Source organism: Arvicola amphibius, chromosome 17 (assembly GCF_903992535.2).
Source record: "Arvicola amphibius chromosome 17, mArvAmp1.2, whole genome shotgun sequence".
In the NCBI taxonomy this organism is placed as follows: domain Eukaryota; kingdom Metazoa; phylum Chordata; class Mammalia; order Rodentia; family Cricetidae; genus Arvicola; species Arvicola amphibius.
This window is the reverse complement of record NC_052063.2, coordinates 36,852,216-37,428,931: the sequence shown is the minus strand read 5'-3', so window position 1 is coordinate 37,428,931 and position 576,716 is coordinate 36,852,216. Positions and strand designations below refer to the sequence as shown.

Here is a 576,716-nt window from a genome sequence, read left to right as displayed (position 1 = left end):
GTGGGAAGTCATGTTGATGGAATGTACTGTGACGAAAATGGCACTCTGTCGCTGTGTCTGTCTCCCTGCCCGTAACTCCAGTACATCAGTTAACTTCCAATAAACACCCTGAGAAACACTGCACAGACACACTACAACCCGTCAAGGCTGTTGGAAACAAGGTACCAGTGTGGAACTGCCACAGACAAGAGAAGACTCAGGAAGCTTGACAACTGCATGTAATGTGTTTGTGGGGTTCTCGTTACAAGGTAACAAACTAAGGGACCACCACGTCCTGTGGGCATCAGCTGGCAATAGTCCCTCACTCTTGATTCTGTGATTGTTGTAATGGGAATGGTAAGGAGATGGAATAGAGGTGACTAGGAACTCCCACTGCCAACTCAACATTTTCCTGAATATATGAACATGCCCAAGGAGAGAGACAGAGACAGAGAGAGAGAGAGAGAGAGAGAGAGAGAGAGAGAGAGAGCATCTGTGTGCACTAATCTCTAAGCACCAACAAGTTCTGCTAGTAATTACAATATATAAGACAGTAGTTTTCAATAAAAATAGACAAATAATCACCTTAGAAACAAGTCATCTAAAAAGAAAGAAAAGAAAAAAAATCTAATCAAAGATTCTCAACATAAAAAAAAAATGTTGTCTGGGCAAAGAAAGGTGGTGAGCAGGGAGATGGCTCAGTTAGTAAAGAGCTTACCTTGCGAGCAGGAGGACCCGAGTTCAATGCTCAGCACGCATGTATGTGTTTATAGTGTGGTGACATGTGCTTGTGATCCCGGCACTGGGGAGGTGGAGACAGATGGATGCATGGAGCTTGTGGGACAAATTGCCTCAGCTGCCTGGAAAGTTCCAGGGTAGGACCATACAGACCTTGTTTTAAGATCTGATTTTAGAAGGTGTTCAACTCCAGGTTGTCCTCTGGCCTCTACATGCATGCATAAACACACACACACACACACACACACACACACACACAGGTTGGGGAGGGGTTGACTTCTTTCTACTGCAAAGGTCAATTAGAGACGCTATTCCACAGTGAGTGCTTGGAGAAGAGGCAATGTTCTTCCTGTCTGCAGAGAATATCTTCTTCTTCACAGCCATCTTGAAACAGCACAGACACTAAAGCCATGCTCAGGCTGTTGCACATCTAACGTGCTCTAAAAAGAGTCTGTCTTAGTCCTTTCCTGACTGTCTCACCCTAATGATGGAAATGTCTCACTGGGAGAGAAGCCCTGACCACTTTTGCCAGGTGAGGAACTATTCTGTCCTGTGTTGTTTTGTATGACATGCTGGTGGACCCAGATAATTCCGAAATAAAAGAGCAAAGCCTTTGCCCAAATATGTTCACTTGGAAATAGAGTGGCCTTCAGGCAATCCCCCTGATAGAAAGAGACCCCCATTCTCTCTCTCTTTCTTCTAGACTCATCAGCTTGCCTTGAATGTGGCACAGTGTAGACTATTCTGAGACCACAAGAGGAGAACAATCCCTGCAGAAATTCTTTAACTTCAATCTGTAAATATAGGACAAGAAAGTTTTCATATCCAGGAATCTCATGAGAGTAGTTTTTACAGGAACTATTGGCCCACTGGGGAACAGCAGGATTTCTTGGATTCAGTTTTGAGTATGAGCCAGAAGCAGATCTGGACCAAGTAAAGTGGATCGGTAACTAGAAATAAACTTCCTAACTTCTCTTCTAAGAGGATTTCTATCAAGAAGCTCCATTGTCTTGCCGCTTACGCTTCAGCTTGTCCCTCTGGGGGCTGAAGAGGTAGCTCACAGTTAAGGGCACTTGCTGCTCCTCCAGAGGAGGCGGTTCAGTTCCCAGCAATCATGTTAGACAGCCCCTAACCCTCTGTGGCTCCTCCAAAGAATCTGATGCCTGGAGCCTCCTTGTGCACCTGTAGATATGTGCACATACTTACAGGAAGATACACACATAAAGGTAACAAAAATATTTTTTAAAGCTTTTCAGCTGCGTAGCATGGCCGGTACTCTGTGTTAGTCTAACCACCCATGCATGTGGTGCCGAGTTCCATCTCTGAAGTGTCAACTCCATCAAGATAAAACCCAAGCTTCATCACGGAATGTCTCGTTACCTCTTCTGCTCCGTCTATGGTCCTAACCCTGGAGCACCCTAAGTTTTCATCCTCAAAAGCTCAGTGGCCTCATCAAAGCTTCATAGAAGCTATCCCTACTTCCTTCAACAGTCTGGCAGGTCTCCAGCCTGCTCAACAAGTTCGTTCTTGTGTATTTTTCAAAATTCAGCTTAGAATCACTGCTGTGAACTCCCTCCACTGTTCCCTTGACACCAATCAAGAGGTCATCCCCTTCTGTGTTCCATAAATAGCCTGGGTTCACCCCTCCCATAGCACTGATCCTGGGTCCCATGTATTCATCACTGGGTCCAGTACAATGATTAAGTTGTGAGTTCTCTGAAATCAACAACAGCGTCTATTATTTCAGGATCCCCCAATTACTGTATACATCATATGCAGCACCTAATTGTCACTAAAAAGAATTGTGGGATGAACCCAATTTAGTAAGTGCTTGAAGGCCACAAATTGCTGTGGGAAAGTTAGATACAACCAAAACAGACATGTCACAATGCAGCACAGACTGAAGAACAAATTTGACTGTATGAAAGAATGTTGTGCTTTCGGTTTTGTTCCCTCTTCTGTGGAATGTTCTGAAAGAAGCTGCCGAGCACTGGTTCTCATAATGTAGCCCTGGATTACACCATGGCCACATCCATCTGTTTCCAGTTCCCAGAGCGAAGTGCTCATTCTTGCAGAGTGTGCACACCCAGGAAGCACGCAACCAGTTTGTTCAGGAAGTAGGAAAATCCAAGTATGTCACAATATACTAAAGCCGGAAGAGTGCAACCAAAGAAGAACATCTTAGTTGGATTTAGGTTCAAAACCTGCTATATTCCAGCTACAGAATTAGATATAGAGGGTGTTGTTTTATATCCCAAATCAGCATACACAAACACATTTGTATGTATGTGTATATATACTACATATATATATATATATATACACACAAATGCATGTATAGGTGAATGCATATACATACAAGTGAAGTGGGCAACTCATAAAATCATATTTATCCTTATGTGTATGAACTTAATGTTCTCTGATGTTTTAGTGTGTTTCAGTTGTTAGTGTTTGGTTGGAAAAACATCTTTCTAGAAAATGAAAGAGTGGGTGGACTGAGGATATAGAAGAGATAGCCAGGCTACCCAAAGGACCCACTTGAGGTTAAAAGTGGCAAATTTACCTAAGCCTAGAGGTCATGATTATGGGGCTTTACCAGTGCTGGTCAGCTTCCAGGAGACTGACACGGAGTGGGCAGAAGATTAGATTCAACTGGTCTTAGGGTTGTCCAGTTTTCTGTGATAAAAGCAAAAACCAATATATGAGGAGCTATGATAACATCAAAGCTTGCAGTCTAGTTCCAGCAAGGCCAAACGAGGAAGTTCAGAGGTAAATTAACAGAGAGTGAAAAGGTTTTGAAATCAGTGACTGGGTTTGGTGGCTTTGGGAAAGAAAAGGGATATCAGAAAGACTAAGAGAGGCAGGACACAGAGGAGGGGAAATGTGTTCAGGACTCTGAGATCATGGATGCGTATCCTTTTTGGTAACACAAGAACAAGACTATGACTAGGAATGTCACTGGGAGGGAGCAATGAGGTTGGAGGAAGGGTTAGACCCAGGAAGGGAGGAAGTTAAGGACCCTGAGCACACGGTGTTGAAAGAATCATCTATCTGGACACTGAAATAACCAAAATATGCTTAGGGGAAAATTGAGAGTGAGCCAGGAGCTAAAAATAATCAAGAGATGAGGAGGAGAGAGCTTGCGGAAGGATGTGTTTCTAGCTAGAGAGCGGTGCTAGTGTGAAGGCAAGGGCTTCAAAACTGGGGGTTTAGGTAGGTGGGGGGGACAACTGGGCCTATGAAATAGTGAAGTCCAGTAGCTACCCAAGGATTAGTAACCCTCATCAGGTTATTAAAGGTGGACCCCTCCCTCATCATCAGCTTTGGACCCCATATCCTATTTCTTTTTGTTCTTTGTTTGTTTGGGGGGTTGTTTTCAAGCCAAGGTCTCACCGTGTAGCCCTGGCTGTCCTAACACTCACTGTGTAGCCCAGGCTGGCCTCAAATTTACAAGGCTCCCGCCTCTGCTCCCATGTGCTGGGAGTAAAGACTTGTGACCTTACCTCCTGTTTCCATAGTAACACTTGCAAGGATAACATTGGAAATGCTTCTTCTTGAAAACACTTTGTTAAAAAAAAATGCAGCTGCCCTCTGCCCCTAGATGGAGACATGACTTTCTGAGTTGCTCCTCAGATTAGCACATCACAGACGATTTCCTCCTTCCTTAAGAGTTAATTCTTGGCTGGGCTGTCAGTCAGTGGAGGAGAGGCTGCCCCACAGGAACTCTCATTTGTGTGGTGGGAGGAATAGTTGCCCCCTAAGTGGCAGAATTCTTCCCAGAACCCCTCCCTTTGGCAAGGCCACTTCTGGAGTCCTCCATCTTCCTGAAGTCTAATTCTTGTTCCTTTCTCTTCTGCCTCTGATAAGCCTAATCAGGCTTGCTTTTAGGGACACATTTGACTTCCTCACTGCCTCTCTGAATCTCCCTCCCCTTCTGCCACACACCTGCCTGCTAACCACCTGGCTTCCTGAACGCTCATCAAAAGGTAAATCTTTTTTTGCTCTTCTCTATCTCCCACCCCCTAGCACCTACCCAGAATTTTAGGTCGTTCCCATAGACTCATGTTTTCCCATGCTTAGTTACCAGGGAGTAAAACTATTAGGAGCTGTGGCCTTGCTGGAATAGGTGGGGCCCTGCTGGAATAGGTGTGACCTGTTGGAATAGGTGTGGCCTTCTTGGAATAGGTGTGGCCTGCTAAAGGAATGTTGAGGTTTTCTGTCCTGCCCAGTTCCCACAGTCCCAAAGAAATCACACAGAGTTCTACATTATAAACTGATTGGCCCATTAGCTCAGGCTTCTTATTAACTCTTATAACTTATATTAGCCCATTATTCTTATCTGTGTTAGCCCCATGGCTCAGTACCCTTTTTCAGCTGAGGCAGTCACATCTTGCTTGTTCTGTGGAAGAGTCCCCTTCTTCCCAGAATTCTCCTATTGCTCCTTGACCCACCTCTACTTCCTGTCTGGTTGTCCCGCCTTCTACTTCCTGCCTGCTATTGGCCAATCAGCATTTATTTAAAATTATAATTGACAGAATACAGACCATTCTCCCACACCAAGGAGGAACATCACTGGCTGGGGAGGACATGCTTTGAGGTGTCAGATGCTTAAGCCACGCCCAGCTGTCACTCTTCTTACCACCTTGTGGATCCAGGACATAGATCTCTTAGCTACCTCTATAGCTACCATGTCTGCCTGATGCCACCATGCTTCCTGCATGATGATAATGGACTGAACATCTGAACTGTAGGCCAGCCCCAATTAAATGTTTTTCCTTAATACAAGTTGCCATGGTCATGGTGTCTCTTCACAGCAGTAGAAGCCCTAAGACAGAGAGCAATGAGGAATTTTGCAGATGGTCTAGCCTGTTAGAGTTGGACTGATTTTAGAGCCATGCGGATATGGCATCTAGTTTAACTGACATTTTGCTACAAATAACTGAAGGAAAAATAGATAAATCAAAACAGTTTAAGGCCCTCCCATGGCACCTGGCCTTTGTAGCTAAATGGTGGGGGATTTGCCTGGCTTCCTTTCCCCTTACACGGTGTCAGTGTCTTTGTGCTACATTCTCCACTCTTCACCCTTATCCACTCCAAGCAAGCTTTCTCACTCCGTCTTTAACACTCTTGCTTACTTTTCCCCAGAAGTAATACAGTTAGCAAATAAAGTTAGCAACCTGGTGAATTACATCAAGAGGGAAAAACTTTCATTTGACCTTAATTAACTCAAGAACCAAATGATTCCATTTTCTCTCAGGAAGCCTGTTTTTTTTTAACTTGTTTTTTACTGAGCTATACATTTTCATCGGCTCCCCTCTTTTCCTCCCTTCTCCCCTTCTACTCCTTCCCATGACCCTCACACTCCCAATTTACTCAGGAGATCGTGTCTTTTACTCCTTAGGAAGCTGTTTTTAAAAACACTGAGTCAGTTTATGTTATTTCTGTTCTGTATCAGCCTTAAGGCTGCAAAGGAAATTCAAATTACATTACACAGTTATAGATATACCTAAAATTCGCCCAGCTATGACTGTTAAGGCTTGCTCTGCAGCTGTTAACAATATGTAGCATGTGCTCCCCCTACTGGGCATTTAGTGTTGCTGCATTATTGCATCCTCACTGGAGAATAATTTTTTTTGAGATTTTATACATTAATTTTGTATTTTCATGATTTCCACCCCTTCTTCTAACCGATACAACTTCTCTCATTTCCTCCCATTACCCCTCAAGTTTGTGACCTTTTTAATTATTATTGTTTTATATACATATACATTATATGTGACAATTGTATATGAGCATACACACATATGTACACACACACAGCCTACTGAGTCATACAGATACAGTATTTAGTCAACTGACACTTTGCTACAAATAACTAAGAGGGGTGTTGTTTATATGTCCAAGTGTTAAAGCCGGCCACTTGGGACTGAATAACCTGTAAGGGGACACGTGTCTGAGCATGAGTAACTCTCCCTGCCTCTCAGTTTACCGCACTGTGGCTCATCATCAAGGCTCTTGTTGCCCCCATCCATGGTGGCATGAGTGGTGTTGTCACCATGAAGGTCTTGTGTAGGTAGCCCTGTTGATGAGACTTCATGCTCGAAACTTGACAGTGGATGTTGGTATTGGTAGATGTTATTTCTTGATTGTCTTTTGCGTACAAGGTGCTGGCTATTCTAGGCTTAATCTTAAGACTTCAGAAACTTAATGAATAAAAATTAAGCAGAAGGTTTTTAAACAAAAATAACAAAAATTTCAGCACCCAGGGGAGAAATTTTAACTTCCTTAAAAGGTAGGCCAGTCTTGATAGCAATAAAAATACGTGGTCCTCTGGACACTTTATACAGTTTTATGAGTCTATTACCCAGTAACTAGTTTAATGTTTAATTTTTCCATTTTATATATCAGAAAAATATAAATCAAAAAGTACAGTGAGGTTCTGGGAAGACAGCCCCATTGGTCAAAGTGCTTACTGGGTGAGTTCAGAGTTCAGATCCCAAAAATTCAGGTAAGCATTGTGTGTGTGGCAGCCAGCCTGGGATTCCAGTCCAGGGAGATGCAGGCTAGGAATTTCCCCAGAGCAAGGTGGCTAACAAGACTAGCCATATATGTGAGTTCTTGGTTTGAGTGATGGTGGCTCAATGAACAAGATGTGAGAAAAATCAAAGATCATTTCTGACATCAACCTCTACCTGTGCATGCATACACACATGCAACACACACACACAATGCACATGCGTGCATACACACATGGCAAATGGGGGAAAGGAAAGATGGAGAGAAAAAAGATTAAGTTTCCATCTTGCCCCAGTCAGAATGGCGACTTTTTAACTTGTGTGTGTGTGTGTGCACATGCACATGTGCATGCACACGTGTGCGCACATGCACTCAGTACACATGTAGAGGACCTGGTCAGGCGACAACTAAAAAGGGTCATTTATCTCCCTTAACAATGTGGGTTCCAGAGCCTGAGCTCAGGTCAGCTGGCTTTGCCTTTCCAGCTGAACCATCACACTGGGCTAGAATGACTTGTATCAAGACAGCAACAACGACAACAAAATGCTACTGGGGATGGGGAAGAAAGCGAGCCTTCTATACTGTCAGTAGGGAGGTAAGTCCGTATAATCCTTCAGAAAACATCATGGACATTCCCCAAAATACGACCCAAGTCCCACATATATACTGAAGAAATGTAGTTAATCCATCTGCACACCCATTTGTGTGTGTGTGTGTGTGATACTATTCACGATAGCCAAGTGATCGGTTCTTGTCAACCAATGGATGACAAAAGATGAAGGGAATAAGTTTTACATATTCACAATAGAATAATATTATGCAGCATAGAATGGAATCCTGACCCTGACTGGGTAGAACTGGAAGTCTTCTGTGATAAATGATATAGACATAGACAGACACACAGACACAGACACTGAAGACAAGTTTTATATGTTTTCTCTTAAGCAAATAACCCTGAAAGTAAAAGAAGGGCTGGAGATTGGGGGAAAGAGAAGGAAATGGGGAGCAAAAAGGGAGAGACAAGGAGAGAATGAAGTCAAGGCAACACTGATTAAAGCACCCGTGTGTGCTGCACACTCATGCATGTGTGCACACATCTAAATGAGGGTATACATTATATATAATATATACATATGAAATATTAGGAGAACTGCTATAGTTTGTACAATCAATTTGTTGACTATCGTTTGTAAAATTGCTGCCATGCTGCTTGTGGCTGGGGTGGCTTCCTCTTGCATTTCACATTACATTATTAAATCCTTCGCTCTGTTCTTTCTGTCTTGTACCACGGGGGGTGGGGACGACCACCGCTCATTTGCCTACTCTCACACCGACAGATATTTACATTGTTTCCGCAGTTTTCCTATTGTATGCGTGTGCTTGGTAGTTAGTTAGTTAGTTAGTTAGTTAGTTAGTTAGTTAGTTTTATCAATTTAACACAAGCTAGAGTCATACAGAAGATCTCACTGGTCTCAGTGTGCGATTATGATCTGAGCATGAAAATCAGATAAACCCTTTCTTCCCCAAGTTGCTTTTCTTTGCTCAGGGTGTTTATCACAGCAACAGAAAGAAAAACAATTCATTGCTGCCATGGTAATGCTATACCATCCCCAAGGGTAGGTGTATTAAGATTTATTTAGTTCTCTCCCTGGTTGCAGAATTATAAGGTATGTAGACAATAATGTCATTTAAAATGACAGCACAGATTACACCTCCAAATGGAAATCTATAATAGATCATCTGAAACAAACTCCTAATGTTGATCCTTTCAGATTCTTATTTCTCAGCCATTCCGTTCTGGTAGTGTGGTCTGGACTGAGATTATCAGCAATAATCCAATAGGTGCCTCATAGCTTTGTGGGGTTATAGACATATCATGTGGGTATAGCAACAGTATTACCGTTGTCTTCCCTGTGCTCTTAGGGCGTGCCATTTGTGTTTTGCTTACTGCTTGTGGGGGGTTCCCAACTTTCAACTTTTTCTTTTAAACCTAAAGAAAAGTTGAGAAATAGTAGTTTTTAACTATATTTTTCACCAGATTCTATGGCTATTATGTGTTTTGATTTTCAGTTTTCTCAGCTCTCTCTTTTACCTTCTTCCTCTTCCCTCATCCTTCCTTTCCTCTCCATCCTCTCTATTCTCTTCGTGATTATATATAGCTTTCTTCCAACCTGAAAATAATGAATATGATACTGCAGTACTAGTCATGTGAGGTAGTCTTACATGTAACATAACACTTCCTTTACGAAGTAATGTAGTGTAACAATCGAAAGCCCTCAAAATCAAGAGAAAAACATCAATCAAGTACCAAAGCCACACACTCCATTGCTATCTTGCCAATTCCTCTCAAGGCTGAGATACAATCTAGGGTCACATCCTACAAGAAGTTCTTACGTAACTTTACACATCGTCCCTCAGTCAAGGACAATTCCTCAAGTCCAACCCTTTCAGGGTGGAAACATTGTTTCAAATTAGGGAATTGCTTTGTAGGACTTCCCCTGTGTGGGACTGTCTTGTGTGTAGTCATGCTTAGTTGTATGTCATGTGCTTCACCCCTAGGATACCACAGAGGTCTAATGTTATTTTTTTGGTATTTGTCAAACATATTCTATAAAGGTATAAGAGTTTCTAGCTACTAATTACTACCTAACTAGTAAGCACATGGGAACTACCTTGATAGGATATAAATATCTACAACGTGTATCTGCAGGTTCTGATATCACTGTCTTAATCACTACAGCTTTGCATTAAGTTCCAATGTTTACTACTTCATAGGCATACTGTACCCTGTGTGTGTGTGTGTTCATTGTTTGTCTGAGTGTGCTTATGTGCATTTAGAGGCTAGAGGATGATGCAGAGTCTTCATTCTCCACCTTAAATTTAGAGGCAGAGTCTCTCACTACACTTGGAGCTCACTGATTACACTAGATTGGCTGAACAACAAGTCCCAGGGCTCTTCCTGCCTCCATCTCCCAATACTGATTCCAGCAGACTGCCAAGCCATGCTTCTCACATGGATGCTACAAATCCAATGGCCAGTCCTCATTCTTGCACTGCAAAAACTTTATAAACTGGGCCATTTCTCCATCCTCCCATCCTGAATATATTTTACCCTTAATACTCCTATTTAAGTTAGGTGATCAGCATAGAAAGTTCTGTGGCTTTGCTTTCAATCACTTTGAATGTATCATTTGAATTGTGGAGAATTTGCATGTTTATGATGTTATTTTCCTCACCGTGTACACAATATGTTTCTCTCCATTAATTCAGCTTCTCTTCTATTTCTTAACAATGTGTTTTTATCTTCCCCATACAATTCTTCTTGAAGATACACCCGCAGCATATTTGCTTAGAGCTGAGAACTATGTGAGGAAGACTAGGAGAGTAGTAGCTTTGCCTCATACAGGAATTGCTCCTACACGGAACTGGGATTGGTTTGGCTCATCTAAAGCCCCATCAATGCGTGGTGAATATTTAAATCTGATGGTGACTTCCTCTTCATTTGACCTGGTATGCGTGTTCCATCTTGACTCCTGGGAATTCAGTAAAAGCTACAGTAGAAGCTTGAGGAGGAAGTGTAGGAGGGACCAATATCTTTGTGTTCACAGAAAAGCACTAGGGAACCTTGGTTAAACACACGATTGTTCCTTCAAGGGAAGGAACACAGTGCTTTCTACCTGCCGAAGAGGCTGGAGGAGACATGCCTTCTAGCTTTGTGACCTTTGCACTGTGTGGCTAGAGATATTTCTGGCACTGGGTCCTCCCCCAGACCCTTATCCTAAGCTTAATGTTGATCTTGATTGATCTATAGAACCCATCTTTATGGACTTTACAAAGAATTTCTATATAGTCATGTCCAATCTGTATTCAGCTTATTTTAGTCTTCAAGGAGATTTATGTATGCTTTGTCGTGCACAAAGGATTGAGTTAGTTGCCACCAGGATAGTTTTCATCAAATTTTGCTGTGTTTAAATATGGCTAAAATAAATCACTTGGGATCAAACTCCCAAAGTTTGAACCAATACCTGTTGTTGAGTCATATTGAACTGAACTGCCTTCTTGTCTCCCATGGCACATCACTCTGCTGGTTGTGATGGTCACAGAGACTCCTGCAAGGCAGAAGAATCTGGACCAGAACATTCCTCTCTTCAGTGAACAATGCCACTCTACAGAGAGGACAGCCAAATGTACCAGCAAAGACAGTAGGAGGAAACAAGAGTGAGAAGAGATATACCAGATCTCTGACAAGTTGTACAGAAAGAAGTTAGTCCCAGATCTTCAATACTCCATTGTCACCCAAGCACTCCATGGCAAAGCCTCAGAAGTAAACTCTAGTCAGCAGGAAGCCACCAAGATCATAAGTCAAAACTCTCTTGGTTCCTGCCACAGTTACCAAAACCAGAATGGAAACATCAACTTTATGTAAGATACAGAAGAACTTCATGACTGGATAGAATTCAGTAGTAGGCAGCCCTGTGGCTCTTCAACAGAGGAGCCCAGAGTCCACCCAAAGAGCACAGTTCTCCTGGGCTTAGGCCAAGTGTCCAGGATCTAGCTTGACTCCGGGACAAAACTTATAATGCCCTCATTGCAGCCCTTTGAGACTTCAAATACTCAGGCATCTGGAATTGTATTTCTCTGGTTAGAATTCCATTCAAGAAGAACTAATGAGCTACTGGGGAAAAGGTGACAAATGCTGGTTTAGTAAAATCAAGATGGCTTGGCCAACATCTGTACCCCTGTATGGAGATCACCATTATCGTGTTGCGTAGAAAGGATCCTAGTGTCCTTGTGGGAAATGCCTAATGGCACTCAGAGCCCCAGTTCTGCCACCTCTCCTTGTCCCCCAATAGGTAGGATAATCAAAGCTCAAGAATTATTAGTTTGATAATTAATTTACAAAGTTAGAAGTTACAATCAATATAACTCAAGAGTATTAAACTTGAAGAGTCAGATTTTGAATATTCAAACAACTTCCTGATGAGGTTTACAGCACTAACTTGGGACATTAAACCCTCTTGGTAGCTGCACGTGTTGACTAATTTGCACAAGCTGTTTGATGGTTCTGCCTTAAAATGGATTATCTGCTCTTACTCGTACTAGATCAGCTACATCTATTGGACAAATATCAACTACAAAATGATATTTTCTGTGGCGAAGAAGTCTCATGACATCTCTCCTACACAGCAGTCCCATTCTCCCACTGGCTTGTCTTTTACTTAGTGGATGACTGCAGCTTCATGATCTGTTTACTCTTAGAACTTGTCAGACAGCTGATCTCATTTAAGCTTCTCATAGCTTAAAGACAGTGTAAAGACAGCTGTCATATGGAGATATCAATTACAACCAAAGATGTTAAATCAAGATATTATAGTCAGTGGGGGAAAGTGATGTCATTCAAGGCAAAAGGGGAAATAATAAGAATCACAGTGAATTCAATCTTTGTTAAGAAATCTGAAATGATTTATGGTCCATGTAACTATGAAATAAGAGCCTAATAGGTGGTAGTAATTACTCGACTACCTCCATGGTATTTACAGCTACTTAAACTACAAGTTAACAAAACTTGACTACAAAAAAAGTTAGATTTGTAGTTTTATTTTTATTTAAATAACATTTTTCATGTATTTTACATATCAACAAGTTTCCCCTCCTTCCTTCCCTTTCCTTTCTCATCTACCACCCTCCCCATCCACTCCTCCTCCATCTCTATTCAGAAAAGGACAGGTCTCCCATAGGCTTGCACAAAGGCAGGACCGAGTTCCTCCCCCTTATATTGAGGTGGGGCAAGGTAATCCAGCATGGGGAACAGGTTACCAAAAGCCAGCTAAGTGCCAGGGAAAAGTCCTGCTCTCAGTGTTAGAAGCCTTACTAAGAGACCAAAAGACATAATTGTCACACATATGCTGAGGGCCTAGGTTGGTCCCATGAAGGCTCTCTGACTGTTGGTGCAGCACCCATCAGCTGACACAAGCACAGGCCGGTTGTCCCTGTAGGTTTCCATGGAAACAACCTAGATGCCCCTCAACCGAAGATGGATAAGGAAAATGTGGTACATTTACACAGAGTATTACTCAGCTGTAAAACAAACAATGACCTCATGAGGAAACTTGCAGGCAAATGGGTGGAACTAGAAAAAAAATCATTCTGAATGAGGTAACCTAGACCCAGAAAGACAAACGTGGTATGTACACGCTCATAGGGGGTTCTTATAGAGTGAAGCACAGGATAACCAACCTACAGTCCACAGCCCCAGAGAGACTAGATAACAAGGAGGGCCCCCAAGAGGGATGCATGGATTTCCCTAGGAAGGGCAAGTAGAAAAGATCTCTTGGGTAAACTGGGGGCCGGGGGTTGGGAGCACAGAGGATAGGAACTAGAGGTGGGCATCTTTGGCCCAACTGGGAACAGGATGGAGGGGGGAGTAACAAAAGAGATGGGGGGGCCATTTTGGGGTTAGGGAGAAACCTGGTTCCAGGAAACCCCCAGAAGCCCACAAGAATTACCCCCCAACTTAATACTCCTAGTAGTAGTGGAGAGCGTGTCTGAACTGGTCCCCTATTGTAGAGCAGATTGGTGGCTTCCCTAGCTGTCCTCAGCGATACTCTATTCAGTAACTGATGGAGCCAAGCAAATGCTGCAACTGAGCTCCGAGAGTCTTGCTGAAGAGAGGGAGGAGGGATTGGACCAGCAGGGGTTCGTGATGGTGGGGGGGGCATAAATTTGTCATTTTTCAACCTGGAGAATAGTGCCGAATATACTTGATGTATCTCTTTAGACTGTGAATGAGAGCACAGAACCAATGGCAAACATGAGATGTGTCGCGTGTAACATGGCACGGGTGTGTGGGTTCCTTCGGGGTCCGTGAAATGAAGACTCAAAGACACATGAGAAGAACCTAGCCTCTGCGGTTGCAGGGGGCTCAGTCCCAGTGAACTGAAGCCTTTCCCTTGGCCTCTCGGCATCTTTAGTTTTCCTGTATTTGCACTTTAGCTAGTAGGTTTCGATATATCAGAACAAACTGAGAGAAGCTTCTGATAATACAATGGCATGTACAAATACCTGAAGCACTAGGTACCCCACTTTTCCGGGTTCCTCTAAACCAAGTTTTGCATAGGCTTTGTATCCATGGGAAACTCTCAGTCAAGATTCACATAGGGCAACAAAGGACCACATAGGGCAAACAAGGACGGTTTATTAGGGGCTGAGCAAAAACTCCAGAGCTAGGCTGGTATAGCCCAGCGGAGGAGTTCATGGCTAACTGTTCATGGCTATAGAGTGTTACTTTGTAACCCTCTGACACCAGGCCTGCATGACATTATACCACAATGAGACCTGTCTTACTCTGAATGATCTGACTGAAGGGCTTTCTGAACTTCCATCAATGCACTTTTGATATTCCAGACAGAAGAAGCTGTGTTTGTCCTGGACTGCATTAAACCTGGGCTCCTTTTCAGATATGCGATTGTACTTTACTTCATCAGCCCTCGAATTCCTGATTTCAGAGTTGCTTCTCTAGGAAAGAAACACCCTACAAGGCCTCTGATTGTCCCTTGACCTGATTCCTCCTCTTCTTTGTGTTCCATATAGTGCTGTAGGACTGGTATCAAAACCAGTCTTTCTGGCCTGGGATGACACACAGTGGAGAAATTACTTGATAAGCAAGCTGAGGACTCAAATGTATCCTCACTATTCAGGTAAAAGCTGTGTGTGTTATGCCCAGATCCGCAAAGTCCCCCCCCAAACCAACCAAAGACAGAGTCCCATATGTAAAAGTAAAGAACCTTTATTTCTATACAAGTTTACAAACTCAGATCTCTCTGTGTGTCCAACGTATTGGAGTGATTCAAGAGCGCCAAGCTCAGTTAGGATTGGTTTTTATAGTAGCAAAGGTGGGGCGTAGGGTATTTCCTAAGGTTCAGGGACCCCGATTGCCTGACATTTGTCTGGGTGTCCTGGTGAATGTGTGCTGGCAGGTGATCCTATCTACAACAGTTGAATGCTAAGAACTTCCTTTGGATGGTCTGTTCCTGGGTGGTGCCTGGGTAGTGCCAGTTTTGTGGTCTTTCTCTGGAACCGGGCATTGCCTTAGGGAAACTATTGAGACTCAGGCCTCTTTGAGCTTGTCATGGCGGGTCTTACAGTGTGCAACAACACACTTCCCAGTCACCTGGGTATGCTGTCCCACCCCCAACCCCCCCTTCCGTGAGGCAAAGCTGATCTGCTAACTTCTCTCCAACTCCTCTCTCTCTCTCTCTCTCTCTCTCTCTATCGTCTCTCTCTCTCTCTCTCTCTCTGTGTGTGTGTGTGTGTGTGTGTGTTGTGTGTCCATCCTGAAAAGATTTTGCAGCCTGATAAACCCTCTCTGCCGACCAATAATCCAAATCAACCAATCAACCATTAGAAAAAGTCCATGCTTAATGGATACTAATGCTCCTGGATGGCTGGGAAGGAAGACTGGGAAATCACGTTTGTTTCTCTGGGGCAGTTTAATACACTGTGGGAGTGATCTGAGCATCTCTTAGGAGGGGTCATTGTTTGCCTGGCTTTCTCAGGGGTTGGAATCTGGACGGAAGCAACTCCCAGGGGATGGGCTTGGGATGAACTTTCTACCCAAAATCATTCCAGACTTTTTGGATATATGGAGGTCAGGGGGCTGAGGTGAATGAAGCCTTAACCCAAATATTCCAGATTCTTTGGGTATAGGGGTGCCAGGGGCTGGGGAGAATCCTTAACCCAAACATTTCAGATTCTTTGGGTATATGGACTCAGCACCCTCAATATCTTGCAAAGAATAGCATCAGGATATGCTTAAAGCTACTCCTGCTAACACACATCCACCCACACTTCTCTCTCTCTTCCATCCTTCCTCATTGTTTCTTGGCTTCTTTCATTTCTTACTAACACTCTCCCTTCTGACCTCAGGAACAAGATCTGAGTCCATCAGAGGCTCTGTCTCAGATCCACTTTTTTCTCTTAAGGCTTTCTAAAGCTTTGTCCACTATATCATTTTGTCTCCCAGACTTCCAGAGAGTCCTCCCTGGGAGGTCTCTGGTTCACTGCGCACTAGAACTGTTGCAGCTCAACTCCACAAATGTTTGGACATCATGATTCTATTTGGGTTGCATTGGTGAGTCTTAAACTCAAGCACAAACTCTACTTCATGTACAAATAAGTCATCTTGGTACAGGCAAGTCAATGAAACAGGATTGGGATGGGAAAGAAACAAAAGAACGTTCTAGATATCCGTCCTTTCAAGTCCTCCACCCAGGTTTACCTTCCTGCTTTAACACAGTGGGCGAGTGGTGGCAATTTCATCGGTCCCATAGGTCTTGAGGGGCAATTCAGATTCTTCAAAATACATTATCTACAGAATTTGAAAGTCTCTTCCTTGTGAATACCAGAAAAGGAAAGAAGAGGAAGTTCAGCGCATTCTACAACTAAGTTCAGGATGGGTGAATGAAGATTAATAGTTCTGAGCAAGACTAGAGACATAGAGGCAAGCTTCACAGTCCTTTCGGCCTCTTCGGCCTCGTACATCATGCTAGCAATCAAATGGTCATGCAACTAAACAAACCACACGTAATGAAGACGAATTCTGAGATTATGGAGCGGAAAGTTCAGAGAGAAGGTAACAGGGATCTGGTTGACCAGGCTATTGGCTCCATTGTTCCTCTGTGCTCCTGGCTCATTAATCTTGCACTGGCTCTGTCTTCAGCTTGAGGTGTTCTGCCAGCAGCCCCAGAACCACAGGTTTCTGCAGGAAACCCTCAGAACTATAAACCTTCTGTACTTCTTAAAAGGAAATCAGAGGCAAACTGGTAAAGGAAAATGAACACTTTGGCCAAATTGTTGAGAGAGAGATTCCTAGTTTTAATTTGTAACTATGTTACAATTTTTAAGCAATAAATGAAACAAAAGCCAGGGAAATATGAAGTATGCTAATTTTTCAAGAACCCTTGAAAATGAAGGATGGTCATTTTATTTTTGTGCATGGCACCAGGGTTCACAATTTTTCTCAAGTGAAAGTTCTGGGAACATTTTAGTTCTTTGGTGCCTATAGATTCAATAGCTTAATAGTTGAAGGAAAGAACACAAGCTTCTCTCTTTAGGATAAGTCCTTTCGTGACGACATCATGAAGACAACATTGATAGTTTAGGGCACACATCCATAGGTTCACACAGATTAGATCATTCGTGTAGTCGGGGATAATATTACATAGTGATTTTCTTACATTAGGTATCACTGGGCCATTCCTTCTGCCAGAGCTAAGCAGTTGCAGGTAGAGTCAGCTTAATTAAAACCCCAGGGCCGCTGTAGCACAGGTAGAAAGATGGTTTCTCACAGAGAAGTCTGCTACTGTTAGGGCTGGGGGAAGGGAAATGATGCTGCCTAGGCCACTGACATGGTCCACTGTACCTCAGCGTAGAATGTGGGTATTTGAATGTAATTGGCCCTTATGAGCTTTTAGGGAGTGGTAGTGTTAGGAGGTGGGTTTGTTGGAGGAAAGTGTGTCCACGGTGGAGGCAGGTTTTGAAGTTTCATATGCTCAAGCTACACCCAGTATCACAGTTCACTTCCCGTTGCCTGTGGATCAAGACATAGAACTCCAGATCAAGATGTAGGACCCTCAAGTTTCTTTCCCCTGAACCATGTCTGCCTGCATGCCACCATGATCCACACCATGATGATAGGTTAGAGGACTAAACCTCTGAAACTGTAAGCTATCCCAATTAAATGTTTTTCTTTATTAGAGTTGCTGTGGTCATGGTGTCTCTTCACAGCAATAGAACACCAACTAAGATAATAGACTTTCACAGCGGATGGATGCTTATATAGCCCTGCTAAACTTGCTACATGAATGGTTTATCAACTAATTTCCTCTAATTGTACTTTTTATATCCTGAAAATGACTGAGACTTAAACTCATTACATTAAGTCCTTAAAAACATTTTTATATAGGTTTTGTTATGGCTGTGTGTGTGTAAGTCGGACAACTTTCATGAGTCCCTCTCTCATTCCACTTCGTTGAACCAATGCCTCTCTTTTCTGCTGCTGTGCAGATACTCAGGCCGGAGGGCTGAGAGCTCTCAGCCAGTTCCCCTAGCTTCACCTCCCATCTCGCCTTATAAGTTCTGGTATTGTATGTGCGTCTTCATATTTTATGTGGGTTTCCAGGGATCAACTCCCATCCTCAGACATAGGCAGAACACTTGTTTACCCTGCTGAGCCATCTCCATGGACACCAGGTGACCTTTTGTTCTTTCCTTCCCCCTTTTCAACACCTCATGTCCCCTCTTCTGGGCTCCAAACCTTAAGCATTTAAGATAATACAATAAAAGCAGATGGGAAATAAAGATCCTTGCTTCCTGATTCTATGCGACTGCCGGCAGTAGAATTAAAAGCCGAACCAGTCACCTAAAGCAAGGTCACTTCAGAAGTCTTGTCCCCTGTTCCTTTCACTCAATGTCATTTCCCTACTAAGCTGTCCAGAGTTAATTTCCTGCTGTGGTACCAAGTGATGCAGTCCTCCAAAATCCAAGCTCATTTCTGAGTGTTTTCTCATTTCAAGCACATTTTTTCTTCTGGGTTAAGCGGAATCAGTCTCAGGGGACATGCTGTCCTTGTATTGTTTTATATTACAAGTCTTTTCCCAGACACCACTGCCCCCCCCCCCCCGGGGACTCTGCTGTGTGTTTTACCAGCTTCTGAGCACAAGGTTTCAGCATTTAAATTTGTAACATTACTTTCTAGTGATCACAATCCGTATTTAATAGATCTACAGTTTAAATTCTAGAGACTTCCTCTAATTGCCGTGGTGGTGTTGTGTGTGTGTGTGTCTATATATATATATAATATATACTATATATATATAATATTATAAAACAAAGTTCCTCTAGAGAGCAGTCAACTACGTTTGGGTGGTTCGTGCTTCATAGTGTACCATGTGAAGTGCCTTACACTCCTGCCTTACACATGGCTCCAGTCAATTCACAGCGAAAACTATGAGGAAGTCTGTGAGAAAGCCTTGCACTGAAAGCCCATCTGAGGCTTGCTGACCTTTGGCTGGACTGACTGAGTATTTTCAGTACTCTGTAGGAATTAGAGAGACGGAGGATGCGTGAGTTCCAAACTGCGTTAGAAAAATAGGAAGGGACCAACACAGTGTGGAACCCAATGCACCCAACGCATTGTCCGGGTTCTTTACCAAGCTTGCAGGCATCTCCCCAGTTCTCTTCCTTCTCCACCATCTATGGAGGGGTTAGGAGAGGAAAGGGAAGAGGGAATTATGTGATTATAACTTCAAAAAGTAAACAACTATTGTTTCCTCCCTCTAACCCCTCCCATGGATACCGATTGCCCTCTCCCAAGTTCATGGCCTCTTTTTCTTTAATTGTTACATACACACACTTCAAATATGTAAACACAACCTCCTCCATCCATATAGTGTTCCCTGTATGTATATGAGCGCAGGGATGATCACTTGGTACTGGATCATCAACTGGGGGACTCTTTACTACAGAAGAGCCTTCTACCACTCCCGCTATTACTCATTTGCCCATAGCTCTTTTGTCTAGGGTTGAGCCTCTTTCAGCTTTCCCCATTCCGTGTCCACATGTCCATTGGTTGTGCCATTGTTCGGCTCTTTTTCAGTCAGTAATGTCAATGAGACTTTTTATGGAGTAGCTCTCTGACATTTTTCGGAGACATAGCAAACCCCCTGTATCTCTCTCTGTCTTTGACAATCTTTCTGCCCCTTTCTTCTGCAATTACTCCTGAGCAGTAATTACTTCCTGTAGGTCTATCAGTTAGTACTGGGTGCTACAAGATCTTTTGTGTCTCTGTATTTTAAACAATATGTTTTCAGTAATGGTCTCTGTTGCAAGAGACGTTTCTTTGGTGAGGGATGAGAACTACACATGTAATGCTGTTTTTTTTTTTAATCTTTCTTTTTATATATACCCGTTAAGCTTCTCACTGTTACCAGGGAATCAGGCTCTTCTCTTGGGGTTCATAGTCTCATTAACAAAGAATTTTAAATGAACAGAAATGGAAGCTCAAGGACAATTTTATTGGATTTTAAAAAGGAAATGTCAGCTGTAGCCAACTTTAAATATCAGCAGCTGCCTGGGGAAGATAAAAGGAACAGGGGAAGCTTGCTGTTTGAGGTAAGCCAGCGTAGAAGTCTGCTGCATGGCAGATGAGCAGTAGCATGCTGGAGGGGAGCATTCGAAAAAGAGTGATGGCCAAGGTATTAGGATACGCACACTTAGGAAAGAACGAAAGGAAAAGAAAAGTAGCAATACATTGTTGTGCGGCCTGCAGTCCTATACATAGGAATTCTGAGAAAGAACATATTATCTTATTAAAGGGATATTTATTCCTCCTATCTCTTTAGTGTGGCTTAAATTGGATCCATCTTCCTGGGGTATGGCTCTTTAGCCAGTTGTATACCTGCCCAACTGGAATGTTAAAGTCTCCACCTAGGCCAGAGATTTCATTCTCTTGGTCAGAAAGACAAAATTTGGTTGTTGGTTGGTTTTTGTTTTTATTTTATTATTATTTATTCATTGCTTATTTGTTTGATTGGTTTTTAGTGTGCCTGTACTGCAAACTGTATCACCAGTCCACTGTAAGCAGAGACTGCTCGTTTGTTTCCCGGCCACCCAGAAGCAAATAATCTCCACAGAAACTATATTAGTTACAACACTCTTTGGCCTATTAGCTCAGGCTTCTTATTGGCTAGCTCTTGTGTATCACCACAAGGCTGTGCTTACCAGGTAAGGTTCTAGTGACCATCTGGTCTCCGTTGGCAGTTACATGGCCTCATTTTGACTCTGCCTACTCCTTCTATGTATCTCTGTTCAGATTTCCCACCTGGCTTTACTGGTGCTAAGGCCATTGGCTTGAAACAGCTTATTTATTAGCCAATGGTAATAAACATAGTCACAGCATACAGAGAGGAATCCCGCATCAGTCCACACCAAACTTTCTGTTTCACACCAAATCCTCCCTCAATAAAGGACTTTGACTTACAGTCAACTTAAATCTGGAACCCAGTTGATGTGTTAAGATGGATTTGACCTCATAGGCAAACCGCTCTTACATGAAGATAGTTTTCCCACCTTTCTACCATATTGTTTTTCTGCCAATTACACCAGGGCAAGAAAAAAAACATGGAAAAATAACTATTTCTCACAAGTAAGCTAGGCCACTAATAAATATACCAAAGTTCACTCTTTCACTGTGGTTGGTTAGGAGACGGGAACTGGATGTTCAGCTCTCCTCCTCCCAGAATCCAATCACCAACTATTGTGGGTTTCCCGTTAGAAACATATCTTGAGAGCTGTCTCTTAGTTCCTATAGTCTCTATTGCCCTAGCCCAAAGTCAATTTCATCTCTCACCTAGATTAGATAGAGTATTGCCCTCATAAACAACCACCCCATCTTGAATCATTTTTCCTCTAGATCTATCCTCTGTATCTCTGAAGAAACCATCTACTTAAGTAAAGCATGAATCCAGCTATGATGTCACAGAAAAAGATCCGTGGAGTGTATCTCCTAACTTCTTCAGTAGCTCTCAGGCTCTGCTTTATCAAAAAAGAATTAGATACTTACAGGAGGATGCCAGATTTGCATGTTGATGGAAGGTCAGTTTTCTGACTATCACCTCCCATCATAATCCTTCATAAACTGTAAAATCATTTTAAGTGTCAGGTCTACAAACTGTTCTATCATACAAGTGCCCAGGGTCATCGGTGGGAGAAACGTAGCTGTGTGAAAAATTCTGCACGTTATCAAAGCATTGACCTCACACTGTCCATTCTGCACAGTTCACATTATGTATAAAGGCTTCCTTGAGTGGACTCCTGGAAACCACCCTGCCCCTGTCTCTTCTCCCTGCCCCAACTGCCAGCAACTTCACACGCTCATATTTCATCCACACATAGTTTTTTCACTCTCGTCCCCTTTGCTCCCACTGCCTCTTGTGGCCAGAGAAAAGAACATTCAAGCATGAGCCACTAAGCAACTGAGAAGTTACCAACAGCCTCCCGTCTCTGCCACTCCTTTGCTTCACTGATTTTATGTAATATAAAGCACTCAGGAAAGGGGCTTTCTCTTCCAAAGCACTTTTCTCATTTCTCACAGTGTCTTTTTCCCCACCTCTGGAAGTGAGTTCAAGTGGGTCTTGTGCAGAGCAGGAGCGTTGCTGCTAGAGTATTCGTCAAGCGTTCTCACCTCTTCTGCTGAGTAAGCATTCTTGAGCCACTCAACCGTTGACAATCGTTTCAGTTCTGTTTTGGAGCTTCTGAGCAACAGTGCATCTGAAGTCAGCCTTGGTTACACAGTGAGTTCGCAGCCAACCTAGACACCGCAGCAAGATTCTGTCTTCAAAAACAAACAACTAAAAAAAGAAAAATCAAATATCCTCATGCGACTTGTGCAAATAAGCTGAGGTCAGCTGGATCTGCTTTGAACTTGATTCCAAGTGCAGGTGGCATCCCCAGTCTTCCCAGACCAGAGGGGTCATAAGCGTGCCTTCTTGGCACGACACTGAAAGGTGTGATAGAAGATGAGTCTACCACATAAACATGCCCCACGATTCAGTCCTCTGTCACACCTGTAGATACCCAACTGGCCAAAGCGCGTGGATATGGCCAAGTGATGCCAGGTTAATAGATAAAATTGAGCCACTGAGAGGCATTAGGAAGTGACTCTGTGTGCCCCACCACCCCTCAGATGAAGCAGAAGAAGCAAAGGAGAAATCAAACGAAACATGAACTAAGTTCCATGGCCATGCGAGTGTGTGGCAGCACAGTTGCTTGAAGAGGCTGAAAAACATGGGAAGGGAACTCCCAGGAGGAGCTGGCTGTGCAGCCTCCTTTGCATGTTATTAGGGAATCCACTTTTTATATACAAACCTGAAGGCCTGGCCTTACAGTAACTTCAAGTGCTTTGCTCAGTTCCAAAAGCTAAGGGAGCTTCACGTTTCCATTTTTCTATGTAATCTCAACTGGATGAGACCATAAAGGTCTATCAGTTCTGAGGACGTAACAACAAGGTTTGGAATGAAAGTTCCTGGGAGGAACTTTTGCCTTACAATGAACCTCTCGAAAGGCTTGTTAACTTCCGGGTCTTTCGGAAAAACCCCAAGTAGGAGCCAGTGAGATGGTTCAATGGGTAAAGGCACTTACTGCCAAGGCTGATGCCCCGAGTTTGATCTCTGGGCCCACATGGTAGGAGAGAACCAACTCCCACAGCTTGTCCTCTGACCTCTGCAGGCACACTGTGGCACTCACATGTGTGCACACAGGCAGACAGCCACGGGGGGGGGGGGCGTAGGGAGAGGGAGAGAAAATGCATAAATAATGTAATTAAAATTTTTAAATGCATCCAAAGTAGCCAAGCCGAAGTCACTATTTTGCTTTCTCTTGCAATATTTTTTGATGAGACTATTGTTCCTAGCTATTTTCCCATAAGCCTTTTCTGCAGCTATTTTTGATTTGGCAAGTAGCTATTTAATTAACTACTTGAAATATCACCCCACATACTCGATGAACAGCTTCTGAGAACCTCAAATGTTGGCAAAAGAGCTATGTGTTCTGTTCAATGTCTCAGGCAGCACTTAACATTGGAAGTGATTAGAATAAGAACTTCAGTTTGACAGGGGCAGTATGATGTTTAGAATTGTCTTGGGTCCCAATGCCTGTCCCTAATAACTGCGAACCGTGGGCCACAAATGTATGTGAATCTGATACCAAGGAACTCCTGTGGGTGTCTTTTCAAGCCTCATTTTTACCCTTACCTCTGATTCTTACCATCTTGCTGCGTTTTTATCTAATTGTTCTAGAAAGTGCTCCATCACTACCTTGGCAGGCTAAGCCCTGAGAATCTTATTCTTCATTCTGAAAGGAGCTTTCTGGGCATTTGCAAGACAACTTATCACCTCTTCTGACACAAATTTCCCCAAGTGCTAGTGTGACCATCCTTGTTTTTACTTCTACCTGTATTAATCACTATACACATTTTCAAGAAACATTGATGAAATAAAAATAGTTTAATTACTTACCATGTTTTGACTGAAGTCCTGCTTGATATTTATAAATTCTAACTCCATCCTGAATACAACCTACTTTCTTAGTCAGGGTTTTCTATTGCTCCAGAAAAGCAACATGACCAAAAAGCAAGTTGGGGAGGAAAGAGTTTATTTGGCTTAAACTTCAACAGCACTGTTCATCACTGAAGGAAGTCAGGACAGGAACTCAAACAGACCTGGAGGCCATGAAAGAGTGTTGCTTACTGGCTTGCTTCCCGTGGCTTGCTCAGCCTTCTTCTTATTAGGAACCAGCAGCCCAGGATGGCGCCACCCACCATGGACTGGCCCTCCTCATTAATCACTAATTGAGAACAATGCCTTACAGCTCAGGGAGACCTTTCCTCAACTCAGACTTCTTTCTTTCTGACGAATCTAACTCTTGTTTATCCGACCACTTTTGGTTTGACTTTCAGAAATCTGCAAATCAAGAGAAATTCATCTATTTCAAGAAAGCCCTAAAAGAGTTCTCTGTGCTTGACCATCTGAAGACTTTCCTTTGGTAAGTTTCAGTTGTCTGTATCCAGTCAAATCCACAGTCACTGTAAAACTTCTACTGAACATTTTTTTTTTGGCAACAGGTGTGTGGTCTTTCAATACTTAGTTCTCTACAGGCTCTAAATTCTAAGCAACCAATAGTGGAAATTTAATCGTTCTGCCTTCCATGTTGAATACCAATGAAGTACATGTTGTTGAACATGTGAATGTATACTGAAAATAAGACCATTGCTTCCTTTAACTTCAGCTCAGAGAACCAATCCTGACACCTCTTCCTCAGTTTTGTTATATTGCTGATAGAATGAATAATCTGAGTGTCAGAGTTCGGCTATTAAAGCAGAGGTGACGGTGTATCTTTCAAGTATGAGGAGTGTCAATGCAAAGGACTACAGACCAGCATACCTTGAGGCAGGCTAGGGAGAGAAAAAAAATCATTGCTGAGAGTCGTCACCTGAAACATGGAAGTTTGTGGGTCCCAAAGGCTCATTTGGGAGCAACCGTGAATCTAGTAACTGGAGACTAACTGTGTGGGCAGAATCAGTGTATGCAACTGTAGACTATTGCACAGTGTACAATCTAAGAGGTGATCTGTGCCTTTAAGGATAGTGTATGTTTAACCTCCCGAAGTTCTTGAACTAGAGCCTTAATTTCTAAGCAATAATACTGAGAAAGGGATCTGAAGCTAAGGAGATAATTAGGTCATTCAGAAGTCAGGCCAGTTCTGCCTTCATGAACCTGAGTTCATTCTCTAAGGAGTAGGTGCTTGCTTTCGTAGGACTAGAGTAACTGATATGAGTGTGGGGGCCATGACAGAGCAATGCCAGATCCCATGCTTGGCTTCTTCCATGTGTTGTCACTTGTCCTTCTGATTTTCTATTATGTTAAGATATTGAATAAGGGTTCACATAGATCCTGGGGCTATGCTGCTGGGTTTCCAACATCCAGAACCACAAGCTAATAAAACTTCTTTCCTTTATAAATTACCTAACCTCACATATTTTGTTATAGTAACTAAGAGAAAAATTACAAAAATGAAATATTTTGTGGTATGAAAATCACATAAAATTGATACTTCAGTGACTGTAAATAAAATGTATTAGAAAGCAATTGCATGCATCTATTTATATCTTGTATGTGGCTGCTTTTGCATTATGATGGCAGAACAAGTAATGAATAGAGGTTATATGCTCCAAAAAGACTAAACTATTTATGATTGGTGTAGGAGGTCCTTATTTCTATGTGTTGCTTGTATTGGTTAATGAATAAAGAAACTGCTTTGGCCTTTAGGGCAGAACTTAGGTAGGTGGAGAAGACAGAACTGAATTCTGGGAGGAAGAAAGCAGAGTCAGGGAGAATCCATGGATCCTCTGCATGAGATGAACGCTAGTTAGAATCTTTCCCAGTAAGCCACTGCCACATGGCAATATACAGATTAATAGAAATGGGTTTAATTAAGATGTAAGAATTAGCCAATAAGAAACTAGAGCTAATGGGCCAAACAGTGTTTTAACGAATACAATTTCTGTGTAGTTATTTTGGGGCTAAGCTAGCCGGGCTGCCAGGATGAACAAGCAGGCCTCTCTATCTACAACATACGATGTAAACCTTTAGAGAAAAATAATTGCTGATCCACAGTCTGTGTTGGACTGCAGTTGCTGGGGCAAAATACTGGCTTCCGTCTTCTAAACCTCACTGACCAAACCTTAGGTAATGCAATGAGAATAATCTGGAAAATGTCACTCCTTGATTCTTCCCCAGGTTACATAAAAATTGTATTGAATTCACAACAAACCATTGGGATGGCCAGCTAGGAATACCCAAGACCATTTTGAAGTGTGTGGTTAGCTAGGATGACCTGTCAGACTCAGGAGATATGTTCTATTCTCCTAAGCTCAAAGGGTTCAATGCTGGGGATATGAACCCCTAATTATCCCAGGGCACCTGGACCCAGTGAGCTTAATTCTCTCAGCAAAAACATGCTACAGCACACATGAAGGATTTACGTTGGTGCCCAGGGTTCCACTGGTGCTGTTACATAGCACAAACTCTCCCGATGTTCCCAGTCTCAGTAAGGACACCCTTTTCAGGTAAGTAATGTGTGTTAAGTTCTTGGAGGCCATTTCCTGGAAACCAGTTGGGTTCACTTTTCTGGAATGTACAGGAACTGGTTGAACTCCTGGTGAAACTTGACAAGCCTCTGTCTTAAAAGTCTTGGTGCTGAATGGAAAAGAATGGGACGGTGTGAACTGGAAGGAGGCCCTTGCAGAGATCCCAGAGAAAAGGGTCTCGGTTTTGTTTCTTGTTGCTATGACAAAATACCCTGACAAAAGCAAGTTGAGGGAGAAAGAGTTCATTGAGTCTTACAATTCCAGAGGATGCAATCCATCCCTTGGACAAAACAATACCAGCAGGCAGCAAAGGACGGGGACAGGAGCAAGAGGCCAGTGGGTCACATTGCAGAAAAGGGATCCCAGAGATAATACCTCAAGGCCTGCTGCCAAAGACTCCCGCCCTCCTGATTCTCCCCATCCACACCTTCTCCCCAATGTCCCAGAGCAAGCTGGGACAGTGGGAAGACCATGAGGCCTCAGATCTTCACAAAGAGCAGCAGGGAACTAAAGAACACTGAGAGTAGAAGGGGTCTTTGAGGAAGAGGGAAAAGCACACCAACAAGTATCCAACATCAAATGGTCAGCACTGGAGGGAGAAAATGGAAGGGGAAGTGGCATAATTATAATTTCAATAGTAAAAGAAATAATTGAAAAATAAGTAATAAAAATACATACACGACATTTTTGGCCTGAATGAACTTCAACTGTTATAATGATTAAACATGTTACCCCAAAATCTTAGATATAAAATATAATATAGTATATTAGTATAGTAACATAATAGCATAAATGCACTTCACTCCTTAGCATTAAACAGGAGTATTTACTAGATCATATAGGAATACATGTATATTGTTGCATGTTCCCAGCAACGTGTGCCAAACTCATATTAGGATTAAAGTATGTTTACTAAAAAGACATTAAGATATTATGAGTTTTGAAGTTTCAGGTTTTATCTCCACAGTACAGTTTCTGTCTGAGTCCTGCCATGTCTGAGTTCTTGATCAATGTCCATTCAACATTTGGGATTCTCTGGAGATGACTCTCTCCTGCCACCTACTTAGAGCTTAGCAGTAGACATTGTTAGCAATCGTCAGTAGCTTTTCAGATTTACTTTATTATTTATTTATGTGCATGTATGTCTCTCTTTGTATGTGTGTGTGTGTGTGTGTGTGTGTGTGTAAGCAGGTGTTTAGAGGCCAGAAGGGACATCAGATCTCCTGAAGCTAATGTTATAGCAATCACAAGCTGCCTGGTGTGGGTGCTTGGAACTCAGTCCTTTACCACTGAGCCATCACTCAAGCTCCAGTGGTAAAGTTAACTCAACCATACTAACAGTTCCCAAGTCTGCAGATGGAATTACAGATTCATTTATTTTATTGGGTCTGCAATCATTCAACTTCCCCTACTTTCCAATTATGTCACTGTATTTTAAAGAAAGAACGCCTTATTTCTGCTGTTAAAAATACATTCCTTGCTCTAGACATACTGTGTCCTGAACTCAAACTAAATAGGTTTTTTTAAAGAAAGCATATTTTCCCTAGAATTTAGATTTATGTGCTTAAGTCTCTGGAGAAAACTCAACTGAGAATTCAAAACTGCGTTCATAAAACTGCTATATAAAGAATAAGCTGGTGGTGTATTTTAGGTTACATAGTAATTTCTTACATACATATACATGGCTTCTCTTCAACTGCTAGGCAGTCTTAAAGAGGTTTTGATTCTAGTGAAGTTTAAGAAGAAATATATGAACTTGGAACACTGCCAATGAGCATGTGGAGGTTTGCACTCATAAGCATCGTAATGAACGAGCCACTATCCAGAAGAGCATCCAAAAGAATTCAGAAAATAACACAGAAGCAAATTAAACTTGGTAAGTCTGAAAAAGCAAATAAAGCCAAATAAGATGTATTTATTCCTAAAAGTGGCACTGGATGCTTAACCTTGAATTTCTGAGTTTGTTTCTGCTGATAGTAGCAACTTTGGGGGTGGGGATTGTATGTGATTGACAGCTTTACTCTGAGTCTAGCCTCTACTGGCATAACTAAGTTCTTGTTTCAGTAACGCAAAGCTGGAGCTCTTCTTTTATACTCCATATTTACCTTTTTACTTTCCTTTCATGCCCACTCATTAAAGCCCCTTAAACGAATCATCTGAACGTGTTCAGCACTGGTGCCAGCTTATCTCCTTTACTGTCACTCACTCTGCCCACTCTGCCTGTGTGTTCTCTCCCTGCAGTCAGTTGCGCCCATTTCCTTCCTCGAGACCTCAGCAGGAGCATGCGCTCAGTTGCAGCAGTTACCTCAGGCTACCAACTCTCCATGATCTCCTTGTCCGTCCTTCCCTCTTCCCCTCTCTAGATCCACTTACCAAGTCCCGTGAAACATTTCTAAAGTCCGTCTGTCTGTCTATTTCCACAACCACTAATCCAGCCACTGCTTCTTTCTCTTGGGATCTGACAATGGGCTTTTACATCGCTTCCCTGAGTCCACATTTGCCCAACCTCAGCTCCACAATGTCTGCATCTCAGCCAGGGCCACCTTGAAGAATTCAGACTGCTTCAAGACGGTCTTCCGCTCACAGCCTCTCAAGGGCTCTCTTTGCTCTCACTTAACTATATTGTTCCTTCATTTCTGATCACACAGAAAGAGATTCTAGGTCCAACTGGAAGACAGTTGAGGCAGCTATCCTTCAGATAGGAAGAAGGGAGACGAGGTCATCCATAAACAGACATAATTAGCTCATGAAATAACCTAGGCTAGGATTCACACCCTCAAACCAAACATAGGAATTTGATTCTGTACTATAGGAACCCAGTACCCATGTGTTGGGAGACTTTGTAATCTGAACAGCAGGCCATTTTGTTTTTTAAAGATTAGGATATGAGGTTGCCTATTTGTCTTAATGACAGTGTCCTTTGCTTTACAGAAGCTTCTCAGTTTCAGGAGGTCCCATTTATTCATTGTTGCTCTTATTGTCTGGGAGAAGATCTTCACCAACCCCACATCAGACAAAGGTCTGATCTCCAAAATATATAAAGAACTCAAGAAACTAAATTTTAAAATGCTAATTAACCCAATTTAAAAATGGGGCATTGAACTGAACAGAGAATTCTCAACAGAAGAAGTTCAAATGGCCAAAAGACACTTAAGGTCATGCCCAACCTCCTTAGCGATTAGGGAAATGCAAATCAAAACAACTCTAAGATACCATCTTACACCTGTCAGAATGGCTAAAATAAAAAACACCAATGATAGCCTATGCTGGAGAGGATGTAGAGTAAGGGGAACACTCATCCACTGTTGGTGGGAATGCAAACTTGTGCAACCACTTTGGAAAGCAGTGTGGCGGTTTCTCTGGAAACTGGGAGTCAACCTACCTCAGGACCCAGCAATTCTACTCTTGGGAATATACCCAAGAGATGCCCAATCATACTACAAAAGCATTTGTTCAACAATGTTCATAGCAGCACTATTTGTAATAGCCAGAACCTGGAAACAACCTAGGTGACCCTCAATAGAAGAATGGATAAAGAAGGTGTGGCACATATACACTTTAGAGTTCTACTCAGCGGTAAAAAAACAATGACATCTTGAACTTTGCATGCAAATGGATGGAAATAGAAAACACTTTACTGAGTGAGGTAACCCAGACCCAAAAAGAGGAATATGGTATGTACTTATCATAAGTGGATTCTAACCATAAATAAAGGACATAGAGCCTATAATTCATGATCCTAGAGAAGCTAAATAAGAAGGTGAACCCAAAGAAAAACATATTGTTATCATCCTGCATATTGGAAATGGACAAAATTGCCAGGCAGGGGTTGGGAGCACGGGGGTGGGGGGTGAGGTGGGGATAAGGGGAGATGCGGGGAGAGATGGAAAAAGGAGAAGATGGGGAGAGCTTGAGGGAATGGGATGGTTGGGATGAAGGAGGGGTGGTTGGGGGAGCAGGGAAGTATATATCTTAATTACGGGAGCCATTTTAGGGTTGGCAAGAGTCTGGACTCTATAGGGGTTCCCAGGCGTCCAAGGAGATGTTCCCAGCTTGTTTATTGGGCAGCAGAGGAAAGGGTGCCTGAACTGTCCTTGTCCTATAGCCACACTGATGATTATCTTGCATATTACCATAGAACCTTCAACTGGTGATGGATGGAGATAGAGACAGAGACCCACATTGGAGCACTGGACTGAGCTTCCAAGGTCCTGATGAGGAGCAGAAGGAGGGAGAACATGAGCAAAAAAGTCAGGACCCTGAGGGGTGCGCTCACCCACTGAGACGGTGAGACAGATCTAATGGGAGATCACCAAGACCAGTTGGAATGGGACTGATGGAACCGGACTCTTTGAATGTGGCTGATGGTGAAGGCTGACTGAGAAGCCAAGGACAATGGCAATGGGCTTTGATTCTACTGCATGGATGGGCTCTGTGTGAGCCTTGTCAGTTTGGATGCTCACCTTCCTGGACCTGGGGGGAGTTGGGAGGTCCTTGGACTTCCCATAGTGTAGGGAACCCTGACTGCTCTTTGGCCAGGAGACGGAGGGAGTGGGGGTATGGGTGGAGGGAAGGGAAGTGAGAGGAGGGGAGGAGATGGAAATTTTTAATAAAAATAAAAAAAGATTAGCATATGAGTCTAATAGATTACCTGTCAGCATTTTCAAGGTCCTGGTCTTGATCCCAACATAACAAGGAATGTAATGAATATCTAAGGCTAAGCCACAACTCCCTGGCCCATAATCAGCCTCAATGTGCTATGATTTTTACCTTAATTTGCTTGAGATGATAATTCTGTTAGTTCTGGAATAGTAAAAACATTTTCTTGATAGGTACCACTTCTAATTGTGGGGAATTCACACCTCCCAATTTAGTATTTGCATCTTGCAATCGATGTGAATTTTGTTTAGGGGGTTATCGATATAACCATGACTAGCAGACATTATGAATAAATGCCTTTTCTCTCCAGAAAGAATTAATGCTTTTGTGTAAAAAAATTCTTGTATTCAATAGTTTAATCTTCATATAGTTATTGCTTAAATCTTCTGTAATATTGAAGAGAATTCTGCATAATGAACACCTAAAAGATTAAACTTGTAAATCAGCAAGAAAACACCAGCAGAAATCCCCTGGGAAAAATGGGGAAGGCTTAATAAAGGGACCACTTAAAAAGACAGCTTCAGTTGCAATCCCTTGTGTTTGGAATCATCACTGGACCCCAGAGAGGTCCAGCAACTTTTTTTTCATTTTTTTTTTTTTTTTTTTGGTTTTTCGAGACAGGGTTTCTCTGCAGCTTTTTTAGAGCCTGGCCTGGAACTAGCTCTTGTAGACCAGGCTGGCCTCGAACTCACAGAGATCCGCCTGCCTCTGCCTCCGGAGTGCTGGGATTAAAGGCGTGCGCCACCACAAGGTCCAGCAACTTTTAATTGAAAGTTGTAGCAGTCAGAAGTAACTCAAAAAGGAGGAAGTCAAGGAAATAAATACCAAGACCTCACTTCTGGCCTGTTCTTTTAATTAGCCAAACCTGGTTTGCGTAGTATGTTCAGGTAAAGGAGTAGGCTGCCAAATGCACACTAATAATAAGAGAGGGAAGGGATTCGTGCCCAAAGCCAGGTGGAGTCCTGGATTACAAAGCATCCCCTATGCTTGCAGGAAAGAATAAACAAACATCACAAAGTAGCTGCTTTGGGGCTGGAGAGGCCACTCAGTAGTTAACAGCAAGCACCACTCTTACAGAGGACTAAGTTCAGTTCCCAGCACCCACGTTGGGCAGCTCACAACCACCTGTAACTCCAGCTCCAGGGGATTTAGTAACCTCTTCTGGACTCTGTGGGCACCAGCATTGTCATGTTCATACTCTCATGAAGACACACACACACACACACACACACACACATGCATGAACAAATAGAAATATAATATTTTTGTTAAGTAGTTGCTTATGTTATTGCTCACAAGGCCTAAGTTAAAACATGGTACCTTAGTTAGGGTTTCTCTTGCTGTAATAAAGCACCATGAGCAAAAGCAACTTGGTATATTAATGTTTTGTTTTGTTTTGTTTTATCTCCACATCACAGCCTATCATCAGCAGAAGTCAGGGCAGGAGCTCAAGGCAAGAACCTGGAGTCAAGGACTGAAACAGAAACATGGAGGAATGCTAATTACTGGCTGTGGTAGTTAGAATGGAATTGGCCCCCATAAGCTCATAAAGAACGGCACTATTAGGAGGTATGGCTTTGTTGGAGTAGGCGTGACCTTGTTGGAGGAAGTGTGTCACTATGGGGCTGGGCTTTGAGGTCTCCTATGCTCAAGCTATGTCTAGGACAGTTCACTTCCTGCTGCCTATAGACAAATTTGTGGAACTCTCAGCTCCTTCTCCAGTATCATGTCTGCCTGTGTGAGGTTATGTTCCCCAACATGGTGATAATGGATTGAACCTCTGAAACTATAAGTGAGCCACCCAATTAAATGTTTTATTTTATAAGAGTTGCCATGGTCATGGTGTCTCTTCACAGCAATAGAAACCATAAATAAGACACTTGCTTTGCTCCTCATGGATTGCTTTTTTTGTACACTAAAGAACCACCTGCTTAGGGGTGGTACCACCAACAATGGACTGGTTCTTTCTGTAGTAGGAGGAGGAGCAGGCCGCGTCCCACGGCATGGCTAGCTTACACCTGAAATAATCACATGGAAATTGTATTAATTAAATTACTGCCTGGCCTACTATATCTAGCCTCTTCTTGGCTAATTTTTACGTCTTGAATCAACCCATTTCTAATAATCTGTGTAGAACCACGAGGTCGTGGCTTACCAGGAAAGATTCAGCATGTCTGACTCTGGAGTACTCCATGGCGGCTCTCTCTGACCCTGCTTTCTTCCTCCCAGAATTCAGTTCTGTCTACCCCACTTACCTATGTTCTGCCCTAACAATCCAAGCAGTTTCTTTATTAATTAACCAATGAAAGCAACACATAGATAGAAGGACTGCCTACACCACCTTTCCACATCAATCATTAATCAGAAATATGCCCCTCAGGCTTGCATATAGCCAGGCATTATTAAGGCACTTCTTGTGTCTATTTATATGAGTGTACCTTTTTCTTAGTTTAGGTAAGATTTTCTGACAGCACAAGAGAGTGCAGAAATTTCTCCAGCTTGTAATCATTACTGAAGCCATTTCAGGTTTAACATGAATTTGCTCTCCTTGATGAAGAATCCTGTGGAAAATTATCCAACTCTATTCTAGAAACCCAAGGTCAAGATGCCATAGATAATTTACTTTAGCTTCCGTAACACTGCTGGTTTGTGCAGAATGCCCTCCAGCTAACTGCTTATCTTAGCTTCTGTTAAACTGCTTGCTCGCACAAAATCTCCCCCCAAAAAGCTTGTTTGCAGCTGCAAAACAAGATAACAGGTTGTGGGGTTTGCCTTTAAAAAATCCTTTGTCTAAATGCTTGGTGTTACATTTGGATCCTCAATAGCCGAATGTAGTCCCAGCTGTCTGGAACAAAGACTTTCACTTGGCTATAGACTATGCCTAGTAGTCTTCTTTGGTGGGCACCACATAATATTTTGGAGGTTCCAGTGAGCTCCCCAGAGTCCTGAACTCCAACACTTAAGGGCAGCAGGGACGAGTGTATTAGCTAGAAGAAACTCCTAGGAGTATGTAACCTGAGACCTTCCAGGACCGTGACTGATTGCCACTGAGTGCTCTGGTGGCACCTCAGATGCCATCCAAAAGGGAAAAAAAAGCAGATTGCAAGTCATCTGGTTTGAACACATCCAGAGGTAACTTTGGTCTGCAGGAGGTGCCATCTGGTTAGGACACAAGAGAGGAGGTCATATTCGACCATATATACTGTGTCCAGAATCCATGTGCAATATAACCAGACTCCTCTGGTCTGTTCAGGTGTACAAATGTGTAGTAGCCACTCCCGGTTGTCTTTACTATTTGTCTTTCTGGGTTACTAGGTCTCCTTGTGTGTTTTTGTCAGTTCTGTTGGTTAGAGAAACAGAAAGACAGATAAGGTGGAAGGAGGAGTCAGCCAACTACAAATACTGCCCCTGAGAGAGCACCCAATTATATTCAGGCTTACTGGCCATGCTCGATCCTGCACTTCCCCTCCTCTTCCAGTGGCAACTGTGGACACCCTAGCTCTATTGCTGCTAGTTTCCTTGTAATAACCAAAGACTTTATCTGGTGCAAGATACCTCACCCCTTGTCTTAAGACTGTGCATCCTGTTGGGAACCAAAATTATTTTGGTCCAGCCAGTTTGCCCAGAGGAACTCAAAACCATCACTTGATCTCTCAGCCTTGCTGGAAGAAGAAATTGACCTGCCCCACCCCCATACACGAGAGCTTGCTTCTGGTGGTTTAGTTGTTTGACTCCTGGTGTTCTATCCTGTGAGGAGGTTGGGAAGGGTGGGCCTCTCATCCAGGAGGCTTCTTGCTCTCTAAGGTGGAGGAAATAGTTCCCTGAGCTGTGCTGTGCTTTCTCTCTGACCCCTCCCCTACCTGCTCTAAGTTTATGGTTGGTTGTGACTGGAAAGGAGGAAGTAGATTCCCCCCAGTCCCACCTAGTGGGAAAAGCTGAAGTCCAACTCCTCCCCCATTCATGGTTTATGTGTCTTTCTCTACCAGTGGCTTGTATAAATAGGACTACAGGAAAAACAGGACTAATAGTAATTCAAAGAACATATGAGAAACCCCTTGCTTTTCAGAGAATCTACAGTAGAGTAGTGTAGCTGGTGTCATCCTTTGGGGAAAAATGTCACTGAGGACAGATGGACTATCACTTGGACCTCAGACCCCTTAAACATAAGAGTGGCCAGAATTTGCTAACTTAGGATACACAATTCTCATCAGCCTCAAACAAAGAATCCTGGACATAAGGAATTCAGATAAACCCAGGATGGGAAACTCTATCTTTCGGGTGGACCTCTTCTCTCCAATGTCCTTTCCAGAGGTGGAACAATTTAGGTCTAGGGGAGGTACAGGGGTCAGTAAATCAGGTTGTGGAGAAGACTGGCTAGAGAAAGGTCTTCAGGGATCACAATTTTACACATGCCCTGCCAATGGTGAGTCACCCTGCCAAGGACAGGGCACCTGCACCAAGTCCTCAAATTACCTTCATGCTTGTACTAATGGTGTGATGAAATGTGTCTCCTCAGACTCTCTGGAAAGCTACAGCCCAACTCTATGTATACTGGTCTATGCTATCCCCAGGTATCTGTCTATAGTGGATACAAGGATAGTTCATATTGATCTTGACTCAATGTTAAGGAAGGTCAAATGGCCCCAATTCTAGTAGAAGCAGGAAGAGCCAGCGCAACCGCTGAAGGCACCACAGCCTGATTGTTGGAAACAAAAGCTTTAGGGAATTCGGTTCCCAGACAGACGTAGACCTTGGCCATTTGGAAAATTCTATTTCCAGGCTGGAGAATAAAGGTAGTCCTACAGAACAGAGGGAGAGTAGACATCTTTTTATGAATCGGGGAGAATTTTGCATGACCGTAGGAGGAACTTGCTGTTTCCAGGAATTATTCCACTCAGGAATAATTAGGGGACATCTTTTCTCAAAGCAAAGAAAGTAAGGAGACAGAGGTCAGGTAATTGGTGTCACTCTCTGTCACCTTGTCCTTACTGTTAACATTAGCTAGGTCTTTTTATTCTTATTTTGATGGGGGAAATGGTGGGACCGTGTATCTCCAATTATGTCAAACAGAGAATAAATTCAGTTAAGAACCATCTATGGCCCACTATCAAAATTGGCGTATGTGCACATGTTCATACATGTGTGTGTTTCTGAAAGAGCTAAGATGTCTACACATGATTTCTAACCAATTGAATAGATCAAAACCCATCAATAATATAGCAAAATGTCATTTTAAATGTCATCTATGTAAATTAACAAATTTCTTGCAGATTTAGGCAGCAATATTAGAAATAAGGCTGTCACCCTTTTCTCTGCTGTGGACTCTTCAAGAGTCTTTCAAATGGTAATTGCCTATTCGCCAAGTGTGGATTTCTGATAAAGACACTGCAAATGTTAATGAGTCATTCCCAGAATGTGCAGGAAACAGGCACATACTTTTATTACTCCCATTTAGTCTCAGGAACATTTTTAGATTACTTGTAGTGGGTTTAGTGCTCTCCGGACTGAGCTGATATAATAAAGTTCTTGTGGGAAAAGAACAGCCAACTAGCTGTCACTTTACGCTTCGTCTTCATCTCCAGTGACTCTTGAGCCACTCACAGTAGAAAACTTAGGCCACTTTTGGGGAGAACTTTACATGGTCCTGGGGGACAGCATGCTAGCGGTACTTTTACATCCGGCCATCAGAGGTCAGTATACCCCCGCTGATTCGATATTTTCTTTTCAGCACTACGGAACACAAAGAGGAATAAACCAATACATGTGGCACTTGAAGGGCTTTCCTCAGTCTTCATAGATGAAAAGACAGCACTTTCTCAAATAAAACTGAAGCATGCTCCCTGCACCTCCTTTTTCAGGTGCTTAGGATGTGGTCTCCCATTGACAGCCCAGGGAAGCAGCAGGCAGCTGTGTGAGTCTAATCTACAACCACGCGCACACAAATACACGCACGTACACGCACGTGCACGCACGCACGAACACACACACACATAGAAATGTATAGATGAAGATCTGCCCCAGGCACATCACAACCCGCTTTCCATCTGTGCTACCCCATACCTGTGCTTATGTGTGTGTTTGCCATTTGACGGTGGTATTGGGGGCTCTTCTGGGTAGCAATCTGGTGTCTCTTTGCCTCTCGACCGAATAGAATTAATCTGAAAATTGAATTTTCTAATCAAATAAATAAATTAAATTTGTCTGGTCTTCTTGTCTTTCCAGACGTTCTGTAGGAGGCAAAGACTCACACAAGAATGCATCCCCTCCCACACACATGAGAGAGAGAGGGGGTAGGGGGGCTCCAACCTGGAGAAACCCCTGGCTACATGACAAACTTGAAAGACATCCAAGCATGAATGATGGCACTGGCCTGCGATTCCAACTCTTGGGACATAGAGACAGAGCAATAAATAATTCAAGGTCATCCTCCTCAGCTACAATAGCAAATCTGAAACCAGTCTGGGCCCCAAGAAACCTTTTCTCAAAAAACCAAAATTCAATCATCTCTTTTACTCAGTTTTATAAAGTGCCAAGTATGTTTATTGACCAGAAATAATTATTTATTTTTCCCCAGGAATATATAAGCACATAGTCTTTATAGTATAGTAACATATGAATACTTACTTATACATTATAAATATCTACATTTATAAATCTTTACTTATATTTTAAATGCCCAATATAAAAAATAGATAAGGACACTTAAATACACTTAAGCATATTTTTATCTCCTTTATACTGGCAGTTTTGATTACCCTATAATATTATTATATTTTATGATATTAATATGATTAAATATTTATCTCCATGTTTATAATTTATTTAAAATTACAAATATTTTGTAGCATTTTGAAACAGAAGAGTCATTGCCAAATTTTTTTATGAAGCTACAGTTACCCTGATACCAAAACCACACAAAGACTCAACCAAGAAAGAGAATTACAGACCAACCTCACTCATGAACATTGATGCAAAAATTCTCAATAAAATACTGGCAAAGCGAATCCAAGAACACATCCAAAAAAATATCCATTATGATCAAGTAGGCTTCATCCCAGCAAGGCTGGTTCAACATACAAAAATCTATCAATGTAATCCATCATATAAATAAACTGAAAAAAAAACATATGATCATTTCATTTGATGCTGAAAAAAGCATTTGACAAAATTCAACACCCCTTTATGATAAAGGTCTTAGAGAGATTAGGGATACAAGGTTCATATGTAAATATAATAAAAGCAATATGCAGCAAGCTGACAGCCAACATCAAATTAAATGGAGAGAAACTCAAAGCCATTCCACTAAAATCAGGAACAAGACAAGGCTGTCCACTCTCTCCATATCTCTTCAACATAGTGCTTGAAGTTCTAGCAATAATAATAGGACAGCATAAGGAGATCAAGGGGATTCGAATTAGAAAGGAAGATGCCAAACTTTTGTTATTTGCAGATGATATGATAGTGTACATAAGTGACCCCAAAAATTCTATTAGAGAACTCCTACACCTTCAGTGGTGTGGCAGGATACAAGATCAACTCAAAAAAATCAGTATCCCTTCTATACACAAAGGATAAAGAAGCAGAGAGGGAAATCAGAGAAACTTCACCTTTCACAATAGCCACAAATAGCATAAAGTATCTTGGGGTAACTCTAACCAAGGAAGTGAAGGATTTATTTGACAAGAACTTTAAGTCTTTGAAGACAGAAATTGAAGAGGACACCAGAAAATGGAAAGATCTCCCATGCTCCTGGATTGGTAGGACCAACATAGTAAAAATGACAACTCTACCAAAGGCAATCTATAGATTCAATGCAATCCCCATCAAAATCCCAACAAAATTCTTCACAGACCATGAGAGAACAATAATCAACTTTATATGGAAAAACAAGAAACCCAGGATAGCCAAAACAATCCTATACAATAAAGGAACTACCGGAGGCATTACCATCCCTGACTTCAAACTCTATTACAGAGCCACAGTGATGTAAACAGCTTGGTATTGGCATAAAAACAGAGATGTTGACCAATGGAATCGAATTGAAGACCGGTTATTAATCCACAAACCTATGAACATCTGATTTTTGACAAAGAGGCTAAAATTATACAATGAAAGAAAGAAAGCATCTTTAAAAAAATGGTGCTGGCATAACTGGATGTCAACCTGTAGAAGAATGAAAATAGATCCATATCTATCACCATGCACAAAACTCAAGTCCAAATGGATTAAAGATGTCAATATAAATCCGACCACACGGAACCTGATAGAAGAGAAAGTGGGAAGTAGCCTGTAATACATGGGCACAGGAGACCACTTCCTACATATAACCCCAGTAGCACAGACAATAAGAGCAACAATGAATAATGGGACCTCCTGAACTGAGAAGCTTCTGTAAAGAATAAACATTTTAAAGATAATGTATTTTGAAAAGTTAGATAGACATCTTACTTAATGCAACTATTTTTTCAACAAATTATTTTCAGCAAATAATCCTCTTTCTTGGTTTCCTACAACTTAAAACTCTGAGCCTTGATCAAATTCATGTGGACCCTCATTTTAAATGACTCTAGTAGCGAACAAATAGCTCACAAAGGCGTGTTGACAATGTGCATCCATATTTCAAACAGTGAGCTTAATAACTTTTCATTAATAATTTTATCATTTCATATTTTAGACTAGGTTTTCATCATTTTGTATCTTACAATGTAAAAGAAACTTTTCATACCCAGGTGGGGAAATCACTAGTATCATTTTCTCATTGATTTCTTACGTTACACTGTGGTGTTAGAGTTTTTAGTTTTCCTGAAGCCCCTCATTGCCTGGGGAAGGTTGGTTTGGCTTTTCTCAAGCATGCGTGGACTGGACCAGAAGTAAGGAGTTTGTCAAATGTCACAACACACTGAAAGTAAGGCGCAAGATGCCCACTGCAAACATACTCTGCTCTAATCCCAAACACCTCTACAACTTGAAATCATGGGATAGGTAAAACATGTTGTGGAAGAGTCTTTTCATACGCTGTGAAGATTGGAAGATATGTCATTGTGATTGGTTTAATAAAAAGCTGAATGGCCAATAGCTAGGCAGGATTTTGGGGACAAAGAGAACACTGCGAAGAAGAAGGGTGGAGACATAGGAATTGTCAGCCAAACGATGAAGAACAAGCAGTGTGGAGAGTTCGTAGATGAGATAAACGAGCCTTGGGGCAGCATATAAGATTAAAAGAATCGGGTTGTTATATAGCTAGTTAGAAACCAGCCTAAGCTATCTGCCAAGCTTTCATAATTAATAAGAAGCCTCAGGGTGGTTATTTGGGATCTGGCAGGCGGGACAGAAAAAATCTGCCAATAAATCTAAATATTGAATATTCCAAGGGATTACATTTACTCTTATAATTTTAGAAATAAAGAAACATTTAAATAGAATAACATGCCAAGTCACCCTCTCAGTGGTGTAGAGCTGACATCTGCCTGTCGTCCCCACTCTGACGACCACAGCCAGAACAAGGGGTTGTGAAACACAGGGACTCCATGCTTTGACCTCTTCTTGGCTGTACTATAAGAGAATAGAAAAAAAGAAGCTAGACGGTGGTAGTGCACGCCTTTAATCCCAGCACTTGAGAGGAAGAGGCAGGAAGGCAGGAGGATCTGTGTGAGCTTGAGGCCAGCCTGGTCTACACGAGCAAGTTAGGGCTGTTACACAGTGAAACCCTGTCTCAAAAATCAGAGAGAGAGAGAGAGAGAGAGAGAGAGAGAGAGAGAGAGAGCCTTGAGAGAGAGATAGATGAGATGAGAGAGAGAGAGAGAGAGGGAAGAGTAGCGGAGAGGGAGATGGTAGAGGGAGATGGAGAGGGCACTAAGGAGGGAGAGGGAAGGGGGGAGGGGGAGAGGGAGAGGGAGAGGGAAGGGGGGAGAGGGAGAGGACGAGGGAGAGGGGAAGGGGGGAGAGGGAGAGGGAGAGGGAGGAGAGGGAGAGGGAGGAGAGGGAGAGGGAAGAGAGGGAGAGGGAGAGGGAGGAGAGGGAGAGGGAGGAGAGGGAGAGGGAGAGGGAAGGGGGGGAGAGGGAGAGGGAAGGGGGAGAGGGAGAGGGAGGAGAGGGAGAAGGAGAGGGAGATGGAGGAGAGGGAGAGGGAGGAGAGGAAGAGGGAGAGGGAGGAGAGGGAGAGGGAGGAGAGGGAGAGGGAGGAGAGGGAGAGGGAGGAGAGGGAGAGGGAAGAGAGGGAGAGGGAAAGGGAGAGGGAGAGGAAGAGGGAGAGGGAGGAGAGGGAGAGGGAGGAGAGGGAGAGGGAGGAGAGGGAGAGGGAAGAGAGGGAGAGGAAGAGGGAGAGGGAGGAGAGGGAGAGGGAGAGGGAGGAGAGGGAGAGGGAGGAGAGGGAGAGGGAGAGGGAGGAGAGGGAGAGGGAAGAGAGGGAGAGGAAGAGGGAGAGGGAGGAGAGGGAGAGGGAGGAGAGGGAGAGGGAGGAGAGGGAGAGGGAGAGGGAGAGGGAGAGGGAGAGGGAGAGGGAGAGGGAGAGGGAGAGGGAGAGGGAGAGGGAGAGGGAGAGGGAGAGGGAGAGGGAGAGTAGAAAATGCTGCTCAGTTCCCTATCACTACAAATAGTTTCTGTAAACCCCATGGCTTAGAACACTGTTGGTTGACTGTCACACTCCCTGCACAGGAGTCCGGACACAGGCCGGACTACAGCCTCTGTTTCCGGTCCTAGAGACTGTACTCACACTGTTTTCCGTGCTGGGGACCCTATCCAGGATGTCTAGGAGGAACTCGTGTGGAGCTGGCTAAAGGTTTTCAGGTCCTTATGACTGTAGGATGGAATCTAGGTGTTGCTGGCAGTTGACTGGAGGACTGCTCTCAGTTCCTAGAGGCTAAACAATCTTGATGCATGGTATTCCTCCTAGTGGCTGTCTTCCCCCTTCACAGGCACAAAAGAACTCGGAAAGATGGGAACTACACACTTGTGTAATATCATCACGTGATCACCAAGATATGACCATGTATTTTGATCCTTTTGCTCTGTCCTTACCAGCCAGTCATAGAGCCACCTGAACTCAAGATGAGAGGATCAGCCAGGAGTCTGACAACCAAGAGGCAGGGAACATGGGCTACTTAAGTATCTACATGCTATCATTGCTGCCTAAGAGGGAGACACAAGAATAAATATTGAATATTACCAGTTCTTAAAGAGTTATTGGCTCATGCAGTATCATTTAGCGTGGTGGTGCTTTAGAATGTTTCAAAGCAACCTCTGTTGAAATCTGAAAAACCACATGCATTTCTCATGCTGTCTCTGACTCTAGGAAGGATTCAGGGGTAAAATCCATTAACAGATGTCCCTCCGTCAGAATCTGAAGAACAGAGGACAAGGACTGCACATCCTCGCTCCCAGACATAAGTGTGAGCTTCCATGGCTGAGGCTGTGCATCTGTACACTCCAGGCAGGGTGTGGTCTCATGATCTCAGGCATTTTCTGCAACTTCATGGCTCTCCGAAAGTCAGCTTTCCTTTTCTTCTCTATTCTTGTCCATTTTGTGAACCTTTGACTACCCTGAGTTCAGACCGCTTCTATTTGAATCAAGAAAAGGTTTTCCTAATAGAAATCTGACTCTAGTTTCCTTTAAGGACTAAGATCTCCAAGACTTCTTAACATCCTCCCTGATCCAGGTGTAAATGTTGCCATCACTGGTGTTTGAACGGATAGAATATGAGAGAGGGAGACAGAGACGGAGAAAAAGCAGGAAGGAAGAAAGAGTTTGTTTTTTTGCGTGGTATGTATTTCCAACATCCAATGATACTGTGAACATTTTGTTTAGCCACTGGTGTGTAACAAACCACATACAAACTTATTGATGCAAAACATGTAACATGTATTACGGTCATAACTCTTTGGGTTGACAAGCAGGAGAGGTGTTGTGTGAACTTTCCTGTGAGGATGTGAACAAATCAGGCCCTGATGACCAAAGAAATCATTCTGTACAAGTCCAGCTTAGTGAACCATTGAGATCATTGGAGTTACCTACAGGAATACAGGTGACAGGGTTATCTGGGCAAGGGGGAGCATGGGTGATTCTAAAACAGCTGCTTCACCAAGATGCCCACCCCAGCTTGGATGACAATTCTTCAAAGTAGAATCCCTGATGCTCTTAAAAGGTGTATCCGGCTGAGGAGTTTCATCCAGACGGAACTTTCATCTGGTGATGGATGGAGATAGAGACAGAGACCCACACTGGAGCACTGGACTGAGATCCCAAGGTTCTGATGAGGAGCAGAAGGAGGGAGAATATGAGCAAGAAAGTCAGGACCCTGAGGGGTGCGTTCACATACTGAGACGGTGGGACAGAACTAATGGGAGATCACCAAGACTAGTTGGAATGGGACTGATGGAGCATGTGATCAAACCGGACTCTTTGAATGTGGCTGACGGTGGAGGCTGACTGAGAAACCAAGGACAATGGCGACGGGCTTTGATTCTACGGCATGGACTGGCTCTGTGTGAGCCTTGTCGGTTTGGATGCTCACCTTCCTGGACCTGGGGGGAGTTGGGAGGTCCTTGGACTTAACATAGTGTAGGGAACCCTGACTGCTTTTTGGCCTAGAGAGGGAGGGAGTGGTGGTATGGGTAGAAGGGAGGGAAGGGAAGTGGGAGGAGGGGAGGAGATGGAAATTTTTAATAAAAAAATGAAAAAAGGTGTATCCCTGAAGCTCCCTGCAAAACCTTCGAGCAACTAGTCTGGCTTAGGAGTCTCCTCAGCAATTGCTTCCTGTGTTTATAACCTTGGAGAGAGGCCTTATAAGTCTGCAGCTTCTAGAACCTTCCTGAGCTATGTGTTCCTTGGAAGCTACGGTGGTTTTAATTTTCGCTCCGTGGTAGTTCTTAAACCTACCCTAGGGGTACCTCACTCATTTCTTCCATTTGCTATATGTTACTTACTAATATGTCATAGGTTAAAGGGTGTGGTGGCACACCTGTAATCCCAGCAAGTGGGAGGCAAGTCTGAGTTACATAGCAAGTTCACATCCGATGTGGGCTATATTCAGTGTCCTGTCTCAAATCAAAGCAAATCAAACAAGCCATACCATAGTTTATTTTGATATTTGTCTGTTTTCCACTTTAAAATCATTATTGCACACAATTGTTTCGTTTATGTTCAGTTGTTCCTAAGGTTGATCCTGGGAAGTAAGATGTGGTTAGTAGTGTAGTATATGTAGTATAGCAGCATTGGACAAGAACACATCTAGGGGACACCATATACCTGCCCCGAGAACTGGCTCAGCTTGTTGCACCTATAAATTAACAGCATTTCCAGGTTCACCATCAATCACCTAATGCTATCACACTTTTAAAGATTTTATTGTATTATTTTACTTTTGTATATGTGGGGTGTGTGTGTGTGTGTGCATGTCGGTACAGGGGCCTTTGGTACACAGAGACTCAGATCCCCCTAGAGTTGGAGCTGCAGGTACCTATGAGCCCCGCAACATAGGTGCTGGGAATGGAAATGAGCCCCCTGAGGAGCAGCAAATGCACTCTTAACTGCTGGGTCATTGCTTCAGTCCCCACTATAGAAAATTTTAATGTGTGCCACTTAGAAAATAGTATAATTACTGCTTTACTCATTTTCACGTCCCTGTCCTGGGAATGCTTACTCATCATCAAGCTTGTTGGATGCACTGTCTGTTGGATCCCCTTTTCCATTTCTATCATAATGGTTTTTTATAGAAATAATTTGTCTATTATATATCCACACCTTCTTATTTTTTCCTATTCAGAACAGATTTGGATGGAAGCCAGCATCTTGGCCATAGGACTGGAGTTTAGGTGAGAGGGAGACTCAGAGGTATCCCATGCAGGACCCAGAGTCACTTCAGCTCCTTAGCACCCCAACCAAGTTACATTCCAGCGTGAGCCAGACTCCCAAAGACTCCAGGCAAACCTCATCCTTGAGGTTACAAATTCAAACTTTGACAGTATTTCTCATAACTGTAGTTCTCAATCAATGGCTCCCAATCATGTGGGTGCTTGCAAAACCACAAAGGTCTCCTGTCCTCTAGGTGTGGGTGAGGACAGAAGCCTGCATTTGGAGCAGGTGGTTCACCGTTCACCACCAGAATCTGACAATTACCACTATAGGCACAGACCAGCAGGTTGAAGGAGGACAGGGGAAGGTAGGCTAATAGTCTGTCTCCTGCCTTGCTCTGGGAAAGGAAAATAGGATTCCACCACAGAATTTGAGAGCCATGGATCACCTGACCCTGTGATTCTTAATCCTTTCCACGATCAGCACAAGAAATTCACCAGACTTCTGAAGACAAGCCTTCAGGAGGGTGGGTGGACCAGATTCCTGCCTCACACAACATCCACAACCCAGCCCGAACCCCTCGTTTCATAGGAGAAGGAAACCCATGCTAAGAGAGGGCTCCCATCTATTGTTTCGTCTCAGCCCAGTGGCCCAGGATAGCTGTTCTGACACACTGTCATTTCTCAGTCCTTCGCCAAAGCTGATTTTACCAGGAGATGGCAAATGTTGAAAAGATCTAATAATAAAGTCTTCTCACAATGTTGACATATGTTCTTTTCTAAAAATCAATTCCGCACTTAGTACCTGTTGCTCTAAGGGCTAAAAGGGGAAGCATTCAGATCTTTGCCTTTGGCAGTGTTATTAAACAAGGAACACTCCTGCAAACGCACAGGAAGCCCTTTCTGCTGCCCCCTTTTCCCTCCAGTAGTTAGGGAAAAAACCAAAAATCAAAACAAACACACAAAACAAAAAGCCATATATCTACACACAAGTCACAGCTTAGATGCTTGGTGTTTGCCCTTATTTTACAACCCCAAACTAGTATGTCCTCAGACACAGAAAGGTTCATAAAAAGTAACCAAGCTTTACAGTTTTTAGTCAATCATCGGTCTTTTTCCCCTTTTTCATTCTTTGCTGCCCTTGTCGCCTGGATCCTCGCTTATTTTACAGGATTTATAGCACACCATAAAAGAGTCAGCACAGCTAGTGTAATTGAGCCTTGCTTTGGGAACAAGGAGTCTACATTCTGACATTCTCTGTGTGCTGCTTGCCAGCCAGACGCAAAGCTGCCCATTTTCTCTACTTCCTTCTGCTATTTTGTAACATGGACAAGATAATCCATAACCCATTTGTCTTCTAGGACCACGGTGAGGTAAGACTGATGAAGGTGTTTCATACATATAATCTATTATCTTCCATGACGTGCTCTGAGGGGGCAGATCTGGGTATAAACCGTGGCCATTGGAAGCCATACCATGAATGCGCAGGTTTTACATAAGCTTGACCTTAACTTTTTCCCCCAAAGGTAAAATTGTGGAAAACCTACACCAAAACAGAGAGGGAATTATCTAAGGATATACGTGTACATAGAAACTTTTAGATGTTTTTAATTGGTAGCATTTATCAAATAGGATACTATTCCCTTGAATGGCAGTAACTTCTCACTTTGGGGATAAGAGAAAAGTGTACATTTTTTATTAGTTATGAATGTAGCCCAGATTTTTAGAAAATAGAAAGTATATAAGAAAAACAGTATTATTGGTTAATATATTTAATTTATAATTAGTATTTATTAATATTCATTACACAGAAATAACCTAATTTTTCCACGTATTTCCCTTCTGCTTTCTTTTTATACAAACAGATTTGTATATTTGTGTATATGATTTAAAACTGGGACAAATTTTTATATGTGATACTTGATTTTAATTTTTGTTATAATCTTTTGGCTGTTTGTATACCTCTTTGCTATTTATGAGACAGGATCTAATTGTGTATCATACCTGGTTCATATATATATATATATATATATATATATATATATATATAGAGAGAGAGAGAGAGAGAGAGAGAGAGGAACTTTTAGATTCATTTATTTTATGTAATGTATCTAAATGTTTTGACTACATGTATATATGTACACTTATGTAGATGATGCCCTCAGAGGCCAGACTAGCTGTTGTATCCCCTGCAACCGGAGTTACAGATGTTTGTGAGTCACCATGTTGAAATCAAAAACTGATTCCAGGTTCTTGGCAAAAGTAGCAAGCAATCTTAAGCACTGGGCCATCACTCCAGCCCATATGTTTCTATTTTTAAGTGACTGCCCTCCCTTCTGGGACTATTAATAGCCCTTCTATAATGCAAATCATGTTACTGCTTATTGGTACGGTCTGATATACCACGGTGATCTGCAGGATCTATTCTTTTCCTGTTCCCTTGGCTAACCTGTCTTTTGTGACAAATCAACCCTCATTAAATAAGGTGAGCTACTCCAGGGATGTGCACCATCACAGAAGACTACGTTTTCTGAGTTCAGTATACTTCATCTTTATTCTTCCTTTCTTTGACCCAACACTTCAGATTTCTCCTTGGGGTCAGTTGCTTTAACTATGGCAATGAGATATCTTTGAGTAGATTTCCACATGTCCTACATTTAGCTGGAAGGACAAAGAGCGAGAAGAGCTATCCTTGAGAACATGATGAACAATGGGCCATTCACACAGCAGAACGCTTCCTGTGGCAGTATTTCCTCCATCATTCTCATCTTACTGATATGGAAGTTAAATCAATACACATACAAACTAACTTGCTTGCAGGAACACAAAAGGGGAGAGAGAGAGATTTTAGTGCAGGTCAGAACCCTGGATAGGTATTGATTTTGCGAAAAGATGTTTCATAAAAAGCGTCCATATCTCTTGGTAGACAGAAACCAAACTAAGTGAGTTAGTTGTCTTTCAACCATTGTGTAAGCATGTCTTAAATGTCCTTAAGTAGATTTTACCTCAATGAATCTCTCTCAACAAGTAAAGCTTCCTCTACACCACAGCCATATTCTTCTGACTAGAATTCCAATTTATTGTCTATTTTTAATTTGATGTGGGATTACCCTCTGTATGCTGTGAATACCATTGGTTAATAAAGGACTTTTTTGGACCTATAGCTGGGCAGAACAGAGCTACATGGGGGAAACTAAACAATGCTGGGAGAAAGGGGACAAAGTGAGAGAGAAGCCATGGAGCCGTGGCCAGAGAGACATGCTGAAACTTTGCTGGTAGGCCACAACCTCATGGTGATGCGCACATTAATGAAGATGGGCTAACTTAAGATGTAAGAGTTAGCCAATGAGAAGCTAGAGCTAATGGGTCAAGCAGTGATTTAAATAATATAGTTTCTGAGTGGTTATTCCGGTTCTGAGCTGCCAAGCAGCCAGGAAACAGAGCAGCCTCCTCCAACATTAACTTATTGTTTGGTAGTTTCACATTTATATAATGAATTAACACCATTTTTATCCCATACTATCTTTTCCCAACCCATTTCTACCCCGTCTGAAAATCATCTTCTCAACAAAGTCCCCTTCTTGCTTCCAAGTCCTCTATCCACGTTTGATACACCGAGTTTAGTTAGAGATGGGGGTGAAGTAATATACTGGAGCAAGAGCAACTTATCATTTATAACACTACTGAAGAAAATGACATCCCTCCTCCAACAACTGCTCACTGTGTATTTATCCCTTTGGAGAGGGCTCTCATGGGTTCCTCCCTCATCTCTGATTTTCCCAATCTTATGCAAGACTTATGCAGATAACTGCAGCTGCAGAAAGTTTATTAGCACAGTAGCTATATCATGTCCAGAAGACATCATTTTCTTATATTAGACTCACTGATAAAGTTAGATCCACCTAAGCTTTAAAACAAGATTGGTGTACCAATGTGGGGCTGACTACACCCATGAAAATGGGAAAGCTTGGAAAGGAATTCTAAACACAAAAGAACAGAGTTAAGCACAGCTTCTTGGTAGTCAGCAAAATTTTTTTGATGGGTTCTCTTTGCTGGCTCGCTGCAGCTCCTTTAGGCAGGTCTTCATGAATCAGACTTGGCAAGGAAGGCTATGTGGCTTCTTTAGGAGCCAGTTTCCTGATTTGCCAACACAAATGGCTCTGATGCTTTCAAAGGGTCCTGCTATGAAGCATTTAAATGGGGTTTGTGAGTAGCATGTTACAAACTGCTTAATAATATGACATGGACCAGCTGTATACCTGGAATGGGGCGGTGTGCAAGGCTTGCAGAGGCAGTGAATGGACCTCTACCATGTTGGACTGGGCAGAGCCAAAAGGCAAAGCAGCCTTAGTCCTAGCCATGCCGCTTAGCATTTTAAGAAGCAGTCCTGGTCAGAGAATGATTACAGATACACAATAAAGACAAATTCAGATGAAAAAGACCTCTAACTGGGTCACGGTGTGTCCTAAAAATGTACATAGACTTGGGAGAGAGAAGAAAAAGAGTATAGAGAGTTATAAAAAGAAATAAATTAAAAAACAAAACCTTTAAAGAGACAGAGTAAACTTGTAAAAAAAAGCAATAGCATAACAAATAAGCCACATTAAGATGGAATATATACAGAGAGTCTGGATTATGTATATTATTGTGTTTTCTTTGATTTTTTTGACTGTGAAGAAGCTAAGTACAGAGAGACATTTCACTGTATGGGCTGCTAAGCTAAACCAACATATATTTTTTAAGGTCTTTATTTCAAAATTTGGGTCTAATGATTTGTTGCTTTGGAAAAGAGTTTCTTCTTTTGTTTCCACTGAGGATGAGAACCTGTGAAATCCTTCCAGACTAATGTGGTTTGATGGACCAAGATCCCCTGAAAGGTTACCATGAACACCCCCAAAAATTACTTCACCCAACAAAAAACAGGCAGCAGTTTGGAGAGAACTACACCCAAATTCCCAAATATTGATAAAATTTAAGATCAATTCTGATATAATTAAGAAATATAAGATAATAAATAGTCATCTGTAATAGTCAAGCTTGTAGTCATGTTAGGTTTTCTAGTTGAATAGTGATGTATTTCAGATGGATAGATATTCTTTGAATCTTTCAAAGACTACAGAATATGGCATTGAAAATGTTTTAAGAATTTAAGACTTTTCATGACAATAAGACACATCTGCTCCTGGTAGCACCAATAACTTTAAGAGGAAGATGGGCATCGAAGAGGAGTTTGTTAGCCATTTGGGCAGGAAACTGCTCTTGCCTGAATTGCTTGATCTGGACATGTGGGACCCACAGAGAGATGGCTGCTGAAATTGCCTAAAGGTGAGTTTCTTTGGGGCTTCTGCTTCATGAAGGAGTCTGCCAGACATTCTGCAGGACACAGAATAAGGTGACTGACAAACTGCCAATATAGGCAGAACTGTCTTTGAAATTTCCTGCTTCGTGGAAAAGTCTGCCGGATACTATGGGCCTGTAGGCTGAAGATGGTTGCTGCAATGTTATAGAAGAACTTTGGGTGACTGTCCAGGTAGTGAGACGTCTCTGTCAATTCTAGAGTTTTGGAAGTTGCTTACAATGCCCTTTCTGTTTACTTAGGATGGCGTTGAAGTATAGATAGTTATCGTAATGGTTTTCCTAAGTTATGATAAAAGATAAAGTAGATATAAATTTGTAACTATAATTCTTGCTTGATGCCTGTTTTTTTATATGTAATTTTACTATGTTAAAGTTAAAAACCTTCCTTTTTATTTAAACCAATAAGGGAACTGGTATGGGAAGTCCTTCTGTATATATGTTGCTTTTATTGGTTAATGGAGAAAGAAGCTGCTTTCAGCCAATGGCTTAAGAGAACATAGACAGGCTGGAAAAGATATATAGGAAGAGTAGGTGAAGTCGGTGAAAAGCCATGTAGCTGCCTACAGGAGACAGATGCAAGAACCTTTGTTATAAGCCACAGCCATTGGGTGATACACAGATTAATAGAACTGGGTTAGTTTAGGATATAAGAGCTAGCTAGAAATGTGTTTTAACTACTGGCCAACCAGTATTGCAAATAATATAACTTCCAAGTGATTATTTTGAGTCACGGTGGTCAGGAAACACACTAGCAGCCTCCCCCAACAAACCAGTTTACGTACAAGTCCACATGTAGGAAGCAAGACAACTCACCACTATCAGCCAAGAAAAGCAGGGAAGCAACTGTGGAAGCCTGTTAATTACACAAGGCCCCATAAGAAAAGCCACAGGTTCGATGTGTGTAACCTATGGCAAGGTCATCTGTAAATACATAAGGTCAAGATCAAGCACTATGGAATTTGTGAAACAGAACCGAAATTCCAACGCGCATCACAAGGAAATGCTTCCACTGCATGGGCGGCTCCTTCTGTTTCGATGGTGAGGGAGGAACTGTTGTTTGGTGTCGAAGGGCTTGACTTGGGAGACAGATAAACTTGCTCTTCTGACCGTGTTCATCCATTTTAAAACCTCACATGCTCCACCATGCGAGCCCACATTATTAACTGTGCTTCCTAAAGCAGCACAAGATAAAAGCTCTGAGAATCATCATGCAGTTCATCTCCTTTTCCATCTGCAGCTGTGGACAATAAACTTCAAGGAACAGATGTTTACAAGGATGTTCAAATGCGCCGTGTTTTATTATGTATTTTGAGAGGCACAGCATAGAGCTTTTAAGAAACTCCATTTATACATTTGCATAAGGTTCATTTTCAACATTACAAAACACGGTGTGTACCTAAAAAGAAAGGGGGAGAAGGGTCTCCCGTTGTATATAAATCTGTTCTCAGGAAAGCTTCTCACAAACCCTACCATCAGAGCAGCTACTTAAACCTTGGCAGAAATGAGACCGCCTTAACTGGGGAATAACGGCACATGCAGCTGCAGAAGGTGGGAAAGGCAGCCTGCTTCCATCTTCCGATGGCTGGAATATTGCCTCTTAAATAAAAGAGCATGTGTCGTGAAAGAAATGTGGCCGCTGATGCTTGATATCTTAACCTCCTGACACTACATATCGGAAAAGGAAAATTGATGTCGGGCATGTGAGGCTCGGCTAGCACAGAGCAGGAATGACGTGAGCAAAATGAAAGAGCCGTGGAGCATTTGGTGCACACAAAGCCACAGAACAAAAGAGAGGCCCAGGAAGGCATTATTTCAAAGAGACAGTTCTTTAAAAAAAGAAAGATTTGAAGGAGGATTCTGCTAAAGGCCTGTCTCTCTGCTCCACAGTCGCTGTCAGGTTACAAGAGAAAATCTTTCTTCTTGAATGAAAGTGTCTCATGTTGAGTGTGTTTAACCACAATGTACAGGTAATTTTATGAGAAAGGAATAGAGGAAAAGGTCCTTGGAAGACTATTTGGATGGGGCAGAATTTGGTAACCTCTCAAACAGCATGTGGTGGCCTCAGAGGAGAAAGGTATGGTGTATAGATGCCAATGGCTGCCCACCCACAGTGAATGACACGGATGTAGGTGCTTCCTATTTTTGTGACATGGTCCTTACAAGGGTTTATAAAGATACCCATTTAGGAACTTAAGTATATCGCATGAAAGGGGGGTCAAAATGAAAGTCATGCCAAAAGAAGACGTTTGCATTGAAGAACCTTAAGGCTTGGTAGCAGACCAGGACTTAAAGGGCAAAATGATGCCAGTTACAAGAGCAGTTGGGGACCCACAGGACCATCTTTGGGTCAAAATTCCTGAGAAGCAACAAACATCTCAGAGAAGTCAAGGAAGACATGCAGCGAGGCAAGGCTTTGTGAGCTGTTGGCTTCGTGAGCAGTTCTATAGTGTGAGGGGGTACAGACAGGCTCTTGTCTAGGTCGGCCACCTAATGCTGTCTCTGAAGCTCCATCTCTTCATGTATAGTATTTCTAACTGACAGGTGGTTTTAACTGAGCTCCTAGCCATTGACAAAGTAGCTAACATAAGGGATTACCAATGATTATTTTTATTAGACTAAGAAGTTACAAAGAAACATGCATACTGGAGGCCTCCTTGCATACATCAGAGCCTTTGCATTTCTAAAGAAAGCAGAGATTCAGGGAGATTTATAGACTAGCCCTCCTACCCCAGAGTCCAAGGGGCATTCGTACAACAACTTGAAGGACCAACCATTCCGAAAGTCTGTGCTGGAACATTCTAGAGAGTAAAGAAACAGACAAAGGGGGAAAGAATACAGACCTCCCAATTTTCTTTCTTTTAAAGGTTGGGTTTGGTTCAGGGGAGAATAGTTCAATGGAGAAGAGCCATTGCATAACTTATATAAGGACCTGAGGTGGAATTCCCAGTATCCACTTGAAAATCTATCAGGCATGGCTGCGCATGCCTGTAACCACAAGATGGAGAAGGAAGGGGAGATGTATGGACCCCAAGAACTCCCTATCCAATCAGTTTAGCCAAAACAGTGAGCTTCTGAGTCAGTGAAAAACCCTGTTACAAGGCATTAAGGCGGGGGTGATAGAGGAGAACACTTGCTTTGCTGCTCTGGGCTCTGCATACTACATGTGTGTAAAATGCACGCACAGGCACACACACATACACACACACACAGTTGGGGCAGGCATGCATGTATATGTTCATTTAAAAGAAAACTATGATGATCAAAAGAGAAATTAGAAAATGGTTGCTCTTCACTGGCAATCAGGGAACCCTCTGGGCAGGCCGGCTGCAAACTGGTGCTGAGTGAGTCTCCTCCTGTCTGTCTAAAACCAGGCTAGAGGCGGACATTTGTCCTCAGAAAACCTGGATGCTTCCAGGCTTGAAACTGGCTGGTTGAGGTCACCCACAACGTGGAGGATAATCTGTTTCATGTAAAGTCATTCAGTTATGATAACTAATAGATTATAGATAGATAGATAGATAGATAGATAGATAGATAGATAGATAGATAGATGATAGATAATAGCAATATCTACTCTAGTGTTTGAACTGGGCACCATAACCTAACTATATTAACATAGAAAACTCACCGTCATATTTGATACATGAAGATAGGGTGTATCTGGCAGAAGGGGTCATTAGCCATTGAGGTTTTGTTTTGTTTTTGCTGTTCTTTGGAGATTTGAGAGCTGTTAGTTTTGCTGGATTATTTTGATACTGATGAACTATCTGAGTTGTGTGACCAGTAAGCTATTGCTAGGCAACCCCACTCTAAGTTTAGTGAACAGTTCTACAGGGCAGCACTTTGGGCTGAGTTCCATTGAGCTCTTCTAGCCTTTGGTGAATTTACTTTAGGTGCCTGAGGTCAGATGCTGGATCAGGTTTCTGATGGCCCATCTCAGCTCTATAAAATCTCTCATCTTCTATTAGCCTAATTCAGCCTTGTTCATAGAGGAGAGCTGCCCCAAGGGATAGCAAAACATGTGAAAGATACAAGAATCCAATCTTCCCAGATATGCCAAATTGGACTACTACCTCAATCTGAGATCACTTGAGGGGCTGTAACTACAGCAAGAGACCATTTGGCCTGCCTGGTGTAGGGAGTGTCTTCTCTGAACAGGACTGAAATTAGCCTTTATCATCAGAGGCCTGGTAGTTGGGGCTCCAGGGGTCATGCACAAACAAGCTCATCTCCAGCCTCTATGCACACACCTTCTGCAGTTTCATAATACAAGTCAAGCATGGCCATATGTCCCCAGAGTATTAGGGGAAGAGACAGAAAGACCTCTGGATTCTGCTAGCCACCAACTCCAGGCTCAGTAAGAGACCCTGTCTTCAAAGAGTACGGTGAAGTAACTAAGCACATTAAACATTCTCCCCAGCCTCTGTGCACAAAGGCGAGAGCAATCAAGCACACACAGGGAGTCACACACCACAGACACATCTCTCTCTCTGTCTCTCTCTCTCTCTCTGTCTCTCTCTCTCTGTCTCTCTCTCTCTCTCTCTCCCTCTCTCTCTCTCTCTCTCTCTCTCTCTCTCACACACACACACAAAGAAAACAAAAATTCTAAAGAGCTTTATGCTGTAGCCTTCTCTTCCGAACACAATCATTGTCACCGAGCCCTCTTTTGTAGACCTAAAGATGAGTGGTTACCCAGCTCATTTTACTGCAAGTCAGCCTCGGGGTCATTTTCACTGTCCCCGCCCCCAGCTGAGCTGGTTTCAGACATTTCTCCTCTTCATCAGCCTGTTGACATTGCCGTAAATGCACTGGAAATCTGTGTCCGTGCTTTATGCGAAGGAGGCATCAGGAAAGCTTCCCTCCAGTCTCACCCCACTGGGAGAGAGGTTGCTGCCCCTGGGAACACCCAAACGTTTCTTCTGTGGCCTGTGAGAACGTACATGACTCAGTGGGGAAGCCCTTGCCTAGCAGGCGACTGCTTAGGCCAGACACCCAGTAGTAGAAAGAAACGGAGAAAAGAAATGAGACGCCTTTCTAGCTCCCACCCAGCCCTGCTCTCCCCACCATGCCTCAGAATCAAGCCGAGAGCTGCCCATATCCAGCTTGAGTCATAAATCTAAGGCTGCTGACACCGGCAAATCCATCTTCACTTGACAAACAATAAAAAGAGGAAGATGGAGACAGAGCGAGGGAAATTTCATAAGTGAGGTTTTATTGATAGACACAAACCAAAAGCAAAAAAGTCAGCGGTTATGACCGGGAACCTGTGGTTCAGAACTGTTAGACCCCGGTACCCAAATCCATGTTTGCTGTTACAGACACTCATGGCACAGACAGACAAGGAGATGGTTGCTCAACCAGCGGTGTTGTAATACTGTGTGTGTGTGTGTGTGTGCATGAGTGAGTTTATGCATAAGTGTGTGTGCACAATTCTGCACATTTATATGTGTTTATGTTTGTGCCTATGTGTGTGCATGTGTGTACACGTGAGTGTATATTATGTTTATGTCTGTGTCTGTGTGTGATGTGTGTACACGTGAGTGTATATTATGTTTATGTCTGTGCTTATGTGTGTGCATGTGTGTACACGTGAGTGTATATTATGAAACAACTAAGCATACCTTGGATAGTATTTCCCTTCTGTTGTTTTCTGCTTGCTAAGTTTGTTTAGTACTATTAAATAATCTCTAGAAGTAATGTTTTTGTTGATGTCCCTGTTTATTAATTTATTTAATTTATCATTAAATCCTTCAAGCTGACTTTTTAGAAACTGACATTATGAACGAATGTGCCAAGGAAGTGTTCAATTTGCACTTGACATCTAACCAAGAAAATACAAACACCTGTGTTGTTCGACACTATGACACCAGCACACAAACACAAACAGCTCTGGCTGGAGGTGATTAGTGTGCACACTCATGATGTACTTGATGAGAAGATTAAAGCATCTTCGCAGGTCAAATTTTGAAGGCTGGTTCTTTCTGGTAAGGAAGGAATGCTGAGCTCCATGCGACTTCTCAGGTTGGCATTTTAACTTCGTTGTGAGGAGCTGAATTTAAAGAACAACAGCCAAGGGGTGTTCAGCCAGAATAAGCCGCACCCTAAGGCACTAAATCACAGAACCCTGTGTCTTCAAAGACCAAGAAAATCCTGCACCAGAAGCTTGGGATCTGGCAGTTAGGCGGGATTAGTTTAACTGTCCTGAACTTCTTGAAGCATGAAGGTCTGATGTCCTAACCCTTGGGGATCTCGTGAGGAAGGTGTTTGCTGTGGCTATGGAGAAGTCTCTGCTTCAGCGAGCCTCAGGCGGTGACTGATGAGAAATCAGTGTGACTCCAATTTGGGCTGTTAGAAAAGAAGAAAGAGGAGGAAGGGGAGAGAGGGAGGCAAGTGAATTAGACAGCTTACGTCTCATAGTTCCATGCTTTAGCCTAACAAATGCACTTCTGTAAGTTACCCTGAAAACTAACAAGGAAAGTTCTCAGACATTTTCTCTAACTAATAATCTGGGCTGTGGTTAATGACCCCTCCCCCCCAATGCAAGTTCTTTACTGTTCTACTGTGTGGAAATGGTTAAGGAAACAATGGCAGGCCCAATACATCAACACAAAATGGGAAATAAGTCACCTTGTAGGTGAAACGTGCCTGCCACGGAAGAACAAACACTGTGCTATTCTACACAGCAAGGTGCCCAGAGCAGTCAAGTTCATAGCCAGGTTAGTAAAGCAAGGGCTGTTGCAAGGAGAAGGAGGATGGGAAGTCATCATTTAATAGCTGCAGTGGTTTTTGAAGTGGTTCAGTATTTTTTTGAAGTATCAGACATTTGCATAGCAATAATAATGCCTAGAAATGATTAAAATGGAAACTTCTATGTGTAAATATGTTTTCACCGCTAAAAATAAAATATGGATTGTTTCCAAGATGATTACATGCATAATTTTAATTTTACTCATTTGCCTTAATATTCCATTTTTTTACAAATTATAGATTTTTGTTAGTAACAGAAGGAAAACCTAGTCATATGGGCAAAAAAAATGCCTATTCCAAGCTTCAATTAATGTTGCTTTAGCAGCTGATAACTGTGATAATTAAAAGGGGATTGTTTGTCTCCTCTGCTAAATCTATTTTCTTTGCCCAGAGTGTCTTTTCTGCCACATGCCTCCCACGTTTGTCTGTAGAAGATGCACACTCCTCTTAGTCCCCCCTCCACCCACCCCAGACTGGGAAGATGGCAGTTAAGAACACTGACTGCTCTTCCAGAAGACCTGGGTTCAATTCCCAGCACTCATGTGACAGTTCACGACTGTCAGTCCAGTTCCAGGGGATCTGACAACCGTGGAAAAACACCAGTGCACATAAAATTTAAAATTAAATTTAAAAAAGACCCTCTTCCTGTTCTCACACCCATAAAAATAGTGAGTATAACAACCACTCGTGTTGCCTGAGTACATTATCTGTAACAGGCACACACACACACACACACACACACACACACACACACACACACACACACACACACACACACACACACACACACACACACTGTGTTACATCATCTCAAAATGATGAAACTTATCAATAGGTATATTTATCCCCATATAAAGATGAGAAAACTGAGAAAGAGAAACAAATCCCTTGACTTTCAAAGGTGTAGAAATCCAACTATCTCTGCTCCTGAACTCACATTCCCATGCTGCTTCTCACGGGGAAATTCCTGGCATGCTTCTCATGCCGATTCTTTTCAGCTGATCCTCAGCAGAATAGTGGTTTTGCAGTAAGACTCTCTGCTCTCGGGCTTCCTGTCCCATTAGAGTGATCCTGAGCTCCTTGCCACTGGGAAAAGCCATGATCCATCCAAAGTGGTACATAGCTGAGGAGACAGCCTGTCCCCCAATAGCCAGGGCATTCTGTAAACTCTGAGACAGGCAGGATGCTTGGGACAGGCATGGTGTAAAAAGGAACAACGTTTGCCCTCAAGCAGTGGCTCTGTCCATCCACTTACCCTGCCTGTACGACAAGAACAAATCGAAGGAAGTTCAGGAGGAAATAGGAGAGGAGGTTTTGGAGTGAGCAGCCCTACATCCAAGTTCCCAGATCTCAGTGGGGAAAAGTTGAGGCTTTGGTTGTATATCAAACCAGGCCTGGATTATAGATTTCTGGAAATTTCTTGTTCCCCAGAAGGTCATGAACACCTCAAGGGCAGCACTGAAGGAGAGAGCAACTTGGATGCTAAAGGGACCAGAGGAGCAGAGTCTTCCGGTGGTAACCAACATGCAGCCAGGCTCAACCTCGGTCTCACACAATCAGAAGACATGGGCTGTCACTCCTCAGCTTGTGTTCTGGATGTCACTGGATACAGCATTACTATATATTGTCTGGAAGTAGTTGTGCAGCGGGATCCTCCTGAGGCAGGGTCTTGTGACTACTATAGCTACAATGAGTACTTTGGAGTTGATCCAGTCTGCTTTTGCCTATGTGTAAAGTATTTTTTCAGAAGTCTAATTTTAATTAGTCCTTAGTGATATCCTAAGTGCCCCAAAAGACACCTGTAATACAGGAAGGGCTATTATTTCCATGACAGAATGAGAACTGTTGAGAACTTCCTAGTTTCCTTAGACAGAGTATAAGAACTTCCCTTTCCGCTGAGGGAAGATACTGGCATTTTGGACATTAGCTATTGGAGGTGAGAAATCATATTCCATGATTCCCACTGTAGTGATGAGGTGGAGGGCCACTTCCCGCCACATGGCTAGCTTTACCTGAAATAATTACACAGAAACTGTATTCATTTAAACACTTCCTGGCCCATTAGTTCTAGCCTCTTATTGGCTAATTCTCACATCTTGCTTAACCCATTTCTATCAATGTGTGTAGCACCACGAGGTGGTAGCTTACCAGGAGAGATCTTAACCTGCATCTGTCTCAGAGAGGAGAGGCATGACGACTGCCTGAGGCATCTGCCTGACTCTGCTTTCTTTTACCCACAATTCTGTTCTGTCTACTCCACCTACCTAATTTTCTGTCCTATTAAAGGGCCAAGGCAGTTTCTTTATTAACCAATGAAAGCAACACATAGACAGATGACCCTCCTCCATCATCCCACCCGTGAATCTTTTCTCATGTCTTACTGTGGCAACATGAAAACTTGTTCCTGCTCTGAACCTTCTGAAACCAAGCCCAGCTTCAAGGGGCCTGCTCGTTTTTTATTCTTGCACTTAGACCTGACAGAATAGACTATCAGTGGCTTCTGAGAGTGGCTATGGGCTGTGACTATCAACACACACGTGTGCTTCCTCTCCCAGTGATCACACACTTGTGTTTACTCTCCTGGTGATCTACAGATTGTATATACAAGGTTGCAGGCTTAGACTGGGACTTTCAAGTTCACAGGACATTCAAGGAACTCAATGAAGAATAAAGGGAACTGTCCCAGCGGTGTTGGAACTAAGATTCGGAACAATGCCGATCTGCATCCAAGTCTTTATGCTACCTGATGTGTGTGTGACCCTTCATAGATTCTTTATTGATATAGGTCTTAATTTATCAGGATAAAGTGAGCATAATCATATATCATGCGTATTTTGAGAACACTTAGAATAGAACCTAGCATACAGCAAGCTCCTAATAAGTGCCCTAATAAATAAATACATCCAGAAAGTTGAAAGGGTCAGACTATGATGAACACAGCTGTCTGGGGATTTCACCTAGGACAGAGAGATTCTCAGGTGGAGAAAAAGTCTTCTTTGTGTTATTTCTGGCAAAAAAAAAAAAAATGCTACAGGGTACCCTGGAGCAAGGGCAGAGTAGGCACAGTGGCAGACAGAGTATTGGCAGTCTAAAAGTGATCTGTTCCCTTTTGAATACCTGGGATAAGAATTGAATTGACCCAGATGGGGGAACATGGAGGAGGAAGAAAATAAAATGTCCTAAAAATGAATTGGGCATACTCTGATGGCTGCATGTATTTAGCACACCATAACTTCATTTAAGCCAATCTTCTCATTGCCATATATCTGAGGAAAGCTATCTGGGACACAAACCCACACGATAGGTACTTGAGTTTAGACATCTGGGCCATGTCATGTGGCTTCTTGCCTGGTGTTTATCCTTAGGAACTTGGAAGGTTCCAGACCCTATTTATCAACCTGGCCTTGATCTTTCAGCAAAATGAGTGTCAAGTGGAGAACTTGGCCTCCTCCTGAGTAACATAAATTCAGAAGATGAAATGACTCACTTAAACACTGTGGCTGTCCTGGGAATGGAGTATTTTGGCTCTGAGGCTCGTGACATCATCTGTAAGACACAGCATGACACAGAATGCCTCCACCACAGAGTCGCAGCCCTGTTTACTGCTTTGAGGAAGCAATGGAGTCAGTTCCTGCTCTCTCCCTCAATTATAAGCTGCATTCCTTCTCTTCAAAGAACAAGGGTTATTAAATTTGAACCCTTGACCCTTGTGTGAAAATCATTGACTCTGGGCTTGCTCTGAAAAGTCTCTGGGTGGAATGTCTGGGTCCTGGGGTTGCCTCTTTTCCAAATTACTGAACAAAAAATGTCTTTTTCCTCAGAGCCCTGCCTGATCTTCAAGCCTTGAATTAATGTACAAAATGCCAGTCCATCAACTTCAACTGGAACCAAGGCGGATGGGGATGCCTGCTCAAGAAACAAAGCTTAAAAACAAACCTAAGTGTGTCTCTTGGTGTCATGGTGCTGGCAGCAAAAATATCTCATAGTACAATAGCTAGTAGACTCCATTGTAGGAAAATTTCATCTGGTGAATTTTCTATTTTATTTCATTGTCTCTTGAAACAATGCAGAACTTGGCCTCCTTCTGAGTGATGCAAATTCAGAAGATGCAATGACTCACGTAAACACTGTGGCTGTCCTGGGAATGGGGTTACTTTGGCTCCATAAATAAGGTCTTGCACGTAGCCTAGGTTGGCCTTGAACTCACCACCCTCCTGCCTCGGCCTCCTCACTGCTGGAATTCCAAGTATGTACTGCCACAGCAAGTTCCCTTGAGTGAAGTTTTGATGGGGAGAGGAGCTTGAATCAAACTCAGGACCCAGCACGCACTGGTGCACGACCCTGGGTGAAATGTAACCACCGAGTTCCAGTTTCCTTATCCGTGATGTGGGCTACTGATGATGGAGACTGCTGTCGGTGCATGGAACTCAGTCCGCGTTCATAGCTAGAGTCCTGTCTGGGAATTCCGGCATTCCGCGTTCATAGCTAGAGTCTTGTCTGGGAATTCCGGCGTTCCGCGTTCATAGCTTGAGTCCTGTCTGGGCATTCTGGTGTTTGATGTATAGCACTCATAATTAATCATTTGGTAGAAATGACAAAAAAAAAGTCTGGTTTTCTTCCCCTTCCAGTTCTTTGCATATACAGTCTGGGAGATGCTTAGCTTCCAATTCCCTACGTAGATATTTTGTGGAGAATAAATATATTCTAACTCAGAAGTCCTGGCCTCATCCATTGTTGAGACTGTGGTTCATCCTTGGGGTCTGTACAGAAACTATTAAAAATAAAACTCGATGTGGACAGGATAACACAATGCCTAAATTACCTGATTAACTCTTTAAAATTACTTTTGTGTCTACCCATACAGCTTTAAAATTATCTGAGGTGTAAATTTGCCCCGTCCCTTAATAAATTCGGTTTACAGGGCTGAAGAATATGCAGGCTTAATCTGCACATAACTGAATGTAAGCCCTGTGCCTATACTCTGCCAACTGTGTGACTCTAACTACATGGCTACTATGACCCTTAGCCTCTCCATCTATGTAATACAGTAATTAGCTATTTTAGTTGAATCTTCGTGATATTATTAGTATCCTGGACTACCTCACTTTAAACATCAGCTGCCACTGCCAGCTATTAAGAGATAAATACAGGTATTGAAGAAAATATATATCCTTATTCACAATAACCAAGATATGGAAATAGCTTAGAGGCTCATCAACAGATGAATGGATAAAGAAATGTGTCATATAGAAACAGTGGCATATTATTCAGCCATAAAAAGAAAAGTGTAATTATGACAACTGTGTAGGAAAAAGGGACAGAACTGTACATTGTCATGTTAAGCAAAATAAGCCAGATTGAGACACATAGATACACGTACCAGAAGGATATATATATATATGGGGAGTATATACATATAGAGGATATCAAGGAGGGTAATAAGGAGCAAATATGAACTAAGTACAAAATATGTATACCAAAATATAATAGAATCCATATTTTGGTACTGGGGATGAAATCGAGGAAACCCACTATTTTGTACACTAATTTCAAAAAGTTAATAAAAATAGTTATCATTATTGTTGTTGCTGGTAATTTTTAATAATAATCCCCAGATATCATGAGTTTTACTATAAGCTGAGACGATAGGTTAAACACCCACCCCTTTCAGATTATGGTCAAAAGTATGATCATGTGTGGAGAACTCTGGCTCACCAGGCTCATCCCTGGGAGGAGTGGGACTCAATGGCTATCTGTTGTACAGTCTTTAATGGCGCTTCCCTTTTGCTGACTTTGCCCTGCTTCCCTTGACCAATCAGAGAGGAGTTTCTCCCTGGTAGATTCACAACAGAGTCCAGCCCGTTACCATGTCAGCTTCTAACGTCATAATCATCCGTCCTCATTGCTCTTCCACCTTACCTGCTGAGACATGTGTCTTAGTTAGGGTTTCTGTTGCTGTGAAGAGACGCCATGACCATGGCAACTCTTACAAGGAAAGCATTTAACTGAGGGTGGCTTGCTTAGTTTCAGAGGTTCAGTCCATTATAATCATGAAGCGGAGCATGGCGGCGTGCAGGCACACGTGCTGCTAAAGCTACATCTTGCAGACAACAGGAAGTCAACTGAGTTAAACCTGAGAAAAAGACCTCAAAGTCCATCTCCACAGGAACACACTTCCTCCAACAGGACCACACTCCATCCAACAATGTCACACCTCCTAATAGTGCCACTCCCTTTGGGGAGCATTTTCTCTCAAAACACCACACAGGGTGTCTCTGTCCAAGTCAGTTACTGACATGGGTAGTCCAGTTAGTCAGCTTGCTCTTGGAATTCCTTTCAAGGCTGAAACAACAAGGAGACGACCATCACATCTACCTGCCATTAACATCTCTTAGGAACACAAATTCTGGAACTCACTTTAACCAATGAGCCTTCTCCCCAGTCCTCCCATCCTGTTTTATTAGCCTGTATTGTAGGAGCCATGATAGGCTAAATAGAAACAGACCACCCAAAGAAAGTTCTTTACTTCCAACCATTATCACCTTCCAGAGTAGGACTCAGCCATCAATAAATTTAATGGAGGTTTGAGTCTCAGTAGTTTGCCCTGAAGCAATACGTGGTTGTAGGAAGAACTGAGATTACCCAAGTACCACCCAAGAACAGACCATCCAAAGGAAATACCTAATATCCCAACTGTTGTAGATAGGATCACCTGCCAGCACACTCACCAGGACACCCCTAGACAAATGTCAGCCAATCAGGAGTCCTGAACTTCAGAAACCCCTCATCCCCACCTTTACTACTTTAAAAACCCAACTCTAACAAAGATTGGGGCTCTCCGTTTATTGCAATACTTTGGACATGTGGAGAGATCAAGTTTGCAAACTTGCATAAAATAAAGGCTCTTTGCTTTTACATACAGGACTTGGTCTCCTTGTTGGTTTTTGGGGGACTTCTCAGATCTGGGCATAACAGTATCAACTGTACAAAATAATGGGTTTTAAAGAACTCCATGTTTCCATCATAGATCTCCTGTATCTAGGAATGACTCTGGGCACCAGTGGGAGGCATAAGGACTGAGAGTCTGGAGATGAGAACAGTAGAATATCTTTCTGAGGTTAGCGATGATGATCTCACTATGGGCCCAGCATGAAGTTAAGGATGCCAGCGCTTCACCCCAGACACCCTAGCTTACTGGGTGAATCCGAGTAAGTAATGCTGAAAACACAGAAGGTTTTGATTGACCGGAATGGGAGTTGAGTGGCTTGGCTTCTGTACAGTTTGAGCTGGAGAACAGTTCTGGAACAGAACAGAACTGAGCATTCTTGGAACAGGTTGCCTCCTCCTAAAGCAGAAATAAGAAGGATGTGTGAGTGTTCTAAGCATTTCTTCAGGATAGTTGGCCCACTTGCTCAGTAGCCCTGGAGGAAGCCCAGACCCTCTCTTCTCTCAGCAACCCTGCTTCATCCTTCCCCTGTTCCAGGGGTATCTGGAGTCAGGGGGACCACAGAGTCAAGAGAAGCAAACAAGCCAGGGACTTGATCATGGGATTTTAGGAAGCAAAATCTGAATCTCCTTTGACTCTGTGTGAGCAGAGATTCTATAAGCCATTTTCATCTGCTACAAAAGGCAAAACAATATTAGTTTGTGCCATCATACCGGTGGAGCCAGTGTATGGTGACATTTGCCCTCCCGTGACAGTTAATGATGTAGACATTTTCAGAGCCACTACTAAAAACAGGATTTTAGGAGTCTTTTTAGTACAACATCTTATTGTGGAGGCAATGTTAGCCCGGCTATTATGCAAGCTGACATAAACACCAAGGTTCAAGGATAAGGAGACAGGTCGGTAATGCATGAGGCAGTGAAAGTGACCCACAGGGAGTCAGACAAACACAACTGGACCCCTGGAGAGGAAGGAGCGCACTCATTCCTGAGATAAGGAATAGCCTTACAGGGCTAAAAAGGCACTGAGAGACGTCTACATCACACACACACACACACACACACACACACACACACACCTTCACCTACAGACTTTCCCACAAGGCTCAAGGAACATGATGGAGGAGGGGTAAAAGAATAGAAAACGTTGGGAGGAGCCATATGTAACCATCCCTGACGTGACCTGGCTACCGCATACATGACCACACAAGGGCTCTGGTTACCTACACAGATCAAGTAGGGTAAAAATTCCAATGTGGAACAAGGAAGAGCTTCTGGGGCCCCACCACCAGCTAAGAAGCTATTTCTAGTTAATAGCTTTGGAGAAGGTGGGAGACTCACTTTTCTTTGGGGGGGTGACCATTGGCAGGTTCCCCAGGCCTCGGTGATGATCCCAAACTCATCTTAGTACTAAGTGGACGCAGTTGGTTAGCAAACCAACCAACCAACCAAACAAACAAACAAACAAACAAACAGAAAAGAAGACATTAGGTTGGGCAAGAAATGTCTTGGGAGGGGCGCTGAGGGAGTGGAAGAGATACAATCAAGATACGTGTGTGTGTGTGTGTGTGTGTGTGGTATAGTTTTTTAAAATAAACAAAATAAAGAAGGCTTGGGGAATAAGACCTGCAGAGGAAAGGAAACATTGGGGAAACTATGAAAGCAGAAATAGGGGTGACAGCAGATAGGACAGTCCAGGGTTAGTGGCCTCTGGCATGTTCTCTGATGTATTTCCTTCTCCCACCCCACCCGATCCTGTCATAGTATCGTAACCTGGTGTTGCTTCATGCTGAGAAGGCTGTGGGAGCTTGTTGCTGTGTAACAACAGGGCGCGTGAGAAACATGTTTGCATTGAGTGTCCCAGTGAGGTTGAGCTCATTAAAAGACACGTTCATCTTTTTGTTCATTGGCAGTGCTGGATCTAAAATGCTATACACCATGTCCTATCTTTTTGTTCATTGGCAGTGCTGGATCTAAAATGCTATACACCATGTCTATCTTTTTGTTCATTGGCAGTGCTGGATCTAAAATGCTATACACCATGTCTATCTTTTTGTTCATTGGCAGTGCTGGATCTAAAATGCTATACACCATGTCCATGTCTATCTTTTTGTTCATTGGCAGTGCTGGATCTAAAATGCTATACACCATGTCTATCTTTTTGTTCATTGGCAGTGCTGGATCTAAAATGCTATACACCATGTCTATCTTTTTGTTCATTGGCAGTGCTGGATCTAAAATGCTATACACCGTGTCCTATCTTTTTGTTCATTGGCAGTGCTGGATCTAAAATGCTATACACCATGTCTATCTTTTTTCAGTTTTTAGAGGAAGCTAATTAAGCCCCCCTTGAGCGCTTCTGTTTCCTCCCCTTTAAATAAGGTAGAGTTTGAGGGACCATCAGGGTTCTTAATAAAAATGAGGTCAAAAGACAAACCTTAGTTTTTAGAAGATTACATTTTCTTCTGGGATGAAAGGTTAGGTGTTCATTTAAGTTTTGAAGAGGCTGCCAGTGGTCGTACTGCGTTGCAATTCCGCCAGGGATAACATCGGGGGGAAAATGCCAAGGGCCGCTATTCCAGGATAATTCTCCAATTACTAGGCTGAGATAATTAAACGTAGTTTAATTCTGATTTTCAGTTTCTATCAGACCATCTGTGGCTGGGAACTCCATAGACAACAGGCACTACAGTTTTGTAAGTTGGACAATGGAATCCGATACATCATAACCTGGCCGAGGGTACCACACCGTGGGACAGAGCTAGGACTCTCCTGGGTGCCAAACTCCATGACCTCATTTAATGTGAGATCCTTTCCCAAAGCCTAACCTTGAAATAACATTAACATGTAAATTTAAAATTTGTCTCCAACGCAGGAACTTTTGAGTGACCCTGTCAAACCATACTGCATACATATGACATTAATTGCATCCATTTAAGGAATGAGTAACCTCTTCACCTAGGATGGCTGGAGAAAACCTGTGTCTCAGGGTTTCTGTTGCTGTGACACCAAGTGTTAACATTCAAACGAACCTGGCCGGTCCCCTTGAGGTTCTGACAGAGTGCATCAGGCCTATGTACAGGTCAAGCTCAGGCACTGCCCTGTCTCTTTAAAAGATGAAACTCCACCTACTTAGCTCTCTCACCCTTTCTCTCTGCACCCCCCTCCCCAGCTCCTATGCCCAGAGCCCCGTTTCTTCCCTCCTCTTCCTCCTTCTCTCAATAAACTCTCCGCTTAAGTTCTTTCTGTTTCGTGGCTGTGTCGTATGACGTTTCTTGCCCTCTGTGGGGCCTCTCTGGGCTTTCGTCTGCCAAGGTCTCTTGTGAGCTGCTGAATCGTTACACCAAGACCATGGCAATTCTTACAAAGGAAAACATTTAATGGGGAGGGGAAGGCTTAACGTTTCAGAGAATCTGTCTATTATCATCACGGTGGGACATGGTGAGCAGGCAGACATGGTTCTGGAGAGGTAGCGGAGAGTCCTGCTGCATCTTGATATGCAGGCAACATGAAATGGTCAGAGAGGCTGGGTGTATAAGTCCTCAAATTTCACTTCCATAGTGACACACCTCCTCTAACAAGACCACACCTACTCCGATGAGGCCACACCTACTGATCGTGGCACTCCCTATGGGGGCCATTTTCTTTCAAACCACCACAGCCCGCCTTTAAGGGATAACAAAGGGAAGACAAGGGCAGACCCAGAGCAGGATGGAGCTGTATCTGGGTCAGAGTAGGAGGTAATTCAGCCCCTTCCGCACACTTAGGTTTCCTCCCCTCTAAACAGGCCAGAGTTTGAGTGGTTGTTGGGGTTGTCAATAAAGATGAAAAGTCCAAAAGAAAGATCTTAATTTTAGAAGATCCTTTTTTTCTTCCCTTTTGTTTTCTGTTTGTTTTACTTTGTTTATATTGAGAGAAGATCTTACAACACAGCCCAAACATGCTATGTAGCCCAGGATGCCCTCATGCTTATAGATTGCCTCAGCTTCCCAATGCTTTTTGTTTTTCTTATGCATAGGAAATATAGGTCTATCAGGGGTAGATGTTTTTGTAAGCTTGACATAAGCTAGAGTTATCTGAAAGGAAGGATCCTCTACTGAGAAAATTCCTCCATTAGATCCAGTCATAAGGCATTTTCTTAATTAATGATTGATGGGGAAGGGCCCCGCCCATTGTGGGTGGTGCCATTCCTGGGCTTGTGGTCCTGGGTTCTGCAAAAATGTAGGCTGAGGAAGCCATGGGAAGTAAGTCAATAAGCAGCTCCCCTTCATGGACTCTGCATCAGTTCTTGCCTCCAGGTTCTTGCCATGTTTGAGTTCCTGTCCTGACTTCTCTCAAAGATGGACTACATAACTACATGAAAGCATAAGTCAAATAAACCTTTCCTCTCCAACTTGCTTTTTGGTCATGGTGTTCCACCACAGCCATAGAAACCCTAACTAAAAGTAAAAGCATAAACTACCCAGGAGTGTAAACAAACAAACAAAATTTTAGAAATCTGAATTACAATGATTATAAATAAGAATGAATAAAATGACAAAATTACTTTTGAAATAAGAAATTTTTATTTTATTTTTTTTAGATCAGTGAGGGGGCATTTTCCAAACCTTCTTTCTTTAAAATAGTGAAATAACATTTATTTGTGTATTTCGTTAGTTAGCTAGCTAGCTAGTCGTGTCTTAAGGAAGGCATGCATCTACCATGGTGTCATGTGGAAGTCAATGGCAGCTGTGGAAAATGACTCTCACCTTTCGTCAGGTAGATGCCAGGGCTAGATCTCAGGTCCTCAGGCTTGGATTCAAGTGCCTAATTGAGCCATTTCATCATCTGCATAGTTGATATAATGAGTAAGATTCTAGCCTTATTGCAGCATTGATTTCATTGTTGATGAAAGAGGCAAGACAAACAAGTGCAAGCAGACAAATTGATAATATGGCTGGCTGACTGGGTTATGCTGTGCCAATAGATGGCATTTCATCAATACCATGTGTTTAATAAAATATATTGAAAGACAGAAATATCACCCTATCATTGCTGTAGTGAGAGGATCTGAAAGCACACGGAGAGACTGAATCATTCTTTTCTGCTCTGACAGGCATGTGAGCAAACGTTTGGTGCCGCTCACAAACAATAGAGCTTGAGAGCTAGAATGGGCAAAACGCAACTCTCTGTTTTCCTTTCACACTATACGTGTGATTTCTTACAACTGTACTTCCGTTTATATATAGAAAATGAGATGTTTCAAGAATGCAATCTCTTTTCAAGAATGCAAACATTTAAGAAATACATAATACACGTATTCAGAATTGCAACCCATTTTAGAATAATAGCTCTACGTTCCTAAAGCATCTCCTCTGTCCACTTTGGAGTTGTGTCTGGTCCTTACCATCTGACATATCTGTCTCTTTACATGTGGTATTTTGAGTAGTGTATGGTATTGCACCAAGCACAGATTATGCCTCTTATTGACAGATGCCACATTTTTCTTTTTCTACTGACCAGTTGATAGACGTCCATTTGTTTCCAGTTTATTACCAATGTGTTGACACTGGTATGAGCAGCCATGGACAGAGAAAGTCAGGTGTGAACACGCATTTTTCATTTCTCTCAGGTAGAGCTAAGACAGGCCCTGATGAAAGGTTGGGTATGCATTAAGCTTTGAAGAAACTTACTGGACTAAGATGTTTAAACATAGTTCAGTTCTGTAGATTTACCCTATTTTGTTATAAATTTCTGCATTTTAAATTTTATCCTGGATTCTATGATTTCTGTGTTTGACTTGCACATGCACACATATACATGCAACACACACACACACACACACACACACACACACACAGAGAGAGAGAGAGAGAGAGAGAGAGAGAGAGAGAGAGAGAGAGAGAGAGAGATTTTATTATAGTTTAGGTCTTAAAGTCAGGCAAAACAGCGATGCTAACAAAATCCTGGATTTAGTCAGTACAACTGACTACAACCTACTGTGTTCATTTCTGTTGCTAACATCCTTTCAAATTCTACCCAAGGGTAGAAAACAAAATCCCTTCCTGGATAAAGCAACAAAACAGCACAAGCATGATCTTCCACAGGAAACATCTTGGTCTTAAGGGATCCTGAAATGATACCAGAAAATGAGTGATCTCTAAGAAGAAAAAAATATAAAGAAAAGAAACTTTTTCCTCAGAAGAAAATGCACACGGAATACACATGTCGCCACTTGAGAAAAATGTCTGCCTAACGGTCCTTGTCAGCCCTTCAATAAAGCTATGTGCTTGGCCCTTGAAGCAGACAGGAAAAGTGGGGTATACTGATAACAGTCTCTTCAAAGCAAATCACGAATGGAGTTCTTACATTGTGAAAAATGTCTGTTGCCTTTTATAATGATAAATATAACAGCTCTAGCTTCAGTGCATGGCCTCTGTGTCGGTTGCCTCTTGTAAGAAGCACACTTTCCCTGGAATAAGGAAGAGGGGGGAAAACAAAAGAGAAAGCATTTCAGAAGACTTGCAAAATGGACCCCCTGCTTTTCCTCTTGTTTCCCAGCCAGCCTGGGCTTTATCTTCTTTTGTCAGGCTATAAAGGTCATTGATTTCTATCACTTTCATGGGTCATGTTTCCCTAAGTCAGAAGTAATACACTAATAAAGCCATTCAGGATTCGGGATTGCCCACAATCTTTAGTCCTTACCCAACTACATATTTGTTTCTGGGTATGCAACAAATGTGCAGGGCCCCGTGGAGGCGGGAAGAAGGCACTGGATCTCCTGCAGCTGGAGTTACAGGCGGTTAGCTGCAGGTCACCCAAATTAGGTACAGGAACTGAACTAGAATCCTCTTCAAGAACAGAGCCTCTTAACTGATGGATTATCTCTCTAGTTCCTCCTTTTTATTGAAGGGAAATAATAATAGAAAGGTGATATCATTAAAATGGGGGGGGCTTACAAACATCCAGTAGAACTCCCCATGGAGTCCTTGGTAGATCAGATGTCTGCTTGGGTGAGGCTTCCAAGGAAAAGAATAGGCAGCTCTAGAGAGGGACAATATCACCGATTCGGGCACTTCCAACATCCAGTAGAAAGAGCCTAGGAACTCAGTGTGAGCAGCTGGAGTTCATGACTGGACTTTCTCTCCATGGCGGAGCTTCCCATGTCTGAACTCCCAGCTTCTCCTCACTGTAGTGTTTTGACGTCATGGGATAAACAACCATAACCTCTGTCGGAAACTTCACCTCTAGCTTCTCTCAAGGGCATACTGATTCTGCTCTCAGACTCCCTTGCTGTCTTCCCTTTACTGACAGAGTGCGAGGGCTAGACCAGACAAGGGGTCTTGACAGAAATTTAGCATAAACGTATTTGGGTTCACTGGAGACAGGGACCACCTTGTTTCCAGGGCCAGCATCATGGAGAGCTCAAACGACACAGGAGAATTTACTAATCACAAGTCATGGGATTAAACTAGCAAACAAAGAGCTCAGCACAAACACATCGGGCCAGATGGCTTCATTAGTGTATTTTACCAAATTCCTAAAGATGAATGTATACCCATCCACTGCAAGTTCTTTGAAAAATATAACAGCAGACAAGGTGGGGGGCACATTCCAGCTTATCCTATAAAATTGAAAATGTCAGAATGCCAGAAAAATCACAGTTCAGCAGTCCCTATGAATAGAGAGGCAAAAATCCTTACCAGGTCCCTAGCAACTTGATTCTAGCAAGCTATGAAAGCAAGGAGATTAAATTAGCAGACAAAAATTCACCATAAACACAAACTCAGGACCACAAGGCTTCATTAGAAGAGCCCACCAAACTTTTAAGGATGAATTGCACACATCCTTATATACCATGGCTATGTTAGTTAGGTGTATCTTTTCATTGTAAGACAATGACATTTAAGCCCTTCCTGTCTCAGCATCCATTCCTGTAGGAAAAAAAGCACAAGCAACAAAACAAAACAAAGTAGATTGATTGAATGTCATCAATATTTTAAACCTTGTACTTCAGAGACATTAGCTAAACCAGTGGTTCTCAACCTGTGGGTCATAGCCCCTTGGGTCAAATGACCCTTTCACAAGAATGGCATATCAGATATTTATATGATTCACGACAACAAAATTACAGTTATGAAGCAGCAAGAAAAAATATTTTATAGTTGGAGGAGTCACAAGAACATGAGGAACTGTATTAAAGGGTAGCAGCATGCGGAGGGAAGAAGGGAAGGAAGGAACATAAGAGGGAAGGGGGAAAGGGAGGGGAGGAAGAAAGAAAAAAGGGAGAGAAGGCTAGCTCTTTGGAAGCAGAACCTGGCATGACGGCTGGCATGGCAGCTGGCATGTGGTGCTCGGTGTGGGGCCTCCACTGCAGTGTGTCCCACCTGTCCCTCTCCTTTCCAGTCCTGACATGTGGCAAGCATCCTGCTTGTCTTGAACTTGCCTTGGGAGACTTGGTAGCCTAAAGTTCTCTCCCATGCTTTATGTTTTCAAGACTCTGCTCAATTCAGCCAAAGGGCTCTCACCCTCCCCTCTTTCCTTTTCATTGATTAATTGTTTTATTTTAGGGGGTGAATTGGGAGGTGTGCTCAGGCATATGGGTGCATGAAGTGGCCAGCAGTTGACTCTGGGATGCCATTTCTCCATTTCTTCATCTTTTCTTTCCTACTTTTTTTTAAAGAAGAGAGAGTCTCTCACTAGACCTGAAGCTCCCCACATTTCAGATAGTTAAGCCCTGAAGTCTACCTACTCTTCTTCACCCACTTCCTAAACACCATATACCATGGTATCTGGCTTTACCTGGGCACTGGGGATTTAAACTTGTGCAGCGAACCCTTTGTCCACTGAGTCATCCCCGTAGCCCTCCCTCCTTACTCCCACCAGTGGCTTCCTTTACCAGGTGTCATTCTCTGCTATTTGCCTCTTCCTTCACGCTTTCCTCTTTTACTGTCTGTTTTCCTCCTCCAGAATGGGAGCATGATGGAGGCAAGAGAGCTTTCACAAGTTAGCCACCGCTGTGTTCCTAGTAGATAGAGCTGAGCCTGGTATAAAATAGGCACTCAAGTAATGTTCCCTGGATGGGTGGGTGGGTGGGTGGATGGATGGATGGATGGATGGGTGGATGGATAGGTGGGTGGATGGGTAGATGGATGGATAGATGCATGCATGTGTTAATCTAATTAATCTTGTCAATAAAAACCAGGAGCCCGATATCAGTGATTAAAGAGCCACGAGCAGTTTCCAGTTGCTTCCTACCTCTCTTTTTCCTTCCACCATGCAAAAGGTTCGAGATTCTATCTACATCCTATCTTATCACTTCCTGTCTCCACCTCCCAAGTGCTAGGGTTAAAGGTGTGAGCTGGGATTAAAGGCGTTTGCCACCACTGCCCAACTTCTATAGTTAACTAGTGGCTAGCTCTGCCCTCTGATCTCCAGGCAAGTTTTATTTGTTCAGAACACAAACAAAATGTCACACAACAGGTGGATGGGTGTGTGTGTGTGTGGATGGATGGATGGATGGATGGATGGATGGATGGATGGATGGATGGATAGATGGATGGATGGGTGAGTGGAGGCACAGATGCATGGAGGCAGGGGGAGAAGAGAACCTAACCCAAGAAGATGGTCAATACCCACTGCAGCTCAGGATAGATGGCCTCTGGTTATCCCTGAATTCCATGAAACCACCCAGTGCGGCTTCAGAAGCCTTCCCTTTCCAAAGGCAGCCGATGACGACATCCAGCTGGGCACTGACTCTGGTCCCATACGTTAGTACCACATTCCCTTAATCATACTGTCTTTTATCTCCTGCCCAACCTGGCCAAGGGTTGAACACAACAAGGCTAGATGGGTGAAATCTCCTCATTAAATCTGTTTTACTTCTCCTGCTCTCTAGCTCATTCATCCTGCGGATGAGCCCTTCAATATCTCATTACTTTAATTTCCTCTTCTCAGCTTCAGGACTAATGCAGTTATTAGGAGAATTAATGAGATGATGGCTCTGTGGTACTGAAAGGCTCCATGCCAGTTTTTTTTTTATATGAACAATTATGATGCTATTTCCTTCCCTCCTTTTTCTGTTTCCAATTCCAGAGTCTGGGTTTTCATCTCCTTCCGTCCTCCCACAAATTGTAGAAAATCACTACAGTTGTGTAAACTAGTTGAAATGGGCCCCTGCGGTGTGCTTCTGGTTTGTAAAGCATGGCTCATGCCCACTCTGGCTCAGACTCTAATGACTATAATGGAGCATTGCTCAATACAATGATACAAAGATAGTGGCTCTGCCAGGTTTACTTCCCATGGTGTCATTATCTGTGGGAACCATCTGCTGTTAGATAGACCACACCTTAGTGTGGAGGTCGAGTGGATTCCAACTACACTCACATCCATGTTCCCGATGCCTTTGTGCTTCTCATTATTTTTATCATCTAGGGAATCAGCCAAGATTTCATAATTGTGTCTTTTAGTCTATTTGAGGAAGCATGCTTCCGGGGATTTTATCCTTGGAGCTCGTTGGTGCCTTCCCCATCACTTGGCTAACATATTGGGACATGAAAGGTTGGATGCCAATAGATTTACAATTTGCTGAAAAACTCTAGTAACTTCAATGTAGTTACTAAAAGGCCTGAAGTCCACATCCCATGAAAAGCACTGTCAACGGGCATGGAACGATAGCTCTCGTTACCAGGGAGAGGTGAAAAAACAGATGGACACACTTTCTGCCTGACCTGCGACTTCTCAGGCAGTTCACAGAGTGGGTGTAGCACACATCTGGTAGGATGTAAGGGTCTCAAACATACCAAGTGCCTTCTTCATTTGGGGTCTTAGAGCACCAACCATCACAGCCTCATATTATATCTGAAGTAAGAAGCAAGAGGCATGTTTCTTCCAAACACATTTCTCTCTCTTTCTTTTAATCAGGGACGAAATCTTTACTGAAAGGGTTGCTGCAAACCTCCACTAGCACTGGACAGGAGTTACACTTGCCTAACTGGATAACAGGTGTCGGAGAGTGTTAGTCTATAATGGTAGCGAATTCCACTGGCAAGGAGCAAGGTCTTCAAGGCAATCTCCAGCGAGAGCACAGCAGGTTGTTCTGTCCTTGTGTTCTCATAGCACACCATGCCTTTCCTCTCTACCTCTCGTCACAGTTGTTATTGTGCCACCACTCCCGCTGAAATGTGAGGGTGCTTCCTGGAGAACAGAACTAGAAGATTGAAGGTTTTCCTCCACCATGTGTGCAGGCATCATCCAATCTATTGCTGGCCCTCTATAGTACAAGATAGGACAGAGAATGGTGAATTGACTCTCCTCTCTTGAGCTGGGACATCTGCCTTTTCCCATCCATGGACACTGAAGCCACTGACTCATAAACTGTCAGACTGTGGGACTAAGGTTGTGTGTCTCTTGTCTCTCTTCTGAGCCTAAAGGTTTGAGATAAGGGAGAAGGAGAGGAAACACCTTCACAGGCAGTTCTGCATGCAATGCTTTACTAAGTATCTAGCTATCTCCTATCCTAGTCAAGTTGACATAACAATTATTCATCAGCATTGGACAATTATGCAACTTGATTCCAACTCTATAAACCTTAGAGTAAATGAGCATGCTTGAAGTTGTAAAGCAACTTCCAGAGTATTGTCCAGAGTACTGAAATCTCTCTCTCTCTCCCCTCTCTCTCTCTCTCTCTCTCTCTCTCTCTCTCTCTCTCTCTCTCTCTCTCTGCATTCTTGCTTCTGTCACTATATAGCACTATATATCAGGAAAATAGACAATCAGAAATAAGAATGTAAAATTTAGGCCTGGAGTTCCCAGCCTAATAGGCAAGCATCCTGAGCCATGATGAGTCCAAAATGAATGGACTCAGCAAAGGAAGGGAACACATAATCATTGGATCTTCAATAATGACGCTGGCACATGCTTTTCATACCAATAGGGCTTCCTTCCAAGAAAAAGCAGGAAATCACCATTCTGGGGCCTTTTTTTTCCCACACACTAGGTATGCTAGACAGGTGCCTCTCTCCCTCACTCTTCCCCAAGTCCATCCGAGAGCTAGGCTAGTTTGTGCATTTAAGTCAATAGCTCTGGCATGATCAGTTCTCTTTGCATTCTTCCTTCTCTTCTGAATGGACTTCCTGACAAAAATTCAATGATAATGATGAGCAATCATTCAGAAATATCAAAACAAAAGGGCAAGAAAAATCAGAAAACACAAAACCAGGGTCTATGATGAAAAGTACATGTACTTAACTATATATTCTTTTTTTTTCTTCTGAAACTCTTCAAAGCTCATTAATCCTTATGTCGTATCATATACACACAAATGTGAGGCCATCCATTGGAGCACAGAAAACCTACAAGTGGCCATAACTACAAAGAAAAATGACTCCTCATACCCCACCCACTATCAACTGCCAATAGCTCTTCAGCTTGGGATGGGGTCTCATGAGCTACTCCTTCCACCCACATTGAAAATTTGAGTGGCTGAATTTTATGTAGGCAACCACAGCGGCTATGAGGTCATGAGTGGGTAGCCATGTTGTGTCCAGAAGACAGCATGTCACAACACTCCCCTTCTTTCTCCCACTCTTACATTCATTCTGTCCCACTCCCATGACATTTCCTGAGCCTTGAGTGGGGCTGTACGGATGTCCCATTTAGGGGTGGGTACACATATCCCCTTATTTTCAGCACTTTGACCAGTTATCAATCTCTGCAATAATCATTGCCTACTGCAAAAGAAAGCTTCTCTGATCTATGGTGATAGACACAAACAATTAGAAGAAGATTGACAGCAGGATCACTTTTCAAAGGAACAATAGTAGGTGTCCACACACACACACACACACACACACACACACACACACACACACAACAAGCCCAAGGCCTATGACTCCTCCTGAGTCATGGGCTTTGATCACGTTTACATATCAGAAAAAAATGCTTCCCAAAGTAGATAAGATGTATTTTTATTCCCAAAATCTCAGTGAAAATTTTCCAAAATGTTTTACTTCTATTATCTGGACAGAAATTTAAACTAAATAGTCTGTTTGACACAACCAATCACAGTACAGGGACTGTCTAGATGAGAGGTTGGCCTGTGGGCTTATCTTGAGGGCCAGGGTAGATTGTATTAATTGTGGTGGGTGTACTCACCCATGTGCTTGGCAGCACTCAATGGGTTTGGTCCTAAACTATATAAAGGAGAGAAAGCCAACTGAGTGCTAGGCGTTTGGGCATATTCTCTCTGTCTCTGTCTCCCTCTGCTCTTGGATATGATATGACTACCTGTTTCAAACTCTTGCCTTCATGTCCCTGACAGGATGGACTTTGATGTGAAATGTCCTCTAGACTGCTTTTGTCAGGGTATGTTATCACAGCAACAGAAACAAGACTAGGAGAGCAGATGCGGCACACACCGATACACCAAGGAGACTTAGATAAGATGATCAAAAATTTGAGACCAGTCAGGGAGAGACACCAAGAGCCACCAGAGATAGACGTGCCAACTCTTTCCTGGTAGGCCACTGCCACATGGTGATATAAATTAATAGAAATGGGTTAAATCAAGATTTGAGAGTGAGCTAATAAGAGGCTAGATATAATGAGCCAAAGAGTAATTTAACAAATACAGTTTCTGTGTGATTATTTTGGGTGTAAGCTAGCCAGGCAGCCAGAACAAAGGGACCCTCTCCTTTCAACATACGTCCACAGGGAGACACCTCCTGCCCCAGAGAAAAGGCTTTTAAATAACATAGCACAGTATTTGTAAACTGATAAGACTGCCAGTTTTGCTATATTTTCAGGATTGACGAAAGGCAAGAGCAATCATTAAATATGTAGAATCTTATTTCTTATGTGTTTTATAAAAAACGAAGTGTTAGAACATTTTCTTATATGCATTGCCTTAAAATATGCTTCTAGAGAAAGGAACTCATCTATCAAAATAAGCAATTAGAAAAGAATATAACAATTATATAGACATACATATCCATCCTTTACAATTTAAGTCACTCGACTATATCCTAAATATAAGGAATGGTGCTAAAATGTTTAATAAAAGTCACATAGGCTGGGTATGTAACTCAGTTGGCAGAATGCCTTCCTAACATGAATGAAGACCTGGGTTTGACTCCTAGCATGGCATAAAGCTGGGCACTGTGGTATACCCCTGTCGTCCTACCACTTAGGAGGTAGATGGAGGAAAGTGAGGAATCAAAGCTCAAGGTCACCCTTGGCTACACAGGGAGTTACAGGCTAGCCAAGGCTACCTGAGACCCTGTCTAACACCACCACCCTCTGAAATAAAAGCAAGAAAGTGCAAGGGAATCTTGGTAATGGTAATAAATAGTTAGTTTATCAAAAACGAGACTTGTCAAAATCTCCTGAGTAAATTGGGAGCATAGGGATCATGGGAGAGGGTAGAATGGGAGGGGAGAGGAAGGAAGGGAAGCAGAGGAAAAACTATATAGCTCAATAAAAACAATTTAAAAAATCTTTAAAAATGGGACTTGTTGAAACTAGTCCATGAAATACTGACTGACACTCTAGCTAGATAACTGTACCCCACCATTGTGGAAGGTGAGATCAAATGTTTGAGATATAATAATATAAATGATGATCTTACCCAGAATCCACTGCATTCAGAAGCATTTTAATTAGCATAGTTATACTCATGCAGGGGAAGGCATTTGTTTTAGGCAGCCTTTGTGCCTTTGTCTGCTTTTTCCCTTGTGATGGACGAGCTGTTGCTGACGCAAGTTTCTGGTGTTTAGACTTCGCCTTTGAAGAAGAATCCAGTGTACTGCAGCTTTACAGCTCATTACTGTAAAAACACAGCTCTTCTGGTCGCTTGTAAAACTATGCTTTATGGGGCCCATACTGTGCTATGCGCTATTGTTGCTACGCCTGGATTCACCAGTGTTAGTCCTGATGAGTAACCAGTCTATAATCTCACTGGGGTGGCAGCCAACCCTGTTAAAAGCAAATGACAAGAAGCCACCACACTACCTCCCTGACTTCCTAGCAAGGGTTCTTGCTGGGTTATTTTGCCTCTGTGCTCATTACTTGCCTAATACTAGTCAAGTTCTTCACACCTGATTAGGTCGAAACCAAGAGAATATATTCAAAATTTTCCCTGGAAGGGAAATAATGACACAGAGAAAGGGAAAACAAATCCAAGTGGCTTACATAATTTTTGATTTTATCCGGGGTGGTTATAATCTAATTTCAGAAGCTACACCCATAAAATCTGTCCAATATGATTGCCTAAACCTAAGCTGAAAAGGACAACAAGAGACATGCTAAACTGAACAAGGAAAAGCCCAAGACCTCGGTCCTACCCGAAGAACGACATGCAACTAAGGCGTGCTGACTGTGGGAGGAACAGCCCCAGGGAAGCGCCAATCAGGTCAGCCCTGGAAACACACATCCAAGAAACACATACAAGCTGAGCAGGTTGGATTTAGGAATGATGTCTATAAACACATGTACATAGAACAACAACTAGTGGGGAAAAAGGCCATGGATTTGAAAAAGAGCAAGGAAAAGTAAATGGGAGGTTTTGGATAGAGGAAAAGGATTTTTTTAAACAAAATTTAAATTTTTAGAATAATGTAATATTTTCAGAAAAGTTACACAGATAGTTCAGAGAGTTCCCAGTCAGCCTGTATTCATTTTCCCCCTAGTGGGAGCATCCTTAACATACCACATTCGTCCTACCATACAAGCCAGTTCCAGCACATTTACATGGTAAATCCCATGATTTGTCTGAATTTCCTTAACTTAATCCTGGTGATCTTCCCATCCCTGGTGGTATGGGGCTTCCATTTAACCTGGGTTTGGCGCCCCTTGGCTGTGATGTTTTCTTGGATCACCCTTTCTAGTGACGGCTTGAGCCTGTTTCTCATGATCTCACAGGACATAGAAGAATCTGAAGGACGGTGACCACAGAATCCAAGTACCATTCTCGTCACACCTGGTCACACAGACCTGCACAATGAATGAGACTCATCCTGACCAATGAGCTGATTATTGCAAGCATTATCCCTAATCTGTGAGCTGAAATGGAGTTGTTCAGGCTTTTTCAAGGGATGCTACTTCCCAACATTCCTCTCTTTGGTAAGGAAATTCCACGTGCAGCCCACTTGTAAGGAGGGCATTGTGTTCTACCTCTTTGAAGGTAGGATACCAACAAAAATCTTTTGCATTCTTCTGCATAGAGGAGTGGTTTGTTCTCCCAATACTTAGACTATACTCAGTTATTAATCACATCATTATAGGCACTTATTTTATTTTTTACTGTATAATTCACTACCATCTTACTTATTTTGTTGCTCAAATTATTGAGGCATGCCATTAGGAGCCCTACTCATTGACTCCGTGTCCCTTTTACAAAGCCTTCTGTATATCTTAGTTATTAATTCTTTGGTACTAAAGGGTGATCTAGGTTCATATTTTATATACTTTTGCCTCAGTCTTAAGAGTTAGCCCTTTCTATGAAGAGCCCCTGTTCTTTCTCTCTAGAGAACTCTACACTGTTTGGTTTATATTTTAAATTGGGTCTAAACCCTGTTTTGTCTTGTTTTTTAGCTTTATGCAAGGAAGTCCCACTTTACTTAAAGAGTTTATTAAGACTCACACACCCTTGGACAGGTGATGGGTAACTCAGCGACACGACCCTTATGTGCCATATCAGTTACTGTTCTATTGGCTGTGGTAAACACCATGACCATGAAACTTACAGAAGAAACAGTTTATTAGCCGGGCGGCGGTGGCGCATGCCTTTAATCCCAGCACTCGGGAGGCAGAGGCAGGCGGATCTCTGAGTTCGAGGCCAGCCTGGTCTACAAGAGCTAGTTCCAGGACAGGCTCTAGAAACTACAGGGAAACCCTGTCTCGAAAAACCAAAAAAAAAAAAAAAAAAAAAGAAACAGTTTATTTGGACTTATGGCTTTATGGGGATAAGGGGATAAGTCCATCATCACAGGAAGACATGACAGCAAGAGGCAGGCATGGTGGCAGGACCAGTGATCTGGGGGCTCTCATCTCGAACCACAAACATGAAGCAGAGTGTGAACTCGAAAAATGCCTGGCATCTTTCAACTCTCCAAGCCCACCTCCAGTGACAGAATTTCTCCACATCTCCTAAGCCTCCCCAGACAGTGCCACCGAGGAGGAGCCGAGCATTCAAGGGCAGAAGACAATGGAGGGCATTTCTCATTCAATTTGTCACATATGCATGAGGGTATCAATCCCGTCAAATACATTGCAAAAGTAATAAAACAAATTAATATGGTTAGACGAATTAGAAGCACTGTAGGCTAAAGACTGAAAGCTTGAATCTAAATATTAAGTAGATCAAATCTGTGTTCAATGCCCAAACTTCCTTTCCCTTCCTTCAACTTGGTATCTCAGCCCTACCCACATCATGTCTTCAAAGATCTTACATCTTTAGTCAAACCTTCTGCAATCAAGATGCCTCCAAGCATGCTATTTTGCATATTTTCTCATTCCCACACACAACAAACCCCTGAAAGCACCCCACACATACACCTTATGGGCTGTAAATTCTGCCTGCTCCATCTCAGAACTCTGGGAGCTATCTTACGTCCATTAAAAAAAAAACACTGTAATCTAGGTTTATAGAGTATAGGCTGGTGAGAAAAAATAACAGAAAGCCAAAGACTCAGTTTTTAATCTACTGGGTCATTCTTATGGGTATGGAGAAAACATAAATTGAGGTTTATATGGGTATATATGAGTTTATATGAGTTTAGACTCAGGCCAAAGCTGAAATGTCTCTGGTGTGTCCATGGAGACTCCAGGAGGGTATCCTTAGGGCAAAGGACCTGTGCAAAGCGTAGTGCTACATGTTTAGAAATACCTTGAGCTTGATTTAATGTTTTGGTGTTGTCTTCAAAATCTCAATAACATTTCAACTAGATGTCCTGCTACTTACATTTTCCTTTCTTTCCCAGGCGTGGTAACTTATTTAGCCAGTGATGGCCTATGGTGAGGAGAGCCCTGACTCCCTTCTTATTTGAGAGCTCAAAGCTAATCTTCAGATATAATGTAATACTTCATGGAAATGAGGTCCAGCGAGAAGGATCAGCAGGAAGAAACTTACAAGCAAACCTAATGATGTGAGTTAAATCCTGGGTTGTTCCCATAATGTGCCAGGACAGAACTGACTCCCAAGAGTGATGCTCTGACCTCCATATATGCATGCCTACACAAACACACACACACACACACACACAAACACACACACACACATGCACTCACGCGTGACACACGTGCACACACACATATTTTTTTAAATCTTTATAGAAATAAAGTATACCTAGAGACCACAGTTCTAGAATTTGGACTATTCTATGCATTTGCACATAGTATAAGTTAAGCAATCATCTACTTGGTACTTAGTAAGTCCAGCCCATTATTAGACAAAACCATGTGCTTCCTGGAGTCATTCATCTCAGAGTGCTTCTTGAGCCTTTGCCACCTTGACGGATAGAGGGTCCACCCTCCTCTGCTGGCAGCATCTGTAAACCTCCCCTGGGGTAATACTGAGCTGTGGCATCACCGTGGTCCTCCAACCTATTCAGACTCAGCATCTCTTTGTAAACACAAGATGTCCATGCTACATAGAGGAGCAGGGAGCTAACATGGCTATATTTACAGGAACTACAGAGGGCAATATCAATAAGAGGAGTGACAGCCCAGAGTCAGTGAGACTGCCTTCAAATCATGAGCCCACAACTTTAGCTGGGAAGCTGCCCAAATTATTCAACTCTCGGTTTTATTTTACACAAATGGTTTAATTACAGGGATGACATAGGTATAGGTGTCATAAAAGTAATTGGGCTAATTAATGCAATTTCTTTATGAATGCCTATCAAAGAGTAAGTCCATAAATGTCAACTGTTACTCTTTAGTTATAGATGAAGTGCTTGAAGCCCAGAGAGGCTGTGTAATTTTCACTAACTAGCTGATTAATATCTGTGTCTTTCACTATGTGTTCCCACCTCTAGACTGTAGGATATATAAAAATCTGTTAGTCCTTAAACTTTAGGAATTCAATCACAGTACACTGGAAAGAATATTTTTGTTACAGGAACTAGGTTAAAATTCCATACCTTCTCCTTTCAGCTATTTACTCAGAGCCAAATGTCAGGATAGTTTTTTGTTAATAATTCAGTTGTAGACATCATCCATAAGAACACTGTGTCTATCAATAGGGAAAAACTACATTATATTGTAAGTCTTCAGTTCAAGGTTCCAATGAAGGAAAAATAAAAACTGAGTTTATAGCATGACAGCATTCTTTCATTATCCTCTTGCCAAAGCGGAGGTAGAAGAAGATAGGGTATGTTTATATAAATAAGGTTAATTTAAAACTTGTTTTGAACCCATTTTTGCAGAATTGTATAATCTATTGAAATAGCAGGAAATGTTTTCAAATGTCACAAAAGTGGTGCTGGGCCATACTGACCTAATAAAAGGAAGCCTTTTTCAGTAAATGACAGAATATCAGTCCAATGTGTCCAAATACCAATGCCCATAATTAGTCATAGCTTGCCATTCCTGCATCCAGCACCTCCTGGCATGAGCTTCACAGCAAACATCAGTGGCTTAGTTATAAGAAAGCTGGGAGCAGTAAGATTTTGTATTAACATAATCAAATGCTAAACTAAATGCAATGCTTAATTATGATCCGTTAGTTAGCAGTCATCCACAGGATTGGGAAAGCCATTGGCAGAAGATATTCCCATGTCTTAGAGGATTGTGCTCAAGTCATCAGGCTTCTACAGTAAGCATTTTTACCCACCAGGCCAGCCCTCAGCTCTCACTGAAAACTACATTTAAGAGGCTCATTACCACATCCTTCCTCCCAGTGTTTTCTGAGTGCTACTGACAAGGGAGAGATGAGCTACTTCTGATGTTCACCTCTATCTCCTTCCCTTCTCTTTCCTCTTTTTGAAATGTTTAAAATCAATGAAGCAGGTGTACAAAAAGTAAAAAGACACAAGAAGCAGAGAGCTTGAGTAGCCGGAGTAGATACTTAGCACATGGCATTGTACCACTAAAGGTGTTGGCCATGTGTCAGAATCAATCAGCTAATGAACCAAGAATAGATAAAAATGGCCCTATGGTTAAAATTTTAGGGGCACCTGCTTTTATCTTTGCTGTAGAAGGACCGGTGGGCTGCATTCCGGCCGGCTCCTGCATGGCTAGCTTAGCCCCAGAACAGTGGGGCTGCATCCCACCACCCGGCTAGCTTTACACACGAAAAACTTACATGGAAACTGTATTCTTTTAAACACTGCCTGGCCCTTTAGTTCTAGCCTCTTATTGGCTAATTCTCTCATCTTGATTAACTCATTTCTAATAATCTGTGTACCACTATTAAGTGGTGGCTTATCGGGAAGATTCTAGCCTGAGTCTGTCTCCGAGAGGAGAGTCATGGTAACTGACTGAGGCGTCTGCCTGACTCTGCTTTCTTTCTCCCACAATTCTGTTCTGTCTACTCCGCCTACCTAATTTTCTGTCCTGTTAAAGGGCTGAGGCAGTTTCTTTATTAACCAATGAAAGTAACACATAGACAGATGACCCTCCTCCATTACTTTGCCTTATATCTGCCTTCCTTTATTCCTTCCTTTCTTCCTTCCTTCCTTTCTTCCTTCCTTCCTTTCTTCCTGTCTTCCCTTCCACCCTTCTTTTCTTCCTCCTCTTCCTCTCTTCCCCCCACTATCTTTCTCTCTCTCCTTCAGAAGTGCTTATTGAAAACTAAATTTTACCTAATTTCCTAAGTAACATTTATGAGAAACACCATTTTCATTGTTTTTCTAAGCATTGCGGTAGGCTCAGCTCCTCAGCGGCCATCCACAGTCCTCAGCAAGCAGTGAACTGAAGCCGTATTTGCTGAATTATTTCCCAATATCTGTGACAGATGCTTTCAACCATTCCTTCATGGCACAACAGCCACTCGTATCTCCTCCACAGCTATTTTCTCCAGCCATCAGTGTCTCCTGACCCTCCATAGAGGTATATGATCCTGCACTGTACTCTTTCCTATTAGAATTTTCAGTTTACTAGGTGGAAGAGTCCCAAACATCCCCCCAAAAGAGGAAGATGACATAGGAAAGGGAACCTCTAAAACCTCAGGACCAGTCACAGGGGGCACCTTAGGCTACTTAGACCCTGGGTCATTTCAGTCCCTAACATTGACAAATAGAAATAGAAATTATCAGACAAAATAAGCTATAAGACAAAACTAGGGATACAAAGAGCTACATGACACACAGAACAATAGAGATCCCCATGACCCACGGCATAAAAGAGAGATCCACATCATACATGGTACAACAGAGATCCACATGACACAGCACAATAGAGATCTACATGTCACAGCATAATAGAGATCCACATGTCACAGCACAATAGAGATCTACATGACACAAAGCACAATAGAGATCCACATGACACAGGGTAAAATAGAGATCTATATGACACAAGACACAATAGAGAGCCACATGATGACACACGGCACATTAGGGAGAGATTCACATGATGACACATGGCACAATAGACAGATTCACATGATGGCACATGATTGACAGCAGACTACTGGCACTAGGGGAGACCCTCTGTAAGTGGGATACGTCTGACAATGTTGCTGCAAGGCATTTTGTTGGCTTTTAGAATTTTAAAAGATGTTTATGTCCAGAAGCTATATGTGTCTCATTTATAATAGATTCTCATGAAAATACAATGTCTTTATGTCTGAATAATAAGAAAGGATAGGATTGAAAAGCATTGGCCTTTGTTTCATTGGTTCGTTGGTGTTATTCTACTTATGAGTGGGAAAGCAGGCTAGTCTCAGAACACACTGAGAATGCTGATTACTAAATTGGGTCAATGAAAACCTACAGAAGTTTTCAAAACTTCTGTAAAAGTTGGTATTTCCTGTTTCTAAATGTTCTTTGGGGGTCTGGTAAGATGGTTAAGCCATAAGGGCACTTGTCAGCAAGCTTGGTGATCTGAGTCCAGTGCCCAGAACTCACATGGTAGAAAGAAAAGAACCTATTCTAGCAAGATATCCTCTGACCTCCATACATGTTCTGTCGCACACTTGTGCACACATGGGTACCCATGGGCATTGTGTGCATGCACACATATGTACATACACACTAAATAAATGTTTAAATTATTCTTTTGTATTTCAGCTTTAACTGTTGCTCTTGATATTATCTGTGTGCAAAGAAAAACACCAGTTTTAGAAGTCATACAGACAGTTCTTTCTTGAGAAGCCTGTTCCCATGTTCTGCATGTATATTGTCTACTTGTCAGTTTTCAGTTGTTTTACATAAGCTACTCTTTGTTTTTTTTTTTTGTTTGTTTGTTTGAAGACAGAACCTCTGGCTGTCCCAGGCTGGCCTCAAACTCACTATATAGCCAAAGATGACCTTGATCCTATGATCCTACTGACTCTACCTTCCTAATGCTGGGATTACGGACATGTATCATCACACCCAGTTTGTGGGGTGCTGGGCTGAATCAGAGGGCTTCATGAGCACTGGGCAACTGAGCCCATCTACCTCTTGAAGTAATTGGTTCTGCCAGGAGCAGATGTCATGAAAAGTCCTAAGTTATTAAAACATTTTAAATGCCATATTGTGAAAGTCTCTTAAAGATTTGAAGAATACCTATTTAACTGAAATATATATCTATCTCTATATATCTATAAACCCTAACCAATATGACTATAAGCTTGACTATTATAGATGACTATCTATTAATCTATAATTCTTAATTATACATTACACTTTTAAATGAGCTGCACAAATATAATACTTTAATCAAAAGGAGAAATATATGTATAACAAAATTGACCTTAAATTTGTATCAATAAACCAAGATCCATACCAATGCACAGTATCCATCTCTATAGCATGTCACCCTTTAAATGTAAACAAACATTTTTAAACAATATTTAGGAATTTGGGCATAGTTCTCTCCAAACTGCTTCCTGCTTTTTGTTGGGTGAAGTAATTTTGGGGGTGTTCATGGTGACCTTTCAGGGGATCTTTGTCCATAAAACCACATTAGTCTGTAAGAAATCCATAGGTTCTCAATCTCTGTGGAAACAAAAGTAGAACCTCTTTTCCAAAGCAACATATTCTTAGACCCAAATTTTGAAGTCAAGATACCTTTAACACACATATGTTGGTTTAGTTTAGCAACCCACACAATGAAATTTCTCTATGTACTTAGCTCCTACACAGTCAAATAATTTAAATAAAGCACAATAGTATACATAATCCAGACTCTCTGTGTATATTCCATCTTTATGTGGCTTATTTTTCTTACTCTATTACTTTTTCTACAAGTTTAATTTTTATTTTATTATTTATACTCCTTTAATCTATGGCTGTCTGTACTCTTTTATAACTGTCTAAACTCTTTTTCTTCTCTCTCTCTCAAGCTTACATATATTTATCCAACACTGTGACCCATTTAGAGGTCTTTTCCATCTGAATTTGTCTTTATTGTGTATCTGTAATTATCTTTTTCTGTCCAGGAGCACTTCTTAAAATGCTAAGCAGGTGTTACTAGGACTAAGGATGCTTTTCCTTTTGGCTCTGCCAGTTCAACAAGACAGAGGTCCATTCTTTGCCTCTAAGAGCCATTCTCTCCACCCCAGATCAAGGGTCGGGTTACAGCCATTAAGCAAGTTGTGGCACTCTGCTCACAAACCCCACTGAAATGCTCCATCGCCGGACCTCCTGAAAGAGTCAGAGTTTGTGCTGGCAGCACATCCCAGGAAGCTGCCATTTTAAAACCTCACATGGTTTTTCTTTTTTCTTTTTTGTTTTTTGATTTTTCTTTTTGCTACCACTGAATCAGGAAGACCTCTCTTAAAGGAATCATGCCTTTGCTTGCTTCTAGCAAACAGAGCCCACCTGAGAAAATGCTGCTACCAAAAAGCCATGTTTAACTCTGTTCTTTTGTGTTTAGAATTCATTTTTAAGCTTTCTCAGGTTTTATGTAGATATAGTCGACCATATTGGTATGACAGTTTGTTGACAGAGTCCCCTCGCTCATTTCCCAGATGTCCAGACTCCCGAAATAATCACACAGAAACTATATTATTTGCAATACTGTTTGGCCAATAGCTTAAGCATATTTCTGGCTTACTCTTATATGTTAAATTAAACTATTTCTATTAATCTGTGTATTGCCACGTGGCTGTATCTTACTGACAAGGTCTGTCTCCAGCAGGCCTATGTGGCTTCTCACTGACTCTGCCTTCTTTCTCTCTATATATTTCTTCCAGACTGGCTATTTTCTGTTAAGCCATTGGCCGAAAACATCTTCTTTATTAATCAATAAAATCAACACATATATAGAAGTACTTCCCATACCAAGGAACAGGGGAGGAGAAGGAGGAAGAAGAAGAAACTCTCAAATACATTTATGTTGTAGGAGGCCATTTGTTTCTTCTCCAGCTGCCCAGACTCCCAAAATAATCACATAGAAACTATTTTATTGGGAGCACTGCTTGGCCCGTTAGCTCTAGCTTCTTATTTGTTAACTCTTACATATTAATTTAACTCATCTCCATTAATCTGTACATCACCATGAGGTCATAGCCTACCAGCAAAGTTTGAGTGCATCTGTCTCTGGTGGCGGCTCCATGGCTTCTCTCTGATTCCACCTCCTTTCTCCCAGCATTCACTTTAGTTTTCCCTGCCTAGGTCTACTCTACCCTATCTCTGCAAGCCAGTTTTCTTTATCAGTTAACCAATCATATTCACAGCATACAGAGAAGAATCCCATATCACATTTAAGCATAGTAAAAGTCAAATCATAAATATTATCACCTGCTTTAGGCATTGGTGTAAGTACTAGAACTCTGAAGACCAGCCGCTACCAAACACATTTTCTTTACTTTTAATTCAAGAGAGAGCCTTACTGTGTGGCCCAGTCTTGGCTTCAAATTCTTGATCCTCACTTCTTAGCCTTCCAAGTACCAAAGATGACAAGCACACTACCCCTTCCCTCACTTGGTGGGAAGAAAACATGCTAAACGTTTATGTCAATGTACCACATTAAAGCTTAAAAAACAGTTAAGGAAAGTTATAGGTGAAACTGGAGTGCCTCCTCGTGTAAATGATCAAGTTATGGTGGGTGGAGAAGCTGCTCATTGTTTCAAAGATAAACCTCTCTAAGTGTGAATGAAGCAGGGAGGGCACCCTCCCGATGTTTGGCTCTCAGTTAGAAAAACACCAGACTTGGAGCATGGCTGCCTTCAGGGATCCAGGTCATAAAGCAAGGCTGGGCACATTTGAATTGATGCTCCCTTCTGTGACAGATTTTATTTATTTTTAAAGAATTTTTAAAATAATATGCATTTATGTGCAGACCTCGGTTCTCTCCTTCTACCTTAGAGGACCCACCCACATTGTTAGGCTTGATGGCAAGCACGGGTAACCCACTAAGCCTTCGGACAGGCCTTTCTCATACCAAGAAATAACAACCCAGAGAGGGATGCAGAAGGGGACCAAAAGGCAGAAAATGCATAGCAAATAAGCTTTGGATCAGGCCATTTAAAAGGCTCATCTGTTTTGCATAACATCCGAGAACAAGATGAATCAGCTTGTGCTGAAATGACAGTTGGAGAAAGCGCTCGCTGTATCCAAAACACCACTGAAAATTTGATTTCTGGGGCTTAGAACATAGGCAGGAAAAATATATAGGAAAAAAATGTATATAGCAAAACAGCCAGCATCAAATCAACATCATTTACAAGTGCCATCACTTGATCCCTCCCCTAAAGGAAAATCTTCCCAGCCACTAAAACCCACCCATGATAGCTGCCCAATTCACTACTGGAAAGGAAATGGGTCGGGGGAGTTTCCCTGTGCTAATGACTTTGAAAGATTAAAATAGCAAAGATGAGTGCAGCTGTGGGTGATTATGTCTTTGGACTGTTTTCATTCATTTAAATTGATCACAGAGAGCTTTAAACTAGAGGAGATCACGTTCCATTCACAGGCATTTTAATTTTAAAAAGCTGGGTGTCAATGCCAAAAGCAGAGAACTCACCTCAAAGGCAGCAAAGACTATTTATCCTGGAGCCAAATATGAGTGACCCAGGAATACACAGCCACGTGGCCCCAAATGCCTTGTTCTAATACAGAAACGGTTTCATGAAGCTTTTATAACTACAGAACAAAAGAGAAGTCACAGATTAAGGCACTTTTAAAATCATTGGTGGAAACAAGGCCGTACCCGCTGTGGGTTTCAGCTGCTGACTCGTGACTTTCTTACCACTGGGGTTGCTGGAAGCTGTGGTCAGTTAACACGTCTCCAACAGTTTCACGTGATTGACAGTCACTAAGACTTTAGTTCACACACAGAGGTTTGCAAGAGGTTATCAAGGGAGCTGAGATAACCCAGTTATTTAGCTCAGGATCTGCCACTTTCCAACTCTCCAAAATTCCCAAATTCCAATCAGATCTGTGCAATCTCCACCAAAAGTATGTTTGTTGTTTTTGTTTGTTTGTTTGTTTGTTTGTTTTCTGGAAAATCTAGTAATACCAGCATTTAGTTGTCATCAATGACAATATACTTCGACTTCAAGCTTCTCTGTATGACAGTCCACTCTTATGTCATGCCTGAATTCCTAACTCAGCAGAGGGGTTCCAGGAGCGCACAGGTCTCCTGAAGCTTCGCTATTGGGTCTGTTCTTAAGAAAGCCTTGCGCTTCATTAGATTTTCAACTGGTTCATAACTCAAAATCTGCAATCACAGATAAATGTCACTTCTAAATTGGAACTTTCCTAAGATATGCAGAAGTTTGAAACTTTCTCTTTGTGTAAGCCTAAGGAAATAAATGCCATCTCCCTGCTTCTAACACATGTGAACTAGAATGCTAGGCATGTGCAAGTACATACTTAAGGTAGGTGCATGCATGGTATGAATCCATGTAAAATAAATGTAGACATGTTTATCATACAAAGGCACCATGCTTGATTTTATGACAATTAGCAGGTGTCCCAGTAACCGACCATATCCTGAAAGCGTGTTCCTTTGGTCTGTTATTAGAATCACCATGCCTGGTCAAGACTAACTGTCCAACAAAATAATTGTTGAAACAATTTCTCTTCCACTAGACTCATGCTAATCACATATCTTTAAGGGAAAAAATTGTCCTTGGTAATTCAGTTATATTTTCAGAAAGAGCTGAGAACCTCAATTTTGGAAATTTAACCCTGAACTTTATTGAAATGGAATCATAAAATATACTCTGGCTCCATCTTTTTCTGACACATTTCACAATCTCATTTTTCTTTACTGCTGGATAAAGATTCATTTTATGCATGTACCTTGTTTTTATTACCCATTCATCAGTGGATGGGCATAAAGCCTGCTTGAATTTCCTAACCATGGGTAAATATCCTGAGTGGAGACCCATCCCAGAACACCGCCACCCATTGCATGTGCTTACTGACACATAGATCACAGCTTTGAGTTGTCAAATATTTATATTTAACCTGGAATGTCTAGAGAGAACTGCCTGCTAAAGATGGGCTATGGATGACAGTTGGGGAGCAGCTTGAAGAGAGGATACAGAACATGTAAGGTATGCGAGTACAGAGAGGGAATGCTGTGGGAGGCGAGGTTTGAATGGGGATGGGTGCGAATGGATGGGATTGAGTAACAGGTGGGGGCATAGGTTAACAAAAACTAAGGATGTGTGAAGAAGTCATATGTAAACCTGCTACTCTGTGAGATAATTGTTAGTATATTTTTGAACAGAGGTAAATAATACCAACCCCAGAAGTCATTGGCTTATTAAATGAAAATCCCTGTGGAAGTTGTTGGTCAAGAAGGTCCCAGAGGCTGCCAATATAAGACAGGTTATAGCTCTTGGTTGTCACCAGAACTAAACAGCAAGACTCTATTGCTGAAGCTATCTCTTGTCCCTGAGAGGAACCAAGCTGGAACTGAGTTGGATGCTTCCTCCCTGCTGGCTAGCTTACACACCGGAAGCTGCTATTCGGGAAGCCAGAGGGGAACCATCATCAGCCGTAGTGTGTCATGCTCCAATACCACCTTACAGGGCAACATGTGCCAGCTGGTGCAAGAGTGAATGACTTCTGGGGGAGTCTTCTGTGCGTTCTGATTGGATCTGAGGCCTGCTCCTCAGGAAGGGGAACACACGTGATTCCATAAACCCGTCAAAGGCCTATGGCTAGTGAAGTCATAGGCCCTGGGAGGGAACCTATGATTTGTGCTTTGATATGTCGACAAACTGCCTTCTAAACAGTTATGTTTATGCCCATAGAACAGGTTTGCTCTCACCATTTATCAGAAACACTTGTTTTGTGCAGCAAACAACAACAAATGCAAGCTCATGGCTGGTCTGGGTGCTGAGAATAATTGATTGGCAAGTGCTTGGCTCCCAAGATAACACCCATATCACTCTTTGTGATGTGGGGAACATCCAGGAAAAGGGAAAATTAAAAATGTTAAGAACTGGATGGTGGGGGGAAGGGTAATGACACGCTGTCATCTGGGCATGGCCATTACACCAATGAACTCCCGCAGGCGCAGCTGCCTTCACAGGGAAGACAACTGAACATGCTTAGACACGGTTGGACACGGATGCTACAGGGATTCACAGGTCCCAGCTCCTCTGCAGAGACTACTGGTGGTTGATGGCTGCCAGCTAAGGGGGAGTCGTCTTCAGTGATGCAGCCATTGGTGAGTTAGCCCTGATCCAGTGGGTAGCTTCACAGCCATACCCACACAGGAGGATCTGGCTAAAATCAGTGGGTCACAAGACAACAACAGGACAATCTGCTGAGGGGAGGTAGTGGTAGAAACTCAGACGAAGTAGCAGGGTGAGTGCAACCAGAAAGCAATATGCCTATAAAATTGCCAAAGAATAAGCTAATTTAAAAAAAATAAAAAGAAAGAAGCGCATTTTTTAGAGTCCTTTCAGTCACTATACTTCACTAAGAAGCCTACTCAGCCAGGAGGAGGTTGGAGTCTGCTATACAATTCACAGCTCATGATCCAGATGTCAATTTTCAGTATGTAAATTCTACATGAAAGTTAACAGCAGATACTGATTTCTCATGAGATCTGACAGCAGGGAGAAAAAAAATTCCCAATGAGGGGTTCCTTTGCAAAGAAAAATTGCCCTTATTTCAGAAAGTTCCCAGCATCTGGTAGGGCTCTTGCTTCCAGCCTCTCATGCCCTTCATCCTTCATGTGGCCCTACTATGGCCTCCTTGCCCTTCTCTGGGGGAACTTAAAGAATACAACATAAAGAAATGTAACTTACTTTATTAGATCTATACCAAAACTTAAAATTGATGAATAGTGAACTTGAAAGAGAACTTGAATTAGAAGTTCAGTCTCCTGATTTAACAGGCAAGAAAGCTGAGACTTATGGAAATTGCCCAACCATCATTCAACTAATGGAATGAGATCAGCAGTTTAAAAATAATAGGAAGGATTTATTTCCCCATTGTATTTGCATTACCATTGCTGTAAATTATGTAATATACCAGAAATTCTTTTCCCAGTGCAACTTTTTGAGGACACATATCTATTTTCTTTGACGTGACACATTCAAACCAATGTCCCCTCCTACTAATCCTGAAGAGGTGCCAGAGGCGCTCTGCAGAACAATACTTCTTTCAAAACACATGGATTTCCCAATTGTATGTGATCTGTTGTTTGCCCGGTTTAACATATATCAATAGAAAAGAGTTCCTAATGATTTTGGGTTTTGTAAACCATAAAAAAAAAAAACTGATTGATCCTCCACCAACTACACCAGTTTTAAAAAACGTTCTACCAGAACTCCCAAACAAAGAGACCCTGCTATGGAAGAGGCATATTATGTCTAGAGGGAAAGGAAAAGGCAGCAATGTCAGCTCAGGGTGGGGGTCAGGTGGGCTCTCCTTTCATTATTAGTGATGGATAACACACATGCTTTGCCATGCTGTGTGCTGTCGACCCTTGTTGGCTAAATGAATGAGCAGAAATGTTGAGGCTGGGCATGACGGCTCAGAGAGCTGGGGGGTGCATGGGATGTAGGATAATTACACCAGTCCAACAAAGAAGGCTTAGCTGAAGAAATATCAGAAGCCTCGCTGCGGTGGCTTATGTCTGGAATGCCAACACTTGTTAGGCAAAGGCAGGGGGACTGCCGTGAGTTCACGGTCAACCTGTCATCCATAGTGAGATGTAAGCCAGCCGGAATTTACTTAACAAGATGCTGTCTCAAAATAAGAGAAAATGAAAGAAGATTATTGGGAGGCAGCTAGCGACCTGCTCCGAACGTTCAGTCTGCTCTGTTGGCTCCCGCACACCTTACCACAGAGTTCTATGAATGGGTTTTGCTCAAATGTCTTCTCCTCTAAGAGGCAAATTCTGCTTTGAGGGTAAGGACTATGATCCTCATTTTCATATTCAAAGCTTAGCTACAAGGAACAGATGAGCAAGATGTCAATAAAGCCACTAAATGCATGAATTAATCAATTTATGTTACCTTGTTATGATGATGCTCACAAAACTACAAATGTCTTACCATGACATCTTGATGTCAAGCTAAATGTTGTCAATTTCATCTTGAAGATAAGAGATTATCAATTAGAATATTTGACTTGAACTGAATGATGAGATCAGAACACTAGTGCCACAGTGCAGGTAGGAACTGGAAGGCTGAGAAGATGGTGGGGGCGTGAGAAGAAACGGAAAATGGACTTGACTGTAGATATACTCCGCTCGCCCACGTGTGACTGAAATGAATGCCAGGCCCTGAAACCCACTGACATTTTGATTCTATTGATCTGTTTCCAATTTCTGTCTACATCATTAAAATATCTGCATCCACTTTGAGTCCAAAGTGCTTTTGACCTTGCCCTTCTGTAGCTAGACCTTTCCGTCTCTGGAGTGCTGTCATCCGGCATGTTTACACCGCCTTCCACCACGGTTCCCCAGTCTGACAGCACACCATAATGTGATTCAGAGGCAAAGAGGAAAGCACCCTGTCTCTTACCTTGATGGCTTCCATTGATCCTGTCAGCAAGTGCATCAACAAATATGGAAAAACAAATCATGCACGCTGACCTTGCCTTAGGATGAGAAACATTAATTCCAACATCAGTTCCAACATTAATTCAACTTGAAGTTTTGAAAAGGAAAATAGACATAGATCATGAATATGGGGGTTGTTCTTAAAGAGCCTTAAGTGAAAGGGAGATTTGTTTCATTGTTATTTTAGCTTGTTTCTTTCTTTTTGTGGTGCTTGGGGTTAAACCTAGAGCCTTAGCAAGCTAACAAAGACTCCATCTCTGTCTATACCCATGCCCTCTTTCCTCTTTTTATTCTGAGAACAGGTCTACTAAGTCACCCAGGCTAGCCTTGGACTCACTCTACAGATGAACTAGGTCTTAAATGTGAAGCCTTGGAGGGAGACTTCTTAAAACCTGCACAATAACTTCTTTACCACAGACAACCGTCTATGCTAAAGCTGACTGTATGAGAACACAGCAAGCAGGGGTTCAGCCTCTGCCCAAAGGTTCAGCAGAAAGGAAACCGTCAGCCTCACCTCACACGTTTCCCTTTGTGGTTAGCAGTCTTCCTACCTCAGTTCTGAGAAAGAGACAGAGCTTTTCTACTGAAACCACCAGGAGTCAGCAGGAGTTCAGTGAGACTGAGACTCGGATGTTCAAGACTGAATTCTACCTTTTTTTTTTTTTAGATTGACTTCTTTGTGGGGGAGTTGTTTTCCCTCACACGCATACCTAGCGGCCTCAGAGGGCAGAAGAGGCCACGGGATTCTGCTCCAGCTGGAGATCTGAATTATTGGGAACCATCTGGGAATGCTGGGAACCAAACTCAGGCTCTCTGCAAGGGCAACAAGTGCTCTCTACTGCTGAGCCATCTCTCCAGCCCCTGAGGTAAACTTTTCTTGAGTTAATAATGTGTAGATCTTGTAAGGTGAAAGAAGCATTAGTGGCTTAGGAAGATAGTGTCTTTAGCTCTGGTTAGAAAAAGCATGAGAGCCCTTTCCTCTGGCTATAGCTGAGATGGTTAGGACTGTTTAGCCAAGCACGCCAGTGCCCCACACTTGGACTTTAATGGGGAAGCCTGAAAGGTCTGGATCATTCGTCACTTTTTTAAAGTTTGTTTTGGGGAGTTGTTTTGTTTGGGCCTATTACTCTGGCTACTTTCATGCTAGATGTTGAGGACCATAACAATACCAAAATTAACCCTTTAAAAACTATTAAGGACAGTTGTCCCACCTGCTGTTGTACATGGAGATCCTGTACATTGAAGCATTGAAGGGATTCTTCTGTGTTGACCTTCTTTGCAGAACATACACTGGTTAGAGTCTAACTTAGGAGATTTCTGGGGCCTCTGATCAGGAAGACAGGTGGCTTGTCTTAGCTGTAGGATCCTTTGAGAAAGGTGGACAGGTGGCTTTCCTTAGCTGTAGGATCCTTTGAGAAAGGTCTCAATAAATAGCTAATCAGGAGGTAGTGGCAAAAATTCCAGCCCCATTGACTGCTCGTGTGCATCTGCACTGGCCTCCAGGTTTGGTTGTTGAACATTCCGGTTTGGTTGCACCTTTTCTTTCCTTTAAGCAGATAGAGCACCAGGGCAAGTGAGCTTACAGACCTAGCACAAGGCAGAGATAGTGCGGAAGCTGGCCTCCCTGAGAGGGGTCTTAGCCAAAGGGTTATATATTAGGGATATGAGTCACCAGAAGCTTACCTGAATGGTAGACATAATATGGCCACTTGATGTGCCTTCATGGTAGAACTGCAGTATTCTCATATGAACCCACACCGGGTGCCACATGTTATTGGGGAAACTGGGGGTCCCTGTTAAGGTTCTTTTAGGTTAATGTAAAGATTATTTTAGTCTTTGACAACAAAAGGATACCCTCCAGGCCCAGCTTCCCATTCCTCAGTCCTCAGAGTGGCTTATTAATTCAGGTAAGGTCACAAGTGTTTGTTACAAATGGGGCTTTGAGTTGCTTCTGGACGCATCCCACCAAGGGCAGTTTCTTCCAATCCAGTCCCTGAACGCCAACAGAGATGAGCTTGTGTAATCCAGAGACCTGCCAGAACTAATAGCTGTCAGCTTCCTCTTGCTGCCGCGCTCTGGAAGTCTGCTGACGTTTGCTTTTTTTAAAAAAGCTCTAATAGTTGCCCTGTGAGACGCTCAGCCTTGGCATTCAACCATGCAATGGGTCTTCCATTTACACACCACAAGGTTCTGTGTGCCTGGCCGGCACTGCAGGTGCTGTGATTCTGATACATAAACTCTTATTATAACAACCCAACACGGTTAGCATTTTTCTTCCCAGTTTAAAAAGGAGGCTCAGACAGTTTGCATGGTGTATTCAAAATCACAGTGCCAATTATAAAGTGTTGGGATAGAAACCTAGGCCAGCCTTACTTGAATAAAATGTGTGTAGAAGGTCCAAGATTCTTGTCTGGGTAGCAAGATGCCACCTCACCTCCTCAGCTTGGTAGTTTCCATGAGAAATATCCCCCATAGTCTCAGTTGTTCAGGAGGAAGAAGTGCAACATGGAAGGCAGTCTTTAGGGTTTAAGGCTCAACATTTTCAGTTCCCTGTCTTTGCCTAGTGCCGGGGTTGAGGATGTGTTCTCAGTCTCCTCCCTCAGCCACTATCCCTTGCTGCAGCGCAGCCCCACCTTGGTGAACTTTTTCCTCTGGAACCAGGAGTGTTGCAGGAGCTTCTTCCGCTCCTTCAGCCAATAGCCGCTGAGATACCAGCGGCCTCTCAGTGGTCTCTCAGTGGCTATTGGCTGAAGGAGTGGAAGGAGCTCCTGCAACACGGAAGCTAAAATAAACTCACATCGGTAAACCATTTTGGGTCATCTTGTTTGATCACAGCAAAAGAAAAACAACTAATACACCAGTTCTGCGATTGAAAGATTAGTCCACCTCTGAGCTCTACTCTAATTGGCAGTGTGGGTGTAGGACCAGGCTCAGGATGGGAACATTTGCTTGCCTATTTGCTGTGTCCTTGTGTTTATCAAACTACCACAACACCTTTGTAAAAAGCAGCTCTGCAGAGGCCAGAGTTCCTATCCATCTATTTTCCTTGGCTTTTTTTACATTGCCCAAGTCTATTTTGTTCTTATTCAAGCATAGAAAAACCCTCCAGGCAGGAGAACTCTGCTAACTACAGAAAAATACAAAAAAAAAATAAAAAATAAAAAATTACTAATAACACCATAGTTTCAAGTCAGAGAAGTTGGTTTACTTAATTTGTCAAGCACAAAGGAAGTCCTGTGCCCCCAGAAGTGAGGTCAAGGGGGCTCAGAATGCCAACTGGAGATGTTCAGTTAGCTAGGAACTCGCCCTGGCCAAAGTCTTGGGCCTGCCAAGTTTGTCCAGGTCCAGACTAAACGGATGGGAGTAGTTGAAAAATATTAGTGCTTGGGTAAGCATCATTGCAAAGAGTGGAATGGGAAGAGAAAGAGCCAATCAGCTGCAAAGCCTTAACAACCCAGAGGCAGGGAAGATATGGCGTGAACTGTAGGTCCAGGACCACCTCTGAATGGAAGACCACATAATCAAAGAGACTCAGAAGGTACAGAGAAAGCATCAAGCGGAGGTGGCAGTCTAGGCCATTCCCTCAAAGCTGAGTGTGCCTCTGTACCTCCTTATCAGGCGCCATCTGAAAACACAGCGCCTACAGTTTACCTTGGCATTTACCTGCAGCTGAACCTTGTATTGTTCTGTTCTACAGTCAATGTGGTTAAGATAGAAACTATGCTTCCCTAATATTTTCCCCTAAATGGCTCTAGGTTAGTGCTGACTGGGGACAAAAATTAAGTCAAAGTTATTATTCTCTGATGGCTGTCAGGAAGAATGAGAACCAAGGCTGTACAGATAGGAGTAACAGACCCAGATGCTAGGTGAGTAAGTCTTTGATAATAAGGCAACTAACAGCTTGCAAACCGAATAAACAAACACCAGCTAAGTGAAAATCCACGTCTGACTAAGAGAAAATCTTCCCCCCTCCCACCCCCAGAAAAACGAAATCTGAACCCGCTTGCTGCCCTGGTGTCTCTGCTCTGGCTTTTGCTGCCCTGTGCCCTGTGGCCAGTAGCTTTCTGCCTTTGGTTCAGTGGTTCACCAAATCCTGCTGCACCACACAGTTTTGTTTTTTGGGTTTTTTTTTTTGACGGTCCTAAATTGTTTATTGGGTATGAATTGTACAAACATTACATGTATTAGCGGTAACGGTGGAGCTGCAGAGTGTTGCGCCTTCTCCAGGCTGCACGGCGAGAGCCACCAATAGTGTGGTGGAACTTGTGGCCCTTTCCAAGGCCACGGCTCTTGCGGCCTGCAGATGTCAGCCCACGCATCTCTCTGTGCTTGTGGACCGGTTTGGTGATCCATTGGGTGTCAGGGTTTCTTCTGATAGCTTTATGGAATGGATCGATGAGGATAACCTCAAAAAATTTGTATGTGGAATCTTCGCCAACCCAGTAAGAATTCAGGACTCTCAGAGCCCCACAGTGGCGTCCAGCTCTCTCCTCAGCAACAGTCTGAAGGCTTCGGGCAAACTTTAGTTGGTTCACACCATGATGGACAGGCTTGCCATAGGTGCACCCTTGGGCACCGGGCGTTTGCGGCCACCACGGCGGACGCGAATCCTGTATATGACGTAACCTTGCTTGGCCTTGTAGCCCAGCCTCCGCGCTTTGTCGGGCCGGGTAGGGCGGGGAGCCCGGTGCAGCGCGGACCGCTGGCGGTACTGCCAGCAGCGGACCCTCAGCAGAAAGCGCATCACGTCCGACTGCTTCTTCCGCCACAGCTCCTGGATGTACTTGTACGCGCCCATCTTGGCTCACCTGATGGCCGCCGCCAGAGGAAATGAAGAAGCCTTTCTCCCACAATCCCTTTTGTGGCTCCTCACCACACAGTTTTTATGCGTGCACCGTGCACCTGTGCTCCAGCGTCACCGCAGGACTGCACCCGGCCACTGGCATTCTGGGGTTAATTATCCAGCACGTGCTTCGTTGAACATAAGAGACTCTAGGCAGTGAAAGGGCAGCCCCTGCAGTTAGGGAAAATGGGCACACCTTGCGGGGGACTCTAAGTGCAATCCTGCAATCCGTAAATGTAGTGGGCAAGGAGGGGATTCTTCTGACCAAATTCCCCTGACACTGAACTGGGAGAGGTGGTGCACGCCTTTAATCCCAGCACCTAAGAGGTAGATTTCAGTAGATCTCTGAGCTCTGGGCCAGCCTGGTCTACAGAACGCGTTCTAGGACAGCCAGAGCGACACACACACACAAAAATCTTGGCGGGGGGCGGGCGGTGGAGGGGGAAGGAAAAAGCCCACTGGTCCTGGAAGGAAAGCATGGACATCATTGTGTGTGACTGAGAGCAAGTCTGGGTGGGCCATTCGAGGGTCTCAGCTACAGTTTGTATGGATATAAACAAATATATTTTCTGAGATGCAGGAGTCCTATTTTGAACATCAAATCATAAATTTATATTCGTTTAAGAAATGGAAATAGTCTCTATACTCGGTTGGCTTGTCTTCATTTGTGTCTTAGTGTCTGAGAAGGAAACGTCACCTTAGACAAGGAAGGCATTTGAATGCACAGATGCACTTTTCTGTATCCAGGTATGATGCACAACATACAAGAGATGGTCCTTGATGCTGGGGCCAGATCAGGCCAGAGGTGACTGAGGGGGCGAGGGGGAGGGGCCTAGTCCTTCTGGGAGGGGGAAGGCATCCTGGCAAGAGCACGGGCAGCTTGTCACATTGTATCACAGTCAGGAACCTGAGAGTGGAGAGAACTGGGACCAGACCATAAAAATTCAAGTGATTCATTTTCTTCAGCAAGGCTACTAAAGGTTTCACAGTCTTCCAAAGCAGCCCACTGGCTGGGGACCAAGTGCTCAGGCCCACGAGCCTGTGGGGACATTTAGCATCCAAATGACCACACACAGCCAGCCTTCAGCCATTTTGATGTGGGCATGTGGTTATTTTGTTTTGGTTGTAGTATTGTAGTAGGGATTTAACAAGGGCTGTGGGCATGCTAGGCAAGGCTATACCATTGAACCAGGTCCCTGTCCTAGAATGAGAATTGTGTGTTGGGGGTTTTAATACAGGGTCTCACTATGGATTATTGGCCCGCCTCAGACTCAAGGATCCACCTGCCTCTGCCGCCTGAGTGCCAATCAAAGCCATGTACCACCACAGCCACTCTGAATGAGTTTTGCAAAGTTTCAGTGCAGGGATCCCATTTGTGAAAGCAGAGCATGAAGAAAGGCAACTTGTGGCTCTGCTTCTCCAACATAAATCAGCATTGTTGTCAGGACCTGGATAGCTCCCTCTTCAGTTCTGGAAGATGAGCCACTTTCTCTCCTTTACCCACACATTTTGCTATGGGGCTATGTTGGTCTGGTGACTGAGAGGTTTGCAAAGGCACAGGTGTACCTCATTGCATTGGAAGGTGTCACAGGGTTTCCAGGGTTGTGAAGAGAAATGGTGACCATGGCAACTCTATTTTATTACTTTATAAATACCAATCAAAATTTCTACTTCCTCCCCTCCTCCCACTTCCCTTCCCCCCACACAGTCCTGAGAGAAGGCAAGGTACCTGCCCTGTGGGAGGTCCAAGGCCCTCTCCTCTCCATCCAGGCTCAGGAAGGTATGCATCCAAATAGAATAGGATTCCAAAAAGCCAGTACATGCAGTAGAGACAAATCCTAGTGCCATTATCATTGGCTTCTCAGTCTGCCCCAACTGTCAGCCACATTCAGAGGGTCCAGTTTGATCCCATGCTTGTTCAGTCCCAGGCCAGCTGGCTTTGGTAAGCTCCCATTAGCTCAGGCACACTGTCTCAGTGGGTGGACCAACCCCTCGTGGTCCTGACTTCCTTATTCATATTCTCCCTCCTTCCGCTCTTCAACTGGACCTTGGGAGCTCAGTCTAGTTCTCCGATGTGGGTCTCTGTCTATCTCCATCCATGGCAACTCTTATAAGGAAAACATTTAATTGCTTAGTTTCAGAGGTTCCGTCCATTATCATCATGGTGAGGAGCATGGTGGCATGCAGGCAGACATGGTGCTGGAGGAGTAGCTGAGATTCCTACATCTTGTAGGCAGCAGGAAATAGACTGTATCCTAAGCATAGGAAACCTCAAAGCCTCAAAGTGACACACTTCTTCCAACAAGGCCATACCCACTTCAAGTCACACCTCCTAATAGTGTCCCTCCCTATGAGATTATGAGGGGTAATTACATTTAAACTACCACATTCCCCTTAAAGTCCACCCCCCACAGTGACATTTCCTTCAACAAGGCCATACCCATTCCAATAAAGCCACACCTAATAGTGCCACCCCCTATGAGATTATGGGGGCCAATTATGTTCAAACTACCGCAGAAGGTAACAGCCCAGTGCAGAGGACTAGCTAAGTCCTTGTCTGAATGGCATGACAAACAGCCTCACTGCTGCTATAGAAGCTAAGCTACATAAATTAACACAGTTTATTCCAGCTGCAGCAGAGGTGGTCCCAGAAGCCCTCAAACTGCACAATCTGTTTGATACCCATGTCTGCATATTACAGATTTTCTCCTTTATCGAAGAAAACACATTTAAAGGCACTATGAACAGGGCTGGAGAGATGGGCCAGCAGTTAAGAGCGCTGGCTGCTCTAGCAGAGGACCTGCATGTGGGTCCCAGAACCCATATGGGGTGACTCATAATCACATAGAACTCAGGCTGCAAGTCTCTGATGCCCTTTTCTGGCTTCTGCTCCACCACAGTCCCATGGCTAACATGTGCCCACAGCCATGCCTTATGCTTCACACAGATGCTAGAAGTGAAAACTCAGCTCCTTACTCTTGCACACTGAGTCATCTCCCACCCTGGTTGGCATTTCTTTATGTAGGCTCCTTCCATTTCAAATAAAGCCTGAATTACACTTTTCTATGTTACTTCAGTTTAATTCTGAGCCTCCTGTGGGACGGTAGGGTGATGAAGGATAGAATTTTTCAACCCCTATTGTAGGCGTAAGTAAGGTAGTCACAATAGATTGGAATAAAGGATAAATATTTATTTGGGAACACTCACAAAGGTAGAGAGCTGGCATGGTCTTCTGCCTTAGAGACACAGGAAGCTGGGATCAGATCTCCAACTACCACTTGAGAGCGAGCATGCTTCCTGTCTGGGCTTATCAGTCCACATGTAGTACCTCAGACAACACACTAATGGGCCAGCACCCCAAGACCTATTGGTGGAATGAATTCCCAAAACAACTCCCTCTTTTGTCTAAATAAGAGGGTTCTAAACCTAATACAAAACTATATCCAATAAGAACAAAGATCAAGTATTATTCAGGAAAAAGGCAAAAACATACACAAAAATAGAACTACAACCATCATAAAACATCAGGCAAGAAACATGTACTAAATGTCCAATCTAAGGTAATTAGCAAATAACAGATTTCAATAGTTGTCTTATCCTGAGGAGTCTAAGTCTTGTACCTAAAATGCCTTAGCTATGTTGTGTTATGAGAGGATATTATCCATGGCTGCCTAGTTTTCAACCCCATCAAAGATTTGAGGAGGAAAATAATGTTACTATGTTACCTGAGTAAGCAAGCAACTTCCAAAAGGTACAAGAAATGATACAAACAACTGGCTGGTTACCTGGGCAGTCACCCAAAGTCATTTGCAATGTTGGGGCAACCAGCTTACACTGAGGCCTAGAGTATCTGACAGACCATATTTAGAAGCAGCAAGATTTGAAAGACTGTCCTACCCCACCTTAGCAAAGTTCAGCAGTCACTTTTGTTGTATCCTGTTTTTTCCAGTTTGAACAGTGCACAAATTGCACTGAGGCAAAGCAGTTCTTTGCCCAAAGGCCAGTTTTGCCAATAAGTGGCATAGAAAACAAGCTCCAAGTGGAGTGTCTTTGGTGTTCAACATTCTCAAGAATAAATCTGTGCTGCCAGGAGCAACCATGTCTCATTAACACAATCCTGAGTTATTTAAGTGCCATGTTCTACAGGTCTTTGAAGTGTTTGAAGATCACCTGTCTATGCAGAGTGCATCTCTATGCATCAAGACCCTAACAGTACTAGAGGTTATGACAAACATGGGTAACAATTAACCTGTAATTCTTAACCTGTATATCTGAAAGACTAAAGCTTCATATAACAATCTTTAAGAAGATGTGAGCACAAGGACAATGACCTCAAAATTGTATTGATATAAAAATATCTTGATCAGATGTAGAAATGTGTAGTGCAATATGATAAAAATATCCTAAAATCGCATCAACATGCAAAATATCTTAAGCAGAGGTAGGAACATACAGTATAACAAAATATCTTTACAATATTTGTACACAAATGTAAATATAAATAACATAATATTAAATATAATTTAATTTATTACAAATATGAATTATTATCAATATACAAATGGTCTGAGACAGGAATACAAAGATAATATTACATATGTATCAATATACAAATCTATATCAATGTAAATTGTCTATAATGATTAATTCACAAATAGATGCATTAATCTACCTATTATCCCATCCCACCAATTCCCCCTTTTGTTTCCCCCAAAAAGATTCCTGAGCCTAAACTTCATATTCTACCCCTAACCCTATACAACTTATAACCAACCCCTTACAGATGGGCAGTATGTGGAGCCACTGGCAGTAGAACCAACATCTAATTCTAATGCATGAGACCATTTTCTATGGAAGGATACCTTACTCAGCCTAGGCACTGTGAGAGACAGGGGGAAAACCTTGATCCTGCCTCAAAAATGTGATGGGACAAATTTGACTTCCCATGGGAGATCTTACCATCTCTGAAGAGTGGATGTGGGGTGGGGTGGGGTGGGGTGGCAGGTGGGGTGAGCAGGAGGAGAGAAGGGAAGGGGAACTTGAATAGGTATATATAAACAAATAAACAAGAAAGCAAGCAGGCTGAACAAGGTTTAGGGAGCAAGTCATTAGCAACACTCTTCCATGGTTTCTGCATCAGCTCCAGACTCCTGGTTCCTGCCCTGCTTAAATTCCTGTCTTGACCTCCTCCAGTGAAGAACTAGAATCTAGAAGAGATGACTTTATCACCTTTTGTCAGTCAGCTTCAGAAAGATTTAAGCACTGAAATGATTAGAAACAACATTGCTCAAAGGAAGTCATCTCAGAGGAAAACAGACAAGGTATATGAATGGAAGAGGCCTTCAGATTCATATATAAGACTGTAGACTGTAACTGTTAACAACAACTGTTTGCCCTTAGCTCAAAATGCCATGGACTCATAGCCTAGATAAAGATTTATATCAAAATTAATGTCAAGCCATGTCTAGCATGATCAACTGCAGACACACTGGAGACATATGTCTGATGAAAATCTATTCTCATGCATCTGATATGATTCTAATAATCTGTATCACATGAAAAAACACATGCTGCTAAGCAATCTTTTCTATATAAAGGATGAGCTTCATGCCTAATAAAGATACATTGAGATGCAATTCCTTTGAGTCTTGTGTCTGGCATTCAGCAACTCCTTACCTATTCCCGAGACCCTGTCCCATTGGTCCCAGTGCTCCAGCTGAGCTGGTCCATAGCAACACCATCTGGCCAAAAACAAACTTCTGAAAAGAAAATATTGAACTGTAGTTTCTCTTACATCAACCACCTAAGAGTTGCGCTATAAGAAGCAACACCTCTTCACCTCTACCGTCCTCCAGGAAGCCGCGAAAAGCAGCAACCATACATGAGTGCATCTCCATCCACGTTAGCCAGGCTGGTGTCCAGATCGGCAATGCCTGCTGGGAACTCTAGAACGTGGAATCCAGCCTGACAGTCAGTACCAAGTGACAAGACCATCGGGGGAAGAGATGACTCAATACCATCTTCAGCAAGACACCTCCGCGGGCACTCTTCCTTGAAGCTTGTGCCACATCTTACGTGAGAGACCATGCAGACTCTACAGGTGGCTTGACGTGCTGTTGCTTGAAGAATAGTCCAACTATCAATTTGTTTTGGTACTGGCGTTTTCTGGAGTGAGTTCTTCAGACATCTCATGTATGCTATCAAGATGTCTCCCTTCCAGGGGCATACTGTCATCTATGAAGTGTTCGTAGACCCGGAACCCACAGTTATTCATGAAGTTTGCACTGGTACCTAACGCCAGCTCTTCCACCCTGAGCAGCTCATCACAGGCAAGAAGATGCTGCCAACAACTATGCCCATGGCCACTACACCATTGGCAAGGAGATCATTGACCTTGTCTTGCCCAGAATTTGCAAACTGGCCGACCAGTGCACAGGTCTCCAGGGCTTCTTGGTTTTCCACAGCTTTGATGGGGGAAGTGGCTCTGGGTTCACCTCCCTGCTGATGGAGAGGCTGTTGATTATGCAAAGAAGTCCAAGCTGGAGTTCTCCATCTACCCAGCCCCCCAGGTTTCCACTGCTGTGGTTGAGCCCTACAACTCCATCCTCACCACCCACACCACCCTGGAACACTCTGATTGTGCCTTCATGGTAGACCACGAGGCCATCTATGACATCTGTCATAGAAACCTCGACATTGTGCGCCCCACCTACACTAACCTTAACTGCCTTATTAGCCAAATTGTGTCTCCCATTATTGCTTCCCTCAGATTTGATGGAACCCTGAATGTTGACCTGACATGTTGATAAAGTATTGTTTTCAGATATTCTTGAAAGCAGGTCCAGCACAGCAGAAGATACTTCGTGTCCTGGAGAACAAGATTCAGGTGCCACCATGTGGAGACCAGACAGCAAGATCATGCCAGACACATCTCCTTTGGTGATGTCCTCATTGTCTTGTCTCTTCTGGACCCTGGAGATGTCTGCATCTTCTCTCCTCAGAGCCCTGGAGATGTCTTTATCGTCCCCTCTCCTCAGAGCCCTGGTGTGACCTCATCGTCCCCTCTCCTCAGATGGTGTGACTTCATCGTCTTCTCTCCGCAGAGCCCTTGAAATAAACAGCATCAACTTAAAAAAAATTCAAACAGTTTTTTCTTCATGTCATTAATTTAAGAATGTCATACATTTTTAAATTGTTGGAAATTTTGAAAATATGCTTTAGTGTTCACTTCTATTTGGTCTATTTATGTTGTATTACCTGATGTTTTAATGTTCAGCGCTCCTCAAGCACTTCTGTGGGGACACTGTCAAAGCTGCAGGCTATGTAAAATAGTAACATAAAGCAAATATTTAAAAAGAACAAAAGAATAAAAGAACTCGGGAGGGAAGTGGGAGTAGGGGAGGAAGGAGGAATTTTGATTGGTATTAATTATAAATTATTAAAAATATTTTAAAGAAACAATGATGCCAGGCAGTGGTGGCATGTGCCTTTAATCCCAGCACTCGGGAGGCAGAGCCAGGCAGAGCTCTGTGTGTCTGAGGCCAGCCTGGTCTACAAGAGCTAGCTCCAAAGTTACAGAGAAACCAGAAAGAAAGAAAGAAAGAAAGAAAGAAAGAAAGAAAGAAAGAGAGAGAGAGAGAGAGAGAGAGAGAGAGAGAGGGAGGGAGGGAGGGAGGGAGGGAGGGCGGGAGAGAGAGAGAAAGAGAGAAAGAAAGAAAGAAAGAAAAGAAAGAAAGAAAGAAAGAAAGAAAGAAAGAAAGAAAGAACCAAGGAAATGCCAGGTGGGGTGGTACACACAATTGATCCCAGCACTTGGGAAGCAGATCTCTGTATTTGAGGCCAGCCTAGTCTACATTAAGTTTTCCTTTATCGAAAGAAAAACAAAAAACAAAACAATGAAGTAATGATACATTTAATACATGCTGAGGTTTTGTTTGAGACAGGGTCTTACTATGTAGTACAGGCTGGCCTGGAACTCTTGATCTTCTTGCTGTAACCATCAGGGTGTGGGATCCCTGGTTTGCCTCATCCTTCCCAGCACTCACACACACACACTCACACACTCACACACACACACACACTCACACACACTCACACACACACACACTCACACACACACACACTCACACACACTCACACACACACACACTCACACACACTCATACACTCACACACACTCATACACTCACACACACTCATACACTCACACACACTCATACACTCACACACATACACACACACACCTTGCTATTTCTTATGGTGCTGGTGTTGAACCCAAGCCTGGTGAATGAGGCAAACACTCTTGATTGAGCTACACTCCTGGCTTATTTCTTACTTAACTGAGTAAGAATACTGAGCACCTACTGTGTGCTCTACTCTTGAATAAGCTATGGACCAGTTAGCCACCTCCAAGACAATACACAGATGCCAGAGAATGCTATCCCAACTCCCCAGGGGTGAGCAGGGATTTTTTAGCTGAATTTCAGAGAACAGGGGCATGTGCAGCGTGGGCTACAGTTGAATGAAAGAAGAAACTCATGCTCAAGAAAGTGAAGGTAAACCAGGCAAGGTGTCCGAGTGGGCAAAGGTGCCGAGCCCGACGAGAGTCAGTCCCCTTCGCCCATAGTGGAAGGAAAGAGCTCCCAGAAGCTGTCCTCTGACCTCTACACAACAGATGCATGCCCACACATAGGTAACTAAGAAAGCAAGGTCATCACGGTATAGTGGCACCACTCCTAATCCCGGCACTCAGGGGGCAGAAGCAATATAGCCAGCCAGGGCTACATAGTAAGGCCCTGACTCAAAACAAAACAGTCGAGCTGGGCAAGGCACCAGAGCCTGAAGAGTTGGCAGTTTTGGATTCACAGCCCTGCACACATTCAAATGTCTAATATTTATTCCCAGGTTCTCCGATCTTCTGTGTCCTCCGAGATGAAAGGGGGAGCAAATATTGTATAATTGTTCCTTTTGTATTCTTGGCCCCAGATCCAGCCCTTCCTCATAGTGCAGCTTTGAAAAGCCCAGCACTTAACTGAAATTAAATTCCTGCTTGTCAGTCGAGCAACGGACAGCACGGTGTGTCGTGGACGCTAATATCAACAACAGCAAGAGAGGCCTATTCACTTCAGCTCAGCATGTAAAACCCCACTCAGGCTGCATGAAGAATCAGAGGAATTCCCTAGTGAACTGTGAGCCACTCTCTCTACCCTGTGCCAGAGAACAGGCAGAGGTCGTGGTAACCAAGAGCCAAGACCGAAGCAGGTCACAGCACCCATTCCTCAATCAGTTTAAAAATAACAGCAGTGCCTAAGCAAAATAGTATTTTTCTTCTAAAGGAAAACCTGGAGAATTATACTGGGATGTGCATATAAACTCCAAAGATTACTGGTCAAAAATGTAACATTCCTAGAAGCAAAATAAACAACAAAACAACCCAGTAAGGTGGCACAGTCCTGAGATGGTAGAACTCAGGAGGCTGAGGAGCGACGACAAGTCTGAGGCCAGTTCAGGCTGCAGCAGACGTTTAAAGCTAGGCTGGATGGGGTGCAAGACTCTGACTAAAAACAAACAAAATCCCCACAAGTCTGTAAGGCTGCACCTTCCCAGTCCTCAAGCATGCGGCACTGCTGTCTGTCCCCTCTGTGGACAGACCCCTTCACCCCATGCCTCTAACAGTCAACACTAGAGATTTCCATCTTAAGGTGCCTTTAGGCCAGGCTTGGGAGCGTGCTTATAACCTCAGCAGTGCTCAAGAAACAGAGGCAGAAGAATGGCAGCTTTGAAGCTAGCCTGGGATACTTACATGTCAATCCTCTTTTCTGCTTGGAAACAGAAAAGCCCTTTTCTTCATACCACACAGCGACTAACAATTTCATGATTTCCCTGACTTGAAGGCAGACGTAAATATCTGTCCCACTCCATCCCTTTAGCCCTTATTCTGCTGTTACGTTGGAAACCACCTATGTCATGACCTCTCTACGTCATCCCTGGCCCAGACACCACTACACCTTCAGCTCTTGAGGGACCTGCAGTCAACTTGGATGACAGGAGCAGCAGAGCCTTTTGGACAGAGGAAGACAACTGTCTCTGGTATCAGGCTATTTCTTGGAACAGGAGTAAGCACCCATAGAAACCCCCACCACCACTTAAGGCAGTAAGGGCCATCCCAGGCAGTAAGGGCCACCCCTGCCGCCCCAGGCAGTAAGGGGCACTATTACTATGCAGAAACAGACACAAGGGTCCACTGAACTTCACCTTGACCACCTCTACTTTCCTGCCCCTATTCTTTATTTTTTCTTATTAATTTATGTGCATGGGTGTTAAGCTCCCAAGGAGCCCAGAATATGGTGCCAGGATCCTGGCTTTATTTCCTCTAGCAAAGTAGGATCCCCTAAAACTGTCATGTGAAATATAACATGGGACCATTGCTGTGTGACTGGAAGGCAGATGACACATGTCCATGCGCTAGGAGCCAAGGGGGAGGGCAAAGGTGGCAGCTGTGACCCACTCCCTACTGCGAGAGCCACAGATCAGGGCTCTGCAGGGACAGCATGGCTGCTGGGCTGGCCTCTCCTAGAAGGGTGTATAAGAGAAGAGAGGAATACAAAGCATCAGATGACACCAGACCCGGGGTGGAGAGACCCAGTGATTATGCAAAGCTTTCCTTGAGAATTTAAAGGGGACTCCTTTTTAACAACTGCTACTGAACAGCTGGGCAGGCCATGGGGCAGCAGACATTCGGCTTTTACCTACATTAGGCAAGGAGAATCAGCTCATTATTGTATGTCACCCGTCTCTGACCCTCTTAAGCCTGAAAATGCTCGGTCAGCTCACACCAGTGTCCCACACGTCAGTTCCAGGAACAGTTTCATTTAATTGTTTCCTTGTTATCATTTTGAAGCCGCCCTGGCTGGCCTGAAACCCACTGCTTTTACACTCCTGTGCCTGTGTGGGGCCCACAGCTGCTGAGGGTGCTTGTGGAGGCCAGGGGACAACACTCCAGAACTGGCTTTGTCCTGCCACCTTGTGGGGCCTGGGATGCAGGTCATTTGGCTGGCACACATGCCCCATTGCCAAGGATCTCACAGAACAGCTTCACTTAACTGCTCCTGCACTCAGGTTCTGAAGCTACCTACCCATCTACCATAAAATTGAACCTAAGCTACTTATCTCAGCATTTAGGGCCAACTGTAGATTCTTCAACACTTTACCCAGCTTTGTGGGTGCAGGGGGTGAGGGGACTAACACCTGAGCCTAAATCCAATTGCTGTCTCTCTAACTGGTATTTTATTTTCAAGACAGTTTCTCTATGGAACCCTAGTTGTCCTGGAACTTGCCTTGTAGACCAGGCTGGCCTCAAACTCAGAAATCTGCCTGCCTCTGCCTCCTGAGTGCTGGGATTAAAGGCCTGTGTGCCATTGCTGGCTATCAGAATCTTACATCTGCATTAGAGGAGGAGAGCACCAAGAACACAATGTAAACTCTAGGCGTGTTAGCGCTGAGCCTGCGGCAGCTCCTGGCTCATTCTGGCCGCAGCCAGACTCCTCAGGCACATCTGAGGAGCGGAATGATGCTGGCCTTCCTACCAGAAAAAGATATGGGCTTTTTTGGTTTTTTTTTTTTTTTAATGCAGCTTAGGAATCCAAACATAAGTTATGCACTACAGTATTTTCTGAAGATTCAGGGTTTTGGTTTTGGTTCTTGGTTTTCTTGTTTTTTTTTTTTTTTTTTTTTTTTTTTTGGTTTTTGAGACAGAGTTTCTCTGTAGTTTGAGCCTGTCCTAGAACTAGATCTGATAGACCAGACTGGCCACGAACTCACAGAGATCTGCCTGCCTCTGCCTCCTGAGTGCTGGGATTAAAGGCATGTACCACCATCACCTGGCAAGATTCAGGTTTTTTAATTAGTGGAGCAATTTATTTTCTTCCTAAATATGCTTTTTTATCTTTTCATTGAAATATAGCTATTGTGAATACATGTATGTGCTAGTATGGCATTCAACACACAAGATCTAGGGTATAATATGTAGTATTAGTGTTTTTAAAAAATATTCTTTGTGCACGAGTGTTTTGCTGCATCTGTGCACCACATGTATCCCTGGTGCCTGCGGAGGTCAGAAGAGGGCATTGGACCCAGGGGAACTGGAGTCATGGGTGGTTGTGAGCCTCCCCATGGGTGCCGGGAAACAAACCGGGTCCTCTGCAAGTACTCTTTAACCATGGAGCCATCTCTCCAGTCCCAATGACAGATTCTCCAAAACAAACAGTTTGGGTGCTGCTGCCCATCACCCTAAGTGGTTTAAGTGGGAGAAAATGGAGAAATCAAATTACCAATAAACTGGTGAGATGCCAGACATTGTCACACGCCTTTAATCCCAGCACGTAGGAAGCAGAGGCTAGCCTGGTCTACACAGTGAGTGTCAGAACAGCCAGGGCTGTCTATAAGACCCTGTCTCAAAAACATTAATAAATATGTTGACTGAAACTGTCAATTCACTGTTTTCTGTGCTGCCTTTATCTTTTCATACTCTGGGGGAAGATTTGAGTATTCTAGACTCTTCAGAAAGTTCTAAAAAGAAACATTTGATAAGTGTTGTACACGCGGATGACAGGTACACAGGAAAAGGAAGAGTCGCATCAAAATGGGTAAAGCTGGCTCCAACCCTTAGCTTTAAGGAGAAGAACATGGATAACCTTGAGAATCTGAGGAGGAAAAAAAAACCGTAGATCTTCCCTTTAAACAACAACAAGCAAGGGGCGGGAGAGATGGCTCAGCAGTTAAGAGCACTGGTTGCTCTTCCAGAGAACCCATGTTCAGTTCCCAACACCCATATGGCAACTCACAGCCATTTGTAATTCCAGTTCCAGGGGCCCTGTCGCCCTCTGTTGGCCCAAATGGGAACTGCATGCATACCAAATACATGCAAAACAGCGTTACACAGAAAATTTAAAAATTCCTGCAGGGCAGAGAGGCTGCTTCCCAGCACCGTGCTTGGCTAGTGTGCAAGAAGCCTAAGATTCGACCCTCAGTGCCCAGAGAAAGATGTTCCTACGATAAACACCATTTCAGGACGAAAACACAGCCAAGCGTTCGTGTAAGCATCATGTCATTGCTTCCCAAGGGCACATGGAAGACGTTAAACTCGAAAGTCCCCTTTCCTAAGGCCTCTTTGTCTTTTATCTTTGCAAGCTTAGAACTCTACCTGTAGCCGCTCAGGCCTTGGGGAACAACTCACCCTAGTGCTCCTCTCTCCCCAGCACGGGAGCCACTCCCTGTCTTTCTCAGCGCCCTGCCTTCCTGGCCTGTAGCCATTCACATCTGCCAATCCAAACCAGGGCCTTTCTTTACCCCAGTCTGCTCCTCTGTGATTTTTATCTGGTAACATGGCTTCTGTCACTGCCACTGGAGCTGAAACCATGATCTCATCTTAGAACTCCCTCCTGGCTTCCCGCCACTGTCTCTGCGCCGATTGCTTTCCGTGTGCTGACTGGCCTCCAGCTCGAACCTCCGCACCTGGCCTGCACTCTGAAAGCCCTCCATGGCGACTCATGTCTTTCAGATCAGAGTTCAAAATCCTTTATTTAAAATGCAAAGCTTCCTGGGCAGTGGTGGAGCACGCTTTTAATACCAGCACTTGGGAGGCAGAGGCTGGTGAATCTCCAAGTTAAAGACTACCGTGATCTACAAAGTGAGGTCAAGGAAAGCCTCACTTTCAAACTGACAAACCGTTTTTGAAAAGCCAAATAAATAAGAGCAAAGCTTGGGCCCATGAGAAGGTTTGATGTCAAGCCTGATAACCCCTTAAGCCTCTGGCACGCACACAGTTAGGACAAAACCAGTTCCTACAAGTTCACCTCCGACCTACACACCTGTGTGTAATGGGCTGGAGAGAAGGCTCAGTGCTTTAGAGCTCTCGTTGCTCTTGCAGAGGACCAGGGTTCAATCCCTAGCACCTGCACGGCAGCTCCCAACCATCCGAAACTCCGGTTCTGGGAAATCTGATGTGCTTTTCTGACTGCCATTGCTGCACAGATGATTATACGTTTAAAACTGTCACACACAAAATAAGATGAATAAATGTAATAGAAAGTTAACTCAAAATTAAATAAGATACAAGGTCAGGGCTAGGGATGTAGCTCAGCGGTAGAACACTTGTCTAGAACACACAGGGCTCTAAGGTCCACAGTTGTACACAATGCACAGGTAAAGAGGACCCAGCAATGATGGACATGCTTAGTGGGACAAGGCCCTGAATTCAGCCCTCAGCCCCCAAATAAAAACGTTGAGATAGAAAGGCAGGCTCCAACACTGTGGGGGTGGGGCAGAGCTCTAACTGCCACAGACCATTCCTTAGCTTCTGCTCCCACCGTGGCCTCTGCGGAGTCCCAGGTGCGTATCCTACAGTAGCCACGCACATCCTTCCCGTGGGTCCTGGAGTTGCCGCTCAAGAGTTCCCGAGGAACTTAAGTGAGAATACAAGGTGTTTTATTGTAAACAAAACTTCTAAAGTTTTTGCTTGTAATTCCCAGAAGATACCTGGTTTACACCTGGGAAAAGGGCAAGGCCACGCTCGAAGATCTTCCATGACTGGTTACACGTGCACCACTGACATTTTCTCACTTGACACCACCTCTGTATAAATAGTGTCTCTGTGTGGACCAGCCTCCTAGCAAGCTCTAAGTCCTGGGCCTCTGGATCCTCAGCTGGCAAGAGACTTTACCTCCGGGGTGAGGTCCCTTTCTCTTTTCCTGTCTTTCTACCCTGTTTCAACACCAGCAGAGGAGAGAAACACCTCTCTACTTCAAGTTACATGGTCACAGACACTAGCTTGAAATCGGCCTATTTACACCATAGAGGTTGGCAAATGTTACAGGTTAGCCCCACCGCCACCCCCACCAGGGCAGTAAACAGCTAGGAGCACAGCCCGGGATGGGAGAATTGTTTTCAGGTGGTGTCTCTTGGCATTACACAACACAACACAGGCAGTCTGCCTAAAATGATTGAACTTAGCCTAAGGAGAAAACAGGGCAACCACACTCAAATGCTGCAAAATAAGCAGCTTGGAGCCTGGGATGGTTGCACGCCCTAGGCCACGGCTTTGCTTCGCAGAACTGTGAAGGGGAAAGGCCTGCACTGGTAAAATATCAGGGTCGTGAAAGTTAAAGTCAATTAAGGCATTCTTTCAAGTCACGAGGACATGACAAGCCACATGACTGGATCCTAGAGAAAACTCCACGCGGGCTGGTACAACCAGTAAAGTGCTTGCTGTCAAGCCTGGTGGTCTGAGTTCGAGTCCTGGGATCCCCATAGTGGAAGTGGCCCCAGTTCCCACAGGTTGTCCTCGATCCTCTACAGGTGTGCTCCTCGCCCCCAAGGACAGAGAAATACAGTAAAAAGTGCAAGCCATTTTTTTTTGTTTTTGTTTTGTTTTGTTTTCTGAGACAGGTTTTTCTGTGTAACAGTCTTAACTGTCCTGGAGTTAGCTCTTGTAGACCAGGCTGGCCTTGAACTCAGAGATCTGCCTACCTCTGCCTCCCAAGTGCTGGATCTAAAGGCATGCGCCACCACCCAGCCACCCTTCTTTTCTTTTCTTTTTTTTTCTAGACAGGTGACAAAATTTGAGTTTCTTTAGTTATGCAAGAGAATGCCCCAAATGCACCCAAAAAGAATAGGGAGGGAAAACAGTCTGCAACTTACCAGAGAAGAGGAAGAGAGAGCGAGGGAACACACACCAGAGTTCTGGTTAAAAAGCGTAAGGAAAAAAAAAACATGTGAACTCTACTTGATCGAAGGCTTTCACGCTGAGATGGGTGGAGCTGGAGGAAGGTGCAGGCAAGATGGGGAGATCTCTGCAGACTCAAGAGTGTCGTCGTGCGCAACAGAAGCCAGGACAGGTTGCATGCTCACGGCCTAGGGTGCAAGTTATCTTCTGGCTGGCAGGCTGTGCCTTCACTCCTTCCCACCCCGCCTCTGGATTGGCCCAGAGGCAGCAGTTCTTTTTAAGGGCTGTTGGTGGACTTGAGTATCCGTGCAGGCTGCAGGGGGGACGTCTCCTGCAGGTGCCTCTGCTGAAGCAAAGGGGTTTCTAGAACCCTTGAAGTCGGGATAACTGGCTTCCTCCTCATCTGCTGTCCATCTGATTTTTGGTTATCGGAAGACATTTTTGCTCTGTATCATTCATGTTTCCATTAGGTGCTGTTTTATTTTGTGCTTGGCATTGGATCTAGGGCTTCATGCATGCGAGACAAGCGCTCTTCCACTGAGCTGCAAGCCCCAACTGTACTGTGCTAAGTGCTCTTTTGCTCTTACCTGCTGTGTCCTTCCATCCAGCCCAGAACTGTGCCGGATTCCTAAACTAGAATTGGATCTTGGCTTTGGATGGGATTTCCCTGATGGTACCCCCACATTTTCCTTCCCTTCAGTCCTGGGCAGGGATATCTAAGAGTCACAGTCACAGAGGCCCCAGGAGCCCCCTGAACAGTCAGACTTTCTTCTAGTCGGGTGTGGTGGCACACAACTTTAATCCCAGCACTTGGGAGGCAGAAGCAGGTGGATCCCTGAGTTCAAGTCCAGCCTGGGCTACAGAGCAAGTTCCAGGGCAGCCAGGACTATCTATAGCATAGATCTATACCCTGTCTCGAAAAAGCAAATGAAACCTAGAATCTTCCAAAGCCTGACATTCGTGGCAGCTGCTGCTGCTTCTGGGTCTTCAGCAGGAGGGTGGGCGAGCTCAGCCAATGCCAGCTGGCCACTCCCTCAGGGTTGTCTGTTTTCCTGTGATCATCAATTAGCTGGAAATCACAGGGATCTGTGGCAGCCTTACACCTGTGCTGCTCAGGCCCTGCAGGAGAGTCAGCAGGCAGTGGGACTGGGCTCCAGCACGTGCAGGTATGGTTCCTCTTGCTGGGTTTGATTTTCTGTTAAAAATCTCATCTATAAAGTGGAGCTACTGTTTTTGAATACCATGCGCTGCATGTGTGTTCACATGTTTAGGTGGGCTGTGCACACACCAAGCTAGAATACTGTGTGCTGCGTGTGTGTGCACATGTAAAGGTGGGCTGTGCACACACCAGGCTAGAATACCATGTGCTGCGTGTGTGTTCACATGTTTAGGTGGGCTGTGCACACGCCAGGCTAGAATACCATGCGCTGCATGTGTGTTCACATGTAAAGGTGGGCTGCACACACACCAGGCTGGAACACCACACACTGTGTGTGTGTTCACATGTAAAGGTGGGCTGTGCACACACCAGGCTGGACCACTCAGTCTGTCACAATTCAGTTGTCTGAGTCTTCATTAACCCCTGGCAGATGAGGACAATCACTTCTCGCTGCCTGGCGTGGTGCTAGAGGTGCTCAGGAGATATCTGAGCATTTGTCTGCGTACTGCGCATCATGCAGAAAGGTTGCCCTATCCGCTGGAGCCCAGGAGACTTTTACCCCCATCACCTGCACATCAGAAGACTAGTTTTGCCTGGGCTGGCGTTGTCATTGTAAGAGAAAGCCTGTGGTCTTGGTATCTGGGGAGAAGTCCTGAGGTCCCAGATGACTTCAAATGTCATACTGGGAAAGGGGACTGGATGGGGCCTGAGGTGTTGTACCCAAGGACTCTGCCCACCAGGTTCTCTCTCCACATATTGTAATATTCCCCCACCGTTTGGGATTCAGTTGCAGTAAGTGAGATCGGATGAAGGACAGGCTCTGAGCCTATCCCGTGAGCAGACAGGCTTTGAGCAGCGTAGCAGCTGGAAACAGGTTCTTGGGACGATGACAGCAACCACAGAGGTCCCTGTTGTCCTTAGAGAGAAGTATGCCTTCAGATGAGTGGTCAGCAGCTGAGGATGAAGGCCAGCTGTCCCGTCTCCTCAGGAAATCGAGGGACTCCCCTTTCGTCCCTGTGGGTAAGTACCTGCTTTGAGGATTGTAGGAAAACCACTCTCTGGGATGACTCTGCCCTTGTGTGTGCACATTCTGATTCTCAGAAGCTTGCCCCTAAGGGTAGCATGGGTCGAAATTGGGGGATACTTTCTAGTTCAGATGCCAGTAGATCTTAGCTATCCTTTTATTGAGTTACACACTTCATCACAGGCCTATCTCATGTCTTTATATTTACTGTTTTATTTGGGGGGGGCTGTGCACACATGCAACAGCAAGCATGTCAAAGGACAACTTTTGGGGACTGGTTCTCTTCTTCTGCTATGTGGGCTCCAGGGGTCAAACCTAGAACATCAGGCTTGGCAGCCAGCACCTTGGCCTGCTGGGCCATCTCATCAGCCCCTTGAGGTCTATCTAAGATTATTAGTTCACACCAACTCAAACAGAACGCCCTGAATAGACCCACATTTCTGACTGAGGACCGGAGCAGCAGGTTAGCATCCTGAGGGTGGGCTAGAACCGCCTGTCTCTGTTCTGCGCATCACTTGGAAGTCTTGGCGGCTGCTGTTACAGGTTTTCCCTGCGTCACTGTCAAGTATAATTGAGAATTGAGATTCTAGGAGGCTGGGATGCAGCTCAGTTGGTGGAGTTGGCCGAGCTTGTACACAGCGCTAGGTTCAAGTCTCCTTACAGATGAGTGCAGGTTGGCAGGTCACTCTAAGTCCAGCACTCAGGAAGACCTGAAGTCCAAGGTCAACATCACTACAGAGTAAGATCAAGACCAGCGTGAGCCACGAAAGACCCTGACTCAAAAGAGGGAGACGACAGAAGGAAAAACAAGTTCCTTAGATCCTGGTAATGACAGATTAACCTCCGTGTCTGTTACACATTAAGGCAGTGTTCTGCAGGAACAGTGTGTATAATGTACAAAGATGAAAGCTCCCGGCCAAACTCAATTACCTGCAGACCAGAGATGCTGGGAACAGAACGGCACTGACTTAGATCTCCCAAAGGGACAGAACCTTTTAGTGAGGACAGAACCAGACTTGATTAAGGGAAGAGCTGGGTTTTAGCTAGGAAAGAAATAAGGATAAAGTTTGTATGTATCGTTGAAGTTTCATTTAGCTTTTGTAATTTTAACAATAGTTACAGGATATTTTGCCACAGGATGGATTGTGTCATACAGATAATTTACAAAATACTCCTATTGATGATCTGAAATCTCTTCCATCAAATATGATTTATTGGGATGGGACCCAGAACTAGAGTGCTTGCCTCAAACACATAGGCCCTGGGGTCCGATTTGAAGCACTGTGAGAAAAATCAAAATAAATCTATGATTCTTCTTATTTTTTGAGACAGGACTTCCCTACATAGCCTTGGCTGACCTGGAACTCCCAATGTAGACCAGGCTAGACTCGAACTCACAGAGATCTCTTCTTTTTTCTTGTTTTTATTTTTATTAAAAATTTCTGCCTCCTCCCCGCCTCCTATTTACCCCCCTCCCACCTCCACTCCCCTTCCCTCTCCTGTCCAAAGAGCAGTAAGGGTTCCCTGCCCTGTGGGAAGTCCAAGTTCCTCCCCCCTCCATCCAGGTCCAGGAAGGTGAGCATCCAAACAGGCCAGGCCCCCGCAAAGCCAGTATGCATAGTAGGATCCAAATCCAGTGTCATTGTCCTTGGTTTCTCAGCAGCCCTCATTGTCCGCCATGTTCAGGGAGACCTGTTTTATCCCATGCTTTTTCAGTCCCAGTCCAGCTGGCCTTGGTGAGCTCCGAATAAATCAGCCCCACCATCTCAGTGGATGGGAGCACCCCTCGCAGTCCAGACTTCCTTGCTCATGTTCTCCCTCATTCTGCTCCTCATTTGGACCTTGGGAGCTCAGTCCGGTGCTCCAATGTGTTGCTCTGTCTCTATCTCCATCCTCCTCCTGGATATTGGAAGTAGATAAGATTGCCGGACAAATATTGGGAACTTGGGGGTGGGGTGGGATGGGGGCAAGGGGAGATGGGGAGAGAAAAGCATGAAGGGGAGGATGGGGAGAGCTTGGGGGAATGGGATGCTTGGATATAGGAAGGGTGGATATGGGAGCAGGGAAGCATATATCCTAATTAAGGGAGCCATCTTAGGGTTGTTAAGAGACTTGACTCTAGAGGGGTTCCCAGGTATTCAGGGAGATGCTCCCAGTTAGTTCCGTGGGCAGCTGAGGAGAGGGAGCCGGAAAAGGCCAGATCCTATAGCCATACTGATGAATATCTTGCATATCACCATAGAACCTTCACCTGGCGATGGATGGAGATAGAGACAGAGCCCCACATTGGAGCACCGGACCGAGCTCCCAAGGTCCTGACGAGGAGCAGAAGGAGGGAGAACATGAGAAAGAAAGTCAGGACCGTGAGGGAACCTTCATCTGGCGATGGATGGAGATAGAGACAGAGATCTCTTCTTATAACAGTTTGTAGGTGTACAGCTTCTCTTCTGCTCAGTGTAACACAAATAATAAAAACCCAGAGACAGATATTATGGTTCAACCTGAAGATCAGAAAAGCAAAGCAGCCAGCCACTGACTCTTACTGCTACCTTGGACCAAAAATGGGCGATCCTGCCTCCAGAAATTGAGACCGAGACCTGTCTCCTCCCATCTTGTATTCCTCTCTAGTGGTGATTAAAGGCATGTACCACCACCACCGGGCCTCTATGGCTAACTAGTGTGGCTGCTGGGATTACAGGTGTGTGCCACCACTGCCTGGCCTGTATGGCTGACTAGTACGGCTGCTTTGCCCTGACCTTCAGGCAAGCTTTATTTATAAAAACACAATATATCACTATAGTTCAGGCAATTTAGGGCTTTTAGTTTTTCCTCAGATTGGTATAATCATGAGTATTTTGTGTCATATTCTGTACTTTTGCTTATTTTCTTGGAATATATTCCAAAAGTGATATTTCTACATTAGGAGGCATGAGCAGTTTAAGATCATTGTAATTTTTTAGAGCCGGATGGTGCACGCCTTTAATCCCAGGACTCCAGAGGAAGAGGGAAGAGAATTTCTGTGAGTTCAAGGCCAGCCTGGTCAACAAGAGCTAGTTCCAGGACAGCTAGGACTATTACACAGAGAAACCCTGTCTCGAAAAACCAAAAAAGGAAGAAAGAAAGAAAGAAAGAAAGAAAGAAAGAAAGAAAGAAAGAAAGGAAAAGAAAAAAAGGAAGAAGGAAGGAAGGAAGGAAGGAAGGAAGAAAGGAAGGAAGGAAAATCATCTATCTGCTTGCTTTTGCCTGGGATTAAAGGCATGTGCCACCACCCAGGGAGTTAAAAAATCCTATGTGTGTATGTGAATATGTGTGTTTATGTCTGTATGTGTGTGTGTGCACGTGTGCATGCACCCACATGTGACCTGCAGGTGCAGGAGACCAGAAGAGGTGTCAGATGCCCTGGAGCTGAAGTTTCAGGCAGTCCTGAGCTGCCTGACTTGGGCTACAGGAACTAGACCCTGGTCCTCTCAAGAGTAGCAAGTGTTTTTAACTGCTGACCTCTGAACCCACATAAAAAAGGCCAGGGGCATGGAGACTGACTGCTCACTTGGATCCTAGCACTGGGGAGGTGGAGCCAGCAGATCTGTAGGACTCTGTGGCCAGCCAGGCTGGCCTACTTGGTGAGTTTCAGGCCAGGGTGAACAGCACATGAGGAATGACACCCTTAGGCTGTCTGATGGCCACTATATGTTGTGTACACAGGTGCACGTATATATGCGCACATACACAGACACACAAAAGACAAGCTTAGCAACTAAGACGTACCATATGGAAATTTTGAATTCTCCAGCAGCTAAAACAGCATTTATCTTTCAGTGCTTGAGACCAGTCTAGAGACCTTGCTCATGAAAGGGAAATATTCTAACACCGAGACTTAGGGCTTTTTGTTTTTTGAGGTAGTCTCCCTGTCTCAATCAGGCTGGCCTCTAACTCCTTGATCCTCCTGTTTCAACCTCCCAAGCGCCTGCACTACACGCGTGTGCAGTGTGTTCTGCTCTGGGGTTTGTTTGTTTAAGATAAAATGGAAGGAAGCATTCTGCCTCCTAGCTCGGATGACCCAGACACTGCTGCTGCTGATGGAGAGACACGTAAATCAGTAGGGTAACCAGAGAACCCCAGAGTAGAACAGCACTATGTTTTTAAAAACATTTTTACTTAAACATTTTTTTAGATTATTTTTTAATTTTTTTATGTGTATGGGTGTTTCCATAGGTATGTATGTTTCTATTCCGTGAGTGTCTGGTGCTCCTGGAAGCCAGAAGAGATTTACAGTTTGCCAGCCTTGGATTTCCTTTAAATGCTAATGAAATTGCTCTTGAGCTTAAAGAAAAACATGAAAGAAAGAAAGAAAGAGAGAGAGCAAGAGAGAGGGGGGAGGGAGGGAGGGAGGGAGGGAGGGAGGGAAGAAGGAAGGAAGGAAGGAAGGAAGGAAGGAAGGAAGGAAGAAAGGAAGGAAGGAAGAGCAAGCTAATATGAGATGTGAAGTGGAGAACAGACAGGCTGGTCTGGGATTTGCAGTGCATTAGCAAGAGGAAATATAAAAACAGATTCCCAAATACACCCAAATTCAATCCTTCAATCTCTCTTCCTCTCTCTCTTTCTAAATAAATTCTTAAATCTATGTTTTTGAGTATGTGTATTGTTCAGTAAAATTTCTACTGCTATGATAAAACAGTCTAGAGGCTGGAGAGATGGCTCAGCCGTTAAGAGCACTGGCTGCCTTTCCAATGGACCCAGGTTCAATTCCCAGCACCTACGTGGTATCTCACAACCATCTATAACTACAGTCCTAGGGCAACCATTGTCATTTTCTGGCTTCCGTGGGCACTGAACACATGTGGTACATGAACATATACATATAAAATAAAACGTCATGACCAAAACCAACACAGCAACAAAAACGGTTTATTTGGTTCATCTCATCTTGCAGCCTGCTATGGAGGAAAGCCAAGGCAGGGACTGGAGGCGGAGACAATCCCAATGAAGTCATGCTGCCTGCTGGCTTGATCTGCTTTACTTTCTCAGCCTGCTTTCTTAGACCTACGGGCAACCTGATGGAGGCATCTTCTCAGTAGTGGTTCCTCTTCCCAGATAACTCCAACTTGCATCTAGATGACAAAAACCTAGACAGCACACAGGGTTTCATGTAGCCCAGGCTAGCCTTAAACTCCCTGTACAGCAGCATCCTGGTTACAGACATGGACTGCCACACCAACTTTAAGCCATACTTGGGACAATCTTAGGCTTCAAGCCATGCTAGGCAGGTCCTCTGCTACAGCTCTTTTGAATGTCCTCCAAAATCTCAATATACTTCAAAATCTGAGTCCCCGTGATGCCCTGAGGAGAAGGTTCACACCTGCTCTCACGTGAGAAGTCACTATCAAAGCATAGGTGCTCTGCAGATCTAGGAAATACCTACAGTCCAGGTGAATAGGTGTGTGAGGCATACACAGGTTTGCTTTTGAGACCTAGGTCCATCACAAAGTATCGTGCAATGCAGATATTCCAAAATCTACACCACCCGCAAGCCTGGCTTCTGGCCCCGAGCATGTTAGGCGAGGGACACTCAGCCTGCAGTGTGACTGCCCATCTTCCCGTAGCTGCCCTGTATACTTGCCTCCTGTTTGCCCACTCATGGTCTAAATTCACAGGGGTGGCAGGTTTTGTGGCTGTGCTGTCCTATGGTCTCTACAAGTTGAAGTTCAGAAGAGATGAGAAGCTATCCCTTCGTCTCATCCACGTGCGGGTCGCTGCCCAAGGCTGCGCTGTGGGAGCCGTGACCCTAGGTAAGGTTTCTCGGGGCCAGCTGTCCTCCACAGGTGTGTGTACCTGTGTCTATGTGTTTTCCTTATTCTGTTTATTCTTGGTAGAAGATAAACATTGGCTTGAGACAGTATGAGGCTGCAGATAAAAAAAGATTCACCTTGGGCCCTGGAAAGACGAAGCAGTTAAGAGCACTGGCTGTTTCTGCAGAGAACTCAGGTTCAGTTCCCAGCACCCACACGGTAGCTCAGAATCACTCGTAACTCCAGCTCTGAGATCTGAGAGTTCTGGAATCTTCTTCTGGTTTCTTCAGTATCAGGCATACACAGTGTGTACTTCCATATTTTCAGGTACTCATACACATAAAAGTTAACCTTTAAGAAAACAGGCTAATAGGGATGAGGCTTCTTAGTTTCTTACTATTTTTACCTGATAAGACCTTAAGGAGGGGGTGGTATTTGTTGTTGTTGTTGTTATTGTTTTTCAATACAAGGTTTCTCTGTAGCTTTAGAGCCTGTCCTGGATCTTGCTCTTGTAGACCAGGCTGGCCTCTAACTCACAGAGATCTACCTGCCTCTGCCTCCTGACTGCTGGGATTTAAGTTGTGCGCCAACACAGCCTAACTTCTTTTTGGGTTTTTGAGACAGGGATTTTCTGTGTAACAGCCTATGGCAGTGTTTCTCAACCTTCTAACACAGTTCCTCATGCTGTGGTGACCCCCAACCATAAAATTATTTTCATTGCTACTTCATAACTGTAATTTTTCTACTGTTATGAATCGTAATGTAAATGATATCTGCTATGTGACACCCCCCCCCAAGGGGGCTGCGACCCACAGGTTGAGAACCACTGCTCTAGCGGCAGGCGCTAGTACTGCCTCTATTCCACCCAGTTCCGCTCACGGCAGAGGCTGCATCTCCACCAGACCGTCCACCAAAGCCACGCGGCCAAGGTTGTCACCACCCACAAACTCCTCTTCATGGGCCACAGCGTATGCTTCCAGAGCTGCCTTGGCTAGTCACAGGTGTGCACGAAAGCGAAGCCCCTCTCCTGGCCACCCCCTGAGTCAGCCATTTCCATCTCTTCGCAATGCTCTCTCGGGTGCCGGTCTTCACCTCTTCAGTGTCAGCAGCAAAGCTCTTTGTCACGGTTCAGTGCGCACTGGGTCTCTGTGAACCTTCTCGAGAGGACCCTTTGGTTTACCGCCCTTCTGTCCACCCCGTGTGTCCTCACATCCGTGGTGCATCCAGCTACTTCACGTGGCATCAGTGACAAACATGAAGCCTCAGAGTGCTTACCGTTTGGTCCTCTTATTATCAAGTGTCACAGCTTAGATATGAGGAGCCTCCAAAGGTTCGTGGCTTGGTTGCCGTCCCTAGGCTTTCAGGAAGCGACAGCTAGTGCGTTCCCCCAGGAAAATCTGATCTGGTAATGTATGGGGACCTCTTTTGTTTGTCCTGCTGGGAGTGGAAGGCAGGGGCAGAAGGAAGGGCTGCCGCCAGGTAGCCTGCAGTGTGCAGGGCATCCAGAGCAGACGATCTAGCCTCGGCTGGCAGCAGCACTGACCCTACAAAACTACCATTGAGGCAGCCAGCCAGAGTGATTGTCCTGACTCTGAGTCCACCCACCCCCTTGACCTGCTAAGCACAGTCAGATATTGAACATGTGACTGATTAATTCAGATGCCTGAATCTGATCAAACATCTGATCAAAGCATTTCCCAAGATGTGCTTTGTTTTGTTCCTCTGTGAGACAGGATTTCATGTACCTTAGGCTGGCCTCCAACCATTGTGCAGCCAAAGACGACACTGAACTACTCTTGCCTCTACCTACCAAGCGTTAGGACTGCTGGCATGTGTCACCGAGCCAGCCACGGTGGCCCATACCTTTAACCCCGACACTCAGGAGGCAGAGGCAGGAGGATCTCTGTAGTTCAGAGTCAGCCTGGTCTATATATTGGGTTCCAGGACAGCATGGAAAAACCATCTCAAAAAACAACAAAAATGTAAACTTGAGGATCATGTAACAGTCTAAGTTCATAATAATATTGGTTTCTAAATTTTAAAAAAAATTATAGAATTTGCATCTTTATGAGTTTGCGTCTGTGTGTGTATACATGCACACCCGTGTCAATATGTCCATGTGTGTGCACATGCACACCTGTGTCAATATGTCTGTGTGTGCACACACGCACACCTGGGTCAATATGTCCATGTATGCTCACATGCACACCTGTGTCAATATGTCCACATGTGTGCACATGCATACATCCGTGTGTGTGTGCATGCACACCTATGTCAATAGGTCCGCTTGTGTGCTCATGCACACCTGTGTCAATATGTCCGCGTGTGTGCTCATGCACACCTGTGTCAATATGTCTGCATGTGTGCGCATGCACACCTGTGTCGATATGTCCATGTGTGCGCACATGAACACCTGTGTCAATGTGTCCATGTGTGCACACATGCACACCTGTGTCGATATGTCCATGTGTGCACACATGCACACCTGTGTCAATATTGACTTAAATGTAGGTGCTGTCTGATCTGCAGCCTCTGTGTGGACCCGAGAGGTTGCCTGTCTCTTTATTTCTCAAGTGTGCTGGTTTCAGAGAAGCATGTGGGAAAGCGTCTGCATCTCGTGGGCACTACTGATTCACAATGCCTTTCTGTTCCAGGCGTTCTCTATTCTATGTATAAGGACTACATCAGACCTCGCTTCTTCGATGTACCCAAAAAATAAAGCCAGAAGCTGAAAGCAAGGAGAACAAGACCCTTCTGAGTGCGGGTCCTTAGAAAAGGAGTCTGACGGTGTGCGGATCCCACTGCAGACTCCTCAGAAAGTCTGTGCTGATATCTTGGTGTGCTACAGTCATTCTGAAACCACAGCGGTCTCCTGAGAATTGCCCTGCTGATGTCCTTTTTTCACACTCGGTTCCCCTCGCAGTAATAACAGGTACAGCTCAGGACCTTGCGTGTGCAGGCAGCAGCTGTACCCGCATCAACAGCGCACTGACAGACTTCTAACCAGGAGCTTAGCAAAAACGTAGTCACTATACACTCAGTGAGCAAGGCTAGTGGGTTTGCTAGGAAAGGATTGTCAGGGAGGCAAGATGGCGCAGGGAGTGAAGGGGCTTACTGCCACACTTGACAACCTCAGTTTGACCCCTGAAGCCCAGAAAGTGGAAGGAGAGAATGAACTCTGGAAGTTATCCTCTGACCCCATGTGTGTGCCCACAAACAAATGAGGAGCTGTAGGAATGGAGGGGGCAATGCTCTCGCAGGTGGCCAGGGTTCGATGCTTACAGCCACCTACACTAGGGAAGCAGACAGCGCGCGCATGCACAAACACACACACACACACACACACACACACATGCAGGTAAGTGCTCATAAATACACAGAAAAACAAATCAATATTTAGAGCAAGTAATGGCAGCCTATAACCCCAGAAGCCATTGGCAGGAGGATCACAAGCTCCAGGCTAGTCTGGGTTGTCTACTGTGAAGCCCGTTCTCAAAAACAAAAACAACATTGGGGGCCGGCAGTATTTTACGGTGCAGCAGTGCCTGTCCTCAAAGCAGCAATCCTTCTGTCTCAGCTCTCCTGCATAGAAGACACCTTTTCTCACAAAGCTTACCTTTTGCCGGGGGGGGGGGGGGTGCTCTCTGTATATCCCTGCTGTCCTGGAACTCACTCTGTAGATAAGGCTGGCTTCAAACTCACAGAGATCCTCCTGCCTCTGCCTCCCAGTGCTTGTATTAAAGGCGTGCGCTACCACTGCCCTGCCAAAGCCTACTTTGCAATGTTACTGAGTGAATGAAAAGGATATGTTCATTGCTTGAAAAGCAATGCCAAGTGTTCATCTATTAATAGCAGTGATGCATGCAAACTTACAGACTCAGGTGATGTGAACTGTGGAGTCCTGTTGAAGAAAGGATGAGAAGAGCCGGGTAAACTGGGAGACTCACCACAGGAAGGCCCTGTAGACAGACACTACTTAACACCTGACTCAGTGAAATACTCCAGCGCCCTAAAGCCATAACATCTGAAACAGGGAATCTTCACTGATACTAAAATCTTTGATGCCGCCAATTAATTAAACTACGTCATAAGCCTGCATGTTCTCCACCCATCCTAGGAAGGGGGAACTCACTGCATGCTTGTTGCCACTCCAGTCTGCAGGATCAGAGCACCCGTCCACAACAGGACTCCACAGCGAACACACGAAGGTTCATCTAGAGACTGAATATGCTAGCACTTTCATGCTCTGATCTGAATCTGTCCCCCATACGAGGCTGAGGTGGGAGGAGTCTCTGAAGAGGTAGAGCCTAATGAGAGACAGGTCACAAGGAAAAGAATTGTCTCTTCTCATGGAACTCCCATTTTCATGAGAGCAGGCTGTTAAGAAGGGACAGTCCTAGACGGTGGTGGTGGCACACACCTTTAATTCCAGCACCCAGGAAGCTGAGGCAGGTAGATCTCTGAGTTTAATGCCAGCCTGGCCTACAGAGTGAGTTCCAGGAGAGCTAGAGCTACCCAGGGAAACCCTATTTTGAAAACACTCCTCTTATACCCCCCAAAACAAAAACAAAAACAAAACCTCCTAGGGAGCTAAGGCTGAGCTTGAGGTCAGCTGAGAGCGAGAGGGGAGAGAGAATAGGAATGAATGAATGAATGAATGAATGAATGAAGTTCGAGTGAACTACTTCCTGGCTCTTGGTCTCCCAGTGTTCTCTTCCTTTTGCTAGTGAGCCTCCCTTGGCGTCACCCACCAGGTGACACAGAGAAGGTCCCTCAGTAGAGGGAAGTGTCCTTGAATAGACTGTGAGCTAAATCTCTTTTCCAAGAAAATACCATGTTTTCGGGTGCATAATGAAACAGACCGAAGCTGCACAATGTCCCTCCACAAACCCAGATTTGCTACCACAGGGTAGCAAATAATGAAATATTACTGGTTTATTTGTTTTTTTTAAATTTATTTTGTTATTTTTTATCTAGGGTGTTTTGCCTACGTGTGTGTGTGTGTGTGTGTGTGTGTGTGTGTGTGTGTGTGTGATGTGTGTGCAGTGCCCTAGGAAGCTAGAAGAAGGCACTGGAGTCCCTGGGACTCGAGTCACAGACAGGTAGCAGCCATGAGGGTACTGGGGGCAGCACTGCATGATCTCTCTAGTCCCTTGTGATTTGAGACAAGGTTTTGGTATGTAATTCGATCCTCCTGGCTCAGCCTCCTATGATCTGAGATTATAGGCACTGGTGAGCATGCCCAGCTAAATGTTTTATTATTTTTAAGTTACGCTTTTAATTTATTTGTGTGTATATGTGTGGGAGTACACGAGCCATGGCATGACTGTAGAGGTCAGAGGATGACTTGTGAGAGTCGGTTTCTCCTTTGACCACGTTGTCCCTAGTATAAAACTCAGGTCACCAGACATGGTGGCATGTGTCTTTACCTACTGAGCTATCTTGCTAGCACCTTGATTTAATTTTTTTTATTTTAATAATTTTAGATTTTTTTGATGTGTATGTTTTGCCTACATGTATGTTTGTGCACCACAGGCATTCCTGGTACCTGAAGTGTTCAGAAAAGGGTACTGGAATCCCTGGGACTGGGGGTTAAGGATGGTTGTTAGCTACTGTGTGGATGCTGGGAACCAAATCCAGGCTCTACAATAACAATTCATACTCTTAACCACAAAGCTGTCTCTGCAGCGACAACCTTCATCTTTAAAGACAAAACAAACAAAAGCCAGGATTTTGAAGTTGATCCAAAGCCAAGGATAAACTTGAACTTCTGGTCCTCTTGCCTCTATCACCAGGGTGCCAGGATTGCTGGTGTGCACCACCAGGCCCGGATATTTGTTTGTAGATCTGGGTTGAATCCAGGCTTCCTGTATGCTAGTCAAAGACTCTACCTACCACACCGCATCTCTAGCTCCTGAGTCCTCACATCAACCTTCTAATGGGTTGAGTGTGGTCTACATTTTCGCTGACAAGAGTGGTGGAACCTCGGCGTGATGCGTGAGCTCGTGGCAGTTCAACTCTGCCCCTCCTAGCACACAAAGCACAGAGGAGAGCTACAGGAATCCTCGGCGTTCTTGACCTCTGTTCAACTACCTCAGCTGCTTACAAGTTGCTAAACAGGACATTCCTATCTTTGACCTTTCTTCTCCAACATCCTCTCCCAGGAAAGCAGCACTGAGAAAGAGAACTGGAGGGGAGGGGCCAGTAGACACAACCCATTTCATCCAGGATTGCAGTCTGTGGGCACACAACTGAAACGCAGAAACGTTAATTACCCAAGCGAAAATACTAGCATTGGTTTTGTCTCAATTTTAAGACCAAAGAACTGTGACCTAAATTGTATGGCGGTTCTCTTAAGTCTCAAGAGGCCCATGACCAGACATACTGGCACAAATTTTTAATCCCCGCACTTGGGCTGAGGCAAATGATCTCTTTAAGTTCAAGGCTAACCTGGTCTACACAGCAAGTTCCAGGCCAGCTACATAGTTAGACTGTCCAAAAAAAGGGGGGGGGGGCTCAAGTGGAAGTGAAGGAACTGTCACGTTCAGAAAACTCCCTGCCAGGTGGTGGTGCATATCTCGAATCCCAGCACTTAGGAGGCAAAGACAGGTGGATCTCCAGTTTCAAGGCCATTCTGGTTGACAGAGTGAGTTCTTGGATAGTCAGGGCTACATAGAGAAAGCATGACTCGAAACAGAGAATAAGAAAGAAAGGGAGGGAGGGAAGGAGGGACGGAGAGAGGGAGGGAGAGAGAGAGGGAGGGAGCGAGAGAGGGAGGGAGGGAGAGAGGGAGGGAGGGAGGGAGGGAGGGAGGGAAAAAGAAAGAGAAAACTCCCTGGCACTTAGGGCAGATAATCTGGGCATACCTGGAGACACACACACACATAGACAGACACAGATAGACACACACATACACAGACACACATACACACATATACACAGATACAGACAGATATACAGACATACACAGAGACACACATACACTCAGATACACACAGACACACACACACGACAGACACAGATAGACACACACATATACAGAGACACACAAACATATACACAGAGACAAACATATACACAGAGACACACATACACTCAGATACACAAACACACACACACACACACAAAATCACTTACTAAACGGTACTGTTTTAGAGCAAAGCAGAGAGATCAGACAATTTCATTCAATGCTGAAAGATAAATATGAAGTTTAACAGCATCAAAGTCTGTAGGGTTTGTAGACTCAGCACCCAGAGAGCTCGAACACCACTGTGGCACACGTGGCGATGACAGTGGGCAGGCAGGATCCCGCTCCAGCCTCCTGTACTGCTGTGTAGGAATATGGGTCCAGTGCTGTAACCCATTCCTCAAGAAGACAGTCATGGGGGCTGGAGATGGCTCAGTGGACCCAGATCAGTTCCCAGCACCCACATGGCAGCTCACAACTGTCTGTAACTCTGGTTCCAGGGAATCCAGCACCTTCACACAGACATACATGCAGGCAAAACACCAATGCACACAAAAATAAAAATAAACTATTAAAAAAACTGTTAGGATAACAGTGTGTGCATGTGTATGAACTGCTGGAGGCCAAACCCCAGACCTTGCCTAAAGCAGACAAGAGCTCTGCAATGGAGCAGTACTCTGAACAAAAGCATCTAGTTATTCAATGTGAATTTATTATAAAAAGTTTAAGAAGGGGATTTAAGAAGCTACACAGTGGTGCTGTGTGGACTGATTATCTGGGTTCTCATCCAGCACACGCCTCATACCACTTGCTACACACACCTTAAAATGCTTAGGGTTCCTCAGGACACTCGACGGCATCAATAAGAGTGACCCTTAGAAACAGGGTCTACTTATGGCATGCGGAGTGTCAGTGCTTCGGTGGGAGGGGACACCACGGACTGGCAAACACTAGAAAACAGTGGCAACAGATACGATCAGTGTGGAAAAAAAAAAAAAAAAAAAAAAAAACGGAAGAAAGGCTCTCATCGAAACTGATGTGCCAGGGTCTGGGGAGGCATTTCAGTTAGTGAAGCACCCGCTGTCCAAGAAGACCTGAGTTTGGGTTCCCAGCACTGTGTAAATTCCAAGTGTAGCGAATCTGTAACCCCAGTGTTGGGGCACAGGGGCAGGAGGATCCCCAAACTCACTGGCCAGGCAGTGTAGCCAAGCATGTTCAGAAAGTCCATGACTCACAAAGTAGGGTAGAGAGACTAAAAAAAGACCTGATATCAGCCTGTGGTCTGCACAGGCATGAACACATACAGGCACATGAGTGCACATACATGCACGTGCACACACAAGCACACACTTGGACATACACGTGTGAGTGCACACACACACATGCACACACATACACTCACGCTCTCTCTCTCTCTCTCTCTCTCTCTCACACACACACACACACACACACACACACTTTAAGTGATACACAAGTATTAGCAGCTACCAAAGAGACATCCTGGCGCATGACATTGAACAGAAACCATCAGGGCAGTAAAATAGCACTTGAAAGGATCATTAATGTAGAAAGTCCAATGGAAAAAGATTCATTCCTTTTCTTACTTAGGATCCAGATAAAAACAAATACCTAATTTACCTGAATATTTTTTTAAAAATCAATCACATTTTATAACCTTGAAATCTTACCCAAACTGGCATGTTCGGGTTTACATAAATACATTTTCATACATTTTTAGTTCCCAGAAGTGCAGGCACGAGCCTGTGGGGAGCACGGTGAGGAGCACGGCTGCCCAGGCTCACTGTTTACCACTCCCTACTGTCGGACTGCTGTAGGCAAGCGGGGCTCGGACCCATGCACAGCTCTTAGCTGTTACCCTGGATCTCAGGAGGAAATCTCTGCCTTTGTTCAAAACATCTGAACAAGTTCACCTCTGAACTAACAGAGATTGGCTAACAGACACTGGGCACAAAGGGGCTGGGGGAAAGCATTCTTAAAGTCTCTCGGGCTGTTCGTCATCTAGACACAAATGAGTCAGCGTCCACGGCGTTCAGAAAGTAGAGTTCGGGCTGAGCTGTCAATCCCAGGTGACACTGAGGGCAAAATCACGGGAGAGAATTAGTGTGACTTTCAAAGAGTCACATGGTAAACTCAGTTTAGTCCCTTGTCTCAGTACTTCTGTGTTTTATTTCCGAATAGAAAGTGGGGGACTGGAGAGATGGCTCAGGGATTAAGAGCACTCACTGTCTGCACTTCCAGAGAATTCAATTCCCAACATCCACATAGCAGCTCACACTGTCTGTAAGTTCCAGGGGAAGGAATACCCTCATACAGACATACATGCAGGCAAAACACATAAAATAAAATAAAATTTAAAAGAAGAAAAGAAAGTGGCTTATGTATATATGAGGTTGTTTAAATTCAAGGACAATTTTAATTTTAGATTTTTATTTTATGTGCATCCATGTGTCTTGCCTTCACGTATTAGTGTGCATGCGTGTCTGGTATACATGGAGGTCAGAAGGCATTGGATTCCCTGGACTGGGTCCTTTTCATGAGCAGGTGTTCTTCACAACTGAATCATGTCCCCAGCCCTGAAGAACAATTCCATTAGAGGTTCAAAGACAAAGTCTAGGGCAGAGAAGCTACCTCGAGCAGGAGATGGAAGATTCTAAGCTGCCCCAAGCAGGAGATGGAAGATCAAAGCCAGTGTTTGGGTCATCCATGTCAATACAGCAGTCAGGCAGCCAGGGGCAGAGGGGGTACTTTAGAGAAAGGGAGCCCAGAGTGTCAGGGAAAGCATGCACACACATGTGGAAAGGGGAAGTTTCTCGTGTATGTGTTTTATAGCTGCCAGAGTAGTTCCAAATATTTCACACCGGAGCTGAAAGAGTAAGGATGGAGACAGAGCCAAGTGCACCTTGGGACAGAGCCTTGGGACTCAACCATAAGACAATATGTCCAAACACAGAGTGCCTCTGTCTCAGCACTGTGTGCTGGAAATCAGATTTCAAATAATCTAATCTCTGAGCCCTGTAATTCTGGTCCTATTATCATCTGACACTTGAGAAAACCCTCCCATTAAAAGAACAAAAGTGTACTAAGAAAGGGGTAAACTGTTGGTCCCCAGTGTTTGTCATATTGAATCAGGAATCTCAACTGTCTTCATGTCGTGCACTCTCTGAGTTTTTAAAGCAGGATTCAAGCAGTTCAGGCTGGCTTCTAAAAATACTCTAGAGCTGAGGATGATCTTGACTTGATAGCAGCCCCCACTTCCCAGGTCCTGGGATTATACTAGTTTATAACCATGCCCCACCCTCAACTGTTTTAAAATGTATTTCCAGCTGGGCGATGATGGTCCACACCTATAATCCCAACATTTGGGAGGCAGGGGCAGGTGGATCTCTGTGAGTTAGCCAATAAGAAGCTAGAGCTAATGGGCCAAGCAGTGATTTGAATAATATAGTTTCTGTGTGGTTATTTTGGGGCTGAGTGTCCAGGAACCAACAAGCGGCTTCCTCCAACAAACAAGTGTAACATTGGCTTAGAGTCCATCCATCCAAAAGGCAATCATCTCTCGTGATTTTCATGACTAATGTAAATTTTATAGAAGTATTTTTGAGTTGTAGATAACCCATTGTCCAATGGTAACAGGATATTAACCACCAGAATGTGACTCTGTGGCCCTTGGGAATGGGCTAGGTTTTCATTTATGTCTGTTCAGAGTTAAGTAGGGAGATGGGTTTTCAATGAATAATTCATTATAATGGACCTGGGGTTTTCTAAAGTGAGCTGCGTGTAGCACTCAAAGATTCATAGTGAGTTTATTTGAGGTTGTGCCTACATTAGGAGGTCAAATCTCCCTCTGATAAATTTGATAGTGTTTAGTCTACATTAGGGATAATTTTAGAACTACTCTCGTGTCAGACATTTTCCAAATTATACTTGCAAACAAGAAACCACATCAGAAAACCGAGTTGGTTGGAACATCAATTACTTTCAATGTGCCTTTACCCTGCCAGGTTTCTGTGTCCTCTCTCTGGCTCACTTTGGGAACATAGAAGAACAGGAGAATCAAGTTTTCCTGAAAAATTATTGTAAAAAAAAGATATTTTTAAAATTATAAGTTACAATTCACCCCCAAAGCCCTTGGGTTTTATTTTCAGCTCTCAGAGACCATGTGATCACAGAGAGTTAGAAGTAAGAAGTAACCGTAAGGAAAGGGTTCAAAGAAAGATAAACAAATGTCTAATATGGCTTAGCCTGGAACGCAAACTTTTCCTTCTTTCTTTCCTCCATCTCTCAGCTGAGTCTCCAGGCTGAGCAGTTTTAAGAGCAGGTTTTTCAGAGCGCCCTTGGGTATCTGTGGATAATAACAAAATGATTAATGTTCTAACCAACTCAGCCCCGTGGAGTCTACCTAGAAAGTGAGTGCAGCCCCAACACGTGCAGAGTGGAGGGAAAGAGGTTGTGGGGTGTTTGAAATGGGAAATGTTCACACTTCGTGTTCACAGGAATTGATGGTTTTTTAAAAACTGTGAACAACTTGATCAAAGGAATGTTTGTAAGAACTCCTCTGGCAGTGACATGCTAGAGGGACTTCAGCGCAGAGACCCGACAACGTTGCCGAGCCTCCAGCTTGTCAGGTACAGATGTAGAGAGCATGTCCACACGTATGGACATGTGCATAAGTCCGTAGCTTCCTCTCGTTCACCCCCACCCGTGCACTGAGTTCACACTTTCTTTACTAACCTCACACCTCACAATTCAATCCCCACACTGGGTGGATCCACTTAGCAGGTTATATAAGGGGCTTCCTCTGTGTCGATTGAGTTATTTATTACATGGATATGATTCACAATGGGATCCCATTGAGGTTATATTTAAATCAAAGATGTGTGAGTGCATTGGGAATTGCAGAACCTGTTGGAGAAGCAGACAGGGAGCTATGTGAAGAGGAGGCACAGATGTGTGTGAAAGAGAATGGGCAAAGGAGGCTGACCAGCTCTGTGACCACCAATCCAGTCACAGTAGATTTCCATCCCTTCAAGATGGTAGTCTTGTTATATTGTCTGGGTTGACCTTCAGCCTCTGTCACAAATGATCCTGCTAACTCAGCTTCCTGGATAGCTGGGAAGGCAGGTGTGCACCACTGCACCGAGCTGAGTCTTTATTTTGTTTCCTTTGGTAAAATTTTATTTATTTATTTATTTGTTTGTTTGTTTATTATTGTCTCAGGGGAGGAGGAATGTGTATGTCATAGTGTACATGCAGAGGTTAGAAGACACTTTCTGGAAGTTGGTTCTCTCCTTCCACCCTGCAAGCTCCAGGGACTGAGCTTGAATCTTCAAGCATGGCAAGCCCTTCTCCTCACTGAGATGTCTCACAAGCCCTGAGTCTTCATGTTGTAGTAGAAAAAAAAAAAAAAAGACAGCCTTTAGGTGATTTTTCTGCTTCCATGATGAGGCAATGTGTATATTAATTAAAAATCCTAGTGAGTTCACCTCAGTTGCCACAGGTGAGGATACAATGGGAAGATACCAATCAGCTTAAGCAACAACAAACAACAACAACAAAAGGCTTTCACTGAGCCCAACAGTGCTGGTGCCATGACTTTGGATTCTCAGCCTTCAGAACTGTGGGAAAAAGATCCCTGTTCTCTTTAAGCTCCCCAGATTCTGGTATTCTGTTATACCAGTCAAAGCTAAGACAGCCATCAAATATTGAAAAATATTAAAGGTCAACATAATTTAAGCAAACAAGCAAAGCAGTGAAGATGGACGCGAAAAAAAGAAAACCCACACTAGCTCAGAATTGAGTATAACAGAGGATTATTTATTTAGGTAGGGGTAGACTCACAGATCCCAGTCTTCTCCTCAAATGGGAAACAGCAACTGAATCCCAGAGCTGGAAGAGAAACCGGATGCACAATTGGAAGGCAATATGACTAGAATGCAATTAAGATTGGATTCACCCTATCCACATGTGCCTCCTGTAATTTTTCTTCAATGACAATCAATTCTTTTTCTGCTTCAGCTGTTAATTCTCTGGGACTATGTAAGTCTTTGTCACCATATAAGGTTTTGTTTAAATAAACTATTAGGTCAGGTGTTATCTCAACAGCTGGTTGTAGACTGGAAATGTCTCCTAAAAGTCTTTGAAAGTCGTTAAGAGTCTGCAATAAATCTCTCCTAATTTGTGCCTTTTTGTGTTCTAATTTTCTGTCAACCTATTTTTATAACCTAGGTAATTGACAGAATCTCCTCTCTGAATTTTTTCAGGAGCAATTTGTAATCCCCATTTTGGCAAAACTTTTTTTTACTTCTTCAAATATTCTTTCTAAAGTATCTATGTTTGTATCAGATAGCATAATGTAATCCACATAATGGTAAATTATAGATTTAGGAAATTTTCTTACCTATTGTTTCTAATGGCTGACTTACAAAATATTGGCATAGGGTGAAGCTATTGGGCATTCTCTGTGGAAGGATGGTCCACTGATACCTCTTAGTAGGCTGAGAATTATTATAACTAGGCACTGTAGGAGGCCATCATTTGGTAGTAGAGAAGGCAGAGGAATTCCAGATTGTAGAGGGCCCATAGGTTGAACTACCTTATTGGCAGCTCTTAGATCTGTCACCATTCTCCATTTACCAGATTTTTTTTAACAATTAATACAGGAGAATTCCAAGGGCTTGTTGATTCTTCAATATGGTGAGTGTCTAGTTGCTCCTCTAACAACTGTTCTAAAGCCTGCAGTTTGTCTTCTGTTAAAAACCACTGTTTAACCTATGTTGGTTTCTCAGTTAACCATTTTAAGGGTAGAATTGTTAGTACCTCTAAAGGTTTGCTTGTTGCTTTGTGTTCTTCTATAGCCTTAATGGCTGGTGACCTTTGTGTGTAGTACATTATAATATCCTTCCAAGAAATATGAGTTTATGGGACTACAGGAATGTTAATCTGGGTATTCCATTGCTACAGTAGGTCATGACCCCATAAATTTACAGCAATATTAGCCACATACAGTCTCAGCCTTCCTCTTTGTCCTTCTGTCCCTATGCATTCAACCACCCTATGCTTTGTTTCACTTGAGATAGGTTTCCAATTCCTAGTAATTGAACATCTGCTTCTTAAAGAGGCCAGTTTGGATGCCAGAGTTCTGGAGTGATGATACTCACATCTGCACCCATGTGTATCAAGCCCACAATTACAACGCCATTTATACGCGCTCTTAGCTTTGGCCTTTGATCATTTATAGAAGTCTGCGAAATATAGGTTTCCTATTACCTATTAGAATTTTTGATTCACCATCAATGTTTATTCCATCATCCAGAACAGCATGGGTTTTTACAGAAGGCTCTGGATTTTTTTTAATTTTCCAGGTGAGACATGCCCTCCACAGTGACTGGGAATGACTGGACCACTTTTGACTTGGGGGCCTGCAAGAGGTCCCCCAAGGAGTTTCCCAATGTTATCAGGTTGCCTTGTCTGTCTTTTATTGATCTGCATTCATTGGTCCAATGTCGGCCTTTGCCACACTTTCTACACAATCCAGACGGTTTATAACTTTTATTTTTGCCATTCCCAGAGGAGACATTATTTCTAGGAATTCCTTGTCTACAATCCCTTCTCAGATGCCCTATTCTACCACAATTAAAACATTTGGCATTTTGATGTCTCCTCATACCTTTGGAAATTGTTTCTCCTACCCAAAATTCAGTATTACAGTCAAATGTCTCAATGTCCATTTTATGCAGGGTCCATTCATCCACTGGTGCTGATGTAACCTTTAAAGACCCAAGTATCTTTATACATTCTGAGTTCGCATTTTCCAAAGCCAGAGATTCAATAAGTACTCGTCTAGCATCTGGGTCTGTTACTCCTATTTGTACAGCCTTAGTTAATCTTTGTAAAAAGTCATTAAAGTGTTCTCTCTGGCCCTGTCTAACCCTGGTATATGATTCAATTTGTTTTCCTAGTTCTTGAATCCTGTCCCAAGCATTTAAAGCTGACAAGATTTGTTCATCGTAAATAGCTTGAGCCTATTGGTCAACATAAGTGCCCTCAACAAGAATTTGATCTTGGGAAGTCTCATGTCCTTTAGCTTTTCCCAGTTGTTCTAAATTTTTGCCTCTTCTCTGAAATAACATTTCCACACCAGTTGAAGCCTGTCATGTGGGGTATCCTTAATGCTAGAAGCCCATGTCTTTATCATCTCTCTAACAAATGCAGAATGTAAGCCATAAATTACTACTGCTTGCTTAATTTCTTTTAGATCATCATTCCTATAGGTATCCATATACCTTCTTTGAATCCTTTTGAGCATTTAGAACTTGAAGCTTTGTCAGAGTAGATTATAGGGTAGGAAGCTAAAACCCTGGGTAAGTCATCTCTGACAGGTACTAGTAATGTTGAATCCTGTCCTTGTACCTTCTTTCCCTGCTCATCAGCTCCAATAATTTCCTCAATTGTTTCAAATCTTTTTACTACTGTCTTCTGTAAACCTTGAATCTCCTGGCCTGTATATATTTCTAGTGATTTCATTGAGGCACTTAGCCTCTGGTCCTCATTCTGCACATGTGATTACAAGGTCTGAAACATTTCTTTTAAGATAACATCTCATCCTTGGACTTTTTTGGATTGTGCAGATTGCCTTCCTGGAGAGATACTCTATCTGCTAACCTATCATAACTTTTTAACAGATTCTGATTGTCAAATTCAACAGTATGAATTCTTTCAGATAACTTCTCAGTACCCTTTGACATGGATTGAATTTTGTCTGCCAAATTGTTATCCTTTTCAATAGTACTAATTTTTTCAAGTAACTTTTTTTTATGATGGTATTGATCCTGTCAGCTAGTTGTTCATTATTAGTCTGTAAAGGCTGTATCATTTCTAAAAGAGCCTCATTTTTGCCTCTGTTATCAAACCATTTTCTTAAGGATATAATATGAAGAAAAAGTGAGTCCAAATATCCAATAAATGGATGTATCACAAATAACTGTATAAGCCTTGTGGAACACAATCCATAGTATCAGCAAACAGGTTACTAAAATTCTACATGTTAATGCCTGCAATTATATAACTTTCAAATTTATTGATTTATAGTTAATAAAATATTTGCCTGTGTTATGAAGTCTGGTAAATTGTTTTAGATGTAATAATCTTTATTGTCCAGGTGTCATGGTTGCAGAGTCCCCACCAGTGGCCGCACAACTGGTGGCACCAGGAACCAGTTCTGCACAGCTTTGGTGGTTTTATGCCTGGTGCTGGTTAAATACTGACAAATATGCTTTGCTTGACAAGAATAAAAGCAATTAAAGCGATTATGTACACAGAGCAAAAAAAAAGCAATTATGTACACAGAACTCCAGAGCAAGGAGAACAAACTGGAAAGTGTGCCAGTTGCCGTGTAGCAGAGAACGTGGCAGTGGGGGAAGGATTAGATTTCACAGCATAGATGTAAAAATATATTAATAAACTATGAATAGGGTGTGTACCAACATGCATCAGTTATCAGAAAGAGCATTTTGCCAGCCCAACTATTCAAAGAAGGATAAAAACCCTTTGACCACCTCTTCAATCTTTATGCTACTTTTCTTTCTGTGTTCTTGGTTAATTTGGAAGAAAGGGCTAAGGCTATTTGCCCAGTGCCTCTCTCTTCTGATTTCAAGCTGGACAGCATGTGGACAGCATTTACTTGTCCCTAGGTCTGCTGTCCCCTGACTTCTCATTCATTGCATCCCAGTTCCTTACTGCTGCAAAGAGGTTAACGTAACAGGAGTATGGGGAGAGGAGTCTCAGGTTGACAGAGTGGCCCAAGGCTCAGTGGGTAGGCTCGACTCTGAGGTGTACCAGCTCCCCACCTGTAAACGTGGCAGTGGAAAGTTTGCTAGTGATAAGGTCACAGGCACTTATCTGGCTCCTGTGTTTACCTTTCATTTGGTCAATATCTAACAAGAAAGGGAAATGGTCTTCATATGGAAGCTTTTTATTTTGGTTTTTCTTGTGTTTGAGGGCTGGAGACTTAGCTCAGTAATGGAATATTTTCAGTATATACAAAGTCATTCACCACACCATGTACACATATGAATAATAACATGTCATTTCCAAAAGGTACTTACAGGGGTCTAAAGAGGTTATTCCTTGGCTGAGACCACTCAATGCTCTTGTAGAGGACCCAGGTTGGATTCTTAGCACCCACATCAGGCAGCTCACAACCTGTAACTCCAGCTGTAGAAACTCTGGCCTCCAAAGGCACTTTGTTCATGCATGTGGAGACCATACAGAGAAGCAGTCACACATATAATACACATAAATAAAAATTAAAAATGTAAAAGGTACTTCTATTATAAACATTAAAAAGTTACCTCCTTTTAGAATTTGAAATTCTCTAATACATGACTCTTTTTTTCTACACATACATACCTTTTCAGAGCATTTTCTCCATCACCCCTATCCCTGCTCCAGAGCCATAGAGAACCATTCACTCTGTAGATCTCTTGTCTCTCCAGTCACTCAACAAAGGATTTCCCTTGTACCCTTGAATGACTTCTGTTTTACTGCAGTCCTATTCAACTTCCAAGTTCAACTCAAGTGTACAGTATCTTCAAACTGGAAGAAAATTATCTGAATGGTCAAATATACCAGGTCACAGGCACCAGGGCAGTAGGAGCAAAAATAAAGGCCAAGAAATGGTTTGCTTTCTCAGAGAATCTCTTAACTAGTTGTGATATTTGATACAGTTATGGGAAGGTTGAAATTTAAAAATAAAGTCTGGTGGAGAAAAGCCTTCTCATAGCAGTGGATCTCAGAGTGTGCATTTGTGGATCAGCAGCCTCAGGATCACCTGGAAACTCATGAGAAATAGAAAGCCCCAGGTTCCACCTCAGACCAGCACTCCTGGTAAGGGGACTGTCACCTATGACTCCACAAACTAGGGGTATCTTGGCATTGAGATATGCTGGGTTTACAAACCACTTAAAAAAAAGGGTGTGTGATAATTATTTTTCCACTGCTGTGTTTAAAAAAAAAATATCAAAAGCAACATATGGAAGAAATTTGTTTTGGTTGATGGCTCCAAAGAGACAAGAGTGAATCATGGTGGAGACATGGCAGCCTGCAGCAGGCACAGAGGAGGAGAAGAAAGGCGAGAGATCACATCTCAGCCACAAACATGGAGCAGACAGAGTGAATTGGAAGTGGGGCGGGGCTATATACACTCTCAAATCCCACCTTCAATGATGAGTTTCCTCCAGGAAGGCCATCCCTCTTAAATCTTTTCAGACAGTGCCACCAATTGGGGAATGGAAGCCTATAGGGAACATTTTTTTTATTCAAACCACCATGAGACCCAAAGTTGGTCAGAAATAAAACTTGTTTTCAGCTGTAAATTCCTTTGGAAGGAAGCGGAAAGTGTTGTCAACTGAAATATCTCATCATACTGAAGCAAGCCAGATGAGGCACTGATATTATGCCAGTGGTATGACTTGGGAATGTCAATTGACATTAGGCCACCCTAGTAAGAGAAAGTCCCTCCCACATGGCTATGGAGCAATTTCAGTAAAAGGGTAGATTATGATTATGATTTGGGTATGGGTAATGTCTGAACCTATGTCTCACCTGACTCCTCTTTTCCTATGTGCCCTAAGTCAACCCTAAAAAAAATATTTCTAAGAGGCCATTTATTGTGATGGTGAACTCAGCGATCTCCTAATCAGCCTGGGACCTCTTCAAAAGCAAAGTTCCATCACTATTCCCAGATTGGTATAGATCCGGGTACAGCTTTTACTCAAAATAAATGAAGACAAGCTGTTAGAATGGGTGTGAGAAAGTGCGGTTTCTGCATCTTTTGATTCCCCTTCAGGCTCACCGTGTACTCTAATGATAGTCTCCCACTCTCATCTCACTGTGTGTAACGTGATGCCCCAGTGCAAGCACTCTAGAACACTTATCCTGCATGCTCCATTATCTCCATAATGACTTGTTGTTTGTCCTTGTCTGGACCTGGTCCTCTCCCTCTTGGCCACCTCCTAAGTATTCCCCCAAACCCAACGAGCCAGAGAATGTCTCTGCCTTTAATCACTTCTCTGTATATTACCTGTCCTTCCAAGGTCTTCTCTGACTATATGACTGTTTCTTAGTCCTCACCCATGCATTGCAGCACTGGGAGGTATGCTTGGTGTCTGATTTGTCCCCCAAGGTCATTTCAGACCTTAAGTCCTATTTGCACGCTTTGAAAATTGCTGCAGGGATCGGGGTTGTGGCTCAGCAGCCAGTTGACATCAGCATACCTCAAAGTGTTCCCCCACAGTAGCAGAATGCTTGCCTAGCATGCATTAAATACTAGATTCGGTCCTTCACCCCACTCTCCTGAGATCTGTGCTACCTGGCTTTTCCTCATCCCTTTGAGGTCATCTGCCCACAACTGTCCCATCTTTCCACTCACATTTGGGTCAATGTCTTCTCTACACTTGGGACCTGGCTTCATGATTTGACATCACACCTTCAAATCATCTACCCAGGAAATCAGACCTTAGTTGGCCATTACCCACAGGCTAAAGTCAAACCTCCCTTCCCTGGGAAAAGCTCTCTCCTCTCATCAATTATCATTATCAATTATTGTTGAGTCATTCTCCCGCCTTAGTGGAGTCTCCGGCTCCTCTCTCTCTCTCTCTCTCTCTCTCTCTCTCTCTCTCTCTCTCTGTGTGTGTGTGTGTGTGTGTGTGTGTGTGTGTGTGTGTGTGTGTCTGTCTCCAGCTTTCCTCAAACCAGACAGCATCTAAATCTTCATTTGTCTCCTTAGCCTTTATGTTTATGTTTCTCTGTCTTTGGGAGCACTGGTCAGATCATTAGCTCTTCCCTTGCCCTCTCTCCTCCAACAGAGGCGGTGACACTGTAAATTCCTAATCACCAGTGTCAACGGACATCCATACTGAAGCAATACCTTGTCAACCTAGTCTCCAACAGAACATTTCTAAAATTTTTCCACAAAAAAATTCAAAATACTTGTACTCTTCTCGATTCCCCCCTTCTCACCCACAGAAGATAACTTTTCTTTCTATTAAAGAGGTAAAAAGTTACCACCTAGAGAAGCTGCTAGGGGCTGAGTTGTGCCCACTAAATAGTCATCTGTTAAAGTCTGAACCCTTAGTATCTTTAAGAGCAATTACCTTTGAAGAGGCAATTACAGTAAAATAAGATCCTTCAGTATGGACATGGAGTTGGACACCTACTGTGGGATAATGGTCTTGACCCTGTAAAGATCTGTCACTTGCATTGGTTTAATAAAATGTTGATTGGCCAGTAGCCAGGCAGGAAGAATAGGTGGGGCCACCATCATAGGAGAATTCTGAGAAGAGGAAAGGCTCAGTCTGTAGTCATCACCCAGATGCAGAGGAAGCAAGATGAGAATGCCTCAGTAATAAAAGGTACCAAACCACATGCCTAACATGGACAAGAATTATGGGTTAATTTAAGATATAAGAGTTAATAAGAATCCTGAGCTAATAGGCCAACCAGTTTGTAATTAATGTAGGCTTCTATGTGTTTCTTTGGGACGGAATGGCTGCATGACTGGGTGGGACAGAAACCTCTGTCAACAGATACCTAGTCCTATTCTTACCTATGGAGGAACTGGAGACTGTTATCTGCTAGGAAAGGAAGGGCCAGCTTTCCCTAAGAGTGCAGCTCCTGGCACCTCAACCATGCTTCAACAGAAGACTAAATATCTAAAAATAATTGGAACAGTACAAATTGGTCTTGGAGTAGTTTTTAAAAGGGCACAATTTGGGTGGATAAGTAAGAGGGGTGGATTTCAGAAGAATTAGAAGAATGAACATAATCAAAACACATTGTACAAACTCACAAAGAATAAAGACATTTTAAAAAGAATATAAATGAATATTATACCCTACATATGAGGGACCCAAGCTAATATGACTGGTGTCTTCAGAGAAGATCAAGACATGGGGAAGAACATGTGAAGACACAGGATGACAACCATCTACCACCCAGGAAAAGAAGCCCCAGAAGAAGGCAAACCTTGTACCATGAGCCTCCAGAATCAGGAGAAATCAAGCCACTAAGTCTATAATGTTTGTTGCACTGGTCCTGGAAAATCCATATAAATGCTCTCATCTGACCTCCAACCAGGATCTTTTATTCCTCTCTTGCTATCAGTTAGACTACTCCCACTCCCTCTATCTTTGTTTGGGGCCTCATCTTCCTCCTGATACTCCCACTCCCTCTATCTTTGTTTGGGGCCTCATCTTCCTCCTGATACTTTACCTAATGTTCTTCTTACATAAATAGCAAACATCTCGCCTTTATCTCCTACAGTCAATATCCTTCCTTGACTTTTCCAATCGCCTTAGCCATCTCTAAACATCTCTCCCATATAATTTAACAAAGCCTTGTTTAACCTCATGTGCTCCCTTCCAATTTCTTCTCTTTCGCCTTGCTTTATAAGCCCAGGGTGAGTAAAAACAACCAAACACAATTTTATAAAGGTGTCTTAATTTTCTCTATCAACCACAAGTCAATTTATTCTCATTTTCCCTTATCACCCAAATTGGCAGGAGGAGCAAAGATCTGTATACAATAAGTGTGTGTGTGTGTGTGTGTGTGTGTGTGTGTGTGTGTGTTCTCTGTTTCTCTGTTTTCATTGTCCTCTCTATTGGCCACCCTGAGAATATTCTTTCCATAGCTTTTAGATGTCTAGCTGCATTTTTAGATCGCTCCCTGATATTCTTGGATCTTATGTTCACCCTTTCCTTTTTATTCAGTAAACTTAAAGCACCTTGAAGTTCTGTCCTGAGCTTTCATCTTTTCTTCCTTGATTGTTTTGATTGTATTGCCTCTTGTCTCAAGCCTATGGCACCTCCCGCTGCCCACAAGGAAAATTATTTAATATCCTGCATATTCACCTCCACCCATTTCAGCTTTATTGTCCTCTCCCATAACTCAGTCATGTGTGCTCTGCAATCTTAAAATTGACTGCCTCTATGTTTTTCTGAAGAATGTTCTTCCCAGCCCACAAATAACCCTTCGGTTCCTCCAACATCCTTCTATTTATGTCTCATCCACCAAATCCACGTATCGCCTCCATGAAATCTCATTTTACTTTTGTTTCTCCTCCCTCGTCATTTCCTCAGCACCAGCCCCTGAAGAACAGTAGGCTTTCATTTTATTCTTATCCTGGAAATCACCCCTCAAAATGATTCCTGCACAGCAAATGACAGCCCAGTTTCCACGACAGGCTATAGTGAATTTATATACTTTATGGTAGCCGTAGGTTAAACCTTTATTATTATTTTATGGAGTCATGTGGTCAGGCTGACCCGACTAACTACAAATGCTTTTCTTGAACAAAATAATATCCCATACTTCTATATACACTCCATCTTAATGCTCTTCATCCCTTGAAATGTATTTTCACAGAAGAGAATTTATGGTGCATGTGTTTGTAAGAGCTTCTACATATAACCAAATGAATCATACCATACTCGTGTTCTTTGAGGATCCTATACTAATATACCACAGAAGTATAAAATCAAAGTGTTTTTAATTTTTTTAAATAAAGTGTTATTTAAATCCTGTTGATTAAATTAGGAAAGGCCGGAGGAGATTAATGAAACACAACTCTGATTGGGTGTGTCTTTTGGTATCCTTTCTGAGACAATTAGATCTAATCACTGGATCAACCCCTTGATGAACTCACAATAGGAAAGCATTATTGGAGGGGAATGGAGAGGTGGTAGTCCTCGTTGGAAGAAATAGGCCACTGGGAGGTGTATCTGGCCCTGGCCCACTTCCTATTCCCTTTCTCTATGCTTCTTCCCCAAGAAGTGAAGGACCTCATACATGCCCCACTGCACTTCTTCCAAGATCCACGATCTTCTCCACAAGCCAAGTAAGTTAGCCAAAGCAAATCCTTCCCCTGTGTTAGCTCTATCAGCTATTTTGATCACCATGACACCAAAGTAACAAATACTCTAGTATTTTTAAGCAAGGCTTCTTTCATTTTAATCACGTTTTCTACATAGCATGGTCCTTAGATTAAGAAGCTCTCGAAATGGACAACACTGAGATGCTACTGGAATGTCTCAGACAAACATGGCGTGTGCGCGAGGCTGAAGGTTCACCGTTTCCCTGCCCTTTCTTGCAGTCATGAAGATCTTCAGCAACGAGGGAAACTATGAAGGACTCTGGCGGCTCTTTGTACAGTTGGTGCCTTTAGGAACTGGTGCTTTTTACACTCTGCCCCTGTGGGGTTATGAAAACTGAAGTTTAATCACAGTGGGAGACCATTTAAAGCAGAAGTGACAGGGTGAGGAAAAGTCGGAGAAAGAGAGCATCCAAGCAACTCCACATGAAAGGTACTGTCTACAGGGCCTTTGCTTCCAGACACCACAGACGACTATCCAAACCAGGAAGGTCCCGGATCACACTGACTATCCAAACCAGGAAGGTCCCGGATCACACTGACTATCCAAACCAGGAAGGTCCCGGATCACACTGACTATCCAAACCAGGAAGGTCCCGGATCACACTGACTATCCAAACCAGGAAGGTCCCGGATCACACTGACTATCCAAACCAGGAAGGTCCCGGATCACACTGACTATCCACACCGACCAGAGCCTTAGGAAGGACCAGGAAAACCTTTGAAGGTGTCAGAGATGGTCTCAGCTGTGACATACAAGGTGTATCATGGAGAAACAAGACAGATTAAAATCTGAAAGACACAAAGGAGAGAATTGTCACTTAATTAAATAGGCTCATGGACGTAGGTCTATGTGCATGTATATAAAAATTTAGTAGTGTTTAATCATGAGTAACAGTACTGTTTTTAATTATCTTCATCCTAACCCATTAAAAAAAAACAAATGAACAAAACAAGTATTACATATTTTAACTTAACAAGAGAATGCATCGTTCAGTCCGTGACAATCCTGGAGACTCATGGCTACAAAAATAGAAAACTGGGCTCGAAAGTCACATTTGAATCAAATTTCACCTCCACTGTTTACCGCACATGATTTTGGTCACATCATTAATTCTCTGAATCTTAGTTTCTCCAAATAAGGTAAGAACCTGGTGCTTAGGGCATTAGCCATGTTTAACAAATGGAAAATACTTCTGCCGTTAGCAGGGAGAAACAGGTAATAATTCTTCTTCCTGAATGTCACACGACACTGCAGCTTCTGGAAAACAAAAGCTGCTTAAATGTTTACTTTTATGATATCAAACTAGTCTGACTTCATTTTTACTGACTTACTGATCTTTGTAGTTGCTGAATTTTATTTTGTTCTGGAACAGGAAGTACCTGTGTCTCTGTACGTTAAAATCAGTCATCCACACATGTCCAAAGTACATCTTGCACACCATTGCTTCAAGAGAAACCCCTATAAACCATACCTGAAACTCATGGTAGTGAGGGAATCATACATATTTATTACCACGTCTAAATATTTAAATACTTAGCGGCAAATGTTTGCCTAGTTCTCACAGTTCTGTATGTGACATTTTCCTAAGTACCTTAGTGTGCAATTAAAGCTGTGATTTCAGGCCCCTAGAGGCTCAAGATCTTTCAGCCACCTGTTTCAGGGGGTACATACGTAACTTCCTTAGAGTGAGCTGTATATATTTAAAGCCTAAAACGAGATAGGTTTGCTATCTGTGTGAGCTATGGTCCAACAGATAGGCCATAAATTTACCTTTCCTCCTGGCCCCCTGAATTCTTTTGGCTTCTTTGGGTGCTCTGGCAACCATGGGGTGAGGAGGACTGGTCACTACACTAGTTCACAATTTCTGAAATGTTATTAAAGGAATTTCATAAGATGTATTTTTAATATACCTTGTTTACAGTAAATGTATTTTGAGAGCCTTGCATATGGTTTCCTGTATCAATAATTCATTTCTTTTATAGCAGAATAGTATTCAATTGCATTATAAATACACCATAAATTGTCTATTCACTTGCCTGTTTCTTTTTCTTCTTTCTTTTCTTTCTTTTTGGTTTTTTGAGACAGGGTTTCTCTGTAGCTTTGGGGCCTGTCCTGAAACTGACACTTGTAGACCAGGCTGGCCTTAAACTCACAGAGATCCACCTGCCTCTGCCTCTGAAGGGCTGGGATTAAAGGTATATGCCACAAAACTCCCAGCTTCATTTACCTGTTTCTGACATTTGGGTTGCATCTACTTTGGGGCTACTATGATTAATATAGCTATGAACATTTGTGTACAGTTCTTTTTTTTCATGGTTTATTTTTTTTATTTAAAAATTTCCATCTCCTCCCCTCCTCCTCCCCCTCCCCTCCCCTCCACCCTTGTGTACAGTTCTTTATATGGGAATGTGCTCACTTGTTTTGAGTAAATGTCTAAAGGCTAACTCATAGAATTTGTGTGTGTATAATAGCTAAAGATAATCTTGAAATATTTTCTTCATGCAAAGTAACATTTTATAGTCCTAGGAGCAAAATACAACATTCTACGCACTCTATATTAGCAGTTGGTATGGTAACTGTCCTATTTTAATTTTTAAAAATTTTATTAATTATTACAAATGTCCTCAACCATTGTTGCTTTCTAGATGTGCAGGATATGTTCAATAAAGTAACATTTATACATTTATTCTGATTTTATTTGTTTTCCCCTTTTATTAAAAATAGATTATTTTCTCATATACTACATCCTGTTGGTTTCCCCTCCCTCAACTCTTCCTGGTTCTTCCCTGCCTCCTCTCCCACCCAGATCCCCACCCTTTCTGACTCTCATTTTAAAAAGAGCAGGCTTCTAAGAGATAGCAACAAAACATAACAAAATAAAATAGAAGACAAAACAAAAATCATCACATCGAAGTTGGACAAGACAAATGAGCAGAAGGAAAAGAGCCCCAACATATAATTGTACCTCATTTTATTTTTGTGTCCTATTTAATTTTGGTGTGGGGTCCATGCATGGCCTGTGAGGATGTATGTGCACATGTATGAGCAGAAGCCGCAAGTCAACACCTGGTATCTTCTTCGATTGAGCTCCACTTAATTGTTGTGAGAAAGAATCTCTTTGCTGAACCTGGATCCATGAATGCTTTGTGTAGACTGACTAGTTAGTAAACACCCATATTTTGCTTTGTTTCGGTACAGAGTCTCTCTATGTAGCTCTGGCTGTCTTGGAATTTGCTACATAGACCAGGCTGGCCTTCAAATGTACAGATATCTACCTGCCTCTGCCCCCCGGGGTGCTGGAATTAAAGGTGTGCGTCACAAGGTGCCCTATCAGAGCAACAGGAAAGGCATGTGACCCCAAGTACTGAGATAAAGGTGTGAGGCACCATTCCCTGGCTCTGCTTCTCTTTGAGACTGGATCAATCTAGTGTAGCCCAGGGTGGCCTTGAACTCACAGAGATCCTTCTGCCTCTGCCTCCCGAGTGCTGGAATTAAAGGTGTGCTCCACCATTGCCTGGCCTCTATGGCTAACTAGTGACTTCACTTCACACTCTGATCTTCAGACAGGCTTTATTTGTTACAGCACAAACAAAATACCACCGCAGCCTAGTATGCATGAGACCCCCAGTGTCCAATAAAAAAATAAAGTGTATCAGAGAAATAAAAGGGATAGAGCTCTAACTTCATCCAATAAATTGTGTAATGAACTTCAACCAGCTGTCTTCATGGAGTGGTTCTGAGAGATGCCATATAATCCAATAACATGGTGTAATAATCAGCTCACTGGTGATGGAAGCCATTTGTAAAAGAGTCCCTGGAAAGCCTATTCAGTGTATTCAACAAGGACTTCCTAAGTAACTTCTGTAAACAAGATTCACTGGTATACAGGACACACAGTGCTTGTCCTTGACCTATTAATAACTTAGCAGGGAAGTCACAGGTGAAAGTTGATGAATATAATGAAAAATAGAATAAAGCATGCCATCAGGACATTTACGAGAGGGTCGAGCTTAGTAAAATGGACTTGAAGAAAAATTCATTTGTTTCATGAATACATTTTATGTTTACGTAAGTGATTACAAAATATTTCTAATGTACTGTGTCCACAGTGCTGTGTTGATGACACTGGAAAATAAAGATGCATAAAACATGAGGCTTGCTTTAAAAACTTCTCCAATTGAGCTACAGATCAATAGAAAGAAAATGAACTAAACAGCATAAGCTACAATAAGATTATTTATTGTTAGTTTGAATGGCTCAATTGCCCATTAAAACGCTGTGCCTCAAGACCTATAGACTTTCATTGCTTCTGGGAAATCCTTTCCCAATGCCTAATAGCCACTGCTAGCCAGACTTTCCCGGGGCTTAACACACACTGCCTTATAGGAGAGTAATTTATGTGCATCTCTGGTTGAGCTAAACAGTCAACTTTGTCTTCTCTACAGGGCTGTGGATGTAGCTCAGTAGACAACATTTGTCTTCAAGGAAGGCCTTGGTATGCTCCTGACAACCACAGACTTTGATCCACAGGTCTTTACATATTTGGATTCCTTGCAGTCAGTTTGAAGCCAGCAAGTTATAATTGTTAAGACCTAAAGAAAAACAAACAAACAATCAAACAATTTTTACCATCATATTGATTGGTTGAAGGCTAGCATTGACTACCTCTTACTTTGGGTACTTTCAGCCTTGATTTTCTTGTATATAAAAAAATTATAATACCATTATCTACTTAATCATGTTATTGTTTTAGCATAAGAAATGTTTCCGATGCAGATAAAGGTGGAAGACATTTTAAGAGCCCTCCTTAGTCAGAACAGCGACTTACTGTGTACTGGCGCCAAAGGACAGCAAGATGAGACAAACAATGGCCAGGCAGGGAAAGTCACACAAGGAGGTAAAGAGAGAGTGTCAAAATGTGAGTCACAGTGTTCAGATATGATAGAATGGTGTCGGATAAAACTAAAAGGGAAAGGATGAAGAAATTATCTTGAAGAGAGATTGTCTTGTCAATAATGATCAATAAGAACTAGGCAGACTGCAGCAGAGTCTAAGGGATGTCAATGAAATGATCAATAGGAACTAGGCAGAATGAAGTAGAGTCCAGATGTTATCAGTGACAGCCATATAAACTAATCAAGTTGTACATGTCACGCAGATCCCGTCAGGGTTACATACTAATATGACAATTTGTTAATAGTGCCCGAGCCTAGATAGATAGGAAGTCAAGGCAGAAGTTACCATGTGATGCTCAAGACTGGTTAGTTAGCTGGATGTGGCAGTGCAGTCCTATAATCCCCACTCTTTGGAGGTATTGGCAGGAGGATCAGGAGTTCAAAGTTATCCTCAGCTATTAATATATAGTAAGCTCAAAGCCAGCCTGGGCTATATGAGACCTTCTCTCAAAAACAAAACAAAAGGGTGCGAGCAAAATGATTCAGTGAGCAAAGGTGTGTGGTACTAGGTTCAATGAGCTGGGGTCCGGCTCCAGGACCACATGGTAGGAGAAGAGACACTCCTCCCAAGTTGTCCTCTGACCTGAACACCCAAGTCATGGTACCCACACACCTGCATTCACAGACGCTAATGCATCCATTTCCCAGAAACACAGAATAAATTAATGCAATTTAAAAGAAATTTAAATCTGACTCAAAAAAAATAACAACAAAAGCAAATAGCTGAGGATTAGTTACCATGATCTATAACTCTCTCTTTCAGTCTTCAAGATGGCTTTTTCAGTCTTCAAGTAGTTCCTCATAAAACCATACTTTTCCATAAATCAACATCAAATGGTCAGTTCAATTCTCAGACACACACATTTACTTAAACAGGGTGGACTTAACAAGACCAAAATCAAAACACCCTTGTTGGTGTACATTCAGTGTATGAAGAACCAATAAGAAAATAAATCTTTTCGCAGAAATCTCTTGAAAGATGATTCAGATTTCACCAAAAAAAAAAAAATGTTTTTAACAAGCCACTTTCAGTTTTACATTGTTTTATATTAGGAAAAAAATAAGTACTAGAAACAGTGAATTGAAGATATAATAATATATTTGATTATTTTTAAAAGTCTGTGACATTCTTGAAATCAAGTACTTTGGTCTTGTTACATACTTTCTGAGAGAAAAAAACTGAAGGTGTTGTGTTGCTTTTTTTCCAAGTGTCATGGTTAAAGTCATGTGAAAATGCCTCTCCCCTTCTATTCCGCTACATGTCAACCAGGCAAGATACATCCTTAAATATCTCAGTTAAAAGTCTGAAAACACTTTCAAACTAAAAAAAAAAAATGCTAAGAAGGAAAATGTATACCATACTTAAAATATTGTTTATTTTATATACTAAGGGTTTCAAATAGTCACTCAAGCACAATATACTAATATATGACCAATTAATTTCTAAGACACACAATATGTTTATAATTTCAGGATCCTGAATTCCTAAAAATTAAGCCATCTTTTTTTTGTTGCTATTGTTTGGGGTTTTTTTTTGGTTGCTTGGTTTTACTCATCGATATAACCTAATCTGGTCCCAAACACTCCTCTGGCCTCAGCTCTACCAGTGCTAGGGGCATGCACATCTTCTGCCATGCCGTGAACTACATTTAGATTTAGATGGAGAACTTGGTGTCTCACCTCCTCTTGCACACAGATTTCTTAGTTCACAGATGTACAAGATTCTAAACCCGTGAGCATCTTCCAAAGCACTAAAGCCATCTAAGGTTTGAAAACCGCTGTCACAGTCAGGTGACTCTGAGCTATCGCAGTCACGTGACCCCACAAAGGTCATCTGTTCCCTTTGTTTTCCATTCGTAACCTGAAGGTCCATTTACTCTGTGCCTCCAGTGCACGAAATCTTCTCCTAGCCTCTGAGGAAACCCAAAAAGCACAAATTTAATTTTGCTCTTAATTAACTAAAATCTAACTGGGCATAAAGATGAAGCATTAGGAAATTAAATTGCTGTACAAACGTTTCATAAACACAGAAGTTATGTCAGCATGCATGACTGACTGTGGATTGAGTTATTCAGACAATGTTCTGAGTACAGAAAAGATAGAAATTAGGGTAGATTGAAGGGGTCTCAGAAGGCTTCACAGAAGGTGAAATTTAGAACCACCCACTCATCCATCCTTTAGTAGACATTTGTAAGTGGTCATTTATTTTCCAGAAACGGTGTGGTACCCTAGCAATTTAAGGGTGGAAGACATGATTCCTGACCTCCAAGAGCCACAGGCTAATGCTGACAGCAAGGACAAGAACAACTGCAGGCGTCCTCGTAGCGTGTGTGGAGACGAGAGGACCCGGATTACTCTGAAGCATCCCAAGTATGTATCACACAATTTTTAAAATTATTTCTTTTACTTTTCCACCTTCCAAATCCTCCCATATATTCCTCTTTGCTCTTTCAAATTCATGGCCTCTTTTTCATTAATAATTGCTACACACACACATATATATATAAAACCCTAAACATAATCTTCTCATTTTGTATCAAGTTATTTATAAGTATTTTCAGGGCTGACTTGTTTTGGCACTGGGGAAGATTATTTTTTTTTCCATTCTCAGTATTTCTTAGTATGTTCTTTGTATGGGATTGAGGCCTTCTGGGCTTTTCCCTGTCCCCTTTGAGATACCTATTGTTGTTCCTGACCAACTCATGCTTAGACAGTCATGTTGGTGAGACACCTGACATTACTAGGACACACAAGCTCAGAACAAACTTCTTGGTCCTCTGGCTCATAAAACCTTTCTGTCTCCTCTTTAATGTTCCCTGAGCCTGTGGTTCAGGAGCTGTTTTGCTGATGCATCCATTGGAGCTGGACTCCACAACCCAGCATTTTGACTGGTTTTAGTGTTTTGTATAGTCTTCATCTGCAGCACCTTCATGAGGAGAGAGGACTGCCCTCATCTGTGAGCATAAGGACAGATATTTAGCCGTGGGTTAGGCTGGTTTAGTAAAGTAACAGTTGTAGATTGTCCTCAAGGATACATGATTCACTGGCCCTGTGCAATTGGCAAGGATTCCAGTCCTAGATATGATCTCCCTCTTGTTGACTGGTCTTAAGGCCAATGAGAGAGCTGTTGGCTAACATCAAGGTATTCACGCCACTACTGCATGCTTAGGGCTGTCATGTTGGCTAGTTACTGTGGCAGAGCATAAATCTTAAGGAAACAATTGTCCCGATGGTCTTGTAAGTACAGAGTTGGCATTTCCTCAACCTGAGAGATTTCTACAGAGGCTGCCCCTACTACGATGATCTAAACTTCTCTCCTTCTCTCCTGAACACGGTAAAGTCTATCTCCTCGTTTATCTCCATGTAATAATTTCCCTACTTGTTCAGATGTTTGCAACAAGACTGCCTTCCTGCTTAACTGTATACAATTAACACTGAGCTTCTATGTGCTGGTGCTGGGGTTTCTCCATCAGAGAGCCCAGATCACCCAGTCCTAGCCTTTTCTGTCCATACATCCATCTGCCTGACTTTTCTTTATTTCCTCACTGCTTCAATCAAGTCTGACCCTGGAGCCTGACAGAGCATGGAATAGTCACATTATAATTTCTCTTTGGGGGGGTAAGTTCTCTCTAGACAAACATCTCAGCCTCGGGTGCATCTCCTGTCACCACAGCAAGAGCCACAAAGTGATGCCACAGCCTGCTTATGATCCCGTTCCCTAAAGGTGACTCTGAGAGGGCTGTCACACACGCTTTAGTCCCTCAGCTACCTTGGAGGCATCCCTGTATTCATATAGCAGACCTCATTCATCCAGGATGCTTGCTACTTCATAACACATAAGAGAAGATGGCTATCTTGAGGTTCTTCCCACAGACTATAGCTCCAGACAGAATAGCTTTAGATAGCTTTAGTTAAATGCCCTTTTACCCACGGCCAGGACAAAATAACAGCCGTTATAGAAAGAAAACATGATGTCTCGTTTCACAGCGGCCAAATTGTCTATATCAGGATTACCTTTACACACACTACTACGTTATATGGTTGAGCTTAATTTTTAACGTCTCATCACCCACAGCAAGATTTCCTTCCAAACTCATCTTTGGTTTCTTCAGATTGCTGAGGGGAAATAATAGACCAGGGGACAATTCCACTCAAATCTAGTTTGTTGAACCAATACATTTATAAAATGTTTGTTTATAAAATATAGTACAGGTAGGGGTTACTTGCAGGTGTGTGGGTGACCTCAAAGTAACCATATCATTAAATTCTCACCTGAGCATGAATGGTGACATCTCCGTGGCTGCATAGATGGAGTACCCTCCTCACTCGACTTCTGCATACTACCGTCGCTAGCACCTCTCGAGACCTTGTACACCCTGGGTGGACTCACTGCTGGGAGGGAGTACAGGAGGAAGGGTATAGAAGCTTGAGCAAGAGTGTAATGATCCTCCCTGCTTTCCCCTCCCAGGAGCCATAAGCAGTCCTGATCTTTTTTTTTTTTTTTTTTTTTTTTTTTTTTTTTTTTTTTTTTGGTTTTTCGAGACAGGGTTTCTCTGTAGCTTTGGAGCCTGTCCTGGAACTAGCTCTTGTAGACCAGGCTGGTCTCGAACTCACAGAGATTTGCCTGCCCTCCTCTGCCTCCCGAGTGCTGGGATTAAAGGCGTGCGCCACCACCGCCCGGCAGCAGTCCTGATCTTAAGAATTTGTTTTGGTAACCACAGCTCCACTGACAGAGAACAGCAATGGCTGTTATACTCAGAGAAGAGCATTCCACAACTAAGATCAAACTTTTGATTGATTTAAAATAATTCTTATGCATTCTTTCCGGAACATAGACATTTTTAAAGACGCTCGAGAGTTCCATAGAATATGTCTTTTCATGAAGTACCTGGTGTCTAATTAGGACAATGGGCATGGCTGTGACTACAGTCAGCAGGTAGCAGTAAGTGCTATCCATGGCTTGTTGGCATGGATAATAATCCATGCCAGTCCTATAGTGGGCACGGGAGAACACTCTTTGGATAAAACCCTTGATGAGTCTTGGAGAGTTGGGTGGAGAATAGGAGAGGTGGCCTAGAAAACCAGATCAGTTTGGTTTTAATCTCGACACACAATAACACTGTCACAGACTGTAGTCATTGCTAGCTGATCATCTGACATGATAGGCTTAGTGAATGATAAACTACAAAGTGACGTAGGGTTGCTACAGCTGAGCAGATTCTTAGCTAACTTTGTGGTCAATAGCTAAGAATATTACTCGCTCTGTCTTAAGAACCAAGTTAATTATGTTAAAAAAAAAAGTCTCGAGAGAGGAGAGAGAGAAAAAAAGCCTCATGAGTCTTGGCAAACATTCCCAAAAAATGTAATAGAAGAGATGTACTTGGGATAAATCAGCCTGGCTCCTGACTATGAAGTAACAATGTTACTTAAATGATTATCTAAGACCTGAATTTAGAAACATAGTTATGACTCCATTGTGGGTAACAAGATAGGACATTTCCATGCTCTAAATGGTGATTACCAAGAATGACCCTTAGTTCTAAGAAACTAGGGGACAAACTGCTTTGAAAATGAGCCTCAACCCAGTTCCCAAATTTATAGAGAAGACTCAAAAAGAAGACAAAAGGGAGCTCCTAAAGGAATTCCCTTGAGGGGTGTCTACCTCATGTAAAGACGCCATCTGACACAACGTGATGAAGTGCCTCAGTGTTCCACATACCTGAAGAGTGTAACGAATCTCAGAGAGTTTCAGCAAAAGACTAGAGTTAAAAATCTTAGCTGTAATTTTAAAACAGTGTTTGAGTTGGGTTTTTTTTTTCAGTATATCTCAAGGATATAATGATGTGTTAGTTTTTTTGTCAACTTGGTATGGTTAGGGTCATCTGGGAAGAGGAAACGTGATTGAGAAAATGCCTTCATCAGCTTGGCCTATAGACAGGTCTGTGGGTCATTTTTGTGATTGATGTGGGAGGGCCTGGCCCACTGTGGGCAATGCCACTCTGGGCAGGTGATTTAGGTTGTTTGAAAAAGCAAGCTGAGCTTAGTCTCTGCTTCAGTTCCTGTGTCTAGGTTTTGAGTTCCTGTCCTAACTTCCCTTAATGATGGACTGTGCCGTAGACATGTAAGATGAAATAAGCCCTTCCCATCCCGGGTTGGTTTGAGTTAGTATTTTAGCGCAGCAACAGAAAGAAAATTTGAACAGATGGAAATAGTAAAAAAAAAAAAAAAAGAATGTGCAACCATCCTCAGGGTTAATCCAGTGTATGCATGTCATAATTCACATGAAAACACAAGTCTACCACTGGGCCCTACAGCACCTAGCACAGTGCAGAATCTATACATATTAAATGAAAGTAGAGGAGATAAAGAAGTTATACTTACTGACCCAAGACTGTTACAAATGTGGGTTTTTTATGAATATATATATATATATATATATATATATATCCATCATATATGACAGTAAAATATATAGTTCTTGCTGGATACCAGTCATAATAAAACTTCAACCTTTATTTTAAAACCAGTTTCACATTTTGACTGTCAGGGCCACTTCAATCCCATACCTCACCTGGAGTAATAAAGACAGCCCAATCGCACATTCCTACACTCTCCAAAGTAAAAATTCTAGACACAGAGCAATTATTTGTAGTCAGTTTAGATAAAAACACAGAAAGAAGCTGGAGTAAGATTCTAACTCAGTTTTTACTGAGATGGTAACCAGGGTACCCATGCTTGAGGGAGAAGGCCTCCCATCTCTCTGCCATCATATGCAGATTTATAAAGAAATGGAACCAGGCATCAAACCTTTCCACCCAACCGAATCATGCACATTCTTCTGCAGGGTCTAGCTTGGTGAGTTTCCTGCCTCCCCCATCCATACACCCTCCTCCACCCACAATATCTAGCCGAGGTCAACATCCAGTGCCCCAGCCTAGTCTGCCTACCCTTACCTGCTCCTCAAGAAACCTCTAGGATTCTAAGACCCACCTTGCCTACTGTAACCCACAGGCCTTTTCCATGTCACATCCAACCCCTCCACCCACCCATACCTATCCCTACTCTTCAGACTTGGACCAGGAGATATCCCCTTTACCCTATCCCAGTCCCCTCTATGCAGCTGACTTCATTCCACCTAGCCCATTGCCAACCTCTAGGCCCAACCTGCCCATACAGCCTCTTCTCCCTCAGTCTACAAAAGAAGTCCACATGCTCAGATTTGATCTCAAAAATGCAAACAATAGAAAAGATCAAACTAGTATTCCTCTCTAAAATCTACCAGTTCTGTAGAAATGTTTGTGAATGAAAACTACCCTGATGAACCATGATACACGTAATTTAAACAATCTAAAACACTATTTAAAAAACGTCCAAGGAGTTTAAAGAAGACACAAAGAAACAGCTCAATGAAATTAATGGGAAAGAACTTAAAGAGAATAAATGCTTGAAAACCCAAGCATAAGGCTGATGGAGATGATGAAGTGTTGATAGAGTTTTCCTGCACCACAGTCATTCTCAAATAAACATACTGAGGCCTATATTAATTACAACTGCTCCATCAATAGCTCAGGCTTATTACTAACTAGCTCCTACATTTTAAGTTAACCCATATTCCTTATTTACACTCGGTCACATGGCAGCACCTTTATTAACATGGCACATTTATCTCCTGCTCCCTCTGTACTTGGCTGATGACTCCAGACTCCACCCTTCTTCCTTCCAATTTCTTCCCATTCTCCTAGTCTGGCTCTCCTATCTAAACTTATTCTGTTCAACTATTGGCCAGACTGCTTCTTTAGTAAACCAATCACAGTGACATATATTCACACAGAGTAAAGGTCTAGTCCACAGCAATGAAGACAATCCAGGACTTGAGAAGAAGACTCAAGCTGAAATAAAAATAGAAAAACCCAATAACAAAAGGAGAAAACTTAAAGGAGAGCCTACAAGTAGAATGGATCAAACAAAAGATAGAATATCAGACTTGAAAATCAAGTAGAAGATCTAGACCAATAAGCAACAAATATGATTTTTTTTAAAAGACAACAAAGGAATATATAGGAAATGTGGGTAGAATGAAAACACAAGATCATCAAATTAAGGTATAGATGATGGAAAGTAGTATAAGTCAATGGTCTAGTCTAGATCTTCAGCAGGTCATAGAAAAGAACTTCCCCAAACTAAGAAAAGGCAAACCATACAGATACAAGAAGCACACAGAATGCCAGATATATAATACCAGAAAATAAAATTGCCATGGCATATTACAAATTTAAACACTAAATATATACAACAAAAAAGTGTATTGAAAGCTACAAGAGAAAAAAGCACAAGTCACATATAAAGGAAAACCTTTCAGAATAACAACTGATCTCTCAGTGTAAACCTTGACAGTCAGAAGGCTTGCATTGCAAGTTCTAAAGACTGTGAAAGCCAACCTAGACTACTATACCCAGCAAAATATCCATTATAATTGAAGGAGAAAGAAAAACTTTCCATAATACAATCAGTCTTTTAAAAATTATATCCAACAAACTAATGTAAAGAAAATACAAGAGGCAATATTTAAGGATGAAGAGAGGAATGAGCATAGCACAGAGACCATGGGAAGAAATATGAAGTCAATTATTTAAACACAAAATACCACTAAGAACACAAATAATGCCTAAAATTAACAACCTAATGACTACAATTAATATACACACATTTCAATAAAAACTTTATATATCAATGACCTCAATTTCCCAATCAAAAGGCACAGGCTGACTGAATGGATAGAGAAACAAAATTTATCTACCTGCTGTCTACAGGAGACATATCTTATCTTTAAAGACAAGCATTGCTTTAGAGTAAAAGGATGGACAAAAGTATTCAAATCAAATGGGACCAGGAAGCAAGCAGGCATCACTGTCATAGCTGACAAAACTGGAACTAATCGGAAGAGATAAAGAGAGACACTTCATTCAAATCAAGGGAGCATTTAACTAGAGGACATTACTGTCTCAAACTTATATGCACCAGCCTGGTGCACTCAATTTCATTTTTAAAAATGCTCTGCAGAGTTAAAAGGCACATCTTAACATCAATGCATTGATAAAAGTTGATTTCCAATGGGCAGATTATTTGAACCAAACATGAACATAGAAACATCAGAATTAATTGACATTATACATCAAATGGATTTAACAAATATCTACAGAATATTCTACACAAGCCCTAAAGAACATACATTCTACTCATTACACCTGGAAAGTTTTCTGAAGTAGTCCAGATCCTGGGACATAAGATAAATCTTTACACATTCAAAAAGACTGAAAGAGCTCCATGTATCGCATTTGACCACAATGAAATAAAGCTTAAAACTAGCAGCAAACAAATCTCTAGCAAGTGCATAAGCACATGGGGATTAAGAAACTCAATACTAAATGATGAATGGGTCAAAGAAAAAAATTTTCCTGGAACTAAATGAAAATGAAAACACAACAGAAACCCCTGGAACACATTGAAAGCAGTCCTAGGAGGGATATGTATAGTTCTGAGTGCCTGCATTAAAAATAATCAGAAAGAGCACAAAAATGACTTATTAACGCAGCTAAAAAATATGGAGGAATAAGAACAAACCAAATCCCCACCCAGCCATCTGCGAGAAATAATAAGAATCAGAGCAGAAACCAATGAAATAAAGACAAAGAAAACAATACAAAGATAAAAAGAAATTGAGAGTTAGCTCTTTGAGAAGACAAACATGATAACGGACCCTTTGCCTGGCCAACCGAAAGAAAGAAATCAAATTAACAGAATCAGAAACGGGCAGAGAAACACTACAATAAGCACTGAAGAAATTCAGGATATTATAAAGGAATACTTTAAAAACACCTCTACTGCATTGTGTTGGGAAGTCAGCAAGAAATGGATAATTGTCAAATTAAGCCAAGAAGTAGTTAGCAACCTAACCAGATCTATTACAAATGAGGAGATTTAAACAGTAGTAAAAGGCTTTCCAGCTAAGAAGAAAATAATCCAAGGCCAGAAGAATTCAGAGCAGATTTCTAACAGACATTCAAAGATCTACAGCAAATCCACCTTAAAGTACTCAAAACATGCAACAGCCCCATCCAGCTGCGACACTGAGGAACCACAGCAATGACCAGGGCTTTAATTGAATTTAAGAGAAACCTAAACAACTCCCTAGGTCAAGTGAAGTCATGGATCTTGGAGGAGAGCCTATAACCACCACTTCATTAAATCAGTGTAACACTACCTACATTCTAAATAACTGTCCCTTTTACCCACAGATAAATATATAGTCCCCATCCCCAATCAAGGAAATTTATCTTTGCAACAGAGAGAGGCCATTTTAGAAAGCCACAACCAATCAAATTGCGCAGATGTGGAACCCAGAACCAGTGGACACACATACAGTCCAACTCCCTCACCTAATGTTCAGAAGTCACTGTGGAAGGTGCATGCGGTGGGGTGGCGGGGAGGACAGTGTACAAAGATAAATATAATCATATAATGATTATATCATTATGAATATATGTTTAGTGCATTTAACAACAATTAATAAAATAAGAGGTGATGAACTTTAAAGAGAGCAAGGAGAGGTATATGAAAGGGTTGTGGGGGAGGAAAGGGAAGGAAGAAATCATTTAATCATATTATACTCTCAAAAATAAAAGAAATTAGCCGGGCGGTGGCGCACGCCTTTAATCCCAGCACTCGGGAGGCAGAGGCGGGCGGATCTCTGTGAGTTCGAGGCCAGCCTGGTCTACAAGAGCTAGTTCCAGGACAGGCTCTAGAAACTACAGGGAAACCCTGTCTCGAAAAAACCAAAAAAAAAAAATAATAATAATAAATAAATAAATAAATAAAAGAAATTAAACCACAAGTTGTTCCGCAGCCCTTGAACCCCTTGGGCAAATGAACTGTGCAAAGGGCTTAGAGTAGTAACTGAATTGGTGAAGGCTCACAGTTGGAAGGCCAGAAGAAGGTAAAAAGCATGTAACCACAAACTTAAACTTCACAACTTCCCAGAGTACTCTGATCCTTAACACTGGAGACAAGGCCGTCAGAGGGAGTCATTGGGAGAAAGCTCAAGGTGGTCCTGGTTAGGAAATCTACAGAGAGAGAGGAAGGAACAACGCTGGGGAAGGCACCGGCCTGGTCTGGGGGACACCTCTGACTCTCACAGCTTGTGGATTAAAAGCTGGACACTACCAAAGACCAGGGCTGCATGGGCCATCTGAGTAGATGAGATTGAGATGATCTTCAGGAAGGGCCAAAGTGGAGCCATTGACTGCCCAGGAACCCAGCAAATCTCCATCTTCCTAGATCAGGGCTCTGCACAAACAAAAGACTGACAGAGATACAGCCAGAGTAACTATCAGCTCTGCAGACAATCTGAAGCCATGGAGCCAAGCAAGCCTTGGCTGGCTGCCTAACCGTTCTCCGTTCTCCCCACTTCCCCTTGACCCAGCAGACACCCCTCCTAAGGCAGGCCCCGGCCACTGGAGCTGTGACCGTTAAAGCTATTGAATTGAAACAGCTCACCAAAAGTTACTAGGGGACTTTTAATTCTCTGAGAGTGACCAGAAAAGATACGCCTTTCTCCATCTCCATTCAAGGTGCAAAAGAAAAAGAAAAACCCTCAATTCTCACATAAGCACAGACTAAACCCATGTCGAATGAAGTTAGGTCACTGAGGAGAAAGAAGCATGCAGATGCTGGTCCAACAGCCCTGGAGAAACCCAGTGTTTTCAGACACCGCGAAAGGTAGGACGAGGAAGACTGAGAGACTAGCAACCCACTAGCTACAGCCTCATGGGACAACAAATCCGGATTTGTGCTTTGTTTTTGTTGCTTGCTTATTTTCAATCATGAAGAAATCACATACATCTCAGACACAAATAGAAAGGTAAATATCACACGTGTTAGCATCATCACAAAACATGGGCTATAATCAATAATAATGACTAATGGCATATTCCTCAAGGTACTAAATCCTCCTCGCATGGGTCTGTGATGGCAGCCCCAAGGTGACACAGAAGAAACATATGGCCATTCCCCTGCCTTACTCAAAGTTAAATTAAAAAGAACTTCATACTTCCCTTTACATTTACATTTACTTAATGCATTTATGTGTGTGTGTGTGCGCGCGCATGCGTGCACACATGCACGATGGCACATGTGGCGATCAGAGGACACATACAGGTGTCAGTTTGCTCCGTTCATCACGCGGATCCGAGGGATGAAGCTCAGGTCCTCAGGCTTGGCAGCCAAGGCCCTTACCCACTGCGCCATCTCGCTGAGCTTGCATTCACATTTGGACCTTCCAGAAACAAGCACCTATCACAGTGGGGCTTAGACTCTGTAGGAGACAGTTGTTCTCCTGCTTCTAGGAATGGGTATGGGCCCTGTGCGTGCTAAACAGATGTTCAACACTGGATTATAAACCTCAGCTCTGAGCAGACTTTCTTATGGTGCAGTTTTTAATCATGTTTCTTTTTAAATTTTTTTACGTTATTCTGTGTGGATGTGTGTGTCCGGTTACATCTGTCATGGTGTGTGTGTACCACCCTGTATGTGTGGAGGCCGGAGGTCAGAATCACTTCTCTCTTTCCTTGACACCAGTGTTCAACCTCAGGTCTGCAGGTTTGTGTGGCAAATGCCGTTAGCCGCTGAGCCCTCTCAGCAGCTTTCATGTTTACTAAGGAGAAGGGAAACCAAACCCCCTCTGCCCATAAACAGGAAATAAAAGTAAGGTTGCATTTTTATTGTGATGTGTAGGGTGTGGTAGTTCATCATCCTGGGTGCACGTGTCCAGGCACCAGAAGGTTGTGCGTGACTTTCTCTAATGAGCTAGCGCTGTAGATATTTGGTGACCAAGTGTGAGACGCAGGCTGGTGTGAATCTGTCAGGAAAGTCTTATTTCACTTTGGGGAAAGAAGAAGGAAGGTGTGAAAGAAGGAATGAAAACCAGGGCAGCAGGGAAGACAAGAATATAAGCCAGGCTAGTCTCCAAAGCCAGGGTTAGCCATGAGCTCCCGGGATGGAAGAGGATGTAGCTAAGAGGAGAAGCAAAAGACTAACATCATCCGCTGCACTTTCTGTTTCCAAAAATCTCCAAAGAAGAGACAGAAGTTGTTTGTTTTCCTCTGAAACCTGTATTTATTCTGTATTTTTCCAAGTGACCTAAGAAATTTCCTTTAAGAAAAATCAGGACACTATGCACTTGTTCAGTCCTTGGCTGCTCATTTAGTTTAATCTGGCAATTGACAGGAAACTAACAAAACAAACAAAAGCTCTGTAGGTATTGTTCTCCATGATTCGAGATGAGCAAAGGCTTTGACACAGTTTCTATTTGGCTTCTTAGCACCAATAGACTGCACATACTGGTACTCCTCTGCCAGGGGCGTTAATATCATGTGCCTCTTTGTGGGGTAAATTCAAAGGGATGCAATGGTTATTTAGGAAGGCCATAGACAGTTTCCCATGGTCAAATATAAGATTTGTTTTCTTTCTAACAAGTAAAATGGCTGCCATAACCAAAACGACCTTTGTGCCTTCGTCTACTGAAAGAGTTCTGTGGCCCAGAGTTTCTACTGGCTGTCATAGATCCTTGAAGAAGGCCACAAAGCGTTAACTGTTGGTTGCTATTATGGTCTGGCATCCTCCTAATCTAACCCTGGAACTGGACAGCTGACTAAGCAGTATTGCTCACTGATAACCCTCCCCCAGGCTAAAACAAACAGAGGCAAGAATATACATTCAAAGAAATCCATTTCTCTTAAGAAAACCGTGAGACAGCAGCCAGCTAGGAAAACAGAAAACTGTTCCGCAAGAAGACACAACAGACCCTGTGCCACAGAGAGTGGGGTGGATGTCTTCCTAAAATCACGAGTTTTGCTAACACAGAAAACTCTGAGAACAATGTAAGAAAAAAATTTAAATTAAAAAACATCACCCTCCCCTCCCCCAGATCACAGAAAAGGAATCAGATTCGCTTCATAAATCAGGATGTTAAAGACTGTTGTAAGAGGAATAATAGGCATGCCTTATCTATAGTTTAAAGCTCCTCAAAATCTCAGATAAAATGTCCTTTGAAAAGCAGCTGGGTACGGGGGTGCATAATCTCAGTACCTGGGAGGCAGAGGCAGTTGGAACACAAGCTTGAGGGCCAGCCTGGGACAGGGAGACCTTCTCCCTAAACTAAACAAGAAGAAGGAAAGAAAGAAAATACACTTGTGCGGCGAACCCCCCTGGCCAGCAGGGAAGAACGACCACCAAGTCGAGGATTCTTCTCAAATCACACTTTATTGGAGCCTCTTGGTTGAAGGGAGAGCAGGAAGCAAAGGGCCCAGAGCACTAAATGGCAGCTGCTTATATAGGGAGAGCGGACATGGGTCGTGCCTGGATTGGCTACTCGCTCGTCTTTCGATGCCCCCGGCCACGGGATTGGCCAAGATTACTGCGCACTACTGCGCATGCGAGAGGTTCCGTCTACAGCCTTCAGCCTTGCCATATATGGAGTTGTTTACTCGGTGGTGCAGGGGCTCGGCGCCATCTTGTAATGGCGGCCAGCAAATCAGCTCCCTGCACACTTGTTTATGTTTCTATACTCGCTTTTAAATATCAGCAAATGTTTAAAAATGGTATGTTTTTGTTGTTTTTGTTTTTATTTTTGGTGTATGTGTGCGTGTGCATGTGCGTGTGCGTGTGCGTGTGCGTGTGCGTGTGTGTGTGTGTGTGTGTGTGTGTGTGTACGAAGATGGTGCCTGTACCCACAGACCTGTATGTGGGCACCAGAGCAGCTTCTCATGCTTGCAGAGCAAATCCTCTTACCCACTGAGTTATTCACTCCCTAAATGTTTCTTAATCCTTTATTTTCCATGCACAATGAGGATTATTTTACCTATTTTCATTAAAATCATAGAGCCTTATAGTTAATATTTGCTTTTATTTTTTTTCATCGCTAGAAAAATTTGTAAATAATATCCCAAGTCTTATATTTTCCAGGTACTAACCTTGTACTGCATGAACATTAAGGAAAAAAGTCAAAAACAAATGTTTTGCTTTTTAATTACCAATAGATAATCAGAACTACACAGATACATAACACCCCAAACTGCCAATACAGTCAGGCCCCAACTTACTCTGGTGTGAAAATTGTACTCATCCAGTAGAAACCATGCTTTAACATTGGGATTCTGAGGTTTGCCCTGGGCTAGTTATTTGCACTATAAAGTATTCTCCAGAGATGCCAAACGACAGCAGCAAACTGCAGCAACCAGAAACTCTATTGCTGAAGGAGAAAGAATCCATCCAACGCAATGCACCGTCCTCAGCTCCCATGTTTGGTGGGTGAAGCATGGCAGTTGGCGGAGATTGGAAATAACCAAAAATAGCCTTTTTCGAATGAATCAGTTTTAATAAAGAGAGCAAGTGGGGTACACTTACAGAGCCAAGGTTCCAGCAAAGAGCAGAGAACCAAGCGGAAGAAGAAGAGAGCGGGGCCTACCCCAAACCCGGTTCTTTTAAAGGTATGTTTTGCCCCTGGAGCGGCCACGCCCCTCAGACAAGGGATTGGTCAGCCGCTCCAACAGGTGGGCCATGTATATTAAACTCATTCCCCACTTACAATATTTTTGACTCGCGCTGGCTTTATCGGGCCATAGCTACCTTGTAACTCGAGGAGCACCAATATGTCTGTGGAACAAATAACGTGTTGCTTTCGTTGCGATCTTCTGGATAAATCAATGATGCAGTCTTCCTCTGTGCAAAGGGGTGGTGACCACTTGTAAACTCACTTCACCTTGGAAGAGAAACATGAGCACAAAGACTTCACTGTGAGCTGTGGGCCTGCGCTCTCTCTAAGGTCCCCTGTGACCTCGATGGCTCATATGTGTCACATGGTGGAAACTTGACCCCAACATGGAGCTATCAGGAGGCAAGTCCTGAGGGCTCCACTCATGAATAGATTCATGCTCTGTCATGGAGAAGAGAGTCCATTACGTCAGAAGTAGGTGCTGAGTCCTCTTAGTCTCTCTTTCTCTCTGCCTCTCCCTCCTTCTCTGGCTCCCCCTCCTTTTCTCTCCCAATGCACCTTCCCTCCACCTTCCCCTCCTCCCTTCTACTACAATACTATGATGAAGCAAGATGTCCCGGGCGGTGGTGGCGCACGCCTTTAATCCCAGCACTCGGGAGGCAGAGGCAGGCGGATCTCTGTGAGTTCGAGACCAGCCTGGTCTACAAGAGCTAGTTCCAGGACAGGCTCCAAAGCCACAGAGAAACCCTGTCTTGAAAAAAAACAACAACAACAAAAAAAGATGGTTGGAACCAAACAAGCCCCTGCATGGGGCATTTGATCTTCAGCTTCCCGGATTCCAGAAGTCAGAACTAGAATTAGAGATGTTTGTGAGCCACCATGTAGGTGCCAGGAACTGAACTTAGGTCCTCTACAAGGCTCTTAACTGCTGGGCCATGTCTTTTTTCTCCTTAGTCTGTCCATCAAAATAAGGACCATGGACTTACAATGGACAGAGAAAGCCCTGAAGACCTTCTCTCCCCTAGCACTGATCCCCTGGAGGTGAAAGAATGTCTTTGGGTGTCGCTGAGTTCATGGCTGACCTCTGTTACAAGGCCGATCAACAAGAGATGGCACCAAATCTGTTCAAGTCTTTCACAGAGTAGGTGAATTCATATGGAAATAAAGACCTAGAGAAATGGCTAGGTCGATATAATTTTATGTTAGGCGTGATGGGGAAAAGAAATGGAAGGCATGACGAGTCTTACGGTTAGAATCCATGCTCAGAAGGTAACCAGCTGGAAGAAATATGCCCAGTCCCAACTGTGCAGATTCTCCCATCCCTGGGTCTTCAAGACAAGGGCCTTCTCTTCTTTCCACACATGTCTCTTTGATTTTATGGCCCAAGGCAGTGGTTCTCAATGTTTCTGACGCTGAGACCCTTTAACACAGTACCTGCTGTTGTGCAGACCCCCAAGCACAAAATTATTTTCATTGCTCCTTCATAACTGTAATTTTGCTACTGTTACGAATTGTAATGTAAACATCTGATATGCAGGATGCATTTTTATTGTTACAAAGTGACCTATAAAGGGGTCACCATTACAGGCTGAGAACCAGTAGCCTGAATGGTACCGACTAGCTGGAAGATGGGTCTGGCCTTTTGCTTCTATGTCCTCAAGGCCAAGGGACTGTATTTAGAGGAAGGATGTCCTGAACGCCCCCCACCTCTCTCAGGGGGAACACCATGACTGAAGATTGCTCAGGGAAATCTGAAACTTTTTCTTGTCTCCTGCTTTTTCTTAAAACCTCATCAACAACAAACTATGCTTACTATGCTTATTTCATAAAGAAGCCTGCTTACCTCTTACCCTCCTCACCAAGGAGTTTTTACCTCGTTTCTTATAGTTGGATTTTCTTTGGACTGCCAACGCCCAAAGAATGACATGAAGACTTCTTATTCATTGTGAAAGCCTGGCCTTAGGTTAGGCTTGTTCCCAACTAGTTCTTAGAACTTATATATTAACCTGTTTATATTAACCTGTGTTCTGCCACACGGCTTATCACCTCTCTTCCATACTCTACATACAACTCCCCCGTCCCCACTCCCAGGGCTGGTAAATTTCACCTCGCTTCTTCCTAGAGTTCCTGTCTCTGCCCGGAAGTCCCACCTATCTATCCAGATTCTCCTCCCTAGCTATTGGCCGTTCAGTTCCTTATTAAACCAATCAGAGGGTGCCTTAGGCAGAGACGCAGCCTCATAGTATGCAGAAAGGTTATATCACAACACTCCCTCCCCACTGTTCATTTAAGAATAAAACCCCAGACTGGGCTTGAACTTCCCTTGGAGGTTCTCACCAACGTGTGAGCAGATCTTATTTCATGTGTAAATACACAGCTTCCTCTTGCTAATCTGCTTTTATTTTCTCAACTTAATTCCCCCTCAATTTTGAACATGAGATGACAAGATTTTTTTTAAAAAAATTACTGACCACACTAAAAAAATATGCCACTCTTCACATATATTTGTATGATTCTGTATTTGAGTTAGGTATGCAAATTTATGTAAACATACTTAAATATTTCCCTGCTCTTTTCTAATAAGTGGCAGAAATACATGCCCAGACAAACTGCCTATTGTGTAACTTAGTCTAGGAGGGAGGTCAGGAGGGAGCAGGCACTTCCTCACATGGACAGCTTCCCGTATGCTGAAGAATTCAAATATCTGCCCACAGCGAGTGCACAGAGGCCTCTCCACTCACAGAGGCCCACAGAAATGAGCCCTTGTCGCGCTGGCTTCCCGCTGCCACTAAAGCAACCTGCTCCCCACCCACTGCCATTTTAAAGTCATTACAATAAAGATTATTGTTTCAAGGTAACAGGGACCCTCACTAAAGTAACCGGGGAGGCTGTTTACTCAGTGGCAAATCTTCGTTTGCTCAGAAAACTACCCTCGCTGTGCAAGAATTCAGTAATCAAGCACCTAGACAGCTTCCTCCCTGGGGCCCGCCCCTTTTTGCCTGGCTCAGTGTAGAGATGACAGCTGTTTTCAACACGTTCAAATGCAAAATCAGCTGCTCTGTCCTTTCTGTCATTGGCTGGGTTGGGGACAGAACGAGAGCGCTTTCTATGCTTGTCTGTAACTATATTAGGACAAGTGCTCTAAAACCGAAATACAATATTATTGCAGCCTAACATTTTATTCAAAGGCAGGATGACACGCTCCCCGATTTAGTTATTGTTAGGATCATGATGTTAGTAAGATACCTGCTTTAATTGTTTAAAAAAAAAAACAAATCTGTAATACACCTGGGTACTTCTCTCGATTCTCTTCTAATTGGCTTGGCTTTGAAACGTTAGTCTGGGGACAACATTCTCCACCAATACAATGATAGAAGAGCTATAAATGAGACTCAGTACAAAGCCACCAACTCACAGAAAACATGAAGGTTGTTCTGGAAAATTTTTGTGACTGAATTATGCAAGTCTTAAGCCTAAACGTTGTCGTTGGCCCCCATGTGGCAACGTCGCCCAAAATGCCCATGTAACCTCTACTTTATGGTGGCATGTGTCTTCTAACATGTTGCCTTCCTAGGCAGATAGTGGAACCTGTATCATCAGATGTTACCGGCACTCATGGTGACTTGGTGAATGAATAGCAGCTGCAATAACGCGTTAGCTTATCACTGCAAACGACCGCATTGCTGGTTACCTGGGAGCCCGGTAAGCATTCTTAATTACGGACGGTACTTCCACACCCAGGCAGCACCTCACGCCTGGGCCACCGTGCTTTACAACGGGCCCTCAATTTCCAAAGCATCCACAGCTGAGATGTGGAAAGGCCGAAACCTAACTTTCTGTTTTCTCTCAATTAATTTTCACAACCAAGATTAAAAACTACTCCTTTATCTACTTTTTATTCCCAGAACTGTTCTGACAATGTCTTCAACAGAATACAGAAGCCATAACAAGGAAGATTCTGGATAGAGGAAGCTTGTTCAAAGTAAGTAAGAAGATCGAAACAAACAGTAAGTTGTCTGCTTAATTTTCAGAGAATTGTACACGTTTTCAAAGGCTATCATCTGGAGCCGCGTCATACGATAAAGCATGCTGTCAAATTTGGTGTCTAGCAAGATTATCGTAAAGACAAAATAAGCAACACTGCAAAAAAGTTTATCTTCTCTACAATTTGGTTTTTAAAGTTACAATTCAGATTCAATTGAAAAACTAGTTAGGTGTTAGAAATATCTCCTAACAAAAAGTCAAAAAAAAAATGTAGTGAGAGTGAGCTTATTCCATAGTAGATAGCTAGTGTGGCAGATATAACAAGCCCTGGAACACAGTGGAGGGGGCTATTTCTAAGATCAGTTCGTCTCACCTGACAAGGGTCATGTGAATTTATTGAAAGGAGCTTGGAGGGGAGAACCCATAATATTAAATTGTATGTTCTGGCGATGGATGGCAACAAAGGCGCTAAAGAGGTGCCTCAACCTGCGTTTTTACTAGAGACACTGATGACGAACGTAAGAAACACTCGTGAAAAAAAAAAAAAACGGTTCATTAGTGTGAGCTAAAAGACTCAACCAAATCAAAAGATGCATACGAAGCCGTAAAACTATGTCAAAGTGATTTTGTCCTGTCAACCTCTCTAGTGGAGTTGCCAATGAGAAGATAAATGAGAGAGACTCGTAAAATGAATAGAAGATGATGTAATTGCCTGAAACTCATAATTAATGAAGGATCGCAGCGTCATGCAGCAATGTATGCCCCAAAGCATTAAAAGTGGATGTTGTGCAAATCACCAAGACTGACTTTCTTGAGGTCAAGGGGTTAATCATGGTCAGTTCCAGGAACTCCTGTATTAATGCTGCCTGTGATGACGTCATCTACTGCTGAGAAGACAGCAAAGCTGGGTTCAAATAAGGAGAAGACTCTGTGCTTTGTGAAGCTTACCCAAGTAGTTTGTCATCAAATATAAAATCTGTCCCAGAACTTGACCAAGAAAAGTGGCTTACAGATTTAGTACTTTTAGTGGATTTAACTACTCATTTGAATTAAATATGCGTCTTCAAGGTGAAAAAGCAACTTACCAATACAGTGTTTCAAATCAAACAGAATTCCAAATGAAACTGAAATTGTGGCAAGCTTGGGTTAAGGCAGACTGTTTTATACATTTCAGAAGATTGGCTGAACACAGCCCAATGAATAGTAAATATATATATATATATATATATATATAACCTTCTTTTTTCAATTTGGTACAAGAATTTGAAACGTATTTCAAGATTGCTGAGAAAATAATATTTTGGTATAATCGTGACTCCATTTTCTGTTGACATAGACATATTACTGGTCAGTTTTTGAACAGAGTGCTTGGAGACGAGAACGAAGATTGAGCTTAAAGAAACATCTGGTCATGTCTCTGCACCAGGCTTTCGCAGGCCCTATCTTCCCAGAGATGAGTAACCTTCAGTTCATAGTCGCTTTTTAACCACGCCTCCACTTTTGATAACACTTGCATTTGTGAGAAACTATTTTCAAGAATGAAGCAGGTTGAGGAGATGGCTCAGTGGTTAAGAGAACTGACTGCTCTTCCAGAGGACCCAGGTTCAAGACCCAGCACCCGGATGACCGTATCACACATGTAAATCCAGTTCCAGGGGATCCAACACCCTCTTATGGACATACATGCAGGCAAAATGCCAATGCCCGAGAGAGAGAGAGAGAGAGAGAGAGAGAGAGAGAACGAACAAAACAACTTAAGAGTAAAATTCAAGCAAAATATCTGATGAGCAGCTTGTGGACCTACTAAGAACTACAGTTACTTTCATCAAATATAAGTGATTCTTTAGTTTCTCAAATACAATGTCAGATGCCCCAGTAGTTTTTTATTTAATTAAAATAATTGCATCATTATCCCTTCCTCCCTCCAATCCTTCCCATGTCAATACCTCCTCATACTCTCCTATTTTCACTGCCTCTCCTTTTTTAAAACTATTTTTGTAGCATATACATAGAAAAAATTATAAATACAGCCTGCTGAATCTGTTTAGTAGCGGCCAATGTTTGTTTCCAGGGCTGATCATTAAGCTCACAGGCTTAATTTTGTCCTCTCCCATTTTTATATTTTAAAAAGATCAAAAGAAAGCATTAATTTTTTTTATTATCTAGACACATCAACCTTCTTGATATTAGTGATTTAAAACTTGGTACCTCGTGCCCTGGAGTAGCTGGTCAACCCAAACCAAACTCCGTGTTTCTGTTTTGCTTTGTGGTGGGCTTTTTGTTTCATTTGGCAATTTTTTTTTTCTTACTAGTTTTTTGTTTGTTTTAATTTTCATATTGTGGGTTTGGGGAAGGGGGAGAAAGAGAAAGAACATCAAGTTGGTTGGGTAAGGAGGGGAGTAGGAAGTTGCAGAGATTGTAGGAAGGGAAACAAAATCAATATATTGAATGAAAAAATGCTTTAAAGAGGAAAAGAAAGGAAGGAAGGAAGGAAGGAAGGAAGGAGGAGGAAGGAAGGAAGGAAGGAAGGAAGGAAGGAAGGAAGGAAGGAAGGAAGGAAGGAGGAGAAGGAAGGAAGGAAGGAAGGAAGAGGAAGGAAGGAAGGAAGGAAGGAAGGAAGGAAGGAAGGAAGGAGGAGGGAGGGAGGGAGGGAGGGAGGGAGGGAGGGAGGGAGGGAGGGAGGGAGGGAAGGAAAGAAGGAAGGAAGGAAGGAAGGAAGGAAGGAAGGAAGGAAGCAATCCTGGCACCTGCTTGGCTGTTTGTAGAGACCCAGTGTAGCACACAACTAACACTGTGACGTGAGGATATTTTTGCTCGTCTGGAGTGGCAGACATGATAAATATCATATAACAATTTTTTTCCCTCCAATTTCATTAGTTCTGTATATTTAATGTGTGATCTAAGACAACTCTTTTTGCTGAACTCCTAGAGGATTTATTCATTTTTATTTTATGTGTATGTTTTGCTATTCTGAGTAATTGTATCACTTTGTTCCTTCAGCATGACGATACTATTAGACTTTCCGCTAGACCCACGACCTATCCAGTCTGGGTTCTTGGCCGCTTTATCTGTGTCAGGCACGGGTTTTGTCTCATGGTGTGGGCCTTAATCCAATCAGAAAATGGTGAGTTGATCCCATAACAGTGGTGCCACATTGCCCTATGGCGGGTCACTGTTTTGGGTTACAGAGCTGTAGAAAGAAGATGTGGATGATGGCCTTTCTCCTCCTGTGGTGTTACAGAGTAACTTTCAGTACCATCAACTCTAGCTATTAAGGCTGAAATTTTTAGCTAGGCACCAGCTCAACGTCTCCATGTTCAATGACATGTGTATCATCTTCAGGAATAGGGTCTTACCATTAGGTTGTGGAGAGCAATCAATTATCTTGGCAATAGCCTGAGATGTTTGGGGGTTGCAATGGGTCCCTTTAGCTGGCAACACAAGCTGTAACCTGTGCCTAGTAATGAGGACTTTATTTGATGGTATAAAATGCTTAGAGTACCATCTGCCCTATTATTTGATGATTCCATTTACATTCCTTTCATTTGTGTATATATTTTAGGAAGTTTCTACAATAGCAGATTTCCATGTGGTTTTTCAAATAGCCTTTAGTGTAAGTTGTCTGTAAAGTTCTATGCCTGTAGTACCTGAGCCACTACAGGTCGGTACGCAAGCCAGGAACTAAGCCTGGATACTTAAAAACACATGCACACACGCAGACAGAGCGACACGTACATGGGTCACCCTTGATACAAGAATGCCACTTTATTGTGCTCAGGGGCAGCTTGTATAGGGCTCTGGCCTCTCCCCAGCTCTTGGGATCTCCAGCTGCAGACTCACCGGCCTGCCATCCAGGTCTCGTGTTCAGAGCAGCTGCAGGCTGCTCAGAGCAGAGGAAAACAAGTTGTTTTGCTCAGAGCAGCTGCAAACACAGGAAAAACAAGCTGCTCACAGGGAACTCAGGGTCCTGGAATCCACAGCCTTCAATAGCTCCCTACTGCTGTCCCTCTCCATAGTCCCTCCTTCACCCCTCTCTTCCATCCATTCCCCATTTAATCCTTCTCGTTTCCTCATTGTCTCTCCCCAACTGTACGTTCTCTTTCAGCTGTCTCTAAGCTCCAAAGGATGCTGTTGCTGCCCCCTTTCTTTCAGGACCTTGACACTAGAAGCTACCAAGCTAGGTATTTTGTAAACCATGCTGTTTGTGTTTGGCCCGGGGTTTTTCTCATGAGTAGGCTGGGCTGCAGAGACAAGGAATATTGCGGGTGGGCGTGACTTTTGCAGTTCCTCCTGCAAGTTAGTGTATTTTAAATTGAGGGCATTGACCTTGATCATTTATTTGCAGTGATGTCGGCCGGGTTTTTACAACTCAGGTTGGTTTTTTTTTTTTTTTTTATCATTAGTAGATATTTTAAGAGAATCCCTGATATTTTGAGGAGGGAAGCTTTTAGGGCTTCTTTCTTTTTTCTTTCTTTCTAAGCAACAATTATTAATGATAACATGAAGTCATTTAGTTAATAAAATTATAGTATCATGGGTCGAGCAATGATATTACATGAAAAGCATCGAAACATAGTTTATTCCAAATAAGTAAGTAGTCTTTAGACATAAGAGACAGATGCTGTCTTAGTTAGGGTTTCTATTGCTGTGAAGAGACACCATGACCATGGCAACTCTTATAAAGGAAGACATTTAATTGTGGTGGCTCGCTTATGGTTCAGAGGTTAAGTCCATTACCATCATGGTGGGAAGCAAGGTAGCATGCAGGCAGACATGGTGCTAGACATAGAACTGAGAGTTCTTACATCTTGATTCATAGGCAACAGGAAGTAGTCTGAGACACTGGGCAGTCTCTTGAGCATATATGAGACCTCAAAGACCGGGTAGTGGCCACACTTCCTAACAATGCCACTCCTTTTGGTGCCCACTTTCTTTCAAACCACCACAGGAGCCTAGACCCTATGTACCATGTGTAACAAACAAATCGAGGGGCTCTCATTTCCTGACTATCTCTGTACAATTTGAACTTAGTTGCTCAGATCCTCCCAGGAGTAACATATGTAGTAAGTGAGAAAGGCATTTATTTTTAGGGACATCTGAAATCATAGTAACAACCCCCACTTAAATTACAAAAGCAAAAGTCACTTCCTTCTCTTGCTATAAATTCATTAAAAGGCGAGGAGTGGGGACGTCCTGTTGAACACTGGACCGTGGCTAATGATGGCACTGTGCTGTGGGAACCAACAGTGTTTATAAAGGAAAGTTAATAACTTCTCAAAGGGTTAATTCACTAATCTCACTAATGTTCCTGATCTTAATTATGCGAAGAGTCCTATCGCGACAAAGACTGGAAGCTGATGGGAAAATACCAAAAGTGGCTTTATTCTTTTTGAAGAGTAAAGATGAAAGAATCTTCTCTTCCATTGTGGGTCTGGACCACTGGAATTTAGTTATTTATAATATACCATGGCCAGGTACTACTTTGCAATTGAAAATAAATCAGACAGGAAAGTTTTTTTAATTAAAATCTAATTTCATATGCATACTAACACTGTACTGTAACGTGAAATGAAGAGAAAACCCGTATTACACTCAGCTCAATTAAACATGGAGATTTGAAACAACCGAGGGGCGGTTTCCAAAGGCACCTGTACTGTGGGAAATGCCTCACAGAGGAGTCTGAGTGCATCTAAGACCCAGAGGGGTCCAGAGCCTGTGATGAGGGTGTCTGCTTAGACAAAACATGCGTGTGGAGAGAGTCGCCCTCCAGAGAAGTTCAGTTTAGCCATGAGAAATTTAAGAATGGATCGAATTGGGGGTCACTTAAAGTCCTTAAGACCCACTCATCTTTTTTCTTTTATGTTTCTCTTTATTGTATGTGGATGGGTGTTTTGGCTGTATGTATGTTTGTGTCCCATGGTATTGCATTGTCAGAAGAGAGATTCAGATCCCCTGAAACTGGAGTTACAGACTATTGTGAACCACCCTGTGGGTGCTGGGAATTGAACCATGGTCCTCTGAAAGAGCACTCAGTGCTCTCGATGATTGAGCCATTGATTCAGTCCCCACAAATTAGAGGAATGAAGGGGACTGAGATAAAACGAATGTTTATTTAATTTTTAAAAAAACATTAAAATAATGGATTGAGAGTAGTGGACTTTCATTAACCACTTGAAATTATCTGAAGTAAAGAGGTCGCAGGGAGGAAACACCTGCAAAAATGATTCTAGACACTGAGAAGCGGAACCACTGGGGCTTAGCCAAACTTAAGGAACAGGGTTTCTGATTGGGGAGTGCTGGGCTCCTCTTTCTCCAGCACCTGGGCCATCCCCCACTCTCCACTCATTAAGGATAAGGGCCTGGATTCCACCGGTAATGCTAAGTGTCCGTTAAGAGCACAACTACACAAGTTGTAGAGTATTTAATAGAAGGTAAACGTCAGAACACGATGTAACAGTTTAACAAGAACCGGATACTGGTCCTATTGCAAAAGTTAAAAAAAATAAACAAAACTAATATTTAGCAAATGTTACCCTTGAAGAATCACATTTATTATTCTAAAGATTTAAATTAACATAAGACCGCCAAAATATATTTTATTACAAGCATCTGTTCTTTTTTCAGTTTAGCATTTAATTCAGTGGCTGTGTTCTGTTTTTGTTTAGTTTTCCACGTGCCTTAATTTTGTGCGGTTAAAATACTGCAATAGTAAGATGGGTTTGTCGCTGTGTTGGAGGAATGCACCTGCCTCCGCGAAGTTTCTTTTCCGGAGGTCAAAGGCAGTTTTCATTCCAGCGCCAACCTCTCATCTGGCTTCTCCCTGCTGCCTGAAGCCATGTGATAGCCCCTAACACCTGTACAGCCACCAGCTCACAGCGCCCCCATCCTCCTCGCCAGGTACGGGCCAGGCCAGGCTCAGTCTTCCCCGGAGGTCATGGTCTTGGAGCTAGCCTGGCTTGGCCGACAGGGGAGGGGCTGAGCCTGAGCCAGAGCCGCAGCCCGAGCCCGTGCAGCCTGATTATCACATGACTCGACAGCGGTAGCCGTGGCAGCAGGAGCGGCGGGTCCGCGGGCTCGCCGGGTGGGCTCAGTTCCGCGCACGCAGGAGCGGGGCGCAGGGGGCGGGGAAGGGACCCGCCGCAGCCGCCGCCCGCCAGCCGCTCCCGGGGCTCTCGCTGGCCCTCCCTAGCCGCCCGCCCGCTCCATGTCGCCCGGTTGCGGAAGTGTCGCCGGGAGAGGTGGCGGCGGCGGCAGCAGCAGGGAGCACGGGAGGCCGGGGTTCGCCCCCCTGCAGCACTGAGCTCCGGGAGCCGAGCGCTCCAGCGGCCCGGCTGGCTCCCCGTGCGCCCCGCGCCCTCCGCAGCCTGCATGCCCCGCGCTGCGCCTCGGCCGGCCGCCGCCTCCTGCTCGCCCAGCGGCTGCCCGGCGCCGGAGTAATATGCTCACTCGGGTGAAATCTGCCGTGGCCAATTTCATGGGCGGCATCATGGCTGGCAGCTCCGGATCCGAGCACGGCGGCAGCGGCTGCGGTGGCTCGGACCTGCCCCTGCGCTTCCCGTACGGCCGGCCGGAGTTCCTCGGGCTGTCTCAGGATGAGGTGGAGTGCAGCGCAGACCACATCGCCCGCCCCATCCTCATTCTCAAGGAGACCCGGAGGCTGCCCTGGGCCACCGGCTATGCAGAGTGAGTGCACCCCTCTCCCCGCGGCCCTTCCCCGCACCGTTCCAACCCCTCCCTCTCCCAGCTTCTGAGCTCCGGGGCTCTCCACGGGCTCTGGCCTCCAGGCCTTGGCGAGAGCCTCTTTACTTCCACTGACTAGTTCTCTTCCCCCTTCTTCCCCCAAACCTCCGGGTATGGATGGGCTCTTGGGGCCGGGCGCTGGGTTCCAGAGCGGATGGTAGCGGCGCAGGACCGTGGGAACGCTGAGGTTGGACTGGTCTTACAATAAGGGGTCTGTGACACTTCGGAGGGGGAAAAGTGGTCAAAACAGCTCAGCTGAAGTTGTAACGTAGTAGAAAGACCTGGCATCTGCGTCCACCCTCAAAAAAAAAAAAAAAATCCTTGTGCCCCCACGCGAAGAGTTCGGTAAGGTCGAGGCTTATAAGATGTGTGCCCCGAGGCGGTCGGCTTGGTGCGCGTGACTGTACATTCGGCCAGGTCCTTCCCCTAGCTCCTTGGGCTGTAGAGCACAGAGTGAAACGCTGCTCGACCCAGTAAATGTCACTACCATTTCCCACAGTCCTTAGGGAGGTAGAAACTTACTCCAGGCGTCACAGAAAGCATTTTAGTAATCAGCTTTTGCGATTAAACGAGCTCCGGGGTGATTTGCTATTTTAAAAAGCCGGGTGTGGAAAAGGGAGAAAAGGTTTCAATGCTCTTCCCCTACTCTGCGGCCACTTCTCCATTGACTATTAATAACCGTCTTGTGAATGGTGGGATAAGTAATGTTTTCCTCTACCTATTCTTTACTATTTAGCTTTGTGGGACTGGCAGACTAGGAGGGGAGAGGGAATTCAGACCAGAATCCTGAGGTTAGGGACTGTGGGTCCAGAAGGACTCTGAGCCCTGGTGTTCAGCATACCTGCCCCCTTTCCTTTTACACCCCCTCTATAATCTTGGCCGTCCCCAACCGATGCACGACTTCTCTCTCTGATTGGTTCATCCGGGAACCAATCAATTTTCCCTTTGCCTGGGCACCTCGGTGCTGATCCGGTTCTGGTGGCCTGAATTCCCTAGCAGGTGTAGTTCCCTACAAGTCGGGTTCCAGTGCAGGAAGTAGGTGGCTTGCGGGGGGGGGGGGGGGGGAGGGCTCTCTGCCTCAAATATTGACTTCTTTTTCCTGTCGCGTCATCGCTGTGATCGTGACTCCATGCTTGTGTACAAATGGGTATTGATGACTGGCATGTGAAGGGAGGAGGGCGAGGATTGGGTACGTGGGGGTGTGACATAACCTCAGCAAGGGTGAAAGAGAAAGAAACAAGGAACAAAACAGCCCCGTAGCCTCCATGAGGAAGCCTGTGTGGGGAAACCTAAAGACGGGGGAAAAGTGTGCTTGCTAATTCATGCCAGCGGTCCTTTGCCTGAACAAGAACTTTTAAAAGCTCATTTTGGCCCTTTGCAAAGTCAAAAGTACCTGGAGGGGTGCAGTCCCATAATTGTATTGTGCTTGCCAACCTCCCGAGTGGTGGAGGTTTGATGCTGGCGGTTTGGTGGAGCAAGGCCACCTGAGGATCTGGGAGATACCCTGGGAAATGGTGAGATTATGAGATGAGGGAAGACAGCCCTACTGACCGTGGGAACTACCTGGACACAATGAAGGGGAAACTTCACAAAAGTATGAAGAAAGAAAAGAAAATTTCAGTGAAAATTAGGAACAGGAAGCTGGATGGCTCCACCCGCCCCTCCCAAACCCCCACACCCTTCCTAAGCCTGTTTCCTTCTCTCTGAGAGGTCTGTCTTATCCTAGGCTAGACTATGAGAGATGTTCAAGTCCGAGACTGAAAAAGCCACTATGAAAGCTTCAATTTTTAAAACCAGTTACAAACGTACTACCACATGCATGTCAATTCACACAAAGATCTTAAGGGATGAGTCAGCTCCTCCCACCCTACCCCATGACCCCGGCAACTCAATGTTGGGGATGTGTGCTTTTCCAAATGTGTTTCTATAGACCTCTGAACACGTCTTTCTTCTTCCCAGACAGTCGCATAGTCAGCGTTATTCTGTAGCCTTTCCACAAAGCACTGTGTCAGGGGCATCATTCTAACTCGATGTGAGTAGAAGTCCGTTATCCTGGCTGCTCTCACCTTTAAACAAGTTCTTACTCCCTATCCCACACTACCCAGGCTTCCTGATCTCCCTTCCTCATCCTCCTGAGAAGTCTCATTCTTCTGAACTGTGTTATAGTATTAATAATGTTAATATAATTAATGTTTGACACTCTTTAGTATTTTCAAGTTCATGGTAGGGCATCTACGTATCACCATTATCATTTCTATTTTGTAGATGAGAACACAGGTATGAATTGGTTGAGCAACTTGTCCATGTTAATATAACCTGTATCTGAACCCAGTGGGCCCAACTACAGGGCCCGTGACACCAAACGCCCTCTTGACATTTTCAAATTGCAAAGTATCTGTCAGACCCAGGATGGGTTGCTAACAATGTCACTAACATCTCTCTCCCCTCATGCCGACTTTTCCAGCTACAATAATTTACCATTATTACTCAAACCACTATCATTTTTCTCTTTAATTCGTACAACTGTAAAATTTATATGTACACATGGTAAAAAAATTATCTATATCTTTTTTTTTTTTTTTTGGTTTTTCGAGACAGGGTTTCTCTGCAGCTTTTTTAGAGCCTGTCCTGGAGCTAGCTCTTGTAAACCAGGCTGGTCTCGAACTCACAGAGATCCGCCTGCCTCTGCCTCCCGAGTGCTGGGATTAAAGGCGTGCACCACCACCGCCCGGCTATCTATATCTTTTAAAGAATGCATTCTAAGTGATAAAAATGGCTGAAACAAGAAAGGAAGAAAGAACTGGTGGTATGATCAGAGAAGTTGTCTCTTCCTAGAAGAGGAACTGAGAGGCACAAATCCTCTTCTCTTTGTTCTAGATGGTTCCTGAGAGGGATGCAGTAGGTGGGAAGATTGTTTAGATAGTGGCAATAGAAAATGCCGTTGAGCTAGTCCCTTGATTCTGCCTCTTAAAAAAGTTTGAAGTTACTCAGGAGACTAAGGTAAGAGAGTCACAACTTACAGCCTGTCTGAGGTACAGTGAGATCAAGGCCAGGCTGGGCAACTTAGTGAAACATGTCTCATGCTAAAAAGTGGAAAGAAGGCTAGAGATATGTGTACATACATATACATGTACATACATGTAAACATATATACATACATACATACATACATATACACTTCAGTGGAAGAAGTGGAATCTGTGTCCCTGGTTTCTGGGAAAGAAGGCCATCACCTGGTGACGGGGAGGTTGGAGAAGGCCTTTGAGCTGTAATGTTGATGGTCCATCATTTTGGATGGCAGAAAATGATCTATTTTTGTCATTTATTAGCATTCCCTTTTCGGAAGAGACCGTCTGTGTGTGAGAATTAGAGAATCAGCTATAAGCAATCCCTTGTCTTGAGGATACTGAGACTCAAGACCTTCTTCCATTCCCAAACTGTGTTCATGGGAGTTTCTGTCTCCTTAAAGAGTTTCTTACTGTGGGGGTAAAATCAACAAGAGGTTCTCAACCAATGGGTCGATATCAGATATCCTCCGTATCAGATATTTACATTAGGACTCATAACAGTAGCAAAATTATAGTTATGAAATGGCGGTGAAATAATTTTACGGTTCGGGTCAGCACAGCAATAGGAACTGTATTAAAAGGTCACGGCATTAGGAAGGCTGAGAACCACTGCTCTAGATTAAGGGGCATTTGCCAAGTCATGAAGCTCTTTAAAGCACTGCAGTAATAGGCAATATCTTTATAAAAACATGCATTAGCAAGTTCCATTTTGAATCTTGGCTTTGAAACCACTGACTGAGCCTGTGAGGTCTACCCATAGAGTACCAGGGGAAGCCACCGTCTGACCCAGAGACTATGGGGACAGCCACTTCCCTCCAGTTCCACAAGTTCAAATACCACAAAGGTAGTCCCAGTGGTGCGGGGACCTGAGGTCAGCTCATTGTTTTATTGGTTTACAGTCATTTTTTACATTTAAAAAAAGATCTGTCTGAACTTTTCTACTGTTCAGGGAGACTCAGGCATGCAGGCAGTAATGAGGTTTTGCTTAAGTGCCAAAGAATCAGCCAGTTTTTTGAGAAATGCTACTTTGTATATTAAGCATCGTTGAAGTTTTTATTAGTGATACATTTTTCAATAATAATAATTGTATAATTTTGCATATAAGTAGCTGAATGTCTTTTATTGCATATTTTCTAATAAAGGCACCACTGGATAAGGGCTAAAAAAATAAAATCTTAAACATCTCTTTGATGTGCATGCATTAGGTAAGTTCTTTCAGTCTTACAGAGTTAGTTCCAAATTGTAAACTTTTGGATGAAACAACCTTATTAAAACCCAGAGACCAACTCGCGGGTGTTTGATTTTGATTTAGAATCTGTAGGCCACTCCGTCTTTCAGCGACAGCACTCAGTACCAGCGGCCAACAAATAGCATTAGTTGGCCCTGCCCTGGTAAGGACAGAGAAACTCCTTTTATCCTGAAGCTTCCAGGTTTTCGTTTGGGTTTTGTTTTTGTTTTCCTTTCCTGCTCTGGTCTCCCCAGCATGCTCACCCTTTCCTTCACACACCTTTCAGGGGTGTCCCTGCTGCAGAACCTCTGTTCCGCCTTTACAGCTAAGGAACCCCAAGGCTTTCTTTCCACCTTGGTTGAAAAGAAGGGGGTGGGGGGTGGATGTTGACCCACCCTGTCCATAGCGTTTACCTGCAGGTGAACCAAAAGTCCGAGGAGCTAAAGATGTTTCGTCTACTCAATGGTGACTTTTAGAAGGCTTTAGTTTTCCAGATCTGAATTTCTACTGGCTGACTTCATTCCAAGCGGGCGCGCCTGTGGGGGCCATTTTTGTAGACAAATGCCTCATGTACCTTCCAAGACAACTCCTGCTTTTTAGAACTGGATTTAGCCATCCTGACAGGTGTACTTACCTGTGGTAGAACTCTGTTTGGGTAGACAATATCATGCATGATATGCCTATCACACCGGGGTTTTCTGGATATGGTGATGACAACCCCGTCTGGTGACTTAACCCTGTAGAGCGGGATTGTTTCCTTCAAACACATTTGCTCAAAACAGGTTTTTTGTGTGTGTTCAGTAGGAAAAACATTTGAGTGTCTTGAGTTTTCTAATTTGCCCAATTTAGACAGAGAATTAGCTTTTCCACTCTTGAAGTTATTCTCTTGTTTGAGAAATAAACATCACCCATCTGTTTCTGTCACTTCCCAATGATGACATCACTGTCCTGTGCTGTGTGGCAGGCACCAGTCCCATGCTAGGTCGATCATGTAAGAAGACACAGGCATCGTCCTGTAGCCTGCATTATAGAGTTGCCCCACCCCCACCCCGGCCCTTTGTGGACCATCTTTGAAGTGACATCAAAGACTGCCACATTTAAAGATGTCAAGGCTGGGGGAGTTGTTTGTTGTGATTTCAGTCTTTTGTGCCTCTGAGCAATTCTGAATCTCAGTACTTAGGTCACATGAGGGAAGGAAAGTATTTTTTCCCCCAAATAGTTTTGTGATTAGCTCTGTTCCCAACTGTGCCGAGACCTTTATGCACACCCACCATAAAGAAAATCGTCCTGACTTATTCTGTTGCAGCATAGCATTTAAGTTCAACTCTGGATAGCTGGACTGATGGCTTGAGATCTAAGTGGGAGTTTGGCAGACAGAAAGTCACTGGTTGACCTGACCTAGCAGGATTATTGCTAGAAACAGATTAACTTCTCTCTCAGAGGTCGGGGATGGAAGCTTGATCAGTTAGCATGGTTGAAGAGTTCCCTCCTAAACTTCTTTAGCAAGATTCTTGCTAAGACCACAGGATGGGAATGAAGGGCGTGGGAGATGAGGAGTGGTTCTCAACCTGTGGGTCACAATGATCTACCCTTTCACAGGGGTCCCTTAAGACCATCAGAAAACACAGATATTCCTAACAGTAGCAAAATGACAGGTATGAAGTAGCAATGAAAATAATTATATGGTTGGGGGTCAGCACTCCATGAGGAACTGTATTAAAGGGTCGCAGCGTTGGGAAGGCTGAGAAGCACTGAGATAGAACCTAACTAAAGTCTCCTCAAGTACAGCGTCACCCCTGCAGATGGGGCAAGATGAGAGAGTGGGAAAAACTGCAGCTAGGTGGCCCATGTTTTGATTCTGCTTCATAGCATTGCCTCGGTGACCTCCGTTGTTACCGTGTTCCATGCTGGTGGGGGGGAGGGAAGGGCAACGTGTGTAATTAGAATAAACCCATGTCAAGGGCAATAGTTGAGGAGCCTTTCCTAAGTGATCCCTCTGGTGGTTTTGGCAGCTTTCTGATTTATTCCATCACAGACACTTTGAATGCAGCAAGAGGATAGCTTTTGATTTTGCTTGGCTCATTTCCATAGCCCCGCCCACTCTGCCTTATTAGCCGCATTAGCATTTTCTCATTGCGGCAGTTTTGGATCGAGATGTCCCTGTGTGCATGCTCCTTACGGTGTGTTTTCCATATGAAGTTAACCGGGTGCATGCAGCATGGGTGCATACGCTCATTCAAAAACACGGTGGGTGTTTTATGTGGCAGACTCCTTAAGACACAGCCCAAGTTCTCACTCCCACCTCTGGTGATTTTGTCTCTCTTATAAATATTTCTTTCCTTTCTATTTGTTAAATACGCACATTCTTTAACTTTTATCCACCTTTAACACAAAAAAACTTTTTAAAATATAACTGTAAAATATGTCACCAAAAAGCTGAAATCATATACAGTTGACTGAAAGCTCTAAAGAATAAAGTGAAATTATAAAGGCAATCATCGTTGTCAATACTTGAGATCGATTTAGACTTACTGTAGCTTAAAAAATAAAAGATCACTTGAGCATGCCTCTGATGATGTCTTCTTCAAGAGCGTGGGTTGGACTCCTCTCCAGGTCAGTATCCAGAGTGATGACTGAACCTCTGGTGGAAGGCTTTGCATTGATGAATCGCTAGTGGACATCCCATCTGGGCTTTACATTTGGACTTTAAAATTTATACTGCTCCAATAATTATTTTCTTAAGGATAGCTTGTAGATGTGGATAGCTTGGGTAGAAGCCAGGCACACTCATGATTATGATTCACATTATCAGACTGGCTGAACCACTTCATGCTGTAGTCAGCAGTATGTGACTGGAGCTAATTTAGCAGTGAGCCTTTGATGTTTGCCAATCATTGAAAAGACGAGAAGCCCTTCATTAAAACTTAACGGAACTAAATAGTCATGTATATACAGTTGTGGAGGCCGCTAGTTAGTTCCCGGCTGTTCATCCCCAAAATAATCACAGAAACCATATTATTTGCAATGCTGTTTGGCCAATAGCTTAAGTGTATTTCTGGCTAACTCTTATATCCTAAACTAGCTCATCTCCATTCATCTGTGTGTCACCATCTGTGTGGCTTACTGGGTAAAGTTCCATTCTGAGCATCGGTCTCTGGCAGGGCTATATGGCTTCTCTCTGACTCCGCCTTCTTTCTCCCAGCATTCAGTTTAGTTTTCCCAGCCTAGCTTTGTTTTGCCCTGCTCTACTATAGGCTTAAAGCAGTTTTTTTTTAAATTAACCAATGGTATTCACAGCATACAGAATGGCATCCCATATCATGCATATATCATCTATCATATATTGGCCACTTGGATGATTATTCTTTCTAACCTATATAGTTTTGTTCACTCTTTGGGGATGACTTTATTTATAAGAGCATTAACCATTAGCCTACTACAGTGCAACATTTCTTTCGTCAGTGAATTAGTTACTTTTCTAATTGATGAGGTGAAAATACCTGATAGAAGCAACTTGAGGAAGCAATGATTCACTTTGGCTCACAGTTCCAGAGCACAAAGTCTCTCGGGGGGGGGGGGGGAAGTGACAGAAGTGGGAGCTTGAGGGAGCTGTCACATTGCACGTGCAATCAGGAAGCAGAGAGGTATAAGTGTTGTGCTCAGCTAGGTTCCTTCTTACTTAGTCTGGGGATTCAGTCCAGGAAGGGATGTTGCCCACATTAGGGTGGATTTCTCCACCTGTATTAACCTGACCTAGATAATCCCTGATAGACATGCCCAGTGATTTCTTCCTGTGGTGACTTTAAATCCCATCAAGTTGAGAATATTAAGCATCATGTTCAGCATCTAACTATATTTTTTATAATATAATATAATAATATATAGAAAATAATATAATATAAATAACTATATTTATTTTTATATTGCCAAATTTCATTTCTGTATGATAACATTTAAATTCTGTTATAGTTTCTATTTAGTATCATTTCTAACTTTTGGAGTACTATAATAGCCATCTTAGCTTCTTAGCTATTTAGTATTCTTGGTTATAAGTCATAGAAGTACAGTTTCTTAGGATCAAGGAAAGAAAGAGAGGCATAGAGAAGAATGTTAGTGTCTTAGTCAGTATTCTGTTGCTGTGAAGAGACACCATAACCATGGCAGTTCTTATAAAGGAAAACATTTAATTGTGGCTGGCTTATAGTTCAAAGGTTTAGTTCATTATTGTGGTGGCAGAAAGCATGGCAGAGTGCAGGCTGGTATGGTGCTGGAGGAGGAGTTGAGAGTCCAACATCTTGACCCACAAGCAACAGGAAGTAGTCTGGGACAGTGGGTGGTAACTTGAACATATATGAAACCTCAAAGCCTACCTTTACAGTGACACACTTCCTCCAGCAAGGCCACACCTCCTAATAGTGCCTCTCCCTATAGATCAGGCATCCAAACAACCACAGTTATCTTAGTCCAAGCATAGTGAGAATCCCCAGAAGGAACTGAACCTCTGAACCCCAAAATCACCCAGAAGCAAACCAAGTATTCTTTCATTCCTTCAGTAGCCTCACGTCTACCTGTCCATGCCAGCAAGCAACTAGGACAGAGTAACTGAAGCCTCCATTCCAATCTGGAGTTCGGATGGTGAAGGGCGGGGGTGAGTGGTGGGGATGTCTTGATTTGGTTCAGCTTGTATCAGATGTCCATCTGTGGCCAGAGAGTCAAGATCCCATCTCAGCATGGCTGCCAGAGCCCACTGCAGGCAACAAGCTCTTTGCAGCAGTGCAGGCTGGGCAGACAGATAAAATTTTCTACTATAGGTAACTCATTTAGCCACAAACCCTGGAGTTCCAGGTTTACTTCAGATTTGTATTGTAGTTGCAGATCAGAAAGGAAGTTGGCCTCATCTTTATACCAAACCATTATCACTGAACAGCGAACCTTTAGAAATGACAGGATTATAATATTGATGGTTGAGTTTTGAAAATTCAATCCTTTATGCAGCTGCTTGCATTCAATCCTTTTCCAACATAAATAGTGCCTGGAAGGTTGTGCATTTGTGTCTGAATTCCCCCGCTACCCTGCCTGGCTCAGGATGCTCAGGATGCTGTTCCTGTTAAGTGCTTCAGTCTGCTCGTACATTGGCCATCCTTTTAATCATTTCTCTCCATCCTAGAATAGATAGATGCGGGCCAGCTATGAAATTCATTTCGTCCTAATAACTATCCAGTCCACATTACCAAAGGCATTGTAGCCCCCAGGTAAACCTTACTATGAGTGTGCTGCTCCAGTTACCTTTTACTCATCCCTGTTTTCTAGGCTAATGAGAGACATAATATGTCAATGGGTGTCTAATCTGATATATAAAATTGAAGTTCAATTTATCTTCTATAGCCCCCCCTTTTTTTAAAGTCTTCCAAGGTCTGTACTATTTCCCTCCATTAGATATAGGTTCAATTTGATGAACTTCTTGTAATTTTTTGGTAGTGTGCGTGCAAGTTTTCTCGGCTCATTTTTTGAACCAGTGAAAGTCTGAGATTTGATAGCCACCACTTCTGTCTCACGCAAAATCTCCATATAGTGAAAGCTACCAAGGAAAATGGCATGTTTAACCGTAGTCTCATGCTTTCCATTTGGCTACTAGAAAGTAAGGCCAACAGATGATCGTCTCGGAGGGGGTAAATTTGCATGTCCGTATGCTCTTGTGTTAAACTAGATTTTTTTACAAGTGTGGTTGAATGCCTAATGTCAAAACTCAGAAAAGTTGCTGTAAATCCTGAGAACGGGAAACACTTCCTATAGTATAGCACTGAAGAGGCAGCAGTTGGGTGACTTGCCAGTTGGCTCTTGTCCCTGTGTGTGCAGCCTGGGTTTTCTTCTTAGATGGACATGCCACCTGTGATGTCAGTCACCTTTCTGATCTCTGGAGTGGATGACTTCCCCAGGATTCATAGAGACAGCTACTGTTTCGGTTACATAGTTCTGGCCTCAGTTTTTTTTCTTATAAAATGGAGGGATTGGATTGGATTGGTTCCATAATTTTCATTTTGTAACCTTATTCCCAAAATACTGTGAAAACCAACACAGGATTATTTTCATTTTGCCAAGAGGACATTTAATCTTATCATCAGATATCACCGACATATTGGTTATATTTTAAAGCCAGACGTGTAGAAGCATGTGATCTAAGACACGGGAACAGTTTTTAGATCAAGTACTTACAGTTTTATGAAAATACTGTGAAATCGCCAGTGTTTTTTTCTAATTTTTTTATGAAGCCCGAAGCCATAAAAACCACAGATTAATTTTCTTGGAGTATGCCAAGGCCCTTTTCACCTCTGAACTCTGGGTCCCAGGGGACAGATTAAGAACAAAAGAGATTGTTGTCTAGACTAAGAACTGTCCCAGTGAGACTGCTGTCTCTTTCGTTGCTGTATTTTCCCCAGAAGTTTATTATGAAAACCTGAAAAGAAAAAAAAAAGACAGGATCTCATTGTGTCACCCTGGCAGTCAGTCACAGTAGGAACCAGGCTAGTCTGGAACTCACAGAGACTGGTGACGTCACAGTAGGAACCAGGCTAGTCTGGAACTCATAGCGATCTGCTTGCATCTGCCACTCAAGTGCCAGAACTAAAGGTATGCATGGCCAGGATTGGCCTCTTATAAACTGAAACTTGCAGAGAAATTGAAGTCACTATGTGCCAGGAACCACATCCCCACCATGTAGGTTCTTTGACTTGCTGTATTTGCTTTGTGATATAGTTGCCTGTGTTGTTATTCAATCCATCCTTGAAGTACTGCCTATACATCTTCTTTAGATTTCTTTACTTTATGTTAGTCTTTCCATAATAATTAAAATTTTTGAGAAAAAAACAATAAGAGTTGGGTCTTCCATGTCAAGGGGACACCCTACGTTGGACTTCAGTGTCATTGGCACACAGCGAACGCCTTATCCGTCCTTAAACTTTCTATATCTTAGCATTCATGCCATTGAGAGCTTTGCATGGGAGAGACTTGGAACGTGTCTCTTTGCTGTGTTCCTGTTTAATTGCACCATGAAGTGATTTGTTTGAAATCTGAATTACTCTTGCCGGCCGGGGCCGGTCAAGTGAGTGTTATTCATGGACCACTCTTTAATGAAGACCCAAGATGGCGCCTGCATAGTGCTCAGGATGAATCAAGCCACCTTGGCCTTGGACTTCTTAGTGCAGAAGTAGATGTTTGCTAGGAGGAGGAGGAAGGTCAAGGAACTTACCAGCTCAGTGGCTGCTCTTTCTGGTGTGGACAAGCCAAGTGTGTTTTTCTGGCATGTAGATCCATAGTATTTCCTTACACTATCTCTGACTTAACCTTCTCTAAATCATTGGTTCTCAACCTTCCTAATGCTGTAACCCTAGAATACAGTGTTGTGTTTTTCAATTATTATGGAAAGAATAACAAAGTAAAGGAAAACCTAACAAAAGGACTAAGAAAATATATATACAATAGTTCAAGTATGGATAGAATTCCTGTGCTGTGCTGTGGTGACCCCCCCACCATTAAATTCTTTCCACTGCTACTTCATAACTGTAATTTTGCCACTGTTATAAATAACAATGTAAATTCTTTTGGAGATAGAGGTTTGCCAAAGGAGTCGCAACCCTCAGGTTGAGAATCGTTGCTCTAAATAGCTGTACAATTTAAATACTTAGGTGTGTTTTCTCAATGTGGATTTTATGCTTTCGTAATAGAATAAAGATAATAATAATGCTCACTTATAACTTCCTGGCTGTGGGTGGTTGCTAAGGCCCTGCATGAGCTCTCAATATCAACATCTTTATCTTTAATGGAAAAGAGTCGCAGCATCTGTCTGTCTCTCTTTCTCACCAAAATAAATAGAAGTAAGAATAAAATAGGCTCTGAAGAGAGCTCTAGCAGCCTCAACATCCCATGCTGTCTTTCTGTTCTGTAGCTGGCTACTGAATCATTGATACAGCACTATGTGGAGTCATTCATTAAGAAAAGAAAATCCCAGGTCAACAAGTTTGCTCAGTGGATAAAGAAACTTAAGTCTGGTGGCTTGACGGCCATCTGCAAGACCCACACAATGGAAGAAGAGAACAGACTCCTACAAATTGGCCTACACACATGCTCCATGTCTCACATGAGCACATACACGGGCATACAAGAATAAATAAGATATAGCTAAGCAACAGCAACAAAAGGCATCTTATTCTTGTAAACAAATTACCATGAGAAGGAGTTTAACGTTTTTGTTTCTCAGAGGAAACTAACAAGGCCTACTCTTCAGGTGGCTTTAAATTGGATAAGGGAAGATGAACACATCACATTTTGAATAAAATTATGTTTTTCAAGCACTTTAAAATAATTTCATTGAAAGTCGCAATCTTTCTTAGTTATACTTAACTTTCTTGGTATATGTGCTTTCCTAAACATAACAGCAGTCTGGGACTTGCCAAATTACCATATTTTCCTTGACTTGAAAGGGTTTTTTCTGTAATGTAATATCGTTGGAAATGCAGTAAGCCTTGAAGCCAATCTGTCCACTGTATGAGGTAAGTTAAGAAGTGGCTCACACTACTTGGAAACCTGCTCTGGAATTCTCAAGAGCGGGACTCAATCATAAGTCAGATTTTAGAAAAATCTTTTGATCTTCTGGAGAACTCCGGGGTTCCCAATTAATAGGCTCCACATTTTAAAGGGTGTGTGTTTCAGGTCAGTGATCTGGGGAGCAGCATTTGGGTATAGTGTCCCCAGCAGTGTTTGCCCACTTACCTTAGAGTGTAAGCTTCGCCATCAGTGACTTGCACAGACTGGGCCCTATGGAATCTTGATGGTGTGATTAATCATTGCAGGGCTGCGGGCAGACAGAGAGATAAATCAGTTACTTGGTGAGCTGAAAGGGCCAACGTGGCTTGTACACTGTCCTTTTAGGGAGATGATAAGTAGATTTTTAAGGATTAAAAAAAGAGATGCCTTTTCTGCCATGTGACCTTTTCCAAATAAAGTATAGAAAGGGGGAAATTTTCAAATAACAAATTTAAAAAAATCAAAATGTAGCAGGTTATTGGATTACTTCTTTATTTTTTTAGTGGTCTGCTCTGGTATTCCAGTAGCTCTTCCGTGTCATTTAGAAACAGTGAGCATTGACAACTTACACTCAGCACACACAGCTGGCAGAAACCAAAGCTGGACTGAGAATGTTGAGGAGGAAGTGATTTGAAGGTAGAATGACTGTGAAAAGCTCTAAGAGGATTCGAGGGATGGTCCAGCTGGGAAAGCAAGCTGGTAACAGTGCAGACAGAACCGGAACGTGAGCTTTCTTGCCCCACATAAAAGAGAAAGTAAGTATGGTCCTTGTTTGCAAGTGAGTAGCCTGTGAGGATGATGAATTCCAGAATGTATGTTTGGGGAGAAGCAACGGCGTTATCAGTCCTTGGGAGCGTGTGCCTCCGTAATGCAGAAGGTGGAGCAGAGCCAGAGGTCAATTAGATGGCTCCTGGCAGCTCTCCCTGTGCTTACTAAAGGGTGGAAGCCCCTGAAGGCCAGGCTGCCCTGTTGCTAGAACCAGGTGTCCGGAGCAAGCGTGGCTGGGAAGTCAGTGCGGCCACAAATAGGAAGGAGAGAAGAGTTGGCAAGCTGGACTATGGCAGCTGCTGTCTTATTTATTTATTTAAAATAGTGCTCGTGTGGGGAATTCACAGGCAGCACTGGAAGCCCTGCCTCTCCCCGCTCCTGCCTCACAGCATCAGGTGAGCGCTGAAGGAGGCCACCTGGCTGCCCCAGCCGTTGTTTTAGACCTGAAGTCTGTCGTCCCGCTTGCCTTCCTTATGAGCACCACAAATATGGCTTGTCTTTCATCCCGGGAGCCACTAGGACCTGTGTATTAGCTTCCCATCCGCGAGACAAAATGCTCAAGATACATACATCAACACGGGAACGGAAGTTTCTGTTGAAGCTGGCCTGGCTTTTGGCCTGGGTGGCATGCTACGTACATCATGGCAGAGGAGGCCTGGCCACCTCATGGTGGTCAAAGCAGAGGGGGAAGGGAAGGAGAAAGAGCTGGATGTGTCTGGGTTGTTCCTTCAAGGGGTGCGCTAGTGGCTGAAGTGCCTTCACTTAGGCCTTGCCTCTTAAAGGCTCCACCCCCTCCCAAGAGCGCAAAACTCCTGGGCGTCAGCACGTGCTCTGGACTCCTTCCTAACCTTTGGCCCTTATGGATTATTGTCATTGTCATTATCATCACAGTGGTTTTAAGATTCCTTGGGGGAAGATTGCCTTTGCAAGCTGTGGTACATAAGCATTGAGTTGCCGCCCTTAGAAAAAGAAAGAAAAGTGCCCAAACACATCAAATCGCTTAGGTCTCATGAGGACCCCCGAGGAGTGTTCTGTCTCTGCCTAAAGCAAAGTGCTTGCCAATGTTTCAGTTAAGCCTGCGTCCTGACTGCTCACAGTGTAGGGTCCCCCAGGCCCCAGTGTGCCACTGTGTCTTCACCCCTGTAGTGTGGCTTTCCCAGATCCTCGTTTTTCCAGGTATAGATCCCAGCTGGAATGTGCCAGCAAGGGCTGGATTCTGCACACACACCTGAGGACTTTTCCCCGGGTGTGCTCAGGTCAGTGTCAAGACCACTGTGTTAAATTCTCAACACCTCTCTCAAGCACGCTGTTCCAAAACATCTCCAGTGTTCTGTTCCTTGTTGAAAAACTGCTTCATAATGGTTTTATTTTCCTGGCTGGTACAATGCTGCCAAGTTTCCTGATAGGCCTGACGCTCATCAGCTGCAGATTTAATTAAACTCGTGCTGAGAATAATATTTTTCTAGCAGAGTTCATCCCCAGGGCAAAAGTCTCTCTTGTAAAATTTTCTATCATTTACTAACTACAAATGAGAAGAACTTAACAAATATCTTTAGACTTCTATTAGCCCCTCAACAAGGAGGAACATCAATTAATTAGTCAGGAACTTAGAAGTAATTTTTTAACGTTGTTGCAGTTTTATTATCCGAGAAATGATAGGTTTGTTGTAGGTACTCAAATTCTTATGAACATTATGAAGAATATAATTATGTGTAAATATTATTTATCAGTGAAATAGCAATTTCTATGTATCTCACAGTGTGTATGGTATTTATGAAATAACTCTCCATACTCACTATGTTTCTCTTTCCTAAAAAGTATTTACTTTTGTATTTTATGTATATGGGTATTTTGTCTGCATGTACGTCTGCACATCAGAAGAGGGAAGGAGATTACCTGGGACTGTAGTTCTAGATGGTTGTGACCACCAATAAGGTGTTAGGAGTTGAACTCAGGATCTCTGGAAGAGCAGCCAGTGTTCTTAATTACTGAGTCAACCCTCTATCCCCTCAGATTTTTCTTAACCTTAAAATGAATATCTTTCCAAGTATATACAAATTATCCTATTCTTTTGTTTTTCTTCTTTCTTTTTGAGATACTTTTTAGTGTGCAGAGTGAACTGGCTTGAACTGCCTATATTGCCCAGACTGGTGTGGTTTGTGTGATTTTCCTTCCTCAGTCTGCTGAGCACTGGATTACAGGTGTGAGCCACCACACCTGGTCTGTCTGTTGAGCACTGGATTGCAGGTGTGAGCCACCAAACTCAGTCTGTCTGATGAGCACTGGATTACAGGTGTGAGCCACCATACCTGGTCTGTCTGCTGAGCACTGGATTACAGGTGTGTGCCACCACACCTGGTCTGTCTGCTGAGCACTTGATTACAGGTGTGAACCACCACACCTGGTCTGTCTACTGAGCACTTGATTACAGGTGTGAGCCCCAATATATCACTTTTAGTAACTGCACGTAGTCTCTTGCTATCACATGTCTTTCTCCTTGAAATAGCCAGATTTTCCATATTGAAAACAGTTCTAGTTTGAGGAGGGTGTTCGAGGATGTATCACATGGTAGAGTGTTTCAGTAGCTCACAGGAAGCTCTTGGCTTGATTTCCAGCAACACTCAAGCACGCATGCATATGTGCATGCATGCAAAAGCGCGTGTGCGCGCGCACACACACACACACCAATTCTGGCATGAGCATTCTTGACATTCTTATATATATATATATATATATAAATCTTTGTTAAGTCATAATGTGAAAAGTGATGGGCTGTTTGTTTGGTTTCCAATGAAAACTATCCAAATGTGAATTTTGAGAAATGTCAGATAATGTGTTTTATCTGAAATTCCTTTAGTAATGTAACAGTTTGCAGAGCTATGTCTACTGGATGAGGGAACATTGCTTCACTTTGACAATCAGGTTTAAATTTTGTATTTCAAATAAATATTCTTTAAGGGCCAATTTAAAGGCCACCTGGATGATTCTCCAACACTAAAGGAACATCTTGGCTCTAGGCATTTGGCAGTATAAAGTTATGTCATATGTTTCTATTGTGACATCATTTGTTCCTATTTTATTTTATAAAGAATAGTCTTGAAGTGTCATCATTATTATTATTCATATGTACATTATATAACCATATATTATTAGCCATATATATTAACCATAATGTATATTAACCATATTATTACATTATATATGATACATATATATGTTTTGTATATATGTGTATATGTGTGTGTGTGTGTGTGTGTTGTTATGTGTTCGGCTCCTGGGCATAAATTGTCACAATACCTGGAGGTTTCAGATTTACTTGGCAACTGATGCTTGTTAGCTTGATGTGTTCTGCACCTGCACTGCCCTGTATTGTGTGACAAAACTTTTCATGGGGAAATACAACGCACATGTCTATTTACCCCAGGGAGGGAGACCATGACAGACTGAAGTACAGATACCACCAAAATTCAGCTTGGTGAACCAGTGACTGTTACTGGGGCTGCTTACAGTAATATGGATAAGGAGTTGCTTACAGGCATAGAAATGACTCAAAGACAGCTGCATCACCAAAGCCCACCCCAACATGAGTGACAGCTCACAAAATCTGGGGACCTAGAGCATCCTGCACAGCCTGCAGCAGCTCAACAGGTCGGAGAGTGTTCTCTCCAAGTGACTCCATCTGCTCTAAATGTCTTCCAGCCAGTCAGCTGGGTTCAGCTTCTCCCAGGCAGCCGATCTGGGCTCAGCGTCTTTCTCACAACTCAGCTTCTGTCATCTGAAGGGCCTGAGTTTTTATAGATTACTCTGGCAGGGAGGGGGCCTAGTGCATCTAGTCAGTTTCAGGGACTTCCTGAAGCTATTTTGAGTTGTGTACTTTTCCAGTTTGAGAATGGACTGTTTTAATCTCAAGGAAATTGTTACACAGTGCCCTGTAGGGAGAAGGAGAACTCAAACCCATCTAACTTTCCTACCCTTTGACTGGAAGCAGGTAAGAACTGTGGACAAACCCTTCTAGAGAAAGTAGGTTTCTTGGTGTATGTGAGTTAGTAGCTGACAGAGAGGCGTGTCTTACTATCAAATTCAGAAACCATTGAAGTTTCTGCAGATTGTCAATCCTTTCCCCCTCTTTCACCTATTCAGTTTTTTCTCTTTTCCTATACAGTATTCTTGCTATATGGTTTAACAAAAATATTTGGAAGAGTTTGACTCTATCTGCAGTTGCAGGCATCCTCTGAGGCCTTGGAGCATCCCTGAAATGTATGGAAGATGACTGTATCACGGATTGTTGCAGGCATCCTCTGAGGCCTTGGAGCATCTCTGAAGTGGATGGAGGATGACTGTATCACAGGTTGCCTGTTCATTAGTCCTTATGCATAAGCTGAAACACTATTGAATTGGGTACAAGGTGGTGGTCATGCTGAAGCTTGCAGTTTGCAGGTGATACATCAGCCCAAGGTTATCCACGGTGCCTTCCCTGTCCAACCAGTCCTGTGCTATAAATATGAACAAACTCAGACAAGGGACTTCTGGGTGAAAGTGAAGCAGTCGGTTGCCATTCTTGTGTTGGCGTTCTGCGGAAGCTGACACCCCCCCCCCCCCCGTGCTTTCGTTCTTGTTGGCGATGCCTAATGCTGTTTACTGTATTTAGACATCAAAACAGAACATTTAAAAATATTTATGAATTCACTTAATAAACATGTCCATTTTGTTTTGCTTTGCTTTTGGAGGTGGGAGTTGGTTATGTTTTTTTTTTTTTATGTTTTAAATGATTTTTTTGGCCAGGGTAGCTAACCTAGTCAAGCATTTGCTAGGTAGCATTTGCTAGCCGAGAAGTCATCACTTTCCTGTCTCAGTAAACATATTCTTAATTAAACATTAATTCTAAATTAATAATACATTTATCATGAAATCTGAAGCAAAGATGGACCTCATTCGACCCTTGAGAGCTTTAGAGACCTCTGAGGTCTCCCAAACTGCACCCTGAGAATTGCTGATATGGCATTTACTACTTGGAGTCGTCATACCTTTTAAATTTACTTCTTGAACCATGGTTCGTAGATAGAAAACATACTGCTATAAAAAGGGAAAATAGGGTCAGATGCAATTCTTCCACTTCTGGCATGAAGACAAGTTCAGAAATTCACTTTTCTGCCCTCCTGGTGATGATTTGTCCCTTAGCTTCTTTGTCTTCTGAGCTCTTGTGTGGCATTTATGTCTGGACCATTTAAGAATATTAAATGGTTATGTGGGATTTGAGCTATCTCTCCGTCTTTAATGATAAAGGTGAAAGGGCCAGGATTCATCAGTCAGAGATATGTACACATCTTCGGGCTCTGTGGGTTTTTGCATTTCCCGGATGGCTCGGTGTGGCATTGCTCTGATTCCTCCTGAGCATTACCGTGCAGTGGCTCTCTGCTTCCTGCATGTCAGTGGCAGAAGATGCAGAGCGTTTAGCCTCAGGGGCTCGCATCTCAACGGGAAGATGGCCGCCTTGTACACAGCGTGCAAGGGATGGTCTGGTGTTGGCAATAACAGGATGGTAGTGAAGGGGGGCATCCTGGCGTCATCTCAGTTCATCCTCTTCCCAGCCAGTGCAGAAAAATGGTCCACATTTCAGCCCTCAGGTAATCCTAAATTAGGTCATTGCCTCGGCCTCTTCCAGTTGAACCATAGAAATAAGTGTTAGAAGTCGGGCACTGTTTAATTTCCACTGACTTTCAAACTGGTGTGGCGTTTATATAAACTCCGTGGTTTGTTTTTCTTCTTTTTTACGCTAAATCTTAAATACGGTCTCAGAAGGGTCTGCTGACTGAACGTGCCTTGCGACAAGAAGCGGGAGTGAACGGGAGTTCCAATTACTCTTGATAGAGTGGTGCGCATTTCCCCAACAGTCATAGAAACCCCGCCATGGGGCATTGGCAACTGACCCTTAGGGCCATAGTCTGCCCTGTCTGCCCTCTGCAGCATTGGAGGAAATGGCACCCCGTGGGACTTACAGTGCTGACAAAGAATAATATAATGTTAATAAAAGTGTACCCCAATTTAGAAGGGACTAAAGTTGTATGAACCCCCACCTCCAACTTGGTGGTCATGTTGCTGCTCGTGTTAAACCCAGGAAAGATGACTGGCCATCTGAGAGTGTTAACCCAACAGGGAATGCTTCAAATGTTTACCAGGGAAACTGGTAACTTCATGCTGGTAATGATGAGTTGTGAGTTCTGTACAAAGGTAGCCATCTTTTTATCACGATCCAGTTCTAGTTAGATGGTAGCTTGTCCATCCGTGGGTAGAGCCTACTGAAAGTAGGAAGGAAAAAAAAAAGGTTGAAATATTGTACTGATCTTTCCTTGTTAAAAAAAAAAATAATGAAGTTCATGAATATTGTAAATTCAATCCCCCTTTTTAATCCCAAACTGTGCATGGGTTAGGTGACCCAAGGATGTCTCCCACAGCTCCCAGAATTGTGCCAAGACTTGGCATAGGGCTAATGCCCTCCTCCTCTGGCAGTTAACTTGCTGTGTTCAGCAGCTGCACTTGATGTAATTTTAATCAGTATCATGTGCTTTCACACGGCCCCAAAACCACTGTATGGCTCTCAGCATCTCTAACCTAGAAGGACACGGTGTCACACTTATGATTTGATTTGGAAATTCACAGAAGTCAAGTTGTGTTTTTAAAGTACCAGGAAACTTAATAAGTCAGCGTGTGGTAGCCTAAAAAAAATGCTCACAGGAGTTCTCTGGATCTGTATCGGTTCTTTGGACTTCGGCAACTGTGCACGGTGTTTTCCGAAGGGAAAGATAACTTGAGGGCTGTCAAGTGACCAAAAGCAAACATCTACACGTCCTTGAAGGTCATCGGGGGCAAGCGACTAGAGGTGTGTGGTTCGGACTCTGCGGACACCAGCTTCCTCTCTAATGTGCTTTTGATCCCACCACATGATTGGTTGGCTTTGAGCTCAGCACCTTTGCTCATTCCATGCGTGCGGCACTAACCGTTTCTACCCTGGCTTATTCTGATCGGAAACAGCGTCCTCACAGAGGAAGCGTACATCTTGGTGTTTGAAATTAAATAAATATCCTCTCCTGCAGTATTTTTGTTTTTATCCCCTCTCAGAGCAATGACTTACCTTGGTTTCTCATTTATATTAGGAAAGTTAGGAATTCCGTTGCTCTTTTTAACAAGTGTATAATTGGTTAGATCTTTTGAGAAGAATTATTACCTCCATTCTCTTTTCTGACATTCAGACTTTCAGACTGGACCTTTACAAATGTCAAAACCAAAACAAATGGAAGTAAAACTGGGTTCTGGTAGTAGGTAGTCTGATGTAAGTTCATTTTTAAAAGAGAATGGTGTGTGGGCAACCCTGCCCAGAATTGCTCAATAATTACTGGAATACCAGGTGTAAGTAACATCTGTACTGTTTCGGCCTTAAGTTAATTCAGTTTTCAGATGGTTGATGTTTTTAACCTTCCACTCGGCATAAGGTTCTGAAGGTTGAAATAGAACATTCCCTAATTTCAGGGGTCCACGGGTTAGGAAGGGAGATCTTACTGTTAAACCCAGCCCACTGTGCGCCATAAGGAAGGAGAGAGACAGCACTTCTGGGTCCCAAAGATTTTAGGAATTCACCACATAAACAGGTCACTGCTCCAAGGCTTGCGGACAAGGACTCGGGAGCCTTATTTGTCCCGACAGTCCAAGTAGGGGCAGAACTGGGGTTTATAAGCACAAAAGTCACAAACATTTGTTGCCAAGTTGCAGTTATAATTTTCACAAATCAGATTTAGAGGCTAGAGGCTTCTTTGCATGTGCTATCATTGTCAGTCGATACACAGTGCAAGCCTTTCATTCCAGTCAGATTCATTTGTGCCTTCTGTTGCCAGGAGCAGCCATGTTTCTAGAGAGCTAAAGGCGCATAGTGACTGTACCTATGGATTAGGGACTATGGATCTATGTCTATGACCAGCCATTGGAAAGTTCTCGGCTCCTTTAGGGCTTGGGAACCAGAACTTTATTTCACCCTGAAGGTAAGATATGCAGTCTGAAGTCAAAATGGCAGTACTCAGGCCAAGGTGCTTTTGCCTGCTCCCTTCAGTTACATGTATGGCTGTGCGCCACAGTGGTAAAGGATTCAAACAAGTGCATTGTGCACAGCTGAGAGACGGAAGTAACTGAGTCTGGGGAAAATGGGGGGATGCTGAGCAAAGCTGGCCTTGATCTAACCCTTGAGGAGCAGGTGAGGGGTAGAGAAGGCCAGTAAAGGATGGGACAATGAGTTCAAGCTTAGTTGTAATCAAGTGGATATTTCTGGAGATTAATCTTTTGTGATTAACCCTCTGTGTGCATTTACTGGGGACCATCAATAAAATTCCACATGTGGAACCTGAGGCACTTGGCACCCAACGTGCAATGAGCCTCCATCCTAGTCCAGAAGGGAATGCTGGTGGCATCTTAGCATCTCAGGTGGACTGCCAATATAGCCACTGTGTGTGGCCTTCCCTTCACAGTGGGAGTCACATCTAAGTGATGCCCTGTGTTTAGGAATCACACTGGCTTGCTGTTGGGGTGTGCGTCTTGTCTCTACATTATTTACGGAGGGTTGAAGGAGACAGGACAATGTCTGATCTTCACACACAACCTTCTTGCACTTCTGGCAGGTAGAGTCCTGGGGTAAAATCACTATTGGCCATAGGTTTGTTTTTGTTTTTTAACAACTACAGAAAGTGGTAATGAGGAGTTGGTTTGGTAGCTTGAGTGTTTCTTGAAAAAAAAAAAATCGCCCTGCCACAGCTCCTCCCTCTGACTGAATCGCCACAGAGCAGTAACCGAAGGCCCCACATGAGGTAGACGGCTGCAGGTGCTTTCGATGGTGCCTGTATTTGCTCCCCCCCCCCAAAAAAAAAGTAAAAATAAAAATAAGAAGAAGCCACTGAAACCCTAAGCCAAACTTTCAGACTGAGATTTCGGACTCTTTGCAATTAGAATCTTTCCATCTAAGGTCGCCGGTACTGTCAGACCTTAATGAGAAGGGGGAGGGGGGGGAGTAGGGTCCAGGGACAGAGTATGTGAAAAAGACTGGACAAATGTACTAATACCCTGTGTATTGTGCAAAGGGAATATATACCATAAAGACTTTTTAGTAAGCCCTCGAGATGGCAGGAGGCGTGTGTGTGGGGAGCAGCTGGCACTGTGGAAAATGGGTGAAGATGAGGAATGCCGAGAGATGGCAGAAAAGGGGACTGATGGGGGGGGGGGGGGCTTAGAGCAGAAGCTGACAGTGTAGGAACTGTGTAGGGGTAAAGGATGTATAAGCTGGAGACCTAAAGAAGCTCAGCAAGCCCCCTTCCCCTGGACACAGGAGAGATTCGTGGTCTTCTCTTTTCGGACGGACGATCCCCAGACTAGAGCTAGACAGTTTTCTGTGAGCAGAAAGGAAGGAAGGATGGCCTCTTAACTGGGGTATATCATCACCACTGGATGACCTTCTAGGATCTTCTTCCTCTATTCTAATAATGGCACAGAGTGGATCCTCAGGCACCTGAGCCCATCGCTGTAGGAGAGAAACTGACCTGGTAGGGTCATTTGTACTCTAGAGGCCAGCCCTTGTGTCAAGCCACTACGATTCGGACAATGTTCGTCTCTTCAGCACAATCTAGCCTTAGCCGGTGAATGCATGGCGGTGATTTCCAGCATAACCTTTATGGATGCTGCAGAGCCGGTCCCCTTTGTTGGGTTTCATTATGTATTTATAGACTCCATCCAGCACAACTTCACAGCCCTGACTGGTTAGAGTTCCGTGGTCTGTGGGGTTTCTTAGAACTTTTAACAGAATAGGAAATGGTGAAATGCCAAGCTTCGGGGAGAATGTGCATCATTCCTAAGCTTATCCAACTACAAAAACCCAACCCCCTTTCCTTTGCTTTGCCATTTTTTTTTTTTGAAGAATATTGACTTACACCTTTATAATGGTCTGGGGACAAAGCGAATCTGCCTAAACCAAGCAAAGTCCTGGGCTGGTTTCAAAGGACGGCCCACAAGATAAGACTTGACCATATTTAATAGGACCATGGTTGTGGCTTGAATGTGAAATCTCCCCACAGGCTGTGTGTATGAATGCTTGGTTCTCAGTTGTTAGTGACACCTCTTTACAAAGCTGGGGAATATTTTGCAGGTAGAGCCTTGCTTGAGAAAGTGGTGGCTCGCTGCTCCTTGAGGTTTAATGGCCTGACCATTCTTTCCTGCCTGTCTGTGGGTCCGGCTGTGATGCCCTCTAAACCAGAACAAACTCTTCCTTCTTTAAATTGCTTCTTGTCCTGTATTTCGTTGCAGCAATGAGAAAAGTAACTAAGATTAAAGCGGCCACAGGGAGAGTGGACCAGTTGCTTTCTGCTTGACCTTGGAGCCTTCCTACACCGTTCTCTTCCTCAATTATAAGTCTCAAACCTTCCATTCTCACCCATGATGAACCACTATCCTGTGTGACTTCTCTCCCTGTGGACCACATTGGGGCCTCTTTAAAGGGTCTCGCTGTGTCAAACGGAGAAGTGTTGTCACAGAAATGTTGACCCACATACATCCTCATGCACAGACGTGCATTCTTGAGCACGCGGGCGTGCTTGCGTGTCTCCCATCCCTGTGTGTTGTTCCAGCACCTAATCCTTTCCTCTGTTGCTTTTCTTAGCACAAGGTCAAGTTGCTTTCCCTTTGTTGTACTGCTAGAAAAGTGCTCCAATTACTAGTTACACTGTGGCTTTTTTGTTGTTGTTGTTGTTGGCTCTATCCCTGTATTTCTTTCTTTCTGAATACATTTGTCAAATGTCTATTCTGCACCTTTTTTAAAGGGTATAATTTAAATAAAAAAAATCATCTGGATAAAAAGGATGCAAAAACCAATGAGATACGTTCTTTCCTTCAAGTTGTCTGGGAGAGTCCCACACACCTGAGCAAGTCACTCTAGTGTCTGTCTTGCTACTTACTGTGGGAGCACACAGCATCCCGTATCCTTGAAGCTCGGCTGGGGCCATCAGATAAGACTTCCCCTTGTATCTGAGGCTGGAACTGAGCCTTAATGAAGTCAGCAAGTGCTGGGGAGGAGAGCACCAGGGCTGGATGTGGAAGCGTGGAGTGGAATGAGTTGCAAAAGCATGGGGCAGTCTCGAAAATTCTTGCTGATTGTCCCTCGGTCTCATTCAAGGAAGAACATTCTAGAAGTCACTACTGATGTTCATATTCACATGGTCACTTTAATTGGCCTCAGCCTCCCCCTCCTGGGACTTTTGGTGACTCCTTTCTTTGAATTCTTTTTTTGATCCTTCCATCGTGCTCCCTTGTCTTCTCAAACTGCCCTGAGATAGGACTTTACCCGGAGCTCACTAGTCCCTTCCTTCTTTCTGTTTTTCTCCATTAGCAGTGTTCTCTGCCATTTCTTTTGGACACTAATTTCTCTCTTGTATGGTCCGTTCTCCTGTGAGTATTCTCTCTTGGTGATGTCTACTCAAGTCTGAATTTGCGTTACTTTGAAACACGAGTGTAAATTACAGGAGTCATAGAAGATGTGGTCGCATTCCCCCCTGCCCATGTGTCATTTATGAGCTAATGTTTTTTGACAGTGCCAGGTGGAAGCAGTTGGAAAGCACCGGAGTCTCCGTGCATCAATACCTAGGAACAGCTGGGGACAAATCTGCTTTGAGTTTCTAGAGCCACGCTGGCCTATTAATAAAATTCTATTCTGCAGGCATTCTGGGAACAAAGATATGTTTCCTTCTTGTCTGATGATGTTTGGTGGATGCTTTTCTGGCAAAATGCCGCACCCATAGTTAGTTAATACATAGCCCTTGTCATATTTGCATTGCTAAGACAGAAAGGTAATTGAGTTGGCTTTCATGGTACTATTGGTAGAAATTTAGCCAGTCCTGGGCAGTGCTTCAGCTTCTGCCATACCCCAGCATGATTCTACTGCCCTCATTTCTCATCACCCCCTTCCATTCCTCCTGCTTCAGCTCCAGCGACCCTCTGGATCCAGAGACTCTGGCCTAGACAGACATGCAAGGCATGTAAGTGCATGTAATCTGCCATTCCTGGTACATTTGTACAGATTTGTTAGTACCTGAAAAGTAAATCATTATCTGGGAAACAAAGTGGTTTAGATTTTGTAACGAGGTCAGGCAGTGGACTGAGACTATAAAAAACAGTTTTCCTGTAGACCAACGGGTGGCCTAGTTTTAGAAGTAGATCTCTACTATGTGGTCTCTATTTCTCTGTATTTCTAATTGAAATTCCTTCCTGCAGCTGCCATGTTGTTGCATTGAAGGCTCAGAGGCCTGGTATGTTGAGATGGATGTCACTCTTTTTTAATCGAAAGAGAGAGACATAAATCACTCCAAAATTCAGTAGGGATACTCACAAGACCTGAAGAAGAAAGACTTGGGACTTAGCAGGGACCACATCCCAACATCATGGTCTATGAAAGCTTCCTTTAGAAAGAGGGCAGTCTAGCTATGAAAACACCAGGAATACCTGTGTGCTTAGAGAAGAATCCCAACATGTATGCGTGGGCAGAAGTCTGCCTGATTCACATTTTGATCTGGGAGAAGCCTTCCCAGCGAGGTGAGACTATTCGTTTGTTCAGTCAGAATTTGCCTGAAGGGTTATTTTATTCTGTGTACATCTGTGTGTGGGTGGGTGCACAGGGGCACAGATGCCCTGGGAGGCCAGAAGAGGGAGCCAGAGTTACTGGAACTGGAGTTACAGGAGTTGTGAGCAATCTGACATGGGAGCTGGGAGCCATATTGGGTTCTCTGGAAGCACTTGTTTTGAACTGCTGAGCCATCTCTCCAGCTCCCTGTTGAACCCTGACTCCATGCAGGGTACTGTGATGGATGTTGTAGTCCCCGTCCTTCCAGATTTTACATTCAACACTGAGGCCTGAAAGGGAGGAGTGGTGATGGATGGGCCAGTATCATCTCTGGAAACGAAAGCTGTTCAAAGGCTTGGGAGTAAGCGCTGGTGTTGGACAATGAAGCTGAGGCGGATCCAGGATTCTGTAGGTAACTCACTTGTCCTTGGCCATCAGTTCAGGCTGGCATACTCGGGTCGATACAGCCAGATGTCGAATTATACCAGTTGGCAAATGTTTGAGTGTCACATTGACTAAGAAGCCTGTCACATGAAGACAGGTTCTCCTTAGTTCCCTTCCTATCACAGGAGAAGGATGCTCATGAGAAATTCAGCTCACATAGTGAAGATGCTGCTTCTTAAACCAGGCAATCCACTGTCCTACGGGCTTTTATCACATGTCCTTCTCAGGGTCTGGGTTTCTTGTTCTCCACCTGTTTTCCGGTCCTTGTAAGTTGGGCTGGGGTGGTGAGGCAGTGGCCACTGGCTTCCTATGTTTTGTCTGTCCTCTTTATGTCCTTGGCTTTGGGGAGCTTAGCCTGTCTATCATAGTTACTCAAATATTTCTACCATTTAAAATTTTTTTTTATTTTGAATCTTTATTTAAAACTTACTACTTTTTTCAAGCTAACAAAATTTTATTGGGGGAAAAAAGACAAACATTTGCAACTTGGAATGGCCATAAATTATCATTCCTTTCACTGCCATATTGGTGTTCTGTAGACCTTCTGATATCATGAGGATACTTAGCTCTCCACTTTTGGTGCCAGCTCCCATGTATACTCTTTGGTTGCTGCTGTTGTCCAGTGGTTATGTTGGTTTTTCAGATAAACCAGTGCTGTTAGGGAGAGAGTAGCGGCCCTTGCTGGTGTAAGGCGGCAGATGGTGGCCACTTTCATTATCGTTCCATGTCTTTAAGCAGCCACTAAGCCCTTCTTCACCGGGCAATTCTTTCTGGTACAGGTCAGCCTGCATGAAGCGCTGGGAGTCAAAAGCACATGGGCGTCACTGGAATTTCTTCTTAAAATTGTCATTACAGGCGTCAGCTCTCTGAACCCAGTGCACTAGATTACTTTTACATTAAATCCCCTGCGTGTTTCTCATGAAGGTGGAAATGAAGAGACTGTCCAAAGAATTGATGTCCTTTTATCCTTGAATGGCTCCCAGTGACTCCGTCATGGACTGTGCTCTGAGAATTCCTTTGATGGACTGAGTATTTTCAGCTTGTACAAATCACTCCTGAACTTCAAAAGGATAAACAACCCAAGCGGATTAATGTAAATTCACATGAACATCTGATGTGTTTTTTCTTTCTGCATCTTATTTAGTGATGGTCACGGCACTTAGTATGCATGCTGTTCGTTCACTGGCTTCCCTCCCTTCTGCCATACACTTCCTGCCATGTTCCCATGTCAGATTCCTTCACACTGGCCGTCTATGAAGAATGGCCTTCCTGCCCTCTCACCTAATCAATTCCTGCTTAGCTTTCTTCCTAGAGGGACCATACCTGAATCCCAGGGTCCCTTACTTCCCCTCCAATTATAAACATCTCCTGACTCTCCACAAAGATATTTACAATTATCATTTTAAAAGGGTGCCAATTATAATACCTCAATTGGTTTCACTTCTGTTTTCAGGTACAGTCTTTCACTGCCATCTGCCAGGTGGCACTCCCTGCCCACAGGAAGCTCTGCACACGTGGGGGAAGCAGACACTGGGTAACCATCTCTGCAGAATGCTCAGGGGTGGCTTTGAGTGCTGGGAAGATCAGAGGAAAGGAAGATGTCCGCATTCCTTAACAGAGGCGTCAGGGAGACCTGTCAGGAGAGTGACTTCTATGGAGAGACATGACAAGATGACACATGTGGGCACAGGATTGGTGGGAAAGACCTTTAAGGCAATGGAAAGTGGACATGAAAAGTCTCTGGATGGGTGTGGGTTTGATATGGTCAGGGGCCAGGAGGAAGGGCATATGGCATGTGGATGGAGAGAGGAGGGTTCTAGAAAAAGCAGGACAGAAGAGGTCAGGAGCCAAGGTGGAGAGGGGCAGGCATCGGGAGGTGTGAGACGAAAGATAGAGACCTATTATTATAGAAGGGTGGTTTTTGGGGGGATTTTTGTCACTATAGGGAGTAAATACTAGCAGGCTGGAGCAAAACCAGGGAAAGCACTTGGGTGCCACTGCCTGCCTTCTGATAAGCCATGGTACTCACTTGTGTCCGCGTGACAGCAGAGGAGGGGTGGGAAATGAAAGGTATCTGGATGCATTTGGACAGGAAGGTGGATGGAACTGCTGATGAGTTAAACACATGAGAAAAGAGGAGTCAGGGATGATTGTATGTTTCCTGAGATACTTAGCGAGCAGTAGACCCTCTTTCAGTGGGAAGACATGGAGTCTGGTTGCTCTTACTGGGACAGTAAGACCCTCTTTCAATTGAAAGACATGAGTCTGGTTGCTCTTACTGGGACCATAAGACCCGCTTTGAGTGGGAAGACATGAGTCTGGTTGCTCTTACTGGGACAGTAAGACCTACTTTCAAAGGGAAGACATGGAGTCTGGTTGCTCTTACTGGGACAGTAAGACCCACTTTCAATGGGAAGACGTGGAGTCTGGTTGCTCTTACAGGACTGGCTCTGATGTTCATTCACTCTAGTTTCCATTTGATTGATGGTCAGTGTGCTTGCTTCCTTCATCTGTGGTCCATGGGGTCATGCATCTTAGAGCTGAGAAAATGTGATTTCGAACTTAATCCTCATGTGTTCTGTGGTATGTTATTTCATGTACTGATAGCATTTCAAGGTGGGGGAACCAGGGCAGGAATTAGGATTGTATGAGGTCGTGAGGATGAGACCTTCATGGTAACATTAGTGGCCTCCTACGAGACCCACTCTGGTCCACCTACGTGTCTTCCCATGTGATGCCCGCCACCTTACTGTGATGGAGCAATAGAGTCCACTCCAAATGCCAAGAATATGCTGCTGGCATGAGTTTGGGTTCTCCCTTTCACCAGAGAGAGCCAAATAAACCTCTTTTTCAAAGTTGATTTACTGGTCCCACATATTTTGCTATAGCAACATAAAATGAACCAAGGCATGTGGTGAACCGTTGTTTGTTAACTGTTTAGCATCTGCCCACTCTGAAAGTTCCTTCAGAGCAAGTGTATAGTTGTTTACTGCAATTTACCCCCAATTCCAGCAGAAAGTTGGCTTAGAAATCCACCGCTCCAGGTGGTTGCCACCACTGATAGGAGCCATACCATACTCCTGGGGCTTCCGGGCCAGCACACAAAGACACTGGACTCCCGCCCAACCTTTTATAGCCTTTGCTGTTGTTTTTCTCCACTCACACATTGGCAGAGCCCAGATAGTAAAAATATACCTTCCTTGCCTCTTTAGATAGGTTCTTTTTTAATGAAATAAGAATAACAATAAGGAAAACTCATTTCTTCTTAGATATGCATGACTGTAAATGAAGCGATTCAATAAGCAGGTTGCCCTCTGCTTGTCCTAAGAATTTATATTCCCCACGGGCTTTACATTTTAAAACAAAGGCAATGTTAATTTCTTTCCTGACTTGAGCTTTTTAAAGAAAACGATATTAATTGGTGTCGCTCTCATAACCTTAGAGGTTAGTTTTAAAGTCTTTGCCCTCCGTCCTGACAGAATGCAGAGGAAGTGTGTGAGGATGGTGACCAGGGTGTGAGGCACCAGGCTTCCGTGTGGACTCTTCTTTCATGGCATGCCTCCTTTCCCAGGCCTGAAATGGAAGAGCACACCAGTACGGCTAGCTGAGCCCATGCATCCGGCAAGAATATTTATGATGACCATTTGTGCCCCCTGTTGGCCTAGGCGTGCAGCCGAATTCTCCAAGTCACACAGAGAGCTAACTCTGGATCAGCGGAAGAGATTGGACCCGGATATATTTGTGTTGAAATTTAGGTGCCGAGCATTAGAGCAAGTGCTTGACTTGATTCTTGATCCGAGAGGGGCGAGGCAAAGATACAGCAAACCTGTGGACAGGCCGAGTGTAAAAACTGGGACCAAGAACCCAAAGGCAGCCCAGGTCAGCAGAAGAGCATGCAGGTTTGGTTGGCGGACCTGCACACAAGTCTGGACCCTTCATTCTCTAATGACCTTGGGCGATTTGTTTATTTTCCTAGAATGCAGGTGTCGCCATCTATAAAACTAGGGTGATCATCTCCAACTCTCGATTCATGGTGATGGCATGAGAGATTAAAGACCTGTTTCCCTGCAGGACTGGGCGTGTGTTGATGTCCCGTGAATGAGTCATTCCTCTTCTCTTTTTTGTCCTTTCCTGTTGACAAGCATCCAGACTGTTTGTCTTGGGTGGAGGAAGAGAGTTTTGAAGGAATGATGTCCAATGTTTCAAAAAGGGAAATTAATGATTGTGGGGGCAGGGAGTAGGGTGTTGAGAATTGGCAGTCCTGAGAACTTGGAAGTGGTGTGTGTGATGTGACCCTCTCAGGAGAAATGGGTCTTGTTGAAAGAAGCGGCGGGCTGTGTCCCGCCACCCAGCTAGCTTTGCCCAAAATAATTACACGGAAACTGTATTCTTTTAAACACTTCCTGGCCCATTATCTGTAGCCTCTTATTGGTTAATTCTCACATCTTCCTTTAACCCATATTTAGTAATCTGGGTAGCACCACGAGGTGTGGCTTACCAGGAGAAATCTTAACCTGCGTCCATCTCGGAGAGAAGCATGGAGACTCACTATGGCGAATGCCTGAAGCATCTCCCCCACTCTACTTCCTTGTTCCCACAATTCTGTTCTGTCTACTCCACCTACCTAATTTTCTGTCTCTTAAAGGGCCACGGCAGTTTTCTTTATTAATTAACCAATGAAAGAAACATAGACAGATAACTCTCCTCCATCAGGGTCTGGGGACTCATGCTTTTTCTCAGCATCATTTTAGTTAATTGCTCTGGACGCGCTAGACTTCTGCTTCTTTCTGTATTCCCTTTATTCAAGGCTGAAGCAGAAACAGTGGGATCCTTTGCTCTGGGCGTCTGATTGCATTTGTGCAGCAGACTGAAGCTGGGGGTCTGATGCATTTAATATCCAATTATCCCCTTGTCCTACTCTTAATAAACAAACTATGGAGGGACTCTGGTCATGGCCTTTTTGTCTCTTGTTTTCCCTTCTATTGTTACTGTTCTGTTTTTGTTCCCCTGGAGTCATTGCAACAGACAAGTAGATTAGTGTATTTCTGGGTAGTCTTTCATGTGGAGAAGCACAATCTGCATCCTCTGGACATTCTGTGGGTGACGGGTGACCCACTTAAGGTATTCGTTAACGTTCAAGGCATTTTGTTCACAGGCGAGACACCTTCTGTTATCTGTGATGTAGTGCTCACATGTCTAGCTAAAATTTTGAAATCCAGTTTTGTGACTCTCTTTAACATGGGTTGCAAGTCATTTAGCAATTTAAACTATAGTGCTATTTCTTTTGACCATCCCGGTCTTGGAAATAGGTTCGTAGAGATCCAGATCGCCAAATGTTCTGTGGCAGTCTATTTGCCATGATGGACTCTGTTTACTTTCCGATGTTTGTCGCATCGGATATTTTGATAAATTCTAGCCGTCAGGGCAAGATGCATTTGAGGCTTTTCTGGGGCAGGTGTAATATAATAATAACAATTGCCCACAGTTTCAGAAGCCTTTGAGACGTGGGGAAATTGACCAGCTGAGATAGCCAGATTGAATTATCAGCTGATTTGATTTCTGCTCATCTTGAAGTTCATCAAATCCGAGTCACCGGTCATCCGCCCACTTTCATCTAACACTCGTGTGCATTTGTTCGTTCAGATGGATTCTGGAGCCGGGGGGTTGCATAGAGGCCGTGGTTATTTGCATGGTACTTGTCCTGGAAGGCTTTGATTGGCGCATTTTCCTGGGCTGGTATTTCACAGACCATTGCTTAGCTACTCTCCTTTGCCTGGTGATTTGCAGCAGTGGAAGCTGACCTGTGCTGTATTACCACTTACCTCCAATTAGTACGGGCATCTGCAGATAACATCGCCTAGGATCTGAAGGCAAAGCGTGTGCACCGAATGCACCCTTACAACTCGAAGCCAATTCGTCACTTTGACACACTGTTCGGTTTCCTTTCCCCTGATTATTAAGTATATTGAAGCCTTCTGCTATCTGTTTTTGCTAGAGCTGGTACTACCTCCACTGTATTCACCTTTTACCGGAAGGAATATTCTCCCAACAGCCTTGTACTTACTAAAGTTAAAAACTGACCGCAAACTGTTCTTGTCCCTCTTGTGTGATGACCACCTCACTGTGTGCTGTGTTGCCTTGTTTGGATGTCATTATGAAAATCACACCTTGCACATCTGGATCAGTTAGTATTTCAGAGCCCGTGTTGTCCCACCTTAGCTCGTGATCTGTCTTGTGAGCATTGTCCCTGACATCCTTGTACATCTCCTCTTCTTCTGGTGACAGTTTGAGGCTCACCAACTCTTAGTTTTCTTGCCCTATGTCACATAGTTATTTATTCTCTAAAATCCCTGGTTCCTCTTAGGCATGATGGAGCATGTTTATACTCCCAGCACTTGGGAGGCCGCTGCAGAAAGATCAAGGCGTGGAAGTCTTTACTGCAAGGTTGAGGCCATCTTGAGTGATCCTGATTGAAACAAACAAACAAACAGACAAACAAACAACAAAAATGAAAACCCTGGTTCCTTTTGGAGAGAACAGTTTGTTGCCAAAATCTGGTGCTAACCAGGCTTTGGTGGTGCACATCTCTAATCCCAGCACTTGAGAGGCAGAGGTAGGCGGACTACTAACCCTGCTTCTTGAAAGAGCTTGGTAATATTGCTGCATGAACAAGGCCTGCCATAGCTATTGTGCTAGTGAGATGGAAAAATATTTCTTGTAAAGTGAGTAGGTCCGGATTGATTTCTTCCCTCGAGAAATCAATATTTCATATACTGAGATATCAGTTTTGTGCATGTTACTGCTTTATATATAAGAAAGGAAAGAAAGACATGGCTAAATTCACTCTGACACACTGCTCGAGCTGACACTTCTGGGTAACAGCAGATCAATCCAGCTTCTCACACTATACGTCTCTGCAATCTCTTTCTTGTCCTAACGAGGGAGGCAGCTCTTCCTGCCTTTCTTTGCTTTAGCTGATTGGAGTTCTGACTGCAGTGTTTGTGTTCTTGCTTCAGGTACAACATGTACATTTCTACACTCCTGGTGTGTGTGTGTGTGTATGCACGCACACACACGTGTGCCTGTGCATGTTTATATGTGCTTGCATGTGTGTGCTGTAGTGTATGTGCACAGGTTTGTGTGTGCAGAGGCCAGAGGGAGCTATCACGTGTCTCCATGACACTCTGCCTTATTTCAGAGAATCCCTCACTGAACCATTTGGGCCAGGCTGGGATGGCTGGCCAGCAAGCTCTAGCATGCTTTTACCCAGTGCCAGGGACACGGGTACATGCAGCCGTGGTTGGGTCTGTGTGGGTTTTGGGGATTTGAATGATTACCCACTGAACCGTCTGTTGAACCCCAAATCTCTGTGTTCTGACAAACTCCCTCTCTTAGGACCCCAGAAGTAGTTGACACTCTAAGCAGATATGGCACTAGGGCTGTTTATCCACAGAACATTTGCTTTATCAAGGGAGTTCTGGACCTCACAGCTGTGTCTTTAGACTTTTCTGTGCAGCCACTTTTTGCAGCAGTGATGACTCATAGTGCCATTTTGAAGACTTTTTTTCATTGAATCCACACAAGAAATGCCAGTGATGTATGCAATATGGTTGGATTCCTAGCAATAGATGAACAGCTTCAACCAGCTGAAGGATGAGTTACGTTTCTGTCATCTGTTTCATGGTATAAGAGTCTATCACTCAGATCCGTGATTATAGGATGACTCCAAAAGAAATGAACCCTTCTGAAATACGTTACCCAGTGATTAGCTCGAGTGGTTAAGAATTGCCCGTGCATTTCTCAGTTTACATCCAGACTGATGACTTACTTACAGGTCTGTTTGGGCTTTTTCTAAGACCGAGTTACCGAGTTCATGTACATACACATGTACATATGATGGATGTGTGTTTTGTGTTTGTGTGTATAAATGTATGGCAGGGGAGGATCTTGTGTATCTTAAGATGTATGTAGACAGGGGTGACCTTAACCTTCTGATTCTCCTGCCTCCACCCCCATGTGCTGGAATAAGAGGTGTATACCACACACCCAGTTTGTGCGGGTCTGCAGATGGAAGCCAGGGCTTCATGCAAAGTAGACAGGCGCCTGCCAACTGAGCTACATCACCAGCCCACCATGAGTTAATATTTTTCAAAGGCTTCAACTTGTAAACTCTGTACTTTACACACACACACCAGTGCGCGCACACACACATACACACACATTTAGATACAATTCTGTTTGCTTGGTATATACCAAACTTGCAAATCTTAAGTTGCTAATTTTTTTCTAGTTCTGTGGATGGAACTCCGATTCTCACTCACTGTGCCACTGGGCTACATCTGCAGTACTTGTGTGGAGTCTTTACATCCTTTTTTCTTCTGCTTTTAGAGGAACTGGAAATGGTGGGCCTTCTTCATTTCCTGTCTGACTAGATCTAAAATCCTGGAGAAAGTTCTTAGCGCCATGGTTGACACCTGGGCCTCAGGTCTAGCTCCCTTTGCTGTTGTTTGTTTGTTTGTTTTCTTACTCAAATCACCAATGTTATTTTCCTGCTCTCCCCTTTAAACTTTGCAAAAGCATTAGAAGTCTACACAAGGGTCTTAAAATGCAAGTTGGGGGTATCTCTTGCCCGCACCTCTGCTTGGCTTCCTGGTGCTTCGTCTTCAGCTAGCACCATGCCCTCCATTTTGAGTTACACCATGGACAGGCTCCCACCCCTTCACCAGCTGTCTCCATGCTGATCTTACAGCCGTCATTGTCAGGCATCTAAAGAGAGGAATGTGGCTGCTTCCGATGGAGAGACCTTGGAATCCTGTGCTTTCTGGGGTGCAGCGTCTATAAAGCTGGGTACTCAGAGCGAGCAGATCTGGTCTGCTTCTGTGTCCCGCTGGATGCACTGATGATACCCTTCGGTGTTGCTACACAGCCCATGTGGTCCGTGATGGACAGCGTGATTGCAGCCTTTAAGAAGCCAGCGATTTAGTTGCTACCAAAGTACCTCTTTGGGAAACCATGGTGAAATACTTAGCTGGTAGGATTGGTCATTCCCACTTGGTTTATCTCACAGGCCATAGGAGGCGGGCCAAGATGACTCTGGTTAGTGTTTCTGGTCACCCAAAAACACTGCATAATGCAGTCTGCAATGGACCCATTTCTGCCATCACTCTCTTTCTCTTAGTGGTAGTAAATATCACAGCCAAGTACCTAAGCAGCCGTACGCCCCCGGCCTGTAACATGAACACGGAGCATTGGCTTTTGGGTTGTGTATTCTCTCCATTAATCTTCAAACCAAGTCTGTGTCAGGATTGTCATCAGAGATAAAGAGCTGAATCTCAGGGCTAGGTGCCTGCACCAAGGTCCCAGCTCCCTGATTCTGAACCCCAGAGGCTTCCACCAGAGGGTCGGGCCACCCTGTTAGAACTTTGCTGCTTGTTAGACAGGGTTGAAGACAGCTACAAATGTGTCCTGGGGCTGCGAGCTGTGTCTGGAAAAATGATCTAATGTTGGGCGGTCACCAACAAAAAAAAAAGAAAGAAAGGAAGGAGGGAAGGGAAGGGAAGGGAAGGGAAGGGAAGGGAAGGGAAGGGAAGGGAAGGGAAGGAGAGAAAGAAAGAGAAAGAAAGAAAGAAAGAAAGAAAGAAAGAAAGAAAGAGTCTCAGCTCTGTAAACTTCTTTTGAAAGCCTTTTTTTCTAGTTTTAATTTAAAGCATGTCATATTTTGGTTGATTATCCTTCTATGCTGTCTGCAGAAGAACCCTATAAGCAGTGCTTTGTGACCCCTTTGGGGGCTGAACAACCCTTTCGCAGGACTCACCCGAGACCATCGAAAACCACAGGTATTTACACAGCCATTTATAACAGTAGCAACATTACAGTTATGAAGTAGCAATGGAATAATTCAATGATCGGGGCTCAGCACAGCATGAGAACTGTAGTAAAGGGTCACAGCCTTAGGGAGGTGGAGAACCACTGCTAGAGGAAGCAGACCACAGTACAGTTAGGAAATCCCTCACTCGTTGCTGTTTTGCCACCTCATTATATTCAGACTTCAGAGGCTCAGGTCAGAGTTAGTCACTGCTGGAACTTGTCTTCCTTGCCCTCACGTGCGGCTCAAAATTCCTTATGCTTGTCCCCTGCAGTTTTAAGGGAGAATGGCTTCCAGGGCCCCAAGCATGCCTAGAGCATAGAGTGCTTCTGCTCCAACCCTCCCATCTAGAACTTCATGCCTCTAAATAGTTATTAATTGGCCATCACGTTAAGAGGGATCTTCTTCAGTTGTTTGAAATACGTGTCACTTGCGGAACATCTTGGCTCTTGGAATTATACCCGGTTGCCTTAACCGCAAGTGTCTTCATACGCTTGCACTTTATAGACAGAGTCTATAAAGATGTCTATAATTTTGAAGTAAGTGCTACTGGCAGTTCTCAGTAGCTCAAAAATACAATCTCACCCAAAAGGCCTCTGTTGCCTGAGGCGCAAACTGCCAGTTTCTCCTTTGGCTGGGAGCAGATTTCATATGTGAAGTGGCAAGCTTTTTATGAAACTAGACAGAGAATTCCATCATTAATGACTCGCAGTCCTTCCCCCTCTAACTCAAGAACTTTAAAAATAGAAACACGGGAGCTAAGTGGGTTCAGCGGCTCCTAATTGCTGCTGCTTCATTATAAATGTATAGCCACCTCCTAAGGGTTTTTGTAAAAGTGGCGTTGGAGATTTGGCTGGTACCCACTGGGGACATATGGTACCAGTAAATTCATTGTGAAGCTGAGGGCTGAAAGGCACAGCCTCATCGGCCTGGAATCTTTGCTCTATTCTGAGCAAGATGCACGGTAACAAAACTACACCAATTTATGTGGAAATAGAACTGAATGACCCTGACATTCTCTAGCCTCCGAATTCTCTCACCCTCGAGCACTAGTCTGTATTGATGTGGTAGTGATAGGAAGGCCATTGAGTTCGCTACCGAGGATGGAGTCTGAGGGGAGCGTGGAAATACAGCTATAGCGTACGGAGGTAGAATGTGTGTGAGTGGCAAGAATGCTCATATTTTCTCTTGGACTCTGAAACAGAATTGAAAGGTCAGTGTGGCAGTTCAATAGAAATGCTCTGAGGCCAGAAACACCAGGAATTAGTCTTTGCACTTCCTCCCCTGTGGTACCCAGCATTTCCCTCCCCTGTGTACCCAGAATTTTATTCCCCTGTGATACCCAGCATTTCTTCCCCTGTGGTACCCAGCATTTCCTCCCCTGTGTACCCAGCATTTCCCTCCCCTGTGTACCCAGAATTTTATTCTCCTGTGTACCCAGCATTTCCTCCCCTGTGTACCCAGAATTTTATTCTCCTGTGTACCCAGCATTTCCTCCCCTGTGTACCCAGCATTTTTCTCCTCTGGTTATGAGGATCAGGAGAAAGTTTGAGGACATATCTAAAGCATACAGATGATGCCAGGAGACATTAGCACATACATACCATACACACATGCACCCTTTCCATGTACAGCTTCTCTCTTATCCTAATGAAGAAATAGATATTTAGAGAAATTCAGTGTACCTAGGTGGCAGAATCGGGGCTGCTAGAACCATGACAGCAGCTGCCGCAGACTGGGTGCTTGGGAAAAACAGGAATTTATTTCTTCAGTCTGGAGGCTGGCAGGATGAAACAGGGCCCATTTCTAGGCTGTTTACAGATAACTGCTGACCGTGTTCCCACATGATGTGGACACTGATCTCATTCATGAGATCTCTCTCTCTCTCTCTCTCTCTCTCTCTCTCTCTCTCTCTCTCTCTCTCTCTCTCTCTCCTTCCTTCCTTCCTTTTCTCCTTCCCTCCCTCCTTCCTTCCTTCTTCCCTATCTCCCTCCCTCCCTCCCTCCCTCCCTCCCTCCCTCCCTCCCTTCCTTCCGTCATTCCCTCTCTTCCTCCCTCCTTCTCTTCTCCCTAGCATAATATGATCACCCCTCCGAGGCCCCACTTCCCATACCAGATGCCATGCTCATGAGTGTTAGGGCCTTTGCAGGATGAGGGTGGACATAAACATCCTTTACCAGCTCTGAGATTTCCAGCATTCCTCCCATGGCAGTTGAGATGCTTTTCACAAAGCTGTGGTTTTGCTTTACAAAACGCTGGAGTCGTGTGTGAGTCTTGAGGGGCCCGAAGCTGTTATGCTTCATCTGTTTGAATGCTGCACTGTTGGTGTGGGTCTCTAAATTACAGGACAGGAGCCTGAGTTACCGTTCACGCGCGTCCTTCCCCACCCTCACACCACACTGATATGTCATTGCAGTGCACCAGCGTGCGTCTGCAACGCTGACCATTCGAGGTCAAGATGCACCCTAAGGCCTCGGCGTAAGTCACATCCATTACTGTAATAAAACACCACGACACAGCAACTCTCAGAGAAAAGGGGTCATTTGGGCTTAGGGCTTCAGAGGGATCAGAGTATGTCACTGTCCCTGCAGAAGCAGAAGCATGGCAGCCAGCAGCAGGCGAGATGGCGAGAGCAGAAGGTGACCACAAACAGGAAGAGAGAATCAACTCGAAATGGCGCCACGTCTTTAAGCTCTCAAAACCTATCCCCTTATACACTTCCCCCAACAAGTCCACAGCTCCTGAGCTTCCATAGACAAGGCCACTGACTCAGGAACCCAGCATTCAAATGCTTGAGCATATGGGGGGCAACTCATTCCAGGGATTCATGGCACCTGGAGCAGGATGCTGAGAGCTCAGTCCTTAACCACAAAGACAACTCAGACCAACCCCACCACCCCTGAAATGCACTTCCTCCAGCAAGGTTCCACCACGTAAACCTTCCCAAATGGCACCGCCAAGTATAAACCAAGTATTCAGATGCTGGAGACTGTGGGTCATATCTCATCGAAACCCCTACAGTCACCTGTTTGTCTCACCGGCTGCTGACTGCTTTCAGTTGCAGGCAGACTCTCTTCCCTTTTGCTTGCCTTGTGTGGGAGGTAGAGAGATGGATCAGAGACCTGAATGTGTGAACAAACCCAGCAAGTTCCCACATAACCACAGGTGGTGAGTTCTGAAGATTGTGAGAGTCACCCAGGCGTTCAGAGTACATTTCAGGAAGTAGTTCGGCAAATTGTGGGTTGATCATTACCAAATAAAGTTCTACCTCTATCTGGCTGCTTTTTTGAGTTTTTTCTTTTTTTTTTTTTCAGTTCTGCCTATTTTCTAAATTGGGAAAAATCTGTGTGTTTGAGTTCTGAAAAGATAGTCTCTTAGCAACACACAAGGACTAAGGCACAAGCTAAGAATCATGCTATGATTTATGTATTTCTTAACTATTTTGAAAATCACTCTATAAGTAAACCTATGCCTTGATGTAAGATTATTTTCAACATTTGATATATTTAACTTAAAAACTAGTGGCAATTTTCTTTGCATGCAGATGCGCGCACACACGTGTGAGGACATAGATGGGCATTCATCATTAGAAATTACTTGAAAGTATCTGCTCGAAGGCCTTTCGGCTCTGTACTTAGTTAACTTAGAAATCATTGTTTCATAAGCCAATGGATTGTTTCTAAAAAGAAAACAAGAGTCCACCCTCATTTTATACACATATAATAATCCTTTTAATTAAGCATAGAAGTATTTTGCATCCATTCATTGCACCTCTGTACGCCAGGCAATGCAGGAGTGTCAGCTGCTCTGTTTAAGGGTGAACTTGGTCTTAGTCCCTTTCCTTGTACACAGTAGCTGATAGTTGTCAGCTGAGGAGAGAGCTGCAGTGGAGCTGTCCCTCTGGCTGGTCACCCTGTCCCCAGGTGTCTGGCTACTGCAGAGGGCCACCGCCTTCCTACACACAGTAGACTCTGCTTCCTTCTACCTATCTACCTGTGCTAGACTCACCTGCTCTCTCCTTTGTATGTTCTCGAGCTCCACAGTAGCCCACCACAACCTCTCAGGAGCTCCCAGAGAACCCACCGCATTGCTGGGTCAGAAGCTCTGCTTCATTTCTAGGTCTTAAGGAGAGAATCTGCTTTATCTACCTTATATTTTTTGAGTCCAGCCTCAATGATCACTGGCTTATTGCCCCACCACGGTTTCATTGGACTTTGCTGAGATCCCACCCTAGTCCAGTTATCCAGGCTGAGGACTCAGGGTTTGGCGTTGGATGCAGCATTGGGGGCCCGAGTCAGGATAAGCTGGAGTCCCTCCCTCCCCACCCCCTTTCCTCTCTCTATTGCTCTGGTTAGCTCCAAATGACTAATGTTAAGTTTCCTTCTCTTCTAGCCTCCTGAGTATCCCCAACTGCTGGCCAGAGCTAGTGATTGAAAACTTTACAGGGTTTAGACACCTGCTTAATAGGTTAGAGTGCCCTTAGTGAATTGTATGTCTTTAGCCCATGGTTCCTATATGTTTGTCAGATAGATCACAAAAATAATTACCTATCTATGAATTTCGGATGGGTCTTGGTTTTGTTATTCTTCAATAACAATTGGTATCACTTAAATTAATCCCACAAATACTATTTAATTAAGGTTGTTAATAATTGCAGAATGACATAATTTTATTTGTAAGTAGAAGTATATATATATATATATATATACACATATATATGTATGTATATATGAAGAACTGATGGGGAAGGAAGAAAAATGCTGGCAAATTATTTTATGCTTGGAAGCCAGCACTGAAATAATAACCAATATTTCACAATCATATGACATCCTTGATGAAACGAAAGAATGGACATTTTCTTTTCAAAGTCATTTCCAGTTGGCATAGGTATGACTTTTCCTGATCCAGCGATTCCCAGACTATGATGTGTATGAGAACAACCTATGGGCTCTCTCTATTGACTAGGTCAAAGGTGGGAGAGTAGGATTTGATTTTCTGTTCCAGGTCCTGTTGATGCTGTTGGTCTGATCACTGCACCTTAAGGAATGTCTTTTGTCCTTGGCCTTCCAAACATAGAAACATAGAAAGTTTGAGCAGGGTTATTAATCAGATGTTCATTCAGGGTCGTCTTTCCCACGCGGATCACCTTCTATGGTGCATGTGGAAAAATCACATTAAGAAAGAAACTTTCTTAATTCTTCCTGTGAATTTTTTCTTTTCCTTCTCTTCTGTAGAGAGTAGACATTTAATTCCTCGTGTCTACCGAGCCATCCCTAGGTGATGCAAGAGTCAGAGAAGACACGCAGTAGAACTGCAGGAGACGACATCACCACACCACAGAAGGACCAGAGCTCGGCCTTAAGACCCTGTTCTGTCTTTCCCTTCTGAAAGTGGGAATGGATGATGAGAAAAAGTAACTAAAGTCATGAAAGGTCATAAGATTAAACACATAAAAAAACAATCAGGCATGTATACTTTTATAAAATTGCTAAGTGTGCTTCCAAAGAAACTGAATTCTTCTATATTGTGATGACTTACTTGGTAATGCTTAGTATCTTTCTAAGGCATGTGTCTTATTAGACTGGAGCTCATTAATAAACTTTTCAGGTAGAGTAGGTATCTTTGTTGGCTTTAGCTGTCAGTTGACACAGCCTGAAAAGGGGGTTGCCTAGATCAGGTGGTCACGTCTTGGGGGTCATCTTGTCTACTAATTGATGTTGCCGGACCCTGTTCACTACGATACCACCAGCTCCTAGGGAGATGGCCCTGAGATGTATGAGAAGGCTGTGGGCCTCAGAGGGCTCAAATGCAGCAAACAGCATTCCTCCATGGCCTTTGCTTCAAGTTCCTGCTTGAGCTCCTGCCTAGACTTCCATTAATAATAGAGGAAGTATAAGCCAAATAAATCTTTTCTTCCCCTAACTTGTTTGTCACCGTACCAAAAGGAAACCAGAACAGTAGGCACTGCCATTATTTTAGAAACACTGAAAACGCATACAGTTGTGTACCTGCCACTTGCCACTTTATTCTTGATGTCTGTTATTTTAAGTCTTCTAATGGTAGGTTGTATTGTCCCTGTTTTATAAATGAGGAAGCAGAGGAACATCTTAGAGTCTCACCGAAGCTACTTTGAGATATAACCTAAGTGTTTGCTAGGAGTCCATTGAGGTCCTTTTTCTTTCCCACATAAGCCATCTGGTCAACCTACTTCCCATATACAAATCTAAGTCCTCCACAATATGAGAAATGCTCATCTATGCATCAGACTTTAACCTTTACCCATTACCAACTTTCCCTTTACTATTACCTCTATATCTTTTCCTTCTTTTTTTTCTGTTCTCAAGAACTTCCACCCTGGGATGTCTGCCCTGAAAGTTGTTCCCTTATCTATGGCTGTATGTAAGGTGACTTAATGACTTAACGTGAAGCTTACTGTCATGAGTCTGGAGTTCAGGCTAGGCTGATAACATGGCTTGTCTGTGTCCTACACAGTATCTACATTAAACTTGGAGCTTGCCTGTGGCTGTACCATCCCCTGTAGCTTCATTAGGATGTCTTGTCCCGAACCTGGGTGTCTGGGGTGACTCCTGCCTGTTGGATCCCTTTCTTGGAATGGTGTGACCCACTTAGAGGCTGAGTTGGGCTTCTTCAAAGTTATTGTATTTGGAGATAGGTCTTTAAAGAGGAAATTAAAGTTAAATGAGGTCATTGGAGCGGGCCCTTGAGAAAGGCCCCCTTGGGAGAGATTAGGGCACACACCCAGAATGGAAACTGTGTGAAGATGATGATGGTGTGCAAGGCAGGGAGAGAGTCTGCGGGAAGGTGGCAACCCTGATGACACCCTGACCTTGGACTTTTATAAAGGTACTGTTGCTGACTCACACTTGGTTGCCTGTTGTACAGTATGCTAGTTTTGTTCACGCAGGCTTGTGGAAACCAGAGTCCCAGTCTTAGTCTGCCTCTTCAGAGATAGGGTCTGGGGCATCCATGAGATAAAGGGGTGGCAGTTCAAGAACGGGAAAGGCGGTTAGTGGGAAACATCAGTGACATCAGACTTCAAGGCTCTTCATAGTAGCCACATGCAGAGAACAGCAGTGACTGCGTGGCTTGTGGATATCTTAGCATGTCCCTCTAGCGTCGTAAAGTTATTGACTTTGGCAGTCCTTGTTCAGGTGGCTTCAGTCAGTTTGAGCTGGATAATGACACCTCAGAATTCTTGAAAATAAGGAAAGACCTTAAGCAGCTGTTACTGCAGTGAGCATACATCAGTAGTGTTATCTACGGGGAAATCGAGCTGAGTGACTTTCTGAGATTAGCGTTGGAAGCAAGGAACTGGAAATGCACCCAGTGAATGCCTCTGGGTAACAAATACTGGCTTTATGGCTTTGTGGACCCGTAAGGCTTCTGCCATAATTGTACTTATAAAAATATATAAATCGGTCTCTCTCCATATCTGGCCCACGGGACTACAGTTTGTCATCTAGTTCTTCTCAAGCTTCCCCTTCCCCTGGTGGTGCTTGGGGTCAGCCCTAGGCCCACGTGCTTGCTAAGTTTGTCCTCCACCATGAGCTACATTCTCAGCCCAGCCCAAGCTTCTTTGCTACTTGGTGGTGATGAGCAGGCTCCCAAGAAGGTGAATATGGAAGAATTTTTAAATATTGAGCTTGATGTGTGAGACCTTCCCTCCTTCTGTCAGTCATGCTCTGCTAATACAAGCAAACCCAAGCCCAGTCCAGATTCATCAGAGGAAAAAGAATTTTTCCCATAATGAAAAGAATTCTGGACATAGAAGAAGTTTCTGGCATCTGTCTTTGGACACACACACATACGCGTGCACACTCACACACAAACAAATGTATGTATTTTTTTCTTTTTTTTCTTTTTTTTGTTTTTTCGAGACAGGGTTTCTCTGCAGCTTTAGAGCCTGTCCTGGAGCTAGCTCTTGTAGACCAGGCTGGTCTCGAACTCACAGAGATCCGCCTGCCTCTGCCTCTGCCTCCCGAGTGCTGGGATTAAAGGCGTGCGCCACCACCGCCCGGCTAAATGTATGTATTTTTATTGAGACAGGGATTCTCTGTAGCTTTGGAGCCTGTCCTGGAACTAGCTCTGTAGACCAGGCTGGCCGCGAATTCATAGAGATCTGCCTGCCTCTGCCTCCCGAGTGCTGGGATTAAAGGGGTGTGCTACCACCACCCAGCTTTTGTTGTTATTGTTCTTTTGCTTTTGTTTTGTATGTTTGTATACTTTATGTGCACACAAGTGCACTCAAGTGTGTGTGTGTGTGTGTGTGTGTGTGTGTGTGTGTGTGTGTGTGTTGAGTTTAAGAAGTCTTTAAAATGTTTAAAACCTGAAGGCCTAAGGATGTGTCTCAGAGACAGAGTGCCGGTCTGGCATTCATGAAACCCTAAATTTACTCCTTGGTACCAGGAGAAAAAGGAAAAGCAAACACGTCCCTCTAGCACATGAATACAGCTCGGTTGTTAGATGTTTGCATACCATTTATACGGTGCTGGGTCTGATCTCAGCACTACATGAATTAGTCCCAGGGGTACACGCCTGTAACCCCAGCCCTCAAGTGAAGGCAAGAGGATCGGAAGTTCAGGATAGGAAGTTTGAGGCGAACCTGGGCTACATGCTCAAAAAGAAAACATTCCTTTAATCACGATTCAACACTGAAACAAAAAGTTTCTGTATATGGAAAAGACATATGTGATATGAGAGAAAAGAGGTGCTATTAGGGAAGCAAATTTTAATTAAAGGAATGACCTCAACTGTTCTGTTCAGTGGCTCTTTTTTTTTTTTTTTTTTTTTTTTTTTTGGTAAAAAAGGGAGGGAGGAGGAAGAAGGAAGAAAGAAAAGAAAGGAAAAGAAAAAAACAAGAAATTTATGTGAGACGGGAAATAAGTCAGCGAAGCTGTGTTACAGAATTATAGTGAAAGCATTACTTTCCAGATGACAAATTATATACCCCGACGTAGGGTAAATTGGTGGATCCATTCAAAAGGCTGAAAGGAGTGTCAGCAATACTAGGCCAGCACATTCCAATTCGTAAGCTGCAAGAACTCTCTTATTGAGGGTAGAGCATTAGTTTTTCAAGCTTCCCACTGGCTCGGAACTGTTGTACTGTGCGTTTCCCAGTCATCTGTGATTTAATTGAGAAAACGTTTAGTTTAGGCAGATAGGAAATGCTGACTAAAAGTCCAAAGCCTTTGACAAGGCTTCTAAATCCTTCCTGAAATGTTTAATGTGTGAATAAAGAGATCAAGGTCGTGGGCATTTGTTGTGAAAAGCAGTTACTGCTGTAATCCTTGCACAGTTGTTGATGGCTGGAAGTTGCTGTGGTTTAAAGTGTAGAACACTAGCAAAGAAAGAAAGCATTCTCCCCAAATGTGTTTATGCATACATACCTGCGTACATGCACACACTTACACATCTCCCCGTGTGTGTGTACGCGCACGTGTGCATGTGTATCTGTGTCTGTGTGTGTGTGTGTGTGAGTGTGTCTGAGTGTGTGCGCGCACACATATACCACATGCATGCCTGATGCTCGCTGAGGTCAGAAGTGGATCCCCATGAGACTGAAGTTACGGTTGTGGGCTGTGATATGGGTGTTGGGAGTCAAACTTGGGTCTTCTGCAGGAGCAGCAAGAACTCTTAACTTCCAGGCCAGCTCTTCAGCGCCCGTAGTTTCTAAGCTCTTGGTGACTTTCATGGATGAGTATCTGAAGAGGAAGGGACGAACTCACTGGAATGGGCTGTGATCTAGTGCAGTTCTGCCTAAATAGCTAGACTTTGCTATCCTTTGTGACCCTTCAGGCACAAAGGTATGAGTCTGGGTTATCTAGAAAGCGTTGTGATGTAATGTGAGGTGAGAAGAATGTGCCAGTCTCGAGGCTGGCATACTGAGGGCAGACTAGCTGAGGGGAAGTGGGGCGTACCCCCAAGCAATAGAAGAACATCAGATGGGGAAAGATGGGTGTCAGCGTCTAGCTTGAGATGATTTAGTAGAGTCAAAATGGGACATGTGGAGAAGTGTCGTGCATATCTTAGGCAGTGTATTTTTATGTAGGTACGTGACTGATGCATAACAAACTTATGTAAAAGCTCTTTAAATAATTGCAGTTGTAAGTGACAAGGGCTCACTGCATCACAGTTTACTTGGCAGGTCCTTTCTCCTAGCTGTGTGAAAACTGGTGGCACATCATGAGATGGATTGTATCTTAGGCAGGATAAATGTGACAAGCACGGAGCTTGAAGTTGCTGCTTCCCTAGAGTCTGGGCCGTCCAGGTTCCAGCAGAGCTATGCGTTTTCCTAGAGAGCACATAGAAAGCCAGGCTACCAACCTCTTCGGAAAATAGTCTGGGCTTGCACGGTCAAGTCTTGGTATTTACACTTATTTTCTTGCTATTTCATGTATGTAATGTTCATTTCATGAGTGACCATTCAAAGATTTCCAAGTAAATGGGTACTTCATTTAAAAATCCGCCCAGCTCTCAGGAGCTACATAAAACCCTGTTTCTCCGACAATGACTACAGACAGCAGATGTTCAAGAAACATTTTTCTATTTTTAAATAGACAGTGTTTTTAGAAATCATAGCAAAGTTAAGTACAAATGTCTTCGATACCAGCCCAGTTTGTAGTTTCTCTGTCACCTAGAGTTGTTACAGCTTAACACACATGCTTATCACCTAAAGCTGTAGTTTACGTGAGCGTTCAGTCCTGGTGGTGTGTCCGTCGCACAGGCTTGGAGGATGAACAATAGCTGGGTTACCTTGTGCCATCAGGCAGGACACTGTCGCTGCTTTCTGAAAGTGCCCTGTGATGTCCCTTTTCCCTTAAGCCCTGCAGCTGCTGGTATCTTTATAGCTATGTCCAGAATTCCATGCCGCTGTCCTCATTTGTATAGTGCCTTTCAGATTGGACGTTTTAAACCCTAATAATGTGCATTTAAGGTTCCTCCATATCTCCTCATGACCTCACAGATTGTTTCCTAGACCTTAGATAATCCGTTGTTCATATGTGCTGTAATTTGTGTTTCTGTTCACCCACAGAAGGGCATCGTCTTGCCTCCAAGTCTTGACAATTTAGAGTAAAACCACTATAAACACCTATGTACAGGGTTTGGTTTGGGGTGTAAGTTTTCGGTTCTGTTGGTAGGGTAACGAGGACCGCAGGTTTTAAATAGCATGCTGAGAGTATGATAAGTTTTGTAAGAAGCCAGGCTACCTGCCCAGGGGGACTGCTTCAGTTTTGTGTCTCCAGTGAGTAACAGACGAGGGATCTGTAACCCGTAGTCTACGGCATCCTGTCGTCAGTGTTCTTGCTGTGGGCCATTCAGTAGCCATGTTCGTGTTTCCCTGGTGGCACTTGGTGTGGAATGTGTGCTCTTATGCTGCTTGTCACCACAGTGTCTTTTTCTAGTAAGGAAAGGCTTCGGCGCATTTTTCTCCGGTTGTTTTGTTATTGTTGGGTTTTGAGGGGTTTTTTTTTTTTTATATTTGTATATTGTAACAGAACCAGGTGCATGCTTTGAGAACCCTTCCTGCCGGTCTGTAACTTCCTGTCCATTCAACAGTGTCATTGCAGGGTAGAAAACTTCAGTGAAGTTATTTCAGAGTTCACACCTTCGCTGGTTTGTCCATTCTTTGCTGAAGTCAACGTTGAGTGTGCTTTCCCCCCCTGTTATCCCTCTAGATGTTTTACAGCTTGAGTTGATTTTTATGAAATGTGCTGTTTGTCCAGATTCGTTTTTTTATGTGTAGATGTCCATTTCTATCAGCGCCACTTCGTTCTATTGTCTTTGTTCCTTTGGAAAAAAATACCACAAAGAAACAAACAAACAAAAAAAACCAACCAGTTGATTCTTTTTATGTGACTCTATATTTCAGGGTTATTCTGGTTGATCTGGTCTGCTGAACTTAATGCTTTCCTCATTCCACATTTCTGCAACTTTATAGTAAGTCTTGACGTCATAGAATGTCCCTATCCCCACTTGTCCTCCCTCAATGTTATCTTGATTGTTTGGGTGCTTTTTCCTTTCCATTCACACACTAAGAAGCAGTTTGTTGATAATCTGCAAAGACAAGTTGCAGTGATACTGGCTTCCTTGTGGACTCCCGCATCCATCTCTCTTGGCGTGTCTGTCTGCAAAAGTTTTCTTTGTTCCTGTGTCCTACCAGTGAGGAATGTGGTCCTTTCCTCATTATCCAGATTCAGTCCACATTTAGCTCAGGGTTCTTCAATACAGCCTCATATTGAGGCTATCCCCCACCCCATGGGACCTTCTACCTCCACCCTACCACCCTATTCTTAGATCTGTTCTGTGTCTCACACCCTGTCTCCTGGACGACACCTTGGCCACGTCTCTGGCTTTGATGATAACCGATGGGTAGCCAGACTGGTCTTTCTGTGGCTGTGCCCTCTTACCTACCATTCTGTGAGTTAGCATGCTAGTCAGCCTTCTCTCACTGATAAAGGACCCACAATAAGCAACCTTTTAAAATTTGACTAGTGGTCGCACAGATGGGTATCTGTGCATAGTCCTTTAGCCCTGTTGCTCTGGGGCCTAAGGCAAAGTAGCAAAAGCCCACAGCTCAGGAAAGCAATGGAGGTTTGGTGGCCAGGAGGAAGAGAAAGACAGAGAGATAACGAGAGAGCATACCAAAGAACAAGAGGGACTCCCTAAAGAGCCACTTTCTTCAGGTAAGCACTACCTCCTCAGTGGCGCATCCCATCATGAATGGAACTCATTAGCAAATCCATATGATCAATCGCTCCTCCAAATCCTTGCCTTTGAACATTGCTGTGGTGGACATGAGCCTTGTGGGACATTTCAGATTCAAACCATGATGCTTAATTACCGCTTCCTAAATGCTAGAATGACCCTGTTCCTTATCAAATAAAAGCCACATTGATAAACACTATTTTAGCAGTTCTTGAATATGCAGGTCTTTCTGTGTCTTTATGTTTATATAAATACAATGCTGAAGATGAAAATATCAATTACTTGAGTGGTATTTAACGACATTTCATTGATGAAGTATGTATGACGAACAGTTGAGAGTATCTTGAATGAATTGTTAGAAATTTTGTTAATGTATTGTTTCATTTGCTGGTTCTGGAAATGACTTACAGCCAGCAGCATCAGAAAAGTAAGCTTCTGTGCTCTGATAAGGATTGCTATGCCAGGGCTGTAGGCATTTCCCACAGTGGCTGGCTGCTTTCAGTGCCACAGTTAAATGTCCTTGCCTGTTGCTTAAAATAATGCAATAACTATAGTAATCTAAAAACATGTAGTTGGCCTTCAGAAATAGTGTCTACACATAAAATAATGTCAAACTAGAGAGAAAGGTTGACCACACTGTATGGTGTGCGTTCAAGTGGCCTTTTTGAAAAGGCCATCTTAAACCTACTTTTATCTGTAGGTAAAGAAGTGTCGTTATGGTGCTCCATAATTCCGATCCCGACAATGTGATCTAGTGTATGACCTCAGAGAAATGTTACAGTTTTGACGAAACTTCCTTTTTCCCTTTTCTATAAACTCAATATACACAGGTCAGAGAACAAAATTGCTCAAGCTTTCAAATTACTGTGTTCTTTCAAATTTTGTGTTTTATTCCATGTTTTAAATTTTCACATTTGGGGATTTACAAGTCTTGTAAAAAAACATTCATATGTTAAAATTTAATTAATATATATATATATATTATTTATTCATCAATTGATAGACATGAGTTACCTATTTTGAGATTTCATAGACACCCAAACATTACAAGCTATTGCCAAGGTTCTTGGTGGTCCTCTAGAAACTAACAGTAAGACCTTGTCACTGAAGATACTACAAACGAGTTTGTGAAGAAATCAAACAGGTACTAACACAAAAGCTTTGACCTTCTGGCTTCAGATCATGGTTCTGGAAGATACCGATACATACATACATACATACATACATACATACATACACATACATACATATATACATAGAGATACATCACTAAAGAAGAAAAGCAATCATCACTCATACCCAGCTATGAACCCTGCAAGAAACAATAATGACCTGTTTGTCATACATGCCCACTGATGTGATAATGGCACAATTTTCATGAAAGCAAGAAATCACTTTGTGGTTAGATTTAAGGCCTACTCCATAAAATGGCACCCATAGTTGACACCATTAACAAGCCAAGATCCTGAGTCTAGATAGACATATGCCCTAGGTAAGAGCCTACTGCTGTTGATCTGATAAATAGGAATAGAATTAAATTGACTCCTCATGACTTACGGTTATACTCATAGGTGATTCATGTCTCGATTCTGTGTATCATGTGTGTGTCTGGTGCCCATGAAGTCAGAAGAAGATGTGGGAACCTCTGGAACTGGAATTACAAATTGTTCTAAGCCACCATGTGGGTACAAGAACCGAACCTGGGTCGTCTGGTAGAGCCAGCAAGTGATTTTAACTGTTGAGGCATTTCTCAAGCCCCGCCTATCCATTCTAACAACACTGACATAAGTATAACTCATAAATTATGACTGTTTTTCTATTTAAGTTAGGCAACATTTATTTGGGGAAATTTATTTCTTGAATGGTTATAACATATTCTTTAGAAGAGAATTGTTCAAGTTGGGTGTCACAGCACAAACCCTTATCCCTAGTACTTGTGAGGTGGAGTCAGGTGATCTCTGTGATTTAGAGGCCAGCCTGGTCTACAGAGTGACCTCCAGGACAACCATGGCTACATTGTGACACCTGTTTCAAGAAACAAAAATAAATAAATAAATGAAGATGACAGTTCAAAAAACAGTGGTCTCTCGGTGCCTCCAATTGTCTGCATCTCGTGTAATCATAGCACAATGATCAAATGAAAGCCACGATCATTACACCGCCCCCATGGTTCCTAGTGTGCCTGTGACGTGTAACCTCATTATGCGACTTGAAATAGCAGGACTTTTGTAGGTATAGTCAGGATCCCCAGTCAATTTTTGAGTAATTAAAAAGGAAGCTATTGAGCTGGGGATGTAGCTCATTTGATAAAATGCTTGTCAAGCAACCATAAGGACCTGAGTTTGATCCTCAATACCTATATTAAAAGCCAGGGCTATTAAATGCATGTCACTTTAAGTGCATGGGTATTCGTGACATGACTGCGGAAAACTAACTCACGGTGCCGTACCTTAAACTGAAATACAGGCTCTGCTTGGCTTTTGTTATTTTTCCCCACTATTGCCTTCTGCCTGTTACAGGATCCATTCAAAATTCAATCCTTTGTGCTCTTGCTCCTAAATAAGCCAAGATGAAGTCAACCTGCAAGTTTAAAAAAAATGCCTTTTATTTATCACTTGAGAATTTCTTATATCTATTCAACGTATTTTGATCACATTTACCCCAACTCTCTCTTCTGACCCTCCAAACATGTCTCCAAGGCAACTCAGTCCCACCGTCAGGACTTCTGTTTTTAACCCACTGAATCCATTGGTGCTGGAATGTTGACTCACCTTTGCTAGAAGCTGTACTGCAGCAAGTTCATAGATGCAAAGACGATGCCTTGTCCGAAGAGAGTGTTGTTACATAGTACTCCTGCTGGTCCTTCAGCTCCTGCATTCTTTCTGCCCCCCCCCCCTTCTGTGATGTTCCCTGACTTGGGAGTGATGGAGGAGGGTCATCTGTCTATGTGTGACTTTCATTGGTTAATAAAGAAACTGCCTTGGTCCTTTAATAGCACAGAAAATTAGGTAGGCAGAGTCGACAGAACAGAATTGTGGGAGAGAGAAAGCAGAGTCAGGCAGACGCCTCAGGCAGTCGCCATGCCTCTCCTCTTCGAGACAGACGCAGGTTAAGATCTCTCCTGGTAAGATACCAGATTACTAAATATGGGTTAAAACCGAGATGTAAGAGTTAGCCAATAAGAGGCCAGAGCTAATGGGCTAAGCAGTGTTTAAAAGAATACAGTTTCCATGTAATTATTTTGGGTAAAGCTAGCCAGCGGCCAGGGAGCCGGGAAGCGGCCCACAGCTCCATCAACATGGGAGGGGGTTGTTATAGATGCTCCATCTAGGACTAAGCACTCAACGGTCACTTACTATCCTCACTCTAGCCAGTTCTAAGTCTTTGTATTAACTGCTGCCCACTTGTAGAAAAAGGCTACTCTGGCCAAGCCTGGGGTAGCACTACCCTATGTACAGAAACAGTGATTATTTAGAGGGAAGTTTGACACAATGTCCATTCAGGAAAACAACAGTAGTGGCTCTTTCCCTTGCTAAGACCTATGACTACCTAAGCTATGGGCTTTCGGCCAGGCTTGCAATTTGCAATTTGGAACCTGAATTCCCTCCTTTGGAATAGGTCTCAAGTCCAATCGAAAAACAGCTGGTTGGTCTACAATGTGTAGACCACTCTTGTGCCAGATGTGCTTGGCAGGTCAGAATCCCAGTATTGAGGGTTTGCCTCTAGGTGATGCCATTGATGGCTCTCCCAACCCCCAATGGCCTGCATAGCACCTCCCAGCCCTTTGAAAGCTAGCCAGCAGGGAGGAAACTTCAGGTCAGTTGCAGCTGGAGTTCTCCTACAGCAAAACTGTATTGCATCTTCAGCAACAGAATCTCACCATTCAGTTCTGGTAGGCAGTCAAAAACAATGACTTTCACCTGTGTTGTTTCGGTGTTCTGTGTGACCTCCCTGACCAATAACCCATAAGGAAGGATGCCATGCCTGGTACGGAGATTTTCATTTAACAGTCCAAGTCTTATTGGGGAAATAATGTTTGCCCTTGAAGCATACCTGTATAAAAATTTATTTTTAATTTTTTTTTTTGTCTTACAGAATAGATTTCCAAAGGGTTGTTTTTTTCCTGCATCCTTTGTTTTGGTTAACATATGCCCACCTCTTCCTTTCCCCTACCCCTCACTTCCATCCATGTTTATGCAGTAGAATAAGGTAGAAAACACCAATTATCGATACTGATTTATTAGTGATTCACTTAAAGCGTTTCTTGTACTATTTGACAAGCATGACCTCACTTGCTTCCTGAAACGGAGTGACCTGGAGGAGTAGCTGAAACAGTGGGTCACTGCCCTTAACAACCTGCTGACTGCCACGTAGGTGGCTAGAAAATCTTGCCTGTGTGCCCACCCCACCGTGTGGTTTTAGAGTATAAAATAAAAATACACATGAGACCGGGGATCGAAAGCTTTTAGGCGCCTTCCTGGCTTTGGCCACTGGCGACATCAGCTGTCTTCCACTCCCACTGGTGTCGGTGCTCATTCCAGAAAGATCCCCACAACACTTAACCCTTTGACTCCCAGGACCCCCTCTCAGATACTTTGATATCACCCTCCCCCACTCAACCTGAGATGTGCTCAAGCCGTCAGTCCAGTGTCCGCAAGTAATCTTACCTCAAAATGTATAGATTTGCATCCCTCTGTGATTCCACTGCCAGTCTGGGTGCCATGGTCCCTCCGGGACTTGATGACCCTTTGTTGGTGGGTTTGACCTCTGCAAAAGTGCCCTTTTCGGGCAGTGTTCCAGAATCAGGAAGGCTCCAGCAGAATCCTGAGAGGCAAAGACATAGACACAAACTCTTTTGTCCCCTTTTCTCTTAATTACACAGAATCCAGCTATCTAGATGCAGTGAGTGAGAAAATGCTTCCTGGAAACTCAAATGTGCCGGCTTTGGGTGGTGGTTTTCCAGCCTGAACAGATGTTTTGAATGCTCAAAGTGCCTATAACTGGGGTGACAGCCTTATTCTCAGTGCCTCGGCTTCACAGGTGACAAAGTGGAGGCACCAGGCACATTGGGAGGTCCCTATGAGCAGAATCAAGGCCTTCTTGCTCCTAGTATGTTGTTCTCACTATGGGAGATTAGACTTGTGACATTTTTGCCATTTGCTTCTGGAGACTGAGGGTGGTGTTTGGGTTCTGTTTTGATGGAATTTGTCCTAAGGCCAGAAGTGCTCATACTGTACTCAACTGATGCTCCGTGTCCACTACGAGACTCTGGAAGGTAGTCATTCTTTTTATGAGAAACTCCTGATGCATGCAGAGCCCAAGCCTCAGTCATGTGTAGGACTGCTGTGCCTATTCACCTACCCAGCCACACAGAACCAGAGGCAGTGGAATGGGAACTGGTTCTACCAGGAGTCATGGACCTCTGCCTCATGAGATCCAGCCACCTGTGACTGGGCATGGTGGCCTGCCAGTCTCGCCTGCTCAAAGCAGTGGCTCAGCAGAATCTCCTCCTCCTTTGAACACTGAGAGAGGAACTGGGAGGAGGCATTAGAGGGTGGTGGAGGAGGAGGGGTTGAGACTGGGATCCTTTAGTTTCTTTGCTTTTGGTTTGCAGGTCAGGGTGGACCTTGTTGGCACAGGGCGATGATGTGAACTAAGGTTGTGACTCTGCTCATGGGGCGTGGGAGTAAGACTCGGATCAGGAAAATTATTATATTGAGGAGAGAGAGGTGGTTGGGGGGGGGGGGGGGAAGTGTCCTCAGTGAGGGAACAGGTAAGGGTGATGTCAGGGTTGGGCCACAGAAGCAAAACAAGCACTGAGAGAGTAATAAGCAGGTGTCTAGATGTGTACATAGTAAAGGGGTATAGTACAAGGAACTGGATTATGTCATTGAGGGCTGGCTTCACAAGTTCAAAACCCATAGACTCAACTTGAAACTTGTCTACAAGTGAGAGTCAGTCTTCTCCCTGCCTCCCCCTCACACTATTTTGTCTTTTTCCCCCCGACTGTCTCCCTCTCTCCCCTCTTTCCGTCTCTTCCTTCTCCCCTTCCCTCTCTCCCTCTTTCCCTTGCTTCCTTTCCTCCCTCCTTGCCTCTCTGTGCCTTCTACTTATTGTTAGTCTCTTCAGGGTAATTTCTTTTAAGATCCATTATTAATTACTAAGTTACTCAATCAACTAGCCCTTTCACAGCAATAGCGGGATTGATGGAGACTTAAACATTTAGAAAATATGTGCATTATAAGATGACCATGGCCCCTTCCTTTAATCCCACCCTTACCCGAGACATTTCAGAGAGGGGATTCTAAAAGATGTTCTTTGGCCTGGCTAAAGCGACATTACAAAGCCGTCAGAGATAGCTTCACTTTCTGCCCCAGGCAACTGTCTGCTGGTGTGAGATTAACTTGAGTATGCCAGTCACGAGAGAAAGATCACGCAAGGGTTCATGGACTCACCTGTGGATTGCTAAGGTTTTGAAAGACTGCTGGACCTGATGGTCCTGTTCACACATAAGGCTCTGGGAACTCATGAGGGGTTTCTGGGCTGAAGACACACAGATGATGGACCCTTAACATGCATACGGTAATGAGAAGCAAGTGCGCATGCTACATCATCTAAGGGATGCAGGAGAACATCTCAAGCAATGGTTGTTAATCTCTAAGGGAAAGAGCACACAAACAAGATGATCTAGAGGGGTGCTGAGGTGGAGTTGGCCATGGAAGGGCAGTTGTGTTCATTTGAGAAGGTGAGTTTCCTCTAACTTGGATAGAAGAGCAGACGAGGCTGATTTGGCAGCAAAGGCAGGCACTGAAGATGTGTACTTGAGCAGGGAGAGCTACGGACAAGACTGAACTAGACCTGAGAAAGTCAAATCACCTCCCTTGTACTCAGCATTCGTGGCTCGGGTGCAACAGCCTCCAGGGTAGGAGGTCGAAACTCATGTCTGCTGGATTCCAGCAAGGAAGAGAAGCCAGTACACATTCTTGGGGCTCAACAAGGCTTCATAGAAGTAACAACAAAATTTCAGTTTGTTGGGACTGACAGAAATTAGCCCAAGGAAGGAGTGCTGTGTCCCTGCCTCCAGTCACCCTGGCTAGCTGTGCTACCCACACGCGCTGTTTCTTTAGATCAGTAGTCCACAACGCAGTGTGCCCTGGGCTGGAAGGGTGATTGTTACACTAGATTGCACCTCACCACACATGCTTACACTCTGCTTCATATGTGTGCTGATGTGTAGTACACGGATGTATGTATGATTGCTCCCTTTCAACAGCGTTCTCTCTCCCTTTTGTCAACAGCGTTCTTAAATCAGGAAGAAATTCCTCCTACTCACCCACTGCTAACCATTAATTTTTAAGGTTTGTCAGATTGGGGAAATAAAAAAAAACCGCCAATAATAAAATGTTTGCAGGCCTGTGGACATTTCCTTCAGGCAGCAGTGACCAGAGTGGTCGTGTCCAGGCTCTCTGTTCTGACTGTCTGTCATAGCATTCCCAGGTAATTTTCAGACCCTACCTCCCTGGGATTCCAGTTCAACTAACCACGGAGCTGCCCTGCCAGCAACACCATTTCCAAATCTAGATCGTGTGGAGCCAGGATTTAATCCCTGGGGAAGAAAAGGGAGAGAGAAGAGCCACCACAGGCAGATATAGAAGGAAAACCAAGATCCCCAAGTGATCATTCATTAGAACTGTCCCCTCTCAGCCGGGCGGTGGTGGCACACGCCTTTAATCCCAGCACTCGGGAGGCAGAGGCAGGCGGATCTCTGTGAGTTCGAGACCAGCCTGGTCTACAAGAGCTAGTTCCAGGACAGGCTCTAAAGCCACAGAGAAACCCTGTCTCGAAAAACCAAAAAAAAAAAAAAAAAAAAAAAAAAGAACTGTCCCCTCTCATACCTATAAGACAGACTTTTGGACAAATGGACCATATATTAGTATTCAAGACTGGCCTCCATCAGAACAGAAACCGCTTGTCATTCAGTCAAGAGGCTGAGGGAAATTAATCTTTAAGTATTTATTTCTTTTATGTGTGGTGGGACTTGCCTGCCCTGAGAGGTCAGACGTGTGTGTCAGATTTCCTGGGACTGCAGTTATAAGTGATTGTAGGCAGCCACGTAAGTGCTGGGAATCAAACCTGAGTCCTCTGAAAGAGCAGTCAATGCTCTCAATTGCTGAGCCATCTCTCCATCCTGGAAAGCTGTCATTTGTTTGTTTGTTCGTTTTGTTGTTGTTTCTTTTGTCTCATTGGCGGCTTCAAAGAGTTGTTTTCATTTTTTAAAAAATATAACCATTATCTTAAATCAGATCTTGAAACTACAACTTCCGGCCTCCAGCCTCCTCTGAGACACTTAGACCCGTGGTGTTCCTCAAAACACAGTATAAAGACCAAAGCATCATGTGTTAAAGGTGCTTCCGTTTTTAGTGAGAGCTAATACTAACAAAAGTGGTGTCAAATTGAAACCAGCTGCTTCAGAAGGCACCACCAGTCCGTGGCCTATTATTTCCTACTGAGGTTTCCCCCTGAGTCCCCACTAGAGCAACTTTCCAAGTTGACCAAATGTCACAGTTCGGCAGCAGTCCAGAAAGGGTAGAATTCTCCCCCTACCCTGCACCCTTGAGTATAGATAACATTTTAAGAAATAAAATAGAAAATCTAGTGTGGTGATACATGGCTGAAGTTGCAGCACAGGAAGTGGGGGAAAGCTGAGGCAGGAGAATGGCTATAAGTTTGTAGCCAGCCTGGGCTATATGACAAGACCTCATCTTCAAAGAAGGAGAGGAGGGGGTCAAACTATAAGAAGAACAGAAATGGGCACAGAAGAAAGATATATTGAGAAGGAGGAAGTTTTAGTAATAGACCTTAAAATTGACTGCATCGAACCCCCTTTTCCCTTGGTATTTTAAGTGTCTGAGAATGCATCTCTAGAAAGACAGTAACAGTTGTCTGTCTATGCTCATGCCTGGGAGTTTAGCATCTAGTAAAATAAGTTTCTCTTAACCATTCTTGCGGCTTCCACATTCTGCTGCGGTGGGAGTGAAATATACCTGTGTCCCGTGTTGCCATGCTAGGGTCAGAAGCAGCCTGCCTTCGTATATTGGGCACCCTGAGATGTGAGGGACCTTGATGAGCTGCCCGGCCTTAGGAGATTTTCTTCCTCTCATATATGGCAGTCTTTATATATGGTTCATGGAAACTCAGAGGAATTAAAGGAGGCAATCCACATGAAAGGTTGAGAAAGACCCTAGCATATGGTGAAGTCTGTTGACACCAATTACTAGTATTGGTGATACCTTAGGACAAGATGCTTTCTGTCCTCGTGAAACTTGTATTCATGAAGGGCACTGAGAAGGTGGAGTTGGTGTAATAAATGCTGCCAGCCTGCTCCGTGCCCTTGTCTATTCTAGTAGGACTGAATGAGGAGCTCTTCCTAGAAGGCTTTGTTGCCGCTGGGATGGATCCCCGGGAAGAGGGAGACAACAGGGGTGCATCGGCATGGGGTGCCCCTATGTGGGAGTGGCAGCAGGCATGAACAGAGGTAAACAATATGCTAGTTCTTGAAATGGCAGTGAAGGAGGAGGGCAGTGACTCAAAGCAGGCACTGAGAACTTAGCCAAGAGTGTTCGCTGCTGCCCAGGTGGGTGACGCCATTCCCTCCAGACTCATCCCGATACCTCACTGAGTCAGGATGCGGCAGTATCTCCTCGTCCTGCAGATGGGACTGGCACATGTGCAGACAGTCACGAACACTGCCCAGAATAGCAGGCTGCTCACACAGTGTATGTCCTGGAAGATGCAGCCAAGAACACACCTCCATAATGGCTATTTCCAACGGAACCTAGATCATATTTCTTGATGTAGGAAAACCATGCAAAGCCTGGCTCGGGGAACATGATGTGTTTGTTTGGGAGATAAAAGATAGCAAGAAATAAAACTAGTAAAGGTGCATTTGTAGAGCCATTTTTTTTTCAAGATGAGCAGACGAATAGATTCTTATCTATACCAAAAGAAAGCTTTGGCGTGTGGAGGAGGGTGGGGAATTGTAGGTGGCAATTACATCATTGGAACTGGCACCTTCAGCAACTGGGCACCACTTAGGAACTAGTCACAGCATGACATGCTGGGTGTCTAGGCAGTCTGTGCCGTGTGATTTCTGCCAGATAGCACGCAGTCCCCATCTGAAACATCCAGAATGGAGCCTGTCTGTGCTACCAGGACAGTTGGCGTCAGCTCTTGGGGCAGCTTTTAAGTCTTGGGATCACGCCGCTGAGATGTATCTGTCACTGTCACTTCAGGACACATCTGTGCATTTCCCGACTTGAGTGTCTCTGTGAAGTGTGGTTTTAAGAACTCTTTGGGTCGTAGTAATCACTAGGCTCTTCACACTATTTTTTTTTCTTCCTCTTGTGGGTGTCAGAGAGCACTGAGTCTATCGTTCAACTAATGACTTGATTCGTCTTGGACATAATAGCCAATTTCAGGATCCTCACCGTCCTCCCGACAACGTGCCCCTCCACAAGGCTTCTGGGTGCCAGCACACTGAGGTTATATGTCTCCTGGAACCTGTGCACATGGTTTTGTCATGTATTTTGATAGCTGAGCGTCTTTCAGCATCTCAATGCCTTGCTGTATTTGAACGTGTCATTTTTACAACCCACGTTCCGACCTTTTTATTTCATCCCTGTTTTATTGACTCTGCTTGTAAAAAAAAAAAAAAAAAAAAAAAAAAAAAAATGATTGGCTCCTGATTCATGGGACAGGAATTCACTACCTTCACCAGTTTCCTCCTAACGTGGATATGAGAAATTTCAGTGTTCACATCATAGGTTATGACCCCCAGGCAAGAACAGAGCAACGGGTCTTTGCCAGGGCATTACCAGTCTTAGCACATGTGGTCGTGGGACTGCTTAGCAGGCTGCTGCAGGTGTGCTCGCTGTTAGCTTGCTCTACGCCAGGGTACCAGCTCGTGCGTGAAACTATCAGAAGTTTCTTGGAGACTTAGTTAGTCTAGTCTTCCCTAATTTCTCACTTAATGCTCATCAGTGTCATGGGACTACTGACTGGCACACACTCACTGTCAACCTGGCACAATCAAGAATCACCCTGGGGGAGAAACCCCTCCGCATGTCAAAAGGGAGTTTCTGGGTTGGGTTAATTGGTAGTCCTAAGTTGGAGTGGCACTGTGCCATGGGCTGGTGATGGGTGCTCATCTCTCTCAGCTTCTTCTTAACCGTGAACGCAAGTAACAGCTGCTTGCCTTCTGTGCCATGATGAGCTGTCAGCCTGAATAAGCCCTTTCTCACGTAAGTTACTCCATGTCAGATATTCAGTCAAAGCTATTGGAATGGAGGAGAGAACCGTGCCAGGTTCCGTAACTCACTTTAAACCAGCTAACTGCTGTTTTACAGGGTATTTTTTTTTTAAATCTTAGATTTTCATTTCACCCCATCAGTATTCATCTGCTCTTTTCTATCTGAACAAACTTCTCTTTAAAATATCAGCATATACTCCCTATGCTAATTATGAATTCCCTGTAACCCTGACATCAGAAATGGTCTGCCTTTAATCTTGCTCTAATGGTGTGCACGCAGTACTTACATGTGGAATTCTCAAAAAAATAAATAAATAAATAAAACGGTGTTTTAAATCAAATGATTGTCTATTTTAAATATTCACAATAAAAGTGAAATTTTTTTATTAAAAAAAATTGATGGTATCTTCATGTCCTAGTGAGGGTTTCTGATGCCTTGGTGAAGCACAATGACCAAAAGCAAGCTGGGGGAGAAATGCTATATCCGGCTTGCACTTCCACATCACTGCCTCGCGGAAGGAAGTCAGAATAAGAACTTCAGATCATAGCAGAAATCTGGAGCCATGCAGAGGCCATGGAGGGGTGCTGCTTACTGGCTTTCTGTCCATGGCTTGACCAGCCCGCTCTCTTATAGAAACCAGGACCACAGCCCAGGGATGGTACCAGACACAATGGGCTGAGCCCTCTCCCGTCAAACATTGATTAATAAAATGCCTTATAATCAGATCTTATGGAAGCATGTTCTAGCTGTGTTACGTTGATATAAGACTATATAGGGCGCTGAATAAAAGGCCCATCCTTAAAACTCTGTTTATTGTCTGTATGGTGTCTGTAATCTCAGGTCATTCGAGTCTTTGATTTCTTCAGCTTCTGTTTTGAAATTGTTCTTGCTGTGTATATCGCCATAAGCTGAGAGCTTATGGTCCTCCTCCTGCCCCCTCCTCCCAGTGCCAGAATACAGGCCCCGCATGTCAGTCACCCTCCTGACTGTTCTCTGGCTTTCTGAGGAAACTTACCTGCCCATTCCATCTCCTACAGTCAGCAGTCGCCTTGCCTTGGGTTCTGTGCCGTTCTAGCCTTCAGCACAACCTGTTAAGATCTGAGCAGTCTTCCTCGTTTCCATGGCAACATTCCCTTTTCTTCTTGTTAGGACTTCAGGGAATTGCCTAGTTAGAGCACCTAACCTTCACAGACAGTCCTTTGTTTCAGAATGCTGTTGCCTACCATCTTCCAGCTTGTGTTGTAGCGCTTATTGACTGTATGACCTGAGGTGTTTTCCTCTGAGCCTCAGGCAGTGAGCCTTTACCCGGCTTGCATTCATGTATGCGTGTAAGAGCTGGCCCCGTCAGCTTAGGTTCAGGACAGCTACCTCTGCCCCAGCTCTGCTTGTGAGAACTCAGTTTTGGCCGTTAGGACTCTTCCTTGTGTGCAGAGGACAGGCGTCAGGATGTGACATTGGGACATTTGTGGTAAACTGTACTTCTCTAACGTAGAAATACCCTCTGACCTAGGAAATGGTTCTTCACTCCGCCATTCTCAGAGGTTTCTAGACCTCAAGCCTTGGAAACAGCTCAGAAAGGCTGTGACATCAGTCCGCAGGAATACACACTTCCCATATTTGGCTCAAAGTATTTTATGGACATAAGAAAGGTAGCCAGCAGCTGCGGTGAGCTGGAAAACCTTCCTCCTTTGTCACTTCAGGTTTGTGAAATGTTTTTCACATTTGTTTGGTGACAGGATGTCAGAGACTCAGCCTCTCACGTACTGGACCAGTGTCTGGCTCCTTTGGGTGTAAGAAAGCATCTTTCTCCTGTCGTGGCCAGTCCTGTCCATGACTGTTGGCAGCTTTCTGCAGTGGCCAGCTCCTTCCTCGGGACTCGGTGCTGGTCTGCTTTCCAGACTGTATGTGTGTTTGTGTGTGTGTTTGTGTGTGTTTGTGTGTGTGCACATGTGTGTGCGTGTGCGTGTGTGCACATGTGTGTGCGTGCACGTGCATATGTGTGCATGCGCGTGCATGCGTGTGTTTGTGTGCATGCATGTGTGTGCAGTGCATATGTGGTGTGCACGTGCATACGTGTGCATGCGCATGCATGTGTGTGCGTGCATGTGTGTGTGTTTGTGTGTGTGCATGTGTGTGTGCACGTGCATATGTGTGCGTGTGCATGCATGTGTGTACATGTGTGTGTGCATGCACGTGTGTGTGTGCGTGTGTGTGTGCGTGCGTGAGTGTGTGTGTGCGTGTGTGTGTGCGCGTGCGTGCGTGTGCGTGTGTGTGCGTGTGCATGCATGTGTGTGCATGTGCGTGCATGTATGTGTGTGCATGTGTGTGTGCATGCATGTGTGTGTGCATGTGTGTGTGCACGTGCATATGTGTGCGTGCGCATGCATGTGTGTGTGCATGTGTGTGCACATGCATATGTGTGCGTGCGCATGCATGTGTGTGCATGCATGTGTGCGTGCGTGTGCGTGTGTGTGTGCGTGCGTGTGCGTGTGCATGTGCATGCATGTGTGTGCATGTGTGTGTGTGTGTGCGTGCGTGCGTGCGTGTGTGTGTGTGTGTGTGTGTGTGTGTGTGTGTGCTGGAAATTGAATTCAGGGCCTCCTGCCTGCCATGCCTGTGCTCTACTTCTGTACTATTCCCCTGGCCACCTCACTATCGTTCCTGTCTCTCTTTCTCTCTCTGGTTCATTTTCTGGGCTGGATAGCAGCCAGAACGATCATTTAGGATAACAAGTCAGTTCACTCTGTCTCCACGCTCGGAAGAGCTCAGTGGTTATGCCATGCATCTGGAGACAGACACAAAATTCTTTACCATGTAGGGTGAGGCCATGACGTACCGCCCGAGTGTCTCTTCAGCTGTATCGCCAACATGGGCTCTGTCTGCCTCAGACCCTGTGCCTTGTCCTCTGTCAGGACCACTCTGTCCTTCCTTCTCACCTGGTTGACTCATGTCTGTGCTCGCATGTAATTTCCTCAATAAGTTTTCTAGAGCATTCTCATCTAAACCCATGTTCTATACTCTGTCGACTTCGAGCCTCGGTTTCTATTTGTGATTCTCTCCTTAAGTCTTCGTCCCATCAAACTGTGACACCTACACTGCAGGAGACCATATGTTCTGCTGTTTGTTTTCTGGTCTAGCCCACATAACTCTTATAGGGCTGCTAAGAAGCATGTGATTAGATGTTTGTTGATGTGGCACAGGTGAGGAGGTTAGTGTGTCATCAAGCCACATGTGATGAATGGGACATGCAGACGCTGCAGCGGGGATGTGCTCTCTAGTCTGCCATGCTACTTAGGGGCTATGTAATCAGGGACAGATCTTTTGGCCTGTGTGCCCTCCAGCTGCCTTTTGTTTAAGGTGAGGATAATGTCTGGACCTGCTGAGTGGAGGTGATACAATAACACTGAATCCCTTTGGAGGTGCATGTTCTTGGCCCTACACAGTCGAGTGCCTTCTTGTCCTTAGTGGCATTGCCTTGGGATCTGCCACCCATGACTGGCAGAGGATGGATGGTACTGATGGAACTGAAGGACCTGGAGCTCGGCCACATGGTAGCTCGAGCCCAGAGCCAGTGCTTGGCACTAGAGCAGGGGGCAGGGGATGTAGTGGGGGTCGCACAGAGCTACATGGGGTCAGCAGCCTGTGCCAGAGTCCCGTTTGGCATGCTTTGGGACATGATATGGGCACTGGTGTTCGCTGTTACCAATTGCTGTCCCATTTCCACATGAAGGCCATGTGCTGTTCCGGGAAGACTCCCAACTCACAGTGAAATGGAAATACAACCCGAACATCACTGCAAAACGGGTGTATGGCCTTAGAAACATTTCACATGTTGTTTATTTCCTTATTATAAAATATAAATAAAAACAGGAAAGTATTTCTTGTCAATATTATAGGATGAAAATGGAGAAGGGCTGACTGAAGTATTATGCAAAGACTTTGGAGATATAAGTGGTATTATATGTAGAAAATAGTGTTTTAATTAAAAGCTGGGATAATCTGTTGAGTAACCAAAAGACCTCCTTTGCACACATATAAACTTTGGTAATTTTTTTTTGCCAAATAATTCACTGTATAGGAATGCAGCAATTTATAGATAGATTTGTACAGCTATTGGTTAATTTCCGTATGTCCTGATTGGCCTAAATTACTTTGCTAGCAATGAAGTAACACTGTTTCCATACTGATTACCAAAATGTATGCAAATATAATTATCCTTTTTAACAAAGAGAAATGCATGGAAGATATAAAATACCATGTAAAGAGATTAAACTAGGAACCTTGCCTCTAGCTGACACCGTCTAAGTAGGCTGTCTTTTGATACCAGTTGGTTTAAAAACTGCACCAAAATTTTAATACCAGCCAACTATTAAAATAGATAGCATTGCATTTTATCTCTTCTTTATGTCAGAATTGCATGTTAAAAGAAAATTTAGTATCAAGAACATTGCTTGTCTTGTCTCCCGGTGACTTGGAATTTAGGAGGAGCATCTGGAGTCGTGGACATGATCTGAATCCCTCGAGACCCCTTCATTGATGACATTGTGCCCTGATGTTACTGTGAACACTGTACCACTTCCATCTCGTGTTACAAATTAAGATGGCTTTCTTGTATATTCAGGTTTTGAGCTAGGATAAAATGTTGTTGCTGTTGTCTTCTTCCAATTAATATGTTTATACCTCATCTCAAAAATTCTACTGATATTGCAAGAGCCACAGCTTTAAGCTCAGAGAGAAGCGTGTGGCAAGACACTACATTCTGCACTGATTTCCAAGGACCCAAATTTTAAAAGCTTGGCAAGAACTTAAAGAAGGTTTGTATATCCTGACTGTTGATATTAAGGTCTGTGATCCATACAATAAAAGGAATGGATGCTGCAGGTTATTGTATGTAATCCATGTGGGCTTTGTAAATTGGTCCATAGTTGGACAGTTTGCCCTTTCGAGTTCTGTGGTTTTCTGTATATTCACCAGGTTGCTCAATCCTTACCACCAAGTGCAGAATCTGCCTGTCAATCCAGAAAGGAAAATTAATGTCTATTAGCAGTGGCTCCCTAAATTCTCTCCCTAAGCCCCACCCCATATTCAACATGCTGTCTCTGAATTTGCCTTTCCTTCATCAGTTGGATCACGTCTACTTTCGACTGCTATCAACAGCACTGCTGTGAACATTCATGGACAAGTTTGTGTAGCAACATAAAGCTTGTAGTCTTGGTGGGAGCGTACCAGGTGTGGAATTGACAGATGCTGTGATCTAAGGCTGGCAGGAGGACTTCTAATGGCTGAGCATAAATTATCTGAGAGAGGAGTTGGGGACAGCAGTGGGCTGTACATGTGGCCCATCAAGTCTGAAAGCCTTGCAGTGACAAAATAAAGAAATTAAAAATAACCACGATATGGTGAATGAAAACTATCCAAAACTATAGAATCTGAGCATGCTTTCTCCCGGCTGATGAGGGAGGCAGGAGAGGTGATGGTGGGCAGATGATAAGGGGCTTTGATGCCAGGCAATAATTCAGCCTTCGGGGGCTGAATGACCCTTTCACAGGGGTCACCTAAGACTGTTGGAAAACACATTATGATTTATAACAGTAGCAGAATTACAGCTATGAAGTAGCAATGAAGATGATTTTGTGGTTGGGAGTCACCACAGCGTGAGGAACGGTATTAGAGTCACTGCGTTAGGAAGGTTGGGAGATACTGATGCCAGAGTAACAACTTTAGATTTTATCCCAAGCGTACTGGGAAGGAAGCCATCAAAAGGAATTCTATCGCATTCCTGTGGTAAATCAGAATATCTGTAGGTCTTTTATGTGGTAGAGGCTTGAGAGGGCAGCAGAACAGACAGGAGGCAGCAGCTAAGAATGCAGCATAGAGGTGGTGTGGTCTAATGGTCACATCGATTCTACAGTCATGGTGACCCTGGGCATCTTGCTCAGCCTCTTTGGGCCTCTCTTTGCACATCTGTCAAGTGAGACCGTTGATGCCAGATGCCTTTGCATTCCTAAGACTGAGTGAATATGTCTGTTACTCCATTTTGTTTTTTTTTCCCACTGTGACAAATATCTGAGAGAAACTATTTAAAGGGCCAGAGTTTCTCTGGGCTCCTGGCTTTAGAAGATTTCATCCATGGTCAGTTAATTCACTGCTTTGGACCTGAGGCAGAACATCATGATTGACAGACAGCTTTTGGTACAGGGCACGTCCTTCCTGGTCACCTGCAGTGACCTACATCCTTCATCCAACCGCACTCCTCTAATAACCCTTCAGTTGTGAAGTCACCAGTAGGCTGATCCATAGCATCCTCATGATGTGGTCCAAGATGAAGGTGGCATCCTTGTGGTCCAGCAGCAGCAACATCTAAGAACCAAGCTTTTACCATATGATGTGCCTTTTGGCGAACAGTTCATTGCCAAACCACAATGCATAAAACATTTAAAACAGATGTTGGCACTAATGAAATGTCAAATACCAAGCGAACATAGAAGTAAAATATTTTAAAGCCATGAACCTAGTAACCTAAGACAATGTGATATACATATTTAAAGAGTCAGTAAAATAAGAAATACAATTAAAACCACACCAGGAGAAAGCCAGGGAAGATGATGGTTTTCATGCCATGGGGCCCCATACATTTGCTCACTGCTCAGAGGACAGGGTATAAAGCAGTTGGTGTTTGACAGTCCCGCAGTCTGTAAGGTGGCACTGGGCCAATGTCAGCCTCATTTTTTTTTTTTTTTGAAATTCAGCCATGCTTTGATTTTGTCTTCAATTTAGAGGAGATACAGAGGTGGGACCAGTTCTTCCATGGCCCAGGTTCCTATGCCAGAGCAGTGGGATGCAGTCCCAGTCAGGAAGTGCCTCAGACACCCAGACCTCCCGTTCTGCAAATGTAGGTGCTACCTTTTGGTAACCAACACGTCACACCACCTTGTCAGAGCCCCCACGGTCCTGTCATATCTTGTTAGTCATGGTAAGAAAGTGACATTGTGACAGCAGAAACAAAGCAAAGCCCTGAAGCCACCCGGACATGTGAGAGTGCACTAACACCATTTTAGGGGTGTCCCATGCTGTGCTGGCAGGTTCAATGTCAACTAGACACAGGCTAGAGTCATCTGAAAGGAGGGACCCCTAATTATGAAAAGACTCGGCTGTGGAAAAGCTTGTAGGGTATTTTCTCAATTAGTGAGTGATGGGGGAGGGCCCAGCCTATTGTGGGTGGGGCCATCCCTAGGCTGGTGGTCCTGGGTTCTATAAAAAAGCAGGCTGAGTAAGCCATGGGGAGCAAGCCAGTAAGCAGCATCCCTCTGTGGCCTCTGAATCAGTTCCTGCCTCTAGCTAGGTTCCTGCCCTGCTTGATTTCCTGCCCTCACTGCTTTTGATATGGAACCATGAGAGGAATGAGCCCTTTCCTCCCCAAGATGCCTTTGGTCATGGCGTTTCGTCACAGCAAGAGAGACCCTAAGGTACCTGTCAATCAAGGTAGCACAGCTTAGTGAACCAATGCGTGTTATTGGGGTTACTTACAGGAACATGAGTGAGGGGTTACTGACAGGAATGGAAACGGCTCTGAGTCACCAAAGCCCACCCTAGCATGAGTGGCAGCTCACAAAATCTGGGAACCTGGAGCACACTGCACAGCCTGCACGCAGCTCAACAGGTTGGAGAGTGTCCTTTCCAAGTGACTCTGGTGTGAGCCTCTTCCAGGCAAGATGTCCTGCAAGAGGATGCCCCCAGATGCACCATGGCACATGTGTGCTAATACAAACACACACACGTTACTAAATAAATTAACCTAAGTTTAAAATAAACAGTAAAAATCAGCAGCTTCGTAGGCCCTGGGGATAGGAGAATATCATCTGGTATCCCTTAAATGTTACTGCCGAGGATCCTTGTTCCCCAGATCAGGAGCCATGCTTCAGGGGGGGCGCCCCCACCCCAGCTCTTAACTTGCTATGCAGAAGAAACACCAACCTCCTTCTCCTGCTTTCCTCCAACTTTCTCAACCCTGGCCGTCCTGACATTCCCGCTGGAGGAAACTCTTGGTGAGAGCTGTCCTGAGCGCTTCTTGGCTTCTGCTTCATTCAGACGCTTCTGTAATCCGGTAGCTGACTTAGCTGTGTCCTGTGGGGAATAGCGCCTGTCACCTGGCGGCTACACCGCTTTGTATGAGGCATTTGGTGCTGACAGATGAGCGTGGATGCTGAGCTCGATGTGTGGGGACTATTCTAAAGAAGCGTGATTGGGTGGATTATGTTGCCAGTTTTTTAATCAGGAGTGATGGAAGCCCTGGGAATAGAACATCTCGGTCGGGGATGCTTGTTATCCTTCTCTGTGACTGTTTCCTATCTCCGTCAAATTAGAAAGCATCCCAGAACCGTTTTCAGCTTCAAAATCAAACCTGTTTCGTTTCCCCAAAAACCTCCCTCCTCGGTGCGCCTTTTCATTCCCTTTGCCTGCGGCCGTGACCCGGAGCAGCTCTGGAGTGCAGGGGTAACTCTGTTTAACAGGCAAATTGAAAATGTCCCGCTGTCCCGTGTTTAGACGGTGACACTGCCATCTTCATACGTTTGCTTTGTCTCGCAGAAGGGGAACGTGGTGGATGCTAAAGGAAGGACAGAAACGTGCTGAGCTGCCTAACCACTTTGTTTTTGAGAGAGCATCTCTGGTGAGACTGATTAGGTGATAGATTCCATATCTGTGAAGAGAGTGCTGTATAAAACGACACTTGCTTTTACTTAAACAGTTAAGTATGTAAAAGTCCATGCTGTATAATAGAATGTTTGATGAATTTAGAGCTTTGAGAAATCTTGGGACTGTATGATACCATGTTACCTTAGAGAACAAAAGTCTTCATAAAAAATGCATTTTTACTGCAGCGTTTAAAAAAAAAAAGATTGCTGTGACATGTTTTAAGATAGACGCTAACATAAATTGGTGCCTCGCTACCTAGTCTCTGCCTTTCAGATGTGGGGAAATGATTGACAGCTAGACAAGTGACTTTCCACGGCATAGTTTTTAGGGTGACTCTTCTGTGACTTATATTTACTAAATAAAAAACATGATGGTATCTGGCTTCCTTGACTGCTTCTCTGTTTATTTCTTCAGGGAAGGCAGCAACTGTACATATTTATGAAGGCTGTACTCCAGGCTCAGGAAGGCTTTTCATATTTCTTTTTATTCTGAGTTCCTTTTGATTTTCCCCTTTCCAAAATGATACTTTGAAAAAAAAAAAGCATCTTTGAAAGAGGCATAAAACTCATCTATCATTAATGTGTCTGCGATCTTTAAAGGGATCTGAGCGGCTCGAAAGCATTCAAGTCAAGTTGGCACCTCTCAGACATTCAGGATTATTTAGGTCAGAGGCTAACATGTGGCCAGTGACCTAGTATCTCTTGGTTTGTGCCAAAACCTTTCCCTCTGGTCTCATTGACTAACTGGCCACTGTCTTGTGACCACAAGAGCCCCGACTGCCTCCTTTCAGAAGCCTACACTTGGCCCTTCTTCACTTTTGCTCCTTGCCTACCTTTTTGGGTAGGAAACCCCAGGGTAGAAATCCCCAGCAGTTTTCAAAATCTACAGGGTTTTTTTTCCCCATAACACAAAGTCTTAGCTTTCTGTGAAACGCCCAGAGACTTGGCTACTTGGAGCCATGTGGCCAGAGTGTTGGTTACCCTCCTTACAGGGCTCCTGCTCTCCAGACTACCTCAAGCCACACTTTGCCCCAGATACACTCTGACCCAGGAAGCATTTGGAGCTGAGCCCTCTCTGAGGGACATTTCTTCAGCACCTTTCATTGCAGCCATATTGCTTTTCTTCTGGGAACAGAAGGTCTGACTCCTGAGGGAAGCAGGAAGTAAGACTTCCACTTTAATTCATGAATATACCAAACGCATCCTGTGTGGGGAAAAGGGGAAAGCAGCTCTGAAGGAGCAGTCACGAAGTCTCTCAGCAGCAGTAAGACAGCTGTTCGTGGGGTCATACTTCATTAGTCAAATCCATGTTTAAAGCTTGCAGTGGTTTTAATGAAGGCATCATATTACCTGGTTACAACCCCTGTGACTTGAGGCTTGTAATTTGTAGCAGTGTTTAACGTGAGCGAGTGTTAGCAGGCATTTGCTTGAGGGACAGCTGTGTACCAAGTTCTTTGCCAAAGCTCTGGCTAATCGTCACAAGCCTGGAGAGACGAGGACCTGCAGCCATTCCAACCCTGACAAGAGAAGGAAGGACTGTAACTTACTTTCCCGGGAAGTGAATAAGATGGAGTGTCAGTCATGTCTAATTTGATTTTTGTTAAGTTGATGTTATTCTCAATAAACCATACTGGCTGTCTTAGCTTCTGGTGTTGTTATCATTTATAAAGACATGGGGAACCCGAAGCTGGTCCCACGAGAGGCAACAGCGGGCCAGGAGGTCTCCAAGGGTCCCCTTAGCAGGTGGGAGACCACGGTGGGTGAGAGACAGACAGATACGCCATTGCAGAGAGAGTTTGGGTATAGAGTTTATTTAGAGAGTTATGGATGGGGAATGGAAGGCGGAAAGGGAAAATGGGGAGAAGAGAGAGGGTGAGGGGGGAGAAAAGCAGTAGTTACCTCTTCAGAAGAGGGGAAAAATCTGCTTGCCTGGGCAGAAGGGGGAGTGGGCGGGGCTTGTCTCTTAAAGGGACTGGGTACCCAGGTGACAGACCAGGCCAGCAGATTATAACAAGTGTCCTCTCATCCATGGTGTTGAGCTGCTTAACAAAGAGGCCAGTCTTAGTTTTGGGGGGGGGGATTTTTTTTTAATCTGGAAAAATGAAAGTGTAATGTCTATTCTTCCCATTTGCAAAATATTTAGGAATATTCATTAAGGCGATGCACCTAGGGGTGCTGGATAAATAATAAAATACTAGCACAGCTCCCATGTTTTCCCATTCCACAAGTCCGTGTTAAGCCCTGTGCTTCTAACAGCCCCGTGATTTCTGTAGCCAGAAAACTTCGCAGCATTACTCTGACTTCAGAGCAGTGGATTGGAGAAGGCGCTTTGTCCCTCAGAAAGCAGGGGCCGTGGTTCCACCGAAGACTTCATCTTTATTTGAAAGGAGGTGCACTGAAGGCTGCTAATAAGTGGCCTCAACAGCATGAGGCAGGAGGTTGTTGCTTAATAACCAGCATCACCCTCTGGTGACCTTAGACAAGTTTCTGTAGCTCAGTTTGCTTGTCTGAGAGATAACCATTTCGGAAGCCCCAGCTCTGATTTTTCCATCATCATCTCTGTGAATGACAGGGAGCTGGGTGCATGTTTTGTTAGTGTCTTGATTTCTGTGCTGAATATTTATCATGGCCTTTCGCTTTGTAAGGAATACTTCCTTTGAAAGGTCTCCATTGTTGGCTCTTTTCGGTATCCCTTCCTCACCTCTCCAGAAAAACACAGTTACAGTTTCCCAACTTCTGCCTCTTGGGCTCAGAAGTTTGGTTTTTTTTTTCTATGTGCTAATGCCTTGTTTATTTACTTTTAATTCAGTGCTTCTGACTTTCGAATGTCCTTCAGGAACTGGAAGATTAGCCCATAGAGGAAACCAAAGCCAGCAGGCTGCAAGGCAGTAGTGGCCACTGACCCCCACACTGTTGTGTGCAGGACCTTTGTTGCTTGGGACTCAAGGACCTGGTGGCAAGCTCAGGCACCCCATGATAGCTATGTTACTCGTTCTGGTGATGCACTTCCTCACTTCAGATCTTCAGATGCAAAGCGTCCAAGGCAGCTTTTGTGATTGTTCCATAAGACAATGCTCCATGCGTATCTGGGGGAGGAATTAGGCCAGGGCTGGGCTGGCTGGTGTGAAAGAGCAACTATTCAGAGCTCAGCTGACTAGCTGCAGATGTGAAAGGATCATTTTCTGTCATTTGCTGAGACAGTTAACTTCCTCCCAAATGCCGCCAGTGCTATTATTAAGATAATGCACCCTGCAGTTTAAAATGCAAGGCGCTGGAGGGTACCTTTGCCAAATACCAGTCCGAACTGGCTGGTTTACCTGTGAGCTGGGAGAAGAGCCAAAGGGGGAATAGATTAGTGATCCCAGAGAGTTGTAAAGCTGTGTCCTCCTGGTGTGGAGCCCTGACCTTGTTTGTTAGGCCCTGGACCCTGCTGCTTTCTGGATGAATGTAAATGAGGAACTGAAATGGAGGATCACGTGCTTCCTGGGGTCCTTCCCTAATGAGACACTTCCTGAGGGCTCCCCTCTCTCTTACACAGATGTCACCTGTGCCTCTGTGGAAGCCTGGGTATGCGGGTCACATACTTCCCGCTACAGTGTGTGTTACTGTTACTAACTTAGCTTGTTACTAACTTAGCTCCTAATTTCATAGGGTTTTAGTTTCTTTGTGTCTGCGCATAATTAGAAGAAATCATTGAGAAATTAATGTTACCCTTTTTACGTGTAAACATTAGAGGTGTCAGAAGGCAGAATTATAACAAATTCAGTAATGGATGTAATTCGCCTTTATTTGATTCGCCAGTTGGTACAGCCTCCATTCTGAAAAGTAAAATGGAGATTCCCATGAGACGGCAGCGGAAGTGTGTGGTTCTCAAAGGAGGGACAAGGAAACAGCAATAGAAAAACATGTCAACATTAGCAACTTGATTCCCATGAGACGTGAAACACAAGGGGACCCCCTTATCACTTTGACATGGTGAGCAAGGGCCTCCAGATTTTAGGAAACACTAGTTATCTTGGGGATCAGTTTACTTCTCTGAGTGACATGTGACACCTGGCACAAGTGTCTATTTTGGTCTTCTTTGTGGGGTTTCATCACGAGCCCGAAACAGAGACACCACCACCATTGCCCCGGCAAATTTTATTTAACAGAGCAAAGAAAGATATAAAATGGTTATAGCGGATTTTAGATTATATTGTCTTTACAGTTCTATGAATTAGAAACGAAAGTCCCAATATCAGCCTGTCACCGCTGTCATTCATTGTAATCTGTCAGAGTGTGTGCATGTGACTTGAGGAAAGGGCGGTTGTAATTTAAAATCCTCTATTTTACCAGAGTGCCACTTACATCACAAAGGGCTTATAGCTGCTTCACAGTCCGTGAACAAGTCCTGTTTACCTGTACACACACGTACACACACACACACACACACACAAACACACATCATCAATATTTGAGAGAGATTTAAATGGAATCCTTTCACTTTTCCTTTCAATTGAATGATAGACCCAGATTTTAAAAAAAAAAAATGGTTATAAACCTTAGGCTTTAAGCTATGGACAGAATGAATGGGACACATTGGAATGGTGGATCTACTCACGATTTCTGCTGTGTGGGGTCAGGGTTTGCCCGGGAGATGGCAAAATTTGTAGGTGGGTGCTAAACAGCAAACATTTCGAAAGTCGTAGAGTTAGTTATGAAAAATGCACAAAACAGAGACTGTATAGCAAGCCAGGGGCGATCAATCAGCAGCAATCAACCAACAAAGCCAGCTGTGCAAGCAAGGCTGGGGAAAACCTGGCCATCTCTGTAGGTGTCTGTGACAAATAGCAAAATGAATTCACTTGAATCCATGTAACACTTCGGCCACAGCTTACGGGTAGCACATAATGCGCAAAAAACAATCCCACACCAGTTAATATTTAAAGGGGTATTTATTTTGGGGGGTAAAACTCACGTAACACCGTCAGGAAAGGAGCCTAGTCCTAGTCGCTGGAGCAGGAGGCAGAACCAAGCTCAGGAACCAAGAGAGCCGGCCGAGGCTTGCCGCTCTTTTTTTAAAGATAAATAGACCACGCCCCCGTGGGCTGGCATTTCAGCAGCTATTGGCTGAAGGACCGGAAGGCGCTCCCGCAGCACAATGGGCTCATACTTCAGCGGCTATTGGCTGAAGAAGCGGAAGGTCCTCCCTCAGCAGCACAAAGATCAGCAGGGGACAAGTTGGAACTCTGCGGACTCATGTCTTTTTTTAAAGTGGGAGAAAAGGTACCTGACTATACTTCCGTGACTTTTCCTATTGCTGAGACTAATTAACCTGTTACAGAAGCAAACCTTTCTTCTGGGCTCAGGGTGTAAAGGATACAGTCCATAGCACGGAAAGGCAGGAAAGTTGGTCACACTGTATCCACAGTCAGGAAGCTGAGGGCAAGGAATAATGGGGCTCAACTGGCTTACTCCTTTCCCCTTTTGATACAGTCTGAGATCCTAGCTATTGGGTGCTGCCACCCAAACTTGGCGTATGGCTTCCCCCCTCAGTTAACTCTCTCTAGAAACACTCACCAGACATGCCTAGGTATGTGCCTTCTAGGTCAGTGGTTCTCAGTGGGTCATGACCCCGGGAGTCACCTAAGAACATCAGAAAGCAGGGATATTTACATTATGCTTTATAGCAGTAGCAAAATTACAGTTATGAACTAGCAACGAAAATAATTTTATGGTTGGGGGGTCACCACAACACAAGGAACTGTATTAAAGGGTCGCAGCCTTAGGAAGGTTGAGAATCGCTATTCTAGGTGATTCTAACAGTGAAGATTGCAGGTTACAATACCAGCTGGTCTGTGACTGCCCCTAAAAGGGATGTGAAATCTGTAGGGACAGTACAAATGAGGGAGATTCTTGGGGGGGGGGGAGAAGTGTGGGGAGCGGGTAGGTGAATGTTAGGGAAATACTTTGAAGGGAAGCATTTTGAATAAGCCTAGAGCAAACCAGGAGCGAACCGGGAGTGACCAGAGACACCATCACTGTGATGCTCTGTTCGCTGAACTCTTACTCTGCTCCACATAGTTAAGTGCGCTCTATTGTAAGTGTTGCCCCCATTGCCAAACATGGAATGTCTTGCATCAGGACAGCCAACTGCAAAATTGGCTCCTAGAGAGTAGGAGACACACAAGCATCCTGGACACTGCGGTGTGGTCGTCCCACCAACCAGTCTTTCCCTCTAATTTTTAATTTCTCCAAGTAGGAAGAATTTCAGTTTAGTTTGTCTCCTTGGGAAACCAGTAGTAAAAAGATTGGGAAGCACACCTCCTTTTTGGCTCCCCTTCCCTCTCTCTTCCATTGTCTTGGGTCTAGACCACGACTACGTATTCTCCCCTATTTAAAGTGTTTTGTGTATTTTTAATGTGTCTTAAATGGAAAAGTTGTAATAATCAAATTTTTTTCCGATAGTGATGATCCAAATGAAACTTGAAAATATTTGCAGGTATACCCAGTAATAATGGAGCTAGTAATGTCCGCAATCCAGTAAAAAAAAAAAAAAAAAAATAGACAACCAAACGTGCAAAGAAGCAGGGACAGGATGTAAACAGGATGTAAGCCCCCTTTGTTGGCCTTCACATGACAGTTCTTCCACAAGTCCAGAGACCTAGAATAATAACATGTTAAATGTGAATGGTTCCTCATCTACTCATGTAATTGAGTACTGAGTCCCTAGAAGTGGCACTTTGGAGGTGGTGGAGCCTTATAGCGTGACTGTTTCCGGTGCTCTCTGCTTCTGGATTGCAGGCACAGCATGAGGGACTACTTTACCTGCTACCTCCATCCCCGCCCTGCTGCGTGTCCTTTCTTAGTGAACTAAAATGACCTTCCCCTTGCCTATGTTAGTGTCAGATACTTGGTGTCAGAAAGGAGAAAAGTAGTTAACACAGGCACTTCAGAGGGCTTCTTCTTCATCTTCCCACAGAGATCCAAAAGGCCAGCTTATACATTTGAAACCCCGCAGATCCGAGGCATCAACTCCAAATGTACTAAGTTGTCCCCTTGAGGGTTATCGCCTAAGAACATCCTTTCTTAGTGCTGACGTTTTGCCACCCTAAAGTCTAGAGTCAAATGATTCTGGGTCCTTCTATCATGCTAAGACCTGCCCCCTCTCTGCCCACGGCCCCAGCATAGTCCTGTCTGAATGCTAGCGTGCTCCATGTCTGCCGCCTTCAGCTTTGGACCCAGCAGCTTGTTGGGCATTCTGTTTCCGTCTATGCCAGTCTCCAGCCTATAGCTCCACCAGTCTTCCTCTTGGGGCAGTGAACAGATGTGTTAGATGGGGATTCCCAGCGGTCCTGTTAGCTGGAAACCCACAGCACAGCTGTGAACATGCTGGGACATCTGGTCACTGCAGCCGGAGGCTTTGTCTACCGTTGGTAGGAACAGTGTGCCCTTTTCTCATGTGGTTATCCAACCAACTGCATCCTCAACAGAGTAGCTTTAGAGGAATGTTCACTTACCTTTTTAGTGCCTGGTTTAGAGGCCACTGCACCCTGTCCTTCCAGTATGTCCTTCTAGGTGTGTGGCTAGATACCTCAGGACCGTGGCTGGGTCCTTATGAGACCATGGCTGGGTTTTTATGAGCCTGCCCTTTTCCAAAACATACTCAAATTTTTATTTTTGTCCTTCAAAACACTCTTTTTTTTGTCACCTTGCCTTTTAGAAGAAAACGGAGCATTATTTTTGAGGGATACAGAATAAATTAGAAGGTACATTATTCCAGTATCTGCCGGGAACACAGCCCCGCGTGATGCCTGTGGTGTTGCCCGGTCCTCGCAGTTCTTACTGGCATTCACGGGTGGTTATAGAACTGGGCAGGGTGGTAAAAGCTAACTTGTCCTCATCTAAGGTAGAACTAAGCTGCAGGTAGCTTGTCCAGGTCGCCTTTGCCCCTCCCCCTGCTGCATGTGATTAGACCCTGTAAGATGGGTCAGAATGAACAGAGGCTGCTGCAGTGCACAGCGTTGAACTTTTTTTAAAAAAAAGATTTTTTTCTTTTTTGTAAACAATCTTTTTTTTAACATACCAATCCCAGTTCCCTCTCCCTCCTCTCCTCCCATTCCCCTCACCTTCCTCCCACCCCACCCCCTTTCACTCACTCCTCAGAGAGGGTGAGGTCTCCCACGGGGAGTCAACAAAGTCTGTCATATGACATGAGGCAGGACACCCACCCCCAATGCTAGGCTGAGCAAGGTATCCCTCCATAGGGAATGGGCTCCAAATCCAAAGAGCTAGTTCATCAGCATTGAAATTTTAAAGAGGTCTTTTCTAGACTCCTGAGCTACAACAAACCGAACTGGATTTTAGAAAGAATTCTGATCCTTCAGTGCGTGTGGGAGGGGACATCTATAGGACCTTTGGCTGAACTATCTTGTCTTCTAGGGAGTCTGTCAGCTCTTGTACATTATGTAGACAGCCAGAACAACGCAGGAAGTGTTGATCCCCAACACACACACACACACACACACACACACACACACACCAAAAAAGGTCAAGTCCACGTCTGCATTTGGACAGCAAACAGAAGATGAAGGTTTTAACTTACTGTCCGTTTCTGTTGGTTTGCAGCACAGCTTTTTTCCCAAAGACTCTGTAGCCAGTGCTTACAGAGAGTGCACAGGCATCTTGTTCTTTTCCGAGAACTTTGTCTCTCTCCCTCATTTCCACCCGACTGCTCCTCTCAAGGGACTTTCAAGGCAGTTGGTGTGGAAACCCTAGGTGTGTGTCTCTCATGTTTCCTGTGGGGAAGTCAGGAAGCTTGTGTAGCCGCCACAAATGAGCCTTCCTTAGAGGAAGATCTGTGTGAAGACAAATCTCCTATCCAGCACCTAGTTGCCTAGAAGTGGGAGTCCTGAATGAATGGGTTCTGGCCCCGAGCTTTCTTCTCCTTTGACTATAGTGACGCTAGGAAGCCAGGCCCCACGCACGCACGAGGCTTAACTGTAATAAACGTCAGCATCTGAGCCTTTAAACTTCTCCCGCTGTTCATCTTTTTCCCCTTTTTTATTGCCCTGAATTTTACTTTGTTCTGTCTTATTTCCTACATTCAAAGAAAAAGTTTCATTTCCTCATAGAATGAAAGCAAGAAACAAATTTTTTCCACAACTTCTCTTTAAACATTTCAAACATGCAGGAATATTTTAAAAAATAATTGACCCTCACTTAAGATACTGACCCTAAACCCCTGTAAATTCTTTCTTTTAGAAGTTGCCTTGGTCATGGTGTCTCTCAGAGCAAAAGAGAAGTACGTAGGAGGGATGCTCGGTGGGCCGTGTAGCCGCCTGCAGAGGGCCTGACCCCCTGGCTAAAGTGTTGCTCACCATAGCGTCCCCTCGTGAAGCTGTGTTCATCTCCATTAAATTCCCAAGTAATCTGGGAGGCCGTAATTTCTCGACACACTAAACCCCTTTCTGCCATCTTTCCCTGAGATAGTTAGCTTCTGTGCTTTGTTTTTCCCTCAACCCAGTTACAAGATGGAGGATTGCAGGATTGTTTTCAACCTATAAGTTCTTTGTACCCGATAGCATTTTTCTCTATACTCTAGTTCATACTGCTATAACAAAGTAACATTACTGTAAAAATTAAAAAATAAACTTATTTCCCAGTCAGGCTCAGTGGCCCATGACTTTAATCCTAGCACTCAGGAGGCCAAGGCAAGTGGATCTCTGAGTTCGAGGCCAGCCTGGTCTACAGAGAGAGTTCCAGGACAGCCAAGACTACAAAGAAAAACCAAGTCTGGAAAAACTAACAACTTACATCCCACAGTTCTAGGGGCTGTAAGTTTGAGAGCAAGGAACTAGCATGGTCATGGTCTGGGAACCCTCCTCGTGGATGTGTATAGTCGGTTTCTAGGGTGGTCGTGATCTTTGTTTCTTTGTTTTTGAGATTATAATGATTACATTTCTCCCTTTCCTTTCCTTCCCATATGCCTCTCCCCACTCTCCTTCAAATTCATCCCGTTTCTTCACTATTATTATTGCATACATATATATATTTGCATATGTATATATATTCACAAGTATAACCTGTTGAGTGCATATATTGTATGTATGTTTTTCGGGGCTGACCATTTGGCACTGAGCAGCCAGTTGCTGTGCTCTTCCCTGGAGATGGTCACCTCTCCTTCTCCCAGCTGTACGCCATTGCCTGTAGTTTTTTTGTATAAGGCCAATGGTTACAATCGTGAGAGGACCCCCTTCCTAGTTGTATATAGTTGGATCCTAGCATGGTCAGGTCCCTGTGAGGACCTTCCAACTGGTTGTACACAATTGACTTCTTATTATGTCTCCATGTTTAGGAAAGATAGCAGAAATGATCTCTGAGGTCTCTTGTATGGAAGCACTAACCCTGTGAAGTCTCCTGTGCCCCAATCCCCCATCAAAGGCTCCTCTCCTCCCTCCAACTCCTGTGCTGCTGAAGACCAAATGCGTGCCAGGCACTGCCTTTGCACTACGCCCCACCCCCACCCAGCCCCACTTCCTTCCCCGCCTCTCCATTTTTGCTTTTAGGCAGTTTACACTGTAGCCTGTCTGGCCCTGAACTCAGACTCTGCCTCTCTCTGTGTGGCTCTCTAAGTGCCCGCAGCATGGCTCCTTGCTGCCACACCCGGCTTCAGCCCCACTTCACAACATCACGTTGGGGTTCAGGTTTTAGTGTATGAGTCTTGGTTAGTGACAGACACACACTCCACAATAATTTATTAACTGAGACAGAACTAGAGTTCTTTTAAGCAACACAGCCCATGTTTAATTTTGCTGTTTTAATTATTTTCAGAGCAAGTAGCCAGTGTAATAGTTGCGTCTAATGACTGCAGCTTAGTTTTTTTTTTTTTTTTCTTTTTAACTATGGCTGGATTTAGAGATTTTTCCTCTGTGCTGAAAGTCACTTATGTGTTTGTTCCTAATGTTTAAATTATCTCATATCAAAACACATACTTTGCCCTTCTGAAATACTCTGTTATCTCTGAGGGTTGTTTTTTGTTTTCTTTCCACCCAGCAAGTGGCCTCTGACTCACTTTCTGTTGTCATAAGGCCCCTTGCTCGTTTCCCGGCCACCCAGCAGTTCAGACCCGAGATAGTCACACAGAAACTACATTATTTAAAACACTGCTTGGCCTATTAGCTCTGGCTTCTTATTGGCTAACTCCTACATATTAATTTAACCCATCTCCATCCATCTCTGTATCGCCACGTGGCTGTGGCTCACCGGATAAAATTCCTGCGTCTGTCTCTGGCGGGGCTACGTGGCTTCTCTCTGACTCCGCCTTCTTTCTTTCAGCATTCAGTTTAGTGTTCCCCACCTACCTCTATTCCCTGCCCAGGCCCAAGACAGTTTCATTAACCAGTAAAAGCAACACATAGACTGAAGGACCTCCCACACCAACTTTGTCCTTTTACGGTGTCCTTCAACCCTGGTTTCACCTGCTGAGAAATGGGTCTCAGAATGCTCCCTGGGGAGGGTCTGCTTCCAGGGGCTTTGCATGGAGCAAGTTGTAAACTCCTTATGATTCAACAGTTGAGTTCATGTGGGAGTTTGTGATTCAAATCTAAAGTTGCGGTGTTGTTCTTATTTTATACTAAACGAATAAATATTATTTTTCTATATTCTTGTAACATATATTCACAAGGTTTTTCTTAACTTGTCTTGTACTAAACAAATCAGGGTTATTTTCCATATCCTGGTAATACATGTTCAGTGTCCTGAAATTTTTGCAGCGAGACAGCAAAATGCTGAGCAAATTTTAAGACTTTTTTTCTGCTTCTTTTCTTTGGCTTTTATCCCGTAGTTGTTTAGAACTTATGTATAACCTGTTTTGTAAGGTTAGCAACTTGATAAGTAGTTACAGTTACTTTTAAAATACACATAGATAGAGAAGTTTAGTTTTTATTTTTTTCCATCCAACCCCTCCCACTTTTATACCCCTGAAGGAGTCTGCTTCCATTAGTTCCAATTTATTATTCAATGTTTTATTTTATGTATTTTTGTCTTGTTTTCTCAACCAAAAGACAACACAATATTGCTTTTTTATTATTTTATTGTATCCTGGAGATAGAATTAATAATATAGAGTTTTAAAACAAAAAAACTTTATGAAATATGTACTAAAATTTGTTCATCACATCTTGAATCTGAACTTCAAATAATAATGTGGAAGTTTAGTAAATCATCAGGAAGTCCTTTCCCAGAAAAACACATACCTTGTGTTTAACAAAGTCTATGTAGCTTAGTGTATGCAGTTAATTAAAAATCTATTACTTGCTCTTTCTCTGTAAAATGCTGCTTTAAGTTCAGATGTTGGGGAGGCCTTTCTGAGCAGCCGCTGCCAGTCCCCGCCCTTCAGATGTGAGCTTTGGTGACTCTTCTGAGTTTTTGCCTTTCTTGTCCTCTTGTCTCTTCTTAGTACCTCACCCACTAGGCTCATGGGATAACAGCAGGCCCCCTGTTCCTTCGGGGTCCACAGGCTGTTTTCTCCTTGCTCCGGAATATTTTAGTAAGTTAGAAAATATGTTTCAAATATAAGATGAGTTTTGTATTATTTTCATTATTTGGTGATGAATTTGTACTTTTTGTTAGTGTTAAGAAGGATATATTGTTGCCAGTATTCAAAACTCTATGCAATTTGGAAATATAATACAATCACAACTACACTTCCTCATGCCCTTTTATGAAGAACAGTTCTCCCTCCTGACTTCCTCTCTGACGCTCTGGCTCTGGTATTAAGATTGTCTCTGCAATTGAGAGCCTGCTAATTATGACAGCCAGGACTCTGGAACAATGAAGTCTATTTTAATCTCTAGATTGAAATGTGGCACGGAGGTAAACAGTTACCTCACTTTGAGTCTGTGGAATTTCCAGTGGCCTCTGAGGCCACTGCTGTTTCTCAGGATTACAGATGTTGACTTGTGCACATTCCACAGCTGGTAAATTCCTAGCCAATGAGCATCTCATTTCTCTGGTAGTAAGCCTCAGTGATCATTTTTCTACATAAACATTTGTTCATAGATTGCAACTTATTATGTAATCTTCAAAACAAACCATGATAACTCAATTGATAAAATTATTCCAGGGATGGAATATTTCAGAACAGCAGCTCCCAGATGTGTTCCCTGCTGGCCTTTTCTGGTTTTTGCTTAAAATTTGGCTACTCTTGATTGTCATCTTTGTCCTAGCTCTTCTCTCTGTTGCTGTGACCAGACACCTGACATAGAATAAGGGAAGAGTGGGTTTATTTGGACTCAGAGTTTAAAGTCTTGGCCCATACCACCTGTTATGGGGAGGTAAGCATAGGGGTGGGCTGTGGTCCACGGTGCTGATCAGGAAGCAGGGAAAGGAGATGCTGTATGCTTGGATCTTCCGTTCTACCTCTTTTGTTCTGTCTTGGCCTCATTCCATGGAGTGGAGCCACCACATTCAGGGTGAGGCTTTTCTCCTTCATTTAACTTGTCTGGAAATACCTACAAAAACATACCCAGAGCCGGGCGGTGGTGGCGCACGCCTTTAATCCCAGCACTCGGGAGGCAGAGGCAGGCGGATCTCTGTGAGTTCGAGGCCAGCCTGGTCTACAAGAGCTAGTTCCAGGACAGGCTCCAAAGCCACAGAGAAACCCTGTCTCGAAAAATCAAAAAAAAAAAAAAAACATACCCAAAAGTATGGCTCCTAGGTGGCTAGTGAGGAATGAAGATTAATGTCACGTTCTTTCACTACTTCACACAGAATTCTGTCTATGGATGTTTAGGCTTCTTGAAAGATTTTACTGTAGTGATGTTTTCTTTGTGTTCTAACAAACAAAGCTTCCTTGAAAATCAGACTGCAGTGCTAAACCACTAGAGGCCTAGGAATGGTAGCACACTCCTTTAATCCCAGGACTCTGAAGACAGACACAGAGAGATCTCTGTTAGTTCAAGGACCCTGGGCTACAAGAGATTATCTGTGTCTAAAAGAGAAACAGAGCTGTCATTAAGGCAATGCCAGCACTTGGGTTCCCATGCCTTTAATCCCAGCACTAGGGAGGTGGACTGGTGGAGACAGGAGTGATATGGCTGGGCAGAGAGAGGAATATAAGGCGGGAGGAGACAGGAGCTCATTGCAGTCTGAGGTTTGGTAGAGACAGGTGCAGTCTGGAGATGCATTCTGAGGACAGGGTCACCCCTTTGGTCTGAGTATTGGTAGAGGTAAAAGAACTCTCTAGTGGCTGGCTGCTCTGTTTCTCTGATCTTCAGCATTAACCCCTGTTTTTTTATTATTAATAAAAATTAAAATTTATCTGACATCTTACTTTTCTTTTTTATTTATAAACTTCATTATTAAAAAGTTCACAAACAAGCAAACAAAAACCATATACCGAAATTAACTAGGTCAAAGTGTGTTGTAAGGAGGAGCGGCGGGCTGCATACCACTACCTGGCTAGCTTAACTCCGAAATAATTACACAGAAACTGTACTCATTTAAACACTGCCTGGCCCATTAGCTGTAGCCTCTTATTGGCTAACTCTCACATCTTGATTAAACCCATTTCTAATAATCTGTATGTTACCACAAGGTCGTGGCTTACTGGGAAAGATTTAGCGTGTCTGCCCTGGCGGCTGGCTCCATGGTGGCTCTCCCTGACCCTGCTTTCTTCCTCCCAGAATTCAGTTCTGTCTACCCCACCTTCCTATGTTCTGACCTATCAAGCCAAGCAGTTTCTTTATTAGTTAACCAATGAAAGCAACACACAGAAGAAAGACACCCCCCCACACACACCAAAAGTGTATACGCATCAGAGAACTTCTATACAGTTAGAATAGCTATTTGAAACAGAAGCTGTGTACCTTCGTGTTGAATTCTACACTTTCACTGTACATTTGCCTACACCAAAACCAAAAAATTCCTGGCACTTAAATCTGGAAGAACAATTAGCTCCGAACTCCCTTTGGAAACTCATGTCCATCACCCGCACCCAGTCCTTCCCCACCCCCCGGTGTCTCACCTTCCTCGTTCTCTTCTCTGCCTGTCGTACAGAACCCACATGTGCACCTGTTCACATATGTGCGCTGATTATTAGACAGTCTCTCCATGTAGGGAGGACATGCAGGCTTTTATTTTTTTCTGATATTTTATAACTTTGCTTAATAGACATTCTAAATCCATCCATTTCCTGGAATTTTTGTGATTGTATTTTTCTTTAGTTATCAATAGCGTTCGTTTTTAAAGTGTTACCAAATTTTTATCCTCCATTCACCCTCTGATCGACAGTTCTTTCCTGTAGTGAACAAAGGAGCATTAAACATTGAATTCTAAGTCCACGGGTGTCTGAATGGCTGTTGTGTATCAATGATAGTCCTTAGTCCAGTAAGATTCAACCCCTGCCTCCATGTGCTGATGGTTTGATATTGGTGGTACAAATGAACATACACTGAGAACTGCGTGTAATTAAATTCTTCAGCATATGATTGACAGCCAGAAAGTAGGGTTTTATTATAGGATATGGGAGTCTTGATAACAGCTAGAATCGAGTTTTTTCTAGATTGTAGTTATCTTTTGTATATTCTGCCTTGTTTTTCTTCTCTGTTGCCATGTGGCTCTCCTTACTCCAATTCTTCCCACTTTCATTTTTATTTACTTATTTTATTTACTTTATTTTAGGTAGGGTCTCTCAGTGTGACTCAAGCTGGCCATGAGCTTGTGAGCTTGTGGTCCCCTGTCTCTGCCTTCTGACTGTTGGAATTGCACGTGTGCACAGCTGTGCACACTTCCTCTGCTATCTCTACTTTTCCTTCACTTTCTGTAGAAAAACACCAATTCAGTTGGTCAAGTGGCCTCCACTAGGCTAATTATTAGTGGCCATGGAACATGCGTGGGCTGGAAGCAAGAGAGAAACAGTGTCTAGAAGAAAGACTCTAGGCACATAAAACCATATCTCTTCCAGGTCTGCACTTTGTTCCTTCTCTTCGTCTAGATATGAGCATAATTTTAGAGCCAACAGAACCAAGTTTGGGGAGATTAATTTACACGACTCATTTCACTGGCAAGCAGCAGAGCTAGAATACCCGTCCATGGCTCTGCTTTATGGGTACACTGTGTTGTTTAAGAACAGTGCTGAAAGAGCATTGTGAACTAGCTGTAAACCACGCACTTACAGTTTGATTTATCTTCCTGTCACTACTAAAGATGTATGGTAATCAACCTATAAAGAGAAAAAGGTGGGCGCTGTGGCCTATACCTTTAGTCTCAGCACTCAGGAGGCAGAGGTGGGTAGAGATCTCTTGGGGATTGAAGCCAGCCTTGTCTATAGAGCAAGTCCCAGGACAGCCAGGGCTATATAGAGAGACTTTGTCCTCCAAAAAAATCTAAGAGTCAGGGAGAGAAGAAGAGATACATTTTGATTGATTATATTGGCTCGTGGTTTTCGAGGTTTCTGTCCATGATCCATTGACTGTTTCTTTGGGCCTTTGGAAGATCAGCACAGCATAGCAGGAGCATGTGATGGGGTAAACTGCTCACCCCACAAGATAGAGACCAGAGCCACGGTCCGACGGTCATCTTTGAGAACATCCTTCCAAAGATCCAGTTCCACCTCCCAACAACACCACTGAGGATCTCAGGCTTTTGTGAATGGACCTTTGGGGCGCAGAGAACAGTCAGAATCCAAACTCTAGTAGGTAGGGCATGCTTGCCAGACAGGAAGATCATGGCACACAGAGCAAAAGTCACATGATGCAGAGTCCTCAGGAGCAGCATGGTGCTGTCCTTAAATCACAGCAATCTGTTATGACCAGAGATAAATAGTGTGGCCCAGCAGGTGTGATTAGGGATAAATAGTGTGGTCCAGCAGGTGTGATTAGGGATAAATAGTGTGATCCAGCAGGTATGATTAGGGATAAATAGTGTGATCCAGCAGGTATGATTAGGGATAAATAGTGTGATCCAGCAGGTGTGATTAGGGATAAATAGTGTGACCAGAGCAGGTAAGGGAAACAAGGACCACAATTAGGAAGATTGTTATGGGGGAAATGATGGAATTTAATTCATATCCTGAAATTGTCAAGAGTCCACTTAATGGAAGTTAGACTGAGAGACACAAGAACATTCCTGGTTGAGAAAGGTCAGTATGATCATCCAAGGAAGACAGCAAGGTGTTGTAAAGCGTCAGTGCCTACGGGGTGTGACAGAGTTCTCATTCCACACCTAGAGTGTGGATGATATAAATCACAACAGTGAAGCAGAACCTGCAGGCTGAGAAAGTAGGTGTGGGCATAAATTGGGTAGCTAGGAATGTAGGAAGATTCCTGGCCCTTTTCGCAAGGAACCTCAGAAGGAAGGCTGTGTTTGAAATGTAAGGGAGCCCTACAAAGAAAAGAGAGCTAGCACAGACTTGAGCGGCTTGCATGCTTCGATGATGCAGATGTTCTGAAGTCATTTGGACCGACAGTCAAGACACCCCTGAGATCCGCACCATAGATGTGAACTTGGCTTCATTGCTTGGCAGTACTCAGTGTTTGGATCCCAAGATAAGCATGGGAGTAAAGACAGTCTCCAAGGGAAAGTTTGTTTAGGGAGAAAAAAAGCAAGCCGAATTCAAAACTCCAGGGAATAATTGCTCGGGAGGCTCTTTTTTTACACCCCCACATAAAGGTCTAGTTGGAGAGAAGTTTGACCCAATCTAATTTCTAATTTCTTGAGACCTGTTGAATGTTAAATATGGCTTACTGGGTACCAGAGAATTCCCTCAATGAAACAAGGAGAATCTGTGTTATTTAGAAAATCATTTTAGCTCTGAAAGCAGTTTAGATTTTGGCCTAAGTATGGGAGAGGTGAAGATGATGTGGGGAGACAGGCTCAACAGTTGGGGAAGAGGCCTTTAGAGGCTTCTTAATTGATGCACAGATGCCCGCAGGTTCTACACAGAGATAAGCCAGCTGCTGCGTAGTTCCAGTGCCATGGATTCCCATAAAGGGAGTTCATTGTTTAGCTGGGTAGCTTTAGATTGATAGTATCAGAAAATGCCTGTCTCTGCCTTCATGGCTCCCTTCGGCCCTGAAACTCCCCTGCCCAGGGCAGCTGTTCTGTGTTTAACTCAGCTGTGCCTCCTGGTTAGGCAGGCGCTTGGCTGTAAGGCAGGCTCCACGGTGGAATGCCTCGGGTCCTGGCCCCTGTAGCCACAGCTCTGTTAGCTTGCTCCCAAGTGCCTGTTCTGCTAGAGGTTCTTGGAATGGAATACAGTTTTTTGGGGGGTAGTTGAGTTGTTTCTCTTGAATTTCAGTTAACTCAGATTTATGAGAGGCCGTGTCTTTAGACTGGCCAAGTACCCCAGACCAAAGCAGACCAATCCCAATGATGTTACCCATGCTAAGTACCTAGGGATCGAACTAAAACATAAAGAAACATGAAAATCCCCAAATAAGAAGTCAGTAGTAGCTAGTTTCAGTTGCACCCAGTCAACCTGAGTATGACATCCTTCAGCTTTTCCCCTCCCAAGGATAGTAACTTCAACCTTTAACCCACCCCCTTTCAGGTTGTTTATTGTATGTTTTTCTTCCCCTTGGGCAAACTATGCCTACAGTCATTCTAATCTTAGCTGGGCACCTTCATAACTTGTGACTCACTTCATAAAAGTCAGTTCAAACAATTTCATCAATTCATGATATTCTGCTTTTTGAGACAACATAAGAAATCCCACTTAAAACATCTTAGGCTTGAGCAACCAGATCAGCCACTCTGGCGCTCATTCACGCTCATGGTGTGGCATGACGAAACTGAGTTCATTTGGTTGTAGGTTTTGATTAACGTTACTTTGCTAGCCCGGGGCCTCAAGGTTTAACATGTCCTGTTCTTTCCCCTTTCCATTGAGGAGACTTGGATTGGCAACCGAGCTTTTCCCTGGGTCTGGGGTCAGATGAGAACCCAACCCAGAGGCCTCTGGGTGTGTCATTAGCGTTCTGACCTCAACAGAACAAGTTTTCTCCGGCACATTTGTGAAAATGCAGGGGTGAAGATTTCCCCCGAGGCACGCTACTTCTCGATCTCACGTTTTTTTAGACAACAGGATGCGAAGACGGAAGTCCTGAGAAGGAAAATGGGTACTGCTCTTCCAGTACATTTTGCGGTGGTCTTGTTGTTGATTTTGATTGTGTCTGGAGCAGAGAGTCCCAGTGAGGCGTCACAAGCCTCCTCCAGCTCCCTGTGTTCCACTGGCTGCTGCGAAGCCCATCTCAAGAGCGTCGTCCGTGTTAGCATCTTCGTCCGTGTTAGCATCGTTGTCCATGTTAGCGTCGTCCGTGTTAGCGTAGTCCGTGTTAGCGTCGTCGTCCGTGTTGCATCGTCGTCCGTGTTGGCGTCGTCCAATGTTAGCATCTTCGTCCGTGTTAGCATCGTTGTCCATGTTAGCGTCGTCCGTGTTAGCGTAGTCCGTGTTAGCGTCATCCGTGTTAGCGTCGTCGTCCGTGTTAGCGTCGTCCGTGTTAGCGTCGAAATATATCAATTTAAAATAATCTCAGTTGCCGTGAGAAGATGCCAGGATGGCTCGTCTGACTCTTGCCTCTGAATTACTTTGCATATAACACTGACGCACTGAGTGAACATAATGGTATTGTTCTCGTGTCTAGAGTTGTAAGCTTTAGCCGAGCCGTGCAATGGGAAACGCTTTTAAGTAGCTGCTTCTCAGCAGTCAGCCAGCTGCTTGCCTCGAAGAAAGCACTGGTGTTTCTTCTCTGTCTTACTGGTGAGGAGCTGAGGCGATTGGGAACATAAAGGAACTTGCTGAAGGTCACCTAGCTGTCGAGTGGCTGGCCTGGGACTCGAGCCCAGAGAGACTGTCTCCACTATCAAAAAAAAATTTTAAAAAATCACAAATCTCCATTAAAGCCTGACTGCCCGCTGGATGCTTCTGTTTTATTCTGTGTTTGGTTGGCATGGTTTCCACACATGCGCATACATGCCTACCCATGAAGCATGTTCAGCGCAGAGCATGAAATCAGAGGTCAACTTCTGGTGTCCTTTTTTAGGAAACATTTCTTTTTAAGATAAAATCTCTCAGAGTCGGATGGTGGTGCTGCACATCTTTAATCCCAGAGTTTAGGAGGCAGAGGCAGGTGAATCTCTGAGTTCGAGGCCAGCCAAGACTACAAAGTGAGTTTCAAACAGCCAGAGCTACACAGAGAAACCCTCTAAAATCTCTCCCAGGCCTAGATCTCAGTGGTTAGGCAAGACTTGCTAGCCAGCAATCCCCAGAGATTCCTACCTTCTTCCTCCCTCTCCCCTCATTCCCACCTCCACCTCCCCGGTCCTGGAATTAGAAGTGCCTGGCATCCAAGCTTGGCTCCTAAAGTTTACCTGACAAGCACTTTACCCATTGAGCTATCTCCCTAGCTCGTTAAAGTTATTTTCTTAAACAAGAATTAAGAAATTCAAGCCATAACACCTTGAATACATTTGATCTTATCTGACCCTGGGAAGCTAAGCAGGATCAGGCCTGGTTAATTGTTGGATGGGAGACTTTTCTCAAATCCAAATAATGCTACATGGCACTGCCTCTCTCTGTTTGTGTAATATTTATGAGGAATATAGCAGAATTCTATATAGACAGATACTTTCTTTATTCAGCAACAAGGCTAGCAACACACAAGATATTTTCAGGGTTGTATTGTGGGAGTTTTGAAGAATATGCCGATAAAAAATATGGTAAGGATATAGGGAAAGACAATTCTTTACCCTTTGCTGGTGCGGTGTGAACTAACTATACAGCCATGGTGGAAATCAGCATGAAGGTTCCTCACAGATTAAAAATAGAACAAGCGTATGAGCTAGCTGTCGAGCACTGTCGAGCATACATCGTACCATACACACACACACACACACACACACACATGCATGCACGCACACATACACACGCGCACACACACGCGCGCGCATGCACACACACCCTCACAGATTAAAAATAGAACAAGCGTATGAGCTAGCTGTTGAGCACTGTCGAGCATACATCGTACCATACACACACACACACACACACACACACGCATGCACGCACACATATACACGTACACACACGCGCACGCACACGCACGCACACAAGAGCTGGCCCATTCACGTTTATTGTAGCATTTTTCACAGTAACAGAAAGATGGACTCCGCCCTGATATCTGTCCTTGGGTGAGTGGATGATGAAAACCTTGTCAATATGCACAGTGGAATTTTCCTCTGCTCTGAAGAACAATGGAATGATGAAGTTTGCGAGAAAACGGACGGGTCTGGAAAGCGTGTCAACTGAAGTGGCGCAGACCATGTTCTCACGTGATGTTCACGCGTGCGCAGAAAGTGTGGGTGGGACTATGGACTAGGACATGAGCAGGGGAAAGAGGTGCTGAGGGAAGAGAGGAAGGCAGTAGGATGCTTGTGGCGTGTAAACAGGAGGCTGCGGGGGTGCGAGGCTGCAGCGGGGCAGGTTGGTGAAGAGGGTGAAGGGGTGTCAGCAGAAGCAATTAGAAGAGTTGCTCAAACACGCTCTCACGGCTGGCTCTGTATGAGGTTCTGTGGTCTAGCGCTTGCCCCAGTGCTTCGCCCCGGGACCCAAACCTAGTGTGTGTTTAAAATGAAAAAGGAAAATGCAAAACAAGCGGAGAAAACACTGTAGTGACTGTTATAATATCAACATGAACTTCAGAGTAACACATAATACCAGCGACAGAAATGTCAAAAATGAAGCCCAATGCTTTGCACGATACGTTTTAGAATATTTTTTTTAAAGCATTATGTATTTGTGGGCTCGGGGGATGTAGCAGTTGTCTGATGCGTGGCTAACCTTGAGTTTAGTCCCAGAGAGTGGGAGAGGGCGGGGAAGAGGGGTGTGTTCGATTTTGTCATTCAGCACAAACCTAGACGTGCCTGAGAAAACCAGAATCCCAGCTGAAGATGGCCTCCCTCAGCACTGGCCTATGGACTTACCTGTGGAACATTGTCTTTATTGCTAACTGATATAGGAGGGCCCAGCCCACCAGCCTACCAGCCCACTGGGGGTGGTGCCATCCTAGGCAGGTGGCAGAAGTCAGCGTTCTTCAGGGTCTCCACGTCAACTCCAGCCTCCAGGTTTCTGCCTTGAGTTACTACAGGCGTGTCCCTAGATACAGGCTGTAAAGTATCAGTGGAAACAAACCCTCCTGTCCCCAGGTCGCTTTTGGTCTGTGTTTTATTACTGCGGCGGAGAAGCAAACTAGAAGAGAGTGTATGCCTTGATGTCTGCTGAGATTACAGTGTCTTTATCTTTTGGTTTCGTATTTTATTAGTTGCCAAGTTCAATCTGTTTTTAAAAGTCGTTTCTCTCACAAAGGGAGATCTTTCTTTAAGAACATACTACATTACCTTATTTTTTAAATCCCCAGTGGACGAGAACAGCTGTCTATGAGTAACATTGTACTTAGAGATGTCGCTTGTGTTTTGACTCGGAAACCTCAGATCTTTCTGGAGAGGCCCTGTGGCGCTTCCATCTCTGAGCTGCTCTAGCATTTGACCAAGCATGAACTTCCCCCTTTAAATACAGAAGCGGAGACACTGATGATGTTACTACCTTGCAGTAAGGATAACTGAGAGGAAACACCTAAGGCAACTTTGTAATAGTTATTTTTGCCAAGCTAAAGTTTTTTTTTTTTTCTTTTTTCTTTTTTTTTGGTTTTTCAAGACAGGGTTTCTCAGCAGCTTTTTTTAGAGCCTTTCCTGGAACTATCTCTTGTAGACCAGGCTGGCCTCGAACTCACAGAGATCCGCCTGCCTCTGCCTCCCGAGTGCTGGGATTAAAGGCGTGCGCCACCACCGCCCGGCTTGCTAAGCTAAAGTTTATATCTGAACAGCCAAGTGAGGAAAATGCCAGGCTAAGTCTGCGTGAGGCCTGCACACATCAGCGTGTCTTCTGATTTTCAGTGTGGGGTTTTTTTTTAGTCCTTTAATTATACTGATAAACATAATAGAAACCAAAAGTCTCTTCAAAATCACTGTAGCAAAGTCCCTCCCCCTCGTGTAAGCAGTGACATCAGGGTGCGTGCCAACGCCCTGGGTGCCCAACCCCCTTCTCACCACCTGTATTTTAGTCCAGTTCTGTGACATAGTTGGTGTTCAACTGTTTCTGGTCCACAAACAACAGTTTCAGAGAAAACAGAGACTATGACCTAACAGTTAAGTTCAGGAGTAACGCACACTTTCTGTGAAAAGCCCCCCCGAAGTAAATTACTTGGATCTGTTGGGAAGTTAGAGTTTGTTCTCACAAGTACCCTACCATAATGCAAAAGACTGCCACAGACCATGGGCCAGTAAACAGTGTGGATGTGTTCCCATGAAGTGTTACTTGTGCACATAAAATTGGAATTTCATCTGCTTTGAGCATATCCTGCTTTTTTTTTCCTCTTCAGACTATAAAATAAAGAAATAAGTAAACCCATTCTCGGCTTGTAAACCACACAAAAACTGATCCACATTGGCCCACAGGCAATAGCACTGACCCAGCCCCAGCTAAGCTGAACTTGGCTAACACTGCCTTTGGTATCTCTACTATCTTAGAACATTTTGTCTGCTGACCTAAAGCTACTTTTATTATCTCATCTTGCAGAACTTTGCACCCCTAAACCTCATTTCACACCTTCCTCTCTCCTTTCCTGATCTCAGCGCTCTGTTAGGTTGGCTAATCTCCGCTGTCAAGTAGACACTGGGAAAGAGGGCCCCTCAGCTGAATAGTTGCCTTCTCAGACCATGGATTGATCTATGGACTTGTCTAGCGGCGCATTTTTTTAATTGCTAAGTGATGTAGGAGGGTCCAGCCCAGAGAGTGTTATCATCCCTAGGTTGGGCCTGACTGTGTAAGAACAGAGGCTGATGACAAACCTGAGAGCAAGCCACCAAACAGCCTCCCCGCCATGGTTCCTACCTCGGCTCCTGCTTAAGTTTCTGCACTGGCTTCAGTCGGTGGTGAACTGTCACGGGGAAATGTAAGCTGAAATAAACTCTTTCCTCCCTGGGTTGGTTTTGGTCAGCATTTTCTTTTTAATCAGAGCAACAAAAAGCAAACTGGAACACCTGTCTATTTTGCCGTCTTAGAACCTGGGATTCATGCTCTTGTTCCCCTCCCATCCATGGGTCCATGTCTGCCAGACTGTCCAGGACTTCACATGCCACCTCTGAACACCTCCTCTTCCTCCACCCAGAGCCAGTGCTGGGCTCATGACCTCTGTGTCACTTGTACGTAGAGATCTTCCCCAGTGCTTTTGCCTCCGTTGCCATCCTTCCTCATCTAACATGAGGCTTCTAGAACGCTTTCAGAACCCCTGTTAGCGTAACGAGCCTTTGTTTAAGCGATCTTCATTTCCTCCCAGGGGACTCTGTGGGGTAAAGTCCCTGGAGAATTGCATGTTTTCGTTCTGAGATAATCTTCCTCACCAAGCCTATGGTTACAGCCTATGGTTAGCTCCTGCCCAGGCTACCTATTAGAAACTGCATCTCATGCTCCGTTGTCTCAGACTGCTCCTGTGCGTGGGACACTTTCGTGAGCTTTTCTCTCAGGGTGGGTTCCTTCTTCACATTCAGTAAAGCTGAATTCATAAGCCACCTCATCAGTGACCTTTTCCATAGCTCTGTTATCATTTATTCGTCTCTGTGTCCTTGGAACTTTAATGATGGACGCCTCAGCTCTAGAGTCAGTCTGAGAGAAATTGCAGTGTTTCTACAAAGGTTCAGTAGGCTGTGTGTGTGTGTGTGTGTGTGTGTGTGTGTGTGTGTGTGTCAAATCATGTGTTGGAACCTTTCCCCTGTGCGACGCTGTTGGAAGTGGGGCCATCCTGGAAGTCACTAGGGGCTGAAGACGGAGCTCCTGTGAGCGGAATTAATAGTCTAATAAAAACAGATATCATCTGTCCCTTCTGCCATGTAACCTAGCAAGAATACTGTCACTATGAGCCAGGAAGACAGTCCTCGATAGACCCAGGGTATGTTATCTCCTATCTTTCCTGCCTCCAGAGCAGTGAGAAATGCATTTCTGTTTCTTTGGGTTGCGAGGTTTTGCTACAGCTGTGATACTATAGGCAACCGTGGCTCCCTGACGGCCGATGCTATGTACTAATCCATCCCGGTTTGGTTTTCTTCCTCCTCGTTGAGAGGACCTCCCTACATTCCCAGGCTGGCTTATAATTTACAGTCCTGTGTGGCTTCCAGAGTGCTTGGATTACAGGCGTATGCACCACTACACTCAGATCTGTGTCTACATGTGGGGGGGAGGAGCAGAAGGCAACCTTAAGTGTCATTGTCAGGTACCATCACCTGACTTTTAGAGACAAAACCTTTCACTGGCCCTCAGTTTGCCAAGTAGGCTACCCTGACCGACCTCACACTCACAGAGATCCGCCTGCCCCTCCTGGGATTAAAGGTGTGCACCACCACGCCCGGCTATACCTCCTTTTTAAATATGGGTTTAAGAGCTAAAATTCCTGTTCTTATACCTACAAGGCAAACACTTTCTCAGCTAAGCTACCACCTAGCCCTGCAGTAAATACTTGCAATTATTTCAATCACAGGGTGTTCATGTCTAATCATTTTCCTATGTTCATATAGTCACCGCTGTGATATCAGGGTCAATTTAACTAGCAAAGGTCTGTAATAAACTAGCAAGGACTTGTCCAATCTCATGGGGACAACCTTCTCTCAGGGTTGGCTAACCGTTGTTACATAGTGTGAACGTATGCAGGCAGATGCATTGATTTTCAAGAGAAGCTGGAATATGAACATTTTAATGTAAATATCTCAAATTTTAAATATAGACTACAGCTTTTTTAAGAACTCCACTTTGTGTGTGTGTGTGTGTGTGTGTGTGTGTGTGTGTGTGTGTGTGTGTGTGTGTTTAATTCTAGCCCATCCATAGGGTGGACATTGGCTTTGAGACCTGTGATTGTCCACAGCCCTCATAACCACAGCCAGAGTCTGTGCTGAAAGGTAAAGTGTGGGTCACTGAAGAAGGCTCCACCAAAGCGTGTGTGTGGCTGCCTTCACCACACTGTCTCCTCCCTAAGTGGTACTTAACCTCCGAAGTACAGAAGCCTGTCTGTCATCCAGGAAATCTGTTTCATACTGCCCTGCTTCCTTCTCGCGGCATGTGGCTACTGTTAGCTGGAGTGATGGAGTGAGCTTCTGTTCCCTCCCCTGCTCTCGAGTGGCTGTCCGGGGGGGTGGGGGGGGGGACACTGCCAGTCCTGATGGGAGTCCCTCCCACTGACCGTCTTCAGTCTTGCTAAGGGCTGTTATCAAAGGACCTGTCAGGTGTCTGGTCAAAGCGAAACTACTCAGGGACAGGAGTTTATCATCTCCCTGGGAGCTCAGGATTAAGGATTAAGTTGTCTTCCTGCTGTGGCCTTTCTGGGTGGTCAGTTCCCCACTTCAGAGAGCCTGACCGAACATGGACAGCGAGGATACCCAGAGAAGAGAATTTCGTAATAGGCAGCTATATTTGATCTCTCATAAATGATTCATTTCCCCCGGCCGGCAGTTTTCAGTCTGCCTCTCAGTTATAATGAATCGGCAGGTATATCTCACTCCACCTAGCGTCCTGCAAAAATCCCTCTTCCCTAGCGGGCGTAATTCCTGCCGTGTTCTCACTCCAGGCCACACCTTTAGTTTAAAGCACCCGGCCTTTATGCTGACTTTAAAAACAGAATCAAACTCCGCAGCTCTTGCGTTGCTCTTTCAGGTGTTAGGAAAAATGGTTGTACACTTTATGTATTGAACAGACGGGAATTCTCCTTCATCCTCTTTTTTCCCCTTTCTTTCTGAATTTGAATTCTAACTTAAAACTTATCACAGTTCTTCTGATAAATAAAATCCTCTTGTCCGACACATGCCTTGGCCACTCACGGTGTTATTCATGAGGTGCAGGTGAGGTGTGGGGTATGAGCAGTCACGGCACACGCTCTGCCACACATTGACTCTGAGAGGTGGGGGCAGCAGTCGCCTCACAGAGCTGGCCTGAAGATGGGAAGAGTTGATTACTCCCTGCAAAGTGCTGACAGCTCTCTGGCACACAGACAGACCTCAACAGACAACGCCATTCTCTTCCCCAGGAAGAGAGCAGCAGAGGTGGTTTCTCCCTGGCTCCTGTGCTCATCCAATAGTACCTGCTCTGTGCCCTTTTCTCAGCAGAGAGCCCACGCTCATAACAACCACAATTTATGGCAGCCAGATTGGTTCCAGAGAAAATGTTTGCCTTCTTTGTAGGAGATTGGAAGACAGCTTCACTGGGAATATGATAGTCTACTGCCCACCCGCACATGTTCAAAATAGGCAGATTGTGTAGGCCCCAAGGGAGTGAGACTTTATTTAGGAGCAGAAGACAAGGGCAGGCTAACTGTCCATGTATTTGTATGCTTTCGGTGAGAAGAAGCGGCTGCACCCCAGCTTAGGAAATTAAGATTTTTCTCCATTAACTTTTAGACTTGCATCGGGTCGCAACCTGTGGGTCGCGACTCCTTAGAGGGGGGTCAGGTATGCTGTGTATCACACATTTACATTATGATTCCTAACAGTAGCAAAGTTACAGTTATGAAGTAGCAATGAAATAACGTTATGGTTGGGCGTCAGCACAACACGAGGGAACTATGTTACAGGGTCACAGCTTTAGGAAGGCTGACGTATAGGAATCTAGTTCGCTTTTCATGTGACAGGTAACACATTTGCCTTTGAAGAAGAAAATACAGCATTTAAGTTGGTAGACAATGAACTTTTTAGGATCAAAGTAAATGGAAGAGACTCAAATCTTTCTACTAAACATGTGAGAGATATTGACGGTGACATTCTGGGAACTAGAAGATGGGGAGGGGGGCAGGAAGTGGAGATCAGTGAGAACATGTGACCCTGGAATCAATTTCCAACGATGCCAGCGAGGAGGGCAGCCAGAGAGATGACTCAACACTTACGGAGCACTTGTTGATCTTCGAGAGGACCCAGGTTCGATTCCTGGCACACATGGTGGGTCATAGCCTGGTTCCATGGGATCTGATGCCCACTTCTGGCCTCTTCATGCGCCTGGTACGTTTAACATACATATAGGCAAAACACACACGAAAAAAAAAAAGGTGGTCGTTTGTGCTTTAATCTCTTAAAGAAAGAAAAGGGGGTTTTTTGGTCAGTCCTTTATCAGCTGGGCAGTGCTGAAATGTCTCACCAGGACGGTAGGTATTACAGTCTTCCCACCAGACTGACATTTCTGACGTCTTAGCATTTTGCCGGGTTATTCACGAACTGATTCAACGTGAAATGGCAGAGTAAGGTCACTGCTAATTGCTCGTTCTCAGCTCTCCAGCTCTGGTGAGTCAGTGCGGTGCAGACCTCCGAAGCGCGTGCCACCAGGAATAGATGCACAATAGGAAAATAACAGCCTGAGCGCCGAGGCCAAGGAAAGAGCTCGGGGCTCGCAAGTGTGTTCACAGCTCTGCTGTTTTTAGCTGTGTGATCTCGTATTGGTCTTAGTCATCCAGGGTCTTTGGGTTTCTCACATATAACGCAAGGCTTGGGGACCTCTTGGCAAAACCAGCTCAGCTTCAGAATTTATGACCCATAAAGGAAGACAGGAGGCTGCATTTTAAGGGGATGGTGATTTCTGAATTCATGATTTAAGTAATTATGTGCTTTTATGGACTCCTGGAAGCCAGCAGAGGCTGGTGAGTCAGCCTTCCGGGGAGCTATTGAAGCTCTGTGGTGCTTTTGCTGTTGTTACTTTACAGCAAAGCAGCAGAAGACTACAGCACATGGTTAGGCGCTAATGTGGGATTACACCAAGTTCTGGAAACGGAAACTGAGACCTTGCACTCAAGGTGCTCTGAGGGACTGGACTTGTGGCTTGTTTCCCCAAGGTTAGATCAGAAGCATGAGTCTGGTGGACCAGTTCTGTCCTGAGGTGCGGTCCTACCTAGTGAGATAACAGGGAGCAAGCATGGGCATCTCCTGGCTGGGAGGTCTGAGCCGCCTGTGCCTCCTCCTTCCCTTGGGTCTTACTCAGACTCTTCTGTGGTTAGAGAAGCAGAGTGGAAGCTGCCCTTGCTCTCAGTACTAGAGCAGCGCTGGTCTACTCTGTGTTTCCCTACACCCAGCTTGCTTGTCACAGACTGCCTGACGTCCTCATGGTGCACAGGGAAAGAGCCGAGATGGGGGTCTTTATCCCTTTGTGGCCTTCACTGTGGCACTTGGAGTCAGTTACTGACTCTGGCAGTCAGTGTGGCATTGTTAATCATCACCTTGTTGGTAACCCCACCATGTGCATCCAAAAATGTCCCTTCCTTAGAGGAGAGAAAGTGAGGGTAAGACACCCCCTCTCTCCCAAGCACTCCACACCAGGTATAATGAAAAGCAAGGGCCCCTTGATCTCAGAGAGGCCAGCAGGAATGCTCACTTCCTTATTAGCCCCTAGAAGGTGATATTTAAATGTTTTAAGCAAAATTCAACTTGAAAATTTTTTTAATTTAAAAAGAAAGTCTAAAAAGCTACAATACACGAAATGAATAAAAGCAGATTCTGCTCGCAAAAGCAGCTGAAATGAAGATGTGTGTGACGTCAGTAGGAACAGGGAGGCCGTTCTGATGAATACAAAACCTTGATCTAGAGATCATGGCAGGAGATGGGCTTGGCCTTTGTCTTAGAGCATGCGGAGGTAACCACAATGGTACTGTTCTTTTCTCTTTCAAGCCGGATCATCAGGCTTGCCAGCAAATGGTTTTGCCCACTGAGCCATTGAGCCAACCCAAAGTAGTAATTTTTTTTAATCAAATGATACTTGTCTACTTAGAAAAAGATAAAAAGCTCATCATGATAAAGGTACCCATTTCTTATTCCATGAATGTGTGGGAACGAACTTTTTGTGAGGCAACACTGTAGTTCATTAAGAAAGAGAGCTCTGCACAGTTAGAAATAAATAGTATGGCGTGTGCCAGGCTTATATAGGCAAACAAAGAACAGGATTTCATCTCCTAGGGGAAGTGCAGCTCAAAAGAGAGTCCCAGGGAAGGAACTCTTTAATTATTGCGTATTTTAAAAAGTATGAAAATGTGTGAGACCCCTCCATGTAGTCCCTGGGTTTGGCAGAAGATTGCCTCAAATCCCCTGCCTGAGACCATACAACAATCAGACCTCAATCTGCTCTGTGTGTGTGTGTGTGTGTGTGTGTGTGTGTGTGCGCGCGCGCGCGCGTGCGTGCATGTGTACAAGTGTGTGCACAATCAAGGGGAGCTCTTTTTCAGGAAATCTAGTTTAACCACCATCAGTATGATGGAGGTGCTGACAGAGAATTGAGTCTGGACTTGGGCAAAGGTACATGAATGGTGGAGCATGTTTTCCTAAAACATTCAGTTTCTTCCGACTTCATAGAAACTCATCCAAAGCACTGCATGCACTCTGCAGAACTTTCTGCTGGGTCTTCACTGTCCGAGTCAAAGTGCAAGAGCAGTAATCATCATTCTGTAGGAGGGAGGCGGAGCTAAGGACACTCTGACAGTACACCTTTGATCCCATCACTGTCTCATGTGCAAAAGTGAGGGGGGGGGGGCGGCTAGTGAGGAATGGATTTCTCTTCCCTTGGACTTTACTATGTGCCGTAAATGGCAGCCGTGCTTTTCAATAAGATCAATAGTGACTCTGCTCTTTATCACTCAGGAAAATGGAACAGAATTTCCCGAGCGACTCTGTCTGTCTATGTTGTAATTGTCAAAGTGTTTAGGCTTCTGATTAACCTGAAGTAGTGGTTGCTTCATGTGTTGCAAGGGTGAGCTGCAATCAGAACAACCTTTAGCGAGTGTGTTCGCAGGTGCTAATGCGATTCCATCCTCAGCAGCTCAGTTTATTCAAGACATAAAATATGGAGACCATGGCCCCACTGCATCAAGTAGTTTGGTGCCAGCTGCGATATCCCCTTGGCTGGCTTCAGATAGAGGCTGCGCACTTGGCTTCCCAGAAACTACTGTCTCATCTACGTTTTCTGGCTTCTTCTTCTTCTTCAGGGTTATCAATGCTGGGAAGAGCACGCACAATGAGGACCAGGCCAGCTGTGAGGTGCTCACTGTGAAGAAGAAAGTTGGGACCGTGACTTCCACCCCAAACAGAAACTCCAAGAGAAGGTCGTCCCTTCCCAACGGGGAAGGGTTGCAGTTAAAGGAGAACTCTGTAAGCACGGTCCCTGCCTTGTCTTTGGTTATCACGTCCTCTAGCCCCCACTGTAAATATGCCTGGGCTTCGTCCCGCTGAGAACGGACGTAGGAAAAGCTAGTCAGGGGCAGGACGCGTTCCGTGCTGAAGGTAACACGGGTTAGGTGAGCTGGCATTTGAATTTTTAACAAGGTAAACACACCACTAGCCCCAGTTTGTTATAGGAGTCAATATATATAATCTCTGGTGGTTTCAAAGAAGCCAACTTTTTGTGGAGGAAGTTACCTAAATGTCTTGTAAGGGGTAGAAGAAACTCTAGTTCTTAGCTTAGAGCCCAGCTATGACTCTGAACGTCTTCCCCTTCCCTATCTGTTATACTTGGCCAGTTGGAGCCTGTTCCTAGCAGTCTTCCAAGTTAATTTTTGTTTCAGTTGGACGAAGGCCCTTGCAGCCTGGCAGACCAAATGCCCTCCTGCTGACAAGCCCCAGGGTCCATCCCCTCTCTTCAGTGTCTGAAGAACAAAGCAGACATCCCCTCAGCAATATCTACAGAAGCCCTTGGTGAAGGATGGGGGCAGAGGGTTCATCCCTGTGGATCAGCAGATTGTTCAGTCCTGTGGAGAAGTGGCCTGGGGAAAAATCAGGGCACATTAAATGAGACGGCCCAAATGTGATTTTTTCGTTTTAGGAATCTTTAGCAGATTTTTTTATATAAAATATGCAGAATTTTAAATGAACTAGGGGTTTCTTCTTAGCCTAGAAAATAGTGTCTTGTTTCATTTCGGCTCAGAGAATAGTAAAAGGGTTGAGATCAGTTTAGAGTCAGAAGCACAGTGACCTGTGGGTTCTTCAAAACATGTTTCAGCTGAAGAAAATATGGAATGAGGCCTTTCCCGAAGAACCCAAGTTGGAGAGGACAGAATGATAGCGGGTACATGTGTGAGCTCTGCAACAAGGTGGCTCGGCCATCTAAGGCTCACTAGCTCATTAATGTTGAGGTACTTGCTTATTTGAAAGTCTTCGTTTTTTATTTCTTTATAAATTTATTTTGTAACTGCCAAATGGTAGAAGAAAACTGGTCAGGATTGTGAAATCTAATGCTGGTCTGTAGAAAAAAAATTTGAGCTCGTCATCGATGAAGAAATTCTTAATATAGGGCTAGAGAGATGGGCCAGTTGTTAAGAACACCAGCTCACAATTGTCCATCACTCTATAAGGGGGTCATCACATCCCTTGGAGCTGGAGTTACAGGTGTATATAAGTCATGTGATGTGGATGCTGGAGTCTGAATTCCAGCCTCCTGATAAAGATTATGTCTCCAGCCCCATGGTACTGTATTTCTGTGTGCTTATTGGTCGGATACACACACACACACACACACAAACACACAGAGGTACATGTATATATTACATATATACACAGAATATATACATACACACATATATACACTATACACACTATATATATATACATATATATATATATTCATCAGAGATATCTATTTGAATCCCTTACACATTGTTTTAATTGTCTATTCTGTTTTGCTATTGTTTGGTGGGGCTGTTCTCTAAAGCCTGCAAACCATACCATCAATCACTGAGCCCTTGCTGTGTTCCAAGAATGAGATGTTGGGGATTCGTCAGGAGGCATAATGACGAAAATCCTTACCCATGAGGCATTTACATTTGCCGAAAGAAGCAGTTAACTGTAGAGTGTAGCCTGGCATGGTGGCATGTGCCTTTAAACCCAGCATTTGAAAGGCAGAGGCAGGTGCAGTTCTCTGTGTTTCAGGCCAGCCTGTTCTACATAAGTTCCAGGACAGCCAGGGCTATACAGAGAAACCGTGTCTCCAAAAATAAAAACAAAACAAACAGTAGAGTGAGCCAGGTAATGAAGGCCGCTGAGAACAAGGTGGAATTGGAAGCTGTCAGGTGGAAGACAACAGGGTGGCTGTGGAAGACGTCACTGAGAAGGTGTGATTTGGGTAAAGACATGTTGGAAGAGGAACATGTTAGCATTGTGGGCCATTGCGGAGACCTGGATGTAAGAGTGGGCCCTGAGTCCTCATGAATGAGAAGCAGAGACATAGAAGGGCTTTGTCATGAGAGAGTGCTGCAGAGTCAGGCAGGACCATGAGGTCGCCTTTGGGTCTTTGGCTTGTATGCTGACTGCAGACGACACTAGATGCTGGATACAATGATTGTAAAAGGTCAGTGTTCCCCCCCCCCCATTTCGAAAACACCCCTTAAGAGTCAAACTTGCATATGATAGCACTTGAGGGAGCAGGTGAGAATGTAAGGCCTAAGCTGAGCACGGTTGGAAACTGTAGATAATGATAATATATTATACGCTTTAAAAAAAAAAGCTGGAAGGAAGAATAGCAATGGTATAGGACCTATAGCCAAAAGCCATCAGTGGGAGACAAATGAGGCAGCCTCTGCCTGTTCCCCTGTGTTTCCCTCACTTCAGCCCGCAGACATATTGATCCCTGAGTCGGTGAGCTAAGCCCTGGGGTAAGATGAGCTCAGTACAGCTCTCCTGCTGGAGCTGGAGGAGAGACAGTCGCTAAACTGAGATGGGGTGACGGACGAGGCCAGCGCTACGAAGATAAGACACCCAGATGACGCAGATTGGCCACTGGAGGTTTGACAGACCGGCTTCCTAGAGAAAGTGACATTTGAACTGTGGTCTTGAAAATCGACGTGGCTGGGTGATGGTGGCACACGCCTGAAATCTCAGCACTCAGGAGGCTCTCTGAGTTTGAGGCCAACCTGGTCAACAGAGCAACTTCCAGGACAGAGAAACCCTGTCTGGAAAAACAAGCAACAAAACAAAGAAAAGTAAACAGGAGGGAGTAGAACTTGGTGACAGATTATATGCCTGTCATGCACATATCATGCCTGTCAGAACTGGATTCCATCCCAGTAAAATAAAAAGAAGTAGAAAATAAAAGAGAAAAAAATAAGTAGTTTAGCAAGCAAAGAAGTATTAGAAAGGTGTGATTAAAACAGCAATTCTCCATCTGTGGGTCGTGACCCCTTTGAGAGTTGAGTGACCCTTTCACAGGGGTTGCGTATCAGATATCCTATATATCATATATTTATGTTATGATTAATAACAGCAAAATTGCAGTTATAAAGTAGCAACAAACATAATTTTTGGCTGGGGGTCAGCACAACATGAAGAACTGTCTTAACGGTCACAGCATCAGGAGGGGTGAGGACCACTGGATTCGAGGAAGGTGCATATGTTGAGACAGGTTACAAGTGCGCCCCTGAGCCAGGGCACATGCACTTTGGAATGGAACATACACGAAATGATGGTGATGGTGAGTCGTTAGGGCCTAAGCCTGGGCCCTCGCAGCCTTAACAAGTTAGGCTCAGCCGATTCAAAGGACAAGGTGGAAAAATAGAAGCATGTTTGTTCAGTGCGAGCACATTGGGAAGGAAAAAAAGAGGTCCGGGGACTGACTAGTCCTGTTCAGTGCAACCACATTGGGAAGGAAGAGGTCCGGGGACTGACCAGTCCTGTTCAGTGCGAGCACATTGGGAAGGAAGAGGTCCGGGGACTGACTAGTCCTGTTCAGTGCGACCACATTGGGAAGGAAGAGGTCCGGGGACTGACTAGTCCTGTTCAGTGCGACCACATTGGGAAGGAAGAGGTCCGGGGACTGACTAGTCCTGTTCAGTGTGACCACATTGGGAAGGAAGAGGTCCGGGGACTGACTAGTCCTGTTCAGTGTGACCATTTGGGGAAGGAAGAGGTCTGGGGACTAGTCCCCCACAGCCTCTCCTTTCAGCTCATCTTCAGTATCCTGACATGAAGTTTTGGTTAAACAGAGGGTAATGAGTATGCATAACTAAGCAGTCCTGGGCAAACCATGGTCCTGTCCATCATTAGCCATCATTGTCTCGGCCTCTGTGTCCCCTGTAAGGCGGTCTGACGTGTTGTAGCACTGTGTGAAATCTTTTCCTCAGAGACAGGCTTCCCCTTTGACTGGCGCGGGGTTTCAGCTTTTCCCTTCTGCCAGCGTGCGACTCCTGGGGAAATTCATATTCCTTTTGGTACTTTGTCTCAGTAATTAGATCTCTGGAAGGAAGCGGCAGAGTGTCTCTTTAGAAATACCTCCACTCCTGCCAGGACAATTACAGTAAGACAGGAGCAGCACGCATAGGACATGACATTTATCAGATGTCATAATAAGCCGGTACTTTAACCGAATGATTTTAGCCGTGACAAGATGAATTAGGACAGTGGTGGCCAAGAGGACGCGGGATGACAGCTAGGAGACTCCATGCACAGCAGGTGAGAAGTGAAGAAAAGATTAGAGTGGAGGGCCAGTCAGAAGCGCTGGTGTTGAGGGTCCCATCGGGTGTTCCTTGGGGGAGAGGGAAAAGTAGGCCCAGTACCAACAATACAGGCACCAGGAACAGGTTGAAATAACAAGTTTGGTTTATTTTAGGAAGGGGTGAGCCTTCTATGCTCCCCACCCTGCCCGGGAGTGAGGATCTGCTGAGGTAATGTGGTCACTGCCCATAAGTTCCCATCATCTCCTGTCAGACTTGTCTGCTGTTGTCAAGGCCCTTGGGCAGACCCAGGTGGCTTTCAGGAATTAGCTTCTGCATATGTTCTTTACTGTCAGTCTCGGCAGGCTGGCTGTCAGGCCCATTAAGGCTTAGTCATCCCTCCTACAAGTTGGTTGAGAAAGAATAGCCAAAGTGACCAGCCCCGTGGCTGCCTGAGGTAAGGAGGGTTAAAGATTGTCACAGGCTCCCGGTAGTGTGCTCTGGACAGGCGCCCGCGGAAAGGCAAGAGGATGGGCAGAGGTGCTGACTGGAGGGTGAGTACACTGACTGTACCCTTCCAGATGAGAATGTTCTCTAGGAAGTTAGCTCACAAGCAAACCTAGGGAGTTTAGATTTCAGGAAGTTCAGAGACTAGAGCTGAAATGTCAAGGTACACCCAGAAAGAGTATGAAAGTGAGAGAAAGGAAGAGGTGGGGCTTAAGTAATCCAAGATTGTAGTGAGGGGCTGTGGGCTGCTTTCCTGCAGCCCTGCTCCTGATCGCCGCGCTAGCTTGTGCCCCGAAATAATTACACGGAAACTGTATTCTTTTAAATACTGCCTGGCCCATTATTTTCAGCCTCTTATTCACATCTTGACTAACCCATATCTAATAATATATGTAACACCATGAGCGGTGTCTTACCGGGAAGTTTCTAGCATACGTCCATCTTGGGCTGGAGCTTCATTGCATCTCTCTCTCTGAGGAGAGGCAAGGCAGTCTGCCTAATTTAGGAGAGGTGTGGCATCTGACTGAGCCATCTACCTCACTTCCTTCTTCCTGTTCTATCTACTCCACCCACCTAAGGGGCGGTCTATCAAATGGGCCAGGCAGTTTCTTTATTAGCCAATGAAATCAACTCAAACAGAAGACTCTCCCACATCACTTCCCCTTTTTCTGTTTAAACAATAAAAAGAAGGCTTTAACTTTAACATAGCAAAATTACATATAACAAAACAGTTATCAAGTAAGAATTACAGTTACAGTATTTATATCTACTTTATCTTTTATCATAACAAAGGAAAACTATAACTATCTATCTATTCTTCAACTCCATCAAAGACTCCAGAAGAACACAATATTACCTAGGTGAACAAGAAACAAGCAACTTCCAAACTCTAGAAATAACAGAGACAACTTGCTGCCTGGACAGTCACCCAAAGTTCCTCTGTACCGTTGGGGCATCCATCTTCAGCCTACAGGCCCATAGTTTCCAGCAGACGTTTCCATGAAGCAGGAAATTTCAAAGGCAGTTCAGTCAGTATCTGCTGTGTCCTGCAGAATGTCTCGCAGACTCTTTCATGAGTCAGGAACCCCAAAGAATCATCTCACATTTAGGCAAGTTCAGCAGTCCTCTCTGTGGGTTCTCTGTGTCCAGTTTATGCAACAGTCCAAGCAAGAGCAGTTTCTTGCCCAATGGCTATCAAACTCCATAAGTAGCCTCTTCAATGCCCATCTTTCTCTTAAAGTAGCTTGTGCTGCCAGGAGCAGATGTATCTCATTGTCATGAAAAGTCCTAAGTTATTAAGACATTTAGGTGGAATATTCTGTAGTCTTTGAAAGATATGAAGAATGTCTATCTTACTGAAATATATCTCTATATATCTAGAAAATCTAACTAACATGACTATAAGCTTTACTATTATTGATGATTATTCATTAACAACCTATATTTCCTAATTATACATTACATTTTTAAAAGAACTACACAATCACAATACCTTAATCAAGATCAGAAATACATATAAGAAGATTGACCTTAATATCATTAACCAAGATTCACAACAATCCAACTTATTTATATCTATATCATCTCCCCCTTTAAATGTAAAAGAACATTTATAAACAATATTTGGGAATATGGGCGCAGTTATTTCTCTCCAAACTGCTTCCTGCTGAATGGGGACGCTGTTAATCAGATATTTCATGGTGTAACCTTTGTGCCAGGTTCATTTCAGTCATCAGTTGGGTAAAGTAATTTTCTGAAGGTGTTCACAGCAACCTTTCAGGAGGGCGTGGTCTATCATACCATATTGGGATAGAAGCAATCCACAGAGTCTCATTTTCTGTAAAAATAAAAGAAGAATCTCTTTTCCAAAGTATCATATCCTTAGATCCAAATTCTGAAGTCAAGGTATTTTCAAAATATCTATGTTGTATTAGTTCAGCAGCATTTATAAACAAATATCTTTTAGCAGCTGTTGCTCCTTCCTCAGCATTCAAACAATCCAAAGAGAGCATAATAGCATACAGTATCAAGGTTCTCCGTATATTTTCCATCTTTGTGCAGCTTTGTTTTAACCTCTATTTCGTTTATTTTTATTTTTACTTTTACTTTTTGAGATAGGTTCTCTGTATATCTTTGTCCTGGAATAACTCTGTAGACCAGGTTGTCCTTGAACTCTCAGAGATCCACTTGCCTTTGCAACCCAAGTGCTGGGATTAAAAGCATATGCTACCACACCTAGAACTCACAGAGATCTGTCTGTCTCTGCCTCCCAGGCATTGGGATTAAAGGTGTGTGCTGCCACACCTTGAAGTCACAGAGGTCAATCTACCTCTGCCTCCCAAGTGTTGGGATTAAAGGTGTGTACCACCACAACAAACTACTTCTTTTTTTCTCTTTTCTTTTACTTTTTTTTTCTTTTAAGAACTTTAACCTTTAGCCTGCATATATTTTTAACACAGTGTAAACCACTTAGACATTTTCTTCGACTTTGAATTTTTCTTTTACTGTATATCTCTCTTTCTGACTACATGAGTCTTTACTTTACCAAACAATATCAGTAGGACTAAAGGAATGACTTTGACAGCTAGATCCAGCCCATTCCTTAGCTTTCCAGCCTCATAGCAGAGGTACTGGCTGTAGCCATGTTTATCACCACAGCTCTGTGGCGGTTCAAGGTCCCTGCCAGCAAGCCAGCTGCAACAGTGTTAAACAACAATCAAAAGTTCCATAGTCAGGACCGCCTGCTTGAAAGAGTCAGAGTTTGCCCTGGTAGGATGGCCCATAAAGCCCGCATTTTAAAACAGCGCAACTTTTTTCCTGCTACAGCTGAAAACTGAAAAGCTTTTCATCAACATCGTTTAAGTGTTTTGTGGCAGGACCTCTTAATGAGCTGCAGGGCTTTGCAGCTGAAGCTGAGTCAGGAAGCCTCTCTTAGATGAGAGCGCTTGCTCAGACCTGAGAAATCGCTATTATCAAGAAAACATGCTTTTCTCTAGTCTTTCCCAAGCTTTCTCAGGCTTTCTGCGGATTCAGTTATCCACGTTGGGTGCCATTCTGTAGTGTGGAGCTGCGGGCTGCATTCCTGCCGCCCAGCTCCCAGCCACCAGCTAGCTTTATCCAAAATAATTACACGGAAACTGTATTCTTTTAAATACTGCCTGGCCCATTATTTTCAGCCTCTTATTCACATCTTGACTAACCCATATCTAATAATATATGTAACACCATGAGCGGTGTCTTACCGGGAAGTTTCTAGCGTACGTCCATCTTGGGCTGGAGCTTCATTGCATCTCTCTCTCTGAGGTGAGGCAAGGCAGTCTGCCTAATTTAGGAGAGGTGTGGCATCTGACTGAGCCATCTACCTCACTTCCTTCTTCCTGTTCTATCTACTCCACCCACCTAAGGGGCGGTCTATCAAATGGGCCAGGCAGTTTCTTTATTAGCCAATGAAATCAACTCAAACAGAAGACTCTCCCACATCACAAGATGAAAGCCGTCTTGGTTGCTTTTCTATTGTTATAACCGAGGCAACTTATAAAAGACAGCATCTAATTTGGGGCTCATGGCTGCCAAGGGTGAAGTCCATGGTCATCATGGCAGGGAGCATGGTAGCAGGTGGGTAGGCATGGTGCTGGAGCAATAACTGAGAGCTCACATATGATCCACAAGCATGAGGCAGAGAGAGACCTTAAATCCCGTCCCCAGTGACAAACCTCCTCCAGCAAGACCACACCTCCTAATCCTTCCCAAACAGTTCCACAGCTGGAAACCAAGGATTCAAATCTATGAGCCTGTGGAGAACATTCTCACTAAAGCTACCACTGAGGGAGAACTGTTAAGGAAAGAGAAGAAAGAGGTTATTATGGCGTGGGTCACACATAGGTCAAAGAGCTATCAATGGGAAATAGACATATTATAGGCCAAAAGTGGGGCAAGAAGATGAATAACAGCGTCATTGTCTCAGAGTACTGAGTAACCCAAAGAACCGCAAAGGCAGTTGTTGGCCCTACTCAATACAAAGACTTAATTCTTCTTCCTTTCCTGGCCTCTGTGTCCACAGTAAACTTAGCAAAACTAGAAGTGCCTGTGTCCAAAAGAGTCCACGTATTATATAACATGTGCAACTTCCTTAGAGACTCGAGAACACCTAAAGACTCTTATTGTGTAACCTGGAATGTCCGAGAAGAAAATTTATTGCAGCTGTACTTTGTCAGTAAAGTCAGGTGTTGCAGCCAAGCTTTGACTTTGAGTTTGATGACATCTCTTACGTTCAGTGACAGCAGGGTTCGTAAGTCACAAGTCACAATGAGATGCTTTTCTCACTATCGATAATTACTGTCGGCTTTAAAGATTTAAGGAGTTATTTGATTCCATTAATAAAGTAGTCTTCCAGTGAAGAACGTCAACTTAAGCCTTTTATTTTAAAATAAATCAACCTTTTGAGGCAGGCATGGTGCTGCACGCCTTTAATTCCAGCACTAGGGAGGCAGACACAGATGGAACTCTGTGAGTTGGAGGCCAGCCTGGTCTACAGAGCTAATTCTAGGACAGCCAGGGTTCGATAGAGAGATGCTATCTTGGTAAATAAATAAATAAACGACCATTCAAAATATTTTTGGGTGGATAAAATAACATTCCGCTACTCTTGACTTCCTCATGCAGTGCAGTGGAGGAATGTCTTCTCATCTTTGCCTGAAAGCTTGACAGTGGTGCCTCGCTTTCAAGGGCGCCACAGATCTGTCTCAGATTCCTTCACATGTTAAGCCAAACATCGGAAGTTTTAGAAACACCAGGCAGTGGTGCACACCTCTAATCCCAGCACTCGGGAGGCAGAGACAGGCAGATCTCGGTGAGTTTAGGCCAGCCTGGTCTACAGAGAAAGTTCCAGGACAGGCTCCAAAGCCACAGAGAAACCCTGTCTCGAAAAAACAAAAAACAAAAAACAAAAAAAAAAACAAAAAACAAAAAAAAAAGAAAGGAAAAAGAAAACAAAAAAGAAAGAAAGGCAGAAAAGAAGTTACAGAAGCAATATTCCAAAGAAATCGTAAAACTTGAAAGAGACCTACATTAAGAATGAAAGAAGGGACTGGAGGTTAAGAGCACTGGCTGCTCTCCAGAGGTCCTGAGTTCAATTCCAGCACCACATGGAGGTTTACAACCATCTGTAATAAGATCTGGTGCCCTCTTCTGGCACGTAGGCATACACGGAAGCAGAATGTTACATATATAATAAACAATTTTCTTAAGTGAAAAAAGTTGAAAATATTAATAGTTTGAGGAAAATCTAGGGCATCAGTATCATTAAGTTGGTTTGCTCTATGGCAGGTGTAGGTTTCATTTTATAGGTCAGTTAACAGCTTGATGATACACTTCTTAAATAAGTAAAACTTCTCTTTAGAAGAAGTTTTACACGTGCTCTCAGCCAAAAGGCCAGGAAGCAGTGGCTGCCCGCCGAAGTGGTCATGAAGGGAAGAACATTTTCCATCACAGAGGAAGGTGGGGCTTGTCTCATACCTGGGCCACTGGTGTCCCGTGTGCATATGAAAGAGGGGCAGATGGGCCAGAGATCCTCCTCTTCAGTGTGCAGGTGGGCATCTTTACACCCCCATGCCTCTCTGCTCTGTGAACCAAGTGTGGGCAGCCAGGAGAGAATACTACACTACCAGGGGCTTCTGAAGATCAGTCTTTAGGAAAGACACTGTAGGCATCTTCGGTGGGAGGGGAGGATAATGTGTGGTGTCTCACCCGCTCCCAAAGCCTGTCCATCAACTAGACTGAGATTCAAGAAATAATATTACTGGGTTTTCCTTACTGTGACTTGAGGATTTAGAGAATTATTATCATGGAGAGCACCATTGTGTATAAACATAGACTTGCCAAGAGCTTTTGCTTGGCAGCCCCCAAGTGTCTAATCCCAGGAATAAAATTTAAAAAAAAAAAGAGTGATCCCACCAGACTGCCTTCCAAAGAAGGGAGAAGTTTACCCTTATGGGTATCTTAAAACCTTAGTGTGAAGTCGTGCATGCCAGGCTGGGTACGGTGGCACATTCTCTGCACTGGGAGGCAAAGCAGCTTGGTCTTTGTGATTTTGATGCCAGCCATGCGTCTAACTAGCGCAAGGTTTTCAGGCTAGTCAGGGGATACACAGGGAGAATTCTGTCTCCCAAAAAGGGAATTTTTTCAATGCATATCTTTATTATGATGCTTGAATTGTTCAGGATATTGTGGTCATCATAAGATCTCTCCTCCCTCCCTCCCTAAATGAAAGAAAAAAGAAAGATAGAGAGGAGAAAGGGGGGAAAGGTGGAGAAATACAGCCCGACCTCCCTCCCTTCCCTCCCTAATCCATACGCTCTCTCTCTCTCTCCTCTCTCTCTCTTCTCTCTCTCTCCTCTCTCGCGCGAGCAGGCAGCGCGCGCACACACACACAACTTTTTGTTTGAGGTGCAGATTGTTTTGAACTTGTGGCTACCCTTGCGGGACACATTAAGGTCATTTATTATTTATTATTAAGGTGCACTTTAAGGTCATTTCCTTAAGAAAAAAAAAACAACCTTATGTTGTTTAATTTGGGAAAAGTACATCAAAGTATGTAGTTTCGGCGTCTGTTAGTTCAGTGTCTAGTTACAATAGCAGGAGATGGCTGTGTCAGCAGTGGGGCAGAGTTCATCAGCAGGGGAGACGTGAGCCGATTATCTTTCTCAGCAGAGGACTGGGCTGCAGTGGGAATTCAAGGCATGCAGAAGCATAATCCATCCGAGATGAGGGCAAGGGAACGTGGGGCTGTTAAAGCTTAGCTTCAAGTTGCCATTCCTGTAAGAGCTCCTCTAGCCGCAGGACATTTAGATAAAAGTCACTTCTGGTCCCACTGCCCTAGCTCTGTGGGATTCTCGGTGCTCATGGCAGGGTGCTCTGTGCAGTGGTGTAGTTCAGAAAACAATAGGCATGACCGTTAATCCACTGTTTTTTCACTTAATTCATTTCTGCTCATAGCTAGAAAATGTAAACTTTCTGTTTATCTGCTTAGATATTTTCTTTTCCTTGAAGCAAGAGGTCAGTGGTTTCTTTTAAAAGTCTTTACCTATTAGTTCCAGAGACAAAGAACTCTGGGCAGTGATGAAGAGGGATGAGGTGACACCAGATGTCAGAGGACCACTGTCAGCGATTAGAAAGGTACCATGCCAGTGGGTGTACTGGTTCTCCGGAGCCCAGGTCCAAGGAGAGAAACCTGTAGTGACAACTGAGTTCCTCAGCAGCCTCTGTAGACGGATTTTTCTTTGGCTGCAAGCTCACACACACACACACACACACACACACACACACACACACACAAAATGACACAGAGACTCATTATTAATTATAAAAGCCTGGCCTTAGCTTAGGCTTGTTTCTAAATAACTACCTCTTTTAACTTAGCCCATATTTTTAAATCTACTTTCTTCCATGCTCATTACGTCACCTCCATTTTGCCCATCCTGCTTCCTCCATGTGTGGAAAGGACCCTGCCTTCCTTCTTCCCAGATCTCTCTCTTTCTAGAACTTCCTGCTATGCCTCCTGCCTAGCTGTTGGCCATTTAGCTTTCTATTAAACCAATCAAAGTGACACATCTTCACAGTGTGCAAAAAGATTATTCCACAATAAGCTCCCCTTCTCCCCGCTGCAAATCTTACAACTGCAGGAAACTTGATATAGTGCTTAAAGGGAAGCTGCTTCTTCACTATCTCATGGCAAAGAAACAGCATCCTCGCGGAGATATAAAAATCTAGATTGTTTCCACCAGTGATGGGGAAAATATCTAAATAGCTTTGTTTAAAGAAGGTATAAGAAAGAGTAAACATGTCAAGACTGCCCGCGGACAGTAGGAGAATGTGGGCCTGGGATGGACTTGTGTGGAGTTACTCAATCATCCTCCCTGTGAGGATCTGGTGAGAACCTGTAGGGTGAAAGCCCCGCAGATGGAGTGGCTGCAAGAGCCACCCTGGACTCTGAACTGTTCGGCTGGCGTTTTGGAAACTGGCTGGACACACTACAGAGATCAAACCACACAGAGCAGACATGGGGAGAGTGTAATCTCCGTGTCTCCACCGGGGGAAATAGGGATGAGGCTGGAGAAAGGAAATTGCCCTCCAGGCTCAGGGTGAGCTGTTTGTAAAAGCAACTGGGATTTCGTTCCAAGTAAGAACGCAGATCTTTACATTCGAGAAGCTCCTTCCATACTGTTGGTGTGGCCTCGTCCCTGGCTTTATAAATCTTAAATCAGTTGCAAGGTGGGAGAAATACAAATATCAGATGTGCAGAATGCTGGCATTCAGAGAAACAACACTCTCCCTCAGGACAGCTGTTTCAAAACTAGTAGCCATGCAACTGTCTATTAAAAACAGTATTTTGGGGTGGTGGCGCACGCCTTTAATCCCAGCACTCGGGAGGCAGAGGCAGGCGGATCTCTGTGAGTTCGAGGCCAGCCTGGTCTACAAGAGCTAGGTCCAGGACAGGCTCTAAAAAAGCTGCAGAGAAACCCTGTCTCGAAAAACCAAAAAAAAAAAAAAAAAAAAAAAAAAAACAAAGAAAACAAAAAAAAAAAAAAACAAAAAAAACAGTATTTTGGGAATGTGGTCCTTATGTGTTTTGTATTTATTGACTTATAATCATACTATTGGGTATTAGTACAGAATGTAATTATTTCCTAATCATAATAATTCATACATTTTTCATGTCAAAGGCAATATTTTAAGACAATACCCACCAGGAGTTATATGCCAGGTTTTATGTTCTGTGTGGGTTTTTTATAGTGACCCACGGTCTTGTGAAGAGCAAGGACTCCTTGTTATTAGCTAATGTGCCGGAGCCCATCTCCTCAGGAGCAGCGGGGAATAGAGTCCATATCCCAGCAGTCTCCTGGAGAGTTTCTGTTCTCCTGAGCCGTACCTGATGGTTGTCAGGTGTGGTTAGGATATCATGATGGGAACGGTGCCATGTGGACGCGCTCTTGATTGCTTACGTTTTCTGTCAACAGTTTCTTGTAGAAAATGCCTAATTCTTTCAGGGATGATTTAGTTTAAATTTTGGTAATGTCATCCACTTTAGCACACACCCTTAGTTGAGGACCCAGGATCCCAGTAGTGAATCACGTTGTACCAATGTTTGTGCACGCCCCAGGGCTGTCCCACTTCCTGCCACATGAGGGCGCCAGTGCCAGTCTCTGGGAAGTAGGAGAGCTTGAGGTCTTCATTTTACCCTGAAAAGAGGAATGTTTCTTTCCCTTGCTGACCCCCTTGTGTGCTCCCCGAGGACGGCGTCCTGGGGGAGAGGAGGGATGAATTGTATCAGCTTTGAGAGAGAATCTGAGTGAGCGAAAGAACGCAGCCTCCCTTTCTCTGAGCTGTGTAAACAACCCAAGCTCACTCTGGGTTTCCATGTCCGCTAGGAAGCACGAAAGTGTTGCAGTTATACCTGGGCCTCCCCCTCTTTCTTTGCCAGCACCCTACGGAGGTGGGCACCTCATTGCTCACCATGGTTCTCACTGGTTTTCTGTGTCTGGAGAATCATCAGGACGCCAGTATACATGGTGAGGGCACTAGGTCTTGTGTCCACTGAGCCATGACCCAAGCAAGCGGAGTGTGTAGTCTGCTTCTGTTAAATCACTCCAGCTTCCTGTTCGGTGGATAATTTTATTTAGAGCAGTTTTATTTTTGTTAAAAACAAAACATTAAGTTCTTACTTTACAGATGAGTAGAGGAAGAAAATAATTGTAATTATTTTTAGAACTCCCATTTGTCACCTTCTGGAATCTTCCACTATCAGGTGATAGATGCAGTCCTTTAATTTTTGTTTGTGTGTTACTGAGACTTGAAGACCAGGCCACCTCATCCATGCCAGACCAGTAATTTACCATTGAGCCAACCCCAGCCCTTTATTCAGAAGATGGTTGTGGTTGTGTGTGTGTGCATAAGATATAAGATTGATTATTGCTTTAAATGAAATAATTCAGTATATAACTTAAATGTTTTATTTTTAAAATATTTTACTTACCTTATTTAAATGCCCTTAATCTTTTATTTTTGATTCCTAAATGCTTCTTATCAAATTCCACAGTTTCATACATACATCAGGGAAAGACTTCATTCTGTTTTTCTTGGTAAAGTGAACTTAACCCCTGCCTGTCTCGAACAAAAACATGCTAGGCATGTGTTGAAATGTCACATTCAGATGGACTCTCAAGAGTGCGCCCTTGTAAATCAGGAGGCTCTGGCTTTTCCAAGCATGGCAGCAACATTTTCACACGCTGCCAAGAACGCGATGCTGGGCCATGACCAAGCAACTGACCATCAGGTGACGGTCCAGGACACACGGCTGCTACCCAGGAAGTAACTTGAAATGATGCCAGTTATCGAAAGATAACTGACCACTGAAAATTAGGGAGGTCTCACAGAGATTGGTGCTAATGGGAAACTTAAGCTAGGTTCAAATTGCTGGGACTGCCTGTGCTTCGGTTTCAATACCACTTTATGGTTGACCATAGGGAGACGCATAGGGGCTCAAGTGATGTCCTCTGAACTGAGGCTTCCCCCAGGGGAAATGACTGAGGAAGACTGGAAGTAGCCCAGTGGGGGTCAGAGGAGCATCCCAATTGGGACAGAATGTACCCTGAGCTGCAGCTGGGCCTCCCTACTCTCAGTGCCCCGCCCCCCAGACAGTGAGTACTGATGGGGTGGTCACCCACAGCTCAGATGCTTTGTGTCTTGTGTGTGACGAACACGGCACTGACATTTATTGTTTCTGTTACTCCACGGTACAACTCTCTTTTTCCTTTGCTGCATTGTTTTATTAATTGTAACATGCCAAGGCTGTGTCTGGTCACAGTCATCAGGGTCCATCACAGATAGCTGCCTATCCTCTCAGCATCGCACCGTGGGTGGTCCACACCCTTCACGTCATCCACTCCAGGGGCGCTGGGCGGTTCCTCATCTAGAACTCATTCATCTCGGTTGTGTGGTTCTCTCCCAGACGGTTGACATCAGAGCTCGGGATCTCTGGCATTCTGTTCTCAGCTCTTGGTTGAGTGTCCAGTGCAGAAGCAGACACACTGGAGAGAAGACTCTGTAGCGCGTCCTAAGTCCTTGCGATCCATGCCTCAGTTTCAGCTTTTCCTTTCTTTATCCTTTGCTTCTGTGTAAGGAGAGATGGGTGCTGAGAGGAATTAAGAAATTTGTTCAGTTGGGAGTGGTGGCTCACGCCTTTAATTCCAGCATTCGGGAGGCAGAAGCAGGAGGATCTCTGTGGTTTTGAGGCTAGCCTGGTCTATAAAGTGAGTTTCTGAACAGCCAAAGCTACAAAGTTAGACAATATCCCAAAAAAGAAAGAAAGAAAAAGAAGTTTGCCCAAGACTATACAGAGTACAGAGTAGTAATTCCAGACCCCAGATCTGTCTTGGCCCACAGCCAAGCCTTTCTACATCATAGCATATGAAAGAGATAGAATTTGTTTTGTTTTTATCTCGTTCTAAATTTTTCATTTGCAAAGGCGATGGATATTTTACCTGATTTTTATTTACTTTACAGCAGTATTGGGGGTTGAACCTAGGGCCTCATGAATTCTAGGCAAGCTGCAGCCACAGCAGCTTTGTAAACCACGTGGCAGATTGGAATGTTCACACCAGTGACAAACTCAGCCCTCGACTGTTAGGTACTGTGAAACTCGAGGCTATATTTGCCTTCTGTGGAACTAGAAACTGGTGCCCAGAACCCAGGGCCAAGCTGAGAAGGCAGGTACTCCTCCCCGTGAAATGGACAGTTGTGGACAGCAGGGACAGCAGGACGGTGAAGCTGTTGTATCCACTCATCCCCTTCTCCTTATTAGACCATCAATTTCCTGGTTTAGTAGCAGGGTACAGGGCTACCAGCAGGATACAGACCAGGACAGGCAGAGCAGCTGAATAGGAATGAGAAATGGGCTTTGAAAGTCTGTAGTTTCCAACAGTCCAGTGTGCTTGGGGAGTCTCAGTTGCCTTTTTAATACAGACATCAAGAAAGGAGGGTCACAGGCAGCATGTGTGGGTGAGCTTCATATGTTTCAGTGCAGTTCTAAGATGGCCATGTGGTCTGAGAATTCATGGAGTTCCTTTGAGATCTTGGGACCTCAGATAGAACTGTTAGAACCTAGCCTGAGCGCTGAGAGAGAACAAATGGGTCCGGGCAACAAGAGTGAAAGTCAGCTCCAGGTCACAAGGGACATTGGTGCTGTCCTGGTGGCCTTCTCAGTGTGAAGGGTCTTACACAAGTCTTCTTTCCCAAGTTCCCTTAGAGGGAAAATGGAAGTAGAAGGATTGTGAGTTGTCCATCAGTGGCCATGGGCCCTTTGAGGTGTTAGACTAATGAACAAAATTCCCTTTTATTCTGCCCTTTTCTGGTTGTGAGGCTGTCAGTCAAGAAGGCTACTGTGCCCCAGGGAAGAGCTATCCAGACCAATAGAAGGACCTGACCTCCCATGCTTAGACACATGGTGGTGGCCAGCAGGTGGCCTAGGTCACTTTATTGGTTTATAGCCGCTCATCAAATACCTGGTTGATGTCTGTTTTCTTCCATCATAAAGGAGAAAGCTCCTTATAGTGCCAGACAGTCCACATAGGGTATGTGGCTGCTGCCTTTGGGAGCAGGCACATTCCCTATGCGCTTTCTCTTAGCACAGGCAGAAGGCCCTGTGACACTTAGCCCAGACCCAGCAGGATTATGTTGGGACTTTTATTGTTTTATTTGTTTTCGTTATGATGATGATGATGATGAGGAGGAGGAGGAGGAGGAGGAGGATTATGTCACAGGTGGGGATGTGCATGAGTGAGTGCAAGGACCCATAACATCCAGAAGAGGGCATCAGAGACCATGGAGCTGGAACCACTAGCTATGTTTACTGGGAAAGCAGTAATGCTCTTAACCATCTTTCTAGTCCAAGATTCTTTTTTAAATGCAATGAGTTAATAACCAAATAGGGCTGGCAAGATAGCTCGGCAGCTAGAAGTACTGACAGCCTGAGGTCCATCTCCTGTAAAAAGTCAGATGCAGTGAGGAACATCTGTAATCCCAGCACCCTTGTAGCAAAATGGAAGTTCACTTGGAAGTTCACAGGCCAGCACACACACACACACAGTCACACAACACAGAAAAACAAGGGAGACCCTGCCCACCAAGGTGGAAGGAGAGAACCCAACTCCCAAAAGGTGTCCTCTGGCCTCCACACACACACTATGGCATCCCTGTACCTGCGTGCACACGCACGAAAGTAGATCTTTCAAAAAGCGAAAGTACATAGGCGTATCAGGGGAATTAATTATGTCAAAGTGATTCTAAAAAAAGTTAACTACTTGTAATATGACGTTGTGCCTTTCATTAGTGTAACAAAAAAAAATGAGAACTTGGGTGTGGACTTGGTTGCATCTGTAATTTCAAAGCCACAGTAAGGAAGTTATCCAGGGTATTTGGAATGACAGTGTTATTGGTTCTTTGGATGGGAAGAAGGTTCTGCTGAACCATCATTGCCCTGCAGCCCTAACAGGAAATTCTAAACTCGGGATGTTTGTGAAAAATAAAGATTCATGGACTCTAAATTTTCTTCATAGATACCCTAAACTGAGAACCGAGAAGCCTGGCCTGGGCTCAGCTGGTCACAGGTTACTACTAGTTGACAGTCTTTTTCGTGCCTGTACCTGGCTTATTTTGTTTTCTTCCTTCCTTGCTTTACCTGCCCATGGGTTCCAGAATACTAGATGAAGACATTATTACCCTTTCTTTGCCTCAGCTCCTGTCACAGAAATTGACAAGCATGGCTACCCAAATGCCACGAAACCCCCTAACTAGAAGCCCAAAGGCAGGGTGGTGCAGGGTTTGTGGCTTCCCTAGCAAGGCTGCCAGAGCCCAGGCTCTTCTGATTTCCTGCCCCATCATCCTGGGCCTATAGATTTCAGCTTTGTTTGCAAAGGGATAACTCTGCTTTCAGGTACTGGTCCTGGGACCCAGGCAGGAAGTGGGAAGAATGGGAGAGGAGGAGCAATATGGCCACTTGCCACAAGACAGCCTGGGAGCTGATGTGTAAGGATCTTATCATTGACCACTCAGTCACCAGTAAGGAGAAGGTAGAGGAGACACTGCGTCATGAGCAGTCTTCCCAGCTCCCTAACTGCCGACCACTTGGCGCTCCCTGTGTCCTGGCAGGCAGGCCTCGTCACCTCTAAGTCCCCATCATGAATGTTCTCACTGTAAAGTTTGTCCCCACGTTCCCCAGCCAGAGTGATCTGTTTCTGCCCTCTAGAACATGGGGAGTCAGCTGAGGCATGAGTTCCTCTAGGGTGGCCCCTCATTTGGTAGAAGTGTAAATGACTCTCCATGATCACCTTGTGGTAGAAGGGACAGCAACCACCTCTGCATGTGTACTCGGTACATTGTACATGGATGTCACTTAACACACGCTGCTTATAGTCCCCTTAACTCCCCCCCACATAAAGTTAATATTGCCTTCAGTTCATATCAGGAAATCATGGCAATAAGATTCACACTTTTGACTGCCGCAGCACAGCCTGACCCAGCCATGGCTGAACCGGTGCCATCCTCCACCCAGGTAATGTGTGTGGAAGTGGCATTAGCACCCAAATGTCTAGCCCTTAAGGCGTTTTCCTTTCTACTGCCCTCGGTCCTGAGTTCTATTTCCAACTGAACTTCTCCTAGTCAGTGCTTTTAGTATATGTTTCTGTCTGAATTTGGCCGAATTCTTTTTGGGGGCGCAGATTCCTTGCAGGAGCCATCACTTTCAAACTCTTCTCTCATATCACAGTATAGCTTGAGTGACGCCATCTCCGTGAATAGCCTTTTGTGACTTTAGTGCTGAAGGCCAAAACACTTTGAGTAGACTCTAAGGACCGGGTGGCCTTACCGCCATTCCCTGCAGCCCCGTGAGTAGACTCTAAAGACCAGGTGGCCTTACAGCCATTCCACACAGTCACAGAGCTCCCTCCTTTCCTTTCTCACACCCCATTGGGTCACGTGACTGTGGTATGGTACTTTGCCACCACTTGCTCTCTGCCCCTGCCGTTACTGTTGTCTAGTGTTGTGTCCCCTCCCTTTCTTATAAATGAACTTCTCTGACGCTCTCAGCCCGAGCCTCACAACCCCAAGGCCCTCTTCCTGCAGCACTGGCCTCCTATTGATTTGGATGACTTGACACTGGATTATTAAAATATTTTTTTTCTTTTTTTGTGGGAAGGGCTTTAAGGCAGAGTTTCTCTGTACAACAGCCCTGGCTGTCCTGGAACTCACTGTAGACCAGGCTGGCCACATAGTCACAGAAATCTGCCTGCTTCTGCGTCCTCGGCACTGACCTAAAAGGTGTGCACCACCATGCCCAGCGTGCCTGATACATTTTATGATCAATCTTTTATTACTCCTGTCTACTGTGGTGCCTGCCGTATACATCTTATGCTTGTGGATTCTAGGGATGTTTGAAGACAGAGTCTCAACTCACCTCTTCATGCATCTCAGCATTCCAAGCACAGGTTGCAGGTGTCTGACGCAATGCCTAGCTTGCATGTGGAATTTAGTTGTATGGTTTCTAGATGTGCTTATCTGAAAGAACTCGGAATACTGGCAGGAGCTGGGAAGACAGCTTGGTGGGCTGAAGTGTTTGTTGTGTGAGCATGCAGACCAGCACTTACGTAAAAGCTGGGTGTGGCGTTGTGCCTGAGACCCCAGTGCTAGAGGGACATGGAGCTAGGGCCTTCTACTCAGCTGGGTTAGCTTAAAAGTGAGCGCTGAGCTTCTGCAATCTTCAGGTGCAGTGAGAGACCCTGCCCCCAAAAATGCAACGGATAGGGCTGCACAGAACCCCAGTTCCGTTCCCAACACCCAGTTTAGACACCTAACAATTGCTATCCAGCAACTGATGCCGCTGACCTTTGGACGACCACACTCACATACACAACAGACACATACCTTGATCGATTAAAAAAATCAATCTTTTGAAAAAAAATGGATATCAACAGAAGACACGCTGTGTCAGTCTCTGGCCTCCATATGTAGCCCATGTGTGATTTCACTCACACACACATGCATGCACACATACATACACACAGAGTAGCCCCTGGCATGAACTAAGTCCATGATAGAAGAAGGAATACAGATGACATTAGTTAGGTAACTTGAGGGAGGTAGCATAGGGAAACAGATTTTTAGTGGCTGCATCTTCTGTGGACTGGACTAGCTTCTGGGTTAGCAGAAAAGCATGTCTTAAAAACTCAGGATATAGAATAGGGAAGGAGAGACAATTGTCTCAGGGTCAGGGCACTGAGAGAGGAAAACAGTTCTTCACTATGTTAGGAAAGGGCTTTGTCCAAAGACTCCAAGGCCAAACCTAGTCCGGGATTACAATTTCTTGGAGGTCAGAAGTTAAATGTTAAAGCAGGACTCCTTCTATAGGCTCCACCTTTTATATGGAATTTTATCACAAACCCCCAGCACTTAATTAGAGTCACATCCTTTCTTCCAAGTGGTGACCTAGTTAGTGGTTGATGATTAGACCTCCTGCCCGAGGTGGGGAGGCTAGGATCACTTCATCTCAAGGGTGTTGGTGATAGCAGTGACTAACTTGAGGGCCCTCCTCTGCGTTTTCTCTGTGTTTGATTCCATTATCTTCAGACAAAGATAGACATCCTGCTGGATTGTGCGTGGTCCAGCAGAGGCCACTATTCCGCTCCTCATTTCTCTCCTGTCGCCCTCTCTCCCCAGGAGTCCGAGGGCATCTCCTGCCACTACTGGTCTCTGTTTGATGGCCATGCGGGCTCAGGGGCCGCCGTGGTGGCGTCGCGCCTGCTGCAGCACCACATCACACAGCAGCTACAGGAAATCGTGGAGATCCTGAAGAACTCCGCCATCCTTCCCCCAACCTGCCTAGGGGAGGAGCCCGAGAGCACGCCGGCCCACGGCAGGACCCTAACCCGCGCAGCCTCACTGCGTGGAGGCGTGGGGGCCCCCGGCTCCCCTAGCACACCGCCCACACGCTTCTTCACTGAAAAGAAGATCCCGCACGAGTGTTTGGTCATTGGGGCCCTGGAGAGCGCCTTCAAGGAAATGGTATGTACCATGGACAACTGGTAGCTCGAGCCAAAGCTTTCTTGCTAGCAAGGTGTCCCTGAAGTGCGCGTGTTCTTCCTGCCTTCTCCCGCATGCTCATCTCTCTTATACAGCAAGGCTTATTAAAAAGTCACAGCAAGATACAGTTTCTGGAGCGATTGCCAGTCAGCAGAAATTAAGACCGCGAGAGAGGACGAACACAGGGATGCCCTCTACTTATTAAATGTACACCTTATCCCTTCTATTTCATAAGACTCCTGTTGACACCAGCTGGTATGGTACGATTCAGCTTAATTGCAATGTGATCATGGCTACCATCTGCCTAATACATGTAGAAAGTCCAGTGTTTAGGAAACCATGTTCGGTAAGGCACTTGGAAGTACCCTTCCTTTAAACATGGGTGCAGACTGGTGTAGCATGTGCAGTTAATCCCAGAACTTGGAGGCGGAAGCAGGTGAATCTCAATGAGTTTGAAGGCAGCCTGGTTTATGTTTTGAGTTCCAGGCCACCAAGGCTGCACAACGAATTAACTGGAAGGTGGTGGCGCACGCCTTTAATCCCAGCACTCCCGGGAGGCAGAGGCAGGAGGATCTCTGTGAGTTCAAGGCCAATCTGGTCTATAGAGCAAGTTCCAGGACAGGCTCCAAAGCTACCGAGAAACCCTGTCTCAACTTCCCCCACCCCCTAAAAAATGAAGCTGTGAGTGGAATGGGTTAGCTAGTGGTGTGATTCATTCTGGTCAACAGGTACTGCCTGGGGAACAACTGAGGGGAAGAAAGAGGGCCACGTGACTTTTGTCTTTCCAGGGCCTGGAACCCTTTATCCTTTGCTGTCTGAGTGGGTCTGGTCACGGAATTCAGCATCCTATATGTTGGCGTGTACCCTGGCAGAGTGACCCTGGTTGCCCCAACACCAAGCAGGATGCTGTATCCCATGTGACCTCCCGCCAGCTCTGACTCCACCTTTTACTGAGACAAGTGTTTTGGCTCCCAAGGTTCTCTTCCCTGAGCAGCAGCCTATGTACGGGCGGAGTGTGGACTACTTAAGGGTGTTTGGAAGGGCTTGGGGGAGGCCAGGGGGCAGGAGTGTTTTTAAAACCTGAAGTTTAGGGGCTGGAGAGATGGCTCTGTGGTTAAGAGCACCGGCTGCTCTTCCAGAGGTCCTGAGTTCAATTCCCAGCAACCACATGGTGGCTCACAGCCATCTGTAATGAGATCTGGTGCCCTTCTCTGCTGTGCGGGCAGACATGGAAGCAGAATGTTGTATACATAATAAATAGATAAATCTTTAAAAAGAAACCCTGAAGAATAGAGTATGATAGTTGATCCGTGAAGCCTGGGCGGCTCGAAACTCCTCACCTGACGTGAGTGTCCTCCTTCGTGGCCCAGGACCCGAAGACTTCACTCTGCACCCTAGTCAGAGGAGAAAAGGGAACGTAGTTCATATATGAATACCTCAGATTTATCTGTAACTCCAGATCATCTCTTCTTGGTCTGTTTTCATATTGAACACACATATTTGCCCTTTGGTTAGTCGGGAGTTAAAAATGCACCTCCTCTGGAAGGGATGATTTAGGGGGAAACCCGGGAGTCCTTCAGAGACTTGGTGTGTGTAAGACCGTCACTCCGGCTGGTGTAGATGAGGCTCAAGTGTTGTTGGCGAGTGCGACAGGACACAGTGGCGTTAATCAGAGACGACAACTTGACGGTGACCCCTCCCTGCAACGAGAGAAGGAATTGGAATGGGGGTGGAGGGAACATGTACCGGCAGATGGTGGGCTTTCATTTCCCTCCATGGTTGCTGGGGCTGCCGAGCATCTTTTGCCTGGAATGGCTGTATTCTCAATCCCACCCGCTAGAGGCCAGTGTCACCTTGAGGAAGGCCTCCCCAGCGACAGCAGCCCTTGAAACGTGAAGCTTATTCGGGTAAAGACCTAAGAAAAGGAACCCAACGTTTGTCTATTCAAGTTCTTCACCATTGGGCAGTTCCTTGCCTGAAATTTCTTGTGAAAACAGTTGTGTGTGTGTGTGTGTGTGTGTGTAAATAGATAAGTCACTTGCTGAGAAACAACTCTTTGTCAAACTTAAGTGGGAGTAGAACATAGAATAAAAATAGAAAAGTTGGGTATTCAACAACAAGTGAAATAGAAACGGGAGGGGGGAAGAGAGAAAAGGAAGAATTAGGTTTGAGTTAGAACTCACGAGAGCAGGCAGGTAGAACAGGGCTGGAGGGAGGGGGCAGGGGGGTTTCTGTAAGCTCTGAGTCGTGCTCCTGGGAATGAATGGTAAGTGCATTATCTAATTAGGGGGACAGTTATTCCTCCCATCACCTTAGCATGTGACTCGGACTTCCTGGGGTTAGTGTCATGGCCAGATGATTGACAGGCCCTGCTGGACTCCCTCCTAAGGGAGTAGACAGTAGACAATAGTATGGGCCATCCTGTCTTCAGAGCAGTTCAGACAAGAGCCAGAGTAGCTTCCATCCTTTCGATCAGGATGCCTAAGAAGGGGCAGTTTTGTTGTCTTCCTTTGTCCTATTCCCCAGAGAGAAAAAAAGGCGTGCCTATTCCACAGTGTCTTTGAAGGCTAGTAGTTCCTGGAGCAATGCGCCATTGATATCTCAATGATTTTTGATGTTCTAAATAATGTCCAAGGAAGTAACACAGTGATGGCAGCAGACCAGCATATGTTTGGAAATCTCAAGCTGGAGCAAGGAGCACTGTCTCTAGGATGCACGGGTAGCTTTCACAAAATGTAGATGAAAATAATAATAATAATAACAATAATAATAAAAGGCATGATATGAACAAGAAATTGTAACTATTGTGCCCAGAATCTGGACCCAAAAACCCACCAAGACACCAGATCCTATGCAAAAGCAGAGTCTCTTTAATTATGAGTTAACTTGGATCCTCTGTCCAGCACAGCAGGTGGAATGGGGGGACCCCAAACTGCTGTGGGCAGGGTTATATTGGGGGTAGAGCAAGGGGAGCACCTGGGGGTCTGCTAGCTGCATAGTAACAGTCTCAGGATTGGCACATCTCCGGGATGAGGGAACCTGTCCTGAGCTGATTGGTCAGCTGCAGCTGTGGAAGAGGTGCTGCTGTACCTGGGGTGGGGATGGGGTGGGGAACACTGGTTCCATCATAATCAAAAAAGCACAGCCAGAGCCTGCCAGCAGCTAACTTCCGATCCTCCCAGTAGTTAGGGCGAGGTTGGGCAAAGTCTGGCTGGGTGGGGGCTCAGCATATTCTGATGAGTCAAGGGCCTACATCTTGCTGGGTCTTTTCTGCAGCCTGTATTGGCTGCCAGAGGGGTGTTGGGGTGGAGGGTAGCTGGATTAGGCCCCTCGGTAACAGCAATTCTAGCAGATGCTCTATGCTCCTCTGGACTTTTTCCTGCATGTTTGATGTGTGGCCGCCTGCACGGTGTGAGGTGTGTGGGAAGGTGACCCCTGACCACCAGCATGTAATGTAATCAGGGACAGTTTTAGCTTTTGTTGTACCATGTCTTGGATCTGACTTCCTACTGGGAAGGCCATGAAACCAGTTCCTCCTATTTCTACTGTGGAACACAAACTGTTGTCTCCTAAGGGAGACCCTCAGGAACTTAGCCACTGATTGTTTGGTATGAGCATCAGAACTGACAGCATAAAACGCAAGCCAGTACCCTCAAAATAATAGCCTAATAGCCTAAAGGTTACTGATGCCTCTTATATAAAATCCTTTTTCTCCCCTGCTTCTCCTAGTAGCCAGTTTTGGGGGGGACTTTCTGTCTCAAAGCAAAATTGGGGATTTTTTTGAAATGCTAAACGCAACCACCTTCCTTATCTCCAATTTTATGGGTTCCAGTCCATTTGCCAACGGTGACTTTTTGACAGTGCTTGCCTTAGCAGCCGGGGTGTTTTCCTGGACCACAGTGACAGGTATGAATGAAGCAAATGTTCTGAGTCATAGTTTCAACCTCCCCCCCACACACCCTTGCCATTTAAAAAGAGTGTTCATGTTGAAAAGACGATACTTAGGACTCATAGAGGAAGTCAATTCCATCACTAGGGTGGATGTCCAAGAATCAAAACCAAGTCCACACTGACAAGTCTTTCGGCTTACCACCTGCAAGATTTATACTCAGGAGGAAGCTAGGAGGATCTCAGAATCCTCACCTACTTCTCTTCAGTATCGGTAGGTAGCTAGATAGACAGGTGTTTGGGGGCTTGGAGGCTATTGACCATGAATCCCTCCCTCGTGGCTGACTTTGGACCTCGCTGCTGACTTTGGACCTCGCTGCTGACTTTGGACCTCGCTGGCCATTTCCCGGCTAGCCCTGGAGAGGGAAAAATCAAGATGGGCCACTGTAGTATTTTACCCTATATAAAAAGATACAGGTACCAGGGTTTTGTTGAGGCCTGTCAAGCACTTTCCTCTTAGCCAAAAGAATGGAATCCACCTCTGGTCCTGCTTGGAGACCTGACATTCTCATCTGCTCAAAAAATTAGAACGTTACATCCGTTGTCTCCTTCCCTGAGAGTTAGCCTAGCTCCGGGCGCCAAACGCCTGCCTCACAGGAGATGCGATTCACCCAAGGGTCTGCTAAGGCTCTGGAAAGAATGAGTCTCCGCTTAATGAAATGATGTACTTAGCGAAAGCGCTTCCCTCAGTGCAGGCCCTGCCCACTCTCCCATGTTCTTCTTTCTCCCTCAAGCCTGGTATATTTTCCCTGATACTCAGGGCTTCCTCGCTGTTCTCCTAAGTCCCTCTCTCCTTCTTCCCTGCAGCTGTTTGCCAGACTCCATCGCTGGGCATGCCAGCCTTGGACCCTAACTCAGAAAGGCTTGGGTTTCTCCCTTAGCTCTTTCTCCTAGCTCTGCCAAGATTTGCAGCTTGCCTGCCCTGTTGTTTTCCTCTCACAGTCTAAAAACAAATTGTCCCGGAGCTTCCTTCTGAGTCTGTTTCTAAACCCTTTTATTGAGGAGACAAAGAACCCGGAAGGGAACACCAAGTTTTCGGAAGCAGCAGTATGCTTGCAAGTTCTTTGCCCCAGAGAAGCATGTCCTAAAAGCTTTTCGTATGGGAGATAATTGTATTTAGTTTTTGAATTTATTTGTTTTTATGTGTATGGGTGTTTTGTGTATGTCTGTGCACCACATGTGGGAGGTCTCCTGAAAGGTGTTGAATCCCCCCTGGAACTGGAGTTACAGATGGTGGAAACCCATCATGTAGGTGCTGGGAATTGAACCTGCTCCTCTGGAAGAGTGGTCAGTGCTCTTAACCACTGAGCCATCTCTTCAGCCGTGAAATTGGCAAAATTTTACCTTGTAAAACTGCTCTACATCTTCTATTACTGACAAATGGTTGGGGGAAAACATATAATAACATTATAGAAACATGAGAATGAATGCCAAGATTTTACTAATTTATTAATTCTAGAATTTCAATTAGCATATTCACGGTAAGTTTATAACTTAAGCCTTTTTTATTGAAACTTGGTTTTGTTTTGTCTTTGTTTTTGTTGCGACAGGAAGTTTTTAGGGATGGATGGGTCTGGAATATTCCATGATAATCAGCAGGTGGCGATATTGGACAGTACTGGTTTTAGGGATTTTTTTTTCTTTTTTCTTTTTGAAACTCATTGCCTAGCTGGCAGATGGCCTTGTTCTCAGAATAAATCAGGATGAGACCCGGATACTAAAGCCATGCAGAATCTTATTACTTGTGACTGGCACTATTAGCGCTGTGCTCGGAACCGTATTAGAACCCAGCCAGGGGGAGCTGCCAGTATATTAAAACTGCCCAGCACCGACGTTCTTCCGACCAATCGTACTTTTTTTTTTTTTCACAACCTGGAATTGATGAGCAGCAAAGACTAAGCCTGGAGTTGCATCATCTCTGAGACTTTTAAATCAAACGGCAATGATTCTGGGTGATAAATATTTTTTCTCTTGAAATTCTTTCCTGTCAAGTGAGTCTCATTTTACACACACATCTGTATCTTCTGTTCCCACTCCTTACAATACCAACAAAAGACCCCATATCCTAAGAATTGGCTCTTTTTCCTTTTTGATTCAGAGATGAGCCTCACCCAAATGTGCCCTTAAGCAGCTGCAACACGGAATAACGCAGCTTCACACAGCAGAAAGCTGCCTTTGAGGGGCATCAGGACCCTGGACTGAGCAGGTCAGTCAGTGAGTCACTTCCATGTTCTGTTAGCATTTAGCCCACACTTGGAAGGAAGGACGGCATGTGCTGTTTCGCTAGTAAGTTATTCTAGATGTAGGTCTTGGAATTCACTGGCAGCTAAAATGGAGAGTCCTTGTGCTTCTTAGCACCCAGAATTAGACAGCTTTTCTCGTGATCACATTGGCTTATGGGGAAAAAAAAAATCACCTAAAACTCGGGGGCTTAAAAAAAATTGTTAGACATTGTGGAATTTTTTTTTTTTAATACCTAAAGTGTAAACGGCTTAGGGTAATTTGAAAGATTGAGGATTTCGGAGGGGAAAGGCAGTTAATTCCATGGTAAATATATCTTTATTGACTGTATTTATCATGGTTAATCTCATAGTAAAAGAGCCACACAGATGGCCCTTTAATGTTCCTTTCAGTACAAAGATTTTTCTGAATCTTTTAGAGAGGAGTAGGTGGTGTGTGCAGGAAAAAATAAATGTGCTATTTTGGCTTCTAGGGAGGAGGGGAACGAAGCAATTATTTTTAGAATCTGTTCTAGTTGCTCACAGCTCTAGGGGAATAGAAGAGAGTGTGTTGTGTGTTAATGCCAGTGAATTCTTCAGGGGGGGAGGAGTTCTGCAGAAATAGGCCTGTTAAATCCCAGTGATCGTGCTGGTGGAGAGCACACTTGTGATTACCGCTTGTGCACATACGTATTTCCTCACAGATGTGGGGGATGGGCTGGTCAGAACATGCATGTGGCCGCAGGATTCCTTGGGTTCAAAAATAGTTAGACTTGAGTCCACTTTAAAAAAAAACAGAAGAAGAAAGTAGCATGCCTTATCCAGAGGGAGCTACAGAAAAAAAAAAATGTACAGTTGAAATGTAAAAAAAAGTGGAAGGAATGAATTGTGTGTGTGTGTGTGTGTGTGTGTGTGGTGTGTGTACATGTGTGCGTGTGTGTAAGAACATGTGCACCGTGCTGTTAATTTATATTAAGGTCTGAGCGGACTAAACTCACCAGAACGTTCCCCACTAAAAGTAAATATAAACCCTGCTGTTAAAATGAACAGAACATCTTATTGCTGAACATTGCCTTGATTACCCCCTCCAAGGATTAAATAATTTTACAATCAGACATTCTTACATTAGACACCATGATAAATAATTCCCACACCTATGGTTCAGAATAAACTTATTTACCTCAATCCTAGGAAATTCTTTGCCTTTAACATTGACCCTTTGTGCTATAACTCCCCCCCCCCATTACACTAATAATCCACTTAAGCCTGTCAAACACCATTCACATTCCAGTCTGTATGCAGCGTGCAAACGCTTGGATGCTTAAGGAATTTTTAATAAATGCCTTTTTAAAAGATGCCTTTCATTCGGACTTACATATTCAAACAGATATCGATTGCAACTGTGAAGGGATAGTTTTCCATAGCTAAATCAGTGCTTTTCAGTATATTAAAAACAGTAATGTTGGATGTGGACTTGGATATACCAGTTTATTTATTTATTATGTGTTAAATGTGCATATACTTATTAATTCTAAAAATGTACCTATGGCAACCATTTTAGTTATTTTGGGCAAAAAAAAAATTAACAAGTCTACCCATGAAAGGATTCTTTCTATTCTAAAAGTAAAAGAAAAACCAGGTCTCTTGATGTTGTCTCTCTCCCCTCTCCCTTGAGAGAGCCCCGCCCCCAGCTCTCATGTCCCTCTTGCCAGTCACCTTGAGCTTCCTGCCATCTGTGGCACGGGATATCAGAACCTTCTCCTCTTGCCCACCAGCAGTCAGCTGCATCAAGAGTTCTGGTCACGTTGGCTTCTCAGCGCACGTCTGCCTGGTAAATGCGGTGTTTGTGGACAGTGGCTTCCATTTCTCCTGTCATAGGTAAAGTGGCGAGAAGATGTTCAGAAATCCAGACTTTTCTTTTCTGAGTGCATTTCTTTAATTGTCCGCCTGACAGACACTTAACTAAACCAAGGTTTACCTGGCCTGATACAGATGCGGAGGGTCTGAAAGCAACAAAAATGGCTGTTGCCCGCAACTGTGGACTTCCCACACTGTGGGAGGAATCTGGTGCCTGTGGTTAAAGTCCACCTCTGCCGCACCTCCTAATTCAACCCTCTTAATAGCATTTCTGTAAGTAATGTAGTCCTCTGTACAGCCCTCGTGCTTGACTCCTCTACAGTATTCGAAGCTGCTGTCACTTCCACAGAGGCTCCTGAATTGTCGTAAACTCCCACATCCCCCCCACACATACCACCCCTTACCATGGCTCCTCAGCCCCTCGCCTGCTTCATTTCCTATACGTTGGTTTCTCCACCCTCTCTTAGTATGTTTTTTTCCTACTTTTTTTTAAATACAGAGTCTTGTCATATAACCCTAGTCAGCCCGGAACTCTTAGCCCTTCTGCATCATGCTCCTGCTGGCAAGAGTTGCAGCCTGTAGAGCCAAGTCCGTCTTCTGCCTTCTCTTTAAGTAGTTGTTGCTCTAGTCTATGCCCTCAGCTTGAGAAACTATTGGTGTTTACTCCATCACCATCCCTAACGCCTGGAGCGTAGCCATTGTAGTCCAGTGCCGATGACTAAACATTCTCCCTTGTTCAGTGCAGAGATGATTGAAGCCCCTAACTCCAATTCCAGATTCTGAGAGTCGCACAAGTACCTGGCACCTCTCAGAACAGTCAGGGCACCGTTACCCACCCACCTTCTCTCTCCCTCTGCCTCAACAGTGGATGACTTCAGTGTGGAAATAATACTTCACTCAACGCCTGTATTCACAAAGACACAGGTCATTTGGTTCTTTCAGTAGAATAGCCTTGACATTGTCTATCAACAGAAATGCTGGTCTGCTTTTAATTGTTCTGAGGGTGCTTCATGGCATGGCAGGAAGTACCTGGTCTGGAAAGAGAACTGGTATTAAATAGAATCTACTCTCCCTCGATGTAAATACGGGCAGTGTCCTACTTCTCTGCTTCTGAATAACATAGTTAATCATGACGGTCCTGAGGCCGCAGTGAGATTGCACATGCGTGACACTTAGCTCAACGCCTGGTGGGGAGAAAGTGTCCGTGGGCTGCTCCAAAGCTGGGAGTGTGCCCCATCGTGATCTGTGGCTGCAGAGGAGGAACTGCGTTCAGACACATCTGTGTTGAATAGCAGACAGTTCTCCCTTCCGGTCGCTTCTTTTTATCAAGCTATAAAAGAACCACTTATTCGAGGCTTTGCATTAAAAACATGGTTTATGTCCAGGTACTTGGCATTCCTAGCCGTCTTCTGTGCCCCATGTGGCAACTCAGGGAATCCACGCAGACGAGATTCCATAAGCTGTGGTGTCTGTTAACTGGATTTACATTCTCCTCTTCCCAAATTTGCCTGCTATGTCTCTGTGTGGTCCTTCGGTTGCAGTCTCTGGTCTGCCGTGGTCTGGTATTTGTGTCATGTTCTCCAGAGAAGTCCATTAGGGTCAGTGGCTCTTAACCTATGGATAGTGCCTGCCCTACGGGTCACATAGCAAATAGGGTGCATATCAGATATTTACATTACAATTCATAGCAGTGGCAGAATTACAGTTATCAAGTAGCACAGAAGTAATTTTTATGGCTGGGGGCCACCACACGTGAGGTACTGTATTAAAGGGTCGCAGCATTAATAAGGTTGAGCACCCCTGCAGGTCATAGGAAAGCAGGTTCTGAGGACTGCCTCTCCCTTCTGGAAGCACATCCAGACTTCGAGACTGTACCAAGTGGTGGGAGGAAGGCTTCCTTTAGTCACAAGTCCTGCGCAATTCAACTGACTTTACTTTCTTCTCCAGGACCTCCAAATAGAACGAGAGAGGAGTGCATATAACATATCTGGTGGCTGCACTGCCCTCATTGTGCTTTGCCTTCTGGGGAAGCTGTACGTGGCCAATGCTGGGGACAGCAGGTAAGCAAATCAGCTCCCTGGTTCTTACCAACTTCTGGTGCCTCTGACAGTGTCTACCTGTTCTTTAGGAATTCAGTGATTGGAAAGAAAATTATTCTGGTTGGGATTGTGAGAAGAACAAGCTTCCCACATGCTAACAGAAAAGCATTTGTTTGTTTGTTTGGTTGGTTGGTTGGTTTTTGGGGACGGGGTTTCCTCTGTTGTAGCCTTGGTTGTCCTGGAACTCACTCTGTAGACCAGACTGGCCTTTAACTCAGATCTGCCTGCCCCTGTCTCCCAAGTGTTGGAATTAAAGGCTAGAAATGCATTTAAGAACAATCAGATTGCTACGGAAGGGTGAAGGGCATGTGATGTGTCCATAGCTGCAGCTGGTGTGCGCCTAGCGCTCATCTAAACCAGGAATGGTCCAATGTTGGTTTTGGCCTTGAAACCTGGTTTTTAGTCAAAGTTTAGCAGAGTCAGGATATTGGAAGGCAGTGAAGAAGAGGGGGATCTGAACAGAGTGAGTGCTTGGAGCGGCCCTGGCACATTCCCCTGCCAACTGTAGTTCCCCACAGTCACTTGGCATTTGCCCCACCCAGGAGCCCAGAAGCTTCTTCTTGTATATGCATTCTTTTGGGGGCTTTGTGTGCACATGTGTGTGTGCATGCATGTGTATGCACACGCGTGTGTGTGCATGTGTGTGTGTGTGTGTGTGTGTGTGAGACCCTTTGCCTAGCATTGCCAAAGAAAAAGATAAACTTGTTCTTTTTCCACCTTAAATAAATGGCACTTCTTTAATGGTGACCATTCTTCGGTATCAATATGGCTGACTGTGTAATGGGACCTTTCCCTAAAGAATGACTGTTTTGAAAATGGCAAAATTTCTGGACTCTAAACATGGAAGGGCAATTCCCTATCAGTGGCTGCTGTCTTGGGATTATATTGTTCCATTAGGCCCTGGGCCACTGATCTGCATTCCTGCCTCTTGAGTCCTTCTCACGTTCCCATCCTATTCCCTGCCACACACACAGACACACACACACACACACACACACACACACACACACACACACACATTCTGCTCTTCCTCGTCGCTGGTGCCTCTGCAGCTCAGAAGACTAACCATCTTGATGCAGTGAAGAGATTCACTCTCTTCTTTCTCCCATTTACAAAGAGGAGACCCAGCTGAGCGCTCTCCATTCCTCTTCTCCCAATAAGGCAGCTATCCCTAACCTTTGTCACTGAAGAACGTAGAAAACAAAGGAGAAAGGACTGCCCAGGAAACAGCTCATGGGTTTAAAGATGGAGTACTCTGAAAGGTCCATTTATTTTGAAAGAATATGTGGATTTTCTGTTTGACACACACGCTGTCTCAGGTTTCAGTGTGAAATTTCACCCAGTAAATGGCAGGGTATTTAAGATACTATTTATGCCATGGCTCCTGCCCCCTGTGCCCACTGAGTTTCACCAGCTCAGATGTCCCAACAGTGGATGGAGACATGAATGGAAGCTAATCGGGAATCAGTAGAGTGCCCTCTGGAAGGGGCTAGCCACCCTAGCCTTGCAGGACAAAACAGGAAGAACAACTAATGTATAAACGTAGAACAGAGCTACAGGAAGCATTGAAGAAAGGCCCTTTCTCTTCCATGGCCTACCAGGTTTCTCATTGGTTGAGCCCACCATGCTCAAGCCAGCAAACTGGAGGTGAGCATGCCTGGCCCAAAGGCAAGGCTGGGACCAATGGCAAGCAGCCACCATGCTTGACACTTCCTTCCTCCTCTGCATACCCAAGAGTCTTGCAGCTTCTGCCCAGTAATCGGTGACTTGCAAGTGGGCAGTTGGTAGACTCTTGTCCCGTTGCAGATCCTAAACATGTTGAGCGATGGCCAGCAGAGGTGGTAACTGCTTTCTGCTCTCATGGAGACTGTGCCTCTGGCTCACACTCACTTCTTGCCTTTACGTCCCACTCCCAGTCTGTTAAAGTGAGTTTGCTCCCCTAACCTTAGGCCTTAAGAAGTGACTGAGTGACAGTCCAGGCCACAGCCCCGCCCCTCCTCCTGCCCCAGGTCTCCTGAGGAGGGGTCACCTTCCAGATGACCTTGGGTTCAGAAGTTTACTCCTTGTTAGTGTCCGCTAGCTTTAGCTCAGATCATCCTTTTTCAAAACTGTGACTTCCCCCCAAGAGTCTTGTCTATCTTTCTAAAAACAATCTGCTTTGGGAGCCAGACTCCTTTATAGACACCCCTAGCTATGCGATGTCTTATGTGTCCCAGAAACTCCCTGCACAGGGACCTGCCAGTTCCCAGTGTTTATCTTCTGAGCTTTTGCCATTTTACCATGGGTACCAGTCTCCAGACGTTGCTCTCCATATGCATAAATATATTGGCATTGGACTACATGACATCTAGAATTCATGGCTTGCTAAAGGCTAACCTAGGGGAGTGACACTTCCAGAAAGCAAAGTCATGCTACTTTAGCTAGTCTTTGTGACATTTCTTATAGCTCTGTGACATCTTTCTTACAGCCTATTGTTAAATTTTTAATTTAACCAAGGCCCTGTTTTTCTAAGTGCCCATAAAAATATGTTTTATATTTATTTCTAATTTTAAAAGCCTAATAAATACTCATCTTCTTAACTAAGTTGTGAAGCACAGAATAAAAATTACCCTTCAACCCAGGAAGCTGAAATTATATTTGTGGAACTCAGACCCCAGTGTCCAGATACAAAGTTGGGGTTTTACAGCTAATTGGTTGGGTTTGGTGTCCACATGTGGATCATAATTCATAGAGAAGCCTAGAACAGTGGGAACTGGTATTTTATTAAGCTCACCAAATGATCATTTATGGAGCACTTAGGATGTTACTTGCAGCTCTTTCATGAATGATAGATACTGATGTTATCTTCGACCATTCTCCCCTACTTTATATACTAATGATGTATTGTGAGCTTTTCAATTTAAAAACATGGTCTTCTTCGGAACTGGGTAAGCAGCTTCATATCTATGAAACTGTAGGTTATTATCTGTCAACAAGCAGTCAGGAATCCAAGGCTCAGGTAAAAAAAAAAAATGATTAAAGCTAACAGAAAATTCTGGCAACACAGCCTTGATTAATTAAGTGCTAATTTTTTCATTGTTAGATAATAACTGTCATGTGTTTATACTTTAAGTCTTGACAGTTTCTAGGGTGAAAATAAATCTTCATTGTGCCTTCACTACCCTGTAATTACTTACAGAGTAGCAATGAGAAAAGCTTTGCTTTGATTGAGGAGCTGCCGGTGGTCAAGGACTGCCTTCTGGGTTCCTTATCTGTGTGTCATCTGATTTACCATTCAGCCTTGTGTTTGCTCCGGGGCTGTCTTCAGGAAATGCTGCTGGTTGTGGCTGTGGTTTACCAGTGTTTGACTCCATAGTCGTCCTCTATGTACAGCGGTGAATGACTCATCCACGGAGGCCTGGTCCACAGAGGAGACCAACTTCCTTCTCTTGTTAGCTGAGCTCACCAGCTGTCTAGAAACATGCAGCAACTGCAGGGTACTCAGTTGTGTTACTTCTCCCAGGCAAAGGTCGTTAGCTCAACACCTAGGGATCTTAAGGAGCTAGCAGGGAAGCAGATGGTGGGTGGGTTTCTCCCTTTAAGCAAAAATGAGCCTGGAGCATGGAAATGTCACGCGAAGCATTATGCAGGCTGTTACCCATTGTGTTTGAGTCATCAGCTCCTCGGGGTCAGGCTGTTCTTCAGTTCAGGAGGGTGCTGTGGCTCCATCTTAGAAGATGATTTCATTCTGTTTCTAGAGCGCTCAGGCACTGGGGAAGCAGAGCCATGACTGCTTACTTCAAACAATGTCTCAAGGTTTGGCAACTGAGACTAGGCGAGCTCATTCAGATTAAAGAAAGGCATTTAAGAATCATTAACGTCTTGATTTCCATGCTTGCAAGAATTGTAGCAGCAGCAGCATCGGTGAGGCAGCTAAGCAAGCACTAGGCATGTGCTTAATACTAGAACAAGGTCGTGTTTAATTCTGTCAATAACAGAGTGAACAGTCGGAAATGTTCATGTCAGAGACATGCAGTCTATAAGAAGTATTTTTCCCAAGGTCCCCAGCTACTGAGGAGTAGAGTTTCCCTAATACCCAGGATTGAAGTAAAAGAGCCAGGTTTTCAGGAACAACACCCATCTCTTCATCCATGCTCAGACTCATTTTAACATCTCTAATACAAGAAATTTTAGTTAACATTTCTACTCCCTATTTATTTGTACATGAAATACTGATAAACTTTACAATCAGTGGCATCTCAGAGTTTACCCAGAATGGATTATGGGTATAACTGAGTGCATAGCTCCATTTAGAAGCCGGGTTGTTTTAGCCCAGGCTTGCCTTGATCTCCTCATTCTGGGTGCTGGGATTATGATACTCATGCAATACCATCCCTAGCTCTTAGAGACTGATGTAAATAGGTCACATTTGTCTTAGTTACTTGACTATTACTGTGAAAAATCACCATGACCAGAGCAACTTCTTAAAGAGTTTATTTGGGAGGTTTTGCAGAGTTAGAGTCCATAGCCGTCGTGACAGGAAATATGGCATCGGGCAAGCATGATACTGATCCGTAACTAGGAGGCAGAGACAGAAAATTAATATTGATGTAAGTCTTAAAAACTCCAAGCCTGACCCACTGACACACCTCCTTCAACAAGGCCATGCCTCCTAATCCTTCCCAAACAGTTCCACCAACTGGGCACAAGGATTCAAATAGATGAGAATAGGGAGGGGGGATTCTCATTCAAATCCCCACAGCAGTCATCAAGCATATACCTTTGGGTGACCCATCCTGTTCCTTTATACTGTAGGAAAGATGCTTTTCAAAGAGAGAACAGTCAGCTTTCTAAAAGTCACAGAGTTTTGAGATCATTTTAAATGTTGTGTTTTCATTTTAAAGATAGTCTGTTGCAAATAACCTAAGCTGCCTCTCAACCCGCTATGTGACCATTATAATAAACATTAATCCTATAAAGTCAGACTTTCATTCAGCTATGTTTATGACTTCTTTAAAATGAGTGTTTCCAGGACCTTGAAAGTGACCTCCAAGACTCCTAAGAATATGAGCTTACATGCTTGAAATTCTCTTGGAAAAGATGAAGAGGTCAAGGGAGTATTCACTAATTAGCACCATGCAAGAGTGAGCAACCACTGGACCAGGTGTATCCAACCTTTTGACCTTGGCGGGTGATGTTGTCAGTGTTTTGAGAAAAACACAATTAAAGAAAAATAAGTCATATGCAAAAAAAAAAAAGAAGTCTCACAGGGTTTTAAGTAAGTTGTGCTTGTGTGTTGGCAGCGTTTGTTGCTCCCCGCGCTGGGCGCTGTCCAAGGGGTATGGTTTGGGCGCATCATTCTAGCTGCAGCCTGCAAGTCTGGCCAGGATGCTGTCCTTGCAGTTTTTCTTTCACTCCTTTTCAGTGTGCAGGATTTTCCCATTTCACTGAAAGCTGTTAGGTCAGAGGTGAATTCCTATAGCAAGTCTGAACTTTCTTGAGGATAGGAACTGGATATTAAACAAGACTTACATTTCTAAATTCAAAACCAATTACACATCTGTGTGTCTACTCTCATAGGCCTCTCTGCTCTGCTGATGGAAAGATAATGGAACATTATGTAACTGCCTCCAGGGCCCTGGGTACCATAAAGAACCGCTCACTCCTTTGTTATGTGCCTGCATTTCACCAGCAGCCCCTCAGCCCCGCAGTCCCGCAGCCCCGCCACAGAACGCCTTGTTGCTCATAAGTGCTTGTCTGTCCACGCCTGCCAGCGAGCTTCCCCTTTGATAGGAGCCTTTCTCTGAGTCCAGAAATACACTTGATCTGCTTCCACTGGCTGCTTTAAGTCTCCTATACCTCTCATTTTATTTGACATATGCCAAAAAAAAAACAAGGTTAAGCACCATTTTTCACTGTGGAAGTTAAACATGCTGTTTCTGCCTTTTTATCTCTTCGGTGTATCCCAAGTCCTGTAGAATGGATTAGGCGGAGGAAGTGATATAATCAGATCACAAATACACACAGAGAGGCAGACCTCTTTTCCTGTCACAGCCCTTCCGACCACACAAAGGACTCCTGTAGGCAGATGCTCCCTTTCCTCAACCTATGGTTCCCAAGCTAGCAGCAGGACCTGGGAATATGTGTGGAATACGTGTTCTAGCCACGTCGTAGGCATCCTGCATCAGAAGCCTCAAGGCGGGCAGCCAGCAATCTGTTTTGGAGCAAGTCCTCCACAGGACATGGACGTGTGCTGGTCGAGGTTAAGAGTCGGAACTCGTGTGGCTGGGCATGGTTGGCCCAACACTGTAATCCTAGCATTTGGGAGACTGAGGCAGAAAGAGCATGTGTTCAAGAGTTGCGTGGGAAGCAGACAAGACTGAGGAGAAAAATGAACCACTACTCTGTAGTCTACTCAGAGCCTCTGAGAGGGTGAGGAAGGGACCACTCTGTCCTCAGGGTCACGGAATGATGGCTCCACCTGGCTGAGGGAGAGGCATGCAATGTGGCAGGCACTGGCAGCTGTGTAACACGTGAGGAGAGCTGCTTCCTCTTTTCCTGCGCTTCTGCCGGGGTGCTGCTACCTGAGGTGCAAGGGCCAGCGCTCATCTGTCGTCCGTTGTTTTTACTTCTTACTCTTTTGGGCGCCTGCCCCCCAACTCCCAAATAAATCACACAGAGACTGACTTATTCTTGCTTATGAATGCCCGGCCTAAGCTTGGCTTGTTTCGAGCCAGCTTTTCTTAAATTATCCTGTCTACATTTTGCCTCTGGGGTTTTGCCTTTCTCTAGTCTATATACCTTACTTCTTATTCCGTGGCTGGCTATGTAGCTGGTTGGCTGGCCCCTGATGTCCTCTCTCCTTCTTTTCTTGCTCCTTGATCCTTCCCTCCCAAGTTTCCCCTCCTATTTATTCTCTCTGCCTGCCAGCCCCACCTATCCTTTCTCCTGCCTTACTATTGGGCATTCAGCTCTTTATTAGACCAATCAGGTGTTTTAGACAGGCAAAGTAACACAGCTTCACAGAGTTAAACAAATGGAACATAAAAGAATTCAACCCATCTTTGCATCGTTAAAACAAATGTTCCACAGCATAAACAAATGTAACACATCTTAAAATAATATTTCACAACGCACATCTCCACCCTGTGACTTGGGGTCTCTTTGCAACAGACTGATATTCTAGAGCATAGGTTCAGTCATCCAGAAGTGGAATTAGAATGAAAAAGCGTCGTATAACCCAGTTACCATGTCAGCCATGATGCCCTAAGCTGGAGTGAGCTGAGAAACCACTATTGTGGCCTTGGCTCCAGCTCCCAACTAAGCTATGATTTCAGTAGCTTCCCTTTCCTCTTAACCTGGTAGGAGGCTGAGTTGGGAAGACTCATGGTACTTGCAGAAAAGGAGTATTTGCATGTCAAAGTGTTAGCATGGGGTTATTGAGGTGAGGTGAGCGACCATTTCTATCCCTGGCCCCCAGGGTTGGCAGATGGGAGCCAAAAGGGAATTTTATTACAGCAAAGGATCACGAGGTTCTATTTTGGGGTCATGCCACACCACACCAAGATTAAAGCTAACTAACAAGAGTCTAAAGGGCAACAGCACCGGAGAGGGTTGGTTTAACCTAACAAGGTGAAACATAACCCTAGTCAAGGTAATATGTAACTTCTTCTACCGTCAAGAAGTGGGGGCAAAAGAGTGAGAGAGGAAGAGGCCGCTTCTCAGTGCCTCACGTGGAGATGTCTTTGAGCAGACAGTGAACTCAGTTTGGTCAATGTTGTGGTATGGATACCAGGACCCAGGGCAGTCCTGGACTTTCTCAGTCTGTATAAGTAAGGTACAAACATCACTTCTGTTCATCTGTCAGGTAGGCTAAGGATGCAAATAATAGACACCAAAACTCACTGACTTAAAACTCTAGTCACTCTGGCCTTGCAGAGATCTGGGACCCTGGGCTGAAAAAGACTGCCACATTAGCATTTGACTTCTGAGGGCTTGGGAAGCATGTTCACCCTGCCAGACTGAAGAGAACGAGAGCACAGGGGGCCTTTGAGGGAAGTCTGGAGGAGGCTCACAACCCTTCGGTGTGCGGTGTGTTGGCTAGAATATAGTCCCATGCTTATACTGACAAGGTTGATGGGAAGTGTTGCCTGAATTGTGTACCCAGGCCCCAGGGCAGGGGTTCTCAACCCGTGGGTCATGACTCCTTTGGGGATAGAACAATCCTTTCATAGGGGTCGCATATCAGATATCCTGCATATCAGATATTTCCATTACTATTCATAACAGTAGTAAAATTTCAATTATGAAATAGCAGCAAAAATAATTTTATAGTTGAGGGTCACCACAACATGAAGAACTATATTAAAGGGTTGCAGCCTTAGGAAGGTTGAGGACCACTTGAGTGGACAGTTAGTAATGTGGACCACAGATAAGTATTGAGTAGGGACTCATATGAAGTTCTGTTAGTGGTACCAGTGCCTCTGCTCGGTTGTTACTCGTTCGTTCTCTTCCTTTGTTCTGATGCAGCCACAACTTTGGGTGTCACTTTCTAAAGCCCAAGTGCCAGCTCCCTCTTTTGCTGCTTTAACTTCATCACTGATGATTTTAGAAAAGATTTTAGAAAAGCTTCAAACGGTCAGGGGGGTAAAGGGAACGCTGAGTTACGCCGCACCTTGGAGACTGTGAATATGAAAATCTTCCAGTAAATAGCATACCAAACATCTGTAGAGGAAATTCCCTGGAGAATGCAATGCCTCCTTTATAGCAAAGACTGCGGTCTCCAGGCAGGGCGTGACTGTGTGGGAACCTTGACTCCCTTTGTTCCCGGATACATCTGTCATCGCGAAATCAGAGAGCTGTTCTGTTTAATAGTTTAGTCTCCTGTCTACTCTCACACTACAAGTTTTGATATTTTTTTAATGAGCTCATTTCTTCTTTTTGATGTCAGCTTTAGTAGAGTCGAAAGAGCTGCAAGGAACGGATCATTTATTAATATTCTGGACTCCATCTAAAGTTTACTTGTAATAACCCAGGACGGTTTGCACTGGAAAGATGGCTCAGATAAGAAAGTGCTGAGTCATGATGACCTGAATCCGGTTCTCTTGAACACACATAGAAAGCCACGAGGGGTTAGCACACGCCTGTAGTCACAGCACTGGGGAGGAAGTAACAGGGAGACCTTTGCGACATTCTGGCTAGAGATCTAGCTGAATCGGTGAGTGCCACATTAAGTGAGAGACAGAGACGCTGTCTCACACCTGTGGAGAGCTACTGAGGATGTCACTAAGTATTAACTTTTAGCCTTCATTGGACATGTGTACACACACAAAATGAATATGTACACACACACACACATACAACCACTTGTACAATTCTTTGCGCATTTATTAGGAGCCTCAACATGAAGATCAGACATAAGCTGAGCAACATTCAACAAATACTCACAAGCCAGGCACCTGCCAGGCTCTGTGCCGGGGAACCACTGTGTGTGACAGAGGCACACTGGATTGTCTTTCTGCGCTGACAGCACAGGATGCGGGCAAGCATCCATTTGTGATACTGCAGTAAGCAAATGCAGGTACTCCCTGGGCTTTAATGAAGGGAGGCTGCTTTGGGATAAAGCATGTTTGTCATTTTCTTCATTGCCTCTAGTGATGGGTTTCACACTGTGGACTGCTGCCAAGGTCAGAACCCACTGTGACAAGCCCTGCTCCTGGTCCTCTTTGCTACATTATTCTGCAGTGTCATTGTGGTTATGAAGAGAGCTTGCAAGCTAGGTTGGCCTCTTGGGTCATCTCGTGCTACAGATGCTTCAGTGAAACCATACTTGTTTTTGTAAATGTAGCTTTTGTTGATCTGTCATCAGCAGGAAGTAGCATGTGGAAGCCTCAAATGGTTCGTGGTGAGGTCTCTGATATCTGCTGAACTGTCCTTCCTGGTTGCTGCGTATGGTTTTCAGATGGTTGGTTGCTCTAGGAATTTATCTGGAGACCCTTCAACTTTGTCATTCTTTACAGAAGGCACCAAACTCCAGGAGCAAATGTGGATTGGGCGTTAGTAGCTAGTGGGTAGGAAGAACGTCTGCACGCAGCCTTTGTAAGTGAACTGGCGTGGGGGGTATAAAGTGCAGTCAAATAGAAAAGTCCAAGTGCTGTAGCGTGCAGACCTTGGCCCTCAGACCTGCAGAAACCATCCTGTCTTACTGTGCATGGAAGGCGCCAGTTTCTACTCCTTAGAATGCCACACGGTTGGAGATAACACTCATAAACCCCAGGAAAATGGCCCATGCTTCAATTCCTTCACTCATTTGCCAGATACAAATCTACCTCTGTGAATTGTCTTTGGCATAGGCAAGAGGACATGGCCATGATCCAAGCAAGCCCAAGCTCTTACAGGTCTGGAATAGGGATAAGCACAGCAGTAAAAGGCTGGGTATGCGGGATCGTGGAGATTTCTAAAGAGAAGGGTCAGACAAAGGACTAACTATGCAGGGATTTCAGTGTGGGTTGCAGTTTCACATGTGGCAGGAGGAAAGGTACACCCCAGGAGGAGATGGAGCTCAGAGAAAGACTGAAGGAAGTGAGACACCAACCAGACCTAGCATCCGGGATAAAAGCAGGTAACCAGAGAGAAGTGGACCAGGTTAAGACATATGAGCTAATGAATTAATTCTATTCCAAATGTACTTGTGTGCCTATGACATGTAGCCTGGAAACTACAGATCTGAGTAATAATGATCTCAGAAGCCCTACTCTTGTGGAGTTTACACCATCATGTGGGAGAGGAAGGCATAATAAATAAAATAAGGAAAGGCATGGAACACATAAAATCATCTCAACGTCATATGCTAACTGGAGGCATTTGAAGAGCTCATTCCAAACTCCTTCCTGTATGGTAAGCCCTAGTAAATCATAGTTATGAGTGGTGATTATCAGTATACTTTCTTCTTTTGCATCTACTATAAATAGAAAAGTCTGCCCCTTTAATGTGTCTCAGTTTGCAATAAACGTGTGATGTGAAGTCACATAAATTTTGCAATGGTAGAAGAAATGGCTTGAAGTGGCAGGGCTCCCTGAACTCCCGAGCTGCTGTAAAGTGTGTGTTAGGGACTTTTCAGATTGCCTTCGCAGCTTCTGTGGACTCCAGTGTAGAGTATCACTCAGCCAATGTCATTGCCAAATATTAGTGCTGGACCCGAGAACTCTGTTCTTACCCTATCAGATCTGAGCAGCTTCCTGAACTCAAGTCAGATCACACCAGTGTGCATGTAACTGGCATAAGCATCTCCAGATAGTTTACCATGCTAATTTATGCTTTGGGGCATGTTGTACATACTGCAACATTCTTTCAAATTCTTGGATTTTATGACTTTTTTAAAAATCCAATGTCGGTCGCTAAGTAACACAGAAAGTATTTTTCCTGCAAAGCGCTTTGACCCAGACACACTTCCTTCTCCATCACCACCAGGCCTTTGGCAGTCACAAAGTTGGGTTTTTTGTGCTTAATGTTTTGCTTTGTTTGGGGCTGGTATTTGTTTCTTTGTCTTGAAAGACTTAGCTTAGTGGTCATGGTCACTAATTCCTAGGGAGCTCATACATGGAGGAGGTGTTCTGTTCATAGGACTGCCTGAAGCTCACACGTGAGGAAGTGTTCATAGGAGCCCAGAGCTCACACGTGAGGAAGTGTGCATAGGAGCCCAAAGCTCACACGTGAGGAAGTGTTCATAGGAGCCCAGAGCTCAAACATGAGGAAGTGTTCATGGGAGCCTAGAGCTCAAACATGAGGAAGTGTTCATAGGAGCCCAGAGCTCACACATGGAGGAAATGTGCATAGGAGCCCAGAGCTCACACATGAGGAAGTGTTCATAGGAGCCCAGAGCTCACACATGAGGAAGTGTGCATAGGAGCCCAGAGCTCACACATGAGGAAGTGTGCATAGGAGCCCAGAGCTCACACATGAGGAAGTGTTCATAGGAGCCCAGAGCTCACACGTGAGGAAGTGTTCATAGGAGCCCAGAGCTCATACGTGGAGGAAGTGTTCATAGGAGCCCAGAGCTCACACGTGAGGAAGTGTGCACAGGAGCCCAGAGCTCACACGTGAGGAAGTGTGCACAGGAGCCCAGAGCTCACACGTGAGGAAGTGTGCACAGGAGCCCAGTGTTCCCCAACCCTCTATTTCGTGCAGTTGCTTCATCGCTTGGCTCTTAGTAGAATCTTTCCTTGTCTCTTGCAGTGGCATTATCAGCACAAAAGAAAGTGCAGAACAGTGAGACCACACGCGCGCGCACACACACACGCGCACGCATGCACGCACACACACACGCACACACACCCGGACCCAGGCTACCAGGCCTGCCTGCAAAGATTGGATTCACCCAGTTGATTTTCACAGCGGTTCTCCATGTTCACTCTTCATGGGATTTCTTGCTTTTCTGTGCCCGGGTGTTTGTGTAGCTAGCTTCTGCTTTAGTTTATGTTAGTTTTGGGTGGTTTTGTTTGTTTGTTTGTTTGTTTACTTTTCTGCCTTTCTCAGTTATGTTCTTCATGATTCTGAGCAGTCGAATCAATTGCCATCAATATGCCAAGGTCCCTTTCCCAAATGTATATTTGAGCCCTCGGGGCAAATAGGTCATCACTGTGAAATAACAGCTAGACCGTTATATACTTCCTGGACTCTTTATTTAAATAGGTCCTCACGGCAGAGACTCAGTGTATCAATGGATGAGATCACTCCGGTGAAGCGGGTACACGGTCAAACTGGATTCGGTCTCTGGCCTCAGTCAGACACTTGTATTGCTCTGTGACCTTCAATGAAACACCCAACATCTCTGTGCCTTCTTTCTCAGTCAATAAAGTAATAGAAATAACCAAGCAGTAAATAAAGATAATAGAGACCCTCTCTAGGATAGAACATCCGAACGACCTGCTCCAGGACAGCCATCTTTGCACGTCACAGCCACCAGTCATCTTCCTAAAAGAACGCAAGGGGTGTCGCTTACCACTGCTCCTCCTTCAGCCACAGATCCTGATCGTCAGAGCCTCTCAGACGTGATGCTGTCATGCCAGGAAGCCCTCGCGGTACCTTCTGCTAGGCCGCGGTCTTGGCAGCGGAGATGTCATTGCATTAAGCCAGGTGTTAATTAATGTTTCGCTGCAGCCCCCGCAGGCAGTCTCCAGGACCAGCCTGCATCTATTTCTCCGGGATCTTTCAGGCTCACTACACTGAGAATGTCCAGCAGTACTTGTCAGAGAGAAATGACACTCATGGTTTTTCTAGCATATCTGTGCAGTGTGAGTACTCATCTATCAAAATGGAGACTGAGCCTGTGCAGAATGTGTCCCAGGATAAGGCAAAGAGAACTTGGGCCACAGTCTTGAGAAGCCAGACAAACTCCATCCCTCTTTTCCCTTCATATCAGGTGTCTCATAGGCTCCACACCCTGCTGTGTTCAGTTTCAGGGACGTGAGGCCATCTTCCACTAATGTGACCAGTCTCCGCCCCCCTGAAACAGTCTGCCCATCATGCCTGTTCCCACTTATCATTGTCTGCCCCTCCCATCTTCTTCACCGTTGCCTCCCTGATCTCCCTCGGCTCTCACAAATGACCTCTCTACTTTCCCCTAGCTGATTCCCTCTGTATCCAGGGCTCTCCGTCCATGCCTGCAATCCCTAGCTAATATTCCTCTCAGGACAACAGGCTCCATTGCGCTTTTCCCGCCAGTCCCTGCAATCCAGTTTGCTTCCTCACCTCAGCTGCCAGGACATACAGTGAAGCTGACTAGCTGTTCTCCAACTGCTTTTACTCTTCCTCCCGGGCATAAAGACCATCTTCCACAGCCCTGTATATACTTAGCACGTGACCACATGGCCATGTTTCAGCCAGAGGAGATGAGCAGAGGGAACCGTAAAAGCTCTTACACACCATGATTCAAAGTGTGTGTGTGTGGGTGTGTGTGTGTGTGTGTCACACACCAAATGATACGTTCAGTACCAATCCTCAGTATCTGTGAATCTGGTCCTCGTTTGGAAATGGGATCTTTGCAAAACCAGTTTAGGTCAAACTAGTCTTAGATCTTCCCTAAATCCAGTAGCTGTCATCTGAGTACAGTGGCCATGGAAGAGATGCAAGGGAGGAACTGAGGAGCACGGAGGTGCGTCAACAACTACCAGAACCTAGAGAAGCAGGGAAGGTGCTTCCCTGGATCCCTCAGAGACCCATGGCTCGGCTGACCCAATCCCAGCCATCTAGTCTCCAGAACCAGGAGGAACGTGATACCACTGATCTAACCACTGGGTTTCTGATGATACATCACACCACCGCCAGGAATCTGCAACACTTATCGCCCTCCTCCTTGCCCCTCTGCAACTAGATGTTGACAAACCACAGTGGTCTCAAATATGTTTGCTGATGTGGGCAAAACGCCTGGCAGCTTCTCCCCTACTCTGTGTGGAACAGAGCTTCCCACAGTGCCCTGAGCTAAATAGACATTATATCCTTCCCAAGAAGAAGATACCCTTTGTTAAGTCATTGGGACTTTTAGGATTTATCTATCCCAGCTACTAATGCCCTTAACTTAAATACTACTTAAGAGCCCTAAGGGCAACTGCTCTTAATACACACTCAACTCTTTTTTTTCTTAAAGGTAGGGTAAGATTGAGACAGTGTCCAATTTCAGGCTGGCCTTGAACTGGTGGTAAACGCCCTGCCTCAGCCTTGAGCCCTGGGATCATGCCTGCCCAGTGCTCACGCCTGCCCAATGCCCAGTGTAGCCCACGGTTCTTGCTCTTCCTCGGATACTTTTTCTGCACCCTGTCTCTGAGCCTCAGATACTTTTTCTGCACCCTGTCTCTGAGCATCTCACGCAACCCCCTCAACCTCCCAACTGCGTTTCCCAACGGGTCTCACCCCACAGTCATTTCCCACTCCATTGTCTCTCTGTAAAGCATCAGCAGCCTTCCAGGAGGCACATAGCATAGCTGGACCCTGTGCCACTGCCCCCGTACCTCACGGGATTCTGCCCTGGCACCCGGAGCAGCAGCCTTCCTGGTACTGGTTAGCAGGGTGACTGTGATCTTGCTGCCTTTGAGGATTCCCAAGGGTTGTGTTGAATGTGTCAGTGGAGGAAGGACTTCCAGTGAAGTCCCCTTCACGACTTCCCAGACCTGTGTCTGCCATGAGCCTCCGCTGGGGGTTACTGTGGGAGCTGTCGCCCTAAAGGGGGCTGCAGAAGCCTTAGTTCATTCTGTCAGAGCCTCTTCCTCTTAGAGTGGCACAGAGCCGCAGAGGCCTGCTCTCTGGTGTGCGTGCTAGGGAAAGTCTGGGAATAGGAGGTGGTGGTGGTTCTCCCATTGGAGACTCTGCCTTAGTCAGCTGCCTCTGGTGTGGAAGCGTTTCTGTGAACTACTTCTGGAGAATCTCAGGGCGTTGCGGACATGTTTCTTGCATTAACGTAACTCCTAGCTTCCTACAATCACTCTAGTTTTGCTTCCCACTTAACTTTATTTTTTTTTTTACTTTATTATGTGTGCATTTATAGAATCTCATGCTCAGTCCTTCCTGGAAGAAAGTAAGGTGTGAATAAATGAGATACCCTGAAAGACTCACACTTGAAATGCTCAGAACTAAAGGAATTTTCCTTCCCCCAGACCGTGCCACGGTGTTCCCAGCATTGTTTCAGGACATGACTTTAGTCATTACTTTTCCATAACACTGTGTGACCAGACACCTAGGGAAAAAAAAAAAAAAACTTGAAGGTTTATTTTGGCTTACAATTTGGAAGGTGGTGGGGAAGACATCGAGGCTGGAGCAGAAGCTTACATAGCTACCTGAGTTTATGGTGTGCCTTGTTCACACTGTGGCAGATTGGGAAACAAGAGCACAGTCTGGAACGGGGGAAGTATCTATAACCCAGAAGCCCCGCCCCCCAGCGACTCACTGCCTTCAGCTAGAGCTCATGTCCCTGAGGTTTCCTTAAACTACCGAAGCAGGCCATCTTGGGACCAAGTGTTTTGTACCTGAGCCTGTGGGGCACAATGACACATTCAAACCATAATACTGCCCGAACGAAAGACATTGGGTAATGTAACAATGTCATTCTTTCCTCCCCTCCCCTTCCCCCTCTCCTCGTCAGCCACAATCTTGTCAGTGGCCAGTGTATCTTTCCTGGACTTTGTATTTTAGCTTCATCTGAAGCTGCACATGTGGATCACCCCTTATACCCATCTGGACAGTCCCCATGAGAGATGAAGAACACAGTGGCTGCAGAACTATGGCCAGAGTCTTTGGGAGATGGGCGTTAGCAGTCTTTGTCAACGGCTCTCTCTCTCCTGTCCCTGCCTAGCCTCAGTCCTCAGGCAACAACACCAGACCATGCTCTCAAATCTCCCAGGACTAAACTGCTGCTTCCCATTCTGACTTGTGCTCTTCCGTCCTTGTCCCTGAACTGCGCTTTGGGGTGTCACGCAGAAAATTCAACACGAGAATCACTTCTTTCGGATCTTTGCTGCCCCCCCCCCCCAGTGCCGTCGCAGACAGACCCCCATTTGTTGGTACTTCCGTGTGCCAGGTGCACGGGGCCTTCACACTCGGCGTAATCGGGGCTCTCTTCTTTCTTCCCTAATGGGCACCAACTCATTTGGGACAGGAGTCAAATCTCGCTTTATATCCCCTCAAAGCTCTTCCAAAAGTAGGCTCAGCTCCTCTCAAAATTGCTTGTGACTAGTATTTCTCCTTGAAACGTTCGTGACAGTGTTGGCCCCATGCCAGGCTTGTCTGTAGTCTTAGAAGAGCTTGGGCAAGCAGGTGCCCTTCGACTTGAGACAATACTACTAAGAAAAGGTGCCCAGCTCCACCTGCAGTCTGTCCTGACATACACCCTATCATTTAGGCCTCCAAATCCCACCTGGAATACGACGATGCTTTGTGCTGCCTCCCTCACATCCCCTTTGGCCTAGCACCGTCTCTCTACTGACCTTGAACAAACGCTCAGCTCTCCTCAGCTCCGTCTGCCACCAGTCTGGTTTCTACCCACAACAAGGATAAACCTGGGGGAAGAAAAAGATAAACCCTTGGCCCCAGCCCTCCTTTCCAGTCTCCCTTTGCCTGTCCTGCCCTTAAGCCAGTACACAAGGTTTGCCCAGCTGCTTGCATACACTGCTTCTGACTGAATGGCACCCCCTTAGGCTTTCTGGGGGCTCCCCTACCAGCTTTGGCCTCAGCGTTACTGTGTCCTCCAGGACCTCCTTTCTGAAGTTCCTGCCCACCTCACTAGACAGGCATGTCTCTTCCCTGGGTCACGGAGAAGTGCCTGGCACCCATTAGCGCTTACGGAGTATTTGCCACGAGAAAGAAAATGAGGAGAGAAATGATTTAGAAGTCCTAATTTGCTGGGTAAAATTGCTGGTGTGACTGGTGCTTCCATTACGCTCAGGGTCACATGGATCTAATTTGAGTCGTATTTATGGTTCAGAATTTCAAATTGCTCTGAAGGTTGAGCCCTCCATATGCCCAAAATGTTTCTCCTCAATGTAGCTTTTGCCCAGTGTTTTAGACAGATTTGCTTCCGGTTGGTGGCATGACTCTGTCTAGCCTCGGCAGCTGTGATATCCACTCACTAAATTAGGGCATACCTAAATCTGCAGCAATGTTTCCTCTCAGCAATGTAGGACATAAGCCAGGGGAGTTTGGTGTCCCCCGACAGTGTCCCCCACACGCTGGCCCCAGAGTAAGTGGTCTCTCTGGGTATGCGTTCTCTCTTTTCCTTCTGGGTCACGCCCATCTGATCTAATTTCGCTATTTTTGTCCCTGGTAATTGTCTGAATGGAAATTCACCGGTTCAACATCTCCAGCACTACAAATTAAGACTCCTTAGCTTCGGGGAATACATTCCAAGCTTCCCAGTGGATGTCTGAAACCTGGGTCCTACAGGGCCTTATATAGTCTGGGTTTTTTTTCCTATACCTCATACCTATGAGAAGTGTTAGTTCATACGTTGGGCACACTATAAGATTAACTGAGATGAAATTAATTTTAACAGTATGCTTTCCAGTAAACACAGTTTAAAACGTTTGAATTGTTTCTGGAATTTTCTGTTTAATATTTTGAAGCTTGACTAACCTCGGGTGTCTAAAATTATATTAAAGGTGGACAGCGGTGTTAGATTTTTACAAAGGATGGTGACAGTGTGTTCACCACGAGCATGAGCCAGAAGCCAGTGCAAGCAAAAGAAAGTAGCAGCCAGGCTGGTGTCCCCAGAGGAAGTACAATGCATCTCTGAGGTCCTTCAGTTGTGAGTCCTCTGGAAGTTGTTCCGACTGATCAGAAACATCTGGGAGTGTGGGTGAGACAGGAGGGTCTACCATGTACAGGGGGAGCATGGGAGAATGACTCAAGAACCCTGAGGTACGCCCGAGTACAGCTTCCCATCTGGCCCAAGCGCTGACCTCCCCTGTCCTGGCTTCTTCATTGCGGAAATGAAACATTGGCATTAATGAGATTAAAAAGCTGAAGGGTTTCTGTGGAGAAATGTCATTTACCTCCTCTCTGAGTTATGCACCTCTCATTAATGTTTAATCATCTGTGATAGGTTTTGGAGTCACTGTGGAGATTTTAACTTTCTGTATGTGACAAGTGTTCTCTCTAATTATCCACTGAGAGCAAAGAAACCGGTGGGAAAATGAGCCGAGAATGGGGGAGACGTTGTCCCAATTTGTGTTATACTTTTCGCCTGCTTTGTCAAGTGCTGAACAATTAGTCTTCCCTTGAAAAGCACACTCAAGGCAGGTGAAGTCAACTGCTGTTCCCCACACTGTCCCCTGTTCATGTCACTACCCCACCTCCACGCAGCCTTCAGTCTGGGACTGGCGCTGATCAAGCTGGCGCTGATCCGTTGGATGTTTGTAGTGAGCCGCGCAGCAGGTGGTCATGTTTTATGGAAGAGGAAGGTTGAGTCTTGTTGATGTTCAAAGAACCACCGAAGTCACAGGTGACAAGTGGAAGTGCCAGCTCTCCACCCAGGTCCCACCTGTCTCTCCAGAGTCAGATCCCGTGTGGCTGGGATCAGTTTGTAGACCTAAAAGGACCCAACCTCTTACCTGACCTGGGAGGTGGTATACACTTGAGCCCGAATAACCCTGCTCCCCATTCCTCCTTGGTGACTTCAGGCACATTGCTTAAAGACTGACATTACTGTTTGTATGCAAAGTAAAGATAATAATTTGTCACCTTGGGTTTCTAAAGAAAAGTTAGATACATGTTATAGCAGATGCCTTTTGAAAATACAAAACAAGAGCATAAGTTGTTTGGGTTTTGGTTTGCCCTTTTCAGTAAGATGAGCAATTAATTCCGCAAGGGTTTTCAGTTCAAAAGTCTCTCCAGCCTCCAGGCTGGCTTCTCCCCTCCTTGTAATCAGTGTCTTTTTTCCATCTCTATGATGTGTCTATTGTTACATGTAGCACATACGTGTCATTACATAGCATATACACACACATATGTATTGTTACATATAGCACAAGTGATGAATCAGCCACAATATGGCTGACACTTCCAGGGCCACACACACACGCACACGCACGCACGCACGTGGACAAGCCCTCAGGCAGAAGTGCCTAATGGCCCCGGGGATCTTAAAGGACCCTGCGTGACCCACGTGCGGCATGGTTGCATCACCTATGTCTGACGCAACTGTGTGAGTCCTTGCGCACATGCGTGAGCTCTGTCATCTGCATATGACGTGATCACATCATCCCCCTGTGTGCATGTGCTAGGCAGCCCTTAAAAACTGGAGGCACCATCGTCAGCTCTCTCTCTCTTTCTCTCTGCACACCAACCTCACCAGGCCTGTACACACCCCCAATAAACTCCTAAGCGGGTTTGTCGCATGTTCCGTGTTTCCTTCTCACTCACGTCAGGTAATTTAGGCACATACACACACGTATATATTGTTACATATAGCACACACACACACACACACATATGTATTATTACATATAGCAAACACATTTGTATTGTTACATACAGCAAACACATGTGTATTGTTACATATAGCAAACATGTATTGTTATATATACACATATTGTTACATATAGCATTGTACATATATATATTGTTACATATAGCACATACACACACATATGTATTGTTACACATATCCGGTATGGTAATAAATGTTCTTTTTAGCCTCTAGCAAAGTCTGCAATATAATGACAGGCCAGGCCTCTGTGCTTCCTGCCTGGTTTTGTGGCTCCCTGAGCATGGGACAGTAGTTTGACTGAGAGGACCCCAGCAGGTGGTAGGAAGTCTTGTCTGCTGGGTCCTCTGTTGTTTCTTTGGTTATGCTGACACAGCTTTGGCTCCATAGTACTGAGTCTGTTGGGCAAGCATACCTACCAAACGTGACCACAAAACAGAGCCCAACTACCAACCTGTAAAACATCTGACCACCACCCATGATACAAGCTCTCTAGGACTTCGCTGGTGAGCCAGACACTGGAGGGAACCAGCTGGAAATCACTCCGGCATTTTATGGCATCTAAAACAGTGACCCAAAGTCTTTGTCACACAGCTGAGCAGTAAAATCAGGGCAGGAACTGTGGTGTAGGATACCAACTGGTTCCACATGGGAGCCTTTGCCTGTCTGGGTCTCCGGGCCAGTTACAGTATTGAGTACCAGGAGTGACGTGCCCTGCCAGGAGCCGTACCCATTGCTTCATGCCATCCTGCGGTCTTTCATCCCTAAGTTGTAGAGTCCTTGCTTTATCAGTAGCTGTGGCTAACAGGCGGAATATCCACAGATGACGTGGCCTTTGGAGGAGATGGCGCTCATCCGTCCATCCTTTACGTGGCATCAAGCATGGCTTCTCAGCAGTGTGTCTCTCCTGACACACAAAATGTCCAGACGCATTAGTGTCTTTAGGAGAGTTCTCCATCCCCTATCTGGAGACAGTGAGAAGCATGAGCCAGGCACATTCACCTGGTATTTTCTGGCAGCAGACAGAGATCTCTACCCTAACTGTAGAAACCACACCAACTTTAGGATGGAAATTCAAGTATTCGGGGGTAGGGGTATTTTTAATTTTAATAAGCTCACATATTTTTATCTTGTAGAAAATTCAAATAGAATAAAAGAAGTCTATACTCTCACTCCTCCCCACATTTCTAGAAAGAATTTGAGGTGTTTCTTTCTAGTCTTTTTTCCCACTCATAAACCCCTCCAAGAAATTGTTTTCCATACACTGTTTTGAAACTGATTTGTCTCTTCGTCTGTAAATAACAGGTTATATGGGAAAAGAGTCAAGCATGTCAGAAAAGGCATGAAAATTTCTGTTTACTTGTTCTTGCATAATCATGATATTCTTAGGGTATTCAAAAGATATTCAAAAGCTTTTTGCTTTTGCCGGCTTTTGAGATTTTGGCTGCATGTTCTGTTTTTCTACAACTGCCTCTGCCCGCTCTGCTGTTGGCTGCTGTCAGATGCTTGGTTCGCAAGGCATAGACTTTATTTTCCCTTCTGTGTTCTTTCTAGTCTTCCCTTTGATTGGAAGATCCTGTAACCACTGTGTTTGCTCTGTAGATAAGCTCCAAGTCAATGGGCCTCAGTGAAGCTATCTGTGGGCGGGGCTGGCCATACGGTTAGAGTCCGTGTCTACCCCCTTGGAACTAGTGTATGTCTTCTGGCCATTTCTCTCTTTTGTGGGAAAAACAATTTTTAAGAGGTAGTCTAAGACATGCCCATACTGTCACTTTGCAGAGAGCAATTTCCTTAGCTGTCATGTTTCCTGGCTCTGTAAAACCTCTGCCCAATAAGTTACACACACACAGAGAGAGAGAGAGAGAGAAAGAGAGAGAGAGAGAGAGAGAGAGAGAGAGAGAGAGACAGACAGACAGACAGACAGACAGAGACAGACACTGACTTTTCACGACTTTTCTCCAATGTTTAAAGCTTTAAATAAAATATAGCTAGTATGGAGAATGAGGTAATTTGCAATTATGTAGGTAGAAATATGAAATATTTGGGGCTTTGACAAAGAGTATGTCCCGCAGACAAGGTCCAGTAAACAAGGATTATGTTAACAAGCTGAGTTTGGGGTTAATTCTCCCTAAATATCATTGTCGCTCATCTTTCAATTCCTTAGATTTGTGAAAACACTTTAGCTACAAATAAACACACAAGCAGTGTAAATACAGAAACACACATGCCGGGACCCCCCCCCCCCTCGGTGAGAGTGCTGTAGGCTAAGATGAATCATGCTCGCACACGCTGCATCTGTGCGACTCGTGTGAACTTTGAGGCCACCAGACCCCAAGGCAAAAATAGATGCCCTTCAAAGGCTTCACAGCTTCCGAGAGCTGTTCCCGTGGAAACCAGGTGAAGATGCTGATTCACATGACAGAGGACTCGCAGCTACAAACTCCAGCCAAACACAAGGAAAATGTGAACTTTTGTGTTTGAAAGATATGACTGTAGTTTTTTGAGGGGGGGAGGGAGATAGAGAGAGAGAGAGAGAGAGAGCGAGAGCGAGAGCGAGCGAGCTCACACATACATATGTGTCTCACACATACATATGTGTGGAGGCCAGTGTTATCTTCCTCAATCACTATCCACCATATTTTTTGGACTGGCTCTCTCACTGAATCTTGGGCCCACTTGCCAATTGTCTAGGCTGGCTAGATAGCAGGTCCCAGGAATCCTCCTGTCTCTGTCTCCAGAGCATCGAGCATTTCGATGACAGCTGTGGGCTGGGGATTCAAACTCGGTTCCTCATGCTTACATTTTACCAAGCTGAGCCATCCTTTCCCTGATTGCTTATGTTCTTAAATTGTTATTTTTGGTGTTGTTGGGGAATGAACCCCGGGCTCTACGTGTGATAGGTCAACAGTCTACCACTGAGCTGCACCCCCACGCCAGCTCTGATTATAATCAGGATTCATCAAGTTATTAGGATTCGGGGGGGGGGGGGGTTGATTTGTTGTTATTGTTAAGCACTTAGCTCTGAGCACAGCGGTGTAGCCTTCTGAAGGCGACTCATCTTTCGCTATACAACAGGTGTCCTATTGTTGCTCCCCTATGATACCCGCTTTCAAATCGCCTGGATCGAGGTTATAAAAATCTGCACATAGAAGCGTCCATCTCCTTTTCTCCTTTGAGGGGGTTTGTGAGTAAGCTCGGCTCTGCCAGTAGGAACAGGATAATTATGTTCTAAGAGCCTCTTGTTCTGTGGAGTGTTTGACTTTATTGGCTGATGTTAACTAGTCAAAATGTAAATTTTAATAAGTCCATGGAGATTGGAGTACAAAAGCACGGGACTTGAGGGATTTTTGAGGATCGCGCCTTTCCTGAGTGTGTTCCGGAGCAGTGTTGTGGGGAGGATGGGCGCCCAGTGATGCAGTCAGGGGGACGTCCTTCCAGCTTCAACCTTGCCCCCTAGAGACGCACTTGAGATCTGATCTCGGATGGCGTGCGTGAGCTTGACTTGCTAGCCTGTGTTTTCTTTCAGTGAACTTGCATCTTCATTGATTTTTATTCTCTCTCTTAGTTCTTGTGAAACATATGGATGTGAGATTATGTTCATTTTATGGTTTGAGGGAAACGTGGGAATTTTAAGTAACCCGTTGTCTAGAACTTAAGATTTCTTTCTGGATGTGCTAGTCCACAGTCGAATTCCCATCCTTTCTTGTATTCAAATCAATGTGTCTAACTATAGTGTGATCGTTCTCCCATGGAAGCTGAGCTGGGCACAAGTAAACCTAGCAGAAGCAAGAAGGTTTTTTTTTTTTCCATCTTATCAAAAGTCAAAATTGATTTTATTGATTATGTCCTTCTGTCTTGTACTATCCACACAGGAATAATTCAGATGCACAGCCCAGCTTTACCAGAGCATGAGGAGATATGTGGCTTAAGAGGCCAGCCAGCTGTGGCATCTCATAGCCAGATAGGACCTAAAGGTCCCCATGTTACCAAGGTCATTTCGTAGGACCTCACTCTTGGGGTTTCTGTATTCTGGCAGTTCCCCCCTTCCCCACCTCACTTTCTATCTGGATCCACCACAGCCTTAAGTGTTTGTATGAACTCTAGAAGAAATACGGAAGAAATATTTCTTTCTGTCGTCTTCCTCTCTAGGCCCTTGGAGAGATTTATCTTGGCTTTGGTTACATCTTTGCTGACATCACAGTCACCTGGATCCTAGTTAAGTGGGATTCCTGTTTAGAAGTCTTAATTTCTCCCTCCCTTTCCTCTCATCTCTGTAGCTCACAAAAGCCATAGCTCCCACAGGTCCTTGTCGGCTTGTTTCTTGGGAGTTTGCCTTTGAAAGGGTTTGGTTAGTGTTGTTTCTTTTATTTCATCTTGCAGTGCTGAGGATGGAAACAGAATCTTGTGCACACTAGGCAAACACTCCACGTCTAAGCTACCATGTAGCCGGGGGCTCAAGATTTCAAACCCTTTCACTGCTGCCACCTTTCCCCAGCACCGTCCAGTTAGTGCCCACTGAGACCCGGTTAGTGCCCACTGGGACCCGGTTAGTGCCCACTGGGACCCGGTTAGTGCCCACTGGGACCCGGTTAGTGCCCACTGGGACCCGGTTAGTGCCCACTGGGACCCGGTTAGTGCCCACTGGGACCCGGTTAGTAGCCACTGAGATCCGGTTAGTACCCACTGAGATCCCTTTAGTAGCCGCTGAGACCTGGTTAGTGCCCACTGAGACTTCGTTAGTGCCCACTGAGACCCTGATAGTACCCACTGAGATCCTGTTAGTAGCCACTGAGATCCAGTTAGTACCCACTGAGATCCCTTTAGTAGCCGCTGAGACCTGGTTAGTGCCCACTGAGACTTCATTAGTGCCCACTGAGACCCAGTTAGTACCCACTGAGACCTTGTTAGTAGCCACTCAGACCCAGTTAGTAGCCATTGAGACCTGGTTAGTGCCCACTGAAACCCGGTTAGTGCCCACCGAGACCCGGTTAGTGCCCACCGAAGAGACCCAGTTAGTACCCACTGAGATCTGGCTACCCACTCTCTTTCCTCCCTTCCTTTTTCCTTACATTTCCCCATAAAATCCTTTACCTGCCCTGACCACGTCAGTTTACCTGCCCTGACCAGGTCAGTTAAGTCTCAATGTCCCCTAGAGTGAGCCCCTTGTTTATAGAAGGTTCCACCCTTTTCAGGAATTTGCTTCACATCCATTATGCATATTTCGTAAAACATTCCTCTATTTAAAAAGCCACCTTATTGGTATGCAAGGCATAAATTATTTGCATACAGATTTTAAAATACAATTAAGAAAGAAGACATCACATTCTTGCCACAAAACATGAGAACTCATTCTTCCTTCTGACATCAAAGGGCTCCCATCGTGACCCTCCCCTGGCCAGCTAGTCCCTCAAGGAAAGACCCCTTGTTTCTATCAGATAGACCTAAACTATGAGTCCTTCACTGTCCTTCACCTCAGACTAAAAGAACCCATTGCCTCACCTCCAAGAGACAGTCTTCAAACTTCCTTTTTGCTTCCTGAACATCCTTGCTGCAGAGCTGACCACAGTTGTCGGATGCATCTAAATAAAGGCTTTAGTTTTGTGAACGTTTTCACCATTTTTAATCTTTGTTTTTAGTTATCCTACTGACTATTCTTCTTTGCCAACCGAAGATTTTGATCGATTTAGTTGGTTCCTAAAGTTCGAGTCAGTCCTGTGCCTGTAGCCTTGGCTAGCATTGGGGGAAGAATTGGGAATGACAGGACTTGGGTGTCTTCAGGGCCCACACACCACAGTGGCTACAGTTTTCTCTGACAGCTCGCAAGCCTGTGTTTAATGATCTACACTGACAGTTTTCTCAGACGGGTGTCAAGTTTGCCCTTCATAACTTGTATACTCCAGTGTCATCAGTATTGAAAACCGGGTGTGGCTAACCTGCCTGTCAACTTTGAAAGTATCTCTTTCCTGTCTTTCTCTCATTCCCTCGCAGCATGGTGACAGCCCCTTTTGAGGGGTTTGGAGCCCCCTAAGAGTTCGTCTGTAGAAGTGAGGGGATTTAATCTTTTAATCGCAGCATATTCCGTCTCTGTAGCGTTTTCATCTGACGTGGGCCTTAGTTTGAACTTCCATTTGCTTCCACCCTCATCCTGACAGAAAATAGAAAATAAACTGGGCCCGCATTGTCTTTCATCAGCATACACCTCTGCCCTCCAGCATCCAATTAGTCTCTTCTTCAATCACTTCAATTTTTCAGATAAGACTAAAGAAGGTCATTTGTGTGGTCCCTGCCGCATCTGTAAGGACACATCTGTTCTCGGCTTTACCTTGCAAACATTTTCATTACGCTGGTATTACTGTATCCTTGGCCAATTTCTCGTTAGAAGCGATGCGGTCTTCAGACAACCCCACGCTAGCGTTCTTAGTGATTGCACATGGGGAAGATATATTGCCTAGAACATATTTCTTCACGTGTAAATGTCAAGGAGTCTCCTGTGTGTGGAGCCTTCCGACTAGGAAAGCACTGGGACAACAAAGTTCTACAGAGAGGAGTGGAAACTCAGCCTGGCTTCTGGAAGGTCAAGGAAGGAATAAAGACCTGTGAAGTTGAGACCTAGAAACATTTAATTTTCAAAAGTATTCTGGGTCTTGCCTGTCAAAACCAAGAATAGACCAGGGAAATACATGGACAGGGTAAGGTAGAGGAACATACATTATAGATGATAAATTCAGTCCTTAAACCCCAATCCAGGGGCGTGTCAGACTGAGGCAGACTGGGACCTACCAGTACCTTTTGTCTAAATTAAAATCACATCTAGGGTATAGGATTAGAATTGCCCATTTGCCTCCTTTCTCCTCCTCATCCTGGTGATAGAGAATTGTCCCAGAGAAATAAGAGATCCGCACATGAAATGAGACAGGACAAGAAAACTCCCAAACTTTGCATCAGCACTAGTGGCAACAGATAGCAGGCACATGCGTACCTCAGCCCTCTGACCTGACAACCCCTAAGAGAATAGTCCCTGTGAAGGAGAAAGGAGAAAGAGGAAGGGCAGCCTGGCTTCTCCCGGGCAGCCGTCTCAGCTCCCATTGTTTCTACTTCTGCATCTCGGAAAAGACAATTCAATCAGAGAGCAGCCTGGCAGAGCCTTTTCCCAAAGGGGAATAATCTTGATCTCTCATCCCATGAGCCTTCAGGAGTAGGAGATAAGGGTCCAGGCAGCAAAATCCACTGTGTAAGCTGTGGCTCAACTAAGTGCATGGAGCCCTGACTCTGACCCACACTTAGGAGGAGGGTAAGGAGGTGTCATTATACACCATCTTGCCACGAAACCTGTTAGTATGCGGAAAATGCTCGGAAGAGAAACACTGACTTATTCTGTAAGGAAGAGTTTGCCAGTCGATGAGAAAGAAGAGGAGCAAGCAAGAGAGCCAGCCATTCTGTCCTTCCCTGTTCTCACGTATGCTCATTCTGGGCTGTGTTTTGCTCCTTTTTCCTACCTGCATTTCCTGGAGCATGTGTTTCAAGCCCAGAATTTGTTGTTGTTGTTGTTGTTATTATTGTTTTATTTTTTGTTTGTTTGTTTCTTTTTGAAAATGTCTGTCTGTACAATCCTGGCTGTCCTGAAACTCACTATGTAGATTAGCCTGGCTTCAAACTCACTGAGATCCATCTGCCTCTGCCTCCCAAGTGCTGGGATCAAAGATGTGTGGCACCAAGCCTACCTGCTCAAGTCCATAGTTTTATCTACTGTGTAGACATGAATTTCCCCACATCTTTTTCTAGCCTTGACCTCATTCCTGGGCACCGGCTCCACCTCTCCAACTGTGCATTCGCTAGCCTTCCACCTGGCTTCAGCCTTGTGCCCTGGGTAACACATGCCCAGAATACACTGCCCCCCTCCAGCCTGGCCAGTCTTCCCTGCCCCTGTGGAGCATGGCATCAACTTCCAGCTGAGAATTAACATGTCCTGGGGCCTTTTCTTCTTCACTTCCCACACTGAAAACAAAGTTACATATGTGATCTCTTAGGGTTTTTGTTTTCTAGACATCTGCCTGTCTTATTTCTTATTAGGTATCCTCAAGAACCTTGGGTAAATTATGGGTTGTGTGGGTAGCAGGGAAAAGGAGTTTGGTATGGGAACCTTTTATATCTGTTAGTTAAAATAAAATTTAAAATTGCAGATATGCTTGGGAAAATACTGAAGACACTAACAGTATTATTAATATTGGTGTGGATTTTTAGAGCTATTGAATGAGTTAAGCAGGACTGTCCCTTTCTCTGCTCTGGATCACGCGTCTTTGAGCTTGTGAGGTAATCTCAACACACGGATGGAAATAAGAGTGGAGATCATCATACTGTGTTGTCATTAAATTTCTGAGGAAGACCACGAAACGGGATTTGTTCTTCTTTCATATAGTTCATTAAGACCCCAGCTATGGACAGTTAACATTGTACGCAAATCAATAAAATTCCAAGTAATTGATTGTTCTGTTTGACTTTTACAAATGAGTCTCCTTCAGTGACTTAATCGACATCACTGAAAAGCAATAATCGGAAGGTTTGTTTTGCCTTTCCAAATCTACTTATTTAATTCAAAGAGAGAGGTGTTGTCCTTTTTCAAGAGAGGGGAGGGGAGTTGGAGAAGTTGAGTCTCAGAGTATCTAACCTACTTCCCCAGCATGCTTCATAGTTTGAAGTCGTCTTTAGACTCTAGTCCCTGATTGCTTTCAATCCAACCCCAGCCATCTCCAGACCCCAGCTGAATGGGTCATGTCAGCAGATAAGAGATGCTTTCCTTGAGGCTCTGCTAAGTCTGGGGTGACTGTCAGTAAGCAGAACCAGAGGGAGGCCCTGCAGAGCTGGCTGGCAGTGTGACCTGGCTGCGGGCAACACTCTTCCTGCTGGGTCGAGCATGTGCTTTGTCTCCAGTGGGGCTTCCGGTGGTAAAGAGAATGACCCATTCGCTGTCAGCTACATGCTAGATCTAATTGCTTACCGTTCTAGCTTTGCCTTCAAGTTGCCAGTACCTGGTTTATAGTATCATACAGAAATAAGAGTGAAAGACAGCCCCACCCCCAAAGTTCTTGTCAAATGAATATTGTAGACAGAGTCCTTGACCTGAAGAATTGCGGGGATAGACAGCCATGACTTCTGTCGGATGTGTAATATGAAGACCAAGAAACTCAGCTCTTTTTTTCCCCACCCACCGCATTGTCTTCCTGGAGTGACTTAAATAACATTTCCACTTATTTGTCTCCCTCTGAGCATGAAGAACTAACTGGTCACCCACAGTTCTCTCTGAACAAAACCATTTCCAACGTGTGACAGAGGATGCGAGCCAATCGCCAATTCTTTACTTACGGGGGGCGGGGGGGGGCAAAATTGACACAATTGCTTTACTGTCCCTGAGGATATCTATTTCCCACCCCTTGAGCTTTTTAATTCCTCCTGCTGGGGCTCTGCCCAGTTGCTTCCATCGCACGGCCTTTTAAAAGCAAAGAGGCCAGAGACGGACACAAATCTAACAATGGCGCAACTAATGTCCGGTATCACTAGGATATTGCTTCTGGCTCCGCATGTCACACCTGCCTTGACACATTCCTGGTGAGCCATTTGTAACCACAGGTTGAGAGGCCCATGAGAACTGGTAACACAGTCATAAAGAAACTCCAGTACACATGTTCACGGTCCCACCATTCACAGAGGCAACAAGAAAAGGAGGGAACAAGAGAAGGACCCAAATGTCTATCAAATAATAAATGGTTAAGCAAAATATGGCATAGTCTTATGATAGCTGTGCACAGCCATGAGAAGGAATAAAGCTGGGATACATGCTGTAATACAAATGCATCTTGAAAGCATACATTTGGTGAATGTAACTGTTAATAAAAGCCACATATTTGGGCCAGAGAGATGGCTCAGTGGTTAAGACCACTGGCTGCTCTTCCAGAGGTCCTGAGTTCAATTCCCAGCAGCTACATGGTGGCTCACAACCATCTACAACAGGATCAGATGTCCTCTTCTGGCCTGCAGGCGTCCATACAGAGCACTTATACACAAATAAATAAAGTTTTTAAAAACACCACATATTATACAAGTCCATTTATATCATATGTCCCAAATACATCAATCCATGGAGACACAAAGTAGATTAGTGGTTGGTAGAGAGAGGGGAAATGAAGAGTGGTTTCTAATTCCTACAAAGAATGATGTCTTAGGGTTGGGATAAAAATGTCCTAGAAATTAAAAAATCGTGGTAGTGACTCAATCATGTCACAAAAATCTACTGAAATATATATTTCACCAGGTGGATTCCGTGGATTCAAACACAGCAAACTACTCCAAAGTTAATATACAAGGAAACCTTTGACTTTTTCTAATATTCCACCATAAAAGGCTTTCTGCCCGCTCTGGAAAATTTTGCGCCCATGCATTGGGTTTGCATGATGCTGCTGTAGCAAATGTTTGCATGGAGGAGCTGAATGGTAACTTTGAGAAATTATTCTGGGTGGTATGGACACAGTCTGGGTGGTTTGTGGGAGGGGAAAAAAAGCAAAGAGCATGGACTTAGGTATCCCACTATGACTGACCACTTATTCATGCTGCTCCAGAACGCTCCCCCGTCCATTTCTTAGGGGCTTGCTTGCTGAAAAACCTGTGTGTTGGAGGATTTTGTAAATGAGTCGCTGTATCTGCACACGCCTTTAGTAGCCGTTCTGAAAATGGAATGACTAGGAATACACCCAAACCAGTTCTCAGCTACGGAGATGATTTTTTTTTTCCGTCTGCTATTTTTGGCACCTCTAATTAGCGTGTGCAGCCTGGCTGTCCTCTGGCAGGGGCAACCCCGGCTAGTTCTGTCAGCTGCCCTGCTTTTTCTCCAAGCAACAAATCTCTAACGGTTCTGACAAGATGGCCAGCCACTCCTGCCACGCTGATACAAGGTCTAGTGCATCCGGCCAGAATGGATGCCTCCCCGTCATCCCTTGGAATTGATCTACAGTGTCAAAAAGGCTTTTCCAAATGGTTTCTCTTTGTCACCTTGTACTGGCTTTTCTCCTCCATTCTGGGAATGTATGGTTTAATGTTGCGTTTCAAATCACTTTCAGCTGGAAAGTGCGTAATGGAATCAGAGCGTCCCGTGAATACTCTTAACGGAGTCAGAGATCCCTTTCGTTTGTGGTTCTGCCTTCCAAGGGGACTGGTGACAACGGTGAAATTGTACCTGGGCCCTGCTCAGTAATGGGTTCCTTGTCCCTTTAAGGGAGGCACTAAGGGTGGCTTCTCAATTTGCTTTTATTTATTAGAATCTAAATCGCGGTGATTACCACCTCCTGAGAAGGGGCAACTGAAGCACTCACAGGCATCTCTCTACCCCACTAGTGCCAGCCTTCCTTCCCAGAGAGCTGCAGTGTCCAACTGATAAGCACACAAGAGTCCCCAAGCCCCACCCCTTCCTTTCAAGACAAGGATGCCTAGACTCTCCGAGAGACACTTCAGTGAACAAGATAAGGATATTCTGCTCTCCAGACCAAGGCTCTTTCCATCCCAGCACACAGATTCATCTCCACCAGTCACTCAGAGCTAAGTTCATTGAGCTGGAAGAGGAGCTGACTGTCAGCCTTTGTCTCCAGCCTGTCGTGTGATGCTCTGGTATCGAAATGCATTGGAACTTCCTATGTGAATTGTCAGGATTTACAACCCAGCCAGGCCTTGTGGTGCAGACCTGTAAACCCAGCTACTCACGAGGCCAAGGCTGAAGGATTGCAAATTCCATGAAAGCTCGGATTACAGAGTAAATTCAGGGCTAGCTCGGGCAACTTAACGGGACCCTCTGTCAAAACATACAAAATTAAAATGTGCTGGAGTGCGGCTTAATGGTAAACGCTCTTGCCTAACATCTGCCAGGCCCCGGGTTCAATGCCCAGTGCCACCACCACTGCCACCACAGCTACAACTGAAAAGATAGATGTGGGGACAGGAGGGCTCATCTGGTTGAGCTTTCCTCCACCCCAGCTACACTGGCACACATTCAGGTACACACATGGCTGGGTTGGAGATTACATACATGATAGGCAGCGACGATGAAATTCTGCCCCTTCAGACCTCAGACTGTGGCATTTATTTGGCTTTGATGTCCAGCAACCCCCATGGGCAGAGAGGAGGAAGCCAAGTATGACAAACCAAAGCAGTTTGGTTTGGATTGTAACTTCGGTTTCAAGTTGATCCTTGTCCTCTGTCCTGCTTGGAGGGTTCTAATGCCTCTTGCTCTGTGGAAACTGGACTCTTAGATACCTTCTTCTTAGACCCAACAGCCTGGCCATTTTTGACACCTTTCCCATTCCTGCTCTGTAGAGAAATGACTTCTAAGTTGGCCGTCTGTGCACATGCCCGTATGTGTGCACCTGTGCGTGTGTGTGCACACGCATGCACTTAAACAAAGCCTTGTCTTGAAGCTGACAAGCAGTGTACTTAACTGTTCCCTGCCACACTTATTTGTGGAGTCATTTGATTGTGAGCTGGGGGCGGGGGCAGTGTATGGCTTTAACTTGAGGGGCTGGGAGGTGACACTCTGGAATGCGCTCTGCCAGCCGGCACAACAGCAGCTCCTGGCCTTCTCCGCACGTCAGAGAGCCCCTCAAAGGGCCCCTGTATCTGCCCTACCTGATTCTCCCAGTCTCCTCTATGAGTTCTCAACTTGCTGGGACTTCCTTTAGTCTGAAGCGTTTTTATTCTTGTTATTATTTATTAGGAGGTCTGCAACTGACCAGCACAGCTTCCCAGTGAAGACGAAATCAAACCTGATGGCCCCCTGGGAGACGAGGAGCTGCTGTCCTGTGGGTGGCATAGAGTCACCCCTCAGTACCACTGGGCTTGGCCCTGGTCACCCCCCCACACAGAGTATATCCAAATCTGAGCATGTGCAAGTGTAAGCTTGCACACATGCTCTGCGTACTTGAAATCCCTACACTATTCATAATATCTAAATGGTATTTAAACAGTTGCTGTGCTCTATTGTTTAAGGGATGAATAATGGCAAGAAAAGTATGTTACACTATAGACATATCTCCCCCACACACCAAATATTTTCTATCCACAGTGCACTGAATCTCTGGATATAGAACTTGCGGATACTCTATAGGAGGCCAACTGGGTGTGGTGAGTTTGCTTGCCCTGGAGCAGGAGAATTGGCTCTAAGCTGCGAAAGTGTCATTTGCTGTGTGTGACCTCCCAGCAAGAATATCTCCCACAACCTCTGCTCCCAGACCCTTAGTCCTAGAGGTCCCTATGGGCAGGAGTAGCAGGAACTGAGCAGGAAGATGCTTTCTTGTGTTTTGCTTTATTTGCATTATCAAGGACACTTCTCTGTTTCCTTGTGGAAACATTGAGTAAATGTTTCTGTGAGGCCATTGTATAAATCACACATGGATACTTGCTCCAGTGCCCTTAGATGCCCAGAGATGGATTTGAATCAGGTCAGGACAGACCCCTCAGGCTGTGAAGTCAGGACAGGAGACCCTTCTTGGCTACCACTGAGAGCCAGACATAAGCAAATCGTCACCAGTTAGTCTTTGAAGCTCTCTTTTTTGTACTTTTTTTTTCCTTTCAGCTCTTGCCAGTTTTTTTGTTGTTGTTGTTGTTGTTGTTGTTGTTGTTGTTTTTCGAGACAGGGTTTCTCTGTGGCTTTGGAGCCTGTCCTGGAACTAGCTCTTGTAGACCAGGCTGGTCTCGAACTCACAGAGATCCGCCTGCCTCTAGCTCTTGCCAGTTCTGAACCCACTCTTGAGAGTTCTCCTAAAGCTCAGTGATAGGAAAGAGTCAGACATTTCCAGGTTTGACCAATTCATATTTTTATAACAAAATCTGACTTTGAGCTTCTCAAGTGATAGCTCTTGAGAAATACTTTCTCATTTATGTCTAAATGTCAGGTGATTTGAGGGGAGTAGTTGGACCACTGGACAGAGCCTGTGGACTGGTGCCTGCAGCACCCAGGTCCTGGAGACTGGCGGTTGTGAAGGGTGAGTGAATATGACGATGGACTTCAGCAGTCACATCTGAGCAGAGCCCATCCTCTGAATTTACAAAGGACCACGTTCCCTCCTGCGGTCTAATACATAAGGACAATTAGCCCTCTAACCCTTCTCCCATAGCTTTCTCCCGGCTCATCCGATGGAATTATGTGGTGTCCAGCTGCTAGAGGCCACTGTCATCATCAAGCCTTTCTTCACTAGATAAAATCCTGCAGGTAACTCAGTCTGCTCACAGTCTTCCGCTGGGTGATGCCCAGCCTGGCACCAGTCGAGGGTCTGCCAGCTGATACACAAAGTGCTGACCACTAGGCCGAATGGATGCTCAGAAGCCAGGAGCTCAGAACTAAAGGCTCCTGCCACTTCTTGAGAAGGGGCTGGGGTGAAGGGTGGGATGCCAGAAGACTGGGAGCAGCAAAGGACTGGATTGGTTCTGAAAAGTATCTCAGTTCCACCAAGCTCAGAATCTGGGGTTGCAGGAGCAGAGCCTTGACCAGTGCTCAGAAACCACTATGCATCAACTTGGGCACCAAGGCTGAGCAGAAAAGCCTTCCAGGTCAAGCCTTTCCAGTTGCCTGTGGCTGGGCCTGAAGGGTCACATATGGGAGGCTTTAGCCTAGAATCAGACTCTCTCTCTCTCTCCATATATAGATATACATATATCTATATATCTCCATACACCACACACACACACACACACGGAGAAGTGTGTGCATAGTTTCTCTTATCACAAAACACAAGTATACATGTATTACTCATCAACTTGCTTTTCTTGCTTACTTTATCAGAGCTGCCTCTGGGTCATAAAACATACACTTCATTCTTTAAAAAAAAATACGATTTTTGTCCAGACCAATGCATTCACCATTTTCTCTCATGATATTCAGGCTGTTTCCAGTCTTGGCCACGAGAAGGAACATCAATGCTTGAATTCTTCTCTTTGCATCCTGTGCACAGTCTTTGAATTTGGGGGGCTATAGTCCCCAAAGTGAGCTGGCTGACCCACTGAATGTGTGACTGTTCGCTTCAATAGTTCTTGCGTGTGTAACCCATTTCCATTCATTGTTAGAATAGCTGTTCTCACCCTTTGAGAATGACTATATAATACTGATTTTTGCATGCATTCCAGCATTACCTTGACGTTGATATGCATTTCCCCAGCCTCTTGAGAACGTACCATCTTTTCATGTATTTAGCCAGTGTTTGAAATGTCTGTTCTGTCTTTCATTAGGGCTTATTCTGTCTTGTTTTTCTTTTCTTTTGCTGTATTACCAAATGTCTTCTGGGGCTTTTGTGGGTCCCACTCTGAGGACAAACATCACAGTCACACTGACGTGAGATTTAACAGCCCTGACTGCGATCTCCCTATGGGAAATCATAAAATCAAATGACTGTTTGAAACGAATGCCCCAGATCCCCTTCTTGTTTCCTTGAAGGGACTAGCTAAATAATTTTCACTCAGAAAAGTAGTAAAAGGTGGGTGTTTTTCATTCCAAACTATTACTTTGGAAGATTGAAGACAAGGGACTTTTCAGAGCCTGTTCTCTAAACTAGAGATTCCCTGTGGAGTAAATCACCTTTATCCTTTCATGTGGCTAGTGCTGGGGTGGGGGGGGCAATATCTAAAAAACTACCCAGTTGACTCGTAAGAGCTTAATATCAACCCTGGTCATTCGGCATGCCCTAAGCAACACCGTCTGCACTGCGGTGAAAACACAGATTCAGCTGCGTCTCCCAATGAAACGCTGACCTTAACATCGGGGAACATGTTGAAGGCCCACGCCCCCTCTGTACAGGGGATAGAAATCTCCAGAAATTTCTCACTTATTTCTGCTAAACGGAAAGGGTAAATGGAATATCATTTAAAATCCGACCTGAGCAATAGCCACAGCTTCAGGCCTGACTGAGGCTCTAGAGGGAACGAAAGAGGCCTTAGCTCTCCTTGGCCCTCATTGCTGCCTCAGCGTTTGTTCTGTTTTGATTTTGATTTTTCCTCAAGGAAATCATCCTGTAAATAGTGAAGAAGATACAGAAATGGAGAGCCTGTGATGAGAGAAAGTCGCTTTAATCCAGGCGTCCTCTGCTGTATCGATGGTTGAAGATGAGGTTTGCAGGTCTTCACGCCCACTCTGGCCCCTTTGAAAACTCTCTCCTGGTTTTGTCCTAAGCCCCCGGAGGCCAGCACTCTGGCACATTAATCCCAAGGATCAGCGGGATAAAAGAGAGAGAGAGATCAAAGGGAAGCCACGCATTACATAGGAAGGGCACCACAATGCGGGAACAGGATGGTTGGCAGCCTCACACTTTAATCTATGGGTGCCTCATAAAGGCAGAATGTGGTAGGTAGTTCATACAGAAGTGAAGGCGCGCGCGCGCGCGCGCGCGTGTGTGTGTGTGTGTGTGTGTGTGTGTGTGTGTGTACAGAGTGGAATTTGGATGTGATTGCCTACTCAGGAAAGTAATAGGCGAGGCTTACGGTAGTTACGCTGGGATGAACGCAGATACTCATGTGGTGTTTGAAACTTACAAATGTTTGCATAGGGAAATACTGCTGGCCTTGCTCCTTTCTGCCTCATGAAAAGATAGCCCTGCCCCACTCCCCCGCACCCCTAGTCCTTCAAGTCTCTTCTCAGTGATGACTTCCTTGTAGACCTGCCATCTTCTCGCGAAATCCATCGGGAAGATGTACAGAGTTTATACATTTTTATTATATTTTTATCTATTGTGTGTATTGTGCACGTGCACACGGGTGGAGCATGCCATAGCACACAGGAAGAGGTCAAAGGACAACTTTCTAGAATCAGTTCCAGGAATCCAGTGATGGATCATCATCAGGATTGGAAGCAAGCAGCTCTTTACCTGGTGAGCCACGTCACTGCCCAGGCTATACACAATTAGTAACGTTCTTCCAAAAAAAACCTGGTTAAGACTTTGTGTGTGGATACGTCCACCCAAGTCCAGTCACTGCCTGGTTATGTAGTCACTTATCCCTCAGCAGACAGCTGTGTCTGTCATCTGTCACATGCCAGGCACTGGGCACTAGAGACTCAGAGAAAGTGACCAAGCTCTGCCTGGAAAATATCTTTAGTGTAGATAGAAACATAGCTGAAACCAACAAATTGCATTTGGTGCTGGCAAGGGCTGAGGCACAGCTAGGCATGGGACGACCTTCTGCGGGGGTCACAGAGAAAGGGCACTGGAGGTAGCTCAGGAGTACAGTGGGAGGCGTTCTGGGTCGACTTAGCGCGGAGTAGGTGGGCCATTGGGAGAGGTGAGAGAACAGAAAGAGTGAGGTAAAAGCTAGAAATAGAGGAAGGAACCAGATGGTGGGAGAAAAGGGAATTGCCAGGAAAGGGAGGGGATGTGACACGATGACAGTAATGCCTCAGAACTGCCTTGTGAACCAGGTGTGGCGACGTGCGCCTACAGCCCCAGCACTTTAGAGACCGAGGCAAGATCATAAGTTGGAAGTTTGTGACCTTACTGAGTGACAGAGCAAGACCTTATATACACACTCGCCGTGCACAATACACACACGCGCGCGCGCGCGCCCACCACCTCTCTGTGGCATGTTTTATCTTATTCTTGTGTGCAATAGAATCGTGGTAGCAAAGGCTGGGGATATGGGTAAAACGAGACAGACGTCTGCTCTCGTGTTCTGTAACATAAGTGTGTTTCAGGACCGTGCATACTCAAAATGACTAGTAAAAATAATTGTGAGTAGGCCTGGCGTAGTGGGGCACACCTTTAGTCTCAGCATTGAGGAGGCAGAGGCAAGAGGATGTCTGTGAGTTCCTGTGAGCCTGGTCTGCATACTGAGTTCCAAGACAGCGAGGACTACATAGAGAGACCCGATCGAGAGAGAGAGAGAGAGAGAGAGAGAGAGAGAGAGAGAGAGAGAGAGACAGACAGAGAGACAGAGAGAGACAGACAGAGACAGAGAGAGACAGAGAGAGAGAATTGTGATGTTCCCATCAGAAAGAAGCAATAGGTGTTAGAACTAGTAGATCTGCCAGTTAACCTGTAACTTCCACATCTTATTTATAGATATTTATTATCATATCCCATAAATGTACATATCTACTTTGTTAATTTAAAAAAAAATACATTGTACCCATGGGTAAGAAGTGGGCAGAACTGGTGTCTTAGGGTTTCATTCAGTTGCTGTGAAGAGACACCATGACCACAGCAACTTTTATAAAGGAAAACATTTAATTTGAGTGGCTTACAGTTTCAGAGGTTCAGTCCATTATCCTCATGGTAGGACATGGTGGCCTGCAGGCAGACATGGTGCTGGAGAAAGCTAAGAGTTCGACATCTTGACTTGAAGGCAATAGGAACTGGTCTGAGGCACTGGGCATGACTTGAACATATATGAGACTTCAAAGCCAGCCTCCACGATGACATACTTGACATACTTCCTCCAACAAGACCACACCTGTTTCAGCCTGCTAGTCCTGCCACTCCCTTTGGGGGGCATTTTCTTTCTGACCACCACATTGGTGGTCACACAGAGCCCCACTATCAGAAGAATCCCAAATTTGTTTTAATACCCTGATCTTGAATTTTTCAGTTCTCTCTCTCTCTCTCTCTCTCTCTCTCTCTCTCTCTCTCTCTCTCTCTCTCTCTCTCTCTCTCTCTCTGTGTGTGTGTGTGTGTGTGTGTGTACACGTGTACATGCATGTTTGTATGTATATATGTACATGTGTTCTTGTTGAAACCAGAAGTCAATGCCTGGTTCCATCCTCAACTGTTTTCCATCTTTCTCGTTTCTTTATTCTTATTTTAAGTATATGGATGTTTTACTTACTTCTTTATCTGTATATTGAAAGTGGGTGTCTGATCCTCTGGAACTGGAGTTACAGACCTTTGAGAACCTCAGTGTAGGTGCTAGGACTCACTCAAACCTGAGTCCTCTGGAAGAGTAGTCGTTGCTCTTAACTGCTGAGCCATCTTTCCAGCCCTCCATCTTATTTTTTGAGACTGGGTATCTCACGGAACCTGGAACTCAGCGATTTGACTGACCAGCCAGGCCCCTTAGATCTCCCTATCCCTACCTCCCCAGCTATGGGATGACAGATTCACACTGCAGTGCTGGCTCTTTCACATGGATGCTGAGGACCAAACTCAGACCCTCAGACTTTTGTGGCAAGAGCTTTACTGATGGAGCCATTTGCCCAGCCCCAAGTTTCCAATTTTTAAACGAGGGATGCTGTGATTATATTTTGCACTGGGCTCTGAAGTCATAAAGCCAGTTCTACCTACAATTGCCTGATGCTGTGTGCAGTACTGGAATTATAAACGTGGTTACATCAGGCATGATTGTTACAAGAACTTACAAGCTAGCATGGGAGATAGACGGGGTTACAAATGTGATATCTTTTGTATAGAGGCACATTGCAGGCAATAAGGAGATGGAAAAGAGTCTCGCCTAGCCTTAGGGCAAAAATCAAGGAAACAAAATTGCCTCTGGGATAAGAACAATCCGTGGAGTCAGGAGAGATGTAAAAAAGAAGCTAGAAAGAGGAGGGCCTAAGAGCCAAGGTTGGGATCAGATGCTACCAGGGCCTTCAGAACAGTGACATGTCCCGTAGAGATCCTGTAGACCAGTGGTTCTCAACCTTCCTAAGGTTGTGACCCTCTAACACAGCTCCTCATGTTGTGGTGACCCCAACCATAAAATTATTTTGTTGCTGCTTCATAACCATAATTTTGCTACTGTTATGAATCCTAATGTGATATGCAGGATATCTGATATGTGTCCCCTCAAAAGGGGTCATGCATGACCTTCAGGTTGGGGACCACTGCTGTAGATGTGTTGGCAGCGGCTGGATGGACAGGGAGTCTAGAAGTAAATTCAGCACTGTTTGAGAGAACAGCGGGAATGAGAAAGTAGAGACCTTGAGTCTAGTTGCTGTTAATGTAGAAACTATAGTTCAATAGAAGAGGGCAGTCTCAGGTCAGCTTTGGGCTGACAGAACGTTGTTTGGTTGGCTTTGAGTTGATTTTGTGTGGTTTTCCAGCACTCTTTTGAGCATGGTTTTACACTGTGGAGAGAGAAGCTGGAAATCTAGGAATGGAGATAGTGATGTTGGCGGGGTTGGGGGCAGGACTGAGGTGATCCATCACGGGCAGACTAGCCACAGAACTGAAGAAAACATGCCAGTGGAAGCTGGCGAGTTTCTCGTCGGAGGGCTCTCTTACCTGCAATGTCAAGGCTATTGATACTCACTGAACAGCAACTACCTGCTGGTCCTCTCTCTTCTCCCTGTCCAAGGAAACTCCTGTGACTTCCTTCACCTGCTCTTTAAGTCAGCAAATAGTCACGAGGTGCCTGCTATGTGGCAGGCACAGTGGTCAGTTTAGAAGAAGAGAGAACAAGATGGACTAGACCCTGATCTCCCAAGACTTAGGTTCTGAATCCATAGCCTGGGAAGTCACACTGGCTTCTCCCAGGATGCGGGTAAGGGGATGCACTGATGGCACCAGACCTTCCTCTTTGGGGAATCTCTGGCACCCAAACATATCCCTCCTATTGTTCATTATCTTTTGTGTCTGGCTCTCTTAGTACACAATCAGTTGAGCTCTGGGGCCCAGGTAGAAGAGAGGAGTTAGTTAGAATAACAAAATTAAGCAACATTTGGAAAAGTGAAGCTGAGCAAGGCATCACGTGGCATCTTTCATGCTGACCTCCAGGACCCCAGGCTCTGCTGGCTGCTTTGAGATGAGGCCCTCAGCTGTGCTACCTGACCCACTTCCACCCATCATGGTCTCCAAATTTCTCCACCCTCTGTCAGAACCCTTGCTCATTATGGTAGCTGTTTCCCACCAATAATTAAGATTAAGTGTGCACAGTAATGCATAGTCAGTTGTGAATGGTGGACGATTGCACTTAAAATGATCACTAGTTTCTTCTAAGAAGAAATTGTTATTTTATCACATTTTAGGTAGTAAGGAAAATGATAAAGAATATCACAGATGCCTTCCCAGAATTAGCTTCCCTGACCCTTCCTGTTTCCCTATTTTTTTTTCCTAGAGTCATAAATTCTCTAAAAAGTCCAATATTTTTGTTGTCCTAAGCTGTACCCTGCCACCAGTTCCTACGATGGCAGCCAGCGAGACACAGGGGTCAAGAAATCAAGGATGGGGTCATGGTCAATAAAGCCACTCGTGACGGTTATTTTGAAGATAGGGAGTGGCTCCCCAAGGGCATCTCGGTTGAAAGGGTCTGCAAGGTATTCTCTAGAGCTCAGCAAGATGCTTGTCAGACTCATGGATCTTCACTCAGAACGATGTCAGAAAGTCTGGGGATGTGGTCCAGAGATAGAGCTTACCTAGCATACACAAAGCCCTGGGTTCAACCCTCCCCCCCCCCCCCCGTACCATAGTATAAAATGACCATTGTCGGGTCTGAGGTCTCAGTCCCTGAGTGCCAAGGAGCTGTGAGGTTAGTACAAAATGCGATTCCCCAAAGCCACTTTCATTTGCCATAAAAGTGTCCACCTTCATCCACCGCCAACCACTAGTAAGGGACTGTGGAGAACCAGAACCGCTTTGGCGAGTTGGGATTATGTATGTCTCTGTGATACAGTGGTTGCCTACTTCGTGCGAAGCTTCGGTTCCTTTAACAGCGAAAGGTTTAAGCACAGGGGACAAGAAACACCAAAGACCCGGGAAAGGCATTGCCTACCTATTGGTCCTACAACCTTGCTTTAGACATCTGCTTTGGGGGTCCCTGCTCTCCCTAGGACTTGAGTACTAGTCTTGGGCAGACTTTTTGGAATGTATGAATTTTATTAACCTTAAGATGGTAAGAACAACTTTGTCTAGATCCCAGGATATAAACCTAGAAACTCTAGGCCAGAAGTGCCTAGCTCCTAACATGCTTATGAACCGCTTGGCAATCTAGCTACCGTGGCAGTTCTGCTAAGGAGCCTGGAATAGAACCTGGGACTCTGCATTTCCTCCATGCTCTCAAGGGAGACCAGTGCTGCCGCCCACTGGTCCTTGGAGTTCCCCAGAGTCTGGCTTTGCACAGCCTGGTACCTTAGATACTAGCCCCATTAGACTTAGGTTAAATGGCATTATAAATGTGGTTCCCAGGCTGCAGGGTAGCCACAGGTCAAATGCCTGGCATGTGTGTTGGGTTGGGAGCAGCCGAGTTGGACCATGCAGAGAGCATTACTGTGCTCGCATAGGGCTCAACTGGACAAGCTGGGTCAGAGTGAGAACTATTACCACACTCCTTTTTTCATTCATTCATCTATTTAATCCTTCAGCATTGACGATGTGTAGAGTTGGGTGCTTATTGCAGGGGCGCTAAGGCAATGGGTCCAGGTAGCAGCAAAAGAAATGTCGTCCTTTGCTAACTATAGTACTCAGTACCTTGGGACAGAGATGCCCCCAACATGGCAAGAGATCCAGAGATGGTGTTAGTGAACCCGCTGGGCAGGCGGGTAGCAGGAGACATCTTGCATGGTTTTTCAGTGGTTCTCACAGAGTCCTTACGCATTTGTCGGCCGCTGATGCATTGTTCCCGTTCCAGGGCCATAATCATCAGAAATGGAGAAATCATCCCCATGTCGTCGGAATTCACCCCTGAGACCGAGCGTCAGCGACTTCAGTACCTGGTAAGAGTCGTGGGGTCTGGCAGAGGGTGGTGATACTGGGGGTGGTGTCAGAGCTGTGTGACAGGAACACATCACTGTGACATGAGAGCAGCCCCACCACAGCCAAACGACATATGGTATTAACTCCCCCCCACACACCTTCTGGATCACACATCCCGACTGTGTGTGACGACACACCCCACCTCCGTGAATTGGTATTGCGGCTAACTTGCCTCCCATCTGCACTCAGCGTGCTCGGCTTCTTCCAGTGGGTCACCGTGCAGAACCCAGGGGTCATTCTGAGAAGTGCAGATCCTCCTTCCTTGGCCTGCAACTCAAGTTGAGCTCCTGCAGGTCTCACCATCGGTCCCGTTACCAGAAGGAGCCTCTTTTTATAGCAGCCGAAATCCCCGATGATATGCCACACAAGTTCACACTCCAACAGGAAGGCTCAGGACCCTTGGGGACGATGCAGGCGTCAAAAAACCTGTTTCTGCATTGAAATAAGCTCCGCCTGTAGACGACCCTCTTGGGGGTGAAATAGTGGGGGGTCTTAGGAGACCTATGCTCCCCTTCAAAAGCAAAGTGTTATGAAAAGCAGAGTGAAATTCCCTTCCTTGTCCTCGAACTCCAGAAACAAGATGTTGGGGGATAAAAGTAAGTCTTAGATAAAAGTAACTGTGGGCCATCTCAAATCCCTAGCTGCTTTGGGGGCTAAAGTCTCTGGGAATCAGCACAGTGAATAGAGATCTGAGGAGAAAAATGTTTTCCTGTAAGATAGGAAAACCGCAGTGGCCCCCGCCCCTCAGTTCTATGAACAAACTGATCTGTGCTGCTCAGTTTTCCCTATGTGTCTTAGCAATGTAGATAGTTGTGGGGGGAAGGAGGGGGTGCCAAGCATTTCATTTTTTTACAGTGTGTGTGTGTCTGTGTGTGCGTGTGTGTGCGTGTGTGTGTGTGCGCACTTGCATCAAAGGACAACTTGTGAGAGCCAGTTTTATCTTCCTAGCATGTGGGTTCCAGGGATTGAAGCCAGGTCATCTAGCTTGGCACAACTGCCTTTACTGCTGTACCATGGCTGGCAAGATTAAATTCCTGTGGTTGATTTAGAAAGTAGCCCTGTACCTTCACTCCATTCCCCAGTGGGGTGATTTAGGCTGTAACTCTACAGCATCACTGTTACTATTGACAAGGCATATGTAATAGCAGGAATCCCAAGACTAGCATAAAATACGGGATTTATCTTCTGCCCAGCTTGTGTTTTGCTTGGTTGGTTGTTTTAAGGGGTTGTCAAGACAGCTCAGGCCAGCCACAGTACCTTCACTGCAAATCTTGCTTTGAAAACCAAAACACTCCAGCAAAAGCAACTCGATGAAGCAAGGGTTTTGTCTTGACTCGCAGTTCCAGCGTGCAGTGCATCACAGTGAAGAAGACCCAGGGGCAGGAGCTTGCTCCACAGTCAGGGGGCAGAGGGAGGTGATTGCTAGTGCTCTGGTCTCTTTCTGCATTTTATTCTGTCCATCAGTAAAAGAATATCTTCCTACTCAGCCAACCTAATCTACAAAATTCCTCCCCTCCACACATGCCCATTGGTTTGTCTCCAAGCGATTCTAAATCCCATCAGGTTGACAGAGTAACCATCACAGCCTCTCTCCAAGAACTGGGACAGGAGGTATAACCCTGATTTCTAATGTTGCCGTCCCTGCATTTGTGGTAGAATGTTCTTGAAGCTACCAGTGATGGAGCTCAAGTTTTTTTTTTTTTTTTCCTTTGGTTCTCCGAGGAAGTATAGAAGACGCTTGCTCTGCTGTTCCCTAATTGGATGGCGTTGTCCAGGTCTCCTAACCTTTCTAGACCTTGAAAAGTCAACTGTGAAGTGTAGTGCTCGACAGGAGGGTCACCAAAGGCCTCTGAGATACAAAAGTCATTCCCAGGCGAGTTTATACCAGCTGGCCTCTCTAACACCTGTGCGGCTTTTTCTGTCACCCAAGGCCATGAAATGATCTCAGCATAGACATTGTCACTCCCACCTAAAGCCCTGAGATACCTTCTGTGCAGAGAACGCAGCCAGACCCCACCTGGCTCTGCAACACTAGCTTCCTGTGGCTGCCACCACCCATCCCCCACCTCCCCAGCCCACGGTCAGCCAGATCACTACCTTTCCCTTCAGCTCACACCAGCCACCATCTCTCTGACCTACACCCCTTCGGAAATTTACTCTGTTTAGATTCCTTCCTGTCTCTGCTAGAAGAATTTCCGCTCATCCTTTGAGATGCCAGCTCAAGAGACACTTCTGAGAAGTATCCTCTTCCTCCCAGGGAGTCAACCCCCAGTGCTGGTACCGCAGTACATAGAGGCCTGCAGTGTGCCTTTCAGGGGTTTTTGTTTGTTTGTTTCCCTCCCTCCCCGGATGTCTAGCTTCCTCTCCAGATTGAGTTCTGGAAGGTGAGGGCTCTTACCTTAATCACCTCACTGCTGAATTCAACCAAGCGGCTGGCACAGTGAAGGCTTGGAGTAGGTGGGAATGAAAGAATGCTGGGTCAGCAAATAAAATAGCGCTTTCTGCTGCCCTCCTGTGCATATGACAGCAGAGTAGGAGACATTTGTGTCTGTTCCTCCATGCCCCCCACTGAAATCCACTTCCTGCTGGAGGCAATGGATAATCAAAAGTTAATTTCTTGTGCTTTTTCAATTTTTAAGTAATATGTTTTCCTTGTTAAAAAAATCGACATGGGCGCTCAATTCTAAGGGAGGCTATGAATGGCTGAAGTTATCTGGGGAGTGGGGAGAAGATGCATGTGGCTCTGTGTGATTTCCATAAGTCACATCATTGATCACAAGCCATCAATTACAGAGATAGGGAAACTCAGAAGACCTTGTAGGGATTAAGCAAAATGATATGCACAAAGTTCCTTTGTGTTACCCAGTTCTCATTTAGCTCTTGTTTGATGAATTCAAGTCTTGCTCCTTCAAATATGCCTTGCTCTATCTTGGTTGTTAAGACAAAATGCCATCAAGTAGCTGGTTTATAAACAACAGAAATGTATTTCTCACATGCTGGAGGCTGTGAAGTATGGGATAAAGGCCCTGGAAGTTTCAGTGTTTAGCAAAGGCTCTCCTCATCCTGCTTCATAGAAAGGCTTTTTTTTATTTCCTTCCTCATATGACAAAGAAGTTCTTGGAAGCCTCCTTGTCCCTTAAGCTGTAATCACACCCCCACACATGGCCTTACCTTCCAGATATCATCACAGAGGGATTTGGCTTCCACATATGAGATCTGAAGGTCTATAAAAATCATTCTAAAGCAAAATCCTGCCGGCCTGAGATCCATTTTGCCCTGCTTTCCTTAGTGCCCACTTCTGATGTGGCTAAGATGAAGGGATATTTTGGAGTCTGTCTTGACCAATCAGTGTGGATTCTATTAGTTTGCAAAGTAGGGCCGAATGCTCAGTTTCTAAAAGATGAGGACACCATCTTCTTAATCCCTCAACAGGTAGACAGGAGGAGTGAACGCAATCTGAATCTAAACCACCCTGGTAGCTCAGCCTCTTATCCCTTCAAGCTTAGAAATACATGCTCAGAAATGACCTGCTCTGGCCAGAATAATCACACAGTGTGACTGTTTGTAGTGAAGCATTTTAGGTTAAAATATTCGGAATATAACATGAAATCTTCATGACAAAATGTTTGTTAGAATAGGAGGTCGTTAATGTAAAGTTTTGAAAATAGGATCAATTATGAGAGTTAAGTCACCTGAGCGTGGAGTGGACTGCCTTAGTCCGGCCTTGGAATGACCTGTACAACCTCAGTCCTGATTGTGACTTGTTCGGAAATGGCAATGAAAAGCGAACCCCTTGGCAGTATAAACCCTGGACATTCTTCTTCATCTTAAGACGTGGCTCTGCCCACTTACGAACTCCTCACAGTTCAATACACCTAAGTCAAAATGCAGCCAATATATCTAATTTTCCAATCATTATAGCTAAGCCTGGCCCAATTTCAACATGCCCGGCGCATGTACACTGGCTCACAATATAGGGAAATCATCCAGCAAGCTGAGTGAGGTGGCACACATCTGTAATCCCAGCACTCAGGAGGCAGAGGCAGGAGAATCACTGTAAATCAAGGCCAGTCTGGGCTACATAGTCAGGCCCTGTCTCCAAACAATAAACCATAAGTCATCAGCAGTCTGATTTGTAATATAATAAAGTGCTGGCTACTTTATTAATTTTATTGTGTGCGCTACTGAAAGTGAAAGTGGGGCTGTTTGATATATATATACACTTTATGCTATCATGGAGTCAAAACAATCATTAAATCCAACCATTGTCACCCAGGGACCATCTGTGCATGAACCATCTCATGGTTTTAATTGCACATGCTTCTTCGGATTTTTTGACCATCCATCCCCCTGATCTAATTATGAATGGTTGGCGCAATGATGGTTGGAGTATCCTTTTCCCTCGCATGATCTCACCTAGTGATGGAAGATCAGGCATCTTCTTTATTCTTAGGGCAAATCGAATTTTATGTTCATATTGTGTGAAGAGATATTTATGATAGAATTAGCAGAACATCTAGGCCCTTAGCTACTTGCTTTGGGGTAGCTGTCTGCAGTCCCCAGGCTCTCTGGCTGAGAGAAATAGATAATGAGCTGTTCAGAGTCGGGAGGGTGGCCAGGGCCCTTTGTGACCTGCAGTGGAGAGGAATGGTCTTATATGCACAGGTCGGATGCTTAGGGAGGGTGGCCAGAGCCCTTTGTGGTCTGCAGTGGAGGAGAATGGTCTTGCTGTGCACAGTCTGGATGCTTAGGGATCACGGTGCTGAAGGACGATTGTAAGACAATGTGGCAGGCGTGTGAATTTTGTTTGATCTTACATCCTGACCTCAGGGGCTCTTCACACGGCTCTTGGGTATCATGAACTTTGTCTCATAGGTTCTCCGATGGAAGTGACTAAAAGCACAGGCTTGTGGGTCTGGTGTGCTCCCCAGAAAATGGCAGGTATATGTCAGGGACCATTTTCCTAAAGGATAGATTTGACAGGGACCATCGTCCTTACAGGGATAGCAGAGGTCATTGCCCTAAGGATGTTTATGGAGATCCCACCCCTCATCCCAAACTATCTTGAGAGCTATCCGTTAACGGAACCCACCCCTTACTCCAATGCTAATGGATCACATCTGTTAAGGGAACCCACCCCTTACTCCAATGTTAATGAATCACATGCTTAGGCTTATACCAGGTGCTGACTGATGACCTTCAGTTACCCCGGTAGAGTTCCTGCCTACCCCTACCTCCACCCCATTCAAGGGTATATAAGCTGTAACGTTCACCCCAATAAAGGGAGACCTTGACAATAGAATCTTGCTTGGTCTCCATTCCTCTTCTTCAGCCCATGTCTTGCAGGTTAGCGCCCCTTCAGAGGACCCTGAATAGCTGACCCTGCCGGCGGGGTTACAGTAATCCCCCTTCCTTTTATTAAGGAAGGCAGCTAATAAGTGGAGAGCACTGGTCAGAATCTAACTACATAGTCAGACCTATAGGAGAAGGGACTGGGGCAAGGAGGACCCTTCTCTCGAGTGGAGTCTCCTATCCTCTCCTGGGAACAGAGGGGTGTCTTATGGGTAGTATTAATTATTTTTTGGCCCTTAATGATGGCCTGTGATGAGGGCTCTTGTCTTAGGTCGAGTGGGGACCAGGTTTTTCTCCCCATTACCCGTCATAGGGTTCCCAGGGCCCTGTCTTAGGTTGGGGGTCCCACCATCAGCTGCCCATCCTTGAAGCTCCTCAAAAAGGTATCTAGCAAGACCAAAGTAAGCAGGTCTTTGACAGCAGGGTCCCTGTCTTAGGCTATGTGGAGGGCAATCCTCATCCCCTGACATCATGCCATGTTGAGCCGGCCTGTACGGCCTCTGTATGATGTGCTGTTCAGGGGAGGGCTCGACAATATTCCCGTCATTGGGCCTCTGCATGGACTATTAATGAAAAGACTGCGAGGAGCTTCTAAAACAAAAGGTATAAAAGATATAATTTGGACACCAATGACTCCATCTCTGGACAAGAAGAAAGGGCACCTTCCAAACCCAGTATTCACCTTTTAGTCTGACCTATGGTATAAACTCCTTCCTAAGTGTCTACTCCAACATAAGATTACGAGTGCTGCTTGCCAAAAATTTTTTCCATGGATTCCAGGTTTGGGGTCTGTAGCAAGGGTAGAGAGACAGAATGCATGGTCCTCTCCCTGCAGTACTTTGTCTCACACCCGTTTTGCTGGTGTCTATGCCTATCGTGGACAGGCACACATCTCTCTGGGTTTTATGTGGCAAAATCTAAAAATTTTTAACATATGCATTAAACCCAAACATTTTACAGGGTGTGTCAAACTTTTCCTAACATCTATAAGCAGTTACAAATATCATTAGGTCAATTCCAGTAAGAGTACAATGACAAACATTGTTATATCAAAACACCACCAGTTCCAGTCTCTGAGCAACAGTTAAAATCCTGCTCTTTCCCCTTCTTAAGTGAAGAGGAGTTAAGATTTTAATCAAAATGAGTTTTGTGTCCCAAAGATTAAAACAGATGTTTAGTCTGCATCTTAGCTCCAAAGCAAACAGAATTCAAACTGCAGAAAATTGTAGTCACCAATGGTCAGGTCATCTCAGCAGGGCATCTGTGTCTGCATCTCAGGTCTGGAAAAAGCTCAGCATTTGTGCTTCATTCAGGGCAGGTGGGATTCCTGGGTGGGGTGAGCTGGATTCAGCTACCTGAAGCACACCTTGGCAATTATCTCAGCTGAATCTCTGGAGGCAGGATGTGTAGAGTGGCATAGCAGGTCCTGCTATCAGGCACTTCTCTCCATGGGGGCAGGGAAGACTGGATGAGGATTTCCTCCAACTTGTCTTTCCTCGAACTCCTCCATGGGGTGTCCGCAGCTATGACATCATCAGGTCCAGCTTTATTTTCTTTCTGTGAAACAAGGCACAAACATATCCTCGACCCCAAATATATATAGGTCGGGTTTTTCTTATAATGCATTGCAAGGGCTTTTTTTTACCTTGCATTAGTAAAGACTAGCTTGATGTTATCATGTCAGATCTGTTCTCATCAGGATCTGTTTGCAACTTTTTTAAGTTGCTTTCAAGGAGCCTTGGTATCATAAATACATGTATGGCCTTTTCCCCAAATAAGCACAGGGTCAGGGCCAGCCCAGACTCCCAACAGGGGGTCCTTCCATAGGGCTTGTGCATAAGTAGATTGGGTAGAAGGGTGCCACAATCTGTCCACAGCGGACTGCCCTTGATTGTCCAAAGTTAGGAAATTAAGCACAAAGAGAGCATGGGCCAATATTGTCTTGGCATTGCCTTGTATGAGGTAAAGGGTCTCTTGTGCCATTAATTTAGAGATGGTATGCTTCACTAAAAAGGGACAGAAGGGCAAAACCTTGGGATGAGGTAGCAGGCGCATGTATCCAAAGAAGCGGCTGCTCCTCTTGCCACAGGAGCCCTGATGGCATATAATCAGAGGCAAATGTCAATAGATAAAGGATTTTTTCAGGATCAAAATATCCTAAGCCTTGCAGGGAGGTAGCTTTTTTTACCCTTATAAATGCAGCTTCTGCCTCTAATTTAAGCCTTTAATATCTTAACTGGCAAAACTGGGAAGGTTTACCCAAAAGCAGCATTTTGCTTTTTCATAAAACTGTTGTTGAATAAGTTTTACACTTAATACACACATTTGCCATAGCTGTAATATACTGTACTTATACATTATTGTACACTTTACCTGTTTGAGTACCTGTTAGGCAGCTTCTTTAATCTTTCTATTGGAAATTGGCTCATTGTTTTTTGTAAGAATTTTACCTATTGGCTCAATATCTCCCATAAGAATATTATAACTAGGGCTTTAACTATTGTATATCTAATTAAAAGTTTTTAAGCTATCCTCCTCTTAAGTTGTAAGTCTGCCTAGCAGATAGGAAAATGGAAAAAAGGAAGCATTTTTAACTAATGATCGACATGTAGAAGAATAAAAATAGATCCACATCTATCTCCATGTACAAAACTCAAGTTTAAATGAGTCAAAGGCCTCAACATATAAAAATTATATTGAACCTCACAGAGAAAAAATTAGAAGTACACTTTGCCACATAACACAGCCTCAGTGGCACAAACATTGGGAGAAACAATAAATTATATCTTCTGAATTGAGAAACTTTGTATAACACGACGTAATATCAGCCTATAGAATGGGAAAAAATTTTTACTTATAAACCCATTTTAAAAACATATGAAGAACTCAGGAAATTAGTTATCAAAAAAATTAATCCAATAAAATATGTTACAGACCTAAACCGAAAACAGACGAACTTAAAAATGACTGAGAGACATTTAAAAAAAATGCTCAAACATAACATCCTTTAGCCATTAGAGAAATTCAAATCAAAACTCTGAGATTTCATCTTATCCTTGTAAAAATGACCAAGATCAAAAATTATCATTAACAACTTATACTTAAGAAAATGTGGGTAAAGAAAAAAACTCTATTGCTGGAAGTACAAACTAGCACAGCCGCTTTTGGATCACAGTATGGTTATTTTTTAAAATTAGGCAAATATTTACCTTAAATCTCAGCAATACCCCTTTCGGGCCTAAATACAAAAGTTTTTCAACCATACCAAAAGGACATGTGCTCAGCTATGCTTACAGCAGAATTACTTTATAATAGTCAGATTCGGAAAACAACCCAAATGTATCTCTTTTACACCTAGGATGAGACATCATCCTTTTAAAGAGCCATAAATACCATAAAATATCTTGGAGTAACACTAAGCAAGCAGGACAGAAGTTTTGGGTCCTGTCATCTCTGCTTGTGAAGGGGTAAAATTTTTTTTTTTTATTTTTAACCATTATCATTTGTTAGAGTATAACTCTGGCCCTTGATAAATTTAGTAAGAGGCCTGAGTCTCAGCAGTCCACCCAGAAGCAACACGTGGCAGCAGGAAAGGACCACAAGCTGAGATAACTCGACTCCCACCCAAGAGCGGGCCATACAAATGGAAAAACTTGTATGATAAGAACTCTTAAGAAAAAAATTAAGACATTAGAAAAATAAAAAGCTCTCCTTTTTTTGGGAAAGTAGAAGAAACACAGCAAAAATGACAATCTCACTAAAAGCAATCTACAGATTCAGTGTAAATGTCCATTAAAAAACTATAGCAACATTTCTCACAGAACTCACAAAAACTTAGGATAGCCTAAACAATCTTAAAATCCTGTACAATCAAGGAACTTCAGAATGTATTACAATCTCTGACTTTAAACTTTACCACAGTACTGAAATCAATCCACCTTGGATACAAATTCACCTGCTTACAAACACATTTTTGACAAAGAAGCAAAATCGTGAAATGGAAAAGAAGCATTTTAACTTGCTTATCTCAGAGGCTACCTTAATTTAAACCTGTCCCTTTTCCTTTAGCTGAAGCTGCGCCGCATGGCAGGGGGTAGAACACAGGCTCATTTTACCTGTTAGACTGCCTTCCCGAGCTCTGGCGGGCGGATTTTTAACTATCTTTTTTATTTTAACTTGTAAATCATAAAATTAGGAGAATTTTTGAATCCTTCTCCTCTGTTCTATAGACTGTGTGAAGTTAAATTTGCTCTCTAAACTTACTCTTGCTTCTGCTTGCCTTTGACCCGCAGGTGAGTTAGGTTAGCTGACTGTGTGCACTTGGCTCTTCACAAAAATCATTTTTTCTTTACCTTTTTTACTCATTTAGCATGCAATAAAAGTTGCAATTCTACATCTATCATGCTTCCTGATTCTCAGTAAATCTGCCATTGTTCCTGCTCCATTCTTACTCCCTTTAGTTACCAATATATATAACTGAATACTTTTTCCTTATCCCCATTATAACTTATTTACAAAGTTTTACTCCCTATTTACCTTTTGTCCCGCTTTTCTACATTTCTTTCTCTATGCTACATCTCTATTAAGAGCCCAGTAACTGAGGACAGCCTCCAGCACAGGGTCTCCATTTTTTAACATTTTACTAAGATCTTTCCCTACCTTGTCCCAAGTTTTGGGATGAATTCCTGGGCTGGTTAAAATTAAACAGGGGCATTTTTCATCTATAAAACAAAAGAATTCAGCTAAATCTCTCTTTTTAAACTCTTACTCCTCTCTCCCTAAGTGACTGTTGAAATTCCTCTACGAATTTCTCTTCCTTTGGAAGCGATTGTCCCATGTCCTATAGACGACAACGAACCTGCGCCTACCTCCGTCCTGCAGACCTGTCCGAGTATCACAGCTGGTCAGGACCTTATTTTCCTTCGTCCCGGGACTGCGCCTCGTCGTCCGGTTAGTTGGCCGTACTTCAGGGTCCCTGTTCAGGCGCCACTGTAACCCCGCCGGCAGGGTCAGCTATTCAGGGTCCTCTGAAGGGGCGCTAACCTGCAAGACATGGGCTGAAGAAGAGGAATGGAGACCAAGCAAGATTCTATTGTCAAGGTCTCCCTTTATTGGGGTGAACGTTACAGCTTATATACCCTTGAATGGGGTGGAGGTAGGGGTAGGCAGGAACTCTACCGGGGTAACTGAAGGTCATCAGTCAGCACCTGGTATAAGCCTAAGCATGTGATTCATTAACATTGGAGTAAGGGGTGGGTTCCCTTAACAGATGTGATCCATTAGCATTGGAGTAAGGGGTGGGTTCCGTTAACGGATAGCTCTCAAGATAGTTTGGGATGAGGGGTGGGATCTCCATAAACATCCTTAGGGCAATGACCTCTGCTATCCCTGTAAGGACGATGGTCCCTGTCAAATCTATCCTTTAGGAAAATGGTCCCTGACAGGTATATGTATTCTTACCCCAGTCGCCTGGGAGACCTGATGAGCCTTCAGGCAGTGGTCCTTCCATAGCTGTTGGTTTATAGGTTGGTTTGTTTGTAGGTTGGTTTTTAATGGATTGGAATAAATAATTTAAGTGAGTCCATGAAGCTAACCATGTTCTGAGAGTCAAAGCCTAGCTAGCTAGGTGAGAAGGGGATCTGGCTACTGGATATTCCTCAGCAGAACTGAGTGCTCTGTGGTTGCAGCTTTTAGGAAACCGCCCCGCCTTCACTTCAAGGGGCAGCTAGAAATGAATCACCCTCAGGGGACCTCAGATCCCCTAAAATACAGAGAGGAGGCGCCATTCTGCCTTGACGTCTCTATAATCTCTAGTTTGATTACATTAAGATATGCTGGTATCATCAAACCTTCCAGCAATACGCTCTCAGCAATACGCTCTGTCCTTGCAGAGTAACCCGCGTCTGCAGCTGGTTTTAATCAAAGACAATGTGCAGACAAGATGAAAGTGGGCTTCGGATACATATTTGATACACGCAAGTCCAGCATTATCTGAGGTGACTGTGGTGTTTTGGATACCCCAGCCCCACTCCAGCTTGGTCCCGTTAGTCTGCCATCTCTCTGGTGCTGCTGGGCTTGGGAAGGTTTCCAGTGAAGAGTGTCATCCTCTGAGCTTCCAGAGATTTTCTACGTTCAAGAGTTGTCGTCACAAAAATAGTCCTTAGGCTGAACCTGCTTTTAAGACAGGGGCCTCTAACGCAGTGGTTTTCAACCTGTAGATCTAGATCGCAACCCGTTTGGCGGTCAAACAACCCTTCCACAAGGGGTCACATATCAGATCTCCTGCATATCAAATATTTACATTAAGATTCATAACAGCGGCAAAATTGAAGTTGTGAAGTTGCAACGAAAATAATTTTATGGTTGTTGGGGGGGGTCACCTTAACGTGAGAAACTGTATTAAAGGGTCACGGCATTAGAAAGGTTGAGAACCACTGCTCTACTGGGAAATTCGAGTGTCCTTCTGAGTAAAAATGGCAGGCATCCCACTTCGCCTTGACAGCGGTGATTCGCCCTGGTAACCTGGGCTTTGTTATTGTTGTCGTTGTCGTCCCTCTGATTGTGCTACAGCAGAGTGTATGGATTCGGGGAGCCGGAGGACTCCTCTAATTCCAATGTCCTTGACAGTTTAACTCTGTCTCAAGAAATCGCGTGTAAGTTTTGTATTTCCTAACTAAACAGTGGCAGGCTGAAAATCCCTATAGCCTGTTTTTCTATTTTGTTTAGGTTTCAGGGACTATGTTGTAAATGTGACCCTTTCTTGAAATCCACGTATGCCAAGCAGAATTTTATCAGTTCTCAATCCAGCAATAACTTACGTATACAACCTTGGTTCTCGTCAGTTTGAGGTGTGGATACGGTCACATACGTGTCACCACTCACATGATGGTGTCAGAACACAGTCCTCGTTGTCCCCCTTGTTTGAGACCGGATATCTTCATTGTTTTTCCCCTCCATGTGTCAGGCTAGTGAGCCCTTGAGCTTCCAGGGATCCCCCCTGCCACCAACATCTCCCTGTAGGGTTCTAGGACTTCAAGCCCATGTCCTCATACTTACGTAGTGAGTTCTTTCTTTCTTTCTTTCTTTCTTTTTTTCTTTCTTTCTTTCTCTCTCTCTCTCTCTCTCTCTCTCTCTCTCTCTCTCTCTCTCTCTCTCTCTCTTTCTTTCTTTCTTCTGGATCAACTCCCCCACCTCATTTTGAGGTCTTTAGTTTTTAAAACAGAGTCTCACTGTACAGTCTTGACTGCCTGGAACTCACTATGTAGACGAGGCTAGCCTTGTCTCACAAGAGATGTATCTGCCTCTGCCTCCCCAGAGCTGAGAGTAAAGATGTGCCTGGCCACTTTGATACTTTTAAGGATAAACTACGGCTAAGAATTCCTCATAAGAGAATCTAACACACACATATTAAATGTGAAATCAACCCCCTCCCCTCACTCCCAAACTAAATAATGAGGTGGCTAGCTTTAGCTCAGGAAGAGCCTTCTCATCCAGCTATACCATGACTGCCCATGATCCCCAGTGACCTAATATTACACATTTCATTTCACTTCTGACCTTAGATTGTGATAAATCATCTTGGATTTACTGTTTCCAGTCCTCCTCTTGTGTAATTTGATGAGAATTTTCCCCTCTAAGGGCAAGAAAAAAAGAGATGACTCAGCTAGGGTTTTTTGTTGTTGTTGTTGTTTTGTTTTGTTTTGTTTGTTATAAGGAAGCAAAAGATTTCTGGTAGCCAGTGAAATTCTGCCTTTCGAATTTTGAGGGGTCTGGATATATTTTTGAATTAATCTCAGAGCTGTAGTTGGCAGTTTCGGAGCACGGCCTGTGATGGAAATGCGCCATCTTATTCGATACGTGCATAAGCGTCTTGACTCCCTGTATCCTGCTGAGGGGAATGGAAACTGAAGGCCCTCTCTAAGAAGGGTTTGGCAGCCACTCCTGAACCAGAGCTATGCCGCGGCCCAGCAGCTGCGTTCTTAGGTTTCCGCCTCAGAGAGTTGTCTGCAAATGTTCACAGAAACACGGACTGCGGATAGAGTCCAAACTGGGACCTGTCCAACTGCCCACGGAAAAGGGAATGAGCATGTAGATTGTGGCTTCATCCCAACATGAAATGTTACATGATCCTGAGAATGAAAATTATTATGGCTGTATACAGCAGGATGGATGGCAAAGACTTTTCTGCCCCCGCCCCCAACAGTGTCGGGGATGGAACCTAGGGCTTCGAGCGCCCAAGACCTCTATCACCAACCTCTGTCCTTAGACCTAATTTGTGACTAAGAGGCCTACAAGAAAGTATAAAAATGGAGTTCGGAGCCGGGCGGTGGTGGTGCACGTCTTTAATCCCAGCACTCGGCGGATCTCTGTGAGTTCGAGACCAGCCTGGTCTACAAGAGCTAGTTCCAGGACAGGCTCTAAAGCCACAGAGAAACCTTGTCTCGAAAAACAAAAAAAAAAACAAAAAAAAAAAAAATGGAGTTCGGGAGATGCCTTAGTGAGTAGCTGCACTTGTCAAACGAGCATGAGGATCTGAGTTCAAATCCCTAGAATCCACATAAAAGCCAGGTGTGACCACACCCCCAGAATGGTGGAGACAAAAACGGGAGATTGCTGGCATTTGGTGACTGCCAACTCATTCCTGCCAGTGAGGTTAAGTCTCTGCAGATCAAAGGAGGGACACCAAGTGTTGGAGCCCAGCGGTGGTACAGACTTCTCATTTTTATTGTTAAGGCAAGCCAAACGTGAGGTGATGTGTACAGTTAGCTTAAACAGACGTAAGCACAGTGAGGGTACATGCCTGGTGCTGTGTCTTATGAATATCATCTGTGGTCATGAGAAAAGGAGCAAGTATGTTCCCCCTAGGCCTTTGCTTTTCCCGCAGAGACCACGTGGACATGCCAGGGCAGACCCTTTCGTGTCCTTGCTTTCGAGTGCATTCACTCACGATAGTTTATGCAATTCTCTCGGGAAGGCCACCTTGTGGGAAGAGCGTTCTGCCCTCTTGCCCAGCCATAGTTCCCAGTGGGTTCACAGCTTTCTTACACAGGCTCCCACGGGTCAGCGAGAGACCCTATCTCAGAGGAATAAAGGGGAAAAGGATAATAGAATCGGTCCTTGTCCTCTGGCCTCCATACATGTACACATAGGCACGTGCATACATACACACTTCATACATGACACATACACCATGCACACTACACAAGTGTAAGTGCAAAGACAGCCAAAGCCAATCTAGAAGCTGGAACAGTACTTCCCTCTGGGGTAGCCACGGGGATTGTGTAGCTGTAATTACAGAGCAAGGGGCTGCTAAGGGGCTGGGAATGTTCCTTTTTAAGTGCTAGCTACACTAGGTGTGTTCAGTTTGTGAACGATTATCACCTTGTAAATATGTAATAAGCCCTTTACAATGTATATTATACTTCTCTGAAGCGCTTTAGGTATTTGCGCCTTTTATTCAACTGTACATTGTATTTTTTAGGAAGAGCTTTTCGGCATCCCTGGGGAAGCCTGCCCTCTCTTTGCCCTGCACCATACTCTCTTAGGGACACCTCTCAGTCTCCTCCAAATGTAGAGCTGTTCTCTACGCTTCTTACAGAGGCAGCCTGCACTGGTGCAGAGCTCTTGCTTCCGCGGGCTCTTCGGCACCTCTCAGAGCCTCCCTGGCATCCCCTTTCTCCACTGTGGAAGTCCACCATCTTGCCTTAGTCTCTGGCTGTAATGGCCATTGACCTGGTATAAAGCCTTCCTGAATCTCCCCTGCGTTTGAGCTCTAAGCAGCATGGCCTCTGTGATTCTTATGCAAATTTCTTTGGCTGGATATCTCACCCCAAACCTGACACAGTGTCCTTTTTCCTGACACCACTCACTAGCCAGTCAGCTACAAAGTAGCAAAATAAAATATCATCCCATAGCATAAGGAAAAGGGGAAAGTACGTTATATTTTAGCAGACAGTTCAAGTAGCCTCAAGAGCCACTGTCTCTCCACTGGAAGCCTAGAGTCCAATTCTTAGCCTTTGAATATAATCTTGGGATCTAGGTTGCCTATTCTGCCTATTCTATTTCTTTTTCCCTGACAAAGTTCTCCAAGTTCCACTCTGCCCACGTAAGCATCTCTCAGTCCCATATGCTGGGATGAGACTGCATGAATATTCCCAGCATGCAAATACCGAAATACTATCATCAAAGAGAAAGATATAAAATATATTCAGCATATCAAATAAATATGGAATGTTCCAGAAGGTGTCCAGAGATTTTTGTTTGTGAGTGGACATGGGTCCTATATGCTTCATCCCACCTTAGATTTGATCCACGTTTTTGTTTTGTTTCGTTTTGTTTTGTTTTTGTTTTTTGTTTTTGAGACAGGGTTGCTTTCTGTAGGCTGTCCTAGAACTTATTATGTAAGTAGACCAAGCTAACCTCGAACTCATAGAGATCTACCTGTCTCTCCCAAGTGCTGGGATTAAAGACATGCCGCACCACTCCCAGCCTTGGTCCACATTTTTAGCAAGTTAGCATCCTTATGAAATGTGCCTTAGGGGGGGAAAAACTGTAGTGATGCATGCATATTTATGAACTGCCCAGGTATGGGAAGTGGAGTAAACCATGCCAAAATTATTCAGGATTCTTACAACTTGAGAGCCAGGAAGTCATTAGGTTTTATTGCTTGAAGCAATCTAACAAACTCTCCCACATTTTGCAGATTTTAAATGTTGGAGCTTGTTGCTTCAAGTGAAATTCAGGTTTAAAAAAGAAAAAAGAAAAAAAAAACCACCTGTGGAATACTAGACTCCAAAATGCTGGTGTAAGCCATCAAACCAGGCCAGTACAAATGAAGCCATCCCAAACAGTCCTGACACTTGGAGGAGGTTTCCAAATTCCCAACTTGCTTGGCCACTGTGCATTTGCCAACCCTGCTGGCCTCTAGAATTTACAGGCTTCCCCATCCCTTCCTAGAAGCCAGGCTTTTCCCAGGGACTTTAACAAAGTCATTAAAACAAGGCTCGGTGAAGCCCTTCCAATGCTTTGAGACCTGACTTCAACCCTGGTCTCTCCTAACAAAAGTCATAGTTTTTAAGAGACCTTTGTTGTTTTGTTTTTAATGAAAGCAAGCTAGACAAAGGATTATGGGTGGGCTGTAGAGCATTTACCCGTCATACCTGTGTCCAGTGGTAGAAATACTCGCCATGCAGAAGTTTGCAAAAAATTCTCAGGTAACTTTTTTTTTCTGTGTTTTTCATTCTTTCTTTTTTGAGACAGGGTTTCTGTTTGTAGCCTTGGCTGTCCGGGAACTCACTTTGTAGACCAGGTTGGCCTCAAACTCACAGAGATCTGCCTGCCTCTGCCTCCCAAGTGCTGGGATTAAAGGCGTGCACCCTCACTGCCCAGTCAGATAACATTTTTACAATAGGTGGATGGCTTTGGACATATATACTTATGCATATACATAATGGCTATTAGACCTGTGCTAGTTTTTGTTAACTTGATAGTCACCTGGGAAGAGAGGGCCCAACTGAGGAACTGCATCCACCAGGATGGTCTTTGACCATGTCTGCGGGCATTTTCTTGATCAGTGACTGATATTGGCAGTCCAGCTCACACTGGGTAGTGCCACCCTGGGCAGATGGTCCTTGGATGCAGAGCAAAGCAAGCTGAGCTCACATTGGAGAGCATGCCCCTCCAACAGTGTTCCTCCAGGGTTTCTGCCTGAACTCCTCCCCAGCTGCACTCAAGGGCAGACAATTGAAACGGAAGCCAGATAAACCCTCCCCCATCCAAGTCGGCTCCGCTCAGCTCTTTATCATGGCATCAGGAAGCAAATCAAGGCAAGACGTAGATGTGAAAGTTTCATGGTAATTGTAAGAAATGACTAACAAGCAGAAGTTGCTTCCTCTGAAACCCAACGGGTGAATTTTTTTTAGACGTTGTGGGTTCCTGTATCACTTCACCATCTCCTCTTTCCCTAAGCCGCCATGTTTGTTCTGTCCTTTAAGCTGAACTCCAGACTTAAGTTGTCCTCTCAGCGCAACGTAAGTGAGTCTGCAAAGCTCTGTTCGGGAGGGCTTGACCAGTGTGGGGCAAGTGGATGCTTTCAGTGGCCCTGAGCAGTAACGAGAAGTCATGGGTACAGACAGGCCACTTATAACTCCGCAGCAGACGTGGTTGGGACAGGAAAGGTGTCACACCGTAGGTACTGAGGCAATTATCAAAGGAGACGAGTAATCACCATCGAGACAGAAATCCAAGGTCGTGGCAAGAATATCAGTGCTGGGATTACATATAATATTTCCTCATAACCAAGATGCCTTCCCACACACATGTTAATGTATGTGAAGTTGAAATATTATACATATGTGGACATGTGCAAGCATAATGAATAGCCAAATATAAAGAAGGGATGGTTTCTTCTGCTATCCTTTTATGAGGCTCATCGTGAGGCCCCTATAACAAAAGATAGATTGACAAGAGATAAAGCCGGAATGTGTCTAATATAGGTGTTATTTGACACATAAGGTATGTCACATAAAGAGGCATCACTTTTTAAGAAAGATTCAAAGAAACACATGAAAATGTGCATGCATGTTCAGACCTGGTAAAAAGTGGTCATGTGGTGTAGTGATAAGGAGCGGGCCTGCTTTTTGTCCCGTCCAGCCCCCGCATAGCTAGCTTAGCCCTGGAAATAACAACACACAAATTGTATTCATTTAAACACTGCCTGGCCCATTAGTTTCAACCTCTTATTAGCTAATTCTCACATCTTGCTTTAACCCATATTTAGTAATGTGTGTAGCACCACAAGGTGGTGGCTTACCGGGAAAGATTCAGCATGTCTGACCTGGCAGCTGGCTCCATGGCGTCTGTCTCAGAGAGGAGAGGCATGTGTCTGCTTGAGGCATCTGCCTCACTTCCTTCTTCCCAGCATTCTGTTCTGTCTACTCCGCCCACCTAAGGGCTGGCCTATCAAATGGGCCAAGGCAGTTTCTTTATTAACCAATGAAATCAACACAAACAGAAGACCTTCCCACATCAATGTGGGGCTAGAAGGATGGCTCAATGATGATGAGTACTTGCTGTACTTGCAGAAGGTTCAGGTTTGGTTCCCAGCATCCACACTGAGGACCTCACAGCTGCCTGTCACACCAGTTCTAGCCCACACCCTCTATGAACACCAGGCATGTAATGGTCTGCTCTGTCCCTTTAAGAGATAAGCCAAGCCCACTCCTCCACTGTCCACGGAGGCAAGCTGATCTTCAGCTTCCAGCCTGAGTCCCTTCTCTTTTCCGTCTCTCCCCCACCCCACCCCACCCCACCCCCGCAAGAGGCAGCTTCTGCCTCGCTCCATTCTCCCCACTTCTCCCCTCCCCCTCTCTGTCTCTGTCTCTGTGTGTGTGTGTGTCTCTCTCTGCTCTTCCCCCTTCTCCCCTTCCCCCTTCTCTCCTCCCCTTCCATAACCCACTAAATAAATATCCACCCTCACTCTGCATGGCATGCCTATCTATGTCTCTGTCTTTCACTCACCCGTGTGGCTCCCTGCCCAGGACCAGCCAGCCGCCTTCAAAGATCTTGGGCATGGTCTCGCGGTGTGCCCATCTGACTTTCTCTCCTCATGGGACTCGCTGCCCCTCGTGGCCCACTGCAGTCATTTGGGGACCTGCAGCATTTCTACCACTGCAGCCACGTGGGTATCCGCAGCATTTTTACTTAATCCATTACAAGGCACTTGTATGATACATGTACGTATATGCAGACACCCTCACATACACACAAAATAAATAAATAAAAATAGCATTTTAAATTATAGGCGTTTATGGGAGATGTGGGATTTGATAGTGGGGTCCTCATTTAGTAGGAGTAATAAACCAGGAAAACTTAACAAGACTTTTAAAATCGATTTAAAGATTATTTATGTATTTTATTTTGAGTGGGAGAGGCAGGTATATGTGGAGGTCAGAGGTCAGAGGTCAGACGTCAGGACTCTCCTGCTACCTCATAGGATCCGGGGATTGAACTCAGGTTGGCAGGCCTATGCACTAGGGCCTCTGCCCACTGGTCCATCTCACTAACTTGAAAGATGTGTTTTTTTACTTTCTGTGCTGGCACATCCCTTCAGAAGTAAAGACATCGCTTCACAGTCAATGCAGGGGAATGCCTCTGGAATGAGAGTCAAGATCTGCCAGAGGGGAGAAGGGCCAAGGGAGAGCGAGAGAGAGTTTGTATGCCTGCCATCTTCTGGGTGAGCCATAGTCTAGGATTGTGCGTCTGGCTCTGTCATATCAACTTGCAGGGTAGTTGACAAGTGTCTTGGGGAAAATTCCTCCTGATGAAGAAATCATTCATCAATCTTCTTTGGATCTGACTGGTTCTGTGGAAGGAATGGGCTGGGCAGGAATGAGACTTGGCTAGCCACATTCCTGGAGTGGGAGTCAGCTGGCTGTAGACAGTTGCTAAGCTTTGAGGTGTGCCACGGTAGGCTGTGATCGTTGTGGTGAAAACTGTGGCCGTGGTTCTGAACGGAAACACAGTGAGAGCCCTCGGATGCATGGCGTGGAAAAGTTTGGGGGAAGTTTAAACAGTACACAGGTGGTCCTTCCTTGAGAGTTAGGCTTTTGCTTTTCAACCTGAAGGTACCGTGAAGAGAAGCACAGCCAATAGAAACCAAGCTTCTGTTACGCCCAGATCACAGAGTCCCCCCAAAACCAACTAGGAGGCCAAGCCCTATATGTGAAAGCCAAGAGCCTCTCTTCACGCTTAGGCTTGGACTCCCCGCCTGTCCAACGCAGCGGTTGAGAGCAGAGTGCGCCAAGACCAGTAGGGGTAGGGTTTTTATCATAGTAGAGGTTGGGGTGAGGGGATTTCCAGGGTTCAGGACCCTGATGGGCTGACATTTGTCTAGGGGTCTTGGCAAAAGGGGAATGGGTGAGTCCTGGGCTCAGGGACATCTGGTGATCTTATCTAATGGTTGGAATATCAAGTACTTCCCTTTACACGCTGGCCATCCCTGGGTGGTGTCAGCTTATGGCTTTTCCTGGAACCCTGTGCTGCCCGCCTTGGCAGCTGTGTGACCTGGCTGCCCTGGGCCCCACATGGCCTAGACCCCATTATGTGAGCCACACAACTTTAAGTTTTAAATTCTGTTTTTTTGTTTTGTTTTGTTAAGATACAGACCACTATGTAGCATGGACATTGTGATCCTCCTGCCTCGTCTCATGAGCTAGGATTACAGGCATGGACCACAGTCAGCTACATTTTGAATTTCTATCTTTTTCTAGGCTAGACACATGCGATATCACGCTCTCATAACTGGGTAGCATCCGCAGCAAGCCCTAACTTATCACTAGGGTTTTCAATGGTGACTCCACAGTGTATAGTGTTCTCTGCTTCAGTATTCAGTAGGTTAGGGCTGTCCAATGTCATTGTCACAGCAGGCGTCCCGGGGTTGTAACCATACCATAATGTAGAGTGTCTGAACTTTACATACAGATTCCGTGCTGTGTGTAGACCAGGTGGGGAAGACGGCTCTGTGAGTAAGAGCCCTTCTACAGCATTCAGACCTGAACTCGACTCCTCAGTACCCATGTAAAAAGCCAAGCATGACTGCACATGTTTGTAGCCCCAACACTGATGGGTGGAGGTGGGTGGATTCCCCAGGGTTCTCTATCCAGCAGTCTCACTGACGTTCTGTTCAGTGAGGGACCCTGTCTCAAGACATTAAGGGAGACTGGCGGGAAGACATTGCACACGCTGCCTGATGTCTGCACGAGCAAGTCCAGGCGTGTTCACCTGCATGCACCGCACACATGCACCAAACATGCACACGTGATAAAAAAAAAAAAACACACACACATTCAAACTGGTAGAGAATGGAAACTTGTCTTAAAGGAAGTCTTCCAAAAAGAGTAAAATAAAATTCTGAAGAGGTGAAAGAGCATCGTACAGCCTAGTTATCTCTCTGAGATGTGGAAGAGAGGTATCACATCTAATAAATGTCCTGCTGGATTAGATGAAACAGAGCCCTTTTGTAGTGAGGGCTTGCCGGTAGGCCTGCTTTTCATCCTGCCTGGCTCCTGGCCACCGGCTAGCTTATGCCCCGAAATAACAACACACAAATTGTATTCTTTTAAATACTGCCTGGCCCATTATTTTCAGACTCTTACTCACATCTTGATTAACCCATATCTAATAATCTGTGTAGCACCACGAAGTGGTGCCTTACCAGGTAGATTCTAGCGTACGTCCATCTTGGGCTGGAGCTTCATCGCATCTGGCTTCTCTCTCTGAGGAGAGGCACGGCGGTCTGCCTAACTTAGGAGAGGTGTGGCATCTTACTGACCCTTCTACCTCACTTCCTCTTCCTGTTCTGTCTACTCCACCCACCTAAGGGGCGGTCTATCAAATGGGCCAAGCAGTTTCTTTATTAGCCAATGAAATCAACTCAAAGAGAAGACTCTCCCACATCACCCTTTCTCATTATCACCAGAGAGAGCATGTAGCTTGTCAAGACTGTGGGCAGCTCTCATGTGGAGGATCTCCCTTGTCGGAAGTGGCTCGACATTAGGTTCCCTTGATTCTGGTGTCTTGGACAGATGTAGCAGCTCCCATAGATAGTCAAGTGTCTGAGGAAAGTGTCTGAGGAGTTGCCGACTAACCCAGAGGCATCTATGCCAAGAAGCTGTCTGGTACAACTTCCCAAGTATATGAATACTGGCAAAAAAAAAAGGGAACAGGGTACCTGGCTAAAGCACCATCCAAGGGCCTACTTGCCCTTCTGTTAGGGAACAAAATACCTGGACCTCTGTGTTCGCCCTTGTGGAAGAGTGGAGATTTTTACTCTTGCATCCGTTGCTGGGTTCAGAGCTGATGACCCAGCCGCGGAGGTAAGATAAAATATGCCTAGAGTTATTGAGTCTAAATTGCATATGACATGGGTTCCTTTAAAGGCAAAGAGACAAAGCAAACTTGCGTCCTTTGTGGCTGGACGTGTGTAAGTGTGCTTGGAGAATGAAATGATAACAGAATGATAAAGAGGGTTCGTGAAACAAGTCCAGCTTATTCCTAGCACTTCTGGTACCCGTCATGTTCCATCCACGGTGCACAAAGCAAGACCTCTCCAGGACAAGCTCCCCCATCCCAACTGGTCATGGTTGCAGAATTTAAGGTCCTAAATACCTTCAGAAGCATGTACTGAGAAGTGTTATCAACATATGAATTTGAGGAGAGACATTCAGGCCAAGCACACACTCATTTACAAAAACATACATATGTCAAAAACATATATAGCAGCATATATAAGCCTCTACGTTCATATATATATATATATATATATATATACCTTTTTTATTATTAAACATCTTATTTATTCTTTGTGTCTTTCATATCATGTGTCTTGATCCCATTCATTTCCCATCCCTTTGTATCCACCCTCTATTTTGCAACCCCCCAAAAAATATTTAAAAGGAAAAAAAATCTTGTCGTGGAATCTGTAGTGTGACGTAGCCACACAGTAAACCCCTTTGTCCATATATCTTTACTTGCAAGTGTTCATTGCAAAGAGCCGTTGGTCTGGTTTGAGGTCTCTGGTTTCTACTACAATGCTGGGCCCTCACGGGGACTCCTCTTGAATATCTTTTTGTTGTCCTGTGTCATGGAAATCCTGCAGCTTTGGCTCTGCAGGACAGGGCCCCTTCATGTGCTCTCATAGATTGTAGATGTGGTGGATGTTGGGATGGGCCAACTTATAACCCTGGCTCTGGACCTGGGTAATTACAGGGTTGGTCAGCCTGCCAACTCTGCCCCATCCTCACCACCATGGTGAACTCTCCATCATTGCCCCTGCTAGTTCAGCACTAGAGGATAAGCAAGGGGTGGGGCTAGTTTTCTTGCTTCCATGCCCTCAGGTTCAGCCCTCCCACACCTAGACCTTCAGGGCCAGCTCTACTGTGTAGCCCAGGTGGGTTGCAAAGGTCACTCTCCCAAGTGCTGAAGCCGATGAGGGGCAGGGACAGCCCCCTTGCTCTTAGGACCTCAGGGCCAATTCTCCCACCTACCACAAGCAGTGAGGGGCGGGGGGGGGGCAGGGACCATCTCCCCGCTTCACCCCCTCTTCCCTGCCACCACACACACACCACCAAATGGCAAATGAGAGACTGGGCCACATCTCCCATGCTCACTTTCTTAGGGCAATTCACCTGCATCAAAGTCAATACGGTGAGCTTTGCTGTGCTGCCCAGGCAAGGTGCAAGGTCCCCTTTCCTGAGTGCTGAAGCTGGCAAGGAGTATACCTGTTTCTTAATAACATGCTTTTAACAGTTAAATCAAGCGTGTTGCTGCTGCGTCTATGAAGTTGTACTAGTTTGCTTCTTATTAAATGATTTTTTTTGTTGTTTTTGGGTTTTTGTTTTTGTTTTACAGTTAAATGGTTAGATACATCCTTGTGACCATGTTATGCATGGATCGTGTTGTGTTATTTTTAACTACTATTTCAGGCTGTTGGATCTAAGAGCAGAAGATACCAGGCCTTTCGGGACCCTGTTACTGTTTGTATAAACATGTGCAGGAGTTGCCAGACCACAGAGGATGGGTGGGAGTTTTATGTGGGGTTTTTAGCTCAGGCTCAGAGTCGCCCAATCCTAGCTTGATGGACTTGGATTTGAGGCCTTAACCTTTGTAGGCCCATTTCCTTGGGGTTTTGGGTTATTTTTGTTTTTGTTTTTTGGTTTTTTTGGTTTGATTTGGTTTTGGTTTTGGTTTTTCGAGACAGGGTTCCTTTGTAGTTTTGGAACCTGTCCTGGATCTAGCTCCTGACCAGAGATCCACCTGCCTCTGCCTCCTGAGTGTTGGAATTAAAGGCGTTCACCACCACCACACCCAGCCGTCCTTGGGTTTTGTTTCTATTTGTTTTTAAATATTTGAAAGTGAACTTCTAAAGGTTCGTTTATTTTATTTATTTTTGTGTATGTTCTGCCAGCATGTGTTTGCATGCCTGTTACATGCAAAGGTCAGAAGAGGTATTGGACCTCCCAGGAACTGGAGTTATGGATGATTGAGAGGCCCTTTGTGGATACTGGAAACCCAACCCAGGTCCTTGTACAAGAGCAACAAGTGCTTTGAACTGCTGAGCCATCTCTCCAGGCCCTTTTTTATTATTATTAATTTTTAAGTTGAGTTTACATTTCAGGCTTTGTTGTGTTGTTGAGTGAGAAGCAGGGTGTGAAATACTTGTATATGGTACATAGTCATCTCTAAGTCAGCTGGTTCAACCTGGGGATAGGAGATGGAGCGAGCCTCAGAGTCTGGGAAGAGGAAGAGGGTACATGAGAATGCTCCTCCTGCTTATTACTACAAAACGTTTGGTCTTCGGCCTTTAGTGTCCTTTCGTTTGCTTTGTTGGGGTTTGAGGGAGGGTTCCATTTTTGTTGTTGTTGTTGTTTTTGTTTTTCAAGACAGGAATTCTCTGCATATCCCTGCCTGTCCTGGGACTTGCTTTGTAGCCCAGGCTGGCCTTAAACGCAAAGAGATCCTCCTGTCTCTGCTCTCGAGTGCTGGGATTAAAGGTATGCGCCCCTGCACCCGGCTTCATTCTTCGGTTTCTAACGGTGGATCCATGCTCAGGGGAAAGTCCTAGCTGTACTTTGGGTATGACTGCTACACACTTACCCGTGCCGTCACACAGGACCTTGTGTTTAGATTTATGCACCGCTGCCCCTGTCTTGAAGTTTTCTATATTCACTTTGCTCTGGGGCCACAAATTAAGTCGAGGCAATGTTTCCTCCTGCCCTAAGCTTTTCGGAAGGATGTGATGAGAGAGCTCAGAAAGCACTGAGCATAATAGTCATTAGACAGATTTAGAACTCCTCTCTCTCTCTCTCTCTCTCTCTCTCTCTCTCTCTCTCTCTCTCTCTCTCTCTCGCTCCCTCGCTCTCTGTGTGTGCATGTGTGTGCGTTTGTGTGTGTGTGTGTGTATGTATGTGTGTGTGAGAGTGAATATGGGTCAGGGTATGCAGTGGTGACCGTATGGGCGTCAGAGGACAATTGTAGGTGTCATTTCTCACCTTCTACCTTGTTTGAGGCAGGGTCTATTGTTCACCAGGGTATCTATCTGGCTGGGCTGCAGTTTGCAAGGATTCTCCTGTCCCTTGGCCTCCCATCTCACCAAGGGAGAACTAACATTGTAAATGCGTGTTTCCGTGCCGGCTTTATGTGGGCTTAGGAACTTGAACTCGGTTATTTATCCTCATGAGCAAGTGTTCTACCCTAGCCATCTCTGCAGCCCTAGCTGTTTCTCATGAGCAATGACAACCATGATGAGAACATTTAAGATATCTAATTATGAAAATATCAGCAATAATGTCACTTTAAAAGCAATGAAACCAAGGCTCAAGGCATTAAATGACTCATTAAAATCACAAAATTAATGAATGCAGAGCTTGATGCCCCCTAATGCCAACTGGCTCTGATACATTTTAGTTTTCTTCCTTCAGGGGAGCTTGTCTCCATGAAGCCTGGTATTGAAGCTTTCTTATTACCTGTCAGAGTCCCTCAGAGTGGTCAGATCTGGAGCCAGTTGGAGTTCTACTGGACAGACAGGAAGACAAAATCTCTTCCCCCTCAGTCATCCCGCCTGTCTCTTGCCATCCTCCCTGCACTGCCCATAGCTACTGCATCAGAGTGCCCCAGCCTAGTAACAGTTCAGCTTGCTTTCCTCGTGCTATCTGGTATCGCCAAACCTTCATAGTAACAGTAGAGATCTACTGCCTCGGGAAGGAGGCTGTGGGAAATACCTGCTGTAGGTTAAGCATCCCCAATCCCAAAGCCTAAAGTCCGAAATGCTCCCAAACCTAAAAACATTGTGTTGGCATAATGTCTTAAGTGGAAAATTCCCCACTTGACCTCCTGTGACAGGTTGAAGTCAAAACACATACTGAAAACACTGTATACAATATCTTTCGACTGCCGGGCAGTTGTGGCGCACGCCTTTAATCCCAGCACTCGGGAGGCAGAGGCAGGCGGATCTCTGAGTTCGAGGCCAGCCTGGTCTACAAGAGCTAGTTCCAGGACAGGCTCTAGAAACTACAGGGAAACCCTGTCTCAAAAAACCAAAAAATATATATATATATCTTTCGACTATGTGTAGGTGTTTTCCGAAATGTAAATGAATTTTATGTAACCTTGACTCCTGTCCCAAAGATTTCACATGATATATCTGGAAATAGTCCAGTTGTGCCTCCTCCTCCGCAATCGCTTCCTGCCCTAAGCATTTCAGATAAGGGATATTCAACTTGTACCAGCTAACTGAGGGAAGGCCATCTGTTCTACGAAGGGGATCCCTTGCCTTCCTACAGTGACTGGCCATGATTACGGTGCCCACTCTTTCCTGTTGTAAGGAGAGGCAATCCCTTCCAGCACAGCACTCCCGTGCAGGAATGGGGCATGATGTGGGGAGGTCCTAACACGGGTATGCAGGTTTGTGACTTCGGCAGGGAAGGCAAACCGTGACCAGTTCATCTCTTAGATTCGGATTGTGAGGGTAACAATGAGACTGTTGTTTCAAAGCAACCCTGGATGCGGCTGCTTGTTCGGAGGCTTTTGTTATGTGAACAAGTTTGCCGGGAATGAGAGAAGGCATCTGTTCTGGAATAGTCTAGCAAAAGACTACAGAGCAGACAAAAGGAGAGCCCGTCCGAAGGCGCCTGTCCTGTATCCAGTCCCGCTGTGAAGGATCTAGCACTTTTGTGTTCTAGAGACCCACATGCAGTTCTCAAAGGCAAACCCATGGGAACCACTGTTAAGTGAGAGCAGAGAAGGGGAGCAGAGAGGGAGGGGCCAGGGGCCAGGGGGACTTGCTGGCCTTCGGTCTAGCCAACACGCTTTCCAGAAAGTGAAACCATCTTGAATTTGAACTACAAAGTCAACTTTGAAGAAGCCCACACTCACCCCAAAGCCATTAGCTATGCAAGCCTTTGATTACAATTAACTTATCAAATGCATGTCTTTTACTACAATTAATTTATCAAGTCCAACAGTGACAGCCCTTGGATGTTACAGGCAGGGTTTTTATTTGCCCATCTCTGATAGTGTTTATATTCTGAAGTGTATTTACTCCCCTTAGAAGAGGAGACAGTTTTCCTGTTTCGGAACTAAGGCTTGTCTCAAGTGACAAAACATACTCAAGTTTTGTTTTGGTCTCTAAAATCTGTGTGTGGCTTTTTCTTTGTCTTTCTTTCTTTCTTTTTTCTTTTTGCTATTAGGCATTCATGCAGCCTCACCTGCTGGGCAATGAGTTCACACACTTGGAGTTCCCCAGGAGAGTGCAGAGGAAGGAGCTTGGGAAGAAGATGCTGTACAGGGACTTTAATATGACAGGCTGGTAAGACGCACCCCACGCCGCCTAAGCACTGCTGCACCACACAGAGCCACCAGTACAAAGGCAGCCAGGGATCTGGGCTCCCGGTGAAGGACAAAGAGCCCACAGCCACACAGGACCAATGCTCAATTGTTTGTGTTCCTTTGCCTCTCTGCTGTCCTGTGGCCCTCCACGGTGACACCGGATACCACGAACCTGACTTAATTCCTTGATTCACATGTCACAGTCATTTGGAGGCTTTTAAAATAAATTATGCTTTCTATCTTTAGAGCTGGGCAAGCAGAGATAGAAGGGCTCAAGGGAATGTGACTTAGTGAGCTATGCTGGCTTGGGTTTGAATTCCAATTCTTGATTTTTCTAAATGAGCAATGGTGCTTTTTTTATTAACCAATAGAAATAAAACATGCTCACAGCATACAGATGGGAACCCCTCATCACAGGAGTTTATTTTTTCATGGATGAAGTGGGTAAAGGAGGGTTTCATCTGTGAAGAATCATTAGTGGAGCCTGGGAGAGGACCTGTTTTCTTTAAGGGTGTCCCTCAGTATCCATATCAGCCTGGGAAAGAGGACCTGTTTTTTTCAGGGGTGTCTCTCAGTATCCAAAGGGGTTAATTAGCTCCAGGATCCTCTGCCCATGTCCAAATCTGAGGATGTTCAAGTCCCGTAAAGAAAATGGCACAGTTGGGGGCTGGAGAGATGACTCATTGGTTAAGAGCACTGACTGCCCTTCCAGGGGACCTTGGTTCAATTCTCAACACCACAACCATCTGTAACTCCAGTTCTAGGGGATCTGACACCTTCACACCAACACACATAAAATAAAGTTAAATAAATTATATAAAAAAGAAAATGGCAGTGTTTGCTTTAGTCTATGTATACCTTCCCTTTATATTTCAAACCCTTGTAGACTACTTAGAATAGTCAGCACAGTGTAAATGCTACACACACAGTTGTTAAATCATCTAGGAAATAATGACAAGAAAAATATCTGGGCATTTTCAATATGGATACTTTAGAAAATATGTTTTCCATCTGCGAATGATTGAACCCACACTTGTAAAGCCTACAGAGAGGTTGGATATGTTTTATCATAGTCAGGGAGAAATAAGAGCTCCTGACGTAGTTGCCTTATGCCCCAAACACACCTATACAGGCACCACGACCTTGATCTGCAGCGGACCTGTTGACTAATGTTGGCTAAGATCCATTCACTCTGCCTGAATACTCAGCAGGATGATGGAGTTACACACGGTTGGTACGAGAAAGCACTGACTCCCAATGCTGAAGTGGCCGTGTGTGTTCCTGCCTGAGATCCTAATGAGAGAGCTTCTTGTCAGCCTGAAGGACAGCAGAAGACTGAGACAGTTTGCTTTCCTCACGGTGCCACTAAGGGACGCGGCAAAAATCTTATCCCTTCTTCATGGCCAACAGTTGTAGCCGGTGACCATGGCCCAGACTGCCATGGTGATGACGTCAAAACTGGGGGTCTGGGACACTTAGTGTCATGAAGGAACAAGTTGAACTGCCCAAGGAACATAGAGACCGCTCTGAGGGACCTTTGGGTGTCCTTTTGGTTTTGTTTGTGTGTTTGTTTTTGTCTTTTGCTAGGTGAAGAAGCAGGTCCCAATCCCAATCTACTCTTCCTCCTCTTGGATGCAGTCAGTAAACCCTGACTGGGGAGCCTGCAGCTGCTCATCACCTGGTTCTGTACATTAGTGTTTAAACGCCATCCACCTGCTTGTTTCAGTGCTGCGGCCGCCTTCACAATGCCTCAGGATGCTGTGTGTTATGGAGTAACAAGACACTTGTGTGGCCCAGAGAGCCCAAAAGATTTGCCCCAGCTCTAAAACGGGTAGAGAGTCAGAAGGGCTCATGATACTTGCAGCTATGAGTTTTTCAGTCCTGGAGTTGTTATTCTCACCTCTTCTAATCCACTTGAGTCCAATCAGGAAAATGAGCACTTTTGGTTAGAAATCAAGACTAAGGTAAGGGTGAATACGGTTTGGAAACGCATGGAGGGGTTTAGACACAAGGATTGTAGAATCTGGAAGTACAGTGAGCAGGGGGATGGATGCATGCAGTTGTTAGCACTGGAAAGTAGAATCCATCTAAAGTGGTAACGGGAGAGACGATGGTGACAGGCTGAGCTCGTACTGAAGGAGACGTGGGAAGCCAGACAGCAACTTAGATTTACTGTGGGCTGATATAAGCTGCTCGTGTATATTCCTGGGAACAACTAAGCGGAAATGTTTTCAGAAGGATATATTAAGGAAAGTGAGGGATAGACTGACTTCAGAAAACAGACTCAGGTACCCAGAGGAAAACGGGCATAGGTAGGTATGTATAAATATACCTGGTATAGATATGATGTGTGGTCACCCAACCTAGTAAAAGTGGAAATGAACAGGAGACAAAATGACATAGGTCTAAATACAAGGAGCAAGTCAGAGCAGCTTTGGTGGCCCATTTAAATGTCTTCTCACTCAGTGTATACACCGGCCGTGTTAGAGACAAGTGCTTGTCACAGAGAAGGCAAGCGGCAGATATCGCAGGATGAAGTGGGGGTGGAATCCTCAGACCGTGAGGGGCAGGTCAGAAGGAAGAATGGATTGAGGTTCCTTTTAAGATATATTGTGATTGAGACAAGGCTGTACTTATTTTTTCCAAACCAGAGGTGAGAATCGGGCAGAAACCCTAAGAATCCATGTCATGCCTCCGTTGTCCTAGGCAGAGTGTCTTTGTGGCAGATGCTTGCCATGGTTCACTCGGGAAGGAGAAGTAGCGTAATGCTTCTTACCGGCTTTGAAAAGCACTTGGGAGGATGGGTGTCATGACTTTAATGGGAAGATGCTTTCAAAGGCTGTAACTGTTCAAACTGGGTGATGAGGTTACAGTATTTTATGTTCCTTTTTTCAGTCTCTTGAAACTATACTTTTTTTTTTTTTGAAGTGGCTCATCTATCTTTCCCTTGAACAAGGCTTAAGTGTCCTCATTTTGTAATTATTTTAAAAGTAAGTTCGGGAGCTTGATATGCACTTTGCATAGCAGTGGGTGGGCGGACCCTTTGTTAGATGGTTTCGGAGAAGCGCTTTCTCTCCCTTCCCACTCTGCATGCGTGTTAGTGCGGTGCTACACAGAGGATGAGCTGCTTCTAACTGCATTCACGGAAGATGCTAACTAACTGAGTAGCCAAGACTGAGAATGGCTTCATTCAAACAGGGTTTCGTTTGTTTCCAGGGTAATTCCCAGTGCGGATGCTGACTTCCAAGCTTGGCTATGGGCAGGATTTAAGTACACCTTCATGTTTCCTGCCTGTTCTTCCTTTTCATTTGAAAATGGAACTTGGGGAGAAGGGAAGCCCTTTCTATCTGTGTTAGAGGAATTTGGGGAGTTTAAAATCCATTTACACCACAGCCTATGTAAATCCCACTGCCGCTCCAACTAGAATATGGGTTTTTTTTTTTTTAAATATATAGTGTTTTTTCCCTTTAGCAAAGAGCTTCAGATCAAGGATTGGTTTGTCGTTGTTAGCTTGCTTGGTTGGTTGGGTTTTGTGTGGAGTTGTTGGAAAAGGGTCTCATGTAGCCTAAACTAGCCTAAACCAGCCTAAACCAGCCTAGAACTTTCTGTGCAGCTAGAGTTGGAACCCAGGGCCTTGTACTTCCTGCGTAGGGGCTCTGTTGTGGAGTCCGAGTACAGTTAGACATTAGGTCTCTACTTCTGATCTCTCCTGTCTCTTCCTCCCAAGGGCTGGGACTGTAGGTATATGACATCACACCCAATTTTACAGTCCTGGAGGTGGAACTCGGGGCTCTATGCATGCCGGGTTACAGCTACAGCCCTGGCCCCACGGAGTCATTCTGAAACCTGGTGTCTGCTGACTTTTCTCTGTCATCTACCGAGGAGAAAGAATTGCAGGATTAATTTAAGAGAAGGGTGAAAGAATTTGGAGCCTGCTTCTGTTCCCAGTAGAACCTTAATTTGGATGGTGCAGGCGGACTGCTGAGCAATGGGAGTGTGTCGGGCTCCAGGACGCAAAGGCTTCCTTACCTTACCAAGCCTTGTGTTGCTCGGCTCCCAAGGAAGCCTTGTGTGCTATGAACTCTCGTTTTTCTAAAATTGTTAACAAAAGGTCCACACACCCCTTTGGCTGACAGGTATGGGAAGAGCTAAGGGCCATGCCCTGTGATAAAAGTTTTATCTAATTCCTCAGATTTTACTGTTAAAGTAGGCCAGTCTGCTCCTTAAATCTTGGAGGTAAGAAAACCAAGGCACGAGTTTCCCTTGCTCAGGGTTCCCGGGGCTGGTATGAGAAAGGGGTGCGATGTGATCCGAGACACGCGGCTTCATGTCTGCACGAGTGTCTGCTGCTCCGTGTTTTAATCTCTTCACTTGAGCAAACCAAGACCCAGAAGGGCTTGCAGTTTGCTCGGTTTCTACCGACACGCAGTGTCAAAGTACAGACTGGAACTCAGGCATCTGTCTCCTATTTCAAGACTCCTTCTTAGCTAAGATGCCCGCCAACTTTCCCCTAGGTCAGTGGTTCTCGGCCTTCCTAATGCTGCCACCCTTTAACTGTTTCTCGGGTTGTGGTGGTGACCCCCAACTGTAAAATCATTTCATCGACACCTCGTGACTGTAATCTTGCTACTGTTAAGATCTGCAGTGGAAATATCTTATGTGCAAAGGGGTTGTGACCCACAGGTTGAGAACCACGGCTCTAGGGTAACACTCGGCATCTTTATGCAGTTTTGAGCTCTGATGGCGATGTAAGCAGTGCGGCATAGCCAGGTGGTGGCGGCACACGCCTTCAACCCCAGCACTTGGGAGGGTGGCAGATCTCTGTGAGTTCGAGGCCAGCCTGGTCTACAGATTGAATTCCTCCAAGACAGCCAGAGCTACACCAAGAAACCTTGCCTCAAAAAAGCAAAAATAAAAGGAAGAAGGGAGGGAGGGAGGGGGGGAGGGAGGGAGGGAGGGAGGGAGGGAGGGAGGGAGAGAGGGAGGGAGGGAGGGAGGGAAGGAAAAGGAAGGAAGGAAGGAAGGAAGGAAGGAAGGAAGGAAGGAAGGAAGGAAGGAAGGAAGAAACCTAAGTAGTGGGCCCCTATTCTCCTGGTGTCTCCTCAGCAGTCCTTTATGGACAGGAGGATGAAAAAAAGCATCTTGGAAACTGCAAAGCAGTGGCTTTTCTCACTCCCAATGTGACCCCATGGACCGTTTCGTCAAATTAAACTGGGATGCTTCCACTCCTGACCCACAGTCAGGCATGCTTTGGGGGGGATGGGGATGGTCCCGCAGTATCTCCAAGGAACCCATGCATAGGGAAATTGACGCCTCTCATTAGGGGAGCATCGCAGCGCTCCGGCGGCGGTCTGTGGTGTGTCTGCAGCAGGGAGGAAGTGTGGGAGAGGGTGTCAGCTCTGGGAAGCCTTGTCTCATAATTAAAGATGAGTCTCTTGCCTCCTGACAGGAACCCTTTCTCTCTCACTCTCTTGCTTTCTCAGAGACTGTGGAGCAGCTTGGCAGGCCCAGATTGTTTAGAGGACAAAAGGTTATTGTCACCAGGCCCATCATAATGAGATTGGTTGCTTCCCTGCCTCCCCCCACCTCCTCCCTCCTTCCCCCTCTCTGATAGTTTGCTCAGCAGCTTGATTTACAATGGCTTTGTCTGAGCGCAGCAGCTCTGAGTTGGTCCCTGGTGTGGCCTTCCCTTGCTCTCCCCATCCACCCACTCAGCTCTCACCTTCTGTGCCTTGTGTCATTGGTCCTGGTGCCAGAATCCCCAAGCTGGTACCCCTCCTCCCCAGCCCTTTGTGTCAAGATGCTCTTGCAGGATGTACCCTGTAGCAGGCATCATGTCAGCTCTGAGAGCTCCGTGGCCCAACCCTGCAGCCCTCTGAGCTGTCTGGGGCTGTAATTTGCTGGCAAGCATCTTTGTTACTGGCTTGAAACCACAGTTCCTCACAGCTGGCTCCATGGCATCAGGTCCCTGCTCCTGTGATTGCTGGCGATTTGACTTTCTCATGTAAGAATCAGTGTTCTTTGTGCTCTTCATGCGGCCACATGGGGTGCTGGGCTCAGGATGACATTGGTATGGGCGGGGGCTGAGACCTCACCCCTGGCTTCAGGCCAGGTTCTTCAGCAGCTGTTCTGGGGCTGCTGGGATTTGTAGGGAAGACAGAGGTCAAAGAAGAAAAGTCCATCATGCAAATGCAAGATTTCTTCCAGATGGTTCTGGGTATACGCAGTGTCCACCCGACTTCTCCCTCCAAGCAAAGCCTTCCTAACTTGAGTTCATGGTGGTCCTGTTGAGGGGGCAGTGGCAGGAGGCTGTGCTGGCGGCAGCAACATGAGTTCACATGGTTTACTGCATCGGGGATGGATGGGCTTTTTTGATATTTTGCTCTGCCGAAGCCTCTTGTTTGTAAAATGCTTCCTTTGCCCATGGTGCCCACCTCTGTGTCCAGAAGGGGTTTGGGTAATCTTTGCTCTGCCTTTCTGAGCTCCTGGAAGAGGTAGAATCCAGAGACATTAACTTTTTTTTTATTCTCATCCCCGGCAACCCTTAAACATCTAATGATTCTAAGTGAATGATGTGTCCGGATAATTTTTCCTTCCTCTGTTTCCTTAAAGCTCTGAGCAAATTGGGATTTTCCACTGGGAAACAAATGGAATCAGCCATTGTCTTCTCCGGCCAGCCCTCCCTACTCTGGAGAAAGACAAGGAAATCTCTCCATTTTTCTGTGCTCTTGAACACAATGAGGCCAATGAAAGTTCAATTAGTTAAAAATTAAATAAAATTAAAAATTAATTCACCAAGTCTCACTAGCCACATGTCATTTGCCAGTAGCCACACCTGGCTAGTGGCCACTGCAGATCAAAGCATTTATATAATCCGGAACGTTCTCATAGCCCGAGCTGTGCTCTAGATGATAGGAGAATTTGAGTCCAGTCAGGCTTTAGAGTAAGATGTGGGAAATTGTCTGTAGCTAAACATCCCAACAGCATAAGGTGTCTGAACAGCTGAGCAGAGGGCTAGGGATGTAGCGTAGGGGTAAAACTTGTCTCACATGTATGAAATCCTGGGCTTAATCTCTCGCACTACGTAAACTGGGCATGTTGGTCTGTGTCTATAATGCCAGCATTTGGGAGATAGAAGGAGGAAGGTTAGAAATTCAAGATCATGGATAGACAGGTGATAGGTAGGCAGGTAGCTAAGTGGATGGACGGACGGACGGACAGACGGACGGACAGGCAGGCAGGCAGGCAGGCAGATGGCAGGGAAAGCCAAAGGGAAGAGGCCTCCTGGCCTTACTGAGTCTGACTAAGGCAGCTGGGAGATGGGCTTTGCTCCACCTTCCAAATGTCTGGGGACTTCTGTCATGGTGTTTAGGAATGGCTAACTCATCCCCAGCTGTCCCTTTGCTGGGCAGGAAAAAAGGGCTTCATGCTGTTGACCATAAAGGGAAGCCCAGCTCATCTGCCTAAATCAGTAGCTTTCTCCCTTTCTGTCTGTCTGTCTCCCTGTTTCCCTCCCTCCCTTCCTCCCTCCCTGCCTCCCTCTCTCCCTCCCTCCCTACCTACCTACCTGTCTCCCTCCCTCCCTCTCTCCCTCTCTCTCCTTCTCCCTCCAGCCTAGCCTCTCCCCACTGCCCCCTAGGCTGCCACCAGATGTTGTTACTTTCCTTCTTGCTTTTTCTTTTACTTTTTGCAAAGTAGTTCAGATCCCAAGGATCTGATTAAAAAGTAAGTTCAGTTCCACGGCTTTCTGTTCCATTTCAAAACTGAATTTATGCCTTTATTCACAGTTTGCAGCCTAGAAGCCCGGCTCAGTCATGAAAGACCCGGCCCCATAGCCTTAGGCTTTTACCAATAAAAAGACAATATTTTCTGGAAAGAGAAGCCTGGTGGAGACAGCCCCACCCAAGTGGGTGCAGGAGGTCGCGGGGTCAAGTTGCACAAATATTATCCGCGCAGCTTCTACATCTCCTCTGTGCCCTCCGTCGGTACATTCAGGTAGATCATGGGCAAAGCAGTGAGCAGATGAGAAGGGCTTGAAGCGGACTCCAGAGTGGCACCCACATTTGATACAAATTGATTTATCGAATCAAACCAGAAGCCCTCTTACAGGAACCCCAGGCTTTCTCCTCCCTTGTACCACCTCATAAAGTTCCATTACTGACAGTCCTCATTAGCTTGCCCACTGGTCCCCAGGCATCTTTTAAAGGGACACTGCCCTTCTCTGGGTCTTGAATTTATATGTTGGTCATGCCTGTGGGTCTAATTAACTTCAGCATTATTAGTCTTACTTAGAACGCATGCGCTTTCTAGTGGTTTGACTCTTGAGTCCTACAGAGTAATTGTAAAATTCAAACTCTCTACTTTTTCTTTTTGCTCTTAATCACTCTTCACCCAGTCTTTGGAAATTTGCTTGCAGATGTCTCTGGACTGGCGTTTTGGGGGCGCAGGAGGATTTCTCAGCCCCACTCTGTTGCAAATCCTGACATTTCTAGTGTGCTGTGGACCGCACTGGGAAGCTTTTTAGACTCCCCAGAGAAATATCACATTTTAACTTTATAATTACTTCAGAAGAAAGCAAGCCTTTCCCTAGTGAAGCTGGTATTCATTTCCTCCCAGGAACTTGTGCTTTCATAGTTTAACGATTATGAGCCTCCTTGGCAGCCATCGGACTGCTGAGAACAGTGTGAGTATCTGGACTCTGCAGAGATCAGGGTGAGGGCTTCGCTATTGTCTCTGGAAACTTTTGCCCTAAAACTCAGTAGATTTCAGGGCAAGAGGGTTACCTGGAGCGTGGACTGAGCCCCTCAAAGGCATCTTGTTCCCAGGTCCAGGCAGGAAAAGGGAGTCTGGAGCCACAGTAGGACCGGGGTCAACGCCATGTGGAGCGTGGCCTCTCCCTGGCTCACAGAGCCTGCAATGATGAATGGTTATTTGTGATGTGCATGTTCTGCATCTTTTCAAGATCTGCAGCTCTTGCTGCAGGAGCAGCAGGGACGAAAGCCATCCCTGCTGCGTACAGCACATCTCCTGACAGTGACAGATGACTCCCACTCCTGCCCCACGCAGGAGGCCAGGGGACGCTATGGGGTCTTTACAAATGGCCGCTAGCCAAGACAAACAGGCTTTGTTGAGCCACTAGGAAGAGAAAGAAAAGGGACACCCCACCATCTTGCTTGATATTGATGGGGTACCCATGTGTACACTCACACAGACCCTCACCTTTCCCCTTCTGTAGCTGGATATTTGCCATTCCTAAAGTATACAGACTGCTTCCTGGCCTTCCTTCCTTCTCCTCAGAGCCACTGAAGAGTCCCCATCTCCATACTCCTACTCAGACTGTATCTGTGGCTCATTCCCCATGTATGCTAACTGGGGGCGTGTATCACATAGTGCACACATAGCTTTCAGTCAACTGGGAGAGTTTGAAAATGTCACAGACCTTCAAACATTTCTATCAAAGTAGGCGGGATCACTGAACTCCCGGAGGGTCCTCTTTTTACATTTTGCAGATCTATATTGTATACCTGTTGCATAAGAAGCCATCACGTTAAGAACAGATGTGGCATAGCCAGACTGCCTCGCTGGGTCAGTTACCCCTGTATGACTTTTACAAATCATGCTTCCGCACTCAGCTGTGGTTCCTCCATTTGTGATATGGGAGCTAATTATATTACCAAACAGTGGTTATATTATACATTTATATGCCAGGTAGGTGCCCAGCAAAACTGTCCTGTACTAAGTGCTGGAGGTGTGTCTAATTCTATAATCAGATGTGTGTGTTTGTGTGTATGTGCGTGTGCATGTATGTGCATGTGTGTGTGTGTGCGTGCGTGTGTGTGTGTGTGTGTGTGTCTGTGTCTTTGTGTGTATGTGTAAGCTAGATAGCATTATAGAAGGATCCAGGGGTTTATAATCCAGAATGCATTCAAATGTTTGTTTCCCAAGGTAATGAGGAACTAGACACCAAAAAGGGAAAGAAAGGCAGTTTAGAGATGCAAGTGTCTGAGAGAAAGTCAGGGTACGCTGGCCAGCTCTGTCTGGTAGCTGTGCCCCATGGCAGGGTGGGTGAGAAGACAGGCTACGCTCAGCTGAGGTGACATGGTACTGTGTGAGAGAGACGCCCAGTGCTGCCCAGAACCTCGTATCAACCGCTAGCACTTCCTAGCACTGATTAGTTAAGTGCTTTTTATTCTGTGGGATTCTTCTGGTCTGCACTTCCTTCTGTGTCCTTGATTCTGTGCCTTCCAGAGTCATCCCTGTAACAGGAGGGACACCAAGCCCCTCAGTGACTAAATCAAGACCTCCTATTGGAGGGAGCTAATCACATAGGACGTGGTAGGCTGTAGACTGCTCATGCTTGCCTGAATTGCCTATGTAGAAATGCAGAGGTTATTAACAAGGATTTAATACAAGACCAGAAGCAGTAGTGGAAGAAGCAGCTGTATCTGAGAGAGGAGATTGAGTTTGGGAGTGACTTTGTGCAGAAGGCTGTGTTAGAATCTAAAGACCCAGATTCGGACAGGGATCTCAAGAGGACTGGAGCTACCAGAATGGATATTGTTTTACAAAGAAACAGCACAGCAGAGGCCGAAGGAGTTAGACAGAATGTGTGTTGGGGAACATAGAGGTGATATTCAAAATGTCTTAATAATCAACATGGAGGACATAGACTCAGCCTGGCGGATACAGGGGTCCTGGAAATCCCCTGCTGCAGTAGGCTTTATTAAGCCTTTATTGACTGCTGTATCCTGGGGACTCTTGCGAAGGACACAGAGTGCAGCACAGGAGACTCACAGGGCCTGGCCAGTCATCTTACAGCCAGTGTGTAATTATTTCAGTGTTCCACACAGTTAAATTGGTGCGTGTCAGCTAGACATCATTGCTTTGCTCGTGGTCGTCCCACATAACGAACACGTAGGACGCATAGCACGGAGTAATGATAGAACTCACAGGAGAATAGTATCATGCTCCCTGGGCAACTTTGAAAGCCACGCTAAAGGTGAAATGAACCCGTGTTATTTTACATTTTCTCCCTTAAGTGCACTGGTTCCCTGTAAAGGAAGGACAGAAGGAGCCAGTGGTGCATTGAGAAGAAACTAGGGACCAGCCTTCCGCCCATCAACAGCATCCTATTTTAAGGATATTCCGGAGAAGTACATACCATTCTGTTCTCACAGATTTCCCAGGTACTTTACCAACCTGCCAAGAAAACATTCTTTATCTCTACCCCACACCTCCGCTTATGATATTTCACTATTACTGGAGATTGCTAGGGCTATTTTCCTTCTCTGTGCCCACTGAGTGTCGGAGTAAGAAACTGATGTTGCTGCTTTCAAAATAACAGATGTTGAAGTGCTAACCCAGTGTGGCCCTGGAGCATCTTCAGAATCAGTAGGACGAGGCGCTGAATTAAGCCCCCCCCCCCCCCCCCCCCGAGAGCTGAGCTCACCCCAGGAACCCATCCAGAGAGCTAGCAAACCCCAGCTATAGACCCTAAAGGATCTCATCCTGTCACTGTGGTCCTCTTAAATTCAGACAAGCCCAAGACATAAAATGAAGGTAAGGTTTTGTGTCTATCCTTGCTGAAGAACTGGGCTTGCTAGCAAGCTTGGTCCGGGGAGCCCCCGTCTCCACCTTCAAGGCTGGAATTACAGGGGAGCTACCATGTCCATTGTGCCTGATGTGGGTCTCTGGGGGGGGGAGGGGCCCAAACTTGGCTGTTCACATTTGTTCGGTAAGATTTTCAACCACTGAGCCATCTCCCCAGCCCTGTGCATGCATTTTCTTGTTTGTGTAATGTATACAAAACCGTAGCTCCCTTACTCAGTTACTATAAGCATTCTAGACGTAAAGAAGAACACTGAGAAAAGTGAGGGCGGGCGTCCTGAGTGTATAGTAACCTGGAGAGGGCTAAGAGCAGGGTGAGAGAGGTAACCAGTTGGTCATCCTGATGCACGAGCCAGGAGGAGACAGGTCCTGGTTCAGTCTCATCCTGAGGATTTGCGGAGGTCGGGTCACCATTTCAGGCTAAGGTACAAGTAAGAGCCAGTGCCTAACTGTTTTGATTGTCTGATCTTCAGGTTGAACCCCAATATCTGTCTCTGGAATTTTACTATTCGTGTTGCATGTATATATGATGTTATCCACCCAAGGCCCTTGGATAGAAGGTGTTGGAAGCTGTATCATCTGGTATAGTCCCAAGTGTGGCCTGTCCCAGGAGCTACACGGCTCTATACTCCATGATATCAGTGCCCTGACGCCAGAAAGAGAGAGGCTTTGTGAGGGTTGGCGGGACTCTCCCCTCTAACTAGCAATTTCTTGTGTTGTTTGCTCCCTGCCGTTTTGTGACTCTGTCGTCAGTTTTGGTCATCTGATTTTGTATACACTTACATGATGTCATACATAAAAGGCCAGTGTCAATGGAGTTCATGTTTGCTTCAGAATGAATGGTCCCAGTGAAAGCTAAAATCACTCTCCGTTGGTCCTAAAAGCGAGGCCCTGTGATTGAGGCCTGTGGGGAGAGCTTAATGTATTGATTAGAACGTGAAGCTCTCTTAGCCAAGTGCTAATGTACACCCAGAAAGAGCGGTGGATCAGAAATAATTTCCAAATCTGGAATTTCCCTAAGAGTCATTCTGAATGATTTGTCCCAAAATAGCTCTGGTTCTCTTTACACACACTTGTTCCTGGTTTTCAAAAATGGATCCTCAGCGTTTTCATCTTCTGTGCGAGTGGCGTACCCCTTTCTGCCACTCTGCTTGTGGCTGTGAGTTGGAAAATCACCTTTGCTTTCTTGACCTAGTTGGCTTTGTATTCCAGCACCTGGGCCTAGCCCTCCATAGACAGTTGGCAAACGTTAGGAATGAGTACAAAGCCTGCTGCTTTTTATCTGCTCAAAGCCTTGGTTCCTAGTGTGGAAGCTTCTGAACAGGTTCTGTTTCTTTGCTCAGAACTCTTTGCGGGCAGGGACCGTTCATAGACTGCGAAACCAGTTAGCATACAAAGGTAACTAAGCATGTTCAACAAACCAGGCAGCGTTGGATGGAAGAAAATGCTGACATCTATATTGTATGTCATAATAAATGTTGGCTTAGTATATGCTTGTTTATGTCAGAGTGAAGAAGTTTTATATATATATATATATATATATATATATATATATATAGCCACTGATCCCAAAGTATAAAACCTTTCCTCTAATCCAGTCAGTTTTTCAAGGGAATATAGAGAGGCCAGTAAAATAAAACCCAGCTCTGTTCGTCTGTCTGTCTGTCTGTGTGTATCTGTGTCTGTACATGTTGGGTATGTGTGCCTGTTTTCTGTGTGTGTACATGTTTGGGTGTATCTATATATTATGTATGTGTACATATTTGGGTATGTGTGTGCACACAGCATATGTGTGCTCATTCCTGTAGAAGTTAGAGAGTTACGTCAGGTGTTGTCCTCAGTCCTGCTATACCCTTACATTTTGAAACTGGGTCTCCCTGAGTCTAAACTTGCCTTTGGCTACACTGGCTGTCCAGTGAGCTCCAGGTTCCCCTGCCCGTTACCCACTACCACCACCACCTAGCGCCGAGATAACAGACGTGCGGAGTGCTGGGGTCCAATTCAGGTCCCCAAGCTCACTCAGTGTCCGAGTTTGCTTTTCTGTTGCTGGGGTAAAACCATGACAGAAGCTACTCGGAGAGGAAAAGATTTCTAACATCTTACACATTAGAGTCAGTGCATCATGAAGGGGAGTCAGGGTAGGAAACCAAGGCAGGACCTGGAGGCAGGAGCTGATGCAGAGGCCACGGAGGGGTGCTGCTTACTGGCTTGCTTCCTCTGGCTTGCTCAGCCTGCTTTCTTATAGAACCCAGAACCACCTGCCTAAGGATGGCCCCACCCACAATGGGCCAGGCTCTCCCCACCAATAGTTAATGAAGAAAATGCCCCCATAGACATGCCCAGAGGCTAATCTGACAGAGCCCATTCCTCCATGAACCCCCCCACCCCTTCTCAGGTGACTCTAGTTGAAACCTGCCCAGCACATGGTACAGACACCTTACCTACTGTGCCATCTCCCCGGCCCCTTCTGTTTGCCTCTCTCCATTATACATATGCCTGTTGGGAGCAAGAGGAGCATTTAGGCAAAAAAATAAAAAATAATACAGGTATGATTACCAATCCCAGCCTCCAGGTATGGTCCACTTCAAGCATGGTAGTGGAAGAAAGAAAAGCAACCGGAATTTTCCCAGGGATTGTGGGTCAGCTCTGTCACCAGGAAGATTTCCTCTCTAGGACCAAACCTTAAACCTCATTATGGGGTGCTTTCCTAGAGAGACCAGAAGACCCTTTTATGTGGCTGAGATGGGGAAGTTGTTTACTTCCTTGCTTTGAGCCTCTGTGTGATAGACAGCACGGTTGCCGGCCCTCTTGGTTCTGTCACCAAATACGAATCATTTTCAGACAGCTCAAACTTGGTCTTCGTACCTGGGTCCAACAGAGATGTATCAGCCTCATAATGGCTTAATATTTACAGACTTTGGCTAATATAAATGATGCTCCCAGAACCACAATTAGAAAAGAGATTTGTTTGGAGAGCCTTAAGTTGACCTCGCCAGGGGTCATATAACTGAATAGCTATTGAAATTTGCTATGGGCACATGGATGTAGAAAGCCAGTGAGTCAATCTATCACACCCATGGATGTACGTGCGCGCGCGCACACACACACACACACACACACACACACACACACGTGCACGCATACACACAACTTAGATTTGAAGATAACTCATTCCTTTCAAGCAGTGCTGAGCCTATGGCAGAGGAGTTGAACCAGGCCAAAGCCTAAAGCCTAGACTCTAAACTACCTTGCAAATGCCAGATATTTCTTAGCTCCCTCAGACTCTCCCCAGGGACCCATCCTCCACATCTCTGATAAAAGCCTGCTCTTGTTAAAGCTTGCCACAGACTCGGTGTCCCTGACTGTCTGGCCCCCATCTTTCCAGCAGGCCAAGTCCCTACCCACTTGCAAGCTTAAGATATGTCTGAGGATTTTCTGGAACACTTTGAAGCCCGTAAGAAAAAGCTCTTAGAACTTAAATACTGAATCTTGTGTGACTATAAAGGAGCCGTGTGTGTGTGTGTGTGTGTGTGTGTGTGTGCACGTGTGTGCGTGTGCATGCATATGTGCCCGCACACACACACACACACAAAGAACAGGCAATGAGGGCTGAGCTGGCTGCCCGCTAGCACCACGCCAGGAGCAGGAAGCGGCCTCCATTTCCGCGACTCTGTGGTCAGGCTCCGGGCTTTGATGCCTTTGGAAATACAGATGGCTGGCAGAAAAAAGAAGGAAGCATGAGGTGGCTGCCAGCCCCATACTGCTTTTTCCAGGAAGGCCTAAAAAGAGTGGGGGTGGGGTGAGCCAGCCAGGGGAGAGCCATGGCAGATTCCAGTATTGCTTAATTGGGGTTTTGCCAAGCTCTGAGAACCACCGCTGGCTTTTGGGCTTCAAGCCTGAATGGTGTTTCCTCTCGGGCCTTGTGGGATGCGAGCTGCTGTTGAGACTTTGTTCTAGGGAGGCAGCAGTGAGGACCCGAGGGCAGGATGCTTCTTCCCACCGTTCCTCCATCCTGGCGTACTCTGCCTGGTGAGACCTGTCTGTGTCAAGGCTAGGACTCTGTGCTGTGGAGAAAAGAGACTGCATGCGGCTCTCCCCTCCCTCCTGGAGAGGCAGTGGGCTTCTGCCTCAAAGGGAAACTAATTCTCCCTTTCCATTGCTGTTTAGATCTCAGGCGCCCTACCGAGCAAGGCCTGGGGCTCCTTGAGACAAAGGTGCCCGTAGGCTTGTGTCTCATTGGTTGACAGCAGAAAGGGCTTAAATTGGGGTGGTTCTTTTTGCTTAGCAAGATGGCGCCTCTATGAGCATATACTGTTTCCGCCTCTGTTAGCCAGTTCTTTAACTCCACAGTTCTCCTAAGGAAAGAATAAGGTTCCTGTGACCTTAATAGTCCTAATTCATGTGTCGTTGGCAGGCTATCCTTCATAAAGGGCATATTTGCATTCCGCGCTTGCAAGTATCCTCCCCAGTACCCAGTTGAAGAAGCAAGTCCAGGCACTTCCGGGACTTTTCCTAAGTTCACGCAGCTAGTACACGTGAGGGCTGCAATATTACTTCCAAACCACCGACTCTGAGCCTGGAATGCTGTAGTTCACCACAGTGGGCTCTGCCAGGAGGGAGGAACATTCAGGAAGGAAGGTCCTCGGGGGAAGAGAGACATCCAAGGCGATGTTGAGAGGTTAGTGGAAGAATGTGACTCACTGGCATGTGTCACTGGAGATCACAGGACTGTCCAGATTCTGTCGTCCCCAACGGCACAACCGTCCGCCAGTTCCTCCAGAAGGGATCATATATCTCTTTAGACGACTTTGAAGTTCTCCTAAGGAAATCAGTTTAGTGACATGAGCAGTTTTTTTCTACCCCTGTTCTTTTAGTGAAAGTTTGTAGCTCAGGGAGAAAGGGGAGATTTCGGGAAGTACTCTGGGTAGGTGAGGTCCAAGTGTGACCTCCGGACCCCAGCTAAGGAGTCACAAAGGGAGGTAGTTAGTTGGTAAAGTGTGTGCTGTGTATAAGGAGCCACGTTAAAATAGAGCCTCGCCTGGCTGTGGTGGCGCATGCCTTTATTCCCAGGCACTCGGGAGGCAGAGGCAGATGATTCTCCTATGAGTTTGAGACCAACCTGATCTACATAGCTAGTTCCAGGGCAGCTAGGACTGTTACACAGAGAAACCTTGTCTTGAGAAACCAAAAATAAAGAAAAGAAAGAGAAGAAATATTTATCCAAATGGTAGTGGCTGCACACGCCTTTAGTGTTTGGGAGGCAGAGGCAGGCAGATCTCTGTGAGTTCAAGGCCAGGCCTGGTCTACAAGAGCTAGTTCCAGGACAGGCTCCACAACTACAGAGAAACCTTGTTTCGAAAAAACACAACAAACAAGCAAATAAATAAATAGAGCTCAGGGCTAAAGAGGCAGAGACAGGTGCCCTGGGAGTGGCTAGCCAGCCTAGACTAGCTGGTGAGCTTCAGGTGAGAGACCATATCTAAAAAACAAAGTGGTTGACTCCTGAGAAACAACACTTTAGGATGTCCTCTGATCTCCACACAAGAGCACACACCTATGCACCCACAGGGACATACATTCCCCCACTCCTCCCCACCTACCCACACATCACAGTGTGTGGAAAGGGGGTCCTCTGGCTGGAAACAAACTCCCCCAAAGACCAAGAAGAATTTCAATCTCTTTTTTGACCTTCTCCTTTCTCTTTCCCCTTCTCCTTCCCCTCCCTCCTTTTGTTTGGAATTCATTTCTCTTAAGTCCTTGCTAAAGCCATTCTCTTGCCTCAGTCCCCAAAGTAGATAGGACGGCACGCAGATAGCCATCACAGTGCGTGTCTTAAGATACTTCCTGAAGTGGGCAGCAGACCTTTAAACCTAGCTAATATAGAAGATTATGTATGTCAATCAATGTAAACTCAAGTTTCTACGGCGTCTTGGTAACACTACCACAACATGCAGAACTGTGACTTTTAAAGATGGGCCATCCCAAAGGATATTTAGGAATTACCTGTAGAAAGTAGTCATCCGGAGAATCATAACGGTGTTGTTTTAATTACTTTGTGACTATCTATTAATGTGTATAGGTAATGAAAGAGAACCTACAATTTTAATATAAAGAGATCTACTTAAGAGAGAACTTAGCTCTGGTTTTCAGAGAAAAGTCTGCCGGAGGCAAGGTAAAGAGAAACACTAAGACAATGGCCCACCGTCTTCGAGGGAAACTCAGCAGCTGAAGGTGAGGGGCCAACCGTCATTCACCATTCAGACGTTTAACTGGTGCCTGGGTTCCGTCCACAGTGCACTTGCCTGCCCGCCTGTCAGCATGCAGAGCAGGCAGAGCCTACAGAGTCACTGTCTTCATAGAACTAATGTTCAGAATGGGGATGGAGCGGGCACAGTAAGCTAGTTCACAGGGCGCTAAGTGTACAGCATGAAGGATCGCATGGGGGCAGTGAGCAGCAGGAAGCACCATGCTTGCGTGCCCAGAGGTAGCATTTTCCTGTAGGACTAGAGGGAGATCTGGGGTAGAGCAGCTGAAGAAGAGGGAATGAAAAGTGTCATGTTGTTAAAGAAACAGCGACCAGGAAGAAAGCATCCCAGGGCAGCAGTGCCAGATTCAGGAAGGTTTTCATAGATGGGTCATGTGAAGGTTAAGTGGGGGTGGGGTGGGGAGAGGAGCGGATGTGTGCCGAGAGATTTGTTACAGGTCACCTAGCTGGGCTAAGGTTTTTCTGATGAAAATTACAAAACTGAACCCAGGGGTTGGCCAGATGTGTTCTTGGTGGAGGCGTTCTGGAACAATGCTTCACCCAGTAATAGCTGAAGGATCTCTGTAACTCCACGGAGATCTTTTGAGGTAAGGTCTGAGGCTATGCGGATTAGTACAGAGCCTGCAAGCACAGGAAGAAAGATGAATGAAGCTTGTGACCCTGAGACTGTGAACTGTGAACTCCCTTTGCATACAAGGAAGTTCTTGGCTTCTGTTCTGAAAGGGAGACTAGAACAAGAAGGCGTGAAAAGCCTCTGCTGGGGAAGGTAGAACACATCGATTTGCTTAAATGGTCAAGAATTTATTAAGCACCATAACGTGTTGAGGTACCAGGAACGTTATATTTACTCAACCAAAAATGTCCTCTCTCGCAGAACTCATGAATGTGGGGGAACATTTGTGCCCTTTGCATTGCTGTGACTGAAACACTTAACAGAACAGCAGAAGAGTCGGGAGTACTTGTTTTCATCATGGTTTCAAGATGGCTGCGGCCCATCAGAGCAGGGAAGGCAGGGTACAAAGCAGCTCCGTTCACTGCAGGAGCTTGTGGTAGCAGAGAGCAGCCAGAACTAGGGACTTGGCAAAGGCCGGCCCATCTTGACCCACATCTCCTAGCTAAGGTCCAGCATTCTAAACCCTTCACGTCTCAAAAACAATGCTACCGGAAGAAGAAAAGAAACTGAACCTGAAGAGAATATTGCAGAGTTGTACTGTAACATAGTGTAAGAAAGAAAAACGTTGTTAGCAATGGTAGATGCTATTCTGTGGAGAAAAATAGTATGGTCAGGATGGTGGGAAGGGGGGCAGTTTTCACAAGGCTGTTGGTTGTGGTATAACAGGAAGCCATTGGAGGGTATGAGAGGGCAGTGGCTGGATCTGATGGAGTGCTCACCCCATTGCACAGAGACCAGAGGTGAGTAAGAAGCTGAAACAGTTCCGACACCCTTGTTCCCCAGGCCTAGAGACTTTGTCCTGGCACCACTGCCTCTGTCCTTGAGTGAAGAGAGCCAGCTACCTTCATGTAGAAAGAGATGATTGGGGCTTGGACTCGGTGGGGGGTAAGGTTGTAATTTGTTTTAGAGGTAAGGGTGAAAGCGTTTAGCCTGACATTGACATAATATTCCATTGTTCTGCTCAGTTTCCTGAGGCTGAGGAATTCTAGGATGCTGCAAGGAACGTACCAAAGTATTTCTCACAAGTAGAATCACGTTAGAAAGAGCCATAGTCAGAGAGTAGTTAGAAGTGTGGGGCTGAGTAGGAAGCTGCCAAAGAGTCAGAAAGAGGAATGAAAAGAGGGAGGCAGTTCAGAAGTAAGTCTCCAAGATGAGTGGTGTTCTGGGAGTAATACACTGGACCAGGGTGCTACTCATGGGGTAATACACTGACTGGACCAGGGTGCTACTCATGGGGGTAATACACTAGACCAGGGTGCTACTCATGGGGTAATACACTGGACCAGGGTGCTACTCATGGGGTAATACACTGACTGGACCAGGGTGCTACTCATGGGGGTAATACACTAGACCAGGGTGCTACTCATGGGGTAATACACTGGACCAGGGTGCTACTCATAGGGGTACTATGCATAAATTAATAACTATTTCTTTTAAAAACAAAAGGAAATTAAGCCAGGTGTGAAAGTGTATATCTTTAAACCTGGCACTCTTGAAACAGAGGCAGGTGGATCTCTGTGAGTTAGAGGCCAACATGGCCTACATACATAACAAGTTCAAGAACAGCTGGGGTCACATAGTGAGACCCTGTCTGAAAACACAAACAAAACAAAATTTCTCAGTGGATAATAACAATAGACCAAAGTTAGCAAGGTAAATTTAATAAGGGCAATGGAGTCCTTTATTCAAAGTAAACTAACCATTGTGCCCCCCCCCCAAAAAAAAAACTAGAGGAGACATCTCCAAGGAAACCTTTCTAGAACTTTCTCTTGTGGACTGGAGTCTGTCTTGTTTGGTTGTGGGTCAGGGGTGGTTGTTGTTTGTTTTCCCTTACCGTCTTAACCTGTGACCATAAAACCCCTCATACACAGCATGCATGTGCTTGTGTGCAGTGCAAATATGTTTCATTGATCTCTTAAGAACGAAGCCCAAATCAAAAGAATAACTTCATTCTTAATTAGACTCCATCTCAAGAGCTTTCACTTAAGATAAGCGCCGATCTTGAGGACACTGACAGGCCAGAAAGCCCACAGAGGGTCTTTGTCACGGTCTGTGACATTTGATGACAAACGTGTTGAGTACATGGTGGCATGAGTGGTGATGGATGTCCCCAAGGTCCTGTGAGACATAGTTAAGAGAACTAAGAAAGGGGGCACTGAGACAGTTCATTCCAGGTGTCTTCAGAGCCCTCAGACAGGAAACATTGTTTGGTTTGTTTGTTCTGTGACAGCATCTCTCTGTGTAGCTCTGAACTCAATATGTAGACCAGGCTGGCCTTGAGTAGACATAGCTCTTTCCACCTTTGCCTCCTGATTAAAGGTGTTTGCCACAATGCCTGGCCTGAAACTATTACTTAAAAATAAATAAATAAATAGATAGATAGATAGATAGATAGATAGATAGATAGATAGATAGATAGATAGACAGTTTTTCTGAGGATAATGTCTCTAAAGTAGGAAAAGCCAAGAATGTATGCAGTGACCCTATATAAGCCTTGTATTCATTTCTCATCTCCCAAGTTTTATAAAGCAGTTGACCCAATGGAAGAGTGATCTAAGAGTCTTTCATATGCTTTTTAATTTGCTGTCTTAGAACAAGTGAGGGCTTGACTAGAATCCCTGATCAGTTCTGCTATTATAAAGCCGGTGAATGATCTGATTTTGAATTTTCTCTACTCATTTAACAGACTTGTCCAAATCTTAGGATCTGGAATGAAGGAATTAGTCCTTTGGCCTCATTCTTGGTTATAAACAACCACGGTGTGTTGGCGCTCTCAATTCCACCATCCTCCTTTCTCCTCTCACCTCCCCTGGGTGAAGAAGAGGGAGTGTGAACAAGCTGGAAGCGTGAATGCTGTAGTGTGAACAAGGATGATGGGGGATAGCACTAGACAGGGGGCGTTGCAAGTGGTTCAGAGCCACGGTGAGGCTTTACCTGCCCAGAGGTCTGCGGTATAGCTGCTCTCTGAAGGACAAGAATAAGCTGCCCTCTTGTGGCCATAGACGAAGTGATCAGGGGTCAGATACAGGTGTGAGGACCCAAATGGTCATTCCCACCATTCACCCGCCCACCCTCCTCCCGGTAGATTTCACTGGCTGCCAAGCAGTGGATTTGTTCTCTTGACACTCCGAAAGTGTTCTGCTCCTCACTCACCCTGGTCTCTTTTCCTCATCAAATATTTGCTGACCACCCACTCTTGAGTTGTCGCATGTTCTGACTCATTGGCCAGAGGCAAACGTCCCCAAAGGTTAGCCCTGCTATCATACTTCGGGGTGGTTTTCCTGGTTAGAGCTATTCACTTAATGTGTGATCTTGGGGAAGTAACTCCCTGACCGTTTCCCCCCTTCGGTAAGATGGGGTCTCTGACAGATTGTAGAAGCTATACATAACTACCAAGTCCAGTATCTGGCCCAATAAATTAAATCTGCTGGACTTATTCTTAGCACTATACACACTCTCACCTGGTTGCCAGTTGTCAATTCTTCAGGGTTTTTTGATTGTTATTTGGTTTTCGCTACTGAGAATCAAACCCAGGCATTACTCATGCCCACCGTGAGCTTTCCCGTTAAGCAACACCCCAGTCCCAAGTATTTCATTTCATGGTATCCTTCAGACTCTGTATTGGTTCATGGACGTCCCCTTACAGAATGATCTGTGCTTGATACCCAGGAAGAATGTGTGGGAGAAAGTGCTGTTGTGCACTCTCTCAGTACAATGATGGTGCTTGTTCGTCGCTGGAGGAGAAAGGGTTCGTGTTTTATTGAAAACCAACACCCGTGGGAACAGAGTAACTCTTTCTTTTCCTAAGGTTGTTCATTTCTGTTCTTCATTCATTTTGAAATAGGGTCTCTTGTAGCCTAGGCTGGCTGAGGATGCACTGTATGTCCAAGGATGATCTTCCTATAACGTTTGAACTTATGATCCTCCCTCTCCCACCTCCCAGCTGCTGGCATTACAGCTGTGCTTTGGGCTTCGTGCAAGCCCTCTACCAACTGAGCTACCCATCTAGCCCTTGTTTCCTCTTTTAATTTCTTGTTCTAAGGATAAATTAATAAGCTAAAGTATAATGTCGAATTTTGCAGTTGCCTTGATCCTGGGGTAGCAACTGCAAAGGCAGTGTAGTGTGTTCTGTCTTTCTGAGCTGTGTGACATGGGTTTTTGTGATCCTGGTGGCCTCTGTCCTGAGAGGATTGACAGGATGAATTTATGGTGGAGTTGGAACCGTTTTCTCTCTGCCTTCCCAAGCCAGTCGTCTCTAGGAAGTGTTTCCCCTGACCTTGATTCTGGGATCTGCCTGCCTTCTGCCTCCTCTCTAGTTCCGAACTCCTGTACTGGGTATCCCAAGGCTGCTCATTCCCTGTGTCTGATTCTTACCCTCATCGCCTCCCTGTCTAAGACTGGCCCCTCACCCACACAGCATCTTGAACCGCCCTGCTCACTCTCATTCCGAGAGCCTTTCTCAGCCCATTCCTTCCCCTCTTTGGAGCCAATCCAGTCCCTCCTGTCAATAGTCAAACTGATGAGGGCCTTCCTGCTTAATTTGCCTCCAGTGTAAAACTCACTGGAGCTTGGTCTACAGCTGAGTACACCATAGCTGTATGTTAGCGCGTTCCTTGGAAGGTTTAAAAACAAAATACCTGATGCCCATGTCTCTTTCCCAGAGAATCAACTTTATTGGCTCCGTGCTGTGGCCCGGCCTCAGGATGTTTTTTAAAGCCCTTGCAGGTGGTTCATTATATAGCCAAGGGTGAGAGCCACTCAGCACAGTTGATCCCTAAGCTGGGGCTAGAGTCTAATAATAGCTTTATTTTGCCTCCCCCAAGTGGCTTATGTCCCTCAGTGTTTAAAATGGTTCATGTGAGTATATTAAACATCTAAGTGGCTAATTTCCACTTTGTGTTAATTTGATAGGTTGAACGGAAGGAAATACTGTGGTTTGTTGTTTGGGGTTTTTTTTTTTCCTTGAAAACTCAATTTCTGGGTTACTCTGGCTCAGCTGCCAGGGACTGCAGCAGCTTTGCTGTTCTCTGAGCACCGCTGTGCTGAGCACATACTGAACTCTGTACGTCATTGTCGACTCTCCTTGTTTCGCTTGATGTGGATCCTGAGGTCCCGAGAATACAAACCCACTTACTCAGGCGCTGAACTTGAACCCAGGTGGCTTTGATAGCAAAACCTCCCCGATTCTCTCACCCGGAAAGAATGGCATGTCCAAATAGTTCTCTGGACGGCAAGGGCACACTTTCACCTTGCAGGTGCACGCTTTTAAAAACCTTTAATTTTCAGGTTAGCATGCAGTGGAATGAGTTTCATGCATGACATCCTTATCACGGGTCACCGTGCCTTGTTCTCGGTGCCTTTGAATTTGGGCTGCATGCTCCTATAGTTCAAGAGCGCCCATACATTTGATTCACCCTCACTCACTAGTTGCCTAAAGAATAGGTCTGGGTGGCCATTCAATAAATGGGTTTTCTCCACACATTTCAAACCTGCCCTACCCTGTCTGTACTGTTTTTCCTCATAACTTTTTGACCTTGTTTGCTTAATGAAGTTCCTGAGGACCCCAGCACACGTCATTCCGGGGTGGTGAATGAGTAGTCCTTCCCATTTTGCAGAAAGGGGAAGTGTTGCACCAAAAATTAATTACCTGCTAAATTCTACTAATAGCTGCCCTTAATTGGGTCCTTAATGAGCGGAGGCTGTCTGCTGAGAGCCCTTTGTATCTTGTGCATTCACTTCACAAATGAGGAAAGCAATCGCAAAAAGGTAGATCTGCTTTGACCAGGGGACATAGCTACTCACTGGCTATGATGGTTGCTTGTTTGTTTTTGAACTTGCTTATGGGCAGATGTGGGGACACATGGCTTCATTCGCTGGCAGTGACATCTAGACACCTATGTCTGCCGTAAACCGATGAAGTATGAAGTAGTTTTCTGTGTGGCGAATGGCCCTCTGAAAGCTATTGTGAAACAATTTTCTGCCAACCTTGACTCTCATCCAGAGGTCAAATGGGTGCTGTATCATCCATCCCCAGCCATCCCAATAGAGGATGTTTGATGTAAACATCCCCTGAAGGTGAGAACTGGCTCTCAGAGGGTGTGCACACTCCATTTACCCCCCTGAGCGCTGCTGTTTATCACGGTTTCAGGCTGCAGGAAGAGTCCAGCGGATTGCCGGACCACTTCATTATCACAAAGGCTGTAAGAACAGAACTCTGTCTCCCCTACTCACTAATGATAAGTAGTTTTCTCTCTCTTTAAGAATACAAAGACTTAATAGGTCCTGGCTTGTCAAAGTACACACATACACACACACACACACACACACACTTCTGTATGGAGAATGACTATATAAACTATATAAACAAAGAGGCAGACAATGCAGTACATGGATGGAAAATGCAGTACATGGATGGAACCTCTAGGAAAATGAGGCTCCGTGTCAGGGCAGAGGGTCATTGATTGAGTGCAATCCTATTTTAAAATGGTGTTTATCCTCCAACAGGGCATACAAAACCATTGAGGATGATGACTTGAAGTTTCCTCTTATATATGGAGAAGGCAAGAAGGTAGGCTCGCGCTCGCCCCAGAATGAGAGGGCTGTCTGGAGCCCCGTGTACTCTGAGCCTGTGGCTGTTTGTGTGTGTCACTCAGTGGTCTGGGATGTTATAGCCATGACAACTTAGACAAGCATCACATCCATCATTCTTCAGGTCACCTACCTTATGGGTCCAGACAGCAGCAGGGTCTGAGGGTGTGGGTGAGGCGGTCAGTTTTTGTGAATCTAGCATCCCCTTCCTACCCATCTGAGTCAACTCTTTACGGTTTAAACACGGCCACTTCCACACACACCACCCTATCTCATAACTGATAGAAGCTCAGAGGCAAGTCAAGCTGGCTGCGTTACCTCTACTCGGTAGACAAGGCTGCAGGATTAAAACCGCCCAAGCAGAACCACACCGCCAGCAGAGGACGGCCCCCGGTGTGGAACTCTGGCTTTCTGCTCTCAGCTAGTATCCTTTCATGCCACCACTGATGTTGGGACTTTGTGAGTCGCCTTTTCTACTTGTCCCAACAAAAGGACTCCATAGTGGCATTGCAGTTACACCACAGAACCAAGAGCCCGGACTGCAATAACAGAGCCATCACTGAGTGCCAGCACCGCCATCAAAAGCAAACACTGAATGACATGGTTGAACTCCAAGAAGACTGTAGACATGAGATGTGTGAGCAGATGTGGAGGAAGTTCGGGTGCCCGTGCTGAGATGACTAAGCTTTGAGCCCAGACCCGACTAAACACTTCCTCCGAACCCAACTCACTTCCATTCAGAGCTAAGAGTTTCAATTAGGAGTAGGCAGTGTGGTCACAAGAAGATGAGTCTTCAAGCGAATTGTCTATGAGTAGTAGATAGTATTTACCCAGAAAAAAATGACTCACAAGAATATCAAAGCAAGGTCTCTAGCGTCGTCCAGACTGTCCCTCCCAGTCCCTGACCTAGTTACACGTGTCAGTACCGAGAAAGTTCCCTCCTTAGGTTCCACGAGCTCTCCTGAACAGGAAAATGGACTGCTGTCTCTCTTAGAAGGCTATCAGCATGGAGATTTTTGTTGTTTTTCAAAAATAATTTTTCTTTTTAAGAATTTCATACATGTCTACAATAAAACACGATAACCATCACTTCATTTCTCCTCTCCATATCCTTTCCAGCATTTTCCACTTGCCATTTTTTTGTTTGTTTTTGTTATAATATCCAGTTAGTGCTGGCCCTTAAGTTCATGACGCAAGGCCATCCCCTGGAGCATAGGAAAACCTACCATTGACCACACCCTCAAAAAAGAGTGATTCTCCCTTCCCTAGCAGTTATCAACTGCCTATTAACTCCTCTCTAAGGGGTGAGGCATGCGGAGCACCTCCCCCTCCTATGCTGGGATTTTAGCAGGCTTGGTCTTATACAGGTAAGCATGGCTTCAACGATGAGATTTAAATATTTTGATTAAACGAAATGTCTGATTCACCAAAATGTCCCAAAGCCTCTCAGTGGGCTCAAGAAGGGCTGTCTTGTGAGAAGTGGTGGGTGAGTTCTGCCTTTGTAGCCTTTAGCACTGTGGAAAGCCACATTGTAGCCTGTTACACTGTAGAAAAGCTACATTGTAACCTATTATTATTGTGGAAAGCTACGTTGTAGCCTGTTACACTGTAGAAAGCTACATTGTAGCCTTTAACACTAGAAAGCTACATTGTAGTCTGTTAACAACTGTGGAAAGCCACATTGTAGCCTGTTACACTGTAGAAAGCTACATTGTAACCTATTATACTGTGGAAAGCTACATTGTAACCTCTTACACTGTGGAAAGCTACATTGTAGCCTGTTACACTGTAGAAAGCTACATTGTAGCCTGTTAAACACTAGAAAGCTACATTGTAGTCCGTTAACACTGTGGAAAGCCACATTGTTGCCTGTTACACACTGTAGAAAGCTACATTGTAACCTATTACACTGTGGAAAGCTATATTGTCTGTTGTGCTGTGGAAAGCTACATTGTAGCCTGTTGTTCTGTGGACTGCTACATTGTATGTAGCCTGTTGCTCTGTGGAAAGCTACTATACATGTCTCTATTCCACCCTGGAGAAAAGTAGACACACCATCCCTGTCTCAGTTCTCCTTGGTTTCTTGGAGTCCTGTAAGGTTTCTTGTTTTTGTTTTTGTTCTTTTTTCCTCTTTACAAACTCCTACTCAGGCATGGCAGGGTATTTTCACAGCTGCTGCATTTTATTTCCAGAAATTCTTCTAAGTAGCCTTGTGGGCAACACCTGTATAGGTGTAAACAGTTCAGTAACTTCCAACAGCATTTACATTCTTTGTTCCAAACATGGGCACGTGGTTTTTTCCAGCCAGAGAAGCCACTGTTGCAGGGGAGAAAAGAAGGGCCTGGAAAGAGAGATGCAAAATGTGCCCATATCAAGCTGAACACTCTTAAACTGGAATGAGACCCATCTAGCCTATATACCCTTTGAATCTGGAACTTAAATGTGTCATGGGTGTCAGCAAGGTGGCTCTGTGGGTAAAGACACTTGCCACCAAGCCTGAGAACCTGAGTTTAGGTCCCTGGAGCACACATGTGGAAGGAAAGAACTAACTCCTGAAAGTTGTCTTCTGACCATCACACATTCCTCCTGTGGTACACATGCACACTGCTTATACACACACACACACACACACACACACACACATGGCACGGCATGGTGGCCAGGACTGAAGCAAGAGGATTGCAGTGAGTTGAGGGCCATCCTGAGCCTTGGTGTGACATCCCGTTTCAAGCCCAGCCCCCATAAGTAGCATAGTCTCATTTCTACAGTATTGTAAGCCGTGTGTACCTTCTGACTTGAAACTACCACCAAATCCACAGTGCTTCAGAGAAACAGGGGTGAAGAAACTATGTTGGATTATAGTGTGTCTTCCTTCCTTCCTTCTTTCCTTCCTTCCTTCCTTCTTTCCTTCCTTTCTTTCTCTTTGTTTTTGTTTTATTTTGTTTTATATTTATTTATTTATGAGCCACAGATCATGTGTTAAAAGTCAGAGAACAACTTGCAGTTTTTTTCCCTTACCACGTGAGTGCCAGGGATCAAATTTAGGTTGTCATTGGTGGCAAGTGCCTCTCAACCTGCCCTGAAACTTAGTGTTGCTTCTTGGATTTCCTTCATCCTTGGCTCTATGTGATAGTTACTACTCAAGTAATAGAGGAAAATCCCAGCTCAGGTCTTAGAACTGCAGTGCTACAAGCCGGGCGGCGGTGGCGCACGCCTTTAATCCCAGCACTCGGGAGGCAGAGGCAGGCGGATCTCTGAGTTCGAAGCCAGCCTGGTCTACAAGAGCTAGTTCCAGGACAGGCTCTAGAAACTACAGGGAAACCCTGTCTCGAAAAAAAAAAAAAAAAAACAAGAACTGCAGTGCTACATGGGCTTTATTATTGGAGACTTAATGTTAACACCATTAGGCTGCATATCGCTCAGTATGACAGGCAATCTATCGCTCCATGTCTGCTTGTCCGATACTTTTGGCACCACATAGTGTTGCCTCCACCATGGGAGCTTCTCAGTAGAATTTGTGTTTCCTCTAAATTCACACATCCCTTTGTTAGTGTGCCTTCCAGAACTTAAGCACATTTTATATAGTTGTTAGGTATGTACTTCTTGCCTTTTTTTTTAAACCAAGATGAAGCCTTCTGTCCCTTCCACATGGTGTATGCACATAGTAGGTGCTTTAGGAGATATTTAAGGTGACTGTGTAGATATTAACACAATATGTTAATTCCATAAACCGTTATAAACAAGTTTAGAAAAAGCGTGAGGCCACAGCCTAGCAGTCTGGGTGTTTTGTTCCCTTCACCCGGAAGGATTTGTAGGAATATTGAGGTAGATCGTGGAGTCACTAAAGATTTATTTCCTCTGGCCATAAAACTTACTAGTTGAAATTCACAAAGACAGGAGCTGCCCCTGGCTGACTTCACCCTTTGTTTTTGCCGCTGATAATGCTAAGGATGTAGCTGCTGTCCAACAAATACTTGTAGAGGGGGCGTGTTTGGATGGATGGATGGATCGTGGCTGGGTGGATGCTCTGATTTAGCGTGAACTGATTTCAGCAGCTGTAGATTATGCATGCGTTACAGTTAGTTTATTTTCCGGCCCCTTCACTCCAGACTCCACAGAAGGAAACGGAGGACATGCAGCAGAGCAGCCTAGTAAAGCCTAAGATCCAGAATGACTTTGATGATGCTACACATCGCGGTTGGGATGAGCAGTCTATACCAACCCTCTGTACCAATGGCATAGACTGATAAGCAAGAGGAACTGGGACAAGATGCTGTCGGTGTGTGTATTTCTGGTAACTCTCTGCTTATCCTCCTAGGCCCGGGTAATGGCAACTATTGGAGTGACCAGGGGACTTGGGGACCATGACCTGAAGGTTCATGACTCCAACATCTACATAAAACCATTCCTGTCTTCAGCTCCAGAGGTACCACGTGAAATTTTTGTTTATATTTTGTACAGTAAAATATTTTGTGCTTTATGCCTTCCCTGACCAACACCCCACATCCAAACAACAGCCAGGAGGACTTAGATGTACCAATGTGTCTCATGTCACCCCGTCTCACTTCGACTACCTGGATTCATACCCTCAGCATCTCTTGCTTAGTGAGCCGCGTTGCCTCCATGTCCCTCCTTCAGCTCCTCCAACACATCGCTACAAAGTGACTATTCCCAAAGACATGTGCATGTCTCATCAGTCCTCCCTGGAACCCCATGGCTTGGAGCACAACCCAACTCCAGTTGCCATCCCAGGCTTGTCATTTGATCTTACTTTCTAATCAGATATTTGTTTCCCTGCCCAAACCGGATGAACTCAGTTCCCATGTATGACCTTCTGTTTCTCATGCTTGTTTATTTTATATCTAGCCTTGCCAGGAATGCCCTGATTCCACCCACAGCATCCAATTCGCTCTGTGGTTTAGATCAAATGTAGCTCTGAAGGCAGCAGTTCTCAACCTGTGGGTCGTGACTTCTTCGTCAAACCTCTATCTCCAAAAATATTTATATTATGATTCAAAATAGCAAAATTACAGTTATGGAATAGCAATGAAAATAGTTTTATGGTTGGGGGGTCACCACAGTATGAGGAACTGTATTAAAGGGTTTCAGCATTAGGAAGGTTGAGAACCGCTGCTCTCAAGGGACATCCTGATTTCTGTCCCTCAGATGGACGTCTTGTCTTTGTCGACTCTTCATGTGCACAGGGCAATACTTTCTGAAATATTTTTGCTCAGTACCTTGCAGCTCAGCTGTTCAGCTATGTAACCAGGGAGCTTGTGTCGTTCAGGTGTCATTTGGAGAAGTTCAGTGAAAAATATATTTTTAATTTTGTCTATTTTTTATAAAATCCTAAACTACTTTCTACAATTCTTGAAATATTACAAGGTTCTATGTTGGCTTTCAAGGTGTATTGCTGAGAAAAGATTCGTTTCTGTGTTAGAGTGCCAGGATTAAAGCATGGGTAACCACTGCCCAGGTTTTCCTTTTTTTAAAAAAAAAAAATAACCCACTGAGTCCAGTTAGTGCTGCCCAGATGTCCATAGGTGTCGGGTTGTCCACCAGAATGAAGAGCATACTGGGGACCATAACCCCTAAAGCAAAATGACTTCCCTCCAGTAGCCACTAGCTTCCAGTAGTTCTTCAGCTAGGGGCAGGGCATCATGGGTACCCCCTGCACTCAGAAGCAAAAGGCTTTCATGAAAAATGTGAGAACGGGCTCTCTCCCTACCTGTGCTCACTTAAGATTAAAACCATGTCACTCTCCTAGCTGCAGAGGAGGTTGGGAGAGAGAGAACTTTAGTTTCCAATTTCTGTGGTAGAGACGAGCAAGTCAGAAACCAGCATTGTTTGCCAGACCATGAAAAATGAACTATTAAAGCCCCATGTTATACTGGGAATGTCCAGAATGTATAACCATCATTCCATCTGCACGGTCTGCTCCAGAGTAGGTGCTGGGATTAGGGGAAAGCTGTATATTGGATGTGGCAGCTCATTGCCTGTTCTATCACTGAACTATACATGGCACATGCACGCGCGCACACACGCGCGCGCGCGCGCACACACACACACACACCAGCCTAGTGTGTGCTGGGGAAGGGAATTTGAACAGGATCTTGTTGTATTGCCCAGGCTGACTTCAAGCTCAGGATCCTCCTGTAGTGGCCTCCCAACCAGCTAACTGTAGGTGTGAGGTTCTACCCCACTCAGTAGGTACTATTCTAATGTAGGTCATTTTGATTGTGGGAATCATAAATTCACTCAGAATAACCCAAAAAGGAGGTGTTTACTTATATCGGAAGATGCACTTCTGGTGTCTTCAAAATGAATATTTAAATAACCAGGCTTTAAAAAGAGCGGGCCTGGAATGAACAGCCCTGAAGGAACTGACTCAGCAAAAGCCTGTGAGAAAAGTTCTGCTATTCAGCTAGTCAGCCATGGTCCATGTGTCACAAACAACCCAGCTCCCCCTTTTATAAAAGGCTACAAGAGACTTCCAGGCCAGCTGTGTGCCCTTCAGACCATATGCCCCTTCCAATATCCTCCATGGACACAGACAGCCGTTCAGGCCTGGCTCCCCAACAGAACTCTAAACACGGACAGTTCCTTTGGAGAGTGTCAGACAGAGATAAAGCTGACATGAAAATTTCTAGGCCTAAACACTGGACATGAAAGACATATTTCCCGATAGACCCTGGAGTTATCCATGAAGTTGACTTAGTGGAAATGGTAGCAGTCCACATCCAGAGCCGACCGGTGTTTTCTGGCTGAGCTCCCGACGCCGTTGTACATAGTAAGGACCACAGTTGGACAGAGTGTCTGACGTCCCCTGGAGCTCCTAATCCCTCCAGGCTGGCCAACATCAGGACCAGGGAATTACTGCTAAAGCTGCTTCTCACCAGAGGAGAGTAATAAATTCTGAACCCTGAACTCTGTTTCCTTTGAACTCCACTGAGCACAGGGTTTGTAACTGGGCTCATAAAACTGTACTTTCCCCCTTGGGGGAAAGGAATTCATCTGACATGTGAACCGCCACCCTCACCTTTGTTCTCTAACAGAAGCCTCCCTGGAGATCTCAGGAAACACTAATTAAGTGTTTTGCTCTTTCCAGCAGCCCTAAAACTTCTTTCTCAGGCTCCCTCCCCCATGCACACTTGGAGATCCTTCTCTACGGAAGGGGAGAGTCGCTCAGCGTGGTTTGAAAGACAGTTGCTGTGCAGTTAGCCTTTAGAGCATTCAGCCATATTGCTGCTGTCAGCCTTAGGAAACACTAACTACGCAAAGACCTTCCAGAATGGGAATCTGCGGGACTGACTGTTGGCTGTGGCCATTGTGCTCAGACTAGGTGTCAGAGACACGTCTCTCATGTTTAACTGAGATGTTGTACTTTTAGACCGTCTCCCCATGTCCCATCTAACATACTTAGGATTTTACAGGCAACATCTTGTTCCTAGCAGACTAGGGGGGGATAAACAATTATTGTACCCATGCTATACATTGGAACATTGGGACTCAGAAAATAAAATACCTCCCCAAGTTGTATAACTGTCATGTAGCAAAGGGGCACTTAGAACCCATATCTAATTAGTGTCATGGCAATAAGACCCGAGTTAAAGAAATGTCTACGGTTAGGGTCAGAGTGGCTCACCATGTGCTTCTAGGGCTTGCGGAGGACACCTCTGTCTTGAACACGAATCCTTGGTCGGTCTTATTACCTCAGTGGCTGGAGTTTCTCAGAGAAACACTGTTGACCTCAGCTAAAGGTGAAGAGGCTGGTGGAATAGGATGGGGAATTGGGAACGACAGCAATGGCCGCTGTGTGTATGTAAACTAGGCCAGACGGAACTGTGTAAAATACGATTGCGTGCCTACAATTTAGCTTAATGGATATGTGGTGTATATATACCAAGATCTCTTGCGCAAGATTAAATTTGTTATACACATTTTAAATGTTTCCAGATGGAGGGGCCTTAGCCAGAGTCAGGAGAGGGGGGAAGGGAACCATTAGGAGAGAGGCAGTTGAGTTGACTGCTGTGGAGGTTAGAACAGAAAAAGGAGGCAGTCTGTGCCGGTCCACCCGCCCCCACCTTCGCTCCTTAAGGCTAAAACCCTTCACTCAAGGGGCTGGTGCTAAAATCATACCCAAGAGAGAAATGGCTCAGCAGCTTCTGTTGCGATCCCAGAAAGGCAGGTTAATTTATTTAAGCCATCTAATGAAGAAGCACAGACTCCCGCCCCGTCTTCATTACCCCCCCCTCCACACACAAGCACCCCACCCACACTCTCTGTGACTCCCTCAGAATATTTCCCTGCTATGCTTTGACTCTGCCGAGCATGGATCTTTATTTCACATTTGGCTTCTAAATTTCAAATCCAGTTCAGTCTGGTAGTTTTAAGGACTGGGGCTTGGGGCGCGGAGGGGGGGGGTGTGAAAAAATGTGATTTGATTCTAAGAAAAAGGGCTCAAAAACCTTCTTGGAAACTACCATTGTTTCCATTCATCATTGTAACTCCTAATTTGATTTGACGAATTAAATATAAATAAATCAAAACCATGTGGATCAAATTTATGTAAAAGATGCACCAGGGTTTTAAAATTAGGGAAGGGTTTCTTTCTGGCCAAACACATTTTCAGTTTTGCTGAACACAAGGCGCTGGAAAAATCTTGAGTTTGCCAAACCTGAAGAGCAGCCGCCAGGTTTCCTGAGCCTCCCTCAGACCTTCTGGGGTCTAAAGCGGAGATTTCTGGCTAAGACCCGAATTCCACAAGAGGCCCTGCCAAAGGAGCAGGGGCCTGCTTGCAGCAGGCTCCAGGGGAGGGTGGGAGCCTTTTTACCCTCTGGTCCACAGCACCTGGCTTGCTTTGTGTGACTGAGTGGTCTGTAGCCCTTCCCCCAGCTCTCTCCAGCCAGGTCTGCCTCTTGCCTAATTAGGAAGCTTAAGGCTCAACAGTGCCATAGCAGAACAGAAAAGGGCAGAACAGAAGGGGAGGACTTATTCAGTCTCTCGGACACTAGTGCCCAGGCCCTCCGCTTTGTCCCCGCTGCCTACAGTTCTCCAACTCCAGCCAAGCACACACAGTGTGTCCTGTTACTCAGACTAGCTTGGCACAAGCCTAGGGCCTTGACTCCCAGATGTTCTGCGCTCCCCACCCCTTTGGGCCTGAGACAGGCCCACTGGAGAGCTAGGATTCCTAATTTCTCCCTTCTTTTCCGGCCTCCACTCCAAGACTGTGCCCTAGTTTGGGCTCTTGGAAGAATAAGGCCCTTTTCTGTCTGGGGGCTCTTCTGCAGAGCCAACTCCCTCCCCCACTCCACAGTCCTGTCTTCCAGCTCAGCCAGACAGAACCACAAGGAGCCTCATTTTCTCTCCGCTTCGTTTCTCCTCTCTGGCTTTTAGGAGTCTGTCAGCTGTTTTTTATAACTCCAAGTCTCTCGTTGAGCTCGTTCCTGGGATTTTTTTTTTTTAAATCTAGATAATATTCCTTTCCTTATTCAAAACAAGCCTTTCATAAAGGACAAAGAGCCCGAGTCTGAGATCTGCCCCAACCGCCAGCAGGACCCCAGCTGTTTTCCCATCATCCCGAGTCTGGCATGGCCTGGACTGGTGGATTATGGGGAGGAACAAATAAGAGCATCAGTGAAATCGAGGGCAGGAGGTCTGGTGTGGTTAATAATGACCAGTAATGCTTTCCCCTTCCTTCTTGCTGGCTTCTAGAAGACTCTTTTCACACTGAGGCACTTCTAGTGACCACTTTCCTATGAAAGGGAATGTGTTTGGGAGTCCTGGTGTTTCCCATGCAAGCAGGAAGGATACTCATGTCCTTCCGTGTACATCTCGACATCTGTCATCTTCTGATTCTCGGAGATGTGTTGTGCTCCACGTTACAATTCCCATTTAAGGGAAGCATGTCTCTCTAGTTTGTTCTTCTGCAATCTAGTTTATAAGGAAATAGTTCTAGGCTACCATGAGAAGGGGAGGAGGTTGTGACGTGGCAAGGGAAGCTTACTATGTATGATTGCATGAGTACAATCCAGAGATTGTACCCCGTATGCCACAGATGTCTTCAAGTCTTCTAAAGGGGTGGTTATCTTCAGATGACAAAGAGGGAAAGATGTATTTTTAATGCATACTGTGTATGGTAGCACACACCATAATTCCAGTACTCAGGAGGCAAAGGTAGGTGGATGTCGGTGAGTTGGAAGCCAGCCTCATCTAAGTACAAATTGCAGGACATCAGGGCTATATAGAGAGAGACCCAGTCTCCAAAAAAAAAGAGAAGGAAGGAAGGGAGGGAGGGAGGGAGGAAGAGAGGGAGGGAGGAGAGGGGGGGGAGGGAGGGAGGGAGGGAAGGAAGGAAGGAAGGAAGGAAGGAAGGAAGGAAGAAGGAGAAAGAAAGGAAAAGAAAAGAAAAAGCCATGGGAATGTGTTCCCCAGGAATCAGAATTTGGAGCCATGTAGAGGTAAGACTAACTGACGGATAACTAGCCATGAACCTTGTTGCTTGCTTCAAGGGATAGGAGTTGAGATGAAGGAGGGGAAATGACAGAACAGGGGGAGTGGGGGGGAGAAGAAGGAGGTCTTGGAGAGTCGCTGTGTCTCAGAGGTTAGCGGAAGCACTGTTAGCCTAGTGAGCCTGACAACTACAGAACTCCCTGAACTGGACTTGAAGCAGCAAGGGGCGTGGCTCAGCTAGCTGCATGGATGGGGCGTGGAGCTGCAGACTGGGCAGTTCCTGTAGGCCAGGAACTGTGACCCTGAGGAAGGAACTTGGGGTAAGAATGTAAAAACTAAAGGAATCGAATCTGCAGGGTTTTTCTCCCCTGTAATGTAACAAGAACTCACCCGAGTAGAACAGAAAAGCGATTTTCATTTTATTTTATTAAGCACAGGGATGGTGGTATGGCTCATTGGTTAAAGGGACGATCCTGCCTTCCCGTGGTTTCAAAGACTGGCATGTGGTTAGCATGTATCAGGCCCTGGTATAATGCCTACTACCGTGTCCCCCGACACACACACAAAACATTTCACTTCTAGCCTGAGGGAAAAAAAAAAAAAGGAAGAATTGTTAGGGTCTGAAGAAGAAAAATACTCTCCTCCTTTTTCCTTCTGAGTTTTCTGAACCTTTGGTTTGTTTGTTTTTCTCTGTAGCTTTGGAGCCTGTCCTGGGACTCACTCTGTAGACCAGGCTGGCCTCAAACTCACAGAGAGCTTGCCTGTCTCTGCTTCCCGAGTGCTGGCATTAAAGGTGTATGTCACCACCACCCGGCTACCAAGTTTTAAAATCGACATAAAAGTCTACGATCAAAATAACTTCCTAAGTAGTATAGATTTAGATCGGGACTCATGGGCAGCTCCGAAAGTAGACAGTGGATTTTTTTTCCTTCCCTTCCAGCCTGGGTTGAGCTGACCCTGTAGACAGTTCTAGAATTTTCCTAGCCCCACCAGGGGATAACTTTCTTACTATTTACCTGCTGAGAAACAGGATCAGAAATGATGAGTGTAACGTGTGGACAAACAGAGACCAATGAGAAAATTCCAGGTAGTTCAGTGTCCTATCTTAACCATATAGAGAAGCGGTTCTCAACCTGTGGGTCGCAACCCCTTTGACGAACTTCTATCTCCAAAAGTATTTGCATTACAGTTCATAACAGTATCAAAATTACATCTTTGAAGTAGCAATAAAAATAAATTTAACTTTGGGGGTCGCCGCAACACGTGGAACTGTATTAAAGGGTTGCAGCATTAGGAAGGTTGGGCGCCGTTGCTATGGAGAGTCGGACTGGAAGTGTTTTTCTCAGTACACACCTTTCTGCCTGTTGTTGGCTCTAAGCAGACCACTTTCAGAACTATTCACTCTCATGGCTCTGTGTTACTAGTGCTTATGATTCTGTCATCCACAGACTGGGGTGTAGCTGGGTGGTGGTTCTCCACCAGAATCCCTCGTGTGCTCCCAATCCATTGCTGATTGGTTGGCATCTAAAACAAGGTTAGGCTGGAAGTCTAAGATGACTGTGGTTTCTCTGTGTAGCCCTGGCTGTCCTGGAACTCTGTAGACCAGGCTGGCTTCGAACTCAGAGATCTGCCTGCCTCTGCCTCCCGAGTGTTGGGAATAAAAGCGTGCAACGCCATGCCCAGCTATATATATATATCTTATATTATATATCTATATTATATATCTTATATACCTATATTATATATGAGATATATATCTTAATGAACATTCGAATACTTAAGTTAGTAGTTCTAATTAGCTTAATTTCTTTCTTTCAGTGAGAGTGAGTATTTCCAGAATTGTGTAGCTCACGAGGAATGGATTCCTTGTGTTCAAAAGGAAAACAAAGCACCCACGGATCCTTTTCTTTTTTCTCTTTGTTTCTTTTTCTTTTGTTTTGTTTTATTCTGGTCTTTTTGATGGCACAAAACAAAGTAGAACTTGAGGACTAACATCCAAGGTGTCCTTTGACCTGCATGTACACATCATGGCCTGCATGCTCCTGCAGTCATATGACACATAAGCCATGTGACACATACATCATAGAACATATACACTGCACACATCAAACACACACAGAAATTTTTGACACTACAGAGCATGTGATATTTTCAGCATTTTTCAGACTTGATCAATATTTTGATCTTAGAATCTTAAGAATACATTACTTCACATAAATATGTAGAAAAGAAAATAGCAGAAGTTTAGAGCAACTTCAGAAATCAGAAGTTCTGACTTCCTCCCAAACTGAAACTTTTATAACAGTTTTTTATGAAACAGTAATTCAAACATCAGTTTTTATAGTCAAATATTACATCACAATACAATCCAAAAATACACTAGTTTGACAATTGCATGCTGAGGAACGATAGCACAAAAATATTGAAAATTTTGTTCTCTATAATTAAACCATCATTTTTATATGAGCAGAAATCTTCATATGTACAGTTAACACAAACCCTGAAGTCCATAGCCTATAATAATCTCTAATCTGGGTTGCTGTGTTTAGGGCATTTTGGCTGGCATGCGCGGTATGATAGTATGTATAGTATAAGAGCACATATTGTATGTTGTACGTTCAGAACCAAGGCTGCGATAGAGTCGCAGGATGAAGCAGGGGGTGGGGGCTCTGCAAAGCAATTCAGATTAATTAATTACATATCAGATTTTGGATTAAATTCGGATTGTTGAGCTTTCGCAAACCCTTTATTGTTGCCAGACCTTTCACCGTGTCCTCATTTAGTTCCAGGATCGTGACCCACAGTTTGAGAAGTGGTGCATTAAATCTAGGGAGGACTAGGAATTTCCATCTTTTAGATTTTTTTTTTTTTTTGAGAAGTCTCACTCTGTACCCATGTTAACCTAGAGATCACTATGTAGCCTAGACTGGCCCCAAACTCCTATCCATCCTTCTGCCTCAGCATCACAAACACTAGGATTATAGGCATGAGCCAGCACACCTGGCTCATTGTAGAGAATTCGGAGATGCACCATCCCATGCCATTCTTGACAGTGTTTTAGAAATCTTGGTTTTATATTCCCAGTGTGGGCTTGGTGTATTAGCATATCCATACTCCAGTCCTAGACGGCGTGAGTCATTCTTTTGACTTACAGGATCTTCCATTTCTCTCAAGGTTTCTGCAGAAACTTTAGTTTATTTTGTTTTGGTTTGATTTTCTATTTGTTTTGGTTTTTGGTTTTTCAAGGCAGGATTTCCCTGTGTAGCCCTGACTTGTCTTGGAACTCACTCTAGAGACCAGGCTGGCCTCGAACTCAGTCATTCACTTGCCTCTGCCTCCCAAGTGCTGGGATTTAAGGCATGCGCCACGACCACCAGGTGAGACCTTGGTTTCTTGCTTTGCAGTCAATAGGATTGGTTTTGCCGTGTGACAAGAGTCCCACCATTCGCCACCGATAGTTGTGCTCTCCTAAGGTCATGCGCACAGTGACTTGTGCACTTGGTCTCTTGCTCACTTGAGGCCTCTGAAAACCTACCTTTATGAAAAGCCGCTTGACATTGAACCCACTATGGTTCTTTTAATCCCATTAACTGGGAGTAACAGTGATAGGAATCAAGACTCACAATCGTTTTGCTGCTTACACATCAGGTTGCCGTAATGCTATCCCTTCAACCAGATCAGTTTCGGGGTTGGGGAGAGGGGGCACAATTAACATTTAAGCTGAAAATAATATACACACAAAGAAACCTCTTGCATTCAAGCTGATCACTCATATTGAGAGCCTTGTATCCTGAACTGACTGTAACGATCCATCCTGTCTAAGCAGCATCCAGATGCCCATAGACTGGAGTTCCTCTGAGCCCATGTTAGTGAAGATGAGTCCAAATGAGGACCACTTTAGGTTTATCCCATTTCTTGTCTAACTCATTGAAGAAGGGTTTCACCTAATGATGAACCGGCTGTGGGAGGCTCAGAAAAAGAGGTGTCGCATGGCTAGGTCTGAGTTCACACATGGGGTTTCTTCCTATAGCTTATCTGGTTATGAGATGCCAGGCTGTGTGTGGAGGAAATGGAAGCCATATGTCCAGGCATTGGCCATAACTTCAGACTGTGTTAACACTGTCAAATATTTCAGCTGATTTTGAAGCTTTGGAGTCTGTTAAGTATACTCTCTAAAAGCCAGATCTTTATTTTGTCTGTGGGACTTTAGAGAGAGGAAAAAAGAAAAAGCCTCAAGAATATCTGTGGTGTGTTTCAAATATGAAACTACCCACAGCCAAAACAAATAGCTAGCTCCATTGGGTCGTTTGAGCAGCCAGCATATTTGTGATACTTGGTGTCTTTGGATTCATTTTCAGCCAATGCCCTGAAATCACATGGCTGGTCACATCATCAAGGTTTAAATCGCCCTGTGATAAATGGTAAAAATTGCCAGAGCTCTGAATACTCCCCGTCCTCTCTCACCTCCAGGCATTGGCCCCGCCATTTCTCCCCACATGGCAGACCGGCAGTGTCCAACGTCTCCTCCCTCAATCTGGGGACTCAGTACCCCTGCATCCAGGATTCCCAGCACTATTTCTTAGACTCGTAAAAGAGTAAAGTTGTTTTGGCTGAGGGAGAAGTGGGTCTGAAACCCGTTCAGTCACCACATTGGCTTCACAACGGGTAGTGTTCGTTGCGTCTCAGTGGAGAGCTTGGATGCCATCCTGGCAGCGTGGCTGTCAGTCTCAGACAATCTATTTGATTCACAGGACTATGAGAAAAAGGCTGGCGTGTTTCTTGTGCAAGCACCGTATAAGCTCGGGTTTTTGGATTGGCTAGGATGAGACTTTTATTTCCCACTGCCCCTTGGTGGTCTTTATCTTGTAAACTACCGCTGGCTCTCCTGGCAATGGCGCTACTGGGAGTCCTAATCACTGTTATTGTAAATGAGACTTTTAGAATTGAACCCCAGGTTCCCAGAGCACTCTCGCGTCCCTTTGTTCCCACCCAGCAGCCTTTCCTTGGTGTTGCCACTTTCAGACCAGAGCCGTGAAGGCACCAGTCCCCACCCCCACCCCGTGACCTTCATAACAGCTTTGTGAAAAGAGCAGAGCAAACATAATTTCATTTTCCTTGATTGCTTTTCAGTTTAAAAAAGAAATGATCTCAGGGCTGTCTAGCTCACTTGGGGCAGGACTGGCCCGGCTTGCACACTGGTTCAGTCCTTATCATGGTAGTGTTGTGCAAAACCACGCATGGTGGTGCATTACCTGTGATCATGAGGTTGAGGCGGGAATATCAGTAGCTCAAAGTCATCTTCAGCGACATGGTGAGTTCAAGGCCAGCCTGGGCTACAGGAGACCCATCTCAAAGTCCCAAAGACTTGTGAGACACCGTAGCTTGAGCCTCTTGCCCTCTTGAAGCCACACAGAGCTGCAGGAGCTTGTCCTTTCCCACACTGTGGAATCCATGGGAGAAAACGGCATGACAAATTTGCCGAGATAATAAAGACATAAAAGCTGTGAAGGTGGCCAGGGCATGGTGGCTCACACCTTTGATCCTAGCACAAAAGCTATAAAGGTATTCCAGAGATGGAGAAGCAGTGGAGCTCGAACAAGTGGGAAAATTGATGGGTTCTTCTCTTAAATAAGTTCAGGACACCTGTGTCAGCTTGCAGTCTCGCGATCGCTTAGCATGCCTCCAAAATATCAGTAATAGGACAAAGAGGGGGCAGGTAGCACAGAAACGTTGAAACAGCAGTCTGCAGCCAAGCACTAAATGGAGAAACTGTATTAAAGAGTCACAAGCCCCTGAGTCAAGTGGGTGTCACCGATGATGTTACCATCTCTAAATGCCGGAAATCTGGAGCCCTATGAGCTGTCGGCACTTTGTTTCATCCGGGGCATATTAGCCAAGACTCTGGTTGTCCTCCAACTCATTCCCCTTACCATGCACTTGAATGTGCTTCTTGAGTCTAGGAGAAGGACATGCAAACCTCCTCCTTCTGCATAAGTAGCCTATTGCATTCTGGTAACTATCTGGGCATGTCAGAGTCAGCAAGCTACGCCTATGAATTTAGCATCTTATCGATGGATCTGTAGTTAGATCAAGGCAGAGAAATCTGTCAGTCCTGTCCAGTGGCAGCCAAGGCCCAGAGTACTAGTAGCCGGAGATCACTAGCAATGATCCCTCGACTGTTTAGATAGCAGATCCCCTTTGACTTGCTTGGTTTGATTTGGAATCACTTTTGTTCAGTGTGGGTATACAACCGTGTTTGGAATTTTGACCTTTCACCCGGCTAGCAGGATGAAGTATAATATGTAATAATATTCTCCAGCAGTGCTAGGCAGTGGCACTGGGACACAGTGCCTGGGCAGACACAGTCACAGGACAGTTGCTCAGCTGTGATGTATCATAGGTTCTGTATTCTAAATGCTTACCATATCTTCAATCTAATAATGGGTTCATCAGGATATAACCCCTGTCTTAAGTCAAAGAACATCTGCGTATTACTCTAACTTCAAGCCTTCAAGCTGCCCCTCCCTTCCTTTCTTTATAGATTGGACAAGGGGAGGCAGCGTTCAGCCACGCTTTCTAGCCTCTTTCCCCCCCCCCCCCAAGGTGTTCACTCCCTTATGCACTTTGCCGCTCCCCCTTCGGGCCCTGCCTCTTCCAGATGTCTCAGCTCTGTGGAGCCGCAGAGCCCGCTAGAACCATGTGAGGCTTCCAGGAACTTGAAAGGCTGTTTCAGGAAGTGAACAGAGAAACGTTGGGGAGGGGAGGGTTTCTGATTGAGGAAGGCCCCCAGCAGCCTTAGGGAAGGAAGGCTGGGTCTGTAGTGATCACTGGAGCCCACTGAAGCGCTCGTTCCTGGCAAGCCTCCACGTGGAATGGGATGGCTTGCACACCAGTCCAATTTCTCTAAAAGCACTTTCGCAGAGTGTTCTGCCTCGTAGGTTAATGCACGAGACATGAGCCGTAAGTGGAAAGTTGGCAAAGCCCTTTGGAAATTGGCTGAAGGGCAGGAAACAAAGGATAGCTGTAAAAAAGCTAAAAGGCCGTTAATTGAGGAGTGCCTGGGGGCTGGGGTTGCCACTAGCTTTGTATTATTTACATAAAAATTGTGTGGGAAAAATGGCAGTGAAAGGGATCTTCATGCTGGTTCATGGAATAGAATCGGTGAGGATTCCAATCACCGATGGGATCCGAGAGCAGCATTTTCAAACAGGTTGGTATGAACCCACGTGGTTCCATTGGCCAGGTTTCCCTTTGATGACCGGGGCTAATTTCAGACTGAAGAAGTCAACCTGCCACTTCTTGGACCAGGACAAAGCATTTTGAAGTCATTTGGGCACCCTGTTCACAGGGCAGATCCTGAAACAGTATTATTGTCACACCTGGAAACATCTGTTTCAGGAAGGACTGAGCGGTAAATGGAAACCCCTCTTAAGTACAGATGTAAGACTGAGCCACCTGGCATTCTCTACCTCTCTCTTTACTTAATATTTCCTGTCCAGCGGAGCTCAGATGAGCATAGTAGCTTATTGTAGGGAAGCCCCAGTGGGAAGCTAGCCAGCTCCCATTTAAGACATTATGGGCTTAACATACGAGGTAGGACTTGGAGTTGGGAGCCCAGCAGTGACATTTCCTATCCTTCCCATCGTCTTAGGAAACTAATTGTGTCTGGCATCACAGAGTCAGTAGAGTCCTTGATTTCCAGGCCCTGTCAGACTCCTGTGACCTTTTTAATCAAAGTGTGGTCCCAGAATTTGTACGTCTGACATTCCCTGGAGAACTGTGGGCTCTCATGCCCTCCTTAAAAAGCATCTGTGAGCGCTCAGGCTCCCTGGCTGACTGGTTTACACACTAACATTTGAGGAAACACGGCTCCAGCACTCCCAGGAACCACAGAAAATAAAGCAAAGAGGGGTTCGTTGCCTCCCATCGAGGGAAAATAAGCCATGAGTACCTTGAGGAAGGATATCTGAAGATTCAAGTTCTGGGCCTCACGGACCCCAGCCCCACTTGCTCCAAAGGCTCAGTGCTTTCCCCAGGATGTCAACTCAGCCCTAAGTGAGCATGCATTTGAGGAAAAAGAAATTCAAAAGCTGGTAGAGTATGCTGCCGAGTGTTCCCTGGGGGTGGCATCAGGTGCGGGCCATAAGCTAATCGTTACTATCTAATCCGCAGGCCACAGAGGCCCGGACCTGTGGCTGCTTTTCATTTGAGCTCCTTTACCAGGGTCAAGCATTCTTTCAGTTTCAGGAACCCCGCCAGGCTGTCTGCTAACCCACAGGACCAGTGCCTAAAGGATGTCACTGGCCTAGCTAGACAAACCATTCTAGAACAAAGGCTGGGTTTGAACCATCTGGTCGACCTCTTAGAATCCCATTACCTATCCCTGAGATGGCCAGATGCCACCAGTGTGAAGGGACACGCCAGCAGCAGCCTATGCCACATTCTCTTTTTCTCTTCCCACCCCAACCCAGTACTTTCTCCAGGCGTGCAGGATAAAGGAATTGAGAGAGAGGAAGTTGGTGAATTATTAAATTGATGTTTGTCCTCAGCCCATGAAGTACTGTAAGCAGGGAGGTGCTGCAGAATCAGGAAGAAATGACTATGAAACCCCCAGACTCCCCTGTGCTCCTCCCTGCCCCCACCAGCCCTGTCTGAGTAGGGTTAGCATAGAGTTGTATGCTCTGTCTTACCTTAATGAGACTCGCTTCTGAATTCTTTCTAGTTTCCCAGGAATGTTCTGTCCTTTGTAAAGAGTTTCGTAGGCCAGTGTTGAAGTATCACTAGCATTCAAGATATGAGATCAGAGAAGGTATAAAACTTGTCTGTCAGCATCCTTTGAAAATGCAGCTTGAGCTTCCACCTTTTGTAACTTGCCTAGATTGGGATTTGTCAACCCCAAGTGTAATACCGTAACCTCGTCCTTACCCAGAGGGAGGGAGGTGTTGTGACCCTTTGTGCCTTAGAAGAAATAGGCAAGAATGATTTCAAATAAGATACGCATTAAACAAAGTATGTCTCCTTAGCCTTTAATAAATACATATGGAGTCGTTTCTTAAAACCCCAAATGGACTTCATCTCCCTTACAGACTGTTTCTTAAAATGGAAGAATCTATTTTTTTCACTTTATATTCCTAGCAATTGGGAAAGGATGGCTCTTAATATATGCAGAAGAAGCCAACCAGGCTAGCTCATCATGGCTCACACAGGGTCCACGTGTAAGTCATCTCGTCAGCTGGTATCTCGAGTACTACCTTTTCTACTTGTATCTTTCTTGTTAATTATCAAGCCCTTTCCAGGCCCCATTCCCAGTTGTGACTAGGCCTAAGTGTCTGTGAACAAGTCCCAGAAAGAGGCTGTCCACTCCACAAAGCTCGCTATGAGACCAAGTACCCTTGTAGCGCATCTATGAAAAATAGTAAGGCAGACAGACAAAAGCCAGGAATCAGAAGCCGCTTGGTTAGAAACAAAAACAAGAGCAAAGCAGCACCCACGCACCCCCTCTCTCTCACACTTCTCACCTTGCAGTCTCCCCGTTGTTTTCAGGTTAGAGTCTACGATCTCTCCAGATACGAGCACGGAGCAGACGACGTTCTGATCTTGGCCACGGACGGACTCTGGGATGTCTTATCCAATGAAGAAGTAGCGGAAGCAGTCACTCAGTTTCTTCCCAACTGTGACCCGGATGACCCTCACAGGTGGGCACGTTGTAAGCACTGTGTGGTCTCATGGGGTCTCCTGCGGGAACGGCTCAGGAACCAAATGGGGGGGACTGCGCGTCTCATAGAGGTACTCCTGTGACAGAAAGCCCGCCTTAAGCTGACCCCGAATACAGATAGAAGGCAGAGAACTCAGTTTATTCAAAAGTTTTCCAGGGGACTGAGGACTGGTTCAGTTGGTAGAATGCTTGCTCACCATTGCTTACCCACGAGACCCGGGTGCAGTCGATAGCCCCTCATAAATGGCTTGGCGGCGCATGCCTGCAGTCCTAGCACTTAGGGTGTGGAAGAAGTTCAGGGTCATCAGCTAAGTAAGGGGTTTGAAGCCAATCTAGGCTACATGAAACTCTATTTAAAAAGTTTTTAAAAAGCGACATTTCTTTTTCCTTTTTTTCTTTGTGAGGAGTAAGAGGGATTGGGGCAGGTTCCAATATGTAACGCTGGCATGCCTAGAACCCCACCGTAGAATGGACCAAGGTATCCTCACACTTGGAGGGAGCCCCCGGCCCCTTCCTCTGTAGTGCCTGCAGCATGAGCCACCACACCTGCCTCCTTTCTCATGTACTGCAGGTTGATTGCGTTTTGATCCTGCTGGTAAGAATGATGGCAGGTTCTTTCGTGTATTGGTCATCCGTTAGGAAATTTTTTTTCTTTCGAGAAGTTCAGAGAAAGGAGAAGGCGATTACAGTGGAGTTTTCCTTTGTGATATTTATTGCGCTAGGGTAAATACCCCAGCAGCCCTGAAGACTCAAAACCCTAGAAGAAAACACCTCTAGAAGAAAGGCAGCCTGAGCTATAACACCAAGAAATGATTCATCGTGAGTAAAAGCCAGTAGCACAACAGACAGCATAGCTGAAAATATTCCTGTACTGAACTGGTTAGCAAAAAATATAAATAAATATCTTAGCTTGCATCAGAGCATTTTAAGAGCTCTGAAATCATGCTCAAGGATGAGTTGGGGATGGTGGCGTGTGCCTTTAATCCCAGCACTCTGAAGGCAGAGACAGGTGAATATTTGAATTGGAGGCCTTCCTGGTCTACAGAATGAGTTCCAGTTCAACCAGGACGACATAGAGAAACCCTACCTCCACAAACCAAAATCTAAAAGGAAAGAAAATATGATTAAGGAGAAGAGACTAGAAAAGTTACTATGCAGATTTTAAAAATAAGTAAATGGGGAGCTGGGTAGGTAGCTCAGTGGTTAAGAGAACTTGCTGCTTTTGCAGAGGACCCGGGTTCAGTTCCCAGCACCCACGTGGCAGCTCACAACTGGCTCCAGTTCCAAGGAGTCCAACATCCTCTTCTGGCCTCCACAGGCACCAAGCACATGCAAGCATGCGTACATGAGGCAAAGCACTGATACACATGCAATTTAAAAAATACATATTTGAAATATGTAAATGGAACTTCTAGATATTAAAAAATATATAAAGTAGAAAGTAAAAATTCAGTGACCAGGCTAAAGACAGTTGAAGAGAACAAAGGTGAGACAGAAAAGTGGACTGAACAGGTAACGTCTCATACAGCTCGAAATACAAGGAGAAAAGAAACAGCAAACAACTAGGAAGATATCCTATATGTTTCCAAAAGGAGATAACATAGAAGATGGGGAAGGGGGAATTACAGAATTCTTGAACAACGCTAAACCTGAAAACCAGAAAACCTAACAAATCTCATACAAAACAAATTATAAAAAGGAAATTGTAGCCTGGCGGTGGTGGTGCAAGCCTTTAATCCCAGCACTCGGGAGGCAGAGGCAGGCGGATGTCTGTGAGTTCGAGGCCAGCCTGGTCTACAAGAGCTAGTTCCAGGACAGGTTCTAAAGCTGCAGAGAAACCCTGTCTCGAAAAACCAAAAAAAAAAAAAAAAAAAAAAAAGGAAATTGTAAATAGCTGCTTACATTCCCTACTTATTGAAAAAAATGTATTTGCTTTCATGTTTTGCTTCCCATGTCTGTGTACCACAAGTGTGCAGTGCTCTCATAGGCCAGGAGAGGGCATCTGGTCCCCTGGAACTAGAGATACAAGTGGTTGTGAGCCAACATGTGGGTGCTAGGAATTGAACTCGGGTCCCCTGAAGGGCAGCAAATGCTCTTGGCCCCTGGGCCATCTCTCTAGCCCTAAATAAGTACTTCTTAAGAAGCTAATGACTCTTAGGTGCAGGCACCTCAGAGATGCTAGAAAATAGAAGAACACAGACTTCCCACTTACAGCAGTCTTCTTAGAACAACAGAAGAGTCGAGAGACCCCTGTCGCTTCAGTTGACTGGGCGAAAGGCTGTGAATACGGAAAACTATCAATAAAGGAAATGAATTAAAGAAATTTCCATAAAAAAACTAAGAAATTTTATTACCAACCAATCTCTGAGGAAAATTTTGAAGGGAAAGGTCCCAGCTGAAAGACTCAAGAAACCAAGTAGATTGTTAAACCAAAGTATAAGCAAGTACGTGGATGGGCACAGACACACATTGTCTGTATGAAGCACCGAGACAGCTAAAATTGTTAGAACTAATTTGCTGGATTAAAATAGCATGTAGGTGAGGTGTCACCACCCTCACCTAAAATCCTAACACTGGACATTGGAGACAGAAGAGTCACAAGTTCAAGGACAGCCTGAGGTAGGAAGTGATCCCATCTCATAAACAAACTCACCACCAGCAAAACAGCATGCTAATTGGAAGGACAGTCATCAGCTTAAATATGTTATTTTTTTTTTCTGTTTGGGAACGTGTTGAAAATATTTAACTCGTAAACTTTAAATAAATGTAAATAGTCAGGGAAACTAAAATAACAGTGGCATGACTCGGTTGATAGTGGGAAGAACCCCACATGGAATTGAGCCATATTTCTGAACATCTTATCAATCAAGGAGAAAAGTTATTACCGCAAACTGGAAATAATCTGGGTCTGGAAAACAGTACATAGGGAAAGTACAAAGGCCGAATCTTGGCCTTTTTTTTTTCCCCTGCTTTTCGAGCTAAGCATAGATGAAGGCTCCACTCACCTCTGACATACCAGAAGTGACTGCCTTCCCTCCATGTCGCGGATACCTCCATCTGGAGCTTCCCCTGTGTTCTAAGAATCCTCAGCCACAACCTGCTGACATTTTGACCACGGGAAAAGACAAACAACAAAGCCTGAAAGAAACCTGTAACCTCAGAGAAAGACATGTCTTAATGTTTTCAGCCTATTTGCTCCATATAAACTTACATAAAAGAATCCATGTAGCTCCCAGGCTCTGCAAAGCTGTCTGTCTGTCCATGTTCCTCCTGTGTATATGCCACACACTTCCACATGTACAAAAAAATCCATGTAGCCCCCAGGCTCTACAAAACTGTCTGTCTGTCCATGTTCCCCCTGTGTGTATGCCACACACTTCCAATTTCAAATCCATGGTGCTTACATCGGTGACAGCATCCAGCGCTGGAAGTGAAAGCACAGAATAAATCTCCAAGGGAGTCATAGAAGGAAAAATAAAGACCAGAAGGACAACATATATACCAAAAGGATAAATTATTAAACCAAAATTTGATTCCTTGAAACATCTAACACATTAGAGGAACACAAAACCACAATGGAATTTCTCTTTGTACTCACAGAATGGGTGGAAGGCAGTCACAGATGTAGAATGGTGTGTGCTTCCACTCAGGGGTGGAATTCCTCCTCTCAGAGGTCCTGGAAGAGGCCGAGGGTTGGAAGGAGGGAGGAACGGGAGTTGTTGAGTAATGAGTTACAGTTGAGAAAGAGGACAAAGCACGAGAGATCAATCAATGCAGGTGATAACCTCACCGTGATACAAGTGTCCTTAATACCACAGAGAAGCACTTTAGATACAAACTTTAATAAGGTAGATGCAGTAAAGCTGATGTTATATATTTATCATAATCAAATTAAAAACTAATAATAAAATCAACTCTAAAAGGCAATGAAAATGAACAAAGCTCAAATTTTCTGGTACATTAATAAAAATAGGATTCAAATAATAGTAGCTCCAAATAATTATAACTCAGATACAGCAGTAATTAAAACATAAGAGGCAATCCAACATTAGATCAATATAAAGATATCATTTCCGCCGGGCAGTGGTGGCGTACGCCTTTAATCCCAGCACTCGGGAGGCAGAGGCAGGCGGATCTCTGTGAGTTCGAGACCAGCCTGGTCTACAAGAGCTAGTTCCAGGACAGACTCTAAAGTTGCAGAGAAACCCTGTCTCGAAAAAAAAAAAAAAAAAAAAAAAAAAAAAAAAAAAAGATATCATTTCCGTCAATATTGAATCTATATAGCACATTATAATAAAAATATCATGGAGTTTTGAGGACTGGAGAGATGTCTAAATGGTGAAGAGCAATGGCTGCTCTTCCAAAGGACTTGGGATCAGTTCCCAGCACCCACATGACAGCTCCAGATTGTAACTTCAGTTTCAGGGATCCTGACACCCTCACACAGACACACATGCAAGCTAAACACCAATGCACATAAAATATATTTTTTTAATTTTTTAAAGTCATGTCAGAAATATCCATAATTTTTTTAATTTTAGTTATTTTTATTTTATCGTAAGAGTGTTTGCCTGCATGTATGTATGTGCGTGTAGTACCTATGGGGGACCGAAAAGGTGATCAGATCCCCTGGAACCCGGGTTACAGAGGTAGTGAGCTGCCCTATAAGTGCTGGGAATCCAACTCCAGTCTCTGCAAGAGCAGCAACAGCTCATAACCACTGAGCCATCTCTCCAGCCCAGTGGATTTGCAGACTCTGACATGCTGATTCAAGGCAAGTGTAGAAAAACAAATCTGGAGTCCTATGTTAACATTTATTGAGGCTGTACAAAGTCATGCCCTGCTTGATAGTAAGATAAAACTAAGTCTAATTAACACAATTGGAAAACTTAAAATTGCCCCTTATCTTAAAAAAAAAAATCAATCAATAAATGAGCTAATAGTAAGCCTAGGTAGAGTGGGACATCTAAAAAGCAAAAATAAAAATAAATTAAAACTTGTAGAAAACAGCATAGGAGATCATCCTATGGCCTCGGAGTTGGGAAGGATTTCTTACAAAACACAAGTGGGTTTTTGTTTGGTTTTGTTAAGACCAGTAAGGGTCTGGGGAGATGGTTCAGCACTTAGGAGCACCTCCTGCATCCAGAGGACCCTGGTTCAGTTCCAAACATCTACATGGGTGGTTCATAACCTGTAATTCCAGCTCCCAGGAAATCCGGTGCCCTTTCTTGCCCTCAGGCTCTTCTGTCCTCCGAGGGCATATGCGCACACACACATGGCTCAGACACACTTGTGCACATACCTAAAAGTAAAATAAATGAGTTCATTTTAAGGTCACTGTTACTACATTAGCAATCACAAACTTTGTGATTTTTTTTTTTAAGACAGAAATAGCAAAATGGTAAGCTGTGAGCCAAGGGAAGACGTATGTACCTTGTTCAACCTAAGAGGGATTTTTATCCATTCTGTATGAAGGACTCTCATAGAGCAATAAAACACGCAAGCTGGGGATATAGTTCCATTGGTAGAATTCTTGCCTGGCACAAATGAAGCCTGAGTTCAGTCTAAAGAACAGCGTGGTGTGTTGGTGTATGCCTGTCATCCCCGCCCTATGGGAATAGATGCAGGAGGATGCTTGTTGTGGAATATTATTTTAACTAGACAAATATATGCTACACTTGTTTATGCTGTGGAATATTACTTTAACTATGGTAATAATATGGTAAAGTAAAGGTGTGTTGTTTTTGTTTGTGCTCCATTTGTTTAATGATGTAAGGATGTGTGTTTAATTATGTAAAGATGTGTTGCATCTGTTTCCGCCTTGCCTGCCTAAGGCACCTGATTGGTCTAGTAAAGAGCTGAACAGCCAATAGCTAGGCAGATAAAGGATGGGCAGGGCTGGCAGGTAGGAGAACTCTATGCTGGGGGAGAAAGCTAGAGAAGAGAATGAGGAGAGCCCTGAGGGTGGGGAGAAACATGCTCAAAGCAAGAAGCCAGGCAGCACCAGGCACGAGAAGCTGTGACAGTTAGACAGACAGAAAAAAAAGTGAAAAGCCCCAAGGAGAAAAGGTAGAAAAAGAGAAAAAGGTTAAGTCAAAAGAGCTAGCCTAAGCTAAGCTGAGCTAAGCTAGGCCGAGCTTGCAAAACTAATAACGAGTCTCTGTGTCCTGATTTAGGAGCTGGTTGATGGGATACTTTTCCTCCTATAATTGGTTGGTACAGTTGTGCTCGGGTGCAGAGGTGGTGCTGGGCTTAGCTAACAGTTCTTCCCTTGGCTCCCCTTGTTCCTCGTCTGCGGTTCTAGTTTTCATTCAGTCTCTTCCCTACTTGTTAGCATGGCAGTCTTCCCTGCTCCGTAAAGCCCGCTACAAGTTAGGAGTTACAAAGTAACATTGCCCCAGGCTCTGGTTTTGTTTACTATCCCATCTCTCTCCATGGCAACAAATCTGCCCACCGTGGAGTTAAAACCTACAGACGGTGCATGTGTGCCCAGTCAGAGTGGGTGCCTAGGTACACAAGAGCTTGCAGAGACAGCAATTTAAAAAAAAAAAAATGGTTTTGGTTTTGTTTGGTTCTTGATTTTATTTTTGGTTTTTTAGTTTGACTCTCAAGAATGGCAAGTCAAAGCCTGGCAGAGGTATGGGGGGCGGGGGAGGTGGATGAGTGGGTGAAACCGAATTTTCAAGAAGAGAGCGGCTAGAAGAGCTAGGGGTAGCCAGTTAGAATGTGGCCTGTCCTCAGCACCCCATAACCCAGGCATGGGGCGGGGGTCCACCTGCTGTCCTAACACTCTAGGATAGCAATCAGGAAGATGGGTAGCTCAGGGTCTTCTATGCAAGTTTGAGGCCAACCTGAGCTACCAAATAAGAAAAAATAAGAGACTCTTGATAAGAAACATTCTGGTTCATTTTAAACAGAATACAGGCAGCAAATGTCTAAAACTTTTCTACGTTATAGGATATCTCCCACTGAGAGTCGTTCACTTAGCCAGTACTCCAAATGGCTTGTTTTGAGGGCCAAGGTTGGTTATAATACTGGGAAAGAATCCGAGGTAAAACAGACTCCTCTCCTGCCCTCTCACGGTCTGAAGTGAGAGATTACAGAAGCTTCCAGAACTTGCCACTTGAGTAAGTAAAAAGAGAAGTTAGCCTGGAACAATGGATGTTTAAAATCTGAAGAATTAATTATTGGCCTGAGGCAGGCAGCAGAGAGGTGAGGTTGGAGATGGGGCATGGGACCACGGCACTCCGGTGTGGCTGGTTGTGCCAGCCTGGGAGTGTCATCAGACAAGGTGTGAGAACAACCGGATCATTTCCGGGCTTTCTGAGTTACACACATGCTTTGTAAGAAAGGGGAGCCTGTGGCGATGAAACAGAACTCGTGTGATTTGTTCATTATGAAGACGATCGGGAAACATCGCTGAGTAACAGCGTTTGGATTTCTTCGTGCACCCTGTGTGTGCCCTAGTAATGGAAGCCGTCCTGGGAAATCAAGTAGACTTCATTTGTTGTCAAGCTCTGGAATTTTCATGTGTGTGGCGTTGTTCTACATGAGCTGTGTAATTTGGCAGGAGGGCCCCAGCCGCAGCCTATCTCCCTGAGAGGCTCATGAGCTCTGAACGCTCGGGCACTCTCTCTGCTGGGAGCTGTAGAAGCTGTAAAAAGTGTTAGCCCGGCCGTAACTCTGAGATGAGGAGAAGGCCGCAATTCCAGAGGCCCTGGTCACCTTTCCATTCCTTTCTCTGTGAATGTGGCCCAGGACCCCAGGTTTGCTTATGGAATCCTGATGTGGGGGGAAGTAGGTAGTGACTGTGCCCGAGCTTGACGGGGGTTGACCCTCAGGTCAGATGGCTCCTGCCTATTGTTTGACTGAAAATCACAAAGGAATAATGCACCCCTAGTGTGGGAAACCTGGGGGACAGAGAGGAAGCAACCCAAGGAAAAAGAACATGTTTCTGAGTTGGATAGCCTCTGTAGACCTGTCTCTCCCTGAGATATAAACCAGGTTTCCGTAGTGTTATCTGGAAAGGAAGCCAAGAGAAAGAAGCAGAGCCCAGGTTGTCTAGGCAGGAGTTTGGGGGTTCTTGTTTATGTTGTGTGTGGTTTTTCTCCCTTTCATTTTTCTTTTGCTTCCTGATGACGGCAGCTCTCAACGAACACCCAGCGTTATCTTCCCTTGATGACATCCTCCCCCAAAAGAGGAATATAATATCGCACCCTTCTCCCCATGCTTTTTGAGGGATGAGTTGATTAACGTAAAGACCAGTTAACATACTTCTGACCTTCACACCTTCCTCTCGGGCATGGCGGGGAGGTTATCTGCCCAGTGATCTGATATACCCCAGCTTTTCTTCTCTTTGAACTGTCTCCACAAAAGAACCAGAAAATCCAAAGGCAGCTTTGTAGAGGACCCAGAACCTGAGTGCAGTACGCTTTGGTCTTCCCTTCATTTTATTGGTGTTTGTCCTGAAGTGCTGTGGAGCCGGCAGCTCTTTGACTCTTCTGTGGGGTCACATAGGAAGCGCCTCAGGCGAATATTCTAGAGCGAGGTTGTAGAAATTCACAGGGGTTGGTCTACACCAAACCCTTGTTTCCCTAAGTCTAGTCAGACTCAAGTCATGTGACTCAGAGACACCTCTAAGGTGACTCAGAGACACCTCTAAGGTAAAACAGGAGAACTGACCGTCATCCCCTCTGCGAAGCTAGAGGTTCACTGGTGGTCTCCCAGGGGAAATTATTCAAAGTGGGAACAACTGAACTATCTGTGATTAATGTTTTGTCAGAGGGGAATAAATTGTTACTATTACTGAAAGGGAGCTGGGCAGGCAAAGGCAAGAAAAACTAGAACCGACGTGAAAACAGGTCCTGGACTCTCGCTTCGAGTGCCCAAGCAGATCTTCACAGGGCTTTGCCTGCCCGTTTGTTCCCAGTACCCCTCTATAATAGAAGCCTTAGATTTTCTCTTACCTCCTAATAGCTCCCTGTTGTCCCTGCCATGCCACAAGGAGATATGTGTGCTCTCTGCAGATATAAGCCCCAGCACACACTAAGTACATAGAGCTGCCTGCCCGGCCCTGTCAAGAGTCTGATGGAGGGGCTGGAGAGATGGCTCAGAGGTTAAGAGCACTGTCTGCTCTTCCAAAGGTCCTGAGTTCAATTCCCAGCAACCACATGGTGGCTCACAACCATCTGTAATGGGGTCTGGTGCCCTCTTCTGGCCTGCAGGCATACACACAGACAGAATATTGTATACATAATAAATAAATAAATATATATATTTAAAAAAAAAAAAAAAGAGTCTGATGGAGTTGTAAAATACCAACGTACCAAACTCCTTCTCCCTCAAGCATGAGACGCCCTGTTTCTGGTAAGGGTGTTCTTCCCTTCTGCCCTCTCATTAGCCCTGGGCTTTGAGAAGCAATGGAGAGGAGAAAGGTCAAACACCCCACTGACAGCCCACAACCTTAATGGCGGTATTAAATGCCAGTTTGTATTACCCCGGTAATAATCTAATTTATTTTGGCAAAAGACAAAACTTCTTCTTCCTCTTCTTCTTAGTCGTAGTTGCTTCGTAGGAGGAGGAGAGTCGTCGGAGTAGGGGCTGCGCCTAGCGCCGGATTCGAAGGCTAGAAGGAGCAGTACTAGGCCTCTTCATACTCCTCCTCCTTCTCCTCCTCTTTCTCCTTCTCCTCCTTCTTCCTCTCTCTCTCTCTCTCTCTCTCTCTCTCTCTCTCTCTCTCTCTCTCTCTCTCTCTCTGTGTGAATTCCTTCTGTAACTTAGTTGAACTAAGTTCCTCAGCAACGCCATATGCTTTCCAGAAACTATGCCTCAAATGCAAAAAGGAAGGACACCCCCTTCCCTCCTTCCTCCCCCAACTTATCGCTTGCAGGTTTTAGGGACAAATTCCTGAGTGTTTGATCTGGTGTTTGGAGACTAGATCAAAATCTGCTCTGTCCCTTGTGCACTGTTTAGCATATTCAGATCCGTGGGAACCTGGAAGTCAGCCTGAGACCCCTGGCTGCAGCAGTCACTGCGCCTCTGCTGTTGCCGGGGCTGGCAGAGGGAGCTGTGTGAGCTTGCAGCTATGCATGCATCGGGGACTTTCAAAGAGCTGGCCTGGGAGGACTGAGAAGGAGCTGGGTTATTATTCCTCCTCGTATTGAAATGTTGCTGTTTGGGAACTGGACTAAAATAAACATTCACCACTGAAGAAACCAAGGAGCCCAGCCACTGCCAGGGCACTGAGAAGCGGACAAAACCTGGCAGTGGGTAGCAGGGGCCAGGGGATCCTCGCTCTTCCCACGGGGTGGGGCGCTCTTTCCAGCCTGATGCCTTGTTCTAGTGTCACAGGTTCTTGGCCTAAACTGGTGTCAGAAAACCATGAGTAGCTAGCTTCATGGGCTTCATCTTGTTTCTGAGGGGTGACCCAGCTCCCATGGGTTCACCTAATATATGTGCCTTCTCTTAAAACAAATTACTACTTTCTGAGCACAACAAAGGCCCCTCCACTCATCACCACAGACCCCTGCCAGTGTCCCAAAGCTGGGGAGTTTTCTCCCTCTTAAATCTCAGAGACCTGCTCAGAATGCCAAGAGGGCTCCTCCTCCCTTCCCAACACATTGTATTGTTGAAGGGGTGTGGGCCAGCAGATGGAGGTTGCCTTTTATATGCAAATATTTGGACCCCTCTTACCCACCTACCCTCCCTCTTAGAGGACCTTTTCTGCACTGTCCAAATGACTAGCGGGAGTTCCCACCCAGCGATAGCTGCTAATGGCTGTAAGGACAGCTTGAGGACCTGAAGTTGACTTATTTTTGACAGTTCCTTACTGATGCCAAGGTGACCTCGTGGGAAACGGCCTCTCTAAGAGGTAAATGACTTAAGGCAAAAGCTCGTGGGAAGGAGACAGCATTTGAAGTCTCATGAGGGAAGGGACAGTTCACACTTCATGATCTCTGGCCATGTGCCGGCTGCCATATTGGATGCTTACGTCAGAAAATTTTTTCTCTACAGAAGCCTTGAGATTTACAGTTTGACTACTCCAGGGGGGCCCTAGAAGCTAAGAAACCTTTCCAGAGCCATCCATTTGGGTGGTGTGAAAGCAAAGATGAAATCTTGGTGGTCTATAACCACTGAGCCTCTTGTCTGAATCACTGAATAGGTGACAGAATTGCAAAACAGCAGAGTTTATTGCGCCCCCTCAGTGGTTACAAAAGAGCTTCAGCCTTCCCATAGTTGTAGCCTTGTGTTTTCTCTATGTCCCCTGCTGTCCTTCCTCGTTTCCCCAGGTCCCTCCACCCCTCCATTCCCACCCCCCACCCCCGCTTCCTAGTTCTGCCCTGTGAATTTTCCAGACTCCAGTTCTTCCCTGGCAGTCTTTTTTTTTTTTTTTTCTCCAGAACTTTGTTGATCAATATTGAAAGCTTAGGACAGGGAAGAAAAAAACAATCTTAAATTTCAAAACTCATCTCCTAGGGAGATTTTTGGCCTTGGACTTGGAGAGAGTGAGCATTTCCAATGACCGTAGTTCCCTGGTGCTGTCTGCGCAAGCATTTGTGAGGAAGGCTCTGGTAACTATAGCTGTTTCCCCATCCAGCTTGCAGAATTGCCAGCCGCCTCAACCTGCCAGGTCCCAGGCACCCTCTAATTCTCCTCCTGTCCTATCTTCAGCTGCTCCCTGTCCTTCGCTTCTGGGCAATGTGTTTTGTGTTTGTTTCATGTTCAGGACACGTCCCTCAGTCTGTGGCACGTATATGTTCTTGTGTTCAGACTCAGTGCGAATTCTTAGTATCTTCCTGTTTTGTGGCCCCAAGAATCGTCTTTCGTCGTTGCCAGACCAGGCCTCTCTGAAAAGGTAGACCTTGGAAAACAAACCAGGAGCGAAGGTAGCTGGAGGGATTTCTTTGTATGCTAGTCTCCACGAAAAGCAGCCTTGGACTGGTTCCATGCTCGGAACAAATTGACTTTTGAATGTGGAGGATAATGAGGTGTCCACCAGCTTGGCCCGCTCTAGCAACTGCAACCAAATTGCCTTCTCGGAGAGCTGAGCTCAGTCTGTGAGGCAAGCTTCCATACAAGGGCCTCACAGTTGGCTTTCATTCTAGCTCCGGTTTCCCGTCCCATAAAAGGCATGCCGGGAAGCTTTCCAGAAAGCTCAGGTTCCTGTCTCGCTTGTAGAATGCAGTGTCCTACAGAGAGCTGTCTTTTGGGGAGGTTGTCACACACTGTTGCAGCCGAGCAGAGACGCCGTGCTCAGAATGAATCTCAACTACTCGGAATTGGCTGGGGCCCTGAAGTCCCCGGGATGTTCCCTGCGTTTTCTCCCTCGGGTTAGAGCCTGCTCCTCCCAGGAGAACATGGGTACCGAGGGCAGATACCTAACAAAATTAAGGGTCTAGGTTAAGGAAGAAATGGCTAGGTAGGCCTAAGACACAGGACAGATGTGAAGTCAGCCTTTATACTACTATATTACCACACAGGGATCCTAAGCCCCCAAATTAGCATAAATGTGTGAATCACTGGGGAAAAATTATATCATCTCCCCACATACATACCCACAGCAAAGATAGTTTTAAATCTCTAGCTAACAACTGATTTCAGAAGAAAAGCTTGTACCTGGCCTTGAAGTGTACATGGAGAAAATCATAAAGATGTGATTGAGAACCCCGCTACTCACCCACCCCCAAGGAAAACCTGGATGCAATAGGATGGTTTGAAAGGAGTTAAACTTGCGAACCTAGAGTCTGTGCAGTAGATTTGAGAAAGAACCAGAGAAGCCATCACTATGATGGAGTTGCTCCCTGAATGGACCGAGTAGTGAGCTTCTAAAACAATCAAAGGCACGAGTGAGCATCCTTTGGATATATACCCCAAAGTGGTATTACTGGGTCTTGAGGAAGGTTGTTTCCTAATTTTCTGAGAAATTGCCACACTGACATCCAAAGGGGTTGTACCAGCTTGCATTCCCACCAGCAATGTAGGAGTGTTCCCTTTACCCCACAACCTCTCCAGCATAAGTTGTCATCAGTGCTTTTGATCTTGGCCATTCTTACAGGTGTAAGATGGAATCAGAGTTGAGCTCAGCTATGTTCATAGCAGCTTTGTTTGTCATAGCCAGAACCTGAAAACAACCTAAATGCTACTCAATCGAAGAATGGATGAGGAAAATGTGGTACATTTACACAATAAAGTACTACACAGCAGAAAAAAAATAACAGCTTGAATTTTGCAGGAAAATGGATGGAACTAGAAAACATTATTTTGAGTGGGGTAACCCAGACACAAAAAGAAAATTATCACATGTACTCACTCATAGGTGGTCTTTAAACATAAAGCAAAGAAAGCCAACCTACAAATCACAATCCCAGAGAACTTAGACAACAATACAGACACTAAGAGAGAGTTACATAGATCTAATCTACATGGGAAACAGAAAGTAGAAAAAGACAAGATCTCCTGAGTAAATTGGGAGCATAGGGACCTTGGGGGAGGGTTGAAGTGGGGAGGGGAGAGGCAGGGAACGGAGCAGAGAAAAGTAGAGCTCAATAAATATCAATAAAAAAATACAAAAAAAGAATCAATGGAAAGAAAATTATCATGTAAGAACAAGTGCACCTCTGGAAGGTGCAGTGGCCAGGAAATTACCTAAAAACCTCAGGGCCGAAGATGGCTCGTCCTGTAAGGGTGCTTGCCACCATGCCTGATGAACCTAGGTGACCCTGGGAGCCCACGTGCTGGAAGGAGAGAACAGACTCTACAGAGCGTTCCATGTGCATGCTGCGGCATGCTCATACACACATAAACAAACAAAGATACTCATAAACAAAAGTACTTTTGCAGAGGACCACAGGTTGGTTCTTAGAAGTTTATAAGTCAGGTGACTTATAAACATGAAGCTTCAGCTCCAGGGGACTTGACACCCTTTTCTGGTGCACATGCACACGTGTGTGCGCGCACACACATAACACTTGAGTGGCAATAACAATCTCTAATACTACACCTTGAAGAGTTATTACTCTTAAGTTAAATCAAGATTTTCATTGTCCCAAGATGATGTACGCTCATCCTTGGAGCATTGCTAAAGGACTTACCTTAATGTCTTTCTATAGCAGGAAACAACAACAACAACAAAAAAAAAAAAAAAAAAAAAAACCACTCAGGGTGCAAATGGCCTGAGACAAGCAAAGAAGTTTGTCTGAGCACTGGTTCCCTTACATGTCCAAATAATAAATGATAATAGTAACCACTAGAGGCTTAAAACCAAGGCAAACTAAAATAGTGCACCACTGTATGGGGTGGTGAAGGGAAAAATTCTAATGCCATTTTAGCTTTTTTAGGAATAAGGCAGAAATAGTGAACTGTATATTAAAAATTGAGTAGGATTGCCAAATGGACAGAAGTAAATAATACCTCAGGTATCACCTGTCTGTGGGGTGTCGATGTTCAAAAGCCGTTAATATGGGAGAGCCTAAGCAGGAAAGGAAACAGATGGAAATCCCAGAACAAGTCTCCCGTAAATGTGACTCTTCATGACGATGAAGTTGTTGTGTTTTTATTAGCCAGGCCCCCATTGGAGAAATGATACTCTTAAAACAATGAGACGTAGAAGCCCTATTCTGTTTCGTAAGCTTTATAATTGAATGCTATCAAGGTGAGAAGGTGGCATTAAAGAGGACTGGGATTTCTTGCTTCGGGGACTAGAATGTCATTATTCAGGGATGATTGATGGGGGAGTGACTCCTTGGAAGCGGAAACAGATGAACGTTTATCGAGTTCTTCCTAAGTCCTGATTGGGGCCTACGAAGAAACTTAAGAGCGTCAGGGGAACAGGCCCTGTGTGTTAGGGAAGTGTCATGCCTGGGTGTCCGGAGGAGGAGGATGTTCAAAAGGCGATTACACGGCTAAAGAACACAGTTGCAGGATGTCGGAGGGGATGAGCCCTGGGATTGGGCTGTCGGAGGACAGGGAGGGAGGGTACCGGGCCTCCTGCTGAGACGCTGGGGGACGAAAGGAAAGAAACTGGAGGAACAAGAGTGGATTTCTGTACCAGGAAGTTCAGAGCCTGGGGCTCTAGCTTGGTTGGTAGAGTACTTACCTAGCATAGACAAAACCCTAACTTCAATCTCCAAGACCCCATAAAACTGGACATGGTGGTACACAGGACCCTAGGACTCTGGAGGTAGAAGCAGGAGAACCTGAAGGTCAAGGTCATCTTCCAGTTCAGACTGGGTTAGAGGGTCTCTCTGACATAAAGCTTAAAACCTGAGGGAAGGGCTGGAGAGATGGTTCATTAAAAACTAGGCTCACAATCAAAACTTCAGGAGAAAGGGATAGATAGTGAAATCTCAAAGAATTTATCTTTCAGAAAGTGACAGCTGTACCTTATAAGTAAAACCTCATTGGATGAGGCCATTGTCTCCAGGTGACCCAGGACTCAACTTTTAAAAAGTCAAAAGCTCTATTGTATACATGTATGACGTTCTCTCGTGTGTGTGTGTGTGTGTGTGTGTGTGTGTGTGTGTGTGTGTGTGTGTGTGTGTAGAATAAAGAAAATAACTCTGGTTTGAAAATACTGGGGAGGCCAGGCAAGACGGTTCATGCCTGTGATCTCAGGACCTCAGAGGCCGAGGCAATACAATCACGAGTTCAAAGACAACCTGGCCTATAGGGCAAAATCCTGTCCCCACAGACTAACACAGTGAAAAACCAGAGTCTTGAGAGGCAGAGTGTGAGGCTGCTCTCTTGCCTGAATTCACTGACTAATCTCTTCCTGGTCCCCTAGCTGTTTCTCATGACAGCCAGCCCTGCTCAGGCCTGTTTGCCTCGTGAGCAGACAGCCATCAAAAACTCTGTCTGGGCTTGTCAGAGCTTCTTTTTCTGACTTTTTAAAACATGTCTTCTTGTCAGCCACATTTTCCCACAGTTCACCATGATTTTTTTTTTTCTTTTTGAGTTTTTAGCTGTCCTGGAACTTCTCTGTAGACCAGGCTGGACTAAAAATCAGAGCTCCACCTGCCTCTGCCTCTGCCTCTGCCTCTACCTCCCGAGTGCTGGGATTAAAGGTGTGTGCCACCACTGTTGGTGTGTGATGTTTCTGAATCTCCAAAGTTAAGGTCTAGACATGATCAATCACCAGGATGATAAACATCACCCTAATGTTGCTGGTGGCAACATTATTGCTAACCTCATGGTTATATTTTACATGTACAATATTATATATAACTAAGAATAAACTCAGGCAAATCCCTTAGAGGCTGTTCTGAATGTGTAGGATATAAGACTGGGGTATTCATTTAGTTCTTTAGTCAAAGGTCTCTATTTTTTAAAAAATATTTATTTTATTTGTGTGTGCATGGGTGTTTGGGCTGTATAAATGTTGGTGTACCTGCCTGCCTGGTGTCCATGAAAGTCAAAAGAGGGCATCAGACCCACTGGAACTGGAGTTTTAGATGGTTTGAACCACCATGTGCGTCCTGGGAACTGAACCACAGCCCTCCTCAAGAGCAACCAGTGTTCTGGGCCATCTCTGCAGCCCCCTCTCTATTTCTTGACCACAAGAGGAGACTCCTTAGTTAGGACTAACTGCTTGCGTCTTTCCTCATGTCTAACAGACTTCCGTATCAAGCCAGTAATTCTCTCAGTATAGTTAGAAAAAGGTGTCTCTCCTACCTACCCACTATCCATCCAACACGGAGGCGGCATTCATTTTGCATTAATTACAATGTGTGTAACACTCTGCTGGCCACCTGGGCTGCATGAATAGACTTAATTCTTCAGGGCTGTACAGCTTGGAATGCTCCCAGCCCTGATCATTTGCTGAAATCCTTGTTCTTAAAAACCAAGTCTGTTTTAACCAGAGTGCTGTACATTCTTCCGAGGTTTAGAGAACACAAGGGCATCTGTCCCGAGATCCCAAAGGTAATGCTGAGGTACTCCGAGCAGCGGAAGGTCACAAGCGCCTTGTAAAAAGCCCCATTGTCGGGCTTCCAAGAGGCCATACGTGCGGTGACATTTATTTTCCTGGTGATTTATCAGAATCTGCCTCTTAGCTGTTTAGGTTCCAAGCATGATTTAATCATGATACAAATAACAGACTCATTATCAGAGCTGGCCTCACCTTCCCCAAGCTTGACAAAATTGATCTTTAAACCAAAATGCCAGTTGCCATTTATATAGAGAGATACAGCTGACTGATTCTTTCAAAGCACAAAAAGTAGCATATTCTTTCCTGGTAGGCAGGCCTACACCGGGGGCAGACCGTAATCAGCAGGTAATTTGGTGAACGTGAAATCAGAAGAAAGAAAAGATGACTCACCTGTGATTCCTGGCACAGGCTTAGACGTAATCCATTGCACGCTAAGTCCAGCCCTGCCAGACTTCTTTGAAGTCTCTCAACTAAGACTCAGCCCTGATCAGTACTGAGTACGAACCGGCCGGTGTTTTAGTTCATGCCTATGCCTCGCAGTTGACAGAAATCCGTGCCCACAAACTCCCGCCTTGTCTTTCATCTCTGGGTGTTAGCCCGTGTGCTAGCTTAGCATCATCTTCTTTCGGTCTACAGTTGAGATCTCAGTGAGCAATTATCTTTTCAAATTCTTGAGTGATCCTTCATTGCCCTTCCAGGAACTATAGAAAAACATCATGCTGATAAACGCATAGACAGTCACCACCCTGAGGCTCTGCCAACCACCACCCACCCTTCACCTTCTTGTTATACCACACGTAGTCTTTTTAAATCCTTTAAATTTTTGAACTCTATTTTCCAAAAGGTTTACCACAGCCATGAATGGAAAATCCTCTCCTTTGATACAAAAGGAAGATGGCCCTAAAAGAACAAACACGTCCAAGACAGGAGTTCCTGAGCTTTGTTTTTGTTTTTGTTTCTCGTGTGCTTATTTAGCCAAAGACGGTTCGTCATGGAAAACTGGGCTTGTGTGGATCTTTGTTAAGATATAAGAACACCAAACTAGGATTCTCTTGGATCCATCGCAATAAATAACATCTGGAGTGACTGAGCATGGGATAATGTAGGAGACCATCTAATGTTGTTCGCTAAAAATACATCAGGCCTCCCTCCCACATTTGGGGAGAAGATGCTTCTACTTAGCCTTTTGTTGTTGTTGTTTTAATTTTAGTTTTAGTTTTAAAGATAGTTGGGAAATGTATGGCCGTAGTGATGCTTCCTTCCCAGGCCTGGTGTCTGTCCATGCTGTTCTGACCGTCTTCTTCCTGCTTCCTCCCACCCCCATCCCACAGGTACACACTGGCGGCTCAGGACCTGGTGATGCGCGCCCGAGGCGTCCTGAAGGACAGAGGATGGCGGATATCAAATGACCGACTGGGCTCGGGAGACGACATTTCTGTATACGTCATCCCTTTAATACATGGAGACAAACTGTCATGAAAGTGACCCAGGGGACTGGGAGGGCAGACAGAAAGGAAACTGGGATGCCTCTAAGCAGGGCGGAACTGGGGAGTGCCTGGGCTGGATTCCAGGTGACGCCATTTCTTCCCAGCCCAGATGGGGAATTTGCTGCCAGAAGGCCTATGGCTTTGCTTTCAAGGTGACCCTTAGGCTTCCATCCCTCCTTTAATACCCGGTCTGGACACTGAATAAGAGCAAAGCACACAGTCTGCTACTGGGTGTTATGTTTCTCTTAGCTTCTGTCGTAGGGCCCCTGGGTGGCTATTGCCTGTTTGGGGCACAGGCATAAATTTATTTATTTTATCTAGAATAGCAGGGACAGCCTTTTCAGGTGGAACTGGCAGACGACTCCTCAGTCTTCTCAAGCCGCCGGCCTCCCTCCGGGTGAAGAGCCGCATTGAAAAGTTGGGGACCATGCCTCAGAAAGTGTGAGCACCTGTCTTCTCATACGCTCCGGCTACTTCAGGGATTCTGCCTTGTTCTGTCTCGTCCCTTCTCCGCCTCTCCCGTCTACCTCCGTTTCTCTAGATCCTGTGTGGTAATGATGGGGTGAGGGAAAGGTTTTTGTTTTTGTTTCTTTTTTGACATTCCTTGAATCTTCCTCGTTTCTCTCCACTGGGACTTTCCAATTCATTGCTGGGCAGGTTCCATATCAGCCCAGTCTGATCTGACTTGTCCCATGTTCTGTGTCCCACACACACGTTCAGTTGTCCAGAGCAATGCCCCATGTGACAGATTGTCTTTGTATTATACCTGAGTTCTGTTTTCTCACCAAATCAATCTTTGCTTTAAAGTGTGGGTCATTCACTGGACCCACAGACCCTGTTCCTTTGAAGGTCCCTCTGTGCATCTTGAGATTCTGCTGTGTGAGAGGTTGGTTTTTCACTTCTGGACTGGGTGGGTACTCTCCCCTCTTCTGTGTCCCCCTTCTGTGTCCTGGAGACACATGGGAAGCAGCATCCAGTACAGCAGCTTGGGAGGGAAGAGTGTGGGATTCAGGCTTCCTGGGTCTCTGACTGCTCTCCAGCCCCCTCCACAGGAAGTGTGAGCATCACAGTTCCACCAAGCAGTCACGCCTGTCACCTTCGCTCAAGGGTACATGGGATGACACTCGAATAAAAGCGAATTTGAATCGGGGCTAGTCATGTTCTTGCTTCCCTCCCTGTCCCTCGAAGGATTCATGCTGTAGAAACCTAGGAGCCAAGACCCCTCCTCCCACTGTGAATCCACCTCCACCTCTGCGTGTGCTTCACAAGTTTAGCAAGAGCGCACATGTGGGGTAGAATCTGCCTCCCACTCCTTGTTGGCAGGACAGCAAAGTTCAGCTTTAAGAATTACCTGTCATCTTGAGCAGATTGCTGCTCTGCCCAGAGACCCTCAGGTCAACATCTGATTGCTTAGCCCCTGTTCTGATAGTCTTCCAGGATATCATCAACTTGGTGTGATTCAGACACTCTTCCAACCCAAGAAAGAAAAAAAAAAAAACAGTGGTATAATTTGCCTAAAATGCTTGAGAGGCAGTTCCAGCTCTTATGTTTAAAAGAATTCCTTCCCAGAGGAGACAGAGAAGCAAATCCTCTGGGCTGGTAAGTCATCCGCATTCCTAGAATTGTAGATATCTTCTTAGGAAAGGCCTGGTGCCTTCCTCCTCAGGAACAGTTGCCACACTGTGTAAAACCAGTACCCCACTCCAGCAGGTAACATACTGTGTGTGTGTGTGTGTGTGTGTGTGTGCGCGCGTGTGTGTGCGTGTGCGTGTGCGCGCCAACTCGTTGCCTGAGAACTGTGGGCTGCTGCCATGGCAGGAACATCTTCATCTGGTTGTGCATCCCTCCTCCTTCAAGAAGTCTTTACCACCCCAGACATCTCTGTGGGGAGTGGTTTGTGGCAACCACCTGCTTCTCTGTCAGAATACGATACTGTGGAAAACTGTCCAGGCATGTTTCAGCACCGTGGTCCTCTTCCCACATTCCCAGTTCTCAAAGCTGTGAGCCCATGGGAAAACAAAAAAGTCTTGAAGTCTGGAGGAGCCAAGCCACCGTCTTTGGAATCATTCCCGCCTTCCCAAAGCCTTTCATATTTTCGCTTTTCTGAACTTCTCCCTGGGTCTCACCTTGACCTTCTCCAGTCCTATTTGGGCGACCAGAGTCAGAATTCGAGTATAAAACCACCTCATAGGTGTTGTGACAACATTCTCCTAGTTCATTGACTACCAAGGCACATCTCAGGAAAACAAAACAAAACCTGGAAAACCTGCACTCACATTATCCTAAAGCCTAGGGTCATGCTGATTTTAGTTAAAAATTCTCTTCAAAGACCCTGTGGGTGGGAGGATTTTAGTCTTAAGCTAAAGCCCTGTTTGTGTTGCGGGGAGGGAAGAAGACTAGAATGAGGGGAATAAATCAGAAGTGGGGAACAAGACTTGTCTGCTCATGGCAGACCTATCCAGCACTGATATTGCTCTGTGCATTGCGCTAGCTCTGTTTGGGTCTCATTGTTCGCCCGGGCTCCAAGTCACCCTGTTCCCAAACAGTAACAGTCTATGTAACAGGTTGGCCCTTGGAGCATTCCTGGAAAGGTCAAAAGACAACACACTCAGCAGAATTCTGCAAAATGTATTTCTGTGTTTAGAAACCATGTATGACTGACTTATAGCCAGACCTGCTTGCCCTAACGGCCTCAGAGGAGGCCTTGTGTAATGAAAAGCATTTGATTTCCTAGTCAAGTCTTTATGGGTGTCTTGGGGGTTGTGTGGCTACTTCCTTTAATGAAAGGCTCTTTCAACCCTAAATCTCTTTGCTCAGCGGCCTCTGCTCTTCGTCTTGCGGTGCCTCCCTAAAGAGTGTGAACTCCGAAGCATTTTTACTAGGTGGCAACTAAAGCTTTGTTCTTCTAACACCAAATGTCAGCAGCCAAAGATGTGCAAGGGGCCTGCTGGGACTATGTATACTCAGTGGTCGTCCTTGTGGCAGAAAGGGAGTGGGGGACAATCGGGCTGGGCCAAATATGCAGCTGTCTAACTGGAACAAGCCGGAGAAGCCAGTGTCTCAGTTATTTTCCACAGTATTCAATCCTGGAGAATTTGGAGGGTTGGATTTTTTAAATTCCTAGCAGCTTACCTCCATGGGGCTGTGTGGAGCCAGCTGTGTCTTCCCACCACACTTCCCTGAAAGTCCCTTTCTTGAGGGGAATTCTACCCACAGATGGATACTGATGAGCAAAAATGAGTCTTCAGAACAAAATTTCACTCCAAACCTTGGCGGTTTGGCCGGGGACTTTAGTTTCCCAAGGCCACTAGTTTAGAGTCCCTTTGGGAAGGTTTCCGTTTTTAAAATGCTAGCCGTGTTTCTGCTCTCCCCTCCCTTGCCCCCTTCATCCGCCCGTCTGCTGTATTTGCAAGGGAGCAAATGGCAGATGTTGTTGTGTGCACTGATTTGAAGGTGTCGCCCGTCCTTAAGTGAGCCAGGATCTCTGATGTTTTCAGAGTGTGTATCTTGTGTGGTGATGAGATTCTAATTTCAGTGAGTTGGTGCTTCTGGGCCAGCTGGAGAAGAAAGCAATGAAATTGTCTATGCAAGGAACAAACAGACTGACCCTAAAGCCTACGGATCTAGTAGTAGAGCAGCCTTTAGCCACAGGACAGAATTTTGTGTTTGGAGCTCATAACTGTGAGGGCCTGGAGACCGCAGCCCCCCTCGCTGAGCAAACTTTGGGTGCTATGTGGCAATGCGGCCAGTGTGTACGCTGGAGCTTTCAGAGGACACTGCATGAGCAGCCCGGCTTGCTCGCCTCTTCCCGGAGCCCCATGGCCCTTGTCAGATGTGAACGCCATTGGGGGAGTACTGCTCTTTCTAATTCACGATGTTATCTGTGTAAATAGCTTTCAGTTTTCCTTCCTGTGTCTTAGGTGAAGTTGTGTTCACGTAGCAATCAAGTAGGCAGTGACCAAATAAGGCTGTAAAATGTCTTGTTTTCAACTGGGATATGCTGGGGATGGAGAGCCTTTGTCCTCCTCTGCCCATCTCTCACTAGATGAGTATTTTGTGTGTGTTTATGGGGTCACAAAGTTACTCCTTCATTCCCATTTTGCTTCTTAATATTCTTTATTTCTTTGGAAACTTGTAAGAATATGTGTGTCATGGTCTGGGTTTCCAAACCTACTCCAGGTCCAATGAGTTGAGAGGAATCTGCCTGAAAACGGTTTCGGAACCATGCGCCCTTCTCCTTTGTGATCGTGAAGCATTCATTGCCTTTTGTAAACCCCAAGTGAGAAATGTTTAAGGGGATCTATTTTGTGCGTTTTGAAACCTAGGTGCAATGTCCCCTGGAAAAAGCCCAAGAACTGTATATGCTCAATGACATTTTAAATAAAATACTATATATGTATATATAAATATGTATATAGGATATCTTTAGCCAAGTGTCTCTGTCTCTTGTCTTTGTGCCGTCTCTTCTCGTCAGGTAATGGAGCGATATGAGACTATCATGGGTTAACGTGAGCTTGTCACATGTGAGCACAGACTCAAAACCTGAAGGGAAAAGTCACCATGTATAATATGTGTAATATATATGTAAAGTCACACAAAGGATTTCAGAGGGAAAAATTAGTCCCAAGAGTAATTTTTCCAATTTAATATTCCATACAATATATTTTAATCATACTCACCCCAACTCCCAGATCCACCAATAGCCTCTACACACATACACACACACACACACACACACATATATATATATATCTTAGTCTTTTTTCTTTTTTCCAAATTTACATTTCCTTTTTTTTAAAAAAATTATTTATTATGTATATAGTGTTCTGCCTACACGTATGCCTACACACCAGAAGAGGGCACCAGATCTCGTTACACGTGGTTGTGAGCCACCATGTGGTTGCTGGTAATTGAACTCAGGGCCTCTGGAAGAGCAATCAGTGCTTTTAACCTCTGAACTACTCTGAGCTATCGCTCCAGCCCTTCTTTTCTGTTTTTAGAAGTTCACTTTGTGTTGCCCATATAGTCCTGGGTGTGGGACCATCCACTGGAGCAGGTTGATATATCGGGGTACTGGTTCTTCCCTCCCTCAGAAGCCATCAGCTACCCATGTGACCCCTTTCTCCTCATGCTAGAATGTTGATGACTTGCTCTTGTTCAAGCAGCCACAGTGCCGTGAACTTTTGATTACAGGCTTTTCTGGTCATGGCCCCAAGAAACTGTTTAGATACAGCCCTCCCTTTACCAATGGTTCTTCCGATCTTTATGCTCCCTCTTCTACACTGGTTTCCTGGGAAGGGGTTAGGATATAGATGTCTCGTTTGTGGCTGAGTGCCCAAGAGGTATTCTTAGCCAAAGACAGTAAGAATTAACACCCCCCCCCCATCACCAAAGCATCCTGAGTGCTCACAAGACTTAAATCCAGGCAGAGCGGTACATGTCTGTAATGCCTGCCCTCAGGAGGGAGACAATCAAGAGTTAAAGGTCATCCTCAGCTACATGGCAAGTTTAAGACTAGCCTGGGTTACATAAAACTCTGTGTCTCTCAAAAAAAAAAAATAAGTAAGCTATAATCTGTGCCAACTTCAAAGTCCCTTTGCCAAGTAGAGCAAAACATCAAAGAATATTCTGTTTCATTTTCAAATCCAAGAAGTTAAAAGCAATCTAAGCAATATTAATAAGATATTGATCTGTTGAGGATTCTTAACCAAGGTCCCATCAGATGTCTGAAAAAAAACTCGTAGTAGAGAACTTGATGGACAATACATTCTTCCTTATGCATATGTACATATTTGTGAAAGAGTTTGGTTTACGAACTACAGAGTTGGATGTGGTCGTTCCTTGCCCAATCCTGGTACTTAAAAGGCTAAGACAAGACACAAGTTCTAGGCCAGTCTGAACTATAAAGCAAGACTCTGTCTCGAAAAGGGGGAAGGGGGAGGGGCAGGTAGAGAGATGAATCTGTGGAAAAAAAAAAAAAAACCTGCTTGCCACGTGATCATGAGGACCTGGATTCAGATTCTCAGAATTCGTATGAAAACATGCCCGGTTAGCATGAGCATCTGCAACTGCAGCACTCGTAGAGAGAGATGAGAGAGCGTGGTGGGAGAATCCCCGGAGCCTGTGGGTCGGACCCCATAGAAAAACAACGAAGAGATGTTGTCCCAAAGCAGAAAGGGATGGTTGACTTTCTGGTCCTACATTGTGACACATGTTTGCCTCTATTCACACGCCCATGTCACAAGGACACATACACAACAAAAGACAACAAAGTAAAATAGAACGATTATTTTTTTAAAAAAAAAACTAGTAAAAGTTATGAATTGCCTAGTCCTGTAATTTTACATATAATATGTTCAGGCCATAGTTAACTTGCAGGTAACTGCAACTATGGAAAGCCAAACTCTGGATAAAGAGAGACTATTGTATTGATTCACAAAAGAGCATTGGCTTTGGCTTTTTGAGACAGGGACTAGTGAAGCCAAGAATAGCCTTGAACTTGCAATGTAACAGAATGAGAACTCTGGTCGTCCTGCCATGCTGAGGTCACAGGCTTACACCATATGCCTGGCACGTGAGAGAGAACGGGTTATATAGGTTTCACTCAGGAAAAACAGAACGGAAAACAGCCGCATTGACTCTTTTTTTAAGACATGATGTTACTGTAATCCTTGGCTGATCTGGAACTTGCTAGTAGAGCAGGCTGGACTCAAACTCACTGATATCTGCCCACCTCTGCAGACTAAAGCTGTGTGCCATGTCCTTGGATGTGACCCTCGGTGGTGCTTGAGGGGCAAAGAAGAGGAAAGAGAAAATGGCTTTGGGGGAATACCCTTGTGAGTTAGGAAACAATCCTCCGCGTGGAGAAATGGAGGAGCCAGTTTATCACAATCTTCTTTACTGCCCGAGACCCCAGCTGGAATACAGCAAGAATCCACCTTGAGTGAGAGTTTATGTCCTACTTCCTGCCGCTGAACTGACCATTGGCAAGCCTGGGAAATGGTGACCACTGTAGAGCACTTAGCCCAGGAAGAGAAAACAGAGGGTACTTCCTGTTTATAACCAGGTATCTTCTTTGCACCACTGGACTTTGCAAGTGACTCCCTGGTTCCCTGGATGCCTGATTTGTGATATTCTAACTCACAGAGATCTTCCAGCCTCTGCCTCCCGAGTACTGGGATTAAAGGCGTTCGCCACCACTGCCCAGCTCATTTAATTTTTAAAAGATAATTGTTATTCAAAATTCTCATTGTTTAAAAAATCTACAGAATACTTGAAATGTATTGTCATGTTCCTCCAATTAAATGACAAGCAAGAGTGAGCTCCAGATCCGAGGCGCTAGTTTGACGGTTTGGTTTTTTGTTTTGTTTTGTTTTTTTTTTTTTTTTCTGTTGTTAGTCTTGACAAGACAGCTGCCTTTTCAGTCTCTGAGCATTTTCAGTGTCTTGTCTTTGCTTCTGACAGGATTTCCCAGCAGGGTGACCTCCTTTGCTTTATTGATTCCAATCACACTACCCGCAAGAGATGCAGAGTGTCACTGAGCAAAAGATGGGGATAGGGCGTCCTTGACTGTCTTCCAGGGACTGGGTCTGATCAGTTGCCTGGACCAAGGAGTCCAGAGACAAGGTTTTGGGAGGTTGAGGGCAGATCTGGACAATAACACTTTCCTGAAAAGGGACATGAAAACATCCTCAAGTTTCATGCTGGCAAATCTAGTCACTATGTAGTAAAAGAGGACAGACCCCTCTGGAAGGTGGTGTTAAGTAGGGTTGGGTTGGGAGAGCCATGGGCCCGAGTGTGGGAGAAAAAGCCACAGTCGTGAAACATCCCAAACCAAGTCACCACGTGTCCTTTGCACACCCAGGAAAGCAGTGTTCTTAGTAACCAGGAATCTCTGATTTAAAGCACAGAATAGAAGCTACATTAATGAATTTCCTATCGCTCATTATTTCCCAGTGTTCAGCCAGCAAGGAAAAAAAAAGTGGGAGAAATTTTGGGAGAACTGTGAAATCTCCACTCATATTCCTGATTGGAAAAAAAAACAAAACAAGTTTCCCGTTCGTATAAACCTTATAAAGAAGCCAGAGAACATTTGAACAACCTCCTAAGCATACAATAAAGGAAATTTTCTGGGTGGTGGTGGCACACACCTTTAACCATAGTACTCAGGAAGCAGAGGCAGGTGGATCAGTTTGAGTTCTTGGGCCTACAGAATGAGTTCCAGGACAGCCAGGGCTACATAAAGAAACCCTGTCTTGAAAAACAAAACAAACACACAAAATGTTAACAGTCAGAGGCAGGCGGATCTCTGTGAGTTCGAGACCAGCCTGGTCTACAAGAGCTAGTTCCAGGACAGGCTCCAAAGCCACAGAGAAACCCTGTCTCGAAAAACAAAACAAAACAAAACAAAAAAAAAGTTAACAGTATAGTTGGTTCTATACTTACAAAAGAAATAAGTATTTTCATTGGTATTGCATATTAAAATACAACGTAGATAGACTCAAATATTTATGGAAGGAGCAATTCCACGGTTTCTCTGGGAACTACTCCGGCGCTTCTGAGAAGGTTGGATGGGTTTATAGGTAAAACGAGATTGGCCGTGCTGAAGAAAGTAATGCAGACTGGAAAGGAAATGCTGACCACATGTTTTTCACGTCTTCTCTGGAATACCATCTGCCAGGCCCACCCAAGGGTTATTAGGCTACGGGCTAGCAAACTTCTTCTGTAATGGGCCTATTAATTAATATTTTAGGATTTGGGGAGGCCATTTGAACTCTGTCACAAATACTCAGGTCAGCTGTCATTACTCAGAGGCTGTCATGAAGTTCTGAACCAGGATGTGTTGGGGGATGGGTTCTAAAGGCAAGCCTCAGACTTTGACAGAAAGAATTGGTTTGTGAATCTCATCTGTGAAGTAAATGAAGAAAGTCATTAAAGGACATTCATGGCCTAATGCTGAGGAAAAGCCAGGTATATCCATAATCATTTATCTTGTTTTATTGAGTTATAAACAGTGTAACTTATAAATGTGCTAGTTTGCATTCCTAAGATTGTTCCAGAGTTATAGTTTTACAATATTTCTTCAACACGAACACAACCTCAGTCATATACTCTACCCACCACTTCTAAAAAAAATGTTTCTAACTTAGAGCAAGTGAGGTAAACTCTTGGTTTGCCACAGTTCAGCTATAACGCAAAAGGAAGCCTGTATGTCCTTACTATTCACTGTGTCCTGTGCCATATGCTTCATTTATGGATTTTTAAAACTTTTCTTCTTAGGTAATAGTTCCTGCTTTCTACAAACGAATAATAACTATGTTCTCTTGTAGCCAAAGAACAGACTGCACATGATTTCAACCCTCTAATTGGGGGCTATTTAATGGCTTGCTGTGTGGTCTGTCCAGAAGGAGGCTCCCTGTGTATTATGGGATGGATACGTATTCTCCTATTGTTGTGTGAAGTCTTCTAGAAGTTTGTTAGATTCGGCACAGCACATTGTTCAAGTTTTCTGTGAACCTTCTCCTTGACTGTTTTATCCATGACTGGAAGTGGGATGTTAAATTACTCTTCAGTTATCTATCTACCTTGTCTTTCCCGGAAGATTTTGTTTCGTGTATTTTGTGGCTTAGGCTCTGCTAAGTACACTTATGTTTATAATTCTTACGCTTTCCTCACAGACTGATCTCTTTGTCCCCCCCCATAAAATGTCCTTTCTTTCCAGCAGCATGTTTTTGTCCAAAGGCTGTTTCATCCTATCTCTGCACAAACCACTCCCGTTTGTGTCTCCTTCTTCTTCACGGTACCTCGGTCCCCATTCCTTCACTTCCAGCTTGTTTGTATTTCTTAGTCTAGGTATGCCTTGCAAGGGAACTCTAATTATATAGTTTTTTATTCATCATGCCAATTTCTGCCTTGAAAAAAAATGTTATGCGTATGTTTCTGTGTTTTAGGTTTTTGCCTGCATGTATGTATGTGCACCACATGTGTGTCTGTGCCCTCAGAGGTCAGAGGAGGGCATCCCATGCCCTGGAACTGAAGCTTTAGATGAGTGTGAGCTTCCACGTGGGTGGTGGGAGCCAAAGAGCAACAAGTATGCTTGACTGCTGAACCACCTCGCCATCCTAGTCTCTGACATTTGGTTGGAAAATTTAGCCCAAGTAAGTTTAATGAAATTACTGGTGAGGTAGGATTTCCTGGAAGCTTTGGATGTGAGTTTGTTCTAGAGTGTCTACTTAGTACACAGATCCTGGAGTTGCCTCTCATATAAATGGACTCCATTTCAGTATTTGTTTTCTAGGTTTTTCTTGCTCCTTTATGTTTCTATTACTGCCTTCTTGTTCATAAAATAATTTTTATTACTCATTTAAATTCCTTGTTTTTTTTTTTCTAGCTTGAATTATCCTCACAGTTGTTGCCTGGAGGTGGTACCATTAACATCGTAACTTAAGCACTATAATTTTAATTACTAGAAACTTCATTTCAATCGTGTGAAAGTTTTTGCTCCAACATGTACTCCCATTCTTCTCCCTCCTCGTGTTATTGTCATACAAATTGCATATCTCTATAATTATATCAACAGTCGAATATTTATGTAGTCACCACTTAAATTATGTGGAAGAATACTTGCTATTTGCGTCAACTGGCTTTTATTTCTCCATGGGGCTTTAGGTTGATATCATTTAGGCTCTTCCATTCAGCCTGAATCCTTTAATGATTCTTATGAAACAAATCTTACAATAAAAGAATGCATCCGTTACTTAAGAATGTCTTAATTTTTCTTCCTTGAGGGTAATCCAGATTTGTCTTGAACTTGTGATCTCCCTGCCTCAGCCTCTTCCATGCCCACCTTCTCATTCATTTTTGAAAGCGTTTTGCTAAATGTACAGTTATTGGTGAATGGACCTTTTTCCCTTTCAGCATTTTTAATATGTCATCTCTTTACGTTGTCTCCATGATGGCTGATGTCTGCTGTTAGCCTTACTGAGAGTGTCTTCTGTGTGGTAAGTCACCCTTCTCTAGGTGCTTTGATGAGCTTGAGGAGGTATGGGTTCCTCTCATGTACCCTGCATAGAATTCACTGAATTTCTTGGATGTGTGAAGTTTTCTATCATATTTGAGAGACACATTCGATACTGTGGTGAGCCGCATACGGTTGTAGCTTAGCCTTCTTTCCATGGTCACGTGGAGCCTGGAGGGCAGCCAGAGATGTACTGTTGAGCCTTCTCAGGTCTTAACTGGGAGCACACATTGCCTGGTACATTCTTGAGAGCATTTAAACCTCCAGTAACATGTTGATGCTTTTTCAAAGCCCTGGATAAATATCTCATATACAGGGTCTTTCTTTCTCAGGGTTTTTGTTTTATTTTTTATCAGACTTTTTATTCTCAGCTATGACTTTCTCTGATAGCTATGATGTTAAGCAGCCATTGCTGATTATTTTTGAGTAATGCCCTACCATTAGAGCTGTGTACACAAAGACCAAGTAAAACACAAAGCCCAAGGAACAGGACTGTCCCGGAATCTGCCAGACAGTCCAATTGGTAACACTTCTCTGCACAAAGAACTTTGTAGAGAGCTCCTCAGCTATTCCACCTCTCCGGTGGCTTAGTCATCTGCTGATCTTCAGAGCAACCATGGCTATGAGACTGCTGGTGTTCGAGGCTGACACCAATCTGGAGAAGAGAGTAAAGAAGCTGTCAAGGGCAAAATGCCATCAAGCTCCCCGTTCCTGCTGAGTGAGATTCAGTTATTCTTCCTAGACACACATCCGCATCATGGCTGCAAGCCTTTGATTTTATTTCCAGATGCTGAGGAGGTTGGTCTTTGCCTACTTTGGCCACTATTCTCTTTGCTTGAGTGAAAGGATGAGTTTTCAGAGAACGTGCTACCATTCTGCGAGCACCACTCCCAGTGAGAAAACCGAAAGATCCTGCCAGAATAGCTTAGTCGGTAGTGCATTTGCTTAACAGGCGTGAGGCCCTGGGTTAAATCCCCAGAACCACATGAACAGGGTTGCACTAGGAAAGCAGCAGGATGTGATGGGCCATCCTAGTAGGAACCTGGAAGACAATAGAGCTGAGAGTAGAGGTTGCTGACTATGGAGGCTCAGCTCCAAAGGTTATTAGCAACTCGGCCAAGAGGCCATTCTTGTGATCATTCGGCAAAGAGGGTGGCTGCTTTCTGCCCTTGTCCTATGAATTTGCCTGAGGCTAAACTTAAAAAGTCAATGGACTAATTTCTTTGGCAGAGGAGATCTCAAGACAGCCTAATAATGTCTCTGTCTTGTGGCTGTTAGTAGTCAGTCACATATAATATGTAGGTCCACAATGAGAAAAGAGCAAATGGGGGAGGAAGAAATGTGAACTGTATCGTTTGAAGGGGAAAGAGCACCAGGGAGTTCAATGTTGGAGCCGAGGCTTGTGATGAAAGAGACAGGAGATTGGTTAGGTAGAGGGCTGGTCCTCTCTAGAATAAGTTCACAACTTGTGCTTCTCAAAAGCAACAGCAAATCAAAGATGCTACAAACGTGATTCAAGGGTGCCAGGGTTCACTCCAGCTGGTAGCCCAGCTTGGCGGTGCAGTCTGCTTGGCACTGGCATTCGCCTAAAGCACTCTGAAGTTTAGACGAGTCATACAGGATACGGGAGTAAAAGGGTTGTGGATTCTTCCTCTCTGGCTTTGAGAGACATTGAGGCTGGGGGTATGGAGGCCATGACCCCAAGATGTTAGAGGCGCCAGAGTCATGGAATAGCTGCCAAGAAGAGCTGCCCACAGAGAGTGGAGCCAGCCTTAAAGAGAAGTATGCTGAGAACAGAAAAGCCAGAAGCTCTAACCGTCTAAGCCCTAGGACGTTGGGCATGATGCTACGGGATCTGGAGTTTGCCCTGCTGGGTTTCTGTCTGGCTTTGGTTCAGTTTTTTCTCACTTTGCCCTCATTCCTCCATTCCAGAATGGCAATGAATATTCCGTGTGCCATTGTACGTTAGAAGTATGTACTTTGCTTTTTGAATTTATAGGAAGTTATGTTTCAGAGATTGTCTGAGTCTCAGAAGAGACTTTGAACCTTTAAACGGTTGATTGAGACCCTGAAAGACTCCAGGGACTTTTGAAGTTTGACTGAAAGCATTTCGATTCAGCTACAAGCCTGTGGGATTCAGGGAGTGGAAAGTGGGGGTATGAATAAGAATGGCCCCCATAGGCACATATTATTTGGAAGCTGGTTCCCCGTTGGTGTCTCTGTTATTGGAAATGAATTTCCTTCTCTCTCTGGGGAGGCTGTTATATATATTCATAATGTATTGTTCAGACTGGTCTCAATCAAACTCCTGACCTTAAGTGATTCCCCTACCTCACAAGTAGTGGGAAGTACAGGCATGACCTGCACAGTGTACTGGGTTTCCCTATAGAAGACTCTTGGGAATGGGTCAGACCCCTATGCCAGCATCTCTGTCCCACATGCCAGAAAGATGAGTGCCAGGTTAGTTATGAGGCTTTGGCCTGAGCAGAATGAATGTGTGGAAACCCCAGAGGTAGGACCTTCAGTGCCTTTACCGTCTATGAATATTTCAGCAGAAACTGAGGAACTGGTAAGGTTTAGCTGGTCAACGGCTAAAGAGGGCAAATCTTCAAAGTCGAAAAGACTGAATGAAGTTACGTTGAACTCCTCTTGAAGTAGAAGTGTGCTTAAAACAACCCACACAGTCTTGAGCACTGGACTGTAAGAAAAGAAATTGTAGCAGGTAAGTCTTTCCCCAGGATGCCCAACCACACTTGTTAGCACCCAACCTGAAGTGTCAGAGCGGAGGGTCAGCTGGCACAGTGGTGTCAATATTGCAGCTTTATGGGCTCAGTTGACCTGAATAAGATGACCATTTCACACACTAGTAGCTATTTCTTGATGATCTACTTGACCTCTAGCCTCTGGGCTCAGAAGAGAGATAAGTTAATACTTCTCATAGAAGAACAAAACTTACAAGTGCCTCAACTTAAAGGAACCCCAATCCAATGACCTGATAGCCAGCATTCAGTTATTAACAGTTAATCCCCATCCCTCCATATGTTGGTTGGTCCTAGCCCCCGGCTGTGCAGTAAAATCACCCGTGAGCTTTTTAAAACGATCATGTTGAGGCTGGGGCTGTAGTTCAAGGTTAGTAGAGTGTGCCAAGCATGCGCAGTATGGGTCAGTTCCCAGCACGTCCTAAACTGGGTGTTGTTGGGAGCTTCAGACCCTGGCCCCTTGAATTTCTTTGCCTGCCTCAGACCCTTTACCTGCTGGAGTGAACTGAGCAAAACACCTGTGCCTGCAGCTGCTCTGAGCACGAGACCCTGATGGCATCTCGTGATGCAGCTGAAAGATCCCGAGAGCTGGGGCGTGGCTATCAGTTAAGGGTTCCTATGTAAGCTTCCCTGGGGCACAATAAAGTTGGCATTCTTGTATCAAGGATGACCCATGTTCCCATGTCTCTGTCTGTCTGTGTGCATGTCTTTATAAGTTTCCGGCCTGTGTCCTGTGGTGGCACAGACGCTACAGGTGCCATGGTGCCTGCCTGTAATCCCAGATCTCGAGTCAAGGGGATCAACAACTCAAGATCGCCCTGGGTACAATACAGTGGGAGGCCACCATATATGAGTATATGAGGATGTTTTGAAAAAACAAACAAATGAACGAACAAGTAAATAAGAAAAGAGGTCCTCTGGCTGAGTCATAGTATGGAAGGACCCACCTATCACTAGGTAGTGATTGTTCTCCCGCCTCTGTAACATAAGGCACACTGGGTAAAGACAGGAAGGACAAGACTCCAAATTTATCAGACAAAATAAAAGGGAACGGATTCCTGTTGAATTTGAATGACAGATAAATTTTTTTCAGTACATACTTTTAGGACAAACCCGTACTAAGAATCTATCTAAAATTGAAGTGTGAAGGATTTTAGGTATCTTATTTGGAAACGTCAAAGAACAAAACTGAAGATAAAATCGAGTTCTCTTAACAGATGTCTCTGTGTGGCGAGTTCTTGTCTCCCAAAACAAGACCATCTAGAACAAGACAAAAAGAGACCTTGCATCAAGTCGGTGCCACTCAAGGGTGCCATCTTAGCTCTGGAAGAGGAAGGAGAGCAACACAGTGTTCAGAGGCCTATGTTAGCTCTCCGGGGCCACCAGAGGTACCACATTCTGATGTCCCCAATAGCAGAAGTTAACTCTCCACACTTGTAAGAAGAGTCAAGGTCAACAGCAAATTTGGCGCTGGCCTCTATTCGGTTTCTCTCTCTCTCTCTCTCTCTCTCTCTCTCTCTCTATATATATATATATATATATCTCCTGCGTGTGTGTGTTCACATGTATGTACAGGTATGCATGCATGTGCTTATGAAAGTCAGACAACAATTTTGGTGTGATGTTCTATAGACCATTCTCTTTGCTACTGAGACAGGTTCTCCTCTCACTGGCCTGGAACTTGCAGAGTAGGCAAAGATGCCTGCAGCTCCCCAGAGCTGGAATTACAATATGTATGCACTGTGCCCAGCTTCTTTCTTTCTTTCTTTCCTTCTTTCTTTCTATCTTTCCCTCTTTCTTTCTATCTTTCCTTCATTCTTTCTTTCATTCTTTTTTTTCCATCATCTTCTTCTTGTTTTTAATGTGAATTCTGGTATTGAACTAAGGTCCCCACACTTGGAAGGCAAGTACTTTTCAACTGAATTTTCTCTTTATTGTCTTTGGTGTTACTTTTCATATAAAGGACATCATATAAGGTCATCAGTCAGATTAGGGTCCAGCCCTGTGTTATCATTTAATCACTTATTTATTTGCTTATTTTTTTTACTTGTTTTGTTGTTGCTCTTTGGGTGTTTTTGTTTGGTTGGGGTTTTTTTTATTGTTGTTTTTGTTTTATACAGAATTCCTCTATGTGCCTGACTGGTAACCACTCTTTTATTGACCTAGTCTCCAAACACACTTATATTCTCAGATGCCGGGAGTTAGAGCAATTTTGGTGGGTGCAAATCAGCCTTTAACAGTGCTCCTCTGAACTGGAGTTAGGAGGTTTAAAAAGTGTCTCGTGGCTCAGTGGGAGATAGTGGAGGACATAGAGACGTAAAATACGTTAAGCCAGCCGGGCGGTGGTGGCGCACGCCTTTAATCCCAGCACTCGGGAGGCAGAGGCAGGCGGATCTCTGTGAGTTCGAGACCAGCCTGGTCTACAAGAGCTAGTTCCAGGACAGGCTCTAAAAAAAAAAAAGCTGCAGAGAAACCCTGTCTCGAAAAACCAAAAAAAGAAAAAAGGAAAAAAAAATACGTTAAGCCAAGAGGAGCAACATTAAGAGAAAGTAACAGAAAATGGCAGCCACTCTTTCAAGAGATTGGTGTGACCGGAAAGCAGAACTGGGAAGACAGGAGATGGTAACTCGCAGAGGAAACAAGGGAATCCTTCCATGCTTCTACCGCCACAAGATTTCTGGTTTCCTTTGTCCCCTTTAGGAAAAACAAACACAGCTTAACCCAATTGTGATGAGATTGAAGCACCGGTGAGAACAGCTCCATCTTTATTTTATCGAGGCAGGATGGGGGTGGGGGCCTGGCAGGGGTGGATGAGCACAGCCAAGAGGCTCAGATAACCTGGGCTGCAGGACCCTGCAGGCCCACGCGGGGAAAGGGAAGCTGGCTCCTGGCTCCGAACTCTCCTTCCATGCCCACTGCGATCGGGGTACCTAACCCTCAGGTGAAAGCTGGTGAGGAGGGCCTCCCTGGGTTTAGACTGTCCAGAATACAACACTCCGCCCGCTTTGCTCTTCTGAACATTTACAAAGAGTCTGGCCAGGCAAGGGGGCGGGGGATGGTGGAAACAAACCACCAGCTACCGCTGCAGAACTCAGCCACCGACTTTTCCCAAAGCCACTGACTTTTCCCAAAGAGGTAGTAACCGGGCCCTTCCCACGGCAGAGCCGGTGTCCAGGCTTCCCTCGCCTTTGTCCAGGGCTCATCTCACGTCTGTCACCTGAGTTCCCTCACCCACCGATGCCCCTCGCTGCCATTCCACCATGAGCGAAAGGTTCCTTAATAAGAGTGTAAATAAAAGCCAGGCTGAAAAATGAGTTTTCCAGCTCAGCAATCACCGGCCTAACTTCGGCTGTAAATAGTCTGGCGAAGACGCGCAGATGGAGTCTCCGCACTTGAGGGATCTGGGCATCTCGGAGCAGCACGGCTGGGGGCAACGGCTGGGGGCAGCGAAGATGAAAGCTCTGAGCCTGGGGACACTGCACGAGTCCAGTCCAGCGGTCTGTAAGAGCAAATGCTAAGGGACCCCCCTCCCCCACCCTCTGTGACTCCCCCCCTCCCCCCCAGCAGTTGCAGGAATCACCCTGGTGTGCAAGTCCTCGGGAAGGATGCATCCGCCAGGCCTCCCTAATTTATGGCCATTGGTATCATAGCTTTAACGTGATTTATCTGATGGCAGAGAAGATGGCAAAAACCTCGAGAAGACTGATTGGCCATCCAGGCGTTGTGCATTTCTGATTGGCCTTATTAATTTAGGATTCATCCAGGAAGCAGCCTCTTGGCAGAGTCAAGGAAATCAACTTTGTAACAGCGTCAACGGCGAGTCCTCTGGGATTCGCCGGGGTCTAGCTTTTGTGAAATGGAAGAAATAATGGATTGCTGGAACAGGCCTGGGAGTCAGACAGAATGCGCTAGCATGCTGACTGAATCAGACTAAGCTTGAGAAAGAGGCTGAACTGGAGGCCTTAGCTGGGGCTGATTCCCACTTCGTGTTTACACAGACCAAAGGCATCAGTGCTTGCCAGAGAGGAAGGAGGATGGTTTTCTTTCTTTTATTTCATTTTTTTAGTCTTGTAATGTCCGTATCTGGGTGGGAAACCCAACAGCCAACTTAGAAAAGAACCAGGGAACAAGTTAAATGTGTTTTGTTCCGCAATTTTGTGTGAGAAAAATATTTCTTGCTTTTTGAGCCCCATATTTATGGGATCTATAAATTATTGGTTAAGCACACCAGTGCACTACAAGGTCATTACTCTGCTGCTGCTGCTGCTGTCATTGTCATTTAAATGTCACCGCTGAGCGATGCAACTCAGCCTGGTGTATAAAGGACTACATAGAAATATTTGAAAGGCGGGAGGGATATTGTGTTTATTGGGAAATATTTTCAAGTGAATGAATTACAGAATCGGTAGAGGTGGCTCTATAACTTGAATACACCCCCATTCATCTGTTATACTTACCCGTATGTAGGATTCCAATGTAGACACGCAGTGCTTGGCAGCCTCCAGATATAAGCATTAACATTGCTCCTTGGGGAGCCAGAACAAAGTGGGGTGGGGGTGGGGGACTTGATTGATTGGGGGAGGGGCAGGTTGGTGTCACAAAGGCAGCAGCACAATCATTTCCTTTATTTATAGCTCTAACCAGAAAAATGGACCGGGAGCAGCTGAGTTCCAATTTCTTTTGCTGCCTGAACCGATGAGCAGTTGCCTTAAATGTCACTGAGCCAGAAGGTTGTGCATTTCATTCATCGTCAGGTTACAGAAGCTTTGAAGCGGGGCTCGAAGGCCATGGGTAATTGTCCTGCCACTCATCAAGGTGGGCGAGTGCAATCTCGCGGGTGGAATTGGCTCGGTAGGGGAGAGGACAGCCTGTCAGTGCTGACTGGCGTCATCAAATGCTGTCCAAGTGGAAATGAAGGTGGCCCGCTTAGTCTTCTGATGAAAGTGGGACAGACCGCGCAGAGGTTACCTCCTGGAGCAACAGAACTGGATGCGGACTCAGGGACGGGGCCTGTTTGGATCACCGGACACACTATGTGCACAGGGCACAGATGTCCTATTCCGGTGCTCTGAGTGTGTGCCACATGGGTAGATAGATACACGCAGCATTTAGAAACGTGCGTGAGCCGGAGAAGGTTTCCCCATGTTTCGGCCGCAAGGGGTTGACAAGGCAAGAGAACAAGTCCTGTTAGCAGGGGTGGAGAGAAGGAGAGGGAAAGAGACCGACCAAGATGATGGTTTCCCAGGCTGCTCAACTTTGTGGGCAACCTGTCAACCAACCACTTCCTGTAAAGAGACATCCAGAGGTCTTCTCCGTTTTTCTAACAAAAGTAACAGAAACCCATCCTTGTTTCCTTAAGCACATTTAACGTTAATGACTACTGGGCAAGCTCAAGTCATAAACGGGAGCTCAGCTTTGAAAATCCTAACGCCACATTCGGTCATAAATCACTCTCAGCCGCCAGGACATATGGCACAGGAACAAATCACATTACAGGGAACCGTGCTTTCCCCAGCACGGCATCTTGACATCTCGCGGTGTTTGGTTCTAAAGACAGGCTGTCAGCTCTACAGCAGCTCCCCTGCATCCGGCGCCGCGGTCTAGCTCAGCCCCTCACCTTTCCCCTCTAGGCTGCTCTCTGGACCCGGCAGGAACCTCATCGTTCGGTCCATCTGCATTCATTTGCTCCCTGGGTAGCTCCTTCCCAGGCTGCTCTTTGGGTGGTTTTCTTTCTTCGTCTCACCCTTAGCCTCCCCATCTCCTCCTCCTCCTCCCTCTGAACCCCTGCATAACTGACTGCAAGCGAGCTTAAAGAGCAACCCCAACAGCTCCTCTCTTCCTGCAGCCTCGCAGGCCATGTCTCTGTGGCAGCTCTAATTTACTCTTTGAACATGCAGGGTTGCATATTCCCTTGTAGAGAACACACATCTCGGGGGGTGGACTCTAGTCCATTACCGTTGGCATTTCCAAGACCCTGACCCTCACACACCAGCCCTTTCTTGTCATGCGCATTTGCCCCCTTCCATTGGGGCTGTAGTAGTCAAAGTCCCTCTGCCGACTTTGCACTCAGCCTTTGGAAAGCCTTTTTTTTTTTTTTCTTTTTTGAGAAACTGCAGTGTCTATGTATTAAGGGCAGATAGCCCAGGGGCTTGCCAGGGGGCCCAAACTGCGCCTGTCAATAGCAGTTGTGGGGGATTCTGACAGCCGCTGGGTTCTTATTTATTCATTTTGCAAACGCTACAGAAACTCTTTCATAAATTCCAGTGAACACGAAGGGGAAGAAGTCTAAGGTTCGGGGAAAGTAGCATCTAGACGTGCGATGGTAGCGAGAACAGCGCAGTGAGGGGAGGGTTCAGAGGTGAAGGAGAGCACAGCGGCAGATCCGAGAGAGCGAGAGCCTCTAGGCGTCTGTGAGGATTAGGGAATGTTCACTCCTGCTGACCCCTGCACTGGGGCCTTAAGGATGAGAGGAAACGACGAAGAGGGAGGCAGGGTGGCTGGTCATGCTGGTCCCGTGTGAGAAGCAAAGTTTAAATAAGGTCAGGAATAGATGGAGGGGGAAAGGCAGAGGGATAGAATCTCTGCAGACAATAAAAAGAGAATGGACACAAGGGGAAGGGGGACATGAAAAGGCCAAGAAGGGAAAAGCAGTCATTGTCTCTATTACCGTATTACTGAGCCAACTACCTCAGCCAGAGCAACCCCCGATGCAGTGACCTCCATAGGAGCAGGTTTGAGCCAGTGACCTCTGCTGAAACAGGTCCAAGGCAACAATCTCCTCAGGAGCAGGTACAAGGGAGCCACCACTGAGGGAGGAGGCCCAATCCAGAGACCTCTGTGAGACTGGGCATAAATCAGCAACCTCTGAGGTAGCAGGCCTGAGCCAGCAATCTCTGTCAGAGCAGGCCCAAGGCAGCAATCTCAGCAGAAGTAGCCCAAAGCAAGCAATCTCCATGGGAGCAGGCCTGAATGACCCCCAGTATTTCAAAGCCACCCCTGGAAGCACTGAACAACCTCCAGGAACATCAAGTGACCTTTGGGGTGAGTGGAACCATGGCCCTGACTGCACCACAAGGACCAACAATCTGAGCCTTGGATACACTGGCACCTGGAAGATTGATCACCAGAGACACAGACAGCCCCAACTACACCAATCAAAGTAAAAGATGGGTAGAAAAGATAAGAACACAACACCACAAAGAGCAACATGACACCAATAAAAACTAGTGGCCCTACAACAGCAAGACTTGAACACCCAAATATAGATGAAACAGAAGAAACTGACCTAAAAAATAACTTTAGGAGAATGTTTGAGGCCTTTTAAGAGGAAATGGAAAATTTCCTCAAAGAAATGGAGAAAAAGACAAACAAAAAGTTGGAAGAAATCAACAAATCCACTAAAGAAAACCAAAAAAAAAAAAAAAAAAGCAATCAAACAGATGAAAGAAACTATTCAAGACTTGAAAACTGAAATAGAGACAATAAAGAAAACACAAACCGTGGGAACTATAGAAACAGAAATTATGAGAAAACAATCAGGAATCACAAATACAAGCATAAACAGCAGAATACAAGAGATGGAAGAGAGACTCTCAAGCGCTGAAGATACAATAGAGGAAACAGACTCATCAGTCAAAGAAAACATTAAATCTAACAAAAGCTTAAAACAAAATATCCAGAAAATATGGGACACCATGGAAAGACCAAACCTAAGAATAGTAGGTATAGAAGAAGGAAAAGCTCAACTCAAAAGCACAGAAAATATATTCAAGAAAATTATAGAAGAAAACATTCCTAACCTAAAATAAAAATATGCCTGTGAAGATACAAGAAGCTTATAGAATACCAAATACACTGGGTCAAAAAAAAGTCCCCTCGCCACATAATAATCAAAACACTAAATATACTAAATAAAGAAAGAATATTAAGAGCTGCAAAGGAAAAAGGCCAAGTAACATATAAAGGCAAACCTATCATGATTACACCTGACTTCTCAATGGAAACTATGAAAGACAGAAGGTTGTGGTCAAGCACTATGCAGACATTAAGAGACCACAGATGCCAGCCCAGACTACTATACCCAGCAAAACTTTCAATCATCATAGAGGGACAAAGCAGTATTTCACCAATACCTAGCCACAAACCCAGCCCTACAAAGAGTACTAGAAGGAAAACTCCAACCCAAGGAAGTTAGTTACATCCACAAAAACACAGACAATAGATGATCTCATAGCAGCAAATCCCAAAGAAGGGGAAAACATACACAATAACATCACCAACAACAAAAACTAAAATAACAGGAGCTAGCAATCACTGATCATTAATATCCCTTAATATAAATGAACTCAACTCACCTATAAAAAGAAATAGGCTAACAGATTGGATATGAAAAGAGAGTCCATCCTTCTGCTGCATACAAGAAACACACCTCAACCTCAAAGACAGACATTGCCTTAGAGTACAGGGTTGGGAAAAAATTTCTCCAATCAAATGGACCTAAGAAACAAGTGGGTGCAGCTATCCTAATATCTAACAAAATAGGCTTCAAATTAAAATTAATCAAAAGAGACAAAGAAGGACATTTCATATTAGTCACAGGAAAAATCCATGAAGAGGAAATCTCAATACTGAACATCTATGCTCAAAATACAAGGGCATTCTCATATGTAAAAGAAACACTTCTCAAGCTTAAGTCACACATTAAACCCCACACACTAACAATGGAGACTTCAACACTCCATTCTCACCACTGGACAGGTCAGTTAGACAGAAAATTAACAAAGAAATAAGGGAACTAACAGATATTATGTCTGAAATGGACTTAACAGACATCTATAAAACATTCCATTCAAACCATAAAAGAATATACCTTCTTCTCAGCACCTCATGGAACCTTCTCAAAAACTGACCACATACTAGGTAACAAAGCAAACCTCAACATATGCATAAAAATTGGAATAACCCATGTATTTTATTGGATCACCATAGCTTAAAATTAGAATTCCACTAAAACACTAATTCCAGAAAGCCCACAAACATATGGAAATTAAACAATGCTCACCTGAATTATCAATGGGTCTAGGAAAAAATAAAGGAAGAAATTAAAGACTTGCTAAAGTTCAATAAAAATGATGGCACGACATACCCAAATTTATGGGACACAATGAAAGCAGTGTTAAGAGAAAAGTTCATAGCACCAAATGTCTATATAAAGAAGCTGGAAAAAAAAAAATCCCACACTAGTGAGTTAACAGAACATTTGAAAACTCTAGAACAAAAAGAAGCAAACTCACCCAGGAGTACTAGATGGCAGGAAATAATTTTATTGAGAGCTGAAATCAACAAAATAGAAACAAAGAAAACAATCCAAAGAATCAATGAGACAAAGAGTTGGTTCTTCAAGAAAATTAACAAAACAGACAAACCTTTATCCAAACTAACCAGAGGCAGAGAGAGAATATCCAAACTAACAAAATCAGAAATGAAAAGGGGGACATAACAACAGACATGGAGAAAATCCAGAGAATCATTAGGTCATATTTCAAAAACCTGTATTCCACAAAACTAGAAAACTTAAAGGAAATGGACAAGTTTTTGGATAAATATCGCTTACCAAAATTAAATCAAGACCAGATAAACAAATTAAATGGACCTACAACTGCGAAAGAAATAGAAACAGTCATCAAAAGTCTCCCAACCAAAAAAGTCCACGACTAGATGGTTTCAGCTCAAAATTCTACAAGATTTTCTAAGAAGAACTAATACCAATACTCCTCAAATTTTTCCACACAGCGGTTTCTCAGGAAACTGGGAGTCAATATACCACAGGACCCAGCAATTCCACTCTTGGGAATATACTCAAAAGATGCCCAATCATACTACAAAAGGATTTGTTCAACTATGTTTATAGCAGAACAGTTTGTAATAGCCAGAACCTGGAAACAACCTAGGTGCCCCTCAATAGAAGAATGGATAAAGAAGGTGTGGCACATATACACTTTAGAATACTACTCAGCAGTAAAAAACAATGACATCTTGAATTTTGCATGCAAATGGATGGAAATAGAAAACACCATCCTGAGTGAGGTAACCCAAACCCAAAAAGAGGAATATGGTATGTATTCACTCATAAGTGGATTCTAGCCATAAGTAAAGGACATAGAGCCTATAATTCGTGATCCTAGAGAAGCTAAATAAGAAGGTGAACCCAAAGAAAAATATATTTTTATCTTCCTGGATATTGGAAATTGACAAAATTGCCGGGCAGGGGTTGGGAGCATGGGGGTGGGGGTGAGTTGGGGATAAGGGGAGATGGGGAGAGAAGGGAGAAAGAGAGGATGGGGAGAGCTTGAGGGAATAGGATGGTTGGGATGGTGGAGGGGGGATATGGGAGCAGGGAAGTAAATATCTTAATTATGGGAGCCATTTTAGGGTTGGCAAGAGACTTGACTCTAGATGGGTTCCCAGGTGTCCAAGGAGATGTCCCCATCTTGTTCCTTGGGCAGCAGAGGAAAGGGTGCCTGATCTGGCCTTGTCCTATAGCCACACTGATGATTATCTTGCATATCACCATAGAACCTTCATCTGGTGATGGATGGAGATAGAGACAGAGACCCACACTGGAGCACTGGACTGAGCTCCCAAGGTCCTAATGAGGAGCAGAAGGAGGGAAAACATTAGCAAGGAAGTCAGGACCGTGAGGGGTGCATTCACCCACTGAGACGGTGGGACAGATCTAATAGGAGATCACCAAGGCCAGTTGGAATGGGACTGATGGAGCATGTGATCAAACCGGACTCTTTGAATGTGGCTGACGGTGGAGGCTGACTGAGAAGCCAAGGACAATGGTGCTGGGCTTTGATTCTACTGCATGGACAGGCTCTGTGGGAGCCTTGTCAGTTTGGATGCTCACCTCCCTGGACCTGGGGGGAATTGGGAGGACCTTGGACTTCCCATAGTGTAGGGAACCCTGACTGCTCTTTGGCCTGGAGAGGGAGTGAGTGGGAGTGTGGGGGGAGGGGAGAGGAGGGAAGTGGGAGGAAGGGAGGAGATGGAAATTTTTAATAAAAAATATAAATAAATATTTTTTGCCACACAACAGAAACAGAGGGAACATTGCCAAACTCTTTTTATGAGGCTACAATTACCCTGATACCCAAACTACAGAAAGACATTGCTAAGAAAGAGAATTACAGACCAATATCACTCATGAACATTAATGCAAAAATACTCAGTAAAATACTGGCAAACTGAATCCAAGAGCACATCAGAAAAATCATCCATCGTGATCAAGTCAGCTTCATCCCAGAGATGCAGGGATGGTTCAACATACAAAAATCTGTCAATGTAATCTACCATATAAACAAACTAAAAAAAAAAAAACCCCACATGATCATCTCATTAAATGCTGAAAAAGCCTTTGACAAAACGCAACATCCCTTCATGATAAAGGTCTTTGAGAGAACAGGGATACAAGAAACATATTTAAACATAATAAAGGCAATATACAAAGCCAACAACCAACATCAAACTAAATGGAGAGAGAAACTCAAAGCAATCCCATGGAAATCAGGAACAAGACAAGGTTGGCCACTCTTTCCATATCTATTCAATATAGTTCTTAAGGTTCTAGTTAGAGTAATAAGACAACAAAAGGAGATCAAGGGGATACAAATCGGAGAAGAAGACGTCAAACTCTCACTATTTGCTGATGATATGGTAGTTTACATAAGTGACCCCAAAAATTCTACCAAGGAACTTCTACAACTCATAAACACTTTCAGTAATGTAGCAGGATACAAGATTAACTCAAAAAATCAGTAGCCCTCCTTTACACAGATGATAAATGGGCTGAGAAAGAAATCAGAGAATCAACACCCTTCACAATAGCCACAAATAGCATAAAATATCTCAGAGTAATCCTAACCAAACAAGTGGAAGACTTATATGACAAGAACTTTAAATCTTTGAAGAAAGAAATTGAAGATAACACCAGAAAATTGAAAGATTTCCCATGCTCTTGGGTAGGTAGAATTAGCATAGTAAAAATGGCAATCTTATCCAAAAGCAATCTACAGATTCAACTCAATGCCCATCAAAATCCCAGAAAAATTCTTCTTCACAGACCTTGAAAGAATAATAATTTCATATGGAAAAGCAAAAAACCCAGGATAGCCAAAACAATCCTGTACAATAAAGGAACATGTCCTCAAATGTGTTCATAGCAGCATCGTTTGTCATAGCCAGAACCTGGAAGCAACCAAAGAATGGATAAAGAAATGTGGTACATTTATACAATGGAGTACTACACAGTAGAAAAAAATGACATTTTGAAATTTGTGGGCAAATGGATGGATATAGAAAACACCATATTAAGTGAGGTAACCCAGACCCAGAAAGACAAATTAATATTTACTTACTCATAAGTGTTTTTTAGACATAAAGCAAGGAAAAACCAGTTAGCCTACAATTCACAATCCCACAGAACCTAGACAACAAAGAGGACCCTAAGAGAGACATACATGGATCTAATCTACATGGGAAGTAGAAAAAGACAAGATCTCCTGAGTAAATCGGGAGCATGGGGACCATGAGAGATGGTAGAAGGGAGAGGAGCAGAGAAAAGTATATATAGCTCAATAAAAACAATAAAAATAAACAATAAATAAAAGAAAGCAGGCTAAGCTAGGCACAGGGAGGTGAGCCAGTATGCTGTGTTCCTCCATAGCGTCTGCTTCAGTCCTTAGTGAAAGCTCCTACCTGAGATTTCTGCCTGACCCCCCTCCACGATAAGCTGTAAGCTGAAAACCCTTCCATCCCCACGTTGCTTTGGGTCATGGTGTTTCTCACAGCAACAGAAGACAAACTAGGATGTTTAGTAATCTTGAAAACTAAGATCTCTTCGTGTCCTCTTATGGGTGTGCGGGAAACAGAAGCGACAGTCTTACCCTGTCCTTGTGCTCACAGGAAAGAATTAGGACATCCAGGAATGTTAAGTACGCAGGGTGGTGTCCTCAACAGAGATGTCTACCTGTTTTCACCCAGGGGCTGGGAATGGATGTAGTTACTAGCGTGGTGAATAGCCCAGTGAGCTGTGCTATCTGTAGGGCCACACTCAATCCCCAGGCTATTTATCATATTTATCCCAGACTCCTCCTCTCTAGACCTCTAGCTTGAGCATTGTTTCTCAGTCAATAGAACCCATTCTTACGGAAGATGTCAACGTGTGCTTTGTAGCTTGAGAACTCCGTGATGAGTTATGACACCAGATCCTCCCCTCGGCCCTAAGCTATAGAACCCATTCTGATGGAAGAAGTCACATGTATTTTGCACACGCGCTTCTATATCGTGAAGCCTTAAGCTTTATTATGACCATCATCACCAGAAAACGCTTTCCAAAGTTGTACTGTGTTTAAACACGCCTAAAATAAACTGCCCGAGGTCAGACTCCCGGCTATTGCGTCATGCGGAACCAGATTTCCTTCTTGCCTCACACGGATCATGCTCTGCCAGCCACGGTGCTTACAGAGACCTCCACCCTAACCAAGTAAGAGAGTCATTGTTTTCTGACTCAGAAGACTCTTGTGCAATAAATACCATACATCTCAGCAAAGACGGAGTCGCAGCCAAAGGGGCCACTGCTACCGTCAGCATGCCCCTGATCCCACCCTCTTCTCACCAGCCTACAGAATGGCTCTATACCCTGGCCATGGAGGCTGGAATGGTGGAGCATCTTATACAGCACAGTCCCAGGGGCTCAACCATTTGTTTTTGGTCAGTTTTATGATGACTGTAGACCTGGGAGGCTGTCGTGCACAATGATTCTTGGCCACTTGTTTGTTACTCTAAGTAGTGCCACAGTTACTGCGGCCACTGCTACCAAGCAAGTCCAGACTCACGTCACATCCTGGCTAGACTTCAGTCAGCAAGAAATGACTTCGACCAGCTGGCTTTGGTTTTGCCTTCCACAAAGTTGACATCAAAACTAAGCAAGGCTGAGTTAAAATTATGAAAGAGTCATTTTCAAAGAAAATAACAATTTCTGCTCATTGTCTTTCTGAGCTGTCTGTCTCCTGATTGTTGCTTTCATTGTAACAAGTGCCATTTCCCTGACTACAAAGACACCACGTGATTTCAGGAGTCAGTACGGTAAACATCTTGTGCTCGAGAGACAGAGATAGAGAGGAAAACGAAGAGATTAAGAGAGAAATTTATGGGTGTATATGAAAAATGCCTTCTAGACCGATTCAACTAGCAAGCATCTATGAAACACCTTCTGTATGTAAGAATTTGAGGGGCATATTAGGTATATTATCTGTGGTCCCCAGAGCCACCTTTTATTGTAGGAATTACAAACAGGACAACTAAGGATAAATTCACCTGGTATTACATAACTTAAACATCAGGGGGTCATGATCCGGAGGTGGTGTGGGACAATTCTGTATTGTGTCAATTATGTTTTAAATAAACGCTGATTGGCCAGTAGCCAGGCAGGAAGTATAGGAGGGACAATTTCCTATCTAGACAAGAAATAAAGGTGGGTCAAGGAGAAGAGAAGAATGGGAAGGAAGAAGCCCACTCCTCCCCAGTCCTGTCCAGACACCGAAGACGGAAGATGTGACCTGCCCCGCTGAAAAAGATAACGAGCCATGTGACTAACATATACTAGAATTATGGGCTAATATAAGTTATAAGAGTTAACAAGAAGCCTGAGCTAATGGGCCAAATAGTTTATAACTTATGGAGACCTCTGTGTGATTTTCTTTGGGGCATAATGGCTGCAGGAACAGGGCAGGACAGAAACCCCAACAAGCAGGCCCTCATGTTGCACCTAGGTAACCTAAGGCTAAAACGCTTGCCTGCTCTTGTACAAAGCACCGCGCCCATCATCCCAGCATCTGTGAGGTAAGCAGTAGTAATGGACCATGTAGAATTTCCATTGTTGAAGACTTAAGGTCACCTGCTTAGTCACCAACTCCCTCAACAGCCTTGATGATCTCAGCCTCACCATTCGTGAGTTGACTGGAGTTCCAGATTCATTCAGCAGAATGTAAAACTGAGCTTGCTCCTTGTTACGGGCGTCACATTCTTCTAAACGGTAGCCGCAAGGCTGGCGGGTAAAGGTGCTTGTCACTAAGCCTGACCATCTCAGTTTGATCCCACAAATAGTTTTCTGAGCTCCACATGCGCGCGCGAGCACACACATACACACACACGCACTCGCACACACGTGTGTGCACGCACAGAAGCATGCGTGCCTCCTCAAATGTGAATAAATGAATTTAAAGACAAAACAAAAGGTAGTCACAGTTTATTTATTAAGAAATAAGGAAATTAAGCAAAAACAAACAAACAAACAAAAAACAGAGGGAAGAATGAAACCAAGCAAAGAAAAAGATACAAAATGGTGACAGGGAATCACTCAATCTTGTATAGAAAATATCAAGAACAAAAGACACACACACACACACACACACACACACACACACTGCCTGCCAGAGAAGGCCTGGCAGGCTCTGAGGCAAAGCTGGCATCTCTGATTCCCATTATTTACTTAGCCCCTTTAGATCACATCCTCGGGAGAAATGTGTCTTTGGACTCAAATTCAGCGTTTGAGCAAACCAATTAAAAAGGCTAATTAAAAACAAACAAGTCAAAACCAACAATAGCCTAAATATTAGGGGAAATTCCTTTGGTGAATTCAATTCACTTAGTAATAAATTCATTCCTAAAGTTAGACAGTCTCTTTTCCATTACGGCTTTGCAAGCTTTTGGTTTACGGGAAGACATTTGTGATGGAATTCAGCTTCCCTGAGAACTTTGTGTAGTTTTTAAAGTCCAGGAACGTGTGTCCCGGCAGTAAGACAATAGTCTAACCTCACACAGGATCTTCCCTTGTACGGCAGGTCAGCATTTTCCCAGGCCTAAACAGGACACAGCCAAGCTGCTGTTGGTACCAGTCCCTCCGAATAAGGGGTCTTTCAAATTTATCTTACCTCTGTACCTAGCATATTTAGGGGTCACATAGCAATAATAGGGGTGTGTGTGTGTGTGTGTGTGTGTGTGTGTGTGTGTGTGTGTGTGTGTTTTCACTCGCTCACAGAATTATATGGGTACATTCATTTTTCCAAGACAAAACAATTCTTCCTTCTGGATTTCTCTTTCAGCATCGCTGTAGGCATTCATTTTATTGTAGTCAGATTAGGAACAGGTACTCAGATTATGAAGGAGACAAAAGGCAAACTAGGCTCAAGTTTCTGGGAGGTTCTCTATCATGGAAATGAGCCAGAGGCTAGCAGAGTCTCCCACTTTGCTAATAATAATAATCCCTAGACAAGTCAATTGTCAGTAGAAAAAACCAGGATGTCATGGCTCGGGTGCCAGCTTTGGGGGCCTTACTCATAGCAGACCGAGGTTCTCCACATACACCCAGGAAAGTTTCTGTTCCTAGTCCTGTGTTAGTTACCTAGTTCTTCTGGTAGTGTTTTTAAGAAACTGAGGTAACTAAATTCAGAGTCTGCATGATAATAAGACAACAGGAAGTATCTGGAGCATTTGGTTCAGCCAAGAAGTGGTGGAGCTCATAGGGGCTGGGAGGGATGCTTGAGACCACGGATAAAGAGAAGTGCACAGACAGGGAAAGGAAGCTGATGCTTCCCGCGTCCCCCACCAGCAAAGGTCGGGTAGTCATGAATAATCGCGAGATCTAGAGGAAGTGATTTGTCTTTATGTACAGTGTGTGTGTACGTATATGTCACTGTGTGTGTGTGTGTGTGTGGCGTGTCAGTGTGCATATATGTGTGTGTGTATGTAGTATATGTATGTGTGTATCAGCGTGTCGGGGGGGTAGTAAGCAGGGTAAGGGAGAGGAGATTGAGAACCGACCAGAAAAGAAAACCTGAGGTCTAAAGTAGTTAGCAAAATGTCCTGCATACCGACTGTGGAAGACAGTCTGCTTTTGAATGGCCTAAAAGCTAAGAATGTTTTTTTTTTCCAAAGGGAGAAAGAAATGTAGAGCCAAAGGAGGAATATGGAGGCAAAGACAGGAAGGGAAACAGAAAGCTTCTGTTTAAGCCGGGCGGTGGTGGCGCACGCCTTTAATCCCAGCACTCGGGAGGCAGAGGCAGGCGGATCTCTGTGAGTTCGAGACCAAGAGCTAGTTCCAGGACAGGCTCCAAAGCCACAGAGAAACCCTGTCTCGAAAAACCAAAAAAAAAAAAAAAAAAAAAAAAAAAGCTTCTGTTTACAAAGGCCCATGTCTTTGCCGTCTGGCTCTCTGAGTTATTGACCCCTCTCTAAATCTTTTAGATGTGGTAGAATAGCAACCTCCGAGGTACGTTCTTTGTTAGTGAGACAGGGTCGCGATGTGTAGCTTTGGCTGGCCTTGAACCCAAGATCTGCCTGCCTCAGCCTCCCAAGTGCTGGATTAAAGTTGTGTGCCACCACACCTAGCTCTAAATGCTTGCTGAGTATGATCCTTTTCTCACTAACATGAGCTGATGTCCTGATGAGAGGCTTTGTTGTGTCGCCTGTGTTGTGTCGCCTCACATCTTCCCACCTTCTCATTCTAATCTGCCCTCACCTTCCTTCATTCTCGTCATAGTGAGACAAACGGATTCCTCGTGCCCTGTGATCACCTACTTAAAGCTGGTCAGTGTTCTATGTTCCCAGTCTACACCACCCTTGCTTTATTGTCTACATATGTTTCCTTAGACACAGAGATCCTTAGGGCAGAAGCTACCCCCAGCTATTATTTGGTGAGGAACACTATCAAAGGTTTAAAGATGAGTTCGGAGACAGGACTTTGCTGTGGGGCCCAGGGTGGCCCTAATTCAGCTTTCTGGATATAGGCCTGCACCATTGTGCTTGGTTTCGGATGCTTTTTTTTGTTGTTGTTGTTGTTTTGTTTTGTTTTTTTTTTTTTGTTTTTTGAGACAGGGTTTCTCTGTGGCTTTGGAGCCTGTCCTGGAACTAGCTCTTGTAGACCAGGCTGGTCTCGAACTCACAGAGATCCGCCTGCCTCTGCCTCCCGAGTGCTGGGATTAAAGGCGTGCGCCACCATCGCCCGGCATTCCCTGTAGTTTCTAGAGCCTGTCCTGGAACTCGCTCTATAGACCAGGCTGGCCTCGAACTCAGAGATCCGCCTGCCTCTGCCTCCCGAGTGCTGCGATTAAAGGCGTGCGCCACTACCCGGCTAGCTGTCTCTCATTTCAGACACGGTTCACAGAGCTCACCCAGAGGGCAGCACTGATGCCCGCCTCTTCCTGCCCACAGCCTTCCAGCTTTTCTAAGTCCCACATCCCCTAAGTTTCAGAAGAAATCGGTTTACGTTCTTTCTAGCAATTTTATGGCGTCCACTTCACTAAGTCATTCTCTTGGCACTTCAAAACTCCTTCTGTCGCCTGAAGTAACTTTCTCCTTAGCCTACCTCAACTGTATTCCATCTTCAGATCGTCTCCAGTGTCGCCATGCACAAACCACGCACCCGAAGACCAGTTTTCCCCGCACACCGAGAAAAAAAAAAAAAAAGACCCAACTGGCATAACCATCTTACGTACCTTTCTACATCCAAGAGACCATTACACTGCGGGAGAGGGACTATGACTTCTATCATGGCCAGCAAGCTAAATAAACTCATAGGGAAAAATGGATGTTAAGGCAAAAGTGATGGACCATGAGTCAAAAGAAAAAGAAAAAAACAAAAAAAGAGTCCAGGTGATTTAGGAACCTGCATACCAACTTTAAGATCCAGGTTTCCCTGATTTCCTGGGAGCTTTTTGAAATCCTGTCCATGGCCTGAATTAACTAAGAGAATGACTACATGTGAACGGAGCAATTCTGATCCCCTGTGAGGTGGTGTCAACAAGGGAAGAGGCCATATTTAGTTTAGGAAATGAGTCAATTACTCCACAATGGGCTGCACAGGCTCATAGACACCCAATAGAGGACATTGGGGAGTATTGTGGTTTGAATGAGAAATATCTCCCACAGGCTCCTCTTTTGGGCACTTGGTCCACAGTTGATGGTGGTGTTTGGGGATTTTGTGTTGTGGTGCCTCAGGGACATGGAACGTAGCTGGCAGATGCCAGCCTTTGAAAGTTACCCCACCTCTTGCTCCGAGGTACCCGTTTCCTGCCTGCTGCACTGTGAACAAGCAGCCGCTTCAGGCTCAGGCGGCTATGAATACAGCAGCTGCGGTGGCCATGTCTGCCTGCCACAAGGAAACAGGAACAGGTCCTCAGAAGCCCAACCAAAGCAAGCCTCTTGTCTGTTGTTCCTAGTAGGCATTTTGTCAGAGTGAAAAACAAGATTGATGTTAGCAGTAGAAAGCCCTATGCAAATATTAATTATTGCTAATATCCCTCGAAGACGAATCAAGTCTCAGGCTTAGAACAGAAAATGCCCATGTATTCAGAAGGCAAGATCACAGTTAGGGTCTAAATCTAAGTCCAGACTGAAGTTTACTAAAGTAACCGGAGCAAGAAGCACAAAGTTACAATCAGTGGGATGTGTATGACGAAGTAAAAGCTATTTAGCCTGACAATGTATCTGCATTGAAAAGAACTGCATCTATGTTGCTTCAGTAAAATGCACTACTCATATACGTGTGTGTGTGTGTGTGTGTGTGTGTGTGTGTGTGTGCAGGACATGTGTGTGCGGGGCAGTCTAGACATTCAGTAGCATGGTTTCTGTCAGCAGTAAAAGGAAAACCATGGTTTCCTGACACCCAAAGTTAACTGTCGGTTTTATATATTATGAAATTATTTATGCCTCTACATACAAAGGACAGCAAATATTTAATTATTAGATTAATACTCATGGCATACATAAAAACACAGCTAATTAATAAAAATTGACCTAAGTTAGTGGGGACACCATATATCATACTGATAAAAAAATATGAAAGGTAATTGAAGATAAAAGCACCACACAAAAACATAGAATGGTTATCGTGGATTATTTACAAAGAAAAACATTCTGCCATCAGCAACAATGGGGGTGAATGAAGACATCGTGTGAAGTGTCCTGGTTTAACTGCATTACGTCGGGCACTGGAAGATGAGTCTCATTTACTGACAGAATGGTGGTGACCAGAGGCTTGTGTCCATCCAGGGAGGGGACGGCGAGATGTGAGACAAAGTGTACAAGGTGTCAGGAAGAATAAACAAGAAAAACAAGTCATGGGAGGCGGCTTGGGTGGGAGGGACGACAAAATTAAATCTTTCCTGTAAGCCACTTTAGAACAAACTTTAAAGTATGCAAATGCAGCTAGGGCCAGCACGAAGGACCTGAAGGTGGGGATCGCTGTATGTTATACATGAGGCCAGCACAAGTTCCAAACAATTCTTTCTTGGTTTTGAGAATTATATATGTAAACAATGGTACCTTCTTTGCATGTACGAATCTCTACTGTAAAGCCAATAAATCCAATCTGGATTATGAGAAAAATATTGATCCTGTGGCATTGTGAGCTCAAGGTAGCAAGCATCTCATGGTCTGGGAAGACAACCTGAGCGCACTTGCCTATTGCTTACTGTGTGTGTGTGCATGTGTGTGTACTTAAAAAATGTATTGGTGTTTGGTCTGCATGTATGCCTGTGTACCACGTACATGCCTGGTGCTTGCAGAAGTCAGAAGAGGGTGTCAGATCACCAGGAACTAGAATTGCAGATGGTTGTGAGCCACCACATGGCTGCTAGGAATGGAACCTGGGTCCTCTGAGCCATCTCTGTAGCCATATCTTTATGTAGCTTTACATATTTTCATTTCTCTTGTTTTTCCCTCAACCACAAGACTCTCCCTATTGTTTCTTGAAAGTTAATATGAAAAATCCCAAATTATACAAAAATAGCAACAAGACCCTTTCTTTACCCATTGCCCAACATTAGTAAACACAAGATTAGGCTTTTTGTCACCTCACTCAGAGTATCTATGATGCTGACCTTCACCATATCACTAAGAGCATCTATGATGCTGACCTTCATCATATCACTAAGAGCATCTATGATGCTGACCTTCATCATATCACTAAGAGTATCTATGATGCTGACCTTCACCATATCACTAAGAGCATCTATGATGCTGACCTTCACCATATCACTAAGAGCATCTATGATGCTGACCTTCACCATATCACTAAGAGCATCTATGATGCTGACCTTCACCATATCACTAAGAGCATCTATGATGCTGACCTTCACCATATCACTAAGAGCATCTATGATGCTGACCTTCACCATATCACTAAGAGCATCTATGATGCTGACCTTCACCATATCACTAAGAGCATCTATGATGCTGACCTTCATCATATCACTAAGAGCATCTATGATGCTGACCTTCATCATATCACTAAGAGCATCTATGATGCTGACCTTCATCATATCACTAAGAGCATCTATGATGCTGACCTTCATCATATCACTAAGAGTATCTATGATGCTGACCTTCACCATATCACTAAGAGCATCTATGATGCTGACCTTCATCATATCACTAAGAGCATCTATGATGCTGACCTTCGTCATATCACTAAGAGCATCTATGATGCTGATTTTCGTCATATCACTCATAGCCGGTACTTTAATATGTCTCCCTAAAAGATAAAGATTTAAACATAGCATCATTATCAAAAATTAACATTAAGGGCTGGAGAGATGGCTCAGCGGTTAAGAGCATTGCCTGCTCTTCCAAAGGTCCTGAGTTCAATTCCCAGCAACCACATGGTGGCTCACAACCATCTGTAATGAGGTCTGGTGCCCTCTTCTGCCCTGCAGGCATACATGTAGACAGAATGTTGTATACATAATAAATAGATAAATATTAAAAAACTAACATTAAAAATATGCATGGTAGCACATCCCTTTTACCCCAGTACTGGGAGGCAGACGCAAGTGATTTCAAGCTAAGTTCAAGGCCAGCCTGGTCCACAAAATTAGGAAAAGGATAGCCAGGGCTGCAAGAGAAACTCTGTCTCTAAGAAGTAAAACAAAAATTACTTAATTTATTTTACACGTATGGGCGTCTTGCCTGCATGAATGTCTGTGCACCACATACACATAGTACCAGCAGAGACCAGGAGGGGGCATCAGATTCCTTAGGATTAGATTTAGAACTGGCTATGCGCTTCCATGTGGGTGCTGGGAACTGAACCCAAGTCCTCTGCCAAAGCAGCCAGTGCTCATAAACACAGTCCCAACTCTCTCTCTCTCTCTCTCTCTCTCTCTCTCTCTCTCTCTCTGCCCCAAAGTGAACAAATTCCAAACATCCAGACAGTATGCATTTGTCTTTTTCTCCAGGTGTCTGACCAAATGAGGATCTGAAAAAGGCTCACACATAGCAGCGGATAACTCTTTCTTCAATGTTGTTTAAAGGACATGTAAGACTTTTTATTCGATTCGCTCATTGTATGCTTTGCTTGCATGTATGTTTGTATGTGTAGCACATGTGTGGAACTGGAGTTATGGATGGCTGTGAACCACCACGGGAGTGTTTGGAACCCAGGGCCTATGCAAGAGCAACAGTGCTCTTAACTGCCTAGTCATTATCAAAATTTTGTTAGATCACATTACTCGTCCTGTAGGATCTTCCCGTGTGGATTTTGCTTCACGTACCTCCTATGGTGCTTAACATGGTCCCTTATACCTTAAATTCTGACAGAATAGAAACATTTAAGCTCAGTTCTTAGACTTCACAGGCAGGCCATCTTCCATTGCATAACCTGGCAGAACATCTCAGATACGAACTGTAACGACTGGCCAGTGGGTCCAAATGCCGACAGTACCCTCTGTCAGCATTGCATCTACTGGTTTATCTATGAGGAGGCCTGGCTTTCGGACTTCATTAGCTGCTGGAAATGTTGGCGTTCTATTACAATTTCCGCACCGTTAAACTGGAGTTACTCAGTTCTCTTGCAGGTATGTGTAAAAGGCAGAGGAAATACAGTACTTGGACCTTTCGCTCCTGTTCTCCATCCTAGAAGAGGCCGCCATCAGCTCCCCACGGCTGGTAGCATTATATACTCAGCACTTCTGAGCCTCAGAGAGACGCTTTCGTGAGCCCCCAACACTATGCAGTGCGCTGAATTCTCGCTAACACTATGCAGTGCGCTGAATTCTCGCTGAATGCTTAGCACTAGGAAGGGAGACACAGCAGAACGGCGTCTGGCTGTGTGGCCTTCAGATGCTCTTCAGACGGGCAGAAGTCGCCAAGACAGTCCAAATACTTACACACCTACAACTCAGCACAGCTCCTAAGGTCTCCCGTGCGTTTAGACATCCCTGCCTGTGCCGGTTACTTTGGTGGGAATGAACTTTCTGTTGTGTTGGATTATGTAATCCAAGACGGACTACATGGCAGAGAACTTGAACTTTGACCTGCCGGCCTCCACTTCCCAAGTGTTGAGACTCGAGGTGTGCACGACTATGTCCAAAGAACTTTTAAATAAGGGTCCACTTGTTAATAAATAAATGGGTTCCATCTCAAATACAATGACAATAGCAATATATTCTGGGTTGAAGGGCCCTTCAGAAGGCACCTGAGAAGAGTTTAGGTTTGCAAAAACACAAGTAGGCCAGAGATATAACCTAATTATAGAAAAATGTGTTCTCATTAGCATACAAATATTATAACAAAGTCTTAAAAAAATTCACCGTACATCTCTACTGCCCGGAATAGATTAGGTACCGTGGGTACAACGAGTCTATTGGGACTGTATTTACTCACTTGCTAAAAGTGAAATGGGTACTCCTTTTAATCCTTTTACCCAGGAGGGCAGAGGCAGGTGGTTCTGAGTTCAACACCAGTGAGGACTACCTGATGAAACCCTGTCTCCAAACCAAAACAGAGAAATGCAGTTAGGATTTTTATTCTGACAATTCACCCAGTCTTATTTAACAGTAAGTAGGTTTGTTTTAAAAAAAAAACAAAGAGAAATAATTGGCTAGGTGAGTCAATCCCAGGACTCAGGAGGCAAAGGCAGGCAGATCTACGAGTTTGAGGGCAGCCTGGTCTACAAAGTGAATTCTAGGTCAGAGCTACACAGAGAAACCCTGTCTCGGGGGGAAAAATGAAAAATTTGACTATTATCATTTACTAGTGTATTATACTATCCTTCTGCCATCTCTCAGGGTACTATTACAGTGTTATGTATTACTACTGTGCCCATGACTTGTCCCAAGAGCCTCTGAGTCTTAAAATACACTATGAAGATTAAAACAGCGCCCTCTGAATACCTAAGTAACACGTTGGTAGTTATGTTCAAAGCGAACAAAATACTCAGACCTTTTCAGTATTCGGCCAGAGAGTCGTGAAGAGTTTTCATCTATTACAGAAAACACCAGAGCAACTTTATCCAGGTGGCCCAAGCTGTGTGGTGCACGTTGGGCACGCTGGCATCCTAAGACACCCCGAGTTCCGTAGTACTATATCCTCAATTATAATAAAGCTAAGGACTTGAAATCCAACTCAGAGTGGGTGGCCCATTTCCAGAAAATGTTTGACTAGAGAAGGAACTTTTAAAACATGTATATTTATATACATTTTAAAACATGTATGCATATATATACATATATATACATATATATATATAAAATAAAATGTACAATACAGGCTTAAAATGGTCACAAGAACAACTAGCCACAGCTGCCCCAGGATTCCAGAGCACCCAGAAGCATGAGCACTCCGTCCATGACTACTCCAATGTTACAGACCCCTCCGTAGTTCTTTTACCAAGCTAGTGTCAGTCAAGGTCACTAGTGTTTTTACCTATCCATATTCCGAGTCTTAATCATTACACTTGTTTTCTGCTTTCCCTTGGGAGCAGCGATCCAGCTACACTTCCCCATGGTGCTTAGCGAGGAATCTGGCGAAAACATTAAATAGATTTTTGTTAATCATACAAATAACATTTTTTTTTTCTTAATTATTTAGTGATTGGTGGAACCAATGTCTTTTTAGATTGTATGGTATTCATTTGTCCGATGTAATTCATTTTTGAAATGGTCACCCCCATCTGCTCTCAGGCTGCAGAAGCTGTAACAGGGACGGATTGTTCAGTGAGGAACTCTAGTACCAGTCAGGTTCTTCACGCAGGCAGTGTGTACACTAAACAGGAGGAGGAAAGCGCAGGTATGAAGTCACATAGCCTCAGCACCTGGGCTACTCTGAAAACCCCTTTTCTGCTCTTAGGTTCCTCTGGCATAATGCTCTGGGGACTATTCTCCAACACAAAGATGTTTTTCCTACCAGCCAAAAGGTAATTATATTTTAAACCGCCTTAGAAATGAAATTTTCATATACTCAGGAACACTGGGGCACGAAGGAAAATGTCTCCTAATCTTCCCTCCATGGCGCGTCCAGACATCCTAACATTCCTCTACTTCCAATGGGAGATGGCATTTACTAAAACCTCATTATGACAGCCTATCCGTTCTTTGGTTCGGTACTTGAGAAGGGCACTCAAAACACTGTCTTATCCTTCCTATCAATGGCTCCGTGCAACTACAAATTACTTAAGCTCTTGACAGTAGACCTTTCACAGAAAAGTTAATTGCATTAGTAAATGTCATCAATACTGACTGTAACGCAGTATTTTTGTTAGGTAAATCCACCCCGCTGGAAACCTGTCAACAGTGGAAACAATCAGTCCGTAGCTATCACTGCCACACAGGGAACTCCAAAGCAAAAAGCTGATGGGCAAACCAGAACAGAAATCTAACTCCGGGAGTTGCTTCCCTCACAGCAGCAACAGAAACATATGGAAGCAGTTATATGGCCAACAATACCAGCATGTTCTCGCCAGGCAGGGTGGTTTTAGACGAAACTTGCTTTAAAAGCACAAGATGAGCTACAAAGAGGGGAATGAGTTAAAGTTTAGTGTTACCAACAGAACTTACTATCTAATATAGCTCAATATCCATGGGCTCACCATGAAAATGTTAAAATACAGTGGGGCTGGATGAGTTGCTCGTTTGCTTAAATGAAGAGTTTTGGAAAATAAAACTGTAGTACAATTAAAATTATACTACTAAATTCTCCCACAAATCAGGATTTGCCATAGAATACTTCATGCTTTCATCATTGGGGGAAAAAAATAAGTCCTGAACTTAACTTTGCTCTATTAAGAAAAGCAAACTTAAAAGTCAGTATTATAGCCTTGCCTGAATGTTAAGATCCATGGTTCTTTCCTGTCCTTCTTATGAGGTGGCTTCATCCTGATGAAATTACGCTGGCTAAAGACTAAGCTTTATCAAAGCATTACATCACTTTCGAGTTACAAAAGCACCGAACTCCTATTGAAAGGGACAAGAGACGGAGCTGCTTCCACGTATCTTTTTCTTAGCAAAGACTCGCCTTTAAAAAGCCTCAAAGTGCCACAGAAAAAGTGCTACATTGTAGCAAAACCATTCTGCACAAATCCAACTGGCCAGCTTGAAAAGCAGAACTAAAACTTACCGTCAGACTCCTCCCCTCGGAGAAAAGAAAAATTTGAATATAAGTATCTTCTACATAGACTGCAAGGTAGTTTTTATTAATTACCCAAACCACACTTTCTCTACAAACTCGTATTTTCCTAATAGAGGTCACGAATCGAACTCTGTCATTAGACATTGACTCTCTCGGAAGCCATACTTCCAACTCTGATCTATGCTCCTTTAATAAAATGCAGATATAAAGAGCCACATTAACATAAAAGTCTAAGGCCAACCCTCCCCCACACCTCCTAACCGGTATGGCTGTTTGAACTTCCAAAGTTATACTAAAAGAAAAAACAAAAACACAGCACACGGTAAAATAAATTTATTTTGCTTTATACATTTTTTAAAAAAATCTGAAGAGTGCATTTAACTAAAGTCAACCCTCTTTTAAGGAGTTAGAAACAATTTAAATGGAAACTCTACGTTGCTTTAAGCTTACATTTTAAAATTAAACTCTTAAACTCAGCGGTCATAGAATAACCCAGATCCAAAAATACGTTAAGACATAAAAGTTTGGGATTCCAGCGTTTACGGTTCTGACCGCGGGAGCAGCTGTGCACCGCAGAACAGCACGTTTGCTCCGACCCACACCTCAAGAATCAAACACAACGATCACCAACTGCAATGTGGCACTAGTTCAGATCCTTCGGGCGGAAAGTTGCGCTGCAGCTCCCACGCTCGCACGCCTCGAGGAGCCATGCCCACGGCTCCGTCCTCCCCCAGCCTGCAGGAGTGCGGGCGGCTCGTGGTCCCCGCGCCCCGGAACACAAAGGGGATCCCCAGCCATTGTCCTCCGCGGCGGCGCTGAGCATCACCAGCACTAGCAAGGCAGTAGCTTGCGCAGTTATCTCCACAGCGGGCAATGTCACAACCCGACCAACAGCACAAACTACTACCTCAGCCAGGGCCATGGTGTGGGGGCCGCCGCGCCGCGCCGCGCCGAGCCGAGCGGCGCCTCGTCCCGTCCTCCTCGCCGCAGCCGGCTGCTCGCACCCGCACGCTCGGCGGCCGAGGGCGGCGGCTCCCGGGCCGGCCGCGCCCTCGCCCTCGCCCTCGCCGGAGCGGAGCAGCCGCGCGCGCCCGTCCGCCCGCCCGCCCTCCCTCCCGGGTTCTGGGGGCTCCGCCGCGTCCGCCCGCCCCGCCCCGCCGCGCCGCACCCCGGAAGTCCCCGCAGCACCCCCGGCGGAGCCCGAGTGCGCGGCGAGCCGGCACCGGCACCGGCACCGGCATCGGCACGCGCCCCGGCTCGCGCTCCCGCTCCACTGCGCCCGGGCGAACCATAGAGATCCCTTAAAGAGGCTGGCGCGCGACTCCCGCCACGTGACCGCCCGCCGCCCCCCGCCGCCATCTTACATCCGGGGCCCGGCGCCCGCTCTCCGCCCCGCTGGGCCTCGCGGCTCCCGGAGGAGCCGGCCGCGGACGGGCACCCGAGCCCGCCTCGCACCGGGGAGAGCCAGCGCCTCGGGCCGGGCTCCGTCCGCTCGGCCCGCCCAGCGGGGCCCCGGCGCTCCCGGACCCGCCGTAAAGATGGCGGCGGCCGGCGCGGGCTGGACACGTTGTGCCCCGCCGGCGGGGAAAGTTTCCGGCACCTCCTCTCTTCCCCGCCGCCCGGTCGCCGTGCGGCGCCCAAACTGGCGGGAAAGCTGCGCGCAGCTCGCTCAGTGCGCAGGCTCCGGGAACTCGGGGCGTTTGCTTTCTCATTTTTAGCCAAAATTTGGAAGAGAGCCGACTGCGATGGGAGTCACCTCCTTGTGGCCCAGATAACTTTTTGTTTCTCATTTACAGGTTTGGGTTTTTTTTTACATTTTTTTTTTCCCGAGAAGTCACTAAGATTTGTCAGATAAAATACAGATGTTTAGTTAAACTGGAATTCCACATAAACGAATGCCCCCATTTTTTGCATATGTAGATTCTATGTACTAAAAGGATGATATCTGAGATTCAAATTTATCTGGCTAACCTCTTTATACTATTTGGAAATCCCATTAGCCATAAAGTTGTTGAAAATCTATAGTACACATTGCAGAAATAATGTTCAGTTGCATCCTGGGAACTTTTCTCTAGACTTTGATTTTTTGTCAGCAAGTAGAGCGCTAACATCTGGAGCAGAATTCGCAATAATGCATACTAACACCTACATTTAATTCCTTTTTTAAGACCCGCCCCCACTCAACCCAGTACAATTTAGCACAACAGATGTCGAAGCCCATAATATCACACATTAACTTTCATTCCATAAAGGACCCAAATAATTTCTTGAGGTACAAACTTTCAAACCCACCTATATGTTTCATAATATCAGTACATAACCAATACATGCCTGCTATCCTACTGGCAGATTTCAGTACTATGCTAATCTTAGTATTTTAGAGCCACTACCAATGGTAATTTGAATTATTTCCAATTAACATTTTCATATTTGCGTGAATATGTAACACACCTGTATTAGATGCTAATTGCTGCCTAAAATACTGATACCTGCAGAAAATGCACACCGTCTTAATAAACAATGACGGTCTCTGTGGCACTAGTCACTCCACAGCTGATCATGCTATCCTGCATCGGAACAAGTTTGCTGGCCACTGCAGCACACACACACACACACACACTCACACACACACACACACACATATATAGTGGACATCAAGCGTGCATTTGGTCTAAAAGGCACACAGATTTGCCAGAGTCAAGTTTCCACCTAAGCTCGTCCAGCCGCTGAATGACTTTATCACTTGTTTCTGACAATGACATCAATATAATCATCCACACACTGTACGCACACCAATATTCCCCATCGTCAATATCCAGATGTGTAGAACCTACCTAGTTCACCCTAACTCCCTTTTTGTTCTGTTTGAGACGCTTTCTTTCTATCTAGTCCAGGCTCACTAGGAACCTGCAGCTATCTTCGTGGGCCTCTGAGGTGCTAGGACGACAGGCACCACCACCATCCTTTCAGACATGAGCGCTCTCGACTAGCCCTTTATCACCTCAGCAGGAAAATTATATTCTAAATAGAACCAGAGATTTATCTACTTAGTTTTGGTTAAAAGGTAAATTTATGTCATTCCAAATTATTTTTGGCTTTTAAGGAGTTTAATGATTAGGTTTCAATTCCTTGCAGCCAACGACCAACAATACCAAATGCACATCTTTGCATAGTGCTGGGAAGATGGGCTAGCATTTGACAGCAAGCACAGACGCTGCAGAGGACCCCAACTTGGTTCTGGGCACTTACACTGGGTGGCTCACAGTAACCAGTAACTCCAGCTCCAGGGGATCTGAAGCCTTCTAGACTCTCCTCAGGCACCATGCACATCCCTCATACACACATAGTAAGAGTCTTCAAAGAGAATACTTTTCCACATCTGCTCCTGTTATCTCCCCACTGCGTCCTTCAGTTTAGAAACAGTAAAACTCACCTTAAATTCTATCTTCACCACTGAGCCTTGTTTCTTTTTTGGCCTTCTTTTTGAATACTAATAGCAATATTACCTGAACCACAGGCGACTTAGTAATCTCTTGCACACTTGGCAAAGGGCTATATTCCCTGAAGGGTAGAGATAGGCACACGGTGTTACTGACACACCAGAACTTGATTACATAGTCTTATATTCGGCGTTGAGATATAAGGTTTTCTAATCTAGATACAAAAATCCCCTAGTGACTTCTGTCATTTGACAAGGACACACTTACAGGTTCATACCTGATGGCTGTACAGTCAAGGACAAGAAAGAAGCTGCTCTGGTCCCCGCTCATTTTTTGAACTGTGTATTATGTGTGTTTTATTTCTATCACAGCCTCAAACTTGCCAGTGCTTTCTAACATTCCTTGTAAAATTATATCAAATAACTCTAAGCATTAATCATCACTATTAATTCCACTTCATGGGCAAGAACGTCAAAAGAGGCTGACTAGTTTGCTCAGGTCACACACTGGGCAGAGAGCAGGGACTGAATTTATGAAGACCCTGTCCACTGTGCACTAGCCTCTTAAAGCCTACAACAAACCAGACGCTTTAAACAGACACAATGTCTTAAACCTGGGCCCATCCTAAAAATCCCAGCCAGCTCATACATAAGGAGTTCTCAGACAACTTCTCAATACTTGAAGTTCTTTGTAATATTCATATATAGTTATCCCAAATGCATTGTCACAAGACAGCAATTGCCTCAAAATAGTTTCAGTTTATTTCAGTCAGATATTAATGCAGTTAAACATTTTTACTAGCAACCTTACGGTAGCTGAAAGGACGGATCTTGAAGTGAGCCACACTGACTTAGGTTTGTCACTCTACAAAGTGACCTCTAACTTCCTGCTCCGAGGACTGAAGGAAGAGGAACCCGAGGCTCAAGTCTCCACAGGGGCAGTTTTCAAACCAGGAGATACAGGAGTTACTGGATCTGAAAGCAGTATACACTAATATGAGAATTTTCTCAATTACTTCTCAGAGCAGGAATTTTAACTGAGTTTTTTTGCTACCTGCCTTGAATCAAAATTTCAAGTAAGGTTCCTGGATTCAAGTGATATTCCTGTTTCAGTCTCTGGAAGATCAGAGGTGACATTTGTATGTCTTGTTAAAAAAGAAAATTTGAAACACAAGTTTTTTGAGCTGTGGAGGGATGGCTTAGCACTGATAAATACACATAGTCACAAACAGCTGCCGCAAATTAACAATAACAACAAAACTCTTAAAGTTTAGAAGGGCCTAAGCCAGACGGGGAGACTAGTTTACTAAACCAGACCAGGAGATGACTAGTTTACTAAGCCAGACAGGGAGACGACTAGTTTACTTAGCAGGCACAAGGCCTTAAGTTCAGCACTGCTCCCTGAATGTCCCCCCAAATCTAATCTACATGAGGACAGTGTTTTTAACTTGACCTACAATTCTTACTCAGAGTTTTCTATTTCCTTTCAGAACTATGACTCTACATTCACTTTCTTTCCATTTTATTTATCAAAAGCTTTAACAAGTTTCTCAAAAACATTTCTCCTTTATCTCATGTTATAATTCTTTTCCAAATTGAGTATTTACATAATGCATTGTAAGCATAGAAAATTACCAGCCATAAATGATGAGGGAATCAATGATATTCTGAACCTAATAGGGAAAGGAAAGCAAGCATGAAGTATACTAGAGAAAAACTGGATCACCAATTAGATTTAAAACTAATTTATCAAAGAAAACATGACCGAGGTTAACTAGTAGGGCTGGGATGAAACATGTAATCTATCCATTCAGAGTTTTAACTGTACAGCTCTGAAGAAACACCTACTCTACATTACAAAGATTTGGCCTTGAAGCCAAGAAACGTTCCTGATTCTATTACATAACCAGTATAGCTCAACAACGTAGAGATTGTAAGAAAAATGTAGAGAATCGTGTTGGGAGCTAAGACAGGAATCTTGCAAAATTAGATAAAATATCCAGTCTGACATAAACACCATATGGTAACCGCCCTGAGACAGGAGTTGGATGCTACGTGTTAAAATTATGACACAGAGAGGAAGTGCTGGAGAAAATGAAATTTGCAGTTCGGTCTAAATCTCACCACTTTAAGACTGCCACAGCGGCTCTCAAGTCTCTCCTCCATCTACTCCGACTTCACCTCGGCGGCATCGCTATCAGGCCACAGCGCTTTTGCAATGGTGGGTGCTTTAAGATACTCCATGGCTACATTATTTGCTGGGTTTTAGTTCAAGATGAACCTTAAGGTAATATTTATAGTAACATTTAGATATGGGTTTAATTTTTATGTGTTTGGGTATTTTGCCTGAGTGCATGGAGAGCATCATAACTCCTCGAAGTGGAATTACAGACAGTTGTAAGCTGCCATGTAGGTGCTGAGAATTGAACCTGGGTCCTCTGGCACAGCAGTCAGTGCTTTTTAACTGCTGATCCATCTTTCCAGTGCCCAAATTACTGCTTTGTAATAAAAAAATAGAAACAGATGAAACAGAAGTAACATGCTGCCTGTAATACTTCCAGAAAGCAAGCAGTGCAAACATCAGTAAGTAGTACTGAGATGACATAAACCTATCAGCAAAGTGTTTACCTCCCAAAACAAAGGCTCTTTCCCCAAAAGGCAAAACAACCCCTCTCCCCAAAACACAACAAAAAGACCTACAAATTTCACATGCCCTCTCTAAGAAAAGGGACACCATTCTGCTATTCACAACACAGCACAGACATGACTGTTCCAAGTTTAGCTACTGAATCCATTTATTTATAGCAATCCCATTCTGTGTCTTGGCAGCAGAATCATAGGCTCAGAAATACAGTAGGCGATAGCTGTAAACGACTTCACATTGTCCATCAATAGGACGGCAGCGAACTTCAGCAAAAAAGGCAGCAGGGGTCAAAGTGGAAGGCACTTCTATAATCACACTTAATAAGAAGCCGTCACCACGTCTCTATCGCTCTGAATGGGATGGAAGAATAGGTGAATGGGAATGGGTAGAGAATGGAAAGAGGATCCCTCTTCATTCTAAGTTAGAAAGTGAGGTAAACATAATTTAAATTGGAGGGAATCAAAGTGATGCCCAAGAAAAGGGAAAGAAAAAGAGATGAATACTCTTTGGATATAACAGTGGCTATATCCTGTGATCAAACAACCTGAATAAGTGCCTAAGAAGGTCCTTATGAAGTCCACACTCATATTAAACATTTTTTTTTTTCTGGAGAATCAGAAACTTATGATCATCACTGTATTAGAGTCAGAGCAGCAGCTTTGGAAAGCTGCTTAAAGATAAATGAGGAGGCGGACTCTCAGCTAGTCACTGGAAGATCACAGAGATTGTTCACAGACAGAGGACTCACCTCAGCTCCTCTTGCCTGCTTTCTGAGCAAGGCGTCACTGTGTAGTCCTGGCTGCCCTGGAAGCCTTGTGAAGCTTCCTGCCTCTGCCTCTTGAGTGCCGGGCTTAGAGGCATGAGCCACTACACCCAGCTTATCTGCCTGGCTCTTTAAAGCTAACACTGCTAATACAGTAAAATGACCGATTTAATCCAAGTCTTCTGAAAGAGTCTGCATGTACATTGAGATACAATGACAACTTTCTTTCCCATTTACAAAAACATTAAAATAAAAGCACCACTCTACTCTCTAGATACAAAATTTTAATTCAAATGGCCATAAAGTATTAAAGCTATTTACCCACTATATTTAAGACTGTAGTACAACATGCCATGTAATGCTTGCTCTTCTCACAAATGATTAAAAAAAACCACAAAACCATAGTTCAGTTTAATAAAGATAGCCACAGGATGGTAGTGGTGCAAGCCTTTAATTCCAGCCCTAGAGAGGCAAAGGCAGGTGGATCTCCGAGTTTGAGCCCAACCTGGTCTACTGAGCGGAGTTCCAGGACTGTCAAGGCTACACAGAGAAACCCTATCTGGAAAAACAAAACAAACAAACAAACAAACAAACAAACCAGTATTGTAGCCCTAAGCATTGCAAATTGTAATACTTTTGAAATTCGAAGTATTTCCAAAATACCAAATCTAGTAAGTGGGAACATTGTAGACGTGTAGTAAAGCTTTTGAAGAGACCATTACTGTCTACCTCTGTGGTAGTTTTCTAGAAAAATCTATAAACCACAGTAATCTGAACCCAGACATTAATCTACTTTGGGTCTTGAGGATTTGGCTATCCACATGGATTATTTTATATGATAGTGCCTTTTACTGACAGGACTGTCACAACATTTCATTGTAGGGTGCATTTCCAATGTTTTCTCGCACTGTTCATAGTGTATGCTAATTCCCTCTCAGTTTCTTAAGTGACCATTGACCAAATGCTTACGTAGGACTAGTTGGTACCAAACTCACAACAGCACAACATTCTTCACACTGTAGAAGAAAGGACAAATGATTGCTTTGGCTGCTACTAAAAGCGAATGCTACCCACTAGGATAACATAAGTAAACTAAATTGTCCACTGTTTTCTTCTGATGCTATTTAGGATTTAAAGAATGAAGCAGGTGTTCGCTCAAAAACCATATGGGGAATCAGGTAAAAACATAAATGTTAACGTGTGCATTTCTATTTTAGTCAGACTTAATAATCTTTTTTTCTTTTAGGCACATAATAGACTTTTAATAAATGCTATGCAAAATGCATATAGTAAAACTAGAAAACTTTAAAATTAATCATAAAAAGATAAGACACTACCAAAATTGCCTTTTCTTCCTTGGTAGTTGTCACACTGCTAGGTTCCAAAAGGTGGTCTATACAAGTACACAATTACATTAAACCCTGTGTTCAGCAGTCTTTAAAAGAGATGGTCACTGGTAAAAAAACTCAGTATGAGATTTAAAACTCATTGCACTGAGATGGGGTGTGATGATGGGGATTGAACCTAGGTTGAATCTAGTAACTCCATGAAGCCCAGGTCTCATAGTGACTGAAGAATTCAGTTCATAATTAAAGAGCAAGGACAATGTATTAATCTGTCTGGGACCAGCACATAGTTGAAAATACGGTTGAGAAGAATGTGTGATCCATAGGCATTAATTACAGTACTGACTCCTTCGGAGTTGAGAGGAATTTGAGGAGAAGCCTGACGATTAGTCCACCAAGGCCCACTTGCTTGACATTGAGACTGTCAGGAATTACTGTGCATTAACACATTCATCTCATTTTTATGCCTGATCTATGCAGCATGACACTGCTGTTGAAAGCTAAGACTGTAGCAGCTCAAGTTGTTTAGTTCAAGTAAGACTCTTGACTTACAGATAGCCTTCACTGGAGAATAATCTTTTAGATGGCAATTGATCTGCTATGAGCAGACACTTATTTTATATAAACTCAGGGCAATATTGTGAAAATGTTGCCACCCTTATTATTTAGATACTTTATCAGTGATTTCCCTACATTTTAAATCCACAAGCGAATATATCAAAATATAAAAAATACACGGCTTGAGTCATTCTTTTCATACCTTTAAGAAAACACGAATAGCATAGTCTATGAAATGCCATGTTTTACCTTAACCTTACATGAAATAATAAAATAGAAATTCATTGATTCATGTGAATAAAAATAATATTCCTTCAAAATAGGCCTTACCACACGTATACAGAATATAGTGCAAATTAAATCATTACATAATTAAATTAGCCTCAAAATTGTATCTCATTGATTACTCAACTTTAATGTCTCCTTATAGTTTTATGATTATTCTGGAGAGTCCAAAATTTATAAATCTTGTTAAAGTCAAAAGCTTTCTAGTGCATTAAAATAATATCAGCCCCATTATCATTTCTTATTAACAGCAATGTTTTCAACAACTGCGAAATGAAATTTTAACTTGGAAGAAAAAATATTACAACAGCATAATTAAACAAATACAGCAAGCTAGGTCAAAGTCAGTTTTGTGAGAGACTGGTCACGTGCTCCGTAACGGCAGGAGGTGCCGTGCTCCACTACAGTGAGCTCACTGCTGGGACGTGCGCGCTGCCTCCGCTCACTCACTTGCTGGTGACGCCCGTTTTATACTGTAGCTTAGCCCAGTGCCAGTGCCGAGTCCTCTTGAAAAGAATTCAGAAAAGGAAGCGCAGAAATGAACAAAACCTCACAGGCAAAGTTTCATGAAATCTCAAGTCATCTTGCCTTGGTCATTCAAAGACAGTGACAAATGTCATAGGAAAATCAGCAGAAATATAAAATATGACAATCTTTAAAATTCAGACAGCAAATATAAAAACAGACACTTAAGAGCTTGGAGAGAGGCTAAAGAATGAGGTATGATTGGGTCATCGTGCTACAATGTATCTCAGTGTATTAAGTTACAACCTGTGTTTCCAAGGTGCAAAGTCAGCAGACCATAACTTCTGCTGTTCACATGATCCTCTGGCCAGAGGCCTACAGGTCACCAACAATGCATGTAAAAAGCATGACGCTGTGTGATTACATGATAAGCTTATCTGCCCAATAAGAAGGCAAATCAGAAGTAAAAATGTAAGCAAACAATTTTGTATTAATAATAAATACGCCTTCAAGCACTTTAACATCAATATTTAACATCAATTTTAAATTTTAAATAAATGCAACTATTTTATACAGAACTGTACCATTTATTATACACACAGTACATCAGTTCCCTTTGTTCACAAAGGCTGGTTGTAGATAATTATGGAATGTTATAGTACCACCTGGCATAAAACTTCAGTACAGTTCTGTACTTGATAAAGGGTGCAAAACACCAGCCTCAGAAATATGAATGGAAATATCTTTTCTTCCTTTTTAAAAAGCACATCAATGGCACACACACCACACACTGTACATAAGCTCACTTTTAAATCACCAACTGAAGATATGATAGCAGGTACAAGGGAGAACTCTCTATCCCGATCCCATCAGTTCTCTCATTAAAGGGCTGGTTCCTTCAGGAGCCTCTGTTGACATGTACACTTTCACAAGAATTACTGAGCCCAGATAATTACACTTTAAAGAAGGCAAACAACAGCTGCCAAGAATTACTGCAGTAAGAAACGTCCTTCTCATAGAAGACTCAGGAGCAAACCTTCCTTAGGTTATCTGTCTTCCTTCACGTGACTGTAGTTGGTCAAGATTCTCCATTTTGAACTTTGGATGCTGGTGGCTGCATGAAATCCTTAAAGGGAACTAGTGCCTCTTTAAGAGCAGAACAAACTTCTGAGGATGAACACGTGATACATTCTACCAAAGTTGGATATAAGGCAATTACTTGTGCCCATGTATTTCCATCAACTGTGAAGAGAAAAAGTACAAAAATCTCAAAACAGAGTTGATATAAACTGCAGTCACCCAATTTACAAAAACACAATGTAAAAACTCTAACAGAATGGTTCTGAGAGCATCTTTTAATTTTTAAATTTTGTAAGATTTCCTGATATAATAATAAAGCATGAGAAACTGAGATAATACAGTATTGTGTACTTAGAAATTAGGTAAGAAAGTAGTTAAGGGGCTGGAGAGATGGTTCAGTGGTTAAGAGCACTTGCTGTTCTTGCAAAGGACTAGGGTTTGGTTCTCAGCACCCAAATGGCTGCTAAATGTCATTTCTAACTTAAGTTCCAGGGAAATCCAATGCCTTCTTTTGGCCTCCTCAGTTATCAGGCACAAAAGTACACATACATATACACAGACAAAACTCATACACATAAGACAAACATAAGTAAAATCTTTAAAAAAGGAAGATAAATGGTCAATTGAGTACAGACTCACCAATGCCAACAACTTGAAAATAAGGCATATTTTAAATGATGCTTCCATTTGTGAAAACTTTTTACATTAATAAAGTAACAAAACAATCCAAATCACTATTTTCTATATAGTTGCCAGAAAACGTAGCGTGCATGTGCATATCAAGAACAATTGAAACATTTTTTATTCAGTTGCCTACTAAACTATCTTCCCATAAGTCTCTCAGTAATGCCTTTGACACTGACTGCAATTTCAAACCAGGGAGCAGACACCATCTTCTCGCAGGGCTTGCTAACCCTAAGGTGTGCCACCAGAGTGGGGACAGTCACATCTGCCTTCCTCCAGAGTGGGGACAGTCACACCTGCCTTCCTCCAGAGTGGGGACAGTCACACCTGCCTTCCTCCAGAGTGGGGACAGTCACACCTGCCTTCCACCAGAGTGGGGACAGTCACATCTGCCTTCCTCCAGAGTGGGGACAGTCACACCTGCCTTCCTCCAGAGTGGGGACAGTCACACCTGCCTTCCTCCAGAGTGGGGACAGTCACACCTGCCTTCCTCCAGAGTGGGGACAGTCACACCTGCCTTCCTCCAGAGTGGGGACAGTCACACCTGCCTTCCACCAGAGTGGGGACAGTCACACCTGCCTTCCTCCAGAGTGGGGACAGTCACACCTGCCTTCCTCCGCATCTACCAAGCGGACGCTTTCCATCAGCTCCAACAATCTGCTCACACTGAAGTCACACATGACAGTCATGTTTTCTGTCATCTGCTAAGTTTTCCCAGTACTGGGGACTTCTACGTGTGAGTAAGGGTTGTACCACTAATCTTGTGTCTCACCAAATTACCCGGCTGGCCCGTCCGTCTTATTCTCTGGCAGATTCTTTGTATAGTGTTCAGTCTCCACATAACCCTGGCTGGCAGATGTCATGTTATCACATGGAGCAAGTCTCCAGTCTGGGGCAGGGTAGTGTGCCATAAAGAATTCTAAGACAATGTATAAAACTCTCTATGGGGAGGGGCTAACTCTTGAGACATGTTTTCTCTGTGTCCTGATTTCCTGGAACTTGTTCTGTAGACCAGGCTGGTCTCAAACTCACAGAAATCCACCTGCCTCTGCCTCCTGAGTGCCGGGATAAAAGATGTGCACCACCACACCTGGCTCAAAGCACTTTTTAGGATTCTGTCTTTGTTAGGTGGCAGCATTTCCTCCCCTGAAATAAAGTGATGTTTGGTATCCTGGTCAAGTCAGTATTTCAGTTCTTTATCTCAGTTCTCCTGATATGAAACAAGGAAATGAGTTTACAGAGTCTGTCTCAACTTCCAAACCAGGCTCCTGATTAAATAAGACAACACATATAGCTCTCATCTTAAAGACCAACTCCTATGAATTCTCTAAAGGCTTAGCGTAAAGAGCATACTCATATATAATCCAGGTTTTCCAAAATGAATGCTTATGGGACTTTCCTATCTAATATATTTTCACCTTCTCACAGTTTGCCTTCCATGCTGACTGTGATGCCCAGGGCCACATGGTAGAAGAAGGGAACCAACCCCTGCAGTTTTCATATGGGGTGTGCCAGTGTACACCTCTCCTCCACACACACAATAAATACAATGTAATAATAATAAAAGAAAAATCCACACCATATTTCTTTTTGCTTTTGCTTGGAGTGGAGGTTGTCTTAAAAGAAGCCAGAAAAGGAACTGAAAAACAAACGAAAGCCAGGCGCCTCTGCCCAGCTGTCACCCTCGACACTTCCTACCCCACAGCGTACACAAATGGAGACGAGCTACACTGGGCAATCCACAGTCAAATTACAACACCAATTCTCGGCTTATTAGAGGAGATACATGATGTGGAATGTCTTTTAGTAGGCTGTGAATGTGTTGCTCTCATTGGTTGATAAATAAAGCTGCTTTGACCTATGGCAAGGCAGGGTAGAGCCAGGTGGAAAAATCCTAGCAGAGACACAGAGAAGGGCAGAGTAAGGGAGACACCAGCAGCCACCCAAGGAGCAACATGCCAGAGCATCACCAGTAAGCCATGGGCCACATAGCGATACGTAGATGAATAGAAATGGGTTAATTTAAATGTAAGAGCCAGCTGATAAGGCTGAGCCATCAGTCATACATTTATAATTAATATTAAGTCTCTGAATGGTTATTATGGAATTGGTGGGCAGGAGAGAAATGTTCAGTTACAGATACATCAAGATGACATCTGACATATCACTTGGGGGAATCTACTCAGGTTCTTATAGTATGTTCTAAAGCCCGCAGTAGCCTGAGGGATTTTTTTTTTAACAGGATGTCAGGTGTATAACACAAATCTGTAACCCAGGACTTGGGAGGGAAAGGAGAAAAGATCAGTAATTCAAGATTATCTCCTGCTGCGTATAGTGGTTCAAGGCCAGCCTGAGTTACAGGAGATTCTGTTTCAAAAACCCCAAATTATAAAAAGAATATTAAAGAGACGTATTCACCAATATGGAAGAATATACATGTTTATTAAGTGAAAAACTAGAGAAGAAAAAAGTGGTTATAAACAGGGAATACTGTTATTTACTTGCATAGAAAACTGGGGTTTACTGGAGTCTGTATTTTGTATTTACATGAAAAACTTCAAGAGCAGCACAAATTTGTAAAGTAATAAAAATACACACATAAGCCAGGCGGTGGTGGCACACACCTTTAATCCCAGCACTTGGGAGGCAGTGACAGGCGAATCTCTGTGAGTTCGAGGACAGCCTGGTCTATAGAGCTAGTTCCAGGACAGCCAAGGCTACACAGAGAAACCCTGTCTCCAACCGCCCCCCAAAACCCTACACATGTATTTTAAAATATTCATTTAGTTGTGCATCACAACAGGCACCTGGGGTCAGAGGACAGTTTGTGGCAGTCAGTTTTCTCCTATGTGGTTTCTGTTACTGACTTCAAGTTCTCAGGTTTTGTAAGTGCCCTTATCCAGTGAGTACATTACCTGCTATTTTTATTGTTTTAATTTACGTGTATTTATATTGCCTACTCAAAAATTTACCATCAAGTAAAATAATAAAAACAAAATCCCTTCAAACAAAAATAAATCTCCAAATGCCTCATTTCTAGCAGCAAAACTACAGGACGACGATAATAAAAAGTTTAAACAGAGATGGAGCCTGTTGGCTCTAACCTGATAGTCAATCTCTTGCATCAGGCTTGGCTTGTACAAGGCATTCTTACTGGCTTTTTTGTTTTGGTTTTGTTTGTTCCTCGCGACAGGGTTTCTCTGTGTTAACAGTCCTGGCGCTGCCCTGGAACTCTCACTTGGTAGGCCAGGCTGCCCTGGAACTCGCTGAGATCCGCCTGCCTCTGCCTCCCAAGTGCTGGGATTAAAGGCTGCGCCAGCACCCGACCTCAAGTTTCTTACGCTTTTCTAATATATCACTACAACTTAAGGTTACACCAAATGGAAACATTCACTTCGTAAGTTCAGAGAACTGTGCCTATGTGTGTGCACGTGCACAGGTGTGGGCGGAGCCAGACCGCAGCTCAGATGCTGTTCTCAGGCACCTGCAGCTGTCTGTCTGTCTTATCTCTGTGTGTCTGCTATCCACGTGCAGGAGGTCAGGCGGTCAGGAGGTCAGGGGACAGCCTGTGCAGTCACTTGTCTTTTGTTTTTATCTGGCTCTGGAGCTAAACTCAGGGTGTCCGGCCAGGCCATCTTGCTGGCTTACCACATTACTATAAAGAGTAAACATTCCGAATCAACCTTACTGAACTGGCATTGTAATGGACTTGAGTTTTGTCAGCACGGTAGAACAGGAGCACAATGGTGGTCGCATTCTCAAGTTCAGCTGACTTAGCAATAGCACAAAGCCCACTAATGGGAAGATATGTGTAACATGAGAGGCCTGCTCATTGGGTATTTCGGGGGGTTATTTAGGGGGTTAAGCTAGCCGGGCCGGAATGCAGCCTGCTCCTTCTCATTACTACAGATGTGTGCAATGTCTTGTATGATAACCAAGCTTTAAGCACTTACCATTCTCAGGCTGAGTTTTCTTAAGCGAGTCAATGAGAGTACTGACTGCTTTTAAAACAAATATGATTTCTGTTACCTGTTGCCTAAAATAGATAAGAGAGATGATTTTCATTAAGATTTTAAAGATACACTGTGTATTTTTCCCCACAAAGTTTGTACAAATAGCTGCATTTTGGAAAAATATTGAATAAAATAAAAGATGTTAAATTCTTATAAAAGGAAAGATTATCAAGCAAATATTGATAGCAAACACACATACACCTGTATTACCAGATACAAACACATATATACACCTGTATAGCAAACACATATACACACCTGCATTCCAGACACAAGTCTGATTTGTAGTTACTCTACCAAAATTGTCAATGAAAGGGAGGAAGGCAACTCCTGAAAAAAAATCTACATTTACAAGAAACGTGCAACTATTTACAATTAAAATACTTTACAACACACGCTTTAACAACTTCTCTACAACACAATTTTTTGTTTTCTAATTAATATTAATAAAAATTTGCTAAAGATTACCCGAAAGAGATGCCTATTTTATAATGCTGCCAAAAGTACACTCAAAATTGCAACGATACTAAGGTGTTTATTTACTTATTGATATTTTATGAGACATGAAACATGCCTGAAATTAATTCTGAGATGGCCTGTGTAGCAACATCTAACAATAAAAATAAGCACATAAGGCTAGAAGGGTCCAAAAGAACACCCTGCTCTAACAGGAATAGCTGCTGTGCCCCATGGTCAGATCTGTAAGCCCACAGGCAGCCAGGCCTTCCCAGTACTGTACAGGGCACCACTTCACGCCTTTTTTTCTCTTCTTTTCTTCTCTTTTTAAATTTGAGACAGGATCTCAGATTTCCCAGGCTGATGTCAAACCTGTAATTGAGGACAACCTGAAACTTCTGATCCTCCTGCCTCAATTTCTTCAGTGTTGAGGTCAGAGGCCTCACTCACTCACTATCAGGCCTGTTTATGTAGTTTGGGAGACTACTGAACTACATCTCTAGACAACAAACCTTCTTTGCAAGCAGCTCGAGGTTGAAATGGTGCATACAGAAAACACATAATTCTGCAACACAGAATGAAACAACTATCAGTGACTATAGCCAGCGCTCACGTTAGAGAAAGCAGGCAGAGTGGGAGAGGGCTCAGTGGTTTGGAGTGTACACTGCTCTTGCAGAAGAGCTGAGTTTATTCTGAGAAGCCATGTCAGACAGCTCACAACTGCTTATAGCTCTAGCTTCAGAAGATTAGACACTTCTGGACTCCTCAGGCATGTGCACTAATGTCTGCACATGGACACATAAATGATAATAACAAAAGTAAAATTTAAAAGAAATATTAGAGGAGCTAGTTAAATATTCAACACAGAAGATGAAGGAAAAATATTTTCTGAACGAATATTATGATCTAATTAATATACTCGTCACTCAAAGAAGCTTTGTCTCTGTTCTTTCACGCACATATCAGGTATCAACTTTAATTAACAAATTTTTAATCATCTCCATAATCAAATTACTAGCAAGCTTTCAACAGAAAGTTTTTGTGTATACATTTGAAGGTATAATTTATGATGCAGAAATTTAAATTTCAAGATTGCAGATAGTTAATAAGTACTGGTCATTTTTTAAAATATGAATTTTGTGACTTTCATTCACCAAATTAGAAAACTGTAAAATAACTATTAAATGAGTAAAGAACGTTAAGATGCTCGAGACTGAAGAAAGGTATTTATATACTCCTAGGGAAATCTAAACTGGCATAAATCTGTGGTCAGCAATTTGATAAATAACATTTCAACATTTAAAAAGAAAATTGATATCCTTTGTCAGGTCCTCCTTCAGAAAGGGATACAGAGACAAGAGTGTACACAGGACTTGGGGACCTGTGGAGGTGGCCTGCCTCTGCACCCGTACCTAATCACAGAGAGGTCTCCTGACTCTCCTAACGGGTATCTCCGTTTTTATTTCCTGTTTGCTTTGACTTAAACTTATTTTTACATTAAAAAAATTATGATTTCATATATGCTGAATTCTCTCTACCACCCCACTGTGATTTAGCCCTGGAGGTCCTGCCATGAACACAAGTTGGATATACAAGAAGGAATCAGCTTAGGGGCGAAGGCTTCCTTAGGTAGATTAGAAGACATCGAGATTTGAGAGGGCCAGGGAACAGATAGCAAGAAGTGACACTCAACAATAACCCTGGGAAGTGATTTAATCTCTTATTTTCTCTTCAGAGAAAAAGATTATGTTTTCATGCAAGTCCTTACACAGAAACCTCTGGTAGAGGATCTCTTTTGAGATTCAAATTTTTTTCCAGGTTAAAAATGTAATTTAATACATGTATCACAGATTTCTTAATCTCCAAGAGAGGCCTGAAATAGCATCATCATCATCATCATAATAATAATAATAAACCCTTACGTATATGCAGCAAAGCCTATGAATACTTACTCTGTAAAGGGCATATTCAATTATCAGCCACCTCAGGCTCACCCAGATCACTCAGGAAGTCTCTTGGTTTTCGAGCCGTCTTTGTTACTAATTATGATATCACATCAGTGTACTCCCTTCTTAATTAAGCGCGTACCTTGGGAGAGGGCACTTTCCACTCAGCCTTTCGTCCTCTATGTAGCGATGCAGGACATCCTGTGACCGCCGTAGCAGCACAGTGAGCGCCATTCGCGAGATGTAGCCTTCTTGGGGTGTGGTGACTTTGTTACTGAAGGAGAACTGGAGCAGAGTCTCAAAACACATCTTAGAAAACTCTTCTCTCAGACGGATGTCAATCTCTGCTTCTGCAAAATTAACAACATTGATTATTAATAAAATGCTAAAATAATGCATGCTAATGAGTCCAGCAAGCTAGGAACTAGGAATAAAAATATACCCTCAGTAAGATGAAAAGCACTGATCAATAACCTAGTTAATAATATTTAGTAAAAACAATGCAAAGCAATTTTCCGTCTTGGAACGTGAAAAATAAGGCTGTCCATAATGGGCATTTTCTTTCTTGATTTTACATTATTGTGTATGTGTGTGTGTGGGGGGGGGATGAGTGTGTGTTCACATGCCACACCGTGCATGCGGCAGTCAGGAGACAACTTGTATGAGTCAGTTCTCTATCCCTGCACCACGTGGGTTCTAATGACTGAACTTAGGTCATCAGAGGTGGCAAACACCTGTTGGACCCAACAATTTTCTTGTCTTTTCACCTTTTGAAAATTCTGTAAAATGAGTCCCAAGGACAAGGGATGTCACTTGATTGGTAGAATGCTTGGCTAGCATGCACAAGGCCCTGAGTCTGACTTCCAGCTTCTACTCCATTACCATATAAATGGTCAGTGATATTCGTCTGTCACTCCAGGGGGAGAAAGAGAAGTTCATGGTCACTGTAGGCTAAATAGAAAGTTTGAAGCCAGCTATTTGAAGCTATTTATTTTTTGAGGCCAGCCTGGGGTACCTGGAACCCCACCTTAAACAAAACAAAACCTCAGGAAATTCTCAAGAGCTTACTATAAATCAAGTCACAACTAGTTGCCTCTTCTGTCTTTATTCTTTTCTCCTTTCCTAGGAACACATTTTGCTGGAACATGAGTCTGCTCTGGCCTAGACTAGTTCTCTAATCCTGTTGTCTAGCCTTCACCTGAGAGCAGTCTCTGGCCGACACCACCATTCTCCCTGTGCCACACTTCCTGCAATGCAAGCCTTCCTTTTCCCAGTTTACTTTTGTTCTCATCAAGATTTCTGCAGTGGCTTGCTAAGAAAGGATGAACGGAAGGTAAATTTCGGCTGCTCTCTTGAAGATGTCATTATTTTACTGTGGTACTCAGGTGTAGCTCCCAGCCCCTCCAGCTGCTCTAGAGGACTCTGAGGGAGGAAAACCCTGGAAACATGAGTCCTCCTGTCCTCCAAACTCCCAGCTGGGCCTAGGCGTGCACCTCCACGGTGAGAAGTCTTCATTTCTAGCCATCATGGCAAGTCTTTGAGAAGGAGAACTTCCAGGCCATTTTAAAAGATTGTTCCTTTGAATGTTTTCCGTATGTTCTTTCTAATATAAGTATGTTGATACTTTCTGATATGTCTTACTAAGGGCCTTTTAACTTTCACTGTTTTTTGGGTACCGAGTTATCATTTCTAATGTGAAGATACATGTCTTCAAAATTCCCTTGTCGATATTTCTCTGTCCCTCCTGGAGATGCAGTATCACATTAGACACCTCTGCTCCATTTATTTCTTTTTGATCATAGCACAGACGTTTCTACTGGCATCTGTTCCACTTTCTCTGTCACTTGGCGGATGTTGTGACATTGGCACACTTGGCTCCTAGTAGGAAGCACTGTTTGGGGAAGTTACTGTGAGGTTTTCCAGTATATACTCATTCTCTCTCCTGTGGTGTGGTCTCAGTCTCTCCCCTCAGACCACGCCTCCCCGCCCTAGCTCCTGCTCTCACTCTCAGGCTCCTGCCTGGGGCTCAAGATGTGAGTTCTCAGTGTGCCCTTCCAGCCGCCATGCCAGCTTGCTGTCACACTTCTCTGCCGTGACGGTGATAAACTGTTACCCCTCATGAATCTGAAACACAAGTCAACTCAGTTTCTTTTCTTTACGTATTGGTTTTGGCCTTTCCTTTCGCATCCGGCTATCAGGTCATGTTAGACAGCCAGAACCAACCCAGCCACCACAGGAACCTGTTGGGCATGGAATGTCCTGTGTGCGCTTACAGAAAATCCTGAAGGTAAAGCTGAGGGATATGTGCTGCATGCAGAGTCCCCGAAAGGGAGTGTAGGTGCCTTTCAGTGTGGCACACTTCATACAAACATAGCAGTGAGATTATCAGAAGTCTGGGGCGAGAGCACACCTGATACCTCGGTGCTGACTTCGCTGGAAAACAGTTATACCACATTTGAATTGTACTTCATTAGAATATCTAGCATTTTAAATAGACGTATGATACAAACATTAAGTACACATAATTCTTTTCCTCTGAAAATTTACATGCTGATTAATTTACAGGCAAATTTTTTAAAACTGTTGAATGAGTGGGGAAAAAAATTTATTTTGTTTTGTAAGCAGTATGAGAGCCATCTAGAGGCCAAACTGTACAAATGTTCTTTAGAATATCAGATTATTCATGGGTATAGTAAATGTTAGGATTAAGAGTCTATACTGCAAAAATTAACAATCTCTCAGAAAAAAAAAATCACATGATATCACAATTACATCTGAGATTTGAATACATATTTTAACAGAGAGAAATAATAAGAAAAGGCAGATTAGGCAGCAGCAAATTAAGACGTGATGACACAAGAAAGGAGCATGTTCCCAGTCTCTGCCTGATGACTATGGAGCTTTCCAATCAGACGAAACACAGCTCTGTCTTTAAAGCTGTGGTGCCTACTCTCAGAAATGTTGACAAAAGCTATACTTTCCAGCATAAGGCTGTGCACAGTAGGCATTCCCTAAGGGCTTTATTCCTTGGACAAATGTTAAGGCATTTTCCCTAGAGAACCAATATGCTAAGTGGCAGAGCATTCTCCTGTACACTATCTTTACAATAATCTACAACTTCACAGAACTATAAGCTTTGTCCATCTATATGACTCCATGAGATCCCAGAAGCACCATGTAACTTATTTAATCAGACCTTACAAATACAAACACGCCTATATTTCCCCCCATAAAGTTTAGCAGTCTACAACACCACATCACTAAAAATTACCTCTCCATTCTCTGGTTTACATTTAAACAGAGAATTAAAGACGCCTTCTCAGCTTCTTCAAAAGCACCTCATGCTTCTGACCACTGTAAAAGCCTCTGAAATAACACACCTGTAAATGAGGGTGACTGGGAGTGGATGGAGCCCCGGTTGAGCATGGTCATCATCTGCCCCACAAAGGCTTTAGGAATGAGATTGGCATACGGGAGAATCTCTGCACTGATAAGCTGAACAACCTAAAACAGAGGGGGGTCAAATATAGTTTTTTCCTTGAAACAGACCATGTAGAATTTCTAGAGTAAAAGTTAAATTTTACTTTATAAGAAATTAAAGAACCTTCCCTGATAGAAGTACACAAAGGTTTTACTGTTACTACACAAGACCACTGACATAAAGGTTTAGTATACTATAATTTTTATAATATATTGATCTTTATGCCAAATGTAAATATACAGAAAAACTGAAACCCATGCAAAAAAAATAAAATATTCAAAAATAAGATTAAATTCCTTATAATCAGAAATTATAAACTATGAGAAACTAAAGTTAGACTTTTTTTTCTGTCCCGGAACTTGCTCTTATAGACCAGGCTGGCCTTGAACTCACAAAGTTCTGCATGTCTCTGCCTCCTGAGGATTAAAGGCATGCACCACCACTGCACAGCTAATTTTTGTCAAATACCTTAATCTGACATACAGTTTATTTTATCCTTGGAAGGAAAAGAAAAGCTCATCCAAGGTTTAAACAGTAATGGCACAGAGGCGACATCTTGACAAATCTATGATGATGCATACACTTTGAAGTCTCCACCTGAAAATAATTTACTTGATCAACTTAAATTAAGCTACCTCACTTAAAGACAACAGATCCCAACTCTTTCCCCAACCCAAACTTCAAAGTTAAAAACTTCAAGGTGGCAAGATGGTTCAGCTGGTGCAGAACTGACGTAAAAGTGGGAGACCCCACAAAGTTGCCCTCTGACCTACATACGGACACACACAGGGAGACAGAGAGAGACGTGCACACATCACACGTGCCCTCCCCTGCTAAAATTAAAAACTTTTAAAGCTTTCAAATCCCATTTATAATCATCCAATAGTCAAGAATACAGGAAACTTATCTAAGTTTGCTTACTTCAACGTCAATACTTTCATTTCTTTGAAATTCTTGAATAGAAAGATTATCTGGAGGTATGCTAAGAAAGAAAAAAAAAGAGATTTGATTTTTAAAGGTAAAACAAACAGAGGAGAGAGAAACAGTATTCAAATGATAAACATTAGCTCTTCCTTCTCAGGTTGAGACATCATCATACACTTAAAAGAATGCCCTTTTAAATTCAAGTAGTTCGTATAAATGATTTGTTAAAACTTCTCTTGGTATAATGTATAAAAAAGATAGGCTTATAGATAATACCATCCACAACTAAAGTCACCATTGAGAGTACATCTGAATTTCTTTATAATGATCTTGACATAAAAGACCCTTAATCAAGCCCATAAATTTGTAATACAAGGCATTAAATTCTTTACAGTAAATATAAGAGAACATCCATAAAAAAGATTTAGATTTTCTAAAACCAAGTTATTACAACAAAAACAGAGAAATCAATAGTTCTGAAAGAATCAAATCTAGAATCCAAGGATTCTAGCCTTTCTAATTCATGGATAGCAATACGGTCATAAATTCACCAAACACTGAGATATTAACTGTCTACAAACAACTGAGCTAGCGCGGCCGTTACAACAGCCAAATCAGCCAGTGTCTGTAGGAACTTTGCCTTTCTCTTGTAGGTCTTCACTGCAACCCCAGGAAGCAAGCAGTGTGACCTCAGGCAACAGAGGGAACGCTGAGGCCGTATGTGCCTAAGAACACGTGGGCCACCACACCCCACGTAAATAAATGAATGGCAAGGCCACAATTTGAACTGCTTTCTTGACATTTAAGCCTAAATTACTTCCTTTTATATTGCGGGCATAAAACAGCACCAGTGCATTTAGGTTTAGTGGTATCATGCACAGTTTCCCCTACAGCTGGATGATTCAGCACCAGTGCATTTAGGTTTAGTGGTATAATGCACAGTTCCCCTACAGCTGGGTGATTCAGGCCTTCAGAATTCAGACGCACCAAGACTCTACACCAGGCACTAGTCCTCCCCCTCTGGCTGCCTCCAGTCAGTTACGAGTTACAAGCAGTGAGAAAGGAAAGAACACACAGATGCCCGTCCACTGTGTCCGGTCAGGGACTGTCAACCCAGATCTGAACACTCGACAGACACTCTTCCATCTCTCTAAGGCTCTTCCTTTCAGATCAACGAGCTGACCTTTTAGTAAAGAGGAAGTCTTCAAGTGTGCTGGCTAATTCTGGCCACATGCTGTCAAACTTCCCAGAAGAAGCATGCTGTCGGGCGACAGGCAGCCCAATGGAAAGGACTTTGAGGAGAGAAGCTACTGCCAGTTTCCATGTGCTTTCAGAAGGGCAGGAATACTTCAAACTGAGAGGAACCCTGAGAGTCTGAGGAGAAGGACAGTTAAGATCAGTTAAAACACACACAGCTGCACTCAGAACCAACAACCAATGAAGCTGTAAAGACAGCGTGCCAGTGATCTCCCCTGAAGAGCAGGTTGAGAAAGACTGGTTCTCAGGCAGAGACCCTAAAGCCTACTTCCTAAACTTTTCATTTTCTTTGGAATAGGGAACTAGACCTGGGGCCTTTTGTATGCTAAGAATGACCAGCACCTCTGAGCTAACATGACCACTGAAAGCTCCATGTGTTTGCAAACTGGACACACAGTCTCAGTGCCGTAGCTCAGGTTAGCCACAACCTCTGTCTGTCTCCCTGCCTCAGCCTCCTCAGTGCTGGGTTACGTATCCGCTGCGACCATGTTGTGCCCACACTGTCTCCATCTATCCTGACCTGCATCCCCCAGCAGAAAGGAATTTGTTCAGATGCATCTCTCCTTCAAAAGAAGTTAGGGGAGAGTAACAATGTGAAAATACCATCACTTTCAAGTGTCACACCTAAAATTCCTTGAGTTTTATATTTTGTTCAAATAATTTAATGAACTTTTTCTAATACTGAAATAAATTAACCATGCCAGAATATAAAACTTTGACATTTATTTACATTTAGATTTGTACTTCAAATAGAAGAACACAATGAACAAGAGTTTAAGCTAAAAAAAAAAGCAAAAGACAAAATCAACATGATAATCTCTATGATATATACAAATAAGGAACTGGTCTTTTAAACATGAGTCTGCATTACCAGTTAGACGGACCCTGAGTGCATCCCTGAGAACTAAGCATCCTTAAGAGTAGAGGACTCTTTAAGAACTGTAGCAAATCCACTGTGAAGAAAGCCCTTTAGACTAGAGATACAGTTTGGCAGAAAAGCGCCTGCCTGGCAGTTGAGAGGCTACGGGATCAATTTCTAGTACTCTGACACTCCCCACAGACTAAAAAAGGGGCTTGCTAAATACAATGCATGCATTTGAAGTCAATATAATTAACAATATTTTTCATTCATTCCAAAATATCGCCTAAAGAAATTTCAATAAATTTATAATATCAAATAAAATTATAGAGATAAAAAAGATACATTACCTTAATAATATTCTGGAGGACTTTTTCATTCACTACTGCTTTATGACAGGCTGTTTTTTGGTACAAATCCACAACTACTTCCAAAGATCTTTCAGCAAATGGCACATAATTCAAGGCCACCCATTCCGCCTACAAAGTAATATTTTCACATGGAATTAAAGGTAACGGGACTGAAGGAAACAATATTGTTTTTGAAAAGAAAGCTCCTTTCCTTACAAGTTCAGGCCTTGGTTCTAGATCAGATCATATTACATGCAAAGTTTTCAAAAACATATGTACTTCATTAAAAATCATTTCAGCCAGGCAGAAGTTACAACTACTAGGGAGGCAGAGAGAGCATTCTGTCAAGACTGGGAAGGTGGGCTTTACGTGTTGCCAGTAGGTTAGGACAGTTTTAGGAAATTTAACTCACCGGTGCAAATAGTTGGATCTATTGTGATTCCATTGTGATGCAAGACAAATAGAATGAGAAAAATTAATACATATTAAAACTACTTTCGGACTATATATAATTATAATTTTTATGTTGAATGAAGAAAATCAGCATGTACATGCAGTCAAAAATTTACTTTTGTCTAAGTCAAAATGAAGATATAATTTGCCAAATAAGGCTATGAAAATTTATGTAAAAATCCAACTAAATTTTCACACCAGCAATGGATAACTCATTTAGTACACTCAGATTTCTTCACCTTGCACTATTTTAAGGTACGATTAGGCTCAGAGATTTACAGGCCATTTTCTAGAAGAAGGGGGGGGGGGGGGGGCCAAGAAAAAAGTATAATGGAACTTTCTGTTTTGAAGAAACAGGGAAGTGAAAGGCAAGCTTTCAGGAGGCCACCGGGAGAGGAGAGGCACACAGGAAGAAAAAGGTCCACAGACGCGGTGTCTCAGATAACTTCTGCTCTGTAACACACGAGTACGAATGAACTGCCTTTTCTTAGGTAACCAAAGTTTACCTTAATTGGAACTCACTGATAAGCCGTAACTCATTAAAGAATAAACACAATTTGTAAACTACCTGATTATATTTTGCATTTGCAATGTGCTTTGTTTCCAGCTGTCCATACTGTGGAGGTTTACAGGAAAACTCTACAAACGCCAGTAACTGGTCAAATATAGCTGGGTACATTATCTGCATGTTTTCTGGTCCAACACAGATGGCCTACAAACAAAATGTGAACATTAGAAAGCATGGCATGAACTCTAGAAAGCTATTCCCTGTGAACTCACTTGTTCAGTCACAGAGTCTAAAAAGCGGCTCCACCTCATGCAATAGGCCATCTTTCCACACTTGGAATTCAAGCTAGCTAAACAATTATTTAAAAAGTAAAAGCCAACCTGAAAGTGGTCAGTCAGGTTAAAAATGATTCTAATGACGTGTGATTTATTCTGTAACACAGGAGGGAAAGGGCAGGGCAAGCATGTTAAGACAGGTGCCAGGTCACACTGTGGTACAGTACCTGAGATTTGCCACAGGGCAGTCAGGAGACCAGCACTAGGTCAAGATGAAGCTGACTTCACTGTAAGTGCTATAGGCTCATGGGCACAACAACTGGCTGCTACCCCATGCCTGGTTATATATTCACAGGCGTTACATTTGAAAAGTAAATCTTTAAAAAACTCATGCAAAATTATTTCAGTTATGTAAAAAGTTATCAGGTTTTGAAATGATGTTATATTCTATTTTCAGAGCCAAAGCTCAGAACAAATTCCTAAAGCCACAATGGATAACTATATTTGTTCTTTCCACTAAAGTGAAATTATTAAAAGATCAAATTTCAAGTTTTATCTTGAAATAAAGGGAATGTGTGTTGTTCTTTATTACCTTCTACGCATGTGTAACAAACCTGAATACGTAGTTATGAGAGTTCAAGAACCTGGGAATTCTCCAGATGAATACTTTTCTGGCCAGAAAGCCTTTTTTACTTACTTTAGTTAAATGTATATATAATGGATTTGTGTAATTTAACCAGAGTGGGAAAGTTTGATGAAGTATAGTTTTTCTTCAATGAAAAATTTTAAAACTTATTTTGATTTCAGTTGTAGAAATTCATGCCTCTCAAACAATTTTTGAATGTAAGATTATCTTAAACTCTGCGTTTGTTCACAATTATCTGTTATTAATTTGTTTACTGTACAATGCAACTAAGGTTGCAGAGATAAAGAACTACTCTTAGCCTGACGGCCTCCAGAGGCCGCTTATAGGGACCATGGTCACCACCACAGCATCAGCGGCATGTTCATCGTCCCAGCTGGGTACCTAGAAAACAGGCCTGACCGACAGACAGACAGACAGCTCACAGATGCCTGGACAGCAGGACTGGCTCCCTCTCATCTCAGACACTTTGCTGAGATGGCTGATTACTGAGCTGGCCTTTTCTGGCCATGTTTGTTTCTCGAGGTAGAGTTTCACACTGTAGCTAAGGCTGGGCTCACACTTCACGTGAGCCTCCCTGCCTCAGACTTCCACGTATTGGGGTCCTTACACCCAATTCTGCTCAGCTTTTCTTTTAAAACATGTATTTCATATGTGTATGTGTGTACGCTCGCACCGTGGCATGGATGTGGAGAGTAGAACAACTTTTGGGATGTGTGTCTTCTGCCCCATGGGTCCCAGGGCCATGGTCGGGCTGTGAGGCAAGCTCCTTTACCTGCTTAGCCTCCCTGTCAGCCCTTGTTTAGGATTCTGATAGTTAGAAATTTCAGTATCAACTTCCCTAATAACCTAAAAAACTCTTTCATTTTGATATGATCTTTCTTCTTAAAATCTGAATTTATTCAATGAATTTTAGATCTGTTTAAATCTGTCATTTGGCTGGGTGGCTGTGGCCTTTAATCCCAGTACTTGGGAGGCAGAGGCAGGTAGATCTCTGTGGGTTCAAGGTCAGCCTAGTCTACAGACCTAGTTCTAGGACAGCTAGGGCTGTTACACAGGAACACCCTGTCTTCAAAAACAAACAAACAAACAAATCTCTGATTTGTTGCTGTAGAAAACACACAGCTAAACATAAACATTTTAAACCTGTAGTAAGAAAACTACTTTGACACGCTTACCCTTGTGTCTTAATATAGGCTACCAATAATTTCAGAATTCACTTTATACTGAATTTTTTTGTTGTTGCTGTTTTTAAATGAGCATTGACTGGTGTTTTGCCTGCATGCATGTCTGTGTGAGGGTGTCGGGTCCCTGAAACTGGAGTTACTGACAGTTGTAGCCTGGCATGTGAGTGCTGGGAGTTGAACCTGGGACCTCTAGGTTTTTAACCCCAGCCCACGTTCTTAACCCCTGTGTTGTCTCTCCAGCCCCAGAATAAACTTTATCTGAAATTAGAGGATGCAAGCAACTTTTTAATGACTCAAAGCAGAACTGAATTACTTCTTTTGAAAGAATAAGTTTTTAAAATTCTAACAATCAGGGGCTAGAAAGATGGCTCAGCGGTTAAGAGAACTGACTGCTCTTTCAGAGATCCTGAGTTCAAGTCCCAGGAATCATATGGTGGCTCACAACCATCTGTAGTGAGATCTGGTGCCCTCTTCTGGTCTGCAGGCATACATGCAGGCAGAACACTATATACATAATAAATAAATAAAATTTAAAAAGAAAAAAAATCCTAACAATCTTAAATCTATCCCAAAGTATACATACACAGTAACCTCAAAAAAATCTGACTTTATGTCATGAAAATTACAAAATGAAAAACTTCACAAAGCCATATTCATTATTGTTTATGCAGCCATTAAAATGACATTACCTTTTGGAGAACATCTAAAGCTGTAAGTACAGCTTCCTGTAAGCTTGTTAGAACTGCTTCAGTATAAGATGGAAGGATGAAAGGGGACGCATCTGAACTTATTGGGACTGAAACGGCACTGTGCAATATGACCCCCAACTTCTGTAGGTCATCCATGTTGAAGCCAGCTTTTATGTGCTGGTAGAGCGCCGGGAATATCTGAATCAAAGCTGTGAGGAAAGGCTGGCTGGGAATGAAGGTTAGCTTATCAGAAGTTACGGGTGGCTTTGTGCTTTCAGAGCCGATCTTACACCAGGTGCTCCAGGCGGCCCACCAGAGGTTCAAGTCTTCGAGCTCATCAGTCACTATGGGCGGCTCAGCACTGGATCTACCAAGTTTGTCTCCCATGGAATCTGTCCTTACAAACGGCCTGTTCAGGCCTGGACCTGAAATGTTTCCTATAAGGACAGGTACGGGCACATTGACTACTGGCGGTGTCTCAGGCTTCTCAGAGTCTCTGACAGGTGACACAAGCTGTAAGATTTCCTGGAAGCTTTTCAGAGCAGCCAGGGATACTTCATTGTTTTTGCTGAGTGCGGCTGACTGAATGTGGTCAAGAAGAACATCCCAAGCTCTTGAAAAGTCTCCTGCACCAAGAAAAGGGGGAGGAGGGACCAATTAGCACAAAAATGACCGCACTCTCTTAGATACTTTGGAGCATATTTGCTTCATTTCCTGCTTAAATTGACACCAAACTCAAAAGAATATAAGTAGGTTCTAAGGTACTAAAACCATGACTAAATGGCTCAGAGGAAAGGCACCTGCTGCAGAGCCTCACACTGGGTTCCATCCCCAGAATCACTTAAGCCTCATGAGTAGCTCCCTCTCTAACCCAAAGCATGACTGGTAGCTCCCCTCTCTAACCCAAAGAATGATGGATAGTCTGCCACTACAATCCAGAGACACCAGGTGGAGACAGGCCAGTTACCCTAAGTACACTGAGTGGCAGAAACAAGAGACCCTGTGCCAAACAGGTGGCAGGAGAAAATCAATTCCCTGAAGCTCTCCTGTGACTTCCCCACGCATACTGAGCAGAATGCCCACACAAGCATGCTGAGCAGAATGCCCACACATGCATGCTGAGCAGAATGCCCACACATGCATGCTGAGCAGAATGCCCACACATGCCCTCCCGTGCACAAGTAATAAAAAATGCAAATTAAAAAGACAGCAAAACAGCCTCGTGGTGGCATACGCCTTTAATCCCAGCATAGACAGGCAGATCTCTGAGTTAAGAGGCCAGCCTGGTCTACAGAGTAATTTCCAGGACAGACAGGGCTACACAGAGACACCCTGTCTTGGAAAAACAAACAAAGATAAAACAAAAAAACCAACCAAACAAAATACCATAACACAGAAATAATAGAAAATCTCTATAAATAGGTATGTATATGTTAAGTAGGTAACATACCGATTTGTAGAGATTTTATTTACTTTTGCTTAAAGAAAATAGAATAAAATATAGGAGGATAAAACAAAAGCTTTCAGTGACATGGTCTCCTCTCCATTTACTTTTATTATTAATTTAAACACATGCCCTACCCCTCAGTATTAGGTCCTGAACTGATGTTCTCGTGTATGGTGGGCAAGTCCTCTACCATCAAGCTGTAGCTCTAGCCAAAGATGCTCTCATTCTTAATCACTGGAGAAGATATAACATTAACAGTATAATATATGATTTTAATGTCTAAATGTTTAAAATGATCTATATGTCATACTGCATAAAATTCTGACTTTATACTTTAGTTCTCATGTTACAATAAATTTAGAGCTCTGAGTTTTCTTACATATGTTCTTTACAACAGTAATGACTTGGGATAAAAATGCATCACAGAGTCAAAAGAAGAAAAGTGTTCATTCGTTGGCAAGATGGATGATAAGAAGCTTGCCACCAAGCCGGAAGACCAGAGTTCAATTCCCGTGGCCCATACTGGTGGAAGGAGAGGACTAATTCCTGCAAGTTTTCCTCTGACTGCCAAACGTGTGCTATGTATGGCATGTGTGCATGCTTCCCACCACATACACACAATAGATAAGCAAACATGAAAAACACCAGCTAGTAAGTTAGCTTTCCAAAAGTCTATAAATATACACATATATAATTGCACATAGGTCTGTTAAAAGTAACTAATGTTTCACATTATAAAAAATTATCTAAGCCACCTGAGCTGCCTTATATTTTCATTTAAAAAAGAACTAAATCAATACTTAGAACTTCATGTCTGCTGGCATAAAGTCAAAACAGGTATTAAGTAGTGATGCTTTGTATATTCCACCAAATGTACACTCAGAGAAAAACCTAAATTAAACAAAATACACCAGGCGTGGTAGCACACACCTTTAATACCAGCACTTGTGAAGTAGAGGCAACCTGGTCTACATAGTGAGCTACAGGACATCCAGGGCTATGTATAGAGTCCCTGTCTCAAAAACAAAACAGAAAACTAAAACTGTTGAGGGGCTGGGGACTGGCTCATTTGGTGAGGTGCTTGCCATACAAGTATGAAGAGCCGGGTTTCATCTCGAGGACCCATGTTTAGAAACAACCAAACAGGTGCAGTGCCATGTGCTTTAACCCCAGAGTGCTTGCTGTGCAAGCATAAAGACATGAGTTCAAGCCCCCAAGCCCCATATAAAAAGCTGGGTGTGGCTGTGTGTGAGCCTCAGTGCTGTGGGGGCAGAACAGCAGGAGACTGACCTCAAGGCAACAAGGTGCAGAGTGACAGCAGGACACCCCCTGTTGTCTCCTGACCATCGCGTGTACCAAAGTGCATGCACTCACACACACAGGTGTACAGACCTCTCCCATTCCACTGATTGTCCACTAGTACCACTGTCCACTTCTCTGTACTGTCCCCAACACTGCCACCCAAACCAAAAGCAATCCAACCCACCCTTGGGTTCTTAGCCTCAAACTCACTGCCATCCCTAATTAGACAATCGCTATTTTGGGCATTGTCTTGTACATTCCAGTATGTATAGCATCATCTCTTGCCCCTACACTCCAGGTGACAGTAGCACTCATCCCTCCACAGTGCAACAATAAGAAAGTCTCCAGAATTACCAAATGTTTTCTACAAAATTAGCTATAAACTTGGTCATGTTTTAGAACCACCAATTTGCATGAATAGCTTCTATATATCAAGTCCAAAAGAATTTTCTATATGTGTTTCAAATTTCTTTTAACCTAACTTGTGTAACCAGAACAAGAAAACATGTATATACCTAGCGGCTGCAGCAAGTATCGTCTGGTGTTGAAGATCCTTGCCACCCCAGCCAATGCCAGAACCCATGTCTCGGCCCACTGCTTCTCTGCTGTGTCTCTTGAATGATGAATTAAAATATTTCCACCTCCAGACTCAATCTTCTCTTTGTCTGCTGTCGTAGAAGATTCTCGAACTCGGTCCAGTAGATGAAAGAGTACCTAGATATTTATTTAAAGGTCATAAAAAAGGTCACTGATGACATAGTTTAAGTAATGGCAAAATAAACTAGAAGTTATGAAAACATTTAACAATTTTATTAAACTACATATATTAGAGAAAATGACTAAACAGGGTAACCATGTACTCTTAAACATATCCTTAAAGTCATAGAATATGAAAAGTAAAGCTAACTGGACAGAACATCAGCTAAGAATTGTTATCAGTGGAACATGTATGGGAAAATACTTGAGATAAGGATGCAGTTCCAGGCAAAAAGTATAATGATGGCGATGTCCAGATTTGAGTTTAGGACTAAATGGCTAAATGAAGTGTTGGAAAAACAACCAGCAAGTAAACACTAGCTAGCACTTGGTGAATGCTTACACCTAAAGGAAACGGAGAGCAAATGGGATGGTGGGGAACTGAACAGAGGAGCAGAGTAGGCGAGCTTTGTGAGACAGAGAACTTCAAAAAGAAGATGAATTAACAATGTTAGGCACAAAGTGCTGGGTTCCATTCCCAGCAGAGCAACAAGAAAGGAAAGAAGGAAGGAGGGATGAAAGGGAAGTGGAGGAAAAGGGTGACAAGTCTTCATATGCTGCTTTAAGGATCTGGGGACTCTACTTTATCAGGGAGAACAGGGTAGAGGAGGGAGGAGATGGAGATAGAAACTAGTATCTGGGGTGCCTGTGCTCCTGTGTGCAAATACACACACACACACACACACGCACACACGTATACACAGATACACAAACACAGAATAAAAATCAAGACAACAAATACATGGGAATGATTCTTTTAAAAGGCAACACATTTACCTGAAGATCTAAACTGTAAAAGCACATGTCAACTAAAAGCTACCAGCCCCAAACACCTCACAGTACCTTCCAGATAACTGTGTGCCAGGTTGAATGCTGCAGCAAGGTCCCGTGTGCACCAATTGTAGAAAACAGAGTCTGCCCTGCACTTTTCCTCACAGCAGGGCGCGGGTCCACACACAGTTCGCCCAGCTTGGCATAAAGGCACAGCCACAAGCAATCAAACGGCGGCGCAGGGTGGAACGGCCGATTTAGTGACACTCCTTTCTCTTCTGCCTGCTTCTGCTGCACCGCCTCTTCTTTATTTAACTCTTTTTCGATAGTTTCCCCTCTTTGGAAAAAATAATCTGAAATATTCCACTAAAAAAAAAAAAGTTCAAAAATATAACTTTATTCACAAATTTTGTTTTAAACTTCAAAACAGGTTCAATAAAAGCATCTCTCTCATTCGAATGTCTAATTTCAAGAGAATGTGGCTATTTTGTCTAAGCATTAACTTTCATTGTCCTGTACCTTTTAATTATGAAAATTTTCAATTATATAGAATAAACTTCAATGTATTGATATACATAGTACCTAGCCAATATAATTGTTAACTATAAAACAATACATTACCACAACCAATTTCTTCATATCACTTAATCACTTATAATTTCATACAAAAATACTAGCTGCTATCTTCAAGGATAATGAAGTATGTGAACTCATGGTGATGGCCAACGATGGAAGCGTAGTGGCTCCAACAATGAATCAATGTAAAGTAAAGGAGGGGATGTCTAGCGGACACTGAGCCTGAATTACCCAGCTGCTCTTTGGCAACAGGTCTGTATGTGAGATGACACTGTCTTCCATGGTCACAGTTTTCACAGAAACACACTAACTTACCGACTTTGTGCGGTAAGTTTACAGTTGAATTCTTTGGAACTTCTGAGTTATAATAAACATTTAGGAGATGCTAAACAGCTGCCTTTAAAAAGACCTAACCAGGGCTAGAGAGATGGCTCAGGGGTTAAGAACACTGACTGCTTTTCCAGAGGTCCTGAGTTCAATTCCCAGCAACCACATGATGGCTCACAACCATCTATAGTGGGGTCTGATGCCCTCTTCTGGTGTGTAGGTATACATGTAGAGAGAGCACTCATGTACATAAAATATAAACAAATCTTTGAAAAAAAAGATCTAACCACCTTACAACAGAGATTTAACTTCAGTTTTATAAACTTTCTCAATTTCAACACACAGGTGAGAGAGTCCAAACAATTTCCTTAGATACACTACAAATATTGGAGCCTGTTCTCTTCATATTTGCTTCATGTGTGATACTTGCAGTACCTAACATACTACCTCTGTACTCACGATATGTAAAATGAGACTAAATGTCAATAATTCAACAACCAACAAGAGCTAAACACGACTAAAACACACACATGCCTGTCTCCAGAGCCTTCCACTATTATGTTGCCTCTTGGGTCTAACTGTATTGTTGACAGACTACAAGTCTATGTAAGTTGTAAATAAAGTAAACTAAATAGTCTATGAAAATGTATTAAGGTTATTTATTTAAGGTCACTACATCTGCACACTAACAACAAATCCTGAGTCTCCTTTCTATGTATTACTATGATTGTCTCCCTAAGGCCTCTCCTCATAAACGTTAAAGCTCAGTATACCAAACTTGTTTCCATTGTCCTGCTACTGATGGTTTGTTTCCTAGGTTATTTCATTCGCCATGGATGATGTGTTTGGTACTTAGAAGTCAGTAAAAACTTCCAGATCCCAGACCACACTTGTATTCATTGCTTACTACATAACAATCAAGAAAAGCAATGATACTTACCAATAAGCCTATTGAAGTTAAACTAATATTAAGTTCTTGGTTATGAAGTCCAAAACTACCTGCAACATCTACAACTATCTGTAGGCAAGAACAAGGCATTGTTGGTAGAAAATCTGTCACAACCAACTGAAGACACTGGAAGGCAGTTCTTATTAAAGATTCTCTAAAAACACAAAGGAAACAGATAATGCACATTTACAAGAAAGGTGTAAGAAAACACGCCTTACAATAACGTCAAGCAAGCCAGCTTTAGTTTAGAATCTGAACAAGGAAGTCCTCCCTGTTGCAATCCAAGAAAAGCAACCCAGTACACAGGGTTCCCCCATGGCTTCTGCTTTAGAGCCTGCCTTGACTTCATGATGGACAATGACCAGGATATATTTACCACAGTAACAGAAAACAGGCTAGAACAAAGGGTAAACAATGCAAAGGAAAACAGTAACTACTAATTATCATGCTCTCAATACGCTACCGAGTTCCCAAGTGCTGAACGCACGCCAACTCATTTCATCCTTACAGCATACGTCCTACTCTGTAAACTGCATTGAGTTGAGAAGATCAACTTCAACTTGGTGTAAACTGGTCTTCTTTACAATAATCATTCCAACATGCTATATTTTTTTAGGGAAATTTACTATTATAAATACTTAAACATTAGTTTTTTTCTAATAGTCTCATAAATTTCCTAATAGTTTTAAGATAAAACTCAATGATAGCTGGGCATGGTGGCACACACCTTTAATCCTAGCCCTAAGGAGGCAGAGTCAGAGGCAGAGGCAGAAGGATCTCTGTGACTCCAAGCCCCTGAGTTCCAGAACAGCCAGGGCTGTTACACGGAGAAACCGTGTCTCAAAAAACAAAACAAAACCTCAACTGTATGTGCACTGAAAGAAAACTACTATGTGATGCTGCAGAATTCCAGACAAAGGGATCAGCGCCTGCTAAACTGCGCCACCGGTGTTCAGTGTTCTATCACAAACTATGTAAAACCCTCAGTCCCATTCAAATGTGCTCTTCCTTCTGGATTCCCTATTTACTGACATCACATTCCCGAGTTGACCTAAGTCAGAGATCTGAGGATCATTCCAGACTGCCATTTCTCCCTCTGCCCCACAGTCAACCTACTGAAGTCCCTCAACTCCCTCTTACTGCTGAGACGGCACTGTCAACGACGTCCACATTTCCTGCTTGCCTGTGCTCCCAGCACAGTGGCAGCTGTCACAGCCACATCTGGTTAAATCACTCCCCTGTGTAAAACCCTAAGATGCCACCCAAATACACTCAAGGCGAATGCAAATCGCTTTTAAAAGCACATGAAGCTATTTATAAGAATTTATACTTCTGGTTCCACCCTTCACCACTAGAGCTTTCTTTCTTGTAGTCTAGAGTAGTGGCCCTTTATTTGTGAACACAGAACAGTTATCAAGTGCAGTGTTTGGGATACAATAAGCACAGAAGAAATGTTTAAGAAACAAAAGAATAAAGTTATTTTAAAGCATTTTTTTAAAACTTAATATATGAGGTCCTTTAGATCTGTTATGCTATGTTGGTTTATTTATCTTATAGTAAGATCTTACATCTAATATAAATGTCATAAAACAGCATATCTTCTCTCCTTTGAAAACCAAAATAATACTTGAGAGTTCCCAGAGCTAATTGGGGGTAGTTTATGGGAGGTTCTGATGAATCCTGGACATGAACAGGAAGGGATAAATCTACAGGACTTTAGGATGGGTCCCTTCTAACTCTCTTACATGCTAGGTATCCAATCCATTTCAAACACTTACCCTTGATCATTTCTGATAGCTCCCATGACTCCAAGAACTAATGGCCATCCAGGTCCTAGACTGTCTCCCTGACTCTGCAGAATCTGCAACACACATTCTAATTGCTTGAGTCGAATATCTGGATGGTTAATACTGGACATCTCCTTTAATGGGTTCAACAAAAGCAGCTGCAGTCTCTAAAAGGGGACAAGAAGCTAATTAGGAAAAGACAGCAAGGCTCTGTTGCAGCTGTCCCCCACATCCCTTTTATCTTCTTGCAATATCATCTCTGTGCTGCCCAGGTTGATCTTAGAAGTCTTGTGCCTCAGCGTCCTAAGTGCTGGGACCACAAAGTGCACCACCTTTCTCTCCTGTTCCTTCTGAGGGTTCAACTCGCCTCCATCCACAATATTGGAGGAAATAGAGTTCCCTACAAAAAGAACACAGACTTTGATTTCTCTAGCAGTAATCTTTAGAGGTTTGTTACTTATCTCTACTTTTAAGTAAAGGGGGAAAACAAACCAATCTACAGTATGCTAAATTTCAGTGTAAAAGTGGAGTTACCAAGTTCTTAGATCCACTAAAGATAGAGCTCATTAAAGAAATATATCTTTAGCTATATTTGAAGAAAAAAAACTAATTCCCAATATCTAGTATTATCTTTCATTTATTTTATTAATGTATTGCAGGTATTTAGATATAAGATTCTCAAGGATGATACAATAGAAAGTACACTAGTCTAAAATCACAGCTTTAGTAGCTTTGTTGGGAAAGCACTTCACCCTTTCAGCATCTAAGAAGTGCTTCATTGTAAATTTTCTTCTCTCCAATTTTGATTTTATGTGGTTAACTTACTACACAAATATTAAGTTTTCACTGTGCACTGGATATTGAGCAGACACTGAGGATAATAAAGTGAACAGAAAATGATTCTAAAATATTTTTATTACTATTTATTTAGTATGTATGAATGTGTGCCACATCATATATGTGGAGGCCAGAGGACAACTTGTAGAAGTCAGCTCACTCCTTGCACCATGGAGGCCCTGGGAATTAAACCCAGGGAGTCAGAGTTGATGGCAATCACCTTTGCCCACTAAGCCACTTTGTCAGCCATCAGTTTACATAGTTTTTTAAAGCCTCAAATCAGAGCCAGGCATGACAGCATATGTGCACAATTTCAATACTCAGGAGAGAAAGACAGCAGGACTGAAAGTTTGAAACCAGCCAGGACTCTATAGCAGGAGCCTGTCCTCGAACATCAAGAGCAGTGGATGCAGCTGAGTGGGGGAGCACCGACAGCCAGCGTGATGGACACAGCTGAGTGGGGGAGCACTGACAGCCAGCGTGATGGACACAGCTGTGGATGCAGCTGAGTGGGGGAGCACTGACAGCCAGCGTGATGGACACAGCTGTGGGCTGGAGCACCGACAGCCAGCGTGATGGACACAGCTGAGTGGGGGAGCACCAACAGCCAGCGTGATGGACACAGCTGAGTGGGGGAGCACCGACAGCCAGCGTGATGGACACAGTTGTGGGCTGGAGCACCGACAGCCAGCGTGATGGACACAGCTGTGGGCTGGAGCACCGACAGCCAGCGTGATGGACACAGCTGTGGGCTGGAGCACCGACAGCCAGCGTGATGGACACAGCTGTGGCATCAGTAAAAGAAGAAACAAACAAAACAAACCCTTCAAGCTGAAGCAGAGAAAAAAGGAATCACTGTAGCTGGCAGCTCCAAAAGAGCAGAGGTCTCTCTGTGGTACCAAGCATCCTATTCTAGCAGCTATATTCAACAATGGCATGTGAATCGCTGTGTAACACATTCACAAGATACAAGATGGCAAAGGGAACCATAATGGCTGTTAGACGCTTGTTTTACTCAGTCTTGAAACAGTGAATCTTCAGTGAATTAAAAAAAAACTTTAAAATATATGTGAAAGGTAAAGAGAGAAATTAAGTACAAAAGGGAATTCTGAACATAAAAAGTGATAAATGATTTAAAAATAGAATCTGGTTTACTGGAGCTGGAGAGCTGCTCAGCGGGTAAAAGCCTTGCCGTGTGGCCATGGGGACCTGTGTTCAGATCCCCAGCACCACAGAGAAAGGCGGGCACAGCACACTGGGGCTGGAGGGCAGCGCAGCACCGAGAGCTCCAGACTCACTGAGACTGTCTCAAAGTGAAGTGGGCAGCGTGAGAGGACACATTCCACCGCTGGCCTCCACAACTGACACACGGGACCCACACGCAGTGCATATACACCACACGCAGTACATATCCACCACACGCAGTACATATACACCACACGCAGTACATATACACCACACGCAGTACATATCCACCACACACAGTACATATACACCACACGCAGTACATATACACCACACGCAGTGCATATACACCACACGCAGTACATATCCACCACACGCAGTACATATACACCACACGCAGTACATATACACCACACGCAGTACACATACACCACACGCAGTACATATCCACCACACACACACACCCACCCTGTCCCTGGGAGAGCAGCGAGAGGAGCGGGCGATCTGCGGGCTAGAGAACCACTCGAGGGCAGCTGCTAACTTCAGTCAGCATCACTGAAATGACTTTATGAACGAATCCTAAAACTGTTACACTAATAAGCAGCCCACAGCCTACAAGTAAGATAGAATATTGTTTAAGAATTCTGTTTTAGATATTAGGTTGGTGACACACACCTTAAAATCCCAGCTCTTGTGCTGTAAGGACAGAAGGCCCAAGAATTCAAGGTCACCCTATGGGTGACTCTGTCTCACAAAAGAAAATTTATCCTAGGGCTGGGCAGCGGTGGCGCACGCCTTTAATCCCAGAACTCGGGAGGCAGAGGCAGGTGGATTTCTGTGAGTTTGAGGCCAGCCTGGTCTACAAAAACTAGCTCCAAAGCTACCCTGTCTCGAAAAACTAAAAAAAAAAAAAAAAAAAAAAAAAAAAAAATTATTCTAGAATATCATGAGAGGAAACTACGTCTGTGAGTGATGGTTACCTGGTTCTGTGTCAACGGTGGCTCGTGGTTAAATGTCAGCCCTGCTTTAATGAGGGACGTCAGGGCTTCTGCTCCCCACTCTCTCATTCGAGAGTTTGGGTGCTGGCACACCTGAAGAAACACATGGTCAATACACATTTCACTGTATACATAAGGTAAAAAATACACATCAATCTGAGAACAGAAAAAACAATGCCATATTACAGCTTCTGGTATTTCTTTTTTACAACTTAAAAGAGTAAAAGAAAAACTGTATGCAAAAATTTCTGTACGCTTACCTTCTGAATAAAGGCCATGGGAGGCAACAGAGAAAAAGACAGAAGACAAAAGATGAGACTTAAGTCACAGGAAAGGAAGGACTCCATGGCTGGAGGACCACGTCACCGGAGGAAGCAGAAGCAAGCTTATCCTGGGTGCTAGGGACTGAACCCAGGGCTTCAACCTTTGAACTGATAATCCAGTTTATGGCACACTATCTTGAGCCCAGACTCACCTGAGAGGGTGGTTTAATCACAGAGAAATCTGCACATATCCTTTATTGATAAATTCAATCCCAGTAAAAATGGGTAAAATTTTAGGAAGAATAGTTATCTTTCTCAGGTTTCTAAAATGACATTCAATCACTATGGTCCCAAAACTACACACAAACGTATGTGTTAACAGAAGCAGCTGGAGTTAAATGCCAGCTTCTTTTCAAGGCACTGCCAGCTGAAGAAGAGATGTGTCTAGTTAGAATTCTGCCACGATGTATGACTTAGTGGCAGCTCTCTCACGCAACCTCCTCCACAGCAAACCTGTGGGCAAGGCACACCTGGAGATCGCTCCCACCCCTGACAGTTCAACACCGCAGATACACCTGACTGAGATGACTCAAGAGACTGTGGTTACAGGACACCATTCCCGACAGAGGGCTGACGTCATGCTATTTCATACGCCACAGGTTTACCCATTTTATTGGATAAACCCTTCCCCAGGCTCAATTACTACACAACCATAGTCCTTAAGATATAAGGGGCAAGGAAGGAGAGGGAAAAGTTTGTCTGTCATTATGTTGATCATATGATCCGTGTACACGCCTTTCTCAGGAAAAATAAGTAGTAGTTAAGGAAGAGAGCTCACCTCCAGTAGATGGCCAGTGAGAGGTCTCCATAAGATTTCTATTCTGTGCATATTAACTAGACCAGTTTCTAATAGTTTGGCAACAGCAAAAAGAGATGGTTCCTAAGAAGGAAGCATATTACATGTTGATATGGTAAAGAGATTTCTGAGATCTGACTGAATAAAATAACATCACTATGTCTAAATGATGATTAGTCTGTATATGTAAAGTTAGTAAATGTAACAAAACTTATTATCATATGACAAGTCTTTCTGCTATCCCAGAACAGCTCCTAAAGTTACCCTCAATTATACTGGCACGAAGTGTGAATAAATTACAGATCTTAGAGACCTACAAATCCAATTTTAAAAATTCTATACTAACATTGTAGAGTATTGAAAACATTCGCAACATGAAAATGTTTAATAGTGTAAGCCATAAACTAAGCTACCCTGGGGTTCTAAGACAACTGTGGCACCAGCTAATCATACGTACCTAAAGGGTGTGGTAAAAAATTCATGTTTACGGAGAAATATGGCAGAAGGTTAAGACTGATGTCTACAAAGTTTTAAATGCCTGATATCTCATCTTGATTAGGCCACTGAATAGCTACATAGCTTATGTAAATTACAATATCTACTGAAATTTTTAATGTGTAAAATGGAGATAATAGTACATAGACGAGATCTTGTCAGAAAGTACATGGTAAAAGTATATCTCCACAAGTGATGACTCCCTTCAGCAAACGGGGTATACACACAATCATTTGCAGCATTTAAAAGAACATATACTTGTCCTGGATTCATGCCTGAATATTTTTACAAAATAAGTTTTAATTAATTTAAAGTTTTTTAAAAGCTCCATAAGTTTTATATTCCACTCAAGCATTTTAATGGGTTTTTTCTAATACTGCAATAAATTAACCATGCAGGAATATAAACTTAGAAAAAGAGTTCAGGTTTAGATTTGTGCTTCAAACAGAAAAAGAGACATAACGAACAAGAGTTTAATCTAAAAAGAGAAAAAAAAAGGTCATCTATATACTACATATGTAAGAAACTGGCCCTTTAAAAATGAGTCTGTATCGCCAGTTAAACAGATGCACTTCACTAAACGGATCCCTGAATAGTAAGCATTCTTAAGATCTGAGGGATCTCACCGGGCAGTGGTGGTGCACACCTCTGATTTCAGCACTCAGGAGGCAGAGGCCGGTGGGTCTATGAGTTCGAGGCCAGCCTGGTCTACAGAGCAAGTTCCTGGACAAACAAGGCTACACAGAAACCCTGTCTCAAAAAAAACAAAAAGATTTGAGTTTTCTTGAAGAACTCAAACAAATGCACTGGGAAGAAAGACCAGAGAAAACAGTTAGCACAACAAGAACCTCTTGCCATGGAGGACATTTCTACAGTCTCTCTTACACACTGTTCTTTTCATGCCATAGTCATCAATTCACTTTTAAATGAGAAACATCTGCTTTAGACCACACAGTCAAATGTCAAACATGAAAACAAGCATGCTGTGTTTATCAAATAGATACAATTCACAAAGCACTGTAAAACTGCTTGTATTTCATTTGGTACTCTATTAAAATATTATAGTTTTGTATTGAGATTTAATTTTAAGATGTAAGATTTTTCAAGATAATCAATAAAATGATTAGTTTACTATTGTAACTAATGTTATTCTTGCCTGGATTTGGAACAAAGAATACATTATTCCAAACACCTGAGTGTTCATGCAATTAACTAGATATATGATACATAAAACCATACTCTAGTAAGAACTTTTTCTGTTTTCTATTTTTAGTTTTGTATGTGTATGGGTACTTGGCCTGCACATATGTCTGTTTATCAGGTGACTACAGTGCCCTAGAAGACTACAAAGGAGAATTTTGATCCCGATACTGGAGTTAATGATGGCTGTAAGCTGCCATGTGGGTGCCAGGAAGCAAAGCTGGGTCCTCTGGAAGAGCAGCCAACGCTCTTAACCTCTGAGCTAACTCTTTCATCCCTAATAAAAACTATTGTTGCCTTGTTTTGTGGCATCTCATATAGTCCGAGCTGACCTTGACATTATAAAGATTTATCTGACTATAACCTTGAACTTCTGATCTTGCTGCCTATATCTTCTCCCAAGTGCAGGATTTAGGTGTGCATGGCCAATATCTGTTTTATATAATGCTAAGGATCCAGCTCAGGGTCTCATGCACACTAGGGAAGCACTCTACCAACTCTATTTAGCTCCAGGAAGAGAAAAGTCACATAAACCAAGATGACAAGCCACAGAGAACAGAAAGATGATTGAGAACTTTGAAGACAACACAGTTTGAGGCTGTACAGTTATTATTAAAAAGCTGAATAGTCTTCATCTATTTGGAAATGATCAAACTATCCATATTTTTTAAATGTACAGAGAGGGCTGGAGAGGTGGCTCATTGATTAGGGGTGCTGGCTGCTCCTGCAGAATAGTGGAATTTCGGTCCTAGAACCCACACTGGTGGCTCACCCTGTAATTCCAGGGGATCTAAGACCTTCCAACTCCAAGGGCACCTGAACAAATGAACATATACATATGGTTCTTAAAATCTATACAGGACTTGATTCTGTTGTTGGGTTTGTGTTTGTAGTGCCACATGTCCATTAGACCAGCACTGTGAATCAGTCTCTCAGCTAGTAACTTATTTCTTATTTTCTTATTCACATTTTTGGTGTTTATTTTTGTTGTGATGAAATCAAACCCTAGGCCTCTCACAGTGAGGGCAAGCGCTTTACTACTGAATGAACAGTTCATCTAAAAAAGCAATTTCTAAAATATGACTATGTCAAATTTTTCTGTGCTTTACAAATGTTAGAGAAAATATTTTGAGTATACAAAGAAATGTTCTTGAATGCTAATATCAGAAGTATTGTCCTACACTTACTTGACAGAAGAGAAAGAAGTCCTATTCTACTTAATTAATGGACAATGAAAACAATTAATTGCAAGGTGAGGAGAATCACTCTCATCAGAAGGAAACAATGAACCTCTGATTATTTTCCATTCCTATGAAGGCAGCACAGCACAGCACAGCACAGCCACCGAAATCTGCCACACACTTTTCCTAACTGCAATCTTACATTACCCAAATCATAAATATCAAATACAACAAATACTATCAAGGTATTTTATGAAAGCTAGCTATAAAAACTGTGTTGCATTATTTGTAAAATACTAAGACTATTCAGCACATAAGAAAAAAGGGACATGATTTTAAATTCTACTACACACGTAGACCAATCACAAGCTACATCATGCCCTCTTTATTCCTCCTTCTACAAACGGCAAATGCCAACAGGCCACTGCTACAAAACACCAGTTCCACCAGTCAAACACTTAGGTCATTCATACACTGTGTAACTAAAGAGAAATGTAAACTACCACACCTTATTGTTTCCATAGGCCATATCCATTGCTTCTAGAGATAAGGAACAAAGTGCATTTATTAAATGATGCAAAGATACGTCATCAAGATACCTAAAATAAAAATGAAAAAGACAATTTCATCTCAAATATATAGCTAGGAACAATGTGGCTGTCAATTTAAAACACAGACTTACTGTGAGCTCTCAAACAGTCTTGAAAGTATGTTGGAAATCACTGGCAAATCTGTCATCACTGCTGTTGTTAGAACCTAGAGGAAGGATGAAGTCAAATGTACAGTGTGACTTCTGAAGAAGTGCCCACCGGATAGGAAGAGCTGTCACTTACTGTACTGGGTCCTTCTGCAGCTCTTCCAGGCTTCAAGGCACCACCACCACTAGGCTTTAGTCCCAGAATCCACACAAGATGCTGACAATTAAAACAAGTTTATAGAATTATAAAAATTCTAATAAAATAGCTAGCAATAAAAATTAAAATTAGCAGTTTCTAATAATTAAAATGAAAATAATTAGCATCATTCATATAAAATAATTATAGCATGCAGAAGCAGTAGGATTTAGGGCATTATAAGTAGTCCATTACTTCCTAAAACATAAGCCTTTTGTTTTATTTCTCATCTTCTCCTTTTTCATACTATTAGGTGTATCTAGAGGACCAACAGGCATTGTTTATTTGTTAGCAATCATAAACCTAGACTCTGATGCTACAACATACCTGAAGAGTTGCCAAAACAAGTTGCCAAGATGTTCCAAGAACAGCACCATGACAGTGAGCCAAGTTAAGCAGCGTCCTCATACACTGGATGTTTTTGGAAGTCAGCTATATTGAAAAAAGACAGATTTGCAGCAACTGCTATAGAGTCTTAAAAATTAAAAGCTTACAAATCAGCATGAATGCATTCAAAGATTGTCTTAAATAAAAACCAAGAATATGAAGAAAATAAGTTTGGATAGTTCCATAAAACACAAATTTGCCTAATTAAAAGTTGTGTTATCAGAGCTGGGGAGATGGTTGAGTAAAATGCTTATCATGTAAGTGTGAGGGTTGGAGTTCATATCCCCATAGCCCACATACATGTTGGGAGGGCATGGTGACTTGCCTGTAACTCCAGCCATTGGGAGGTGGAGACAGGCCTACCTCGACTAACAGGAGAGCTTCTCACACACACAAGAGAGTTATGAACCCCGCATCAGAAGGTGATCTGGGGCGGCAGATGACAGGAGAGCTTCTCATACAAGAGAGTCATGAACCCCGCATCAGAAGGTGATATGGAGCTGGGGCGGCAGATGACAGGAGAGCTTCTCACACACACAAGAGAGTCATGAACCCCGCATCAGAAGGTGATATGGAGCAGCAGATGACAGGAGAACTTCTCACACACACAAGAGAGTCATGAACCCCGCATCAGAAGGTGATATGGGGCGGCAGATGACAGGAGAGCTTCTCACACACACAAGAGAGTCATGAACCCCGCATCAGAAGGTGATCTGGGGCAGCAGAGGAAGAGAACAAATGGTGATGGTGTTTGCTTCTACACACAAACACATGTACAGACTCACTGGCCTACACACGTGTGCCAACATTTGTATATACATGTGAATACACACCACTTAAACATAAACATGCACAAAAGAAGTTGCATTACTATGTTGGTTATGGGAATGACAAAAAAATAGTTAACGAGTTTGTTCTGAAATATCCTTCAGGTAAAAGAAACTAAGTAATAATATTTGGAAAGAAAGAGTAGAATAGGCCTCACTGATTGTTCATCGGTGACCAAATTAACCCCCAACACCATAATTGCATTACCATTACTGTTCCTTGAGGCTGGACTGCCAGAGGCTGGCCCACTGCCACAACTTGTTGGTGGGATTCACTGGATGGACTTATCATCATGACACTGTGGCCCTGGATAGAATATGCTAGAACAAAAGAGAAAGACTTAATGCAAGATAATGCTTTTTCTTCTTTTAAGGTAACATTATATTGTAAAATATTAATTTGAATAAAGTTCAACAGTAACAATTATACAGCAGTACTATTTATTCAAATGCATGCAAACATCTGAAAACTCCCAAGGTACAAAAAAGAAGCAAATATAAAGTAATTTTCTATATAAATTGTTAAGATGATGAAATTTGGTAGCTCATTTATAAGCAAAACAGAATTAGGACACATTAAATATTTTAAACATGTACCTATTTGTACTTTTCTAGTTAGAGCCAAATAAATTTTGAGTGTGAAATCTGAATATCAGATTAAATGTAATAAACCCAGTGTTTTCAAAGTATTAGCCAAGAAAATAAGATTTGAAGGTTAGTGTAAGAACCACTAAGCCAAGTAGAAAAACAGCAATCATCATTTCAGCGATGCATTATAGTTTACAAAGGGATGCCAGAATTACATTACTTTATCTGCATGATTATTACTAAAACTGCTCTCACTATATTCTTCCTTTCTCTACCCCGTTTCCAATGAAGAGCAGAAAGAGGAGACTAGTCTATGTGGCCACACTGGGTCCAATAACCCTAAGTCCCATCTTCTCTCTTTCCTTTTAAAGAGATGAAAGAACTGCTTTAGGGGCTAGAGAGATGGCTCAGAGATGAAGAGCTCTTGCTGCTCTTCCAGAGGTTCTGAGTTCAAATCCCAGCCACCACATGGTGGCTCACAACCATCTATAATGAGATCTGGTGCCCTCTTCTGGCAGCAGGCAAGAACACAGTATACATAATAAATAAATACATCTTAAAAAAAAAAAAGAAGAAGAAACAACAAGCAAACAAACAAAAAGAACTGTTTTAGCCAGATGGTGGTGGTGCACCCCTTTAATCCCAGCACTTGGGAGGCAGAGGCAGGCGGGTAGATCTCTGAGGTCAAGGCCAGCCTGGCCCACAGAGTGAGTTCCAGGACAGTTACACAGAGAAACCCTGTCTTGAAGAAAACAAACAAACTAACTAACAAACTATTTTAAAGAGGTGGACAGAACGTAAGTAAGACAATCAATGAGTCCTGAACTCGGAAGTCCTTCATCCTTTCTCTGCGCCGTGTCATCCCGCTGGACGGAGAGAAGGCTGTTCAGTTGAATTCTTACATTTATTGGAAAGTGTAGCTGCAGTGGTGGCATTCAGTACGGTCAGAGCATAATGTGGAGGCAAGGACCCTTTGCAGATGGCGGTGATAAAGGCATCCCTTGACGTGACAAGGCCCAGTCTTCCACACAGAGCAGCCATAGTCAGTTCAGCTTTTAAAATATTCTCAGTGGCAGCCTCATCTGTGCTGAAAAGATAAGGCATTTTGTTTATCCGATTAATTTATTTTAAGTTACACTTTAAAACATGATGTGGGCTTACATAGTCAGTGAGGTTTTAGAAAAGCTAAAACCAGTATACTTAGGATGGAACTTTACCCAATTAGCCTAATATCTAAAACACTGTAAAGCATATTTAGTTGGAAAAAAGATAGAGAACTTAAAGATTTAACTAAAAATATTAAGCATTTCATTTATTTGTTTGGAGACAGGGTCTGTAGTCCAGGACGGCCTCAAACTCAGTGCAATTCAGCTTCCTCAGTCTCCTAAATGCTGGGACCACAGGCATGAAGCACCACCCCTGCATCAAATATCTTAAAACCAGTTCATTCTGAGAGAGCATCAAGCAAATTTTCATCTTTGCAATAGTGGCAAGGCTTGGCATGATACAAGTGTTCTGTAATTTGAAAATGTATTTTTGATGAAAGCATTGTGACAATTCCAGTGGGAGTTCAGAGCAAACATGGGCTCCACGAGGGAGTGACAAAGAGTGACATTTTTTTTTTTAAAGATTTATTTATTTATTATGTATACAACATTCTGCCTCTATGTTTGCCTGCACGCTAGAAGAGGGTGCCAGATCTCATTACAGATGGTTGTGAGCCACCATGTGGTTGCTGGGAATTGAACTCAGGACCTCGGGAAGAACAGCCAGTGCTCTTAACCACTGAGCCATCTCTCCAGCCCCCAAGAGTGACATTCTTAAAGAAATGCTGAGGTGATGGCAATGTTAATCATCCTGACTCCACCATGGCAGTGTGCACATGAATTATAACACTGCACATGAAATGAAAAATGTGCAACAAAGCTATAATCATACAGAAAACTACAGATCGGAAATAAATTCTCTGGGCAAATGAAATTAAATTTAGTGTTGGTTTTAACTGCAATGATTTGCCATAAAACTCACAAAGACTTAATACCTGGCATCGAGCAGGAGCGAGAGCGCAGCGAGAAGACCGCACCAGCAGGCGCTCACCATCTCTTCCCAGACGGCTCTACTGACTTCAAAAGACATACAACACTCAGTCATGTTACACCTGCCACAGTGAACTGTCAATCTATAAAATTCAGCAGTCTAGTAACAGCTTCGTTATTAGACACCAAACAATATTTAAAATACCCAAATAATGAAAATACAGAAGCTGTGATAGTTTCATAATAAAAAACTCTTAAAGTTGTTTAAAAATACGCATTACAAGATACTTCAATACCTCACTTAATACCTTTTAAAAAATACATAATGCCATTTCCTCATCCCTAAGCCTTCAACAGACCAAACTGTCCTCTGTGTTATCAGCTGGAAATTAGTACAGACTACTGTCTAGAATATCTGCTCAGCTAGAACACTGTTAGATCTGCTGAGCATCCAGCAAGTAAACCCAGGAATAAAATGGCACTGGGTACCTCCTTGTTGGAGATGGGATTTAGAAATATATAAAGTTAAAACTGATCATGTAGAAATGAATCAGGAGCCGGGCGGTGGTGGTGCACGCCTTTAATCCCAGCACTCGGGAGGCAGTGGCAGGCGGATCTCTGGGAGTTCGAGGCCAGCCTGGTCTCCAAGAGCTAGTTCCAGAACAGGCTCCAAAGCTACAGAGAAACCTTGTCTCAATAAAAAACAAAAAAGAAATGAATGAGGACTACAGAGGCTGGGGCGATGCCTTTATGTAAGGAAGCAGACATTTTCAAATCAGACTTGCAGTATGTGTGCCTCTTTGCCAAGAAGCAAGAAGCACATCTACTGCCCACATGTCAGTCTCGGTACTATCCCAGGGCACCTTGAAACTGACCGACACCTGACTGGACAAGAAATACCTGAGATGGGGGTAGAACATTCAGCAGTGTTACACTGCAAGGGTACCAAGAGAGCATCAGAAATGTCAAAGAACACCACCCAGCTTCACAAGCCTTATCTGAGCACCGCACCAAAACCAATAGCAACTGAATGTAATTCTTGGAGTCAGTAAAAATCCAGCTTTATTCAAAAGTGAGCATTTCCAAAAGTGGTACAAACTGATAGTTTTGCTTCCACACATACTGATAAATCAGTAGCTAAATTAAACACAGTAAGTGCCCTGTGCTAATCTTAGAAATGAATAAACCAATTTGGGATATATCCTTCTAAAATTTCAAGGTCATATAAACCAGAACTAAAGAACTGTGTTCTACAGCACAGGAAAATATTCATATATAGCAATAAATTCAACAAACAAGGAACCATAAGAAAAAACACTGTGACAACCGGCAAAAATCTGTATCAGATCAGGGCTTAGATGAAATACTGGATTGACCTTAATTTCTGCTAGTAACTGCATCAGAATGGGGAGAACTATAATCAGTTCTAGAAATGCATATCCAAATATTAAGGGGTAGTGGGACATCCTATCTAGAACCTAGTCTCAAATACTTCAGTGGTGTGGGAGGTCCTTCTGTATATGTGTTGCTTTTATTGGTTAATGAATAAAGAAACTGCCTTGGCCTGTGATAGGCTAGGCGTGGGGGGGGGGGGGGGGGAGACTAAACCTAATGCTGGGGGTAAGAAGGTGGAGTCACAGAGACACCATGGAGCCACCAGAGGGAAAAGACGAAAGATGCAAGCTGCCAGCCAAACCTTGCTGGTAGGCCACAAACCTCATGGCAAAATATAAAATAATAGAAATGTGTTAATTTAAGAGATAAGAGTGAGATAGAATTATGCATTAGCTAATAGGCCAAGCAGTGTTATAATTAATACAGTTCCTGTGTGATTGTTTTGGTTCTGGGCAGCCAGAAATGAACAAGCGGTCTCTTCTTATCAGAAGAGAAGATAGTGGTATTATACAAATAAAGAGGAAAGTGATACCAACATGATAAAGTGTTAATTACTGGGCAGTAAGGGCAAATGCTAACACAGGAACATCTCTTGATATCCTCCCTAAGCTTCAAACTACTGAGAAGTAACTAAGGCAGGCAGAGAATCATAGCATACCTGTCTCCTTATCTGCCTGGTCCGACACTGACTGCACGTCCCGCTGCTCTGATGACTCAGAGTGTGCTTCTTCTATGACAGCAGGACACTCGGTCTCCACTTCTCCTAGCTCTCCTTCTATCATAGTGGTGATTCCACGGACAAGATCCAGTAGACAGTGGAATGCCACAGACATGGCGTAGCCTTCTGGGATAGTCGGGGGCTCAACTTTGTCCAGCATTTCTAGGCTGAAATCACAAAAAAAAGGGGGGGGGCACTAATGAGAAGACACAGGAAAGGAAACATAGAAAGCTATTTCCTTAAGTTGTAGACTCTAAAAATTACTAACAGGAAGACAAAAATAAAGGGATATTCCTGAGCTTCTTTGATTCGGAGAAGGATTCCCTTCAGTGTTTTAAACTAAATAGAGGGGCTGAAGATGGCTCAGGGGATAAAGGTGCTTGCTGCCAAGTCTGATGATCTGAGTTTGATCCCCTGATCCACATGATGAAGAAGGAAACTGATTCCTGCAAGCTGTCTCTCTAATCTCCACACATGTGTGCACACACATACAATAAATGTATTTTTAACATAAAAAATGATTATAAAAATGAAGGCCTGACTGCTACCATAACTTCTTTTTGAGATGTGTTGATATCTTCACTATTTTTGATATGCAATACAAAAACTAACATAAAATATATTAAAACAGTATAATGCTTCTCAAACTCTTACTTAAGATAAAGTGTCATAAAAGATAAAATAATAACACAAAATAACTTACAAAGAGGAAGATGGTTTTACGTCAGAGAAAATATAACTAAGATATCCAGGTCACTAGTGACCTCAGAGACAGCCAATGTGCAAATAACACTGGGGGACATCTGTGTCAAATTCAAATCTACTACACAGGAGGAATTGTTCAGAAGGCAAGACAATAAATCTTATGTTCTAAATTAGGACAAATGAGGAATTATGGTTCTAAATCCCTCCAAATGGTTACTTCTCAAGCTAACAACACAAAGAATGAGTAATTCAACTGGAAAGAATTAATGACATTGGGCTAATTATATTCACACCCAGAGAAAAAGAGAAGTTAGATCCTACCTCTTGTATATGAAACTAGCTCAAAATAAATCAATAATCTAAATATAAAAGAAATTACAAAACTCCTAGAGACATAGGCATAAACCTTCATTAAGATTATGCAATAGTTAGATATAATACAAAAGAAAAACCAGTCAAATAATGAGGTGAAATGACTCTGTGCCAATTTAAAGCACTGTGCTCTGCAGTCAGCAGCAGGAAAAGAAGAGGTTGCTGAGCAGCAGCAGCTCCCGCAGACCTGCGGACACCAGAGCCCTAAAATACACATCCTTCTAGTTTGCTCTTTTTGCTGCAATAAAACATGATGACTGGAAATAACCAGAAGAGAAAAGGACCTCACTGACTTCTTAAACATTGAAAATACTTTTTCTCACACAGAGTCCTGAAATTCAACAACTTTCATCTCATATATTGGAGAAATTAGTTTAAAGAAAAATGAATTTGCCAAAAGAAAATTTAATTCTGGAAGAGCTATGTCCAAGAGGTCTAAAAATCAAGTCATATAGTTAACTAAGAAGCTACATAAACAACCGAATCAATTCTTAGGTAAATGAATTCATATTTCTGCCTTATAATGCTATCAACAGCCTACACACAGAAGAAAACAAAATTTAGTCCTGATTAGAATCCTTAAAACAAGACAAAAGAAAGTAAGCTCCAAAATGTATAAGCAACATTAATATAATCTAGACAGAAGTATTTTAAAGTTAAATATCATCATCAGTAGTATTATTTATTATAAAACAATGTTGATACTACTTACTAGGTGGCTTTCGCGCTGCCTTGAACTGTAATAGTCAGGATAGGTATCCAAGTTCCTCTGTACTCAAATGCTGGTAGCAGAGTAACACCTCCACCAATCCCCACCATTCCTGAGCTGGCTGGCGCTGAGACTGGCCCACCAGCATTATTGTTTCCTAGTAGACAAGGAGGAAAAGCAAAGATACCAATGTATTGGTTGGTTATAAGTCAATAAATTCCAACACCTACTCAGACTCAAAGACTATGCTATGAAAACAAGTGTAGCACCTATAGAAGATGTTCATAATTCTCTTTTACCCAGAAAGCCTATTCCTTTACAACAATTTTTTAAACATAAAAATTATTAGAGTCTAGGCAGTTAGGTCTATTGGTAAAGTGTATGTAACATAAGCATGAGGACCTGAGTTGCTCCCCAGTACCATATAAGATTTATACATATGTCTCAAAAAAAATAGTGTAAGTTAGTTTATACTGAACCATAGTAAATGAACAAACCCCAGCAACTCAACAGAGCAGCTCCAATATGAATAAACTGATGGATATACAGAGGAGTGCCTGAGTTTGCACCCCAATACCCACAAAACACCTGGGCTTGGTGATGCACAATTACAACCCCAGCACTGGAGAGGCAGAAATTGGCAGATCCCAGCGGCTTGCTAACCTGCCAGCCCCACCCCCAGTAAAAAAAACTGTCTCAAATACAAGACGGACAGTCCTGGGGAAGGACAAGGCTGACCTCTGGCCTACACACACACTCCGGTCTGTGCCTGCACAGACATGAGCACATCAGTTATAAGAACAAACAAAAACACACATTTTTAGTACTTTATGTTAGACTTCTTCTGGAAAGTGAGAATGAACAGCTAAAAGGCCATTCATCAGGTAGTTCAAAGTAACAGTGAAAACACACAGAGGGAAAGAGAAGCCATACACTGATTTCCAAACAAAGTCAAATCAGGCGAGACAACTTCTATTAAGAGATAAAAAGATGTCCTAAAGGATTAAATGTCCAGACTCTTTAAAAGGATCCAACAAAGACTTTTTCAAAAATAAAGATAGCATCTAAACTTTCACCCTTATGTAATCAAAGGAAATAAAAGTATATCAGAGAAGAAAATCTATTCTGAAAAAGAAAATAAATTAGTTTGCCATGGTATGGTCAAATTATTCTTTAATATTTAAAAACTCTTTCCTCTCAGCACACGCAGGTGTTTCAAGTTCGTATGGACTGTTAGGAGACTTCTCTCCTAACAGTGAGTACTGGAAACGGAGGGAGAGAATGAAGACAAATCTGAACGCAACGTTACCAGCTTGGTTGGCTGCAGCAGGGTTTCCAGTAGGTGGGACGAGAAACAAAGACTGGATAAAAGACCCAAGCGCATTCACAATGTCGCGGAAAACCTTGGTGGAATGCTGCTTCATGTCGTACGACTGACAAAATGACCTGTGAAAAAATTTTAAACATTCTGGGAAAGGCGTTTGGCTGTATCATGATATTCACATTTTCTATAGTGAATATGGAACGACTGCTACTATTACAATCCTATATTTGCTGTCGCCCATCACACCTGAGTGCTTTCTCTAATTTGAATAGAGATAAGGGTTTAGATTCAACTCAGAAAGAAGCAACAACAACAAAAAAGAAAAAGAAAGAAAGGAAGGAGGGAGGGAGGGAGGGAGGGAGGGAGGGAGGAAGGAAGGAAGGAAGGAAGGAAGGAAGGAAGGAAGGAAGGAAGGAAGGAAAGAAATACTGGCTGCATTTGCTTAGCAGATGATGGCAATCATTACCCATGTGTTTGACTCTCCCTGCTCTTTCCCAAGCTTCTACCTGGTGTGGCAAACACACAAACACCATTTTCTTTGAGAAGCATCACTAACACTTACGAATAGGTACCCGCTCTTCTAAACTCAGCAGTCATCAAGCCAGCCATCTGACAGAACACTTTACCTTAACAAGTGAGGCTGCACACAGAGCCTGTGTATAGATTCCACAGCAACGGCTCGAAGCCACTGTGGCTTATCTGCATCCAGAAACTTCACCAGCAGTGACAGAAATATTTCACACTCGGTTACCTAAAAAGAACAGGAAGTTTAAACATTTCGTTGAGTCACAAAGAAATGATAATAATGTTGTCAAATCGCCTTGACTGGGATAAAATGGTGAATAAGAAGAGTTAGCTGGAGACAGCTGCAGCTTCTCAAACACACTTCTGCAGCAATGATGAGCTCCAGCCCTTGGCTTTGGAAAACATGGGATACATCTTGTCTCTAGTCCTACAAACTGCTTGCAGATGTATGATCTGCACCTCAGTAACACTCTACATGTTATACAACTGGATTTCTAAAAAGCAAAGAGGCAGTTTGGTGTGATGGTGCTGGCCTGGGTTACAACAGCAAGACTGTCTCAGAAAAACAAAACAGAAAAACAATGAGAAACCTGCAGTAGCTGACAGACGCACAGACACAGGCAGGTGAGGCACATAGCACGGGGCCCAGTGCTTTAGCCAACGCAAACTGTATTATTAACAACTTCTCTCTATAATAAACAGTGGATAAAGCATACCATCCATGAGTTACTGAGTGACAAACGAAATGAACCAGGTAAATGAAGTACGCCTGTGACTATCTGTCAAGTAAACAGCAGGAACTACGAAAGGTAAAATGAAGCTGACTTTGAGATTACTAAATCAAATGGATTCCTCATGAGTGCAGCTAGTAACTGCATGTTTTAGCTGTGGATGCCCCAAAATGAGGCAAGAAACTGGGGAAATAAAGTAGCCTTCAAGATTTTAGCCTCAACAATCAGGAAAGACAGTTAGATCTCTTCATATCTAATTCTAGGACAGCCAGAAATACATAAAGAGACTGTGACTCTAATAAAGTATTTTAGTTCCAAGCCTTAGCTACTGCTGTTTTCTAATGCCTCTCAGTATCTTTATTAGGTACTTAAAAGTAGGATGTAACCGTAAGGATAAGAGAAGCAACTTCCCAAGATATGGAAGGAGAAAAAAAGGGGGAGTAGATTATGATAGAAAAAAAAAGAGATGATTATCAAATCTACTTTAATAGAAAAAAAAACAACAGTTAATCTCAAAATATTTTCCACTGGTATGGATTTTGGTTTATTGATACAAATTTAAAGTTAATCTTGTTATATGTATATTTCTACTCTTGTTTAAGGTATTATGTTTATACAACTCATTTAAAAATGTAACATATAACTAAGAAATACAGATTAATAGTCATCTATAATAGTCAAACTTATGGCCATCTTATGTATACAGAGATATATTTCAGATAGATAGGTATTCTTCAAACATTTTAAAGACCTACAGAATATGGCATTTAAAATGTTTTAATAACTTAGACTTTTCATGACAATGAGACACATCTGCTCCTGACAGCACCAATGTATCCAGAGAAGAAGATGGGCACTGAAGAAACTCCATAAGGAGTTTTTTCTCTATGGCAAAAGCTAGCCATATGTGCAAAGAAACTGCCCTTGCCTCAATTACTGACAGTTACTGTCCAAACTGAACAAGCAGGACACAAGATATACAAATGTCAAACTTTGCTAAGACAAAGCAGGATGGTCCTTGAGAATTCCCTGCTTCACAGGAAAGTTTGTTAAATATAGCAGGCCCGTAGGTCAAAGTTAGACGCCCCACATACATAGAAACGTTGGGTGACTGTGCAGGAGCCTGATGTCCCTGTCATTAGGTAACATTTCATCCCTCTGGTGTCTCTGATGGACTTGAAGACTAGATAGTCACTGTTACAATTTTTCTTAGTTGATTAAAGGGTAAATTAGATATAAAACTTTAGACTCATCAAGATAGGATGGATAATTAAATGTTTCCTCTGACTTTGTCAAATGCAAAGATTTGATAACTGTTTTAATGTATATAATTTTACTATGTTAAAGTTGAAACCTTCCTTTTTGATTAGACAGAAAAGGGAAAATGCTGTGGGATAATCCTCTGTACACTGTGAATAAGTATTATTCTCATTGGTTAATTATAAAGCTGACTGGCCTATAGGAAGACACGATAAATCTAGGCAGGACAACCAAACTGAGGATTCAAAGAAGGGTGGAGTCGAGGCTGACACCAGTGAGCCACCCAAGAGAAAGATGCTAGAGGACAGGTAAAGCCATGAACCATGTGGCAATACATGGATTAATAGAAACGGACGAAGTTATAAGAGATAGTAATAAGATTGAGCTATTGGCAGAGCATTTATAATTAATATGAGTCTCTGAGTGATTATTTGATAGTGGCTGGGGGACAAGGAAATTATCATCTACAGGTCTGCAGTATAGGAGATCCCGTCTTAAAGAAAAAGTCAAAATTATGCAGGTGGAAATTCAAACACAAATGTTTGACAGCAGCAAGCACACACATGGCAACCACTGGCTTAGGTGCTAATGGGTTTGTCAGTGACAAATCTTTAGAGAAATGTTAGCACTGAAGTGAAACGTCGGGGCTAGTGAGATGATTCAGTCCGTACACTGCTTTCTGAAGGAGTCATAAATCCCAAGTTCAACCACCTGCACCTACATTAAAAGAGCAGGGTGCAGTGGCTCAATGATATCTGTAATCCCAGTACTGGGGTGGTAGAGACAAGTGGATCCTAAGAGATGGGTGGGCAGCCAGCCTAGCCAAATTTGTGAGGTCCAGGTTCAGTTTGGGATACTTTTCAAAAGGTAAGGTGGAGAGACACTGAAGGAGACACCACATGTCCACTTCTGACCTGCACACACACAGAGAGAACAAATACACTCACAGAATACACCAAAAACACACAAAAAATGTGAAATTAAAAATTTAGTGAGAGGGAGCCGGACATGGTGGCACACACCTTTAATCCTAGCACTTAGAGGGCAAAGGCAAACTGATTAAGGCCAGCCTGGTCTACATAGTGAGTTCCAGAACCAGGGTTGTAACACAGAGAAACCCTGCCTCAAGAAAAAGAAAAAATAAAGGTGAAAGATTAAATTGGATATGTAATTAAAAACCCATTCTTTCCTTCCTAAAGGAAATCAAGGTCAGAATAGAGACATGATAGCCACTTTAAGTTAAAAATTAATTTTTATAAACTCCTTAAGGGAACCTTTAAGAAAAATGGATCTGGGCAGACACTGTTAGTGGTCCAAAAGGCAAAGACTTACTCAGGTCAGAAGTTAAAGGAAGCAAAGTACAAGATATATTTTATTTTAACTCAGTCTCCTCTACTCCTCTAGCACCTGAAGAGATTAACTGACAATCGCTCACCTTCACCTCTCAGCAACCTGAAAAGCTGAGCTAGTGAATAGTGGGGACAAAATGGTTGTTGAACACCTTGGGGTTCCCTGAGACCATGAGTAGGAGTGTGGGAGGTCAGACACATTTTCATAATACTATTATGATTTGTTATTTTCAATGTAGTTAACACTTAATCTGATAGTACAATAGCAATGGTATTAGAATGCTTGGCAGGAATCATGGAGACAAAATCAAATTGTACTAGCATCATCTTCACTGCCATATACAATTAAAGATGTATATATATATATATATATAATATTCTAACATATATAATATTCTAATATGTATATATGTGTGTGTGTGTGTGTATGTGTGTGTGTTTTATCTAAAAACAATCTGATGCTTAATTTCCACTGCTGACTTGATTGAATTAATAAACACCTAGGGCATTCATGGGGTGCACATTTGGGTTCACGTGTGAGAGTCCCAAAGAGAATTAACTAAGGTTAATGCATGTGGGTGATATCTCCAACAAAAGCTGGGAACCCAGGTGGAATAAACAGGGGAGATGGAGGAGGCCTGAGGTCAGAAGCATGGTCGCTGCTCCCTGGCTACTGTAAGGTAAGCAGCCTTTGTGACATCCCCCACAATCGTTGACATTTCTGCCTCACTCAGGCTCCAAGTAATACAATCAGCTGGCTAAGGATCAAAACCTGTGAAACCCTGAGCCAAAGAGTAAGCTTTCCCTGCGTTAAGTTGTGAGAGGGACAAGACACTAACACACACTGCATGCAGTTATACGTACAAACATGTTTGGAAACTAACACTTACCAAAAGACTATAAAACTGCTTGATCAGAACAGACACCACTCTCAGCAAACGCATGCAGATGGGAAAATACGGTTTTTCAACTGGTGCTGGGGAAGATGAGGTGCTGGAACCTTGTCTGAATTTTATATTTGGAGAAAAGAGCTTGATCACAAGAGGGCATACTCTTTCTTTGAGGAGGAAACTGAATTCCTGATGCTGTTTGCAAAGGAAAAGAAGAATTCACTTAGTCTGCAGCATCCTTCCAAGGCACAGCACGCTAACTTTAGAACGCACGTCATGCAGTCTGCTCACGCTCCTCCACCTTTGCTTATTTCCCTCCTCTCCTTACTAAGTCTGCCTTCCTTCTCTTTACAAATCTCTTTCCCATATTCTTTCGCTTGTTTCCCAAAGACTTTTAACTAGTATCAGCTGTGTGATCTGGTTTGAAAATATCAGTTAACCTGGTGCTCAGGAGACTGAGGCAACTGCACTTGTAAAACCCTTGTCAAAAAAGAACAAAAATACTACCAAAAAACGTAACTTAAACTCTGGAAGAGAGAACAAACAAATGTCACAAAGTAGTTTTGTTTGAAGCCGAAGGCTATGTTTTTGCATCTTCAAACATGGAAAAAATACATGTTTATTTCTTGACTTGACAAATATCTATGAGAAACTAACACTAATTTTGTGAGACAATATCGATGAGCTTACTTGTAAAAAGACCTGTGGGAAGTCATTGAGGACTGACTCCAGAAGCTCCAGGCCAAAAGTCCGAGTCATTTCGGTCATGCCTACGAGCCAGTAAGGGGCGTCAGCATTAACCAACTGACATAGGTCCTAGGAGGTAAACAGTAACATGGGTTACAATAAAATATGCTTTCCATAACTCATAGTTTATGAAACTACAGCAAAACAAACCTATTTTTCTTAAAAATTAAGCACCAGTAATTCAAATTTTGACAAATTATAAATTCAAAAGATTTCAGTAAATCTCTATAGAAGCATGTAACTATAGACAATAAGCAGATAACTATAGGCAAACATTAATATTATTTAATAAAGAATAAACTTCTAATCTTGCTGTACTTAAAATGACTTAGTCATGCCAAATCAGGTAAGGTTTTTGTATATCGGATTACATTATGTAAACAGCAAATTTATTACATAAACTTTCCTCACTAAAGAAATGGTTTTGTAGGATTAGTCATCCTTAATATACTTGTTTTTCTAGTTCTGAGTTTAATTTCACTTCCTTAAAGTGAGCAACAGCATTTGCTGATAGTCAGATTTACAGAAGATGCAGAAGTCTTTCTTCAGTCTTTTAGAACTACTTTAATACTAATTCTATTTAACAGTTTTTTGCATGAGAAATTATATCAGACATAAATTCTAAAATAACAAATATTACGTTTGTCAACTGAAGTACCTGGAAAAGCATATACGCATCTTTAGCGCAAGGCTTCAGGGTGCTGACGGACCTTCGGTTACTGTTTCCCTGGACCAGCACTGGTGGTTCTGTGTCTGCAATCAAAACAGGCCAGGGGTGGAGGGACTTCAAAATGAACTTCAGCAAACTATATGCTGAGTTTAAAATTCGTTCTTCTTATATAACCATAACCTAATAATTTCATAACTACGTCTCCAAAGTGAAAAACTGATATTTTATATAAAATATCATAAGAATTACTCTCCATTTTCTTACATACATTTTAACAAGGTTATTATTTTTATTTACACATTTGATTTCCTCAGTCTCTTATTTGTCAGTTCCTTTATCACATGATCTCTCAGTCTGTAATAAATATCTAACATAAAGTTCACCACATAATCATTTCCCCTGCCTTTTCTTAGCTTCCAAAAGATGAGCGGCTTGACCTGCCACTGTAACTACGAGTCATGGCTGCACCAGCCAAGAATCAGCTGCAATGGTTTGCCCTGCTCACAGCACTTTCTAAACACTATTATGACTGGGACCATTCTCTGGGCTGATGACACAGTCTGTGGGCAAAGGTGGCTGAAGCCACACCTGAAGATCTGAGTCTGCTGCCAGGATCCACACAGTAGAAAATAAGAGCTAGTTCTCACAAGCTGTCCTCTGACCTCTACATGTGGGCTAAAGTATATACCTGTGTATGTGCACGTGCGCGCACGCACACACAAACACACACACACACACACATGCAATAATAGTTTGGGGTGTTGTTTTCTTGTTTTGTTTTTTGTTTGTTTGTTTGTTTTTGTTGTTGTTTTTAAAGGCAGGGTTTCTCTATGTAGTCCTGGCTATCCCGGAACTTGTTCTGTGGACCAGGCTAGCATTGAACTTAGAGATCCACCTGCCTCTGCCTCCTGAGTACTGGAATTAAAGTCACATACCACTGCTGCTGGTATGTGGTATGCTTCTCCAAAATTTTTACTGATGAAATTTATTTATGAATGTTCTTTATGTATATGGTGTTTTGTTTGATGCAGAAGAGGGCATCAGATCCCATGGGACAACAGTTACAGATGGCTGTGAGCCACCACTTGGGTGCCCTTGGGAATTGAACTCAGGACCTCTGGAAGAGCAGTCAATGGTTTAACTGCTGAGCCATCTCTCCATCCCCAATAGATTTTTTTTAAAAAGATATCATTCTTTTTAAATTATGGCAGCCTTTAAGATAAGTGTTGATTTAATAAATAACTGAAAGTGGTTTTGGTATTTTTTCTGTTATATTAAAGTAGAAAGTAGCAAATGGTATTTCAGCCTTTAGAGAAGCATGGCTGAAAATACTGCTCCACGAATCACATCAAAGTTATGAATATACGGCATTTAAACTAGAAAACTGTCCTACGCTCACCATGATTGTGAATAATTCCCTAACATTTCAAACTACTGGAAATCTACTTGTACTTCTCAAAGAGAAATGCGGGACAACTATGTACCAATGCCAGCAGAAACACCTAGACAACCGACGGTGCACAGTGGTTGATCTAAATGCAAAGACTTTCGTCAACAGTCAAGTCAGGGAGGCGGAGTGACCACGGCCGTCCTTTCCCAGCACTGCACAGTTTCCCAGTATGCCATACAATCACCAATTAAGTGGACTGGACATAGCATCAAGCGTTAAGAAAGAAGATAAACTATGTGAAGTGAAGAGCAGCCGGAGTTTTACAAGGCCAGTGAGATGCTCTGCAGGTACCTGCTGCCAAGCCTGCTGACCTGCATCCAGTCCCTGGGATGGAACTGTAGCAGGGAACTGACTCTGACCTCCACATTTGTGCTATGCCATGCTTGCCTGCATATATGTGTGCATACCTGCACACACAACAAATACATAATGCAAAAAATACATAGTTTTTTTTTTCTTGCTTGAGCAAAAAAGCCACGCTGTTGAAGACCGCACCACTTTAAATCCTTTCTAGAGGAGGTGGAAAATAGTTTCCAACCAATAAAGGTCACTATTAAAAAACAATCTCTATAGTTAAAACCATCAATTCTCAGAAACTATAACATGTCAAACAACGGGTATCGGTATCAATTCTCTAAAAGAATGTTTCTAATTTTTAAGAATCTCTTTAAATCTCAAAGAAGTGAATGAAAATGTAAGACTCACATACACCAGTAATTTCCAACAGGTGTCAGCAAACTTCACATGAGGGTGCCTACACTTGGAACATTACCTTGGTGACGTGATTCATAGTAGAAAACACGGGTAGGATGGCACTAGAGCCACTCTAAAGTACCGAATACCATCCAATGTCTAACAGGAGCTTGTCACTGAATTAGAGGACAGTCACACAATATAATCCAACTATTAAAGTGCAAACTATACAGACAGAACACTACAAAAATTAATGGAATATGTTTGCATAAAAATACAAACAATACAATATTTTGCTAAAATGTGAAATTATTAACTTCAATGAGGGGGGCTATACATGTTAGAATTTAATATAGAAAATGAAGGGGCTGGAGAGATGGCTCAGTGGTTAAGAGCACCACCTGCTCTTCCAAAGGTCCTGAGTTCAATTCCCAGCAACCACATAGTGGCTCACAACCATCTGTAATGAGATCTGGTGCCCTCTTCTGGCCTGCAGGCAGAGCATTGAGGATACTGAATACATAATAAATAAATAAATTTTAAAAAAAGAAAATGAAGTTTCTACTTAGGGTGATAAAATAGTGATTTATTTATTTATTTACTTGGGTTTTTGAGACAGGGTCTCTCTGTGTGTAGTTCTAACTACCCTGGATCTCATAGAGAGCCGCCTGCCTCTGCCTCCCAAGAGCCTGTATTAAAGGCATGTGCTAACATAACATGCCCAGGTGAATAATTTATTTTTAAATTGCCATCAATTTTTAAGTGTCATATAGCAATGTGTATATGTGTATATATGTGTTACATATGTTTGTGTGTACATATACACTACACCTGACATGGTTAATATCAGTTGTTAACCTGACAAAATTGAGAATCACCGAAGAAGCAAATTCCATGGCACATCTGTGAGGGACTGTCTAGATTAGGGGAAACCCATCATAAATGTGAGCTGCACCATTCCATAAGCTGGGATCCCTAACGCAGTGTTTATCTCTTCGTGCCCTGAGTGCAGTGTGCTCACCTTCCCGCCACCATGGGCTGTACCCCCCTAACGATAAACCGGGATAAACCCTCCCTTCCTTCAGCTGCACTACAAACAGTAAAGGAACTCATCACATATGAACATACATGCAGATACACACATACACTATATTATACGTGTTTATATCTATGTGCGTACATGTGTGTAGAAGTTTTCAAGTGTTGAGACCATATCTCGCTGGCCTCAAACCTGGGGTCCTGCGGAGCTAGGGTTACAGGTGAGCACCAATACGTTCTTCTCCAAAGGATACACAGGGTAGATTTTCTAGCTTTAGGGCATTACTAGTTCACAGAGTAAAAACTAAAAATGAATGGAAATTAAATCTCGAATCCAAGACCCCGCTCGCGAACAAGGAAGGCCTGTCAGCACTTTACCGCTGTGCTGCTCGTCTTCGGCCACCATCCTCTCGAAGACGACGGCCACCACCTGCCGTACGGTAGCAGCAGCCGTGTTGTTCGTGATGTTGTCCTTTGTGAAGTGGAGTCGAAAACAAAGAACAATCGCCTAGGAAAGAAATCCTTAGTGTGAAGCAAAACTGAAGAGCATGGATATTAGCCTGTCAGATGAGCTACAAGAAAGATAATTTGTTTCAGTTAGAAATTAAAAATCCTACCTTTTATAAAATAAAACTAAAAAAATTCTGATTTCAAAATAATTTGTCTCAGTAAATACATAGCTATGTAAAATTAGATAAAAGTTTGAAATATGTCTTTCCAAATGTGGTTCATGTAATGTGTTTTAAAGTATATCATGTAGCCAGGCGGTGGTGGCGCATGCCTTAGTTCCAGCACTTGGGAGGCAGAGGCAGGTGGATCTCTGTTCCAGGACAGGCTCCAAAGTTATAGAGAAACCCTGTCTCAAAAAACCAAAATAAATAAATAAAAATCAACTTTATCATTAAGAAGACTCTATAGACTAAGTTGTATCCCTTAAAGGTATGTAATTTCATGAGCTCTGCCTGACCCAAATGAACATAATCATGGTGCACATTTTATCACCCCTAACATTCCCTTGTGCATCTCAACATCCAGTTCTTCCTCTCCTCGAGCCATGGATAATTGATGTTTTTTCACTGTTGACCATTTAGCATTTTCTACAATTTCATATAAAAGATTCAGGTATTATGGTTTATGTCTTGCTTTCATTTAGAACCCTATTCATGGAGTGTGCATGTGTGCTGTCCTGTGTATCAGTATGCGTTTCCTTTTTATTACTGAGGAGATTCCGCCATATGGCTACACTGTTGATGGACATCTGGATAGTTTTCAGTTTGGTGCTGCTCTGACTGAGGCTGCTGAGAATATTCAAATGCAGGTCTCTGTGAAGACAACCGTTTTCATTTACACCTAGGAATACCTAGGAATGGAAGGGCTAGCTCACAGGGTAATGCAGGTTTACTTTTTTTTTTTTTTTTTTTTTTTTTTTTTTAAGAAACTGCCATTTTTCTAGGGTACAATTTGCTATTCTGTGTGTGCGATTTCAGAGCTATTCCATCCTCAGCAATATGTGGATTGGTGGCTTTGCAGAGTGTAACTGTCCTAATGGCTATGATAACAGTGTGATTTTAGTTCTCATTGCACCAGCAAATACGAAGGTGGAGCCTCTCCCACGTATCTGCTTGTCACTGAGCCCCTTACCATGAGGTCTTTAGACCCTGTCAATTCTTCAGTTCTTTTGTCAAAGTTCGTTAGAAGAACACGTGTGCCCTTTTGTCAGATGCCTGTGATTGCCTTCCTCTGTGTACCCTGTGACTTATTTCATGGACCATAAAATCCAAATTCTAAGAAATGGTTATGTACAGCAATCTCACAAAGATCTAAAAGTTTAATAGTTTGAAAACATGCCATTCTTGGAAAATATGAAATGCTGTGCTTTATCAACTTATATCAAAAGTGTTAAAGTATTTATTTTCATTTTATGTGTTGGAATGCTTTGCCAACATGTAAGTGCACTGCATGGATGCCTGGTGCCTGGGGTCAGAGAGGGGGCTAGACACCAAACCCAGAGCCTCTGCAAAAGCAACTTGTACTCCTTTATTTCTTCTTCTTTTTTCTTTTTTTTTTTTCTTTTTTGGTTTTTCAGGACAGTGTTTCTCTGCATAACCTTGGCTATCCTAGAACTCACAGAGCTTCGCCTGCCTCTGCCTCCCAAGTGCCAGGATTAAAGGCGTGCGCCACCACCGCCCAGCACAACTAGCACTTTTAACCGCTGACTCATCTCTCCAGCGCTCGTACACGACGTGGCCTTAAACAGCACTAGCACTCTATATTTCTACTTTAAAGTACATTATGTTGCTACACAGAACATTTAGTTGATCAGTTTTGTAGTATATCTTTGTACTTGAGTTTTAGTAGCAAATATTTCATTTCCAATAAGGTAGCAATACTATCCTATAATTGTGTGTGTGTGTGTGTGTGTGTGTGTGTGTGTGTGTATGCACATGCATGTGTCTGGGTTCAGGTGCATGCAGTGTGCATGACTGTGTGAAAGCCAGTACCATGTATCTTGTTTTTGAGATGGGTTTCTCACTGGAACTTGCCTACTAGTCTAGACTGGCTTACCAAAGATCCTCAGTGTGCTGATTGGTGTTTTTAAACTGAACACAAGCTAGAGAGGGAACCTAACTGAGGAATTGCCTCCACTGTACTGGCCAGTAGGCGTGACTGTGAAGTACTTTCTTGATTGATGGTTTATGTGTACCAGCACACTATGGATTGTTGCATAAAAAAGAAAGCTGAGCAAGGCATAGTAGGGAGCAAGCCAGTAAACGACATTCCTCCATGAACTGCTCAGTTCCTGCCTTAAGCTTCCTTTGATGATGGACTATAACCTGTCAGTTGAAATAAACCTGTTCCTCCCCAAGCTGCTTTTGGTCATGGTGTTTATCATAGCAAAAGAAACCTAATGAGGACACCAAGGGATCCTGCTGAGTTTCCACACTGACTCAGGAGCCACCTCACCCAGCTTTTCACATAGGAGGTAGGGACTCAACTCAGGTCCTCATGCTCAGGAAACCAGATGGAACTGTGTACAAAACAGCGTATATAAAAATGAAAAAAGCATATTTAACAAGTGGTGCTGGCATAACTAGTTATCAACCTGTATAAGAATGAAAATAGACCCATATCTACCACCATGCATAAAACTCAAGTCCAAATGGATCAAAGACCTCAACATAAAGCCAACCACACTGAACCTCACAGAAGAGAAAGTGGGAAGTACACTTGAATGCATTGGCACAGGAGACCATTTCCTAAATATAACCCCAGTAGCACAGACACTGAGAGAAACAATTAATAAATGGGACCTCCTGAAACTGAAAAGCTTCTGTAAAGCAAAGGACATGGTCAACAAGACAAAACAACAGCCTACAGAATGGGAAAAGATCTTCACCAACCCCACATCAGACAGAAGACTGATCTCCAAAATATACAAAGAACTAAAAAAAAAAAAAAAAAAAAAAAATTGGTCATCAAAAGAACAAATAATCCAATAAAAAAAAAAATGGAGTACAGACCTAAACAGAGAACTCTCAACAGAAGAATCTAAAATGGCTAAAAGACACTTAAGGAAATGTTCAACATCCTTAGCCATCAGAGAAATGCAAATCAAAACAACTTTGAGATTCCACCTTATACCTGTCAGAATGGTCAAGATCAAAAACACTGATGATAACTTATGCTGGAGAGGTTGTGGGGAAAAGGGAACACTTCTGCATTGCTGGTGGGAATGCAAGCTGGTACAACCCATTTGGATGTCAGTGTGGCGATTTCTCAGAAAATTAGTAAACAACCTTCTTCAAGACCCAATAATGCCACTTTTAGGTATATATCCAAAGGATGCTCAATCGTGCCACAAGGACATGTGCTCAACTATGTTCATAGCAGCTTTGTTTGTCATAGCCAGAATCTGGAAATAACCTAAATGCCCCTCAACTGAAGAATGGATAAGGAAAATGTGGTACATTTACACAATGGAGTACTACACAGCAGAAGAAAATAATGACATCTTGAAATTTGCAAATGGATGGATCTAGAAAACATCATTTTGAATGAGGTAATTCAGACACCTCATTCTAATTATCTACCTAATTATGTGTCTAATTATCACATGTAGTCACTCATACATGGTTTTTAAACATAAAGTAAAGAAAATCAGCCTACAAATCACAATCCCAGAGAACTTAGACAACAATGAGGACCCTAAGAGAGGCATACATGGATCTAATCTACATGGAAAGTAGAAAAAGACAAGATCTCCTGAGTAAATTGGGAGCATGGGGACCATGGAAGAGGGTTGAAGGGGAAGGGAGAAGAAGGGAGGGGAGCAGAGAAAAATTTATCGCTCAATAAAATCAGTAATAAAAAAAAAGACACACAAAAAAAGTAAATATAAAAACTCTACTTAGCAGACAGGAGCCTAAAAGAACAAAATAGTTGCAGTTAGGTGTATCTTCAATATGCTCTAAGAACACCAAGTTAATATCTAGAAGAGATGAACATACAAATCCACTTGAGATCTTATACATGAGACTGCATACTTCTCCTATAAACTATCATCTTATAAGCACAAAAATTATGATGAAACTACTGGAAACCCAAAACAAAGTTGGGCGTGGTGGCGCATGCCTGTAATCCCAGCACTGGGGAGGTAGAGGCAGGTAGATCTCTGTGAGTTTGAGGCCAGCCTGGTCTATATTAGCAAGTTCCAGGCCAACCAAAGCAATATAGTAAGACTTTGTTTCAAAAAACAAGTGCAAAACACTCCTCTGAGAATAAAGCATCAGCTGACGACTGTACTTGTGTTGCTTTCTGTTCAACAGAAATATTTCATGATTTAAGAACTTCAAGAGCTGACTATATAATAGAATTATTAATATTCCAGAGAGGGTGGGAAAAAGGAAGAAACAAAATCCAGCTATGAAAGTTGACCCAGTATAAATGTTTAAAGAAGTTTTGGGCCACTTAAAGAGATAGTTTGAACTGTTATTTACATAATGCATACATGTAAATTAGCTTCAACACAGGAGGATCAAGGAGCAATTACAGAGAAATACTCAAGCCAACAGGATTCAAGACATTTTCCTTCCCCTTATTCCTTCTCCACCTGCTCTACATTTTCTACTCTTCTTCCACCTACTATTCATAACTAACGAGTGGCAACCTAACCTGACGTCTGCTAATGTGGAGGCACTGACAGCTACTAACGCCCAGTGTTGACCATCACAATAACTGCACAGAAGTTAGTTGGTCTTGGTCCCAAAGAACTAGGCTTTTCTCTTTTAATCAGCTTATTCAAACACTACCTCAAAGCATTATAAATACCAATTAAATATGTTTCTTACCTTGGATAGTGCCTCATCATGAACTACTGTGTTGGTCGTTAAGAGAACAAGAACTGTTTGAAGCAGCTTAAGTTCTTCAAGGCTATTTTCCATTAGCTGCCAAAGCATGTTAATTATGTTTCCAGCAGCAGTCTGTGAATCAGAAGATGGAGCACAGAATCAACTCAGATCTGAGAGATGATGGAGAATATATTCATAGAAATATTATTCTTACTTTCCATCATCAAATTAGATACAAACAACATACTTACATTTATGAGCAATATATTATCAATTCAGATAATATACATTTTAAAATATGAATTATATTAAATAACTATTCTATGACACTGAAAACTGGCTTTATGCTAAAATCAGCACCTGTACCACAGAAATATGCCTTCTTAGATGACAAGTAACTCAATGAAATGTATTTAATCTTGAATGCTAACTTTATTTCTAAATTACTTTGCTTTCATAACCCTGCTTCACAGTAAACAGCAGATGTGTTTCACTATCCCCATGCAAGCTACTGATAGGGTTCGGGTAAAATCTTCATCCTACCTCAGACACCACCTCATGTGACATGAGTCTCTGGATGGCGGCCAGACACAGCTGAGTGATCTTTGGCTCCTTGGTCCCACACCCCATTAGGAAAGGCTGCACGACTTCAGAGCTGTTCTCTTTCAGAGCTTTATTCAGAAAACATGTAAGGTAAATTACTGGATCTATTGGTAATTAGGAATATTTGTCTACATATTTACAACCTATTACGATTGTTTTGATGTAAAATAAACATCCAAATAGAAACAAGTGATAAGAATTCAAGAATTCCAGATAGTAAAATCTTCTCCCTCACAGGCTTCCCAGACTTTCTCTACCATGGACTTTTGGGGACCTCCCCATCTGCTATACACTCTTTGAGGACACGGATTCTCACAAGTTCAGAAATTATCATTTCTTCGTGTTGTACAGAAAGAAAATAATAGAAATTGTATTATGAGCAGAAATAATTATTAAAATGATATGGACACCAAGTCCTCCATAGTTTTGGCACTCTAGATTATTTGTATATGCTGTAAATGTTTGGAGTAGAGCTTCAAGAAATAAACACATTTTTAAATAATAGCATTATTCGTCTTATTATGGAAAGAGCATTTTAAATTAATTACTTGAATACACAAACTTTTATTCCAAATCTTAATTTAACTTCTATCAACTCTAGAAGTCTTAAAGTAGCAACAAAAATGCAGCTTACAATTTATACAACTGAATTCAATTAAGCAATTACATTTATATCATGAAATTAAAAACTTGCTTAAAGGCAAAAAAAGAGAAAACAAGTTTGTCACATTCAGAGAAATTAAATGGCATGGAATTCTGAGTGAAGAGAGTGCTAAGCTTAGGAGTCTGGCGGCTGTTTTCAAGGAACTAAAACTATCTCACTAACTAACCACGTGTATATCTGAGTCAGAAGTGTTTTCTCAAGAAAACTTGGAAAAGGTCATTCATAATCACTATTGAAAGCAGTGTTTTTCCTGTGGTGTTTGTGGTACCACATATGAACTCCCTCTTATGGAGCAGTCCTCAAAATCAGAGAAGAGTCAATTTCACTCTTAACAGTTGTCCCCCAGCAGTTAACACGGCCTGCCGCAGGAGTCTCAGCTAGGAGGAGACCCTGGTGACTTTTCTTCCCCAGCAGCCTATACAGCACCTTCCAGCACAACGGTAGCTAGCCAGAAGAGAAGCTTCATTCATACATCACATCCAAACTGTGTGTTTCACCATCCGGTCTTATCAACTAGCTCCGGTGGGCAACCCAAAACAGTGGCAAGAGCCAGTATTGTTTTGGGTGCCTCTGGGGACTCCCTGAGAAACAACTCATAAGGAGGATTCTCACACCTGGTACTGGAGTTTTTGTTTAATAACCCTGTGCTTTTAGAAGCAACATTACCTAGACATTCAAGATATCTCCCTTCTAACTCTCTCAGTGAGTTTTTAATTGCCTTATACACAGTGAGTTTCCATATGGGTCCACGCACCCTTAGCTCTAGTCAACAGTGATCTCTTTCCTCCCTCGTGTCCTATTCCTGACTGCAGCCCATTCTTCAAATTCTTCACCTGTCATCTACGTTCAGCTGTCCCCCTCCCTAACCTCTACCCAAACGGACCCTTTTTATAAAAGTTTCCTTACACCAGCAATTCTCAACCTATGGGTCGAATAACCTTTCACAGGAGTTGCCTAAAGCCACCAGAAAACAGATATTTACATTACAATTCATAATAGTAGAAAAATTATAGTTACGAAGTAGCAACAAAATAGTTTTATGATTGGGGGGGTCACCACAACATGAGAATTGTATTAAAGGGTCGCAGCGTTAGGAAGGCTGAGAACCACAGCCTTATAGAGACACCTCAGGTTAAACATACAAATCTAAAGCTAGGACCCATGAGAGACAAAACATGTGGCATTTGTCTTTCTAAACCTAGGTTACTTCTTGCAGTATAATTTTTTTCTAGTTTTTATCCATTTAACTGCAAATTTTGGTTAGTTCTTTATTCCTGTTTAACTTAGTATTTTTGACACTTACCCATTATTTAACAGTATTTTTTATAATATGTATGTATCCTACCAAATGAATTTTAGTTTGATATTCTTTCACTTTAAGTCTTTGAGAATTTCATACATGTATACAATGTTTTGTTTTTGTTTGTTTTGACAGTATCAACCTGCCACTCTCTCTCCAACTCCTCCCAATTTTCCCCTTTCAAAGCCCCCTGGTTGAAATCAATTCTGTCTTTATGTCCAGGGTGTAGAACTGCCCACCAGAGCCTGGGCCTCTTAACAGAGACTACCTCTCTGAAGAGTGGAGCTTCCTGAGTCCTGTGAGGTTTCTGACTGGCTTGATCCTGTGGACCCACAGAGAGCTCCTGAGTGCAATGCCCTGTTGTTTCCAGAGGACATTTTCACAGCCTTCCCTGACCTCTGCTTCTTACAATGTTTCTGCCTCCTCTTCTACAATGCTGCCTGAGTGCAGTGGAGAAAGTGTTTGATACTTAAGTGTTTTTTAGGGATGGGCATATCACAGTCATTCTCTGTATTGACTGTCTGTAGCCCTCCGTATATATTTACCTACAAATTTCAAAACTTATTTTTTCTTTACAACGGAATAAAATTCCATTGTGCATTATGTACCATATTTTATTATCCACCTGGGGCCTAGCGGCAAACTTAGCTATTGCTGATGAGCTAATCTGTCATGATGCGAAGCCATCTTCCAAATATTTATAACTGTAACTACAGACAAATGTTACTCACTCTCAGCCACTCTATGCAATATGGCTGTGAATGCAGAGACATGACTGTTCAAGATGCTGAGAAGGACAGTCTGGTGTACAGTCCTACTCCTCAGGCTCAGGGACCACTGTGGAAGATGGGGAGGAAAGGATGTGAGAGGAATACTGTAGGGAGAAAGGGCTGTGAAGTGCCAGCTTCTGGGCATGGCACAGCCAGTACAGGGGAGGCTACACAGAATCTGTGGCGCCTGTCAAAAGTCAAGCGCAGATTAGGGAGGGGGTTCACACACCTTTACCCCTCCCTGTAGATGTACTGGTTACTGATGGATTCTGGGAGAGGGACAGCAATTATCTTCTATTGTGTAACAAGTTCCAATTCCATGGTCACACAGATGGTCTTTTTTAAAATATTTTTATTTATTATGTATACAGTATTCTATCTGTGTGTATGCCTGCAGGCCAGAAGAGGGCACCAGACCCCATTACAGATGGTTGTGAGCCACCATGTGGTTGCTGGGAATTTTAACTCAGGACCTTGGAAGAGCAGACAATGCTCTTAACCGCTGAGCCATCTCTCCAGCCCCCACACAGATGGTCTTAGTTAAACTTAGTGAAGTCTCAAAAAAAAAAAAAAAAAAAAAAAAAAAAAAAAGCAAGGCATCAGTGTTTGTAGGGAAGGAAGGACAGACAAGTTGGGACCAGGAGGGCCATGCTCACTCTGCCGGAGCATCACAAGTATGATGCAGCAACCAGGAGCTGCTGGGTGTTTGCATGTGGGTATGCGTTTGTCAGTCCCACCCGGTCCTGGTCCTGGTCCTGGTCCTGGTGGGAGGTCTTCGTATTTAAGCAGTCTTGGGCAGTCATCTGGGAGGAAGAAGTCCCCTTTGTTACTTCTGCCACACACTGGTCAATCCTCGTAACTCCTGTGCTCTTCACACCTTCCCTCAAGGCTTATTCTAACCCCACACTAGTACTCTGCTGCAGTTTCCTACCAGATCTAGAGCTTTCTGGTGGAATACTTAGGGTCTCATTTTAAGTATAAGATCATGCCGTCTCAAATCGGGATATTCTGACTTCTTTCTTTTCTATTTGTATCCCCTTTCCTTTCTTTCTCCTGGCTTCTTGCTCTAAGATTTTCAGAACTATATTGACTGAATAAGAGTGGAAAGGAAAGAGTAGGCATCCTGGCCTAGTTCCCAATTTTAGAGGAACTGCTCTCATTTCCCCCAATTTTGCATAGTGCTGATTCTAAAGTTGTCATGAATAGCCTTAATTATGTTGAAATATGTTCCGTCTAGTCCTTTTTTCTTTCAGTTTATTGTAGCACGAATTCTAAGATGTGGCATGAATTCTAACTGTTCTTAATTATAAAAACCCAGAGTCAGATATAGGGGCTAATGCTGAAAGATCAGAGAAGCAGAGCAGTCAACCACTAGAGAGTTCTTACTCTATCAATGCTCAGACCAAAGAGGCAATCTTATCTCTACGAATCCTCAGACTACTGCTATCTCTACAAAACCCCAGACTGCATCCGTCTCTATGAAACCTCAGACTGCACTGAGCTCCTGTCTTCTCCCACCTTATGTTCCTCTCTCTACTCAGCCACATCCCTCCTGTCCACCTCCCTAGCGCTGGGATTGAAGGCATATGATCCTAAGTGCTGGGATCACCTTGATGTGAGCTCTGTTTCTCTTTTAGACAGATCCAATCTCGTGTAACCCAGGGCAGCCTTGAATTCACAGAAATCCTCTGCCTCTGTCTCCCAAGTGCTTGAATTAAAAAGGTATGTACTACCACTGCCTGGCTTCTAATGGCTTAACTCTGCACTCTGATTTTCAGGCAAGCTTTGTTAAATTACAAACAAAATATCACTACAGTTTATAACCATGAAGGGATGATCAACTCTATCAAAGACTTTTCTGCATCTATTGAAATAATCATTTTTGTTCTTCCAACTATTTATGTACTTTATTAAACTTGATTATACATGCTGAATCATCTCTGTGTCCTCGAATGAAACATATTTGGTCATGGTATATGATGTTCTTAACATGTTCTCAAATTTGGTTTGTATTTAATTGAGAACATTTTTGTTTTGTTTTTATTTTCTTGGTTTTTCAAGACAGGATTTCTCTGTGTAGCCCTCCTGGAATTGCTCTGTAGACCAGGCTGCCTCCAAACTCGGAGATCCACCTGCCCCTGCCTCCTGAGGGCTAGGATTGAAGGCATGTGCCACCACCACCTGGCTTATTGAGAACATTTGGACAAGAGTGTTTCAGTTGATGCTTGTGTTCAGTTCTCACCCAGTTTTGTGCCAGGGCAGTGCTAGCTTCAGAGAATGGGCCTGATGTAGTCACACCTTCAGCTGTACTGTGCATGAGGGATCGAGTTAATTGTCACCAGGAAAGCTTTTACCAAGTTGGACTGTGCTTGTGTATGTCTAAAATAAACCACTGAGGGTCAGACTCCAAAATCTGAACCCATACCACTACTTAGTTGCACTGAACTGAGCTTCCATCCCCCCCCCCCACTGACCCCTACTCTGCTCCCATAAAGGCTGCAGAGACACCCCAGCCCTTGAGCCCAGATGAAATGTGCATGAGACATCTCCATTTTCTTCACTAGGCAGCCTGGCACTGGGACAGTGGTGACTGAAGCCCATGAGCAACCTCTGTGCGGTGGATGAGCTGTGCATCACAGTTTCATTCCTTGACACTGCAAGCAGGCGCTTCTGGAACACACCAGACAGTACATGCATGCCCTGCTTTCTTGTAGCCCCTAATCTTCCCCACACCTTACTGCCAACAGCTCTGCATTTCTTCCAGCTACATTTAATTGTGACTAGTGCTACATGAACCTTTCTGACAGTGTTGGACTTCACAAGAAGTCTGCAGACAACCATGACTGCCAGGAGACACCGAGGCCAGGGAGAGTCCCTAAAGTCCTTTTTCAGACGTTATGATCAGACAGTACTGCATGTGCAGACCCAAATAGCAGCACTGGTTTATGCCTCGTGTGTTCATGAAGCCATCCACCACTACATTTGTCTGGCTAAAACCTCTTTAGGCTTTAAGACCCAGCTTTAGAATTTCAAACTTGCTTAAGTGTTTTTCCCTAAGCTGTCATTAACAACCTATGTATACTTTCATCTTGGCATTTAGTGTATAGTATTATAATACCAGACTGTAATAGATTAGTACACAGCAAGATACTAGGTCCAGGAAGAAAGGAAGGAAGGAAAAGGAAGGAAGGAAGGAAGGAAGGAAGGAAGGAAGGAAGGAAGGAAGGAAGGAACGAACGAACCTGAAGGGGGGAAATCCTATATTTGTTCTTATTTAGTTCTTATAAAGATGATATAAATTTATATACTTAAAATAATTGTAACATAAAACTAAAAGATTAGGCAAACAATCTAGAAGCCAGGTGGTGGAGGCACATGCCTTTAACTCCAGCACGTGGTAGGCAGAGGCAGGTGGATCTCTGTGAGGTCAAGAACAGCCAGGCCTACACAGTAAGTTCCCAGATAGTCAGGACTACACAGAGAAACCCTGTATCAAAAAACCATTAGCATTTCCAACCAACCAAAAACAAATCTACCACACTAGAGGCAATTTTAAGAGACTCATTTACATTACATGATACAACTTGACGCCTACATTAAGGAAGGACTTAGTATTCCCAGGTAATGTGATAAATAACAGTCTAAGAAAAAAACCAGGTGTTGGCTTTAATTTTAGAAAGTACATCATCTGAGAAGGGAAAGTTTCAGGCAATGAAAAAATTAGAGGAGTAAATGGATGAATGATACCAGTAAGCAGAGACTACAGGTGAGGTTCAATAGCCATCTTTCCTTCTCCTGGGACTCTTCTACAACTGCTTCTTCATCGAGACTATGCTGCGTGATCTAGTCTACAGCTACTAAACAAGTATAGGCCGACAAGAGAGCCAGGAGTTAAGACTCCAGTTCAGTTCCCCACATGATGGCTCACAAGTGCCTGTAACTCCAGTTCCAGGGGATCCAATGCCCACTTCTGGTCTTCCTGGGCATCAGGTATACACATGACACATAGACATAAATGCAGGTAAGACATTCATACACATAAAATAAAAAATAAAAACCTCTTAAGATATCACAAATACATATATTAATAAAACTATACTAAAGCAAACAGGTAAATTACTTTCTATGTCAGAAAAAAATTCTGAAGTGTATTTATTCATTGCTACTTAGAGACTGTTTAGTTATTAAGGCTATGTAGACAGGAAAAGATAAGGAAATACTATGAGAAAAGAACACAAATCACAGATAATGATTATGTTTCTACATGTATACTGACAGTAGTTGAAAGCAGCCATGAGAGATATAGCCATTAGGGTTTGGGTTAAGAGTTAAGTATATAACTTTTCAAGATATTACCACTTCTTAGAGTTCCCTGCTAAAAATACACACTAAAAACAGACTATATAATTTTTAGGTTACACATGCCTTCTCAATTTCTAGTAGCTTGCAATCTACAATAATAAATAACTTGTAACATACGGCAGTCAAGTGTAAGGTTAAGGCATTTGGCTTCATAACTGAAGAGCTTTGATCTCGCGTTCCCAGTGCTCTAAGAAGGAGGAGAGAGAGATCTACGTATCTGACCGGTGCTGACATTACCTGGCATAGCATTTCCACTCATGTCAGCATTCATGACAGCAGTGAAGACAAAGAGAAGTAAACATTAAAAGAGGATGTTTAGAAATGAGCAGGGATGTGGGGCAAAGACTGATCCTGAAAGGTCAGTCATCTTCCCCTGGAGCTAAGGAAGGACAGCTGACTACAAACGGTGCTGAGCATCCTTAAGTGTGGGCTTGGTGATCCGAATTCTAGCTTCACCACACTCTTCATGGTCTCTAACATAAAGAGACAGACAACAAGTCAGCATCCTAGCTCACTGACATGTCCTCCGTCATTTGGGATCTCTGGCATTTGTTGCAGGGCAAAATTAGTATCCCATAATCTCAAGGTTTATAAAGAAATAAAAACTTCCCAGAGAATTAAAATATTAAAAAATTTCTCAGTATTAGCTGTATTCTGAACTAGATAATTTAGAAACTATATACTGACCAATATAAGACCTTTGATTTCAAAATAACAAGATAGCTATCTATATATGTAGGTATCAACTGTTATAATAAATAATACATGGTTTAAAAATGCTAAGGTGAAGTTTAAATGCCAACATTTAAACTTAAATAGACGGCCCTAGAGAACATGGAGATTAAATTATAAAGATTGTGACGTGAAATATGGCGACATGTGTTACAGTGAAATTAATAATCCAGCTACATATTAAGTTTTTTTCTTTAAAAATTGTATTGCATTTATTTATTTATAATTGTGTGTGTGTGTAGGGGTGTACCCATGCCATAACACACATATAGAAGTAAAATAACTTGCAATAATTGGTTCTTTCCTTTCACCATGTGGGTTCCATGAATTGAACTGAATTCTTCAGGCGTGGGGAAAGCACCTTAACCCACGTAGCAATCTCAATGACTCTAAAATTTCTTATTCCTCCTTAAGCTGAACTAATTAGATATTTCACTCTGTATAGAATACTACTTTTATCAGCTATAAGACCAATGAAAACTGTTGCTGGAGACAACCAGGGATTTGTTACTGTAACATAAGCAATGATATTAGCAAAGGTAAATATTTCACAGTGATATTCTGATTCCACTGGAGTAAGTCTCCAGGTCATGCACTTTAAACATGCACTTCCTCACGGAGGCGAAATCATCAGCCCACCCAACATGCACCCCTCAAAACCTGCTTGCCTATTCTTCTAGCCCCACACACATCTGTGTGTGCGTGCACGCACGCGCGCGCACACACACACAGACACACACACTATTGTGAGTATCATAAAACTATTTGGTGTTCTAGACAAACTGTTAAATAACAAGGGAGAAACTATGGGAGAAAGATACGACTTAGGAAAACTACCCTAATGACAAGTCAAGCTGAGAAGTCTAAAGGAGATCTACTCTTGCCCAAGGTCTTTATTTTTTTTGTAATGGGCTGACATCTCCAAATTAGGAATTCTTAATGTTTTAAGTTTGAAGTTTATGTTACAGAGTATAATATTTAAACTGAGTAACCAAGACTGTCTTCTCATGTGCTTGCTTAGAGGAAGGGCACTGGGAGAACTGGAAGGCAGTAGGCCTCGGGAAGTAAGCAGTGTGGAATAGGAAGCACTGGAGGGGGCGGGGAGCCAGTGTGGAAACACTGAAATAGCAGGTGGCACTCTGCAAACACCCCGGATTCAGCAGGCACCTTAACCTCTGCATCCTACTCTGCGGAGACACCAAGTTAGACAATAACACTGTCCGATGAGACTTTCAGTCCCCACTTCATCCATGCTCATGACTGTGGCAAAGACAGAAGGGACTAGAGAGGAGAAAGGAGCAGACGGGAGAGGGGAAGCCATGTCACAGAGAAGCTCGAAATCCCTCCTGAAACTCAAGTCCAATAAAGACCCGAAAACAAAGAACAGGCCAAGCCTTGTGCTCTTGTTCTTCTGCCTCATGATGATGGCCTTGGTCCCAGCACTCAGAATGATGTCACTACTTATGTACACAGCATTACTTCATAAACTGCCTCAATCACACCATAGAAACATTCTGAAAGACGTGTTAAGAACCAACTTGTCAATCAATACAGTACAAAAACAGTAAATGAATACTTGATATAGGGTAAAGTGTGTCAGCTGAGTAGTAAAGGTGAGCGAAAGCAAAGAGAAGGAAGAAAATTCATCACAGGGCCTGGAGAGACGGCTCAGCAGGTAAGAGCACTGGCTGCTCTTCCAGAGGTCCTGAGTTCAATTCCCAGCAATCACATGGTGGCTCACAGCCATTTGTAATGAGCTCTTCTGGCCTGCAAGGATACAGGCAGTCAGAACACTGTATACATAATTCAATAAATCTTTAAAAAAATGAAAAAGGAAAAAAGAGAATTCTTCACTCTATGGAACTGGTAGCATTTAGGCCTTCATTGTGAGGAATTTTTATTTATTTAATTTTTTTTTTTTTTTAGGCTTTTTAAACAGGGTTTCTCTGTGCAGTCATGGCTGTCCTGGAACTCACTCTGTAGACCAGGTTGGTCTTGAACTCACATTCACCTGCTTCTACCTTCCAGTGTTGGATTAAAGGCATGTGCCATAGTATTCACCTCTGGGAAATATAACCAGTTCACAATTTAGGGACAGTCATATGTCCTATATCATCAAGAACGTATTAGGGCACAGGAAGATGATATCACAAAACACCAACAGCTTTCTTTTAAGGATCTACTTTAACTATTAGTAAACTTTTCACTAATTATTGAATTTATATGCAAAAAAAATTACCTGCCAAAATTTCGGTGTTTCTTGCAGCTATTGTTTTTACTTTTATTATTCCAGATTCAGCAGCCTGCAGGAACAAGAATAATTAGAAAAATAAAACTTACTATAAACATAAATTATGATAGGAAAATAAACATAAAATTAAAAGCACGAATAGTCACTATCATCTTTATTCTTAAAACACTAGAAGTCTAGTACTGGGACATGCATAAAACAACAAAATTTGATCATCTGGATTACTGACAAGCAAACTGCACTTCACCAAATGCCCCCCTCTTCCTTAGGCAAACCTGGAACATCTGAGCACTGTACAGATTTCTACATTCAGATAATAAAACAAACAAAAAGCAATGAGAAGAACAAGATTCTTCTTCCCCTCTTTGCACAAACCTCTCCTCTCTCTACCTCAAACTGCAAAGCCCCAAAATCAAGTACTGTCTTGAATAGGGGTCAATCCTCTTTTTCTCCCTTCTATATTTTAAAGATTTATTTTATTTATATGTATGTGCTTCTGAGAAACCATAGAGGCCAAAGGGAAGAACTCGGAGCTGGAGTTACAAGTGCTTGAGAGACACCCAATGGGGTGCTATAATCTAAATTCAGATTATGAGCATACATAATCATCACACACAAACACACACACGAAAAGGGAAAAAGAAAAAAATCATCCCTAAATTCAAGGAATCACCAAAAAAAACCCTATTTGCTGTTTTAGATATTAATATTAGACCTACTTCATCATTCTCCATTTTTTACAACTAAATTATTATCTGAGAAAGCTCTTGAAATTATTATCCTCATTGACAACATGTGTTGCCAGAAATTTTTACTAAAAATGTTGATTGCAAAACACATATAACAAGGTGCCCTGACCGCAACTATGGTAGTCTTACTTCATGCCACACTAACCCTAGCATAGCCTACCTAATCTAGAGATTCCTGTAGAAAATGAGGTTTTCAGAGACAGACTTAAAGGTGTGAGGAGAGGATCTCTGGCTGGGGTGGAAGCTAATCCTACACTAAGCTGGAAAACTGAGGGAGAATGAATGCCTGTTCTGAGCTAGGTTAGGCTGTGAGATACTAGCTCGAAACAAAACAAAACAACAAAATAGGACTGGAGAGATGAGAGCAATGGCTATTCTTGCCAAGGACCTGGGTTCAACAAAATCATCTGTAACTCCAGTTCCAGGGGCTACAACTGGGAATGCCTTACCCATTCATATTACTGTATCGGTTGCTTTGGTCTAGTAGAAGCCCTTATATTAGTAACGCTTACCACACCCCCTTTTAAATACGTAGCTACATAATAAAGGTTTCTAAATGAAAAGCTAACATAGTGTAAAAATTCAAACTCACTTAAAAGGTGGGAAAGAGGAAAGAATTTACTGCCTCACTACAAGAAGAATCCTAAGAACTATGACCCACAGATTCACGAGGCTACTAGATCTAGTTCATTTCCCTGTCGTTCTCATCTTGGGTCTGGTCGGTTATATGACAGGCTCATCCTCAAGCTGTCTCCAACTTAGCAATAAAAATAACCACAGCTATTTAACACCTCAGACTTCCTATGACACTATCTGGAAAGAAGAGAGTCAACAGATTTTGATAGAGAAGCCCCCCTTTAACTAGGAGAATGCATTAGCACTGTGAGTTGAGAAGCTCCCCTTTAACTAGAAGTACTCATTAGCACTGTGTGAGTTGAGAAGCCCCCCTTTAACTAGGAAGACGCATTAGCACTGTGTGAGTTGAAAAGTGCCCCCCTTCAACTAGGAGTACTCACTAGCACTGTGTGAGTTGAGAAGCCTCCCCTCTTCAACTAGAGGGACGCATTAGCACTGTGTGAGTTGAGAAGCACCCCCCTTTAACTAGGGGTACTCATTAGCCCCCCCTTTAACTAGGGGTACTCATTAGCACTGTGTGAGTTGAGAAGCAGAGAGACGGATGGAATTTCCCTTTAAATGTGTGTGAGCACTTTGCCTGCATCTATATATGTGCACCATGTGAAGGCTTAATACCTACACTAGTCAGAAGAGGGTGCTGGAAACCCTAGAACCGGAATTACTGATGATAGTGAACTACCATGTGGGTTTTGGGAACCAAACCTGAGTTCTCTACAAGACCAACAAGTGCTCTTAACCACTGAGCCATTTCTCCAGCCCCAAAGTGGAGATTATTAAAACTAGATTAAGCAAACCAAAGCACTCAGTAGCTAGGAATTAATTAGCTCATGTAAATCTGGAAGGTACTGTGTGAAGATTGTAGACTATCGATGAAGGAAGGACAACAATGTACATTACGGAAGGATGAACATGCCAATCACTACAACTACAACAGATTAATACTTTAAGATTTATAAGTCAGGCATGATGGCACAAGTCTATAATCCCAACAGAGGGGGAAAGAAGGAAGAGGGTCAGGAGTGCAAGAGCAGCTTCGCCTACACTAAGTTCAAGGCCAGTCTGGGATCCATGAGTCTGTTTAAAACACCAAAAGCAAACAAGTGGCTTTAAATGTTGCTTCCTATCATAAAAACTCAAAAACTCATGCCTCTGCTTTTAACAAATATATATCTTGCAACTCGTGAGAAAAATAATCTAAAATTAGAACAAAAATTTCAAAATTCCGAATTAATCATTCATAGACCACAACTTTGAAATGAAAGCTAAGAAAAAAGGTAAAGTTTAACGTCTGTCAACTTAGATACTACAGTGTATTTATGAGACACAGACGAAGGATGGGGATGCCCTGAGCTCTTTTTTCATGTCAGTAAATGACCCAAAGTGAAATACACACTTGGGAGTACTCAAAAGATATAGAATATCTCCCAACTGATAATGTGCTTATAAAAGAATTACCACATCAAAACCAATAAAATACTCTTTCATAACATTCAACTATTCTACATTGTGGCTTCAAAAATCATGTATGACAGTTTATTCCAAGCCCACAGTTTCTAAGAAATAAGCTTCCTTTAGCATGTACAATAGAAGACTGGAATGCAGAATGCATGTTGAAAAATATCCTTTCTCTTTCCCATTCTTCCCTAAAGTTTTAAACTTCAACAAAGGATCTGGATAGCACATCCTCAGTCTACAGGTTTATGCTACACTGGCTATAAAGATAGATACAATGAAATGGAGATCCTTTAGGATTTCTTTATAAAAGAAGGGGAAAACTCAAAACTATAACAGAAGATAACATTTAAGAGTTATAGGAAATAGCCTATGCAATAAGCTTAAGTTAAAAACAAGGGGAGGGGAAGCAAAGGAAGGCACACTAGACAAATAAGCCTGCGAGCCTGGGCAGGAGCTGTCACCTAACAGCCAGCTCCCATTCGACACACAGTTAAGTGTTTAAAATTAATTTCACCAATGAATGAATCAGAAAATTACCTGTGAATTTAGTTCACTTACATGGTAAATGAGTTAGGAAGTGTTTGGATGGAGCCTCCATTCAAGTCCCCTCCTCTGGGAGTTGCCTCAGTCCAGACTCCACCCCTGAGAAAGCCCACCAACTAATGACCCCTCCCCACAGATGCTTAAGACCACTCCCACAGGGTACTTAAACAGTCCCATAGAAAACAAATGTGTGGTTTTCCAGTCTTCCTTCCCGCCTCTCTGGGGGACTGGAAAGCCATCCAGGGGCGCTTGAATCCATTAAACCTGGGATTTTTCTAATTCAGTTTGATTTGGTCTGATTTAGATTATTGGCTTATTGGGGTGCAGAAACTTTTCAGGAAGTATCTGGAGTGGGATTAACGCAAGATAGAATTCTAATGGGGTGGGGGGAGTCAATTCCACAATAGTAACAGTAACCTCAGAAATGTCAGCACACAGTGTCTTGATGTGTGGCCCAGGCTAGCCTGCAACTAGGTACATTAGGCTGGCCTCAAACTCAGACCTGCCTGCCTCTGTCTCTGCCTCCCAAGTGCTGTGCTCACACTCCACCTGACTCCTTTTTCTTCTGAGACGGAATCTTGTTAGGTAGCTCAGTCTGGTATGGAACTTGAGATCCTCCTGCCTCAGCCTTCCAAAGGCTAGAATCTAGGTGTGCTGAGCTATAAAATATTTAAAGTGGTATGTTAAAAAACGCAAAGGTTCCTATACTGTTGTAAAGGTTATATTTTATTTAACCGAGTTACCTTCACGAAAATAAAGGTAGTTTCTATTTTTGTTTGTTTCCATGTTCTGCACTTAAGAGACTAATAAATTGCTATTAGCACAATCTACTTTGTACTTGCTTAAAAATAAGCTATCTCACAAGAGAGCGAGAAAAAGAACTCAAGGTGATTTTAAGTCACAATGTCTTTTAATTCTATGTCATCAAAGGACAGTGCCACAGAGTAATCAATGCAATGCAATTCTTTATTTGTCTCTATTCTTATGTATTTCAATATATAAAACATGAGTTTATTCTATTATACTTATGAGAGAAAGCACACCTGCTGCCAAGGGGAAATAACAATACACTAAAAATACTAAAACGAGAAGAGTTCACAAGGAAGCATGGCTAGATTATCCACCCTCCATTCTCCACTGTGAGATGGTGAAAATGAAGTCTAAATTCACCCAGAGAGCCAAGAATCTTAGCCTCAGATCCCACAGAAAAGAACAAACAGAAAACCCTCCTGCGGCAATAAAAGGCAGCCTGTCACAACCAGGTCTTTAGCAGCCACCAACTGACACAAAACAAAAACTGCGCTGGAAAACTGTGCCACAGGGAACCTCTGATTTAGACAAAAACCTTCGCCAAGGTGCCAGTGAACAACAGAGAGCGTGGAAGCACACAGCCTGGAAACACGACTTTTAATTATGCTTTATCAGTTCGGTGCTATTAAAAAGACAGAAGAAGTCTGAAAGGTGGCTCCGTAGTAAAGGTGTTTATCCCCAGACCTGACCATCCGAGTCTGCCTTTAGGTGCATCTCGTGTGTCTGGTGCCAGTGAAGGCCAGAAGAAGGCATCCGATCCCCTTGAATTGGAGTTACAGGGAGTTTGGAGTCAACGTAGGGTGCTGGGAATCAAACCGGGTCCTCTGGGAGAGCAGCAGTGCTCTTAAACACTGAGCCATCTGTCCAGGCCCAAGTAAGAATATTTGTTTCAGCAAATCTTTATGGAACATGAACCGCACAAGATCATCTATTACAGACAGTCACAAGAATGATTCTTGCCATTGCTGCAATGGCTAGGAGCAATTACCAAGGAGCTATCTGGCCAGTGATTCTGTAAAAACTAATGCATCTCAATGAAAGCACTAGGATTAGGAATGTAGTGAGTCCTAGAACTTTCTAAGTTACCTGTTGGAACTTTGCGCTTTCCCAATAAAAATACCACAGGAGGTAGCAGTTAAATTCTCAGGTTAACCCATGGCCTACAGCACAAAGGAGTCACAGTTCTTTTTTTGTTTTGTTTGTTGTTGTTGTTGTTTTCTTTGGGATTTGTTTTTTGTTTTTTGTTTTTTGTTTTTTTTTTTTTCAGGAGACAGGGTTTCTCTCTGTAGCTTTAGAGCCTGTCCTGGAACTTGCTCTGTAGACCAGGATGATCTTGAACTCACAGCGATCCGCCTGCCTCTGCCTCCTGAGTGCTGGGATTAAAGGTGTGCGCAACCACTGCCCTGCAAGTCACGGTTCTTAATATTGCTGAAATTATAGTAGAATTTGATATTTTCAAAACAAGAAAAATTTTTACAATAAAAAGAACCTCTTGATTTCTCTCTCTCTCATGTGTGTGTTTCTGTGTGTGTCTGTAGGGGATGTCTCAACATGTTCTCACCCCATAGCCCCCAGGCTGGCTTCAAACCCATGCCCATCCTCCTACCTCATCGTCCTGGGTGCTAGAATTACAGGTGCGACCCATAATATCTGGTAAAACACCCTAATTCTTTAAAATTACTGGTTATAACTTTCAACAGACAGATGATATAGAAACAACAAAAAAGATAAATACCAAAACAAATTAGTGGTTATCTGAACTAAAACTAGTATCTCCCTCGAAGGGATCCATCTGATCTCTACTCTGGGTCACTAAAAGAAACTGGAATTTGTTGAAGACAGGTTCTGCAAGGCACTCACAGAAAACTTAAAGATTCCTTAGAAGGCTAAATTATAAACTTTACCAGAGTCAAGTTCTAATAATAAAACTTTTTACAATAAGGATAAATATAGTTTTAAGTGGAAAAATACAAACTCATTTGGTAATTGTTAATAGCAAACAGAATGGTACATGGCAGGTATACTAAGCTACACTCACTAGGAATAAAAATTAATGACTACTTTTGCATACCTTTCAACTACATTATTTCTTATTTTCAATTTTTAAAAAACTTACTCATTGCCGGGCAGTGGTGGCGCATGCCTTTAATCTCAGCACTCGAGAGGCAGAGGCAGGCGGATCTTTGTGAGTTCGAGGCCAGCCTGGTCTACAAGAGCTAGTTCCAGGACAGGCTCTAAAAAAAAAAAAAAGCTGCAGAGAAACCCTGTCTCGAAAAACCAAAAAAAAAAAAAAAAAAAAACCAAAAACTTACTCATTTCTGTTTTATGTATACAAGTGATTTGCCTATATGGTGTTTGGGCATCACATGTGTGCCTGCTATCTTCAGAGGCCAGAAGAGGGGGCTGGACCCCTTGAAACGAATTACAGATGGTTGTGAGCCACTGTGTCTGTGCTGGGAACGGACCAGTGATCTCTGGAAGAGCGACCAGTGCTCTTAACTGCTGAGCCAGCTTTCCCCCGAACTCCATTATATCACAAATGGGAAAAGACACGGTTTTAAAATAGTTCAACACGAATGAAATCTTGAGGAAAAAAGGTCAGGAATGACTGAATTAAATAGGGATTGAATTAAAATCCTCAATTCAGTATTTGGAATTTTTTATCAGCATAGATTAAGTTGAGCTTCTTTACTGATACCCTTCCTTTGAGGAGTTTCCACTATCATTATCATCATTACCATTTTGGTTTTCTGAGACAAGATCTCTTTATGGAGCCCTGGCTCTCCTGGCGTCCTCTCTAACTCAGAGATCCACTTGTCTCTGAGCGCTGGGAATAAAAGTTTGGTCACCACACCTGGCCTCCCATAATCTTATAAAACCACATTTTAACCCCGTTCTACAGCTGCAAAACAAACAAACTCAAAGACCCAAGAAGTTATATTCAGGTGCATTTGTTTTTAATCCAAGCCAAAGCTTCCCACTAAAATACTGCTTTATGATGGTTATGGTAGGCCTTGACCATTTGTGGTAAATTGGGTGCTCTGGTTTATTAAGACGACGAGACTGAGAATTAAGAAGGAAATGTTTCCCAGGGAGTGATATACATATATTATCTACATGTGGAGTACAGATTTCCGCTATAGTAGTGGAATTTACTATTTAGGAGCAATACACTTGACTCAATTCACCACATCGATTCACTCCAGGAACTTCACTCCGAAATAAACATGACAGGAGAAAGGATGAAATCGCCTCTCCTTAGCACTCTCAAAGGAAACAATAAACAGCATTTATGGTACAATCACCGACTTAAACCTGCTGGAGGAATGAAAATTAGGCACTGGGCTGGGGAATCGAGAAAAGGGGAGTGCTCGCTGCGTTTGCCCCTGGCGTCGTCTGAAGCATACCTCCTTGACAGGTGGGAATTTCTTCTTGCATTCTAATGACAAGGCCCGCAGGTCGCTCTGCATATTCTCCAGGAGCTTCTTCACAGCCTCTGGGCTGTTGGTGCCGGACATGGTCCCCCCCAGGTCCTAGCCGATCGGGGAACGAACGGCACAGCAGGCTGGCACTGTCAGCTCCTTGGGCGGTGGGCAGCGAGCCGGCGGCCCCTCAGCCTCCCGCAGCCCAGCCCAGGGCTCCGCGGGCGGACGCACTGCCGGGCCTGGGCTCGCCCCCGAGGCGTGCCCGAGAGCCCCTCCTCCGCCGCCCCGCACCGCCGACGGCTGCTCGCCGAGCGCTGCCCGCAGCCGTACCGCCCCGCGAGGCTCCGCCGGCGCCGGCTCGGGAGCCCACCAGGCGGGCAGGTCCGTCCCGCTGCCGCGGGGCCCGGCCACGGCGGGCGTCACCTAGCCGGACTGGCTAGAAGCTTCAGCGATGCCTGCCCCGGGTGCCCAGACTCGCCGACGCCATTAGCCGAATCGCCCACAATTCCGAGCGCGGCCCCGACACGTCAGCCGCACTTCCGGGCTTCGGACCCCGCCCCCGCCCGGACCAATCCAGAGGCGAGCCGCTGGAGGGGCGGGGCCGAGAGCGGAGCCTGGACCAGCTCCAGCTGGGGAGCGCGGACCCCGCCCCCGGCGTCCACGCAGGTGACCGTTCAACTGCGCAGGCGCATCCTGGTTCCTTTTCCCTGGCTGGTAACCTGGACCAGAGCTAGGGATGCTGCTTGGGGTCTCTCTGTGAATGTCTGTGTTCCCCTCTCTTCTGCTATAAGTATTCGCTTCATTTTGAATGTATTTGCCTTGTCCCTCACTTCTGCCTCCTTGGAACCCCCCCGACTTGTGATAACACAAATCAACATCTTGCTCCTACCTTTCCCTGAGGACCTAAGTGGCTATCACTCTGCGGAGTTGTACAATGCACCTTTGGAGTAGCCCCTTATTTTCCTTATCTGTTACGAGACAAGATCCACCCCCTCCCCGTGTTTTTCCTCGCCGACAGTTTCAAGTTGGACTTCCCTTTTATGTGTTTTATTTTGCTTTGTTTCTTTTGTTTCCCCCCCTAATTTCTTGGTGTGTTTCCACCGCCTAGAAGGATGCCTGATACATTATATAGGTAACTAAGCCTCAAATAAGAAACCAATCCATTAGATCGGAATTGCTAAGTAAGGCAATGGCCACCGAGTGCTCTTTCATCTGGATCCAGGTTTGACTTTTTTTGACCCAAGGCATTGCTCTGTTGCGAAATAAGCAGGAAGCAAAAACGAATTTCGGGTTTTTGTTGTGATGAGCACAGCAGCTTGTGTGGATTGAAGTTAGAGGAGAAGGAAGCTGTGATTGTCTCATAACACTGGCGGGTTGGAACTTCTCGGTGGTGAGGAACTGGAATGTTGCCGGTCCAGAATCAAATTATCGTGATTATCTTTTGCCCTTGTAATAGCCATTTGTTGTTATCTGTGTTTGACCTAACATCCTTGTGACTATCAAGTAAAATCTGTTTTGGAATGTGCCACCACATTTCTAACTTCCAACAACCCAGAGGTGATCACTGTCAGATAGTATCTGAGGTCCGTACAGAAACTTCCCTGTTTTGCAGAAACCCACTCATGTTTACGTGAATGCAGTGGTTCTCTGCTGGATCGCCACCCCGTGGTGGCTGGGAGCGAACGACCCTTTCTTAGGGGTCACCTAAGACCGTCAGAAAACACATATACTCATATTACGTTTCATAAAGGAAACAAAATAACAGTTATGAAGTTGTAACGAAGGGAATTTTATGGTCGGGGGTCACCACAACACGAGGAACTGTGTTAAAGAGTCCCAGCGTTAGGAAGGCCAAGAATCACTGCACTAATGCATTGAAGACTTTCTTTACTTTGTTACTACAATAACTTGGTGAAAATGCTAGTATGTTGGATCACAGTATTTGGGGCAAGCTGAATCTATGTTCCTGGATCTTGGTCATTCATATTTGGTGACAGAACAAACTAGGTGTTGCTCTCTTTGAGGTGAGAGCTGTGTTTTTGCATCAGCAAGAGGACAGAGTTGGCAGATGGGAACTCCCAGGATAGTGGATTTCTTCTTTTGTGTCCATTGTACAACTTGGAAGAAGTTTAGCTGCTTCACAGTGTAAGCTTTGTGTTGTATGATGTTTTACTCTTTTGGCTTTTTGGGGGGCCCACCACCCAGCTCCCAAATAAATCACACATGGAGGTTTATTAGCTATGAATGTCCAGTCTTAGCTTGGCTTGTTTCTTGCCAGCTTCTCTTAACTTAAGTTATCCCAAATACCTTTACCCTCTGGGCTTTTATCTTTCTCTATTCTGTATACCTTTCTTTACTCCTTTCTCCATGGCTTGCTGTGTAGCTGGGGGCTGTGCCCTAATGGCCTCTTCGCCTCATTCTCTTGCTCCTCCTCTTCCTCTCTCTGCCTGCCAGCCCTGCTTACCCTTGCTCCTGCTTTGCTATTGGTCGTTCAGCTCTTTATTAGGCCACCAGGTGTTTTAGACAGGCAAAGAATCACAGCTTCACAGAGTTAAACAAATGCAGCAAAAACAAAAGCAACATACCTTAAAATAATATTTCCCAAAAGCTTTATGTGTCAAAGTCTCAGTGTCTGGAAAGAAAGAGGAACTCAGATGAAATTCATGACATATGACTCTTGAGGTGCCAGGAAGTTTTCTGAAATGATCTAATAACTGGACTACGAGTACACAAGGTTAGAGATTTTATGTTGAATATCTTTGGCACAGCTGACTGAAAAATCATCTTTCATCTTTTACATCTCTTGAGGAAATCAAGTTGCAACTTTTATTTTGTTTTTGTCTTTGAGATAGAGTCTCGCTATGTAGCTCTGGCTATCCCGGAATTCACTATGTAGATGAGGCTGGCCTTGAACTCACAGATATCCACCTGCTTCTGTCTCTCCAGAGCTGAATAAGGACACTTCAGTTGTCATCACTCAGACTAAGTTTTTCATTGATTTCCAAGCATAATTATCAGTGAGGTGTGTTTGATTATTGGTTTCTTTCTCTCTTTCTTTGTTTTTTGTTTTTTTTTTTTTGATGTTCAATCATCTCATTGAAAATAGGAAGTCCACCTTTTTTCCTGATTCCTTTTAAGAATGTTTTTATTTTAATTAGTTTATTTATTCTTTGACAGTTTCATACATGTTTATACTAAGTTTTTGTCATTTCCATCCCTATTACCCCATTTCATTCTTTCTTTCCTCCTCCCTTTGCTGAAACTCTTCTTCCCAAAAGCTCTCTCAAATTTTCATATTTTTTGTGTGTGAGTGAGTGCATGTATGTATATGTGCGTGTGTATGTGCATGTGTGAGTGTGCGTGAGCATGCACATGTGTGTGCATTTGTCCGTGTGTGTGATGTGGGATTCCCCTCTGTATGCTGTGAATACTATTGGTTAATAACGAAACTGGCTTGGCCTGATAGGGTAGAACAGAGCTAGGGCAGGGGAAACTAAACTGAATGCTGGGAGAAGGAAGGCAGAGTCAGGGGAGAAACCATTGAGCTGCCACCAGAGACAGACACATTGAAACCTGCCGGTAGGCCATGAGCCTTGTGGTAAAATATAAAATACTAGAAATGGGTTAATTTTAGATATAAGAGCTAGCTAGCCATACACTTAAATAATTGGCCAAGCCACTGTTATAATTAATACAGTTTCTGTGTGGTTATTTTCGGAAGTTATTTTCGGGCAGCCGGGAACACACAAGTCACCTTTTACAATGTGTGTGTGTGTGTGTGTGTGTGTGTGTGTGTTACTGAATTTAAGATTGCTTGTATGAACATGGACTACTTTCCAGTAGATACACCACTGAAGAAAATGACACCCCTCTCCAAGCAGCCGCTAGCTGCCACTAGTCCCTGAACTTTTATCTATTTAACAATGAGCAAATATTCACCTTTAACAGAAAAACCTGTCTGCTGTCCTTCTGAAATATCTCTCTCTGTCAAGGACAGAATGCAGATGTGACTCAAGCTAGTCTTCTGTTTGTTCAGTTCTTCAGGTTTGAACATTATCAATGCTCTTCCTTTATATCTTAGACACTGGTATTCCCAGAATTCCCTTCTCTGCCCTCTTCAGTTTATTCTCTCAGTGATCTTTTTCACAGCAATGATTTCAATTACTATTACCCTACTTGCATTACCCATTATAACCCCATGTTGGCAGATACCAAAAGACACTGCAGATTAGCAGAAACGCTACACCATAGATATCATTCGAGTTTGCGCATCCATGAGATAAACACAAGAATTCTTTATAATATCAGCTGAGAGATGAAAGTATAAGTTTCTAAAATTTCTAAATATTCATACCTTCTGCAATCCATGACAACAGACCTTCTGGACTCTTCTTCAGCTTTTACCAGGCTTATTTACACACTGTACTGGTCCTGTGACAACCTGCAGAGAA

At 43.9% G+C, this 576,716-nt stretch overlaps 3 protein-coding genes and 2 pseudogenes across 4 annotated transcripts; 3 read left to right on the top strand and 2 right to left on the bottom strand.

Annotated features, from left to right (window-relative positions):
• Positions 1-99,697: 99,697 nt before the first annotated feature.
• Positions 99,698-100,347, bottom strand: LOC119803548 (annotated as a pseudogene).
• Positions 100,348-102,945: 2,598 nt separating this feature from the next.
• Positions 102,946-107,185, top strand: LOC119803651 (annotated as a pseudogene).
• An 11,003-nt stretch (positions 107,186-118,188) lies between these two features.
• Higd1c (HIG1 hypoxia inducible domain family member 1C) lies at positions 118,189-126,788 on the top strand. The gene is made up of 3 exons (XM_038315168.1): positions 118,189-118,279; positions 123,935-124,069; positions 126,724-126,788. Exons 1-3 carry the CDS (start codon positions 118,189-118,191, stop codon positions 126,786-126,788), a joined length of 291 nt encoding a protein of 96 aa, XP_038171096.1.
• A 51,735-nt stretch (positions 126,789-178,523) lies between these two features.
• Ppm1h (protein phosphatase, Mg2+/Mn2+ dependent 1H) lies at positions 178,524-450,261 on the top strand. Its single transcript, XM_038314921.2, has 10 exons — positions 178,524-179,155; positions 279,555-279,717; positions 301,257-301,601; positions 311,591-311,703; positions 354,263-354,347; positions 381,984-382,102; positions 407,172-407,235; positions 411,574-411,681; positions 427,251-427,402; positions 445,678-450,261. Exons 1-10 carry the CDS (start codon positions 178,911-178,913, stop codon positions 445,823-445,825), a joined length of 1,542 nt encoding a protein of 513 aa, XP_038170849.1. The 5' UTR covers positions 178,524-178,910; the 3' UTR covers positions 445,826-450,261.
• Positions 450,262-493,326: 43,065 nt separating this feature from the next.
• Mon2 (MON2 homolog, regulator of endosome-to-Golgi trafficking) lies at positions 493,327-572,563 on the bottom strand. Of its 2 annotated transcripts, XM_038314382.2 has the most exons (35): positions 572,248-572,563; positions 564,636-564,699; positions 554,509-554,636; positions 553,966-554,097; positions 548,996-549,125; positions 545,425-545,519; positions 544,710-544,835; positions 544,020-544,214; positions 539,891-540,015; positions 539,250-539,386; positions 537,944-538,097; positions 536,095-536,321; positions 534,047-534,128; positions 532,908-533,092; positions 531,626-531,738; positions 530,531-530,635; positions 530,144-530,224; positions 529,993-530,066; positions 529,819-529,909; positions 526,417-526,518; positions 525,298-525,408; positions 522,287-522,462; positions 520,500-520,662; positions 518,729-519,022; positions 517,645-517,843; positions 514,381-515,006; positions 511,647-511,790; positions 511,038-511,055; positions 510,626-510,754; positions 509,343-509,533; positions 508,157-508,217; positions 507,135-507,258; positions 503,897-504,104; positions 501,293-501,375; positions 493,327-496,817 (listed from the first exon to the last, which is right to left on the bottom strand). In XM_038314382.2, the coding sequence occupies exons 1-35, from the start codon at positions 572,356-572,358 to the stop codon at positions 496,654-496,656; spliced, it is 5,148 nt and encodes a 1,715-aa protein (XP_038170310.1). In that variant the 5' UTR covers positions 572,359-572,563; the 3' UTR covers positions 493,327-496,653. The 2 variants fall into 2 exon arrangements, with proteins under 2 accessions (XP_038170310.1, XP_038170311.1); XM_038314383.2 differs by lacking the exon at positions 511,038-511,055 and having other exon boundaries at positions 572,248-572,561.
• Between the last annotated feature and the right edge of the window lie 4,153 nt (positions 572,564-576,716).

Bases quoted from the DNA above. Each gene is read 5' to 3' on its own strand.
- Higd1c (XM_038315168.1), top strand. From the start codon at position 118,189: ATGCCTTCAGATGAGTGGTCAGCAGCTGAGGATGAAGGCCAGCTGTCC. The intron at 118,280-123,934 runs GTAAGTACCTGC...CTAAATTCACAG, and splicing joins CTCCCCTTTCGTCCCTGTGG to GGGTGGCAGGTTTTGTGGCT. The intron at 124,070-126,723 runs GTAAGGTTTCTC...TTTCTGTTCCAG, and splicing joins TGTGGGAGCCGTGACCCTAG to GCGTTCTCTATTCTATGTAT.
- Ppm1h (XM_038314921.2), top strand. From the start codon at position 178,911: ATGCTCACTCGGGTGAAATCTGCCGTGGCCAATTTCATGGGCGGCATC. The intron at 279,718-301,256 runs GTAAGCACGGTC...CTCTCTCCCCAG, and splicing joins TGCAGTTAAAGGAGAACTCT to GAGTCCGAGGGCATCTCCTG. The intron at 301,602-311,590 runs GTATGTACCATG...TTTCTTCTCCAG, and splicing joins AGAGCGCCTTCAAGGAAATG to GACCTCCAAATAGAACGAGA.
- Mon2 (XM_038314382.2), bottom strand. From the start codon at position 572,358: ATGTCCGGCACCAACAGCCCAGAGGCTGTGAAGAAGCTCCTGGAGAAT. The intron at 554,098-554,508 runs GTAGGATGAAGA...TCTGATTCACAG, and splicing joins CACATGAGGTGGTGTCTGAG to ACTGCTGCTGGAAACATAAT. The intron at 530,225-530,530 runs GTATGTTGTAGC...TTTAATTGTCAG, and splicing joins TTGTTTTGGCAACTCTTCAG to CATCTTGTGTGGATTCTGGG.